The 462,496-nt window shown below is 37.6% G+C and overlaps 3 protein-coding genes and 1 pseudogene across 11 annotated transcripts; 2 read left to right on the top strand and 2 right to left on the bottom strand.

The window, feature by feature from the left end:
- The first annotated feature begins 14,116 nt into the window (after nucleotides 1–14,116).
- Nucleotides 14,117–31,980, top strand: SPC25 (SPC25 component of NDC80 kinetochore complex). 5 transcript variants are annotated; one of them, XM_072612232.1, is made up of 8 exons: nucleotides 14,437–14,738; nucleotides 17,075–17,133; nucleotides 17,319–17,476; nucleotides 17,562–17,627; nucleotides 19,930–20,076; nucleotides 22,611–22,715; nucleotides 26,344–26,442; nucleotides 31,641–31,980. In XM_072612232.1, exons 3-8 carry the CDS (start codon nucleotides 17,320–17,322, stop codon nucleotides 31,781–31,783), a joined length of 717 nt encoding a protein of 238 aa, XP_072468333.1. In that variant the 5' UTR covers nucleotides 14,437–14,738; nucleotides 17,075–17,133; nucleotide 17,319; the 3' UTR covers nucleotides 31,784–31,980. The 5 variants fall into 5 exon arrangements, with proteins under 5 accessions (XP_072468329.1, XP_072468331.1, XP_072468330.1 ...); XM_072612228.1 differs by lacking the exons at nucleotides 14,437–14,738; nucleotides 17,075–17,133 and adding an exon at nucleotides 14,117–14,388; XM_072612230.1 differs by lacking the exons at nucleotides 14,437–14,738; nucleotides 17,075–17,133 and adding an exon at nucleotides 14,142–14,332.
- On the top strand, nucleotides 20,494–21,215 carry LOC140505828 (glucosamine 6-phosphate N-acetyltransferase pseudogene; annotated as a pseudogene).
- A 13,155-nt stretch (nucleotides 31,981–45,135) lies between the features above and the next one.
- Nucleotides 45,136–149,809, bottom strand: NOSTRIN (nitric oxide synthase trafficking). Of its 4 annotated transcripts, none has more exons than XM_072612225.1 (16): nucleotides 149,682–149,809; nucleotides 129,427–129,512; nucleotides 93,513–93,596; nucleotides 89,988–90,050; nucleotides 89,287–89,368; nucleotides 87,358–87,420; nucleotides 81,688–81,786; nucleotides 76,966–77,091; nucleotides 73,021–73,119; nucleotides 72,799–72,924; nucleotides 71,231–71,339; nucleotides 69,818–69,906; nucleotides 61,941–62,066; nucleotides 58,603–58,720; nucleotides 55,400–55,489; nucleotides 45,136–47,366 (listed from the first exon to the last, which is right to left on the bottom strand). In XM_072612225.1, exons 1-16 carry the CDS (start codon nucleotides 149,706–149,708, stop codon nucleotides 47,230–47,232), a joined length of 1,524 nt encoding a protein of 507 aa, XP_072468326.1. In that variant the 5' UTR covers nucleotides 149,709–149,809; the 3' UTR covers nucleotides 45,136–47,229. The 4 variants fall into 4 exon arrangements, with proteins under 4 accessions (XP_072468326.1, XP_072468324.1, XP_072468327.1 ...); XM_072612223.1 differs by lacking the exon at nucleotides 149,682–149,809 and adding an exon at nucleotides 129,722–129,799; XM_072612226.1 differs by lacking the exons at nucleotides 89,988–90,050; nucleotides 149,682–149,809 and adding an exon at nucleotides 129,722–129,803.
- Nucleotides 149,810–168,718: 18,909 nt separating this feature from the next.
- CERS6 (ceramide synthase 6) lies at nucleotides 168,719–460,023 on the bottom strand. 2 transcript variants are annotated; one of them, XM_072612221.1, is made up of 11 exons: nucleotides 459,395–460,004; nucleotides 385,809–385,914; nucleotides 377,415–377,545; nucleotides 324,730–324,787; nucleotides 256,220–256,270; nucleotides 247,887–247,979; nucleotides 228,989–229,117; nucleotides 225,163–225,269; nucleotides 173,781–173,937; nucleotides 173,162–173,185; nucleotides 168,719–170,482 (listed from the first exon to the last, which is right to left on the bottom strand). In XM_072612221.1, exons 1-11 carry the CDS (start codon nucleotides 459,562–459,564, stop codon nucleotides 170,318–170,320), a joined length of 1,191 nt encoding a protein of 396 aa, XP_072468322.1. In that variant the 5' UTR covers nucleotides 459,565–460,004; the 3' UTR covers nucleotides 168,719–170,317. The 2 variants fall into 2 exon arrangements, with proteins under 2 accessions (XP_072468322.1, XP_072468323.1); XM_072612222.1 differs by lacking the exon at nucleotides 173,162–173,185 and having other exon boundaries at nucleotides 459,395–460,023.
- Between the last annotated feature and the right edge of the window lie 2,473 nt (nucleotides 460,024–462,496).

Below are 462,496 nucleotides of genomic sequence, written 5' to 3'. Positions count from 1 at the left end.
ATTATATAATATTGATCACATCAATAACGTATATAGATGTGTGTATATTAATGTATATATATCAATAGATTCACTCATTTACTTGCTCTTCCTTGTTTCAGATACACAAAACAAGATGCCTCTGTGTTGGGTATCCACTGGGTCCCTCCCCCGATACAGTTTTCTTTCATGTATTATCTTTCTCCATTAAATTTTAAGCTCCTTGAGGGCAAGAACTATTCCTTTTTATTAATTATATGTCTAGAGCTCAGCACATACCTGACCCATAGTACGTACTTAAACAAATGTTTATGGGATTTATTGGAAATAGTATAGAGACAGAATTTACAAGATTTGGCAACTGATTCAATATAAAGGAAGAGGAAGAGTTGATTATGACTTTGATATGGAAAACATGTAACTGGATGACTAGAGATACTCTAAAAAACAGGGAAGTTAAAAACAGGGAAAGGTTTAGAAGGTAGAAGATAATGAGTTCTGTTTTGGACATGCTGGGTTTTAGATATCTATAGGACCTCCGACTTGAAATGTCATAATAGGCCATTGGTGTTGGAGAATTGGATTTTAGGAGACTAGGGCAGGATATATAGATCTGGGAATCATCTGCATAGAAACCAATAAAATAATGAAAGGAGAACATAGAATCACAGAAAGAGAAAAGAACCAAATCAGAAGCCTGGGCTATATCTGTGCATAAATTGATAATCTAAGAAACAACCAGATGATATTTAGGAGACCCTAGACAAGCCCTAGGGAGTTGTCTGAGGTATGTAGAAGTCAAAGGTGAGTGATAGAGGCAGTTATCAATTAAAAAAGCACATACTAAGCATAGCACATTAATTCCAAAAGCTATCTGTGTTTCCCTCTAAACCTTCTCCAGTTCTTTTTGTACATTTTAAGTGCTTCATTAAAATATCTTAATCTTTTTTGTACAATGTTGTAATCATTATATAAATTTTTCCCCTGGTTCTGCTGACTTCACTCTGCATCAGTTCATTCAAGTCTTCCCAGGTTTCTCTGAATTCAGCCTTTTCATAAGTTCTTGCAGTATGATTATATTTATATACTGATATAATTTTTATTTTATACTGAGTTTATTATAGCAATATACTATAACTTATTCAACCACTGCCCAATTGATGGGGACCAATCCCTTTAGTTTCCAGTTCTTTACGAAGATGAAAAAGTATTGCTAGGGGTATTTACATTCATGCATACATACACATATGTGTTCTTTTCCTCTTTTATCTCTTTGTGGTATGTAATTAGTCATGTATGCACAGTTTAGTGATTTTTGGGGTAGAGTTCCAAACGGCTTTCCAGAATTGCTCTGTATAAATCACAGTTCCAGCAGCAGGACATTAGTGTCTTGTGGTCTTCTCACAATCTCTTCCAACAATTGTCATTTTTCATTTTTGTCATAGTTGCCAAGCTGATTGGCTGTGAGATGGAACCTCAGATTTCATTTGCATTTCTACTCTTAGAGATTTGGAGCACTTATTTTTTTCCTATGGATATTGATAGCTTGCTTTTTTCTTTGGAGAAATGCCTGTTCATATCCTTTGACCATATGCCTTTCAGGGATGGAGGCCAGGTCTTCCTCACTCTAAGCTCAGCACTATTCTGTCACATTGCCTGCATATATACAAATGATGTGTAAAAGGTGGAAAACATGAGACACACATTTTGAGCCACTTTAACAACTAAATTAAGTTGACTCAACTTGAGAGGCAATATTGTGCAGTGACTTAGGAGCAGCTACGTGGCTCAGCGGATAGAGTGCTGGGCCTGGAATCAGGAAGACTCACTTTGCTGAGTCTGGCCTCAGATGCTTACTAATTGTGTAACCCCAGGCAAGTCACTTACCCCTGCTTGCCTCAGTTTTCTCATCTGTAAAAGGAGCTGGAAAAAGAAATGGCAACCCCCTCTAGTATGTTTGCCACAAAAACCCTAACTGGGATCACAAACAGTTGGACATGACTAAAAAAGATTGAACAACAACATGGTATCACGGATAGATCACTGGAGTTTGAGTCAGTAAGACCTGAATTCATGTCCTCCCTCAGACACTAACTAGCTGCATGACCTTGAGCTAGTCACTTAACTTCCCTGTGCCTTGGTATCCTCATCTATAAAATGAAGGGGTTACACTTGATAGTCTCTGAGATCCCTTCCCACTCTAAATCTTTGCTTCAGGGTCCCTTCACCATCTGAACTTTTCCAGAATTATTTCGAGTTACTCTCTTTTATACATTCTAGACAAACCTCCTTCTTGTACCTCAGAATCTTGCCTACCACCATGCCTTTGCAGAGTCTGTTTGCCTACCTGGAATTTACTCCTTCACTTCTGCCTCTTAGAAGCCTTAGCTTCCTTCAGAGCTCAGCTCAAATGCCACTTTCTACTCCAAACTTTTTCTGACCACCCTCCTACAAACTGAGTTGTCTTTTCCTTCTCATATCATCTTGCATTTACTTACATGTTTACAGGGTCTAGCTTCCTCTTTGAAAGAAGGAGCTGTTAGCAGAGGTCATGGGGGGGTGGGGAGCAGGGGATGTTATATCTTAGCATCCTCCATCAGCCAGCACAAGCATCTTGTGCATAGTAGGCAGTTAGTAAATTTTTGCTAAATTTGTCAACCCAATGGAGACATCCCTATGATGAGCAGAATTATGTTTTAGCACTTGTCATTGATTTTGAAGGTGTGACAGTTGCTCCTTGAACTGATAATAGTAATCAGTAGAATAGGCCTGGTTGGAAGCTGGCCCTTGGGTGTTTGTGACAAGTAACCATTTATGTAGAAAGCAGAATGGAGGTGATTGGAATGCTAATGAGCAGAGGGCTTGAAATGATTCTTGTCATGAGTTAGGAAGAGAGTGATTTGTTAGTGACGCAAGCTGAGGACATTTTAGTCTATGCAAGTAAGGAGGCAAATGGGTTCAAATGTGGTCATGTGAGGATGATTTGGGGGTTATTTGAATATGGGTCTGGAAGATGTAGAGGTACGCATGAAGACTGAGGTTAGGTGGAGGCTGCCATGCTTTGCTGATACTCTGAGCCCTCAAACTGCTTGTACAGGGGAATCTCGGTTCCAATACCCATAAAACAATTTCAAAATTTGGAGATCTGTATTGGCCAAGCCCTAGTAGATGACAGAAATCTGATCCCATTCAATCATGAGTTCTCAGTAATTAACACATAGGAAAAGAGACCTTCTGGGGTGGATACCATACCACCCACCCTGGTGAGTGATTAAATAAGAACATGAGAAGGATTCTCTGATAGTCTGAAAGGTCTGTATAGAATTCAAAATATTTGCTCACTCCCTCTAGGTTAATGTGTATTCATCCATGCCATCGAGAAATAATGACATGACTTGCATTTGACTTTGTTTTGAGTGAGGGAGCGCTGTGCAGGTCACTAGCCTTACTTCTCCTCCAAAGCCATCTGAATCCAGTGACCAGATATTTATCAGGATGACTGGAGATGACCCAGGATGAGGCAATTGGGGGTAAGTGACTTGCCCAAGGTCACACAGCTAGTGAGTGTCAAGTGTCTGAGGTGAGATTTGAACTCAGGTTCTCCTGACTCCTGCACTGGTACTCTATCCACTGTACCATCTAGCTATCCCTCTAGGTTAATAATCTCTTACCAGAAAACCTGAGAAAATGCTGAGACCAGCTACTCAATTGTAAGCACACAGCTCTTAAAATTAAAGGATAGTTTCACTGAAAGGAAAAATAAAATAAAATAAAATTTATAAGAGTTCTTAGAAAATAAAGACAACCTCCAATGACTCAAAATCTATAAAGAGTCTAGTCAACTGAAGTCATGACCAAGAGGATTCTTCCCCCTCTCCAACCATTTTACCCCATATAGACATTGTGTCTCACTGCACCCCAGCAGCTTTGATCATGCCACATGTTATTTATGCATCATAGATCCTCTGTAATTCTATATTGCTCCCATCAGATATAACTCCACTGCAGAAGAGAATGCCTCCAGAGCACTTTTTGTTTTGCTTTCTGCTCAGTATTACAGCTCTGTTGATGGAGATAGAGTCAAAACAGGGACCTTATATACCTGAGCCTATACCCTTGCCTCAAAACAACTGGTCCAAGGAACAGGCCCACCATCTCTTTGTTCCCTACTGAAATGACTACTTCTCCCTGGTTCCAGAGCCTATAAAGGACCCCCAAGTAATTTCTAAATATTTCTGAGGCAATTTAACAGAATTATTTAAATGACTCCTTGGTATTGCTAGCCACATCTGAGGCAGAGAGGAAGGTATGCACTTTCTAGAGAAGCTGTGTACTTTCTAGGTTCTCCAGGCAACATTTTCTCGGGAACCCCCGGCTTCCTCCTCAAAGAAGAGACTAAGGAATAATCTTTATGCTGGCTACAAACCAAAAAGTAGGCAGTTCCTACAGCTACTGTCTTATGCAATCAGTGAATATATAAAAAGCCTTGGCTGTGAATTCTTATATCATTTTGCTTCCTAAGGAGCTGCATTGTGGTCAGTGCTGTGCCATTAGAACATAGCCAATGCAGTGATGAAGCTACTTTCTAATATAAATTTCAAATAACAACAAAAATATAACATAATTTACTTTAGGGGAAATTTCTGAATTTTAGGATCCTATTGAGCTTTACAAACGAAGAATTTTTTTACACCTCAGTGATGTCTCATGTGTGGTTAGAAGCTCAGGTCTAGAAAGACATTCTTTAGGTCACAATATGTGGGTTGTGACCCCATATAGGGTCTCAAAAATTTTGGCAGCAGGAAAAGATTCCTGAATGCGCAACAACTAAAAATTAGGTCAAAATCAAATGCGTGATGGATCCAAGGTGTTTCTGGTAGTGTTTGTCCATGCTGCATTGTGCAACTTCACTGCAGCCTCTGTTCTGAACATAAAGCACGTACATTTTGCACTGCACATGCCTTCAGGTCATACAACTGCCAAGGCAAAGAAGGTTTGAGAATAGAAAAGGTTTGAGAAGTCCTGCTCCAGATCACTTGGTTCAGCTTCTTTCCTTCTAGTAGCTGAAACTGTATAGTGAGCATTAGAACCAGTGACTTCCAGATAACAAAGCAAAAGAATTAACCCACTAATGAAAGGAAAATATCCTCATAGTCTCAGTTCAGGGGAAAGGGAGGTCAACACATCACTGGGGAAAGGAAAACCTTTCCCCACAATACCTGCAATGTCTAATAAGTGTAGGCCTACAAGGCACTGGAATAACGGCTACCTAATCGTACCTTATAATTCCTGCCAAGGCTTTGTTGTTCAGTCATTGTTTTCAATAGTGTCTCTCTCTTCATGATCCCGTTCGGCAGACATACTGGAGTGGTTTGCCATTTCCATCTGCAGCTTGTTTTACAGATGAGGTAACTAAGGCAAACAGGGTTAAGTGACTTGCCCTGGATCATGCAGCTAGTAAGTGTGCAAGGCCAGATATGAACTCATGAGGATGAGTCTTCCTGACTCCAGGCTTGGGGCTCTATCGGCTGTACCACCAAGCTGGCTTTAGCTCTTCCATAAGGACATGGGGAATATGAATTTTGCCATAGGCTAGTTCTCATGGCCAGCTAAGGCCTTAGGGATGGAGGCATGAAGAACAGATGACAAAGGCATTAAGCCTGCTACAGGTTTAAGTATATGTCAACATAATCTCAACAGAATAATTCATCTCAGAATCAGAGCTATAACTAGCAATGTTTGTGACCTGGGCAAGTAGCACAAACCATGCTCAGAGTGTGATGAAGGGGAGAAGAATGGAGGGGGGCAGGGCCAGAGAAGAGATAGTATGGTTGCCAGGAGGGTTTAAAGTAAGTATCAGTTAGATTCCTATTTTAGTTAATTATTCTTTCTAGCTGAGAGGCAACATGGTCTAGTAACAGAAGGCTGGCCTTGGAAACTGAAAGATGGGTTCAGATCTTGCCTCTGTCACATACTGGCTTTTATGATACTTTGCAAGTCACATAAATTTTTAGCGTCACAGACAACTCTCTAAGACTACAAGCTGTGGAGCAGTGGCTGAGCTATACTGGTAGAGGCAATGTGTCCTATCAGTCAATCAACAAGCATATATTAATCACCTGCTAAGTACCAAGCATCATGCTAGATGTTAAGGGTACAAATACAAAGAATAAAACCATTGTACTGAGCAAGGAGTTTGCATTCTAACAGGGAAAATAAGTATATATGTGTGCGTATGTATATATGTATACATAAATATATGTGTGTATGTATATATATAAACATATATGGAACAAAGATGAAAAGAATGCATATAATTAAATATAAGGTAGTTAAAGACAAGCCAATTAGGGATCCAGGGTACTAGTAGTTGAAAGGATCAGAAAAGTCTTTGAGTAAAAGACAGTGTTTTGATAATGCTTTATAAGGAGGGATTGCATGAGGTGGAAGCAAAGGGGCCTGTATGCTAGGAATGAGCACTAGCCAATGCAAAGACAAGACAAGAAATGAGAGTCCCATGTGTGAGAAACAGAGAAAAGGTCAATTCAGTTGGATCTCAGATTATGAGATGGAGAGGAATGTACAGTGATGGTGATAAATTGGGGCCAGATTGTGAAGGACTTTGAAAGCTAAACATGGGAGTTTATACTTTGTTATTATTATAGGAAGTTCCTGAAGTTTTTAGAGAAATGACATGGTTAGATTTATGCTGAAGGAATATCATTTAGACAGTGTATAGAGGATAAACTGGAGTAGGGAAAGACAAGTCAGGGAGACCAGTTAGGAGGCTGTTATAACAATCTAGGTGAGAGATGATAAGAGGGTGAACTAATTAGTGGTAGTAATACCAATTAAATCACAGTCAATTAAAAATCAGATTCTTGCTAACTGGGCTCTAAACCGTGTTGTTTCTAAGTTCCAGAAGGACTATCAGTACCCTCTAAATTGTCACCCTGGAGAAAAGTCTCAGTCAATCCTCCCTAATTACAGTTCTTCTCAGAAACTAGGTTAATTTCCTCCTGATAAAATTTCTTTTTAGCATTAAAGCAGGAATACAATTTTAAAACTCTCAGCACATAATTTGCAGGCAAATTTTAATATCGGTATTAGCTCCCAATCTTAGGTCAGCACAAACTTCATTTATAGATTTTCCTTTTCTTGAGAAAGGAATGGCATTGTTCTCAAATTCTCATCCCATCCAAATAGTTTCTGTAGCTTTAAGGGTCCTTCCAGGCTCTCTTCCCAGTCTTCCATGCTCCCCTCTCTACACTTACATTGTAGGTATACAGATATAGTCTTTTTTCTTATTATTATTAATTTATTTGTTTTCAGTTTTCTAGAATCACTTCTATAAGTCTTAGATTTTCTCCCCCTCCCTCTCCAAGACCACATGTAATCTTATATGGGTTCTACACATACATTCTTATTAAACACATTTTCACTTTAGTCATGTTGCATAGAAGAATTAAAAGGAATGGGAGAAACCACGAGAAAAACTCAAACAAAACAAGACATAACACATTCTGCTTCATTCTGCGTTCCAGTTCCATAGTTCTTTCTCTAGATGTGAATGTCATTTTGCCTCAAGAGTCCTTTGGGAATGTTTTAGGCCCTTGCATTGCTGTGAAGGGTTAAGTCTACCAGAAAAATTTCTCACACACTGTGGTTGTTACTGTGTACAAAGTTCTTCTGGTTCTGCTACAATCCACATTCAGAGAAAGAACTATGAAGTTGGAATGCAGAATGAAGCAGACTATTTTTTCTTTTGTTATATTTTGTTTTGTTTTTCTCATGGTTTCTCCCATTCATTTTAATTCTTCTATGCAACATGACTAATGTGAAATTATATTTAATAGGAATGTATGTGTATTTAAGATTGCATGTCATCTTGGGGAGGAAGTGGGGAGGGAGGGAGAGAAAATTTGGAACTTATGAAAGTGATTGTTGAAAACTGAAAACAAATAAATTAATGAATTTGCGGAGAAAAAGGAGGCAGCTAGGTGGCCCAGTGGATAGTGTGCTGGGCCTGGAGTCAGGAAGACCTGAATTTGAATCTGGCTTTAGAGACTTACTATGCGATCCTGGGAAAGTCATTTAATCTTTGCCTTAATTCATTGAAGAGAGAAATGGAAAACCACTCCAGTATCTTTCCCAAGAAAACAGCATGGTCTATGGAATCAAGAAGAGTGGTGAACAACTGAATCTACTGGACAACAACACAAAGGTGGAGACAATTTTTTAAATAATATTTTTTTTCCCCAATTACATAAAAAAATTTTTTAACTTTTTTTTAGAGTTTCAAATTCTATCCTTCCTTTCCTTCCCTCCTCCTTTCCTGAGATGGTAAACAATATTATATAGGTTATACATGTGCAGTCACGTAAAACATTCCCATATTAGTAATTATGTATATGAAAACTCAAACAAAAAAGGAAAGAAAAAAAGAAAGTTAAAATTAGTATGCTTCCATCTATATTCAGACATCAGGTTTTTCTCTGGAGGTGGATAGTAATTTTTATCCTGAGTCCTTTAGATCTGTCTTTGATTGTTGTATTGCTGAGAATAGCTAAGTCATTCACAATACTTCTTTGCACAATATTGTTATTATATACAATGGTTCTGGTTCTGCTCACTTCACTTTGTATCAGTTCATGTAAGTCTTTCTAGGTTTTGCTGAAATCATCCTGCTTGTCATTTCTTATAGCACAATAGCATTTGATTACATTCAAATTCCACAACTTATTCAGCCATTCCGTAATTGATAGGCATGCCTTCAATTTCCAATTCTTAGCCACCATAAAAAGAGTTGCTATAAATATTTATGTATAAATAGATTTTTTAGGTGGAAGTAATTGTAAGATAAACTTTAGGCAAGTTTCTCTGGGACATGGGTGGTGAGTAAAGTTTACAGGGGGAAGGAACTGTTAAAGGGAATATTAAGTCTTAGCACAAGGTACCTCCCTCTGTATAACCTCACAAGATATGTGGTTTATTGTCTTATTTTTCTGATTAGAATGTGTAATCTCCTTGAAGGTGTGTGTGTGTGCGTGTGTTCGTCCTTTGCTGCCGAAGGAGACCATGCCATCAGAGAAATAATGACATGACTTGCATTTGACTTTGTTTTGAGTGAGGGAAGGCTGTGCAGGTCACCAGCCTCACTTCTCCTCCACACTCATCTGAATCCAGTGACCAGATATTCATCAGGATGATTGGAGATGACCCAGGATGAGGAAGTTGGGGTTAAGTGACTTACCCAAGGTCACACAGCTCGTGAGTGTCAAGTGTCTGAGGTGAGATTTGAACTCAGGTCCTCCTGACTCCTGCACTGGTGCTCTATCCGCTGCACCACCTAGCTGCCCCCTCTCCTTGAAGGAGCTATTTACTTAACTCCACCATTGCACTCCTGTACTACCTGATGTACCACCTGATATCCAATTCCCCTTTCTACTTCCTTTTGTGTATTGTCTTTTCTTATTACATTACAGGCTCCTTGAGAGTAAGGACTATTTCTTTTTCTTATTATCCCAACACTTAATATAGTGCCTACAACATAGTATTTTTTATGGTTTTGAATCTTTATTAAATTGAATTGAAAACTGAATTGAAAACAAGGACCATAGATCACTCATTTCTGTATCTCCCAGAGCTTAGCACAGCATACTGCCTATAGTTGTCACTTCATAAATATTCATAAATATTAAGTGAAAGGACAGTTTTGTAGAAGGATTCCAACTTTAGTTTGGAACAGAGCCATAGTAAACTAATTTTGCACCTGGGAGAACATAATTTTTTTTTCTGTGTATTCAGACTGTTGCTTCACTTTCTGCACTGTTATATTTTTAAAGGCAAGTTGGGAAAAATGTTCTCTTAAGGTAAATTCTAGCCCTAACATACTCTCATTCTTTGGGTTGTGGATGAAAAGATTTGTATTCAGGTTTAAAAAAATCACTTTTCAAGTAGAAGACGGGATTTAGTCTGAATAGGACTTAGGGGTCTTAGTTGACAGCAAGTCAGTATAAACTAATAGTGTGATATGGCAACAAGAAAGGCAATATAATCCTAGGCTTTTTTAAGGCAAGTGTAGTGCCTAAGATTAGTGGGTCATAGTCTTGCTATACTTTGTCTGGGTTACTCTGCCTGGAGTATTAGAATTCTGGATGACACATCCAGACAGCCAGACACCATGTGACCACCAGTGTGGTCAGGGGCCTCAAGTTTGTGTCATATGAAGGAATTATATGTATTTAGTTTAGAAAGTAGAATTGTTACTGTAACTACCACCTAGTATTATTCTGCTTGACCACAGAGGAAAACACCTTGGAGCAATGAGTGCAGAAATTTTGGAGAAGAAAATTTAAGATTAACATAAAGAAAAGCTTCCTAATAATTCATCACTCAATCAATCAACATGCCTTTACTGAGTATATACTATGTGCCAGGTACAGACCAGAGTGAAGCCAGAGTGCAGAAGAGCAGGGACCATACCTCTCCCAGGTTCATACCACCTTGGAAGCACCAAATACTTGCAGACCCCCAGAGCTAGCACAAGAACAAAACACCAGCACAAAAAACCTGAGGCTTGGGACAGTGTCTTCCTATCCCAGGTTGTTGTTGCGTTCGTCCTTCATTGTTAAAGAAGACCATGCCATTAGAGAAATGATGACATGACTTGCACTTGACTTTGTTTTGAATGAGGGCAGGCTGTGCAAAGTCACCAGCCTCACTTCTCCTCCAGTGTCATTTGAATTCAGTGACCATATATTCATAAGGATGACTGGAGGTGAGGCAGGATGCACAGAGCCTAACTTTGATATTTAAGTTCAAAGTCAAAAAAGAGGCTGGAAAAATGAGCAATTTTTTAAAAATTTGACCATTAAAAGTTACTACAGTGGCAGGAAAGAACAAGACATGAACTTGGAAGAAGACAACAATGTGAAAACAGCTACCAAAAAGAAAGCCTCAAAGAAAAATTCTAATTGTACCCAAGCCCAACAAGAATTCCTGGAAGAGTTAAACAAAGAGATAAGACAAGTAGAGGGAAAATTAGGAAAAGAAATGAGAGTAATACAAGAAAATTATGAAAAGAAAATTAGCAACCTAGTAAAAGAGGTACAAAAAAATACTGAAGAAAACAATCCTCTAAAAAGCAGACTTGGCCAAACGACAAGAGGCACAAACATTTACTGCAGAGAATTCTTTGAAATGCAGAATTGGCCAAATGCAAAACGAGATACAAAATGTTACTGAAGAAAATAATTCCTTAAAAATTAGAATTGGGCAACTTCAAGCTAATGATTCCATAAGACATCAAGAAACAATAAAACAAAGTCAAAAGAATGAAAAAAAAGCAGAAAAAAGTGATATATCTCATCAGAAAAACAACTGACCTAAAAAATAGATAAATGAGAGATAATTTAAGAATTATTAGACTACCTGAAATCCATGAAAAAAAAAAAGAGCCTAAAGATCATATCAAGAAATTCTCAAAGAAAACTGACCCAATATCTTAGATGCAGAGGACAAAATAGAAATTGAAAGAATAGACTACCTGAAATCCATGATAAAAAAAAAAAGAGCCTAAAGATCATATCAAGAAATTCTCAAAGAAAACTGACCCAATATCTTAGATGCAGAGGACAAAATAGAAATTGAAAGAATCCCCTCCTGAAAGCAATCCCAAGATGAAAACTCCCAGGAATATTATAGTCAAATTTCAGAGTTCACAGGTCAAGGAGAGGATACTTCAAGCTGTCAGAAAGAAACAAATAAATATCAGGGAGTCACAGTCAGGGTCACACACAAGATTTAGTGGGTTCCACCTTAAAGGAGCAGAAGGCCTGGAATATGATACTCTGGAAGGCGAAGGAGCTAGGATTACAACCAAGAATCACCTACCCAGCAAAACCGAGTGTAATTCTTCAAGGGAAAAATGAAGAATTAGTGAAATAAACTTTTAAGAATTCCTAATGAAAAGGCCAGGTCTGAATAGAAAATTTGACACTCAAACAGAAGACTCAAGAGAAGTATAAAATGGGAAACATGAAAGAGTAATCATAGGAGACTCAATAAATTTAAGTTTATATTCCTATATGGGAGGATGTTACTTGTAACTCCTATGAACTTGATCATTATTAGAATAATTAAAAGCAATTTACATAGACAGAGGGCATGGGTGTCAGTCAACTATGTTGGAATGATCTCCAAAAAAAAAAAAAAATGGGAGAGGAGGAAGACATGTACTAGGAGAAGGGAAAAAGGAGAAGTAGAATGGGGAAAATTTTATAATGGAAGGAAAAGTTGAGAAGGGCAGGCAATACTTGAACATCATGCTCATCTGAATTGATGGAAAGAGGGAAGAACATATATGTACATACTCAGTTGTCTATAGAAATGTAAACTACTCAAGAGGGAAATTGGAGGGGAAAGGGAGAAGAAAAAGGGAAGGGATGATAAAGTGGAAGACTGATTAAAGGAGGCAGTGGTTAGAAGCAAAATAAATTTTTGAGGAGGATAGAGAGGATAGAGGATAGAGAGAAAGGCAGAGAGGAGAGAAAGAGAAAGAGAGAGAGAGAGAGAGAGAGAGAGAGAGAGAGATGCTGAAACAGAAGACAATGAGATAGAGGGAAATACACAATGAGGAATCATAACTACAAATGTGAATGGGATGAGCTCACCCATAAAATGGAAGCAGATAGCAGAACGCGTTAGAAACCAGAATCCCAAGAAACACACTTGAAACAGACTCATTGATTTGAGAGGTCTCTCCAGTGATGCAAATTGCAACTCATCCATCCCTGACCACCCAGTGGTAACTCTTGTTTGTGTTCTCGTAGAAGTTCACACCAGGGATCCATCCAACATGCTATTAAAGGCCTTTATCATCTTCTCTTGACATTGCAAAGGTATCAGGAGAGGACTTTGGCTGACTGTCTATCATCCCTAGCTCTTGCTAAGTAACCAGCCCATTTTCTTCTCCAGTCATACAATTCTTTGGTGATGTCCTTTACTCCTGTTCTTCAGAGTTCCTCAGCTGATTAGGTTTTGTGACCTCTCCACACTCTTCATGCACTTTTCTATTGTCCTATGTGTGATGTTCATCTTTACTTCTTCGAAGACATAGCTCTTCTATGTTTTGTTGTAACATATTGGAAAAGATGGATCTTTGCTAGCTTGGAATCTGTAATAGTTAGGCCATTTGCCCAAAGCAAACCAGACCACTCTCCTTTCTCCTTTTCAACTCTAAACTCAGGTTATGTGAGGCTAGAGAAACATTCCTTATGTGCCTTTGGGGTGAGTTTTAGGTGCTTTGCCCACCATCAAATAGCTAGGAGGTTTTAGAGGCTAGATTAGAACCCAGGTCTTCCTGACTCCAGGACCAGTGGACTATTCACTAAAACATGCTGCCTCAATGAACATTAAGCAAGGAAGAAAACAGAATGGCTAGATGGCACAGTGGAAAGAATGCTGGAGTCAAGAAGACTTTTCTTCCTGAGTTCAAATCTGACCTCCAACACTTATCAGCTATGACCAGACACATACTATGACCGTGGGCAAGTCACTTAATCTTGTTTGCCTCCGTTTCTTCATCTGTAAAATGAGTCGGAGAGGGAAAATGGCAAACCATTAAAGTATCTTTGCAAGAAACCCAGAATGGGGTCCATGAAGAGTTGGATACAACTGAACAACAACAATTGGTGGAAACACCAAGATACATGCTTGCCAATAGTATTTACTGTTGCTATGAGGGACATACAGTGCAGAATTCAAACAGAAGAGAGTCTCCTGTTAATGGATAATATTGTGTTGACTGTAACAGGTCCTGGCACCGGCGGAATTCGGACCCAGATCTTCTGACTTCAAAGCCAAACTCTTCCTACGTAAACGGTTTAACACTGATTAGAATTGGCTGCTTAAACGTGAAGAAAGTGGCAGAACGAAGGCATGTCACTAAGTCCTAGTGGCGGCATCCATGAAGACAGGAAAGCCTTCTCAAGAGAACCGAGCTCAAGTTCCACCTTCCAGCAGAAGAAACTGCTATATAGCTTTTAAAAAACGAGAAAACTACAAATCCCACAACGCCCTTCTTCCCCATATTCGTTACGAGAAACCCAGAGAAGCTATCGACCAATGACCACTCGGAGAACTTGAGCCGCCAGCCAATCAAACTTCAACGATACTTCCGAGGGCGGGAGGCGGGAGGCAACCTTCTTTTAAACCTATGTTGTTGACCGCTGCTACCGTCTCGGTTTAAGGGACTGTCTGACGGGAGAAGCCTGTCGGGGGATCCGGGACGGCGGCCCCCTTCGCCGCCGGTGAGAAGGACCGGGGGCCAAGTCGGGCCCCGAGCGCGCAGGTCAGAAGCCCGAAGCTGCTGGTCGCTTTGGGCCGGCGGGAGGAGGATCGCGCGGGGTAGGTGCGGCCCGCCGTAGAGGCAGGGGGTGGGGGTGGGGACCGGGTGGGGCTCCCGACCCTGGGGCCCAGCTAACAGTGACGTGCCCGAGGTCACACAGTAACTGTCCAAGCTGGCTCAAACCCAGGGCACCTTCTTCAGAGCCAGCCTTCATCCCCACGAGCCCCTGCCTTTCCTGGTGCTCCCCACGGCAGTGCCTTTCCTCTGACATTGCTCCAGTTGAAGCTCCACGTATCCTTTCCGTCCGTGACGGACGCTTTCCGCCCTGGCCCCAGCTGCCCGGGCTGTGAGCTCCTCGTGGACAGGCCCCGGGTTTTCTTTTCTTTTCATCCCCAGCATTTAGCACCTAGTAAGTAATGAATACATCTTTGTTGATTTGGTGGAGCGTGGCCTCCTCAGAGATGTTTTAACAAGGGTTCTACTTTTATCTTTAAAAAAAGGGGAGGAAGGGATGAGCTGGGGTGCACCCCCAAGATCCCAGGAATTTTGATAAGGAATGATGGGGGGGGGAGTCTAGAAGTCATAGCTAATTGAACCCCAAGGACTGAGAAAAAAGAGCAGGGGACCTAGTCTCACCTCCTTCACTCCCAGTTTAAAAGTCAGGTTTTAGGGTTTCTTCTGTAAAGCTGACAAGACTTTCCAGAAGACTACCTTGGTACCAAGCATCTCAGTGGTTGATGACCAGACTTAAATGCGGACAGTTCAGGACCTGTTGCTGAAGTAATTTTTTGGTGTACGAGATTTAAAAGTTAATAGTGATTTCAGGCCATATGGAAATCAGGAACATTAAATGTGATTAGATCGATCCTGGGTCTTTTAATTATCAATAAGTCCTTGTTTTTTTAAAAGAATATTCATTTGATGGCTGCCTGGTTTGAAGTTTTGTATAGTTAAGCGTACAGCATTTATATTGGTTTTATGGGGAGATTTGTTGTATAGTTACATAGTTGCAGGAATGTTCGTAAGTTCTATGAAAATCTGGTCTTTTTACTCATTTTTTCTATTTCTGTATTGCCGGAGTCATTGAACATTTCCATGTACTCAAATTGCATTTGTGTTAGTGAAAGAATAAATATGTTGACTTAAGGTTGTAAGTCTAGATGACTGGCAGGATGGGGAAGGTTTAGAATGAATTCACTTTGTGTACATATACACACACATATATACTTATGCTTGATGAGGAACTCCCTAGTTTGTATTCTGAACCCCAGAATGATTAGAACTTTGAACTTTATTTCTAGTCTGGAGCTAGTATTAGGAACTTAGGGCAAACTAAGTTTAGAAAATCCTTTATAGACCCTTCAGAGGTTTATGGCCTAAGGATTCAATCATCATTTCCTAGGAAATCTGCTTCCTTTTGGTCATTCTTGAAAAGGTTTAGAACTGTTTTACCCCCGTGGTACTTCTCAATACTATTTTGTACCTTTCTATTTTCCTAGGTTACTTTTAGACAAGAACAGAGTGCCATATAATGTTCCTCAAATCAAACTAAAAAATATTCCTATGCACAGGGCAGCCTAAATGTGTTAATTGACTGGAAAATGCTTTTGTTTAGTTAGCATTTGGCTAACAGTAGTAAGTGGGCAGCGAGGTGGTGCCATAGTGCATAGAGTGCTGGGCCTGGAGTCAGAGAAGACTCTTATCCTCCTGAGTTCAAATATGGCTTCAGGTACTTAACAAAAGTATGACCCTTGGCAAGTCACTTAACCCTTTTTGCTTCAGTTTTCTCAATTGTAAAATGATCTGGAAAAGGAAATGGCAAACCACTCCTGTCTTTGTTAAGAAAACTCCAGATGGAGTCACAAAGAGTTGGACATGGCTGAAAAATTAAATAACAGAATAATGGTGTTTTCTCTGCATCCAAAGTTGAGGTTGCCAAATGAGACCTTTACATATGGGCTTCTAGGGTGGTAGAATTTAACACCTTTGGGTGTGCCTTCAATCTTTAACTTCTTGATAAATAAAAACTGTTAAATTTTGATAATATAGAATCCTGTTGCCTTGCTGTATAACAGCATACGTAAGGAGGATTTTGTTATCCTCCTTGGACTTTGGTTTCTCAGGATCCATGGCCACGATAATGTCTAGTTTCCATCTGTTAGAAAATTACTGTCAGAATAGCCCCAAGGATCCTACATAGTAATTCCTAGAGTCATAGTGATAGGCCTACTGAGGTTGCACCATGAGATATGATGGTGACATAATTGATGTTTACTACACTTGAGACAAATGACAATATTGCTAAAGTTAACTTGTGAGGCCGTTGTTGGCAAAATGCCTTCTGTCTCTTGCCCTATAAAGCAAGTGGGCACTGGTCATTGGATGGGGAAATCACAGGGAACCCACAGAAGAATCTGTGTGTGCCTTCACCAGCTACCATCAAGGCTTGAGGGGAAACCATGGGTAAGGCATAGAGGAATTACGTGTATCCACCTCAACCAGCCCCCATTGAGGCTTGAGGGAATTTAGGGGATTGCACAAGCTGCACCTGTCTCCATTGACCCCATTAAGATGTAGGGGTAGTTGCCCCTCCTTCTTGCCAGATCCCTGAAAGAAGGGTGATTAGGGAATGCTTTAGGAGTTGGAACTCACATTATTAGCAACACTTTGAGAAGACTAGACTAGAATAAAGTAAGATAATTAACCTCTCTAAACCTTTTTTTCCTGTCCTGCCTGTCTGACCAGATCAAGAGTGAACCTCTTAGAGGCTGGAGTCCCAAACTGAGGTACCTCCTATATTTTAGGTATGAAACAAACAATCATATCCCTAGTGATATATAGTGAATATCTCACATTAATAAATAGTTGCATATTGTAGTAGTTCTGCAGTACCCTAAAATACCACTCATTGTAACATTAAGTTAACTTGTGTGCATCAACTTTTAAAGTATGATTAATAACATGTTCTTCTCTATCCTGTTTATTGTAGCATGATGTCTCATATAAAGACAGAAGAGGAACTGGACATATTTGAAAAAAGTATAAGTGACTTTTGGAACAGATTCCGAAATACTGCATTCAATGAACCCTACAGTCAAGTGGTGGGGCTGAGAGATACCTATAAATACTCCATTGAAACACTGACAGGTACTCTAGCAGCTTAAAATATGCTACTGTTTTTTATGATAGCATTATTTGATTGAGACTTAAGTTTCATTTTTTTTCCTTACAGAAAGATTATCTACAAAGATAAAAGAAGAAGATCAAATGATTGAGACTTTTCTGGAATTCAGAAATAGTATGTGATTCACATCTAATCTAACTCCCAGTGTGTTTTAAGGCTTATTTCTCTGTCAATCATGGGAACCTAAGGAAGCTGGAGTCTTTCAGTCTTCTTCATAAATCTGAGTTGTGGCATTACTAGTTTAAATTGCTTTTGCTCTTTTGCTCTCTGGTAAATTTCTTCCACAATTTCAGTCCTGTCAAACAGCTATTCTTGAGATCCTATTTGTAGAACATTGGGTCAGGTGCTTTCTGCTGATCATCAGGGTTTAGATAGATAAGAGCCTTTTGGATTGTAAGATCCCCAGAAAGATTTCAAGATAAAGTTTTAGACTAGGAGTGGGAAATGGAAAAGCTGACAAAAAATATGGGCTAAAATAGTCAAAATATGGTCTAGGGTAACTTTTTTTCCCCTTAATCTTTTTTGTTTGTCATGAACTCTGTTGACAATCCCATGCGGCTTACTGATTACTTTTCATAATTTTTTTAATGCATAAAATACATATGATTACAGAGGAAACCAATTATGTTGAAATATAGTTAGAAAAATATATTTAAAAAACAAACAAGTTTATGAATCCTAGGCTAAAAATTCTTGGTCTAGGGGACTAGTTATTGTTTGCAGATACACTACATAGAGGCTATAAGCTGTTCAGGATTTCCCCTGAACACCAGATACATAAAAAATTCATTATCTTTCCTCCTAAACCTTCCCTTCTTCCAAGCGTCCTTATTACCATCCTCCAAGTCACCTAGACTTAAGACCTAGTTATCATCTTTGACTGTTCAATGTCCTTCATCTCTTCTTCTCTCCCCCCACTCCTAAATCCTGTTGATTCTACCTTTGTAATATCTTTTTTTAAAAATTAATTTATTTGTTTTCAGTTTTCTACGGTCACTTCCATTAGTCTTAAATTTTCTCCCCCTCTTACCCCACCCTCCCTGAGAAGTCATGTAATCTCATATGGGTTCTGTACATACATTCTTATTAAACACATTTTCACATTAGTCATGCTGCATAGAAGATTAAAAACGAGTGGAAGAAACCATGAGAAAAATCCAAACAAAACAAAACATAGCAAAAGAGACAATATTCTGCTTCGTTCTGCATTCTTATATGAACTGATGTGGAGTGTAGCATCTTTCATATGCTCCTTTCTCTCCTTTGACCTTACTACTACCACAGCCTTGCGCAGGCCCTCATCACCTCATGCCTGGACTATCCAGCAGCCTGCTGTTATTCTACTTGCCTCAAGTCTCTTTCCACTCCAGTCCAAACTTTGCTCTGCTTTCAAATTTATCTTCTTTCTAAAGTGAAAGTATGACTATGTCATCCCCATCCCCGCCATTTAGTAAACTCCAATGACTCTTTTGCTTCCAGGATCTAATATAAAATCCTCTGTTTGGTTTTTAAAGCCTTTCATAACTTCACTCTCTCCTTCTTTTCCAGTATTTTTACACCCTCTCCACATGTTCTGCAATCCACTGATATTGGGCATTCTTCCTGTTCCTCCTACAAGAAACTCTTTTAACTCCAGGCTCCCTGCCTATTCATTGAATGTCCCCTCATGCCTACAGTTCTCTCCTCTTCATCTCCTGGCTTCCTTCAAGTCTCAGCTAAAACCCCACCTTCTTCAAGAAGCCTTTTCTGATTTGCCTTATACTAGTATTTTCTCTCTGAGATTATCTTCCTTCTGTCCCAAGTGACTCTTGTATGTATACAGTTGTTTGCATGCTGTCTTCCCTATTAGTATATGATCTCTTTGCTAGTGGGGATTGTTTTTTACCTTTTTGTAACCCCTGCAATTAATGCATTGTCTAGTAAGCACTTAATAGTGTTTGTTCATCACTTGCTTGCAGCTATCTCTCTATTCATATAGATTTTTGTACATTTAAAGATAACTTTTATTATGTATATTTTTATAGCAGTCATGATGTAAGTTTTTATGATACCCCTTATTCATTTCATTTTTTTTAGAAAGCTATGTCATTTTCCCCATCAATTTTTTAGAAACTATTTTGTTTTATCTTTTATAGGTGTAAGCTAAGGAATGGGTTATCTGCTGGGATGGGGAAAGGTATTTTTGTAAAAATACTGAAAATGATCAAGGTCCATGAAACCTTAGTGCTAGTACTTTGTGTTTTGTTTTCTTTTTATGAACATATCTCTAAACATAGATTATCCCATATAAATACCTTAAAAACTTTTAAGATAGTTCTTGGTCTCTTCCTTTCTTGCTTTGGTCCTTAATAAGTAGCCAAATATCATATAATCATTATTATTATTATACATATATACACACATGTATATTTCACAGAGATCCATATCCAGAATAAGCTAATTCAAGAAAAACAAGATAACTTATCAAAACTGGTTGACAGTATACAAGACAAGAAATGGGAAATGGAAAAACTGACAAAAAGTATACAGGATCTTAAGGAAGCCCTGGATAAGAAAAAAGAAAGTAAGTACATTCCTTTGTAAATAGAAGTTTTGAAGTGTTAGACGGTTCTCTGTTTTATTGATAGGAATGTATATCATCTTTCAGAGTGATGAAAACTCTAAGTAGGGCTGCTTTTGTTTGTAAAGGGGCTGGTCTCCACCTTCCCTGAGACAAGGAAGTAATTCAGTTTTTTCGAAGGGAACTTAATGTCTGTTTTTTTTATTCTTCCTGGGCTAGAATTAACAAAGATTCTGTTTATAATAAGAGAACTTAATTAAACTAAATTGGAGAAAAATGTCAACAAGCAAGATTAGCTTGGGATAAGTCATACTGAGTGACTGAGAGTTTGAAATCGGTATATCTGTCAGTGTATAGTGGCTTTTTCTAAAAAGACTTCATGGAAGGAACCTGTGTTTAACCATCAACATAACTAATTCTCAAGATATTTGTGGAAGCATGGTATTTTTTAACTAGACAGTCAATAATTGAATTGTTGACGAATTTGACGCCTCACCACCAGTCCTCACTGCAGTCATGAAACCTGATGAAACACCTATGTTTGACCTAAGTCTATTGAAAGAGGTGGGCTGGAGCCAGAATACTGCGACATATTCTCTAGCCATTTCCCCAACATACCCAGGAGATGGTTTGGTTTTGAGGCTTCTTTGTCCTGCAGATCTAAACAGAGGATTTTTTTAAAGTACTTGGTCAGCTGACAGAAGCTGGAATGGTCAGTTCTGAGCAATTTAATGAGATCGTTTGAACACATGAGGAAATCAGGGGATTGTTATGTTGTAGTTGTAGAAGATGTCACTGTAGGGCAGATTGTTGCTATGGCTACTTTGATAATACAACATAAATTCATACATTCGTGTGCAAAGAGAGGAAGAGTAGAATATGTTGTTGTGAGCGATGAATGCAGAGGAAAACAACTGGGAAAACTGTCTGCTCGGTGTCAGGGCCCGAGCCCCCTGGATCCCCCTGACCCACGGGCCTCTAATCTGTGGGTCCTGAAGGAAGGAGACTGGAGACAAGATGATCCAAGCAACAACCCTTTATTCAGCTGAGGGTTAGGGTTTATAAAGGCTGATCCACCAATCACATACATGCTGAGCTCATCCCATTACTTCACCATCTCATGACTATTCCACATCCTTACACCCGCAGTAAGGAAGGAAGCTTATCTTGTTCCTGCAGCTAGTTCCTGGGTTCCCAGGCTCACTTGTAACTTTACTGTACAGAGCATCAGTATCTGCAGGAACATCAGGTTCCAGGGTCACACAGAGCTTCTGCCAGGGTGTGCGTCAGCACCGTTCCCACAGGAACAGGCTTTGTCTCTGGCTTGCACCCCCTGGGACCCTCTGGGCCCCTTACAACTGTCATTATCAACTCTTACTCTGCTAAGTAAAAAACCGAACTGTTACAAAATTACCCTTGAATGTCTTCCACAAAGCATCAGTTTCTGTAAAAAGTTTGGGTATACCGTATCTGAGGAAAACTACATGGCTCACAGGTTTCTAAAATAATGATAGCAAGAATCATTTTTAGGACGAAAGCAAAGAAATATTGCAACTAGGCTATTCTTTTAGAAAATCAAAGTATTTTATGGCTACAAAACGAGTGACACCTTCCTTTCCCCCCATAAAATATTGGACAAAAATTTTTAGTCTACAAGTTTGGTATATTATTAGAAGATTAAATTGGATTGGTGGAGCATGCTGTGATAATAGACTGTAAATGAATGTTATAAAGATGACTTAACCAAAGGAATATATTTTTAACTTGAAATTTTTCCTGTATTTTTCTAAAGTTTGGTTTTATTTCTTTGTAGTCAAAGTACAGAGTATCTGTTTACTATCTTATTTACTATCATACTTCTTATTAAACAGAAACAGATGGTGTAAGAGAATATCCTGCAGTGTACAAAAATTGTTAACTAGTTTCTTTAATTATAATAAAAAACTGACATGGGAACAAACAAAAAAAAATAATTGGCTTGTTACTTTTCACGTGCCTTCCCACTCTGACTTTCGTTTTGTGGCATTTGTAAAATCCGAAAATAACATACCTGACTTTTTTACTAGGAGGTAATTATGGCCTTAGTACAGTAGTTTTCTAGGACATCCAATAGAATGGCTATTTCCAACAGTGGACAGATCAAAATAATTTCAAAGAAAGTAAGACTGTATTTATGTGAATCTCCCCCTGTGCATTGAGGCACAGTGCCTTACATCTAATAGGGACTCAGTGAAAGTTTGCTTTGAAATGAGCTCTGCTTTTCATTGCAATAGCTGATAATCTCGAGGAATATAAGTCACTAAAACATGACTCCTTCCAACAACAACCTTCCTTATCTCAAATTTTTCCACCCACTCTAGAGTAAATACGTCTTTTCCCCTTGCATAACAAAGAGTAGCAATAGAAATGGAATGGGTAGAAGCAGACTTTTCATTCATGTCCATGTTAATATATTTACTTGTTACTAGATTTTCCAGTAAGTGTTGTGTTGGGTATTGTTTAAAAAGTTTTTGACACTTCTTCTTTATAATTAATAGTTATTTCCACTGCTAACAAAGCCAACAAGGAAAAATTGAAAATGCTGCAAAAATCTTATGATTTGTATAAAGACCATCTTGGACTGGAAATTCGAAAAATTTATGGTAAGTTTTTATTTTTAATTTCAGGCTTCTAAATACATTGTAGAATTAATATTTTATGAGATTGGAAAAGTCAGTATCCTTTGCTATGTAGATGAGAATTTGAGGTATTTAGAAATGAAATCTTGAACTTTCACTCTTTTGTAAACTTTGATCAGTTTAAAACTATAATCTTGCCATAGCCATCAAAAGTTCCTATTTCAATTTGTGCAATTAGATGTTTTGTTAATTTAAAAAATGCTGTCAATAGAACAAAGTTTTTAAACTGGGCAATCTATAGTGGCAAAACAAAGTAGTAATGAAGAAAAATTTTTTTTTGTTCTTTATATTATTGATATAAGCATTTAGAGACGTAAATTTCCCCTAAGTACTGCTTTGGCTACACCCCATAAAAATTGGTTTGTTTTCTCATTATTTTGTCATTCTCTCTAATGAAATCTATTGTTACTGTGATTTTTTTTTTTTTTTAGACTCGCTCATTCTTTAGGATTAGATTAAGTTCCAATTAATTTTTAATCCATCTTTCCATGACCTTTTCTCAAACGTAATTTTTATTACAATAAGATCTAAAAAATATCCATTTAATATTTCTGCCCTCCTGCATTTGGTTGTGAGGTTTTTATTCTCTAATACAAGGTGAGTTTTTGTGTAGGTGCTATGTACTATTGAGAAAAAGGTATATTCCTTTCTGTTCCATTCAGTTTTCTCCAGAGGTCTATCTTATCTAACTTTTCCTAAAATTCTTTTCATCTTCTTAGCTTCTTTCTTGTTTATTTTGTGGTTAGATTTCTCTAGTTCTGAGAGGGGAAAGTTGAGGTCCCCTACTAGTATAGTTTTATTGTCTATTTCCTCCTGTAACTCATTTAACTTTTCCTTTAAGAATTTGGATGCTATACCATTTAGTATATATACATATACCAACATGTATTAAAATATATGTTGAGTATTCAAATTACTTCGTTGTCCATGGTATCTTTTAGTAAGATGTAGTTTCTTTGTTTACCTCTTTTAATTAGATCACTTTTTCCTTTTGCTTTGTCTGAGATCGTGATCGCTACTCCTGCTTTTTTTACTTCAGCTGAAGCATAAATTCTGCTCCATCCTTTTACCTTTACTCTGTGTATTTCTCTACTTCAAGTGTGTTTCTTATAAACAACATATTGTAGGATCTTTTTTAATCCACTGCTTTTTGCTTCCATTTTATGGGTGATTCACATTCACGGTTATACTGTGTATTTTTCTCCTGTTTATATTTTTTCTATCTCAATTGCTATCTCTTTCTCCTTTCACCCTTTCCCTCTTCACCAGTGTTTAGATTCTGACCTCCCTCAATCTGTTCTCCCTTCTGTTGAACCCTCCTTTTTGTCCCCCTCCCCTCCTGCTTCCATCTAGGGTAAAATAGATATCTGTACCCATCTGAGTGTGTATGCAGTTTCCTCTTTGAGTCAAATCTGATGACTCAGTTACACTGTAATAAGTCTTTTGTACTTGTTCATGTGAAATAATTTACCCCTTACCCCATTCTACCTCTCTCTTTCCTTTTCTTCCAGTAAACTCCTTTTTCTCACTCTTAATTTTTTTTATGTCATCACATCAAAGTGAACTTATTCATATACCCACTGTCTATGTATACTTCTTCTAACTGCCCTATTAATGATATTGTCCTTAATAGTTATACCTGTTATCTTCCCTTGTAGGGATCTAAATAGTTTAACCTTATTGAATAACTTATTGTTTTCTCTTTCCTGTTTACATTTTTATGCTTCCCTTGAGTCTTGTATTTGAAAGTTGAATTTTCTCTTTAGCTCTGGTCATTTAATCAGGAATGTTTAGAAGTATTCTATTTCATTGAATCTCTTTTTTCCTATGAAAGATTATGGTTGATTTTACCGGGTAGTTGGTTCTTAGTTGTAATTCAAGCTCCTTTGCCTTCCAGAATGTTATATTCCAAGCCCTCTGGCTCCTCATTATTTGAATTGTTTCTTTCTGGCTGCTTGCAGCATTGTCTTTTGATCTGGGAGTTCTGGAATTTGGCTATAATGTTTCTGGGAGTTTTCATTTTGGGGTCTCTTTCAGGAGGTGATCAGTGGGTTTCAATTACTATTTTACTTTCTGGTTCTAAGATATCAAGGCAATTTTCCTTGATAATTTGTTGATAGATGATGTATAGGTTATTTTTTTGATCATGGCTTTTAGATAGTCCAATAATTCTTAAATTATTTCTCCTAGATCTATTTTCCAGGTCAGTTGTTTTTCCAGTGAGATATTTCACATTGTCTTCCATTTTTTCATTCTTTTGATTTTGTTTGATTGATTCTCGATGTCTCAAAATCATTAGCTTCCACTGGTCCAATTCTATTTTTTAAGGATTTGTTTTCTTCAGTGGATTTCAGTACATCTTTTTCCACTTTTTTGTGTTTCCTTTACCAAGTTGTTAACTCTTTTTCATGATCTTATCATTATGACTCATTCCATTTGCCAGTTTTTCTTTTATCTCTCTTACTTGATTTTTAAAATTCTTTTTGAGCTCTTCTAGTTTTTTGGGGCCTGAGACCAGTTCATATTTGTCTTTGGGGCTTCACATGTAGGCAGTTTGACATTGTTGTCCTTTTCCTGTTTCTGTTTTAAACTTCCCTGTTACCATAGTAGCTTTCTGTGATCAGGGATTTTTTGTTTTTGTTTTTGGGGGGGAGGGGGAATGTTGCTCATTTTCCAGCCTATTTTGTGACTTTTCAAGTTGATTTCTGCTCCTAAGGTGCAGAGAGCAGTGTCCCAAGCTTCTTGAGCTGAGGTCTCTGGGCTGGATGCTTGTCTGTTGCATTGAGGCCTCTGGGACTGGTAGCTAGCCTGCTGCATTTTGGTCATTGGGTCACACTGTGCTGGGCTCTCATGGCCTCCCCACTCACCTGTTGTACCAGGAGCTGGTGGCTTCACAGTTGGCCTGCTGTGCCACTGACTTGATGCACTGGGGCTGTGGGCTCTTGGTTATTGATCTGTACTGAGGCTAAGGGCCTCCTGCTGGTGTGCCTGGACACCACCTGCACTGGACTGCTCTCCCTTTTTACCTGGGTGAGACAGACCTTTCCTGCAGTCCTTCTAAGTTATCTTGGACTGGAAAATTGTTTTGCCTTGTAATTGGTGGGTTCTGGTGCTCCAGAATTTGTTTTGAGGCATTATGTAAACTTGTTTGGAGGGGAATTTGGGAGCTCTCAGGCAAGTTCCTGCCTTGTTGCTACCATCTTGGGTCCACTAAGGAATTCTCTCAGATTTTTTAATAATTATTTTTGCATAGCTTTAAACAGAACCAAGTGTGTGTAAAATTATTCTTTGAAATCTCCCATTTTAACTTTCCTCAGGGACTTGGAAGGGCCATTTGATTAAACTTTCAGCTATGAAGAGCAACTTGATATCTAATGAAAATGAATCTTTAAATTCAAAATAACTTGGAACAATTTGAAATATACTTTTCCCACAGGACAGACTATCTTTTGAGAAGCTGGGTGAATATAAAGTTTTTCTTACCCTTGTAGATAAGAGTTTATCAGCTAGCAGAGGTAGTAAAAATCATCTTAACTGTAAAACCTGGCATGTTGTAGAGGTGGACTAAACAGTTTAATCTTTTTAATTTCAGGTGAGAAACTTCAATTTATATTCCGAAATATTGACCCTAAAGCTCCTGAGAAGCCTTTTACATTTTTCCTACGCATAAATGAAGAGGGAGATTATGAAAGTACGTACATTTTGCCTAATTGGTACCTTAGCTTAACTTTTTAAAACACTTAATTGAAACTATGAAAACAAGTTAAAGTACAAGATTTTCTCAGGATGTTACTACTGTTCCTTCTAGTCTGACTTGTTTGGCTCTGCTTTCCCACCATGCATGGGACCTGAGTGCAGAGTTAAATAAATATTGATTCCTTGCCCAGGAGCCTGCTCAGGTAGTAGGCTGCAATGTGGCCCAGTTCCTAGGGACTGACCCTGAGAAGTGACACTGGGTACCAGAGGGTCTGTTGTACTTTGATCACAAGCATAAATGATTCCTCTGGGGGATTTTATAGAAGAAAGAACAGTGGAAGGAAGGAAAGAAACAAGCATTTATTAAGTGCTTACTGTATGCTGTACTAATTGCTGGGAATACAAATGCAAGTAAAAATAAAGACAGTCCTTGGTCTAAAGAGCTTATGTTCTAACATGGAAAGACAATGCACAAAAGGGAGCTAAAAAACAGGAGAGAGGGAAAGAAGGTACATGCTTCTGTAATCCAGAAACGGTCAAGGACAGAGCTGGGAGGGAAATGAACACCAGCTGGTTTAGGGGCTTCACAAAATGATGGCTCCAAGAGGGGAAGGGCAAGCTTTACAGAGGAATAGGCCATGGTGACCCAGCCTGGGGATGGTGGATTGTTCCAGGGAATACTGTGGGTGAGGCAGGGTGTGCACCTCAGCCAGGTACCCGAGGAGAAAATCCAGCATGAGCTAGCATAGAGGGGGCATGGTATCAAAGTCCAGAGAAATTCGAGATCAGAATTGGTAGGAGAATAAAAGGGTGAACGTTAAAATGGAATGTTTTTCATATAAAATGTTTAATTTTAAAGGAATATACAATATACAACTCTAATGAGATATCATCTTCTCATGTTTACTCTGACTCTCCTTGTCCCATAAATGAGGCTCTATATTTTTCTTCCCTTCACTTCTATAGATCCCATACTCTGATGGAGAAAAGGTTAGCTGACTCTATAGTATGTCCCTTTGTGCAGTTAACTGACCTATGCAGGAAGGCATTCACAATGGAGAGGAGAGAAATGGCAAAGTCCCCCCCTGGCTCATTAAGTGATGAGGCACAAATATGTAGATGTGTGTGTTGTGGGGGGTGTATTCATCTTCTGTATACATACACACATTAGACATAAACACATACACACGTCTATGTATACACACACTACACGTTTATAGGTGTGTATCTGTATGTATACGTACACATATACATCTCCGTATCTTTCTGTCTATCTCACAGTTAACACAGTGATAAAGCCCTTTCTCTGGGGTTTTTCTGCTCTGAGAAAACATCAGTAAAGTTAGTTGTTTTCTGGGATTCTTCAGGCTCTTAGCTTAAGTAATAGAGGGTGAAAAGACAAGGTAGTTTCATCTCCAAGGTCAGTTTCATCTCCAAGGTCATTTTTTATACTCCTGCTTTTCTTCATGATTGTGGCACCTAGTTTAGCATTCTTTGCTAATTCTTCCACTGCCGTCAGCCCCTGAGACATTCATGTTCACACTGCTGACCTCCTAGCACTGCAGGCTCCTCAGGGACTGCAAAAGAGTAAAATGAGTTGTTCCTTATCTGTCGGCTAGAACACTGACTACAAATGGATTTCCAAAAACGAAATCGCACAGATTCGAGTAATGATGTTGTTAGGATAATTGTCTAGCCTTCCAAAGGTGCCATTTGGAAGGGAGATAATGCTTGTTTGAATATTTGTTTCATTGTGCTTTTGTGGTGTTCTCGCCTTAGCCATACTTGTTTTTCAGTTGTGACCAACTCTTCATGATCCCATTTGGGTTTTTTGGGCAAAGATAATTGGAGTGGTTTGCCATTTCCTTCTTACAGGTAAGGAAACTGAGGCAAAAAGGGTTAAGTGACTTGCCCAGGGTCAAATAGTGAGTAAATATCTGAAGCCAGATTTACTCATTTCTTCCTGAATACAGACCCAGTGCAGTGTATACCTGTGTGTAGTCATATTAGTCAGTTCTTAATGATTTATAAAAAGGGTTGGGGTGGGGATGGGGGAAAGCAGTTCTCTACTGATAGTTGCAATCCAATATTAGAAGGTCAAGTGCAGGGACAACTAGGTGGCGCAGGGGATAGAACGCTGGCCCTGAAGTCAGAAAAACCTGACTTCAAATCTGGCTTCAGAACTTAGTGGCTGTGTGACCCTGGACAAGGCACTTAATCCTGATTGCCTCACCAAGAAAAAAAAGTAAAGTGCAGGACGTGTGGATAAGACAGAAAGACTAGGGCCTTTATCCCCTTGAGTTTAGCCATAATTTAATTCAACAAACGTTAGTACTTATGTATAATGCTTGTTAACTCATAATCCAAGCGAAAGCTTTGAAACTTTTAACTTTGTGAAACATCACCATAGGGTGAAATTAAATAGTAAAGAAAATCAGTACCCTTAAAGATTGGAGTGCACATTTTAAAAGAAGGCCTTTTTATGGAAAATCAGGGTTAATTTTGCCAGTGCCAGTGAGTTGGCAGTTTTAGAAAGAAGAAGATATTTTTGTATTAAAGACAGCTGAATGAGCAACAACTTGAACTCTAAAATTTATACTTGCTATAGAGAAATCCTCACTGTGAAAAAGGTAAGAGGACATCCCTCATTTGCATCTTATAAAGCTGCCAAGTAGCCCAAAGTTTCCTTTGTACAGGATGCTGGCTGGAATCTGCGCAAAGAAGCCCTTAGGGATTCTTTCAAATGAGCTGTTCCTGTGATTCCATTGGTGAAAGAACTCCCTCTGCCAATGCAGATCCACACCTGTTCTGTTGTGTTCATCCTTTGTTGCCAAAGAAGACCGTGTCGTCAGAGAAATGGTGATATGACTTGCACTTGACTTTGTTTTGAGTGAGGGAGGTCACCAGCAAGGTCACCAGCCTCCCTTGAGCATGTTCTGTTACTGTAGTCTGAGAGAATTGTGGCACAGAAAGAGTTTAAGAGATTATTTATCCTTGGTCACATGACCACTTTTGTTAATGTGGAGGTGCTGCAGAACCCAAGTCTTCCTGATTTGAACAGTGGTTCCTTGTCATAGTTCCTCTCTGAATTCTACAACTTTAATGAAAGTGTTCCTTTATGTGATTAGTTCAATAAAAACAAGCCAGGAAATATTGTAAGCTCCTTGAAGGCAGAGACTGTCTTGACTCTTTTTGTATCCCCAGCACTTAGCACATTGCCTGACACATAGTAGGTACTTAATAAATGTTTATTAAATAAAGTAGTAAGATAAGAGCCTTACTTTGATACTTTATGATGTTAAATATGATTTTATGGGATTAGTCACTATTACCCTATTCAATCAATTTATGTAGAAAGTTTTATATTATCATTAAGTGTGGTATTTGTGATTCTACAAAAAGTTGAGATTTAGGCTCTTGATATCTGGAAACCTACTTTATGCTGTTGTTCCATAGGAAAGTCAGATTTGATTTAATCATTTTGATTCACACACCTTTTCCAGGAACATAGCCTGTTGTAAACTGGAGAACAGTTTATACTCCATTTTTTTTTTTTTTTACTTTTTTTTCCATTTTGATTCTACTTTGCTTCCCATTCTTTCTGAGCCTGATGCTATGTTCTGCTTATGACACAATTGAGAGTGGAGGAAGAAAAGTGGTAGAAGTGATATAAATAGAAAACTTTATCAGAAAATTAAAATTCTGTTCTATAGGATTAGATTCTTTTTGAAGGCTTTGTGATTTATGAAAATCTAAATCAGAAGTACTTGCCTATGTTTTGGGGAATTAATCTTGTGCATATATTTTGATAGTGTCACTACCTACTCCTTATCACATTGAACTCCTCCATCCCTTAGTACATTTTAATGAATTGCTGTGATCTAAAATGGTCGGTGATGAGTTTCATTGTGTTGCTCTGAGCCCCTCTTTTTCACTTTCGAGGGTCAGGAGTAACATAGGATTCCTGGTTTTGTCTAACTACTTTATTATATAAAGTCTGGCTAGAACCTGTGGGAAGTAGGCTTGCCGATGATATAGCACAGCTAAATTCTAACTTCTAGAAATTCAAGACTTCATCTTCAAGGCATATTCTCTTAGCCTTTCCCATGACCTTATTAGGTATTGTTCCTTATTTTTTTTTGCAAATAACATTTACATGAAGGGCTAATATATCCCTCCTCTTTTCTATCATCATAATATATAAGCTTTGGCTAAAAACTTCTCTGTTTTCCTGGCATCTGCCCTTTTGTTCTTATACATTGGATGCCTCCAAGTTGTTTTGATGGGTTTGTTGTTATTAGTAATTGTTGTTAATAGTGGTGATAGTAATAATAAATATATTATAAATTATAGTTCTTGTAGTAGTAGTAATAGTAGTTTGGCTTTCTAGTTGACTTTTGAAGGGTAGCGTCTTGTTGCTAACATCTTGCTAATGTTTCTTAGTCGTGTCTGTATTTTAACTTCAAAGACTCTTTCTTTTCCATGTCTATTCTTAAGACAAAATGTTTCCAAGAATAATATTACTAAAAAGTTCCATTCAAAACATAATCTAGGATTTCTGGACCAGTGACATAATGGATCCCAAGCATATGCTGACTGGCTTTATCAAAACCCTCCTCCATCCCACTTGTATTTCATTTGTGTGGTGGAGCCAGAGAAGAAACAGCATCCCTCACCACTGCAGAAATTTGTGGTGGAGTGTTTTGAGGGTGACTTCTCCAAAGCCTTTTACTCTTCCCTCCTGCTAATGATGCTTATGTAAACAATGCCATGTCATTGTTTTCTACAAGTTGTCCTCCATGTTTGACTTTTACCAGAATTATAGGACAGCAACATTACAATTTCGTAAGATTGAAAGTTCTATGTAGTTCTTGAACAATGGACCAACTTTTTTTTATGAAATTTTTTTCTATAATAATGGGAAAGATGGACAGGAAGGGGTCAAAAAACATTTCCATATACCAAGCCTGATTTCTTAAAGTAGAATCTGCAGCAGCAATAGAATAAGCTGTGCTTAGGTAAGCCTCTGGTTTTGAATTGATCCTTTGGGCAAGTTCCTTAACCATGTGAGCTTCAGTTTTCTCATCTGTAACATAAAAGGGTTGAACCAAATGGCTCCTGAGGTTCTTTTCCATTTCTGAATTTATGATCTATTAACTTTACATTGTTAACTCCATTTTTTTTCCTCCTTAGTATCAGATAGTGCTCCTCATCTGGAATGCTTGGCAGAATTTCAAGAGAAAATAAGGAAGACCAACAAGTTTTCAGTTTTCCTTGCCAATGTTCGGAAAGCTTTTATTGCTCTGGCCTGTAATGAACATGTAAATAGTGTATAAAGACTATATTTTCATTTTTTTCCTTACTACTCACTTTAAAGTTTCTAAATGACCATTTTATGTCTGACTCTTTTTTTGTGTTTTTGGTGACATTTTAGCTTGGCAGAAATTAATAAAACTATGGCATGCTTGTGAAAGCAAATTTTGTCTAAAATGTTCTGTATCCAAAAGGGAATAAAAAATGGAATTCAATAGTATATCTTGGTGTTTATATTTGGTACATCTGCTAGCAGCTCATTGGTCAGCATATAAACAATTCAGTAGTAGAAAAATTGTGTCTTAAGCCATAAGCCTGATTTTATTAGCAACTGCCATCCAGCTGCACTAGAATATATAAGAACCAGTTAATTTTTTCATCTAATGTCCACATTAGAAAAGCGGTATAAAAGGTCCTTCATTAATTGATTAGAAGTTGGCAAAGCAGGGCAGCCAGAGCTATAGCAATGTTAATCATTAGAAGATTCAGAAGATTCTCATTAGTGAGAATGAGTGAGTTGAGTGAGTGTTTATTCGCACATCATTGTTGCCATTTTTTCTGTAGTTCTGGCTCTTTCCTAAACTGATAACTTGAAGCTGGAATCTGCTCTTAGACAATATCATTAGAAGATACAGGTTCAAGGATGACCATCTCTTTCTCACTCTTATTCATCCGTGGGAAGGTTGTAACTACTCAAGAAAATGTAAGGTTTAGAGTGTGGGGATGATTTTTTTTATATTTTCATTATTTAGTTTAAAATGAAATTAATTCCCAAAACATCAGATTTATCCATATTTAATTGTAACTACAAAACTACATTTCAAAACCAAATAGAAATGATTTGGGAATTAACTGCTATAACTCTGATCTGACCCATGGATTACTGATGGATAATTTTATTTCTAGATAAATATGCTGATTACTGAATCTCAGTGTTGAAAGGGGTCTCAAAAACTATCTAATCTAATTTGTATCTAAAAGGAATCCCTTCCACACCATATCCAACAAGTAGAATGATAAAACCATAGACTTGGTATAAAAGATCCTGGGGATAATCTGGTCTAATCCTCACACTTTATAGATGAGAAAACATGTCCGTAGAACTGAAGACTTGTACTGTCCTTTCTACTTTGGATGATTTTAATTGTTATGTTTTTCCTTATAACAAGCCAGAATCTGTTTCTTTCAGTTCTCCCTATTGAGGCCAAGCAGAAAAAGTTCATTCCTTTTAAAATGTCTTCTCTATGCTATGTACAAACTTTAGTTTGTACCAGTGCCATTAGGCACTGGTAATATTATTAGAAAAATGGCTTAAAGGTTTTAACCTGATGTAATAATTCTGTGAAAATTGTGTTTTTAAAGATTAATAATATATATATAAAAGGTACCCGATGAGCCTTTGTTACAGTTAGGATATAGGACATATTGGTAAAATATACTTGATGTGTTATACATTTTAAAATCTGTGTGATGCTGAAATATAAAAAATAATTTAGAGATCTGCCTAAATTGGGACATAAAGGAGCTTAAGTAGTAAAAGTGACAGAAATGAGATCCAGATAGGGTCAACTAAACTATTTGCTATTTTACACTATGGAAAAGTGGTCAAACTCTTTAAACTCATAACCACTAATTAAGTAAGATCTGAGAACATCAGCACAAAACTTGCTATAGTGTTCAACTAATGGGTTTGATGTTTTATATTTCAGAAATAATTGGAAACAGAAAATTCCATTTAAACTGTAATTTAGAGATTTCCCTTAAGTATACAGATAATTTATATACTTTTTTTTAGGTTGTGATATGGTATATATACCTCACTGATTTACGTTGAGTCTGCTCACTTTTTCTGCTTCCACATGAGATGAACTTGAAATGATTCAGATTATTAGCTGTGTAGTATCTCAAGGTTAAATTAAATGAGATCAAAGTTAATTCTGAGTAAATAATATGTAAAATGTAAATAAATTTTCTAAACTGCACCTGACTTGATGGATAAAGTTCCCCTATTCATAAAATCTCAGATTTTTGGTATATCTAAGTTGTGTACAGCACTATTACTTAGAAAATCACATTTATTTTTGGATATAATGAGTTTAGAATAATATACGCTATCATATTCCTTTCCCTTTCTTGCTACATCTATAAAGATAAGTTATACTGATAGTCCGTGGCTAGCAGATTAAAAAGGTTTTCCTCCAGAATAGCAGCTAGGCTTGTATCTAAATGGGGATAATCTATTAATAAGTAGGTATAAAACAATATCTGTTATATGAGACATTTTTCTTGATGAATTTTATTTAAGGATCTCTAAGCTTTTTAAACAAACCTCCTTTCTTCCCCCTGTAAGAGAAATTAGCAATTAATAATACACACAAAGATATACATACATTTGTGATAGGCCCCACTGAGAGCCAAGACGTATTGCAAGATTTAGCTCTGAATGCTCTCAGTGTCTGGCACAAAAATAGGTTTTATATAAATGTAAGCTATTATTATTTTTGGCATGAGTCCTCTTCATATATATGTTCACTAGTGAGTTCAGTGATCAATCTGATTTGCAAAGTATTATTTCCTTCTTCAAGTTGTGAACTGCAAAATATCTTGGAGGAAAAAAAGTGTCTGACTCTGCATGTGTCTCTGGTGTGGGAAAGTAAAGGCATGGATGAGGGAGATAAAAAGTTAACTTCTTATCTGAGAAAGAAAAACTTTAATGATGAAAACATTCCATATCATGGAATTGTCAGAGATTCTTTGAATCTGGTCCTTCAAGGCTATATAACTTTCTGTTTTAAAGTTTTAATTTGTTTTTCTTGTTATGCCTGACCAATCTAAGTTATATTGACAATTGAAGGGTTATATGAATTTTGTAAATCTGTGCATCAGGACTTTTGTTTGAAGAATTTTTATCCCGAAAGGAAAGCAAGAGATCTGAATTCTGCTTTGAAGATAGCTTAGCAAAAGTCATTACTATCACAAAATTATTAACTGTGGATTTGGTGCAAATTATGAGATGAAAATTGGGCTTTAATACACTAATTGGAGCTGTTTCATCATTATTTAGAACTGAAATTATTTCAGTATCATAGTGGAAAAACTTTCTTGAGAGGGAAAGAGATCTACCTACACAATGGTCATGTGTATTTAACTTGATTTTATTCTCTGATGGGTATCTGCATGCACCCAACATGGGTGAGTAAATTCTGGAACACTGCCAACGAACTTCATGTGAAAAATACCTTGGAGATTTGTTATCCACAATGCAGTGGAATTTATTGAAGGAATGAATGGAACATTCCTGAGCTATACCATATATACCATACACCATCTTCTTGTTCTTGGAATTAAGGGTAACAACAGTCTTCAAGTCAAGCCAGCATCTTCTAGTCAAGTCAACATGCATTTATTAAGTACCTACTATGTACCAGGCATTATGCTAATATCTGAGGATAAAAAGAAAGGGAAGAACAATCCCTGCCTTCAAGGAGCTTACAGTCTATTTGGAGGAGACAACATTGAAACAACTACCTCTAAACAATATGTACAAAGTAAATTGTAGATAATCACAGAGGGAGGCACTCACATTAAAGGCAACTGGGAAAGAGTTCTTGAAGAAGATGTAATTTTAACTGAGACCCAAAGGAAACCAGGAGGTGGAGATGAGGAAGGGGAGCATTTCAAGCGTGGGAGACAACCAGTAAAATTGCCTGGAATTGGGAGATGGAGTGTCTTATGCAAGAATGCCAAGGAGGCCAGAGTATTTTGATTGTAGAATATGTTGACAATTGAGTAAGGTGTAAGATGATTGTAAAAGGATGAAAGGGCCAGGCTTTCTTTCTCCTTGATGTTTTTTTTTCAATTTAGAGCAATTTTTTCTTTTCTTTCTCTGGCTAAGAGAAGGAATTATCAGGCGTATTTTTGATTATGCACCATTCTTTCTTAGAAGTTCAGGAACTCATGCCTTTTTCAACTACAGTCCAACAAGATCATAGGAAACATATCTCTACTGCTCTGACCTATTTTTCCAAAGTCCTCAGTAGTCTCTGTGTGTTGCATATTTTTTGAGCTAAAATGTGTATTTTAATTCTGTATGCTTATTAAATTTATACACCTGTTTTTAAAAAGCCTGTGAGAGTGAGTTGTCAGTTACCATCTGCCAAAGCACATTATTACTGAAGTTAACAGATCCCAAGTTTATTGTACTTTTGGAATACGTTTAAAAGAAGCTCATATTCATGAAAGGAGACTAACAGTTTTGATCGAGAGTAAAGGTAGGTAAAACTGAGCTATGCTGTGCAAGGTTACTCAAGATGGAAAGATCATAGTGCAGAATTCTGACAAAAGGTGATCTATTGGAGAAGGAAATGGCAAATCACTCCAGTATCTTTGCCAAGAAAACTCAATGGATATTATTACAAGCTTTGGGAGATAGTGGAGGACAGAAGGTCCTGTGGCCCATGGGGTCATGAAGAGTCAGACACAACGGAACGGCTATAACAAAGGGTAGGCACTTGTCTATGTATTTACATGGGCAAGAGAATGAAATAATACAAATAAAGATGTTAGGTAGGCATGTGCATGTTTATGAGTTATAACATGTTTGTGTGTGTGTTTGGAGAAAGAATTTTGAATGCTACAGTTGAAAGGTTTCATGAAGAAGAATGCTAGAATTATGGAAGCAGTTAAAATTGATTTGTAGTTCTAGCTTTAGAACCCACTGTATAAACAGGCAGTTTTGAAAGCATTAGCATTATTCCCTGTAATGAATAGACTAGAAGAATTCAGAATTTTGGCTCTGTAATAACCTACAAGAAATAACCTTACAGAATTGTGCCCACTCTCCCTCTTTGCTAAGCTTCGTTCTAAGCACACTGGATAGTTATAGCCACAACGCTGGGAAAGTAATCTGGGATAGTCACTGACTTTATAGTTCCTAGTCTTGATTCTCGACCCAAAGTAGTGTTTAGGGACCTTTCTGACTGATTGGTCTTTGTAGTGTATTTCCCTGTTTTGACATTCAGGCATCTCCCAAAGACATGAGACTTCTTGACATAATGCCCCAATTTCCCCTCTTGCATAATAGTGGCATGATCCCAGTTGACTTGAATTGCTAGAGGTTTTTTTTCTTTTTTTATTAGGGTAGGAAAAGACGTTCCAAATAGTAGAACCAAAAAGTTGCAGAAATTCTAGTAGTTAAGATAGCAATTGCAGGCCTGAGAAATTGGTAGTTGGAAGGGAAAAGTGGAAAGAAGGAAGTAAATATTAAGAACCGACTATGTTTCAGGCACTATATGAAGTGCTTTATAAATATCTCATTTAATCCTCACAACAACCACACCAGCCACACAGACCTGCTTATTGTTCCCTGAGCTCAGCATTCCATCATGTCCAGCCTCCATGCCTGTGATTCCCCTTCTTACCTTTGCCTCTTAAAATTACTGGCATTATAGATGCCAGAAGGCACCTCATTTAACAAATGAAGAAACTGAGACCCAGGGAGATTTAAATGATTTGTCCAAGTGACAGTTCAGAAGTAGGATGTGAACCCATAACCTCTGACTCTAAGGTCAGCACTCTGTACTGCATCATATTGCCTTCTAAATTGCTTCAAGGCTCAAATGAAAACCTGACAACATATTTTTATCAACTAAAGTGTTAAACTTAAGGTATCCTAAAGGAAACTTTTTCTGATTAGTTGTTAGTCTTTCCTCCTCAAATTATCTTGTATATATTTATCTGTTTTTAAATTGGATCCTTCCAAGAAGATTTAAGCTCCCTCAAAATCAGGCACTATTTTTAACTTTGTCTTTATATACCTCTCCACCCTCTTTCCCCCTTTCCTTTTAGTACAAGGCATTGCACATAATAGGCACTTAATGAAAGATTGTGGGATTGGATTGGATGGAACAACCAACCCCAATGCCTACTTTCTAACCTTAATGAATTCTTTGTGAGAATAATCTACCTATGTATCAAGTGTATCTGAGATGAAAATATGAGAATTGAACAGAGTCAGGGTTTTTCAAATGATTTTCTACAGAAGACCATAATCTCTCAGCTGACTAAAATGTACAGAGAATACAAGATTCCACCATGTTTATTGTTTGTTGACTATAAAAAGCATTTTTTTTTGGAGCAGAATGTCTCATTAAAGGCTGTCTTCTAGAAAGAGTCTACCATACATATGTCAACTATACATATGCAGATTTCCAGTTGGTGCACTGCTCTCAGTGCAAGGTGAAGGAAGCTCTGCCAACATACCAGTGATTTTTCCCCCCTTAGTGTGGTCACTGTCACCTTCATGCCTTGTCTCTTGGCAGGTCAGTCAGTTAATAAGTTAAATTTGAGATGATTGTGGTGGTTGTTGTTTTTGTCCTTCGTTCTCGAAGAGGACCATGACATCAAGATGATGACATGACTTGCAGTTGACTTTGATTTGAGTGAGGGAGGGCTGTGCAAGGTTACCGACCTCACTTTCTCTTGAGCCATCCGGGTCCAGTGACCTGATATTCATCAGGATGATTGGAGATGGCCCAGGATGCAACATGAGATCCTGGCCCATTCAGGCTAACGTCTTATCACATTCTCACTTTGAGTGAGATACACTCATTCAATGAATAGGCTTCTTTAAGTTACTCAAGGGATGGCCCCTTTAACTGAAGAAAAAATTCAAACTGGGAGGGGAAGACCGTCAAGAGTTCCTGGGTAAAAGAGAAACAATTACTATTTAGTTATTAAAGCATCAGGAGACATGAGTTCAAATCCAGCCTCATATACTTATTAGTGCTGGATCCCTATATAAATCAATTAATCTTTCTAGGTGTCAATTTTCTCATCTGGAAAATGAAGGAGTTCAACCCAGTGGCCTCTCAGGTCAAAGGTACAATCTTATGATCCTGTTCATTACAAGTATCTTCCAGTGACTTTTAGCTCTTTCCAAAATTCATCCAGATAAGGTAAAGACTTGCCTCCATTTAGAATATAACAGCTGAGGCTCTAAAGATAATTTCAGAAGACTAGTAGTTTCCAAAATGTTTGATATGTAATTTTTTCATTGCTATTGTGACATTTATTCAGATCATAGATTAAATAATTTCTCAAATGAAAATCTGCTTTTTCCCCCTCCTATCTCCTTCCACTCATGAGAAAACAAGAAAACCTCCAAACCCTCATACAAACATGTATAGTAAATCAAATCAATTCCCACATTAGACATGTTCAAAATGTCTCATTCTGAAACCGTGCCCTCTCATTTCATCATTTCTTATAAAACAATAGTATTCCATTCAACTTGTATAAGTCATAACTTGTTTAGCCCTTTCCCAGCTGACAGAAACTTCTTCAGTTTCTAGTTCTTTGATACCATAAAATGATCTGCTGTAAGCATTTTTTTTTTATATATATGGGTCCTTTTCCTCTTTATTGATCTTTGTGGGATATGGACTTGTTAGTGCTATCACTGGGTCAAATGGTATGTACAATTTAATAGCTCTGGGGACATAGTTCCAAATGGGGAAAAAAAAGTCATTTTGATGGAAAAAGTAGAGAGCCTCCCAGCATGACTACTGCAAGACAGTCGTAGATGACACTCATAGAATTATAGAACTAGTAGGGGCCTTAAAGATCATCCTCTAATCCAGCCACTTCATTTTGCAGATGAGGAAAGTGAGGCCCTGAGAGAACAATTTGCCCAATAGCTATTTGGAAGCAGAGCTGGCAGAGGAGCCCAGTGCGATGTTTTACTACAAGATGGATTTTTTAACTATTAATTGAAATATTTCGTGTTGGAAATTAGGAATTAAGATTTTACTCATGATATTTGAAATTTGTTTAGAGTGCCACAAATTGTAAAATATAAACATCTTACAGAGTGAGACTATTATTTAGAGTATTTTAAAAAAAAAAACAAATACCATCTTAACATGTCATTTTTAGATTCAATTATTTATACCATGGATCAAGTTGCATCTCATCAAATATAACTGAATCACTAAAAGACTGAATAACAAAGTTAGCCTGTAATGTGACTCTTAGTTCTGACAAAGGACAGTAGCATTTTAAGATTATCTGACTATTATTTGTAAATTCCATGCTTCAGAGAAATTACATTCTTTTCAGTCTGTTTGAGTGAGGATTTATTAGGGCCCTGCTGTGTTGCAAGACACTGTGCTAGCTACTAGGGATAAAAAAAACTAATGACAAGCAGTTCTTGCATTCTCCTGGTGGATCCAAACCCATAAACTGATGATACATAGATAAAAGATTATTTAAGAAGAGAAAAATCATTAGTAGTTAAGGAGACCAAGAAAGGATTCTGTTAGTGAATGAGATTAGTGTTGAAGGAAAAGAGGGACTCTAAAAGGGAAAGGAGAGAGTGCTTTTCACAATCAGGGGATTGCCTGGGAGGGAGGAGACCTGTGTCCTAGAGGCCTCAATCAAGTGTGGCCATTTGACTGAATCCAAACTCCAAGGAACAAGTCCCCTTAATGAAAAGATTTGTTCTGTAAAACTTGGATTCAGTCAAGGCCATACCCAACGACCTAGAAGGCCACATATAGCCTCGGGGCCACAGGTTTCCCACCCTTGCCTGGGCAATTCATGGAGGTGGAAGATGGAATGCCAAGTTACAGGAGCAGCACATAGGCCAGAGTGGCTGGAATGCCTAGTGGCAGAAGGGGAGAGATGTGAAATGATTCTGAAAATGTATACTGGAGCCAAACTGGGAAAGGCTTTAAATGATAAACCAAGATTCTATTTTATCCTAGAGGAATTCAATCTTTGGGAGTTAATGAGATCACCAATGTTGTTGTTGAGTTCTTTCAGTCACATCTGACTTTTCATGACCCCCTTTGGGGATTTTTGGCATAGATAGCGGAATAGTTTGCCATTTCCTTCTCTAGCTTATTTTATAGATGAGGCAAACAGGGTTAAGTGACTTGTCCAGGGTCATACAGCTAGTAAGTAAGTCTGGGGCTGATTTGAACTCAGGAAGATGAGGGCAGGTACTCTGTACGCCACCTAACAACATCTCAATGATAATTGAACCTATGGCAGCTGATGAGGTCACCAACATCCAGTGTTAATGCTTTCAGGATCATTACCATCAAAAATATTTGTTTAGCTGACAATGGAATTTTCTGTGTTTTCTCCCACAGAACTTATTAAGAAAAAAAAATTAACTTTGATGGCATGTATACCTTGAGAACTGTTAAAAACCCAAAGTAAATTGCAGCAGTTGTGGATAGATTCAGATAATTTGAATAAACCTCCCAAAATGTGCAAGAGAGATAATAGAGAACAATGATAAACTTTGTCAGCTTTCTGGACAAGTAGATAACTTTTGAATCAAGGACATTTTGACCTTGGGCAAAGGGGTATCTTGCCTGGGGCTAATCAGAAAGAGTTGTCACTTCTGGACAGGAATTTTTTTTCTTTTGGTTGCACAAGACAGTGGAAGGAATCTTGGCTTACATTCTTCAAAACCTAACCTTATACTCAGCATACAGAAACCACTTAATACTTGATGAAATCAATGAATGAATAGTTGTGATCTGGACCAAAAAAGGAAAGACTTGAGAAAGTTTATGGGTGCATTTATGAACTTGAAAGAGGGACACCCCCTGGGACAGTGTAATAAACAAGGTGCTGGATAGGAAATAAGAAAGGCCTAGGTGCAAATGCTACTGTTGACTCTTGGCTTTGTGACCTTGGGAAGTTTATTTATCTCTCTCAGACTGTTTTCTCATCTCTAGAATGAAGGGGTTAAGCTAGATGGCCTTTGAGGGTTTTTTTTTTTTTCAAGCTTTAGATATGTGATCTTATGAATTAGGACAATGGAGAGCCCAAAGAACAATCCAGAAGCCATCCCCAGGAAGCAATGGGAAATGGCAGGGGATTCCACCAGCAGAGAGCAGTAGAGAATAATACATGGAGCCATGTGGGGGAAGTTGATAGAGGAAAGAAAGTGGGACAACTTCTAAGAGATTAGGGAACTTAGCAAAGTGCAATATTTTGGAAATGGTAGCTCATTTGAAGGTTTAGGATTCTTTTTGCTTTCAATAGAAGTTTTGTCTGTGATATTGTGACTATTTTCCTGAGGCAGCTAGGTGGCACTGTGGATAGAGCTCTGGACCTGGAGTCTGGAAGATGTCAGTTCAAATCTGGCCTCATACCCTGGACAAGAAACTGAACCTCTGTTTTCTCACGTTCCTCATCTGTAAAATGGGGGTAACAACAGAACCTCCCTCCCAGAGTTGTTGGGAATATCAGATGGGATGATAATTGCAAAGTGCTTAACAGTGCCTGGCACAGTAAGCACTATATTAATGTTATTATCGTTGTTGATATATTCTTTCAAATGGTATGTGATCTGAATGTACTAGTTGGGTACCATGGAAAAGAGTTCACTAAGATACCATGGGGATGGGAGTGGAAAAGGAGCAAAGAAAAGTAGAAAAAAAATTCTCTTAAGTGCACCTAGATCCCTTGTACTATGAAAGTTTCTGATATTTTATTTAAAAATCATCCACATAGAAGTGGTCATTGAAACTATGAGAGGAAAATATGGAGAGAAGAGAGTCTAGGACAAGATTGGACAGAGAAGGATCTAGGACAGGACCTTGGACAATTCCTACATTTTGGGTGTGAGAAGAAGAAGCAGAACCAATGGGGAGTGCAAAGGGAGCCATAAGAGAAGGAAAAAGAAACATCACAGAAACTAAAGGAGGAGAAAAAAGAATGAGTGGACCACATGACAAAATACTGAGGAAAGGTCAAGGATGAGGACTTGGAAGAAGCCATTGAATTTGACAATTACAAGGCCAACGGAGCCCAATGAAAGCAGCTTTCAGTGGAGTTGTGGAAATGGGGGCCAGATTATGAGGTGTGGTAGGAAGGAAGAGCACCTATTTTATATAGGCTGGGCTGCTTTCCACTTAAAGATAGAGACACCATTGTAGGAATCATCACTGATTTTTTTTTTTTTGAGTGGGGAGAAGAGGTAGAGACTGGCATCTATATAATGCCTGCTATGTGTCAGGCACTTTACAGATAATTATCTCAGGCTTCCTCTCTGCCTGAAGCATAAAAGGCCAGCTCCATGAGCACTTGGGTGTACAAGTTTTGGCAGAATACTCCTTGCCCTGTGAGGCAATGGTGTTCTGCCTGAGCCTTGTTAATTGCCATAATAAAAGTGGATTAGTTGATTGAGCTATCTTTTTAGCTTTAGGAATTGTGTTAATCATTTTAAGCAAAGTTGTTTTTATTACATTTCATGATCTACAACTGCTTCATTGCATTGTAATCCTGAGCCTGAATCACTGCAATGGTCCAGAATATAAAATCCAAAAGTGGGTGATGAGGAAGTTAATACAAGGATAGAGAGTGTAGACTTTTTAGAAGTGTAGTCATGGAGGGGAGAACAGGAGAATAAGCACAATCTATTATACTTCAAGGGAAGTTAAAAGGGGAGAAGTATAGTATATTCCCCTTACCTTTACTCTCTGTGTGTTAACTATTTTTTCCACAGTTCAAGGAAGGAACAGCAGGTGAGGACCATTTTGTTATGGATGTGGTTGACGTGAATTTGTAGGCAGTAGGGAAGGAGTCATTAGAGATGAAGATTAATGAGTAAACATTAACAAGTAAACAAGTTAAGAGTAAATGAGGTAAAGGGAAAAAGCCACTGTGGCAGAGAGTAAAGAGCAATGTCCTTAGAGTCATGTCTCTGACACTGGGCAAGGCTCTGAATATTACTTTCCCCATCTATAAAATGGGCATGGTACTTATACTGACCTCCTACAGTCAAACTCATTTCATTGTGAGAAAAGGGTGTTGTAAAACTTAACTTAATGAGTTAGTTAATAATAATTATATGTTATCATTCTAAGAAAGCTGGAAGACTCCAATATAGACCAGATAATATCTACCCTGATTGCCTCAAAAAAAAAATTGATATCCCCATTATAATCTCAGAAAGAACTATAAGAATGGAAAGCATATTGCTTTTTACATAGGCTTAAATTCAAATTTGACACAGTCTACTCCTATCATTTGTTTAGTAAATCATCATCTTCATAATAGCTAATATTTACATAATGTGTTAAGGTTTGCAAAGCACTTTACATATGCTAACTCATTTATTTCTCACAATATAACCTTGTGAGGTTGGTACTATTAATTATCTCTATTTTAGCGGTGAAGAAACTAAGGCACAGTGAAGTTAAGTGATTTGCCCAGGGTTACCCAACTAAGGTAGGATTCGAATTCGCTTCCTCCTTACTCTAAGTTCTGTGCTTTATTCACTGTGCCACCTAGATGCCATAACTGTTCCACCACATGGTTAAAGTCGGGGAGGGGAGGAAGACAGTATTCTGATTAATCAAATATTCTGATAAATAATGATCTGATCACACATCAGAATAACAAACACATAAGTCTTGGAGAAATATTAGGCTTAGGATCCCCCAGGTGAATTGGCATCATTAGTTGCTTTGGGTAACTTGAAGGTGGCACTCACTGCCCTTGGATCAGAACAGAAGATTGCCCCCTTCAGGACCACATTCCTGAATTCATGGGCTTTGCCCCAATTTCCCTTTGCTAGTAGCATTCCATGAACCCACCCTGGTTTTAATAGTTTCCTTTTCTATGTTCTTTATGCTTTTGAAATAGGTTGATTGTTGTAGCCCATTCATCTTTGATCAATCTGTCTTGGATTTTCTTCAGCTCCACTCGGCCCAGTACATCTATAAAAAGTACTCCCTTCTTCACAAATCCCACTCTCTGTCACCATCCCATCAGGAATGATCACATTCCCAAATCCTAATCTCCCGGATACACTCAGAGGACCATGGTTGCATTGGACAAATATGGATTTGAATTTTAAGGACAGTTGACACTTCCTTGTCCCCACTAACCCGATCACCTTGTAAAGCCACATGATTTTGAGAGAACAGGATTTTTTTTTCCTTTTTTCTTTTTTTGGCCACAATGTGCCTCTATCCCAATTTCAGAGAATTATGAGGCAATAAAATAACACACAACACTAAAACTATCAGAACATATTTTAATCTTTGATGATGCAGAAGGCATTTTAGTTTCTTGAAGGTTACTTTATACCATCTTTATGTTTATGAGTTATTGTAGGTGCAGTAGTGAGTAGAGAGATTTCTGGTTGATAGAATGAGGGCTGAAATGACTTTGACTGTAGGAGGTCAGAGACAAAATGGAGGTACTCTTTATAATGTGGACAATGGAATCCTGGCTCTGCTCTATAGTGTTCATATTACAGGCTGTTAATGAGCTGAAACATTCATGGCTTAATGAACAGCTTAATGGAGCACATTATGAAAATTCAATTAATAGTTTAAACCATTAATATTTTTAAAAATCATTTTATTCTGTATAGAAGCACAAAGTATGTGTTAATTCTCCATCATCTTTGCTTATTAGTATTTACTCAAATGGATAGTTCTGTCTTCACTACAATGTTTAGTCATGGATACCACCTGACCATCCTCTAAGGAACCATTCTCACTGACTGGACAGATAAACAGTTCTTTATTGCTGACCAGATGTGTCTTTTCTTTGGCTTAAAGGGCACTTTTCCTTGGAAATATTTTTCATAATAAATCAAAGATGCACAGAGGATTGCCAAAAAAAGTTCCACAATACAAAAGTCAGCAACATTTTCACAAAGGAAAATAGGTTTGCCAATGAAAAGGATGGTTTCTTTTCCTTTGCAGATTATCCCCAAAGATAGTCTCAGGGTCCAAACAGCCTAATCACTTTCTACTTTAAGAAATGGTTCATTTGTAGGCTACATTCAGTTGTTACAGTCCTTTTTACTTGTCATGTCTTGACGGAAAGCAATAAGATAAAGAAGAAATGTGAATTCAAAATCTCTCGTCCCACATGGCCTAATGGCCTATTACTTAGATAATATTCCAAGTGCAAAAATCTTCCCCTACTGCATTGTCAAGGTTGAAGTGAAACTTTCTGCTCTTTTCCTTAGGTTATAAGCTATACCTCACCTAGCAAATGTAGCCTGGGCCTCTTTGGCTTTCATATCTGTAGCATTGTTCTATTTATATCCCATTCTATAAGTGTAATACCACAAAGTATAGTTAGTGCGTGAGTCTTACCTTAAAATTTTCTCCTCATAAGTTTACAAGGAGAAGAGAAAAAATAATAATCAAAAAGGGGGTGAAATGGTCTAGGTTGGAGTGGGGAATGATACAGGTTCTTTATCACTTAATTCACTCCAAATTAGCAAATGAAGCATTCATAAGGGAAGGTCTCCCTATATGATAGCAGGGCAGAACTACCTACATATTTACATCTGCACTGTAGGCCTTCACTTTGTAGTGTGTGGAACCTTTAGCCTTGGGCCATTTTCTAAGGTGTCCAGACTAATTTTTGCCATTCAACCTGTAGACTTCAGGAACAGGTGGGGCCTCCCACCTTCTTTCTTCTCAGGACCCCAACTGTCTCTATAATGGGGCTTCCTGAAGAAGCTGTCTGTATTCTTTTCATGACAGTCCCTATGGACAGAGATCTTGGGTTGCTAGCTCTTTGCACAGGATGAAAAGTTTGTTGCTGTTTAGTCATTTTTCATTTGCGTCTGACTCTTCATGACCCCATTTGGAGTTTTCTTGGCAGAGATACTGGAGTGGTTTGCCATTTCCTTCTCCACCTGGTTTGACAGATGAGGAATCTGAGGCAAACAGGGTTAAGTGCCTTGTCCAGGATCACACAGCTAGGAAGTGTCTAAGGCTGGCTTTGAACTCAGGAAGAGGAGTCTTCCCAACTCCAGGCCTGGTACTCTATTTATTGCACTGCCTAGCTGTCTTTGAAAAGACAACTATCAGGAGTAGGCCCTTAATAAATGTTTGTTGGATTGGAGTAGAAGCTTGCCGGAAGTATAGGATTGGTTTTCTAAACCCTCACTGTTTGTTAACTATCTACCGTCCAGAGGTGTTATAAGGACATGATATTTGTAAAGCACTTAGTATAGTATCTGGCACAAAGCCGACAATTAGTAAATGCTTCCTTTCTTCACCAAGTCACTTAATCTCTTTGACCCTTAGTTTCCTCATCTGCAAAATGAGGGAGTTTTATTCTAATAATCCTCCCAGCTCTAAATCTGTTCCTATTCTTATACTAGCCTTTCTTTCTTTGTCTTTGTCCTGATGCCTGAGGCCAAGGGCAACAAGTCCTGCCTCTGTCTCTAGAGCAGCTCAGGAATCACAGGTAAGTCACTTAACTTTTTGCAAAATGAGGAGTTTGATGTCCAAGGTAGAGCTCTGACATTCTATGATTCCCACCATGCATTCTTAAATTGTGATTATTACGTTTCAAGAAAAATCATCAAAACTTCAAACCACCGTGAAAACCTGAAAAGAGTTGTCCGTTTTCAAGATAACTTCCTCTATCAATTCTATGTGAGGAGGATCACGGTAAGATTCTGATCCTATGCTTCTGAAGACAACTTGGCATTGTTTGAAGGCAGTTCTTCCACATAGGCAGAAGGAAAATGTCCCTTTTTTCCTTTCAGGGATCCAAACCACCAGCCTTCATTTTGCTTTTCATATATAGTCACGATGTCTCCTGTTAAGAAAAAGCATAGAATTAGACAATAAGTGTACAGCAGCTATTTGGAAATCTGGGGACTGTGTCTGCTTACTTGGACGACGGGGTGGAGCGAGGCAGTAACTGGACTGAATCTTTCTGTATCCTTAAATATATCAAGATTGTTTTACAACCAAAACATACCATTGTCATACTGCAGCTTATACCACATTTATCAATAACAATAACGGCTAACACCCATCTAGCTCTATGTAGTTTGCAGATTTCCTCTACCTCGCCCCTGGGAGGTAGGTGCCATTATTATCCCTACATTTCAGATTTTAAGAAAGAAAGCAAACGCAAACCTAAGGATAGGAGACCTTAAGTGACACCCCCAGGATCAAACACCACGTATCTGGGGCACGACTTGAATGCAAGTCATAGTAATTCAGAGTCTACCTAGTTGCCAAAAAGGTTACAACCTGTAGTGCTTTTTCATGTAAGGAGGGTCTGAGCCTGGCTACAGGGATGCAAGGCAAAGGTTGCCAACTCCCCTTCATCCCTCTATTATGACTGAATGAAAATGTAGGGTAGTCATTGTGGTCCTGGTGCTAGCTACTAGGAGACCTAATAGGAACTGCAAAGAATTTACTGACTTCCCAACCCAAATACTAAGCATACCTACAAGTGTTCCCTCTGAGGAGCAGTGAGATTGTCAAAAGGGGCGCCTAGGTGGTGCCATAGTGCATAGAGTGCTGGGTCTGGAGACAGGAAGACTCATCTTCCTGAGTTAAATCTGGCCTCAGACACTTACTAGCTGTGTGACCCTGGGCAAGTCAGTGTTTGCCTCAGTTTCCTCATCTGTAAAATGAGAAACAAGTATCTTTGCCAAGAAAATCCCAAATGGGGTCATGAAAAGTCAGACACAACTGAACAACAAGATTGTCAAAAAAAATAGATGACCTCAGAGACTCTCTGTTGTGCTGGGTGAGTACAGCTGTGGATCTGACTCATAAAAAAGTTAAACTTGTTAGAGACATAGACCAGCTCCCTAAACAGGTACAAATATTCCCTATGGTAGAATGCCTAGTAATGGCAGAGAACCAACAGATGGCAGCAATTGAATTGAAGAGCTGGCAATTCTGCCACCTTTGGTGAGCACCAGAAAATGACCTTGGGCAAGCAGCATGGAAAGCATCCTCAGATCTACTTTTTAATGAAGAGAAGACCTCAGGAGAAGATCTTGACCTTCAGGATACAAGATTCTGGTGGGGAAAGAAACCCTCATAAACTACCTTGTGAGAGGAGATCCTATCTAGGACAACAAGATTCGCTGTTAGGAACCCCTAGCCCCTTAGGAAGCAGGAACCAAATTAGGGAAGAGCTCACCTGAGATGTGGTCACTGGAAAGAGGGAGTGCTTTTAGTTTCCTATTTTAATTCATGATCTGTACCCCCTATATTTGGGTGCCTTGAGGAAATTCTGATTGTCTCACCTTAGATATAATTCTGCTCAGCAGAGAAGCAATCTAGCAGCTCGACTGAGAAGCCTCAGATGGCAGCAGGTCAGCAGAGAAGTAGCCTAGCACTAGCTTCAGAGGCATTGAGATAGTCATTCTAGTTCAGAGGTTCCCAAACTTATTTGGCCTACCACACTCTCTTCAAAAAAAAATTTACTCAGTGCCCCTCTGGAAATAAACTTTCTTTAACCCTTTAATTTTTTTTTGAAATCTGCATCATTTCAAAAAATATAAAATATTTTTTAAAGGTCTTAAGTTTGATAATGTATTGTAAATTCTGGGGGTTTTTCCTGCGTTGAAATTTTGATGATGCAACATTGCATCATGTAACTGTATAGTAGCATATTGTAAACAAGTCATTACACACGCATATTCCTGCTGATGCATGCTGCACATCTCAACAATGTAAAACAGACCCACCTGCCAACACTTGCTTGTTAAGACCTGTTGGCAGACTTGAAAAAGCACTGATCAGATATAATTAGCATTTTATGTGTTTGTTTGGAAAATAATATAATCACTATGACTTCAACTCTGTTATACAACAGATGAAACATATGAATGGTTTTTCAAAATTTTTCTCTCTTATGCTTCCACCACCCCTTTATTCAATGCCCCCTCCTATTGCAACCAAGGCTAATACCTCCCCCTCCATATCTCTCCAGTGTCCCCCGGGGGCAAGTGTCACCTACTTTGGGAAACTATATATCTAGCTTTAACGCAACCTAGGAGTGTGAGTTGTATCGGAAGGAGTTTTCCTTTTCCCAACAATGGCATGGCATGGCAAGGCATGGAAAGATGGTGGAGAAGCAAAGAAGTATAGCCAAATTACTTCACGATTCCTCCACACAGACACAGAAAGTACACCATATGAAGTCTTGGTCAGGAAATCCAAAAAAAAAAGTCAAAATGAGTTATTTTTCCAGCTTAGATGAGAATAGGGAGACAGAAAGATCTTTGGACACTGGAGAGTAAATCTAGCCAGAAATGGCTATATGGAACATTTCAGAGCAGGAGAGGATGGCAAGGCAAAAGATTATTTCTCTTTGTTTTTATATGCTCAGCACTTACTATAGAACCTTGTATATAATAGGTACTTAATAAGTATTTTGTACGGATTGCTATCCTGTTTAACTGCCTGTTGCTTCGAATTAATGTGTAATTTGTTTTGGTCTGGAAAAGAGGAACATTGGACAGGAGCTCATGAATTATTGCTTAGAAAAGATGCTGATATAAAGAGTACTTTGAACTAGGGTATAGCTTTGGGGAGGATGTTGGGCTATGTACTATGTATGACTATTAAATAACTAAAAGCTAAATAGCTTTTTTATTAAACAAAAAATTAAAAGGACTTCTTTAGAGCAACTAGTTAAAACAAACAGAATTGATAAATTGTTAAACTATCAATTACCTCACAAATTTTTAATTATTCCATAGCAGTAGAACATATTTAGACAAATGTTGGAGGGGAAACATAGTCACAAATACGCTGTTAATGGAACTAGAAATTGGTTCAACCATTCTGAGAATCAATTTGTTTTAATTTTTCAAAATTTGTTATTTATTTTTAACATTTAAAAGAAATTTTGAGTTCCAAATTTGCTCCCTTCTTCCCATTCCTCCCAGAGAAGGCAATTAATTATTCATGTTGAAATCACACAAAATGTATTTCTATATTAGCTATGTTGGTGGGGGAGAGTGGAGAAAGACAAGAAAAATAAAGTGAAAAAAATCTGCTTCAATTTGCACTTAGAGTTCATTGGTTCTCTCCCTGGCAGTAGATAGCATTTTTCATAATGGGTCCCTTGGAATTGTCTTTGATAATTATATTGATCACAGTAGTCTTTCACAATTGATCATCTTTACAATATTGCTGTTACTGTGTATTATTATCTAGTTCTGCCTGAAAAACAATTTGGAATGATGCCAAGAAAGTGACTAAGCTGTACATACCCTTTGACCCAGCTTTTTGTAACTTGGCCAATACCCCAGAGAAATCAAAGAAGGAGGGAAAAGATCTTTAAGTTCAAATATATTTATAGCAGCTCTTTTCCTGGTGCCCAACTACTGGAAACTAAAAGGGTCTCTTTCCATTGGGCAATGGCTAAGCAAAGTATAGTGTATGAATGTAATGAAATATTTTTGTGCCATAAGAAATGACAGGGCTGCTAGGTGGCACAGTGGATAGAACGCAGGTCTTGAAGTCAGGAAGACTCATCTTCCTGAGTTCAAATCTGTTCTCAGACACTTACTAGCTCTGTGACCCTGAACAAACCACTTAACCCTCTCTGCCTTAGTTTTCTCCTCTGTAAAATGAGCTGGAGAAGGAAATGGCAAACCACTCTAGTATCTTTGCCAAGAAAAACCCAAATGGGGTCATGAAGAATCTGTCACAGCAGAAATGACCAAAAAAAGAAATGATAAAATGAATAATTTAGGGGGAAACCCCATGGGAAGACCTTTATGAACTGAACCAGAGCAAGGTGAGCAGAACTAGGAGAACAACATATGCAGTAATAATATTATAGGAAAAAAAGCCTTTAAAACTTTGTTCAAAGCAATAATAAATATAATAAACTATGAATCCAAACCTACCACTCACCTCCGAAAAGAGAAGTAATGAATTTAAAATGAAGAAACTAATTTTCAGATATGGCTAATATGGGAATTTGTTTTGCCAGACTATGCAAATAGAGTGGAAGGGGGAGAAGAGGCAGACAGAGGAGGGAACAAGCATTTATAAAACACTTGCTCTGTACCAGGCATTATGCTAACTGCTTTACAAATATTATCTCATTTGGTCGTCATGACAACATAGTGAGGTATCCCCATTTTACAGCTAAGAAAACTGAGTTATACAGATGTTAAATGACTTGCCCAAGGTCACATAGCTTGTAAGTATGTGAGGTCACATTTAACTCAGGTCTTTGTGATTCCAGGTCCAGCACTTTATCCACTATTACCACCTAGCTGTCTGAGAGACAGATTAATTTTTTAAGTGCTTGTTAAAATATATACATATTTATAAATACATTTTAATATTAAATCTAAATTTATTATTAAGTCTAATGATTTTTATTAAATTTATTAATTTAAATATTAAATATATTTATATAAAATTTTTAAAAAATTATATAAATGTATTTAATCTAAACTTTAATTGATTCAGAATAATTTAACAAAATTAATTCGATATCATTATACAAAATATATTCCAGATATTATATATATAACCATGTCACATATAAACGTGTGTATTTGTATATATCATATTGTATGCATATGTGTACATGTGTATACATGCAAATTCTTCAAGGGCCCAGAAGAATTTGATTTTTCTCTTTGTATTCCTACCCCTTCACATAGTACCTGGCACACCATGGAGGTTTAATAAATGTTTGTTGAGTTAAATAAATAGACTTTTTAGGCTACTCATTCTTTAGCTTCTGCATTTTACTGCCTTTTCTGGTAAGAAAAAGCCTTTTAATAACAAGATCTCACGTGTATATGGTACTTTATGTCTTACAAAACAGCTTCCTCACAACAACTTCTTGAGACAGGTTGTGAAAATCTTAGGAAACTGAGGCTCCAGGAGGTTACCTCTTTTGCCATAAGTTGCAATCCTGCTAAGAGTTAGAACTAGGACTCAAGCCAAGTTTTGTGACTCCAGGACTGGTCATCATTTTCTTTGTGGCTGCTCTGTGTTAGTCAACAATCAATCAGACTACAGGGAATAAATACTATTCTTTCCTGTCCACAGTGAGAGGCGTGTATTTATTAGTCAAGCTGCCACTCCTGCCCAACAGATTTTCTGCTCCTCCAATTTCTAGATAAGGTGATTTCCAGCCTTTCTTCCCCTTAGCTCCCCAGGAATTTTTCTTCCTCAGAGAGCTGGGGTAGGGGGAGGAACCAGGCCTTGCCACAGGGGGTGGATGTGGGGGGCTATTAAAACCTCGTTGCCACCGTCAAGTCATGGTTCAGAGGAACCATTCTCCCGTTAGGAGAACCCACTTGAATTTTTGCTCTTAGGCATGCACAGATAGGATTATATAATTGACAGAATCGACATTTGGTTTACAATGATAAAAAACAAAACAAAACAAAAACTAATGATCAAATAGCCCCCATGGACTGTTTCCTTCAGCCAGCCCCCAGCAAATGAATCTGGTCTTGGTTTTTAGAAAGTGTTATGAACCAAGTTTAAAGTAACAGCACACCTTGCAAGAAAATAGGAGACCAAACAGGAAATGAAGAAGTAAACAACATTATCAGGAAACCTCATAGCACAGGAGCCCCTGATTCAAAGGATAAATGTGGTTTGAGAAAAGTCTCTTACCCAGTGTGCCCTTGCATCCTCACATAGAAAACCAGGCTACCATGACTAATTCTGATTCCAGAGAACCCATAATGGAGAATGCTATCCACCTCATCACAGACATGCAGAATGGGACATGGCCAATAAGGGAATCTGTTTGACTTAACTACGCGTGCTTGTTACAGGGAGTTTGTTTTCCTTTTTCAGTGGGGGAAGAGGAAGAAAAAAATAAATGTTTGATAATTGAAAAAAAATGTTTTGGTTTTTATTTTTAAAGTTCATTACTTTATTCTCACATTTGAGCCTCACCATAGTTCTCATGTACAATCATCTTTCTGTTCTACAATGGATATGGAAATACTAATTTTATTTTAACTTTAAAATTAAACTTAAAAAGAAAAGAAGTTGGGGATCCGAGAGAAAAAAAAGAAAAGGAAAGATGAACCCCAGACCAGTGGAAATAACTCGTCCCAGTTCATAGAGACACTAAGTACTAGATCCAGGAGAGAGCAAGGTATCCTGACCTTTACACATACACTACCTCCCCACCCTCAGAGAATATTTCGGAGGTCAACAGGGTAATACATCAAATGGTTGATCTTTCTAAAGTCAATAATCCTATTGTTTCAATTCAACGACTTTATTAAGTGTCTACAATGTACAAAACAGGTGCTAGGCGCCAAGTGCCATGCCAGGAGGAATGAGACGCACAGTCTTCCCCTGACAATCTAGCTTGCTAGAGAAACAGTATCCAATTCAAGGATCTATAAGAGATGATGTTTCTAAGTCTCTAATAACACCTTTCCCTTCATATCAGAGAAATACTGTGGAAACCTGCACCATTAGCCAGATAGAAATCATGGCTCTGACCAGAGCGAGCCTGGAGCAGGGTCTTCTTCCCTGTGTGGCTACAAGAGTCCTTTTAGTTTGACCTGGACCCTTGGAGCCATTTTTCATTCATCGACAGCATTCCTTTACTGCCTAATTATCTCTCACTGATCAATATTTGCCCTAGTACAAATGGCCCCACCATGTGCACAACAGTAGAATATTTAAAGAAAGCACAGGTATTCCAGGTCCTGTCTTCCTGTCTCTACACTGGCCATTTTCCAGTATGGAATGTACTTTCTCCATCTGCTTCTCAGAATCCCTTCCTTCCATCAGGGCTCAGCAAAAACATCACCTTCTTTAGGATATCTTTTCTGAGTCACTGCACCCCTCCCAGCCCCCTGCTAATGTTCTTCCTCCATAAACTACCCTCTATTCATTTCTGTAGCAATGGGAAATTTGCGTAACCTCTCTCAGCCTCAATTTCCCTATGGATAAAATGGAGCTAATAATAGCATTTACTTTTCAGGGTTATTTTGAGGATTAAATGAGATTGTGTGTGTGTGTGTGTGTGTGTGTGTGCGCGTGTCTGCACTTTGAAACAGTATTTTACAAAATCTTACTATTATTACTGTGATTATTTTCTTTATTCTTCACACACACACACACACACACACACACACACACACACACACACACACACTTTGCCTTCCCTGATACAAAGTAAGATCCATAAAGGCAGGAACTGCTTCATTTTTCTCTTTGTGTCTATAGCATTCAACATGTTTCCTGACACTTGGTAGAGACTTAATGATTGATGGTTGACTGATTATTCTTAACCCCCTTTAACAAAGATTTAGCCCAGTACGGAATACATACATGCAATTTTATATGTGAAATTAAAATCTTAAATGTTGGCAAACTATATTGGAAAATTCATAGGCTTTCGAATTGGGGGACATGGGTTTTACCCTTGGCTCTGTCATTAGCTAGCCATTTTACCTTGGGCAAGTCACTTTCTAGGTTTCCTAGATTTCAGTTTCAAGCTTTCAAAAATGAAGAATTTTAATGACCTTTAAGGTCCATTTTCACTCTGACATTTTAGAAGCCTAAGATCCTTGGAGCTCCCATGCATAAAGCATATTAAATTCCTGAGACTGAACATCAAACACATGAAATACTAACTCACTGAATGACCTTCACCAAGTTTCTTTTCCTCCATGAGCTTAAAGTTTTATCTTCTGAAAGGTGGGGTTAGCAAATTTGCACTGACTTCATGAGGCAATCATGAGTTAGAGCAAATAACGAGCATTGCCTGATCATGTAACTGAGAAAAAGGGAGGTTCCTTGTTAATGGGGTTGTTATTTAAAATAGAGAAAGGCCTCTCAACACTTAAGAATGTTTCTTACCTTTTTCCAAATTTAACTCATCATCTTGTCTGGCTTGAAATGGATATAAGACTTTGCATGTACCATTACCAAGACTGGTGATTCCTGAAGCTAGAAATAAATTAATTTGCAATTACTACAAGGTTTCATTAGATACACAGAAATATAGTGGAAATCTGTGTAGTTAAATAACAGCATTTAAGAGGCTTTCAGCCAGCCCATTCCCACTACTGTGGTCTTACTTTGTTCTTCTTATCGTCTTGACTCTTGACCCTATAGAGTTGACTTTGAGTCACTTGTGTCTTGCTCTCATAACTGCTGTAGTCATATCAAACCCCACCCTGTGTTCCCTGCCCCTGCCTTTCTCACTTGGCTCCTACTTCCCCCACAGCTGAACAGGGAGGGAAGAAATCATACAACTACCTAAAGCATTAGGATTCTTTAAAAATTTACATTATCTAATCTGGGTTCTCACAGTTGCATGGTGAATCTTTTCTTTTTCTCTAATTAACTAATACCCTCTGAGCAGGGTTGCTTTCTTCCAAGACTTCTATACCACTCTCTTTTGGTAGAAGATCTCTCCCTCAGCCTTAATTAAAAAAAAATCAAGGAAATCCATTCTTTTTTCAAACCAACTTTATTTCCTCAAAACTGAATCTACACTGTTCCTTGTTGTCTCCTCCCTTATTCTAGTCACTGAGAAAGAGATGACTTGGCCTTTTGCCAAGGACAACCTCTTTTCCTATGTCACTCATGCCACTCACTATCTTCTGTCTCCTCCAGATATTCGTGCCTTCCATCATTCTCTGTCTCTGTCTCTCTCTCTGTCAGTCTCTGTCTCTCTCTGTCTCTGTCTCTGCCTCTCTCTCTCTCTCCTTTGATCTTTTTTTATCTACTGGCTCTTTCCACGCCATCTATAAGCATGCCTAAGCCTTCCCTATCTTTTAAAAATCTTCACTTGACCTCACCATCCCTTCAAGTTACTATTCTACATGTCTTCTTCCTTTCATAGTGAAATGCCTAGAAAAAGCCATTTATACTGGTTGCCTACTACTCACTTTTTAATTCTTTGCAGTTTGGCTTCCAGGTCTACTATTTGACTAAAACTGTTACCTCGAAGTTTACCAATGATCCCTTAAACTGCTCTATCTCATAGGTTTTTCTCAAATTTTATTCTACGTAGCTTTTCTTTGGCTTTTGACACTGTCTACTCAAACCCACCCTCAGCTTCACAATACCCTCTAGTCAAAGTGACTTCTATAATAATCCACTCTCCTAGTTCTCACTTTGTCTGACCACTCATTCTCAGTTGCCTTTTCTGGATCAACATCTCTCTCTCCTCTCTCCTTATTATGGCCACCACTGAATCTTTGTTCTGGACCCTCTTCTTTTTCTGTCTTCATGATTGTATCCATTCTCCTATGTGTAATGATCATTTCTCTGCAAATGATTCCTAAATCCATAGATTTATCTCTAACATTTCTTATTAATTCCAAGCCTAAATCACCAATCAACTGCTAGATATCTCCACCTAGATGTTCTATAGACATTGCAAACACAGCATGGTCAAGATGATGTTTATCATCTCCCCACCCTCAAAAAATCTGTAAAATTTCCTTTTTTCTCTTGAGGGCCCCACCATCCTTCTAGTCACCCAAGGCCATAACTTTAGAGTAATTTTTTTACTTTTTCTTCCCTCTCAATTCCCCCATATCCAATCAACTGCCAAGGCTTACTGAGTCTATCTTCACATTATCTCTTACATCTATACCTTCCCCCCCTACTCATATTGGCATCCTAGTTTAGGGGCTCATCATCATTCATCTGGATTATTGCAATAACCTCCTCATTTGTTTCCCATCTTTCAGTCCCTCTCTTATTTACACAGCTGCCAGTATCATCTTTCTCAGTCACAGATTGCCCCTTCAACCCATTCCCACTCCCCACTCAAAAATCTTCCATGATTTCCCATTGCCTCTATGATAAAATACAAATTCAATAGCCAGGCACTTACACTCCTCTAAAATCTGGTTCCATTCAGAATTATTTCTTATTTCTCCTCTTTATACCATAGATGGTCCAATCACTGTTTGCTGAAATGGACATTCTAGTTCCCATTTTTTGCATCGGCAGTCCTGTATGCCTGGAATACATTTCTTCCTGATCTCTGCCTCTTAGAATCCTCAGCTTAGGTTCAAATCAAGAGACATCTTTTTCATAAAGCTCTTTCTGTTCTATGCAGCTGGTAATATTCTCTTTCCCTTCCAATTTTCTTTTACTTATTTATCTTTTAAATATGTTGTGTCCCTCGCTACGAGGATTTAGGCTCTATAAGTGTGCAGTTTTGTTCTTTTTCTACACTAGTGTCTAGTGTGGTTCCTTGCACCCATTAGGGCACTTAACAAGTATTTGTTGAATTAACTTAAAGGAAATCTGACAGTCGCTATAATTTTACAGGAGCTATAATTCCAAGGTTTTAGCTTGAATTTACAGTAGCTATAATTTTATAATAGGTATAATTTTAAGTTTTATAGCTTGGAATTAAAATTTTAAAGATATATTTCCCACATTAACTCACTGTATATTGATTAGATAATTTGTATGTTTCTTACATGATTTCTCTAGGAAAGATATTCCAGTCATACCATAGGCTTACGTGAGGAAATTTCATAGGGCACACAACTTTCATTCTTGTTACTAGTCAATGAATGGCACTGTTTTTCAGCCACTGTATCATGATACTCTAGTGAATCACAAAAATCTTAGTGTGTTACATTGTTCTATGTTTCTTCCTTTCCTTTCGCAACTTTTAGCCCGGAGAATGGAGAAAGGATGGTTGTTATAACCATAGTTTAAAGAAGGGATAATGACTAGTTTGTCTGTCTATCTATTTGGAAAGAGTTGGTTAGGAGGTATGGACTGGCAGTTGTGGAGAAAAGGGGTTATATAGAGGATGTGTCCCATTGGTCTCAAGTGTGGTTGAGACAAGATAGCACAGGGTTGTGGTAACAATTAGCTGCAAAAGCTCCAAACAGCTATTTGGTAATGTGGTGCTGGCAATGCAGTGACAACCAATCTCCCAGAAGGAGGTGTGCCTATCAGATTGCACACAAAGCTTCTGCGGGAATATCACATATTTTCCTGACATTAACCTTTGTCTTTGACATAGACATATGTAGCATTGACTTTAACCAGTAATCAATTTAGGGATTAGATATGTTTACCTAAGGATGGAGATTGCAGTTTATTTGACGGTTCGCTGGAAGATGCTCTTGTCACAACAGTCTCTAATCTCTTCATCATAAAAGGACGTGATATTTTTACTGAGCTATGTGTCTGGTCCTGTTGATAAAAAATAACTAATGAAAAGTGTGTGATTATTTATTGTCATTATAAACTTGACCATTGAATAAAAATAACTATTTAAAGGAATTTCTCAATAATTATGTACTATTCCCTAAGGCATTATTATTATTATTAATAATAGTTAGCATTTATTGGCATGTTAAAGTTGCAAAGTGCTTAACATGTTCTCTCATTTCATGTACACATCTAATGTTCACAACAACCCTATGAAGTAAGTGCTGTTGTCATCTTCATTTTACAGATGAGGAAACTGAGGCACAGAGAAGCTAAGTGACTTATCCAGGATTACATAGCTAGTGTGTGAGGAAGGATTTGAACTCAGGTCTTCCTAACTTCATATCCAATACTTTTATCCACTGGGCTACCTCTCATGTGAAAATATTGTGTTTAGTATCTTACTAAAGGATTCTATGTAATTTTTCTTTTGATGTTATAATTCTAGAATTTCCTAATTGCATCATTTTCCAACCAGGTTCATAACTCTGATCTCTATGTGAAACCTACAAAATCTTTATATGTTTAATACAAATTCAACCCTAAAAGGTTTTAAGTAAGTCTAAAGTGTTGTGAGTATGTCCAAATGATTGAGGGTAATGTGCAGATTGTGGGCAGCACAGAAAAGGAAAATGATTACCTTGGGACAAGTGCTCACACTATAGTCACAGTACTTTTTTCTGATACATACGAGAAAGAGATGCATCCATGTGGCACAGTGGGTGGAGCATAGGAATCAGAGTCAGGTAGTTGTTGTTGTTCACTTGTGTCTGACCTGACCCTTCATGACCCCATAAACCATATCATGTCTATACTGGTCATAGGATTTTCTTGGCAAAGTTACTAGAGTGGTTTGCCATTTCCTTTTCTACCTCATTTTGCATTTGAGGAAACTGAGGCAAACTGGGACTTACTGAGGTAGTAAGTGGCTAGTTACTAGCTATATAGTGGTGGTAAGTACTAGACTTGAACTCAGGTCTCCCTGACTCCAGGCCCAGAGCTATATTCACTGAACCACCTATCTGCATCTCTTTCTAGCCAGGACATCAGGAAGACCTGAATTCAAATATGACCTCAGATACTCACTAGCTATGTGATCCAGGACAAGTCATTTAGCCTACCTCTGCCTCAGTTTCCTCAGATAAAAAATGGGGATAATAACATACCCACATCCCAGGATTGTTGTGAGGATCAAATGAAATAATATTTTGCAAATATCAAAATGCTATATAAATACTATTATCATTAAGAGATAACCACCCATGCTATGATCATAGACTTTTTGTCTGTCTTTAGACTAATCACTAAGACAGGAAGAGTTATTTTTACGTTGTATATAGATGCCTAACGTATTGTTGTTTGTCCTTCATTTTTGAAGAGGACCAGTGCCATCAGGGGTGATGTCCTGACTTGCACATAAATTGGATTAAAGTGAGGCAGAGTTGCACAGTCGTTGTCAGTCCCACTCTCTCTTCCAAAGTCATCAAAGTCCAGTGACAAGATAAAAGTCAAGAGGACTGGCAATGGCCCAGGATACAGTGAATGACCTTGGTGTCTTCAGTGTCTGACCAAGTTCTAAGTGCTTCACTGCATCTGCTTCAGCTGCCTTCATGGCCCTTGGAACACATTATTCTCATCCTCCAATTCCACCAGGAGTGCTTAGGGTAGACATCCCCTAACTCTGCCAGATTGGAGGCCTATTGGTTGCCCTCAGCCTGCTTTAGTCCGTCTGCCCAGATGGTTTACCAGGGTATAGCCACCACTCATGCTACAGCTCTTTGTAGTTACAGGTGAGAGTTAGGTGATAAGTGGACACCAAAGGTGGAAGAGCAGCCCTGAAAAGGACTTGGTAAGTCCTCACACCAGAGATGCTAATCTTCCCATACACCCCAATATATTTATATAGAAGGTTGATAAAAGCACCACACAGATATATTACGTACATGCATTTAGTTGCCATCTTCCACTAAAATCTTCTTCTAGTACCTCATTGTGGGGTAGATGACCCTGCAATCTCAACATCTACTCAGCTGATCATAAAGTCTGGCAAGATGCTTACCAAGCCAGAATGGCTTTGATTTGGGCCTGGAAGTAGACTTTGTTGAGGACCACTCCAGTTAAGTGCTGAGTTAATCATCACCAGACATTTTCCAACAACTGTTACAAGCATCTCTTACAGAATGGAAGGGTTGTGAGTGGTAGAGGGTGTGAGAGTGCCTGTGTTGATGAATGCACAAATCTTTTCAAGTATCAAAGTACTTAAGTACATAGGTAGCCATGACATCTTAAAGTGATGTATACATGTAAGTCTAATTAACTTGAATTGTTCAAATGATGATTCTTTGCTTAGAGTTGCACTATGTATGAAAAAGAACATGTGCTAACTTAAGTCACTTAATAGCATAAACAATAATTAAGGAAGAATTGTTTAGCCTTGTTAAGAGGGAATGCAGGCAAACCATTTTTAAATATCTAAAATAACTTAGTAGTACCAATTTGTTGCACTTCTTACATTAGATATGTGATTATGAGCATGCCACTCCTTGACCCTCAGTTTCCTTATCTGTAAAATAGGTACATTGTTACCCACAACATCTATTTTGAGTAGGGTAATGTATGTGAAATGTTTTGTAAACCTTAAATGTGATCAAAATATCAGTTATTATTATTAAAATGAATATATTCTTTCATCTGATTGTGCAAGTGGGTTCTATAGGATTACTACTTAGCAATAGTGGTTTTTTAGAATTTTTTATCACCCCTTGAAAAGAATAGTAGTAAAAAAAAAAAGTGCTATATCATTTGTGCTCTTTGCACAGAGAACATACAGTTCATGCAGTATTACCCACTCTATCCCATCCTTGTTTATATTTTTAATTAGCAAAGTTTAACTGTATGATAGAAGATGGATAATAATTTTTGTTGTTGTTGTGAAATTTGAAGTAAGTTGATTACTCCTTCCACTCAGTCACCTGAGCTGTTCCCACTCTCAGACTTTGATCTGTCGGGGTCCATGATTCCCTTTTATCCTATGATTCCATAGGCCACACAATTCCTTCATTTCCAAAAATGAGAGGATAGTTTCGTTCCTTGGTTGCCTACACATTTACATTGATGTAGCAACCTAGCAGCAACACTGCCTGACCATTGCTTCAGCACGCTCCCACTAAGTCAATGTTTATCCTAGATATAAGAGCCTTACCTTCTGTTTCCATGTGGAGATACAAGAGCTGCAAGGATGTGAAGGTTTGGGCCTCTGCTCCAGGTCAGCCAGTACTGAGGACAGTTTGAAGGAATTGGCTTGCAGAAGGTCTAGTTTCAGGTTGGTCTGCAGGAATATCATTTAGATTCAAGATTACTGTTGATAAGATGACATCATTGGGAGAAGGAAAGAAATAGAAGTGCTTTCAGAAGTCAAGGGGATTTTTAGAAAAGTGTGCATTCAATTTGTCCATAATGGTACATGTTCATTCACCTTTGACATTTTTAACCAGTTTTCCCTTGCCTATCCCACCATTGTGTATACCATTGGTTAGAACCTTAAGGCAGCCAGGTGACAGAACAGATAGAGTGCCAGGCCTGGAGCCAGGAAGGCTTGAGTTCAAATCAAGCCTCAGACACTTACTATCTATGTTACTTTGGGCAAGTCATTTAACCTGTTTGCCTCAGTTTCCCCATATATACAATGGGGATAATAATGACACCTACCTCCCATGTGAGGATCACATGAGATGACATTTGTAAAGCACTTAATACTTAGTCCCTGCCTGACCCATAGAGGGTGCTATGTAAATATTAGCTATTGTTATTATTAAAGCTGGCCTTACAGTGTAGGGGCTTCAGTTTCATAGTCCTTTGAGGGACTTAGAATGTTTCAAGGGGAACAAAGAAAAGAAACACCCTATTTCTTACTTTTTGTGTACCATCCCCAGAAATTAGGACAGACAGTATTATGTATTATGGATAATCAATAAATATTCATTGAATCAAATTGACCAAACTAAATAAGACAAACAGGGTTAGGTGACTTGTCCAAGGACAATACAGCTACTAAGTCTACACAATTGAACAACAACAACAAATGACCTGTAGTCTACTTTTCAGTACCTGAAAACTTTAATACCAAGCGTCACCGCAATGTGTAGTAGCCTCTGTTTTAGATGCAGTGGTTGTTATTGTTATAGTTTGGTTTTGTTTCCCAAAAAACAGTAGGTTTGCGGAGGAGTGAATGGAAGTGACCCTGACCCTGCAATAGCACCCCCGTTGAGAGATTCGCAGGCTCTGCAAAATGGATTCAAGGCACCCAGCCACAGCATCTAACCAATTCCATCATAGAATCATTGAAACTACTTTTATTTAGGTTTGCAAACAATAAAACCCTGCAACTCCAACAGCAGGGCCTCTTAGGCATATTACATGACATTAGGTATTATGCAAAGCAAGCCAAGTGGGCCCAGAGTAACTGGACTCATGTGAAACGCTGCTAAAATCTTTGCTTTTTATATGAAGCCTTCCCAGAATAACTCCACCAGACTCTAGTCGCTGGGAACCCTCCAATCCTCCCACGGCACTAACACATCTCAATGTAGCTCCAATTACTTTCCATTTCTTAATGTCCTCATAAAAGATTTATGTGGCAGTGGCTGCATGGGGGAGCAGGTAGAAAACTGGACTTCAAGTCAGGAAGACCTGGGTTCAAGTGTTGCTTCTCATGCTTACTACCTGTGCCACTCTGGACCAGTCATCTCACTTCCCAATGCACCAGTCAACACTAAGGATCTTGGCTGCTGGAGAGTTGCCAGTCTGCATGGCTGGCAGGAGTTTTCTCACCTGGCAGCTACCTACCCTAGTGAAATTCCAGGTCCAGGACGAGAATGAGCCCTGTATTTATGAAGAACTAAATGCTGGCATTTGGACTTTTCCACGATCCTCAAATCACCGTCACACCGCACTTGCCTAATCTTTCTCTAAGGGGGTCTGCCCTACCCAAATCTGAAGTCTCAGAATGTTGATAACTAGATCAAATCTATCTGACCAGATACAATACAATAAACATTTATTAAGCACCTAGTGTTTGTAGAACATTATACTAGGCGTTATCTAGATAATAACAATTCATATTTACTTTGCACTTTAGGTGCCTGCCTTACAACAATCTTGTGAAGTGAGCGAGCGCAGGAATAATTACCCCCATTTTATAGATGAAGAGACTGAGAATCTTAGAGATTAATTGGCTTGCCTACAGGCACGTAGTTTATAAATACCTGAGCTCCTGACCCCAAATGTCATGCTCTTTTCAGGATACAACACTGACAATTTTCCATTTAGTAAGGGGATGAGACACATTGTATTGTAAAATACGATATGGAATGACAAGCGCATTAGAGAGTTATAAGACTAAATGGAGTGTGTGTGTGTGTGTGTGTGTGTGTGTGTGTGTGTGTGTGTGTGTGTGTGTGTGTGTGTGTGTGTGTGTGTTGGGGGCAGGGCAGGGTTGTGGAAGGAGGGAATTGAGAAAGGCTTCCTGCGGGAGGTAGCATTTGAGTTGGCTGGGTAGGAGGAGAAATAGAAATTCAACAGATGTAGAGAGGAAGGGAGAATATTTCAGGTATTGAGGAAAACTTGAACAAAGACAGAGAGTCATGAGAATATAAAGCACCTTCAGGTCACTTCAGCCAGCTTGCCTGAGGTGCTGAGTGCATGGAGAAGGGGAATTCTAGATGGTGCAGGAAGGCAGAGTGATATCAATTTGAATGTCAGGCACAGGAATCTGAACTTGATTTGACATGCCAAAGGGAGCCACTGAAGACTTGGAGCACAGGAGTGGCCAATATGTTCTAACCCTAGAAAGCCGTCATTCACCAGCAGTCTAGACAACGAACAAGAGGGAGAAGGAACAAGATGTGTCTTGTTAGCAAAGGTTTGCAATAATACAGGCAGCTGGCAAAGGCTTGTCCTAGGGGAGCAGGAGTGGGAACAGTGAGCAGAGAATGGATGGAAAGATGTGACATAGATCAAAATGATTGAAGAGGAGAGATGAAGAGGAGTCCATGGTGCAGGATAGCCCTCAGGTAACAAATGGGAGAAACAATGAATGGTGGTGCCACAGAAAGAAATAATGAACAGAAGGAAGGGTAGGCCTAAGGGAAAGAAAAATGTTCTGTCTTAGACATGTGGAATTAGGGATGGGGGGTGCATGAGAAATGCAAGTGTTAATATTTTGAAGTGAGAGGAAGATGAAAATATGGACTTTAAAGTCATAATAGCCAACATTTATGTAGAAATTAAAATGTACAAAGCACTTTAAGAATATGATATCATTCGATCCTCACAATAACTCTGGGAGGTAGGTGCTATTATCCCCATTTTACAGATAAAGAAACTGAGACCCAGAGGTTAAATGACTTGCCCAGGGTTGCACAGGGAATAATATAGATGTGAGGGAGGATTTTGAACCCATATCTTCCTGACTCCAAGGCCAGTACAACATCCATAATGTCAAGCTATGTCATCTACATAGAAGAACTATGAATTTGATTGGGAAATGACAGTGTGTCCATAGAGAAGGTCCAAAAGCTGAACCTTAGCAAAAGTTTTTGTTGTTGTTCAGTTATGTGCAACTCTTTGTGACCCCATTTGAGGTTTTCTTGGCAAAGATACTGGAGTGGTTTGCCATTTCTTTCTCCAGCTCATTTTATGGATGAGGAAACTGAGGCAAACAGGGTGAAGTGACTTGCCCAAGGTCACACAGCTAGGAAGTGTCTGAGACAGATGTGAACTCAGGTCTTCTTGACTTCAGGCCTGGTGCTCTATCTACTGCACCACCTACCAAAAATAATGGTCAAAGAAAATTATGGGAAGTCAGCAAAGGAAACAGAAGAGTGGTGGGAGAGATAGGAAAACCTGGAGAGTATAGTGTCTCTTAAACCAAGCAATTAGGTAGCAGATAGCAGAGGCAGCATGGTGGGCACAGTACATAGAGTGCTGGGCCTAGAGTCAGGAAGACATGAGTTCAAATGTGACTTCACACATCCCTGTGACCCTGGACAAGTCACTTACCCTCTGTCTGCCTCAGTTTCCTCTTCTCTAAAATGGGAGTAATGATAATGACACACCTCCTAGGATTCTTGTGAAGTTAAAATGAAATAATACTTGGAATCCCTCTCCCAAAGTGTAAAACATCTTGCAAATCTTAGAACTCTGTGAAAATGTAGATGAAGATGATGATGATGGGTGGTCAACAGAGTCCACAGCTATAGAAAAGTCAAGGAGGATGAAAAAAAGCCATTGAATTTGATGATCATTGATGATAGAAGAATTTCCATTGAGTAGTGGGGACCCAACTGCAAAAGACTAGGAGGAAGGGTCATGAGGAAGTGGAGGCATTAATACAGAAATCATTTTTTTCAAAAGATGGAATGATATGGGAGAGCAGTTGGATAGAGTAAATGAGTTAAGATTTTGACCCAAATATTTTAGGATTATGGAGATATGAGCAAGTTTGTAGTTAGAAAATAAATTGCCAGTAGAGAGGAGAGATTGAAGAGACATGAGAGAGCTGAGGTAGGTGATAGAGGAAAGTTCTAGAGGAGGCAGAAAGGCATAGGATTAAAGAAGAAAGCAGAAGCAGTAGCTGGGGCTTGTGGCAGAAATACTTCTTTTTCTGTGATCAGAGGGAAGGATGAGAAAGAGGATCTATTGTTTTCCTGAGGTATATGTCAGCAGCATCACAGAGAATCTCTTCATCCCTGTCAAACCATGACCACTTCTACTGATTCATTTGAGCCCAAATCATACTGCAAGAAGGAGTTAAGAAGCCTTGCTAAATATTATGAAGTCTTGGTCATGAAACTGGAGAACTTAGGAACATAACAGATGTTTTTATCACTGGTGCCAATAGTGGAAGGATATCAGATGAGAAAAGTAGATTTATGAAGGGGAGCAGTTGGGTAGAAAGGAACACTTTGAGAATAAGATCTGGAATTCTGGACCACAGCTAAGAATACAAGCATAATGAGCTTTTATCCAGGGATGGAGCAAACCTAAGAAAGACTAAGAAGAATGAATTTGCCTAAAGTCTTGCAAAAATGTAATCAAATGGACTTTAAATTAATAAGGAAGAGTAAAGGATAAAAATGCCTATGGCTGTCTATCAAGTAAGAAACTAGCTATGGTGCAGAAGGACTAGTAAGACAGACGCCCTGAAATTTATGAGAGAAAGAAGTCAAGAAAGAAGTAAGCGATTAAACCCATAACCTCAACTGTCATCAGGACAATCCAAGAAATTCTTAGTTGCTTTGTATTTGATAGAGAGTAAGACAGAAAAAGAAACAGAGAATGAAAGAGGATGGAGAAAAATACAGAGACAGAGTGAGAGGGGGAGAGAGAGAGAGAGAGAGAATGAGAAAATGAGAATGATGGGAACCTTGGAAAGAGATGAACACCATCTTAAGAATTTGTAATACAAAAAGGAAAGAAAGCCATGCATAATCTGACATATGCCTTATGTTTTACTAGAGTAGATCTCAGAGGTCACAGAAAGAAGAGGTAGGGCTAAAATGGTCTAAAATTCTACAAGAAAATCTAACAGGTACAAGTAGCTCTGAAGAATGAAATTTTGATGACATGAAGTCAACGAATTCTGATGAGAAAATGCAGTAGTTGGGAGTGAGGGCAGGTAATGCAGAATAACAATGTTGTTCAGTCATTTCAGTTGCATCTGACTCTTCAAGGCTCCATTTGGGGTTTACTTGGCAAAGATACCAGAGAGGTTTTCCATTTCCTTCTCCAACTTATTTTCCAGATGAGGAAACTGAGGCAAATAGGGTTAAGTGCCCAGGATCTCACAGCTGGTAAGTGTCTGAAGTCACATTTGAACTTGGGAAGATGAGTCTTCCTCACTCCAGACCCAGCATTCTTTCTACTACATAACCCAGCTGCCCATAATAGCTAACATTTATGTAGTATTTTCAAGTTGGCAAAGCACTTCACATTCATTATCTCATTTGATACAACAATGGGAGATAAGTGCTATTATTATCCCCATTTTATAGTAGAGGAAACTGAGGCTAAAAGAAGTTAAATGATTTATCCAGGATCATATGGCTGGTAAATGTCTAAGACAAAACCTTTAACTCAGATTTTCTTGACTCCAGGTCTGGCACTATCCAGTGTGATACATGGAAAAGTATAGTGTGATCCTCTAAGGATCATTATCAGAGGTCCTAGAATTCAGGAGGAGCTAAAGCTGATGAGGAAGGCTAAGGGCAATGAAAATGGCTGGGTTTTTTTTAAAACTATATTGGGATAAAAAGGAGGGTCAAACAAGGAATAGCACTAGGGGTACACTGGAACCAGTTCATACCAGCTCTCCAGAGCCAAAGATAAATGTTCAGTGTGAGTCTTTACACCTCAGAAACTGGCAAACACTACAAATCAGGACTTGATTTCGTTTTGTTGATTGTCTAGACTTAAGAAAGTGATGGAGAAGGTGCAAGTGGAGTAGATTAAATTTTAAAAACATGTTGTCCATACTTTTTTTGGTCAGAGAAAGAACTGATAGACTCTGAATACAGATGAAGGCATGCGATTTTCACTTGATTTTTTGGTGTGTTTTTTCCTTTTGGTCTGTGTCGTCTTTCACAACATGACTAATATGAAAATATTTTACATGATTGCCCATATATAACCTATATAAAACTGCTTAGAGTTTTAGGAAAAGGGAAGGGGGAGAAGGGAGAAAAATTTGGAACTCAAATAAAATACTATTTTTTTAAAAAGGAAATTGATCAGCTAGAAAGCATTCAGATAAGGGTGATAGGCCTTAAGAATATGCCATATGAAAAACCATTTGAAGAAACTGGAGATATTTATCTTGGAGAAGAGAAAATTTAGAGAAGACATGACCATTGTTTCCAAACATTTGAAGAGCTATCATTCTGAAGACAGTCATTAGCATAGAGATGGTAATTATATCCATGGGAGGGACTTATGTCCTATTACTGGGTTTAGATGACTCTGGAGGAGAGAGTGAGGCTGAAGACTGTGTAGCTCTGCCTCAGATCTAATTCACATGCAAGTCAAGATATCACCTGTGATACCAGTGGTCCTCTGAAAACAAAGGATGAAGAAAAACAATTTGAAAGAGAGCATAAATTTATTCTCCTTGGTTTGGAGTAGAGAGACCATAGGCAGCTCATGGATACAGTGCTGGGCCTGGAGTCTGAAAGACCTGAGTTCAAATCTTGTCCTCCTTCACATATTAGCTATGTAACTCTTGGGCAAGTCAGTTAATCCTGTTTTCCTCAGTTTTCTCATCTGTAAAATGAGCTGGAGAAGAAAAGCGCAAACCACTCCAGTATCCTTGCCAAGAAAACCCCAAATGGGGTCACAAAGAATTAACCACACTGCCTCTGGAGTCAGGAGGACCTGAGTTCAAATTCAGCCTCAGACACTTACTAGCTGTGTGACCCTGAGCAAGTCACTTAACCCTGATTGCCTTAAAAAAAATAGAGTCAACCAACTGGACAACAAAACTTGGTTTGAGAAGGCATAACTAGGAGCACTAAGTTTAAAGAAGCAGATTTAAGCTCATTGTAAGGAAATACCATCTAACAATTAGACCTACAGCAAAGTAGAATAGATTACTTTGGGAAAGTAATGGGTTAGTGGTGAATTACTGGCAAATAGCACTTGAAATGTTTTGAAACAGTCACTATGGGGAATAAGATAAAGACATATGGATAGGGGCAGCTAAGTGGCACAATGGATAGAGCACCAGCCCTGGAGTCAGGAGGATCTGAGTTCAAATCTGGTCTTAGATGCTTAACACTTACTACATCTGGGTGACTCTGGGCAAGTCACTTAACCCGATTGCCTTGGAAAATAATAAAAGATATATCAATAAGGGTAGAGTAGAAAAATGATTGAGTGGTGGAAAGGTTATATACCATGAATTTGTAGCCCCGATATGTTCTGTCAACTGAAAGGGAAAGGAAGGCTGAGAACTAAAAACAGATATTCCAGAAAGAAAATGTTACTCACAAAAATTCAAAGAGTTTGCCCTCCACAAATATTTACCTCATCCAGTAGCACTGCAGTTTCTTTCCTAGTCTTTGCATCAGAGAAGGAGGGATTTGCTGTATACACACTGATCATTCGTTCCAGGCCTGAAAGGACATCCATGCACGGCATCAATGTTACATCCTGTGGTACTCTGCCCCTAACACAAAGTCAACTAGTACTTAGGGATAATATAATAAGAATTGAAATTTTTAAAAAAATCTCAACTATAGTTATCTTTTCAACCTTTATTTTGGGTTGGATTTACAATTTCATAAGCATAGAGAACACCAAGTATAGAGCCCCCTTCACAATTCAGACAAGCCACTCATCCATAATCTATAGCTTTAGAGTACTATTTGGACAACTAGAGGTCAAGTGACATGCCCAGATTCACACGGTTTCAGAGGCAGACTTGAACTCAAGTCTTCCTGATTCCATGGACAGTGGTCTGTACACTCTGCCATACTGCCCCCTCGTTTACACATTTAGGATCCATTGACTTATTTTGACCTCAACCAAGGAAGTTTGAGGAATTCTAAATATTTCATTATCCATGTGAACTACTCAAAATGCTAACTTATTTTTGTTGTTATTTTGAACAAAGAAGTTGATTTTGTTGTTACTGTTTTAAGAAAATAACTCCAATATGATATGATTGACTCCTAACATCCTGGCAGCTCTCCTTGGCTTAGATATTCAAACTACTCAATATAATTAAGTAATTATTAAGTAATTAAATAAACTTCTCATCAGTGACTGGACCAAAATAATTATTAACTACCACTAGGCCTCAGTTTCCTCATCTGTATAAGGAAGTGATAAGGCAGGCTGTCCTCCAAGGTCCCTTCCAACTCTAACTTCGTTGGTTCTCTTTTGACCCAGGAGCCAAAACAAGACATATGCTAATAGAACTACTGAATAACAAGCAACCATGACCCCCCATCCACAAGTAGTAATTTCTATCCAGTTATATCATACAACTCATTTTTTAAGGTAAGGGATTTTATTTGGTTGATTTCTGCAATGCCTAAAGTCCTAGTTTGAAAAACTCTCACCTTGTGTAGTAATTTTAGACCAGTTAGCCTCAAAATAGTACCCATTTCCCACCTCATTTTGGAAATCAATTAAAAAGCTTCCCCTCTTAAACTGGCAATAGGAGTATGTAGTGAAGACCACCCTGTGATGGCACTGGTCCTCTTCAGAAACAAAGGACAAATAATAGCAGAGGTGTGTAGAATACACAACTAGACCACAAGGTCACCTTCAGTTTTTGCTGTCTCTTTTTCTAAAAGTTCTTTTCTAATCTTACAAATTGAGTTTCTCATTCTTCAATAAGATCATTTTTCTTCGGTTCAAATCCAGCTTAAAACAAACTGGTAAATCGCAGTACTTTTCCCCACTGGGTCAGTGCAAGTGATAATTACAAACCCTCCTTGTCTCTTGAGGCTTTTTCAATATCCTCCTGCAGTCTTGACAATTTTGATTTTATTGAAGACTTTCGTCTCTCTTTATCCATCCCATTTGTGGGATCTTCTTCCTGTACAGAAAATATTGAAAGTATTACAGTACTGATGAGAAACAGGAAAGATTTGAGATTCTTTTTTTCATACCCTTGCATTAGGCCCATATTGACCATGCTTGAAATTTTACAGAAAATAAAAAGAGAATAAATAAAAGATGATTCTTGGCTTTATTCCACAGTGATATACCTATTCAGCTCTTTCCTTATTCACACTTTGCATCTTTTAGCTAAACATGTTCTCTTTTTGGGAATGGATCTCACTCTACTTCTATCAGTTATAGAATAGATGTATCATTCTAGTGATATATGCTTTAGTAGCTGCTGTTATGGTGGTTTCAGGTCAGAGACCAAAGTGACCTAGCCAGAGTACTGTACCTCCACACTGAAACGTCTCCCTTTCCGCAGGGCTCCTATAGGCATCTGACTTCATGGTAAAGCTTAGGCAGCAGTCGGGGATGCACAATCACGTCCCTCTCACCTTCTAAAGGTCTCTCTCATTAACACCAGTTTGAGTCAGGACACGTTTACAATTTCATGTCCTCTTCACGTCTGCTACAATCTCACCTTCCCCAAGACAACTTCCTGTCATTATACCCTGCCCATCTTCACTGCTGTAGCCCCCTCTCGAAGATCACTTCGCATTTATCCTGTATATCTCTTATGTGTATACAGTTGTTTGCATGTCATCTCTCCCATTAAAAGGCAAGCTTCTTGAGTACAGAGACCATTTTTGCCTTTCTTTATGTCTCTAGAGTTTAGCGCAATGTCTACAGTGCATTTTAGTTCAGTGGTTTTCAGTTGTGTCAAACTCTTTGTGACCCCATTTAGGGTTTTCCCAGAAAAGATATTGGAATAGTTTGCCATTTCCTTCTCCAGCTCATTTTACAGATGAGGAAACTAAGGCAAATAGGGTTAAGTGACTTGCCCAGGGTCATACAGCTGGTAAGTGTCTGGGGTCAGATTTGAACTCATGAAGATGAGACTTCCTGACTCTAAGCCAGGTGCTCTATCTACTGCACCACTTAGTTGCCCCACAGGACACATTTTGTTTTTGTTCACTCATTTTCAGTCTTATCTGACTCTCTTTGATCCCATTTGGGGTTTACTTTGCAAAGATACTGAAGTGGTCTTCTGTTTCCTTCTCCAGCTCATTTTGCAGATGAGGAAACTAAGGCAAACAGGGTTAAGTGACTTGTCCAGGGTCACACAGCTAGTAAGTGTCTGAGGCCAGATTTGAACTCAGGAAAAGGAGTCTTCCTGACTCCAGGCCCTGCACTCTATCCACTGAGCATCTATCTGCCTTCTAGGGATCTTAGGATTCCTCATTTTATCACAGAATTTCTGAAAATGACATTGGCAATGTTGCCTATAAACACATTTTCCTTTTATTGGCAATTGCGTTTTTCCCAAAAGAACCACCCAGTCACCAGGGAGGTTTCCCAATAAATGTTGCTTCCTCTAATTCCATACTCACAAAGTAATCAGTTAGTAAGAATTCAGATTTTTCCTCTGTAGTTGAAATTGCAGTTTCTTCCATTAAAGTCGTAATGTCTTTTTCAACATCAATCTTGCTGATGGCACAGTGGAGTTGGGTATGACCCTGTGATGAAGGAAGAAGGCAGGACACCAGTGGTAAGTGAAGTAGAAAGCTTCTTGACATAAGCATAACTAGAGTCAAAGAAACTTCAGTACTCACGCTGGTCAAAGTTTGTACAAAAATGGAAACATGTTGGTTGTATTGGTTTAAGATATTACATAGCAGTTGGATTCTTTCCTTCTCCAAGTCTAGGACATTCTAAAAAACATGATAAAATCTAATTGTTAGACATGAACCAATAACAATGCCAGGCTGAGGTAGCATCACACTATGAGCATTCTGGGAAAAGCAAGCACCAGTCAGTCATCATGGTAGCATCATAAAACTCCCGTCCAATGGAGATTTCCCAGGGGATGAAAATGCTTCCATGGCTGTCCTATAGATCTACATTTAAGATTAGTATACCTCATACACTTTTTTCCAGGTTCATTTGGGTCCAAGGGCATATTAGATACCTGCCATCAATTGTCTGGGATCCATAAAGCAGCAGGTGAAAGGAGAGGAAAACAGTAATGGAGAAAAATAGAATTTCTATAAATTTAAAGAAAATATGGTAGAAAAGACATGTGATCCATGCTTGGACCTACAAAACTCATTTTATCAATCACCTGGTAAATATTTGCTGAGCATCTATTATGTGAAAGACCCTGTGTACGGCAATTTGGAAGAGATTAAGAATCTTAAGGTATGGCGCCTATTTTCAGCTGGGTGGTGGAGTGGATCGAGGATGGAGCACTGGGCTTAGGGTCAGCTGCAATTCAAATCCTGCCTGAGACACTCATGGTATGAGCCAGGCAGGCCACTTGACCTCAGTTTTCTCATCTATAAAGTAGGGATAATAATAATACCTACCCCACAAGGTTATTGTGAGGAGCAAGTGAGATACCACATACATTGTGCTTTGCAAAGTTTAATGTGCTATGTAAATACTAGCCGTTGTTATCATTTGTATTATTATAACCTAGTTACAACCAATTTGGTTGATACTAACACTCAGGGTAGCAGTAAGTCCAGGGTGTGTGAGGACCCTCAGACTAGGAGTTGCTTGACAGTGGTCTTTAGGAAGAACTCTAAGTCCATAACAGGTTATTGAGGAAATTAGAGAAGTTTGAAAATACATCCTTAACTTTCTGAGGTTGATATCGTGGGAGAGGTAGCATGGTATAGTGGTTAGAATACTGGACTTAGACTTAGGAAAGTTCTGGTTTCAAATCCTTTCTCAATTCCAATTTTCTTTGTTCTTTACACCCAACCTCATTTCCCACCTCCATGCCTTTTCCCTGCACAGCTTGCTTGCCTGAAATGCACTCACTACTTAACTCCACTTCATATTGTCTTCTTCCTTTAACATGCAGCTCATTCACCATCTTCATGAAGCCTTTCCTGATTCTCCTATTAGTACCCTCCCAACCAACTACCTTGTATTTAACTATTCCGTATATTTTGTATTTATTAACTGGAAAATAATAGCTAGCCTTTATATAGTGCTTTAGGGCTTATAAGGAATTTTATATGTTTTATATATTTTTTCTCAGCTAGGTAGCATAGTGTTGGGCCTGGAGTCAGGAAGACTTGAGTTCAAATCCTACCTCAGACACATGCTAGCTGTGTGACCCTGGGCAAGTCACTTAACCTTGTTTGCCTCGGTTTTCTCATATATAAAATAAGCTGGAAAAAGAAACAGCAAACATCTTTGCCAAGAAAACCCCAAACAGGGTCATGGAGAGTTGAACACAACTGTAAACTACTAAACAACAAAACAATCTTGTTTGAGATATTAAATTCTAGGCATTAACTTTATGTTTACACTATAGATACACATGTATGTGTTCATATGTATGTATATACATGCGTGCATATGTGTGTATATATACACGTGTGTGTGTATGCCTGTGTTACTTCTCTCAGTGACATGTGAGCTCCTTTCAAGTAGAGATTATTTTGTTCTTTGTACTTATACCCCTGCTAGAGAAGGAAATGGCAAACCACTCCAATACTTTTGCCAAGAAAACCCCAAATGGGATCATGAAGACATGGCTGAAACACTCGGACAACATAACAATAATGTATATCTCCAGCAGGTACTTGATAAATATTTGGTTAATTGACTGATCCCTTCATTGATGCAGATTGCAACTCTTTCATGCCTTGATAGATGGTTTCTGTATGATCTTGTGGCTTGAAAAGTTCATCACATGGTGTTCAATATTCTGGTGAATAACTTGCTTGTGCTTCACCCAGACAGAAATATGTTCCATCACTAAGCCTAAGCCTTCCTGTATGTCAGGACCTGAAAAAGTTTGTGCTCCTCAGGCACCGTTTTTACTAGTGGCTCTTGGTTCTTTTGTATTTGGGACACTAAAAGAGATCTGATCTTTAATTAAAAAAAAGAGAAAGAACTCTGATAATTTAGGTACATCTACCTGTCCAAATGGGCTGCTATAAGCATCTGTATCAAATAAAGTTTAAATTTGGTGCCAAGAGTCCTCTTTGAAAGACTGAACCACTGCCAAAGTTGAATCAGCCATGCAGGTTCAGAGGAGGGAGCTGTGTATTTCCTATAAGATATAGATCCAAATTCCATGGTTTCCAGAAACTTCTCAAGCACCATTTATTTCTTTGTGTGCTTTGCTGTTATACAAATAAAGAAGCGTCTGGAATCAGGTAGCAAAAGACTTACTTAGGAGAATAGGACTAGGGATGATAGGATCATAGACTGAGAAGCATAAAGGTCTTGTTCAGTCATAGCAGAGACTGGAGTGTTTTGCCATTTCCTTCTCCAGCAAACAAAAGGTAAGGGACTCACCTAAGATCACACAGCTAGGAAGTTTCTGAAGTTGTGCTTGAACTCATCGTCTCCCTGAGTCCAAGCCCAGTGCTCTACCCACCATATAACCCAGCTGTCTCTAGAGGACTTAGAGGTGATCTAATCTAACTCCATTTCATAGATGAGGAAACCAAGGCCCCGGGAAATTAAGTGACTTGTTCCAAGGTATACAAGTCAGAAATAGTCAACTAGGATTTGAACCCAAGTGCCCTTACTCTAAATCCAACTTTCCACTATACCATGCTGTCTAGTGGTTTTAGGTCACAACAGAATATGTATCACATATATTTCTTTTTCAATGGAAGCTTATCAAATATAGACATACTTCCTACATATAACATCTCTGACTAGAAGATTTTAGGATTTTGAGCTGGAAGGGACCTTAGAAATCCTAGGTTGTCTGGAGCGACGTCATTTCACAATCATATCATGAAGTCCTTAGAATCTTGTATATGACTCTGCATGTCCATGTTGTCTTTCCCATTCAGTGGGAGCTCCTTGAAGGCAGGGCCCATATTTGTTTTTTCTTTGTATTCCCCCATTGTAAAGAAGTCAAAAAATCCCCAAAATACAAAAGAAAGGATGCATCACAATGGTCCTAAAAAATGCTTCTTAATTGCTTAAAAGTTCATGCTTTATGTATAAAAACAGAAATAAAAAAGTTACTCACCTTTTTGTTTAATGCTTTTATATTATCCATCTCTTATATCCTACTTTTCCTTAAATTCATCTTTCTCCCCAACAAAACTTTTTTTCCCTTCTTACCCTTCCAAACGTACAGTCAGGGAGTCTAATTAAATTTAAAACTCATCACTTTGGGTCTCTTTTCCCTTCTCTTCTTCCCTTTCATGTCCCAAATTTCTTTCCCTACTGCCCCAGTATCCCTTAGCCTTATTAGGACTGCTGCTCTTCGGAAATAACTCAGCACTGCTCTACTCCTATATAACAAATGAAGAGTCCCTAGCCAATAATATTTGACTTGACTAATAAATATTCCCAACTAATTATGCCACCAGGGAAACAGAAGCAAGGAGAGGAAATGCCATTTGTCTGAAAGTCCTAAGACTAATGAGTGACAGAGCCTATGGGAGAGACTATATGACTAATCATCAGAGCCAAAGGCAGATACCAGGGCTCTTAACTGCAGTTCTGATCTACAGTCATCAAGGCTCCATCAGTTGGCCCCCAGGGAGAAAATCATCCAATGCATAACTTGCCTGATAACAGTTTTGCAAAGTGGCTTCCCATTTGAGTCTGGTTGTATAACCGGCTATGTTTTTTTGGTAATAGTTTTCATCTTCCTTTGCCAGCTTCTCTGTTGATTTTTTCAGTTTATTGAGCATCTAAAAAAAAAGATTATTTACACACATTTTCACTGATATATTAGCAAAGCACTCTGCAGTTTTGCAGGAAGAATTCTGTTTGGTCCAATTATGTGGTGTTTCATGTTCTTTGAGATAGGAACTCTCAGATGGGGAAACTTCCTCTTCTAGTTCAGGTTGGCATCTTCTTTGCAACTAACTTATAGAGTTGGGTTCCCAGAAAAGATCAAGATCTCAAAGCATTACTGCTCAATGAATATGATATTGTGAAAAGAATATTGGAAATGGAGATAGATTTTGTTGTTTTGTCATTTCAGTTGTGAACAACTCTTTGTGACCCCATTTGGGGTTTTCTTGGCAAAGATACTGGACTGGTTTGCCATTTCCTTCTCAAGAGCTCATTTTACAGATGAGGAAACTGAGGCAGGCAGAGTTAAGTGACTTGTCCAGAGTCACACAGCTACTAAGTGTCTGAGGTCAGATTTGAACTCAGCAGCTCCTGACTTCAGGCCTAGTGCTCTAGTCATTCTACCACCTAACTACTCATAGAGAGAAATATCCTGAATTTAATGTCAGACTCTGCTACTAACAATCTGAATGGACTTGGGCAAGTATCTATGATTCCTTATCTATAAAATGAGGTTGTTGGACTTTAGCTCTATTGCCCCTTCTAACTCTAAATTCCATAATACTAAATCTCTAAGCTAGTGACCAAGAGCACATACCTTCTCTAGCCCCAGCCCCCTCTGCCCTGCAGCTCAGGGAAGGAAGAAAAGTCCAGGATCTGAGAACCAAAAGGGACCTTATGGAACATCTGGTTCAACGCCCCCTGCTCCTCACTTTGTAGATGAGGGAGCTGGAGTTCAGAAGCCATATAAGCAGCCAGTGGCAGCTTCTTCTGCACTCCCAATAGAAAACACAATTAAAATAATAGCTGGCATTTACATAGTATTGTAAGGTTTATGAGACACTTCAATATGCTGCTGAACACTGTTTTCTTGATAATCCTGTGAGGTAGGCAGCTATCAGTATTATCATCCTCCTCCATATTGCAGAGAAACTGAAAATCAGGAAAGTACCTTGCCCATAGTCACATGGGAGTGTGATCCCACATCACAGGCAGTGATACAGGTAGGACAAGTTTTCTCCTAACTCTATATTCACATTCTCTTTTTCACCTAGGTAATGTTTTGTATTTTATTATCATTTTAAATTTTTTAATTTTAATTTTACTTTCTATAACAGTATAATAAAACAAGATGACTGCACATGAAACTGCAAATCTATTATGTACAACTTGCTATTCCACATTCACAATCTTTATCCCAAATCTTCCTAACCTACCCCCACCCTCCGTAACACCATGAAACTCATGAGACATGATGGCAGGGAAATTGTTTCAGCGCTTCTTAGAAGAGGATAATATGAAATGCTTTCTCCAAATGCACAGATACAGTTTAAAAGCTTTTCAATCTCACCCACTTTATATTTAAGAACATTATGAGTGATGCTATGTAGTAAAGAACACTCATCCAAAAAGTTGAACCTTAACAACAGCTGCAGTTTCTCTCAGGCTCATTTTGTCGTTTTATTTCATTTGCTTGACATTCATTGCATGGCCTATAAAAGACATAGTGGGTATCTAGAGTTCGAGTGCCCTAAACCATCCTTCCCTTCAATGAACAGCTCAGCTGCTGCTTCTTACCGGATGCCTTTCCTGAATCCCCTGGATCCAAGTACTCTTTTCTTCTTGATTTTGTATTTATTTTCATTTACTTGTGTACATGTTATATTATCTCATTAGAATGGAGACTTCTTGAGGGCAGGAATTGTTCTATTTTTATCTTTATATCCCTAGTGACTTTGTTGTTGTCCAGTCACAAGTAATCATGACACCATTTGAAGTTTTCTTGGCAAAGATACTGGAGTGGTTTTCCATTTCCTTCTCCAGTTTATTTTACATATAAGAAAACTGAGGCAAAGAGGGTTAAGTGACTTGCCCAGGGTCACTCCTAGTAAGTGTCTAAGGATTTGAACTCAAGAAGATGAGGCTTCCTGTCTCCAGCCCTGGCACTCTATCCATTATGTCACCATCTGCCCATCCCCAGTGACTAGCACACTCTTTCTGTGTAAGTAGTCAGTGTTTAATAAATGTTTGTTGAATAAAATGGAACTATGTCTATCTGTAGGGAGAGGAACACTTCTCATTTCAAAGAGTGGCCATGGTTATTGTTGTTTGGTCTTGTCTGACTCTTTGTGACTTTATTTGGAGTTTTCTTAGCAAAGATACTGGGATGGTTTGCCATTTCCTTCTCCAGCTCATTTTACAGGTGGGAAACTGAGGCAACAAGGAGTAAGTGACTTGCCCAAGATCACACAGCTGGTAATTATCTGAGTCTGGATTTGAAGTCGGGAAGATGAATCTTTCTGATTCCAAGCCCAAAGTTCTATTTACTATGCCACCTAACTGACCAAACTGATGTTTGGCTAAATTTGTTTTCAAAGCCCTCTTGACTAGGCTGGTACCTACAACAAAATGAAATCTCAATCACTTATGAAACCTGAGCTCAGCCTGCAGAATTACCAGGTCCTGAAGTCTTGAATTGCTTCTGTTCTATAAATGCATTATCAAGTGAAACCAGAGAGAGGGAAATAAACAACTTCTCGCTTGAAGAACTTCACAAAGACCTTCACTGAGGATTTAAGGATCTTTCATTGAACCAGTTCCTTGAAGGTTGAATTTTCCCCTTCCATTTTTACAGTCCAAAACACTGAGAGCTATAGGATGGTTTGCAGCCTAGGGTGGGTTGGTTTCATTTTTTTTGTTTATTTTTTCCCGGGATCTAAGCCTGAGATTTCATCACTGCGGGACAGTGGTGTCAAACTCAAAAGAAACAGGGCCCATACATCAGATCTCTGCCAGCTGCATATTGACTTAGTTTTAAAATATAATATTATCTATGTTTCATTGTATTTTATTTTGTTAAAATATTCCCATTTATTCAACCTGCTTTCAAGAGTACTGGCTCACTGGTAAGCTACCTTTTTGACATGTCTGCTGCAGGGATTTCTTTGTGGAAGAACACCCTCCCCTGAAGTAAATTGATCATTTAGTCTTAAAAAATGGCCTGGGATAGTTGGGAAGTTAAGTGACTTGCCTCCAGGCACATTTCTGTGTCAAAGGTTTTGTATTCCTCAACCATAGTACATACAGTGACTGGTACATAGAAAGCACTTAATAAAATGCTTATTGATTGATTGGCTGATTCTTGATGCCAAAACTAGTTCTCATACAACCGTTATTTTCATGATTAGGTTAGGTGAGAAAATGAATTCAATATCTTTGTTCGGTTTGGGGACTAAAAAAGTTACCAAATAAAGGCAAAGCAACACTATCTCTGGGATCTAAAGAAAAGCAGTGGTTCCATTAGAGGGCCTGTTAGGGGAAGGTGGGAGACAGAAGCTGCTAATTCAAGGGTGACTGGGAAGTCCATAACTTAAATTTCTCCAACTATCTTTTCTTTATATGTTAAGGCACTATCTCCCTTGCTTTAGGAATAGGTGGTGCAATGGATAGTATGCAGAGCCTGGAGCCAGGAAGACCTGAGTTCAAATCCAGCCTCGGATACTTGCTAGCTATGTGACCTTGTCCAAGTCACTTAGCTTCTCTGTCTGCCTCAGCTTCCTCAACTGTAGAACAGGGATAATAATAGCGCCTACCACCCAGGGATGTTGTGAGGATCAAATGAGAGAATATTTGTAAAACACTAAGCCAGTGCCTGGAATATAGAAGGCACTTGATAAATGCTTGCTTCTTTCCTTCCTTCCTAACACCTAAGACAGTTTCTGGTACTTGATATTTTATTATGCTAAAGCTTTTTGACTTTCTCTAAAATTGATTCATTGTTCCCTACTTGTCAACTTATGGTCAAGTCTTTAAGTGACAAAGACTAGAATTTGCAAAAAACTCCAACTGTAATATCCTGCGGACACACCAGTGCTTCACCAGATCAGACAGCACTTGGATTTTGCCATTATTTGCACAACATGTAGGGACTGTATCTGCACTGTTCCTATTTTCTCCAAGGTGCTCCTTTTTTTCATAAAAACACACAATCTATTTATTATTTGGGCAGCTAGGTGGCAGAGTGGATAGAGTGTCAGGCCTGGAGTCAGGATTACTCATCTTCCTGAGTTCAAATTTAGCCTTAGACATTTATTTATTAGCTGTGTGACTCTCAGCACGTCACTTAACCCAGTTTGCCATAGTGTCCTCATCTGTAAAATGAGCTGGAGAAGAAAATGGCAAACCACTACAGTATCTTTGCCAAGAAAACCCCAAATGGGGTCATGAATCAGACATGACTGAAACCACTGAACACCAACAAATTAATTATTTATTGTATATTAGTTGTCTGTCTCCTGACTCCCCCAGAAGATACCATCTTTTTAATTGAATAAGAATAATATGGAATCAACCTTTCATTATCTTTCCGTACTCAAAAACTGATAAAACCCTAAGTAAATTTCCAAGGAGAAGGAATTCTTTTGCTACCAAGAGGATTAAGTCCATCAGGAAGACATTTGGCATCTCTACAATTGGCTATGACAAGGTACCTTTCTCTTCTCCTTCTCAGTCACTGATTGTTTGGCACTTTCTACAGAATGGAAAAGAGCTTCATGCTTCTTGGTTTCCACCATTAATTTCTTCTTGGCCTAGAGTCAAAAACATCAAAAATTTTTAAAAGAGCAGAATAGTATGTCAAAAGTTAAGCTGCTCTATTTTCAGATTAATCATGTCTACAATCGTGGTTTTAACAACTGGCTAATTTTTGGGTCTTCTTTTCCAAACCCGCCACTAAAATATTACAGCAGCTAACAGTTTGCCCTGAGAATGAGTATATATGTTTTTAATATATTTGGTGCTCTTGAGAGGGTTGTAAATTTTGCTGAAATGCTGAGGGCTGTACAAGGTTCCAAAACATTACTTTAGTGCAAGGTTATTTGCTACAGAGAAATTCCAGGACGGATGTTGGTTTTATGTCTTGGGAACCATGCAAAAAGAGGCTATAAACTAGTTTCCTTTTCCTTCTGTGCTGCTTACTAATATTCTCAGGTAATCCTTCCCCCACCAGATAATAATAATAACCTTCTCTTGCCCTTCCTATGCCCTCAAGCTATTATATATCACTCTTCCTTTCCTTCTAAATATCTAGAAAAAATATTCAAAACTCATTGCATCTATTTCTTCACCATCTACTCACTACTCAACACTTTACATTCTGGACTTCAATCCAACCAGTCTACTAAAACTCTGTCCAAGGTCACTAGTGCCTTCTTAATTAATGTTAAATCCAATAACCCCTGTTCAACTTCATCTTCCTTGACATTTCCATAGCATTAAAAAACTGTTGACCACCCCATGCTACTGGATACTCATTCCTCCCTTGGTTTCTATGGCACCTTGTAGTTTTCCTTCTACTTGTATCACTACTCCTTATCAGTCTCCTTCATTGGTTTGTTGTTCATCTCCCACCCCCAAATGTGGGCTTCTCTCTTTGCTCTTTTTCTCTGCATTGTTTCCCATAATGGTGTTATTCACTCAAAATGGGGTCCTTCATCACCTTCATCTCTATTTATATGATAACCAGCCTTAATCTTCACTTTCCTTCTTGACTTCTCCACTAGTTTCTCATATTCATTATGATTAAAACTGAATTCATCTTCCCCTATAAATCTTTTCCTTCTCCCAATTTCCTCATTTTTATTGATGATACCACATCTTCCCACATCCAATCTGATGCAAAGTCCTATTAACTCTCTCCCAAATTTCTGGCATTTATTCTTTCTTCTATAGTCTACACAGGTAGAAAGTTGTTAAATTTGGACTCATGTCCTCTAGATTCCAAATCCATCATCCTTGTAAAGACTTTCACTACTTTTGATAAGTCTCTCTCTATCTCTGGTCTTTCCCACCCACAGTTGCCAATGCAATCTTTCTAATGAACAAGTCTTATCATGTCATTCTTCTGGCTTAGAAACCTTTAGTGGCCTCAAAACACAAACTGCTCATTCTTCCATTTAACGTTCTCTACAAGTAAGCTCCCATTTACCTTACTTCCATTAATCTGTTTCATACGCTATATTATGGCCAATTGTGTTCTCTCTTCTCACTTTCTCACTTCCAGGCATTAGTTCAGGACATCTCCCATTGAGACCCATCCTTTTTCCTTATTTCTGCCTATTGAAATTCCTTTCTTATTTCAAAATCTGGCTGAAGTCCTAGATCTTCCAGGAAGCCTCCACAATTCTGCTAGCTAGAAGTGATTTCAAAAATGCCCTCCAGCACTTTATGGCCTTTATCACATTTCACTCTGTTTTATACTGTTATATTATTTTAATCATATCATATGTGTGTCATTACCCCCCAGTAGAATATAAGTTCCTTATGGAGCTTATTTAGTTTTTATCTACATGTGCCCATTTCTTTGCACAATACCTTACCCATTATTGATGCTTTATAAATATTTATTAAAGACTTTGTGGCTCCCTTAAAAACTCTATAAGGGGAAACAAATCTCACCTGTTGCCCAGAATTAATCAACTTTCATTGAGCAATTAAGTATCTGACAGGTGTCCTGTGGAATAACTTGCCTTCTTAGAGGAGAAAGGGTTACTAAGTTGGCCAGTAACCCAGGATCATGATAAATTCACCTGCCAACTTTCTGTGGATCACCTAAGGCTAATAATGTTTAAAATCTTAGAATGTGTTAAGATTGAGGTTAGACTCATAAGACCTTATGTATTGTCTTTAATCAATCTGAATGTTCTCTGGAGATGAAATTAGCTGTTAGAGCTTTGTTTGGATGGGACGGTTGTCTTCAATTATCCATTCCTGAGATAGTTTTGAATTAAATGACTAGCAAATGTTTTCTCATTCTAGTTCTAGGAATACAATAACAACAAATAGCTACAGCTCCATCCTCCTTTCTCTTTAGCATTCACCAAAGCAGAGCTGGAACCATTTTAATGTGTATAGTGTCCCTGAAATGCTGCTCAGGGGAGAACGGATCAAAGGTTTCCTTTCAGACAGCTGGACTCAAGAAAGAACACGAAGGTCAGTATTTGAGAGGAACATTTAGTCCTTTAAGCCTTTTCTATCTGAACATCTTTGATTCTAACCATGGAGCAAATTCTTTATCTTGAGAACTTTATGCTTTGCACTTCTGCTGCTTTGCAAAAAATAAAATTATTTACTTAGAAACTGGGAAATTGCAAAGTTCTTTAAATGACCCTAAGCTTTTCACTGAAACAAAGATCTGTCTTTTTTAACCCCAAAATTCTGCCAGTGATGTTGTGAGTGGTTCTGAATCATGGAACTTTATGGTCTTTGTAGAGTCAAAGTTGAGAGTCACCCAAAGGGCAATGGTGTGATCACACTACAACATGTTACAAATGAGAAATTAGACTTCTCAAGCTGTGTAAAGGATGCCATCAAAATAATAAAAAGGTTGGTCACATGGGAGAGTGAGGGAAAATGATTAGAAAGCCCAGGTGCTACATGAGAAATGCCAAGAGAATGCAAGGAAATCCTTCAGGCATGGTGGTTGGACCTCTAAGGTGAACTTATTGGAAGATGTGCATGAGAATTCCCACAAAATGGGAAGGAATGGTTGAGTTGTGATCTGTAACTTTGGAGGGAATACCCATGACTATGAGATCCCAGATCTCCTAAAGAATTGTTTTTGGAAACATCATTAGCTCTTCCGGCACTATTCCGGTCTTTTTGTCCACTGCGTTTCCACATTTAGGGTAATACTGCCCTGCCCAAGAATCTGAAAAAAACGTGCCTTTTAGATCAAAACTCTAGCCCCTTCATTTTACAAGAAAAAAAAAATCTTAGAATAGAAATTCTTAAAAAAAAAATACTTTTTAGAGAAGCTCCTCATTCCAAGAGTGAGTAATAAGTGAAAAGACTAGTTAATTATAATGCTTTTAGAGAGTATTTATTGTAAAGATATTCCTTTTGATTGTGACATGCACTACTCAGTCTGTATTAGTGTATTAACTAATTTTTGAAAAGTCGTTATTTTAACTCATTGGTTCTAAAGGGGCCTATAAAGTTAGAGGAAGCATTACAGGAAATCCTAAAAGTAGAAATAATCCCATTATATCAGAAAGGACCTCTTGTTGCTTGATACTACCTTCTGACCTCATCTCCTAGGACATAGTTTAAGGGCTCAGGTTTAAAAAATGAAGATGGAGGTTGCCAGTGATGAGGTTCAGACTCTGGGAGCCTCCTTGGGCTCCCCTTGAATCTTCCCACTTGGTCTGGCCTTTCTTACTCAAATCTAATCTTCCCATTTTACCGGCAGTCTCAGGAAGCCCATGGGCTTTTCATTATCATTTCAGGTCTCTGTTGCACTCCCCACCCTTGATCCCATCAACCCCATACCCATACTGCCCCTATCAAGATCTCTGGATTGCCCCACCTGCTTCCCACCCAAACCCTCCCTAGTCTGATATCTCCTGATAGCCTCCAGCTGTTTCCAGCCTTTGACCCTCCTTGGACTTCTCAGGACCCTTCCTAAATCCCTCCTCCCATCACCCTGGACCACCAGACCACCCCCAAGATCCCTCCTATACTCTTTTCTGTATTTAAGTCCCACCTTGCCTCCATGAAGGTGCTCAGATGCAATCCAGCTCGGACTCTGTCTAGCTGTGATTGTGTCTGGCCCGCTTGTGAATACAAGCGTTACAAAAGCTTAGGCTCCTTAAGAGGCAACCCAATTAGGCGAATCCTTAATAAACTTTGTTTTCTTTGGCTTTAAGAAGGCTTGAGTCGAATTCATTCGAGCACGACCCGGACCGTCGGTATTTTGGGGTTCCCGATCACCCCTATACCTCATCAGCCAGTACAAAACATCTTATTGAGGGTAATGCATTTGGATTCTCATGGGATACATTGTTTCACCATTGGACCAGCTGTTCTTTGTGTTTCAAAACCTCTTCCTTCTCAATTCTATCTTATAACCAGTGGCTAGAATAAGCACTTTCAAATATAATTTCCATCCATCACTTCACTACCCAAGAACCTACAAAACCTTGCCTTCTGGATCACAGATTTAGCACTAGCAGGGACGTGAGTGGTCACTGATCTAGCCCCCACATTTTATTGACAAGGTAACTGAAGTCCACACAAGCTAATTCAACCTACCTAAGGATACATAGATAGAAAGTTGCTAAGGTGGGATTTGAACTCAAGTCCTCTAGATTCCAAATCCATCAGTCTTTCCCCCCATACCATAGCTGCCAATTTTGCCTAGTATTTACATATGTATTCATGTTGTCACTACAGCTCAACTAAAATCTTGGAGAGCAAAGACTGAACCTTTGACTGATTTATCTTGTACCCTTCAGCAGTCTTTAGTAATGGTGCTATGCATAAAAGAGAGGCATGCTAATCATTTGAAGAAAGAAAGAGAAAGGGCTTTACTGATTGAGAGACAACACCGCATTTTGGGGAGAGAACTAGACATGGAGTTAGGAAGATCTGGGTTTGAATCCTGCCCTTGATAATGGGTACAATACAGGGATGATACAATACGGGTACCTGCAGCACCTACTATTGGATTGTTGAGAGGGCCAAATGATATGATGCATCTGTCAAGTACTTGGCAAACCTTCAAGCACCAGGAAACATCAGTAATTATTACTGTGATTCATAAGGTAGTGAGGGCATTGGAGGCCTTTTATTCTGAGTAGTGAGTGCCAAGACTCTTGCTTCATGCTAGTACACATGCACTGACCAAATCTAAAAAGTAGTGCTTCAATATAAAACTCAATACTGTACATACCACTGTGGTCCTATTCTGGCATGCTATGCAAGCCAGGAAGAGTTAGAAATGTGTAATCTATTATTAGACTCGACTAAATAGAGGGTCAGTGGGCCAGATGTGTTGCTTTGCACAGGAAGTCAGGGAGGAAATAACTAAGGTGATCCACAGTCCAGGACCGTTGGACACAGAACAGAAGGTTCAGAGCAGGATACAATGCCATTTGATCTGCAAGGACTATCTTTAAACACACACAAAAACATTCCCCTTTATTTCTGTGGGAGATGGAGGGATTATTGGACAGGTAAGCAAATATATACACATCTACTCAGGTGAGAAAATGGTTTTCTCTAACAGAATTCTATCATCAATACACAATTTCACATTTATACACATACATACCCATATTCTACAAATTAATTTATTCAAAAGTCAATGTGTGGGAACTTGCCTTAATTTGCTGGCTCCAATTGTTAATAACCAGATTCGCCGTCTTTTCGACTTCATTATCCAGCTTATTGGAGAGAAAAACAATAAAAGTTTTTCATTTTTAAAAATGCTTTCTTCTCAGCGAGTCACTATTCTAGCTTCAAAAGTCTAGCAGGAACTTGACCATAATTCATTGAGATTTCCAAACCCATCAACAGATTCCTTTCCCAAGAAAAGAGCCCAAATTATCTTGGTTCTTGTGTGTCTTTCTATCTCCAAGGTATGGAAAAGATACAGGTTTTAGTCCCAAATAATTTAATGATGTAAGAAATTTTGAAATCTTGTAAAAACTTGAAAAAAATGAATGTGAATTAGGAAGGCCAGCTGCGTGACACAGTGAATTGAGTGCTGAGCCTATAGTTAGAAAGACTCGTCTTCCTGAGTTCAAATCTGGCCTCAGACACTTGTAAACTGTGTGACCCTAGACAAGTCACTTAACCCTGTTTGCCTCAGTTTCCTCATCTATAAAATGAATTGGAGAAGGAAATGACAAATTACTCTAGTATCTTTTACAAGAAAACCCCAAATGGGATTATGAAGAGTTGGACATGACTGAAAATGACTGAACAATAAATATGAATTAGGAAACAATTATCCTTTTATAATTCATTAGGATATAAACTCCTTGAAGTCAGGAACCGCTTTTTGTTTTGTTTTTGCATCTTCTGCAACTACTACAAGACAGGATACATAAGAAATCTTATTGAATTGACTTGTTACAGCATACACTGTGATTTCTGTAGGGAGCTAGGTGGCCCGATGGATAGAGTTGTGTTTGTCTGTTTTCCAAGAGGACCATGACATCAGAAAAATAATGATGACATGATTTGTAATTGACTTAGACTTGAGTGGGGGAGGGCTGTGCAAGGTCACCAGCCTCACTTTCTCTTCCAGAGCCATCTGAGTCCAGTGGCCTGATATTCATCAGTATGACTGGAGATGGCCCAAGATGCAATGGGAAACCCTTTTGAGCTAAGGCCTTTTCAGGTTCTCATTTGGAGTGAAGTAACACCCATTCAACGAATAGGGCTCTTTAAGAAATCAGTCAGGGGATGGCCCTTTTAATTAGAAGAAAAATCAAAGTGGGAGGGGAAGACCTTCAGGGCCACAGAGAAACAGTTACTATTGACATTCACTGTGAGGCAGGAGAGCCCAAAATATAGTCATTAGGTGGAGCTTGGGCAGGTAGGCACCTATTGTGATCCAATCTATGACCTTGAGAGTGAAATGGGTGAGAAGGAAGGAAGGAAGGAAGGAAGGAAGGAAGGAAGGAAGGAAGGAAGGAAGGAAGGAAGGAAGGAAGGAAGGATGGACGCTGGGTGTGGAGTAGGGAAGACCTGAGTTGAAATCTGGCCTCAGACAGATGTGTAACCCTGGGAAAGTCATGCTACTTCTCTGTGTGTCAAGCAGCTCCCTGGGATTTATCTACTAAGTCATTTATCTATTAAGTTGTAATCCATATCAGTGGAAGGAGTTTCCACACTGGAAGTTCCCCCAAGCAGACAAAAGTCAGAGATCCTTTGCATTGTGGTTTCACATATTTGGGGCACTGCCTACTCTCAAACTGCACATTAATTTAGTGAATTTATTTTCTTTATATTTATTGAGTATATACACACACACACACACACACACACACACACACACACACACATATATATCGCTATATCTGCCTGTTACCTCCCTCATTAGAATGTAATTTCCTTGCTCTGAGGGATTGGTTCATTCTTGGCATTTCCCTCTCCAGTGACTCCAGGGCCTAGCATACAGCAGGTCCTTCACAAATGCTTGTTGACTGATCTTGATCACTGCTGTAATATTGAGCTCAGCCCAGCTGCCTGAAATGCCCGTGAAATCTGCCAAAAACCAATACAGAAAGGATTAGACTTACCGTTCTTTTCTTCTTCTCCTGTGCACTCAGCACTTGATGAGTTGGCTTGATTGCTTCTAACTGAATTGCTTTGCCGAGTTTCCTGAGGACAGAACATAAAGCACATGCAAACATGATGTTAGAGTTGACACTCCCTGTGAAGTGAGCAGAGCCAGAACGCTGTACACAGTGACAGCAACACTGGGTGATGACCAAAGGTTCATGATAGAAAATGTTCTCCACTTCCAGAGAAAGAAGGATGGAGTCTAAATGCAGATCGAAGCATACAATTTTCTCTTTTTTCATTGTTTTTTCCTTTTGTTCTGATTCTTCTTTCACAACATGACTAATGTGGAAATATGTTTAATATGATTGTACATGTATCAGATTGTACAGATATCAGATTGCTTGCCATCTTGGGAAGGGGGAGGGGAAAAAGGGGAGAAAAAAGTTTGGAACTCAAAAATCTTATAAAAGTGAATGTTGAAAACCACAAAGTAAAAATAAAGAGAAAAAAGATAATCAAAAAAAAAAAAAAAGACAGGATGAGGACACAAGAAAAAAAAGAATTTACATTCGTCCAATTTTTTTTCTTTTCTGGGAAAAGCAGTATGTTTCTAGAGTAACTACTCCATGCAACCAGGCAAGTCAGATGTGAAGACTGTAAAATATTTATAGTTCCCTTTGGGTTTGGACTAGTGGTGGTGGTGGTGAACACTTACTGATGCAAGTCAGCAGCTGATTTCATGCTCTCAGATGCAAAGGTCCAGGCACCACAAATGCAACTAGAGACAGACAGAAGGAGCAGAAGAGTTTGGTTTGAAATTCTACGATGAACTTAATAGAACAGAATCAGCATGTCTGCCCCACAGTACACAGAGGGTACAACTACTTCCCCAATCCACTTACCACTTCTCTATGGGATTAATTCTTACCATAGTCAATCCTACATGCTGGAATAGAAGGAACTAATAGAGCTAATTCAGCAGCAGCCATTAAACACACCGAATTTTTGCCTGCCTTTTTTTTTCTTGAGATTTTTTTTAACCCATTTTTGGTGAAAATAAAGGAGAGAATCCAGGGATCCAGGTGTAAGGCCAAGCAGGTTCTTTTGCTGGTTTTGTTTTAGTATAATCAAGAAATATAATGACTCTACTTGAATGTGATTAAAGATCTTCCCCGACCCATTGATGGTGCCTGCTCATAGAGGGAAGCTTGATTAGGGAAGTTGTTTTGTAGGTGGGTCCCAAGCAGGTTTTGTTTTTTCTGTTGAGGCGCTGGGTCTGAGGGTCATGCCCTCTGGCTCTGAAAAGTGTATAAATACTCGGAGGGTGAGGTTTTACTTTAGGGCTTAACTTTTGTTAGAAGGTTTGAGTGTCAGATGAGAGACTGGGAAGCCCCTAAGCAGCCCCCCGACTTTGAAAATCAAGGTGTTGGTGCTTCCCTCTCTGGTAGAGATGTATGTATGTTAATAGACAGTTTGGAAGTGCTGTCTGTTGATTTTTGATTTCTCTGAAATTTTGATTTTGATTTTCTCTAATACCCGTGTTTAATTAAAGTGATTGTTAATCCCTCAAAAGTTGTCTTTCCTTCTAGAGAAGCAGATCAAAGAACCTGTGGTTTCAGGCCTCCTGTATATGTTGGGGTGCTTACCAGGAAACAAATAAGTGCACATTTATTAGTGATGATGGTAAGGATATTGGTTTCTTTTTCATTGTGGTAGCAGAGGGTGTGGTGAGTTAAGAGATACCAAAATGCTAAATCTTGAAGATGAAAGTGTTCATTTTGTTTGGATACCAGCAACCCTAGAGCCAGTCCTTCAATTATCTTAATAAATATTTATACAACTAAAAATACATGTTTATCTATCTAGAGTCTGAAGAAATAGAAAGCCCAGTGCCTGCCAGATGGCAAACACTTAGGAAATACCTGCTGACTGACTGACTGCCTTTAGGGCCATCTTTGCCATCATTTCAAATTCCACATGTGTCCAAAGCTGAGATTATTATCTTTTCCCCTAAGCACTCCTGATTTTCCTGTTTCTGTCCAAAAGATTCTGTCCCATGCTTAAAATTTTGGTATGATCTTTGACCCTTCCCTCTTCTCTCTCTCGGACCTAATCAATGACCAAGTTCTGCTAATTCTAACTCTGCAACTTCTTTCATAGATGTCCTCTCCTTCATATTTCTGCTGCTGTCATCCTAGTCTAGGGCCTCATCAGCCTGAATTATCATAACAATTTTCTAACAATCTCGCTGCCTCTGCTCTTACCCTCTTCTGATCCACACTTCATAACATTGTCAAAGTAATCTTCCTTATTCAGAGGTTTAGTCATGACACTTATCTGCTCAAAAATATTCTCTTCTGGATCCTTGAGAAATGTCAGACCTATTCTTTTGGCATTTAAGCCTTTAATCTAGTGCCATGATACTTTATCAACCTTGCCTAATTACTTTCTCCCATGAACCTAAAAAGTGAATGTAGGTAGCCCAAATTGTGCTTCACATTCTATCAACCCATCTGCGCTGAATATCTTGGCAAGAGCCTTGCTGTCATGTACCTACCCCTCCCCTTTTCTGTCCTCATTTCTACCCTTTGCTCTGGGAATAGGAATAAAGCCAGTATTATGATTGCTTCTAGAAAGGATATGAAATCGACTGTTCTATGACTCTTCTCACCATCCCTACTACACAGTGTCACATCCATTGCCACACAGTGCTTTAAGGCTCTTTGAGTCCCCCCAGACAAAGCTCCCTTCTTTGGACACTATTCTCCTATCTTTTTTGTTTTTTCCCTTCAGAATGTCAGCTCCTTGAGAGTAAGAATTGATTAAAATTTGTATATATATCTCCACTACCTACCATGGGACTTAGAACATAGTAGGTGCTTAATAATTGCTCTTTTCCTTTTTTCTCTCTCTCTTTTTCTGTCTTTATCTCTTTCTTGCTTCCTTCCTTCCTTCTTTCCTTCCTTTTTATGCTATAACTAAATTGGGCTATCCATATGCCCCAAGCATTTCCTATGCTCTCCTACCTCTACACCTTTGTTCATGCAATGCCTTTTCTCCTTAAATCATTATCTGTTAGTGGTACAGTAACACTACCCTGTCCCTAGAATTTCCTTCCTCCTCTTCTTTACCTACTAGAAATTTTCTGCCCTTCCTATAAAGGCCCAATTTAAATGCCACCTCCTTCATGAAGCCTTTTCTGAAACCTATTGGTTGATTGCAATGTTCCATCTCAGACTTCATTTATTTTATATATCCCTGCTCTATTTTGCATGTAATATTGTACATTTATCTACATGTGTGTCCTATCTGACTACTTGCATGTAAGCTGATGAGACATCATGCCCTACGTTAGGTAGCTAGGTAGCTGTAGTTAGAGAGTGCTGAGCTGAGAATCAGGAAGACATTAGTTCAAATGGGGCCTTAGATGCTTACTAGCCAAAATGGGACATAGGGCAAGTCATTTCACCTTTGCTGGCCTGTTTTGTCATCCGTACAATGAAGATCAATAGCACCTACCTCCCAGGTTTTTATAAGGATCAAATAAAATAATATTTGTAAAGTGCTTAGTAGATTGCCTGGCATATAGTGCATGCTCTATAAATGTTAGCTTTGATCATTTAAGCTTTCTGTCTTTACCAGCACCTAGCATTGTGTTCCACACCCAGTAGGTGTCTAGACAATTCAATAAACATTAAATAGACATTTGTTAAATGCCTAATATGTACCACACACTGTTCTAGGATGCAAGGACAAAAATAAAAACAACCCTTGCCTTTAAGAAATTTAATTGCTGCTTGTTGAATAAATGAATGGATTGAACCATGCGGGAAGGCTTGATTGACTTCAGAAAACAGGATCCAATATTTGCTTCCTGTGAGAGCAGAGGGTCCCATTGCCACACAACGCTTTAAGGCTTCTTGAGTCGTGGAAGACTTCCTCTTTCCTCCCCTTTCCAATTATAACAGCTGTGATTTGGGATTGCACTCAAACCCCTGTTCACTGTCATTTCTACATGCCAAAAGTTTAATTAGATTACCTCCAAATATATACTTACTAGCATCCTAATGATCCCCTCAAAAACAAAAGAGAAAATACTTCCTTCTTGACCCATTTCCAAGTTTTACCACAAGTTAAATATTCATTTCTGTCATATTGATAATTAGAAAGGAGACATGCTTTATTATTATTATTAATTATTAAAGAGGAATCCCTCCCCTCCTCCCTCTACACTACTTACTTTGTCTTTGTGCTTTGGAGTGCTTTGGAGAGCTTGCTTGCCAGTTTCTGAAGGCCTTTTGCATAACTAATCTCTAGGTTAGCCCTGTCAACAGAATGACAACATGTTCAATGGAAAGGACATAACCATAAATCAAGATGAAACTCAGACTCTTGGAATCTCAGAGCAGAAAAGTATCTCAGTAACCATCGAGCCCAGGTGTTCTTACCCTTAATTTTCTGTCATAAGCCCTCTGGTACTCTGGTGAAGCCAACGAACCCCTTCTCAGAATAATGGTTTGGGTGTGTGCATGTGCATGTGTGTATGTGCAGTGTGTATAGTTATGTACCTGTATATAATTTATTTTTAACTTTTTGGTGAATTTTTTTATTCATTTGAAACAAGTACAAAATGAGAAAAGAAAAAAGAACATTGTCATGTACACAGCTCAACATAAGAGTACACAAGCATGTGTGCACACATACATGCACATATATACACACACCCATGCACACGCATGTATTGCATGCATATGTGTGATATATGTGCGTGCACTACACACAGGTGTCCATATGTACAAATGTGCATGACACATGCATGCAAGCATGCATACATTCACATACACATGCAGCACATGCGGGTTGTAGCTGCAACATAGGTGCACACATATATGCACATGTGCACACATATGTGGACATGTACATGCATGTGTGCACAAATGCACACATGTAGGTGTGGTGTGTGCATGTGCGTGCATATACAGACCTGCATGCATTGCACAGATGTATGTGCATGCATACACCATGTGAGCATGCATATATGTATATGCATGTGTACATGCATGCATACATGCACATGTATATCCAGGATATATTCAGGAGAAGCAAGATGCTCACCTATGTCTCTCCTGAGTCTAAGTCCAATATCCTTTTCAATACCGCACAGCTTCACTACAGTCCTGTAAACTAGGTAGTGTGTTATACCCATTTTACAGATGAGAAAAGTAATAATCCATCTTTTTTTTCCCTGTGGGACATTGTTCATATGTGTCCTACTTGTTGGTTGCAATGCAGAAATACACATACATAACACACACACATACATACACACAGTGTGTGCAATTTAGTGTAATTTTAAACTTAGTGCAATTTTAAACTTTAAAACTTCAGAAGTAAGAATACTACAAACTTACAAAATCATTTGAAAGTTTAATTTCTTAAATTTCTTTTATACTTCTTTAGTTTTGTGAATTTTGATCATTATTTTAAATTTAATTTTCTGGATTATCCTTTCCCAGATCAGTGGACTGGTAGAGGAAATCCTGCTTGGTCCCCTCAGTCACCTGATCTATATCCATTAGACTTTCTCTTGTAGGGTCACATGAAAATTGTCATGTACGTCTCCAAACCTCATTCTTTCAATGATCTTACAGCTGGAATTACACATGCAAACCTTTCAGTCACCGAGAGGTAGAGGATGAAAATTTTGGTTTTTTTTTTTTGTTATGAAGTTTGAAAATCAACTAGAGTAATGGATATGGCACAAGAAGGTTTGGTAAGATTGAATTTTAGTAACAATACATTTGCCATACCAATGTCTTAAAACTGTATATAATTGACCTTTCAAATGTTATTTTTGTAAGTTTGTAGTATTAATATTTCTGAAGTTATTAAAGCTCAAAACATTACTTAGACTTTTGGGACACCATATATATGTCTATATAAAAATACACACAAATATTCAATTCAGCTTAATTAAATGCTTTTATTATATTAAAATGAAAATAAAAGCAGTTATTAAGTGCTTACTATGGGCTAGTCCCTAAGGATATGAAAAAATATGAAAACAGTCCTTATCCCCAAGAAACATATATCTATATTAACATACTCTCTATATGTTTAACATAAACATGTGTATCTATTTATACTCTACATATGTTTAAAGAATTAATTTGTACTGTGAATGTATTTGCGAATATGCATGTTTTAGATGCTGAGAACCAAGTATGACATTAATTATATAGTCCTTTTTTTCACATTTTGTGTTGATCCCAAGAGAAATATCCTTTCTGTATTCAGCTCTTTTTGATTTCTGTCAAATGAGAAAGTCCTTGTCCTGTCCAGTTCAGGAAATGTAGCATCATCCGCTTATGTGACAACAAATAGGAACTGCAGTGAAAAGACTTTCTGATAGCACCAGACTTGGGTCCCTGGCTTGTTGGATAGTCCCCTATGGATCACTTAATCATCACAAGGACCTAATGCTATTTTCTGTCTCTGGGCAAAGATATTGATCCATTCCCATTTCAGGAATGCTGTTAAATGAGACAGCTTCTGAGAAGGGAATATTGTTTGGGGGGGAGGGGGAAGAGCTAAACTCTCCATAGTCACAATCCACACGAAGCAAAAAGGGCCAAATGCAGAAAACCTGAAAGACTTTTGACCTTGAGCCTGCTAGAGTCAGGACAGCTGAAAAGATGTTTCCACTTGGCTCTGGGATTAATGGGCAGTCTTTTAGACTAGGTAACGGAGCTCTGGGATCCAGATTACCTTGGTAGTGGCTGTAGAATCAATTTATCTTACCACTAATGTGAGCTAATAACCTTTAATGTACACAGACAGATACATTTTCAAGTGGGGGATGACAGACAGGGGATGGATTTTTATATTATTTGTCTTTGTTTCAGAATCTCCTCAGATAAACCCAGTGGAGCTATTCCTGAAGTCAGTTAGAGACAGGTCATTTCTAGGGGTTGGGTTCAAGGCCCTAGGAAGGATCAGTCTTTGTTCTTTGGCTTTCCTGTTATCAATCAGAATCCCAGGGATACCACTTCCTCCTTGAAGCTAATCCAGGCTACCTTTACCTTTGGTCTCAAGGCTTTCACCTTTCCTTATGTCCAAATCTTCTTGATTCAAGGCTCAGAGCCTCCAGGCCTTCTTCATCTTCTGAACCTTCTTCTGGGTTAGAGTTCTGAACCTGCTCCTAGCTTCATCCTCTCTTTTGTTGCTGCTACTGTAACTGAATGACCAATTCTACTAATATTTCCTCTTGTTATTCCTATCACATACTGCATACCACAAAAAAGGGATTTTCTGAAGTTCTGGTCCCTGAGAGCTTGGCACATAGTAGGTGCATTAATGCTTCTTTGTTGGCTTATAATGAAAAAAAGTCCAGAAGTAATATAACAGGATAATTAGAATTTTCCAAAAATGTGTCAAGAGAAAGTTCAAATTAGGAAAAATTTAACTTTTAAATTTATCTACCTAGCTTTAAGTTTTTGAGGTCTACTTTGGGGCATGAGGCTCCCTAGATTGACAGTTTCATCCGTTGGCAGCTGCCCAAGGAAGGAATGACATCTTTTACCCTGAAAACACTCCCTGTCCATTTGGGATTGGTCTATCTCTGTGCCCTGACTCATTGGCTAAGAGTCAAATGGGTTATAGAGTGGACCAATGAGTATGCTTACTGATTACTCAACAGGGTTTTTGGTCCTGACCCCATATTGTTAGGTGATCACTTAGCTCATTACAGCACTCTTTTCCCACCATTCCAGGAACAGAAGAAGCATTGGAAGATTCAAATTTATCCTTATCACCTCAAAAATTGAAGATAACAATCCCAAAGTGACTTACCTAAAATCACCTCGAACTAGAAATAGGTAGAGTTGGGAAGGGATTCCAAGTGTACTACTCCAAGCAATGGAGGGGGGGGACTGACAACTTAGCAGAAATTCCTTCCTACTCCTTCCTCACATACTTCTCTGATTGCTTACTAACTGTTTATGACTTCCATTTCTCCCCTTCCAGCACAGCTCCCCATTGTTCTTAATGTTTCTCTTTTCAGCTCTATTGACCAAGTCTTCCTTGACTTTTGTTTTGCTGCAATTCCATTTTAATCAAATTTTACCTGTGTCAAAATGTAACATGGAGGTTCCAGTATAATTTGCCCTGGAGCTCACATCCCACTGGTTTGCTGTAGAACCTTTTTCTGGAGAGGCTTCTATCTACAATCCTACAGGGAATGCACTTCAGCATTAAACAAACCCCAGGCTCAATTTCCCCATTAATGCTTTGCTTATGTGTTTGCTTCTTCCAATAAAACAAACTTGGTTGCAGCAGTAACCTCCCCCCTCCATGTGTTCCCACTCACCCAGGTCTCTTGTGTAAGTCAGCCCATTCCTCTCTCCAGATGGCTATTAGTCCAACTTATCACCTTCTATTTTTATAATAATGCTCCCTTCGGCCATAGTCTCACCAGTGGAGAACTGAGCTTTATGTCCATGATGGAAAGATGAAGAAAAAAGCCCAGGCAAGGCACTTCTATAGATCAGAAGGCTCTCTCTGAGAGCCATCCATACCAAACAATGTCTTGTGTTTCTTCAGAGGAGCTGATAGACCCTCTTCTATTGTCCTGCTTATTCTTGGGGAATCCCTGGGGAATAGAGAAGCTCTTACTTGTTGCTGCCTTCACATCATTCCATACTGGGAGTTCTGTATTAGAGTGTGTGTGGGGAGGGTGGGGAGGTGTTCTCACTGCTTTTGAATATTTAGGGTGGTGGGGTTATTTGATTGTTCATTGTTTTTTACATCATCCAGGAAATCTGTTTTGTAAGTGAACTTCAGCAAGTCTTTCATACTTCTGGACAAAAGATAGCGGGGAGGATAACCTCCTTCCTCTATGGCATTTTCAAGGATCACTACTTCTCCCTGTTCTTCCCAACCCTCATAAAGGGAGGAGGCCAGAGAGAAAGAGGCATGACACCGTTGGGTCCTTTCTCAGAAAAGAAATATTCTTTGCTCCTTAAAAATGCAGGCCTTAACAGCAGGGTCTCATCCAGTTGACAAAGGGTGATTAAAACATCAGTGGTACGTGGAACCTGCTGTTGCCTTCTGATTTAAACAGGGAAAAGGGAGAACAGTAGGGACTGTGAATAAGCCAGAAGCAAAAAAAGGAAAAAAAGACTTCAACAAAGGAATCAAAATGTCAGAGTTAGAAGGAACCTTGAAGATCACTTGGCCTACCACTTTCATTTTACAGATGAGGAAATGGAGGCCCAGACATGACTTTTCAAGGTCACAACTTTACTACCCTGAATCCTTGGTGGGGGAAAGGGAACCCTCTACCAATATTAATGATCATTTTATAATAACATTCAAAGGCAGAGTGTTATATTGGAAAGAATACTGTATCCGGAGCCGGGTAAGCTGGGTTTGTGTAAGTAATCTGGCAATTTGTCATCCATGACTTTGGCCAGCTCACTTCTGTAGGTCTCAGCTTCCTCATCTTTAAAATGATGAGGTTAGTCTAGATCTAAATTCTTTTTCTAGCTCTAATCCTATGATCTATTAATTTTATCTGTTGGACAATGCACCAATATGTAGGATGAAAATATAATCAAAAATCAAAGTGGGCCCATTTCCTAAAGAAACAAGAAGAAATTGTGTTACTGAAATGAAGGACCTGTGAAAAAGTAAGGCTAATCACTCTGTCAAATTTTTAATCTACTGCTGCTGCTGCCCCACTGTCACCACCACCAGTGTTTATATAACTTCTAGTATGTGTCAGACACTGTGCTAAACATTTTACAAATATCTCATTTGATCCTCACGTAAACCCTGTGGAGTAGGAGCTATTATTATCCCTATGTCATATTGAAGAAAATGAGGCAAACATTAAGTAACTTGCGGAAGATCGCTTAACCATCTAGTAAGTGTATGAGGCTGAATTTGAACTCAGGTTTTGTGTTTTGCTTTTTTAACTCCAGGCCCAACACTCTATCCATTTATAAGATGACTGATTACCTTATAAACTCTACAGTTTGGAGACTCTGGGTCCAGGTGTTGGATACCCAGAAGCATGTAATCTTTGCAATAACTTCTTGGAAAAGATGTCTCCTACCAGGAGTGTACTACAGATAAAGGAATTTTTAAAAACTCAAGCTACAGAGATCAAGACAGACGGTATAGATCAGGGGTAAAAATGAAATTGGTTCCGCAGCCCCACAAGTTGCCCAGAAGCCTTTACCTCTCAAGAGATAGAGAAATTATAGGCTACTGTATTATGCTTTAAGTATTTGTCAAAGGGTATTTAAGAGTCTTTTGTGTTTTAAGCATTTCTTTTCAGTTTGAAGAAATAGCTGTCCTATACTTAATCTACTTTGTACATTGAGTAACTTTCCACAATTGATCTCCATTAATCCTTTTTAAAGACAGGCTAGACTTCAGCCAAACTTAAGCTTTGTTTAATGTATTTTCTCTGGAGTTATACTTGGGGATGTGAGTGTAATGAAGCTGCAGTTATAAGAAGAACTCAATTCCCTCACCAGGGTCAGATGCCTCCCAGGACATGAATCAGGACACTCTTGGTGAGATGTCCCTCCTCTGTCCTGGGAGGAAGGCAACCTGGGAAACACCATCCAAGAATCCAAGCTGAAAACCCGACTTAAGGAAGGAGTGAGGGAGGGGTTCCTGGGTTTGTACAAAATGTACCAGGGCTCTGAACACTTAAGGTTAGGCTGACCAGAATATATGATGATCATTCATTCTCGTCTTCATGAAGGAGAATGATAAACTCTAGATTTGAAAATGGAATTGCAAAATTCTTTGGAGATGCTATTTTTTTTAAATATTAGATTACTTATTCAAAATGACAATAATTTTAGCAGGTCACAGAATTTGGTTAAAATATTGATCTAAGGGTCTTCTGACTAGGAGTGCCTTTAGCTACTGAGATCAAATGTGTTTTTTTTATTTTTTACCATCACTGTCTCAGTATTTTGTGCAAATTAATTAATTGCCTCTTCCCCTATAAACCTATTCCTCTTTCAAGCTTTCCCATTTCTGTTATTGAGGTCCCTTTAGTGTTCCTTGCTTTATAACATAAGACTGCTTTTCTCCCCAGTTCCTCATCCAAACCTACTTTTTATTCAGTTAATTGCCAAGTCTTGTGTATTCTACATTCACAACTTCTTAACACATCACAGAATACGGACCATGTACCACGAGCAATGAGCCTAGAGACAAGAACCACATATTGTGAACCATGAACCACTAATATCTAATCCCTGGACTAGAAAGGGAAGGAAAAAACATGAAGGTTTTTCCAATGGTGGTGTGTATTTGTGCATTGAGGGCACTCTATCTTCCTGAGTCTTGTTTACTTTTCAGAAAGAAAATTTTTGCCTATGGCCAAGGTCTTTGGAACCTAGATTCAGAATTATCCCAACTAACTAGAGCCTTCAGAAATAAATCTATCTTTTAACTTTTATTCATGGTCACCAAACACTTGTGTTTGTATTAAAGGTCTTCCTCCAAAATAGGGTCAGAATATCCATGTTTCTCCCAATTCATAATCTATATTCAGTTAACATCAGTTACAGTAACTACTCAGCCAGCAAATTGTTAAGGCTTATTCGAGCCTGAAAATCCCTAGGTTTTAATTTCCAGTTAATTTTCTTTTAGCTCCCACAAAAATGAGTGGGACTGGGGGAGATATGGGGACAAATGTTAAGCCCATGGGGCAATATCTTGATGAAGGCCCTACTTGGCCACATTCCTGGACGTTAAAGGTATATGTCACCATAAACTTTTCTTAGCTTTGATTTAACCCAACTGAAAAATAGTTCATCCATGACTAAGAGTGAGACAGATACTTAGTTCAATCCCTTTTACTCAGGGGCTTCTGTGAACATGCAGCCCTGGGCATGGTGAATGAGCTTCACTTTGAGGTACATTTTTGCTATAAAGGAAGTGATGAAGCAGTAGTCAAAGCCTTGGATAACACTTGATTTAATCCTTAGACTTTTCTTTTGCATGGACAGAAGCCCTTTCCAAAGTTCTTGGCCCAGTGCAAATTGTTTCTGGTTTTCACTCTGTGGGTATTCTCCATAGACCTGTCTAATGTGGTCTCAACTGTGTCATCTTTACTATCACTATTTGCCTTCTGTGCTACTCCTAGCTTCACTGAAGGTACCTCTCTATTAAACAATGCAGAGGAGTTCCTTCAGACCACAAGGATATTTCTTGTATTTCCCTAAGAGTAGAAGAATTCCGAACTAGTAGATTTGATGGTTTGAACAGGGACAAGGAACTATGGGAGAATGACATGAAACACTCTGCTCTTCTGTATCATTTTTTGGAGAATTTATCTACACTAATCTAAGACGAGTTAGACCAGGTCAGTTTTGCTACCAGTCCATTTACGCTTATCAGGCAATTAAAGTGTGTGTGTGTGTGTGTGTGTGTGTGTGTGTCTTTGGGGCCAAAATTGTAGTGGTGCCAGCATGCAAATTGTAATTCTGAGAGCCAATTAGCCTGCCCTTACAATTGAGGATGTGGTGACTTATTCCATTTGGATCTTGCAATACCCCTGGAGTCTTTCAGAGACTGATAATGTAACCTGTGGTATCCAGGATATAATTCTGGCTTTACATTGACCAGTTACAATATTGGATGGTTTGCTATAAGTAACTCTTTCTTTTATTCTTGTGCCTACCCTGCATCTTACCTGGCTGGGTATATCAGAATTTGGTTCATATATTGCTTTCTTCAACAATTTAAAAAAAAAAGAAAAGAAAATTCCCTGCCACTATTGTTCAAGTATTAGGCAAAGAAAATATAGAATATAGGCTAGTTTTAATTTTCCTCAACAGAAAATGCAAAGGATTCATACCTATACCCACCTACAATCAAGACAACATCCCCCCCTCCAGTGAATCCTATATTTTCAGGGATCCATATAGTTCTCCATATTTGTGGCGCCATTCTGAATGTCTCTCATATCCTCTTGTGTTAGGAAAAAACTGAAAGTTTCTAGAAATCCAAGCAACCTACCCTTCATAAACATCATCTCCAGGGATCTATATAGACCTTAAAACTTATTTTGACAGGTAGGCTCTGCACTGAGGCAATGCGCATGGATTTTAGATATTAGATATCCATCTTCCATACCTTCAAAGTCTACAAAACTCACTACATGCCTGGTATGATGTCCAGAAATATGTCTGTGCCAAAGAGCTGGTTGGCAAATCCCCAGGACTCCTCCAGACATTTTCTACACCTCAACAATACTGAATGATGATTGACCTGGGTTTTGTCACTGACCTCGTCTGACATAAAGATTTGGTCTTTAAGCAATATGGTCTAGAAAGATCTTAGTACTTGGATTCAGGAGATCTCTCAGTTTGACTTCTATTTTCAACACAATTAGTCATGTAACTATGGAAGAATATCTTAATCTCATTGAGTTTTAGTTTCTTCATTTTTAAAATTTGGACAAGAGTACCTTTTGTTCCAACCTGGAAGGGTTATTTAGGACATTCAAATGAGATAAAGTGGAGAAGCATGTACAGAATATAAAATTTTTATGGCTATGGTAAATATCATCGCAGAGGGACAAAATTTCTCCCTTGTTCAGTCTATAGATGTAAACTATTATTATCATCATTATTTGGCACAAGAATCTCAGCTCTAGTGACTTCAAAGAGTAAAATGTGTCATTAAGAAAAAGAACATACTAATAGAAAGACAATAAGTAGTGCTAAACCTCATAAGGAAGAGAAAGTGTTTATACAAAGAGACATAAAGCAATGTGGATAAAAGTAGAGGCTGACAATCACAGTAATGGCACTCTGCAAAATAGGCTAGAGAAGGAAATATAATTTTCCCAATGTTCCCATTGACAATTCTTCCTAGGGTGCATTAAATCTCCTGGTTTTATGGAAAATAAATTCTGAGTCTATCAATTCTCAAAAATAATGAGAATTTAGACACAAAGAAAAATGCCCCATTTGGAATAACTAAGGGAAGTTAACGAGTGAGACCCTTAGACACTCCACTGGGTTTGGGGAAGAGGGAAAGGAAGAAAAGTTCAAGTATGCACAAGTGTCATATGATCAAATTTTAAAAAATGATGCATATTCTCTCTATTTTTCAAACTTCAAAATACTTAGACACCATTGGCAACTTACTTTCCCTTGGTTAAGATATATCAGAATTATTCTTTTTTTTATGCTTTTCTTCTTCAGCTTGGCCTTGTAGTTATGTGTTTTTCTATATAAGCAAATAAAGTACTTGCACAAAAGATAATTATTAAGCAATCTGGCATATTATTTAAGGATCAAAAGATCTTAGTGTGAAAAGGAGAGTGAGCACTTTTGTAGAATGTGCTTCACTAAGTTTTTATCTGGGAATTATAGATTACCTTTGCATAGTACCCACCCCACCCCCACCCAGGACCCAATTTCTCTTCATTTCATTTTAATATTAGAACAAGAGTTGGCTCCCATATTGATCTCTTTATATAATTTACTTTGGTTTTGTTCCAGGATTGTAGACAAATACCCTTCTTAAGGGAGTAAACAGTGGAAGCCCTACTACCATCTCTGGAAATTCAGTTACCTAATCTTGAGTCATATTGTGTGTGTTCGTCCTTCGTTGCTGAAGAAGACCATGCCATCAGAGAAATGATGACATGACTTTCACTTGACTTTGTTTTGAGTGAGGGAGGGCTGTGCAGGTCACCAGCCTCACTTCTCCTCCAGAGCCATCTGAATCCAGTGACCAGATATTCATCAGGATGACTGGAGATGACCCAGGAGGAGGCAATTGGGGTTAAGTGACTTGCCCAAAGTCACACAGCTAGTGAGTGTCAAGTATCTGAGGTGAAATTTGAACCCAGGTCCTCCTGACTCCTGCACTGGTGCTCTATCCACTGCATCTAGCTGCCCTTGAGTCATATTAGAAATCTGGAGAATGGACTGATAAATCAAAGTATGTATAGAATGGTTTTATATAGTTACAAATTTGTGTCTAGTGGTGGCCATCTCTAGGGTGGAGGGGGAGGGAAGAAAAAAAGGTAAAGTTATAGGATTACTTTATTATATATTTGAAAGGAATAGCAGGTTGTACACAATAGATTTGAAGTTTCATGTGCAATCATCTTTTTTTCTATTCTCCTATGTTATAGAAATGTTTATTTTATTTCAGTTTTTTAAAATTTTATTTAGTTCAGATTAAATAAATAAATACAATTTTAAAAGATAGAGACACTAAGAAAAAAAATCTACTTGGGACCACTTCAGATAAATCGCACTGTACTATGGGAGGATTTCCATCAGCACTGCCAGCGTTATCTCAGATATTTACATCTGATCCATATACACCATTTCTTTTTCACAGTACGATAGAATAGACTTGTTCAAAAGAAAACCTCACCAACATAGTCTTATTCTTTGTAAACACCATTGTTCCTGGCAAATATATGTGTGTGTATACATATATACATACATTTATGTATACTCACATAAACATAAATGGATATATACACTCACTATATATTTGCCTCTTTTTATATATGCACACATATATACACATATATATTTTCATATACTGTGTGTGTACTTAATAAATGGACTGACGACTTCAGGAAAAATACAGTCAAGACCTGAAAAAAAAAGCAAACTACTTAACAATGAGTAGCCCACAACCATTGAATGCCTGAAGAGCTCTTAGGAATCTGGTGATCTGGAATTTGGAGTTAAAGAACCTGGGTTTAAATACCAACTCTGACGCATTGGTCTATGTGACCTTAAGACAGTTAATTTCTCTAGACCTCATTTGTAAAATGAGGAGGCTGAAGTGACTAACTTATAAGATTACTCCTGGGTCTATATTTATGAGCCTAGAAGTCTATCAGATCTTAGATTCTTGATAAAGACATGAGAATCTCCAGTATTAGATTGCCTAAAATGGATACAAGATAAAAAAAATAGTTTGGAAGCCTACTCAGAACTTCCATGCATTCAACCTAGTTGAATTTGTCCAAGTATCACAGCACCACAAATCTTGTATCAGCGGGGAAAGCCCTGAGGAGAGAATGAGATTCTGGTCCCACACTGGTAAAGGTACAGAAATACACATGGTAAAAGGGTGTGTGTGTATGTGTGTGTGTGTGTGTGTATGTGTGTGTGTGTATGTGCGTGTGTGTGTGATTGCTGATGAAAGTTGCCCCCAAACTGAAAGCAGACAAATGAGCAAAATTTACCAAAACCAGAGAATAAACTTAGTTATTTCTACCCAGAATTCCACTTACTTTCTCATGTAGCAAACCAAACTTAGTGTCTCTGATTTAGTTGTTTCACATAAAATCTTCAGGCTTATGACTTTTTGATTGTTCTTGGTGTCAATTTTTAGATTTTTTTTCTTGAGCAGTTATTGTTTTTAACTTTGCCTTCATGACCCGAAATGCAGATTTCTCTCAAAATACTGATGAAGTAAAAACTGATAAAATGCTAAAAAGCCTGACATACTCAGTTTATGTCCTCATAGGACTTCCAATCTATTGGGGAGATAATGGTATGCATAAATGACTATAATACAAAATAATACATAATTGGTATAGTATCATGTGATGTAATATATGATGAGGGAAAGATGATTGATTAACTGGGAAGATTTCATAGACAAAGCTGGACTTTAAAGGAGGTACATGATTTTGACAGTCCATTGAGTCAGGCCAAAAGGTTGAATTGGTTTGTGTTTGTGCACATAGACTATAAAAGGCTAGAAACAAAATGACCAGATTGATGTAGTTTGGGACTTTAACATTATAGTCAGGACCATGTTCAGCTGAACTCTCACCTTTCTAGTGGGTATACAAAAATCAAAATATCAAACTGCAGAAGTGGCTGTTTATATAAATTATATAAATCATTCATTAATATAGTATATATAATTATATATTATATAAATTACATAAATTTATATTAAAAATTATATAAATCATTCATCCATATCACCAAGAGAAAAAGATCAGAATCTATGCTCATCAGAGGTCACTTCTTTTATTTTATAATTCATTTTTTGTCTCCTTTGAAAAGTAGCTATAACCCCTGGACCTTTTTGCCAAGTCACTAAAGAAAATAGGCATAGTGACTACCTAAATATCCACGATTAATGTCCCAGCAGAATGAATCACCATTTACTGTTATTGCTCATAGTATCCAGAAAAAAAAAATCTTTTGTCATGAATCAATGCTGTTACATAGGAAGTCTCTCAATAGAACAATGCAGCATTTCTCCTGTCTTGCTTGGTGCCTTCGATTCTCCTCCACACCCCAAAAAAGAAGCTGTATGTTTTCTTTGTCAAGTCGCAATTTCAGCCTCAATTATTAGCCCTTAGCAAAATACAACTGGAAACATTTTCCTTTCCTGTCTTGTTTTTATCTAACACTGCAGGGAAGCAACTATACACTGGAAAGAGTACTCAGTTTGAAACAAGAGGACCTGGATTTGAATGCCCACCCTATCACTTACTAGATATGTGACCTTGTGTCAAATCACTTAACCATGCTAGTGTATTCCTGAAGTTGTAAAATGAAATGACTATTAAAGTCTGCTATAGCTATAAGACCACGATCTTATAAGCAAACTGCATTTTCCACATCCATCCATCCATCCATCCATCCATCCATCCATCCATCCATCCATCCATGTCATTGAATTTGTTACTGTCTTAACAGAATAAAGCTAGCTTTTTCTAGGTATTATATTCCAAAAACTCTCAGAAGTAATTCAATCCCAGTATGCTCTAGATTTTCTATAAGTAATCTCATGCATTTGTATAAAAAAGAAAAAAAGTCTCAAGAACTCATTTTTCTTTTTTTGGTGAAAATCAAATTTATCAGGCAAACACCCAAGTTTAGGATTTGGAGGCAAAAGTCTTGAGTTCAACTCATGATTCTGGCAATATTACCCATGTGGACTTGGGCAATTTAATCTTTGGGAGCCTCAGTTTCCCAATCTATAAAATAGCAGGGCTTTATGGTTTTGGGGAAATAAACATTGGAAAAGATGATTTCTAAGTTCCCTATCAGCTTTAAATCCTATAATTTATTTTAGCAGTGTAGATGATAGCAAATTGCTATGAAGCTGCTCAAGCAGTGTCCATACATGGCCATGATTAGTGCTAGATTCCATGAAAAAAGAAGCCAAATTAATCCAAATTCAAATTTGTATTGCATAGACCAAAGAACTTATAGAACAATTGAATTTTGTACCCTTTAATTGTATTAATATGAACCAGTTACTCAATGGAAAAGTCTGCCTAACATTTAGAAACATAATTAATGCATTTCCTTTGTCAGATTTTTCTTCCTACCAGAAAGGAGGTATTGGTTTTTGTTGAGGTTTAAAGAAAAGCTTAGAGTTACGTAGTCTTAAAAAATTATAGATATTTTAAAATCATTTAATAATTATAACTCTTATTAGCAGTCTTTCAGGCATTACAGATTGAACTCTATAAATTGTTCACTTACTGGGAGGGAATAAGGACGTTAATAGATATACTATTTATATGACATTTTTATAAATACTTCTAGTTACTAGCTGCATCATCAATAAACATTTACTTAATAAATACATTTTGAACAACCATTATTATTGTTTATACAAAATTGTATAAGGAAAAGTCTCTTTGATCTATTGGTTTACAATCTATTAGAAAGAAAATAGGTGATATAATACAAAATAATACATAAATATATATTTTGGGTATAGGACACAGTATGAGTATATCTTAGTTCATCTCTGTGCCCTCAATCTTTTACATTCTAGCCATTTATGCTAGACAGAATAGTAAGCAAGCAAACAAACCATGGTTCTTCTCCTAGCCTTTGTACAGAGAGCGACAAAGGATCATATGTGAATTATGTATAGAATATGATTATGGTGAAAGTCATAGTGTTCATAAATAGCTATAGCGCATAAGAGATGAGGAGAAGAAGTCTGAAAGTATAATCCAAGTTGGGGCAAGGAAAGCACGTGGCTGATCAGTAGGACACCTCCTGTATAGGAATCTAGCAGCAACAGGGAGGGCAACTTCGGTTGTCAGTCTTTCATCAGATAATTCCATAGATGAGCAGAACAGGGACTCAGCTACTGAGATTCTGAGGCTTCAGCTACACAGATATTTAGCCAAGCCTTGCTTATTTATGAACGCATATTTATGAATATATGGAAATGTGTTATGTGTTTCATGTTGCATCTTACTTGTTTTGTGTTACATGGTTCTTGTTTTGTGTTACATGCTTCATGCTACGTGTTTGTGTTTCATGTCGTATATTATATGTGATACGTGTGGCATGCATGACATAAACGGCATGTGTGATATATGTTGCATTGTGGCACAGTTATGCAGCACTGCCATATTTGTGATGTGACATCATGCAAATACATGGAAATGTGCGGTCCATGGTTCAGGAAATGCTATGTGTGGCATATACGACACATGTGACATGTATGACCAGATGGCATTACACCACATGTTCTGCATGATGCATATTACCTGCCATATGTGACATATTGCAACATCACATCATAGGGATATATAGAAATGGGTTGTGTGTTACATGTTACATATTTAGTGTTCCATCATATATTTGACATGTGACACATTACCACAAATGGCATGTGTGACTTAAGGGCCCATGTGACTTATGTGGCATGTGACATGTGTGACATGATATTATATGGGATTGCATTTCATGTCACATGTTATGCAGCGTATGATGTGTGTGACATGTGTGGCACACGTGACCTGTGTGTTGTGATGCATCATGTATGGTGATGTGGCATGTATTACGTGTGTGGCATGTGATATGACATCATGTATGTGTTGCTTGTTTTGTGTTACACATTTCATGTTTAGTGTTATGAGTCACACAACCACATGACACATGTGGCATGCATGCCATATGTGATACATGCCATATGTGATATGACATCATATATATTAAGCATTGTATATTATATAAATATATTAAATATAACAAATATTATGCATATAATATAGTAATATATAATATAATTGTATTTTTTACATACATACATATGTATATATTTATGTGTGTATGTATATATACATTATATACCTACACAGTATATGTATACATTTTACTTGGCTACGTGTGTTCCCTTACTGGTAATGCAGTAATCTGTAAGACTATGTGTGTATAAAGAGAGGAACTTTGTTTGTCATATGTTTGGTTCTACCTTTTAATTGGTTTTTTTTTGACCTCCAGTGAGGGCATCCTCATTGTCTCTCAGGGCAGTCCATTCCACTTTGGAGCAGTTCTAGTAATTGGGAAGATCTTCCATACACCAAGCCCAGATCTACCTCTTTAAATCTTCTTCCCATCACCCCCCAGTGCTATCCTCTCCAGGCAAAGTCATGTTTGTTCATTCTTTGGGCCCTGATTGGCTCAGAATGAACGTAAATAGCAATTTTTTTCTGTTTTAGCCAGAAACCCTGAGGGTCTTCCCCTCCCAGACCTATTTTTTGAAGAGCCCATTCTTTGCCTCATTTTGTATTAAGCCTTAATCATTGAATGGGCATTGCCTCAGTCAACCTGAGACCTGCTAAAGACCTTAGTTTGAAAATGCCAAGGTCCCCCACTGCATCCTGGAACATCTCCAGTCATCCTGATGTGTGTCTGGCCACTGGACCCAGATGGCTCTGGAGGAGAAAGTGAGGCTGATGACTCTGCATATCCCTCTCTCACTTAAATCCAATTTACATGCATGTCATGGTCCTCTTCAAGAACAAATGACAAAGCAGCAATCCTCTCGGGCCTGGCACAGAACAAGTCTAACCTCTCTCTTATGGGACAGCTCTTCAAAAACTAGAAGATAGCTATGCTGTAGACACACCCTTTAAAGAGCATGCACATATATCATCATTGAAGAGCATACATACATCACATGCATGAAATACACACACATGCATACACACAACAGGAAAAGCATACACACATGCACACCCAGCTGAGCTCTGGCAGAAAGTAAATAATTACATTAAACAGGGAGGCAATTGAGGGTAGTAATTGATAGAGAACTGACCTCAAAGCCCAGAACACCTAGGTTCAAGTATCCTCTCAAGACATCTACTGTTGATCCTGGGCAAGTTATCATGTAACTCTCTAAGACAATCAATTACAGAAAAAGTGTCAACTTTTATTAGTAGAGAGCTTTTTCACCTGGGAGTTTCCTATGCAAAGAAAATCACAGCCCCAGTGCCTATCCCTGTAAAATGGATGACTGTTATTTGAGTTATGCCTTACTCTCCATGACCTCATTTGGAGTTTGCATGGCAGGGATGCTGGAGTAGTTTGCCATTTCCTTCTCTGGCTCATTTTACAGATGAGGAAACTGAGGCAAACAGTGTTAAGTGACTTGGCCAGGGTCACAAAGCTAGTAATTTTCTAAGTCCAGATTTGAATCCAAGAAAATGAGGCTTTCTGATTCCAGACCCAGCACCCTATCCACTGTGCCACCTAGCTGCCCATAAATAGAGATGAAGAATCTGATAAACATCTTCTTGCTCTATAAATGAGAGGCTTTCCCTCAAGTCAGAAACAGATTTCCAAGTAGCACCCGAACTAATCCGATTAGCTTTACATTATAACTGGAAGCAATAATGTGACATATTGTGATTCAATTAGCCAAACAAGAACCTAATAATGGAAAGCCATAGAGATAATAAAGCCAAGGCTGGCAATCACAGTTTCCATTACTTTATAGCCTGGATAGAACCCCACAGGGAGCTTGGGCCATGCCCTCCCAGGGCCAGCTCTTTTGTGGTTCTGAGCAGATCAGAATACTACAGCATTAAACTAATTTTATTTTGAGGTAGCTGCCCTTTCTATAGAGACATCAGCAGATGAAATAAGGGAATATTATTATTCATCTCCCTTTTTACTGAAGACACACAACACACAGAAAATTAAGTCCAATTTGCCTGACATTTTCCATTTTTACATGAATTGGAGAAATTTTTGTTTCATGTTTTATTTTCAAGCATTAGAATCTATCTTTGATATTAATTATATTTTTGGTATTTTATTATGTCTCCTTTTCATTTGGGGTACAACCTCAGGAACCACCAGAAACTGTTAATAATTAAATCCACAAAAATTAACAAAAGATAATTCTACAGTAGAAAATAGCATGGATTCCTTCTGGAATAGGATTCAGACTGTAGATGCTGCCGACTTGTTGATTTGCTCCTATCTAGCTTTTTATGCTTTTAGTTACTCTATTTTTTTCTTTGAATAATATTTTATTTTTTCCCAATTACATATAAAAAGAATTTTTAGTATTTGTTTTTTTTTAATTCTGTGTTCCAAATTTTCTCCTTCCCTCCCCTTTCTTCCCCCTGAGATAGTAAGCAAATTGAGATGTTATACAAATGCAGTTATGCAAAACCTATTTCTGTGTTAGTCATGTTGTGAAAAAAATACAGACAAAAAACCACACATGAAAGTAAAGAGAGTGAAAGACAGTGTATGCTTCAACTTGCACTCAGGCTCCATCAGTTCTTTCTCTGGAGGTGGAGAGCATTTTTCATCACCAGTCCTTTAGTGTTGTCTTACATTGTTGTATTGCTGAGAAAAACTAAGTAATTCACGGTTGATCACTGCACAATATTGTTGTTAATGTATATAATGTTCTCCTGGTTCTGCTCACTTCACTTGGCATCAGTTCATGGAAGTCTTCCCAGATTTTTCTGAAAACATCCTGCTGGTCATTTCTTATAGCACAATAGTATTCCATTACATTCATATAGTACAATTTGTTCAGCCATTTCCCAATTGATGGAAATTCCTTCAATTTCTTTGCCACTACAAAAAGAGCTGCTATATATATTTTGTACAAATCAGTTTTCCTCCTCCTCCTACCCCCCATGCACCTCCATCTTTTTAATTTCTTTGGGATACAGATCTAGGAATGGTATTGCTGGATCAAAGGGCATGTACAATTTACTCTGGCTACTTTTGATAAGAAAAAGACCAGTGCATGAACATGTGAAGACTGAGATGCAGAAACCCATCTGTCTGTAACTGACAGGCTCCTTGCCCAATTGCAGCAAATACTTCATTGTAAAGAAAGACTTTTGGAAACAATGAAGTTAAGAATAACACTTCCATTAAGTTTTGAAATAATGCTTTTTTGATTAGCAACAGGCTCCATTTGAGAAATATGAAAGTGTCACAGGATTGAGGGAGAAAGGTGGTGGAAACATCAACACCCTCAAGTCCCTGAGAGCACACCAGATCTCTTCTTTGAAGAGAAGGGAATGACCATATAGATAATGCCTATTTAGTGCTAGGCACTGTGCTCTGCAGGGCAGCTAGGTGGCACAGTTATAATGTAGAGCTAATCCCATTAGTTCAGGAGATCCTTGGAAATTTGTATCAGACTTAGGTGAAAGACTCATTTATAGAAACAGGAAGATATTTATCAGAGTCTTCATCTCTATTTTGGTCAGCTAGGTAGCATAGCATAGAATTCCAGGCCTGGAGTCAGGAAGACTCATTTTCCTGGGTTCAAATCTGGCCTCAGACACTTACTAGCTGTTTGACCCTGGGTGAGTCACTTCACCCTGTTTGCCTCAATTTCCTCATCTGTAAAATTAGCTGGAAAAGGAAATGGCAAACCATTCCAATATCTTTTGCCAAGAAAACCCCAAATGGGATCACAAAGAGTAGGGCACAACTGAAACAATATCAGTGCCTTTTTACAGATGAACAAAGCTGAATTGGGTTAAGAGAATGACTGATAGCCACACAGCTAATAAGTGTCATAGAGGTCTTCCTGTCTCCAAGTCCAGCATTATATTCAGGATGCCACATAGCAGAGGGCATCATGTTGATACAGGCCACCAAACTAGCTTTTTCTAGCAAGCTCGAAGCCTGAGTTAGTGTGTTTAGAATAAGGGAAGATTTATCATCGATCCCTTCTGTCTCAATTTATTGATGACCTGAAGGAGCTTTAAACATTCAACATCCAAATCTCCTGAGCCAAGCAGGCTGCAAATCTCATCTCCACTATGGCACTTCAAGGCCCTAATGAACATTTGTGAAACCCCAGCAGATCACTATATTTCAGGAACAACCAAAATGAAGCAAAATAGAACAGTGGGGAAGAATACAGATGGATGAGAAGGAAATTTAATGATTCTGCGTATAGTTTCTGGATAGTCAACCTAAGACTGATACCTCCCCCAGCCGCACCCCCAGCCTTCAAGGACTCTGAATGGCCTTTACCAAAACATTCTGCAGGAGTTAAATCCATCTCAAAAGAGAAATCGTTATTGCTTTAACTGTCTGCCTTTGGTTCCTGTGAAGTCAGGATGTTTATGATTTGAAACAAAAGAGAGGAGATAAGGCATGGGTCTAATTCAGCAGTTCATGCCCTCTTGGATGAAATTCCTGCTGAACACAATTGAAATAACCTTGGTATTTCTGAGCAGCCCTACAGCTGGAGCTGGATGCCCTTCAGGACCATGGGAATGAGGACGCTGCAAATTGTTTTCTCCTTATTGTCCTCTGACAACAGTTTTTTATCATGTGTTTGTCACTTTCTAAGGCAGAGCTCATCTGAGAAAATAGAATCCCCTTTTTTAAATTGCCAGAAGCAAGGTAGTATAGAAAGCCTCATTTGTACAACCTTTTCCTATTTCTTCACAAAGGATATGTTTGGAAATAGTTCTTCATATTTCATAGCCATTATATCCAGATCTAATTCTAGGTTCCCAAACTAGCTCCTTTACACACAGATTTGATGGAACCATCAAATCACAGATGAATGGAACTGTAACCATGGACAATTAGAACTAGAGAAAGGCAACAGGAGCATGGGCCCAGAGAACTGACAGCTGACATCATTTGCAGGCCTTCTGCAGTAGAGGGTTAACCAAGACTATCACCTGGTTGGTAAAAAATAATTAGAACAGGAAACTTCCAGGTGACAGACTTCCTCCTCTTCCCCGCCCTTTGTGGCAGTATCCAGGTGATTTCCTTTCCCCAAACCTGCCTGTCCTACTTCCCCCACACAAATTAATTTGTCTTAAATAGAGTTCATTGGAGCAAGTTAGTCAGCAATTATGTTTACTCATGTTTTGAATCATTTTCCCCAATTGCAAAAATTTCTGGTCATGGCTCTACATATGCACCCTGTGGTACAACATTTCAGCTATTTTTCATGATCATGAACAGGGAAATTATTTTTCAAATAAATAAGTTATCATCAGTAATGGTGCCATGTTAAAATGTAGTGTCCAGAAAGGTGGGTGGGGTAAGGATGTATTAGATATTTTATAATTTCCTTCCAATGTAAAGAAAAAAAGAAGAATAAAAATATAAGTGATAGCCACACAGTGAAGTTCATAGGATCAGAGATTTAGAGCTGGAAAGAAGGGCAAACACCCTACAGTTCAGCCCCCTCCTCTGATAGGTAAAGATACTGAGGCCAAGAGAGGGTACACTGTACTTTTGGATCAATAAAGATTATAATGAAAGGGCCTCCTCCTGTCTCCATGGATGATACCTCCTTGACTGAGAGGATGGGAGGAGAGTAAGTTTTCCTACTGCTCTGGTTAGCAATGGCTTTTCAACATAAAAGTAAGTCTTTCTAACAAAGTCAGTATGATGTAGGGAGAAGAAAATTAAAGTGAAAGACAAAAGATTTGACTTCTAGGATTCAAGCAATGTCAGAGCTGAAAGGTGCCTTAGATGTCTGTTGGGTGCAATCCTCCCCCTGCCCCTATGTTTGTTTGTTTTTTTTAATTTTCTCCCTTATTTGATGAGAAAACTGAAGACTTGCCCAGAGTCACACAGCTAGTAAGGAGTCGAGGTAGAACTAGTCCTGAGGTCTCTTGACTCCTAGTTATGAATAGGAAAAGGTGGAGTGAGGGTGGGGAGAACATGGTTGGCGGCTGGGTGGTGCAGTGGATAGGATGCACACCTGGAATCAGGAAGACTCATCTTCATAGATTCAAATCTGGCCTCAAATACTTAGTAGCTGTGTGACCCTGGGTAAACTGAACCCTGTTTGCCCCAGTTTTCTCATCTGTAAAATAAGCTGGAGAAGGAAATGGCAAACCACTCCAGCACCTTTTGGCAAAAAAATCCCAAATGGGGTCATGGAGAGTCAGACACGTCTGAAAATGATGAACACAAAGCAGGGCAACAGGAGCATAGACCCAGAGGAGTGAGAGCTAGCATCATTTGTAGTCCTTCTGCAGTGAGAATTTGCCAAGCCTATTACCTATTTAGTATAATTTTAGTAACAGGTCACCAGGAAGCATCTATTGTGCCCCACTGGGAGCAGAGCGCAGTCCAGTGTGGGCCATGTCAGCACAGACGGCACTTGAGCAGGCCTTGGGGGAACTGAATCTCTTGCACCTGTGGTGGTTTCTAGACTTCATGACCCCAAAACGCTGAGGACAAATTGGAAGGTCAGTGGGAATAACCTGTGGGACCTGTGTAAGAGAGCAGAGTAGGCTAGCTCCAGCCCCAAGCCAGAGAGGTGAAGGAGCCTATGGAGGAGAAGCCCATGGCAGCAGCAGCAGCAGGGGCAGGGGCAGGGGCAGGGGCAGCGACTGTTTCTGGAGCTCTAGGCCCACAGATTGTGGGGGATTGAAGGGCTGACAGTACACTCCCCACCCCCTACTGGAAGCAGAGAACTACCTTGACAAAGAGCTCAAAAGTCAAGTAAATAGCTGGGAAATGAGCAAACACCAGAAAAAAAGAATCAGACTATAGAATCTTACTAAGGAAGACCAAAGTATGCAAACAGAAGACAACAAAGCCAAAGCTCCTCCATCCAAAGCCTCCAAGAAAAATATGAATTTGGTCTCAGGCCATGGAAGAGCTCAAAAAGGATTTTGTAAATCAAGTAAGAGAAGTAGAGCAAACATTAGGAAGAGGAATGAGAGTGATGCAAGAAAATCATGAAAAATGAGTCAACTTCTTGCTAAAGGGGACCCAAAAAAATTAAGAAGAAAATAACACTTTAAAAAATAGACCAACCCAAATGGCAAAAGAGATTCAAAAAGCCAATGAGGAGAAGACTGTCTTAAAAAGCAGAATTGGTCAGTTGAAAAAAGAGGTCCAAAAACTCACTGAAGAAAATAATTTCTTAAAGATTAGAATGGAGCTGATGGAAGCTAATGACTTTATGAAAAATCAAGAAATTATAAAACAAAGCCAAAGGAATGAAAAAAAAAAGCAGACACTGTGAAATATCTCATTGGAAAAACAATTGACCTGGAAAATAGATCCAGGAGAGACAATTTAAAAATTTTTGGACTACCCGAAAGTCATGATCAAAAAGAGTCTAGACATCATCTTTCAGGAAATTATTAAGGAAAACTGCCCTGATATTGTAGAACCAGAGGGTAAAAATAGATATTGAAAGAATCCACTGATCACCTCCTGAAAGAGTTCCCAAAAAGAAAACTCCTAGGAATATTGTGGCCAAATTCCAGAGCTCCCAGGTTAAGGAGAAAATATTGCAAGCAGTCAGAAAGAAACAATTCAAGTATTGTGGAATACAATCAGGATAACACAAAATCTAGCAGCTTCTACATTAAGGGATCTCGGGGCTTAGAATATGATATTCCAGAGGTCAAAACAACTAGGATTAAAATCAAGAATCACCAACCCAGCAAAAGTAAGCATAATACTTCAGGGGAAAATTTTTTCATTCAATGAAATAGAGGATTTTCAAGGATTCTTGCTGAAATGACCAGAACTGAATTGAAAATTTGACTTTCAAACACAAGAATGAAAAGAAGCATGAAAAGGTAAACAGGAAAGAGTAATCATAAGGGACTTACTAAAGCTCAACCATTTACATTCCTACACAGAAAGATAATATTTGTAACTATTGAGACAATTCTCAGTATTAGGGTAGTGGGAGGGATTATAGACAGAGGGCACAGGGTGAGTTGAATAGGTGAGGATGATATCTAAAAACATAAAATTGAGAGGTAAGAGAGGGCTATATTGGGAGGAGAAAGGGAAAAATAGAATGGAGCAAATTGTATCACATAAAAGAGGCAAGAAAAAGCTTTTCCAATGGAGGGGGAAATGGGAGAGGTGACAGGGAATGAGTGAACCTTACGGTCATCACATTTGGCTTAAGGAGGCAATAACATGCACACTCAATTTGGTATGAAAATCTATCTTATACTATAGGAAAGTAGGGGACAAGGGGATAAGTGGGGGGGGTGGGAGACATTACAGAAGAGAGGGCAAATGGGAGGAGGGGGTAATTAGAAGTAAACACTTTTGAGGAGGGATAGAGTCACAAGAGAGAATAGAATAAATGGGGGACAAGATAGGATAGAGGGAAATATAGTTAGTCTCACAACATGACTGTTACGCAAGTGTTTTGTATGACTACACATGTATAATCTACATCGAATTGCCTCAATGGAAGTGGATGGGGAGGGAGAAAGGAAGAGAAGTTGGAACTCAGTGTTAAAAATGAATGGTAAAAATTGTTTTTACATGCAGCTGGGAAATAAGACATACAGGCAGTGGGGTATAGAAATCTATCTTGCCCTTCAAGAAAGTAGATAGAATAAGAGAAGGGAGGGGTATGATAGGGGGGAGGGCAGATTAGGAGACGTGGTAATCAGAATTCACACTGTCTTGGGGTGGGCCGAGGGAAGATATGGGGAGAAAATTTGGAACTCAAAATCTTGAGGAAGTTGAATGTTGAAAATAAATTAGAATTTAAAAAATACATTAACAATAAAAAAATCATAAAAAATTAAATAACTAGAGGAGGAAGTTACCCAATGACAGGATTCCTCCTCCTATAACTAATTGGATATACCTAGTTCTAACTAGTTCCAACTCTCACCTATGGTTACAAGAAGATGTTGCATTCACATTGGTCACACCCAGTAAAATCATCTTGACAGACAGGCCAAACCAGGCTGATGAGTTAGGGGAGTGAGTACCCAAAGTATGTGAAGACTTTCTCTGTCCCCAGTGGGTGGATGAGAACAGCTGCTCCCAATGACCATAAAGGTGGCTGAAGCAGGTGCTGTGGAGCACTTAAAGTTTGGCCAGACATTGAAGATGCCAAGATTATTCCTTACATCCCAGGCTATTGCCAATTATGATGACTTTTTTCCTGCCACTGGACTTCAATGACTCTGAAGAGAAAGTGAGGCTGATGACTCTGTGCAACTCTGCCTCACTTAAATCCACTTCACCATAAGTCAAACATCTCCTGTGATGTCATTGGTCATCTTCAGAGTTACAACAACAGTTCCAGCTATGTCATTCACTTGTGGCAATCTTAGTTAAGCCTCTTCAGTTTCCTTGGATTAGGATGTGAGGTCCCTCAGGGCAGGGACTGGATTTTGCACTTAACACAGTGCTGGGCACTTTGATGTTAATAAATGCTTGTTGACTGACTGACCTCATTATCCTCATCTGGAAAGTGAACAGATTGGCTTAAATGATGTTTAAATTAGCTTCCAGCTCTAACACTCTATTAAATCAATACCAAGTCCTACTTTTCACTCAATCACTCTTTTTGGAATGAAATCAGTCATTTCAGACTTTTCATGATGCTATTTGGGAATTTTTTGGCAGAGATACTGGAGTGGTTTGCTGTTTCCTTCTCCAGCTCATTTTACATTTGAGGAAACTGAGGCAAACAGGGTTCAGTGACTTGCCCAGGGTCACCCAGCTAGTAAGTGTCTGAGACTGGATTAAAATTCATTTCCGGATTCCAGACCTGGCTCTCCATCCACTGTGCCACCCACCTGTCCAATATGAGGTCTGGGGTGCTAGAAATTTCCCACCGAGCTTCTCCACTGTTGGGTTTGATAGGTAGCCAATCATAGAGGCAGTCTCATGAGGTAGGAAGAGGACAGTTCTTGTAATCAGAACACCTCAGTCCAATACCTATCTCTGTCGTTGATCAGCTGTGTGACCATGGGCAAATCCCTTTACTTTGTCAAGAAAACCTCAGGCGAGGTCATCAAGTCAGATACAACTGAAACAACTGGACAACAAAAATATTTGTAAATGTTGTGAGAAAACTACTTTGCAATCTTAAATGCTATATAAATGTGTTAATGTTATTAACAGACAAAACAATTGTTTTTTAGAGTTTTGTTTTCAGAGTAATAGAAAAGAGTGATGTTGAAGTCAGAGGCAAAATTTCTCTCTTTTTGAAATCAATATTTTCTTGGTATAAACAAACAAACCCAGTAAGGCTAAGTATAACACCCATCGATACAACAATATGGGTATTGTTCCAGATTCATTATTCCCCATCACAGAAGTGGAAATCCATAGAGAAGCAGCTCCGAGATCTTTTTTTAAATTCTGAGATCTCATAAGGCATTAACTTGAGATCTCAAGAAGTAATTGAATCTCTCTGTTTCTAGGTATAATGGCCTACCTGATTTCTCAAAACCACAAACTTCTAACCTTCCATGAGATGCTATGTAATAATCTTCCAAAGATTCAGCTTACCCTAACTCTGGGATCTAGTCTATCCCTTAAGAAGGGTAATAATATAAGGAGTTCTATGTCAATGACATAGCCTTGTTGGTAGACCCATCAAGCCTTGGGATCCAAATGACAGGATTACCCAGCCTTATTCCCTTGTTTTCTTGTTGTTAATTCAGCTGTGTCTGACTTAGTGATCCCACTTGGGGTTTTCCTGGCAAAGATACTGGGATGGTTTGCGATTTCTTTCTCCAACTTATTTATCAGATGAGGAAATTGAGGCAAACAGGGTTAAGTGACTTACTCAGGGTCACACAACTAGTATCTGAGGCTGGATTTGAACTCAGGTCTTCCTGACTCCAGGACCAGTATTCTGTCCACTGCACCACCTAACTGTCCTTTATTTCCTAGACTCTGATTAATTAATCTGTATATAGTAACAGCAATATTGTTTTAAGAACAACTTTGAGCTACAAAGTCATTTTGACTATTGTAAATACCCAAACTAACTACAAAGGACCATTGAAAAAAGATGCTATCTGCATCCACAGAAAGAACTGATTAAAAATTAAACTATGTATAGAAGGATTTTACATATGTAGACATATTTGTGTCTAATGGTAGCCATCCATAAGGTGGGGCAGGCAGGGGAGTAAGGAGAGGAAAAAAAGAAAAAAAATGATATGATGTTATATTTGTAAAAGGAATAGTGAGTTGTACATAATAGCTTTGCAGTTTCATGTGCAATATTTTTTTTCTCTTCTACTATGTTGTGGAAAGGCTTGTTTTATTTCTTAAGTTCAGAATAAAATAAATCATCTTTTCAAAAAAATTAACTTCCTGCTCCTTGGTTTCTGAACTTTTTGCTTCAACTACCTGTATACCACAGTCTCCCTGGGAATAGGTCCCTGACAATTGCTTTCCATGTATCCATCCCATCTCAGCTTGGATTGATGGCCAGGGTCAATTGACTTCTGTTTAAGCTTTGGCTCTATAGTAGCCTCATCTCACTAATTCCTTGAACCTTCTCACTTGGATTGATATGGTTTCAGGTCTATTTTCTCAAATCATATTCCCATACACCTATCCCTAAACTAACCAAATTTTGTCTACACCCCTCCATGTTTTAAATCTACTTTCACTGTCTCCCCAACCCCATGCTCTGTCCAGTCCTTCAGGTCTGGTTGGATTCCTGATCCTGGCCTTCTCCCCTGGGGACCAACCCCTAGTTATGATCTACTTTCACTGTCTCCCCAACCCCATGCTCTGTCCAATCCTTCAGGTCTGGTTGGATTCCTGATCCTGGCCTTCTCCCCTGGGGACCAACCCCTAGTTATGACACAATGGAGGACCCTATCCAATGCATGTGTTCAATCACTAGTCTATTTTTTTCTTTAAATCTTCAGAAAAATAAAGACAAACAACCTTTCTTTTTAACTCTTTCAAAGTCCCACAAGCACTTCCTAATATTTACTATCTTTTCTCTCTAAAGAATTCAGTAAGCCCCTCTAAATTAAATCAATATATAGTTTAATGCTGGATATATTCATTGCAAAGATGGGCAATGAAAAGAGGACAATAAAAAATTGTGTGAGGAAATATGGCTTAGGAGTTAGAAATGAAAGACTTAAAGGCTTATAGACTACACAGAAACTCCATGCCTATATATCATGAATGCTTTCTTCAAAAAGAGACTAGAATAACAGATCTAGAATTGGGAAGGATCTTAGATATTAGAGGTCACCTAGTCTAATGCCCTTCTTTTACAAAGAAGGGAAATGAGGCACAGAGAGTGCCTTGGCCAAGGTCACACAAGTATTAAGCAGTAAAGCAAGGATTTGGACACAAATCTACCAATGTTTATCCTAAAACATAATGCAATACTGAATTAAATGGCTTTTAAAAATCAAATTAGCTTTGTCTTTACTGGCAAAAAACAGGCAGTCATCAATGTGGTCACTTCAAATTGTCTTTCTGTGTATAGTTACAGCCTCAACTTGGTAGAAAAAAGATTGAAATTAATGCCAAATTAGAAGAAAGAATAAAAATGAGCAGACAAGGTGCTCTTCCCTCTACACAAAACTCAGTCTGCAATTAAAACAACTCCAGCCTAGTCTCTTTAAACAAGCTTCTGATACAGTAAGATGCAAAATACCAACACAGAATTGAAGCAATGACTAGTATGCAGATTACAAGACTTGGGAGTTAGGGGAACTTGTTGGGATCTCACCTCTTCAACTTACCACCTCCTAAACCGGGTATTAGTATTTACACTTCAAAACTGTACCTCTCTCCTGACTCATCCTGGGGCCTCCTTCCCTTGGAACATCCAACCAACTCTGAGATCTTCTCATGCACAGGAATATTCCTCTGCAGATGCTGACACCCCTCCCCCTCCCCCACCTCATCCCTCTCCCTTTAATGAGTTGCTCCTGAGGTCTCCATCCTGCGGAGAAGCTTAGGCCAACCAACCTTGTTCCTCCTTCCCCTCTTGTTCTGGCTTCTCGACTTCAGACTATGCTCCGGAGCTGACCCCTCCCTCTTTTCATATCCCCCATTAGAAGGAGAAGCCTCTGCCAGATAGGACTGGCTCTTTTTCCTTCTCATTATAGCCCAGCTCGTCATATGGTGTCTTGTCACATAATAAGCACTTCATTGATCCTTCTTCGGGTGGAACCACACATTGAGTGCTGGCCTCAGATACTTGATTCTGTTTATCTCAGTTACTCTTCTATAAAATAAACTGGAGAAGGAAACAGCAAATCACTCCAGAAAACCCCCAGTCAGGTAACAAAGAGTTGGACAGGACCGAACGACAACAGCAAATCTTTCTTTCCTTGCTTGCTTGCCTACTTCCTTCCTTTGCCCTCCATTCTTTTCTCCCTCCCTTCCTTCTTTCCTTCCCCCCCTCCATCCCTCCTTCCTTCCTTCCTTCCTTCCTTCCTTCCTTCCTTCCTTCCTTCCTTCCTTCCTTCCTTCCTTCCTTCCTTCCTCCCTTCCTCCCTTCCTTCCTTCCTCCCTTCCTTGCTTAAATCTACTTCCACTGTCTCCCCAACCTCATCATTTGGCCAGTCCTTCAGGTCTGGTTGGATTCCAGATCCTGGCCTTCTCCACTGGGGACCAACCCCTAGTTATGACACCAGGAGGACTTTATCCTTTCCTCCTTTCCTCCCTCCCTTCCTTCCTTTCCTTCTTCCATCCTCCCTTCTTTCTTTCCTTCATTTTCTTCCTTCCATTCTTTCTTTCCTTTCTATAAGACCTTGGGCAATATACTTGCATCTCTGGTCCTCAGTTTTCTCATCTATAAAATGAGTGGTTAGGCCAAAGTAACCTTGAACTTCCTTTCTAGCTCTAAATCTATGACTCTTTAATCTTCAGCAATCTGGTACAAGCACAATGTGCAGCTTCCCTCCCCACTAAGCTGTACTTGGAATTTGTAGTCTGGGGAGTCCTTTGACCTATGCAGATCACAATCCCATCATGCCTTAGTGGAAGCCTTTGTGAGCTTCTGAGATCCAAAGGATTTGTTTTATGGTGCCCAGTCTTATGGGGATGACTCTTTTCTATAACAAGGACATAAAAGACCAGGGGATAAAATTGCCTTTTGAAAATCTGACCTTCCCTTTCTTACAACAGAGCAATCGATTTCCCCAGCAGAAGCTGTCTTCAACTAGGGCTGCAAGCAAGCAGGAGTCCAGACATTCACAGACACACATGCCAGAGATGTACCTTTGATGCAATTACTGATGGGGTTTACAAAGGCAAAGGGGTCTTTTAGCCATTAGGCATTCAGAGAATGACTGTGTGTCTCCAGAAAGATCAAAGTTTGCTTGCCTCTGCTGGAACAGGCAAATTGAAGCCAGTAATTGGGGGAAACAAGTGTGACATGGAATTGCAGAGCATCAGGGCAAAAAGAAATATCATTTCAACAGGAACTTTGCTTGGTGGCTTAAGGGATAGAGCTCTGGACCTGGAATCAGAAAGATCTGACTTGCCTCCAACTCTTATTTTACTGTGTGACCTTAGGGAAATCAGTTGACCTCTTTCAGCCTTAGTTTCCTTACCAACAAAATATCTAACAGGGTTGTCCTGAGGGTCAAATGAGCTAATATATGTAAAATGTTTTACAAACTTCCAAGTTCTACATAAATGCTAGCCATCACCATCATCATTATCATTACCACTGAAAATAAGGAATAATGGAAGCCAGCAGCTCACCTTCCAGATTAAAGGTGACCCAGGCTCACAGCTTGATTGGTGCCCAAATGAAGAACAAAGCCACACTATTCACCCTATCAGAAATGTAAATATTCTGTGGCAGCAGAGTCAAGAATATGCATCTTTCTTGTCAATAGAGAAAGTAGCCAGGGCCTTCTGCTAGGCCAGCTGAAAGAGCTCATGCCAATCATTAATTCTCCATCTCTGATGGTACCCTATGTGGTCCCTCTCTCTCTAAACCTGGACTTTGTTATTCCACTCTGGCTGAATAATAAAATAATTTATATATTATTTCAACTCAATCAAATTTTAACAAGTTCAAAGTGTGTTAATTGCTAGGGATAAAAGAAAGAGAGAGAGAAAGATGAAGTAGTCTCTACCCTCAAGGGTTTTACATTCTACTTGGAGTTTTACAAATCTACTTTCCCCACAGCAGCTCTGTGAGGTAATGAGATTATTCCCATTTTATAGAAGAGAAAACTAAGGCCCAGAGAAGATTCATGACTATATGCTCAGTTCATGAATGTTGTTTCTGTTAGGGTGTCAGAGCTAGAACTAAACTCATCTCTTAAGTCTAGTCTGTTTCCAAATAAATTAGGCAGTACCTCTGCTTCCAAAAGTGAAAATCTGCGGTGGAAATATCCATTTCAAAAGCACCGCGTTGCTATTATATAGATATGTCCATGATATTTCTGTTGTTGGGTAAGAAGTTCATTTTAAAAAACATATTAAAAACGAATCTTTTCATTATTCTGAACTTGATAAACACCAGTAAAAGTAAGCATATGCAAAGATGTATGGGTAACGATGACTGTGTGAGAAATTGCGAATCTCCATTATGTACAGCTTCTTTTCTTAAAGTTTATAAAAATTCAGCACATTAGTTCCAAAGCTTGTCCTGCTTGTCTGTTTCCTTCCAAAACTCCTTCTGTTCTCTCTCTCTCTCTCTCTCTCTCTCTCTCTCTCTCTCTCTCTCTCGCTGTCTCACTCACACACACATACACATGAACAATCATGTGCATACACACACACACACACACACACACACACACACACAATTGGAGGTGTCAAACATATAGTCCTAATGGCATGCAGCCCACATCACTCATGAGTGGGTGGGATTAAAATGTAATTGGGAAATATTTAATAAAATAAATAAAAATACAATAGAACACAGATAATGTTAATATGTGGTTTTCTAAGCCCCACAGGGACCCTTCTGCATAGTTTAGTGGCCCCTATTTCTATTTCAGTTTGACCTCACTGCTTTCTTTGTTGTTCAGTTCTGATCCACTCTTTGTTGACCTATTTGGGGTTTTCTTGGTAAAGATGCTAGAGTGGTTGACCATTTCCTTCTCCAGCTCATGTTACACCTGAGGAAACTGAGGCAAACAGGATTAAGTGGCTGACCCATGGTCACACAGCTAGTTCTGTCTGAGGCTGAATTTGAACTCAGGAAGATGAGTCTTCCAGACTTCAGACCACGCACTCTCTCCAGGGCACCAGCACTCTTTCCACTGTAGCACCTGTCTGCCCAAGAGCTAGGAATACAAACACAGATAGACACTCCTGCCCTGGAGGAGCTTACATTCTAATGGGGAAATTAAAAGTAGCTGAAAATCAAGGAGCAGGGAAAGATGAAAGTGGTGTTGTAGGGAAGGCCCATCGAGTCAGAGATGTAGCCTGGAGAGGGAGGAAGATGTGGCTGGCCTGAACACCCTCCTGAAAAATAGGGGTTCTGGTGATGCTGAGTGAAGTGAACCAGCAGAACACAGTAATAGCAACATTGTGCAATGACCAGTTTTGATAGACGTAGCTCTTCTCAGCAATGCAGTGATCCAAGACTCATGATGAAAAATGCCATCCACATCCAGAGAAAGAACTACCAAGTCTGGATGTAGATCGAAGTAAACTATTTTATCTCTCTTTTTCCTTTCTTGTGGTTTTTCCTTTTTGTTCTCGTACATGTATAGCTTATATCTGATTGTATGCCATCTTGGGGAGAGGGAGAAAAAACACTTGGAACTCAAAATCTTATAAAAGTATTAAAAATAAAAAGAAAGCTATCAATAAAATTAAAAATAAGATGTTAAAAAATAAATAAAAAGGGGGGGGGGGTTCTGAGGAGAACCAGCCAATCAGACAGAGAGGTACCAGGGGCAGAGGGTGCTTCTGTTTCTGTGAGAAGTAGTCCAGGGATGGGGTGAAACTTCCAGGGTGAAGAGGTTTCTAGGGCATTGTAGAGAAAGTTTGGGAGAGTCTGGAGTGCAGGACAGTTGGGGCATATAGCAGTTGTTTAGTAAAGGCGTGTTAATTCCTTGGATTAAACTAGTGCCTAAAGCAGGACACACCTAGAATAGTTTCTCCTCTGTCCATTTAACTACAGAACTTTAATTAATCCTTTGTGTTTAGGTCATTCCTGTATCTACCGGTGAGATACAAGTAATTGCCCCAAGCTGTCATGCTCTACAGATTTTAAAATTACTTTTCTCCCATCTCCATCCTACAGGTAAAGTATGAAGGGAGAAATCCCTAGTCATTTAAAAGCCTGCATCTGTTCCTGTCTTACTCAGGGAGTGTTTGCAAACCTCAAAAATGTTTGTGGACGGATGCCATCGCTCACTAATGGCATGACCAAAAACAGATGGACATGCTAATCTTCTCAAGACTTAGAACATAAGGAAATGGACCTAAAACAATAGCTGGGGGAATAGAGGTAAGATGTTAATGCAGTCTGAGCAGACTGGGCCCCTTACTCTGGAGGGAGCAGGAGACACAGGTAAACAGAAACAGCCAAGATGACTGATGTATATACATAGGGGTACCTCCTGTTTCCAAAAGATTTTACCAACCGGTGTGTTCATCCTTATCTCACTCAGTCATAACTAGGGCATTCCAAATGCACCAAGGAATTTGCCTGTCCTTTCTGAGTGTATTTGGAAAGGCTCCAGAGCATGAAATGTTGATATCTCAAACCATTGTTGCTACTTAGACCTCACCTGCACCCAGTCGTTGGCAGGGCTGATTTTCTTGGAGGACCTGAGAAATTGGATGGCAGTGAAGGTAATACATGTATCTTCATATCATTTCTGTGTACTCTTAGGGTAGTATCAATCAACATGCCACTCTAATACTGAGCTAAAGATCTTGAAGGCAAGGGTATGCTGTTAAAAGTTTAACAACCAGATCTATCTTCTCTTCCTCCCCGCAAATGTACACACTTGGGAGCTAGTTCAGCATACCCCTGCTTATAGATTATTCAGATCCTGAAACTATATTTCTAAGAGGAAAGTAAAGGAAAACTCAACAAAATATATCTATACAGAGGGAAAAAATCCAGAGAGAAATAGCAAGGTGTATCAGGAAGCAATCCCCAGTTCATTCTTTCAGTCACCCTTTATTCAGTCAGTCATCACTGTGACAGCTCATATATTGATAATGGTCTGAAGTAGATGAAATTTTTCTTTATAGCTGCCCCATGAAGTCCATGGCCCATGGCATTCAGGGCCTCCTATTTGTATACCACATGCATATCTAACATAATGAGCAACTAGATGACTGAAGCCCTATTCCGATCTCATTCAATATATTACCTGACCAAGTCACAGACACAATCAGAGTTCAGGGTAGAAGTTGCTATTTGCATAGTGTTGGATTGATCTTATGTTAAAAATACCTCAGTTTGTGACTAATCAAGTCATTTTCTTCTTCTGGTTGTTCAATTGTTTCAGTTATGTCCGACTCACTGTGACTCCATGTGGTGTTTTCTTGGCAAAGTTACTGGAGTGGTTTACCATTTCCTTCTCCAGCTCATTTTACAGATGAGGGAATGTAAGGGCAAGCAAAATAGAATCTTTTGCTGTTTTTGTTTTAGTATAATGCCTCTGATTGAATCTTGCCTTTATCAATCAAGGGTCTTTACTAGGAGTAAAGTACAGAAACAAGAGTTTCTTTAACTAGAAACAGTAGATGTATTTGTATGGTTGATATGATTAAAAATCTTCCTCATCCATTAATGGGCCTGCCCCTTATGAGGAGTTTGATTAGGGAAGATTTGTAGGCAGACCCAGACCTTTTGTTAATGAGGGACTGGTTCTCAAGGGTTGAGATGACTTCTGGCTCTAAAGAAGGTATAAACACTCTAAGGATGAGATTTTACTTTGGGGCTTAGTTTTGGAAGAAGCTTGGTGTGCCAGAGGAGACTCTGGGAAGCTGCTAAGGCGCCCCCCACCCTCAGCTTTGAAAACCTAGCTGTTGGTGCTTCCCTCTCTGGCAACTATGGTCAGAGAGTTGGACCTGTCTGTTGATTTGTGATATACGTACTGATTATGTCAGAGAGTTTGGAAGTGCTGTCTGTTGATTTCCTGAACTAAGTGAATGATATAAGTGCTTGATTAAAGGAGATTGTTAACCCCTCAAAAGATGTCAATCCTTTTAGAAAAGCAGATCAAAGAACCTGTGATAGCAGGCTCCCCTCTGTATATTGGGGTGCTTATTGATACAGGAAACTTAAGCAAACAGGGTTAAGTGACTTGCCTAGGGTCATACAACTAGTAATTATCTGAGGCCATATTTGAACTCAGGAGGATGAGTCTTCCTGATTTCAGACCCTGCACTCTATCTACTATGCCACCTAGCTGCCCAAAGAGTCACTTTCTGGATGAGGCTTATCCTCTTCCCACCATCCAATCTACACCCCCGTAGCCATGTACATCCTTTCATTTTGCTATTAGGAGAGAAATAAAAAATTTTGACAGATGGGGAAGGGAGAAGAGGAAAAAATCAGAGTAGGTTGCTTGCTCTCCTTGGTATAAAGGATTTTTGGCTAGAGGATTTTTAAATTCAGAAATGGGTCACTGTTTTCAGAAGAAATCTAAGAATCATCTAGGTACCCATCTGTAAGGTTAATGTGCAGTTCTGTTTAAACATGATGAAAGGACTGGGAAACCCTTTAAGATTTCTTTCAGACCTCTTTGTTACTCATTCTAATCATTTCACCAATAAGCCTTGATTAAGCATCTACTTTTTGCTGGGCACTGGGATTCTAAAACCACAGAGTTAACTTTCTAAATGAGATCAGACCTGGACTGATTTGGAATGAATTTCTTCTCTTTATACTCTTTCCAGTACACCAGGAAAGTTTACAGATAAGATGACCAAGTATTAAGAGGAAAAGCAAGGACACTACTGGCTTTTCCAGGAGAACTGCTGTGTCATTTTAATGGAGCCCAAGTTATATTTCATGAGATGGAGAATAATCATTATTCCAGCCAAGCTCTCAAGCAGAAAAATACAGAACACCATGTTCTAGAAAGTAGGGCATCTGGAAATCTCCAATCATGTCTCTCGTTGCAAATAAAGAGATAGCAGCCCTCACTGCCAACATCTGTACTGTACCTTTGCTGAAGGATGGACGTGAGCTGTTTGCAGAAATTCTCTCCATTTTGAGAAACTTCCTTAAGGTCGTTATACACTTTATTATACTGAAACAAAACAGACAGAGAAGGAAGATGAGTACAATTGGATAAAGTTTCACTGTGAACCCAGGATACCTTAAACCTGGAACTCTGCTTCTAAATGTTTATGACTGGCATACGTGTGCTTTGGATTAAATCCTAAAAGGAAGATTAGGTGTATTCTGCCTGACTCATATAATGATCCCATAGGACTTTTCACCTAGCCCTGGGTATACCTGTGCTGATCCTTCACATGGCTCAGATTTCATGCAAAATCAGCAGTAGTATGGCTTGTAGAGGTTTCTGACACCCAGCAGTGCCAGTTCTTTCCAACTGATTGCAAAGAAGGAGAAGTTAAGGTTGTTCTTATAATGGGCTGTAAATATTTAACTTCTCTTTTTTTTTGTAACCACTGAAACTCTGGACAAATATTTTTGCTGTTCACCATCAAATCTTAAACCAATAATATTCATTTATCTTTGCTGAGAAGTATCACATTGTCATCCTAGAAAATGCAAATGAATTATAACTTAACACCTTAAGTTAGGCATTTGTGTATAAAGGTTTTGTCTCATTTTCCTTTTTGTCCCCTTTACCTCTAGTGATAAGAATGACTTTTTATTAATGAGCTGAGTCTCTTGAGCCAAGCATTTAAAATAGATCTATTCAGTATGCAGACATACAAACACCAAGTAGAAAACTTGCATGCTTTGGCTTTAGGTATAAGTTAATATTTTAAGTAATGATCATAGGATTTTAAAATGGAAAGTTTACATGTACCGTGTACCCTTCTGACACATTGTGGACATCCAATAATGTAGGAGAGTTTCATCTTCCTTTTCACATGCCCCATTGGAAAGGTGTGATAGGATTAGATAAAACACAGGGGTTTATATTGTACAGTGCAAACACTGCACTGGATTGGATGATGTACAGTTCATTCTTCATAAACTGTAATGATAGGGGTGGGACCTATGATTTCATTTGTAAAGGGAATTTCCAGGTGAGGAGATTCCTCCACCAAAACAGGTGGGCACCCTCTCTACACTATACAGATTTGGAAAATAGCCTAGGGCCCTGAGAAGTTATGTGACATGCCCAGGGTGACACAGTCAGTATGTGTTAGAAGTGGGACTTGAATCCTGGTTTTCATGATTTCAGAGCCATTTCTGTCCATTTTTCTGTCTATCTTTCTCTATTTCTATTTCTCTATTTCTGCTCATTTTTCAAATTCTTCTTTCATCCATGAGGCTCTCAGTCATTCCTCAGTATCACAGTGTCATTTATTCATACCCTTTGGTAAACTCACAGAAACAGAATTATAGATATGGAAGGAATCTCGAAAAATGATCTGACCCTCTCCCCTGTTTTCAGAGAGGCAGGGATAAACTGGACATATATATACATATATATATATATATATATATATTTTTTTTTTTTAAAGCACCCACATCCTACTTGTCTCAGTGTCCTTGGATTTCAAGGGCAGATCTTGGGCATGGACCAAGGGTTAAGGGAGATTTGACTTAACAAAGAAAACAGTGATAACCTTGGCAAGGCTGACAAGGGTAATATGGATACCAATAGTGATAATTTTCATTTATTAGTAGTTGTAAAACACATCTGAAATTCACCTCCAGGAAAAGGAATCATCCCATTTTGGCTTTTGATAGAAACAACTTTCTAACATATGAGTAGTTTTATTATATCAAGACCTCTTCTTGCTTCCTCCCTAAATGCAATAAAATTGGGCACAGTTTAGGTCAATGAACTACTCAGTTCTTATCAATGATCTCTTATCATCTAAGGCAGATCTTAACTGATTTGAGAATTTCTTTCAGTGATGAAGAACACAACCTAGGGAGAGGATTCTGGGAAGATGGCAGAATAGGTCAGAAAACTTTCAGTTCTCCAAATTTCCTCCACCAAAAAAAAAAAAAAGAAAAAAGACAGAATATTCCCTCAGAGGAAAGGAAGAGCAAAGCAAACATTGGAATAAAGCAGTTGTCTTCCTAAGACAATTTGAGAAGACCCCAGGAAAGACTCAACCTCTGTGGGCACAGGCTAGGCCTGAGCAAAATGCAAACACCTTCCTCCAGGTCAACTGTGCAGAATCAACAAACAACAAGCCCTGGGGACAGCTAAGTTGAGAGAGTCTTAGCCTTAGAAACTTTCTTCTCATGGATAGTAGAGGGTTTTGAACACTGACAGGAGAAAATTAAGCCTGAGTAGCAGATGGAAGGACTTTCCGTTGTCTAGGGATGAGGGACACCAAGCATAAGTGTGCTGACCAGAGGCATTCTGGGCTGTGGCTTCAGGAAGAAGGAATTAGCACACACCTGGTTATTGCAGTAGCAGAGGGGGTGGGGAGCAGAAGAGCAGAGTCCCTGGATTCGGTTCCAGGGCAGAGAGGAAAGCTGTAGTTTGCATCCACTGGAGGTACTGTAGGGAGCAAGATCATTTTTGGGACAGTGTGACTGAGGGCCCTAACCATGGCTCAGGAGTGGAGAGGAGAACCTAAAGTTGGACCCCAGGACAGACCTCCAAAAATAACAGTAAGAATTACCTGAGACTTGGGGCATCATTCCCCATACCTCGGGACTAGAACTTGATTACATTAATAGCTGCTAAAAACAAAATAAAACAAAAATAAATAAATAAAAATTCATAAGCAAAGGAGAAAGAACCCAACCATTGACAGCTACTATGGGGATAAAGATCTGGATTCTAGTTCAAAGGAAGATAATCAAACTAAAAATGTCACTTCTTTTTCAATGAGAAATATCAAATGGTCCCAAGCACAAAAAGAGTTCTTTGAAGAACTTTAAAAGGACTTTAAAAATCAAATAAGAGATTAAGGAAAAAGTAGAAAAAAATAAGAGCAATCCAAGAAAATCAAGAAAATTATGAAAAGAAAGAAAATAACTCCTTGAAAACTAGAATTGGACAAAGGGAAAGCTAATGACATTCTAAGACCCAAGAAATAATAAAACAAAATCAAAAGAATGAAAAAATGGAAGAGAGTGTGAAATATCTCATCAGAAAAACAATTTATCTGAAGAACAGGATGAGGAGAAATAATATAAGAATATTCTGACTACCTGAACATTGCAATTAAAAAAGAATCTTAATACAATATTACAAGAAATTATTGAGGATAATTGTCCTGAAGTTCTAAAACAAGAAGGCAAAGCAGAATCAGAAAAAAATTCACTGATTACCACATGAATGAGATCCCAGGAGGAAAACTTCCAGGAATATCATAGCCAAGTTTCAAAGCAACCAGGTTAAGGAGAAAATATTGGAAGCAACAAGAAAAAAAATAATTTAAATATCGTAGAGCTACAATAAAGGATTCCACAAGTTCTAGCAGCTACTATATTGAAGAACTGTAAGTCTTAGAATGTTATAATTTATAGAGCAAAAGAACTGGGGTTACAACCAAGGGTAACCCAGCAAAGTTAAGTATAATCCTGAATGGAAAAAAAATTGGACATTTAATAAATTAAAATATTTTCATGTATTTGTAACAAAAACAGCAGAACTTAAGGCAGAAATTTGATATATATCATCCAAGAGAAATATAAGGTAAATGTTAAGGACCAATTATAAGGGACTCAATAAGGTCAAATTGTTTGCTTCTCATATGTGAAAATTTTATTAGTATTCTTATCTGTCATCATTATTTGGATAATTTGAAAGAAAGTCTTGGGCTGATCTGACTATGATGAGATGATTCAAAAAAACCAAAACTGTGTAAGGAGAGATTAAAAAGGAGTACTTATCTCATACAAATGACATAAAAGGAAAAACTGATATAGAAGCTAGTGGGGAGAGGACAGAGAGTGCTAGAAACTTACCCTCATTGGGAATGGATTAAAGAGAAAACTATATACATATATGTGTGTGTGTGTGTGTGTGTGTGTGTATGCATGTGCAAACTAATCTATTTCTTTAATGCCATCTCAATTTAAATACCAAAAATTATCTGATCCTAGAAATGATTACAATACTCCAAATGAACTTTCATAAAGTCAGAGAACAGTGGAACTATTAACTCCCAGTTCCTGGAAGCTATGTCCTCTTAATGTAGCCCAAGGTTTCATTCCCTCTCTTTTCTGAAACATCAATTGCTGACTCATATTAAACTTTCAGTGAGCTAAATGTCCTAAATTTTTATAAGAGTAAATGCCAGTTATCCCCTCCACCCCAATTTTTGAAGTTAATTTTTTTGTACATAGGTTTAAGATTTGTCTCTGTTCAATTTCACCTTCCTAGATGTTAGCAGAATGTTTTCTCTAGTTAAGATGTTTTTGTATCCTGACACTGTCATCTAGTGTGTCAGTTATCCTTCCCAGCTTTGTATCATCTTCAAATTTGATGAGCATATCATCCCTGTCTTTATCTAAGTAACCAATAAAAATGATAAACAACACAGAACCAAGTACCAGTTCCTGCTGTACTCTACTGGAGACCTCCTTCCATGTTGTCATTGAACCATTAGCATGACTCTTAGATCCAACCACCCAATCTATCTGAATCTGTCTAATCTGATTACTATCTTTTGCAGAGAAGAATGTTATGATCACATCTTATTCTTTTCAACAGAATAGTATTCAATACTCATAACAACCATTTGAGGTTGGTGTTATTTTTATGTACATTTAGCTAATTAGGTGATTTTGAAAAATGAAGTTCCTGATTTCAAGCTTAACACTCTTGCTGTAATGCCATGCTTAGGGACTGATAATAAACTGCACAAGTAAATACCAAAAAAATAAAAAAAAATTGTCTGAGTTAGAAAAAATAATAACAAAGTTCATTTGGAAGAACAAGAGGTCAGGAATTTCATGGAAACCAGAGGAAAAAAGATGTAAAGGAAATAGATTCAGTAGTATCAGGCCTTAAATTGTATTATAAGGTTGAATGCATTGTTGAAGTGTAAAATGGATAATTTCAATTGTTTTAAATTAAAATTTTCTTGTATAAATAAAACCCATTCATCCAAGAATATAAAGGAATGCAGAAAACTGGGAGAAAAAATTTTCATAGTCTCAGAAAAGATGTGATTGGGTTGGAATATTGCTGTGGTGGAGGAAATGATAAGTTGACTGAATTAGAAAAACTGGAAAGACTTGGACTTATGAAGGAAGACGCTGTCCACCTTCAGAGAAAGAGATCCCAAGTGGAAATATGCACAGTATGATCTTGTGTATGAGTTTGTGTATGTATATGAGTGCATAGGTGTATATATGTGTATGTTTATAGATGTTTATGTATATGCATATATACGTGTGTGTGTGTGTGTGTGTGTGTGTGTGGTTGATTGTAACCTACTTTAGGGTAGTGGGGGGAGGGAGAAAAATGAAGTAAAAAGTGCACAGTAGAGAACAAAATATCTTACAAGGAAGCAAAGAAAGCCTGGGCAGCTTTGAAAATAATGTGAAGTATTCATTTCATAGGAATTCTTGAAATGAAAATTTACTGTTTTATATTGAGTACTCTCTTATGTTCTGCTGTATACATGGCATTTTTTTTCTTTTCCTGCTTTGTATTTAAGTTTAAAATAAATTTTTAAAATTTACAAAAAAAAAACGAAAAGGAATTTGAATGAACTTAAAAAAAAATAAAAGAACACAACCCACCCATGCCTGCCTCTCATATAATCACCACAAGCAGTCCACTCGATATGCTGGAGTCCTTCCTCACTTCCTCCAGACACCATGAAGTTACCAGTGGAGCATTCTGGCTGCCCACCTGACCTAGATTTCTTTAGCATGTATCAAATAATTCTTGCCATATTTTAAACTATACATCTGGCTATTTGTGGTCAGACAACTAAATATACCTATGACTTCAAACTACTCTCACTGAGATCAGGAATTTTGTAGTAATCATAGCTGTGTAGAGAACACTAACAGGTTTGGCCTCCAACACTTACTAGCTGTCTGATCCTAGGCAAGTCAATTAACCCCGTTTGCCTCAACTTCCTTATCTGTAAAATGGGAAAGATAACAGTACCTACCTTTTAGGGTTGTTATGAGGATCAGATGAGATGATTGTAAAGCACTTAGCACAGTGTTTGGACTATTGTGAGTGCCATATAAATATCATTATTATTAATAATAACTCATTCATTTGGCATCATAAGTTTCACAAAATGCTTTTCAAGCATTGTGTCATTTGATCCCATTATAGCTCAGATAGGTAAGTGTCACAGAAACTTAATAAAAGGATTTGTTCTGTAAAACTTGGACTCAGTCAAAAGGATCCTAGGACCTAGAAGGCCACATTAGGCCTTTAGGCCCTAGGACATTTATCTAACATCTACCATGTACCAGGCTTTACAAATATTATCTCATTGACTCTCACAACTCTGTAAGATAGGTGCTATTATTATTTCTTTTACAGTGGAGGAAACTGAGGCACAACTTAAGTGACTCGCCCAGGAAAACATAACAACTAAGTGTCAGAGTTAGGATTTCACCTTAGGCCTTCCTGACCCCAGGTCCAGAGTTCTATCCACACTGCACCACTTAAATTGCTTTTTTAGGCAGAAACTGTGAGATCCAACCTGATGTACAAAGAAAGACTAACTGTTGATTATTCTCAATTTACCCTGTATATTACTTGCACATAGTTGTGTACCTGTATTCTCACCCATTAGACTGTGAGTTCTCTAAAAACAGTGATTTTCCTTTGCCTTTCTTTGTATCATCAGGATGTAGTACAAGTGCCTGGCATACAGTAGGTTCTTAATAGATGCCTGCTGACTGACTGACTGACCTCAATAACATCTCCCTGACATAGTGGTACCAAGGAGGTCTTAGTGTATTCAATTTAGTCAAGCTCAAAGATGAACTTTTTGGAAAACAACCTTTAAGAAATAACAGGAATGAGAAAATGACAGCAAATCAATTGGAGAATCCACCCAAAATCCATTGATTCATAAATCTATATGACCAAAGTATGTATATACATTTTGTAATAGTTGGAAGGGATATCAGAATTCATCAATACATACTTCATTTTGCAGATGAGGAAACAGAGGCCCAGTGGGGTTAAGTGACTTGTCTTAATGTTGTTAAGAGATATTGGTTAACCACAAGCCAACTTATGAAATAGAGAGTTGTTTGGTGCTCCCAGTCCCCACAATTGGCCCATTCCCATCTTGGACTTATTCTCATCTTCAGCTCTTTACTCTATCAGTTGACAAATTTTGTTAATCTCACCTCGCTATCCCCTTCTGCCCACTCACATCACTACCATCCCGGTTCATCGTCCCATCAAAACTATTGCAACATCCTCCTTATTGATCTTCCTGCTTCCATTTGTGTCCCTCTGAAATCCATCTTCCACATAGCCAAAAGAATCTGCCTAAGGCGCAGGCCTAAGATTCTACCTGTCGTCTCAACCGTCATCAGTGGTTTTACCTATAATGGAGTGGATGAGACACAAACTCCTCAGCTTGGCATTTAAAGTCTAGATCTGGCCTGCTGACCTTTCCAGATTTGTTTCAAATCATGTCCCATTTTAATGCATTATCTACAGTAAACCAGCCACATTGACCTTATTGTTATAATCTCGATCTTTGCACAGCCTGCCTACCCTCACCCCCTCCTCACGTCCACCTTTTAAAATCCTGTTTCAAATCTCATCTCGTTAGGTGTCCAGCCTCCTCTCCCAGTTCATATTATCTTCAATTTACCTATCTGCTTATTTGTTTTGGGAGAATACACACTCCTTGAAGCCAGAGACTTTCTGTTAGTATGTTTTTTTATCCCCAGTGCCAAGTATGGAGCTTGGCAGGCCCAGTGTCAAGTACAGAGCCAGAAACACAGTAAATCCTTAATCAATATTTATTAATTCAATTAATTCTTTCCCCTAAAAGAAAATCTAAATCAAAGAATTACCTCTCTCAAAGAGAATCCCTTTTTAAGTGTTACATCTGATCATTGAAAGAAAGGTTTGTTCTGTTATTAGAGAGATTTCAGGGCTCAGGGAGCAGGTTGGGAAGTATCTTAGGAGTGGGTTCTGGGACCTTGGAAATCACCATGAAGGCCACAGACATTACCCATTGTTTCAGGCCCAGGAAACGAATTTGCAATTGTGGAAAAGTCCCCGCTGCCAAGCTGTCTGTCTGCCACAGGCTAAAAAAGGCAGAGCTGGCTTGCTACCAGGCCAGGGCTGGACTTGGCCCTAGCCAGAAGATAAACATAATACATTATTAACTACCTCATAGGAAAAGGTACTAAAACCTATTGTAATCAAGGATTTAGAGCTGGATCATAACCTTCCAGATCTTGTTAAGTATAAGCAAATGCAGTCACCAAAAGTTGTAAATGCAGACGAAAGCCTGTGTAGAAAAGATAGGACATTCAAGTAGCAACTGCTTAAATCTTCCTAGATTCTCCTTATTCTGAGTCCATTTCTGATATGCGGGACTTAAAGATGGCATTCCCAGAATTCCCAGCTGTTCGGAATGCAGCCAAGAAATTGACATTTTCATAAATATTGAAGACCACAGATATTATCTTTGATGTTAGAAGGTGATGAGGCAGCATAGCCTTAGGACAGGAATATGAGACTTGAAACTATTCAGGCTCTACTTTGGTCAGTTGTGCAATTGTGTTCAAGCTGCTTCACCACTGAGACTCAAGTTTTTTCATTTGTCAAAAATGGAAAATTATATTTGTACCATTAGCTTCACAGGGTCATTGTGAACAGCAAGTTAGATAAAGGGTAGAAAATATTTTGCTAATCATAAGGAGCTATGTCAATGAAAAAATGATAAGCATTGTTGCTTACTAAAGTTATTATTGATATGTTTTTATTTCAATACTCAGAAAGCAAAACAACAAAACCTCCCTCAATTTGAAAGAAAAACTGCTGCTGAAATCTCAAGGCCAAATGAAAATGATTTTAGGTTAATACAATTAATATCGATCCATTTTAAAGTACTATTGAAAGAATTTGTCCTATAGTCAGTTGGACCCCAAGCAGTAGAGGAAATTGGGTATGATACACATTAGTTGGGTGAAACTTGGTACTGAATGTACTGGTGCTTATAGTACATCAAAGAAATCAGAGAGCTCTCACAGCCTTTGCCTGTATTCCAAGTAGTATATAGATGCCACGGTGCCTCCCTGGTCCATGCCTTAAAACCCATCACAGAGTCAAGGATCCCACCTTGACCACCCTTAAGTCACAGCTTGAACTGAAATGAGCCCACAGTTACTTTGACATACACTCAGCCATCATAGGGAAGGCTTTCAACTGCTCTTCCATTCCCCATCCTCTTACCCCTGATTTGTCCAAAGGAGATGCTAGTTAGGGGTCCTAGAAAAACCTGTACTAATGAAGGGAGGCATCTTTGTATATTAAAAAGGCAGTTGGATTTGGATTCATAGAATGTGCATTTGAACTGGCCTCTGCCTCCTTGGATACATTGCTTAACGTCTCTTAGAATCCACATTTGTAAAATGAGGGAGTTGGAGTAGATGCCTTCTCATGTAAAACTGGCCACTTTCAACACTAAATCTACAATCCTATCGTTTCTCCTGAATCTATCACAATTCTCTGGATGTTTTGGAGATTATTATAGGTTAGAAGCCAGCTGTACTAAAGGGCTCCAAATGCCCTAGGTTTCTAATTCAGGTTGTGAGCTCTGGCTTGGTACCTGTGTTTGTAGGGTGAATGAGATGCCATTTTCCTTGTGCTCACTTTTTTGTCATGATGCCTCAGTAGAAAGGTCTGATTGTGAGAGCAAAGGTGAAATAATACAAGACGTCTGAAGCCTCTGAGTCTCTTTGAGATGCACAAGGCTCATGAGACAGACAGACTAATCCAGGTCATCCTGTTTCTAAATCTATCACTTTATCTCCTACAAGACATGGACATAAAAATACTACTCCTTCCCTATAATCATCAGATCCAGAGATTGTGATTGTGATGGTGATCCTGACTCAGACATCTCCTTCCTTTAGGAGTGATGAAAGGGGAAGTAGGTTTACCTTGTCTGATGGCCTCTCCCAAAGACAATCATTTCTCTCCTGCAGCTGCATCCTAGAGACCAATCCACCTATGATTCCTAAGACCATCTGAATCCTCCCTAGTCGCTCCAGCTCCTCTGTGCTCTTGAGAATGGCTATTTTGCTTTAGGTCCTGAATCTCTCCTTGTGTGAGTAACATGACAGAATAAAAGGTCAACTGCATTTTACATTAGAGATCTATCTCATTCTTTAGTGAAACCTTATCTAAGCTCCATGACTGCAGTTAAGAACTGGTACAAAAAAGAGAAGAGAAGAAAGAGAAGAGCAGGGGAGGGCAAAGAAGGGGGAATAGAGAAGAGCAGAGAGGTCGGGAAGAAGGGTCCTTGTTGTCCCATAGTTATTCAAATATGTTCCCTATGTGTACTTTAGGCTCAGCTGGGAAGAACAAATATTGCTGGCAGTCAGAAACATCCAACATCCTGTATAAAAATACTTCTGATTATTGAGAAATATGTCCTGTCTAAAGGATCAGAATATACATTACCAGGGATAGGTGAAAAATCCTGTGATTTTTTAGGATTCTTAAGACCTTTTGCAGGGAGGAGAAAGAAGGGAAAGAGAGAAGAGAAAAAGAAAGGACAGGAGAAGAGAGGAGAGAAAAAGGGAAAGGAGAGAGGTGGGAAAAGCTGTCTTGGGTAAAACCACTTTAGCCCCTGATCCAAACTGTATTTTACTAATCTGTCATATGAATTAGAAGCCCTTGATCAATCAGGCTTGTCACTATTTCATAGGAGGAGATTAGATGGATTTGATTGAATTTATGCTTTCCAAAGATATGCTCGTTACTGGCATCTTGGCAAATTCTCAGCACAGACATCTAGAGGCCACATAATAAATTCAGCCAATCACATTAGCTCCCCTATCAACAAGCATTTATTAAGATCTTACTGTGTACCCTGCATTGTGCCAAACACTGGAGATAAAAAAGAAAAAAACAGCCCCAGTCCTGTAGGCATGAAATCAGAGGGACTCACAGTCCACTTTCATTTGTGGAGGGAGGAACAATTGGGTTCCCAGGTTATTGTAGAGTCACAGAGAAGTCTGATAGGGTTTCCTGGTGGTATCTTTCAAGTAGAAGGAGATTTTTAAGTGTTTTAACAAAATCAACTAATTTTTCTTCATATTTTAAATAGCATTCTTTACCTTTATCTTATATTGTCATTGTCTTCTTGTAAGGGGGCATTTGTTTCTAAGTATAATCAAAGCCTGTACAAGAAAATAAACCGTACAATTTGCTCAGTGGTCAGCAATTGAAAAAAAAAAAGCTGACACTTTTATCACTACACTTTGGTGACAATTTTCTCACCACAGCAGTGTGATACAGGGAGTACACTTATCTCCATGGGGCATCTAGGTGGTGCAGTGGATAGAGCACCAGTGCAGGAGTCAGGAGGACCTGAGTTCAAATCTCACCTCAGACACTTGACACTCACTAGCTGTGTGACCTTGGGCAAGTCACTTATCCCCAATTGCCTCATCCTGGGTCATCTCCAGTCATCCTGATGAATATCTGGATTCAGATGGCTCTGGAGGAGAAGTGAGGCTGGTGACCTGCATAGCCCTCACTCACTCAAAAAAACTAAGTCAAGTACAAGTCATGTCATTATTTGTCTGATGGCATGGTCTTCTTTGGCAAGGACGAACACGCAGAGGAAAAGACTGAGGCTCATGGAGAGTGAAGATTTTCTCTTTTACACAGATAGACTTTGAATCTCAGAGAAATGGATTGACCTTGTCTCTCATATAGTAAAGATTCAAACTCAAGTTTCCTGGTTTTCCTGTATCCTGCCTTTATACTGTTCCTGCTTCCCCTCCCCGCCTCCATCCAGGCAGGGATGTACTAGTAAATGTTTAACAACTGACTCTCCCTGCCCCTTAAAAAATGTATGTAGGGCATACTTTTTAAGTCTAATCTGCATTAACATCTTATCCATCACTTTCTTTCATCTAGATAAGTAACATAACAACATATCAAACCCTGATTTATAATGCTTGCAGATTTCTGAGCTGTAAATGCTTACACTGAAAATTTAACAGTCCACTTTCAATAGCCCTCTCCTTCCAGATACAGCACACCCTGGCATCTCACTATCTTTTTTTTTTTTTTTTTTTTTTTGTTTTCAGTTCTTTTTTTTTTTTTTTAATTTTTTAATTTTTTTTAATGTTTAACAATCACTGCCATACAATTGCGATTTTATCCCTCCCCACCCACCCCCCACTACCTCCCTCCCTCCCCACGACTGCATACAATTCTGTATAGATTCTACATAAACTTTCCTATTGAGTATATTTTCACTATCGTCATGCTGTGTAGTCAGACTAAGATAAATGAAAGAATCCGTATAACAAATCAGAACATGATACACAAACAGATACACATACACAAACATGATCTGCTACATTATGTGAGTGACTTCCATATTTCTCTCTCTGAGTGTGGAAGGCTTTTTGCCTTGAGGTCCACCATTGGGATTTTTTTTTTTTTTCAGAAGTTCTTGTGTTATTACAAAAATCTAAGTCTACCAGAAAAAACTCTCACACACTGTGGTTGTTGCTGTGCATAAAGTTCTCCTGGTTCTGCTCCTTTCACTCAGCATCAGGTCATATAAGTCCTTCCAGGCCTCTCTGAAGTCTTCTTGTTCATCATTTCTTATGGCACAATAGTACTCCATTACATTCATATACCATAATTTATTCAGCCATTCCCCAATTGATGGACATCCCCTTGACTTCCAGTTTTTGGCAACTACATAGAGTGCTGCTATAAATATTTTTGTACATGTGGGACCCTTTCCCATTTTTATGATCTCTTGGGGATATAGTCCTAGTAGCGATATTGCTGGGTCAAAGGGTATGCACATTTTTGTAGCCCTTTGGGCATAGTTCCAAATTGCTCTCCAGAACGGTTGGATGCGCTCACAGCTCCACCAACAATGAATTAGTGTTCCAACTCTCCCACATCCTCTCCAGCATTTATCATTTTCTTGTTCTGTCATGTTTGCCAATCTTATAGGTGTGATGTGGTACCTCAGAGTTGTTTTGATTTGCATCTCTCTAACCAATAGTGATTTAGAGCATTTTTTCATATGATTATAGATAGCTTTAATTTCTTCCTCTGAAAATTGCCTGTTCATATCCTTTGACCATTTATCAATTGGGGAATGACTTGTATGATTATACATTTGGGTCAGTTCTCTATATATTCTAGAAATGAGGCCTTTATCCCCGAGCTTAGCTGTAAAAATTTTTTCCCAATTTACTACATCCCTCCGGATTTTGGTTGCATTGGGTTTGGTTGTGCAAAAACTTCTCAGTTTAATGTACTCAAAGTTATCCATTTTGCATTTCATAATGCATTCTATCTCTTCTTTAGTAAAGAATTCTTCCCTTCTCCATAGATCTGATAAATACACTATTCCTTGCTTCTCCAGTTTATTCATGGTATCAATCTTTATACCTAAATCATGTACCCATTTGGACTTTATTCTTGTGTACGGTGTCAGGTATGGGTCTATGCCTAATTTCCGCCACACTGTTATCCAGTTTTCCCAGCAATTTTTGTCAAACAATGAGTTCTTATCCCAGAAGCTGGGGTCCTTGGGTTTATCAAACAGAAGGTTGCTATATTCCTTGCCTACTGCATCTTGAGTGCCAAGTCTATTCCACTTGTCTACCTCTCTGTTTCTTAGCCAATACCAAGTGGTTTTGATAATTGCTGCTTTATAGTACAGTTTAAGGTCTGGTAGCGCTAGGCCACCTTCCCAAGCATTTCTTTTCATTAGTCCCTTTGATATTCTGGACCTTTTGTTTTTCCAAATGAATTTTGATATTATTTTATCCAGCTCTAGAAAGTAATTGTCTGATAGTTTAATTGGTATGGCACTAAATAAGTATATTAATTTGGGTAGAATTGTCATTTTTATTATATTAGCACGGCCTACCCATGAGCAACTAATGTTTTTCCACTTACTTAAATCTGACTTTATTTGTGCAAAAAGTGTCTTGTAATTGTGTTCATATAGTCCCTGGGTTTGTTTTGGCAGGTAGACTCCTAAGTATTTTACACTGTCTACCCTAACTTTAAATGGGATTTCTCTTTCTATCTCTTGCTGTTGAACTTTGTTGCTAATATATAGGAATGCAGAGGATTTGTGTGGGTTTATTTTGTACCCTGCAACTTTGCCAAAGTTGTTTATTAATTCAAGTAATTTTTTACTTGAATCTCTGGGATTCTCTAGGTAAATCATCATATCATCTGCAAAGAGTGATAACTTAGTTTCTTCTTTGGCTATTCTAATTCCTTGAATATCTTTATCTTGTCTAATTGCTACAGCTAACATTTCTAGTACCATATTGAATAATAGTGGTGATAATGGACAACCTTGTTTCACCCCTGATCTTATTGGGAATGCATCTAGCTTATCCCCATTGCATATAATGCTTGCTGAAGGTTTTAGATAGATACTGCTTATTATTTTATGGAAAGTTCCCTTTATTCCTACGTTCTCCAATGTTTTTAGTAGGAATGGATGTTGTATTTTGTCAAAAGCTTTTTCTGCATCTATTGAGATAATCATGTGGTTTTTGTTAGCTTTGTTGTTGATGTGGTCGATAATGCTAATAGTTTTCCTAATATTGAACCAGCCCTGTAGTCCTGGTATGAATCCTACCTGATCATAATGTATTAATCTCGTGATTAGATGCTGTATTCGTTTTGCTAAAATCTTATTTAAAATTTTTGCATCTATATTCATTAGGGAAATTGGTCTATAATTTTCTTTCTCTGTTTTGTCTCTTCCTGGTTTGGGTATCAAAACCATATTTGTATCATAGAAAGAATTTGGGAGGACTCCTTCTTACACTATTCTTGAAAATTGGGGAAGAAGGAGTCCTCCCAAATTCTTTCTATGATACAAATATGGCATCTCACTATCTTGCAGGACACGGGAGTTTCCCCAACCTAGACCTCTGGCAGTACTCAACCCACCATACCTATGTGATCTAGGTGGTCCAGGTCAGACCTCACATCCCATCTTGCCATCTGCCTACATGCTGCATTAATATCATGCCCTCCCCCCTCCCCACTTCTATCTCTTCCTTTTGCCCTGGGAACAATAATCAATTAATACTAGCACAGCTCCTGGAAAGAGCCTGACAATGTACAGACTCCACTCTTAAATCCTGTGACTGCCTCCACTAGACCAAAATTCCCTTCCACGGTCAACATTACCCTACCGCTTGTCTTTTATACTCTATTAGCATATAAATTCTTTGTGGACAGGGTCTCTCTTACTTTTATGTTTGTATTCCTAGCATCCATCATCGAGCTTGGCACATAATAAGGACTCAACAAATGCTTGATGAATGACTTGTTAAAAAATTGGACCGATAAAAAGATAGTACTTTTATTTCGCCAACTAAGTATAGTAGAGAGAGTGCTAGACTCAGGAAGACCTGAATTCAAACACTGCCTCAGATACTAATTGTGTGAAGTTGGTCGAGTCATTTAACCTCTGTCTGCCTCAGTTTCCCCACCTGTAAATGAGGATAATAATAGCACCTACTTCCCAGGATTATTATGGGGATCAAATGAAATAGTAATTGTTGAGCTTATCTTGGTACATAGGAAGCATTATACAGATGTTAGTTGTTGCCAGTTATTATTATTGTCAGGTTGGTTTAGCAGTTACAGTGCTAGAGTCAGGAAGATCTGAGTTTAAATACAGATCTTCTGAGATCAAATACAGATATAGCCTCAGATACTTACTAATTGTGTGAAGCTGGTCAAGTGACTTAACCATTGTCTACCTCATTTTCCTCATCTATAAAATGGGGATAACAGCACCTACCTCCCAGGGAATTTGTAAAGTGTTTTGCAAATCTTAAAGTGTTGTATTTAGCTACTATTATTTCTTCTTGCTTCTCCCAAGATCACAAAACTACATTAGGCAAGAGTGTTTTGTTTCACTTGGTTCAGGGGAAAGTCTTAGTGCTCAGTTAGAATTCTGCCCTCAGCTTTGATGGAACTTTCAAAAAAAAGTTTGAAAGAAAACTAATTCAGAGCAACCCACTAGAGTTGTTCTTGGTCACCTTAGGACTGCACAAACTAGTTTCTGTACTGTTGCTGATGATATATGTCTTTAAGTAGCAATATCAGTGTCCTTACACAGGACAACAACCTGCTTGACCAAAAAGTTTAAGCCAGTATTGAGGTCTAGTGTTAAGACACTTTATTGAGGTGGGGGTAGGGATGGAGGGGTGGAGTAAGGGATTGAGAGTTATTATTCTTTCTGAAATGGATTGTCCTCATGTAATATTAATGGGATATAAGATCTTCCCTGCCCATTAATAGGTCTCACATGGAGACCATTAAGGCAAGTTTACTTATGGAAAGCTTGCTTGTAGGAAGGCTTCATACCTTTTGCTAATTTCAAATTAAGTACTGAGTCATGAAGGTTGTGATGCCTTCTGGCTCTGAGAAGTATATATATACTCTGAGGTGAGATTTTGCTTTGGGGGCTCCTTTATGAGAAGCATCTTTTGATTTCCTGGTTGAGACTCTGAGTGGCCTTATGTTCAGAGCTTCCCCAGCTGCTCAGATGTAAAGGCTCTCTTGATCCAGGCATGTATGTAAAGTGTACAGTAATATTGCTTTGATTCAGGTGTAGAGCCCTGTCTGTGGGTCTTTATTTGTCTGATTATATTTTCTCTGTATTTTCTCTGAAGTTCAGGATGCTAAATTTTCCCCTGAACTAGTGAATATAATTAAAAAAGATTGGTGCCTCCTTAAACAGTTATCTTTCTTGTAAAGCAGATCTAAGAACCTGTGCTAGCAGCCACCCTGGGTATGCCAGTGTGATTGCTGTTACACCTCAACTGTTAAGTGGGAATAATAATGTTTTCACTACCTATCTCACAAAGCTACAAAGCATTTATTGAAATGTCAATCAGTCAATAAGAATTTATTAAGCACCTACTATGTGCCAGGCACTGTGCTAAGCAATGGGGACACAAAGAAAAGCAAACTATCATAATTACTCAGGGGGAACTAGTGATGTTTTGGGGAAGTTTTTTTTTTTTTAAATCCTTCCTAATTCTTGTCCTCCTTGCCTGCTTACCTTTGTTCTGGGAAAAAAATAATTTTTCATTGAACTCTGCAGGAATCTAGTCCCTCTTCTGCCCACTGTTGAATTTTTTTTTTTATTTTCTGTCTTCCTTATAATTTTTGTGCCTTGCACATTATAGGCAGTTATCAATCAATAAACATTAATTAAGTGCCTAGTAGGGTGTGTTCAGGGAGGACCAGTACCTTTGGTGTGGTGGCTGCTGAGCCCTTTTTGGAGTTCTTTCCACCTTTGGAGTCCACCTGTTCTACCTAACTTTCACCTGTGGCTCCAAGAAGCTGCAGCATGCACAGCGGCCACACCTTGGTAAACCATTTGGGCAGATAAGCCAAACCAGGTTGAGGGTAACCAAGGGTTCTCAAACCCATTGGTGAGTTTGGGGGGGAGGGTGTCTACCCCAAGCATGTGAAGACTTTGGTGGAATGGGAGGTTGAGAACAATTTGTTCCAACAGCTATGAAGGCAGATGAAGCAGGCGATATGGAGCTCTTAGAGCTTGGTTAGACACTGAAGACGCCAAGGTCATCCACTGCATCCTGAGCCATCACCAGCTGTCTCGACTCTGTCCTGCCACTGAACTATGATGACTCTGGAGGAGAGAGTGAGGCAGACGACTTCGGGCAACTCTGCCTCACTTAAATCCAATTTACGCATGAATCAAAAGACAAAAACAAAAGCTAGGCACTGTGCTAAGCGCTGGGGGTGATTGTGGCTTGTCCTTTGTTCTCGGAGAGGACTATGACATCAAGAAGATGATACCAAGACTCTCAAGGGCAGGCTGTGCAAGGTCACCAGCCTCACGTTTTCCTCCAGAGCCATCTGGGTCCAGTGGCAAGATGATACAAAAAGAGGCAAAAGATAGTCCTTGTCCTGAAGGAACTCATTATCTAACAAAACAAACGTTTGTTTAATTTCAATGTGACCCTAACCTAAAATACTATAAACATAGCAGGATTTTTTTTGGCTTGATGGAGCTAAATATAAATATGAAAAGAATATAAATTTGAAGATAAGAAACACTACATATGATCATTGTGATTTCTGAAATATATATATATATATAATTTTCTGTGATATTCTGAAATAAATAATTCTTTGTCTGATGTTGTAATTATAATGATAGGACTCCAAAATGGAATCACTTGGGTTAAGTGGTACTAATACCCATAAAACATATAAGCAGTGACTGTTTCATACTTTTCTGACCCATTTTAACCCCCTGTCAAGCAGTTGATGGCAGCTTCTGAGTGGTTATGACTCGAGGCTGACTATTATGGCTTGTAGACAACTGAAATCCTCATCCGATTTATGGTCCCTATAAGGAAACCAATCCCACTCAAGCCTGGGATCAATAGATGGCCCTGGGAATTTTGCCACCACATGTAGGACTGATTAGGAATGCTCCCTCTCACACCTAGCATCAATTACCTATTGTCAACCAAGCCCAATATTAGGGTATGAAATACCCTAATGTTATGAGAGTAGCTGATATTTCTAGACGATTTTACAAAGTAGTTAGCACAAATAATCACATTAGATACTTGACAATTTATATACTTATTTTACAAACGAGGAAACTGAAACTTAGAAAGGATACATGCCTTGACAAGGGCTACATGCCCCATCATCATTTTTATTCCTGTGCTTCTTGTAGGGCAAAGGAAAAGAGTGCTTGAGGGAAATGAGAAGACCTGGGTTTTAGCCAGTAGCTGCCTGAGTGACCTTGAGTGAAGCAGTCAGCTTCTCTGGGTCTCAGTTTTCTCATCTGTAGAAGGAGGGTCCCTTCCAGTTCTAAACCTCTGATCTTTTGATCACAGATGTCTTTCCATGATTCTATTGTCAAATAATTTTTTGTAAGTCTGCTTTATTGATACGCACTAATTCCTAGTAGTTCTTTGGTGGATTCCTTGTCACCTTGTTTCATTTGGATCTGAACTGCTTGCATTGGTCAGATAATCAAAACTTATTTGAATAATAATCCTTCATGACATCTTTTTCTTTTTCATCGTGCTTTCTTGTCTTCCCCCAGCCCCATTCCTCTCATCATATGTTTCAGGTTAGAGAAGTTTTTATTTTCTTTCATTAAAAAGGATGAAAAAGAAGAGAATTTACAATCTGTCTTTGGGGCCACCTGTTTTCAGGTTTTGTGCATGATCTAAGTCCTTCGCTAGTTCTCTGGTTTCTCACCTAGCTAAAGAACATTCTATCTTTTTTTTTTTCTAGGTGCTTCCTGATTCTTGCTTTAGATTTCTAATGCTTCTGCTAAGACCCTCAAAATTTCTTTGTACTTCTAACCATAATTCCATTTCTAGGGATCTTCCCAGGTTTGAAATGAATTCCTTGGTAAACTAGTCTGAACACAGGAGGGTTTGTTCTCTCTCAGCCTTAGATCCCTTTTTACCTTTTAACTATATAGCCTCTAAACCTTGATTTCAGCTACAAAAAAGGGGGGGCAGAGGAATGTTAAAAGGAATAGCTTAAAGGACCAGGTTTTACAATAAAAGATTAGAAACGAAGTTCTAAGAAACTGAGGAAATGATTGTCTTTAACGTCAATGTTAAAAATCAACACCAGATTTTTCTCCCCTTATTCATGCACTGCATTCTATATCTTTTGTATCTTCTGAATCTTCTATCTGGGTCTTGGGATCCTTTAGAAGTAGCCTCTGGCCAGAATACATCCAGCTTACCAGAGTATGAAGGCAGACACAGAATGAAAAAACATTTATAAGCATTCTGGGCTAAGAAGCAAGAAACAATCTGACCCCTCCCTTTGCTGTTGTAAAATTGAACTAAAGCAAACCCCAGGCTTTCACACAGCTGTCTGTATCTCATCGTCCATGGTCTTTGGCAGTCCCAATGTGTGTGAAGTCACTATTTAAAATCCATTAGTAGATATATCCCAACCCTGTACCCCTCCTTGCCCTCCCAACACACACACACACACACACACACACACACACACACACACACACACACACACACACTCTGTGTGCACCTGCATGCACACAAAGTTACTCACTGAGCAGTTTGTCAATGGATCCTTCATGTTGGAGTATGTTTTCACTTGTGTCTTTTCACCTTGGTCCCAGCATTCTCGAAGCTGCTATCAAGGCTGGGTGTTTCCTGAACTTCCTGGATTTGAAAGGGCCTATCGTACGCAGAGGCACACATCATTCTTGCCAAAGACAACAGAGAGGAAGCTTCAGCCCTGGACTTTCATCCCATTTATTTCCTGAGTAAAATAATCAAAATACCATCCGGTAGGGCAACAGCTCCGAGTCTAGAAGCTATTATGGTTTTCTGTCAGGCAATGATTTCCATAAATACTTAGAGACAGGTTAACATTCAAAGGTTATAGGAGAATCTTGCAACAACAATAGTGTAAGAATGGTCAGCTGTGACAGACTTAGCTACTCTGTTCAAGACAGTTCCAAAAGACCCCTGATGAAAAATGCTATCCACCTCCAGAGGGAGAACTGATGAACTCTGAGAGTAGAAGCAAGCATATTTTTTACTCTCTTTATTTTTATTGCTTTATTTGGTTTGTTTTCTTTTGCAACATGGCTAATAAGGAAATATGTTTTACATGACATCACACATATAAGCAATTCAAATTGCTTGCCTTCTCAAGGAGGGAGGGAGAGAATTTACAACTCAAAATTTTTAAAAATGATTTTTTAAAATTTTTTATTTTAATTGGGAAATATTGAATGAAATGAATAAAAATAATTTTTAAAAATCAAAGGTTATAACTGAAAGTATATGGCATTTGGAGGTGGAGAGGAGAGATTCATAGGGTCAGATAATAACTATCTTGATGGAATCTGTTGCCCATGGTGTTGAGGAGAGCCAAGCATGATTAGGCCCTTTTTAGAGGAAATAGTAAGAGAATTCTACAAGGAAGGGGTGTCAGTGAATCAACAATGGACTTGGGAATAGAGAAGAAAGGGTAGAAATTTTCTTTGTCTTCAGTCTTCACCCTGCTCCCAAACTGACTTTCTTAAAGTATAGGTCACACAATGTCATCTCCCTACTCAAACATCTTCAGCATCTCCTTGTTGCTTCTAGGGTAAATTAAAAAAAAAACTTTAGTCTGGTACCTTGAAACATCCCACAATAAATCAACTACCTTTCTTAGCATTTTATATTATTGCCTTTCACACAATCTCTATTCCAGTCAAACCGCCTGCTAGCTACTCCCTGTATACAATCCTGCATCTCTTGTCTTCAACATAAGAAGTGGTACTCTATGCCTGGAATGTCTGCCCTTCTCATCTCTGCCTTGTAGAATTTCTAGCTTCTTTCAAACTCCAATTCAGGCACTATTTCCTAAATGAGGTGCTTCCTGACCTCCTCTTCTTATCCCCAGTTACTAATATTCTCTCTCTCTTGAAATGATTCTATTGTTTTGTACATATTTTGATTTATTTGTGTACATGCACAAGCTCCTTGAGATCAGGAACAGTTTTGTTTTTGTCATTGTATGCCTGGAGCCTAATGTAGTAGGAAAAGTGATTATTTTTCTCTTATATTAATAACCAGTTATTAAATTAAGATTGAGAGGATTTTTTCTACTTTATTTCCTCATTCAGGGACCAGCCCTTATAGGTCAGTCTCCAAAGGACAGGGGTGATGAAAACATTGGCCTAATCCTCCAGGAAAGTTCTCTGCCATTTTGGGCTAGACCCACTCAACTAAGAAAGCTCCCTTCTGATTAAAGTGTAAATAGAATCAAATCTAGGTGAATTCCGGCCCCAAAAGCATTAGACCCTCACCTTTGAACCCCATCTCTCTTCCCTTCCCCCCATGTTCAACTTGAATGCTTGGGGCTGGATTCCTTTGGTCTAGATCGCCAGGAGCGGTCTGGGAGAAGAATACCTTTGTCCAGATAGCAGGAGGCAGCTAAATCTCATGAGAAGCCCTGTTCTCAGCAGGAGGAGTTGAAGGCTTCCAGCTACCTCCTCATCCTCCCCTCCCCCAACATTAATTGTTTACCAATCAGGGTTGATCTTTGCCTGTCAGAGGCACCCATTTTCCAAAACTATATGAGTATTCAGGGATCTCCATGGTTTTGTCTTTGGTTACTGAGAGAGAACACTGACCATCAATTTATTGATTAATAACTTGATTATCAATTACCCAGAAACTGTCTCTCTGGATTTTCATTGGTCACAATAGCGTCTTGCACAAAGCAGGTGCTTAATACATGTTTGTTGGGTTGAATTGACCAAAAGAGCTATTATGTCTGTTACCTCCTTGTTTCTCTCACCTTGACCACTTAGTGGGAGCCCATTTTGGATGTTGAGTCAGGGGGCCTTAAGTTGAGTGGATGCCACAAATAAATGGGTTATAGGACTGAGACTAGAGGGAGAGAGAGATCTTGTCTTACAGACATATCACGAAATCACTCAGGAATTAAGATTCAGATTAGGGATAAGAGGTTTTGAATTTTAATGGTTGTCCTTGTCCAGAACTGTCTCCTAGGCCTCATAATGTGGAGGCTGAAAAGCTTGAACATAAATTTGGAAAACATAGCTTAATATCCTGTCTTTCCTTTATTCATTCAGAAAGACTGGCTTTTGGGGGGAGAATAAGGTTAGCTTTTCAGGGTTTCTTTTCGATCAGTGGTCTCTGATTTTAAGACTTCATTTTTAGGAAATTTTAATACAAACAGCCTATTTCCTTGTAAGATGCACTTACCAAGCTGCAGGGAATTTTCTCAGAATGTCCGGAAGGAAGGAGCAAGCATCACACTTGTAAAGAGCTCTATTAAGTCAGCCTGGCAAAACACTCCAGCACTTAAAAACATCCAATTCTCATCCCCTTTCAGGTTCCATTTGTCTATCACCCACATTCAGGGTCCATTTAAAGTCAGTGGAAATGCTGAATGAAGAGGGGGAAACAAAGCTGAACTGGCAAGGTGGGTGGGGGCCCCTCCTCTGCTGTATCACTACCACCATCGATCAATCTTTAATAACTGTTGCACTCCTCCAGAGTGACGATCACTCTGTTGACTCATTGTCAGTGCGTATATGATCTTACTTGTTTTTCCATTGGACCTATGCTAAGTCATCCACATTTTCTCCCTCTCCCTCTGGGTCACCCATAAATAATCAACCTGTTAACAGAACACAACTAACCAGGGATAAGGGGCAGTGAGGTGGTGCAGTGGATACACTGGGCTTGGAGTTAGGAAGATCTTTGTTTAAATCTGGTCTCGGATGCTTAATAGCTGAGTGACCTCAGGCAAGTCACTTAATCTGTTTGCCTCAGTTTCCTCAGCTGTAAAATGGAGATGATAATAGTACCTACCTCCCATGGTTGCAAGGATCATATGAGATAATTATAATAACATGATAATAATCTTAAGCCCTTAATAAGCCCTATATTAACGTTAGCTATTATTTTTATTATTATTGGCATATGGAATAGAGAAAAGCAGGTTGGTCCATAAGTCCTGATATCATATAATTTAGATCTGGGATAAACTTTGGTTATATTGACTAATAGTCAAAACTCTTCATTTTACATGTGAGGAAACCAGAACTCAAAAAAGTTCGGTGGATTCAGCACTGAATGATGGAAAGATCATGGGATTTGTAGTCAGAAGAGCTGAATTAGAGTGCTGGTTCTACCATTTACCAGCAGTATGGCCCTTGACAAGTTACTTACCTTGTATTTCTCTGTTCCTCAGTTTTTGTTCTGTTTTTGGTGGTATTTCAGTCATGTCTGATTCCTCATGACCCTTTTGGGTCAAAGATACTAAAGTGATTTGCCATTTCCTTCTCCAGATCATTTTACAGATGAGGAAACTGAGGCAAACAGGGGCATATAGCTAATAAGAGTCTGAAGTTAGATTTGAACTCCAGTTTTCCTGACTCCAGGTCCGGTACTCTATACACTGCACCTTGTAGCTTCATCTGTTCCTCAGTTTACTCATCTGTAAAATGAAGTGGCTAGGTAGCCTCAAAGACCTGTTCTTCTCTAAATCCTATGAGCCAGAGTCGCAGAGACAAGTAGCAGTGCTGGGATTGGAGGTCAGCTTCTCTGACTCAGATCTGTACTGACTGTGTCATGGTAGCCCACAACATGGATTACACTTTAATCAGTCAGTCATGATTTTATGCATTTATTAGGCACTTATTATGTACCAGGCTCAAGAGATTAAAAAAAGGGAAAAAATAATCCCTGCCCTCAAGGAGCTTCTATTCCAATGGAGGAGATAATACATAAAGAGTTAGGTCCATACAACTTCTATTGTGTGTTTGTCCTTTCTTTTCGAAGAGGACCATGACATTCAGATGATAATGTGACTTGCAATTGACTTTGATTTGAGTGAGGGAGGGCTGTGCAAGGTCACCAGCCTCATTTTCTCCTCCAAAGCCAGATGGGTCCAGTGGCCAGATATTCATCAGGATGACTGGAGATGGCCCAGGATGCAATGGAAGGCCCTGGCCCTTTTAGGATAAGACCTTTTCAGATTATCACTTAGAATCAGGTAATGCCAATTCAGTGAATAGGCCTCTTTAAAAAGTGAGTCAGGATAGATGGAAGATGGGGCAGCTAGGTAACTTGCCAGGCCTAGAGTCAGGAAGACTCATTTTCCTTTGATTTCATCAAAAGACTGCACATGAGGACTTAGAGGGCCACATGTGGCCTCAAGGCTGCAAGTTCCCCACTCCTGGTCTAGTTCCTTAAGTAAGGAGTTTATTTAAAAGTTGCTACTATAGAAGCCAAGGGAAAGTCTGACTTTATAGGCAAAGGGTGCTCTAGACAACTTTTAGAAGTGAGGTAGACAGAAAAAACATGCGCTGATCAGGAAAGAGTAGGAGCAAACCTTTTTAAATTTAAAATCAATACCATGAGAAAAAAAAGGCAGGGATATGTTAAATTGGGGTTGAACTTTGCTATTGAAGGCCTGCTCTACCTCAAGTAATGAACCTTACTTACTCCTGCTCCAAATGGGTATTTAGAATATGTGTGCATACGACTAGGGGACCTGAAGAATCATAATTGTGATTTCATTAGGGCTGGGAGCTCCAGGTAAAGAATTTCCTCTGCCCATTCAGATCAACTCATTCTAGTCTTTAGAGAGTTGCCTGAGAGAACAAGTGACTTGCCCACAGTCTCCTAATCAGTTGGCACTAGACCTCTGACTTCATGGATGTAGGTAATTCCCAGATAGGGAAACTCCCTCTACTAAGGCTGGTCAGTGCCTTGTCCACGATGGATAGTTTTAGAGAATTTCCCAGAACATTTAGAAGTCAAGGAATGCCAGTATGTATCAGAGGTGGCTCCAAGGACAGCAGAGTTACTATTTCAAGTTGCCTCTACAGACTTGTGTGTATATAACTTGGTTTTTATTATCTTTGGAAAAATGGGGAAAGCCTACATTGTTGGCTTACTTTGTCTCTAATCAGTGCTGTGAAGGCTGATTAAGTTAATATATGTCAAAAAGCTTTGAAAATCATAAGGCATTACATAAATGTGAACTCACTCCTTCACTCCCACTTGTTAAACTCCAAGCGAGTGGGGCAAACTGGGGAAGGTATGAAATTCTTTTTCTTGTTGTTATTGCTTTTTACATTTTAAAAAATATATTCATCTCAATTCAATAAAGGGAAAGGAAGGAATGGAAGGGGAGAAAGAAAGGAACACATTTATTAAGTACTTACTTTGTGTCAGGCACTGTGCTAAGCACTTTACAAATATCTCATTTGATCCTCACAACAACCCTGTAAAGTGCTATTATTGTCCCCATTTTACATTTGAGGAGACTGAGGTAGACAGTGGTTAAATAACAGTAGGGTCATATAGCTATAGTAAAGAGACTAAGGTCACATTTGAACTCAAGTCTCCCTGACTCCAGCTCTGAGTATGTGTAACTACTTACTTAGAATGTAAATAGTAAATAGTAACTGTTTCTCTTTTACCCAGGAACCCTGAGGGTCTTCCTCTCCCAGTTTGCTTTTTTTTTTTTTTTTTTGATTAAAGGGGCTATCCCTTGAGTAACTATTTAAAGAAGTCTATTCATCTAATACGCCTATCTCATTGAAAGTGAGAATCTGATAAGATCTTACCCTAAAATGGCCAAAGTCTTGCATTGCCTCCTGGGCTGTCTCCAGTCATCCCGATGAATACCAGGCCACTGCACCCAGATGGCTCAGGAGAAGGAAGTGAGGCTGGTGACCTTGCACAGCCCTCCCTCACTCAAATCAAAGTCAGCTGCAAGTCATGTCATCATCTTGATGTCGAGAATGAAGGACAAACACAACAACAACAACCATGTGTTAGGCATTGTGTTAAGTGCAAAGTATTAATGAACCAGTTCCTGCCCTCAAAGAATTTAGATTCTTCTGGGGGAGAAAACCACAAGTTCTCAGATGCATAATACAAAATATATGCATTATAAATATGAAGCAATTTGCAGGTTGGAGGAAAGTATGAATATCTGGGAGACAGGGCTCTGGAAAGGCCTTTTGTATGCGGTAGCATTAGAGCTGAACCTTAAAGGGAGCAGGGATTCCTAGAGCCAGAGGTAAGGCACAGGAACAGTTCTCATATGGTGGAAATATGTACAAAGTTATGGAAAAGGGAGATAGAATGTCAAGGAAGGGGTCCATTTGGCTAGAATATCAAGTGACATTAGATTGTGAACTCCTTGAGGGTAGGGACTGTCTTTTGCCTCTTTTTCTCCCTCCAGCACTTGGCAGAGTGCCTAGCACAAAGTAGGACCTCAATAAGTATTTGTTAACTTGACTGACCAGTAAGAAATAGCATGAAATTAGTCTAGAAAAAAAATATATTCACATCAGATAAAAAAGTTTTAAATGGCAAACACCAACATCAATTCATAAAATATTGCCCCTTCCTTGCAACACTGCCTTGACCTCTTCCTTGCAATGGGAAAAAAAAACCCCACTCCCCTTCCCCCCCAAAAGCAACTGGTTAAACAAAACTGATCAGCAAGGAACAATGTCTAACAGTGTATAAAGTCCTCATCTCTGTATTAAGGAGTGAGAAGGGTGTTTCTGATTCCTAAAACCAAGATTGTTGATTGTAATTAATCTGAGTTCAAGTGTTGTTTTCCTGTACATTATTGTATTTATTATGCATACTGTCCTATTGGCTCCATTTTCTTTGTACTGCATGAATTCTCAACAAGTTTCCATGTTTGTTTTTTCCTCAATTCCTCCCATCTGTGGTTTCTTATAGTGCAGTGAGTAGGATGAGACATTGGTAGGAGCCATTTTCTCCCTGAGTGACAGATTCATCTGTGACAAATTTGAAGATCCCAAGTTGACCCTCCCACTTCTGAGACTTAGAAGCAGCCTCTTGTTTTCTGTTGGTTTGAGCATGGGAGGCAAATTCTGTGCGGTACTGACATTTCAGGTAAGAGAACGTCAGAAAATATTTGCACCATATGGCTATGCAGGCACCAGTTAGTCTTCAGAGGGAAGTAGGCTTTCATTAATCTCATAGTGATTAAATTACACACAGTTCCGATCCTAGTTTCTGCCAGGATTAGGTCCCTTGATTTCCATATCCCACCTGAGCTGGTGCATGCATTTATTCCCTCTTTAAATCCTGGTTTTATAAAATGTACCTTCATGCCCAGGGCCTCTGGACATAGCTCTCTCCACAGTTTTAAATCACTAATGAGTGTTTTAAACCAGGAAAGAAGCTGCAAGCACACAGACTGTGGCTGTTAATGTTAATAGCCAGTCTTAAAAATGTCACAGCCAAAGTCATCTTTACATGGAGTTTATACTAATTGCATTGTGTTCAAAGAAATTATCCAGAAATAAGTCTTCTGCCATTTCACAGAAATTCCATCATCTTTAAATTGGAACCCAAATGGCAATTATTCACTTATTTTATAGATGCAAACTAGATCTCATTTCTGTGCCCTGTGTGTTTCGTGTCTAATGTATGTGTCCAAGTTCCAAAGACATTCATTTCAAGGCTCCAGGTGTTGTTGGAGAGTAAAAATGGAAGTCAAATGGATTCATTTACATAAAATGAATTAACCCAAATCTGCTTTTCATAAATAAATGCTCAAATATGAAGACTAATGGACAACTAATTAGCAATCCATTCTTCATACAGCTGTGATCTATGGCTGTGATTCCAAGGGAAGTATAAGAACAAGGACATTTTTGCAAATGCAAATTAGTCCAAATTACATTATATCTTCATCTGATCACCTATATTAATATTCATGGATCCTTACTTATAGAGCCTAATCTTCAACCTTTGGGATTCCAAGTATAGCCAACAAAGGAATATTCAGTAGACACTTGCTTTAAATTCCAGGATGATGTGTAGGTGTGGCGTGTGTGTGTGTGTGTGTATAGCTATATAAATATTGTCCCTTTACTCGGAAGCTTGGGTGGTTGATATTGGGGAACTGGAAGGGTAGCCAGTGTCAGGGTGGGGAGGTTAGAGTCAATGAGTGACAAGTGTGACTGATCATACTAAATAAGTCTGGGCATAACAGGGAAGGAAGGGGTAGAGTGCTCAGTGGCTGGTAGTTTGCCCAGAGCAGCACACAATTCCTTTGCACAGCCCTGTGTCCCTGATTGCTGACTGAGCAACCTGTCACAGATGGGGAATACAGATATGCCTACCAGAGTGATGTAATTTTACTAAGATTTTTTTAGCTCTTAAGTTCAATAGTCTCTGGTTTTGCAGTCCTGCTAGCTCAAAACTCCAGTTGTTTATATTTATACATTTATACAGATATATTTATACTTAACATACAACATTATATATGCTAGCATGTATATATAGTGCATATTATGTTTGTACATAATATATTAGGTATATGTATGTGTGCATGCACATACCTGTGTTTGTGTGCGTGCGTGCGTGCGTGTGTGTGTGTGTGTGTGTGTGTACCCCAGGCTATACCTGATTCCCTCAGACTATCATTCTTATATGGTGTCAGTTGCCTTTCTTCAATAGCCAGGGTCCTATAATCTTCTCAAATTGATTAAGAAACTCCTTTACATTTTGTTGTGGGGTTCTAAGAAAATCTCTTTAACTCTTCCTTTACATATACAAAGTACATGCATGATAATTTGAAGAGAAATCTGAGGAGTTTAAGAAAAGCCTCGTATAGAAATTGACACATAGCCTGAGATCTGAAGGAAGTTAGGGAGACTGAGGGTAGGAGTCTGGGCATTCTAGACATAAAGGTGAAAAGGCATGGAAATGTGTGTGTGTGTGTGTGTGTGTGTGTGTGTATGTGTGTGTGTGTGTGTGTATGTGTGTGTGTGTGTGTGTGATAGAGACAGAGACAAACAGAGAGACAGAAACTGAGAGAGACAAAGATAGAAATACAGACAGAGAGACGGAGGCAGAGACTAGCTGGCCAAATTGACTGGACCAGAGTACTTGACAGGAAGTAACTTGTAACAAATGAATCTAGTATGGTAGGTTGGAGTCAGGTTGTAAAGAGATTCAGATGCCAAATAAAAGTTTGTTTCTGCTTCTAGGGAGACAAGGGAGCTACTGAAGTGTAATGAGCAGAGGAGTGACCTGGTCAGATCAGTGCTTTAGGAATATTACTTTTGCAGTTATTTAGATGAAGGAATACTGAGAGGAGAGACTTGAGAAAGGGACCTCAGTTAGGAGGCTACTGCAATGGCCCAGGAAAAAGGTAATATATGACTAAATTACTGGGGTGACCTTCTTAGGAGAGAAGCTCAAAGCTTCAAGAGATATAGAAATAGAATGAACAGGACCCAACAAGACTTGGATTGGATGTGGATGGTGAGGGAGATCGAGGAGTCAAGAATGTCTCCAAGGGGAAGTACCTCATGGACTTGAAAGATGGCATCCTTAATAGAAATAGGGGAACTCAAAAGAAGGATGAATCAGCTTCGGGGGAAAGACACTGACCCCTCCACCATTTTCCTTTCCATTGACTTTCCTAGGTCTAGTTGCCCATATCTATATGGCAATTAGCCAGGCCTACAAGTGTGGCAGGGACCAGGAAAACCATTGTATCTTTTTCCAGTGGCATATTTCTAGTAGTTCATTGGGATTGTCCAAAAATGTCATACTCAAAATATCTTTTGCCAGTTTTGTAGTAGGTACCCAAACTTGTACCTTAGCACTAAATTTCCCTTAGCACCTAAAAATCCAACCTTTCCTCTCCTTCTTCCACTTTTTTCTAGTTTGCCTTTGCTCCCTCTCTAGTCTCATGTCTTCAGACCCTTTCTCTCTCCTGTGTTCTGCTATTTGCCTTGCTCCAAAGTTAGATCTTGACGTCCTTGGCGTGAGATGACAGAGTGTATGTTATGTCTGAGATGTTGCGGCTCACATAAAAGAATACTAAACCTCTGGTTCCTCACACCACTTTTCTCTGGCTCACTATGTTTTCTAACTCATTACTGTTCTCTAATGCTTAGCGAGTTTTCTTACTGATAAAACCTTGGTTTATAGATTAACACTACTTCCCTTGGTTATTTTACATAATCTCATTACTTTGACCTTAATCCCAGGCCTTACAAAATGGGGAGGATTTTCACAAGTAGAAAATGGGGGAGGGCCTTTATGGAATATGGAATAGTGCAAGCAAAGGCAAAGAATCAGGAAAACGTGTTGCTTATTGGGAGGGTGAGGGACAGCTAGATGGTATGCAGGGGTGGGGAAACTTCACAGGACAGTTTGGATTCAGTTAAAGGGCTGCACTTGAGGACCTGGAGGGCTGCATGTGGCCTTGGGGCCACAGGTTCCCCACCCCTGTTATAGGAGTCAGAAAGATTGGAGTTGAAATCCAGCCTCAGACATTACTAGCTGTGTGACCCTGTCATTTAACCCTGTTTGCTTTTGTTTCCTCATCTGTAAAATGAGCTGGAGGAGGAAATGGCAAATCACTCCAGTATCTTTGTCAGGAACACCCCAAATGGAGTCATGTGGAATCACACATGACTGAAATGACTGACCATGTACTGGAAGGTGCATGAAGGTGATAATAGTTAAATTTAACTGGAACAAAGGGTCTATTAGTGTGAGAAAGAGCTGGAAAGGCAGGAGGAAACCAGGTTATGGAGGGATAGACTAAAAACCTAAAGATATTACTATGTGACTTTGGGCTCATTAATAATAATCACCCACTCAGAGCCTCAGTTTCCTTATTTGTAAAATGGAGATAATGTTCTATCTACCTCACAGAGTGGAGGATTCATTCTTTTTGTCTTTTGTCATCATATTTCTAGCACTTAGCATGGTGCCTGGCACATAGTAGGCACTTAATAAATGCTTGTTAATTGCTTAATCTCACTATATAACAGTTATTTCTTTGGTGTGAAGTGGGAATCTAATGAAGGTTTTTGAACTATGCCTTAGGAGCATTAATGGCATTGCAGTATCCAGGATGGTTTGGAGAGAAGTGATGGCAAAAGTCTAGGTTAAGAGGGAATGAGGGCCTGATCTAGGATGAAGAGAAGGGGGTGATGCCAGATAATGTGGAGGTAGAATAAACAGGGCTAGCTGTTATTAATAAGACTGTGATGTTGTTTCACATTAAGATTCTAGAGAAAACTTCATAATAAGACTGTACTGCATCCACTGGAGGATACACCTTCTAAAAACTTAATTCAAAGCCAAGAGCAGGAATATGAAGGCTCTAAATGCCAATCAGGAAGCAGGTAGCTCCCTTAGGCACAAATGCCTGGTCTAATGCCAGGGAATGTGATTGATGGGACCAGACCTGAGGTCTGAGAAATCCTGTCATCCTTTAGGAGCTATCAAGATACTCTATAAAATTCCTTTGCCACTGATATGATCAAATTGTTTGACTTCTTGAAACAAAAAGGGGGACTTTCAGGCCATACAAGCTAGTGATTAACAGAAAAAAGGAAAACTACCAGAGTAACCAACAAGCCCTTGTATCAGTCCAGGCCAGATTCAGGAAGGTCTTGTGGTAGTTTAGTGTAGTGCCAAAATTTGAATGAAATGTTTAAAAAAAAAAAGTAAGTATAGATGTAGGTAGATAGTTAGATAGATAGACAGATAGATGAATGGATGGATGAATGAATGGATGTAACCTGATAGCTTGCCTACCATGGAGCCTGCTGTGTACCCCACCATCTGGGTAGTAGGGAATAGCCTCCTTTGATTGGTTATCTGTGTCTTTAAACCTGGTGAGATGGAGGCATTCACTCTGTTTTCCTCATAACTATTTAAATATAATTGGTTTCCTTAATAATGTGATGTTTTATTTAATGCATTTAAGAACATTATTCTGAGAAGGGATCCATAGGCTGCACTAGAGTGCCAAAGGGTTCTGTGGCCCAAAAAGATAACAGAACCCTTATTTAACATTTAATCAAAGGGGTCTGATTTAGTCTTTGCAGAGGAAGGATGGTCAGAGCACAGAAGGGATGTTCAGCCTAGATAAAGCATTGAGTCAGTTGAGTAAGGTTTCCAAGTTTTGTTCATGTTTGTCACTTGACTTTGGTCTCAAGCCTCAGGGAGGGTGCTCCAACCCCTTCTCTCCTAGCTCTTTTATGTCCAGGTGATCAGGAAGGTATATCAATAGCCAGAGCCTTAGTGTCTTGAGTCAATTAACGTTCAAGGATGGTCTCAGCACTTGTAAAGGAAAAACTAGCCTAATTTTCAGGAGTGGGGTGGGAAAGAGGGGGCAAATTGTGCTATTGTTCCCAACACACCTCTGCTAGTACCCAAGGTTTCCAGTTTGTTCCTTTTTAACCCAGTCTGGTGCATATGCATTCTTCTTAGCAGGAATCATGTCTGGGATACATCAGAGGAGTACTCTAGGCTGGTGAATGGGGAAGATTGGTGCATAAATTTGTGGGAAAGGAAGATTCAAGGATGGTGGAAACAGAATTGGGTGTGGGTGGAGTGATAAGATGTGCTTGAGGCTGGAGGTGACAGACACAGAGAGGCCAGAACACAGGGCTAGGAATAAACAGGAAGGGCACAATGACAGAAAGAGATATAGATACAGAGGGCGATGCCAAGAGACCAGAAGTTGTCGTGTGGAACACACATCCCCCAGGCACGAGATGAAATGGGACTCATGTTTCATGCTCCTGGATTTTTTTCCTTTTGAAAAATTAGGACAGTTGTATGTCTTCGATTCTGATCAGCATATTTTTCCGAAATAAGTGTTCCAAAGAGAATTTCATTTTGAGGTTTATGTTACAATACAATATTGTATTTTATCATAAGGAAATGTGAAAATACCTTTCCAATGATGAGTGCACTGAAATGACTCTGAGGACATGTATTGTAAACTAAATCACTTAGGATCAGAGATTATTGGGCTTAACCTTCTCATTTTAGGGATAAGGGGATTTAGACCCACAGAAATTAAGTGACTTGTCCAGAGTCACCCATGTGGTCACCGTCAAGAGGCAGGATTAAAACAGTTGTGGTGACTCCAATTCAGCACTGAGTATTCATTATTTCTCATTCCCAGGAAGTTATGTAAAGACTGCAAGGATTAGAGTGTTTCCACCTAATAGAGAAGGACACATTTTTAATACTTATCTTTATTAGGAAAGTGTTTTCAAAGTAAAATAATCCACAATGATGATTGGTTCCAGAGATTCAGGGATGAATAATTACATTTTCCATATTTAAAAAAATCATCAAAACACAAAGTAACTCCCAAAGTTCAGTTATGCACAATATCAATATAATAAAAGAATTCTAATAGCTAACCATACTTCACTCCATTTCTGAGAGCTGCTCAAATACAGATTTGTCCAAAAAACACAGGGGAAACCATGTCATCTGCTCCATTTCTCACTGGAGGTAAAATAGAACAACACTACACCCCAAATGCACCATGACAAAAATGACGATGGAGGTAAATGTCTGTGCAAACAAGACCTAAACATCTCCGGACACATCCAAACTGTATTCTTTGCAACGACTATTGGAAGTCCCCAGTATTCGAAAGTCATTTCAATCCCAGTCAATCAATCCCAGTTTCCAAAGCCTTCATGGTAACTGAAAAGAAAAGTCCTTTTGGTGAAACACTACTCCCTACTGAATATAGAAACCACACAGACAGCTCCTATTTTGTGATATCAAGGCAACTGCAGTTTACAGTAGTCTGGAAAGTGGGGGTTAGTCAAGCTTGTGTTGGAAGGGACTGGACGCTGTGTGCGACAAAGTAGTTCAGACAAATCACACAAAGTTCAGAATCACACAAAGGAGGAAGTATGGCAAATGAGTATTTGAAAACCTATCAAAGGATCAATGGCAGAAAAGAGACAATATCCTGTTTTTTTTTTTTGTTGAAAGTAACAGAAGGCTAGAAGGATGTAATTCTTTTTGAGATAAACACTAGCATCCCCTGCCCCCACTTCCTGTACAATCTTAATAGTTTCTAATCTTGTTGAGCTAGAGACATCATGTGCTGATTATTTCTGGTATCTGCTTATAGAATTTTTCCTTTCTTTTGTTCTAGGGGATGTTTAGTTTTCAGTACTTTTACTTTTGATTTTGGGGTTCAGCCTGAACCGAAACTGAGAATATTTTGCCCCCCTCTTCCAAAATGCTCTCTAGGTGCACTGTTGGGACTCTGCAGAGTTCTTTGATGATTATGTGGCATTTTCTATGAGCTTTGGTACAATTGTCTCTATTAAAAAAATATCAGAAGCAAATAGTTCTAAACATATAGACTGAGGCAGTGTGGCTTAGCAGAAAGAGTATGTATCTTAGAGATGCAAAGAACTAGGTCTAAGTCCCAGCTCTGCCTTTTATTTTTTATTTAGTTTTGGAGGCAACTGGGGTTAAGTGACTTGCCCAGGGTCACACATCGAGTAAATGCCTGAGGTCATATTTGAACTCAAGATTCTCTTGACTCCAGGGCTGGCACTCTCTCCACTGTACCACCTAGCGATCCCTTTGCCTTTTTGTTACTGGTTGTGTATAAACTTGTGCAAGTCAATTTGATCTTCAATTTCCATCTCTTTAAAATGGGAATATGAATATCTACTTCTCACCACCTTAGGCTTTCATCAGGAAAGACTCAATCTTCCCTGTAGTTGAGCATTATATTATATCATAGGCAAATATTTTCTGAATGCTACAAGCTGGGCATTGTGCTAGGTGCTGCCGCCCATTATAGTTGAAGGCAGAATTTGGCTTTAAATGTTTTTCTTTGATATTTTGTCATGAAGAATTGGCAACAATGAAACATTACAGTCTTTTTTGGTATTCTGGGAATGGCACAATTGCATTTTACTGACAGAGTCAAGTTGATTCTGGAGGTCACAAGCTCTTTCCGGTCATTATTTTACTATATCTTTGATGACTCCAAAGGTTGTTTATGAAAACCTGGTCAGTTCTCTCTTAGTATGTTCTAAAGCAAGGCCAATGAGCCAAATGAATTTACATTTCTATTCAAGTTTGATAGGAACTAAAAAAAAGGACTTTGGTCCCTTTCTGACCAAGTTGACGAGGATTTTATTTTATTTTTTTGCATATGTTCTGACATATCAGTGCCCCAGCAATTACTTCCTTCATCTATGATCAGCATACAGAACAGAAGCCTAGAGGTCATTGTCAGCACAAGACTTGAGGAAAAGGAAGCCAGGAACATTCTCAGGACCTTAAACCCTGCTATGGATTGTGAATACATATTTCCTTGTTTCTAACCTATCTGGTCCTTACAATAGCAAGAAGTCATTTCTGTTCATATAAAATTTTAAGATTTACAAAATGTTTCACATCCATTATCTCATTTGAATATAATCATGACCCTGGGAAATATGCTAAAAAGTTTAGTCTTTAGAATTATTTTGTATTGATTTAATTTTTTGAATAATTAGAATCTTATAAAAATGGGCATGAAGACAGGATAATACTCTAGCAGAAATTTTCTAGCTGGTGATAGAAATTTCTGAGTGAAAACTACTCTCTGTGCAAGTTAATGATGTCAGTGAATGATTTTTCAGTCCCTTGGGTTTCTTATGAAACATGGGATATGGGATAGGCTTGGGTCAAATGCAACAGTAATGACCTTTTCTTTTTTTTTTTTTTGCTTCAGACCAAATAACACTTACATTGCCATGAAAGGCTCAGACCCTTCTTTTATGGATTAGAGAATACGATGTGCTAAAAAGTCAACTCTATCAAATACTTATGGTTGCAATTTTGGCAAAAGAATATTTTTTAGGTTTCTCTTCCATTTTTGGCTGACAGAGATCTGACATTTTTCTTTTCTCAACTGGCTGTACTTTTTGGGGATTGCCCACCTTCCCCACACAGATTCATCTTTATTACAAGGCTGCTTCCTTATTTGAATGGGCCCCAGAGCACAGTCTGTCTAACAGCACAGTTGGGGTTGGATGTTAATGAAGTCATGGGGAGAGGTGTCTACAGTATGTACATCTGCAAAACTTGAGCTAAAAATAAATACCACACACTAACAATTGTCCCTTCCAGTCCCCTCACTTCCATTTATAGACAAAATCCTAATTTTACTGATGCAGCTAGAAACCATAAACTATAACCGGTTTATACACTGTAGTCAGAAAGACTGCTCTTTTGGTACACCAAGGTACGGATCTCTGTAAATTTTGTTTGGGTCAGCAATATGATAGGAAGGTCAACAAAGGAGGAAAAAGTGAAAGATATGTAGGGTGGAAGCTTTACAAAAAGAGTTGGGCAAGGCTAAGCACGGTTTGGCTTCACCTACTTTTTGGATTACACGTACACACAAAAATACACAGGTCACATTTTAAAAAATATATCAGTTGTTCAATCTGACTCAAGGCCAAATTCTGACTATCTAATTCTTTTTTTATCCCCTAACATATCAAGAAAATCTGTAACATTTTGGAACAAAAACTTTTTTCTAGCAGTTTTTCTATCTTTTCCCTTCCCACACACATGGATGGCATGAACGCAAAGAAGAGGGTGAATGATGGTCTACTCAGGGCTATGTTATGCTAAACTATCAACTTGTTTAAATGTGCTTCCAAGGCTACGGTATTAGAATATGTTATATATTAATCTCACCTAGCCTTGGGGAGGGGTGTTCAGAATAGGATAAATATATGTATGTATATACACATGTGCACACATAATGCATATATGCATATAAAATATGAATATTTGTACATACATATAACAGTTTATCAAGAGAACCAACAAACTCAAAGTTGTTCAATTACAAGGACTTCCTGCCCAAGAGTACTGAATGAAATATTGATTTACAGACTCTTGGAAGGACTTGGTTAGATTAAAATCAATTGGTATGGTGCTGTCTTTGGGGTCCTCCCAAACCTCTGGATTTCACTTTCTGGGTTAAAAAATAAACCGCAATCTAACCTGAATAACACTCAGAAATCATCTACCTAACCTTTAAGCCACACTTCCTATACCAAGTATTCCAAAACTCATCCTTCTGAAATTACTTTTCCAAACAAATAGAAGAGCATGTGACCTTGTTGGGACAAGTTCCCACACAAACTTAGGATTTGATACTTATATCCCACTATTTCTGCTGGACTAAAAACTGACCATAGAAACTAACACATGGTATCTCGTAACCTTTTCTGTCTTTATTTTAAAAGATATAAGATGAACTTTCTCTTCTTCTTTTTTAAGATACTTGATGTTATTTTAAAACAGCTCACATTTTCAGCATGTTTTCAGATGACAAACAAGTGCTATTACTTCTTTTTGATTGCTAACATAAACGCACAAATACACACATGCGTCCTCATTTTCTGAACGGAAGAAATAGAGTTCTAGGAGAAGTAAGAATATTACTTTCTCAATGACTCATATCTTTCTAATTATCCTCAACCACTGGGATGGGCTAAACCAGAAACTGTTTTCTGAAAAAGTGGGAAGATTCCATTTTTTAATGTCTGATCTTCTAGCTAACACAATTCTTTATTCTTGTGATAAGGAGGGAAAGCTATTGCTCCTTCCCCTTTCCCTCTTACATTAAAAAAAGTTCTTTGGTTTTTATATTCCTTCCTTCCTTCCTTTCTTCCTTCCTTCCTTCCTTCCGCTTTCTTCTTCTTTCTTTTCCTTCCTTCCTTCCGCTTTCTTCTTCTTTCTTTTCCTTCCTTCCTTCCTTCCGCTTTCTTCTTCTTTCTTTTCCTTCCTTCCTTCCTTCCGCTTTCTTCTTCTTTCTTTTCCTTCCTTCCTTCCTCTTTCTTCTTCTTTCTTTTCCTTCCTTCCTTCCTTCCGCTTTCTTCTTCTTTCTTTTCCTTCCTTCCTTCCTTCCGCTTTCTTCTTCTTTCTTTTCCTTCCTTCCTTCCTCTTTCTTCTTCTTTCTTTTCCTTCCTTCCTTCCTTCCACTTTCTTCTTCTTTCTTTTCCTTCCTTCCTTCCTTCCGCTTTCTTCTTCTTTCTTTTCCTTCCTTCCTTCCTTCCGCTTTCTTCTTCTTTCTTTTCCTTCCTTCCTTCCTCTTTCTTCTTCTTTCTTTTCCTTCCTTCCTTCCTCTTTCTTTTCCTTCTTTCCTTCCTTCCTTCCCTCTTTCTTTTCCTTCCTTCCTTCCTTCCTCTTTCTTTTCCTTCTTTCCTTCCTTCCTTCCCTCTTTCTTTTCCTTCCTTCCTTCCTCTTTCTTCTTCTTTCTTTTCCTTCCTTCCTTCCTTCCGCTTTCTTCTTCTTTCTTTTCCTTCCTTCCTTCCTTCCGCTTTCTTCTTCTTTCTTTTCCTTCCTTCCTTCCTCTTTCTTCTTCTTTCTTTTCCTTCTTTCCTCTTTCTTCTTCTTTCTTTTCCTTCTTTCCTTCCTTCCTTCCTTCTTTCTTTTCCTTCCTTCCTTCCTTCCTCTTTCTTTTCCTTCTTTCCTTCCTTCCTTCCCTCTTTCTTTTCCTTCCTTCCTTCCTTCCTCTTTCTTTTCCTTCTTTCCTTCCTTCCTTCCCTCTTTCTTTTCCTTCCTTCCTTCCTCTTTCTTCTTTCTTTTCCTTCTTTCCTTCCTTCCTTCCCTCTTTCTTTTCCTTCCTTCCTTCCCTCCTTCCTTCCTTCCTTCCTTCCTTCCTTCCTTCCTTCCTTCCTTCCTTCCTTCCTTCCTTCCTTCCTTCCTCTTTCTTCTTCTTTCTTTTCCTTCCTTCCTTCCTTCTGCTTTCTTCTTCTTTCTTTTCCTTCTTTCCTTCCTCTTTCTTCTTCTTTCTTTTCCTTCCTTCCCTCTTTCTTTTCCTTCCTTCCTTCCATCCTTTTTTCTTTCTTCCTTCACATATATAACATTGTCAGAAAGGAGGTTTCTCTAAGCAAGTCTCTTGCCCAGAAATCTCTCCCTGCTGATCCAGCCACTGCTGTGCAGAGCTACTTTCCAAGAGGAAGTTCATGTTTCCAGTAGGAATGGTGCCTGGTGGGAACTTTGCTAGGAACTAAACAAGTGTATATAGAGGAATTTTGAGCATCAGACTGACAGTAGCTTAATTTGTGGAACAGGCAATTCGTTCTGTTTTTTGGATGAGGAAAAAGATCTTTCCCTTCTGATTTTATCAGGCATAACTATTACACATGCGCACACACACACACTCACACACACACACATGCCCATGTCAAATACTAGAGTTTTCAAAGCTGGATGCAGTAAAGTGCTCAACACGAGGGAGAACTCTTGGAAGGCTCTAAAAATTGACTTTTCTGTTTGAGCAAGACTTTCAGCTCACTTTCTTCCATGACAAGGCAGATTATTACAGCAGTTATAGGGAGAGCAGCGAAGCCTGGCTGAAACCTTTCCACGCATGCATGCAATAAGGACGAATCTCTGAGCTGGGGGTCTCTGCTTTTATTCTTCCCAGCTGACAGAGACAAATTCTCAATATTAAATGTGACTTCTCCATTTACAGCTATGGACCTGAGCAAATGTTTCTCAGCTGAACCAGAAGCAAGGCAAGAGGCTGTATCCTGCCGGGGTTAAGCTCACAAGGCAGAACTAATCCGCAACTAGGAATTTACAATAGCCATTGACATAAATATATCATGGATATGCACAAGTAACGGAGCCTATTCTAATGCAATTAACTACCAATTTAGTTTAAAAACAATGCTAAAATAATACCCTACAATAACCACTGTTTAATTTGAACTGCTAATTGATCACATTAGAGAGACTACTTACAAAACTAATTCAGCCTGTTTAAACTTTACATTGGGAGAACAGCCACTGTGAATTGATCAGCAATGTCCAAACCAGCACTATAACACAAAGGAGGCAAACACATCTGGAGCTGAGCTGTAATCTGCAAAGACGCCTTTAAGCTTACTGTGAGTGACAATTCAAGCTGACAAATACTTACAGCAGACTACGCCACAGCAACAAGAAGGGATAGAAGAGATCGGAGCATCTCCTTCTCTTATAGAGAATTTGCAGAGTAAAAGGAGTGAAGCAGTTCCCTTTTGTCCACAGATTTACAAACAAATACAAAAAAATAAATAATATTCAAAGACATTACACATGAAAATACTGTTCCCATTTGGGTCAATAACATATACATACGGCATGCCTACATATAGAGAATGGAAAGTCTTCTTCATTCACAGACAGGAAATATGGCAGTGCACTATCAGAATGCCTTGATAATCCTAATTTTTGTTTCTGATGCTGAGATATAGGAAAGGGACCGCATTCGCAACTTAGTTAAATACTTCCAGTAGCAAAGAGTTCACTTTGTTCAGGTCTTGTGGTTTAGAGTAGTTAGTGTTCCTCTGCACACGGACCACCTGTGAGGTATCCATTTGTGCCGCTGGAGCCGCTGGTCCCATTGGTGTTGGTGGTGGGGTTGTGTGGGTTCTTTGCAGGAAGCATTGAATCTTCCTCATCTGAGCTGGATTCAATATCACTTCGGTCATCCTTGGACACCTGTAGAATGCCCAAACACAATCAGCTCATGGGAAGTAACCTCTTTTGGGGTCATGCCAAGAAGCACATGCAGTCATACAATATTGAAATAGATACAAACACTGTCAAACAGCTCCATCAGACTAAATGATCTCTAAGTCCCCCTCTTGTTCTGATAAGCTATGACTCTAAGAATCATCTCATTTTCACATGTGCAAAGAAGGTAGAGAAATATGTGTAGTGGATAGTATACTGGACTTGTAGTCAGAAAGTCAAGCTCAAATCCTGCCTCAGATGTTTGTTAGCTTTGTGATCCTAGGCAAGTCACTTAACCTCTTGGAACCTCAGTTTCCCCATCTGTAAAATGAAGGGGTTGGGTTAAATGGACTCCAAGGTCTTTTCTAGCTGTAAATCTATGATTCAATGATGGGTTAGCACCACTGGATAGAAAAACTTGCTACAGGATTGCAAGAGAATTGCAGGAGTCAACTGTTAAAATACTGGGACCCAGGTTTAGGTATCTTAGTCATTTAAAATATGATTCATCAGTAGCCTTACCAAACCAAATCCACCAGCTAAGTACTGATAGATTTTAAAAGGGGAAATTAAATAGGATAAGATTGCTAGCCAGACAATATTTAACTGGACTGGCTCATGTTGTTGTTTGCTAAAGCCTGGAACTCTCATATTAATAGGTGTTGTTATGACTGCTTTAAAAAAAGTTTGAATTTGATTTTTATAGTCCTAGAAATAGAAGCTATGGATGAAATAACAGGGTCCAGACAGAAATACTAAGATATGCTAATCTTTTCACATATTTGTTTATTTCACTTAGGTCTTGATTAGTAAAATTTTCTTATGACTTTAATATGCATATAAATTATTGGTTAGAAATAGGCAGACGGAAGGTGCTTCTAGGTTTAAGCTAGTTAAGGAAGAAATGTTGCAGTTGTGTTTTAAAGAAATCTTGACTCCAGAAGGAATGGGGTCTGAAATGGATTTTGACAAGATATAAGCAGATCTAGGAAAAATACAAGCATATTCTGTGGGGTTCAGTTTTATATTGGGAGGGTGTGTGAAACCACTTTAAGAGAAGGCTTAAAATCCCATGGCCGGAATTCCATCCTTATATACTTTCCTATACCTAAGTGCTTAAGAATGCTTAACCCTATAAGTAGAGTCAGCTGATACTGAATAATAAGGTTTGGGAAACAACCTGGACACTGTAACTATTTTCTAGTGGGGGAAAAAAGAAGTAGTAGTCTTTTGCCTTGAAAATCTTCCTACTAGCTTGGCACAATGTCTATCTATCTAACCTTGTTCATTACTTCTAATGCTGTCTAATCAAAACAGAAGCTTACCCATTTATAATAACTATACTGTAGCTTCTCTATGATACTACTTGATATACAGCCCATCCATCATGGTCCCCAAACTTGAGGAGGTTTAGTTCTTCAAATACCTAAAAGATGTCATCAATTTATTTTACCTGTAAGGTAAAATATAGCATAGGTCCCAAGCATTATTAAAGTTAAGCTTTAGGATATTTTTTATTCCATTTATCATAAATGCTACTCCCAATAAAAAGAAACTACATTTGCATGCTTGAGGAGTTTGGGCTAAAACATATCAAGAAAAATCTATATAAATGCTACCTTCAGAGAAAAGGTAATCTAGGACACCAGAATCACTTCTTCCCTCTGGGAAACACAAATCTGTAAGACATGCTTGAGAAGAAATCTTAATGCCACGGATGAGCTAGGAACAGCAGCTAAGATGCTCTCAAGCATGATATCTGTAGTGAAACTAATGCCCATCTCTTCATAAAATGGGAGAAAAAACAGAAACTATGGCAAGTCTGATAGAATAGAAGTAATAAGGATGAAAGTAATCCAACTGGTATTGTCCTACAACTATTAGTTCACACAACTGTTGGAGCTATTATTTTTTTTCTGCTAAATGGAGACTTAAAACAAAAGTAAAACCATTTTGGATAATGGAATTTAAAATTTCCTTAGATTTAATACACACATTTAACCTTTACATAGGAGCTGGTCATCTGTTTCTATGGCAAACTTAGACGGCTGATTTTAATTTTCCCTGGAGAAAATTTCAGTGCTACGTTATCCCTTGATAATAACCCTGAAGAGGATAAAGAAATATCTCACTGGAGGGCAGGCAGAGAATCCACAGAAGATCTGGCACTGGGGCTCAGAAATCCTGTCTCCTAGTCTTGTGTTTGGTCCTGAGTACTGTGTTCTGTCATTCTCCCCTGAAGAACAAGTAATGTCACGATCTAAAGCTTAGCATTTTCTACTCTGTCCTTGTCTGTTTGCCAAAAGGTTGAATGTTGATGGAATACATTCTTCTACATCCTGTGATCTCACCCACATTTTAAGGATCAAAACCCACAGCAAAAGATCAGATAGAGGTGGAAGCAATACAGTAACTGTTCTGAAGAAATGCTGACTTATGTTTATGCTAGGGATGGAAAATCGGACACCTCCACACTAGGTTAGATTGCAGTCAGTGATGTGTAGGGGCATGAAGTGGAAATTAATCATGAGCAAGTCTGAGTTGGTGCATTCAGTTAATTCAATCCTGTTAGAAACATACGCATGGAGAATTCTTTCCTGAAAGTCCCCTCTAACAGGTTATGGTTACCCAGTAAAAGTACAGATAGAGGTCTAAGAAACTTACATGCAAAGGATTCCATTTCCCAGCCTTCCAGGATGGCAGGAGGAAGAGAACAGACAAGTAAAAAAAAAGTCACAGAGGATGTTTCAGAGAAATCACTTGTCAAAAACAAATAGATGACTAAGGATTAGAAACAGAGAAGACTTTGAGGAAAATCAGCCTCATGAGTCTACTGTAAATAACAGAGATTCAATTTGTTTTTTACTGAAATTCAGTTGGAGGATAATGCTTTCCTAGCATCATTTTGAGTAAAAGAAGTATTCAAAATGGAAAAAGAACATTATTCAACTAATGCTCTTCTCATAAAGAAGAAATATATTCTCTTCTCGAAGAGAGACAAAAAGCACATAAACAACATGCCATCATTAAATCTAAAACTGTAAATGGAGAACATTTACATGTGATCATCTGTGAAGCAATGCTAATACTTTCTCCCATAAGTGAACACGAAATAAAATAGTAGGAAAATGCAGCCTTAAATGGATAAAAGTTTACATTAAGTGCTAAAGAACAATTGTTTTGATAAAATATAGAACAATAATAAAAGTTACCACAAGACTGGATGGAAAGATAAATGCCATTTTTCCCCAGAAAATGTTGGAAAGGGTTGATCTTGTCTTACCTTGCCCTTGGAAATAGCTTTGCAAGCTATCTTTATAATCAAGTAAGACCAGAAGCAGTTCAAGACTTGAATTAGCAACAGCAACAAGTTGAAAACCCACCAGGATGGGTAGGGTCCAACGATTTCCCAGCTTTCAAACAATGTTGTGTTTAATACCCTATAGAAAGGAAGAAGCACATTGAGAATCGTCATCAAACGGAGTCCTGATAAATTTGATATCAGTGGTGCTCTTGATATAATTTAGAGCAGCCTGCATCCAGCAAATATCCTCTAATCACTGAGTCCCTAGAGCACTTCCTCTTCAGGTGTGGCCCACAGATGACTGAAGGACTGTGGGGATCCCTTCAGGTAGCCCCAAATCTAGCTGCTTAAAAGTATCAATGTTTGCAATGTAACACTATCCATACTTTTGTTTTGGGCATGAATAATTCAGTTATATTATATATGCTCACTAGTATTTCACACTGTTCACAGAAGGCATTCAAGTCAGACTTGTGATCAAGTTCTAACACATCCTAGATTTGTGACCACAGACAAATCACTTGGCCTATTAGTGGCTACAGCAATTCTCTCAGACTAGAAGTTGTAAACAAGTTATGGACCTGTGTTAATGAAGGAAGGTCACCAATGAAATCATACCAGGAAAACCTCATTGATAAATTGTAGGCTGAGATCAAAATTATTTTCCATTCAACACATTATTCTTCTCATTACTTCTAATGACCATTTTCTGTGGTTCCATGTAAAGGCAGCGTAGTGTTATAGAAGGAATATTGGTTTCATTCAGGAGAATTGGATTCTAGTCCCAATACTTGACATGAGCTAGCAACCTCCAGTGAGTAACAACCTGTCTGGGATTCAGTTTCTTCAGTTATGAAATGATGAGTCGGACTAGATAATCAGTCTTAGATCTGAGGTGGGACCCCAGAGGACTATGAGTCAGCCTTCTCCTGTTACAAAGGAAGAAATATGAGACCAAGAGAGGTCAAGTGATTAGTCTAATGCTGCATAGGTAGTGTCAGAGGCAGAATTTGAACCCAGGGCTTCTGATCTCAACGTCAAAGTTCTTTTCTAAGGTCCTTTCCAACTCTAGGATTCTATAGTTCTTAGTAGGTGGAGTAGGTGGCCTAAGGGTCTCTTGTTCTATTAAAAGTGGTCTGTGCAAGGAAAAATTTTGAGAACACCTGTGTTAATTTAGAAAAAATAACTATGATAGGCAGCTCCAATTGAACTGTCTTTGTTTTAAAGGTGGGGCAAAGGGGAGGGAAGAGCAAAGAGGAATAAGAAGAGGAAAGGTTTTTTTCCCTTACTCATTTTCCTCAGTTCTAGTAATTAGCTAAATCATCAGAGGATGCTTGTTTAGGTTATTTGTTATAGCACACATTTCTTTTTTGAGCTTTTTTTTCCCTAGAGGTATAGACCACTGTTTCCTGTGTCCTGCTGGGTAATTCCTACAGATGTGCATACATAGGCTAGTAACTAACCCCACTGCTGCCCACAGACCTGTCTTGCCATCACACAGAAGAAATGGTCATGTCAACAATTACTCCTCCTCTGGGTAGTAACAGTGACAAACCAGGCTGGTGTGATGAGCATGGCAGGGCATACTGAGAGCCCCAATCAACTACCTCCTCATTGAGTTCTGCCTCAGGGCCCAGTGCTTATTTTGAATTTCAGAGGGAACTTGAGTTTTTTTTTTCATTTAATGGAAAAGAAGCTTCTGCAGAAACAGGAGTTCTGGCTGGGCAATGTTGTTCATTACAAAAGAGGTTTCATCAGATAACAATCTAAGCACATGGCATGGGGATGACAGGGGTACCAGATATACCCTACAACACTAACACTTTCACACTAATGTGAGGTTAGAACATCTGGCAAGTCAGGGGTGACAAGGGGTCCATATTAAGTTCTTAAATGCTGCATCAGAATTCAATAGCCACGCTATAGCTGGCTGGAGCACCTCTGCGATGCTGTTCAAAGGTGATAGGATTTCTTTGAAAAATGACTAGGCTGCCTCTTGATAGATTTATTTGGGAAAATATCAGGGCTCCACAGGATGTATCTCAGTGAGAGGCTAGGCATGAAAAATAACCACAAAATATTGGGAATTTGGATTGACAGAACTATCACACGACTATATGGTCTCAGAAAAACCAATGAACTGTAGAAATGAGGGGAGAAAGGGAAACCAAAGTAGAGATCACTAAAGAGTACACTATTGTTTTGTGACTATATTGACCATTTATAATCGATGTCAAATGAAGCTTTTTGGCTCCTTTTCTACTAGGTTTCGACTGATTGATCTCTAGAAAAAATTAATCAATAAACATTTATTAAGTACCTACTATGTGTACTGCATGTACCATGTACAATATTGTGTCAAAGTACTTCAGTCCTTTCCATGTAGTTGTTAAGAAAATAAGATCTAAGTAATAACTGAACTAGAGATCACACATTTAGAAGAAAAAAATTAAAATCAACAAGCATTTATTTCTTGTGCACCCGCTGTGTGTCAGATATAATGCTAGGCACTGGAGATAAAATGCATTAATGAAAACTCCTTAATTTCAAGGAATGTAATTCAAATAATGCAGACAACAAAGACGTATATCACTATATTTAAAATATACACATATATAAAATAAAAAGTAAACCAAAGCAGTTAAATGCTAGGTGGTTTGAAGGGAAGGGCATTAAAAGTTGGGAATCAGGAAAGCCGTCAAACAGAAAAGGGAGCTTGAACTGCATCTTGAAGGAAGAGAGGAATTTTATAAGGTTGGAAAAGCAAAGGCTGGAAGGTAGTGAACTCCAGGCACGTGGGACAGGTAAGTCAACAAGCATTGGTTAAGCACCTACTGTGTTCTAGAAACTATTCTTAGCAGTGGAGATACAAAGAAAATTAAAAAAAAAATCCTTGTTCTCCAGGGCCTCAAAGTCTAATGGGGAAGAAAACATGCAAAGCAGCTATGTACAAACCAGACTTAAACAGAGACAGCACTAGGTTTAAGGGGGCTCAGGAACGGTTTCTCATTTAAGTGGAGACTTGAAGAAAACCCAGGGAACTAGGAGTCGTTGATGAGGATGGGGAGGATTCCAGGTATGGGAGACAGTCAGGGAAAATGTCCAAAGCTGGGAGAAAGCAGGGAGGTTCTTGGGTCTCAAAGTAAATGGAAGGCAGTAAAGTATAAGCAAACTAAATAGGCACAAATAAGCCAGGCCACAAACAAGATTTTGTATTTGATTCTAGAGGTAATAGGGAGACACAGGACTCTGTCCTGGGCCATCTTCTTCTATATTATTTCACTTGATCTTACTGGCTTTCATGGATTCAATTATCTTCTCTATGCTAATGATTCTCAAATCTATTTACCTACTGCTAATCTTTCTGCTGACTCCCAGTCTCACATCTCCAGTTGGACACCTAGAACTGGGCATCCTATAGATATGCTAAACTCAAGACGTCCAAATAACTCATTGTCTTTCCCCTTGATTCCTCCCCTCTTCCTAAATTCCCTATGACTGTTGAGGGTGCCACTATCCTCCCAGTTCCTTAGGCTCACACGGTCATCTTCAGCTTGCCATTATCTCTCTCTCCTCAAACCTAGTCTGTTGTCAAGGACCGTTGATTTTACCATTGTAACATTTTTCATAATATATTCCCTTCTCTCTTCTGACAGTGCCACCAGCCTGATGTTACAGTTATTACAATAGCCTGCTGGTTGATCTCCCTATCACAGGTCTTTCCTTATCCCAATTCATCCTCCACCCAGCTGCCAAAGTGATCTTCCCAAAGTGGAGGTCTATTTTACCCCCTTACTCAAACTCCAGTGGTTCCCTATCACTTCCAAGAACAAACGTAAAATTCTCTATTTGATGTTCAAAGCTCTTCACGACCTGTTCTCCTCTCCTGCCTTTCCATTCTTTTTATACCAAACACCAGCCCCATCACCCCATCTACTCTGAGATCCAGTGATACTGGTATTCTCACTGTTTCTCAAACAAGACACTCCATCTTCTAATTGCCAGTATATTTCCTGACTGATCCCCGTGCCTGGAATGCTCTCCTCCTGCCTTTCTTCAGTCCCTGCTAACATCCCACTTTCTATAAAAAAAAAAAAAAATCTCTCCCAGTTCTCCCTTAAATCTAGTGCCTTCCCTCCATTCGTGGTTTTTAATTTATTCTGTCTTAAACCCTTGTTGTTTACTTGTTGTCTGCCTACCACACTCTGAGCTCCCTGAGAGCCAGGGCTGTTTTCTGTGTTTAGTATACAGCAGACACTTAATCAGTGTTTACTGACTGAATGACCTTAGAGTTTATTGAATTGGAGGAAGAAGGACGTGACATGATTAGATTGGCAATGTAGAAAGCTCAATTAACAGCTCTGTGAAGGATGGATGGGAGTGGGGAGTTACTTGAGGTGGGGAGACCAACCAGCAGGCAATTACAATACTCCTGGTAGAAGGTGATAAAACTTGCACCAGACTCTTAGCAGTATCAGAGGAGAGAAGGGTTCATATTTGAGAGATATTATGAAGATAGAAAGAGCAGCCAAATAGCTCAGAAGATAGAGTGCTGGTCCTGGAGTCAGAATGACTTCTGTTCCTGAGTTCAAATCTAGCCCGAGACACTTACTAGCTATATGATCTTGGGCAAGTCTACTTAATACACCTCAGTTTCCTCATCTGTCAAATGAGCTGGAGGAGGAAATGGTGAACTACTCCAGTATCTTTGCCAAGAAAACCCCAAATGGGGTCATGAAGAGTCAGACATGACTGAACAACAACAACAAAGAAGATAGAATCAATAGGACTTAGACTGAGGTAGGGGGAGACTGTGGTGTCAAGAATGAAGCCTACGGTGTCATCTTGGGTGACTAGGAAGACGCTGGGGCAGGGCGAAGTGGAGAGGAAAGACGAGTTCAGTTTTAGACATGTTGAGTTTAAGGTGTCTATAGGACGTCCAGTTTGAGATGTCTAATAGGCATTTGGACATGACAGACTAGAATTCAGGAGAGCTTAGGGTTGAGTAAATAGATCTGAGAATCATATGGGACAATTAGTACCAAGGCATGGAGAATGACAGATATTACAGTAAAAACACTGGCCAAATGATAACATTCGTCAAAACATGACAGAAGAGGGAAGGAGGTATGTGGAACTAGAGAGCACCACTACATAGTATAGTATCATTTTTTTTCCTTTTAATTAGCAGCAGCACCTAAGCATTAGATGGGAGACACGGCTTACTGAAAATAGAATATTTCATTCTCTCTGCCTTCTGTACCATGTTGCTGGTGTGGGTCTCACAGCCTGACCCAGTGTTGCAAAATAATTCTGAATGGACCTTGTCTTCTGAGACTAAGGGACTGGATTTGACAAGTCTTATATTATAAGAATTATAAGAACTCTTTCATGAAATGAATGAGCTAGCCATTTTCCCCCTAAGTTTCATCCAATATGCATGGCTGTAATTAAAAGTAGTAGAAGCTATAAGCATACATTGAAAAGAAGAAAAGATTTAATTATTATTCATTTTGGAGTATAAAGAATCCCTGGAAATCATTAGTCATTGAATTCTAATAACTGAACCTAGGAGAGTAATTTTAATAGGCTGTTACAAAATGTAAAAGACTCTACTTGGACTATATCTTATTAACTCTCCTATGGTTCTTTCTTACTTTTTAATGATCCCTTATGCCAAATTGGATAATCTCATAAATATTATACAAGGTAAGGTGGAAAATGGATACATTCAGGAAGGAGAGAGAGGTTTATGACCTGTTTTATCAGCAACACAATAGAAAAGACAGACATGCCTTACTTTAATAAGCCCCTTATAGACTTGAGGAGTTATGGGGCTTGGGATTCCTCTATGTGAATTACAGCATCCTACTCTCTATCTACATCCTGTGGTCTATTTCAAACCTCAGAATAAAAGGATTTCTGTACTCATCACATTGGCCAAAGCTCTAACTACTTATTTACTTGAAAATCTGATAGTTTTCCAACTAAAATTTTTAATGAACATCAGACACCACATTGGTCTTTTTGGATCACACTTCTCATACATAGTAAGTTTATATATCTTACATATTACCCAAACTTAATAGCTGCTCTCATAGCATAATGATGTCTGAAACATTAAAGATGACAGAGAGAACAAGAAATGTGTGGGTTTTTAAAAAATTCCTGAAGCAATCTCATTATACAAATGAGTCATGTGGTTAGACACTGAAGATAAGGAAGGGATCCATCACCAGAAAAGAACCTGTCAAAGCTTAGTTTTTTCAATTTATCTGTATAAAACTATGCTAATGGCTACTAGATCATTAGGTATGAAAAAAGAAAAGTAATATTCTTTTTCCAGGTGCTACATAAAATTAGTGTCTTCACCTTGAGAAGATATGCCTGATGTCAGTAAGCATTTTTTTCAGAGGGGGATGGGGGAGGGTGCCAAGGTCACTCAGGGTCATAAATAGGATCATAAACTTCTACTTGAGAGGAGTTAAAAACAAAGTAAAGGCCTTCCAGGAGGAATATGAGTCAACGTGGATGGTGATTTGCCTTAAAACTAGGGTGCTCCCTAAAACCCAACTCAGAACTTTGGCTTAACTCGGGAGTCAAATGAAGACTTCTTATGTGTCATTTTCTACCTTAGCACACTCATGTTATATACACTGCCACACCAGCAAAACCTTGGCTTTCCTTAAAGATACTCAGCAACCTACCAACATGCCTTTCTCAGCCCAAAGGAGGCTTTAGATATAAATGCATTTCAAAACTGCTTCACAAAATAGCAGCTGTAATCAAAATGCTGGCATTCCAAACCTGCATGTAGGAGAAAAAAAGGGAGGGAGCAGGTTACTGAAGCGTTGTACTATGTATGAGTTTTTAGGATTTCCTATGACATCTACTTGACAGTTTCCACCTGTTTCATGCCATTTAGGCTTTATTTCCCCTCAGATTTATCCCTTTCTAAAACATTTGTTTCAAAGACACACACAACTCAGACTTCTTCTGACTTTTGGGGTTTGCCAGCATGTTCCCTCTTAGTCTGAGAGTGTGAAGCAGGGTTTCTTAATTGGGGATCCATGAACTTTAAGAAAAATATTTATAACTATATTTCAATGTAATTAATTTCTTTCATAATCTTCTGCATTTTATTTAAAGTATTAAAAAGTGTTATTCTGACAAAGGGTCCATAGACTTCGGACTCCAAAAAGGGTCCATGGAAATTGGTTAAGAACATCTGGTTTATAGGAGAACACTGCACACAGAAACAGCAATGATGCAGTGATGACCAACTATGAAAGACTTAGCTACTCTGATCAAGACAAGCATTGAAGACAATTCCAAAGGATCCATGATGAAAAAGGTCATGAACCTCCAGGGAGAGAACCAAAATTCTGAGTGCAGATTGAAGATGCTTGTTTCCCACATTATTTTTTGTTGTCTTTTTTCCCCAAAATGGCTAATATGGAAATATATTTTACATGTCTTCACATTTATAATTGATATCCTATTCCTTGCCTTCTCAATGGGAGCAAGAGAGAAAATTTGGACACCAAAATTTTTTTTAAAAAATGTTTAAATAATTAAAAAAAAAAACATCTGGTTTAAAGTGATAAATATTGCATAGGATGCAAAATGGTTTGTAAGCCCATATCTGGTTATCTTACATCACTTAACTATAATCCATTCATGATAGATTGTAATAGGAACAGATGAGAAATTTCCTAATTGACACTAAGAAAAGTTAAATGAATTGCCTAGGGTCACAAAGCAAGCAAGGGTCTAAGGCAGTACTTGAACAAAAATCTTCCTGATTCTAAGCCCAGCACTGTGTGCTTCCTAGCTGTCCATATTGATGGCTAGTGATGCCCCATGTTTGATGCTCAAACTGCTTTCCTAGGTTGCTGACCTCTTGCCTTACCTTTGCTTTGATCAAATACCTTGCCCTTTGGGATTTATATGTTCCTGGTCCCTTCCTACCTGCTTGGTTTTAGTCCCACTGCTTTAACATGCTTTAAGATACTTCCATGTGTTCTGACTGCAAATCAGTTCTGGTTCCATTTTGGATTTGGGACACTGGCTCTTCTTCTTGGGCCCTGTCCTGTTTCTGTTAAATCCCAGCTTCCTCCCTTTCTCCACACTCTTCTGTAACCCAGACCATGGTCCAGACAGAGAAAATGAAAAGCTGACTATCCAAATGACAGAACAGATACAGAAGAAGGATTCTATTTTGCACTAAGTCTCCCGGGATAATAAAAGAGCTTATCTATTCACCTGCCTCTTGGGAATACACTTAATCTTTGACTTCTTGCTGCTGCAGTAGCTTGGTGCCATTTATATTTTCCCACTAGAAGTTTAAATAGCATCTTCTGTGTAGGAAAGGTTCTCATTAAGCACAAACTCAGGCCAAAGGAGTTGTGTCGGGATGGAGGCTAAATGGCCCTTCTATTGATTACAGCTGACAGGAGTGATGTAATCTGCCCATCTGATAGATAAATGAGGCTCTGCCTCTGCTTCTGGAGATGGAACTAAGGGCATGCTACCATCTTTGTGCCTGTACACCATTATTTATGTTTCAGAATGAAAGACAGACTGCAGTGAGAAAGGAATGGAAAAAAGCATCAGCAAAAGATGTCACTTACTTAACTGGCAGACAACTCACAAACTACAAGCATGTGAGTACTTCATGAGACCACAGCGACCTAAAAAACTCCCTCTCTTTCTGTGAACCAGGTGTATATGCCAATTCCAAAGCAGATTTAGAAAATTGGGACCTTTGGACACCCTCCCCACCGGCTATCCTTTTCCTTTGGGCAGGAGTACTCATATCAGACCAGAAAGCAAACTGCCCACTTTATAAAAGACTTCATTGATTGAGGAATGGCTAACCAAGACTGCAATGCTGTACTGCCTTGGGGAGAATCTTCTCACTGCTCAATATAACTCTGCCAGCACATTTCTTCCTTTGCTCAAAGGAAGATGAAGAGAGGCAGTGTTGATTTATGATTCTTGTATGAGTCCAGATGCTGGTCATTCAAGAGTTCTAACTCCAGCACCAGTTACCAGATTATCTCTGCCTGCCTTTGGAGAAAGCCACCTAGCTTTTCAGGTTGTCACCTGCCTCAGCTGCAAAGAGGAGATAATGATGCATCCCTAGCTGAGAGGTGGTTTGCAGATAATGAAGGCTGTGTGAATGTCAGTGCTATGAAACAGACTTAAAGGAAAGGTTCACTGCCATATATGGGATGCTCCAGCTGGAAGGGTCTGTTCCTTTTTTGATTTTTTTATAGAAGATTTTACTGATTTAAAAAATTTTTTTTACCATTATCACAATTTTCCCCAATATCCCACAAATGTATAGCATTTGTAAAGACAAAAAAAGGAAAAAAATAAAAATCAGCACAACTGATCAACATGTTGAAAAAGTCTGAAAATAAGCATTGTACAACACCTCCCATCTCCATGAAGGGGTGGGTAGAGGGTATCCTCCATTCATGGCATGCTTGAGCTTTACTGCATTCACTTTTGACATTTCTGTGTGCGGCTGTTCTTTCCATTTACTTTGTTTTAGTCACTGTGTATACTTTTTTCTTGCCTCTGCTTAACTTCATCCTGCCTCAGTTCCTATAGATCTTTCCATTCTGCTCTGTATTCATCACATTGCTATTTCTTACAGCATAGTAATATCACATTACAATCATGGACCACAGTTTGTTTAGTCATTCCTCCATCAATGAACATCTACTTTGGTTCCAAGTCTTTGCCATTGCAAAAGTGCTGCTATAAATATTTTGGTGAATATGAGGTCTTTCTTCCTATCAAAGGCTTTCTTGGGGTATAAGCCCAGAAATGAAGTTTCTGGATCAAAGGGTATGAACATTTTAGTCACTTTATTTGCATAATTCCAAATCACTTTCTAGGATGGGTATGTCATTTCACAGTTCCTCCAACAATAAATTAGTGCACTTACCATCCTATAATCCATCTAACATTGACTATTTCCATTTTTTTTGTCATCATTGTCAATTTGCAGGGTATAAAGTAGAATTTCAGGGTTGGTTTGATTTGTATTTCTCTAATTATTAGTGATTTGGAGCATTCTTTAGTGTGGTCATGAATACTTTGCAATTCTTTTGAAAAATATTTACACCTTTTGACCACTAATTTATTGGGGAATGCCTCCTTCTCTGATTCTTAATGACAGCAGAATCCCTTTGAGAATTTTGGGTTTGAGGGACAGGATGGCTCCTGCATCATGGGTTGGCTTGTATTATTTCAAGCTTCTATTATATATAGCTCTGTTTGAAGGAATGCAATTTGATTTACAGAATTTCCAAATATATCATCATCAGCCATGTTATCATGTGTTTGGATTGTACTAATATCCTCAACAACTGTAACAGCTATTCTTCCATTTCTTTTTTTAAATTATTTTATTTGTTTTCAGTGTTCTACAATCACTTCTATATATCTTAGATTTTTTTCCCCTTCTTCCCCCTTCTTCTCCCCTCCCTCACCACTCCCTCCCCAAGACAGCTTCTATAGCTTCTACACATACATTCCTATTTAATACATTTTCACCTTAGTCATATTGCATAGAAGAATTACAATGAATAGGAAAAACCATAAAATATTCTTCCATTTTTGTTTTGATTCAAATATGCACAGAACTCAAATTTCAATTTTCCTTTAGAAAAAAAATTCACTGGAGATTTTACTTGCTAAAAATAAAGTCTCAGACATTTATTAGCTGTGCTACTAGTTGGGCAAGTTATTAATGCTGTTTGCCTCAATTTCCTCATCTGTCAAATGAGCTGGAGAAGGAAATGGCAAACCACTGTAGTATCTTTGCCAAGAAAATCCTGAATGGGGTCATGAATAGTCAGACATAACTGATAACTACTGAACAACAATATTTCTTTAAATTCTTCATATTTGGCACTCTTAATTGTACTATATGAATGCTTAAGCTAACAATGGTAACCCATGTCCCCTCTGCATCCTTTAACACCGTTGATCACTTTGTTCACTTTTGGATATTACTCCTCCCTTAGCTTCAGAGATACCAGTCTCCCGGTTTTCCCCTTGCCTCTCTAGTCAATCATCCTTTCCTCTCATTCCCTTCTTAGCCCTAATTAATGCTGGTGTTAGCCCAAGGCCATCCTCAGCCCTCTTTTCTTTTCTCTTTATGTTCTCTCTCTGAGCAATATCATTCACTCCCAAGGATTCAACTAGCACATCGGTGTTGGTGGCTCCTATATCTACCTCTTCATATCTCCAGCTGCCTATAGGACATTTCCAGCTGGATATTCCCCAGCACCTCAAACTTAGTATGTTTCAGGTTCAATTCATTCACTACCTTCCCCTTTAAACTCATCCCTTCTCCTAACATTAGTATTTCTGCTAGTGGCACCACTGTTTACCGGGCCTTCCATGTTCTAACCTTGTAGTTATCTTTGGTTCTCTCTCATCTAATTAGTTAGCAGCTGAAATTCTGGAAATATTGTTGTCCTCAATAACCTGCCAAGATCTTTGTAATATCTCTGAATCCATCCTCTCCCTTCTCTAAAGTCCCCAAAACTACCCGAGTATGTATAAGCTCTCATTTTGATTTACCTAGACTGATAATGTCAAAGTTAATTAGAAACAGGGTCACACTAATCTGTACATAAGGATCCCTGCAGATCACATATTGACTTAAGCTTTAAAATGTAATATTATCTATATTTTATTGTATTTTTTTATTAAATATTTTCCAGTTACATTTTAATCTTGTTTGGGTCTCACTCAGGAGTGTTGTGGGTTGTAAGTGACTGCTCCTACATAGACTATTATGATAGACTCTTTACAAAATTTCTTTCTTCTACTTTCTCCTTTCTACAGCCTGCCCTTTAAACTACTGCCAGAATCATCTCTTGGGGTATAGGTTTAGCCATGCCACTTCTTTTTTCTTCTTTTTTTGCAAGGCAATCAGGGTTAAGTGACTTGCTAGGGTCACACAGCTAGTCCAGTATCTGAGGCCAGATTTAAACTCAGGTCCTCCTGACTCCTGGGCCAATGCTCTATGCACTATGCACCTAGCTGCCCCCAGCTCTCTTTTTGAAAGACCTTGTTGCCCCCAAATACAATTCAGCATTACTCACCTATCATTCAAGGCCTCAAAGAAACTCACAATGTCCTACATTCCCAGCCTCATTTCAACTTACTTCCTCAGGCTCCTATACGTGCACTGAACTACGGGCCTTCTGTGTGCCTTTGTTTAGGCTCTTTCCTACATCCTCCCCCTCCCTATCTTTATCTGCCAAATTCTGACCTATTCTTTGTAGTGGGAATACTACCTCCCTTCAGGAAACCTTCTCAGATCCCTTCAGTTGGCAATAAGCTTGCCTCCAGTCATACACATCACTTTGTTTTGTAAATACTGACTGTACTTAGGTGCTTTTGTATATTACAACTCTGGCATAGCTGTATGTAATTCAACAGATATTTTATTAAACACCAACTGGATCTAAGACACAGTACTAGATACTGGGGTACAGAGGCAGGCTAGGCATAGGAAATACAACATATAAATGGGTAATTAAACCCAGGAAGTGAAGGAAAGTAGAAAGTACTACGGATTAAGAACCAGGGAAAGAAAAGAGAAAGCTTCCCAGAGAAGCTGGTATCTGAATAGACCTTTAAAGGAAAATAAGGAGACATGGGGAGCCAAGTTCAAGGAACAGCTACTAGTCTGCTTGGACTTGATGTTGAGTGAGTGGAGTAATATGATCTAAGTCAGAAAATGGAGCTTGAAGTCATAATGTGCAGGGATTTGAATGCCAGGCTGAAGGGGACTATATTTTTCCTGCCACAAGAAATAGGAAGCCACTGACAGTTTTTAAAAAGGGAGGGTGACATAGTCAGTCTTGTGCCTTAGGAAGATCATTTTAGCAGCTCTGTAAAGGAGAGAGCAGAGAAAGGAGAGCCTGGAATTTCCAGCAGGTAGATTCATTAACCTTTTAATCAAGTAATTAATAAACATCTATTAATCACCTACTTTGTGCCAGGCACATAGCACACTAAGGACACAAAAAGAGGCAAAAGACAGGAGTTTTCAATCTAACGGAGACAACCTGCATATACAACAATGATATATAAGACAAGCCATATTCAGAATAAATGGGAAATAATTAACAGAGGGAAGGCACTAGGATTAAGAGGGGTTGGGGAAGACTTCCAGTTAATGAAGGGATTTTAGTTGGGACTTAGAGGAAACCAGGGAGGTCATCAGCAGAGGCAAGAAGGAGAAACATGCAGGATGCCTGGGGCAGTGAGAGAAAATGCCCAAAGTTGAGAGATGGAGTATTTTTGTGGTGGAATAGGTATAAGTGACAAAACCTGTTTGGATAATAAAGGTGAGAGAGATGGGGAAAAACTCAACGATAACTTCAAGTTTTTTAAATTGGGTCACTGAGAGTATGCTGGTACCCTCAACAGAAGCAGGTTAGTTTGGAGGAGGGGCAGGTTGATGGGAGACAATCTACTTTTTCTCAGGCACAGTTCTTACACTGATGAAGTTAGAGGTCAAAAAGAAAATGTTTTCCACACTATATAGAAATAATATGCATTATTATTTCAGCTCAGAATATTTCACAATGGGAAATTTTGAGCAGGATAAAATATAAAATGGGGCCAGGTGTTTTTTGAGGCTCTACAAACCCAGGTTCACTATAGCTGCCACTCACCTACATCCATTCCTAGACCTCTGGTCAATTTTTAGGACATGATATCTGTTAGGAGTTGATATCCTTATGTAATTGAGGATCAGACCCTCAGTAGTCTTGGAGACGACAATCATGCTAAGTAATGAGACGACAATCTAAGTCCTCTATTTTCTTTCTTATAACTCCTGGTCAGATGAGCAATGCTGACAGATTTCAACAAGATCTGCTGCCCTCTAAATCACTCAGTTCTTGTTTTGACCTATATAATATATGAATTGCATCCTTCATTCAACTACACAATTGGGCATGTGTGTGAACCTGGGTTGGGAGAACATTAAAGACTAGCTGATCCCATTTTGTTCCCAGCAGCTGATGGCAGATACAGTGGTTATTCTTAAAGTTTCCTCTCCCAAAGTATATCTAGTCATCCTGCCTTCTTTACACTAAACAAAAGAAACTACCTTTTAAAATAAGAAATGTGTCTCCTCTTAAAAAAAAAAAAAAGAATTGAAACTGTCCTCCTTCAGAAACAGCTGCAATTTTACTGCCTGGCAACTACCAAACCCAGGAAGGTAGAAATGGTCTAGAAAATTGTGAAGAGAGGGAAAAGGATAAGAATGTCACATTAATGCTAGGACAAAGAATTTGATTGCTGGATAAACCATTTGTGTTGTTATTCAGTCATTTTGCAACTCTTTGTGACCCCATTTAGAATTTTTTCTTGGCAAAGATGCTGGAGTGGTTTGCCATTTCCTTCTCCAGCTCACTTTCCAGATGAAGAAACTGAAGCAAACAGGGTTAAGTGACTTACCCAGGGTCACACAAATAGTAAGTGTCTGAAGTGTCTGAGGCTGGATTTGAATTCAAGTCTTCCTGACTCCAGGTCCCACATTCTATCTATTCACTGTTCCACCTAGCCACCCTGGATAAACTGTAGGAAGTCTTTTTTCCATCCTCTATGGCCAGAAAAAACCTGAAAGGGATTTATTGCTATTATTTTCAACTACAATGTATAGAAATTAGCACAACTGAGTAGCAGCTCTGTGAGATGAGAATAGTCCGTATTATCCAACAATACTATTTGTACTTTTGTTAACAGGTAGATGGCAGAGTAGATAGAGAACTAGGATTAAAGTCAGGAAGACCTGAATTTCAATCTGATCTTAGACTGTGTGACTTTGGGCAAGTCACCTGAATGCTATCGTCTTAGTTCCCTCATCTGCAAAATGGGGATAATATGAGTATCTCCCTGCTCAATAAACTCTAATGGATCTTTATTTAAGCCTTTAGAATAAACTAAAAATTCCTGTTTTATCACTTAAAGCACTTCACAAACTGGCTCCAACCTACCTTTCCTATTTTGTTACACATTATTCTCTTTATGTGTCCTACTGACCTGACAAAGAAGCCTTCTTGTTATTCCTAACTCTTGGCATCCTATTTACCATCTCTATGCCTTTGCACTTGGCTGTTCCTCCCACCTGAGATGTACGCCCTCACTTCTCTTTTCTACCTCTCAGAATCCCTCTTTACTTTCAAAGTTTGGCTCAAATACCATCTATTACATGAATCTTTCCAGATTTGCCTTGGCTTTTCTGGTGTTTCTCCATATTAGCTTGTATTTATTTTGTAAAACCTTTCATGTGTACATGATTCCTTAGACAGAATGTAGGTTCCTTAAGGTGAGCCTTTGTGTTCTCAACACCTGGTATCTGTAATAGCTGCTTTAAAAATGTTTATTATTTCATTGATTCTAAATTATCTATCCCAAGAGTTCTTTATCTGTCCCTTGCTTTGAAAGAGTGCACATTTGGGGAAGGGGAATAGGCAGTTTGAGGGGATAAGGGCTAATTCTAGCTACAACCTGCATAACATCTATTGCATATTTAGATGGTCATGAACCATACATAACATCTATTTTTACTATGTAGAACAGTGGTGTAAAACTCAAAGAGAAATGTTTTTTTGTGGGTCACATGCTAACTTAGAAAACCACAAAGTAATGCCATCTACGTTTTACTGTATTTTTACTTATTTTGCCAAATATTTACCAATTACATTTTAATTTGGTTCTCAGTCACACACAAACTGGACCCCTCTAAATGTAAAACAGAGGAAAGAAGGTTGGAGTGGGATTTGAAACAGTTAGAAAGGCATCTTTGGGATACCGAAAGTTAAGATGACTGTAGCTGAAAACAGCAGTGAATTTGCCTAACCCTTATTTACAGAAAGCTATGTCAAGGCACTCGATACCTAAGTACAGATTACATGCCCAACATATCTAGGCACCATGGGGGGAGAGGATGACAAAAGAAAGAGATTGTGAGCGATTTACAATCTGTTTGGGAGGCAGCAAAAGAATGAGACAGACTGTGATCACTCCTGGAGTTAAGGCCTTAATCTGCTTAGAGAGCCCTTGTAGATTTTAGTGGAGCGGATGGATTTCTAAAAAGCTGCCCTTGAGGACCCTCCAAGCCCCAGACTGGCATCTCAGACAGATGTTGCTCTTTTCATATTCATGGATTTTCATTCTAGATCAGGAGGCAAAAAGCTGCTTTTTCCCAGAGTAGACTGTTTCCCTCCTTCAGCTCAGAATGCCTCAAAGGTTTATATTGTCAGGGGTAAGGGAGGGTGGGAAAGGCTGAAAATCAAAGTCAGGAAAGAAATGTCAGAGAACTAGGCCACAAGGATTCTTAGCAGACAAAGCACCATGGATTGAACTAAATACTCCCAGATAGGAATAGGTATTAAAGAAAGACCAGGGGAGGTGGCAAGAAGGGCTTTGGACTTGTTTGGTTCCTAGTTCCTCACTCTGGAGCAATTAAGCTCCCAGGTGAACCGAGAAAACAGCAACCTTGTCTCCTCCAGAAGAAATGAAACACATCTAAGCAAGCATGACACCATTTGTCAAGGAAACAACCACCTGTTGGCTGACATCTACAGCTCCAGAGTATCTGAATGACACTAGTCAAGGCACTGGGAAACCTGTCTGGTGTCACTTCTTGTGTTACCGCATTGTTTCATGATTATATGAAAAATGAAAAATGCTCTGTGGTACAGAAGAGAGTTATTAGCCATGGTCAAATATGCCATCTTCCTTCCACTGCTCTGCCCACACCTACCTCAGCAGGTTCTCAGGCCTGTTTGCTTCTTGGAAAACAGCTCTTCTACTTCTTTTCAACACCGATCTACCTCCCTGTCTTTCTCTCAAGACCATTTAAGAATGAAGAGTCTGGCTTGTTTCACCAGAAGCCAAACCACTAGCAGAATAATTTTTTTCTTCTCAAAAATAATATATGTTTCTATATGCCTCTACAATTCAGTCTCAATCGGAACTTACACTATTAGAGTGTTACTGATTTTTAACCATTTAGCTAGATTATTAAGGTAATAATCATTATTATTATTTCTATAAACATTTAGTTTTTCCAAAGTGGTGTGTATATATGTGTGTGAGCGTGTGTGCGTGTGTGTGTGTGTGTAGTATACATATAAAATATATTATATTACAAATTGCAGGGACTATTTATTAAAGTCTCAGGCTGCAGAATGAGTCATGAACATTTTAACAGAGCATGAAGTTTCATTCTATACACACTAATATATACACACATATATGTGTATATATATATATAAATTTTATCTTCTCAATAATCTTGTGAGGTAGGTGAGGACAGGTGTTAATATCCTTATTTCACATATTTAAAAAAAGGCAGAAAGGCTGAGTGACTTGCCTAATGTCATCCATTTTGGGACAAGAATCCAAACCTCCTCTAATCCCTATGCCTCTTTATATAGAATATTATACTACTCTTAATATATTTCTGGATGCTTTGAAATTATAAGACATTTCATAATAGACCTAAAGGAATCTAAATGTTTCTTGAGGAAGTAATGAGATTTTGAAAAAAAGAAAAGTGTAGCTTTTGAGTATTTCTTTTATATATGTGGCCACACATCTATTGCATCTGTATTAAAGAGGAAAATACCATGACTCATCATATATGGATACAACTGTGCCTATCTAATACCAATTATGGCATAGTAGTGGACTCAAAAATTAATCTATGTTCTTTAAGGGATTTATCGCATGTCCAGGATTACTAAACACTGAGGGGCATTTTTAAAAAAAGAAAAAAAAGTAGTAAGGTCATTAAGTTCAACCTCTTCATTTTGCAGATAAGGAAAATTGAAGCTCGGGGAGGTTAGGTGACTTCACCAAGGAAACACAAGTAGTAAGAGGTAGCATTTGGGCGTGGTCCTCTGGTAACCCAGACAGCACTTTGGAAAAAGTATAATTTATCACATAGTTGATAAAACAAAGACCATAAAGAAGCATGTCCCAAATTGCAGTCAATGTGTGTTCTCCTGATGATGACAGGGTGGCATGAGCCTCAGCACAGGGTGTCACCAGAGATCTCTACTACTGAACTAAAATAATGTAACAGACAGGAAATTAGTTCTGTCCAATGTACTATAAAGAGTACTTTACCAATTATGTTGTCTGTTATATTGAGTTCTGTTTGGTTTATCTGTTAAACCTTGTTTCTTCTAATGCACAGTCACTGCCCAAGAAAAGAATGTTTGCAGTGACCAAGGTGAATACTAATATTTCTACTCTTGTTGATGGAATCACTGCTGGCACAAGGTCATCCCTTCACAGTTTAAATCATAGTGGATTTAAAAAATATATATACTGAATGGATACTAGAAGGTAATTGTATCAATGCTAACCTTAACTCCTTTGATTTCCTTCTAGAATAATTTTAAAAAATGCCTGTGGACTTGGGTCAGTGATAAGAAGGTCAAGTTGAATCCTTTGCAACAAATCTGCAAGTATTTAAGGAATTCATTTCAAATTGCACCCGTGCCATAGAGATCAGGGTATGTGTTGCCACACATTTTGTTTTAGGGCTGACAGGCTTATAAGCAAGTTAGCATGAAAGCATTCGTGAAATACCCTTGGCATTAGGAAACACTAGTAAACATGAATTCAAGCAGGACAATTTGATTCACTTGGTGCACAGACTGGCAAGGAGGGGAGGGAGGAAACTTAGTATATTAAATTGTCTGAGTCCTTCTCCTTCAGGCCAGACTACACTTGTGCTATGCTTAACAAGGGTAGGGGGGAATCTAAATTGAATCTGGGATCAGATAAGGATCCTAGAACTTGCTTTTAGTACACATACCCATGTTTAACTACTTTTGTTACCAAGAAATTCTCCATCTATAACCCACGTCCTTCATGCTTCAGTTGAAGATCTCTTCACCTAATGGATAAAGCACTGAGACTGGAATCAGCAAGACCTGAGTTGAAATCTGAACTCAGATACTTACCACCTGTGGGACCCTGTGAGACCTTGGTCAAGTCACTTAACCTCTGTTTGCTTCTGTTTCCTCAACTATAAAATAGGGATAATTAATAGAATGTACCTCCCAGGGATGTTGTGAGACTCAAATGAGATGATATTTGAGAAGAGTTTAATAAATGCCTATTCCCTTTGTTTTCAGATTATCTTTTTTATGCTTTGGGCTTTCAAGGGCTTCCAGAACAAGACTTTGACTAGAACATTGCTAGGCATATGCAATAAATACATGATAGAAATGTAAGGGTTTCTAATGTTTAGTGATAACAAATCTAGGAAGAATTTACTGTGATGGAAGTGAGGCAATCTGGGGCCTTCGCCCTGATGGGGAAGCAACTCAGTCCCTCAGTAGGCCTCTGTGAGAAAATCTTTCCTTGTTGCAAGCACATACAGACCTGACCATGTCATTCCTCAGATAAAGGCACAGGATGCCTCCCCAAGGACTCTGCCTCAGGCACCTGAAGCAGAATTATCTTGTCCCTTCTCCTCCAATATCTGGTACCAACAGAGTTTGCCCTGTACACTCCCTGAATTTTTCATACATCCCTTTCCTTGTCCCCTTTTGCATATAAGCATCATCATCTTTAGTTTGCAAGTTCCCCAAGGAACTTCAGCTGCTTTATCAGCATTATGATATACTTTGCCACTTGACTAGAAGACGGTTTGAGTATGTGAATTCATTCCAGGTGTCATTGCCCTGTACCCTGACATTTTGGGGGTCCCAGCACCTCTAAACCATGGCAGCATCTCTAAACTGCATCACTCCTACTCTGCCACTACCTTTCTGTGATAACTTGTGGCAAATTGTTTATCCTAAGTTTTCTCAACTGTTAAATGAATGCATCAGACTACACAATCTTTAAGGTCTTTCTAGCTCTAATAACCTGAGTCTGGGAGTCAAGAGGAATAACTCATTAGGTTTTCACAATGGTATTTTTAAACTGCAAAACTAAGCTTATCTAAGGAGCAGCATCCCCAAAACTGGTTGTGACCATCCCATACCTTCTTGCATCAATGGCTCTCACAGATAGTATCTTTTTGGCTACCCAGCTCTTGTTTTCTGGAAATACCTTCTTTTCTCTGGCTAACATAGTCCTCCATTTTCCACCTAAATTTAATCCTTCTTCTATATATTATCCATTAGCTGGTTCATTAGATTGTAAGTGCCTTGAGAGGAGGGGCTGTCTCTTTTGCCTCATTTTGTACCCTCAGTGCTTAGCACAGTGCCTGGAACATGGTAGGCACTTAATGAATGTTTATTGATTAATGACCGATTATATCCTATTTAGCTTTTCATCTGCAAACAAATTCTCTACCATTCAAAGTCAAGTATCTGAAGGAAGAAAATTTTTTTATTTAATTGTTTATGATTGGTGAAATTATGATTTGATGAGTATAACATTTACCAGGTTATATATTACTAGGCAATAATAATAACATTCCCCCTTTAATGCAAATAGTAGAGCTAAGAACTTTGGAATCATATAAACATATACTTTTTAAAGCTGGAAGGAAGCTTAGAAATAATCTACTTCCTCATCTCCATGGTTCCCTTTATAGCTCCGAGACTATATGATTTTATGATTATAGCTCTCCTTCCCATCCATGATTTTGTTTGGTTTTTTAAAACAAAGAAACCCAGATCCAAAGTAACCAAGTGCCCAGACAGATACATGAGTATGTCTTATAACTCTCTGTATCATCTGCAGTTTTGATGACCATCCAACCTTTTCTTAACCCTATAACATTCAAACTGATTAGTATCAATAAGTGATAAAATTAAAAATTCCCTTATACTATTTCATTTTCTGTTTAAACATAAACAACTCAGAAATATAGCAGCATTCGTGAACATGAAATAGGAATATATGTACATATATATTTAATATGTATTTAATGCTTTGATAAATGTGGTTTCATTTCAACCTGAAAACTACTAGTAGAAAGGTAACATACCTTTACAGTCTTGTATTCTTTTCCTTTTTAAGCCTTCGTCTTCTTGTATTCAGGGTAATTTAGTCATCATCCTTTGATAACTACTGATGGCTCTCTGTCTCCTAAATGCCTACCTTTCATCTATCCTGGGTGCCTTTGGAGTTAATATCCTTTTCATATCCTAACCACTTAGGCACTGTGAAATGATCTCTAGATGCTAAAACATAATTTAAAATTTGTGAAATGAGATATTCTCAAGCACATCACTAGTATTTGTTTTATATTTCTATGCCAAGATCTTAATATCAATTCTCCTGATTAAAAACTTTTTTATTAAAAAAAAAAAAGACTTTGGACATTAATTTCATTGGACCTGTTGGTGAGATCTTGTCTTAAGAAATAGGTAAATATTAGTTTCCCTTTAGGTGTTTCAGAAATTATTCATAAGCAAGCCCATAATTAACAAAGAGATAGAGACTGGGTTCCATTTTTGTCATTAATATATTGAATTTTTTGGGACAAGTTGTGAAGCCTTGGTTGTTGAGACAGTAAAATGTAACAATTTCTATGAAGTTTTATTTCCAGATCCCTCTGAGTGGTCTGGAAATAAAACTGTATGAAGCCAAATATCTATTTCTTCATATCACAAAATCTTCCCTGACCACAGGGAAGCCTCCCACCCTTCTCTGCTTTAAAAATTCATTTGCTTTACTTCATGAAACCGGCAATATTTTCTTTCTTTTTTTTTTGTTTTTCGCAGAAAGCCTTACAAATAAATATATCAGTTATCATGAATACTCCAAGTAATGTTATCCTCTAGTATGTGTGGGTATGTTTTTTTTTTCCTTTTGCCAAAAATGCTCTAAAAGTGAAAGGCCCCTTGGATCTAGGTTCCTAATTGCAGCACTTCCTCTATAGGTAAGCAGGTCAGGTAACTAACTGATCTGCAGGGCAGAAAGGCAGCAGTTGTTGCTGATAACCCTAATAAGAGATCTCCCTCTGGGGTCACTACAGTCAGCTTTTAAAAGAAGAGCTAGCCCAAACTTCCAAATGGTTGGGTTGCCATGAGGGGAAAGATCCTTAACCAAACCCTCTACAATTCTAAGGGAATCTAGTTATCTGGATAGCTTTTCCAGTTATCTGTGTTTTTCTATTTTTCATTTCCCCCCATGTCCTACACATGGGCCGTATTGCAAAGCCATTGCAAGTCTTAAGGTAGAGTATACACCTAAAGGCTTTGGCAGTGATGACACTGTGCCAAGGGCCATTGATGACTTCATCCTTGACAGCACCTTCTAAGACAAGAAATGAGATCTGAAGCTGTAAGGAACCTTCAAGATCATCTAGGTGAAACCCTCATTTGGGGGATGAGGAAGCTGAGACCCAGAAGTGAAGTGACTGGCCCAAGGTCACACATTAGTGATGAGCAGAGGTAAGATTCCAATCCAACTTCAGGTCCAGTGCCTCTGCCCACCTCTAGTGGCACTGTCCTGTATTTTCATCCATCCTCTCCAAAGGTATTTACCAGCAACTGCATCCATTTAACTTGCTTTGGAGTGTGTCCAGCAACTATGAATATTTAATGAATACGAGCTAAGGTTCATAAATGGTGATTTATCCAATATGATTCCATGAGTATGTACCAAGACAAAATCTCCAGGAATACATTATAAATCAGTTGCCTCCAGTCCAATCTTTGATCTCTTTGTCTTCCTGGAAAGACTGATTTATAGGGCTATTACTAAAACCTCATATGTGAAAGGTATGGAACTATACTCTCCTGTCTTCCCTTGAGATATTTACCCTTCAGGGAGAACTCTCAGGGGAATGTATCAAGGTAATTGTTTTTGCCCTGTTTATTAAGCCTCAGTTTTAGCCAAATCCACAGACCAGCACTCCAATCTCATACCCCAAATGGGAAAAAGGACAAAAAAATGTTATGAGTTATAGGAAATTGTTATAGGGAATGAGGTTGAAACTTTACATAGAAAATAACACAAAGTGTTTCTGAAAGCAGTTTAAGTGTAAAATTAAAATAATCACACTAAAAAAAAGTTAATATTGAACATTACTGCCATTACCTGTATGGATTTCTTTTAATGCTACTCAAATCCAACCTCTCTTTTTAAGTCATATTGAAGATGGACCCTAGAGAGCCAAAGAGCTGACTACCAAACTATTTTGCACTATTTACCCTTTATTCCCAAGGCAGTTGATAGAAATTCTGAAAACAGCACCAAATCCACTTCTCTGTACTGCCTGTTGTCATATTAAGGTTTTCAAAATCTAGTCTCAAGGTGGCAGGAAGGTATATGGCTGCAGCTGCTTAGAGACTGTTGCCATGGAGAGCAACATGGGTAACGGTAGAGAGCTGTCTTGCTACTGCTAATTTAGAGGAAACTGGAGAATAGCTGAGCACCAAAATACATCTGCATCCAAAGAAAGCTGAATGTGGAAAATTGAAGATACTCTTTGTTGAACTCAAGTCTCTATTATTTAACTTGATATTGCATCCCAGCAGGTTGGCCCCAAGACCACATCTCTTTATCCCCCTGCCTTGAACTCAGTTCATGATTCCACTCTTTGCTGGTACATTTACTTTGGATGCTGCTTTCTGCCTCTGATCCATCTGCTTAGCAACCCCATATTGTGACTTCTAACTCTGGTTTATCATAGGAGGCCTCTGGCATTTAACTGTGTAGGAACTATGTGCATCCCCAAGTGGGAAGATTACAACCTGCATCACAGAATGTACTCATAGCTTTAGTTAGGTCATGGCAAATACAAAGGGTGAGGCTAGGGAGAGGAGTGCAACACAACCTCTACATTTTGGTTGCCTCCTGGACCAGCCCTCTTCTAAGATATGACCTTTAATATTCAATTTTACCCTCAAACTTGCCTTTATTCATCTGTTTTTTATTTTGTGTGTTTAAAAAGCAATCAACCCATTTCAAAAGTCTAAATTCTGCTCGAAGGAGCTAAGGAAGCAGTAAGCTGTGGCTTTGAACATTCTAAATCTGTTGTAATTCATAAAAGAAACTCCAAATTATTAAACACATCACACAATTCAGGGTGATAAAATACCCATTATCTAGCAAAGGACAATTTAGCTGTATCACCAGCTGCATAAAGGATAACCTCCTTCTCTTCTGTGCCTGGTAAACTCAATGCTTATTATACATTTAATAATCCCTACCATCTGTCATTTAATTTACTAGCAACATGAGTTAACACAGAGTAAAAGAGTAAGACTGAACCATGCATATTCTCACTAGCACAACAAAGCGCTTTCAAAGTTTCCAAACATGGAATTTTTTTTTCACAAAAAACAATCATACTTCAAATGAATAGAGGGACTGCCAAATTGAAATAAGTCACACAGTTTTAAGTTATGTTAATAGAAATTAAATCAAAATTTAATATTTAGTGTTTGACCTAAACAACTCTGTTGCAAAAATGATTTGGACTCATGCAATGTTTTTCATGGTAAGTTACTTAAGACCAATTTATGAAACATACACCTGCGATACCACTAGGGTAAGTTCTCTTACAAGGTTAAGGAGAAGGATACACTGCAAAATGAATACTGTTGGGAAATGAATTATCTATGTTTAGACAACAGTAAAATATTAGTTTTCTACAGTCACTTAGGAGGTAAGGGATATGACTCAGATGTATTCCAATAGGATAATATCTTTGACACTGATTTGTGAGTGCACCAATATGGATAAATAGCGATAGTCTTCAACAAAAGCACTGCCCAAGTGATGTTAGGCAGGTTGATGATAATGCTTATAGATTTAGAGCTAGAAGAGACCATACAGGCCCTACTCCTCATTTTTTAGATGAGGAAACTAAGGTGATTTGCACACCTAAAAGCAGGTAAGTGGTAGAAATGGAATTCTAATCCAGGTCCTCTGACTCTAAATCCTTTATTCTTTTCTGTTTTACTACACTGGATCACTCATTATAAAATCTTAAGTCTTTCTGATGCTCTTAAATTAACTTCCAATGAATATTATCATTCTGGAATTTTTTAAAAAATGATAAATTTAAGAAAACAGAATTCAATTTTAAAAATAGGTTGCAACAGGAATGTATTTGAGACATGTATATGATTTATACATAGCAAAAGAACATGTAAAACTAAGTTACTTTCTGCCTGTAGAACACTGAATTTTTTTACTGTTGGTGTTTAGCTTTTTACCAAGAAGAGGTTGTTGTTTAAATCAAATGTGAAAAGGTTTTCTTGTCTTTTTTTCTCAGATTCTAATACTGTTACAGAAATATCCCTTCTACCGTAGAGCTTTTGTAGGGAAAAAAATGGCCCTACTTGATAATTTAAACTTGTCTCTATCATAATTAGCATATTTAGAAAAACAAAATGGTACAAAGAGCACTGGCCTAATAGACAGGGGACCTATATTGGAATCTCATTGTGCTGTAGTTCAATCCTGTCATTTGTTAGGGATGGGAGAGGCTGAGCTGTATCCAATAGACTATAATCCAGAACATGCAGAACAGATTTTTGAGGGAAGCAAAAATACCTAAAACCCAGGAAATATGAATTTGGAACCCAGAAAGAGAAGCCACTTCCTATGGAAATATGGAAATTGAGGGTGGGTTACAGGCTTGTCTAGGCTTTGACCAATGAATTGAGGGTGAAGTGGTAAGGTCAGTAGCGAGTTCTTTGTTCAGATCCATTATGGAAGACTGCGAAGGGTAGTTCTGTTCACCAGATTAAATGAATCATAGATTCTCAAAGTCATAAGGCATTTCAAGTGCTGGCTAGTCCTACTGAGACCTGAGCAAGCATCCTCTCTACCACATTCCCAATAAGTGGTCATCTAGCTTTTGCTTAATGATTTTAAGTAAGGGGAAACCCACTGCTTCCTGAGACAGGTAATTCCACTTTCAGATAGTTATAATTGTGAGAAAATGTTTTTCTTTACATTAAGCCTAAATCTTCCTTTAAGAAACCTGTACCCACTGCTCCCAGTCCTGCCCTTTAGAACCAAGAACAAATATAATCCATCTTCAACATGAAAGCTCTTCAAATACTTGAATAAAACTATAATTAACCCACTTTCCCTAGGTCATCACATCTTCAGACTAAGCATCCCCAGTTCCTTCAACTGATTCTGCTATGGGATGCTCTCAAGGGACTTCACCATCCTGGTTGTCTTCAGCTTACCAATGTGTTTCCTAAAAAGTGTTATCCATAGATGAACAGGATGCATCAGCTGTGATCTGACCAGGGCAGAATACAATGAAATCAGAATTTTCCTAGTCCAACAAACATATCATGCCTCACAATGTATTCTAATATCTCCTTAGCTCTTTTTTTTCTGTCATACTGAACTACTGATTCATATCTAGCATAGAGTACAATAAACCTCTCAGATTTTATTCAGATAAACTACTGCCTAACCTCTTCCCCATCTTCTACTTGGGAAGTTGATGTTTTGAATACAAGTGTAGGAGTTTACATTTTCTCCCATTAAATGTCCTATCATGTTGAGTTCTTTTTAGATCCCATCATGCAATGTGACAACTATCATAGCTTTGCATCATTTTCATAATCTATTAAGTATACTATCTATACCTTTACTCAATCATTAATAAAAATGTTCAACACCACAGGAGCAAATGTAGGCTCCTGGAAAACTCTACAAGAAAGCTGCTTTTAACATGACAAAGAAACAACAATGGCTACTCTTTGGGTCCAGTCATTCAATTAGTTTCAAATTTACTTAACTCACTATCTAGCCTACATTACTTCTTTCCCCTAAGATTAGCATAAGAAACTTTGTCAAAAACTTTGTTAGAATCTATGCCTGGTAACTATAATAGTCCCTTGATTTACCTGCCTAGATACCCTGTCAAAAAAGGAAATGAACTTGTTTTGGAATGACCTATTCAAGATAAAACCCTTGCCAGTTTTCTTTTGTGTTCACTACTTCTCTATATGATAATTACCCATCCCTTTAATAATATTTTCTGCAATTTTGTCAAGAACCCTTATCCAATGCACTAGTCTTTCAATATTCCATTCTCTTTTCAATTTTTTTAAATGGGATATTTTCCACAGTCTTTTGAAATCACACACCTATAGTCCTGACCATAAAGAGGCTAAGACTGATGAATCACTTGTGCCCAGTTTCACAACAGTGTACAGTTCAATGGTAGGCTAAATGGATCATGTGTCTACATTATGTTAGACATTAATATGGTAAGCTTATGGGAGTAGGGAAGGAAGGCTAAAAGACTGCTTAAAGAAGCAGGAGCCATTCTAGGTCAGAAATGAGCAGCTGAAAACTCCCATGACGATAAAGTGAGACCAGGTCAGTGAGTAGTCCCTGTGCTTCGAGCCTGGGTGAAATAGGGAGATCTGGGCTTGAAAAAATCACTGACAGTAAATTAGAAATTACATGTGCTGCTGCTGCTTCTTTTTAACTGTGAGATGTCATTCCTCTGGCCTTGGTGACATGAATTCGTAAAAGAAGGTGTTGTTTTACTATCAACCTAACTTACTATCTGGTTCCATTGTCATAGCATTAGAATAAATTTAATCTTAAGGCAAAGAGAAGAATTTAATGGCAGAGAGAGCTTAGAAGAGTAGGGAACATGCAGCTAGATGGCACAGTAGATGAAGTAACTGGATCTAGAGTCATGAGGACCTGAGTTCAAATCTGGCCTCAGACACTTACTAGTTGTGTGACCCTGGGCAAGTCACTTAACCCCAACTGCCTCCTCCCTCCTCAAAAAGGGTAGGAAATATAGAGTAGGTATAAAGTCACATACCCAGTAGAATACCAGGATTAAACTGTAAGATTCTATTCATGGTATGGATTGTTAACCCTTTTTATCTCATTACCCTGTTTTCTCTCTCCCAGCTCCATTACATATTTCCTCTGTGGTAATTCACAGTATATCATCTAATCTAGCCTCTAAACTCTATGAGGTCAGGGACAATGTTTTATCTAAACTTGGTTTCTCTGTAGGCCTCTGTAACACAGGGCTCTATATGCCATAGGTATTTAGTGCATGGGTTTTTGTTGTTTTTTTGCAAATACTTTAGTATTTAATGTATTATTATCAGAAACCAGTGGAAACACTTGTGTGAAGTAACTCAGTCTTTCCGCAGGGAATCTGGATTTGGGGGACACTGATAAAGAAGGCTCACAGCTTGAAACTGAAGAGGAGACCAAGGGGTTTGTGAAAATGGTAAGGCGATAGGATATACCCTGTGAAGTAAGTGGTGTGGAATAAGACTAGAAGGGCGGACTGGAGCCAGACTGTAGATGGTAATGAATGACAGGCTGGTTTTGCATTTTATTCCAAAGGCAATGTGGAGCCACTGAATATTTCTTAGCAGTGGACTGATATAAGGGCTATGAATAAGGAATATCATTTTGGAAGCAGTGCATATGATAGACTGGGAGGGGGGGTTCAGACTGGTGATAGTGAGATTAGTTTGGGAGCTATTGCTTATAAGAAAAGAAATTAAATCCTACTAAGTATAAAGCTGACTTCAACGAAGCAACTGTCATTTTGTGATGGGCACATTGGTCGAAGGAATTAAGGATGTTCTGCCTCGAAAAGAAATTGTTCCTTATCGGTGGTGGTAGTGAGATGATATTTGTGTGTTTTCAGGACTCTGAAGTGCTGGGACAGAACTAGGAAACTAAAACAAATAACACAAATAGAAGCTAAGGAATCAAGTCTTCCTTGCTCCAAGAGTTAAGGAAACTCATGCAGATTTTGAGAAACTGAAGATGTCTAAGGAGGAACAAATCTGGGCTTGACCCTAGAGAACAGAATGAGGAGAAATAGGTGAAAGACAGAGATAAGCAAAGTTAATCTGGATAAAAGGAAAATAATAACAATAAAATAATATGAAAATAAAATAACAACAATAGCAACAACTTTCCAACAATTACTATAATGACAAGGTAGAAGGAATGACCTCATCTTCAAATAAAGGTTGCCTGACTACTTGTCAGGTAGTTGTTGAGGGAACTCTTGGTCTGGCATAGGTTGGACTAGTTGACTTTTCATGTCTCTTTCCATTCAGATTCTGTGAAGGAAGCTACAGTAACCAGTCATCTAAGACATTTTGATGTTTCTTATTCTCTTCAAAGTACCAACTAATCAAAGGGACAACTATGTTCTGAAAACAATCAAGGAAACCAACCTAATATTTCAAATACATTTATATATATTATATTTATATTGTTACATTAATATATTTTATATGCATATATTATAGTTCATATCTATCTATCATCTATCTATCTATCTATCTATCTATCTATCTATCTATCTATCTATCTATCTATCTATCTATCTATATCTCCATCACTAAATTTTAACCCTACAGGAAAGGAGTATGCCTCTTCTCCTTTTTTAGTATCTCTAACAACACCTAGCACAGTCCTGGAAAGGTTTTTGATCCACATTTGTTGATTTGACTGTCTTCTAAAATGATTACTTTTTAATGAGACATAAGATGAATCTATCTTCCTCCTTTCCTCTACCCATAGCCTTTGTCAGATTTGGAAATTGTCTCTCCGGTGTTGCTGCCAAACCTTAATGTCAAATTCAAGACTCTCTTTCAGAAACAGTTTTAGCCTATGTACCACAATGCTACTTGGGTTTTTTCCACATGTGATTGAAAAGCAGCCCAACTGCAAATGTTTTTTGACATTTAACTTGCCTGGAAGAAAGTAACTTAGATGACTCAGGCTTGTAGCTTAAACAACCACCATTAAGAGAAAATAAGGATTCAAGGTTCCCTTGACCCAAGAGTCAAAGGGACTCATGGAGATTTCTGGAAATCGGAGGATGTCTAAGGAGGGAGTTAACTTTAGATCCACTGATTTCTCACTAGCATGTCAGTATTTACACCTTTTCTTTTTTTCAAAGAACTCTACAATAGGACCACCTTAATACCAAGCTTTATTCATCCTAGTAGCAGCAGATACTCCTATTAGTGTCCCAATGCTCAACAACTGCATGATAAGACAGGAAAACCAGTTCTGTTAAAAAAAAAAGCAGCAAGACACAAAGATCTGCCATCAGGGCAAACAGAGCACATACCCAGGAAAGAAAGGATCTATTTATGAAAATATTGTATATTTAATAATACTCTGATTTGTGTGAATGATTCAGTTGTTAATTTTAGCTCATGGGGTCTGGATAAAAAACATCTTGTTCCACCTTATATATAAAGAGCTGAATTTTTATGGTGTAATTTGCTAGGATGATGATTATGTGGAAGTGGGTGAATTTTTACCAACAATAAATGTCTTACACAGTGAAAATAGCAGCTTTGCTCCTACATTCATTTAGCAGCAGGAGGCATGAAATGGCCTGGCCCTCTTGAATTACTGCCGAAGTACATTCCAGATGCAAGTAGATCGATGGCTAAATATAAACCCAACTGCTCAGTTCTTTTGTTTCTGTCCCACTACTAAGCAACTTTTAAGAGAAAATGTTTGCTCTCGAATGAATTCTTCACCAGTGAGGCTCTGCAGGGCAAAAACGAGTTCACGTGAAGTCAGAGCAATGGGAGATTCCCCAAATACAAATTAAATGTACACACACAGGCACATGCATATATACACGGAGCAAATCTGCCTCACCCCTCAAACTCCCACACTTGGTATCTAAAACGCCATTCCAGATGGATGTACTACACATCTTTTGTTGTCAGCAGATCTTATCTTTTAAATGACCAAGTGCTAACTTCAAATGATCATGTCAAGGCACGCATTGTCCCTCAGAGTTGCTTCCCAAAGTGGAAACAGCCAAATACCTCTTTTGGTCAGTAACTAGTAATTAAGTTGCAATTATAATAGGGGAACTTTCCAGGTTAATATGAAAGTATTAAGTTCCTGCCACCATGAAATGCTCTTTTGTCTCACAGAGGCTGCCTCCTGAATGGGAAGTAAAAAATATCCCTGCTCTGATTCAGTCTAATGACAAATCAGCAGCAACCATTTCCAATGACCTTTCAGGATCGTAAAAAAATAAATCCTAATGAGAATTCCCCAAAGAGGATTATCTTATTCTCTACCTGGATAGGGAAGAATGATTGGAAAGAAACTTTGTCCAGAACCACAGTTACCTTCCAAAAACAGGAACTGCTGATTTTTCATGAGACTTTTGGAAATGACTCGATTAAAAGAAAAGCAGCAAGTGAACCTAAAAAACCTCTTTAGCTTAAACTACGTGGTAATTTTTATTTCATTTCAGCTCTTCTGCATTCTTGGTTAGTTCAAAGTAGGAACAACCAACCAAACATCTCTTCTGATGTGCCATTCGCTTCAAAGCCTTCTTTCCTCTAGTCATTTGTCTCTTTGGTAGGAACTCATTTTGTGGCTAGGAGAGTTGAGGGCTTTCTTAAATTTCTATATCAAAATTTATTTTTTTACAAAAAAGTTAATTAAAATAAAAATAAAACAAAATGAAACTGGAGTGTTTATACTTAGATTGTGGGGTTTTGTTTTTATGAACCCCACCCCCCCTTTTTAAGAGAGAATAGCTTTGGAAAGGAAAAGGAATATAAATACTTTTAAAAATGAGACCTTTTATTTGACCCTGAGATTCTACCATTGGACTTACATAGCTAAAGAGATTAATGACAAAGAGAAAACTTCTCTACATACCAAAATATTTATAGCAGTACTTTTAAAAAATTATATTTAATTTTTTCTAATTACATATAAAAGTGATTTTTAACATTTGCTTTTTAAAATTTTGAGTTCCAAATTCTCTCCCTCCATCCTCCTCTACTCTTTTCTTTAGAAGCCAAACAATTTGATATAGGTTACACATGTGTAATCCTGAAAAACATTTCCATACTAGCCATATTGCAAAAGAAACACAAACCAAAAAAAAAACTCAACAAAAAAAATAAAGAAGGTTAAAAAGAAACTATACTTTGATCTGCATTCAGAGCATCATTTCTTTCTGGAGGTGGAGAGCATTCTTCATCATAATTCCTTCAGAACTGTCTTGGAATACTGTACTGCTGGAATAGCCAAGTTATTGTCAGTTGTTATCGTACAATATTGTTACTGTGTACTGTTCACTTCACTTTGTATCAGTTCATAGGATCTTCCCAGGTTTTGCATCCTGCTCGTCATTTCTTATAGCACAACAGTATTCCATTACAATCATATAACACAAATTGTTCAGCCATTCTTCAATTGATGGAAATTCTCTCAGTTTCCATTTCTTTGCCCCCACGAAAAGAGCTGGTAGTACTTACTGTGGTAGCAAAGAACTGGAAATAAATTGGAATCCCATTGCCTAGAAAATGGCTAAACTAATTGGGTACTTGAATGTAATGGAATATTGTGACAAATATGATGAATCTAGAGAAGCACACACTTATATGAATTAATGCAAATGAGTTAAGCAAAGCCAGGACACAACATAAAATATATAGGAAAACAATAATTAAATGTCTACAGTAATGTAAGTGGAAAGAACAATCTCCACAAAGTAGCTGAAACTGAATGTTTTGAAATGATAATGATCAGGCTTGGCCCCAAAGGAGAGATATGAGAAGACACTGTGTGTGACCTTTTGTAGCACTTGATGCTACTGAAGACCCGCTTCTTTTCTGAAAATGTCCTATTCAGGTTTTAAAGATGGTGAATCTGTTTTTCCTTCCACCTCATTGATTGCTCCTTTATTATCTCTCATTTTCTCTTTCACCTCTAAATTTCAGAGTTTCCCAAGAATCAGTCCTCACCTCTTAGAACCTCTATCAACTTTCTCACTCAAAGACCCAATCCACTATTATGGTTTTACTTAGTACCTGGGTGGATGATTTCTAGCCCTGATCTCCCTTCTGAACCCTGCATATCTCCAACTGCTAGTTGGACAGCTCCATCTGGATATTCTGCCATCTCAAATTCAATGTGCCTGACAAATGAAGTTACCTTTGTCACCAAACTGATTCCCCTCTTTCTTTCAATTTCTCTATTGCCCTTAATGATACCATCATTTTCCCATTCACTCTAGCTAAAAAAAAATTCATCTAATTAAACTGACTCACTGTGGTTTTGGGGGGCTTAGTGCCACTAACTCATTCAAAACTCACCATACTTTATGACTGGATTTGAATCACAGGATCCTACAGTAAGAATATTTAAGGTGAATATTTGTCCAAACATATTTACCAAGTTCTCTTCTACCTTCTGAAGTCAGGCAGCACAGCCAAAGTTTAAGCTGTATACAATCTAATGGATTCTCAGAATAATTTTTTTTCCTTGATGAGCTTTCAGGAAAAGTCAAGAAGAAAAAGGGGTACTTGTTATCTATTTCCCTTCAATATATATTTATATCTTACCCCTGCTATCACCACTTATTTCAAATTAACTGTGTGACCCTGAGTAAGTCATTTGCCCCCTGTCTCAATCCTCTACCTACTACAGTCCTTCTTTCCCTCAGCTATCATTTCAATCTCCCTAAATCAGAGTTCTGACTATGTCAGAACATGAGAGTGGCCCATCATTCAATAAATTCCAATTGCTTCTTACCTCCTGAATCGTATGCGAAATCCTCTGTTTGGTATTCAGATCCCTTAATAGTCTGCTCCCCTTCCTATCTTTCCAGTCTTCTTAGCACAAGGAGTCTTGGATCCAGTGGCATGCTGCTTCCTTCACAAGACACTTCATAGCTCAACTCCAGGCATTTTTACTACCTGTCCCCCATGTATGCCTGAAATTCTCTCTCTTCTTATCTGCTTCCTGGCTTTTTTCAAGTCTCATCTAAAATCCCATTTACTATAAGAATGTTTTCCTGATTTCCCTTAATCCTAGTACCTTCCCTTTGTTGATTATCTCCAATTTATCTTACCTGTAGCTTATTTATACAAAGTTTTCTCCTCCATTAGACTGAGCTCCTTAAGAACAGAGATTCTTTTGGCTTTCTTTGTATCCTTAGCATATTCTTAGCACTTAGAGTAATGGCTGGAATAAAGCAGGTACTTAACAAATGCTTATTGACTGATCCATTTTTTCTTCTTTTCCTTCCTTCCTTTCCCCTTGTTATTTCCTTCCTCCATCTTGGATTCCTTCCTTCCCTTGCCTTCTTTCCTCCTCTTTTCATCCTCCCTCCTTTCCTAACTTCCTTTTATCCTCTCCCTTTATTTTTCCCTCTTTCCCTTCCTTTCTTTCCCCCTTCCTTCCTTCCTTCCTTCCACCCTTTTTCTCCATCCCTTTACATAGTTCCTGTCATAGTTAAATACTTATTGATTAACTGATTGAACCAGCATGGTAGTGAGATGAAGAGTTTGTTTGACTTACATCCTTTTGGGGTGAGTAAATGTTCTACTAGAGTTTTGTATGCTATCAATAAAACCTGTGGTTTAAGCATCTTAGTGTAAGGCTTTGACCATATTTCCTGAAATACCTGAACCTGACTGTCATAGGGGGAGATATCATTCACGTACACAAAAACTAAAATAAAGCTACAACAAGGTACGTACATGAGTAAAGGTCTATGTAAGGTCTAAGGAAGGAAGCTCCATATTCAGCCTCAGAAAAATATATGCAGAAAAAGTGAAGGAGAGTCTCTTTAATGGAGGACAGGAGTCTTAAAGGATTGTTAGGAATTCAATGGGTGAACATAGGCAGAGAAGGCAGTCTAAATATAGAAGGGCAAGGGAAGGGCAAAGAAACAAAGGACATGGTCAGGGGATAGTGATTAACAGTAATAGTAACTATCTGTAACAGATATCCACTTGTTCAATATAGAGATAGGAAGGAAAGTGAGGAGAAATGACATCATATTTAAATAAAGAAAAAATTGCTTTTAAAAGTCAACTCAACTTCAGTCAGAATTGTCCAATTTACTTGCTCTGACTCATCACTTCTTGCAATACATTTTTTTTAAACTGTATTTGGGTCACTCCTTCAGTTTAAGTTGCAAAATCTTACTTATTTTTGTAAATATTTCCCACATGCCTAACAATTTCTTAGCCACAGAAGATACCATTTTGAAATTAAATGTTTGTTAAAGGAAAGAATGATTGTTCACAATTTTCCCAAATTAAAGACTTAGCAGCTCCTTTCTAACAAAGGATAATATTCCTTCTTGGAATAATTGGTCACTCAGAGTTCTTTCTAAGAAGGAAGTACAAATCTGGTCACTACATATTTACCTCAAGAGCTAAGAAGTCATGTCATGTATTAGTCAGCTAAATAACAAAAACCAAAGATTCACATGAAATACAACTGATAGATATGAAAGTGGGAATTTCTTGCTGGAAAAACATCAGAGGCTTTAGTTTTGGGGTAATATTGTTGGTAGGGGAGCATGAAATGTATTATTTAAAATCTTTTAATTTGTACATCTAGCATTAAACAGAAATATCATCAATTATTTTTTCTTTTTTTAAATTAAATTATTTATTTGTTTTCAGTGTTCTACAATCACTTCCACAACCTCAGATTTTTCCCCATCCCTCCCCCTCCTTCTCCCCTTTCTCCTCACTCCCTCCCTGAGATGGCATACAATTCTATATAGGCTCTACACATGCATTCCTATTAAATACATTTTCACATTAGTCATGTTGCATAGAAGAATTAAAATGAATGGGAGAAATCATAAAACAAAACAAAACAACACATAATACAAAAGAAAATGGTCTGCTTCATCCTACAATCGAATTCCATAGTTCTTTCTCTAGATGTGGAAGGCATTTTGCCTCGAGTCCATTGGGAATTTTTTAAGTCCTTGCATTGAAATGAAGTACTAAGTCTACCAGAAAAATTCCTCACTCACTGTGTTTGTTGCTGTGTACAAAGTTCTCCTGGTTCTGCTCCTTTCACTCAGCATCATTTCATGTAAGTCTTTCCAGGCCTCTCTGAAGACTTCCTGTTCATCATTTCTTATAGCACAATAATATTCCATTACATTCATATACCACAGTTTCAGTTATTCCCCAATTGAAGGGCATCCCCTTGATTTCCAGTCTTTGGCCACCACAAAGAGAGCTATTATAAATATTTTTGTACATGTGGGACCCTTTCCCATTTTTATGATCTCTTTGGGATACAATCCCAGAAGCAATATTGCTGGGTCAAAGGGCTTGCACATTTTTGTAGCCCTTTGGGCACAGTTCCAAATGGTTCTCCAGAATGGTTGGATCAGCTCACAGCTCCATCAACAATGAATTAATGTTCCAACTCTCCCACATCTTCTCCAACATTTATCATCTGCCTGTTTTGTCATGTTAGCCAATCTGAAAGGCATGATGTGGTATCTATCTCAGAGTTGCTTTGATTTGTATCTCTCTAATCAATAGTGATTTAGAGCATTTTTCATATGACTATAGATAGCTTTAATTTCTTCCTCTGAAAACTGCCTGTTCATAACCTTTGATCCTTTGTCAACTGGGGAATAATTTGTATTCTTGTACATTTGACTCAATTCTCTATATATTTTAGAATCAATGGAGGGTGGGACAGGACATAGGGAAATATAGTTAGTCCTTCACAGTTATGGAAGTGTTTTGCATGACTACACATGTATAACCTTTATTGAACTATTTATCAATGAGGGTGGATGGGCAGTGGGGGAAGGGAGAGAATGTGGAACTCAAAGCTTTAAAAATGAATGTTAAAAATTATTTTTACATGCAACTAGGATATAAGATATATAGGCAATGTAGTATAGAAACATATCTTGCCCTACAGGAAAATAGAAGGGAAGGAGATAAGGGGAAGGGTGATAGAAGAGAGGACAGATTGGAGGAAAAGGTAATCAGAATACATACTGTCTTGGGAGGGAGGGGGAAGTGGGAAGAAAATTTGAAATTCAAAAGTCTGTGGAAGTGAATGTTGAAAACTGAAAATATATAAATAAAAATTGAAAAAAATAAGCACAGAAGGTATGAAAATCCACCTATCAAAATACACATAGGAATTATATGACCACAACTACAAAACATTCTTTCTAGAAAAAGACAAGCTTAAGTAATTGGAGCAATATTAACTGGTCCTGGTTTTTCTGTGCCAATATGATAAAAATGACAACAATACCAAAATTAATTAACTTATATTGCATTATACCAATAAAACTACCAAAGAGTTACTTTATAGAACCTGAACACATAAATTCATCTGAAAGAACAAAAGGTCAAGTGTTTCAAGGGAAATGTTGAAAGAAAAAAATGAGAAGAGGTGGCCTAGCAATACCAGATCTCAAATTATACTCCAAAATTATATGGTGCTGGATAAAAAAATGGAAAAGTGGATCAACAGACCAGATTGGGTTCACATGATACAGAAGCAATCAAGCGTAGTATTCAATAAATCCAAGGATTCCAAATACTGGAGCAGGACTCACTACTTGATTAAAAAGTACTGGGAAAATTGGAAAGCAATCTGGAAGTAATTAAGTTTCAACTGACACCTTATACAATATATCACATGATATATTACAATAAACTCCATATGGACATACAACCTAGATATTAAAGGTCATATCAGAAGCAGCACCACCACTACCCTATCTAATATTTACATATCATTTCAGGTCTGCAAAGCACTTTACAAATAATATTTCATTTTTTCCTCATAACAAACCTGGTTGTTAGGTATTACATAATAATAACCATCAATTACATATTTCTTACAATGTGTCTGGCACTGCGCTAAGTACTTTAAAATGATTATCTTCTTTGATCCTCAGAACAACCCTGGAAGGTGGGTGCTATTATTATCCTTATTTGATAGATAACAAAAGTAAGAATGAGAGAGGTTAAGTGACTTGTTCAGGGTCACATAGCTAGGAAGTGTCTGAAGCAGGATTTGAACTTGAATCTCCCTCACTCCAAGTCTAGTGCTCTATCCATTTTGTCCACCAGCCACTTCATAAGGAAATAAGAGAATCAAGGAAGTAAATAACAAACAAGTCCTCACACCACTACAGATAGTGGGAGAGTTCCTGACCAAACAAGGCATAAGAGGATTTCAGAAGATAAAATGGACAATTTTGATTACATCAAATTTGCACAAACTGTTTAAAATTGTTGAACAAACAAAATCAAAGCAATGAGAACTAGCAGGCAAACAGTTAAATGAGGGGAAATATGCAGCAAAATTTTTTTGAGTTGAAGTCTGATATTAAAGCTGTATAGGAAATGGACACAAATATCTATGTGTATTATATGAATAAAAGCCACTTCCCAAAAAATAAATGTTAAAAGAATATTAGCTTTCTTCAACAGAAGAAAGCTAAGCTCTTAATACCATATGAACATGTTCCAAATTATTAATAAGATAAAGCCAAATTAAAACAGCTTGGAGGCTTAACCTCACCCCCATCAGATTAGCAAAGACAGCAGCAATAACAACAAAAAAAAAGACAATAATTGCTCGAGGGGATGTTGGAGGTCAGACACACTAATATACCATTGGTGGAGCTGTGAATTAATTCAAGTATTCTGCAATTCAGTTTGGAACTATATCCCAAAAAAGTCACTAAACTGAGCAGATACTTTCTCCCATGTGAACTCCCTTTCTTCTCATTCTTTGCATCTCAAAACCTTTTGACATCATTTTCCACTCTCTCCTTAGCATCTGACAAAGGTGTAGTTCCTTCTCCTTGTTAAGGTCAGTTCCTCTGGATACGCATAGCACCATATCCCCTCCCATCTACTCCAACAAACTGCATCCATAATCACCCTTGCCTCTCAAATCTTCATTGTCTCCCTTTCAATTGGTTCTTTCCTTACTGACTTCAAATACACCCAGATCTCCTCCACCCTTAAGCAGACCTTCATTAGACCTTACTATTGCTTCAAATTATCATCTTATATCTTTCTTTCCTTTATCAGGTAAACTCCTAGAAAATTCATTCTATTCACTGTTTCCACTTCCTGCCTTCTTACTCATTCTTTGATCCGTTGCAATTCAGCTTATGACCTTATCATTCAGCAGAAAATGCTATCCACAGTTGCCAATGATATTTTAATGACCAAATCTAATGACCTTTTTTTCTCAGCATTACTCATTCTCCATCAAACTTTTGCATTTTACACTCCTGAGTGCCCTCTCCTTCTAAATATTCACTCCTCTTTAGGTTCTTACACTACTCTCTCCTGGTTTGTCCCATACCTGCCTGATTCCTCTTTCTCATTCTCCTCTGTTGGCTAATCACCCACACCATCATCCCTAAGTGGGGGTGTTTCCCAAGATTCTGTCTTAGGCCATCTTATCCTTCTACATTTCCTCTCTCTTGGTGGTAAACTTTTCAGTTTCCATGGGTTTACTAATCATCTTTATGCTGATGATTCGCATATTTATATATCCAACACTAGTATGTCCTATGGACTTTAAGTTCCACAGCATCAGTTGCCTATTGGACATTTCAAACTGGATATCTTGGGGATATCTCAAATGTGACTTTCCAAAACTGAACTAATCTTTCCCCCAAATTCTCCCATTTTCTAAACTTTCTTGTTTCTGTCAAAGGTTCCAGTCTCCTAGGTTTGTGACCACAGCACTACCTTCAACTCCTTACAGTCCTTCACTCCACACATCCACTCAATTGCCAAATCTTGCCATGTTTATCTTCCCAACATCTCTCATATTCAACCTCTTCTTTTTAGTCACATAACTACCATCTTAGTTCAGGTTCTCATCATCTCCCAACTGGATTATTGTAGTAGCCCCCTAACTGGTCTCTTCTCTACTGCAAATCTTTTTCCATTCTATTCCATGCTACATACTGCTGCCAAAATAATTTTTCTTACATGTAAATCTGAACATGTGACTCCCTTACTCAACCAACTCCAGTGGCTTCCAATTGCCTCTAGAATCAAATGTAAGCTTTTAGTTTTTAAAGCCCTGTACAACTTGGCCCCAACCTATTTATAGCCTCCTTAGCTATTACTCAACCTCTTAAATTCTGAGATATGGCCAAACTGGCCCACTCTCAGCTCTTCACACATGACACCATCTCCTATCTCCCAGGCCAGTCTCAAGACCCCTGCACTCCCAGGTGCAGAAGAGTACTGCTCTTCCTTTAAGATGCAGCTCAAGCATCCTCTTCTGTATGAAACCTTTCTTGATTTTCCCATACACACTGCTAGTGCCCTCCCTCTGAAATTCTCTTGCATTTAACTCTTCTATATATATTTATATTTATTCCATGTGTATTTATGCTTTATATATTTATATAGGTACTAGCTGTTTCTACCATTAGAATGTAAGCTTTTCAGAGGAAGGGGTCATGTCGTTTTTTGTACTTATATCCCCAGTACCTAGCATAGTGCCTGGCACAAAGCAGGGTCCTAAAAAATACTCTCTGATTGATTAATCTAGTGCTACCACTTCTGGAAATTTATCCCAGAAAGATCAAAGAAAAGAGGCAAACGACCTATATGAACAAAAATTGTTGTAGTAGCCCTTTTTAATCATAACAAGAATAGGAAATAATGGATGCCCATCAACTGTAGGATGTCTGAATAAATCGGAGTTTATGAATCCATTGGAATATTGTTGTGCTGTAAGAAATGATGATAGGGAAGGACTCAAAGAAACCTGGGAGGAGTTGTATGAATTCAGAGCAGAAGCAGAACAAAGTGAGCAGACCAGGAGAACAAGATATGCAATGATTACAACATTGTAAAAGAAAACAGCTATGAAAGATTTAAAAGCTATTACCAGCACAAGGATCAATCAAGATCCCAAAAGACTGATGAAGTGTGATGCTTCATACCTTTTGGCAGAAGTAATGGAATAAAAATGCCCAGAATGAGGCATATTTTTAAATATAATCAATGTGAGAATTTATTTTGCTTGGCTACATGTAGTTATTAGTTAAAAAGGAGGGATTTTTTTGGAAGAGGAAAAGGAAGAGGAGGAGGAGAAAGAAGGAGTAATAGAAGAAAAGAGAAAAGAAAAGAAGACCAAAGAAACATCTTAAAAATATATGTGTGAGAGAACAGAAGAAAGCACGGGAGAGGACACAGACAACTAGGACAGTGTTGGATTCAGAGTTGAATTTAATGACTATTTAAAAAACAAGTTGTATATAATAGAGATTCCTGGTGTCATAAATTGTATAACACTTTGTCCTTTATTATTTGAATGTGGAAATGTTCATATTAATCAAATTCATAATAATAAAAAAGAAAATTAAAAGAAAAAAGAAAACCACTATGTTGTTTTTCATTGTTGAACACCAGGAAGTCCATTCTAAACCAGATTAGAAATAACAGAAGTCCAATCATGATCCCCAAATGCAGCACTGGGACCTTGAGGCTCACAGAATCATTTCAAAAAAGAATTTTAATAAAGTTGTAGGGGCATGGAGGCATGTAAATTATTCTGTTTGCTGAAACTAGTCTCAATTCCCATGGGTTTCCCATCTTAGCCATTAGTCTCACTATTTATATGGAAAATACATTCTGTAGCTTCATGCCTAAATTTTCTTGACAGGAGGAGACAATAAACTGTCTGGCCTTATTCTGTATTGCCCCTGAGATGAGAACTAACCAAATACAGAGAAGTAGCTAAATAGCAAGTTGATTTTATGCTGTTACAAGTTATGTTGTCTTCAGTTCTGCTATATGAAAAGGGGGAAAAAGTCAGGAATTCAGTAACAGCTGCTTTAGTTCACCCCAGTTTGGGAAGAAAAGTAGGCTAGAAGATAAAAATAATTATGATTCAAGCTGTGTATTCAGTTAACATTTTAGCAGTCATTTCCAAACCCCAGATGACAAGGGGGAAATAATCCAGGTGGAATGGAACAGGTGTGAGGAGATGAACATCAGTCACAAGGTTGCCAGTAGTCAACACTGAACACCTTATACCAATATCTTAGCCCTGAGAGAAACAGTGGGAAAGAACCCTACGGGGTCAATGGATATAAGTATTGGAGCAAATAGTGGCTAAGCCTGAACAGTGCAGATATTTTTCTACCAGAAATTTCCCTATACTCTACATTATAACCACACAGTTTCTGAAGGTGAAAATAAAAGGAACTATATCCAAATAGAACAAAACCCACAAAGCCCTGTCCATCTCTCAGGACACAGCCTTCAACAAAACAAGCAAGTATGATGGCTGGGAAGGCATGCAGGGGCTTCAAATAAATTTTACCAAGGTCATCAGACACAAAGATCTGATTCAATTTCTGAATGGAGAAAAACAAACAAGAGTTGGAATCAGACTTAAGTGTGTTCTTAGAAGGCTGCTCCTTAAGTCCTGGAAGTCTTCACACAGGAGCTGGATGACTGTTTTTCAAGGACTGTAGAGCTGGTTATTGGCATACAGCGAGAGGTCAGGCTGGAGGAGTTCTAAGTCTCCTTCCAACTTTAAGATTTTCAGATTCAGTGGAAAGGAGCTCAGTCCTTCTCTCTCAACTCTTGAGGAGAATTTGGTTTTTGAAACGCTTTTTTGCTCTTATTGCACTGCGCCTTTAAAAACTTATTTGCAAAGCATCTCTTCTCCCCCCAACATTGGAGGGAAACATATCATTGTTGTCGTTCAGTCATGCCCATCTCTTTGTGACTCCATTTGGGATTTTCTTGGGAAAGATGCTGGAGTGGTTTGCCATTTTCTTCTCCAGCTCATTTTATAGCTGAGGAAACTGAAGCAAACAGGATTAAGTGACTTGCCCAGGGTCATACAGGGCAAGTATCTGAGGCCAGATTTGGATTCACAAAGATGAATGTTCCTAGTTCCAGACCAGACACTCGATCTACTGCACCACCTAGCTGCCCAGAGATAAGTATAGAAAACGCTTATCACAAAGCCTTGCAAATTTTTTTTTTGCACATGTGAAAAGGTTCTCCCTCACCAACACCTCACCCCTAACCCCTTTCACCTTAACTACTAAACTGGCAAGTAATACTCCTATCTACCTAAAGCAATATTTCGACGCAAGGGAGGCAGTCTAAATGTTACAATGATTTAGACCAAACAAGGAAAATGCTCTTTTGTGTTTGCCATTAGAGTACGAACTGACTGAGGGGCACAGTTGATATAAGGTTTAATTTTAATTTAATTTTTGTTGTTAATTTATTTTTCAATGTTTTAAATTGAAAAACTGATGATGTAGCATGGAACCTGTCCTTTGGTTGGGAATGAGGGCCCACATCCCTCCAATGAGAAAGGTAGTTCATTAAAACCTGGCTGAACGGGACTATGCAGAGAATAGAATGTTCTGGTTAATTCCCATTTAACCAGAAAAAACTGAATAATTTCAACCTGTTGATGAAAATCTCTATAAAAATGCATTCATGGTTTCCTGCTTTAGGAAGAATAGTAGGCTGAGCATAATTTAAATTTGCTCTGATAGTTCAGGATATTACAGTACCTTAGGTCATTATTTTAAATATCAGTTACTAGAAGATCATAGAATAAGATCTGCAAAGTATCTAGAAAGCCATCTAGTTCAACTCCCTCATTTTATAGATGAGAAAACTGAGGTCCTTTAGAGGTTAAGTGACTTGCTTAAGGTCACACAGGAAGTAAATAGCAGAAGTAGAATATGAATATATTGTCTCTGATTCCCAGTCTAGCACTTATTCCTCTGTATCAGAGGGAGGAAGAAAAAAGGAAGGGAAGGGAAAGAGAAAAGGAGGAAAGGAAAGGGAATAAGAAAAAGGAAAGGAAAGAAACTGAAAGAGCAAGAAAAGATTCCATGAAGCCAAAGACTTTTGGGGAAGAGAGCTATTATCTTTTGGCCAAAAGCTGATTTCTTTTAATGTTACAGTAGGACCAGTAGGTCAAAGTGTTTAGTCTTTAATATTCTCATGTCAAATTTTATTAATGGTCTCTGCAGCTAGCCTGCCCATGTTCTTATTGACAGAAAGACAGTGAGTCCTGAATGATGATTAACCTCAAAAAGTTTACAGTCTAGCTGGGAAAACAAGGAATAATAAGCACCTGAAAAGTTAAATGATGGCTTAAAAGCAGCTTATGTTTACATAGCATTTGAAGTCTTACAAAATGTCTTCACATATATTATTTCACTAGAATATTATAAGAGACAGGCAGGGTAGGCACCACAAGTATTATCCTCATTTCCAAAAGGGGAGACTGAGTCTCTAAGAGCATAAATGGCACACCTGAGATTACAAGTTTGGCAAGTGATTGCCAGTAAAACTCGCTGAACTGAACTGAATTAGTAGAGCTGGGGCTCTGATCCAGCTGATATCAATGATGCCAGGTATGAAATGCCAAGGATCTCAGGCTGGCGCATCTCACATCTCTTCACTGTCAGTAACATGCTCAAATGCAGCTACTGTTACAGTTAAAGAAGCCTCCTGAATTCCTGGGAAGAAACTCAGAATGACCTTGACTTTCTAGCCTCTGAGAACACCCACGCTGGGGTCCTCCACAGTAATTGTTAGCCTGGTGCTGGGCTAGCCCTGCCCAGTCAGTAGACCTTAACATGAGGAACAGTGTTCAGTTCTCAATTAAATTCAGGGGATGTGAAAATTAGGGGCACAGTAGCAGCAGGGCAGTGATTGCTGAAGGGAGAGAGGCTGTGACATGGTCCTGTTGTGAAGGCTCAGAAGGAGACATGCTGCCGAACACATCTGTACCTAAGAAAAAAGCCTTAATCGAGGCCCAGCCTTCATATGCTGAATTTGGTTTTATGGCAAACTATGCTGAAATGCATCTATTCTAGAAACTAAGGGATTAGGCACATCGATTTAAAATCTTTTTCATACATTAGGCTTGGTACTGTTGCAGATGAAATTGGTCATTCTGAAATTTCAGTGGTAATGAAAATGAATGTATTTTGATACTTTGACATGTGGCCTTTTTTTCCCCTTGCAATGAATTTTGCACTAGGAAAAAAATCAAGGCATCATCTCTGAATAGACGTTACTAGGATACCACATTCTCTCCCTGTTGAGTCACTGCTCTTGCTCTCTCTCAGGAAAAAAAAAAATTTCCTTTCTGCATGAAATGTGAAAATATTTGCCTTATAATAAAAAGCATCCCTTCCTTTCAAGTTGCCTGAGGCTGACTGCCTTCTTTTCTAGAAATGAACCTGAGGCTGAAAATTTTTACTCCCTTCCTCTACCTCACCTTGATCTTTTGTTAGATCATCTCTGCAATCTATTTAATAGAAGAACCCTTTAACCTTTCATGTTGAATTAATGTGATCATCACAGAAGAAATCATGTAATATCTTAGCTCACATTAACTGTTTCAATCTTGTCAGTCTCATAAAGGTTTTCCTTCTATAGTACAGTCTGAAGAGGCTAATTATTAGCAAAAGTAAAAAAAAAAATGTCACACTGAAGGCAGTTAGGCAGCATAGTGGATAGAGCCCTGGGCTTGGAATTAGGAACTCATCTTCATGAGTTCACATCTGGTCTCAGACAATTACCAGCTGTGTGACCCTGGGCAAGTCACTTAACCCTGTTTGTCTTAGTTTCTTCATCTGTAAAATGAGCTGGAAAAGGAAATGGTGAACTACCCCTGTATCTTTGCCAAGAAAACTTCAAATGGGGGCACAACGAGTCAGACACGACTGAAATGACTCAACAAGGAGACAACAAACTTATGCCAAATGGGGGTGGGAAGTAGAGACACCTACACAACAAGATGTATACAATGTCTGCTTTCTGTAAAAGTTAACGTGGTTCTGAAAAATCAGAGGGAAGAACGAGGTGGGGGAAGGGGAGACTGCTAGACTACCGGAAAACTGGATCCAATATTCACAGCTCTACAGGCCAGAGTTTTAACCCTCTTAAATATACTATCTTTCTCTTCAGTATTTATGTCCTGATTAAATGGCACTGCTCAATCTCTGTTGAACACTGATGCAATAAGTGCTTTGATTATTTAAATGGTGAAATATTTTCCATAAATTTACTCAGCACTTTTCTCCTCAATAAAATTTACCTGCTAATACAAAAAGGAAGCATTATGAAAAAAATGTACTGAAATTCCCAAAGGTGTAAAGAGTTCAGCTTTTGCCCATTACATTTATAATGTACCATTTAACACAAGCAGAAAAACAAATTTCAGAGTAATTTCTTAGAATTGATTCAGGAAAAAAAATCTATTCAGTTCTTACTTATTTGTGAACTCTGAGACTAATCTGGTAATCACTATTCAGAAAAGCAAACTTGCAATGTTCCTTTGGTAAATGTTTCAGCTTGAAAAGCAAGTCAAAGAGAAAGCTAAACTTGACATATTCTTTTGGTTCCCAAAGACCAAAGACTTGGAAATTGTATGAAAGAGTCTGTTTGACAGCTGAATAGTCTAGGTAGCTCTATAGCAACTTAAAAAAAAATTTTGCCTAGACCTCTGCAGAGTACAAATCTGCAATTAATTTCCCTACATTGCAGAATAGAGCACTGCAGAAAGTGAGATTCAGAGAGCTAAGGTTCTTTCAATTGAACCACAGCAGAGAAAATGATGGATTTATGGTATCAAATCTACCACTGAAGTTATGCAATTGACTCCCACCCCTTTTGACAGAGGCTGACAGGTGTAAATTCAAGGTCACAATAAGGCCCACAACATTGCCCTGCTTGAACAGAGTTAAGATGAAAGGATCCCAAAGTCCTCTGATGCCTCTGAAGGCGAGAGTACCTGGTAACGCGCAGAGACCTCAGAGTTATGACATTCATTCTAGCCCCTGCGGCTAATGGGCTAGCATAGAAATATTGCTGCAGGGGAAATAAATGGAGGTTTGAGAATATAGTCTATCAGTGAGTTACAGTGGTTCTTTCTGGTAGCAGGGAATAACTCCAGGGACTTGTGGTAATTATGATTAACTCAACCTGGCTTTTTGGTAGTGGTTCCATGTTATCTGCTGAGTGAGCACCCATAATATATTCTGTGTCAGTAACTTCAGTGTTATTGGGTACTCCTGTCTGGAGGGCAATTGCTATAAGGGAACCCTCTCCAACAATGTAGATCAGTAGCTGAACTGTTCAGCAAATTATAGTTTTAGAGTTGCCTGCAGCAATGAGTGCTTAAGTGACTAGACCAAGGTCACAAAGCCAGGATGTAGCCAGCCATCAGAGGCTGGACTCAAAACCATGTCTTCCTGGCCCCCAAATTGGCTCTCTCTCCACTCTGTCATGCTGCTTCTCACAATTAAAACAAAACTTGGAGTCAGCTCTAGCAAGAATCAGATCCTTCCCTTTATCATAACATGCAAAGATTACAGAGATGCCATTTTAATCTTGTCCCTAGCATAAATTATAACACATTATTACAACTTCTTACTAAACTACCGCAAAGGGAATGCCCCAAACTATAATATACAGGGTCAATTTAGAGTAAGGAAGCAGCTTACTGCTTTAAATGGTTTGTGTGTATGGGTAGACATACTAAAAGTGTAATGTGAATTTTTGTAGACTAGACCTTGAAAGAGATGTCACAGTTTGGCAGAAAGGTGCTTCATAGTAGGTTGAACTTGAAAGCAGAAAAGTAATTAGAGGACTTGGGCCCTAGTCTTGGCTCTGTTAAGGCCTGATGATCTCATACATATCCCATAACTTCTCTTCTTCCTTTTCCCCACATGTAAACCGCTCCATTCACAAAGATATTCAAAGCATAATAATATTAGGGTAATAAGACAAAAGATATAGAAAGAATTTGTTCATATAAGTATTAAACAACCTAAAATTATTATGATCATCCCCATATGAAGTCCTGAAGACAGACCAATCAGACTAGCATGACACAAGTTAATAAGGATGGTAAACAAACAACCTACTGGGATGGATGAGTTCCTTTTGGTCAGGATCACAATATTAATTTTCCCTTCAAACCTGTGCTTCCTCCTAACTTTCCTCTTTCTATTCCTGCTACTTCTCTCCTTTCACATACACTTAAAGTCTTAGAGTTATCTTTGACTTTTCCCCTAAATCCTCACATTCAAAAAGTTGGCTAGTTCTGTTCATTCTTTGCTGGTGTTCAGTGGTGTCTGACTCTTTCTGACCCTGTGAACTGTAGTGTCTATGGTTTTTTTCTTGACAAAGACACTGGCGTGCTTTGCTATTTCCTTTTCTGGCTCATTTTTACAGATGGGGAAACTGAGGTAAAGAGGGTTAAGTGACTTGCTCTGAGTCACGCAGCTAGTAAGTGTCTGAGGCCCAATTTAAACTCAGGAAAATGAGTCTTCTTGTCTCTAGGTCCAGCCCTGTATGCACTGCGCCACCTAGTTACTATTGCTTTGAATTTATTTCTGATCAACAAGCAAGAACTGGTTAAAGATGTCGAAAGGTTGGAAACCTTAGGAGAACCAGCTCTGTATTTTAGAGGCCCCAAGTGAAACACTGGATATAGTTATACATAAACCCTCAGCTGTAGGAAAGTATATTTCAGGAATTTCAAAGCAAAGAAATTTACGATCCCATGACTAGATACTAAATGCGATGGTTCTTAACTTGGAGTTCGCAGATCTCCAAGGGGTTTGCGTGTAGATTTCAGGTGGTTCATGATTTGGATTGGAAAAAAATGTTTCTTTATTTCCACTAACCTCTAAATGAAATTTGGTGTTTACTTCATTAGGAATGGAAGCAACATTATTCTGAGAAGATGTTTATAGACTTTATTAAATGACAAAAGGGGCCCATGATAAAAAATGAAAAGATCAACATCCCCTGCTGTAAGGAATATGGCTTAAAACAAGCAAGAAGATATGTAGAAACAAGTAGATAGTAACTAACTGTGTATCCCTGAGCAGGTCACTTAACTTCTAACTATCTCAGCTTCCTCAACTGAAAAACGGGAATGATAACAACTATGTTACATGGTTGTTTGGCAAGGATCAAACGAGATAATATTTGTAAAAATAGTTACTACAGTGCCTGGAACATAGTAGGTGCTATACAAATGCTTATTCTTCTCCTTCCCCCCTCTTCAGGGTAGTTAAGAGACTTGCTCAAGCTGTGTGACCCTGGGCAAGTCACTTAACCTCTAACTGCCTCTGAGCAGAGAGAGACAGAGAGACAAGAGAGAGAGAGAGAGAGAGAGAGAGAGAGAGAGAGAGAGAGAGAGAGAGAGAGAGAGAGAGAGAGAGAGAGACAGAGACAGAGAGACAGAGAGACGAGAGAGAGAGAGAGACAGAGAGAGACAGAGAGAGAGAGAGAGACAGAGACAGAGACAGAGAGACAGAGAGACAGAGAGACAGGGAGACGAGAGAGACAGAGAGAGAGAGAGAGAGACAGAGACAGAGAGAGTTGTTCTAGGGCACACAGGTAGGATTTATATCCAAGCCTTCTGACTCCAGAGTCCTTGTTCTTTTCATTGTGTTGTGTGAATCTGTAAGATTCTGTAATTTTATGGCCTGCAGAGCCATAAAAACTGAGAATTGAAAAAAAACCGATTTGCTGAAATGAAGGAAAACGACTGTGACAAAGGTTATTGAAAGTAAAATAAGTTCTAATTCTATTGCGATTTTTTTTTTGAAAGTGAAAACAGATTGTTTAACCAAGACTTACCCAACAACTAACTTTCAGGCACACTGAGAAAAATGTCACTCCCTAGGCATTCAGCTACACATTTGTCATATGTTTCTTTCTTGGAATAAAGGAAAAAAATTCTCTTTCTAGATGCTGCTTATCCAAACTTAGCTGCACTTAAGTAGTACGGCAGCAACACCACTTCTCCTGTGGGCACAGGGACCAGATATTGACCTCACTCTTTATAGAGTCTCCTCAGCAAGTAGTCGGGGAAGAGATTTTGTGTCACTAAAACAGGAGGTAGTAACAACAACATTTTCATTTGTGCAAGACTCATCCCTACTCTTCTGAGCTCTGCATTCTAGGAAAGGCAATTCTGCCTAACACTGAGCAGAAATGGAAGGAAAGCTGTTTCTCAATTTCAAGGAAAGCAATCAATATGCATTTATCCAACACTACGTGCTAGACACTGAACCGTGTGATCACTAAATAAAGGCAGAAATGATACAGTCCCTACCCTGTTCCTACCTCTGGGCTTCTGGCTTCCTTCTAGTCCCAGCTAAAATCCACAAGAAACTTTTCTTATCCCCTTGCCTCTGCTGATTACCTCCAAGGTATCCTACCCATATCTTGTGGTATGTAGCTGTTTGTCTCAAGCATTAGACTGTGAGCTCCTTGGGGGCAGGGAGTGGGTTGATTTTGGGGGTTTTTTTTTGCCTTTTTTCTGTGCCCCCAGTGCTTACTTAGCACAGTGCCTGGAACATAGGAGGCACTTAATAAATATTTTTTGACTTTATGGACTAAGGAATTTATATTCTCTTGGGAAAAACAATAGTTACATATAAAAATAAATATGATTTCATGAATATAGGGAACTCCTGCATATGGAGAAACTTCCTCTACCAATGAATGTCTGTACTTTCTCTGTAACCTATAATCTTAGAGTTGTCTAGACCAGTAGTGTCAAATTAAAATAGAAATGAGGCCCCTAATCCATACATAAGGATCCCTGTGGCAGCATATTAACTTAGAAAACCACATATTAACATTATCTATGTTCAATCATATTTTTATTTTCTCAAATATTTCCCAAATACTTTTATTCTAGTCCGGGTCACACTTCACAGCATTACTGGTGATACCTGACACCTTTTAGTGACATGCTGAATGTCACAAAACAAGGATGTGTAGAGATAGGACTTGACCTCAGGTCTTCCTGGCTTTGAGGTCAGCGCTCTATTAGGACAGGGAAAAATATCATCTGGACAAAGTGAATTCAAGGTAATTTCAGAGGGGAGCCCTGATGACTGAGAGGTTGAAGGGGAGGTGGGGATGATCAGGAAAAGCCCTCATTTAGAAAGTGTCACTTGAGGTATACCTTGAAGAAAAGTAGAGATTCTATGAAACAAAGGTAGAGAGGAACTGGGGATAATAAACTGTGCGAAATCATAGAGATGGGAGAAGGAATATCACATATGAGGAGCATCTAGCTAAGCTTGGCTGGAATGTAGTCTTTAGACAATTTAGATTGTGAAAGGCTTTAAATATCAACCAGTGGATTTGTGTTTTGTCCTGGAAGCAATGGGGAATCACTAGAGGTTTTTGATCAGGGCAATGTCATGGTTAGACATGTGCTTTAAGAATATTACTTTGGCAGTTAAGACTCTTGAAAGGGAATTCAGGCTTTTTAGAAAGAACAAAAACCTCTTGTGTCTCTATTGAGTTTCTCTATGCCTCATCTTTCCCTGTCCTGTTTTGTGGCAAGTACTGACAGGAGTTGGCCCTTCTCTTCTTAAGATTAAATACCTTTTTCAACCCATATTTCCCTTGTTTTAATTCAGTTTTGTAGGAGAATCAGCGCATCACTCATTATCCATGGTGTTAATTAAGCTGATTTTTTAACACTAAATTATTTCAGGAAAAAAGATTAGTTTACTCACCAGAGAGGAAATATACCAAGCCTTGTGGTGATGAACACTATTGCAAACATGACAAACATTAGGTCACACAGTTTTTGAAACTTGGCATAATTTGCCATTTTGGCAGCCTGTAGAGAGAAGAAATGTGGCATTAATTTAGTGGTACTGGCACGAAAAGCTTCTATCCGTATGCACAGATCTCCCCCAAGCCACGACTGACCAGCTGCATCATAATGCAGATGGACTTGAAGTGCCAGGCTTCAATATTTATAAACCATCCATGGTTTACAGGAGATATATCAGCCATCATAACTGAATATACTGATTCATTCAAATTTAACAAATTCTGCCATAGAAAAAGTTCAACCATAAGGTTGAGTTAAGATAAAGGGGAGGGTGAGACTCTTGGTGATATGGTGATGTATGACATGAGTATTTCATTAATTGCCATTAACTAATAATGGAGATCCAAGTACTGAAGTTACCAACACTGTCTGGAATCTTTTGGTTTTACTGACTCTTCCCATTTGTATTTAAATGTTTGCTTGTCCTTTTTATGGGCACAGTGACTGTAGTCCGGGAATATACTCCCTGACTTGTTATCATAAACTTTGAAACAAAGAACAAAAAGCCAAGATCTTCTCATTTCAATGAATCTCTCACAAGTCAACTTTAATTTCAATATTATTTCCTTTTAAAAGGAAGACTCATCAATGCTGAAAGTGACTGGTAGTGAGATGCACTCTAATCATTTAATAATGTGATTTTAGGGCACTTTCACTTTGCAAGTCAATCTACATATGGAGATGATACAGATGCTTTAATCTTGCATTCCTTAAATTCATCCATTTTGTGAAAAATTCATTAATGATCTAGATTAAACTACTATTATGGAAACATTCTACTTTGCTCCTGTGTATTTGTGCAAAAGCATAAAATGCATTCTCTTTTCATCTTGACCTCTCAAAATTCATATCTTCTTTCAAGGATGCTCAGGGGCCACTTCATCTGTTAAGCCTTGTCTGATCCTATCAGTTATCAGCACTCTCTGTCAATTTAAATTGTCTGATATAACTATATGTATATATATATAACATATATAATTATATATAAACATTATATGTATATACACACATATATATAAAAACACATATATACACATGTATGTATATGTTTGTGTATAGCTATATCTATATATCTATACATAGAACTCCTAGCAGAATGTAAAATCCTTGAAGTTAGAACCATTTGTATTCAAGAGTCTACCACAATAGGTGCTTCATTAAACACGAGTTGTTTGTTAATCAAACACTTCAGAAACAGTTAAGTATTTCAAGGTAAAAGTGGTGACTCATGTGAGACAATAAATGGTATATCTAGGACATGTTCCTACATCTTAAAAAGAAATCTTCAAGGATGTGAATGAAGGGCTATAAACTCAAGGTATCAATGAACTTATGATATCATCCTCCATTTTGTAGAGAGCTACCATTAGCTGAATCCATGCTCAAAGGCTTGTTGATAATATTTACATGAGTTGGCAAACAAGTGCAGTGTACGGCATTTATTTTTAATGCTAGCACTTAAAAGTGCTACAATTTCTCTGTTTTGAGTGAAACACAAAGGGATGAGAGAATTGCATAGGCCAAAGGAAATACTTATTAATGAAATGGCATCTAAGCAAACAAACTACTGATTTGTGGAATGGCTTGTTTCTGTTCTAACAAAAAGAGGGAGAATTAGAATTCTTTAAATTGAATGAAAAAATAAAAAGGCAACTTACTGCTTATTTCTGGCCTAACCAAAACACAGAATCTCTCGTGTCTTATGAAGCAAGTGGATTTTCTAGAGTGCCTTTTTATATGTCCAATGCCCATGCTGATAATGAAGTCTATTTCTTTTTAGACAATTTCTAACCCGCCACTATCTCTTTTCCACTATCTTTTTTGCCTTATCTCTTTTCCTGGTAAAAAATGGAAGGTTGCACAAAGAGGTTTTCAAGGCTGCAGGTTGCTGCTTGATTTCCCATCTTCAAAGGCGCTTAGGCTTTAACCAAATATCGAATGATTTTAAAAGAACTGTCCTTAGGCTTATTTCTTCCTTCGCAAAACATTATTATGAATATATTTTATTTTGGATTATTACCCAATAGAACTATCAACAAACATATCTTTTCTATTAGAATCAATTTTCTTTTATAAATCATGGGATTATGGAGCTTGAAGAGACTTCAGAGTCCATACAGTCCAATTCTCTGATTTTACAAAGGAGGAAACTTGGGCCCAGAGAAGATGAGTGACTTTTCCAAGACTGGTAGCAAGCATCAGATGTAGGATTTAAACTCTGATCTTCCAATTCCACTGCAAGCACTCTATTCCTTGTACCATAAATCACCTCTCAGATCAAATTCTTTAATAAATCACACTATATTTTTCAAGTACTGAAACACTGTCTTTATGATAGAGTCATTCCCTGGAATTTTGTCTCTGTATATTATATGTTATATATATTACATGTAATATATATTATATATGATACATATTTTATATATATAATTTTACAAATATTATACATTTGTATATCATATATTTTATATTATTTAAAGGGTATCTACTAGGTCTCAGGACCACTTTCTGTACCATTCACAGTACTGCAGCTAGTAGGAATTCATTAATATAACATAGATTCTAACGTGTTGGGTCCATCCACCTGAAATCTGTACTGAGGTACATTGATTTTTTTTCCTAGTTAGGAAATCTTCAATATCATGTTAAAAGTAAAGTATTTAATTAACTAATAAAACAAACTGAGTCTCTACTCTAGGAATTAAAAGACTAGGATAGAGTTTGAACACTGAGAGGCAGCATGTACAGTGTTAGATTTGGAGGGTTCAGATCTCATCTCTCCTACTTGCTCCCTATTCAACCTTGGATGAATCACTTAATTTCTCTGGGCCCCATTTTTTTTTTTAATTGTAAAAGGAGGGTCTAGTTTAGAAGATCATTGAAGTTCCATCCAGCATGAAATCTGTGATCCTAGAAATTATTCAGTAGATATTAGGGATAAATACCATGCATTGGGAGGAAAACAAAACCAAAAAACCTCCATGAATATATTCCTATTTAACAGTGAGAATACTCACTGAACGTTAGTGTGATGTATGTTTGTGCGAGTTATAAACTAATATCCTCACAGGTATTTTTCATAATATATTCATATTAAGAATATATTACTTATGGATATATTACTTGGGGGATACCTCACTTCTAACATTTATATACAATTTGACGCTTGAGAATAAATCATACTCTGAATACTGCAAGTTGATATTTAAATAGGTAATAAGAACTACAACCATTCTATAACCCTTTTCATGTATAGTACCCTCTTTAAGAACTGAGAGAAAGGGGACTGAAAAAGGAAAGCACTGTTGGGAACATTATGATTCCTAATGCATTGTTACAGTAAAGGAAACAAAGCCTAGTCAATTATGAGTAGGAAAATCATAAAAAATTATGAGCAGGAAACCATAATTATGATTTCCCCATTGAAATATCTTTTAATTGCAAGGGTAGAACAATAGAAAAAAGTTTCATGACACTTTTAATAAAGAACCCTGACATGATAAAATATTTATTGTATAAAGCTTTTTATTCACTGAATTAGAGATGCATTTGTTTAAGCTGATGAGGAAATGCTCTGAAGTTTCAAAGAAAGAATTGCTTGTAATGACAATATTTTCCAAAATGCCAGCTTCTCAGAACACAAAATAACTATGGCTTGCTTGGTCAGCTTACTGAATAATGTGCTTGCTTTCCAATGTTAAAAGATAACCAAGGGCTCTCACCTCCAGCAGAGCATCAGCTGAATCATGAAGACACAGGACCAGGGTCCCCACTCGGGCCATATTGTTGACATATGAAAAGGTGATCAGGGAGATGCTTGCAAGGTGATGCAGGAACATAATAACAAAGTCCTTTAGGAGAAAAAAACCACATTGATATTAGGCCTTAGCAATAACATAGCATCCCCACGCCCATTTAATGTGCTGCATCATGTTGTGCTCGGTAGAAGGTTCATTTTGATATTCCTAGAGTTTATAACAGTCCCAGGGGTCTTGAATGACCTGAGCAGGATAAGCTGCATGCCCTGGGAATATACAAAGATAGGAAACAAAGGTTTTGTGAACATTCCCCAATTCTAACTCGATGAGTCAAACTGTATGTGAATGCTGGAAGTGAGACATTCCCAAAGTAATATGCCTTATGTATACTGTGTAGGAGTTGAGTGAAAAGAGCTTTGGATATGGACTGGGAAAGCCTAGGTATGAATCCCAGATCTGACCTGAATTGTTTGTTTGGCCTGAGGCTGGCTAATCAGTTTACCTCACAGAGGTTTAGTTTACTCATTTGTAAAATGAGATTGCTTGTTGGATTGTATGAGCTCTTTCAGTTCTAAAGTTCTGTGACTCTTCTTTCCATACATTTTGCTGACTGCATTAATTCTCATGGATTCCCCTATTATCTATGCAGATGACTCCCAAATCTACAGATTCAACCCTGATCTCTCCTGAGCTCCAATCTCTTACTTTCATCTCTCACAAATGCTGGCTTCACAATTCTACTTGGACATGGGAGGCATGTCAGATGTGTGGACTTATCTGAAACTCAACACATGCAAAACAGAATGCATCACCTTTCTTCCTCAACCCTACATCTCCTAACTTTTCTTTATGTGCTGAGAGGAGCACCTGTTCTTTTCAGTACCAGGTACAACCTGGGTCATTCTTGTCCTTTCAATCCCTCACATTCCCATACCTGACTAATTGCCAATACTTGTCCATTCTACCTACTCAACATCTCAGATCCTACACCTTCTCTCTACTCATACCACAATAATCCTACTCCTGGCTCTCATCCTCCATCATCTGGACTACTGCAACAGCTTCCTGCCTGTTCTTTCTACATTTCATCTCTTTCCTCTTTAATTTGTTCTTCCCATAGCTGCCATGTTGAAATTCCTAGAGCACAGATTTGATCCTGTCATTCTTCTGCTTAAGGAAAGTTGCAATTAGGCTAAACTACAAACTCTTCTCTTTGGCACTTGAAATCCTTCACAATCAGGCTTTAGCCAGTTTTTCTAGTCTGATTACACATTATCCCCCTTCATGCACTCTATGATCTTCTGCTCTGCTTACTATCCCTATATACAATATTTCATTTTTGTGCCTGTCTTTATAAAAGCTATCACCTACCCATTACTAGATGGAATTTTCTCTTTCATCACCTCTGCCCTAGGAAGCCTTTGCTCCCTTCAAGTGTCAGTTTGAATGCCATTTCTTTTGAGGGGTCTTTCCTGATTCCCTTCCCCATTTAGGATCCCTCAAGCACTGTGTATTTATCCTATATTTACTTTGTTTGTGAACATCCTTTATTTTCCCAATATAATGTGAGCTCATTGAGGGTGGGAAGTGCATCAGTTTTGTATCTATCTAGATAGGGCCTAGGACAGAGAAGATACTTAAACAATGCTTATTTATTGATTGTCTATGATGTCATGATTCCTTTTTGGTCTACCTGGTATCTAGCGTTATGGTAAATATCATCAAGGAACTATGTATGGATAAAAGAGAATAGTAAACAAAATACTGTAATTTGATGTAGTCCCAATTAAGTGATCTCAAAAAAATCTTGGTAGTAGAACTTATGCTGGGGATGGAAGCTCAATTCCAGGTGGACAGTCTCGGGTGGGTAAAGGTGGGAACTTCTAAATCTTAGAGTTCTCATGAGGCCCCCCCAGGAAACGACTGGGAATCGAGGTGAACCGAGCTATCTCGTGTATTTCCGCCTCTTCCCATGAGAAACGTGATGGGAGAGAGCTCTCCCCGCCCTCGAGATTGTCCCGGATCTGGGCACACTATTGTTATCTAACAGCACGGTATTCAGATGCAAACTATGCTGCTGGAGAGTTTAAGTAGGATCAGGAAAGCCTGAAAGCGCTCTTGGGCGGAGGGGCGTGGAGCGGACAGGACAACAAGGCTCCACTTTTCCTCTCTCCTCTCTCCCCTCCCCCTCTCTCCCCACTTATACTTCTACTTCCAATCTCTTATTGTAAGATCTTTGCCTCCTTGGGAGATCTTTCTCTTTCCCTCCTAAGGAAGAATTCCCCTGCACTTGTAACTAGACCCTGAAATAAAGCTCAACCCTTGTTCGACTCTGGAACGTCCTTTCTCTCATACGAGCATCCGGTTTGGCCAACCGAAGACCTCAGGATAGAGGTAAGAAGACTCGGGTAGCCCTCAGGCCTCTAGGCCTGGAAAACTTAGACTAAAATATAGTCTAAAACTCCAGTACTTTGCTTTTTTGTGACCTCCAATGACTAAATCCTTGGTTTATAAAATTATTTTTGTCATTTTAAGAAAGAAAATTACTATGACTCATTATTATAGGAGAAAGAAAAATGATTCATTAGAAAATGTAGAATCTACAAAGTCATGATCACAGTAGTCCCAAAACTGAATCATTGCATATTAAAGCTTGAAAGGACCATGTATTCTCCATATAAGGAAACTAAGAGACTCAAGTAAAATGACTTGTGTAAGATCATACAATGACAAAATCTGGATTAGAATTTAGTCTCCTTTCTAGTGGATTTCTATGGCATGACTAGCCTCTTAATATCATGTTGTTTCTCTCTTAATAAGCAAAAACAAACTGTTTTGTTCAGAAAATTTTGAGGACCAGACCACAAATCTGGACTAAAAATCTAATGTAGCATTTTGCTCAGTCCCCATCTATACTCTGAGTTTCCTTGAAACTTTGCCTAAACAAAAATTTCCCTTCATTCATTTCACTGGTACTTCACTTTTTCACTTGAAGTAGAAAGGGGCAAGAGTGGGTAGTTGGGAATGCTGGACAAAGGGATGTGACCGAAACAGCTTTTAAAAAGCAAGGCTGCTGGAGCCAGGATGGCAGAGAAAAGGCAAGGACCTTGCCTGAGCTCTCCCTAAAGCCCCTCCAAATACCTTTAAATAATTATATAAAACAAGTCTTGGAGTAGCAGAGCCCACAAAACAATGGAGTGGAACAATTTTCAAACCAAAGACAACTTAGAAGGTCAGGAGGAAAGGTCTCTTACACCTGAGTGAGAATAGAACACAGTACAGCACAGGCCCCACCAGTGCAGACCAGGCCATAGCAAACCAGGAGTAGGCTTTGGAAGCCTCTGAATCAGCATCAGCAACAGCTTCTTCAGGAGCTCTCAGCCCACATGCAGTAAAGGGATCGAACAACTGATTAGAAGGAGATCACAGGAGTCTTTTTGCTAGCTCTGAGGCAAGACTCTGTTGCTTTGCCCATACCTGGATCTGAGTTTCATGAATGGGAGTCCCAGGGTGAGAAGCAACACTAGCATAGCAGAGCTTGTGGCCACAGTGGAGGGAGGACTCTCCTCATAGTTCCAGGACAGAAAAAATTCTTGTGGTCACTCACAGACTAGAACAAATGCCAGGAGAGTAGTAAATGCACCTCTCCTTAGATCATACCACCTTGAAAGACCTGAAAACTTACAGGTCCCTAGAAGTCTCTCTGAAAACAGCTGCACAAAAACCCTAAAGCCTGGGATACTATGCCCTCCACTCTGGAAGCAGAGCCCTACTATAACAAAGAGTTAAAAGTCAAGTTATAGGATGGGAAAATGAGCAAACAAAAGAAAAAATTCTGACCATAGAAAGTTACTATAGTGACAAAGAAGATCAAAACACACACTCAGAAGATAACAAAGTCAAAGCTCCAAAACACAAAACCTTCATGAAAAATATGAATTGGTCTCAGGCCATGAAAGAGCTCGAAAACGACTTTGAAAATTGAGTAATAAAGGTAGAAGAAAATTGGGAAGAGAAATGAGAGTGATGCAAAACAAATCATTTAAAAAGAGCTGGGATGATGGTATGGTGGTATGATCTAAGGAGCACTTACTACTCTTCCCTTCCCTTCCCTTCCCTGCCCTGTCCTAAAACCTTAAACCTAACGCACTCTGAAACTGGGACTCTAATGGGCCCCTGCCTAAGGGTTCCTACCTTTAAACTGATTATCAATCATAACTGTTGCAGTTTCCCACCCAGCCTGATGTCTTTCTTCTTTGCCTCATTAAAGGGGCCATTCCCTTGCTACTTCTTAAACAGGGCTATTCAATGAATGGGCATTGCTTCACCCTAAGTGAGTACCTGCAACCTTGGCCTAAAGGGGCCAAGGCTGCCCATTGCATCCTGAGCCATCTCCAGTCATCTTGAGGAATATCAGGTCACTGGATTCAGATGGCTGTGGAGGACAAGTGAGGCTGGTGACCTGCACAGCCCTTCTTCACTCAAAACAAAGTCAAGTGCAAGTCATGTTATCATTTCTCTTATAGCATGGTCTTCTTTGGCAACAAAGGATGAACACAATCCCATCTAAAGGTTACAGGATAAAGGAGGGGCTCTTGAATTCATTTATTTAGCATCCTTTCACTAGAAGTTAATGACAATTCATTAGCAGCATATACTGGACTACACAATTCAGTATTAGGACAATTTCTGCAAAACATTTGGCCAGCTGAAGTAGATTTGGCCAACAGACTCACAATAACAATAGCTCCTTAAATAAGCTCCGAAGGTATAAAGGAGGAGAAAGGAGAAGGGGAGAGAGTGAGGCACTGTTTCAAATCGTCTCCAGCATTCTTGTTTGCCCAAGCTTAACATGCACATTTTTAAGTCCCATCAGTCCTGTAGCTAATCAAAACATTTCCCACGACTCCCATTGTTCAGTTGAGGATGCCTGCTTTTAGCTGCCTGAAAACAATAAAAGAATTTATCTTGTTCTTTAATTTAAAATGAATAAATATAAATTGATTAAAACATTCACCGAGACTTACGAATCATGCTGCAATTATGTTTTCTTGTTTATAGCTGATAAACATCAGTAAACAATGCAAAGTTCATGGCAATAAAGTTCCTATAAAAGCATTGTTTTCAGACATTGTACACGTATTGCCTGTAAACATAAATCCACAGATACTAGATTACAAGTGACTTTTGTATGTAAGTCCCCAGGCACTGGAATTTTTTTTTTTTTACATTATTGAAGGGATTCTGGGAGGAGGCAGGCTCAAAAATTCGCCTGTGGCAGAAATTTCATTTTCAGTACCAAGATCTATCAATGTGAATGTGACAAAAGAAAACAAATAAAGCTCTTGGAGTTTTAGAACATTAAGCTCCTTAAGGGGGCATCACACAATGAAATATCATTTCTAAAGAACTTGCTCTTCCACATTTATGTGCACTCAGCCCCAATTCCTTACCCCCTCCACCCTCTCCTGTAACTCTAGTATACATTAGTTTGGTTAAAGTCTGCATTTGATTGAAATTACAGTCTTAAGGCAAATTATTAGTTTGAATCCTACAAAACTGGAATAGGAAGATACAGTCTTTCTAGCCCGATGGTGGGTAATATCATGAAGAACGATTACTATGTATAAACATTCAGGGTGTGGTTGAAGATGTCTGTAAATGTCTGAGTCCATATTTGAACTCATGTCTTCCTCACTCCAGGTCAAAGTATCACCTATATGCTTCTAATAGATCGTCAATCAATTCAGGAACCAAAAGGGTCAACACAGCTTAAAATGACTCTAACCCATTTCTGCAAAGCATGGTAATAGTATAAAAATTGGAATCTTTGGCACCATCCAGAAATACATGATTTTTTCTTAACTCAAGCAGATCATATTTTTTTCTTTCCTATAATACAATTACTTGGTCAATTTTAGATACAGCAGGGCACAGTGATTTTGGAATAAAAAATTCTAATACCAATTGTACATTGAGTTTGCTGTCAATCAGTGTCAATAAGAATGCTCAATATATATGCTGCATGGACTTAAATATATATGTATATACACACATATGTAATATGTACATATATATGACTAAGACATAAGGGATGGTGACCGCCCATTTTCCAATTCCACTGAGGTAAGGAAGAGGTATTGACTGCAATCAAACATGTGATGGTGGGGACTTAGAAACATGAGAAGTTACTGAGGGAACATGGGGAATTTAGGGAGATAGATTGTTGGTAAGGAGGGAGAAAGGCTTTTTATTTGTGAACAAGGGCATATAAAAGAAAAATAGCATTGTCAACAATTTTTTATTTATCCATTTTTGTCCCTTCACTACTTAATTTTCCAACTGAATTAGGCTTGACTTATTAATACTTGTACTTTTTAGTCTACTCAATTCAATGTCAATATTTAATGAATATAATATAAATATTTTTTAAAAATGAAAGAGGGCAGGACTTCTAAAATTAGGAGAGTTCCTCATCTGTTATGATTGTTTAACTCTATTTCAGACTAAATGTAAGGAGATGAAATGATTAGAGAAGGGACTGAGAAGGGACCTTATAGACAATCTAGTTCAGAGGTACTTAAACTTTTTTTGTGTCATGAATCCCCTTGGTAATCTGGTGGGACTTATGTTTTTAATAATGTTTTTCAATGCATAAAATAAAATACATAGAATCACAAAGGAAAACAACTATATTGAAATGCAATTTTAAAAATATTTCAAATAACAAATCCATGGACTGTAGGTTAAGAACCTCCAATCTAGTCTAACCCTTCACATGGCAGTAGGGGAAAAGGAGAACTTCACAGGTTAAATTATTTTCCACTAGCCACATAATTAGTTAGTAGCTGAGCTGGGATTAGCTCATCAGGTCTCCTAACTTCTGGTTGACTGTTATTTCTACTACTCCGTGACATTATGAATGCTTATGGATCATTTATTAAAACCAAGACTCAAAAGGACAGCATAGTAAAGACAATTTGTAAATTGTAAACCAACCAAATGGTTGCAGATAGAAATTTGTTAACTATGGAATTGCTTAGTATCAAAGAACATGAAGGAAACTTTGGATAATATCCGATCCCTCATAGCAACTTGTATGGGTACAAGTCTTTTAAACTATCTAAAAAAATATGATTATTTGGGAGTGTTACATTCAAATGACCTACTACACAGACTTTGAAAGGTATTGTACCACACTGTGGTACAATATATCAGAAAAGTAATTACAGACAAAAATCCTCAAATTTAGAATTCTTTCTCATACTTACACTTATTACATTCACCTTAGAACAAATATTTATGGCAAAACTGTAAATCAATGAAAAGGAGAAGGTTGGGGATCATTAGTCTATTTGTGAGTACTGGGAGGTATTACTCAATTTCAGTGTCTCTGTTCAGTCATTTTAGTCATATTCAACTCTTTGTGACTCCATTTCTGGTTCTTGTCACAAAGATACAAATGGCAAGGAGTGATTTGCCATGTCCTTTTCCAGCTCGTTGTAGAGATGAGAAAACTGAGGCAAACAGGGTTAAGTGATTTGTCCAGGGTCACACAGCTAGTTAAGAGTCTGATGCTGGATTTGGACTAAGATATCCACTATTCCACTTACTCAATTACCTGACTTTCAAGAATTGAAACCATTAATATTACTTCATTCAAGCTATACCTAAACTCAAATTTGTTTCAATACCTTTTTTCATGAGATCATATTTCTTTATCTCTGAACTTTTAATTAGTCATATGTCATATTCAAATATTATATTTATCAATGATGAAATTCAAGAAATTGGTAAGCTATTTCAAGACATTTTAAATGAATTTTCCTTGATTTCACCATGGCCTTTTTTTCAAGTATCATTTTTAAGTGCTTAAATTGATTTTGTTTGACTATAAAGTCCTTTTCTATGCATGATTCTGACCCTACCACTCCCAATTTCCAAAATAAAACACAACGTTTCCCATATTAGAATGAAAAAAATATTCTTCCCTGCCTCATCAGGACTCAGATATAGACTTTGTCTTTTAACAAAAGCAGCAGTGTTCAAAAGGCTCTCCCAAGATCAGTAAATAAGCCTTAAGAGAAGGGCAAGAGGAAATGATTTACCCATTCTAGTTCTGGCATATTTGAAGGTGTGTATATCAAGAAGAAATATTAGTTGTTTTTACCAAATTGGGGAATATGGGTTGAAACTTATCTACTCTGGATCATATAAAATCTCATTTCATACCAAGACAGTGTAGTTTTAACCACTGGATGTTTAGAATCAACCAAACTGGAATAAGACAAATTTAAGTCAACAAACAGTGAACTAAGGGCAGAATCTGGCATACTTGCACTCTTCAGTGAATTCTTTTACTTGAGATTAAGAGATAGAACTGCTCTTTGATTTTTAAGAGTCAACATAAATTACCCTACTATGTGAACTGTTCTAATGCTCAACAAATCTAATGGAATTGTGATTCACAAACACCAGAAACAGGGTATACAGCTCTGGGGACATTCTTCAGGAAGCCATAATGTGAACAACCTGGTGACCATCCAGATTAAAGCAACTATGGTAAGTGAAGGGGGAAAAGGGTACAAAGGCTATATATAGGAATTGGAATTTTTCAATGTGAGGGTCAGGGAGAAGATCAAAATCAATAAATAATGACATTTACTACCAAATTCAGTCCATTAAAGCTCTCTTCCTTGAAGTTTGATGTTTTATTGGGGGGGGGAAGAAGTAGTAGAGGGGGTAACAGCATGTAATATAAAGCACTTTACTTTATCAAGTGGGAATATTCCATTACTCTAGTATACCTAGGAACTCATCAACATTTATATTCTTTTTAAAGCAGCCACTTTTCATTTTTATCTCTGTATGCCAATGAGGTAAGTTATGGTCATGTCTATATGTTACAAGATGTCTATATGTTACAAGGGAGGATGTAGGATTGAGGGAGAATGGTAGGATTTCAAAGGAAAAGGCCCTCAAAGTTGGTGTGGATAGTATTTCAAAGTTCAAGTCCCCAGCCTACAGAACTGATAGGAAAATGAATCCAATGGGAGTTGGAGAACGCTGATGAATGAAAGCCTTCTCTCAGGCAGCAGCTAGAGTGTAAAAGTTTCTTTACTTCATGCAAAATGGAAGGTTTTACACTGGTGGTATGGTATCTGGTAGCCCTACGACATATAAAATGACTCCGTGTAAAAGGGGCATTGTGCCTTCTCTGACTTGAAAAATTTTTCCATGATGGCCATATCTGCTACAACGTGAGTATCCTCTCCATGTAGAAAAAGAGAAACACGGTCATGGTGTTTAGGCGAACCAGACCTACATCCTTATTCTATATTCAACAACTATATCCTGATAAATTAAATAAGCTGATTTTTAAAAATAACCCACTTGCATTTGCCTTGTCAGTCATTTTTGCCATCACAATACTTGGTTTGTCTCCCTGTTTCCTAGTACCCTAGCACCCAACATAGTTCCTTAGACACTGTAGGAATTTCGAAAATCTTTGCTAAATGAAATAAAACTTTAGGTGACCCACTTTAATCACAGAATCATTGGATTTTTAGAGCTGGGCAAGATCTTAGTATTTGTTTCAATCTCATCATTTCACAGTTGAAAAAAAAATGAGGCTCGGAGACTTGCTACTGATCACACAGAGGTGGAAAAGCCCAGATTTAACCACAGCCCTTCTGACTCTCAGTTCAGTTCATGTTGCATCTAACTCCTTTAAGACATCCTAGAAGGAAAGGATTATTTTCACCTTTACAGTGCGTTACCTTTATGGATACAACATTACTTTGTATTTTGTTAAGTATGTTATTACTTTACAGCTCTTGGAAACATATATATAACTGAAATAAAAATTGACTGTATGAACATTTATCTAACTTTTCTTCCATGCAACTTCTACAGTACCATTTCAAGATTAAGATCGCATAAATTTTTCCACTATAAACTGTTTGCTTAGTATTTAATTTTAATTGATTTTAGTGCTATAGAAAATAACACTGCTAAACAAAATTCAAGTTGGACATGACACAACCATTTTCAAGAATTGTCAATTCTCTTTTTATACCACCAATTAATCCATCAGTTAGTATTTATTAAGCAGCCATTATGTGCCAGGAGTGGGATACAAAAACAGAAATTATAGTCTCTGTCTTTCAGGAGTTTGTGGGGTGGCTTTTTTTTTCAGGGAAGACAAAATGTATGTATGCGTACATAAAATAAATACAAGATAATTTTTTTTTAACTGAGGGGGAGTGGGAGCCACTAGTACTTATACAGATTAGGAAAGCCTTCAATGTAGAAGGAGGTACTTGGGCTGAATTTTGAAGGAAATCAGGGGTTCTACTAAAAGAGGAACAGATAGGGGGGAGAGCATTTCAGGCAGGAAGGACAGATTGTGGAAAGGCACAGGAAAAGGAGAAACTCAAGGAGGTCATTTTGGCAGAACTCTAAGAATGTGAAAGAGAGTAACATAAAATAAGGCTGGAAAGGTTGGCCATAGCCCAGTTGTGAAGGATTTTAGATCCCAAATAGAAGAGTATATATTCGATCCTTGGAGTAATCATTGGCCACTGAAGTTTAATGAGAATACTAATTGAGAATTGAGAACATTATTATTGAGAATACTAATTGCTATTACAGAGAATACCAATTGTTAGAGCAAAGGGATTCCTCTATTAGGAAACTACTGTGGGTCTTCCTTCGCTCAGTAACCCACAAAATGTATCTTGCTTTCAAATTGTATTAACAGCTTGCTTCTTTGGCTAGGAGTGCAATGTATAGAGTGGTGGACCCAGAGTCAGGAAAACTTGTATTTAAATCTGGTCTTTGACACTTTCTGGCTGTGTGACCCTGGGCAAGTCACTTAACCTCTGCCTACTTCTTTTCCTCAACAGTAAAATAGGGATAACAATAGCACCTTCCTCCCAGAAGGAAAGTTATTGTGAGGATCAAATGCGATATTTGTATTTAGCATGGTGCCTGATGCATAGAAGGTACTTAATACATACTTATTCCTTTACCTTCCCCCTATTCATTTAATATTGTTCATTGTCAGTTGTCCCTCATATTTCTGTGTCATTCTGTAATGTTTTAAATTATAGGCCCCCAAGGTTCAGAGGAAAGGCTTTTGTATATGGTTTTTAATAGCACTTAGCATGATGTTGTCATGTGTACATAAGTATTTAACAGTTCTAATAATTGCAATAGAAGTGGCTTTATGAGCACTTATAATAATATCACTTAGCATTCTAGGGGCATGTTCAGCAATTCCTGTCAAGGAACAACGACATAGAGAATAAAAGGTTTTTGCCCATTTCTGAAGACAAAGATAGCTATTGCAAATCTGTCTAGGTACTCAGGTAATCCACCTGACACCAGACAAAGCCTTCCAGTTGAAACCACAAGGGAAATTTGACAGAAGTCAGAATCTAATTAGAGATGGTCCAAGATGCAGTCGTCATTCTCTTCACTCCTGCTGAAAAGAAAAGCTGTAGGATTTTATTTGACTACAGGTGGTCAAAATCTTAGTTTTACAGTTCAGTTAGAAGCAAAATCCATTATACAGCAAAGTGTCCCCCAACCCCATACCATCAACCTACATCTTTTCTCTTTTCAGAGGAAAGAATATCCCTGACAACTAGAGTTTTTCAAATCATAATTCGCCCTAATGAAAGTACAGTTTTCAAAGCTCACAGTTCTTACTTTTATAAAGATTCCCCCGGACATAAAGTGAATTAAATCATGTATTGAAGCTTTTGTCACATCCTGAGAATAATTATAATATACTTCACCTTTTCTCATTATTGGTCATGGCTACTCATCTAACCCCTGATGTAGAGGCATAGTTTAGCAAACACATCCTTCAGTCAGGATGCTTCATTCCCCCTTCCTTCCTTCTTGCCATTCAGTATCCCTCAGTCTCTCTTCCTAGGGATGGGAGTTAGTCTTATCACTATAGCAAGAATTAGACTTCACTATCTGAAATAGATCAGTATGTCTTCTGTGACTTCATAGAGATCCCAGAATCAGACACCATTACGCATGGGCTCTTGGGAGCAAAACTATTAGTCTGTCCCAATTCAAGGAACACAATTTCGAAGGGATATGACTACAGTGCTAGTATTACTCAATAATTTAATGGACAGTGTTGGCCCTATTGGCTAAGAATAAGAAAAATGTCAGCAGTGTTGGCCTACAAGTAACAGAAATGCCCCCTGACCCAAAATCATACAGTTTTGCTTCTGTGTTCCATATTTTTAATTCATGGAATCATAGCGTCCTAGAATATCAGAGTCAGACAAGGACGTAGCCTCAGAGTTACAGGCTATCTGATGCCTTCCTTAGACATATTAACAATTGCTACCTTCCTGTTCCCACTGCTCAAATACCTAATCCCCCTTACTGTAGAAGCATTTATAAGTCACTTATTTAGTCTTATTTATTTAATCATCAGTTATCTTCATGATACTCCATTTCCTTGTCCAGCTTGTTTTCACAGATGAGGAAACTGAGGCAAGCAGGACTAACTGATTTGCCCAGGGTCACACAGCTAAGTAAGTGTCTGAGACTAGGTCTGAGCTTAAGCAGATGAGTCTTACTGATTCCCAGCCCAGGGCTCTATCCACTACACCACCTAGCTACCCCAAATTCATCCTTAATAATAGTATGATTCTTAGCACTCTTCTCTCCTCACCCATTTTCACCACTCCATAAACATCACTATAGGATAAGGGGGCCACACAAGACCAAGAACCACTTAATATTTTTTTTCTTTATCTTATGGTTTCTGTGGCCAAGAAATTCATCATCTGGTGACTTCCCCACATGTGCTGGGATGCTCCAGAACAGTTCTGCTGATCCTCAGATATCATAATTGGAATGTCACTGGAGCATACTCAAAGTGTTTCTACATGGTAGAGTTTCTACATCAACATCATAGCTTTTAAGAAATTAAGGTTACCTCCAAGCCATGAGGAAGCATAGAATGTGGACTTTGTGGAGGTCATTTTGGTTCACACCAGCTAGGTGGGCGCAGCGCATAAAGTGCTGGAGCTAGGATCAGGAATACCTGAGGGTATCCCTACGCAAGTCACTTAAAGTCTATATGCCTCAATTCTTCATGTGTAAAATGGTGATAATAGTACCACCTACCTCCCAGGGGGGTTATGGGGATCAAATGAAATACTAACTATAAAGTACTTAGCACAGTGCCTAGCCCATAGCAAGTGCATACAAATGTTAGACACTATTATCATTATTGATGCAAGCAAGGTTGCATTATGTGAAATTGGCCTAACCTCTTTCATTTAAACCAACAAATTGAATGAAATCTTAAGCTCAAGTTTTATTTATGATTCCCTAAAAAAAACTACATAGAAATAACTCAAATGAAATCAAGAAACATCTGTTGGGTCCACGTTTGTCGGTTGTATACTTCTTTCTTAGAGCAACAGAGGAAATGTGGGTTCTAGGTGGAGAAGTGAATATTTGTGACAGCCAAGGCCTCTGTATCAAACATATAGAATATTATAATTCAGCACCTGTTTCCTTCTTTCCTTATCTCTTTCACTCACCCATACTCATATTCAGGAAACCATTAGAGCCTGACTTTGCACTCTTAGGTCTGGATCATACCTGAAGATTTAGACTGGACAGTTCTAAACACATTCTAAGACATCAATTTTTCTAGGAGTCCTTTTCTTGTCCCACAGGATACTTTGAGTGTCTCAGGAATCCTCCAAGGAAACTGGAAAACTGTCTCACTTTAAATCAGCCAAATACAGAGTAGAACCTCTTTATAAAACATTGGAACACCTGAGCCCTTTAAAATAAGTACCCACAACCCAACAAGCCTAGATGTAACGGTATCCAGGAAAACAGGTCTCGCTTCAGTGTTGTCATCTGCAGATATTGGCTCAATGTGGCATGAAGAGAGTTGCACAGCCTAACCCTGCCATCTTCCTCAGAACAAAAAACAGTAAGCTACTCTTGAGTCTACTTTTCTCAGGGGTTTGTGCAGTGATGAGTTATCTCCTTATAAAGACACTTATATGGTAGTATTTTGGCACCATATCTAATCTTTTATTGCACATGTAAATTATTAGTTAAGCTAGCCTTTGAACAAAACCCTATAAAATTCTCCAATAAAACACAGGTCTCTTACTGAAAAAATAGTCCTTTCATTCAACTACCAACCTGGAAATATCAGTTCTAAATTATAATGGGACCCTCCTCTTCACAGATGTAAACATTATAAAAGAATAATCTCTTTCTCCATGCTTGTTTTCACAAGAAATAGTGACAGAAGAATGGGACATGAATCAGCCACAGCTTGGTGTAATAGATAGAGAGCTAGCTTTGGAGTGAGGAGGACCCAAGTTTGAATTCAGACTCTGACATGTACTAGCTATGTGACCCTTAGCAAATCTCTTAGTTTCTGCTTCTTTACATAGAGACTGCAGATGAAAACAATAACACCTACTGCACAGGGTTGTTATGAGAGTTAAAAAAAGAGGTAAAGTGCTTTGCAAACATTAAACTATTATATTAGTACTCTTTTTATTATTATGAGAGTCAGGACTCTGTGCCTCAGCAAGAACCTGACAAAGGTGAAATGCTATGCCAACCATGAAGCAGAAAGGTAACAAAGCCACATTACTCTTTGTAATAGTGGTCCATTATCTGCATTTACTGCTTGTATAGAAAACAGTGCTAATGTTATATAGGAGCGAATAAGTGACATCTTTCCTTTTTCCATGGAGATCAGCAGAAATAATCTAAAGTGACTTCATTTTGACAAAAAAGATGAATATAAAAATGGAGAAGTAGAGAGCTTACTGGGCATTTCATCTCCCTAAAGAAGACCTAAAGATAACTTAAAGAAATGTTATTGTTGTTTGTCCTTCATTCCCGGAGAAGACTATGACATCAGGAAGGTGAAACTTAAGGAAATAAAGACATTTTCTAAGACCCATTGGTGGAAAGCTCATTAAAGCAGAAAAGATAGACATCTAGGTTCTATCAGAAGAAGGAAGGATGCATTGCAAATGGCAGCACTAGAACTGACAAGTAAGAAATGTTGCCATTCCATTGCACTATTTAGCCACAGATGGCATATCAAGCTTCGAAGAAATGGCTGGCCTACCTTAACCATCATCTTTCTGCCTCTCTGTTATAAGGAATGAAACCCTAGAAAAATTTCTCATGAGAGTCAGTGTTTCTATTGGGCTAAAACAAAAAAAAATACAAGTTGACTTTACCAGCTGAGCCCTGGAACTCTGCCATACGCAATCTGCTGAGAAGTATCTGAAAATGTCCAGAATTCACTGGCCATATGCCCAGGCCTTCTAGCCAAACAGCAGTTTAGCTAAAAGGGCACAAGGTTTAGACACAAGCAAGCTGTTCAGAGCTCCAACACTGTAATATTCATTAGCGCCTCTTTTGAAAACTCAGAGGCACAAAAGACATTTTCATTGTGAAGAGGTATGAGAGGACACATAATTAAAAAAAAAAAAGTATGCCCTGAAAAAGGAAAAAAAATGATAAGGATATTATCTCCACTTGTTACTTCAAAAAGAAATTTTGCTTTCTTATTTTTAAAAAAACTCAAAAGGTTTTATATACTATTGTTCTATTTACTGGATTATTCAAATTAAAGTCTTCAGACAAAATGGTTCCAAATAGGTTATGGACTTCCCTTTGGGAAGATTAATAGCAATTCTCATCTCTACACATAAAGCACTAAGACAAAGAGAAATAAAGCAGTTAAACTATGCTATGGCATATGCTAATATTGAAAAAAAAAGTTGGTCCTTCATTTATGGAGTTTGGGTTTAATATGAGAATAGATTGATATTTAAAGACAACAGAGAGAAAAGTAGAGAGAAAAACATCTCCAAAAGTAAGAGGTTTTTTTTGAAAGTTAAAGATGTCTTTTGTAGGAAATTGAGATCCTAAATCCAAAAGTGATATCTAAATGTCTACTGATGATCATATTTAAGAAATAAATATACTCCAAAAGTCTAGGCTGTGAATGCAGGAGCCTGTGCTTGTATTCCTGGTATTCATTTGAAATCTGCTAATATAGTTCACTGCCCTTTAATAGGGGAGCTAAAGAAATATTCTGATTACCCTTCTATTAACTTCCATGTTGATAGACTTGCAGAGGTAAGCTTCTATTTCATATTGTCAATGGGTGTCTTCATACGTCACGTTTTCACAATTAGGCAACAGGCTGTTATCTTGCTTTTTACAGGTTTAGTTAGGGGTTGCAATATAGGAACTGAGGAGGGTTTCTGGCAGTACAAATACACCACACATCTTCTGAATGCTTGAACAGCAGGTCATTTGGTCACTGGAACAATGAGTAAGGAATCAGCGAGGAGTGGAGACACCCGCAGAAAGATGCGGGAGGACAAAGCAATAGTAATAGCTCAATAATGAAAACAGTCAAAATAAAAGTCCTTGGTGATTAAAAGCTATGCAGGATAATGAGCAGGCCTGATAGCATTTGCAATCCTATTTTCATAAGAGAAGCAGCAATAAGCCATCTGAGTCAGGGACATATATTTGTTCTTGCTGATAAAAGAGAAGATGCCAAAAATCATCATCCAACCAGCCTTCAACTGAAACCAGCCCACTGAGGTTTTGGCTAGGTACACACACATACACACACACACACACACACACACACATATGCACAACAGCAACTTTGTAAATGTTATAGTCTCACCATTCTTTATGAATATTTTCTGCTCAGGTTATTGGTTGTTACATCTATAACATGCTAACCTCTTTCCTTCAAATTACTCAGTTGTAGTTCCTTATTAGCATCATGGATATGTCTCATAAAGAAATTAACAATGACCTCAGAATATTAGAATCTCTATTAAATTCTAAATCCAAGGCCTTGCGACTACATGGAGGTTGACCTGGATTCTTAAAGTCTACATCAGGAAAAAAAGAAGCTCTCCAGCAGTTTCTGACAAGCTGGTAATTCTTGGAGTCTGGGCCTGGCAACAGACTGCATCTCTTGTCTGAGAAGGAACCTGGCCAAGTGCAGAGGCTTATTCCTACATAGAAGATTGTCCAATGGGTGATTTAAAAAAAAAGCCCTTCTACTGAGGTACACAGGGATCGCAATCAGCACTGATGAAGGTAGTACTGACATTGACAAAAGGACAGATCTTTTGATGCCTTAAAGAAGAAAATTTAAAACACTGCTGGCACAGGTAAAATAAAACTACGACAAATGTATGAAGAAAAGCACAGCTGTGTATCAGGGGTTGGCATTTTCATTATACCAGCATTTTAGTAGCCATGGCTCAATTCCCTGTGGCCAGGGAGAGTTAATAATACTTCAATGCCATTCCAGGGCTTTTGAAAGTGGCTCTTTTCCATCCATTCATGTTCCTAATTGGATAAGACATATAAAGGCTTTAAGGAGTCATAGAATACCTGCTACTTCCACTGGTAAGCTTGACATGAAGATGGCCTAATGCCTAGTACAACGGGTGATTATCACAGTACTCACTGATGATCAAAAAAGCAGAGTTCTAGTCTAGTCCCAACACTGTGGCTTTTGGAAAGAGTTACTAACTTCCTGTCCTGAATATCAACTGCCCTGTCTTCCTGATGGTGGTAATGTCAGAATATGTTCTACGCAACTAAGAAACCAGCTCCTAATTCAACAGACATATGTGCTACCCAGGACACCTTCACACCATCTTTCTTTAAGACAGGTGTTCTTAATTTTTTTTTGAGTATTATGAAACTTTTTGGCCATCTGATGAAGCCTATGGATCCATTCTAATAATAATCTTTTTTAAATAATTGAAGGAAATTCTAAGTTTCAGTTAGAAGCTAGTGAAGATAATGATATAATTGTTTTCTCTCTATCCAAGTTCACAAACCTGTTGAAACCTATCCATGGATACTGTGGGATTAAAAACTCCTACCCAAAGGGGCTTAGGAGGTCTGATTCAGTAACATCTAAGGCACTCGCGTGAATCACATTATCCCAGGGATTCTGGAAACTGGCATTTATTTGCTCTTGCCATTGGCATACCCTGACTTATGTCCTGTGTCTTACCCTTCGAATCACAGAATGGGGTAACATAGGGATGATGTAGGTTGGGGCAATCTGAATCCATGTCCACCATAACAATTGTTGAAGAAATTTTATCTTCTTCATAGAATCTGGAAAACTGTCTACATACATAGAAGCAGCTAAGTGGCATGGTGGATAGAAGGCATGGAATCATGAAGATCTGAGTTCCAATTCATCCTCAAACATGATAGCTATGTGACTTTAGCCAAGATATTTAGTCTCTGCCTTCCTGTTTCCCCATCTGTAAAATGGGGGTGATAACAGCATGCACCTCCCAGGGTTGTTGTGAAGATCAAGAGCTTAGCACAGTGCCTAACATATCATTAAAAACTTAATAAATAGTTTGTTTCACTCCCCTTCCCCATTTATCTGAGCTAGAAAAATCAGATGAATGGGAATTCTTGCTATCAGGATTCATTATCATCTATTTCCATGAGATAAAAGCATTAGGTTGGAGAAGAAAAACTTTCTCATTTTTGGAAATAGTCAGGTTGGCAACAATAATGAATGTTGCAGGAAAGAATTAAAATAAAATTGGTACTTTATAGAAAGAGAAGAACTATGACAACAAAAATATATTAATACAGAATAGTAATAAGGACTTCACGCTGTGCAGTCTGGAATGATGTTTCAAATCTACCAATGCCACATTCTGCTTATGTTGACATGCAGCAAATGCCAATAACCACAGAAAATACAGGGCTACAGCCTCTCCCAATTTGTGTCACAACTTCCTCTTACCTTTCTTTTGATGTCAGTGAACTGAGAAAACATTAAGGACCAATAGAAGGACAATTCCAGGATATAGTAGTAATGAAGGTCAGGTGTCAGTGGCTGGAAGTAAGAGATGAAAGAAAAGGTTTACTAGTTAATATAGAACCTATTATATTTTGCAAACATTTCAAATATATTTTAGTAAAGTTATACAACACTTGCAGCTTCAACAAATGTGCTTGATACTTCATTCTGTATAAAGGCAATGATGTTTGCAAGACTGGTTCCAACATACAGTTTGATGTCACTGTCATAACCCTACCTTTCCCCCCCACAAGTTCTCAGTTAATATGAACACTTGGTAGTAAGTTTTTCATTGGTCTAGTAAAAGCAGCTCTGGGACTTTTCAGAGCACTTGAAAACCATAAGAATATCCTAAAAGAGGGAAGAAAAACAACATTCTATGACTGCTGTGGGATTTTATTAATCAAGAATAAGGAGAATCAGTGTTTTTTTGTTCCCAGTCTTAAGGTAAAAGTTTATTGCTTAGTGAGGCTCAAGAGAACAAAGAAGAAAAGGGAACACGCATTTATTATGACTTAACGATGTTCCAGGCACTGTGCTAAGTGCTTTACAAATACTATTGCATTTGATCCTCACAATAACCTACAGAAATGGCGGCAAACAGAGGTGAAGTGACTTTTCCAGGGTCACATAAGTAGTTACGTGTCTTGAGGCTGGATTTCAATGCAATTCTTCCTGACTCCAAGACTAATAATCTATTCATTGTACTACCTAGTTGAATCATCTCAACTCATCATTAAACCTTGATGTTAGAGGACAAATCATTCACCATACTGTCAAGACTAGATGGATGCTTGAAAAACATTAAATTAAATGATCAGAATAGTGGAGAAGCCATTCTAATAGACTGAGAGCCAACAGTCAAGTAGCCAAGAGCCTGGAATCATCAAGAAAATGAGCAGTGGGGGGAGGGTTGGGGGAGGACAGAGGGAATGAAGGAGAGAGAGAAAGAAAAACAGAATGAGAGAGGGAGGGAGGGATGGAGAGAAGACTTTTAAATACTTTAAGCAAGGGTCTCTGTTCATATGGTGGTTATGCCTGGTAAATTTTTAAAAGGTTAGAAGGTTGGACTGGTACCTAGTTAAGCAAAATAGCTCTAACTCCCCCAAATTCGAGCAAAGAATAAGACAGGAGTGGATAAGTAGGGTAAAGAAACAAGAAGTTAGCCACAGCACTTTAGAATGAGTTTTAAATGAGAGCTACAAAAAACTACAGTTTTATTTGAGGGCAGAAGGTATGAAAACAAAGAACTATTCATGTGGGCTTGTTTTGTGCTATATTCCTACTATAGGACTCATCAGCTCCATATTTTATAAATACAAATTAATTCTTGTGTTTTAGCAGAAGTTGAACAGGATTGGAATAGAACATCTCCTTTAACAAAAGATAGACTTCCTAGAATGGATGTAAGAAATAATCCCTAAAGGAAATGTGGAAGAAAGATTCTCGAGGCAGCAAGGGGGAATCAAGATCCAGATCAGGAACCATTTAAGTTGAGAAGTATGACAATATAGAATAATAAAAGATTTGGACCACTGGAACTCTTAATAGAGACAAATTCAAATCTGTTAGAGAGCATTAGGCGCTCATGCTCTACCAAAGAGCAAATAAGATCCAGAGGCACTGAAAGATTCAAGTAAACATATTTCCAGTCCTAGAGGAAAGAGATAAATAGTGGTAGGTGGTGACTCTTTTGCCTGAGAATGGTATGGAGATGGTTCTAGGTAAAACTGACCTGAAAAATTGGGAGGTATGCCATCTTCCTAAAGTTTATTTTAGAGAAGCAACAGAGCCCTACAAGACTTGTCAAACCTACAAATCATTAACCACTTCTCATAATTTATGAGAGATCAAATGATCATTGTAAAATGAAGAGGCTGAATGAGGTGATCTATAAAATTGCTTCCAGTCCTAAATCCTATCACCCTAAGGGAAAGAGGATGTTCAGAACAAGAGAGAGAATAATTCCTTAATACTCTGCACTGGTCCAACTTCATCTAAAGTCTTGTGTTTCAGGTCTCAGTGGACACTGAGCTAAGATGGATGTTGGGCAGTGGAAAGATATCCAGAAAAGAGTCACCAGGATGGTGAAGGGGCTTAGAATCATATTACAATCAGAGGAATTTGAGATGTTTAGCCTGGAAAAGAACTATATGTGTGGAGAGAAAGGAAGAGGAATATAATTACTACCTTCAAATACATGAAGGGCTAAAATAGAAGAATTAAAATTATTCTGTATAACCACAAAGAGCAGGATTAAGACTAATGGGTGAAAGTTACACAAGGACAGATAGCTCAAAATAAGGAAGAATATTCTCACAATTACATCTGTTTAACAATGCAAAAGGTTGCCTCCTGAGGCACTGTTTCTCTTTTACTAAAAGTTCTCAAGGAGAGTTTAGATGACTACCCAGATTGACATAGTGACTCAGAATCAGAAAGACCTGAGTTCAAATTCCATCTATGATACTTACTGTGCAACTGTGGGTAAGTCACTTAAACTTGCTTAGGTTCAGCTTTCTTGTATGCAAAATGGATAATAACAACTGTACTACGCATCAGGGTTGTTGTGGGTTTCAAATGACGTTATGTATGTAAAATACTCTGTAAAACCTGAACATTCTATGTAAGTTGATACTTGTTATTTATCTAGTGTTACTGTTACTTGTCAAGGATATTGCAATAGAATTAGCAGCTAAACTGGCCAACCTTTAAGGTCTCATGCAACATAAGTTTCTATGACTGGGCAGGTAGGTAGCAAGCCAGTAGAACACCAGTCCTGGAGTCAGGAGGACTTGAGTTCGAATCCGACCTCAGATGCTTTCTAACTGATTCTAGCAAAATGATTTGACCCAGATTGCCTCAAAAGAAGAAAAAAAAAGATTCTATGACATTTCAGTTCTTCACCTAGAAAGGTAAAGGTTAAAAGGAAACAGTATGGAAATTTCTGAAATTATGTACACTATGGATAAGATTAACATTGACTAAATCTTATTAGAATTTGAGTGGGAAGGTTCTAAGAAAATTTTTTAAAAGTACAACCTTATCCTCTGTATAATAAGCACATGGAACTCATTACCTCCAAGAAATAACACTGCCATGAAATTAATGGATTTTTAACGAGTTTGGACACATTTATGAGTGACAATACCTATCAAAACCTACTAAGAAAAGCAGTAACATGTTAAATTACTAAATTTAAAGTTAATTTCAGGAGGAATAATGATACCTTGTCATAACACATCCCTTGTGGAAGATAGTGGTGACAGAATAGCTGGGTTTGACCCACTGTGGAAATTTCTATGTTCCCTATGTTAATGATTGGTAGCAATAGAGAATGTTTGTCAAGTAGCACTTAATAAATGCTGATGAACCAGAAGAAAACAAATTTGCAAAATATCTGACACAGAGTAGGTAACTAATGTTTGTTGTTTGACTAGTTGATGGCAGAGACTGTCTCTTTAATCTTTCATCTTAGTGTAAAAAAAGGCCCATTTTGAATGTTTACAGTTTAGTGGCTTAAAGGAAGTGAAAAAATGCATAAGGAAAATGATAAAAATAAGCTTATGAAGAAACAGTATCTCACTGATAAGATTTTGAGGAATGGCACTGGTTGCTCTGAGTATCAGATAGAGAACTGCAAATCAGATGAATATACTGAGAGGCTCTGTTCTAAGGCAGAAAATGGCTGAGATAATGGTAGCTGCTGGGCATTATGGTCCATCAAATCATTTACCCGTGACTGTTTTTAGAATTTTAAAGGTTATAACTGACATTATAAATCAAACAGCTGTTTGGGGATTATGAAAAGATTATATAAGGACTGATGGGAGTTCATACTGACAGAAAGATGAGTTTCTTGCATTTTGTCCCATAAGGTAAATATGAATCACTGAATACCAGGAAGGTTTTATTCAAGCCATTAGAGACTACTCAGAAGCTATAGGAAAAGATAGAAGAAGGATCTGAATGGAAGAGAAATCACAAAAAGATAAGGGATGGAAGTCATAGAAGGCTTTCATCTGCTTTTGTTGGGAACCTGCTACTTGGAAGAGATGCATTGTTTTGCTGACTGGTTGGAGAAAGACTGAAACAGCTACTAGAAGCTTGTTGCAAGAGAGCTATGTAAGCCAAGTTTTTGTGTAAAGAGCTATTGGGGACTGTTGGTTTTTAGGGCCTACAGAGTGAGATAAGAGAATCCTCTCAGGGGGTAACTGTGTGGCCCTCTCCTGTTTTCTCTGGTTTAAGAGGGAGAAACAGAATGTTTTTCTGTGATAAAGGACTTAGAGCTACCAGGACAAAGTGGAGAGATCTAAGGAGCTTGGCAGGTCTCTGACTTAACAATACTGCTTCTCACTGAAAGAGAGTAATACTTTTTTTTAAGTGTCCTGATAAAGGTGGTTGTGGTGAAAACAGCTTATCACTGTTTCATGACTTGAGGGCAAAAGAGAAGTAGCTTTGCCCAGTAGGAAAGCAATAAGGACCAGAAGGGAAACAGCTAGTAGACAAGCAGTTTCATGTAGTGTCCTGAAGGACATCAAGGGCTAAAGTCTAGAATTGTCATCCCTGGCACATGGGGTTCCTTACTCATGTGGCTCCCTGCTAGCTTTCTATGTGTACCACTCTCCCCCACTGATATTATGTGCACTGTTGGAAGACTGTGATCAGAGTTTATGGATGAATTGTGATTATCCCTGCCCTTACTTTCTATTGAATAAATGTGATTATTGTTGCTTCTTTAATCTTATCACTTAGCAACTGTTTCATGTATAAGAGTTACTGGTACCATGGTGACTAATTATATGAAATTAGTAATACACTGGTGGGGACTCAGGACTCACAATGGTGAGTAGTATATCCCCCACATACACATACCATAGTTATTCTAAAATCCTGTAACCCTAAAGTATAGTAGTGAACTGTAGCAGAATGTTTGTGTCCACACTCCGGGAACTCTAGATCTAGAATGAATTGAGGTTGGGATGACTAAGCCAGACCAAAGAGAGAGAAGAGATCAAAAGTCCATGTCATCTATATCTTATACTGTTGAGGCTAGTCTCGATGTCTTCATATGCAAATTTGGGATAATAACATTTGCAATATAGGGATGTTATGAGGAACATTTTATGGATATTATACAAATATAGGATGTTCTTTTAATTACCCCTTCAACCCTAATATTACATTCTTTGAAAATAAGACCTTACCCCTGCCCTAACAGAAATATCTTAAAAGTTTCAACCTTGTTTATGAAGTTCATTGAATTCATGAGAGCTTATCACATGAATAACGTTATTATTTTTACAATTATATATATTTGTTAAACAGCACAAGATCTATATTTTCACATGACAGTATACCTTTAGTACAATGGAAAAAAGGTCACTATTGCCGCTTTTGTTTATTATTTAGTTATTTTACTAATATATCAGTTATTGAAAGTGTGAATCAGTACTATGGAAAAGCTTCCTCTTTGGAAGTCCTCACTCTCCTGCAATTTGAACTGCAGTCTGTGTGTGAATAAAAACGACAAATGAGATTTTGTCATTACATGTATAGTCACACCTGCCTTTTGCAGAATGATGATTTGTTAATATTCTTTGTACCCAAAAAAGCAGTTAATTTCTAATGAGTATACTGCATTCTCCTAAGATGACCAATTTTTCCATGAATAATTACCATTTTCTACAAGCTTTCTGCAATCGTGTGTTGAATAATTCATGCCTGTGTAGTACACAGTTTCTTATCAGTAGAAAACACAATAACGATGCAATTTCCCACACATGTTGCGCTTCTTCTTGACAATAACTTAGCCAATATTCATTGTACAATCTTGTGTCTGTCAAACACTTCATCTCTCACACTGATTATATGGTGCTCTCTGAAACATGATCTGTCAACACATTCTGGGTTATGGTTGTTGGCTACTCAGTTTTTAGTAACAAGCAACATATTAATTCCACCTATATAGCTAGAAGATGTTATAGGACTGAATATGGGAGTTTTTTGATGTGTTTTTTAAAAATTTAATTTTGTGCCATATTTCACAGAGCACATGTTCTCTCTCATTTGGACCATATGATAGAATCTGTCTTAACATCTGACCTATTAGAAATGCTTCTATGCCAAAAGAGAACTGAAGTTTCTAGAAACAGGATTTTTACTCTTTGAAGTCTAAAATTAAGCATATCACTACAGAGCAGAAGAGAAACTTTAAAACACAATAATATAGATATTTAAAGAAAGTACTTGGGAATTGGAACAGTAATGCATTTAGGGTTAGGGTTAGTAAAGTTGTGGTAAAGTTGTGAATGATCCAACCATTTTGAAGAACAACTTAGAACTACGCCCAAAGAGATATAAAAATGTGCATACTCTTTGACGAAGCAATACCACTTCTAGATCTGTATTCCAAAGAGATCATACAAATGAGAAAAGGTCGCACATGTACAAAAATATTTATAGCAGCTCTTTTTGTGGTGGCAAAGAAGTGAAAATTGAGGGGATGCCCCTCAATTGGAGAATAACTGAACAAGTTGTGGTATATGAATGCAATGGAATACTATTGTGCTATAAGTAATGATGAGTAGGTGGACTTCAGAAAAACCTGGAAAGACTTATATGAACTGATGCTGAGTGAAGGGAGCAGAACCAGGAGAGCACTGTACACAGTTACAGCCACACTGTGTGATGACTGACTTTGATGGACTTGGTCCTTCTCAGCAATGCAAAGTTCTGAATCAACTCCAAAAGGCTCATGGTGGAAAATGCTGTCCACATCTGGAGAAAGAATTATGGCGTCTGAATGCAGAAGGAAACAGACTATTTGCTCTCTCACTCTTTTTGTTTTGTTTTGTTTCTTTCTCGTGGCTCATTCCATTGGTTATAATTCTATTTTATGACATGACTAATGAAAGATGTGTTTAATATGAATGTATATGTAAAAGCCTATATCAGACTGCATGCCATCTTGGGGAAGAGGGAGGGGAAGAGAAAATTTAAAACTCAAAAACTTGTGGAACGAAATGTTGTAAACTAAAAATAAATTAATTAATTTTTAAAAAAAAGAAAGCACTTGGGACTCATAAGCATGGTTCTTTTGCAGTGAGCAATTAGTTTCCAATGTAATTTAATTCTTTATCAGATGGCTATCAAATTCTCAGAGTTTTTTAATGCTCTTTTGCTAGTTATTTGTATTCTGTTCTAATCTGGATAAAATACCTCTAGGAAATAGAAACTTCAGTCTAGCATTCCATACCTAGCATCTGACATAAATTCATACCTTTCATTGGAACACTGTGTATCTTCTGATGAAGATTATAGGTGTATTTGCTCCCCATTAACACTGTGTATACCAAAATATAAAATGGCCCAAAGTCTCAAAAGAACCAAAAGAATGGAACCCTCTGTAGAATAAAGCATTTCTGCTTACATGAGGAGGGGCAAAATATTTAGTTGAATTTTTGACTCTCATTACAGTGTCCCAAAAGTCTTAATATAGTTTTAAGCTATTACAACTATAAAGTTATTATTATTATTTAAGCTATTAAGGCATCAAAATGCACTAAGACTTCTGGGAGTCCCTATACATGTGTGTGGAAAGACAGAGAGACAGATAGATGTGTGTGTATATCACCCCAGATGGATAAGAAAAGTCCTAGCTTTGATATTCAAATCTAGATTGATACAGCACCAAAAGCAGTACTAATTTTACTGAACTAGTGGGTAGGTACAAAGATACTTCAGAATGCAAGGATCTGAAAAATGTCTTCCAATGCTATGATTTTAGTTTCCATTTAAACAGCTTTTAGTTGCATGGATGAGTTTCTCATATAATTGGCCAATTCCATACTTCCACCCTTAAGGAAGGAAAGCTTCATTTACATTTCTAAAGTCTTCTCAAACTACAAAATGAGACAAACAGCTTGCTACCCTAAAATTCTGCACTTGATCTTTCTATGCAGGCTGTCATCAAACCCTCAGGCTTCTTATAGTAATTAAAAATAGCCAGCCCCACCTGTTTAACTGATAGAGAACTGTACTCACCCTTAAATGAGTACTGGACTCACCTGCTGGACTTACCCCTTATATATAGATAGGCACACAAATACCCAGAACCCTTTACCCTTTAGCCCAACCAGGGCTGCTTACTATTGTCAGCCAGTAGAGGGCACCAATGAGCCAAAAAGTTAATCATTCTGATAAGGGCTAGAGAGAAAATGTAATAAATTTGGGGCATCATGATCTTAATGAAGGTGGAAAGCAAATTCTCCTACCTGATATGGATAATTGTACCAGCACTGCTTTGTGTTCCACAACCAGGGTGTCTGGAAAAGAATAACAAAGAAACGCATTTTAGACATTAAGAAAGCACTTGGGGGAAAAGGTACTTACTAAAAAGCATCCAATTCTAAGGCATATTGCTCTTGCCCCACTTCAAAGGAATTTTAATTTTTTGTTTGTGTGTGGATTTGGAGCACTGAAAATTTCAGGAAACAGATGCAAGAGTAATTATTATTCTAGCAATCGCGCCCTTTGATCATTAGGGCTATTCCTAGGACAAGAAAAACAACAAAACACAAATGTGAAGATGTACATGCACTCTGGGGTAATTTTTCCAACACTGAGATGGATTTGGAGTCATATATTCCCACTCTTACTCTTACTGCATAACCAATAGATGCAAGACAAGTGTTCAGGGTGAGTCTGTGAAAAAATAATTCCTCTCTTTGTACAGTTCACCTATCCATGCCTGTTTTACACCCCCATGTTGCCTTCATTTGCCCTGTTTCCTAAAGCACTGATCAAACTGGCCCAAACTACAGAAATTTTGGAAACACAGAAGTAAAAAAAGAAGACCCATGCAAAAGTTGAGCAAATACAGAGGGTCTTAACTTTTCTACTTTCTCATTGTGAAAAGGTCAAAATAAAGAGAAGGAATAAAGAAACTGCAAAAAGTCAACTGCAGAATTTTTGTGGAATCCACTTTCCTCTAAACCAAAACAACATGTTTCTATTTACCCATGGAAGGAAGTGGAAAAGGAGAGAAAAGGAAGAGGAAGGCAAATGTTAAGATGCCCACCCTGAAGCACAGGGATCTCTTCTGGAAAGGAGGACTTTTTCCTTGGGTATAATTGAATGTGAACTCTTCCTTCCTTCACATCAAGCTCCTAAGGGATGCATCTGTTCCAGGGCACCAGGAATGATAATGAAAAAGTGAGATTCAGAACAGCTAATTTTGAGCAGCTACAACTTCACTGCTGGGATATCACTTCTGGTAACTTGGATCCTGCTCTTCTCTTACACGTTTTAGCTTTGTTTTTCTGGAGCCCTTGTCTGATCATGCTGGAGTCTCGAGATAATTGTGGTCAAAGTTTTTAAGGGTAATAGCAGTAGCTTATTTAGTATTTTTGTATCCTGCTTCTACTTTTCATTTCATCTTCCCATCCTTTGAAGAAGAATAGATATCATTACCATTTTATGGATTGCATAGAGTGAGGCTCAAAAGATTCTCAAGGACAATTTGCCCAAACTCACAAGTTTAATTTGTGGAGGAATAATGATTGAGGCTCAGATTTCCTGAATCAAATTCTAATATGTTGTATTTTTTGGCCTAAGACTATGTCTCAATCCATTTTTTCCTCTACTGTGATTCTCTTTCTTTGCTACTCTCTTTCCTTCCAACCCTATTTACATGTCTGCAATCTAGAACTGAAGGGAACAACGAATTATTAAGGTTTTTTATTGAAAAGTTTTATATACTCTTAATTTTAAAAGTAGATGGAGTGTTTTATTTTTCTTTCTCTCAAAATAATGAAAAGGCCACCTTAAATTATGTTACCATTCACTTCTGGGTCCCCTCAGCAGAGCCCATTTTAGCTATATTTTTCCCTGATTTAAGCAGGCATTAGGTAGACTGCACTTGAATCTGATGGAAATAACCCCCTGAATTGAGTGCTATTCTCAAAATTATAGGGTTGAAAGAAATGACATTCTTTAGAAACTATTTATTCCATAAGGTAAATCACACTTAAAATATCCCAATATCATGCTGACCATTGTTATAGTTCCTTATGATCAATCTCCGAGGCTAAGGTATTTTTTTCCCTTATCAGTAAACTTGATCTCTCCTCACTGTAATTTCTTGGTAAACAGAAGTAGAGAATAACTAATCTTAATACACCTTGATACTTGAAAAGCCAAGAAACAATCACTGCGTCTTCCTTCAGCGTTGTCCCAATGATTTTTTCATTTAGACAAATTTATAAAAGGTTCAAATGAGAGCAAAACAAAGCAGCCTGAGATGCATGTTTACCCAGTCCACACTTTGAATCTCAAGTCACAAAGCATAATAGGTTTTGCCATTACACTACATTATACTACATATACCTGCTTCCAGCAGTAATGAGCAAAGCCATAAACAATCCTGCACCCTACATAAAGGGTCAGGGTCATCGTTCACCCTGAACAAATGTAACCACTTGATTAAGGATGCAAAGCCAGGGGTAGCTTCCCAAGGATATCATCCTAGGGTCCTCATTTCTATCTAATAATTTGTCTATGTGTCTATATAAATACAAATACATCATATTTTATAGAAGAGAATCAAATTAGGTATCTATTATCACTAAAAATAGAGTGGGATTGTGCAGAATGCAATATAATGTATGTGTATTTATGTCATCTATTCTCTCATTTCATGAAAGACGAGGGAAGCCTTATGTCAATATAGCTGTTATTTCATTCATTTATACTTAAAAAAATCAACTCTTTAGTAGAAATACAATTTCAGTTTGAAGAGAACTTGACAAAAATTGAAGAAGAGGTCCACTAGTATTTTACCACAAGGTGTATGGTAGGTTTGTTTTATTTTAATCTCCTCCTAGGAAATTTATTAAGTAATATTTTTAAAAGGTAGTGTTGCACTACTTCCCAACTTCTGTTAACACCTATCACTGCATGGAATAAACCATCAACAAATCAACATCCTGCACCTGTGTGACCTTGGACCAGTCACCTTACCTTCTGGGATTCATTTTCTGCATCTATAAAGTGGAGGATAAAACTCTAAGTACCACCTTCCTACATCACAAGACTGTTGTGAGCATATGAGATAACCGATAGGACAGTACTTCATAAATCTTGAAGCACTACAGAAATGTAAGATTAAGATTACAAAATTCACGGCAATTGCTTTTCAAAGCATTTCTGTATTAGGTAGGCAAGGAAATGAAATCATACATGAACATATGCATCCATAGCTACATGAAGAATAATAAGAAAACACACAATGGCCGCTTGTTGTTTTAAAGTATAGACTACTTCTCTGGTAACGAAGCACTATGAACTAGGAACATTTAATTATTCTTCATTAAAAGTAAGATTAAAAAAATAGATCTGAAGCAAAAATTTCACAGTAAAAATCTTAAATCTTAACTAGAAATACAAGACCATAGAAAAGGACTGCTAGTTTACTAGATAAATTGGATAATAAAATGAAATGGTTTAAAAATTAGGAAGATGGTTAGAAGCAGTAGTTTCTTGGAATTAAACACTGGACCAATAAAGGATTAAAGAAGCTTTCCAGTGTTTGCAAAGCACCTTAGTCTTTTTTACCTACAGTCAGCTTGTCAAAGACAACAATTCTCTTCCAGACAGGAAGTTCTTTTCATCTTCACTGGATTAGCAGTCATGTTTTATTAATTTTTTGTTGGCAGTGGTTTATTCTTTTTAATGCAGTAAAGACACTTTGGGGAAAGGGTGTAGTAGGGGCTATAGCTAAGGTTGGATAAACCTCGAGCTGCTGCAAGCCAAGTCACAAATGACATTATTATCCAATTACCAATCAAGCACACCTTCTTCTTATCCATACAAAACAGACATGAGGAAAATAGCAAGCAAATCTGTGAAAATCAAAGAGCTCATCTAGGGAGGGGTAACTTAAAATGAGAAACCAAATGCGCGGTATGGGCATTTGCATTAAAAGTTAGACAGTGACAAGAAAATGTAATTTTGACACCCACTCCAACCCTATGTTTAAGGTTCATTATTGATCAGCATTGGAAAAGTATACTGTCATTTATAAATTGGTCTAGATTTTCCTTCAGCAAAAGCTGGACTCAGTTTGGAAAATAATTTGAAAATTGGCCCAATATACACAGGTGGGATGGATACTTGGTACCCATATCATGGGTCTCTTTGGGGTGTCCCTGACTTACCTAAGAATACAGAGAATTTGTTTTAGAGTTTTGCCTGAAAAATAAAGGAAAGGAGAAGTTTAGTGGGCAATATTTAAAAGGGGGAAAATAAAGATAAAAGAATCAAGAGAAAGAGGTGGCAAATGGGGGAAAAAAGAAATAGAAGAGTTTTGGGCACAGGAGTTGTTTAAAAATAGCCAAAAAGAGAAATTCAACGAGGTGTAATGTATGGGACTGATTAATAAGCATATTATTCTAGGACAACAGTTAGGAAATCAGTGTTCTACATTCTTTTTAACAAATCTCATAAGAAAAAAACATCTAAACTGTATTAACAAATAGTAACACACTGTTAATAATGTATTTTCCCCTCAAGTTATTTGAAGAATTCTAATTACAGCCAGAATCTAGCAGTATAAATTGCTCCTCCTGCAGTACATGTAGGCTGTCACTGATATTTTATGAATAATAAATAATTCCTTAATTTAATTTTACATTTCAAACATAAAAATCACATTTCAATGTAGAACTGACAGCAATGTTAAGGTCATAGGCTAAAGGATGAAAATCCTCAACAATAAATCAATAGCACAGATGAAGCAAAACATATTCATTTTACTGACTACCTACCAATTCTCACTCCTTATCTTGCTGCTAACATTGACAGCCACGGGTCACGCAGGACATAGACTTGAAAGGCTAGATCTGGCCTGGCAGGAGAGCTCAGGGATGAGAAAAATTCAATGCTCATTTAGAGGGAAAGCAATATTGTCAAAAATGGCTGTGGCTATGGGGGTGGAAATAATTTCCAAAGTAATCACCAAATGTTCTTCCTCAAAGATATTTGGCTGAATGGATGGATAGATAGATAGACATATGGCAAAATATTGATACATAAATGAGCAGGACTTAGTGAGACTATTTTTGAACTGGGAAAAGAAATACTGAAAGCAATGTTTAAGGATGACAAGTCAACAGCATTTAGGATGCCTTGGGAAAAGGAAAGCTTGAAATTGAAAGAAAATATCTTAATGACATAGTTCTATGATGAGGACCCTAGAATGGAGTGGTACATAATCAATCACTAACCTCATCTTGAAAAATTGTCCTTCTAACCATCTGCCTCTTCCTTTCTATTACCACTCCTGAAGACTTGGCCTCCTGGTTTATGCAACCTCCTAGCAAACTTACTGCACCAAGGCTATATGCCATTGCATACTACTAAAAAAAAAAAAAAAAGCTTACATGTGATTTTCAGCTTGTCCTTCCACTGCTTGAAGATCTTTGATGTATTCTTATTTGATATTCCATAAATATTAAATGTCTGTCTGGTTTTGAGGTTCATCTTACCTTACATCATATATATATATATGTATATGTATATATATATATATATATATATATATACACATACATATGTATATGTATTTAATTCTTACTATTCCCCATTAAGAGTCCTTTGCTATAACAATCATCTCTCTTCTCTATCAGAATGTTACTCATTCTTTAAGGCCCACCTCTTATATAAAACTTTTCTACAAATGTTATCTCCAATTAATGCCCTTCTTTGCTGAATATTTACCACACTAAGCATCACAAAATTACAAAATCTTAGTTGGAATGAACCTCAGATATCTTCTAGTCTACTCTGTTACCAAAATAAAGCCTCTTTTTTCAAATAAATGATCACTCAAGTTTTACTTAAAGACCTTTAATGGGGGGTGCGGGGGGGGAGGCGATGGATCTAAGGACCTATTACTTCCTGCTGCAGTCCACTGCATTTCTGGGTAGTTCCAATTGCTAGATAGCTTCACCTTACATCACTCTAAACTTTCCTTCTATGAAACTCAAAAGATCATAAATTTTGAGATAAAAGGGACCTCAGAGATCATCTTGTCTAATTTCTCACATACTTCATGAATCCTATAATATTCCTGGTCAATCATCATATAATAAATTCATTCAATGATGGGAAATAAAGTGAATTATACTGATTTGGGCATCTCTAATTGTCAGAAAGTTCTTTCTAATACTGAGGTAAAAATCAGTCTTTCTTTAACTTCACATTTTTCCAAATTGGTGTGAATGGATTAAGAGTTTCCCAAGACTCTTTCATTATCTAGAAATGCCTCCATCTTCAGACCTCCTAAAAATCCTTCTTGGGGCTGAAAACAATGTATTGCTTTTCATTACTGACAGGAATAGGAGGCTAAATTGTTCATTCTGGCCACTGTTCTTCGCAGAGCCTATAATGTATTACTGATTTCCAAAAAGATACTCAGATCTTAGCTTAGTCCTAAGTAAAAAATGAATGTTCAACACAAATTACTTGGGAAAAACTCCATATTTGATAAAAACTTCTAGGAAAACTGAAGAACAATTGGAAGAAATTAAGTTTAGACTAACATCTTATGCCAAATACAATAAACTCAAATCAATATGTGACTTGAATATTAAAGACTTTGTTATAAAAAGAAATTAGAAAAGAATCAAATCTGATATCTACCATCACTACAAATAGCGCTGGAAGTACAGAAGGGGGAGATCTTAACCCACAAAAGGGATGAAGAAAAACACAAAAAAATAAAAGAATTGATTTTAACTGTATGAACTTGAAAAGTTTTTGCACAAATAAAATCACTATAACTAGTACAAGAAAGGAAGCTATAGATTGGGGAAATTTCTTTGCATCAAATAGCTCAATAAAGGCATGCTATCTAAATAAACATAGGGAACCAAAGCAAATATATAAGATCAAGAACCATTCCCTGTGGGTAAGTTGTCAAAGGATATGAATAAACAGTTCTCCAAAGAACCACTGTCTTTTAACAAACATATAAAAGATTGGTATGAATCATTAATAATGAGAGAAATATAAAAGCAACTCTGGGGTTTCACCTCAGACCCAGAAAATTGACAAAGATGACCAAATATGAGAATAATCAATGTTGCACGGATTATAGAAAGACATATACATTAATATGCTGTTGTTGTTGCTCTGAATTGTTCCAAATACTGTAGAAAACAATTAAGAATTATGCAAATTAAGTGACTAAAATGGCCATACCTTTTGGTCCAGATGTCCCACTATGAGACATATATCTTAAAAAGATGAAAGGCAGAAAGTTCTCATCTACATTAAAATAATTATAACAATACTTTCTCTAGTAGCAAAGAACTGGGGGAAAATGTAGACACCCACAAATTGGGGAATGGTTGTACAAATTTTAGCACATAGGTGTAATGAAATATTATTGGGCAATAAGAAATGATAAAGATGAAGAAAACAGAGAAGAATAGGAAGACATATGAAATGACATAAAGTGGAGTCAGCAGAATCAGTACTACCATAAGACTAGAACAATGTAAAAGGAAAAAACAATAACAACAAAAAATTGAGCGCAGTGTAATTAATAAGACCGATACTTTGAAAAAATATTAGAAAATACATCATACTCCACTGGAAAGGCTGTGGGTATGGGACACTACATATACTGTAAGACCTAGTTAATATGTTGGTTAGTTGGTCAATATATTGAACTACTTTTTTCCCTTTGCATTTTTATTATGTTAAAAGGGATAATAGGGAAAGAGGAGGATTATATTTGAAAATGAAGATGATATATAAAATGATATCAATAAAAATAAAATATGAAGCTTTGGACAATACTTTTTAATTGCTGGTATTATTGACATGATGAATACTACAAATTAGAATTAAGATAAGCAACAAAGAACCATTCCGAGGTTAGGTCAGATGATCTCTGACATGTTTTCCAGCAATAACATTCTGAGACCCCATGAATCTTACTATAAATATTGTCTATATAAAGGCCCGTGGAAATGGGCAGCAACTTTAACTGATGTTCAGCATTGAATTTTAAATGAAAGCACCTCTGTTTGTAGTGTAGTGAAATGAAAATCAATGAAAATTTAAGGGACCATTTTATATGGAACCCAACAGAAGAGCTAGATTTTAAAATAAGAAACTGTCACAGAATTCAGGTAGTGCCTTTCCTCTGGGATTATTTGCCATTTACTTGGCATATATCTAGTATATAAAAAGTTGTCTGTCTCTTGTTCCCTTAAAATATGACCTTCCTGTGAGTAGGGACCATGTTTTTTTAATTTTTCTTTGTATGTCTGGCACTTATGGTGGCACCTGGTTAATTGAAAGTGCTTAATAAATACTTTTTGACTGGCTCAATTAGGATAAAGTTTCAAATAATGAGGAGACCCTGCACATTTTATATCAACATTATGATGCCTTTAGAGTTTTGGTCTAAGATGTTTATCTGGAGAAGATGAGGGACTAGAATATTTCATTGACATTACTCTATGCAAGGACGAGTCACTAGATGGAAGAAGTTGGCTTTGAAAACATTCCTTCCCCATCCCAACCATTGTTTTTGTACCAAGGTTATACAGCTAACCAATCTGATCAATAAAAAATTCAAAATATATACCATAAGCCACAAGTTCATAAATCTAGACCTAGAAAGGACCTCAGAGGCCATTGGGTCCAACCACTTTATTTTGCAAATGAGGAAACTGAAGCATGTGGAGATTAGGTGATTGACCCAAGACCATGTAAGTAGTGAGAGTCAGAGGTAGCATTAGAACCGTGGTCCTTGGACTCCAGAACCATTGCTCTTTTCATTGTACCATACTACTTCATTTTCTATTATTCAGTTTTAAGGACAAGAAAGGAATGTGTATCTCTTTATCCTTTGTAGCTACACAATACTTTGGAGACTAGACCACAAACATGCATATGGAAATATATCAATAAATCCATACATATATATGTACACACACATATTAATGTGTGTATATATTTATTTATTTGCATAACTAGTTTAAATCAGCTACATGGTCTGGACAGAAAATGAGAGAAATTATTATTTCTCTCTTATACTAATAACCAACTAATATGGGGGAAATCCATGTTCCATGTCATTACCAATTAATCTTTAATCCCACTCTGCTAGTCTCCCACATATATTGAAATTGGTCTAGAGAATCCAATAGTCTATACAATAATCAGATTGAGTGGAGTCAGAGGCTATTCTTGAGGATGCTGGTTCAGGCTATTTAATCAGACAATCAATTCATAACTCCTGGAAGAGGGTAAATTTCCCACTGAGAACAATGATTAGCCTTGGGGGCTGCTTAGTTTAAGAAGCCTTCAATACTTGTCAAGACTATGAAACATAAGAGAGTGATTTTACCAAGTCAAGGTCTACATATTTAAAAATTATTTTGCTGATACCCCTTAAAAATGATTATATGAAGTAAAGGAAAGTAGTTCCCTCCCTTAGCATTTGGCCTGTTTGTTATAGTCTGGATTGTGTTTGTCCTCCATTGCTGAAGAAGACCATGCCATCAGAGAAATGATGACATGACTTGCACTTGACTTTGTTTTGAGTGAGGAAAGGCTGTGCAGATCACCAGTCTCACTTCTCCTCCACAGCCATCTGAATCCTGTGACCAGATATTCATCAGGATGACTGGAGATGACCCAGGATGCACTGGGAGACCTTGGCCCCTTTAGGCCAAGGAAAGGAAAGGAAATGAAAGGGGAAAGGAAAAAGGAAAAAGGAAAGAAAGGACAGAAAAGGATAGGAATGGATAGGAAAGAAAAGGAAATGAGAAAGGAAAATGAAAGAAAGGATAGAAAAGGAAAGGAAAGAAACTATCCAGTAAAACCCAGTCAACTGGGCATCTTTTGGCCATTTAAATTTACCTTCCTTTGGAGAGGAGAAGGAAGGGGAGGGGGAGGCAGACAGGAGAGGAGGAGTTGAATTACCCAGCTAGCTGGGTCTCCATTCAGCTAACTGTGTCTGCTCACAGGATTGTGTTCATCCTTTGTTGCTGAAGAAGACCATGCCATCAGAGAAATGATGACACGACTTGCACTTAACTTTGTTTTGAATGAGGGAGGGCTGTGCAGATCACCAGCCTCACTTCTCCAGAGCCATCTGAATCCATAGTAGACACAGCTGGCTGAATGAGGACCCAGCTAGCTGGGTAACTCAGCTCCTCCTCTCCTGTCTGCCTCCCCCTCCCCTTCCTTCTCCTCTCCAAAGGATGGCAAATTTGGATGGACAAAAGATGCCCAGTTGACTGGGTTTTACTGACTAGTTCCTTCCCTTCTCTTCCCTTCCCTTCCCTTTCTTTCCTGTCTTTTCCTTTCCCAAAACCTTAAACCTACTGCACTCTGAAGCTGGGACGCTAATGGGTGCCTGCCTAAGGGCTCTTTCTGGACCCTCCTAGCTTTAGAGTGATTATCAATAGTAATTGCTGCTGTTTCCCTGATATCTTTCTTTTTCTTGGCTTCATTAAAGGGGCCATGCCCTGGCTACTTCTTAGACAGTTCTATTCTAGGAATGGGCATTGCCTCACCCTGAGTGAGTACCTGCAAAGACCTTGGCCTAAAGGGACCAAAGTCTCCCAGTACGTCCTGGTTCATCTCCAGTCATCTTGATGAATATCTGGTCACTGGATTCAGATGACTCTGGAGAAGAAGTGAGGCTGGTGACCTGCACAGCCCCCCCTCACTCAAAACAAAGTCAAGTGCAAGTCATGTCATCATTTCTCTGATGGCATGGTCTTCTTCGGCAATGAAGGATGAACACAGTATGGTCTGGAAAGCTCACAAAAGCAGAACACTGGACTACAAGACCCAAATGTGCTAAAAAGTGTACTGCATTTCCCAAGCACCTATCCTGAGTCAAACTGCCAGCTACCTTCCTTCTTTCCAGTTATAGTTAGCTTAGGATCCACATAAGACAACTATTCACATTAAAAAATGTAATTTAAAAACTGAATACAGTTATTCTATGATTGTGAATACTGTGAATCTTTACTGTGAATGTAAATACATGTTCAATGTGACTATCAACCAATTTCTAATCCTACTATGTTACCCTCTCTCAGATACTAAATTAGTCTAGAGAGTCCAACAGCCATATATTACCAATGCTTCTGAAAAGGACACATAAACAATAAAATATCTTGTGGCCTCATTTACCATCCCTTTGACTTCATCCTTTCCCTAGCCACTATTCCCTTCTATGTGTTACATCCTCTCATTAGAACATAAGTTTTATGAAGACAGTAAGTGTATCACTTTTGTTTTTGTATCTCCAGCATTTAAAATTGTGCTTGGTATGCAGTAGGCATTTAATAAATGCCTATTTTCAATCAATCATTCATCTCCATTCTCATTGTACTTAGTCTAACTGAAGCCCTTTTCACCACATATAAACTTAACTTGCTTACGAGTCTTTCCCCTCTCCTACTTATTCTGCACATGAAAAAAGTCTTCCTAATAGGGAACCCTCATCATGTCTCCTTATTGCTCAAAAACACTCAGTGGCTTCTACTGCCTCCCAAAATAAAGTTGAAAATCTTTAAACAGGCATTTCTTGACCACCCATATACTTCAAACCTTATTTTATACTACTCCTCTTCATGCATTTTGAATTCCAAACCAAACTGATTCTTTACTCTTCCCATTTGCCCCTCCATCTGCTAATATTGTCTCCTATACTTCAGAAAAATTGCCCTCTTCCCATTTTTACCTGTTGAAACTCTTCTACCAAGACCAATTCAAGTACCACCATTTACATGAATCCATAGCCAGAAGTAAGTAATCTTTACTTTCAATGAACATGCATAGAATTTCTTAAAATTTCCCTGTGTACTTTTTTTTTTTAACCTATCTGCTCCACATTCACTGGATCAGTGGATTTTGGGGTTATAAAAGTCCTCAAACTACTTTGTCTAATTATCTCAAGTTACCTAAAAAGAAACTGAGTCTCAGAGGAATGAATTTATTTGCCCAAGGTTACAAAGAAATGAATCAATTCATAAGCACTTTTTTGAACTTACATAATGATCAACATAGGCATAATTTACTAACATGTCAGTAGATAAAGACTAGCCAACTGAAAGACAAAATTTTCCAAAATGTTGGGTAAACTTTTACTACTTATTAAAAAGAAAATAAGTATACAATTCAATTAGCTTTATAGACAACTATATCTTCCTCCTGTCCTAGTATACCATATGAAAGCTAAGAGACACTAAGTAGAGTTATCTGCAAAGACACTGATGCATATTAATCTTTTTTTCCCCATAGCGTAAATTCTGGGATACAAGTTGTTTTGCCTTTGTATTATCCCCTGTGCCTAGAGCAGAACTTTGCACAATGTATATTCTATAAAAATGTTTGCTGAATAAAGAATTTCCCTTCTCTCTTCAGAAATACAAATCCTGTTTGCCACGCTCTGGCCATGGTGCTGAATATAAGAAGAGACATCAACCTGGTACTCACTGCTAATTTTATCTCTAGTCTTTGATGTCACCAACTAAACCAGATCAAACCAAACCAAATAAAAAAATTTAATTTGCTTATCAAGGCTAAGTCAGTCACTTCCATTCAGTATATTTTATTATTTAGTAAAATGGAAATTTTGTCTTTCGAAATTCTATAATAATTATAACTTGAGCCAAATATTAAAAAGCAATTATTTCTCAATAGGTATTCTTCCTATTAAGTTTCTAATAAATTAAGGCATATATATATAGGTACATAATTTATATTTAAAATTAAATTTTTGATAGGAGATTGCTAAAAATTGATACTGGCATCAGTTGGGAGCTTGAGGCTTTGCAGACTTTTTATACTATATTGAATGGAGATAAGGAAAGTACAGCATTTCAGTATCTAATTTCACAGAGTCATGTAATGGGACAAATTCATCCACAAACTATTCATCTTGAAAAGAGTGATATATCCTTTTCGATTATTTACTTCTTAATTAAATCAGAAAATTTTAGCTTCTAAGTTAACTTATTAACAAAGAAACCAATCTTTGTGCAGCTAGGTGGTGAGCATCAGCATGCAATATTAACCAAGCCTACTTTCTGGTTTATTTTTCCATTTTATGATTTTCCCAAATTGCTAAAGATACTTTTAAAAAAAATATACCTTTAAATACCAAAGCTATTCAATATTTAAAAGTGCCTAATTCAATAGGTTAGTTTATATAGAGTAATATAAGTAAACTTTAACCAGGGGATTGTTTGAGCAGAGACTAGCTGAATGTTAATAAACACTTTCAACGAGATTATTCTTTAAAGACTCCCCCACAGGAAGAAGGAGTTCTTAATATCAATTCAAAGAATTACAGTTAAGAGGCTATTTGATTAAATTGCCATCCTCTTGAAAAAATGTTATCTCCCATATTTGCTGGAGTTAAAATGCCTCCAGAATGAAATGAAATAAACATGTTTTTTTCACTGAGCAACTCTCATATTTGCTCTTATGCAGGTGGAATAATCTGGACTTCAACTCACAAAAAACTGTATTTCATTTTTCTCTTGTAATTCTTACAGCACAAAACTAAAGGCTTGGGCTTTCTACAACCACCTAATGAATCTCTGAGGCTGTGATTGATTTTTGTGATTTTTAACTAACCAGTTTTCCTTTCCTGTAGTTTTATACATGCTGTCAAGGGGCTACGCTTGTTGCCTACCAAATAGCTTATTTTTCAGGTACATATGCTATCAATTACAGAAATGCCTGAATAAATAAGCGAAAAACACAACTATTAATATACTAGAAACTGACAAGGTTGAAAAAGTGTATAGTTAGACTAAGCTGCATCCATTAGCCTTCAGGCAAGGATATACAAAGTACTTCAGAAACAGAATAGCTAATGTCTTGCTTTTGAAAATCTGTATGAGATAAATCTTAAGTCAGAATTAGCTATAAGACAGTGAAATATTTTCTCCAATACAAATAATTCTGTATCCCATATCTTTTTTCTTATTATTTAATCTGCAACATGGATGACCATGGATGAGTTATTTAACTTCTGCACTTCTGTTGCATCCTATCTATAAAATAAAGGAGTTAGACCAGATGATCCCTATGTAACTTTTCTATGACTCTAAGTGGTTATCTAAACAATCTCAAACTATTTTAAATTTATATCATTTAATAAACATGTAGTAGAGTTAGAAGGGAATATTAGTGGGAGCCAGGGGTAGGGAACCTGAGGCCTCAAGGATGAAAACAAATCATTGAAAACTATACTTAATAATCAATTAAATGGCTGATTGAAGGCTCACAGCAGGGATGGGGAACCTGTGGCCTTGAGGTCACATGTGGTCCATCCCTGATGTGAGCCTTCAATCAACCATTTAATTGATTATTAAGTATTATTTTCAATTTTTTGTTTTCATCCTACAAATTATAAATTACTACACCACTGTAAAAGTTCAGTGGCTTGTTACATAAACGCATATTTTATATGGAAAATTAAATGGGAGTACTAGATTATGTAATGATTTTCTATGGTATTCATCAAGGAAATATGCCTCTTGTTCTCAGATATTGGTATTGGGGGATATAATATCCCCATATTTTATTGGATAACACAGGAGACTTCCTGTATGTAGTTAACAGTTCAATAAGCATAATTTAACTCATATTTATTCATTTTGGTTTTGTTAAATTGAGCTGTGTTATAACAGGGTTTTAATATATTCTGTAACTGTAGCTGTTTCTGGATGAATTTAAAGAGAACACCAAGAAGAAGGAAATTACAGTAACCTAGACAGAAGATAATAAAGAAATTGCTTAAATAGGAGGAGAATCATCATAATGGATTCCCAAGTTTCCTTCAGAAACAAGATGAATATGGGCCATACCATCAACTCCCTTGATTTCTTAGTTAAAATAAATACCAATTTTTAAAGGCAATAGCAGATACTGTGGTCTGATGCTGGTGGTATATAAATTTTTAGGAAGTACTTTCTATCATAACTTACACATTTCCCTCAGTTACCTCATTAGTGTATTGAATAATGCCTGTGCTAATTTTGGCTAACAACACCAAGAAAACACAGGTGCTCCCTCAGCCATCACCACACCATCCATATGTGGAACCATCAGTTACAACAAATGGAGAAGTTTTGAATACTGTGGATAAGTTCACTCACCTTGGTAGTATACTTTCCAAGGATGCTCACATTGATAATGAGGTTGATGTACACATTGCCAGAGCTAGCTCAGTCAAACTTGAAAGGCTCCAAAGGAAAGTGCAGGAGAGAAGAGGTATTAGACTGACTACCAAACTGAAGGTCTACAGAACCATTTGGGTTGACCTCATTGTTGTATGTCTGTGAAACCTGAACAGTCTACCAGTACCATGCCAGGAAACAGAATCACTTCTATTAGAATTGTCTTATGAAGATTCTGAAGATCATCTGGCAGGATAAGGTAGCAGATACTGAGGTCCTTTCTTGAACTAAACTGCCAAGCATTCAAACTCTACTTCAGAGAGTACAATTTCAACGAGCTAGCCACATTGTTTTAATACAAAATGTATGCTTGCCAAAAAGACTATTTTATAGAGAATTCACACAGGGTAAGTGTTCCCATGGTGGTCAGAAGTGATACAAGTACACTCTCAAGGTCTCTTTTAAGAACTTTGGGATTGATTGTGTGACACTGGAGACACTGGCACAGGACTGCTCAGCAAGGTGTGCCTTCATCAGAGAAGGTGCTGTGCTCTATAAGCAAAGCAGAATTGAAATAGCTCAAAAGAAATGCAAGATGCACAAATTTAGAGAATCCAACCCAAATGTTCACATGGGCTATTTGTTCGTGACCTGTGGTATAACAGTCTGTGCTTGTATTGGTCTCATCAGCCACAGTCAGACACACTGAAACTTGACTCTAAGATAGTGGTGTCATTTTGATCCTCTACAAGAATGAAGGATAACAACCAACCAACCAATTTTAAATTAAGTAGGTTATAATCAAAGGAGGAAAATATGATGAAATATAGAGTTTTTAGCTTTGTATTGTCAATAGGTCAAGCCCTGCCTCTGACACATTCTGGTTGGCATTTAGCCTTTCAGAGTCCCAGGCAACTAAGACTATGAATTATAGAGAAATGGCTGAGAGAATTCAAATGAAATCCCAAGTCAGAATAAAACAACAGCAACAATAACTTGACCTGATAATTTAAATTTTTTTAGTTTATAATTTTTATAATAAGCATTTTCTTGTCCTTTTGTCTTTACTTCTCTGGTACTAATTTTGTTCAACTGAGTTGAAAAGAATATTTTCATGAGACTTATGATACCTAGGACTAATTCTCAGCACTAACTAGTTGCGTGTTTAGTGCTTGGGAAGGTTAACCTGAACCCAGGAAGAGAAGCAGGGTAGAATAAAACAAAAAAATACACATCAAGTGGCTTTGTGAGCTTTAGGAAGTCATTTAACATCTTTGAGATTTATTTTACTCATCTATAAAAAAATAAGAGTTTGGCTTAAACTTTAAATGTCATTTCATCTTTATGCGTCAATGTTCCTATCTTGTAAAATGAATATAATAATGGCTCTACTATGATGAGAAAGTGAAATAGTGGATAGAGGGAAAATGTTGAAAGCATTACATAAATATATAAAAACTACAGAAATAGAAATTATTATTTTTACTCAGATTTCCCTGGTCTTAACAAATCATAATAAAAACAATAACCAGATGCTTTATAAAAAATTTTACCATTGAGATAGTAAACCCTTCTTTCCATTTTAATATCCCAAGAATGCTACTCTAAATTGATAACAACAAATTGGATATTTGCTTCTCTTGAGTGTTTTTGTTTAGTTATATGGTGCTTGCATTATTTTTGTATACATCCTGTACATGTATCTGTGTTGTCTCCCCCTTAGAATGCAAGCTATTTTATTTCACTTTCTTCTTTGCATCCGCAAGGCCTAGCAGAGTGTCTGACATATAGCAGATGTTTTATAAATGTTTGCTAATTGATTGACAACTGTCTTAAATTCCCCTGCCAGATATACTCTAATTCCCCTTCTTGCAACAGTTTTCCTCTATGATGGAGTTTACTTCCTTGCATGCAAAAAATTAATTCTAGAAAATTTATCAAGTGAAATTTGAATTAGATTTTTACAATGTTGAGTACTGGCTGAACTCTAGTAATGATTTTTTTGTAAGGGAAAGAATAGTTTTCAACACATATAATCACTTCTTAAATTAGAAATTTTATGAATTCAGGTCTTTGCATGAATATTTTTGTGATGCTTTGAGATTTGTAGGGGGAAAATATGCCAGGCAGCATGGTAGAGTGGATTAAAGCTAGCCTTGAAGTTGGGAAGACATTACATGAGATGCTGCCTCTGACACTTGTAGTCCCAACTAAGGCAAGTCACAACGTATTAGTGCTGGAGGCAACTCCTTAAGACTCGAAGTTATAGATGAGCTGCCTATTTGCATGGTGGATTTTCCAAATGGGAATAAAAGAAGCAAAGGAGGAAATAAGATATCTAAGAATCAAGGATTTAATACTTCATGTGTGTCCTAAAATAATTTTTACATGGGAAAATTATAGGTTTCAAATATATGGATGAAATTAATAAATGACCATTTCTGAGGTTCTAGATAATGATAAAGGGGAGCGAGACTTGCCCAAAGTCACATGGGGATAAAGAGGGCATCGGAGAAAATTTCAAGCAAAACCGAAAATTTAACCTATTTTGAACACTAAAATAATTATCAAGTATAATAAATATTTGAAACACATTTAATATTCTTAGTGAGGAAAAACATCAGTACCACTGAAATTCTCACAAAGTGTTTCTTCATATTCCATAGAACCCTAGGTTTACACTAAATATAGTTTAGGAAATGCTGCTTTATAAAGGAAGTTGAAATAGACATGTAATATTATACAAGAATCATTTAATGATTTCTGCTCACCAGGATCACATGTAGAATCAGAACATATGATATAACTCATTACAGATGAATATACTGTACAACTGACAGGCTTAATATCATTGACAATATTATAGATTTGGAACTAGAAGAGACTTAAGAGCTGAATCCCTTAATTTTACAGATGAAGAACTGAGGCTTATATTATTTACCCAGGGACACATAGCTAATAACAATATGGGGTAGCATTTGAACCTCCATCTTCCTGCATTCTGTCCATTATACCAGTCTGCCTCTTGGCTTGTTTTGCCCATTAGGTGGGAGATGTTCTTATCTACATTTCTTCTTTCCTACAAACTAGAGAATAAATAAAAAGAAACTATTTTAAAAAAACTCTTCCAGATAACATAATAGATATGAGTCATTGTACTCCTCATTAAAGACAAAGACAATAGAAGATGTGCATTAAAAAGTTTGAAAGAAAGTGTCAAGTATACACATGGATTTGAAGGTGATCTCACCGTTTACAGGAAAAGGAACCTTGTGCTAAAATAATCACACAGAAAATGTTCTTTGGATAACACCATCTTGTAGCACAGATCAATATCTATTTTAGAGATCTAATACAGAGGCAAATTAGGTCTGAAATGAAGCAATGAATAGAGTGAACAATCATGGTAATACATATATATTGATCCTAAATATAATTACTTACACAAGGTTCAAGTCTCATTAGGAAAATTATTTTTAATCTTGTGAATCTGGTCTTTGTATACTTTATCTAAAACAAAAGTGTAGAAACATTTAGCCCTTGCATTAATTTCATCAACTCAAATAAACTTCCCATTGATCCTAAATAATAAAAATACCAGATGATTGATTTTGCTAGAAATATACCTCCATGAAAATCTCTCTCTCCATACATACACATACACACACATATATATGCATATATATAACAAATGTTTATTGAAAGGGTGCTATATGTAAAGTGCTTTCCTCTAGGAAAGACAACACAAATGTAAATAAACAGTAAAAAATGCAAGAACTTAAGGTAAGTACAAACTTTAAAGAAAGTTCAAAGGAAGGAGACATTTATTTAAATTTGCAGATCAGAGAAGGCTTCTTGGATGAGGCAGCATTTGAGCTCGGCCAAGAAGTAGGGCTAGGGTTTCAACAGGCAGAGATGGGATAGTAGAGTAGGAAAGGGGAGAAGGGTGGAGTTGAGGATGGGGGTGGGGGAGAGAATTCCAGTTTGAAAAAACAGCATCACCAAAGGCATAGAGTAGGAGAGAATAGGTTATTTGGGGAATCGGTGAGTATGAATGTACGAGTGTGAGTATGAACCTGAAGAGATATCTTGGAGCCTAATAAGGGAAAGTCCCAAACCCCAGGCTGTGGAATTTAGACAATTTACAGTAGGCAATGATAAGTTATTAAAGTTGTTTTTTTTATTCCAGAGAGCAACTTAATCAGAAACATATTTTAGACAACTGAATTGGTGCCTAAAATGGTAAGGAAAAAGGTTAGAGGCAGGGAAGCAAGTTAGCCCAGTGAATGGTATTCAATACTTAAACTAGGGTAATATGGTGGCAATAGGAATACAGAAGAAGGAACAAAGAGATGGAAGATACCTTCCAGAGATAGAATTGACAGAACTTTGTGACTAACTGGACTGGCAAAGTGAGGGAGAAAGAAAAATACAAAATGACTTCAAGATTTTTACATTAGCTAACTAGGAGAATGGTGGTACCACAAGGTAACTCAGAAGTTGGTTTAAGAAGAAAATAATTCACTTTTCTAATCTGTAAATGAGGAGATTAGACTATATGGCCTCTAGAGTTCTTTCCAGGTCTAAATATATGGTTCATTCATTTTAGACACATTGAATACCTTCAACACAACCAAGTAGGACTTTCTAGCAGGCATTTGCAAATATGGAAATAAAGGTGTTTCTTCTTAAATCAAAACTGTAGATAATACATGAACTTAATAGCTGATGCCAAAACAATGGATGAGATCACTATGGAAGGAGGTATAGAAAGTGAAGACATCCAAGGATACTAGAGTATTTCCTGATTTAGGGACTTGAAGGAGAAAGAGCCATTAGTGAAGAAGATAGAGAAGTACATAGATAGACAATCAAGGGAATACAAAGTCACAGAACAAAAGGGAAAAAAGAGGTTCAAAAAGAAAATAATGGTCAACAATGCTAGAGGCAAGAGAGGTAAAAGAAAAAAAACATGGAAATGGTCATTGGAATCAGCATTCAGGTTACTGGAGGTTAACGATGACCTAGATTCAGTATTCATGAAGGGAGACATCTAATTCCAAGAGATTAAGAGTAAACTGGTGATGAAGAAATGGTAGTGAACAAGTAAAAGTGTGAGTATATTCCACTTTCATCAAGTTTAACGGCTAAGGGATGGAATTAAAGGGAATTTTTTTTCATGTGCCTTCAAAGAATGGGGATATTATTATATGCAGAGGGAAAGAAAGAAATTAGTGAAAAGGGAAAGATTGAATATGTAAGAGCACATGCATATGTAAAAAGAAAATGATTGACAAAGTAAGGTTCTTTATGGAAGAACTGTTTTCTGACTCTCAATACAAAAAAAAAACCCATCTGATTTAGATCAGAATATAAAACAACTCATTTATTCAACTAATATTTACTGAGAACCTACCATGTGCCAAACAGATGGTATACTGCCAGGGATAAAAAGATGAATAAAGACAGTTCAGTTCCTCAAAGGAGCCTATAATACAAGGTGAAATGTACTAAGTTCCCAGAAAAGTTCAAACAAAATTCTATAAAAATTCAGACACAGAAGAGATTGCTTTTGACTTAGGGAATCAGGGGAAGATTTTATGGAGAAAAAGACATTATTCATATTTATACCTAGACCACTACTCTGATGCCATCAGAAATACTGATCATTTACTAATAGCATTTAAATATCCATTTAAAGTTTACAAAACGCTTCACATATAATTACCCCTTTTGATTCTCACAACAACCCTAAGAAGTGGATGCAATTATTATCCCATTTTACAGATGAGGAAACTGAGGCTGGTGGTAACTTGTCATGGTCACATAATGAAATCTCTAGAGCAGGATCTGAACTCAGGTCTTTCCAAGTCCAGAACTTTCTGCTTCACCAACTAGCTGCCCCTACCAAGAAATGCTATTTTTCAGTTGTTACCATGAGTTCATTTCACTCCAGTCCTAGGTTCTCTGGAAGGAAATAAAGGGAGTATGACCAGAAAAAGCAAAAAATATGACCTTGCCTTCAAGAAGCTTATAACAATCGTGATGAAAACAAGTTTGTGGAGAAAAGACTAACACATAGGAAAGCAAAGAAAAGAAAGATAAATGCCATGTTGGGTGGTGGACATTGCTGAGAAGATCAAACAGAGCTAAAATACTTAGAACATTTAAGAGGCAGCTGGTGGTGCAGTGGCTGCAAGAGTGGCGAACCAGTGGCCTCAAGGCCACATGTGGCCTTCTAGGTCCTCAAGTACTTTGTCAAAGGGCTTCACTTGAGGACCTAGAGGGCCACATGTAGCCTCTAGGCTGCAGATTCCCCACCCTTGGGCTAGAGCACTGGGACTGACGTCAAGGATACTGATATTCAAATCCAGCCTCAGACACATTAACTATATATCCCTGAGCAAGTCATTTAATTTCTGTTTGCTTCACTTTCCTCAAATGTTAAATGAGGGTAATGATAGCACTTACCTCTCAGGGTTATTTTAAGGATCAAATTAACTAATACTTGTAAAAAGCATGTAATACAGCACTTAGCACATAGTAGGCATAAACAAACAAATTAATAATTTTAACAAATAAATAAATGCTTTTTCCATTCTCTTCCCCTTCCTTTGACCAAGGATGTGGATCCTGAAAGATAGGTAGTATCTGGCTTGGCCAAAGGGAAGGTGAAAGGAATTCCAGAATAGTGGGGCAACACAAGAAAAATGGTACGATGGAAAGGAGAATGTGTCTCCCTGGGACAGTAAAGAAATTGGCCAGATAAGAGTAAAATAGTGAAAGTCCTTAAAAGATGAGTAGGAAAATCTATACTTCAAGTAGTAGGACATGAGAAGTTTGAAGTTTTGTCTTTTTTAAAATTTGAAGAGATTAGAATGATAGTTAAAAGAAGGAAAGAAGCAGTGGTATTAGAGAAAAAAGAGCCTAATATTGTGTTGGAGAGTTAAGAGATGGTTATAACACTTCAGATGGAAGGTTGTGAAAAGGCCTAAAACAAGATGATAGCAATTGGTGTTTGAGGGGAAACAACAAACACTAGAGATAAGATAAAAATAGAAACTGAGCTGGTAGCTGACTGGTTGGGGTAAAGGAAAGAGAGAGAAATCAGAATTTAAGTACTGGAGTGAATGAAATTAATGGACAGAAGCTTGGAAGTTGTCTCCAGCAGATGAAAAGCATATTTTAAAATGTTCACTAGTAGTATAGAAATGCAGACAACAATATCTAGAACTTGTTTGAGATTATTATTTCATTTTATTTTTATTCAAGTAAAAAGAATATGAATTATTACCTTTGGGGTATGAAACTGTGCATACCCTTTGACCCAGCAATACGACTTCTAGGTCTGTATCCCAAAAAGATCATAAAAAAGGGAAAAGGACTCACATGTACGAAAATATTTATTATAGCAGCTCTGTTTTTTTGTGGTGGCAGAATTGGAAATCAAGGGGGATGCCCATGAACTGGCAAATGGCTGAACAAGTTGTGGCATATGAATGTAATAGAATACTAATGTTGAAAGGTAAATTTCAGAAAAACATGAACTGATACTGAGTGAAGTGAGCACTACCAAGAGAACACTGTATACAGTAACAGCAACACTGTGCACTGACCAACTTTGATAGATTTAGCTCTTCTCTGCAATATAATGGCAAGACAATTCAGAAAGACTCATAATGGAGAACGCTGTCCACATTCAGAGAAAGAACTATGGAAACTGAATGCAGATGGAAATATACTACTTTCTCTTTTTTTCTTTCTCACAGTTTTTTCCTTTTGTTCTAATTCTTCCTTCACAACATGACTAATGTAGAAATATGCCTAATAGTATCGTACATGTGTAGTCTATATCAGATTGCATGCTGTTTTGAGGAAAGGGGAAGGAGGGAGACAGAAAATAATTGGAACTCAAAATCTTATAAAAGTGAATGCTGAAAACTATCTTTACATGTAACTGGAAAAATAGAATACTATTAAGTGAAAAAAAATTATACAATTTCAAAATTTTAAAAAGAGAAATTACCTTTGAAATCTTCCTCTTTGCCACAGTCATAGCTTTGGTAGACATAACCCAAAGTTTAAATTATAATGATTGACTTTAACAGTAACAACAGGAGAGAGAAAGAAGAGGACAAGGCCATTTATTTGTCAAAGAGATGGGGAAAAGCAGAGTGATTGTACATAAGGGGGAAAGAAACTGAACAATCAAGACATTTCAAACTGCCAATCCAAGTACCACAATCCCAGTACTGGCAGCAGGAATATGACAGCTCTCACTTCACGGCGAACAAGGACAGGAGCGTGAATCCTAGGAAATAGCACTGGGTTATGAAACAGGCAGGGACAAAGCCAGATAAGATAGCTCTACAGGAAACCTTTCCACATCACCAGAATCCAATAGCTACCTTGAGCCTTAAAACAACCTTGTTACCAAGTAGAGCATTTTTTATTTATGGCAATATTTACTACTCAGTGCCTCAAGTACATGCTGGATAAAACCTAGTGTTTTGAAATGGGTTTGACATACTGAGAATGAGTATAGAAACACATTAATAATAGCTGTGGTATTAGGAGCAATTACATAGAGCTTTAAGATTTGCAAAGTACTTTGGAAATATTCTCATTTGATCCTCACAACAACCCTTGTGGGAGGTTGGTGCTATTATTATCCCCATTTTATGGATGAGGAAACTAATGTAGATTGAGGTCTAGTGACTTGCCTAGAGTGACAGTGTTTGACGTCAGATTCTGCACTGAGTTCTTCCTAATTTTAGTTTCAGCCTTCTATTCACAATCCTATCTAATTAATTACCTCATTAGCTTGAAGTAAAGCAAACAAGGAAGTTTTATTGCAAGGATACACTCACAAGAGGTCCTTGGGTTTCCTGCCGTTCTTCAGATATTTAACTATTGCAGTGTTATGACTGAAGATGGGGCTGGAATTCAAGGATTTTCAGAACCCACAATTTTTAGGGTCAGTCCTCTGAGTCACCACCTGGCCTCACTAGGACACAGAGAGTTATAAGCTGACCTCTGGATACTAATGACCAGTTATGGTCACCTAGTGCTTTGAAGTGACCACGACATACGTGACTGGTACCATGACCACACAGGGGGTCTCTACACCTATTATTTCCCAACTTGAATATTTTCTAAATGCTGCTAGGATAGCAATAACATATCACTCGCTTAAACTGGTGAGCAATATTTCGCTGGTGATATTTCTTACTCTGTAGTTATGAGAAACAAAATTACTATTTTGAAACGCGCAGACAGTTCAAAATAATGATAAGATATTGTACTTCAGCTTTATGAAAACTATGGCATCTTACCCCCAGGACATGACAGTCCCTTGAATGGAGGAGGGGCTCAATAGTTGTTAGATGTAGTTGAATTTTAAATGTCTTTATATTTACTAAGAAAAAAAATGAGATAATGAGTTACTAATATGTACATATATATATGTGTACGTATGTATATATATATGTATATATATCATTAAATATAAACAATATTCATTAACTAGTATTTGCACAGTGCTTTAATCTCACACAAAACCCCCAACATTGAACCCATTTTTAAATATGGGCTTCACAATAACCCTGTAAGCTAAGTATAATAAAGTATTCTTACCCCCATTTTAGAGATAGAGAAACCAAGGCTAAACTTGGTTAAACTACTTCTGACTAGTATCAGAGGAGGGATTTAAATGTAGGTCTCTCCAGATTCAAAGTTCAGTCCTCTTGATAGCATAAAGATATATTTGTATACTTACACGTTAACATATAGGATAGCTTATTCTGGTGTCTAAGGTCCTTTCATAAAATGTTCTGGAATCTGGTTCATTAGAGACTGCCAAAAAAAAGCATGCTAATTAATTCTGGAGAAAAGTCATCTAAGGAATCTAAATGAACAAGGCTCGCTGAGACTTAAGAAGCACAGATCATTATAGTTTAAACTGCTGATTTTGCTCCAGTAGAATCTGTTTCTTGAGGTCAGGAACTGATTTTTTTGTCTTTAAGTTGGTTGACCATGTATTAGTTCAAACAGACAGCATGCTCTACAATAACATATGCTGGGATTTTTTGGGTGGAGAAGACATCACCTCTCCTAAGTTAAAGCAAATAGCTTGCTGGCCACAGAAAATTAACCTGTTTTTCCATAACCAAAAAATTCCCCTCAGGACAACAAGATACTGGTTAAATTTTATGATGATGTAAAGAAAAGATATTAGCATAGTGGATTGGTCTAAATTAGGATCAATATTTGTACATGTACAAGTATGTATATCACCTTACCAGTTCACAAGGTTGTTGTAAGGATCAAATTAGATGTTTGTAAAATGTGTAGTGCAGTACATGGAATACACTAAGTGCTTAATAAATGCTTGTTTCCTTCCTTTGAGAGATCAGTATTCTATCTAGCAGCTATGATCTCCTGGCAAAAAATGTTTCCCTAATCCTTTGTAGTTTTTGCTGTTTTCTTAAAGAGTAGAATTTAATTAGACACAGACTTTCAAAAGTCAAAAGTCATGGCATCACTGTGCTAATAAAACCTAAAATGAAAGACATTACATATAATCCTAAAAAGAAAAAAAAAAAGATCTGTGAGATTCTAGACTTTTCAAGCAAATTAACTTAACCATGAATGTTCTAAAATGTGTTCAATAAAAATTACCTCTTCAAAAAGCTTTCCATGTTTTCAAAAGAACCCAATGTTCCTAACTTTAGTGTTGACAAGTGAAGCTGCAGACTTGTCTTTATAAATAAGAGACATAAAGACATGTTCTTTTAATCCATCTCCAATGTTTTTCACTCATTATAAGAAGGACAAAAAGAAAATAGCTGCTCTCATTTTTATGGTCCTTTCCAAACTTTCTCCTATTGTCACTCATGGTAGGTCTTCAGTGTCTCCTGGTTTTTTTTTTTTTTTTTTTTGGCTGTAACATTCTTTCCAGCTTAGGGACACTATACTATAGCTTCTACCATCCAGAAAAAATCTATAAATTCACCTATGAAAACACCAGAATTCTACCACTTTTCAGACAACTCTGAAATTTTCTCACCATAATACTAGTAAGGTATTGTTTAACTGTGAAACTTTATCAGTCACAAAAAACACTTTGTGAAATTGTATATAAATGTTAGGCACAACAAAACCATATTATTTTCTCTTGGAAGCACATTAGTTTCAAAAGGATAAGGGCTAAGGAATAATTCACTGAAGTAGGTAAAGCAAATAGCATTATATTAGCCTGTGAAATTGTATCCAAGTTAGAAGAAAACAATAGATCACTGATTTGTACCATGGGTTTCAAGCATCTCAGCAAAAAGAATGACTGAAAAAGCAATATGATAATAGGCAATTTTGAAACTTTGCCAACTGCTTTGTTAGAGAACAGAATATTCAAACATATAACAATTTTATTTTTAACATATTGAAAATCAATGAATTTTCTTAAGTCCTTTGGCAAAAAAGTAAAATTTGTCCTTTCAGTTTGTGTGTTTTAATACAATTAGAGTTGCCAAAATGCAATAAACGCTAACATTTTATACTGCATAGGCATATGCATTTTTCACCCACTTTATACACTCAACAAGAGTGCTGAATACTGATGATGACAGAACCAAGGCCTAGAAGTGGCAAGGAGGAGTAAAAAAATGCTGAGTCCTCTTCATTACCCTCATGACTAGGGGGTATGAAGAAAGGATCAGCCAACAGTAGAGAGGATGGCAAAGGATGTCGGATCCTCTGAGAAAAAGGTTTCTACTAGGGATCGAATAAACATTTAGTGAGCACCTACTCTATGCCAGACGCTGTGCCCTATGACTTACAAGTCACTTGAGCCAGAAGATGAAAGGAGTATAAGAGGAAAAGATCAGACTAGGTTGTGGTTGTTGAATGTGGGTTGAAAAAGGCAACGGTGGAAGGGATGGGCAAAGAAAGGCTGAGAAGAGATAAGGCTGAGCTAAACAAGGATGTGAATACAGACAAGTAGCCAGAGGAAAAGCCACGCAATTTCAACTGCTGCTTTCAACAGGGTTGGCTACACTTTTCTCCCACTTTATTTTCTCTGACTTCTCTATCCTGCTTCACCTCCTCCCTCTTTACCTAAGCTATTTCAGTTCCCTTTGGTAATTCCTCTTCATTCTCTCTATTCTGAGGAGTCATCCTTCAAACTTCATTCAAGCTTTGGGTTACTTGTCTTTTCTTTTTGTGAAACCATTTACTCCTGTGACTTACACTATGACCCCTAGGAAACTGAGGTAGATAGAGCATCATGTGGTAAAAGGAGAAGTGGTTTTGGTGTCAGAGAACCTGAATGTGAATACTAGCTTGGATACTGACAAATGATGTGATCTTACAAATTCATATAGCCTTTCTGAGGGTCAGTTTAATCATCTAGGGTGGAATCATACAGTAGAAAGTATAATTGAAGTTAAGGGATTTGGGGTGCAAATTACACCTCTACCACATATTCCTGTGTGACCTTCAGAAAATCACCTTGTTTGAGCTGCAGATTTTTTTTTATTCTGTAAAATAAAAGGAATGGATTAGAAAAACTCTGAAGTTCTTCCTACCCCTAAATTAAAATGATCCTATGAACAAAAAGCCGACTAGGGACTTGGGTCTTTATGGGGTATGGGCAACTTAACAATACAATAACTTGAAATGAGTCTTGAAAAGGATTGAACAAATCGAAAATGGCATCTCTAATTCAGCATCGGCAGGTGAGGATTGAACTTGTCCTGCCACCAAAATAACATTATAGTTCCTTGAATTCTAAACAGCTAATTTGTGAAGCTATCAGCCAAGAGAACAGAAATGCACCATTTCTTCCTTCCACCTCAAACTGAGAATTACAGTTCTGTCAGTTTAGAGATAGAAAAACACACACTGCATTCCCCTTTCAACACAGTACCCATAAATTGGAAATTACAGCCTGTCTGTAAATGGCACATTTGATATTTAGGCAATTATTTGTAATTAATAGACATCATAATTCTCTAGCAGGTAATTGTACATGGTTAATTGAAATAACTCTTTACTCTTTCTTCCACTTAAAAATATAATTAAGGCCATAAGTGATGGCAAATTAATAAGCATTTTTCTAGCATATTCATTGTTAGAATAAGCTTATACATGGACTTCAATTGTTTGCTCTCCTTTTCTTGAGTAACCCCTGTGTGCTCCTGGCACGTGAGATGACGAATTGCTGCCGACAAGAGACAATTTATTGCCATGGTAGTATGTGAACCCTCCTACGTCACATCTAAACCCTTACAGATCTTTCTTCTAGACTTGAAATACACAGCATTTTACCCCTTTGCAGCAAAATCAAAGATGGATCATATGCTGAAATTCTTTTACTAAACTTGCCCCTCCTTTTTCATCTAGTACATACTCTGTGAGGGAGGTTGCCTATTTGGAAACTGTTTCTAGGTCAAATGTTTTCTTTCAATAATGCAACTGTCTGGTTTCTTCTCTTACCATAGAAAAATGCCCAGATAATTTTTCCTTTCAAAATTAAATAAGAGCTCAAAAAAAAACCAAACCTACCCCATATGGGAAATAGCCAAACTAAACAAAGTGCAGCCAGATAGTAATGTGTTGCATGCTGGAATCCTCTGAGAATAGGTAAAATATTAATTGTTACCTTCATTAAACTCTCAAAATGTAATACTATTCATTCCTGTGGACACAGTGTTGAATGGTCATTGATCATATTCTTAAGAATTAATATCAATTCTCTAATAAAAGAGACCTTAACTTTTTTTTTGTCATGGACTCCTCTGGTAGCATGATAATGCATATGAACAAGAAATGTGCTGATGGTTTGAAATTCATAAAATAAAATACATATGATTACCAAGAAAATCAATTTTATTGAAATATTTATCAAAATATTTCTTAATAAGTTCAGAGACACCAGGTTAAAAACTTTATAGTTTCATGATATGCTCATTTGCGCTGTCTGTATTCAGAACTCTTTAAGAATTTTTTTTAAATTTTCATATCCCTTGATCAGCCTCACTGAGACAGGGCACTGCAACAAACACAGGGCATAAAATCACCAGACTCCAGGGACATGCCACTAAAAATGAGAAAGATCAAAAGAAGGAGTCAAAGGTTAGATAATTCTAAGAAAAGAGAAATATGTATGATAATTTTAGGTGTTATATTACAATAAAATCTCCTGGTTTATATATTTTTTCTCATGAGGTAACCTTTTTTATAAGACATATAAATATGTTTTCTCCAAAATCCTCTCTGAATGCCTCTTTATAGCTTTGGGGTGACCTTGGGTTCTGGAAGGTTAGGCCAGAAGAGTAAAAGCAAGGCCAGTCTCCACCTCAAGCTGAAAAGGCCTTGACTATGAACCTAAATCAATTAAATACCATTCCTAATAAGGATTAGACAACAGGCGTGCATAGACAAAAACAAAAAATAAAAAATGAAACAGTCTCTTCCTCAGAAGAAATAAAATTCTACTGGAAGAAGAAAGAAGCATGTATGTAATATCACAAATAATACAAAGTAATTTCAGCGGTTGGAGTATTAACAACTATTAACAGCTAGGTGAATTAAGAAAGGGTTTCTTGAAGGAGGTGGGTGGCTCTTTAATTGAGCCTTGAAATGAGCTAAGGGCTTTAAGATAAGAAAGAGGCAGGAAGGGAAGGCATTCTAGTCTTGGAGACAGGAGATATACAGGAGCAACATAGGCTAATTTGGCTGGAGAATATAGTGTTGTTTAACAAAAATGATACCATCTTTCTGGAAAGAAGGCTGCAGATTTGGTTTAGCAATTTAAATACTAAGCTGAGGAGTTTATATATATTTTTCATAGTGGCAATAAGGCACTACTGGAACTTTTTGAAGAGGGGAGTGATATGGTTAAACTTGTAGTTTAGTGATATCAATTTCAGCAGCTGTGTGAAACATGGATTAGAGAGGAGAGAGGCTGCAAATGCGAGGGCATTTAGCAGGCTATTACGGTATTTTAGGTGAGAGCTTTTGAAAGCCTGAACTGTGGTAGTTGTGGTTTGAGTGAAGAAAAGGGAATGGATATTGTGAAAGAGATTTGGGGGAGGCAAGATTTGATAACCAATTAGATATGAAGAAAGAAATGAGGGAAAGTAGAGTATAAAGGAAGATTCTATGGTGGTGAATGTCTGTATTGGGAGGATGGTGGTGCATGTAAAAAATAAGGAGGGTTGCTGTTTTTATAGGGGGAAAGATATCAAACTCTATCTTGTACATATTGATTTTGAGATACCTATGAAGAGTTTCTGAAAATACTAGTCAATTCCAGAATCAGCTTCAGAATAACATGATAGATTAATTAAAGGAGATTGAGGATAATATAGCATTCCCTGTGCATTATTATATACTCCCTATGTAAAGTTTTATTTTATAATGTATGAAAATCAGCCACAAAAAAAAGCACTGAACACCGGCAACTGGTGCCAGAGTATGAGGCTTGCAGTTAGGAAGATCTGAGTTCAAATGTTACTTTAGACACTATCTGTGTGACCCTAGTAACCTAGTCACTTAAACTTTCTGGGGCTCAGTTTCCACATTGTAAAATGATCGCTTCTAAAGCCTCTTCCAGCTCTAAATCTATGATTCTATCATACTACAAAGTCAATATTTGTAATACGAAAGCAAGTGGCTAAGACTGAAGTTGGATTTTGTCAATGAAGCATACTACTTACACGTTATTTATCTAATGGGGTCTACTATTCAAGCAACAAATAAACCAATACTCATTGAGGATTTTCTACGAAGTACAAGACACAGTCCTTTTACATATGGAGAATTACTGCTAAAACCATAAACAAATCCTAGATAACAAATATAAATCAAAGTGCAAGTCTTTTTAACCTGGAGTCAATAAACTTGTTTTTTAAAAATATTTTGACAACTGTCTTTACATAATTGGTTTCCTTTGCTATCTTATGAATTTTACTGCATGCATTTTAAAAAGTCATTATTCTGAGAAAACGTCCAAAGACTTTATCGTAGGGGTCTATGACACAAAAATAACAAAGAATTCCTGATCTAGAGAGATCTGTGTGGTATCTTTTCTACCAAATGCTCACATGATCCATTCATCAACATAATTTCAAACCTCTCTCCTACCCAACTTCATGGAATTTATGTCTGCATTTCTGAGCAAATTTTCACATAATTTTAAAAGTAGCAAAATAAAAATAGGTAAAGTAATTTAAAACACACTACTTCATATGCATTTTTCCAAACAGTTAATTTTTCAACTTAAAAACTGTCAAGTACTTGACTTTTTGGGGAGAAAATAGTTAAAAGGCACTGTTCTATTTTCAAAACAGCACATCCTCAATAATTTCTATCATAAGCATTTTTACAGAATATGATTGACTCTTGGAACTCAGAATAGCAAATAACAGTAGAGGAATAGGCTGTTTTTCACCAGTCATTTGAAACATATTCACCAAAGCAAATATGCATTTCATAAATATCAGGCATCTGACAACCTGTGCACTGTGCTAAAATATTTAATCTCATTTTCACAGATGTTAATATTACCAAAAGTCACAAGGAGAAAAAAAAAGACAAATTGAGGAATCTCCAAAAAAAACCCAAACATGTTAATGTGCATTTATTAAGTCCGTCCTATATACTGTGTTAGGCACCGGGGAAACAAATACAAAACTGAGATAAGCTCCTTGAGGTCAGAGACTATGTTCTGTATGAAGTTACTATGATAGACAAAGAGTTATTTACACCTCCTACCAAGGGAGGACCTAAAATGAAAACTTACATAAAAAGAATACAAAGCATTGGGATTTTTATTCATACTTTCCCAAGCACAAAAACTCACAGTCAGTAACATATATAATAAGAGGAAATGACAGTCTTGCTGGTCAGTTTCATCCAAAGGTTTTATTTCTCTCACATACATCTGGCTTAAAGATATTTATATAATTCAATTAGATTAATTTTTCTTTGAGATTAGACTCTATTGGTATATGTGCAAAATATAAAATAATGGAAATTTTGATGAAAGTCCCCAAAAGATTGCCTCAAATCACAAACAGAGATGGAGACAATAAATAACCTAAACATAACGCTGATGATTGGTGCACCTCAATGGTTCAGTGGATAGAGTGCTAGGCCCAGAGTCAGGAAAATCTGAGTTCAAATCTAACCTCAGGTATTTATTACCTGTGTAACCCTAGATGAGTCACTTAGCCCTGCTTGCCTCAGTTTCCTCATCTGTAAAATGAGCTAAAGAAGAAAATGGAAAACCATTCCAGTATCTTTCCCAAGAAAACCTCAAATGAGAGTTGAACACAACTGAAAAATGACTAAACAACAACAATGCTGCTAACAATAATGTGGTACTTGTAAATTTAAATTATATTGGGAAATAAGCATATGAATTCATGCTGAAAATAGGAAAGCAGAAGACAAATACAGCATTACTTTAACAGACAAATTAAATCCTTTCAAATTCTAATAATTAAATTGCTATTGCTTTGAAAAAATCATGACTCATAAAACCTAGCCACAATTCACATTAATTTTTAATCTGCAAAAATATTTTAGATCACTCTATATAAAGAAGTGTTGTATAGATGTGCCAGGCCTAGAGGCCTGTGTGGGCTACCCGAGTCTTCTTACCTCACCTCCGAGGTCTTCAGTTGGCCAAAACCGGATGCTCATATGAGAGAAAGGACGTTCCAGAGTCGAACAAGGGTTGAGCTTTATTTCAGGGTCTCGGTTACAAGTGCAGGGGGATCTTCTTTAGGAGGAAGAGGGGGAGATTTCCTAAGGAGGCTAAGATCTTAAGGGATTGGAAGTAGAAGTACAAGCGGGGAGAGAGGGGGAGGGGAGAGAGGAAAGAAGAGAAGCGGAGCCTACTGTCCTCTTGGCTCCTCACATGCTAAGAGAGCTTTCAGGCTTCCTCAATCCTACTTAACCTTCAGCCGCATAGTTTGCATCTGAATACCGTGCTGTTAGGTAACTAGGTGTGCCCAGATCCGGGACAATCTCGAGGGCGGGGAGATCTCTCTCCCATCACGTTTCTCACGGGAAGAGGCGGAATTACTCGAGATAGCTGGGTTCACCTCGATTCCCTGCCGTTTCCTGGGGGGGTCTCGTGAGAGCTCTAAGATTTAGAAGCTCCCACCTTTACCCGCCTGAGACTGTCCACACAGAATTGAGCTTCCAATCCCAACATAGATGAATGGTCTAAACTTAAAATAAGCATACTATTTGAGTTTGACACCACCAAAATTTGATGATTTCCAAGAAAATTAACAGCACTGAATTTCTATACCACCATTATGGATTCATTCCTATTAAGACATTGTCACCCTATTAATATTAAAATATTGGGGAGGTGAGGATTGAACATATAAAGCTGTTTTAAGTAATTGACATTTTATAAGCTCTCTTCCAACTAGAACTAGATGGGAGTAGTTTCCTACAGGACTATAACATACAACAGGTATCTATCTCCACAGAAGAAATCAGGTACAGGTCTAAAATTCATTCATTCCAACACTATTTATTAAACACTATGTGCAAAGTATTTCGTCCTTGAGCCAACATTCTGTTGCTGAAAATTCTAAACTGGAGGTTAGGGTCAATAAGGTGGAAGGATTTCTGACCTGGCCCAAAATAACCTGGAAAACAATATTAGGGAATGAGGTGAAGCTAAGGATTTGGAGTATCTGGGAGAGAACCCAGAGGAAAAATAAGGTTGTTGAAAAGTCTGGTGATAGAGAGCCAAAGATTATCTATTTAATAGCTGCCGCTGGTGTCTTCTCATAACGACATTAAATAGAGAGATCCTTAAAGAGAATGATGATAGATGAGGGCTTCAACTTTCTTTTCAATTTATCCCCATTTTATCCAACTCTACAATGGTCGATTCCTCTGCTAACACTGATATTTTCTCCAAAATGGAGGAAATTTCCATTCTGTTTTTTTCTGAACAAATCAGATAAGCTATCCATCTGATCTTCAGGTCAACATAGGTTATTGAAATGATTTTCTTCTCCACTGAGTACAAGAACAGATTTATCTACAACTCTGATGCCATAATATAAAGCACAATGGAATCACCGGGGAAATTAAAAACCCTTTCTTGCCTGTAGCAAAAACCGAGCATTTTAATTTGGAAAGTACATCCAGTTACAAATATTCCCTGTACAAGTTCTAGACAATGCAAGTGCTGAGGACACCATAATTCTAAATTCTGATTCAAATGTCCTAACTCTCATATTTGCACAAAAACACAAGTAAATCAAGAACTAGTAACCACATCATTCTGATGACTTCTAGTTGATAATGGCCTATAAATTCACTTCAGAATTCAGAGAAGCAGCTCATCACAAGAACAAGCAAAGAAAGACTTTATTGTAAGACTTGAAATTTGCTTCAAAGTATAAAGGTAGAACTGAAGCAAGAAAATAGCTAGCTACTTGCCTCAGAGCTACTGCTGGGTCAAATTTTGGAATTAATCCATGAGACAGAGATGGCAAATGATAATCTCAGAAGAGGAATATATTACAATCATCTAATCCTCTCTGTTACTATTCTAGTTTGAAAATTGGACTACAGTGGCCAGCATCCATGTTACCTCATATCTATCCATTGATATTGATATATAGATAGAAAGAGAGAGAGGGAGAGAGATGGATAGGGATAGATGGATGGATGGTTGGGTGGATAGACAGATACAGAGAGAGAGATGGATAGAGGGATGGATAGATAAATGGATGAATGGGTGAGTGGATAGAAGGAGAGAGAGAGAGAGAGAGAGAGAGAGAGAGGCAGAGAGAATATGGACACATTTTGAGAGACTTTTGAATAACTTCCATTTGCTTTTAATAATTCGCAAAGGGAAAAAAATAACATTGAAAATGATTGCTCCCTTATGACATACTGGGTGGGAGAGAAAAACTACACTTCCATGTATACTACAGTAATTTTAAAAAAAAATCTGACATCACAGATTTGACCCTTCAGGGCACAGTGAAACTGCCAAGATGAAAAAAAATATGGGATCCTCTGTTTATTATACTCATCAATATGCATGAAATGCTTGGCTGTTTAGAGGCTTCTCAGAACCAACAGACTTCCAGAATAGTTCTGGACCTGAAAATAGCTACCCAAGATATCTCAGATGGTAAAAGAGAACCCAAACACTCAGATACAAAAGAACACCCCTGAAAAGAGTCAGAGAAACTCAAAGGTTATACCTTGTACACTGTGATTAGTCATTTCACCATACATAAGAGGAAAGGACCACCTGGATTATCTGGAGATGTCTGTAAGGTCTACCCTTTGGTGAATAAGCGGAGAAGCATGGGAAAAGCTACGGTATACAGAGGAGCCAAAATGAAAAGACAAGGTGAGAGGAAAGCAATAGAGATCAACAATGTTAGTGATGGGCAGTTACGAGCAGTGATGAGGGAAGTAAGCTACAGCTATTCTGATACAGAGAAGAAAAAAACCATTGATGGAGAATGGTTATGCTAGTTAGGGAAACAAAGTCACCCGTAATTCACTGTATGTAATGTGAATTTTAGTGTAAGTAAGATGAATTTTGGTATGAGTAAAGTGAATTTTTGTTATTATTTCTCAGAGTTCAGTTTCCCAGAATCCATAGCCATAACAATCTCCTGTTCCCGGGTATTAGATATGAGTTCCCACAGTTAGAGTTCAAAACATCACTGCCACACTTGTGTAGAGTTATATAATGGTAAATAATATAAATACCCACTGCAGCTGCGCAGTGAGATGAGGTGATGTAAACTTGTGAAGCTATTGCTGGCAATGTGCCTTCTTTGTCTGCTGCCCTATAAAGCAGGTGGGCACTGGTCAGGGAATGGGGAACCCTTAGGGCTGAATGCACAAATGCTGTGTGTGCCTCAGCTGGCCCCCACTGAGGCTTGAGGGGGCAATCTTAGGATTGAGTGCACAAGCTAGAATTCTGTGTGTGTCTTGATTGGACCCCATCAAGGCTCGGGGGGAACCTGTGCTTGCCTCAACTCTCCCCGATTGAGGCTTGAGGGGATTTAAGGGAAGCACAAATTGTGTCTGTCTTGATTGATCCCATCCAGATGTAGGGGGTAGTTTCCCCCCCTTCTCGCCAGCCCCTCTCAGAAGGGTGATTAGGGACTGCTGTAGGAGTTTGGGCTCTCACTACCTCTTCTGAGAAAACTAGACTGGAATAAAGTAAGATTATTAACTCCTTCTTAGTGTCTTTCCTGTCTGACCAGATCAAGAGTGATCCTGTGCTAGCAGTCACTATATGTGCTGTGTTTTTCTGTCTTACACTTACCTAATGTAGCCCTTGAAGTCATATGCATGGTATGTGATTGCTATGCCTAGTTTACAGGAAACAGGGGAAAGAAAAAGGGAGAAGGAAATATATTGTTGAAAGCATGAGTGTGACATGCTGAAAAAATTCAATTTGGTCAAATACAACAGTCTCGGAGGTATTTCTATGTGTATTCCAGTGACAAACTAAACTATAATGCAGTAGAGAACCGTGTGTGTGTGTGTGTGTGTGTGTGTGTGTGTGTGTGTGTGTGTGTGTGTGGATGTGGATAGAGTTGAGAGAGACACACAGAATTAGAGAGAGAGAGAGACAGAAAGACAGAAACAGGGATAGGTATATCATGAAAGTCATTTCAAACCTTCTCCAATTGAAAAACAAGAGGACAAGAGCCTGTTTTTAAAAGTGTCTGCTGGCTGGAATTTCTATATAACTCAGACTGAAAACAGAAAGATGTTGATCAATCAGTGCCATATATTGATTCATCCACAGTTTGATATTAGCACTTAAAAAGGAAAGTTATTCATATTCCTTGCAGATGTTGAGTCATCTGCAGCTGCAGAGAAGGGCTGTGTGATGCACCTGCCTAATTAAAGCACCTCCTAGACCATTATTAGTGATTTTGATTTTCTAAAAAAGTCTTAAGTGTTCCTACTTCAAACCCAATGTTACTGAAAGAACAAGTGATTTTCTGGAGGATTTGTTGGGGGGCAGGGATGTAGTTTATTGAGTCCTGTGTGTTTTCTGATGGTTCTGTCTTTTTTAAAAACAGAAATGACATTAGAAGGGAAGTCAGCATTATAATGATATAGAAAATAAAATTGCTTGGCTCTTTTAGAGAACTCATTTCAGAATATCCGATGCCTATTTAGGTCATGCTTGTCAGTTTCTACCTCAGCAGTCTCTGGTGAACCAAGTTCCCCTGGGTTGAGCACAATGACTGTTCTGAGTTAATGCTACAGAGGACCCCTCCACCCCCCAAATAAAATATTTGGTAAAGAAGAGTCTCATTGTCCTTTCAAATACCTGCTATCTACAGGGCACAGAGTAAGGCTGTGGAAATGGAAAAAATGAACTTTGTGACTCATTTTCTCACTTTTCTGTGCCTCAGTAAAAGGCTATGTTAAATAATATGTATTTAGCTTGTATCCTAAAGAAACACTTGATTCAGTTATAGCATCTGGATTTCAAATCCTAGCTTTGCTGGCTTTCACCTCTTTGGTCCTTGGGTTCTTTCTCCTCCTCTTCCTTCTTCCCTCACCACATGTGGCTTCTCTCTCCACTTGGGATGCCATATCCTTACATGTGGGTGTCTGTCCATAGGAATATAATTTTTGGTTACTTATATTTTGGGGTTTGGAGGACTAGATTTTTATTATTTTTTTTTTAAAGCAGGGACAATTTACTTTTTGTCCTATGCAGTTTCCATTTAGGATTTTTTGAAATACAGCTATGAAAAAATAGACTTTAAAAAAGCCATTTGTGTTTCAAATGAAGCTACTTGACCGTAACTTTAAACCCAAACCACTCCAGCTTTCACTGAAAGGCCAATAATAGCCCCCAGCCCAAGACTCTGTGGCTTACTGTTTTGCTGTCCTTGCCTTGTTGTGGCTGTTGTTCAGTCTCTCTTGGGGTTTTCTTGTCAAAGACACTGAAGTGTTTTTCCATTTCCTTCTCCAGCTCACTTTACTGATGAGGAACTAAGGCAAAACGGCGGTAAGTGATTTGGTCATGGTCCCACAGCTAGCAAATGTCTGAGGCCAGATTGGAACCCAGGAAAATGAGTTTTCCTGATTCCAGGTCCAGCACCCTATCCTCTGCACCACCTACCATAAAATGAGTGTTATAAGCAATTGTTTTCTGTTCTGATCAGAAACTTTGAGGGTCTTTCCCTCCCAGATTGATATTTGTGATGGTAAATTAAGTCATTTTTTTGTATCAATTCTTACTTAGCCCTTAGTCATTGAATGGGCATTGCTTCAAACAGACCTGGGAAAGACCTGAATTTAGAAAGGCTAAGGTCACCCACTATATCCTGGGTTATTGCAAATCATATTGACTTTTGTCTTGTCCCTGGACTTCAATGACTGGAGAACAGAGTGAGACATGACATTGTGAAATTCTGCCTCATTTAAATTCAATTCACTTGCAAATCAAGGCCTCACCCTCGCGATGTCAATGGTCTTCTTCAAGAACCAAGGATGAACAGTGACCACAATGGGACCTCAGGTTCCTGCTCCATTAAATGACAGGGTTACATTAGAGGACCTGTAGGTGCTTCAAGCCCTAAATCCCTAGTAACTTGAAGGCTACTGAAGGTCACTGAATTTCTGGGGTTAGCAGCAATAATATTTTGGGTCACGCTATTGGCAGAGCTACATTATAATTCCAGAACAAAGATGATGGTCAGGATGACGTCTGTTTTGTTTAAGAGGAAAATACTGTGTACTCTGTTTAAGTAGCCAGGAAAGCACAATTTGGAAAAATTTCGATTTTTTGAAAATAAAAATGTTCTGGCACTTAGTTAACCCTTAGCTTTGCCAAAAATGAATGCATATAGAAGCATGTGGCTGAGGTATGTATGTTTGTGCACATAATGTGTATATGCATGCATGTGTATATGTATATACATCAGATATAAGATAAGATAATAGTATGTGAATAAATATTCATAACAATGATTAAAATTCTGAAATCTTTGGAACAAAAATTAGAATTAAAAAATGTACCAAATGCTTAATCTAAAAGCATGTGAGGGTGTGGGTTAGGGGTAAGGGAACATGCTAAAATGTGTCTTGTTTTGGTCCCCCTAACCCATTCCCCACCCCACCAGTTAGTATGGTAAGTTTATAAGTAGCCAGTATAAAATAACAATAGAAGGAAATAAGACTGCAAAGAAAAAGCTAGACATCATTTACCGATTATCCCATAGATCAAAGGAACATAATAGTTACTGTATAAAAAAATTAACTAAAAATCACATCCTGAGGCTATTTGCTAAACCTGGGAAAGCCAAGTAGGTCTTATTGTAAGAGCCCTCTGCTCCTGCCTGCTACCCCTGTTCTGTAAGCCGCAGATAAGCCCCAGACATCCACAGTTAAGACCAGCAGAACATCAAATGTTGCTGCTAACTTTGAGACAACATGGTTATGCTAATGAATAAACCTCAAGGTGACAAGGATAAGAGTTAGTCTGTCTCCCACCAACACCCTATAAAAATGAATCTCCAAACTCTTGGGTTCCTCCCTCTCCCCAAGCACTCTTCCATCTCCAGAGTCTATGTTGCTCCAGTGCTGCCAACTCCAATCTGACATTAGATAAGTGATTGTCCCCTTCCTCACTTTCTTCCCCACACTGCCTGCTTTCTTCCACTACCCCATCCTGATCTCCATCTTCTTTGCCTCTGGACCCTTTCTTGCGTTTGTTTGTCTGCGTACTTTCTGTATTGTTTGCCCCACTATCCTCTGTGCCTTATTAAAGCATGATTGAAGCAGTACACCCCATTTCTATCTTGGTCTTTTCCTATAAGTATCCAAAGAACTGGGCATACATACCTCCATTTAATAATTCTATAAATTAATTAGCAATTCTGAGAAGTGTGGGTGGGATCTAAAGAAAAAATAGTCTATTCCAGGATGAAAAATGAAGAGGACATTTACCAAACTACTCAAAAATACTTACTGATTTTTGCTATACTGTACAAAATCTTGTGGGGAGAAGCAATCAAATTTACTCCCCCAAAAGTTGGTAATAAATTCTGTCATTACATAATGTCTCCGAATAATTAATCCTTCTATCCCTCCCCTTATGATTCAGTTTTCAATTTGCTATACTATTGAGCATAATGCTAAATTTCCTTGATGTTTGTATGGCGGGGGTGCAGACCCACAAACATAAGCACAAATGTATCACCAGGTTCAAACTCTTTGTGTTATCACTCAGGGCCTTCCACGACCTATTTCCAACTTTCCTGCCCCAGCATTACACTATTTCCATCACCATGCTCTAAACAGTGGGTTCTTCAACTTTTTTGTGTCATAGACCCCTTTCACAGGTGAATCCTGTGAACTCCTTCGCAGAATGATGTTTTCAGCTGCATCAAATAAAATACATAGACTTACAAAGGAAACCAATTGTGTTGAAATACAGTTTTCAAAATGTTCTTTTAAAACCAAGATTATGGACCCTAGGTTAAAAAACTCTGCTAGAGCAAATACCAACAACCACTACAGTACAAATGAACTGTTGACATTTCCAAGGTCTTTCCAAAATTTATTACTTTCAGGACATTGTTCATAGTACCCTATAAATGCAATCTATTTCCCTTTCCTTTCCCCATGCAGATCCTCTGGTAAGTGCTAAAATACTCCTACTCAACTTTCAAGATTTAGCTTAAATCCTCCTTCCTTCCAATGCCTCTCCTGATTCTCCCCTGGTGGAAGCAATCTGTCCCCTTAGAACTCTCACGACACATTTTAACTCTCTTTTATGTACTCATCATATACAAAGGTCCATCCTGGAGAGATGTATTATACCAGACAATGAGACTGAAAATTTCTGGAAGACAATGGCTTTATCTTACTGATCTCTTTAACCTCTTTCTTCACTGAAGAAAGTTGACTCTATATCTGGCAGTTCCTAGGTAAGAAGCAACATGGTAAGAACAATGGTGCTGGAAAAGAAGCCCCCCTGAAGGTCAGCTTCTTTACTTATAAAACTGAGATAGTACTAGATTGACTACTTACCTCATGGGTTATTATGAGGAAAGCTTTTCATTGACCTTGAAGTACTATATTTCACAAATCATTATTATTAATGTGGAATTAGAGTTAGTAGTTGATATGGAAGTCAAGAGCTTCTCTTCAACACACACACACACACACACACACACATACACACACACTAGGATCAGGAGGAGGAATTGCAGAATTAGCAGCAGTTGAGTCTATAACATGTCATTTAAGAGTATTCAAATGTTAGAGGCTATCTGTGTATGTGTCCATAGATAAACACACACACATATGCAGATATATATAAATATATCTATATCTGTGCATATATGTGTGTTCACACTTACACAAAGCTATATAAACACAGATATACAGATATATTTGTATATCTTTATTATGTGCATTCATTATGTAAATAGATGTAAAATATATACACTGAAACATAAAGTTGTGTGATTTCTGGAAATTCTGAAACTACAAGAAAAATCTTTTTCTCTTCCCCCTATTCTTCAGAGGTTTTGAGGTATTTTCGTGATTTTTTTTTTTTGGCTGCTGCTGCAATAATCTTTAAAAATATGTAGACTTATTTTTAAAGCAATGTTTATAGGTTTAAGTAGTTGTATTAGTTTAGCAATATAAACATGTATTATCTATAATTTGCTCATAAAATACTGGATATATTAAATTTGGAAATAATTTATTCTGACCATAATTATTTTCAAATAACTTTCAGATAGTTTAATTTTAAATGCCCTTGATTTTTTTTTAATTATAAATACGCTGGAACTATATATAAATTTAGAAATGGAACTTTTTGGAATTTTTGCCAGTTCACGAGATTAAGGCAAAACCTGAGAAAAGAAGAGAGAATTAACATTATAATAGAACAAAGCCTTACGTTTTATCATTCCTTGATTCTTCTTACATTGTTTGTTTTCTTTTCTTCAATGAATTTGTCACCTTTACAACAACAAAAGTCAAAAGTGGTAAGTGGAAAAGCCCTAAGATCAGGAGATCCAGCTACTAACCCTAAGTCCCCTGCTAACTTGTTGTGACCTTGGGCAAATGAGTTCACCTTTTGGGGACATTGGTTTCCTTATCTCTAAAAAGAAGGACTGAAAGTATCTTCCAGCTCTAACTTTTCTGAGTGTCTGCTCTGTATTAAGGTGCTCTACAATCAGGCATAAAGAAAGTACTTGATTTCTTATATTTAGATGTTTATTAACATCTTTTGTTTTTACATCAATTAGGTGGCGCCATAGTGCATGGAATGCTTGACCTGGAGTCAGGAAGCTTCATCTTCCTGAGTTCAAATCCATCATTAACCCTGTTTGCCTCAAGTATTCTCACCTATAAAATGGTCTAGAGAAGGAAATGCCAAATCACCCCAGCATCTTTGCCAAGAAAACCCCAAAGGGGGTCCCAAAGAGTCGGACACAACTGAAAAATGACTAGACTGAACGCATTCATTTTCAAAGGTGATGATTCTTTTTTATTGTTGTTAAAGAAGGAAAAGTCCCATGAAACTTAGCTGGTATAAGTTTGACACACGGAACTTTTCTAATCAGTCCTTTTTTTCTGAGGTATTATTCTCAGCATTTTCTACGGATTTTAATGTTTCATTTTTATTACCTTCAGACAATAGGGAAATCAAATTTTGCCTAAACTGAAGCAAACTTCATTACCTTCTCAAAAGATAGTTTCCTTCTTGGTTTTTTATATTTTCAAATAAAATAAATAAACATTTTCAAATGAAATAAAAACATTTTCTTTCAGACGCTCCAGACAATGGAGGGCCTTGAAGCAAGAATGAGCAAATACAAATTGTGCCTCGCTAAAAAGTCTTATAGGATGTGAATGGCAACATCTCAGACTACATTCCTGGATAAAACTCTTGAAATTGTTCTGTAATATTTAAAGGAACTTTTCAAATAGCAAGTTCTGGGCAATGTTTATTTGGGAACTCAGTCAAGTTCAAAAACAGTATTATCATCATTTATACTTCTCCCTTTGGATAAATGGACATCATTGCCAATTTCCCCTCCATTTCCAGTCCTTTGATGCCTAGTCAAGAAAACAGAATAAATATCCACTAACTTCTATATCAAAGAAGATGCCCCAAAGCCAAGAACACATGGAATTACTCTTTCTCGTAAGAAAATGGCTCTATCCCATCAAGGAAAATATAGTTCTTATAGCTACTTTGTAGAGCTATACTGTGTCAAGGAATTGTAAAGATATGGTACTATGGAGATTAAATTATAATTTTTTTTTAAAACAGGAGACTTTAATTCATCATTCTTAAAAAAAAGAAATTTGTAACTAAAATAAAAATCAGAAATGTTCCTGGATGGGGGAGGGGATAGGAAAAAAGTTTTGAAATGCTTACTTTGGATTTTTCTTTGGCCTTCATATCCCAGTGGATAAAGCACTTAGCCTGAAGTCAGGAACATGTGAGTTCAAACCTAGCTTTAGACAGTTACTAGCTGTGTGAAGCTGGGCAAATCACTTGACTTCTGTTCGCTTTAATCCCCAGAGAAGGAAATGGCATGCCACTTCTGTGTCTTTGCCAAGAAAACCCCATGGACAATATGGTTCATGGGGTCATGAAGAGTTGTACATGACTGAACGATACATGTGTATATATATGTGCACATGTGTGTGTAATACATAATGCATTTAGAAACCTAACATTGACATATAGTATATGATTGGTATGCACATATATACACATATATAATTTATACATGCATACATATATACATGCATGTATATATGTGTATATATTTAGGGTTAGAATGATATACACTCTCTCATTCATTAGGTGTACCATATCTTAATTTTAGGTTTCTAGATGTACCTATGTCGCTTTTATTATGTTTTATACTAAAAAGTTCAAAAAGAACTTCAGTATAAAAATAATTTCAGGAAAACCTAGTACAATTCTTTAAAAATGGGCAAATTTCAATTTTGAAAACATACAATATAATTGTTAGGAAGTTCCAAGTTTTAGAAAAATAAAATATTTGTGATTTCTGAATTTTGACTTAATATTAATAAGTAACACTATTTTGTTTCTGTGATGACAATACAAGAGACACATCCATGCTCATTCATTCATTAAATTCAATAAACATTTTTTGAATGCCTACTATATCTGTAGATCTAATCATCACAGTTTCGTAATATTCTTCAAGGTTGAAGTTTAGCAACACAGATATTACACAAGTTCAAAGTAGTGAAGGATGGTCAAGGGGAACTCACTGAAGCAGTTGGACATACTGTCAAGACCTGACAAAGCAAGGAAGACAAAAAATAACCAATGAACTAAAAAAAGGTAAAGTATCAGAGCCCTAGGGCTAGAACCCTGCATGAGATTGAACTGTTGCTTCAGTAGGAAAAAGAAAGTCAGAAAAGTGAAAGTTATGGTTTAAAGAAGGGAATTTCAGAGGTCAAGAACTAGGAAATATAAAGTTCTTTGAAACAATGAGGTCCAAAGTGTGACTATGGTGATGGTCTATGATCATAGATATTTAGGACTAGAAAGGGACCATGGCTATTTTCTAGTTCAACTAACCATTTCTAAATATGAAAAAATTGAGGCCCAGAAAGGCTAAGACACTAGCCCAAGATCACACAGCTGGTAGGTAGCAGATAAAAGACTAGAGCCTCCATTTCTTAACTTCTACTCCACCGATTTTTCCATCCCCTCACACTCCTTTTTTCAAAATTCAGTTCTAACACAATAATACATGCTTTTTTCCCTTTAACTACTGAAATTGTTAAGGAATCTGAGTTTGAATGCCTAAGCTACTCACTTCCAAGTTAATATGAATTTTCTCTGATCTCAAGCCTCTCTGATATTCTATATACCAAGACAAGGCATATTACAACATAGTTAATAGAACTCAGCTTGATATTTCGATTGTTTTTCCCAGTGTTGAGTATGCCACCAAGCAATCAGCATTGACAACAGCACCATTATTATAGCTCACTCTACTAGAGCATTGTCTAGTTTGCAAAATTCTTTACTCACCACATCTCTGAGAGTTACCAAAGGAAACCATCCAGCAAAAACTTCCAAGCAAACAAATTTCCGTTTGTTTGTTGAAGAAATATTTCCTGGGTGCTAGAACATAGCTCTCCAGTTAAGAAAGTTTTTGCTCCATTGGTTGTTTGCCCTAGCAGTTCTAGTTCTATGATAATCATTTGCTTTATTGGCACCTGGTACCATTTTCTTGCTATAAAGCGTTCAGAGATAAGAAAAAAAACAGTCATTGGGCACCCAAGATTTACGCTAACAGCTATAATAGCTGAATCACAATGTGAAAGTTTCAAAAAACAAGTTAGATGGTTGTTAAAGCTCAAGATACAAGAAATAATTGAAAAGAATAACTCAAAGATTCCTAAGACAAAGAATGAAGTTAGACAAAATCAAGTGCAACACATATCAATACATATAGCCAAAGACTTCACATCTCACAAGGCTAGTTTAAACTATCTCCTTCAAACTGAAAGGAAAATCCTCTATTTTTGCACTGCCGGAGAAAAATTTTCCAGGTAAGCACATAAGTATATTGGCTACACAAAATGTTCCATGTTGCAATCTGAGAGTCAATTATCTATGTCAAATAAAATTAAATCCAGTTAAAATTAAAATGTTCCCCACTTATAAAAAAAGTAGCACATTTCCAAATAGTGTGCATAAGAATATAAGAAAGGACATCTACAGTTTTCCTCACATTTGGCCTGGGATTTTAATCTCTTGTCAGTTTCTGTGGTTGATTTGGAAAGCTGGCAGTCAGGAACGGAGCTTCTGCATACTTTCGTGTGAACCTAGTGTTGGGTATCAGAAACTGCAATCTTTTCATTAATACTAATGACATATTTCCCTACATATCTTACTTCCAAGGTCATTTTTTTCTCCTATTTCTAGAACTCCGAGATAAACAAGGCCTTGAATAGTGCAGAGTCCAGTCTCCTTTCATAGAGGAGGAAACTGACTGACCATAGCCTTTAAGTCAATTGCCCAGGGCCTCATAATTTGTAAATAGCAGAATCTGAATTTAAATCCAGGCCATCTGACTCCAAATGCAGTGCACTTTTCAGTAAATCACACTTAGATAAAGGGCAGGTTTTTATATTATACCATATGAGTAGATGACATAATGAAATGTGTTGCTTTTGTTGAGTTGTGTCTGATTCTTTGTGATCCCATATGGGGTTTTCCTGGCACAGATACTGGAATAGTTTGCAATTTCCTTCTCCAGTTCATTTTACAGATGAGGAAACTGAGGCAAACAGGGATAAGTGACTTGCCCAGAGTCACCAGTACCTGAAGTCAGATTTCAACTCACAAAGATGAGTTTTCTTGATTCCAAATCTGGCACTCTCTCTGCTGTTATCACAGCTGATGACAAAATGAATTTGGCCATAGGGGTATGATTAACATCAATTTACTTTCTTTTTAATGGGGAAAATAGCAAAATGTCATAACCAGCATATTTTGTGTCTTTCAAAAAAAATGTGCATTTGGACTCCCTTGAGAATTAAAATGTTCATATTAAAATGTTATCAAAAGATGTGTCTCTTTTTTTCTAGTGGGAGGAATTAGGGAGCATTTCCTAGGTTGCCTTTTCTCTGTTATGTTTTCACAATGGAATCTTGCATTCATTTGAGATTATGCAGCTTCCTTATCCACTTCCAAAAAGATTTTTCCTAAACCCTGAAGTTATGTTTTCCTTGCATCCAAACTTACTAAAAGGTCAGTCTATTTACTGGCAGGTAGGCTAGAATGAATTTGAGCAGACACCAATATTAGAAGTAGAAGATAATTAGTATTTCAATAACTATCTCCTGATTACACAGCAAACAAGTGAATTGTCTTTTCTAACTAAAAGATTATAATCAATAATTAGTCATATTTCCCATTATTTTCTAGGTTTTATATTTCACCCAAGGGAATCAAACTCATTTAACAGTTATACAATTAACCTCTATGATCAAGAAACAAACTGGTTAGACTAACTTCTTACTTTTGGAATGAAAGTAAAAATACAAGGATAATTCAAACATTTGCTTTGGACACTGGCTGATACTTCATCTTTAGCTACAATGGACATCCCCACAAATATTTCAGATCTAGAAAGAAAGATGAGTCAATAGACCGAGGCTAAATATAAGCAGGAAAGAATAAGAGAATTAATTTGAGTCTTGTTTATATTTCTGTTGTCAGCATAAATCAGTTCTTTAGATGAGCTAAGATCTCTTGCTTTTAGTGAATTGTCATTAGAACTTGTCAGTGACTAATAATGTGGTAGAATTTTAGAAGAACAATTCATAGATTTTACATGGAACTCGAGCTCACTGAGCATTTTTATATAATGATGGTTATCATATACTGCCTCCTTTAAGCTAATAAATGGTTATGCTTCGGTCACAATATTAGTGCAACCTACATACTTGTTCACTAATTCCTTAATGGAAAGGATACCAACTTCTGTTCCCAAAGAATTTGAGACTTGAAATCTTGCTCTATAGAAGGGAGCCTGAAAAAGCCTGAAGAAACCATTTCCTTCATACTAAATCTCACATTTTCTGCTTCAGATATTCTCATTTTAACAGGTAGTTTCAACATATTTGACATTAATGGTCTAAGAATTAGAGAGATGTCAGGAGAGACAGGTGAGGAAACTACTCTACATAAACCGGGCAAATTAGAAGTGGGAATTTGACTATTCAGGTTCACTAGGGTATCCCTTAATGAACCATGGTAAGTAGTGAAAGAGTTCATGTAAGCACTGCCATCAAGTCAAGTCAATAAGCGTTTACTGTGTGCCATCCGTTGTGTTAAATGCTGGAGGTACAAAGGGAGGTCAAACTAGTTCCCCCATTCAATTACCAAAGTAAAAGCAATAAAATCATTTTTTTCCCAAATACTATAATGTTAACTTTCTTTTAATCATCTCACTACTTCTATAGAATAATTAGCATGTTAATTATACCGTTCTAAACAACAGAGACCGAATATAGATTATTTCAAAGATTTGTAATTCTTAATCATTGTCCTCCAAAGACCCACCAGAAGGCTTCCTCCATTTGCCATTCTTTCCTCCCTTCAGTCTCCAAATACAGTGGAACATTTTTTAAAATATTTAAGTCCAGGAAAGATGATAATGATAAAAATGGAATATAAAATAACGGTTAACTGACTTGGGATGAAAAGTTAAAAAAAACTCAGAAAAATAATACTGGTGATGTGTGAGGAGGCAACTTATCAATAATCCTTGTAGGGCCACGCCTCCCCCAACCCCCTTGAGACAAGACAGATAATGAAGAAAAAAGATCACAAATATACCAATTGTGAATGCAACGGACTGACAAATGAAAACAAAATAAAACAAAACAAATGATTTGAATCCAGTAAAGACTCACCCCTTTTCTCTTGAATCATTCCATGTAATCATTCCATTCTCTTTTGTCTTGGTAAATAGTTTCAAACTCTAGTTACTCTCCCCCCACCCCACCCCCCGCGGTGTAGAAAGTGTACGACTGTGATATTTGAGACAGATAAGATTAGAGGAATTAATATTTGATGGAAATACCAAAGAAATAGAAAGATCTCAAGCATTTGCAATTCATAGTTTTCACCAGTCACCATAGAGAGATGGGACCAGAAAAATAAATAAAACCCTCCCCCAATCAGGTTGGTGGACAGAGAGGAAGTAGCAGACAAATTATGGGAGCCTTTGTCTTGAGTTTCTATATATTTGAAATTTCCTCCCTTCTGTGTTCATTCCTAAGGGGGAAAAAGGGTCTTCTGAGATGCTCTGGTGAACAAATGCCTTTTACCACCCTAACTCTGAAGACCAAAGGAAAACAAAGCAGTCCGTATACAGAGACTGTACTCCTTTGGATTTTACTGTCTGTACCCCTTATGAAAGAACTAGGCTTGGGAGCAAGGGACATTTGTGGAGGAAATGCCACTATCTGTGAAACTCCCTAGGTTTAACAAATTAATTCACTTTGCTCCTTCTTTAGAGTCAAATAACACTCCCCAGGCTTTTTCTTCTAACTTCTAATTTTTTTTTCTAAGTTAGTTCTCACTCTTTAATCCAATTTACAAATGACCGCTCTTCTTTAGAGAGAGTCAATACGATGACAGAGCAAGAAGAAATCCTGTCCCCAGCTTAATTTCTTGTCTTCCCTAGGACAAGTTCCAAGAGGTGATCATATTTATGCCTATGGTTGTAAAAATACACTTTGTCCTTAAATATATTAGAAAGGCCAGAAGAAAAGAGTGTTAGTTTTTAAGAGTAGAAAAGCGTTATTTTCTTTAAATTACATATGTAAGGCTTATAATTTCCCAGAATAAATGAGGAAAAGAAGATTTGAAGAAAGAACATGTTTCTATCTTTTAGACAGGCATTTATTTACTTATTGATGTTAAAGACATTGCTGAATAAATACCTTTATTATGGCATTTCAAAACATTGAGACTGTCTTTGTAACTAGCTTTTTTTTTACCCTTTTGCTTCTATCTTTCTCTGCCCTCCCCTTATTCTGTGAAAATAATTTTTTATTATTTTATTATTAGCTGTACTTATCGGTTGTTATTAGCTATATTTATTGAACACAGTAAATTTATTTTTCATTATTAGCTCTATTGAGTACAGTTATTATTAGCTCTATTTATTGGGTAACAACCAATTAGCTATATTTATTGAATACAGTAAATTTATTTTTTAATTTTATTTTTAATTTATGAAATAAAACAAGCACTTTTGTAACACAATGTAATAAAAGATGACTGTACATGAAACTGTAACTCTGTTATGTACAACTTGCTATTCCTTTTAAATATATAATACAATTATCATGTAATTTTTTTCCTTTTTTCCCTACCCCCTCTATTAATAATTTCAAAGATAAACTCATATAATAACTCATAATAATTTCAAAGATAAACTCATATAATCAGTGTTAAACTTGTCCAGGAGATATATTAACTTTATATATATATACATATATACACTAATACATCAAGCATATGCGTGTATATATAGTAATATGCTATGTTTCAGTATAATTTTATGCTATACACTTTATTTTATGCATTTAAAATATTACTGTGAGAAGTCTGCCATAAACTTTATCCAACTGCCAAAGGGGACCAACACACACACACATACCTGAGCTAGTCCAATTCCCTGCCCATTTAAATAGTCTTCCAGCTGACCAGCTAAGTCTTTCCTAACTTCAAACTCATTGATGACCCTTCTGTGGTCCCTGGCCACAGACAAATGGTGGATCAACCAGGCTTATCCTAAAAGTCTTTCAGCAGAGTTGTGTTCAATGGTTGGGCTTTAGAGATCCCAGGCCCATTTCTGCATCACATCACATAGAACAGAGAAAACTTTAATGGAATTTATGCCTTCGCTGTTCTACAACTTGCAAGTATGGTTAACACATTTCACTGCCTTAGCTTTCACCGATAAGTACCTTCAAATCAACCAAGCAACATTTCCACTGATATCTCTTGTTTCTCTTTAGACAGTCATACAAGATGACTAAGCATCTTGTTTATGTCTTCCCTTGATACTTTGATATGCCTTATCTTGATAAAAGATGTACATTAAAAGGTCACAATTTCCTTTGATGGGGTCACCCAAGTACAGTATATTCCTTCAGTTTCCTTGATATGTGTTATTTGACTTTGAAATGAGTTTCCAAATTTTATTGTAAAAATCTTTTTAATTTAGAAAAACCTGACCCCCCTCAAGCTAATAATTCAGATTATCTAAAATGAGACTACAACGAAATAGTTAAAAAACAAAATTAAAAGTAATTAATGGATTCAAATAAATGAGATAATTTTTTAACCTAGACTCTTAGAATATCAGACTGAGAAGGGAATTTAACATAATTGAGTACAGGGATTGTTAACAGTTTTATGTAATGGACTCCTTTGTCAGTCTGATGAAAGCTATCCCTTTCCAGGAATAAAGTTTTTAAATGCATAAAATAAAATGCATAGAAACAGAAGAGAAACTATTGCATTGAAATACAGTTATGAAAATAATTTTCAAAAAGCAAGTTCACAGTCTCAAGGTTTAGAACTCAAATTCTAGTATAACGGAGGAAGAAACTGAAGCACATAGAGATTAAATAACCTGTCTATGGTCACAGAGTGAGTTAGAGGAAAAGATAGGATTAGAGCCCAGGTTTTCAGACTCCTAGGTCCCATGTCTTTTCCATAGTCACATTTGTAATATGCATAAGCCTCATGCTAATCAAGCATCTCTCCCATCCATTTTACTAGAATTTCCTTCTAGTAGATACACAATTCTCTTTCTGGAACAAGGCTGAATTGTGATAAATCACTTCCCTCCTCTTTTGGCTGGTAGCCTGTAATTTTCTGCTTTATGCTTTGAATCTCTCTTTTATAGAATGAAAAAATATCCTTCAAAACAGATTTTTAAAAATACTTCTTTCATACAGTGCTAATACTTTTCTTGCCTTCTTTCATTTGCCTTTGGAAAATAAAGATATGTGTGTCACTTTCCTCTCTTTGATTACTACTTCTATGAATAGATCGAGGTAATATGGCTCCTTATAGATGAAAGATAAAAGAGCTATAATCCTTTCCTAGAAAAATTTCCTATTTCAGAATAAGTCAATTACATTATGCTGATATGGATAATAAGATTAACATGTTTTTCTATACGATTTTAAAAAAAAAGTAATATAGTAACTGACAACCTGCCATGCATAACTAGATATGTTGCAATCTGTAGAACATCACTACTGAGTCTTTAATATCTCTATTGAAACTGAGGAAAAGTAGAATTTATGTCCCTTTTAATGAGCCAAAAAATATCTCCCTCTGAATTTCTCAGCAGCCTAGTGATGGGTGTCAAAGGGACCCTTGGACAGATTAAGACATATAAGCAGTCCCTGTATTAAAAAATGCTCAGTTTGTTTGAGCACCACAATTTGATAACTCAATACTCCATGACATGACATTTTTTTCTTGCTCTCACTATTTAGCAGGAAGTTGTTTTCTTCTTAAAAGATCTTTTCTTGTCATTTTCACCCTTAACTGTTTAAAAAAGCAGACAAATTTTTACTAATCTAATTGCATGACATATTAGAAATAAGCTATTACCTCTTTTGGGGCAAATGTGATACTAATAATGTAACACAAAACAGTAGGTACATCCAAAAAATTGTTGCAGCACAGATGGCAAAAAATTCTGTGTCATATTTTCAGAATCAGTTTGGCTTTGCTGATAATTTATAGTGCCTTTATTCTCTGCCTAGTTGTTTAAGCCAAAAAACTAAAGTGCAGATACAGCTAATGGAGTTAATTTAGTGACTAAAGTATCTTTCTAATCAAACAGATTTTTAAAAAAATTAATGTGGCCAAAGATAATTAGCTTTTTCATAAATGGTAGCTACTAGGATACCTGGGTAGTCCCTTCTGCATACATGCGACTTCTGTTCTTGACAATAATCTTTTACCTCGCAAGAAAATAGGAGGTGAGTGACTCCAAAGTTTCATTAACTATAATGATTTTTAACTCAAGTGTATGTCACGAGACTAATACATCAGAAACTTACAGAGAGAAAGAACTGCAATTCCAATATGGCTCGTAAAAAAGAGCCATAAGTGCAATTTTATTGAACAATATAAGTTATCACAGAGTCTCTACTGAAAATTAATGGGCAGACTTCATGTTCCAGGCATATATGTCAATTTTATTATATGTGGGTGAAATGTGGGGAATCCACTAACATCAAACTATAAGAAATGACTATATTTTAAGTTTCTCTCTCTCTCTCACTATCTCTCTCTCTCTCTCTCTGTAGTTTTACCTTGTTTGTATTTTATCCATTGGCTCCACCAAAATGTAGTAGTGATGATGCTGAAGGCAATATCCTATGTTACCAACAGCCTTCCTCCATCTAGTCCATGACCACAGATCATGCCACTAAGACTAAACAGACTGGTTATCTGGAAAACCTAGTATTTCTATCAACAAGATGAAAGTGTGGTTGGATCAGGATAAACCCCATTCTACTACTGAGAAAAGCAACTTGGAGAACTTGTCCTACCTAATGTCCCATTAACTATGTTAGAAGCATCATATTTTCTCACAAAGCAGCGCATGTTAACATATGAAGTAATACATAGCTAACTTACTTTCAGGGTATTTTAAAATATGAAATTTAAGCTAATACTCAATTACTTTAGGCAAGGAAAGAAAAAATTCGTATGCCTTCAGTGTAAAATTCAAGTTGGAAATCAATAAGTATGTTGAAAAATAGTCTATTTATAGTACTTATTACCATGTTTTCTGGAACTAGTCTAGACTATGTCATTAGCAAACTTTATTTGGTTCAATAAAGCAATATTAAATTGTGTGTTTTATCAAGTCTTGCAGCTGATTAAACTGATGAGCCATCCTCTAATCTGCCAATCTCTCAATCTTATTGCATATGGTCAATTGTAGGAATAGGAGGTACAGATATGTGAGGGAAAAAGTATTTCATATCCTAAGGAAGGAATCTCCTTAAGGATAATATGGGTTGCAACTTTTTTTATAGCTGGTGATTTAGTGTTAGATTATTAAAAGAAAGTTAAGGATGTTCAAGTTACATCCTTAGCCTTTGAGGATGCTATCATGTAAAACATGACCAAAATATCTGTCCCCCCAAATTCCCATTAGCATTAATATGAGCAACTGGACTATATGAACCTCTGGTCTGTCCTAATTGTCTTTCTCATATTCTGCCATTTTCAGTTTAAATATTAAAAGCTTAATTGATCAGTTGTGTTTCAGGAATTTCCAACATAATGTTATTTAATGTTAAACTGATAAGGTATCCTCACTCACGACTCCCAAATATCTATTAAATACAGTTTATATTTCTATATTATTTCCCAAAGGCTCAATAATTTATAGGCATATTTTATTGTCATATTTATTATATTAAAAATGATATCTTTATTGATAAGATGTAAAGTGAAGCTGGAATCCAGGATGGACTGGTGGGAAAACTGATCACAACTGGTTCTATATCTGTGAGGTTATAAGAAGATGTACTCCCCCACATTGTAAATACTGAAAACAGAAAAGAGTAGGGCAATGAAAATGGGCTGAATAGAATGATGCCTGTCAGAAAATGAGAGGTTCAAGAAGAATTAAAAGCTTAGGCTTGGACTTCTCTTTTTGGACTTCCGTCTCTTGCTATGTTTTTATGGTCTAGCAATTTATAGTGGGGCACATTGGTTGTGGCTCCTTCCACTTTAGGGAGGACCAATAAGGTCTGAAATTACTACTTGTCTACTGTCTATGCTTCAGCCATAGTGTGATTGATTGTACTTCTTGGGGTATATCTATCTCATGATGCCTACTAAGACTCATTTCCCACTTTGGTACCAGTCCAAACTCAATACAAGGGAGATCAAAGGATCCATGAATACATAGCTCAGATAGATCAATAAGTCAATTTATTATTCATCTTGTTCTAACTCAGTGACTGAACCCTAGCTTATTCTCTGTGACCAAGGCCCCATATTGTACTCTAGGGTCACCAACCTTGTACCTTAAATCCAGTAACTGAGTCCCTATCTTTTTCTTCCATGTCTCACTTACTACCATGGGACCCTGCCTGGTACTTCAGTCATTCTAGAATGACATTCTGCCTTGTTCTCACCAGTCCTCCCTGGAACTCTATCCTCAACACCATAGTACCTACCACCATGCTTCAACTCACATGTCCAAAGTCACTCTTAGCCAACAAAGCTCTCCAACATGTTGTCTAAACTTCCAGCTGCTACCTGTGGCCTAACTTACTTGACCTTCTCCCTTCCTGTCTCTATGTTCTTCTATTTCCCATGACTTATACCTTTCCAGAATTTCTGTCCAGTAGAGTAGACAGATTTGTTCACTGCTGGGGTCTTGAGTATCCTGGTCTAGCCCTTTCTGTCATAACCAGAGCATGAATCATGACAAGTGAGGTTTATAGATGGGAACAGGAGGGTGATAATAACAATGATAGCTTCATGTATCAACCAGAGTGAGGAAACAAGGAAGAAGAATGGGAAGGAAAAAAGAATGAAAAGAACAAGGGCAATGAACTCAAATCTCTAGATGACTGCGTCCCCCATTTTCCACAGAATGGAATGAAAGGACCTCCACTATCATGGCCCCCAAATCGCTTCTCTTTGTAAATTAGGCCAATAGGGCATTATCCTGAGAATAAAATTACACCCAATACATTTAGTGGTTTGCTTTTTATCTCTCTCCTCTAATCCAGGCTGCGCTTTGTATTATAAGGGCATTGAGATAATTAACAGTGGAAACGTTTATCCCTGCATTCTTTGATGTCTGACTGGGGCCTAAAAGGAGGTAGAAAAGCAGCAACCATTAATCAGAAACAAAAATGAAATGGTATTATTCCTTCTTTCATGCTTCAGATGTCAATAATTCAGAAAGGGCACAAGGCATTACAGGGCATTTTTTCTGTCAGGTCCTGCTATTAGAACTGAACAGTTGGGGACAAACCTAAGTTCTCTGTCACTGCTAAGCACCATGACCTTGCTAAAGAAACTCTGTGGCAGATCATTATTTCATAATTACTCTCCATACCGATGTTGACACTTGGTCCTCTAATCACTGATAAAATATGATCTCTGCATGGAACCATGGTGGAGGCAGAAGCAACTGGCATACTACCCAGGGAGCAGATCATGCTCGCTTATCATACAGCTACCAGGGGCTCTCTACACTTACAATAACTATGGAGATAACTCTGAACATATTATCCATTAATGGAACATGGGAACTATAGAATTTGGCTCTCTTCTGGGATGAGGAGCAAAGGGAGAGACCACAATCTGCAAATTCTATTTCCCTTTCTTATTTCTTACTCTTGTCTGTCTTACTCTTTTGTTTGATGAGGAGGGGAAGGGGGGAATCTCATGCTTTTCTTATTTACCCAATGATAAATTCTATTACTGAATTAAGGTTAACTATACTGGGAACCAAGAGACCTGATTTCCACTCTAAGTAGTATCATGAACTAATTGTGTGACTGAGCAAGGATATGGCATACGGGGCCCAGAAAGAAGTCTAGATACTTAGGGCTTAATAACATCTATAACAAGAGGAACTTTCCTGATCACTAAAGTTAATCCCAATTTTTACATTCTATTGTGCTGCTCCAAGTTTCTTAACTTCTCTGGACACAGGGCCCTCATTTATAAAATGAAAGGTTTAGATGGCATTATTTCTAAGGTCCCTTTCTACATAAAATCATCAATGAACTTCTAAAAAAACAGCATACTAGGTCGTACAGTGGATGAAGTGCTAGGTCTGGAATCAAGAAGACCTAAGTTCAAATTCGACCTCAAACACACCTTAAGGAAGTCACTTAACCCTTATCTGCCTCAGTTTCCTCATCTATAAAATGGGGCTAATAGCACCTAACTCATAGGGTTGTTGTGAGGATCAAATGAGGTAATCATTGTAAAACACTTCATACAAATGTTCATTATCATTATTATTATTAACGAAAAGAGCACTGAGGCAGGCAGAAATGTGACCCAAGGTCACACTGCTACCTAGTAAGGCTGGATTTGAACTGAGATCTTTCTGACTTCGAGTCTGATCTTGTATTAGAGGATCAGCTTCCTCTAATACAAGACATTCATACTGTAATTAAGTGCTAAATTATGTGGAATAGACTATAAATGCTAGAGGAGTTCAGATACAAGGTAATTGATGAGGGCTGGAATTGTCAAGGAGATTCTGTCAGGGAGAAATTTAAGTCAAGTTAAACTGACCTTGGAAAGAGGAACAAGTGATAGTTATAAGTAAGAAAAAGCATGTGAGACAAGACACAAGAGTAGGAATGAACATGTTACTTGAACTGAATGGAAAGGATACCCACTGATCCTAAATACCACATCTATCTAATCACAGAAAATGGCACATATTAGTCACTATTGATATTCTTCTTTCCCTAGCCCCTTCCCTATATGTGTCCTCTTCCTATACACACACACCATATGTGTGTATGTGCATGTGTGTATATGTGCATGTGTGTGCGTGTGTGTGCATGTGTGTGTGTGCACACGCACATGTGTGTGTGTGTGTGTCGAGGGCACTGGGGAGAAGGGATTGCTCTGCCATGAGTCCACAAATCTGATGTGATCATGCTTATAATCATCAGTGTAAAGCAGACCAACGCTTATGGACATTCATGCAGGAAAAGGAAATGAAACAGAGAAAAATAGAAGACAAAAAATTCGTACTCATATAAAACTCTCCATGCTCCAGAGCTTTTCTGGAGGCTCAGGAGTAGGTTGTAATCAGTGCTACTCAAATGAGAGAGCTTGCCCCTGTATGCCATCCAGCAATATATGTCATGTACATTCCACTGCAGGAACATTATACATTTTTCTTCAAGAATGAACACCAGATCTATACATAAAATGGAAAAAGAATTTACCTCTCGTTCTCAAGATACTGCTTTCAAAGAGAACATGTTGTTTTTTTATTGTAGGTTGTTGATCACTGTATGCCAAAGTAATTAATATGCAGGCTTTATTAAAAACATAACAGACTAAGAATGCAATTTTCAATACTGCATTACATAAACTATTGTTGTGATGTGGTAAAGGATTAGTCTGCAGCAGAGACAATGTGGGGACAGTGGTTTTGATACATGGATCAATACTTCAAGTCTAATTACATTATCACTTCAATGAATTAATGATTTTGATGTTCTGAAGAGAAATGGGAGACAGATTTTTAATGCAATTCAGGTCCCTCGCACAACTACCAACAAAAGAAAACCTATAAATTCAGGCTTACCCTGGCATATTAATGAAGACTGATTTCTGTCTTAATGTCTTCCTAGAGAAAGCTAGATGATACAGTGGATGGGGCCCTGAAAATGGAGTCAGAAAGACCTGAGTTCATATTTGGCCTCAGGTACTTAACTACTGTGTAACTCTGGACAAGTCACCTATGCTGTGACTGCCTCAGTTTCTTCAACTGTAACTAGCTGACAGAGTTGCTTTGAGTTGATCAACTGAGCCTCATGCTCAGAACATAATAAATATTCAATAAATACTGGTTTCCTTCCTTCTTTCCTCCTATGTTCAACACCAGCACTACAAATTATACAGACCTATGCCTTAAGGTGAAATGTCTTCCAGGAACAAGTACAGTATGTAAATGAATGTGTCATTTTGGCAGCCTCTGAAATAGGAAGGGTTTTTTTTTCTTCCATTCTGTTCTAAACTTTCTGCAAAGTTAGTATTTTCATTACCTGTGCTGAAAAGATAAGGCTCAAGGGTCGATAAAGAATCAAATGCAGAGACACTTTTATAACTCAAGGACAAGTTTTGTTCTGAAATGCAATAGTCTGCAGTTGTACCTAAGAAAGAACACAAACTCCACCCTCAGACAATCAGGCTCAATCTTTCGCTGTGCTACAGGGTCTCCAACCTTCTAATTTCCTTTCCTTGGGAAAAGCTACTTGTGGGAAAAGTTGTTATTTTTCCAACAGATTCTGTACCCTCAGAGAAAACTGAGGGGAAAGGTCTGTCAATACTCTTAGGCAAAATTTTACCCACATGAAAAACAAAACAAAACAACTTCATTCTACCAAACAACATGTTACAACCTCAAATCACTTGCAATATTGCCTTTTGGCAACAGGTAACTGTCAGAGGTATTTGGAGTGATGCAAAAGATAAAATTAAATAATTTTTTTAACACTAGGAGAGTCTAAATAAGCAATTTCCACCACTTTGCTCCTAAGTTTAATTTTTTACTGAACTGAGGGATGATATGAGAGTTTTCATCAGATGAGATATTATATGTAAGAGGAAAGCACAGCAAATAGTAGCTTATATTTATACCATTTTGTGGGAAAATGTTTTTAATACCTAGTTCCCAAATTAGGAGATTATTTGTTAGGTTCTAAAATACTTTTAACTGCTGGATACAATAGAGTCTTGTCTCCACTTATTTCACCAGCTCTTTATCATTTGGAAGGAGACAAAGTAAGTGAATCGCTCTAGGCTGGAATTTTTAATAGGGTCATAAAAAACAGACACATTTGTCTCCAAAGCACAAAGAAACAAGCTTCTTTTTGTAAAGCTCAGTAATTAGAACTGTGACAATTTAGGGTAGCAGAAATTTGGCCACAAGATTGGAAAGATCTGGTTTCAAATCCTGGTAATGACATGTACTGCCTATGTGACTACGAACATCAAAACTTCTCAGTGACCACAAGCATCTCTCTAAGACTTTAAGTTACAGATGAATTATGAATTGCACCAGCGAAGGGAGTTTGCCCATGAGAAGTTTCCTATATGGATGAAATCCTAGATCTGAACCAAAAACATCAGAAAAAGTAAAGCCCAAGATGGTTAGAGGCAGAACCAGCACCAAACTTGAATCTTTCCACTCAACCCGATGTTCTTTCTTTTACAACAGTAAAGGTACATTTCTTGGGTTTCCAGTGGTCTTCTCAATAGAAACCCAGATGCAGGAAGATTCAAAAGGAGAATCAGTTGATTAGGAGTTAGAAATGAAAAAGAAAAGTCTAGAGAAGGGAATGTCAGGAAATTTGAAAAGATGCAGATCTAGATAAAAGGAATAAGGTAGAGAGGGAAAGGAAGATTTTTGCATAGGGCAAAAGGTGTAAGAACTTCCTGAAGTTACCACAAATAATTCCTATTTGTGAAGAAATCTTTACTCTTGAAAGTATGGGAAGTTATTTCAATACCCTATCAGTACAGGGTGTCCCCAAATTCTTTGTGCAGTTTTAAGCTTCTAATACTGGGCATGTAAGAGAACCTAAGGTTGTCAGCTGCTCTACATTTTGGTGCCAATACCTTTTAATAGGTTATATGACTGATACTTGCAGCAACCCCAGAAAAATCAAGCTATCCTTCGAGGTTATCTCTTAACTGAGAATTAAATGATGTTTTGATCAAAACAATTAATTTAGAGAAATTTTTTTTTAAAAAAACAAGGTGAACTTTTGTTCTACTTATAAATAACAAATTACTTAATGAGCTCCTTAGTTTTCTGGCCTTTATTCCTTAAGTTTTCCTTAACAAAAGTGGTCTAGAAATTCCTGAAGATATCATGAAATGGTTCACTCTTTTGCCTGAACTCTACAGGATCAGCACTCATTGAAGTCAATAAATGGCATGGCTTTCAAAATCACTAGTTACAGCTGTGAAAGAAAGAAGCATTTAGCAAGTAAAGGTGAGATTAAACGCCACAGAAATATTTTATTTTTGAAGAAATTAAATATTCCAACCACTTACATAATAAAAATTTTAAAATGAAAGATTCATTCAAGATGTAGATTTCCAAAACCTGATTTGATGTCATTTTCCCTCTAACTGCAGGGAAAATTTAAAAAATTTTGTTTCCATAGCATCATGGAACATTATGTAACATAAAAACTATATCATGAGAGCAAGTAAATCCAATGACATGGTTTAGATCAGGTTTAAGTGACAAAACAAAAACAAAAAGTGTACTAAGACTAGCACCTCATTCTTATAATCAGATCACCTGAATAAGGGGAGCTCATATAGCTCTATCATTCTCCAAATAAATATTTCCTAACCCAAATCATGCTGCAAACCAATTGAATATCTACATTCTCTACCACAGGTCACTAAAATGGCAAAGGCAGATATGTATAATTATTTTATATTTTAATGAATATAGTTTAATACATCAAAATCAATAATTTTGATGGTGGGATATAGGCCATGTTCAACTAATTTGCAGATGGCAAAAAGCTTGGAAAAAGAGCTAAAATATTGAATGACAAAACTAGGATCCAATTATGTCTCAATAGGTTCAAATGACAGATTCAACTGAATAAAATGAAATTTTATAGGGATTGATATATTTACATTTGGGCTCAGAAATCAACTTCACAGGGATAAAGTGGGAGAAGCCTGGCAAATAAGGTAGTCTGAAAAATAACTGGGTGTCTTAGTAGACTGAAATATAAGTCAACTAGGTGATGATCTCTGGTATTAGGCACTACATTTTAAAAGGGGAATGGCTCTACTAGATAAGTTTTAGAAGAAGCTCACCAAGTTGATGAAGATCCATAATATCATGCCATGGTGGGATCAACTGAAGGAACTCAGGGTTTTTGTCTTGGGAAAGATGAGGCTTAGTAGGGCCATGACAGTTATGATGACACAAGAATACAGCATATCTGGGGAGGTGATTTACAGCTGTCATGCAGAACATTTGTTAGCTACAAGGATCTGAAAGCTGTCATGTGGGACGGAGATTAGACTCATGCTCCTTGGTTTCAGAAGCAAGAGCTAAGAGGAATGTATGTTCCTAGTCACAGATGAAGATTCACCTTCAAGTAAGGAAAATTGTACAATTAGAGTTTATCTAAAATGGAATGGATTACCTCAGGACATAATGGGCTAAGTTCTCCCCACCTGAAGAAATTCAAACAAGGAATGGAACACCACTTGTTGGGTATGATATATAGCGGATACTTACTGTTCATGTGTGGGTTGGACTGGAGGCCCCCACCTCTAACCCCAAGGCCTATTCCAGGGGTGGGGAGTTTTCTAGGTCTAGGTGCTGATATGGAGTCCCTAGACTTACAGATCAAGTGATGGTGACTTTGGAACCCAGATTCCAGGCAAGATGTGGCTGCCTGCCCAGCAGGGAAACCTCGAGAAGTCAAAGTATCAAGATTCAGTTCTAGGAGGTTTTGGACCTGGAACTAGATGGGACTAGGCCAGGGATGGGGAACCTGTAGCCTTGAGGCCATATATGGCCTTCTAGGTCCCTGGGTGCAAAGTTTTGACTGAGTCCAAGTTTTATAGAACAAATCCTTCTGTTAAGGGGATTTGTTCTGTGAAGTTTGGATTCAGTCAACAGGCTATACTTGAGGACCTAGAGAGCCTTGAGGCTGCAGGCTCCCCACCTCTGGCCTATTCCACCTCTGAGATTTTCTATATCTTGGCATTGATTTGGGAAAACATTGATCTCATTCACCCTGTGACTATTTCATACAACATATATACTGCTGTGCATATACATAAAAAGGGCTTCTTTCACAATGACCACAATAAAGGAATGAGCCATTTACGTTGACACGAGAAAAAGTTCAAGTCAGGGTTTATCTTTGAATTGCTCTTACATTTCTTACCCCTCTGGCCACGTAAATAAAGATACTTTCATGTTTCACTAAAGATTCCTCTGTGGTGGCTGCCTTGAATATTTAGGCCACTGTGAGAGTTTCCCCCCTTCTCAGCAGATTTATTGAAGATATATTGGCCTAGCCATCTTCCTGTTCCCACTGATCATAGCCAAAGCCACAAATATTCCCTTGTATTCTCCAGCTCTAGTACTCAAGATTCAAATGAAATATACACATACTAAATATGGTTCATGGTCTGATTCACTGTCATGTACCTCTAGAAATAATTTCTACTCATTAGCACATATTCTATGTGGCTTGAGGTCAGACAGAATACTCATTGTTGCCAATGAATTACATAGTAATGTGGGTCTTTTGACTTAGCTCAGAAAAGCAATGTAATTTTTAATATGCAGAATATGAAGACATAAATGAATTTTGATTTGTACCAATGAAGTGATTATTAACACAGATGAGGTCATGAATCCAGCAATATATTGAAGGAGACATATATCCTGTGCATACTGATGTGTACCCAGTACAAATACAGCTGTATTTTAAAACTCATAAGGACTTAATTTGCTTTCAGAGACAAGAGAGTAATTTTTAACTGAAGGAATACAAGGAATACTTACTTACCTGCATACTAAACACCTAAATGTACATGGTAAGTCTAAGTTAATATGTACTTGGGTTGTGTTTTTTTTATTAAAATGGTTCAAACACAAAAAAGAGTTGGTAGTACCCAATACAGCCATTCTACTGCAACTGAACATGCTGGAGCCCAAAGAAGACAATAGATAACACTAATGAATTTGAAATAGATGTAAAATTTTAAGTGAATTTTAAAATACCAAAACTGATAGAACCTTACAAAGGTCATTCTCCTTCCTTCAATACTTCAGAGAATAATCAGTAATTGGTTTGAATTTGGTTGAGAACTTCAAAGGATGGGACAAAGATTGTCACCTACCTCTAGAACAGTTTCTGAACCTGGGGTCTGAAAACTTAAAAAAAGTTTTGATAACCATATTTCAATATACTTTGCTTCTTTGTAATCTTATTATTTCATTCTATGCCCTTAAAAACAGTATTCTGAGAAGGGGTCCTTAGGTTTCACTAGACTGCCAGAGGGATCAACAACTTAAATAAAAAGAATCTGTGCTCCAGAAAATCTGATTACTGCCCAGGACGCATGAGAAATTTTCTGCTTTGCTTTATGGAAGGAACATGAAGGTGAGATCACACCTAGACAGTATTAGAATAGTCTTAACCCTATTTTTTCAAGGGCAGTCATGTTATTTTGAGGCATTCTCCAGGCATAAATGATCTCTCCCCTCTTCACAGTTCTCCCAGCACTCTGGGCATGTCCTCTATACTTGTCATATTTCACCTTATTTCATAGCTCTTTATATATTGGCTTATCTCTCATCAAACCAGAAGGTCCTTAAGAGCAAAGATGGTCTCATTTTACCTTTCTCTTCTCAGTAACTTGCACAGAACTTTGTGCATAGCAAATATTTAATAAAATCAACAACTAGCTAAAGAATTTTATCCAAGGTCTATTATGTCTGTGTTCTAGACTATATGCTAGGTTCTGAAAATACAAAGAAAAAAATAAGATAATTCCTGCTCTAAAGAAGGTTACATTTTAGGGACAGAGGGAAAGGTCAACATCACAGACAAGTATAATATCTGTGCCTATACCTGTGGGTGGGTGCGGGGGAAAAAATGGGTGTTGTGGGTGTGGTCATGGGTGTATTTAGTGTTGGATTTCCAGTGAGGAAATTCCTTGCATCAACCCCAAATCAGGAAATATACTGTAATTTATGATCTTCGAGGGTTTATCTACAGAGTTAATACAAAATAATATCAATAGCACTAGTCATTTTGGGGAAGAGGAAAGGCTTCTCCTGTAGGATGTAACATCCAAGTTGTGTTTTTAAAAAAAAACAAACAAACAAACAAAAAACTACGAAGTCCATGAGGTGCAAATGAAAAGGGAGAACATTCCTGGAAGGCAGAGAGTATGAGGAGGAGTGATGTGTGACAAGGCCGGAAAGGTTGAAGGCTCTGTGTGTTAGGTAGAAGAGTTTTTATTTTATATTAGAGGCAAGATGGAGCTGCTGAAGCTCTTTAAGATGTGAAATTACATGGTCAGACCTAGGCTAGGTGGTACAGCAGATAGAGCACTGGGCTTCAACCAGGAAGGCTTGAGTTCAAATCTAGCCTCAGATACTTATTAACTGTGTGATCCTGGGCAAGTCATTTAATCCTGTGTACACCAGTTTCCTCATCAGTAAAATGAGCTGGAGAAAGAAATGGCAAACTACTCCAGTGTCTTTGCCAAGGAAACCTCAAATGGCGTCACAAAGAATGAGACAGGACTGAATAACAACAACACCCAAGCTGTAGGTATCAATTTAGCAGCTATGTGAATGATGGATAAGAAGGGACAAACAAGAGTCAGGGAGAGAAATGTTTGCTGAATTTAAATTTAAATTTTGAGTTTGAATAAATCATTTCTGATTTTTCCTTTATAATGAACCCTTTTTTGGGCTTTTGTTTGCCTAAATAATGCACTCTGCTGAAACAAGAAAAATTATTCCAACATAAATAATATTATTAGAAATATCTACCAAGAATGCTCCATCAAGTCTTCTATAAAGAGAAACTGTGGCATGTGTGGCAACAGTTGAATTATTTTAACCATTATTTTAAAATTATGTTAAATTCAGTTACATGAAACTTTTTTTTCAAATCTTTCTGGTTTCTATTCCATTTTGAGATGACGATTTAAGCCAGAAAGATAGCGAACTCCAAAATGGAGACGCATCTTAGAAAAGATAAAGGAAAGAAAAACGGAAAAGAGATTATTCTAACATTTCGTGTTTTAGATTTACTTTTATCCACACAGATTTGTCTCTCTTCGTCTATTTTGTTTATGTTAACTGATAACACAAGGAAACTGAAAGAATATTGTGAGGTGTGGTTGTTTGGATTGGTTTTTGGTTTGGTTTTGCCTAGCCTAGATGTTAGGAATATTCTCTTCCACATGAGGAGGAGGAAAAGAGAAAAAGGAGAGAAAGAGAGACAGGGAGGGAAGAGGAGAGGGATAAACAGTGGGCAACAGACAGACTGAGAAAGAGAGAGAGAGACAGATACAGAGAGAGAAAGACAGAGAGAAAGAGAGAAAGAAAGAGAAAGAGGAAGACAGAGAGAGAGAAAGAGAGAAAGAAAGAGAGAGAAAGACAGAGAGAGAAGGAGAGAGAGAAAGAGAGAAAGAAAGAGAGAAAGACACAGAGAGAGAAAGACACACACAGAGAGAAAGACACACAGAGAAAGACAGAGAGAGAGAAAGAGAGAGAAAGACAGAGAGAAATAGAAAGAGAGAGAGACAGAAAGACAGAGAGAGAGAAAGACACAGAGAGAGAGAAAGAGAGAAAGAAAGACAGAGAGGGAGAAAGACACAGAGAGAGAGAGAGAGAGACAGACAGAGACAGAGAGACAGAGAGAGAGAAACAGAGACAGAGAGAAAGACAGAGAGAGAAAGACAGAAAGACAGAGACAGAGAGACAGAGTCAGAGAGAAAGACAGAGAGAGAAAGAAACAGAGAGAGAGAAAGAGAAAAAGAGAAAGAGAGAGAAAGAGAGAGAGAGAGACAGAGAGAGAGAGAGACAGAAAAGGAACTGAGAGATGCAGAGATAAGGTAAGGAGGCAGAGAGAGGATGAAGATGGGAGATTCACAGTGAAGAAGAAAAACTGATTATCTTGCTTAATACTTATATCATTTAGCTCAGGATCACCAAGAAAAGTGGCAAGAAAATATTATTCATCCTTCTCAGTTTGTTTAGGAACATAATGTTTCAGATTAAAATTCCAAGGTCTTCTTATGCCTTAAACTCTCCATGGAAAATGACTGAGTCTGGAGCGTAAGGATTAGAGGAGGACGATAAATCAGTCAGGTGCTCTCATATCCTACACACACGTCTCCAGTGCAGAAGCTTTTAACTCTGTTTGCATCATGGACCCTGTATCATCAACAGATAATAGTTATGTGTCAGGTCCCACGGTAAGTGCTTCACAAAATATTATTTCATTCGATTCTCACACCAGTCCTGGGAGGCAGGTGCTACTAGCATCACCACTTTACAGATATGGAAACTGGGACAGAGGTTAAGTGATTTGCCCAGGGTTACGCAGCAATATCTGAGGCTGGATTTGAATTCAGACCTTCCTGACTGCAAACATATCACATACCCCTCTGACAGTATGGTGAAGTATACAGAATCCTCCTAAAAATGATTTTTCAAATGAGTAAGACAAAGTACGTAGAAATTTTAAAGGAAATCAATACTAATATTAATGAAATACAATTATATAAATATCGGATAAGTTCACAGATCCCAGGTTAAAAACCTCTGTTCTCGTGTAAGTGACAAAAACAAAACAAAATAAAACAAAACAAAAACTGCTGGAATTCGCTTCCCCCCTTCCGCCCCACCTCTTCCATCAACAGTCACAATATTTTGTCTTGCCTAAAGAATTAAATACTTCTATACTGGATTACTTATACTGACTGAAACCAGAGCATGACTTCTTCCTATTGCCCCTTCCAAAGTACTAAAGTTGTTAGCTCCATAGCACTGATGCCCTTCCTTTTAGACCAGGGGTTCTTAACTTTTCAGACATACCTTTGACACTCTAATGGAACCAATTAATTTTTTCTTAGGTTTTTAAAAAGTTCATATTCGAAGGAAGTAGTGAATTTCAGTATGAAATTAGTGAAAATAGAGGTGTAATGGTATCATTTTAGTATCAGTTTACTGCAGGGAAAAGAGCTTTGGTTCTGTAGGCAGAGCACCTTGGTTTGAATCCTGGTTCTATGACTTAATTGATCAATTAATCAGTACGCATTATTAAGCGCCTACTATTTTCCAGGCACCATGCTAAGCGACTTGCTGCTAATGACTTGATCACAGAGTATGGATATACAAAAGCAGGATGAAAACCTTATCTTTTTTGGCTACCAGGCCAGCTCTCTACCCACTATACCAATATTACTCAAAGTTATTAGGGATCAAAAAACTAGAGAAAGAAGACAATTTCCAAAAGAAATTTTCTTTACCACACTTAATGAAATCAGAAAATTTAAACCAATGTTTCATCATAATATTTACAATTGGACAGAGGCAGAAAGTATCAGATACTTCATTATTGCTTTATTAGGAAATTTAATTAGAATATGAAAAGATTTACCTAAATATTTAAAAGGCAATTAATCAAGTGAAGATGGTATGGTGTATGTTGAGAACATCTGAGGGGATGGAGTAGTAGCCATCCATCCACAAATGTGTGTGTACATACGTGTATAGATAGATATAGAAGTACACACACACACACACACACACACACACACACACACACACACACACATATATATGTGCATCATTTCAGCATTGCATCACTTCAGAACTTCACACTGTAAACTCTTTCAAATTTATTTTTGGTTATCCAATATCCAAGCTCAAGGTTTCAGTACTTGTCAAATGAACTTAAAATTTTTGGAAGGAAGACCATGAACATTCTGCTAACAAAATGAATATGGAAAGACCATGTCTCTTGTGGGGCCCTCATTTAGGCAGTCTCACTATCTCATAATTAAACCAAGCATTGAATCTCTAACCGAAAATATTCATTGCAACCTCAACAAATAGATAAATTGGACTTATTATATGCAGGTCACAGCAAGACAAGCTGGGAGCAAACTCAATATGTGCAAGGAAAAGCACCATGGATTTCTGTTTCCTTTACTATTACTATTTGCTAAAAATTCAAGGAAATCAAACGTTAATTCCTAATGGAGGTAACAATAGCAAAAGCCATTTATACATGCTGATTTTGCACACTGCCTGTCGTGTCATAGGAAAACAACTAAGCTCAAGTTATCAGAAGATATTTATAAGGCTATCACACAAGCCAACTAATACCTTTAAGTAATAAATTGTCATGAGAGAAAGACATGTTACTTAGCAACATGTTTTACCTTAAAATCTGCTTTCAGTATTTACAGAGCTATTTTAATAGGGTTTACTAGAAAGGACAAATTGTCAAACATTTTCTAAAGTAAATGTACTCTGCTCATAAATAGAATTTTACTGATTTAAAGAAACAGCACTTCCCCACACAGACAGATTGATTGGTTCTTGAGCACAAATCTTTATAAGCATAAGAAAGTAACTTGATGTTCCTACCTTCTTTAGGAACCGGACTCCATAGGTAAATACATAAAGGTAAAATGTAAATCGCCACCTGTAAAAAATAATAGCATATTATACTGGGTTAATTAAACGTATTTCACAACTGTGTACTATACGAATAGGAGCACAAGACAATCTAGATTTACACCCTGCCAGAGAAATGTAAGGTGCTGAGCAGTTACAAAACCAACTGAAAAAACATTTTCTACATAAAGAGTTAAATGTTTCATTCATAACATTTTATTTTCCTTCAGCTAGTTATTTCCTTTTCCCTTGCTCCCCACAAAATCTCCTCTCCACACAGTACTTCAGGGTTTTCTAATCCAGCATTTACACTTCCTTTTGTGATTAAGCACTTAGCATCCATGAAAGGATGTGGTTCAACAACCTGAGGCTGTACTAAACAGCCTTAAACTCCCTTCCTGGATCAGACACTAATTCTCTGTAGCTGCAAGTAAAGCATTACACTTAAATCATATTTTACTTTTGTAAAACAGAAAATATATCTAGAAAACCTGCAACAGTAGGTCAGGACAGATGGAATTTTTTAAAAATATATGCATGTAACTCTTTGTCTTACACCTAAAAGAAGGCATAAAAGTGAGAAGAATGCATTTGAAATTTATATTAAAATACTAATCCTGACTCCTCCTGGACAAGAAGGTTCTGAAAAATAATCAGATATGGATACAGTCTTACAAATTTCTTTAATGCATTGCTAGAACTTGCAAGTCCTTACAAATTTCCTTAACACATTATTAGGACACCAAAGGCAGTATGGCATAGTATATCAAGAGCTTCCAAGGTAGGAAGACCTGAGTTTAAATGCTACCTCTGACTGCCACTGGCCATAAGACTTGATCGCAGCACTTAGCAGAGTGCCTGACACGTAACAGGGCTTAATAAAGGCTGATTGATTGATTGATTGGAAGAAGCTACCCAATCTCGCTGCTCAATGCCACTCTCTAGTTTTAGAAAAAGTGAAGGCCTGTATTGCTAAAAGGAGTTCTCCCATTCATTCTCAGTTGCCTCAATCAACAATATGTGTGCTACTTCTGCAAAACATGGTACTGCAATGCCCACTGCATGGGAAAACAATCACAAGATTCCAAAAGATTAATCATGAAGCATGGCTGTCCACCTCCCAAAAGAGAGGTGATGGTCTCAAGGTGCAGAGTTTAACACATTTTTGGATATGGCTTCATTATTTTCTTTAAAAACAACCCAAATGTACCAGCAAACCCATGCATGCATTTCTTGATTTATGAGCGGACACTTCCCTTTTAAGTCAAGATAGATCAAGAAGCATTTTTAAATGTTTACTCTGTGCCAGGCATTGTACTAAGTGCTAGGGGTACAAAAAAAAAAAAAGGAAAATAAAAATGAACTCTGCTCTCAAGAAGCTACAGTTAAGTGGCCCAGATGGGAGATACTTTTAACATTAAAGGGGAATCAGGAAAGACTTCCTGTAGAAGACTGGATTTTAGTTGGGACAGAGGTGAGAAGGGAGAGCATTCCCATCATGGGAGACAACTAGAGAAAATACAAAAAGTCTGGAGTGTCTTACGCAAGGAAAAGCCAGTATCACTGTATTATAGAGTACATGGAGGTGAGAAAGATATAAGAAGACTGAAAAGATAGGAAGAAGCCAGGTTATGAAGGGATTGAAAAACTAAATAGAGAGTTTTATATTGGATCATAGAGGTAAAATGAGTCACGAGGGTTTATTGAATAAGAGGGTGCAGAGGATTTTTGGAAGATAATCTGGAAAATATTTATCATGTTAAGAGTTATACTTTGAATAATTCATACTTCCGAAAGGAAAAACAATGGCCAAAATTTTTTATGGTTATAAAAAGAATCAAATTCTTTCAGTGACCAGGAAAACACCATCATAGAAAGGGCTTTGAAACAATGACTATCTGCTTTCAGATAGAGATCACATTTTTCTCTATTTTCAATCTCTTTAAGTAGCCTTTGCTAAACTTAGCAACCCCTCAATTCAATTCAAGTCGACAAACCACTCTGTGCCAGTTCCTGTGATAATTGCTGGCAATATAAAGGCAAAGATTGTCCACACTCTCAAGGAACTGATATTCTATTGGTAGAAACATGTACAGAGATAAATAAATACAACATACATCCACAGGGAATATAAAGGAGAAGCCACTTGAACAGAGTCTCAAAAGGAGGTAGAATGGGAGTCCTTAACCTGGAGTCATGTATAGTCAAGGTGTCTAATGGATAGATAGATTTTAGGATTTTCATAGACTTGGATGGAAAAAGTTACAACTTTATTTTTACTAACTGAAATCCAGCACCACTTTCAATTATTTAAAAACTATTCTGAGGAATGAATCCCTTAGCTTAATTATCAAAGGGATCTATGACACACAAAAATGGTCAGGAAGCCTAGATTGAGAAGGATATTAAATGTCCCAAAGAGGAGTCTGCATCTGATTGTGGAAACAACTAAAGTCACTCAAGTCTCTAAAGTAGGAGAATGACATACTCAGACTGTGCTTCAGAAATCATGGATTTGGTGATTATGCAAAAGATTATGTTGAAGGCAGAGACAATTTTAATTTTGGTTTTGTATTCCCAACACCTAAAAAAAATGCTATGCACATAATAAATGCAGTTTTTAATTGCTGTGAAGGGAAGATCTGGAGTAAGGGGGACCAAATAGGACATTATTACAATATAATACATGTGTGATGGTAAGTGGTGGAATCTAGGGTGGAAGACAGGACACAGATGTGTGATATTGTTGGAATGACAGAGTCCACAAGACTTGGCAAGACATATATTGAGGGTGAGAGAGAATGGAGAGTCAATGGTGACTTGAAGGATAGTGATGTGCTCAAGGAAAGTTTAAGAAGAAGGACAAATTTTCCAGGGAAGATAGAAAATTCCATTTTGGACAGTTGAGTTTGAGGTGCCTATAAGACATCCAGGTGGAGATATTCAGTGGATAGCTGATGATATAGACAGAGATAAGCAAGAAAAAGACAAAAGCTTGAAGAATGTTTTCTCTATTTATTTCCTTTGTACTGCAAGAAACAACGTATCTCCTCTTATTCCTCATCTTAACTAGAACTGCCCTATGTTTGCTATTCATGCAACCAGTTTTCCTAGCCACATTTCAAACTACAGAAACAATAAGATCTAAGACAAGACACATCTGATATACTTCTGCCTGCAGTACATATAAAGAACTTCTCATTATAGAACATAAAAACTTAAATATGGAATAATCTTTTGTATTTTTAAAAGCAGATTCCTACTCTATGGAAATTGTTTCTAAAATTATCCATGGGGACTATAATTTGAGAAACAAAAATAAATCAGTTTCTATCACAGAGTCTTAGAATCATAGACTCTTTGGAGATTTTCTCCAAAGATTTGTAAAAATAAAAATTAGGATATACTGTCAAATATTATGTTTGAATATTTGAAAGAATGCACAAAGAGGAAATTTGAAAAAATGCATTAATATTGACTGGTTATTTTCTAGTTTAGAGGGCTTAGCTGATTTTTTTTTTAAGGAGGCAATTGAGTGTTATTAAAAAAAATACTGATCTCTAAGTCAAAACACTTGGGCTCTAGTCCACATTCTCTTGCAAATTGCAACCTGGAAACTGTTCATTTAAAGTTTCTCAGCTTCAGTTTCCTTGCAATACAAGTGTTGAACTAGATGACCCTAAAGGTTCAATCCAGCTATAAAATTCTATAATCCTATATTACACAATAACTAAAGGGAAAAAAGTTGAAAATTGCATAAATAACCTTGAAAAAGTTGCAAAAGCATTGCAAAAACTGTAAAGTTTTCTTGACTTTCCCATAAGAAAAATAGCTTATCCCATAAAAAGAAAAGCTGGGCAGTATCACATGACCAGTGATGAAGTATTTCCCAGAGGACTGTCTCACCAAAGAAAGTTTGGAAACCTTTAGAGTGTACTTAATTCTTTAAAAGGCTCTAAAATCCTTCCTGTACTTTCCATAGTATGGATAAAATGATCATGTAGCCACTTTCTTCCCTGGAGAAGAGATTGTGTTTCACCCTATGTGTTAGACCATTCAAACATTTTATATAAACTAAATCTGAAAATTAGAATATAAGGCTATTAAAAATGACCTTTCACTGCATCTGGTTTATTGTCTATTGTCCTTATATGACAAAATCTAAGCAAGGCTCTCTAAAAAAATGAAGCATAATGACATGTCTCATAAAGGTAGAGAGTTAGACCAGTATACAAAATACCATGCAGACATCTCCAGTATAGCATACAGATATTAAACTATAACCAGGAAAACCAAAACTCTGGGAAGCAGAATTTTGAGCTCAACAAAGAGTTTGGTTAACACTGAAAATCTTCAGACTCCAACAACTCTTCCTGGAAAATTGTGGTTCTATGCTCCTATTTGTTTATGTTAAATTCATAATAAAAATTTTAAGTTTAAGTTTCCTTTGTTTGTTGAAAGTTTCCTTTTTATCAACATGTCAATTTCATAGTGATAATGTTTATTAGGTACTTTGTCAATTATCCACACTGAAAGAGTATGGATAATTGTAAATTATATCAAAATAGGTAAGAGGGTTTTTAAACCTATGTAGATATTCTGAATAACCTGTATGTCTACACATTTTAAATCACTTCCATGTGGAATGTAGGGTCTAGTCAATATGAAACATTAACAAAGGAATTTCCATGACAACCCTTCTTGGAAGCAGGTTACTTTCAAAGGTGATCAGATTTTTAACTCATAATTATCAGAAATTGCCTAGCAAGAGCAAAGTATAGAATTATAGAATATCAGAGTTGGAAAGGACCTCCCAGACTATCTAGTCTAATGAATATCTGACCAAGAATCCTCCCTACATCATACCAGACAGATAATCATCCAGCCCTTACCAGAAGTCCTTCAAGAGGGAATCCACTCCCTCTTGAAGCTGTCCATTCTGGATAGCTCTCATCGTTAAGCTTTTCCTTTCTTCAAATCTAAATTTTCCTCACTGCATCTTTTACCTTGTCTTCTCAGAAAGCAGCTTGGACTTCAAACATAGAGAAGTCATTTGGTCATGAGAGAAGTACGAACATCAAAGACTTTACTCACATTACAGCCACATTTTCCCAGCCTCCCCAGACTTCCTGGAAATGAAACCCTTAATTGGATGGAACTCTCATATGAATGAGACCACACATTCACTTGAGTATTTGAGTCCTTTGATGTTCATATTAGTGACTCCTCTGAAACTGGGCAGCTACTTTCTCTGATTCGCTAAGGTTTGTTTTTTGGGTGTTTTATTTCTGTTTTGTTGGAACCAGATCTCTCACTTCATAGTTATAGAAAATGGGGAATTCTCAGTGAAGAAATACTTTCTACTAATGCAAATTGGTACCTGTTCTAGACAACACAATAGATAGAATGCTTGGCCTGGAATCAAGAAAATTCATCTTGCATAGTTCAAGTTCAGCCTCAGACGTCTGCTGTGCGACCCTGCGCAAGTCACTCATCCCTATTTACCTCAGTTTCCTCATTTATAAAATGAGCTGAAAAAGGAAATGGCAAACTACTCCAGTATCTCTACCACAAAACCCCAAATATGGTCACAAAGAGTAGGACACAACTGAAATGACTGAACAACAAAACCTGTTCTACAATTTATTGTCTTAGAGAATTTACTGGGTCACTGAGGGGAGAAGCAACTTGTCTAAAGTCATATAGCCAGCATGGGTCAAAGGTAGGATGCGATTCCAGGTCTTCCCGACTCTTAGTCCAGCTCTTTATTAACATATTGACCTTCAGGCACTAGATTTTCAGCCAAAAGACTTGAGATGAAGTCCTAGTTTAAATCTGAATCATTATTATTCCTCTAAAACCACACTGTATTCCTAGGGGGTAGGGACCAAAATCAAGTCATTTCCAGAAAATGTTTTAGTACATAAAAATGTTGTTTTTGGAGAAAGAGCTAGGTTATGAGTATACAGAATTCAGTGTATGACGTCTCTGCATCTGAAAGTCATTAAATCCTTTACTGTTGAGGCATTTTTTGTTTCTGTCTGTCAGTCATCTGTAAAGGAAATCTGGAGAGGCTAATATCTCAAAACCACTATACAACATAGGCTAACATAAATTCAAGTTTCTTGTTATTTGGTTGTGTCCAAATCTTCATGACTCCACAGACTATTCTGTCCATGGGACTTTCTGACAAAGATACTGTTTGTATCTTTTGTGTGGTTTGTCATTTCCTTCTTTTTCTGACTAAGACAAACAGAAATTAAGTGATTTGCCCAAGGTCACACAGTTAGTACATATCTGAATTCAGATCTTTCTGACTCCAGGCTCCACACTCTATGCACTACGCCTTAGAAAAGACAACTGTTAGAAATGGGCCCCTTAATAAATGTTTGTTGGATTGGAGTAGAAGCATACCAAAGGATCTATTCTCATGGATGAGCTCTGCCCCAACTTCCCAGTGTCTGTGTCCTAATGTTTCTGTCTCCTCTTCCTACAATCAGTGACACCTTTCTTGACTTTCTCTAGAGGTACAAAAATACCTAGTTATGACTATGATAATAACTCATTTCTTATCAAACATACAATAGAATAAAATGTTTGCTTTTTTAACTATACTATTAAAATATTTTACCTCTATGTAATTTAAGAGATTGTTTCCCCAAATCTATAAAAAATATATTTAAATAAAAGAAAATTGCATGAGTCAAATGGATGATCAGAGCACATTCTGGAGTTAATTACCCAGAATTTTAGTGTCATAAATCTCAGCTTATGCAAAGCTGCAATCAGCCCTCTAATCACATAGTAGATTAACACCTGCTTCCCACTATACTTACAATTGAATACTTTGAGACAGTATGAATAAAGTCCAATACACATGGCGTCAAATAGTCAAACCTTGCAATTCTTTCAGTCTAAGATCAAGAGAAACCTTCAGAAATACATTCCAATTTCATTTCTAATTTACTAGTTGTGGTTTTAGACCAGGCAACTTTAAGGACAGTAACAGTTTTGTTTCTATGTGAATTCTCTTTTCGTTTCAAAAGGAGCTTGGAAGGTTATTCTGGTTCACACATTTATTTGTAAACCAGCCAACATTTGTTTTTCACATTGAGGGTGGGAATGCTATTACTCCCCAGCTCACTATTTTCCCTCTCCCTTCAAGGAATCATTGACCATGGCCATTACACTTGAAATTTCTTTTCTGTGGTAAGATATAGTAACTAATGAGGCAGGGTTGGCTCCCCCTCCCCTTTCCCTATAATCAAAACCATAAGAAAAAAAAGTAAGTGAGTTAAAATCTTGTTCACAGATCATATGGGCTCCCCACAGATTTTAAGTATTTGATCTTCCCCATTAGATTTCAAGCTTCCTGAGGGCAAGGGTTTAGTCTTCTACAGTGGCATGAGCTTCCCAGTCTTCTTGCAAGAATGATCTCCTTTTCAGTTCCCCAAACTCTGAAGATGATTTGGGTCTCTTGTCTGAGGTCACAGTATTTGCTCAACAGATGCTTTATGAACGGACGAGCAAAAGGATGAGTTAATTTCCTTCTAAAGTCAGTGCAAATAATGCTACATCTCAAAGAGTGACCCAGTTCTGTTGCCCCTAGTGGGTAAGTTCTCCGAGTCTCAATTTTCTCACCTGTAAACAATAATAATAATGAATGCATGACCCACTTCATGTGGTGATTGTACAGAAAGTATTTGTTCTGTCTCAAAGCACTATATACATTTGAGTTGTGATCAACATATGATGAGGCACTATTTGGCCCCGTGCTGCTAAGGGAGTTGCCCAAGGCCACTCCCTGCAAATTAGCTACTCTACTCTGGGATCTGCATTGAGTGAAGGAAATCTACTCCATAAAAATGACTGAGCAGGTGAGTGCTTCATGATCACTCTCTCCTCTGTGAGACCATCTCAGAGGATATAATCTTTAATTTGGGGGCTCAATTTAAGGAGCTTTGTTATCTGCTATATTTTTTTTTCTACTATCTTGGGAATTTATCCTCTTGTGTACATATACATTAGTTCACTGGGTCACTGAGGGGTGAGGCAATGGCAGATGACTCCCAAGCCCACTTCTCCATTTCCACACTTTCATTTTTACTCACACAACATCTTAAGATATCCTACCACTAAATGTGATATTCTTGTAAAATCCCAATTCATTAACTGTCAAAAATATCATTTGGAAAGTTACCCAAAGGGGTAGCTTTGGAATAACCTTTGAGTTACTTATTGCTTTTTCTTCAGCAATTGGGGTTCTGCTCTGTGTATTCCTTTTGGTTCCTACTGCTGCACTTCCTGAGCTGATCTTCATAACTCTCCACTTATGCTAAAAGATTCAGGCCCTGACTCCTTCCCATTTCTCTCCACCTTAAAAAGTGGCAAAGGGTTTCGTCCTCAAATGCAATTTTAACTATGTCACTCAGTGTTAAAAGTCACATCATAGTTCCTGAAATGCTTTTCCCGTTTTATTCAAGCAGGGAACAGATCAGGCACGATACAGTATTTGAGTATACAATGCCAGCCAAAGGTTGCCCTACTGAGGTACAAAGATGATTACCCTCAAGCCATACAGGAATATAGAATAGTCATCATTTTCCATAGTCTTTCTCTTCTATAAGATGTGCTCAGCCCACCCAGGTGGAGAGATCTCACAGAAAGCTAGGGGTTGTACTATCTGAGAAACACAAAAGCAATAGGTAAGAAGGCTTTATGTACTCCTCAGAGGACCCTCCCTATCAGATAATTAGTTACAAGGACTCTCTACCTTAGGTCATCTCCTTGAGGAAAATCCCTCACTGGCTCATGATAGCTGCTCTATATGTGTTGTCTAATGAAAACCTAAGTCTAGTAATTCCCAGACTACCAAAATAGCCCAAAAGAAACTATAGATACAACGATTCTACAATTATCATTCCTTACACTCTACTGTACCTTAAATTGTATGTGCCTTCTGGTTGTTTAGTTTTATTTTACTCATGTCTGACTCTTCACTGGGATTTTCTTGGCAAAGATACTGCAGTGGTTTGCCATTTCCTTCTCCAACATATTTTACAGATGAGGAAACTGAGGAACACAAGGCGAAGTGACTTGCCCAGGGTCACAAAGCATCTGAGGCTAACTGTGGACTCATGTCTTCCTGACTCTAGGCATGGTGCTCTATGTATTATGGTACCACAAAGCTGCCCAGACTATATGCCTTCCACTCTTGCCAAACTCAAATTCACTTAATGGCACTTGCATATCCAATCCCACCTCATTAGACTTAAAAAGTTTGATAAATTCACCCCAACAGGAAATGTCCCATTCATCTCCAAAGATGCCTCTCTTCTACATCCAAATTAAAGTCAAGCCTCCTTAGAAAGGTAGAGGCCATTCCAGACACACTATTGGTGACCGATATTAAAATTCCCACCCATAAAAAATAAACAAGCACATTTAAATATGAAAGCATGTATTTTATGGCATTCTAGTTCTATATGTACCTGCCTTAGAATGAAAGCCACTTGAAGATTGCATCTCTTCTGTATAGTCTAAAATTTCCTGAGTCTCACTACACTTATTATAATGGGTAATGTCTGAGGACTTGATGCATTTAGTAATTAATGACAGAATAGTGCAAAAAGGAATGTTCAAGACAGTGTATACACAATGACTATAAATGGAAACACCAGTAGGTAGCCTTAACTGAGAGTAAAGGTTATGGCCATATTAGGCTTCAGGAGACAAATGACAAATACACATCACTCATCACAGTGAATTTTTTATCAGATACAATCTCTGTGTCAGCTGGTTTTGCTTAACTCTGTTAGTTACAAGTGAGGATGGAAGAGGACCATGTTGAGAAGTGGTATAAAAAAAAAACATTTATAAAACAAATATATTCATACATAAGCACGATGCCTTCAAAGAAGTTTTAACAGTTTGAGCAAAAATATGGGAGTGGAGGAAGATTTAGGGAATATAGGGGGGTTGTGAGTACTCCGATTGGGAGAAGGGTAAAATTCATGATGTGGAGTAATATGACATGAGGCTGTAAAGCCAGGATGGCACCAAACTGTGAAAGGCTGTAGATGCCCAGCTGAGGGTGTAGAATCTTATACTTGGTGTTCCAAAGCCACTCTCATCTTGTGAACAGGAAATACTGCCCTTCAGTTGTTTTGCATGTATAAACCCTACCAAAGTCACCGGACACTGCAGAACCACATAAAGACTGCAGATAATTATTCTTCAGTGCTCCCCAGGCTGCTAGCCAAAAGTATTTTCCTTCAGAGATTAGTTTTCTTCAGATTTAGGAGAGAATATTTTTAAGTGATGGATGGGCTGACTAACTCAGCTGACTAACTCATTGGTTGAGTCTGAGATCATTTTTAAAGATATGGCATCATTTGTTGAGGCCAGTCATCTCTTCTTTCAAGCTGTTATCAGTAGGGTCTTAGCATAGCAAAGATGCTCACCTCCCAGAGAAAATAGGAAAGGCTCTAGTTTATAGACACAGATCTGTACAAGACTCCAGGTTTCTTAAAGAATAAAATGAGAGATGATTTTCCTTCTTTGAAAATCTTATATCAACTCTAAATTGCCAGTATAATTTTCATACTTTCATCAGTTTAGAAAACTAAACAAATATGGTAGCATGGGAATAAGATGGTAATAAACTTGAAGGCCAATTATCTGAGCTTTCCATTAAAAATGTATTATGTGATCCCAAATACTTTTTTTTAACTAAAAGACATTTAGTTAGCTACTAACCTCCATCCCCACCCCAGCTGAACTATTTTAAAGGATATTTAGTTTGGAATTAATTTCATGCGCTTTCCTTTTCATTCACAGACTTAAAGGCATTTACAGGATTTGATTCTGACAGATTCATCTTCCTTCAACCTCGGACAAATCACTTAACTTCTCTGGGCATCTGTTTCATGATTGAGAAAAATGTTTCTTAAACTGTGGGTCACAGCCCTATATGGAGTTGTAAAAAATTTGGCAATAGCAAACGGTTTCAGAACATAGAATGACCAAAAATTAATTAAAAATCAAGCACAGGGTGAATCTGAGGTGTTTCTGGCAGTGCTTGTCCATGCTGCATCACACAACTTCACTGCACTCTTGATTCTGAACACAAAGCATGTGCACTTTGCACTGCACATGTCCCCAAGCCACCCAACACCAACAAACAGCTGCCAAAACACAAAAAGAGGTCAGGAGTGGAAAACATTTAAGAAGCCCTGATTTAGAAAATGAAAGTGTTGACTGGGATGACCACTAAGATTTCCTTCAACTCTAACTATATAATCCTCATCCTAGGCCGGGGGAAGGGAACCTGCGGTCTCCAGGACACATGTGGCCCTCTAGGTCTACTGAATCTAAACTTCACAGCACAAATTCCATTAATAAAAGACTTTGTTCTATAAAACTTGGATTCCATCAGAAGGGCTGCACCTAAGGACAGTATATGTCCTCAAGGTCATGGGTTTCCCACCCCTGTCTAGCAGCAATACTTCTATGGAAGTTTTCTATTGTTCAACATCCCTAAACTATTTCTACTAGACCATAAGTCATGAGCTTCTCAAGGAGGGAAATGGTATGGTTAGTCTCGTGCTTTAGCTGATATACTGATGTGTTAGCTGTGTGGTAAGTAGTCTGAAGAGGAAAGAGACTAAAGGCAAAGAGATCAATGGAAAGGGGCTATTGCAAATGGAAAGAAGAACAGTACAGCAGGTGCTGTGGAGGTCAGTCTAGAAACATTTATTAAGGACATATTATGCTAAGCACTGGAATACTGATAAGAATTAGCAACTGATTAGATATAGAGGTTGAGAGGGAGGAGTTAAAGATGACTAAGGATGAGAACTTAGATAACTGGAATCAGGAGAGTGGGACTTTAAATGCAAATCAGAAAATTCAGAGAAGGGATGAATTTTGGGGAAAATATGATAAGTTCTGCATTGAATATCCTGAGTGTAATACAGACATCTAAAGGAGACATCCGGGGAGGTATGAAGCAAGTAACTGATAACATACTGAAGTTCAGGAGAGAAATAAAGCATGTATGTTTATAGATTTGGAACTCATCTGCATAGAGACTATAATTAAGTTCATGATAGCTGATATGATTGTCAAAGGAAATGTATTTAGACCACAGGAATCTTTCTCTGTGTTGTTCTTGGCTTTCTATAATTTTTTTTCAAAATATTATTTGCTATCTTCTCCTCCTTTCTCACCATCATGGTTTCTTACTAAAGTACCTCTATATTCATTCTTTCTTATGTATTTTAAGGCTGCTTAGTTGGGTAGAATATTGAGTGAACTTGAAACCAGGAAGTCCCACTGAAGTTCAAATCTTGCCCTAAACTCTGACTAATCATATGATCCTGAGCAAGCTTCTTAACCACTCTTTCTCAATTTCCTCATCTTTAAGATGAGGTTAAAAATCAGGCCTATCTTATAAAATTATTATGATGATCCAGCGAAGTAGTGTATGTAAAAAGTCTTGTAAACCTTAAAGGACTACATAATTATTACTGTATTATTACTGTAATTTTTTATTACTGTAATCTACAATATTCTCTTCCTTCTATGAACATTATACTTCTATTAATGCAGTCCAAAAGCCCTTTAATTTCTTTGGCCATCACATGACATTGCTGGTTCACTCCAAGTATGCTGTCCAATTCAAGTCAATTCAAGAAACATTTATGTGTGTGCTGTGTGGAAGGCACTATACACCAAATCTTCCAGGGTTTGGTTTGTTTTTTTGCATATGAACTGCTTTAGAGCCACATCTCCCCCGCATTGTCCTTGTACAATAGATTGTTTTGAACCCAAAGCATAGTACCATATTTATCCCTAATGAATTTCATTTTGTTAGTTTTAACCCACCATACCACTGCGTTAAGATATTTTGGGATTCAATCTATCAGTGATGCTTTCCAGTTTAACATCTTCAACAAATTTGGAAAGTATGTCCTCTATGCCTTTATTCAAGTCATTGATAAAACTTGTGAAGATAATAGTGCCCAAGACAGAGGCCTTTAGCACGCCCACACAGATATCTCTCCAGGTTGAGATCACTTAACCAAAACTCTTTGGGTCCAGAAGTCTAGCCATCAAGTCACTTTTCTACTACTCCATAGGCAGGCCTAATTCTATGCATATATACATATATATACATATGTATGTATATGCATATATACAAATATATACATATATGCATATACATGTATATACATATATATGTGTGTGTGTATGTATGAATGTATGTATGTATATGTAGCATAGTACCTACCATATATCTAGCATTTTGCTGGATCCTGTGGGAAGACCAAAGAAAACAAAGGGAACAAACATGCTCCCTGATCCTAAAGAGTTTGCATTATCATCAGGAAAACAAGCCAAACACGTGCAAAATACGTCAAAAACACTTTTGTCTAAGATCTTGCCCGAATGTGCCTTAGGAATAGAGAAAGGTAAGAGCAGTGCGTCATTTCTGTAAGATACCCCCGATGGTCACATAATTACATCTACAGGTCCTTTCATTACCCTTGGAGGTCACTTCAAGGCCCAGCTCCAGACTCATCTCTTCACTGACACTGACCTTTCATTAGGTCTTTTTAGCATTTTCTGCCTCTCTTACATGTTTCACATTCTGCTTATTATGCTTTTAATATATATTTATTTCCCGTACTAGCCTATAAGCTCCCTAGGAACAGGGGCTATATAAATTTAAAGTTTTTATTCTGCCCCCCAACGCCAAACAGAGAGCTCTGTACAGAAAAGGTGGGGAGAAGGGAAAGGAATAAAACTTTACATAGCACTAACTATATTTGTTATATAATATTATAATACACTTATATATTGTTATATATGACTTATATCACACGTATACAATTATATATACTACTATATATCATAAAATCATATTAGTCTATATTCCACAGTATTATATTATAATGTACTATTTATTTCATATCAAGTCATGTCATATATGTGGCACAATGTCAGGCTTGGAGTCAGGAAAACTCATCTTCCTGAGTTCAAATCCAGCCACAGATACTTGCTAGCTATGTGACCCTGGACAAATCACTTAACCTTATTTGCCTCAGTTTCCTCATCTATAAAACAAGCTAGAGAAAGAACTAGCAAACTACTTCAGCATCTTTGCCAAGAAAACCCCAAATGGGGTCACAAAGAGTTGGACACAATTGAAACAACTGAACAATATTTATAATTATAATCACAACTATAGTTATATTTAATTTATAAGAAATTATATTATCATATCATATTAATGTATTCTGTATCATGCCAGGCACTATGCTAAGTATGTTTTACAAATATTATTTCATTTGATCTTAACAGCAACACTGAATGAGAGGTGCTATTATTATCCTCATTTTACAGTTCGGGGAACCAAGGTAAACAGAGTTAACCGACTTGCCTAGTGACAACAGTAAGTAAGTAGGTGAGGTTACATTTGAACTCAGGCCTTCCTAACTCTGAGCTCAGTTCATCCATTATCATTATTCATCTTTATATCTTCCCGACCACTGTGGCTCTTTGAACAAAGGAGGCATACAATAAACATTTGCTGGACTCACATCTGGACCATTGGAATAGCCTGCTGGTCGATCTCTATGCCACAAGTCTCTCCCCACTTCACTAAGTTGCCAAAGTGATCTTCAAGTACAGATTTGATTGGGTCACTCCCCTACTCAATAAACTCCAATGACTCCCTGTCTTTTCCAGGATCAGACATAAAATCCTTTATTTGGAGTTGAACAGCCTCCATAATCTGTTCCCTCCTGCCTCTCCAGTATTCTTACATCTTAAAACCCAGTCAGAAGACACTCCTTCTTCTGACTCTTGGGTTTTCACTGACTGTTCCTCACTCATGGAATTCTCTCTCTGACTATCCTGGATTCTTTCAGTCTCAGTTAAAATATCCTGTCCTCTACAGAAAGCCTTTTTGGATCACTCAGTTCTAGTGCTTTCTCTCTGTGGATCATCTCCAATTATTCTATACATAGCTTGTTTGTACACAGTACATACAGAGATAGTCAAATAACACAGGAGCTAGAGCACTGAACCTGAAGTCTGGAAGACCTAAGATTAAATCTAGCCTCAGACACTTACTAGCTTTGTGACCCTGGACTAGTCATTTTATCTGTTTGCTTCAGTTTACTCAACTGTAAAATGGGGGTAATAACATCACCTACCTTATATGGTTGCTGAAAATAAAAATTGTAAAAGCACTCAGCAGGGTACCTGTAGCATAGAAGGTATTATTATACTTGTTTGCATGTTGTCTCTCCCATTAGACTGTCCTCCTTGACAGCAAAATCTGCCTCATACATTTGTTTGAATCCCCAGTGCTTACCACAGTGTCTGGCACATAGTAGGGGTTTAATAAACATTTACTGCCTTACTGAATTGAATTAAATTGTTCATTCTCCAATGATTTCATTTGTCACTCACTGAAAAATAACCTTGTATGTCTCTGTATTAGAAAACTTTAATAAACAAAGGAACAATTCTTATTCCTCAGTTGAATGGCAGAGAAGCTACCTATTTTATTTTAGTAGTGTGTGGACTTGGAGAAGATACTCAAAACTGCTCACACCAAGATCAACAATATTTAGTTACTTAGAAACTTTAACTAGTTATCTAGATAAAAGCTAGAGGTTTGGGATAAGCCTTTGTACCTTGTTTTCCATTTTTACTTGAGTGTTTCTGGTGATTACTTAAAAAAAAAAAATCTGTGACTTCTTTTTATTTGCAAATCCAAAGACCTTTTCTCAGTTATCTTTCTCCTTGACTCACTATAGGCTGGTAGTGCTGAGCAGCCTGGCCTCAATATACAACCCTCTCCCTTTACTTCTTAAACATTATATTCTCTTGGTTTTCCTAGCTCTCTCTAATCACTCATTCTCTGTGTCTCTAACTCCTCTTCTTCGACTACGATTAATTTTATAGGTTCTATCCTTATTCAGCTTCTCTTCTCTCACAAGGCTCTCTCTCTTGGTAATTTCATTTACTTGTAAGGCTTCTACTACCATCTCTGCCCAGCTGGTTGATTTGAACTGGCACATTCATGCAAATGAATAAACAAATTCTTGTATTATGATGACGGATCTTTCAGATTATGTGATTAGACAAAGATGTACAACTGCTTGGGCCTACATGGTATTAGAATGTACAAAGCTTTAGGTAACATGGATGGAAGAATCTCCAATATCTCTCTATTAAAAATTATGGCTTTACTTTTGGTTGCCTTTTGATTTTCCCCTTGGATATAGTTTTAAATAGTTATTTAATATTTAATGTCACAGAATGACTTGAGACTGCTACTACACTAAATCTACATATTCCATATGTAGCTCCAAAAATATTAGGATTGAAACTGAATAGGGATGAAAAGTGAAAAATTCAGTAAGGTATTTCCATGGCAATATGAAATCATAAATAATTCAAGGTATATGGGTAATCAGATTATTGGAGATATACAGATGAATGAGGTCGGTTTGTATTTCTTCCTAGATTTTTAAGCCTCTGATTTCTTGAATATTATCATTATTAAGTCAACAAGCATGTCTTAAGTGCATACTATCTAATCATTGCAATTCAATGTATAAACTCCAGAATCATCATGAAGTACACTTCAGTTCAGAGTCTCTTAAAAGCCAGGTTCATAATAAGGTCTAACATCTGGGAGGCATGTATGAAATATTTTCTCTCTGACTTTTCTAGCATGTGTTCTTTACACTGGGCAGAAGTGATAGCCAAAAATCTACAGAATTTTCAGAAGCTCAGGTCACCATATCCTGAGAATCAATCAGTGGTGCTGTTCAATTTGCTGCTCAATTTGCAGCAATCGCACACACACAAAAAGACAGAGAGCAGTAGAACTCAGCATAACCCTGTACAGAAATAAGAGCTAATCTACTGGGCAATGACGTGCATGTGTAGTTGGTTAATTGATAATTATTGAATTATTAGATGGAACGGAATTATTGTCTGTTCCAGTGTACTGCATGTTCTACACACACCGTTTTTTTCTACACAATAACCTATAACTGTAATCAGTCTCTTGCCATGTGAGCATCTGTGTTCTTTGGTCTCTCCATTTCTGACACAGAAGTCTTGTTACCATGACAACTAAAATCACCCTATGATCATCACATCACAGTTAATCATACCTGGTCCCCACTGCTCTTGGCTCTGGGCACACCCCTGACATCCTTAACTAAGATGTGACACCCACTCTAATCCTCCCCTCAGTTACTCCTCCCTGCTTTCAAAGTCCTAATCCTTTCTTGATATTCCACTGGCTAGTGCCCTCCACAGCAAGAACCAAGCACTTGTGTTTTTGTTGTGCTTCAAAGCTTATAAAGCCATCTTCCTGACAAAGGCCCTGAGTGACAAATGTATTCGTTTTATGCTCATTTTACAAAGGAAGAAACTGAGGCTTGGGAATTTTAATTATCTTTCAAGGATCATACAGCTAGTAAGTGTCATTGTGCCAGGATTAAAAACCAGGCTTTTCCTGTCTCCTGGTTTAGTGCTTTTCCCCAGCATATCAACCTAAATGGGTGTAACACTTTACTTGATAAAGGAACAAGAACTTTATCCTAGAAAAAGGAAGGGAGGTATGTCCTATGTTCTCTGGAGAATTATTTGGGTTGATATGCATAGATAATAGCTGTGAAATAATGGGTCACAATTCTGAAGCTTCCGTCCTCCCTTTTTCTGACTAACAGGGCTGAGTGTAGACTGCAAATCGAGTGCAATACTCTATTATCCAAGTGAATTTACTTTTGAGCACTCAATACCCAACTTATTCCATATTTGTGGGCTTGAAATAACTAAGGGCAGAGAACATGTAAGACAGGCAAAAAAAAGTCAAAGAAATGGACTGTGACTTGCTCATACAGCTCAACCATCAAAGAGATCTATCAGGAGTCAGCCTTCCTTTTTTTTCTCCACATTATTCATTTACGGGAGAAGAAGGTAAGGGAAGACAAGATGAAGAAAAGGGAGGGAAGGGCACAGAGGGGCAGGGAAGAAAGAGGAGTACTCTGTGTAACCTGGACAGCTTATTCAGCCCAGATAATGCTACTTGGGGAGATTTCTTTTTTCTATTTTGGAAGAAAATTCATCGGTTTGCTCAGCCCTAAAAGATAAAGGAAACAATAGTTTTTTTGAGGAGTTATTAAAAGTGACTGCATTCCACGCTTTCTTTTACATGAAGGAGAAACAACAGGGGCTTAGAGTATGAAGGGTTCCGATCAATAACAGCCTCTGACACTTTCCAGCCCTGTAAGTGTGGACAAGCAAGTCACTTCATGCATCAGAATCTCAGTTGCTTTACTTCTAAAGTGGGATAAGAGTACTTGTGGTGACTGGTAACAAATGTTTATTTTGTTACCAAAGTTTTTGAGTGATTGATGGAAATAGCTAAAAGAAAAATCAGAAACCAGGAAAATCTTAGATCATAACATTTAATGAGAAGACATCAAAGACTCTCCAATTTGTTACCTGCAGCTTTGCACATTTTAATACTGAAGGTTGTATGTCTTTTTTTTAAATTACCTAACCTATTTAAAAGAATTATGATACTAGTACAGAAATTTGCTTACTTATTTGCATGCATGTGACAGTGTATATCAACAACTGGGCAGAGATTATAATTGAAAGCTATGAGAATGAACGTGATCGTTAAGGGAGTGAACCTAGAAAAAGAAGATAGGAAGCCTAAGGAAACATCAGTATTAATGGGAACAGAATCAATCAAAAAGCATTTACTAAGCACCTACTGTATGGCAGTCACGGTGCAAGGCACTGGGAATATAAAGGAAGAAATGGAACTGTGTCTATTCTCAAGGATCTTACATTCTACTGGGAAGAAGAGAAGACAGTGAAGGGGACAAAGAATGAATGAGGAAAGAGGTAAGGAATAAGGAGAGGACAGCATCAAAGAAATCAAGGTAGAAGATAGTCTATAGTAAGCAGGGTTTACTCAATAGTATCCAAACCTTCTGAGAAGGCAAGATGTATAAAGACTGACAAAAAATCTCTAAAAGCCCCAATAAAGAAGTCATTTAAAATTTTTAAATAATAATAAACTAAATGGCCATCCACAAAAACATAGAACTAGACATATAAAACAAGACACAAAGCATCACCCCAATCACTGCCTTGCATAAACAAACATGAGACTTGCTTACATACCTTTGAGTGTCTTCACCAAGTTCATGGAAATCAGTATTCATGACCATTTTTTATTAATAGAGAAATGAGCGCATCTGATGATGAACAATTTAATTCAACTCGACAAATATTTAGTGAATGTTTACAATTTGGAACTGTTTCAGGGGCTCACAAAACAGCCTTGGGCCCTCTTGGGGCCTGGGGGAACTTCTGGTTTTCAGATATTAAAAATCTGTTGATGGAGGAATGATGTGCTTAGCCCTGTGCAGCACCATCTTGAAATAGGTCTAGATGGTAGGCAGTCAAGCTGAGACCCCAGGACTTGGGCAGTTTTCAGACAAAGTAATCAAACCTATCTAGAGTCATATGAAAAAATGCTCTAAATCACTATTGATTAGAGAAATGCAAATTAAAACAACTCTGAGCTACCACCTTACAACTATCAGACTGGCTAAAAGGAAAAGGACAAATATTAGAGGGATTTGTGGGAAAATTGAGACACTAATGCACTGATGGTGAGGTAGTATACTGATTCAACCATTCTGTAGAGCAATTTGGAACTACGCTCAAAGGGCTACAAAACCATATTTACCCTTTGACCAAGCAATACCATTACTAGGTCTGTATCCCAAAGAGATAAAACACAAAAAGGAAAAGATCCTATACACACAAAAATATTTATAGCAGCTCTTTTAGTGGCGACAAAGAATCGGAAATTGAAGAGATGTTCACTAACTGGAGAATGGCTGACTAAGTTGTTATATATGAGTGATATCATTATATTGTATGATATTGAATGATTGATATGATACATGCACTGATGCAAAGTGAAATAAGCAGAACCAGGAAAACATTGTAGATGGTAATAGCAATATTGTATGATGATCAACTATGAATGACAGCTATTCTCATCAGTGCAGTGATCTAAGACCACTCTGAAGGACTTAGGATAAAAACTGCTATCCATTTCCAGAGAAAAAACAGATGAAATCTGAATGCAGATCAAAGCATACTTTTTCTTTAATTTATTTTTCTTGCCTTTTGTCTATGTTTTCTTTCACAACATGACTTACATGAAAATATGTTTTGCATAACTGCACATGTATAATCTACATAAAATTGCTTGCCTTCTCAATGAGGGGGAAGAGAGGGAGAAGGAATTTGGAACTCAAAAATTTAAAAAACAAATCTTCAAATTGTTTCTACATATAATTGGGGGAAAATAAGATATTAAATTGTAAAAAAGAATTGGATGGATGAGGTTATTGTGGTCAGGGAAGGGTGAAAAAAGCCCCCCACAACAGACTGACAGGGAAAGAAATGGATAAGGCTGCCATAGGGATAAGGCTGTCATGGGGATGAGGCTGTCGTGGGGATAAGCATGTTGTCCATTTTCACGGGGGAGACATGAACTGGACAGTAAAGGCACAAATGGATGAGTCTTCAATGAAAGAGGAAAGAGGAGATGAACCATTGGTTTAGGGGATAGAGAAGGGCAGAGAAACAGGAGAAGGGAGGTACTGATGGAAGAGGTGTGGAGATTACACAGGAAGCATCTCTATGAAGTTACTAACAGTGCTCTATAAATTACACACCATGGAACTAAGCTCTGCCTGTCCTTTCCTAGTTGTGACTGCATAGTGGCAAGACTATAGTAGAAAGGAAGTGGGGAAGGATTTACATGGGAACTCTATTGGCTCAAAAAGAAATAACAGGAAGGAGCAGTTGGAATGAAGTGGGGCAGTAATGCAGGGGCAAGTCAGGTAAAAGGGGCTACCAAGAGCAGAAGGGGCAGGGCAACCATTATTACTTGTATGCACAGGTTGTTCAACAATTTAATGTTTTTAAATTTAAATTTAAATTTTTAAATTTGTTAAATTTAATTAAAGATATGAATTACCCATATCTTAGAAAGATTTGCAAACACATGAGATTGTTAACTTCAATTAATAATGCAGCATTTACTATGAACATCCTATATGATAATATTTCTTCAACTTTACAGTTAAAAGCAATTGTATGTTCTTATACTACATTCAAAAGGCCAATATATAAAAAGCAAAATTTACCAGCCCCCCTCCTCAAAAATTAGGAGATATTTATTCAAATTATAAAAGATTCTGAACCTTACCAAACATTTAACCACAGGGTTTCTTTATGGGAAGGTATATAATGCATTAAGAACTATCCATCATAAATTAATTTATTGAGGTAGGCATAGAGAGAGGAGAAATAAGAAGAGAAAAACTTTAAACTACTAGGAGTTTTTAAAAATTAATCATCAGTTACAAATGAAAGCAAAAATTCTCTGATATAATGGTAAAAATCCATGGGGGAAATACATTCAAATTATTACATTTAAAAATTTTATTTTATTTATAACTTTTCTGGGATGTGTTTTATGCAAATCAAGGCATAACTACACAAAAGTTCAGCAAATCAATGCCAAAATCATCAGGTGTAGACTCTTCTTTCTCCCCAAACTATCTAAAACCATTTGGCTCTTAATGGCTAATATAAAAATCACATTAACTCTTGTTGCACTATGTGCTAAAGAGTGACATTTCCAGGAAAAGCATTTCCTGGAATTTTAAAAGCTAATCTATTTAATTTCCAGGTAGATTCCCTGGAGAAGCATTCTAAAAACCAGGGAGATAGATGGCTGGTAGAGGACTAAATGATTCTTTGACCAAGACTGACTGTTTCACTGATTTCTCCAGGTTAGTGAGGAGTAAATAGAAGTGCTACCTTGATTATTAAGATCCACTATGTTTTCCATCTATTTATGTCTCAGAATCTCAGATTTCAAAGAGATTTCAGAGGATATTTAATCCAACTCGTACCTGAACAAAGTCCTTTCTACAACAAGGTCAATAAACAGTCAGTGCTTGAAGACCTCCAAGAAGGGCTCATTCACAATGCTGGTAAAGCAGCCCATTCCACTAGGGTGGAGCTTTTTGAAGTTTCTGAAAACTGAAAGATTTTGAAACTTGACAAAGATTTACCCTTAGCCTATGCATCATAAATTAATTTATTGGGGAGGAAAGATAGAAAGAGAGAAGATGAGAACAGAGAAACAAAGCTAAATTTCCAAAATTAATGAGAATTAATTCATCACAGATGAAGGCAAAGTTAGGAAGCTTCTCCCTCCATCTACCACAGTCTGCCTCTTTGCAACTTCTACTCCATAATCCCTACTTCTGCCTTCGTGGGTCAATGAAAACAATTACGTTAATGTAAAAGGAGGGAATGATTAAGGTAGTCCTTTATTCAAATTGAGGAGCTCCCCAATTAACTTTTTGAGCTTATAGGACATTGGAGGGACACTTGGGGCACCTGATAGGCACATCCCATGGCACATTGTTTAGAGGATAAAAACAACTCTAGATTGGTTTTCAGTAATGGATCCTACTTCCAAGATAACTGACTAGTACCCAGAATGCTGGAGTGGACAGGCTTTTATTGAGGATTTATTCCCTATTAAAGAGGGCTGACAGACCTCCTTGGACCTATCTCCTGTTTGCTTTCTGTCTATTCAGAAAACAGGGCACAACAGATAGGGACTGTGCATGTTCATGAACTCTACCAAGGTATGGAGTCATTCCAAGGACTTGCTCCATGAGGCCCAATAAAAGAGTTCTTAGTAGTGTACCAGCCCAGCCCTAAAGATGGCAGCAGCTGAGGCAATAATAGAGTTCTTACAGTGTAAGGTGGCATAATAAGTCTGGCAGGAATTGTATAGAATGTCAGACTTGTCATAATGATAAATCCAAGTATAGCTCTTTCCAAGGGGAACTACTGCAAGTACTTTTGGTGTTTTCAGCATCTATTTATAGGTTCCTATGAATCCCTTAAGTGCACGACATATTTCCTGTATCTATTTATGGGCTCCTTCTTGTAAGTTCTTCATGTCTTCTGTATTTTGTGAGAAATAAAATAAAAGCTGTCCTACACCCAATATATATCAGTTACCTTGAGTGCTGCTATGGGAGCTTAGATGTCTCTTCCCTATATCTGTTGAAATTTGAATGCATGCAATATCTAAGCATACTTAAAGGTTCCTAAGAGTAAATTCCAGGAGAGACAGAACACAAAAAAAGGGGATATGATCATTTGGGGCTGTCCTCCAAGATTGGGTCCAGAGCTTTCAGGATATCTTGAGCCATGGGTCACAATAACTGGCAGCTAAGTAGCATTTCAAGATTTTAAGGTTTGCAAAACAGTTTCCATACATTATTTCTGTATCTTTGAAACTTTCATCCATTACTTCTAATTCTGCCTTCTGGGACCAATCAGAAAAAGTCTACTCCTTCTTCTACATGGCAAATCTTCAAATACTTGAAAACAACTATTATGTCTCCTACACTTTCTTACCCCAAATCTACCCATTCTTCAGGGCTCAACTTTAACCTTATTCCCCACAAAATCTTACTTCCTTTCTGGATATCCAGTGGAGGGTGATTTACTCCTCCCATGAAAAGCTACAGAACTTAATTCAGCTCAAGCAAATGTTAAATTGCACTATTACCTAATTTGTTCATGCATTCATCTCTTTTGTCCAACTAGATGAAAGATTCTTAAAGTATGGGAAATAAGTCTTATAGTTATTTATTATCCCATCACTCACCCCTATCCGGCATACAGCTATGCAGAAAGGAGGCATTCAATAAGATAAATGTTGAATGATATTTTTTAAAAAACATAATACCAAAAATTAAGATATTTAAATTTAGCCCCCTCTTTTAAAAAAAAAAATGAGGGGTTATGACCCACAGAGATTAAGTAATTTGCCCCAAACAGCAAAACTGGTGTTTTAAGTCTTGGTCCCAGACTCTAAGCCAGTGCTTCTTTCACTACACACTTAGTTGCAGCATTCTTCCACATAGTAGGCACTTAATAAGTGTGGTTATTTTCATTCTAAAAAACCGTTGGTCTCTGAGACCAATAGAGACTTGCTTAGGAGACAGACTTATGTAACCAGAAGATTTTTAAAACATTATTTAGACAGTGAAGCTTTTTGGAGAACAGGCATGACAAAAAGGTTTGTTTGTTTTTTTATGTTGGGAGAGAATGCTACATTTGTCTGATGGGATTTCTGCAACCTATCCCCCTCCAATGGGCAAGGGTTCTATCATGTCTCCATTTACTTTAGAACAGTTTGGGGTGGTGTTAAAACATTTTGAGTTCCCCAGAAGAAGGAATTATATAAATATGAAGAATTATTATTAGAAAAGAGCTAGGTTTGCTTATTAGGAAGAGATATATAAAGGAGATGAATGGAATAGTATGGAAATTCCTATCAGTAACATGCCTTTGAACCTAGCTGTATTGTCAAATTCCTAGATGAGCTGGATAAATGAATAAATAAATAAATAAATAAACCGAATCTCCCAACCCCTCCCCAAAATTCTGTCTTTATCATTTCTTCCTATTGGGATGTGACACCAGATCTTTTTCTGGCAAAATTCTGATTGACAGTTGAGCAAATGCATTTTTAATAGCAGCAGTGTCTAATAGGATTAGCTCACAGTTTTCAAATTTGGGGGATTTGGGGAGGCAATATGGAAAACAAGCAGACTGTGAGGAGAAAGGTGGGTAGGACATCACTCATCACAACCATAAATAGTACTAATTGTTGAAAAATGTTTCCACTCCCCCCACTCCTCATTTGGTTTTTCCTGGAAGACTGAAAATATCTTCCATGAGCATATTTTTATTCATTTTATCTAGGACATTTGCATTTGCATTTCTAAAAATAATCTTTAAAAATCAGTTTATTTCTTTATCCAAGAACACAATCAAAAAATTTACTATTTAACTCCTAATCTGTGAAGTTAATAACATTCTCATAGGATAACAAATGTGAAAATTTGGTGAGAATACAAGGAACCTGCATATCATGCTTTCCCCAAATTTAGTTTCTAATGCAGTTCTGGTTCTAGCATACAGAAGCATGCAATTATATGGCATTATCCATTTAAATACAGAGTAGACTGACATAACAACATCTAAAAGCAGTAACACACTAGGAGAACTAAGCTTTCCAGGGTAGTCCAATCCTACCTGAAAATGGATCAGTAACAAAGAAGCTATAATTATCACTGACTTTCCTGCTCCAAGCTTTGGCAAAGCCCATGTAAGGGCTGAATGGATGGGGAAGTGGAGCCATACTAGCAACTCAGGTCACAGCTAAAGCACACTGATGGGGCAATGTGCTTCTGTTTTGTTCTGTTGCTGTCTACATTGTAGCTAAATACTCATCAGTGAAATCTGGTGCTTTCTCAAACATCAAATTCACTTGTAAAATCAAGGTGCTATTTAGTTAAATTGTTGCTTTGATTATTTTAATTGCTTTGGAATCAATGCCCCAAAGCAAAACCTACCTGCCTGCCTATTGATAAACATTCCATACAGTTTTCATCCTCCACATGTGCTACACAAACAAATACCACTGCTTGGTGGCTCTGTGTCTGGGCATTCCTCACTTTCTAGAAGTACAAGAAATCACTAAGGGTGAAGTCATTTGATCAGGGTGATCTGAAGGTGCGTTACTGAATAAATGTTTAAATGTGTCAGTTCTGGTCTCATATTTCATTTTCTAATCCACCCACTCAGTGTTTAGCCTGGTGTCCAGCACAGAGTAGGCACTTAATAAAGTGCCTACTGATTGACTGATTGATTGATACTCTTTAAGTCCATTTCATAGAGAGGCCACAATACAGAATAATCGAAACAATACTGCATCTGAAGTCAGTGGACTCGATTTCTGGGCCCAGTCTTCCAATTACCAACTCTTAAAAATAGAGAATATGAAAAAATAAAGTGTGAAGTTATAAAAATTTTTTTTACTCGTTTTCACACCATCCCAATCTTCAACAACTTCCCAATAACTAAAGCTTGCCCTGATTCAGTGACCCAAAGGAATTTCTAAAATCAATTCTCATTACTCCTACTTCTGAGAGTTTATTTTTTAAAATTCTTTTTATTAAGAAATAACTAAATGTAAACTGTGCAGCTTTTAATTTTCAGAGCAAATTAATCAATATTTACTTTTTCATTCCTGGCACATAACTATCCCCTCCAATAAAGTCATTCTCCAATGCTTCATCATAGTCTGGAAGTGACCCTGGATTCTTGAAGATTATACCAGGGGAGTGTAAGCATGGGCAGGTCCTACCAAGATAGAAAGACTTCAAATCCTGGCCTGAGGACACATGGTCCTCTAAGGAAAACCCGAGAGAAGTTCAGAGAAATATATTATTAGCAAGTTTGGCTCTTGCAGGCAAACTGAATTGAGGCAGGGGGAGGAATGGAAAGAGAGGAAGAAAACTCATCAATCCGTGAAGACCTTGTACTAAAAACATTTAAAGGGTTGGGATCTATGTCAGAGAGAGAAACCTATATCAGAGAAATTACAGGGTTTGTTTGTTTTTTTTTTTTTTTACAGTATTGAAATCTTTCAGTAAATCTATGATCTCATCATAGCTCAATGACAATGAAGGTTCTTCCCTCATTAGTGTAAGTCACAACCCATTCACATAGAATCGTAAGGCCAGAGTCCAAACCACTATATCAGATTGCTTCTCCTCATCCTGTGTAGATCTGTCCATGTCCTCACACAAATCCTGCTCCCCACCTGGCCAGGGTTCCATACAAAGGACTGTGAGAGTCTTCTAGATCTCTTGACATGTTAAGGGTATCAATAGAACACTGACAATCTATCAGTTATCAATTATATAGCTCTGTTCCGGTCAGACAACCCTGACAAAATCCTTTATGTTGTTTCTCCTGCACAATTTTTCCTAATGTTTTGTACTCCCTCCATGTATTTTCACCTTCCTACTGCCCTGTGGGTAACCTTAATTGTTTGTAAACTATGATTTACTATGAGTCAAACACATAGTATCCGCACAAGACTACTGTTTCAAAAAAAAAAAAAGAAAGAAAGATGGGTCTTTGTTTAAGGGGTAGGCTTGGAGCTAATTAAAGCATGGTGTAATTTCCTAAAGACAATCCAGTCCACCTCTTCCTCCTGTTCAGTTTAGACTGACTCACTGTCCATTCATCATAACTGTCCAACATATATGTGCTGACGCACCAGTTCTCTGGATTGTTCATCTGATTTTTTGCTGTAATCTGTATAATAGGCATTGAAATATATAATTACTAACTTAATACTTAATACTCAGAAAGTCATTTAGCAGGGTTATGATATTCTCAAAGGCAAACACCAAAGTATGGTCCAACCCTCAGGATGTGTTTTAGTACAGGTTGTGTGCAAATGCTTAATTTTAGAACATACGGCACATTTAATCAATTAATTTCTGAGATAAGAAGCGAAAAGGAAACAAAGACATGAGATTTAGGGTCTTTCAAGACGGCAAAATCATAAATACACAAAATGAAATGTCAAACCAATGGAGTTGATTTAGATGTGGTTCTGGGAGGCTTCCAGGATGTGAGATACAGATTTCAACAGCAATTCTGACTATAGCAGGTGGTGATCACAGCTAGTAAGACAGGCAAATAACACATGCTCTAGCTGATTCTCTCTTTCTCTCCTCCCTTCTCCTAACACAACTGAGTTAAAATATTTTTAAAATATTCAAATATTTAAAATTTAGCCAGTTTAAAAATAAATAAATAGCCTGGCCATGGAGGTTTGAAGACTATCTCCCAGTGAAATTTAACTTTACTTCTAATGAGTTCGATATCACAGTGAACATTTATTTACATCCTGAGATGTGATAGCCTCCTTGCTCAAAATGAAAAAAAAAACCTATCCAATTAAATTTGCCTATATAGCATAACATTTACAATATAACATATCTTCAAATATTATTTACTAAGTGGGAAGGAATTATGTCATAATGCTACTAAGGAATTTGCAAGTTAAATCTTTAGAGATGGCCTTGGTCACTGTTGAGCTTAGGTGAATGGTATATATATTAATTCAGTACAGAAATAGACACATATTGGAATGAGTTAACCATTTTTATCTATATTTTCATTGCAAAGATATCCTTGACAGAGAAAACAAAAACTAAAATATGATCCAATGATTCTTTTAGAATCTTGAGATAGTCTGCCTAGGTCTGGTGACCTGAACTTTAGGGTTGTTAGGTACTCTCCATCTCCTTATTTGGATGTCAGCTTCTTGTTAACCATTTTATCTGTTTTCCAATACAAAGATGTCCTTGACAGAGAAAACAAAAGTGAAAAATGAGGTAAATTGTATTTCTCCCATCTCCTCCCAGAAGCAGTCCCTGCACTTTTTTCTTTTTCTTTTATCTTCTTTTTTTTCTTTAAAAATATTTGTTATAGGAGATGTTTTTCTGGATCAGGGAGAGGGAGGGAGGTTGAAGAAATTTGGATGATGTAAAAAACAAAGATATAAATAAAATTAATTCATTTTAAGATCTTTGTTTCTGCATCTTGTTTAGTCATAAAGTGAATCAGCAGCAGGTCACTTTCTGGGTGAAACTTGGCTTCACTGTCTAGGCACTTGACTGACTGGGTTTGGGAGAAGAGTGCCCCAGTTCTTTAATTGTGTACTTAATTATTTCAGGGGCCCATGATTTCATCATTGTGGGTGACTTCTCCATGTTCAAAATCCTTTTCCTCTTTTTCCTTTGGGAGGCAACACATTATAGTTGGTAGGCTCTGGCATGAGCACCAGTCCTGACATATACAAGATGCAGGATTCCTGAAATCCAGAAAATTCGAATGATTACAAATACCAAAGACACTGAGAACCCAACACCGCAATTTAAGCAGACATTACTATATCATACAGGCTTCTTTGGAGAAAAACTTAGTACCCCCTTTTATTAACAAGGAAGGAAATTTTAGTAATTATCAGCTGCCGCACTTTTTAAACATCTATATAAACAAGAACATATCTGTTGACATCAATTTCAGGTCCATTTTAATTTTTGTTAACACCATGGGGTATCAATCTGATTTAATTTCCATAAATAAAAAGACTACCATTCAAACTAGAAATGAAAGCAAATCTAATTAAACTACTATACTTTATAATACGTAATGATAATGTAAAATGATAATGGATATTTTCATAGGAACGTACATAATTTTAATTTAAATGCATTAATAATTTTATTACTGTATCACCTGGAGTTGAGTTAGAAAATTAAGTTCTAAATAATACAATTTGATAAAAGCAAAAAGAAGAGAAAATTATAAGGTGGAGGAGATGAGATGAACTTGAATATAATCCTCTTCTGTTACTCACAGTTGCATATTGATTTATGATTGGAAGGGACTTTGAAGTCTATCTAATCCAACCCCCTCCTTTTATAGAAGAGAAAAGGGAGTCTCAGACACTATAAGAGCCTCAAAGTCACACATAAGCAACAGATTTGAGATTCATACTCACATCCTTTGACTCAAGATCCAGCAGGGTTTCTACTGTACTAAGCTGCTTCTAGCTTTTGATATTTTCAGTGTCTCTAACTTCCCCTCTGTCTATAAACTCAAATATATACAAATCCCATGAAGAGGGTAAGCCGTTAAGATCTCTGAGTGAACTGTAATCTATCTCTTCATACTGAAAACCTTCCCCAGACATATCATCACCTGACAGTCAAATACAATAACTATTCTGTTGAGCTGAATGAAAATATGTCAATTCTTTGTCCCTTATAGTAATGAAATTGCTTACTTTGGTGAAAGCCATACAAATTGACTATATCAATCTTCCTTAAAACAACTTTTAAGGGAGAATGAAGTAAGATTATTTTAAGAAACTGCAACAGAGCTTGAAACTCCTGGATAGCATAAAATCACCAAATCCCAGAGAAACTAATGTAGGAATGGCATACCCCATCCTGAATCCTCAGGTATTCGAAGAACTTTGGCACCACCAAGTTTCAGAGCATCCCCTGTCACCATCACTACCCACCCCCACTCACCAATGATAAGGAAAACTGTAAGGACAGACCCAGGGTTTCACCCAGAAGTCTGGCATACAAATTCCAAATTGTAAGGGATTTTTTATGTAACAGGACACATCCTCCTCAGATGCTCATAAACATAGCAACTCATGAAGACCCATCTAGTAAGTCATAGAACAATTTCATTCTGCCCAACTGAATATAATCCAATTCAAAAAACATTTATTATATACCTATCTACATGAGAGACACTGTGATAGAAACCCAGAATACAAGAGGGATACAGATAGAAATATAGATGGGGATATGAATACAGATGGGGCTATGGATGATAGGGATACAGATGCACACTGAACCTGTGATTTCATTGTAGTGGGGAACTCTCAGTAAAGTACTTCCTCAAGGTACCTAAAACACTGAGAGTTTATATAACTTGTCCTGTACATGTCAGAAGCAGGACTGGTTCTCATACCAGAGCCTACCAACTATAATGTGCTGCCTCTCAAAGAGAAAAGGGGTTTTGAACATGGAGAGGTCACCTATAATGATGAAATCATGGGCCGCTGAAATAATGAAGTACACAATTAGACTTGGGGAACCCATCTCCCAAACCCAGCCAGTCAAGTGCCTAGACAGTCAAAGTGCCACATTATCTAATTAAGACAGAAAGTTGGAGGTCTGACATAGGTTAAATCAAGTTATTCTAGTGAACATGTCATTAGGCCTGGGAATAGTCCCATGACATGTTATCAACTGCTTTCAGACACACAGTCTCCATTCAGCAGACAAAGGTCCTCAAAGCATTTAGAGGCATCAAGAAGCAATAAGTGTTTCTCTTCCCGTTTCCCAAATAAAGAAATCAATTACTCTGGACTTTCTTATCAATACAGAAGTCTTTAGTATTGTCTATTTTGTATCCAACAGTATGATGGGTACCATGGAGGACACATAAATATAAAATAAGTTTCCTTCCTTAAAGAACTATATGTTCAAGTTAGGAAAACATTTATATAGTACATATGAAACAATTTAAAAATACAATATAAAGTAAATCATTAAGTGGTAAACTGGTAATAACTTGTAGTGTAATAGGAATTCAAAGAAGGAATCCATTTGTCACTTTTCTGTAAAATGAAGGCATTGAACAACATAATCTCTGAGGACTCTTAGAGTTTTAAAAGTCTGAAGTGATGAATGTAAGCTGGAGTAATTGAGAAAAGCTTTTCAGAGGAAGTGGGGCTTGACTGACAAGTGAGAGCAACATAGGTGATTAGAGGAGAATGATAGAAGTGGTTTTAGCTCAGCAACTTATTCAGCAACCATGGAAAGTATCTAGGCTAAGACTTTCATTGCATAAATGGGAAAATTGAGTCCCAAAGAAATGACGTAATTTTTCCAAAGCTCTAAGTGCCAAATTGCTTAATACTATGCCTGCAAAAAGAACTACCTAACCAGATCAGCCTGACTGACAATTATGAAGGAGGAGCAATAGGTATAGAGGGGAGACAATTTGAAAAGGGTCTTGAAGCTCAGGCACAGAAGAAAGTATTCAATTTGATAGGGAATAGGATCACCATTAAGGTTTTAGAACCTAGGGAAGGGAAAATGGAATAGGATAGGAAAAGATATGGAAAGGAATTCGAGGAGGTAAATGTTTAAAATTTTAAAAAGTACCTGGACTGGTACTAAAAGGATTTGGTACTTTTTTTATGTTCAATCAACAAGCACTTATTAAGCATTTACTCTGAGCTATGGACTGGGCTAAAGCCTAGAGGATACAAAGACATATATTCCCATTGTCTTCCTTATTAGAATGGAAGCAAGTTGAGGGTATATTCTAATGGGAGGGACAAAGGTGAACATATGTAAGTACACACATTATATGTAGAAGACAAACAGAAGGCAATTTGGAGAGGGAATGTACAGGTAGCTAGGGAGATTAAAGAAAGATCAGGAGATCATGTAGTACTATGACTACAGGAAAAATGTCAATAATGACTCTTAAAGCAATTCTTATGAACTGGAACAAGAAGGATTTTAATATTTACTTGCATATTTTGCAATACAGTCTTTTCTAAATCACAAAACTCAGAATCATATTTGTAATTACAATAAAAATTCCAAGCAAATTATCATAAAGCCCACTAGCATCAAAACAAAAGGAAATTGGACAGTCTTTTTTTCCTACTAAATTAGACAACCCAAAGCAAATTTATAACACTATTTTTAAGGTTGGCAAACATCAGATAAAAAGTGATTATGAAACCGATAGCTAAGGATAGACCTGGTGACAATTTTATAAGTAGAATGACTTTTCTATTAGGAAAATAACAACATAGTGAATTTTACAAATAAACTTTTATATAATGAAGTACTTTTTAGGAACCGGTGGATGACTCACTTAGCAATGCACTGCCAATCTAGTTATAAGTTTTCTAAAACCAATAATCTGGTGCTTTCTTTCACTTCTGTCTCAATAAAAATGTCTGTCTGATGAATAAATATTTTACACATGTCTATAGATCATTCCTCTGTGGTTTGCAAAGCATTTCTTACTTGTGGTAACTGGCTTACCCCTCAATGAAAGTCTTCAAGGAAAAGTCAGTCCAGACCCAGCACTAAGATGGGGCAATTAGGGCTTTTATTCCAGGTACCAAAATTAGAAGATGATTACTTTTATCCTTAGTAAGCAGACAACAGCAATCCACTGCAAAAATAGCCCCAAACCAAGGATGCTGTCCTTCTGTTTCCTAAACCCCTTTCCTAATGTGAGTCTGTGCTTCCTCTTACTTGACCCAAACTATTTCTGCTCCTTTGTTTTAGCATCACATTTCCAAGCACATTTCCTTTTACACACAAATCTTATGGCAAAGTTTTTTGGTTTGGGCTTTGCTTTTTTTTCCTTGGGCTGTTTTTTTAAGCCAAAAATACAGCAAATAAGTAAAGTTAATGAATCACATCTTCATTGTAGGTAACTGCCCCAAAATTTAAAGCCCAATTCATCTTAACAGTTAGGTTTTAGCCCATGACCTGACCCATGAAGGTAGCCATCCATGAAATGAAAACCATTATCAACAATAAAATACTCTTTGCCTAATCCCTAGTAACATGAAGAATTCTGCAATAGAAAGGACTACATTCAGCTGCCTGACTCCCCGTATCCAAGGCTAGTAGAGGAGATGATTTCCAGAATATCTTCAAAATCCTCAGTCTCAACCATCCATCCAAGACATATGAGTAAGAGGGAGTTATTGCAGCAACTGAAAAGGTAGTCAAAATAGCCTATGGATAGGCTAAACATAAAGATCAGTTACATGACTCAGTGGATACAGGGCTAAGCATGGAATCAGGGAAACTTGAGTTCAAATCCAGTCTCAGAGAGTTATTAGTTGTGTGATCTTGGGCAAGTTCTTTAATTTCTGTCTGCCTCAATCCACTGGAGAAGGAAATGAACTTCTAGTATCTTTACCAAGAAAACTCCATGGACAGTATGGTCCATGGGGTCATAAACAGTTACACAAGACTGAACAACAAGGCTAAACATTTCTTTCCTGATGGCCTATGAGAAACTTTTTCCCAAGGGAAGCTCTGCTCCTAATCCACCTGTTGTAACCATATCCTGCTAATATGTCACTTGCTTCCTCCATATTCTTCCAACACTGTACCACCCCTGTTTGTCTTTTATCTTTAAACTCAGTTCCAAAGACTATAAAATGTTCAGATTTTGGCCAGATCTGCAATAAATTGATTCAGCACTTTGTAATTTATTATATGTATATGTATATTATATTATATATGCATCTATGTGTGTGTCTATGAATACATGTGTATATATATATGTACACATGTATATGTGTGTATATGCATACAGTTATAGCCATATTTCTCTATCTGTATATGAAGTAGGGACTGAGCTAGCAATTTCATAGTCTAAGAAACTCCCAGATAGAGGAAACTCCTTCTGCCAATGAGGGTTATCAACTTCTCTGAAATTTATAATTTTAGAGAGTTATTTAGAGCACTGAGAAGTTAAGGGTCTTGCCCAAATTTACACAATCAGTACAGGTCAAAGTCGGGACCTGAAACTAGGGTTTTCTGGTTTCAAGGCTGACTCTCCATACTACTCTATACAGTCTGCTGCTGTCTCTACAGAGAATTTGTACATATGCCATATATATATTTGTGTGTGTATATGCATGTGTATATATATACATATATGCATATGTGTGCATATGCATATGTACACACGTGCAAATGAACACACACATACATAATGAATATACACATATATACATATAAAGATACATGTGTATATATGTATATACACACCGTGCACATATGCGATTATATGTGTATTTATGTGTACTTACTCACAAAATGTTGTTCCAAGTCTCCATGAGACAAGAGGATAGCAGACATGAGATACAGATTTGGGAACTCACATAAGAAAAAGGAAAGTTGCAGACTCATCCTATCACTTACTACTCCTGGGAAGTAGATGACCTTTTACCCTGAAGATTCCTTTATTCTGAAGACTCTAGAGACATATTATCAAAACTCAAGTTGCCAAACTCAAGTTTGATTTATGATTTTATCAGCCTTAGAATTCTTTTTGACCAGTACAGGTTAACCCATCAACAACTCTTATTTTATGTCCCATAAATTTTCCACAGAGGAGTTACCCAATATACTTCCTCTAAGTCAAAGATTCTTAATCTGGGGTCTGTGAACTTTAAAAAATATTTTGTAACTGAATTTTGATATAACTGATTTTCTTTGTAATTACGTATTTTATAATAAGAGTAACTGTTAACATTTGTGCAGTGCTTTAAGGTTTTGCAAAGTGCTTCACAAATATTATCTCGCCTGATCCTCACAAGTCTGGTGAAGAAACTTAGACAGAGTGACTTGCCCAGGGTCTCACAGTTACTAAGTATCTGAGGTTGAATTTGAATTCAGGTCATCCTGACTCCAAGTTCAGTACCCTAATCACTATGTCACCTGTTTCACATTTTATTTTATGCATTAAAATTTTTTAAGTTTCCATAGTTTTCACCAGATTGCCAAAGGAATCCATGACATAAAAAAATGTTAAAAAAAACTCCTTCTATGTCTCTTCTAACATTAGCAAGACTAGGTCTCAATCTATTCCTCATTCTACCAGCTCTTCTCATTACACAAGTACAGAATGATAACTGGGTATTTTTTTTTTAGTTTTTTTAATTTATTTTCATCTTAAATACAAAATAAGAAAAGAAAAGAAAAACATTGCCATGTACACAGCAGAACATAAGAGAGGATTCAATATAAAGCAATAAATTTCCATTTCAAGAAGACCCATATATGAATACTACACATTATTTTCAAAGCTGTCCATGTTTTCTTTGCTTCCTTCTATGTTTTCTTTTGTTCTCTGCTGTTTATTTTTTACCTTACTTTTTACCCTTCCTTTCTATCACTCCCCATAAGGCTACAATTAAGTACAGGTGGACATATACACATATATACATGCATACACATACATATATACAAGCATACACATAGATATCCATAAACATATATATGTGTATATATACATGTATATACTCAGACACATATACATAAGACTGTAGTATGCTTATTTCCATTGTCATCTGTTTCTGTGAAGGTGGATGGCATCTTTCTTCATAAGTCCAAGTCTTTCCATATTTTTTAAAATCTACTAGGTCATCATTGCCTACATCAAACAATATTCTAACCCAATCACATTCTATCTGTGAGATTGTCTGTGAGAGTTTCCCCCCATTTTCTGCATTCCCTCTATTCTTGGCTACCTAGGTTTTATTTATACAGGAAAACTTTAATTTAAAGTAATCAAAATTAGCCATTTTACAATTAAACACTGTTCTGACCTTATAATATGTTAAGGTCTGAAACTACTGAATCTAGTTCTCTCACATCTTTTTCCCCTGGTTTTCCTGAAGTTTATGACTCACTACTCTTCTGAATGAACCATGTTATTATGTTTTCTGACTCAGTAAGATAATTTTTTAGTATGGGATAATATTTTTATGCCATCTCTTACACATAAGCCATCACTGAGAATATGCTGCACCTTGCTAAAGACTGCAACTCATCTTACCATTGTCTTAGGGGTAACTCACAATTTTAATTCTCTGGAAGGCATGTTGTTCTTTGAGTTGTAGTCATATAACATTGCCAGAATGGTTGTTTTTATTTTAAAAAAAAAAAGGATGTGTTTTTCTGTCAGGGAGCATCTTGGGAAACGCTGAAAGCATGAAACCACTGCTTGAATGCAACCCAACCTGCTCTCTCCTCCTCTACAATCCTATGCCTTCGAGGCATCATCCATTTGCAGTGACTTTCCAAGATACAAGTCGTAATGAACTAGGAAAGGGCCAATATCTCCAGGGTAGAATGCACATTCTGCATGCTTGCAGACAAAAGACCACGGTATTCAACTCCTGGTATTATTGTCAGTTAGATTTCACAACTACAGGTGACAATAAATTCTACACAGTTCAATCTTTGCCAACAATTTCCTTTCAATCACGTCTCTAGTTCACCTCCATGAAGTGGATCTTACCAAAGCCTTGTACCTGGCTTCTAAGAAAAAGGCAGAGTTTCTCCTGCTTTCAAACAGCCCATGCTCTGGGGTTCCCTTCCACCCAAAGGGGGCAATGAGGAAGAAACACAAGTGACACAATAATAACATGCGTTTGAAGCAAAGAAAATTCTTATTAAGCAAAATCTTCATGTCAAGGACTAAAAGTAACATGTTGGTTTTTTTTCCTCAGCAGAGAATCCTTCTCTTATATTGGTATGCCACAGCTCTTGTTCAAATTTCAAAACAATACTAATGCTGCAACAAGTGCTAAAGCAATGTCTTCACACACACATTTCATATGAAATTTAGTAACTCCAAAATATTTATGGTACTTTTTTTTATCTTGGCAGCATACAAAATTGTTCTAAAGGAACAAAGACACATTATACAGAAAAGATATGGGGAAAGGGACAGTAGAAAACAGAGAGGTGGAAATGGGAAGTTAGTAAAAAAATAAAAGCTCATAAATGCAGATAAGTAGAGTAAAAGACGGAGTGCATAGACTCAACTCCAAGTTCAAATCTGACCTCAGACACTCAGACCCTGGAAAAGTCACTTAACCCTGTCTGCCTCAGTTTGCTCATCTGTTAAGTGACCTGGAGAAAGAAATGGCAAACCACTGCAGTGTCTTTGCCAAGAAAACCCCAAACAGGGTCACAAAGAGTTGGAAACAACTAAAGGAATCAACAACGACAAATGTTCCTAGAAACAGAATAGATACAGAATGACCACTTACTCCATTTTTTTGTATTCCTTAACACTTCCTGTCCCCAATGCCTGGGATACTCTCCTTTCTTATTTCTGCCTGTTGGCATTTCTGATTTTACTTCAAGACTCAGACTCATGAATACATCACCTTCCACCAAAGGCTATTTCCATCCTTTGGGGCAGCTAGTGGACAGAGCACCAGTACAGGAGTCAGGAGGACCTGAGTTCAAATCTAACCTCAGATACCTGACACTCACTAGCTGTGTGACCTTGGGCAAGTCATTTAACTCTGATTGCCTCATCCTGGGTCATCTCCAGTCATCCTGATGAATATCTGGTCACTGGATTCAGATGGCTCTGGAGGAGAAGTGAGGCTGGTGACCTGCACAGCCCTCCCTCCCTCAAAACAAAGTCAAATGCAATGCATGTCATTATTTCTCTGATGGCATGGTCTTCTTCAGCAACAAAGGATGAACACACACACTTCCATCCTTTTCAATGGCTAAAGCCTTCCCTTCCAAAGTTACCTTGTATTTATTCTGCAAGTTATCCTGAACAAACCTCTTTGATGCACCTGTTCTATCCACCATCACAATGTAAGATCCTTGAGGGCAGGGAACATTCTTGATTTTTCTTTGTATCCTCAATGTTCAGTAAAGTACCTGGTACATAGTAATTAATAAATGCTTGTTGATTGATTTAGGAAATATCATAATTAAATCACATTAGAAAATAATCTGTTGTTTTAAAAGAAACTTCCACAACTTTTCTAAAAAACATAAAAAGGAAAAGAAAATTAAATATGCAAATTATTTTAATATCTAGAGAAAATGAGTGATTTTATGAATATACACATTTCTACCAGAAAGAAAATGACTATATTGGAATAAAGAGAAATAATGCTACTGAAGAAGAACTGGATTCTAACTGTTTACAAAGGAAAGAAAGGTTTTTTGCTTTTAGTCCAGAGTAATTTTGTTGTTGTTGTTTTAAATTTCTTTAATGTTGTTAATTTTTATGTCTTCAAGTCTGCATCTATGGGCCTATTGGGAAGTGAGTGTGAGTCAAAGAGTCTATTTGTTGTTCATTATAAATAGATGATAACTTGCCATTAGCAAGTTACTTTATTACTAAGAAATTGAAGAGGGGATTACTTCCTTTCTAACATTTCTTCTTTGTGCCTTAATATCCTAAGATGCTCTTACAATGCAATTTAGTGTGCTGTATGTTTTCCACCAAAGACATAGCTCCTGCTGCTATCACCCTTGTTACGTTTCCAAGTTACTGGTGTCCCCAAGGGAGTGATGGTCCTAAGAAAAATAACACAGTGTACCATCCCCACACTTGTTTATATTGAGGAAATCAGAAGAAATTGAAAGCCAGCCTAGATGGGGAGGGCACTGATAAGGAAGGAAGGAAGGATGGAAGGAAAGAAGGATGGAAGGAAGGAAGGAAGGAAAGAGAGAGGAAGGGAGGGAAGGAGGAATGATTTAATAAGTGCTTACTCTGTTCCAGGCACTGTGCTAAGCATTTTATAAATAGTATTTCACAACAAAGATGTAGGTGTTACTATTATCTCCATTTTACAATTGAGGAAACTAAGCCTGACAAAGGCTAAGTAACTGACCCAACAGCTAGTAAGGGTCTGAGGCTGGATTTGAAATCAAGTGTTTTTGACTGCAGGTATGGTGTTCTATCCATCGGACCATTTAGATGCCACAGGTAATCATAGAATTCCAGACTTACGTGCCCTGAGACCATCAGCTCCAATCTCTGTCTGAACAAGGATCATCTCTACAAGTGGACTAACTAATAATGTGCCTAGCTTCCAAAGCCCCCTGGTGAGGAGAAGCCACTCCCTTCAAGGGCAAGACATGAATGACGCTGTTCTGATCAGTACAGAGATTTTCCTGCATCAAGCTTAAATCTATCTCTCTATAATTTCCAGCACTCAGTTCTACTTCCACTGCTTGGCACTAAAAAGAACAAATCTAATCCTTCTTCCCCATAAGAGTCCTTCAGAAACTTAGGATCCAAGGATCATACATTTAGGGCTAGAAGGAACCTTAGGAGTCAGCTAGCCCAATCCCTTCATTTTACAGATGATAAAAATTAGACCCAAGGAAATTACTATAACATTGTTACTATATTATATTACTATAATATTGTTACTATAACAATAACAATAGCTAACATTTAAGTGGCATCTAAGTAGTACAATGGATACAATGGATATTGGCCCTGGAATCAGGAAGACTTGGGTTTAAATCTGGCCTTAGATATTTATCAGCTTTGTGACTCTGGGCAGGGCACTTAATCCTATTTGCCTCGGTTTCCTCATATGTAAAAGGATCTGGAGAAGGAAATAGCAAACCTCTCTAGTATATGTGCCAAAAAAACAAAAACAAAAACAAAAATAAAATGGAGTCATGAAGAGCCAGACGTGACTGAAACAACAGAACAACAACAAAGCATTTACATAGCACTTTACTTATCTTTCTACTGTCTAATGCTGCCTTCCAGAATTCCTGTCCCCTCCTAAGTATTCTTTTCTCTATTTTGACCAGACTCAATTCTGTCAGCTGATGCTCATATGGCATGATCTCATGGCCCTTCCCTATATTTATTACTTTTCCTCTGGGCACTTTCTAGCTTATCAATATTCTTTTTGGAAATATTTTCTTCTTTATTGTGAACTTACCAATCATCAATAAACATACTATTTTGATATACAAAGATTTTCTAAAAATGTGCCCAGAACTGAACACAACACACCAGATGTGGTCCAGCTAGAGGAAGGTGAAGAAAGACTATCTCCCATCTCCCTGATCTTAATCACGATGACACTCTCAATGCATCTAGAGACAAAATTAGTATCACTGGTTGCTATTATTAATCTGTTAAGTCTGTAATAAATCAAAACCCAAGATCTTTAACAGAGGAACTCTACTTACCCATGTCTAGCCTATCCAGAGGGTGTTGAGCTCAAACTAACTCCGGTGACCCTGTTGTTACATTTTCAATGTGAGCATTTATATCTCATAAAGGGGCAAATGCTACAAATCATGGCTTGATTGCTTTATTAATTGTCCAGACATGAGAAAATCATGGAGAAAAAGCTAATAATGCAGATTAAACTCAAAAGTGTGTCTTGAATTTGTTTTTTGGTTGATTGTTTTTTCCTGGAGAGTTGGTTGCTAAACATTTAGCAGCATGTTCTTGTCATCTAAAATTTGTGAAGCTGATTTTTTCCCCAGCCCAAGTCTTTATATTTGTCCCTTTTAAATTTCTTATTAGTTTCTATTCTAGTGTTCCAGAGCATATAGGTCTTTTTTTGTATCCTCACTCTGTCATCCAGTATGTAAGCTAAACCTTCCAGCTTTGTGTCATCTGCAAATATGAAAAGCATGCCAAATATTCCTTTAACCATGTAATTGATAAAAATATTAAAGAACACAGGCACAGACCCCAAGACCCTCTACTAGAGAACTCCTTCCAAATTGGCAAGGTGTTCCTACCTTCATTCTAAATACAGATTAGTATTATCTCTAATACGTGGTCCTTCCTGTTCTCCACAGGTGATAGTACTCCTTATTGAAATTATTTTTTGTGCTTAAGTATACAAATAAATACGCATACATGCATACATGTATAATACATATACATATGTAGGTATATATAATGCAATGTATAGCTATTTATATAGATAAGCAAATATATATAGTAGCTATAGTATCAATCCATCTGTACACATAAATACATGTTTTTGTGTATATATCTACACATGATGTATATAATTTATGTATATGGTATATCATCCCACCCAACTAAAAATGTAAGCTACTTCAGGGAAGGGACTGTTTCATTTTTGTCTTGATATCTTCAAAGCCTTACACACTGTTGTTCAGTCATGTTCAGTCATGTCTAACTCTTTGTGAACCCATTAGGGGTTTTCTAGAAAAAGTGGTTTGCCATTCCTTCTCCAGCTCCTTTTACAGATGAGGAAACAGGCAAACAGGGTTAAGTGACTTGCCCAGGGTCACACAGCTAATAAGAGCCTGAGGCCAGATTTAAGCTAGGAAGATGAGTCTTCCTGACTTCAAGCCTAGCACTCTATCCACTGTGCCACCTAGATGCCCACCTTACACATAGTATAAGCTTAATAAATGTTTGTTGAATTTAACTGAAATTAAACAATTAATGATTAGTCATTAAGAACAACCATTCAACCAGTTCCAAATCCATCTAACTGCATTATCATGTCACTTGTACCTCTTCATCTAGTCAAGATAGCATTCAAGACTAGACAATCCTTTGTTGGCATCCAAATAAACTATGAAAAAGCAGGAATTTTTCAAGTATGAGACTTACTTATGAAATGGTATTTAAACTCTAAAACAGAAAAGGAAAGGAAGGAAAGAAATGAAATGTTAAATACACACAATTTTTCAATTGTTTAGAAACTGACTCCCTATCCCTTTTCTCTTTTTAAAATATATACATGGAACTTCACTAAAAAATCCGTGGCTCTAAGAATTAGCATCTTTTGCTGGACAAAGACAGAAATGTTATGCTATTTAGATCTAATTAATTTTGCTATTAGTGACTGGCTAATTCTGTGTGAGTCACTGTTCTTTAGTAACTTGTGAAGAAAATTTTGTAGACTAATGAAGGTTATATTAAAAAGTGGCAATAAACCAGGACCAAAACATATACACAAGAGTCCCTGTACTACCTTCCCCCCATCCAATTCCAATGTACACAAAAATAAAAGAGAAAATCAGAGGACTCTTGGTGATAGAATATCATCCTTGTCTCCACTATATTGATGAACCCGTGATCACATCACTGTGGGTACTCCCTCAAAGAAAGCAGATCATAATTCATCTATTTCCACTCATCCCATGTGACTATTATCCATTTCTGTCTACAGTCCTTCACAGGTATCTACACAGTGCACTAAAGTGTTTCCTCTCATTCTTTGGCCAATAAGTTAGTGGTCTAGCCATCAGTGACCTCTTCTCTTGTCATATGACTGATGCATCTTTTTTCCCTCATCTTATTTATGTGTTGCAGCCTGCTCCCACCAACTATTCATCTCTCAAGAACCCTAATGTAGTTTTCAACTTGAATTTATCACAGATTTTGGTATTCTAAGCCTCAGTAGAGGAGTTTTGTTATTAAAAGATGGATTTTTGTTTCTGGGAAAAGTTTGAGGATATTTAAACTATTGCACACTGTCCTAGAGTCAGGCTAATTCACATGCCTTCTCTTCTTCAACTTACAACTCATTGTCTATTGACTATGCCTGCCCAAGATACATACTAATGGACCAATTCCACAGGCTCATCCCATGTGATAGTCTGGACAACACATATTCTTCTCCACTTGGTTTTTCCTGTATGGATAAGCTCTTTTGAGTGATTTTGACTTTCCTTTAAAATCATCTGCAGTTTTCTGGGGCATAATGCAATCAGTTCAATGTCATCAGCAAAGGCAAGCAACAGGTAAACTTCATAATTTTTTCAGACTCTCCCCTTCATTTGGACTCTGTACTAGCCAGCCTCCATAATGGTAACAAATACCTTTGTTACACATATCTTGCTGCTTTGCCAAGAAAACACCAAATGCAGTCATGAAGAGGTGGATATGACTGAAATGACTGAAAAACAAAAATTCACATTACCTACTCTGTAGGATTCTTTTCTGAAAGCTTTAAAGACTTGTGAGTAATATGTGTGTCATCATTCTTTCTAGATAATTTACTTTAATTGGATGATCAAGTAAAGTTGCTATGAAATTGATTTGAGAGAGAGAAGAAAGGGAAACGTCTGGAGTGACAGGGTAGGTCTAAGTGGGGTCTATGGATGTGCTCTGATCACTGAAGCTTGTTGGCCATATGAGGACAGGAGATGTCCAAGGGAAAAGAGAAACATTAGGATTCAGTAAAAGAAGTGGGGAAATGGCAAAGACAAGCTTTTCTTGATTAATAATTGTAATAAACTTTCAATTTCCCCTAAAGTCAGGTCAACAGCAATATTACCACTAAAAATTATCATGATGTGTATATATTTATAGCTACAGGCATAGATATAGACATGTATATATAAAACATTTTTACATCTGCATGTTTTTCCAGACCTGTGATATATATTATGCATACACACATACACATGTGCTAAATAAAGCTTTCAAATTAAAAATCAAGTTTTTCTAAGACATTTTAGCCTCCCCACATCATTATGATGCTATACACATAGTCAGTAGCATCATAGTAACTTGCATTAAAATTAAAGTTGTTAGGCTAAATTATTGCCATGAGTCCCCTTATGCATGTATTCACTTATTATGGGGAGAAGCAGAGGAAGGGTCTTCTGAAATAATTCTCAATCAGTTGCTTCTATTTGCAATGTCCAAAATACATCTGATATTTATACAGATCCAGTCAGAAAATATTTTCATTGTCTTTAAAATTTTGGAATGACGACAATTTGTTGCTCACCCTAAAAGCCTTCCAATACCTCAAACTGCTGGTAATCATGTCTAAACATAACAGATCAATAGTTGTGTTTAACAAAAATGCCTAACAATAACATTCAGTTATTTCATTTAATTCAGTATGGTTTGGGATGTTTCATTGCCCAAGGCTTAACTCATTAATTTCACAGGTGGCGTGGCCAAATTTTGATTACGGAAGTGTGGGGGACCAGTAGGAAATCTGATAGAAACTACCGGCTACCTGCTAACCATCACCCTGAAACCCAGGCATAAAGAAGGAGGGGGGAGAGAGAGAAAGAGTTTGGAGAAAATGGGAAGGGATGGGGAGCCAGGCACCCAGCAGCAAAACGCCAAGAAGAAAGTAACCTATAGACCAGCTTACCCTCAATAGTCTAAAATTGGTTTCTCTTGGATTGTGGGGGTGGGAGTAGAGAGTGAAGGAGGGGAGGGAGAGAGAGAGAGAGAGACAGAGAGAGAGAGACAGAGAGAGAGAGAGACAGAGAGACAGAGAGAGACAGAGAGAGAGAGAGAGAGAGAGAGACAGAGAGAGAGAGAGAGAGAGAAAGTGTTAGCTACAGAGTGGTACCAAAAGCTCAGACTGAGAAAAGAGCTGCTTCTACTTGAATTGTGATGTACATCTGCCCAGTAAAGTTGATGAAACCCTCTAACCTCTAACTTTAGGATCTGAAAACTTTTTCTCATCCATTAAACAGTTAACTGTCTTACCAACCTCAGTCTCAACAGAAATGCCTTAGCTAAAATGTCAACAGTAATCATCAGGCTTTGTTGCTCTTACCTCTCAAAGGCAATCCTGTGTACTCAGTGTCTTTTATGCAAATTGCAAATCTCTGCTTTGCAGGCATTCTCTCTCCTGCAACCTTGTTTCACAGCGGCTATTTCAACAGCCTTGGTTGTTTCTTTAGTCCACTTCCCCTCCAGATCTAAGCAAGATGCGTCCATATCCTAGTCTTTCCAATCACACAGTAGTGTTCTGAAGACTCTGAGGTTCTTAATACTAAATGAGTCAATATTTTTTTTCCTTATGGCTGTCCAAGAAGACAACCCTGTGACCAAAAGGGTCCTTTAGAGAGAATGTGCTGATTTTTTTTTTTAGAATGAACTTTCTTCTCTATCCCTTCCAAAAACAAAATAAAGGTAATAATAACTAGCATATTTTGCTAGGATTCAAATATTTTAAGATTAGCAAAGTTATTTTTATACATATTATATATATACATATATACATATGTGTATGTATGCATAAAAGTATATATACATATGTGCATTTACACAAATATATGTGCATATATGTATCATTTGATCCATAAAATATCAATGTCTCAGGAGAAGAAAGCATTCTCCATCACAGCAAACATAATGCAAGAAAAGTAAATTAGATCACAGGTGGCACAGTGAATAGAGCACTGATCCGATAGTCTAGAAGATGCCAGTTCAAATCTGGCCTCAGACCCTTACTGGCTGTGTGACCCTGGGTAAGTCACTTAACCCTATTTGCTCATCTGTAAAATGAGATGGAGAAAGAAATGGCAAACCACTCCAAGTGTCTTTGTCAAGAAAACCCCAAATGGGGTAAAAAAAAAGTCAGACATGACTGAAATGACTGAGCAACAGTAAGAAATATATAATATAATATAGTGACAATTACTGAAAATGAATGCATCATATTGCTCTCTGGGTCCCTGTGACTCTCTTGAGGGGAGGGAGACATATTTCATTCTCTATTCTCCAAGAGCCAAATTGCCTGAAGGCCAAATTCCTTTGAGTGATCTTTTTGTTTATTATTTGATAGCCATTGTAGTCATCATATACAATGTTGTTCTGGTTCTGCTGATTCCTTCATATGTATTGTCTTATATTTCTCTTAAAATCACTTTGGACTTCATTGATCTGTTCCTTAGTACAGTGATTCCATGTAACTTAAAGTAGTGGGTAGAATATTGGATTTAGAGTTAGGAAGACCTGAATTCAAATGCTACCTCAGTAACTTATTAGCTGTGTGGCTTAAAAATATCACGTAAACATTTCTGGGCCTCAGTTTCCTCACCTGATAATGATGGGGGCTGGGGTTGGGCTCAGTTTCTTTGAATCTCCCTTCCTATTCTAAGTGAAGAAGAGGAGAGGAGAGGGTAAAGGAGGGGGGAAGGGAATAAATATTTATATAGTAGGGACTATTCTATACTAGGGATTCTGCTAAGCACTTTTACAATCCCAACTATGATCTCTTGATCTTTTAATTATGAAAAAGAAAAGCAGTGAGCAGAGATCAATATATTTTTGTGTCATAATACCTATGTTCAAATCCTGGCCCTGCTATCCACTTATCTGTGTGGACAAAGTCACCTGGACGTTCTGGACTTCGGAAAAAATGAGGGGGTTGGTTTAGATGTTTCTAAGGTCTCTTCTAGCCTAATAATAACAATATTAAATATTCATCTAGCACTTTGCAAAATGCTTTATATATATTATCTCATCTGATTATCACACCAGTACTTTGAGGTGGTTGTTACTACTATTCCAGCTTTATAGACAAGGGAATTGAAATTGAGGTTAAGTGACTTGCCCAGGGTCACACAGCTAGTAAGGGTCTGAGGCCAGATTTGAACTTAGGAAGATGAGTTTTCCTGACTCCATACCAGCACTCTATCCACTGCACCACTTAGCTACCCTATGTGTTTCTACCCAACTGCCTTTCTTTGCTGTGGGGGAGGCTGGGTGAGGAAGGCAAGCACAGGAAGAATGTATATCCAGAAATTACAGTGATACAAAATAAAACCAAAAAAGCATACATGTAACATTTTAAAATTATTCCATGCTATGGGGCAAGAAGTATGGAGAACCATAACCCCTCTGATTGGAGGGTAGTGGACTCCTCCTAGAACCTTGAGTTAAGAAGGGTAGCCAGGCCAGCCAGATCTTCATTTCCCATCAGGTTGTTCTCCTCTAGATTCCTCTGTCATGAAGCACCTTTATCCCACTTTAACCCAGCCCTGCCCCTCTTCAGCTTCCTTTTATGTAATATCTTCCCCGTTTAAATTGTAAATTTCCTAAAGACAGGGACTGTCTTCTTTTTGCTTTTATTATTTGTACTCCCAGGTTTAACACCATGTGGGTACATAGTAAATACTTAATAAATGCTTTTTGACTGCCTGACTGACCATAATAAGGCATGGAGAAACAGAGGCAGATAAGAATCAAGATCAAATAAAATAGCACATGTAGGAAAATCAAAATGCGATATAAAAAGTACCTTATTATTGTGAATGAAATATTTTACCTTGATCAATCCACTTACTTATTGCCTCCTACATTCTTCCTTTTCCTTAACAAATAGACAGCAAGAAAGTATGTTAGAAATGATAACAACTAAGTTCCTTTTGCTCATCCACCAAAATCATAACCTAGAGAAAAATGGAAGAGTCAAACACTAGTCTTGCAAGCTAATTCGGACTCAGATTTCTCCCTTTAAAAAAATTCTACTCACCTGCACTAATTACTATTAGTAATTCTAATAGGATTTTTACTATTCTAATGGGATAATTCCTATTAGTAATTCTAACTAGGATAACTCTCAACTACCATAAAGTGAAATACTTACGAGAATGCAATTTGATCTCAATTTTACAAAGGATTCTTAAAATATTTTCTTCTAATATTTCCTTGAATCAATGCTTGGTATTAAGTAAAACTATTCAGTGTCATATAATATGGTTTTATCCTAAATGTTAGAATGTTACATGGGAAGACTTCTCCCTTCAAACATAAAAGACACTGCAAGGCAACCAAAAACAGTAAGCAAAAATATGATGCAATGAAGGAGGTGGCTTCCTTATCTGAGACTTTGGCTTTGCTTCTTACTATTTAGCCTTAATATCAATTCTGTAACATAATCGGTGGAGAAAGATGTCAAAACTTTGGCAATCTGAAGGCAGTTTGTCTACCAACCAGCACCCTTCATTTTCAGTCTTCTAAAATTTCTCCTGTGTACTCCTTGAGTTTTATACATTCCTCCTTGTGCCCCTTTGAAAAAATCTCTATTTCAGTTGTCAAAAAGGATGTGAGCACTTGTAAAAGAATATGCCTCAAAACTGACAAGTATATGAATGAGTTGAGGCTAGGCAGAAAGTAAAAAAAATGCTTCTCATCAACGTCTCAGCACATTGCTCATTGAACAACTTCTGCTATGTTCATCTGCAATAGGGTGCCAATGCCAGGGTGGGTCAGCAACCATTTCCAGTATTTAATAAATCGTTATTGAGTTGAACTGAAAACACAACACATACACACACACACACACACACACACACACACACACAAACTTGCTTCTTCTGGAGGACTACTAGAAAGACATATTCAATTTCCCTTTTTATCATAAATTTATGTTTGTTTACTGGAAAAGACAAAAATGCTAACCTTTTATACTTGATTTCAATTTATTCACCCACAATTTGCATTTGAATGGCCACTAACACAATCACTAGAGCAGTTTAAGAGAAGTCACCCCCAATTCTGTGAGCTCTTGGTCCATTCCTATGATAAGGAAGTACTCAATGCCAAGAATGTTATTATTAAATGGTTACAGCTCATACTCACTCTCCTCTCTCTGCTATCATATTATCCCCCTCTTTCATTAATTTATTCAACTCCATGTCTTTACTTTCTATATTTTTGCTTTTTTTTTTTTTAGAAGGGGGAAGCAAGGCAATCAGGGTTAAGTAACTTGCCCAAAGTCACACAGCTAGTAAGTATCAAGTGTCTGAGGCAGGATTTGAACTCAGATATTCCTGACTCCAGGGTCAGTGCTTTATTCACTGTGTCACCCAGCCACACCTACATTTCTGTCTTTTGCACTACTTCCCAACAGTTGAGACCTCCTCTTTACCTTAGAAGTAGCTTAAATAGGGAGTTATGTTATTAGACTGGCACAAGGAGCCAGCTGGCACACAGCAAAACTGGGTATGGGGGAAGGGAATGGAGTACATCAATCTTTGTTCACCACATTCTTCCTCAAAAATTTGAAAAGTCACTTGCTGTCAAAATTCATACGCACACACTATTGAAGAGTATAGCTTTAGATTCTATGAGTGATGGTTGAAGAAGACATAGTCACTAATTTCAAGAGGGAGGACACATAAAAGGAAAAGTTAACAAAATAAGGCAGTATATATATGATTCACTGTCAAGCGAGTGTTCTAGAAAAGAGGGTTTGGAGGAAGGATAAATATAGCATGAGAGAACAATAAAGGATTGGAGGTGAACCTTGAAAGTTTGGGAGAATGTAACACTGATCATTACCGTACCCAGCCCACACTGCTTTCTCCCTCCTCTGGATTCTTTACAACCTTTATTGTCCCTATTAATGCTGCCTTATATTTTGTTAGCAAGAACTTTACATGTTGTGGTACATCTTATCTCCTAAATTATATTAATTAAGTTCCTTAAGGATTCCATGTACTTACTTCTTTGTTTCTCTGGTACCCCTCAGTATAGTACCCTGTATACCAAAGGTGCTCAATAAATATATTGATTGACTAATTAATGATAAAAGCTGGGATGGGTACATTCAGATCAGGATTGATATAGCCTGATGATCGATGGAATCCAGGAAGGGAAGATCCTTTGAGATTCAGATGTTTGATGAATCTTCAACACAAATGATGAAATCACCAAGAATCTTCACAAGAATAGAGAGAAAATGTATATGTATATATGTATGTATGTGTGCATACACACATACATATATGTACACATACACATACATTTTATATTTTATATGTAAACACACACATGTACACATACACACACAAGGTACTTAAGTCCAAAATGTTCTTAAAGCATGGTAGATGAATAGCCAAGAAGATTTGGTGATAATAGCATAACCAGGCAGCAGAAGTTTAAAATTAAAAGGAGTGGTATCATGGCAGATCAGTAATCTAGAAATGACAATGGAAAGGTAAGAAGATAGCAGATCGCTGCTGACAACTTGTTTAAAGTCTTGGGAAAAACTAAGGCTCCCATGGAAGAGAGTATCAAAGGATATGAGGGCATCATTTAAAAGGTTGAGAATGAATGGGGGGGTATCATGGAACACAGGAGGAGAGAGTAATAAAGAAGTTGACTAGGACAAAACAAGGGACATGAAACTGAGGAAAGAACACTGGTTCTGAAGTCAGAGAACCTGGGTTCAAATATTTCCTCTAATGCTTACTACCTATGTGACCCTGGGAAAGTCATAACCTCCCCGAACCTCAGCTGGACTAGTCTGGTCAGCTTTGGATCATGATCCCATGACTAGAGGGGTTCTCTGGATAGGAATAAGAGTTTAAAAGGAAGTGATGGACAAAGGGCTATGTGGGTTCCAGCAGATATGGAGATCTGATAAGGCAAACAATAGGTTGGGAGGCAGAGTGTAAATATTTTAATAGCCAGAAAAAAACAAGGTGCACAGAGTCTATATACTCAAGGAAGCTAAAAGTTAGGAGAAAGGGAGGGAACACATAAAAGCAATAGGAAGAAATGATATATATTCAAGTACACAAGTCCAACTCCAAATAATCTTGATATATATTCAAGTACACAAGTCCAACTCCAAAAAATCTAAATATAATATTAGTGTGATAAGGCCAGTAGACACTCTAGTTACTAAACACGTAAGCAGAAAGCCTGCATCATGTTGGGGTGATGTGGGGGTGAAGGTGGGGGAAGGAGGAAGACAGGCAAGGAGTTCTTGAGTTTGATCAGCAGCTGAGATATACAAACCCTCCCTTGACAATTAAACTACCCCTAACTCTAATTATAAGAAGGATTCTGGGTATTACATTTATTATGTTGTTTTTCTGGAGCTTCTAACCATTTTGACTTCTCAGAGACCCTTCCAAACTTCTCAAGACAGGAAGGAATCTGAAGAGATCAGAGAAAAAGGAAAAGGATAAAATATACAAAAATGCTTATAGCAGTTCTTTTTGTGTTGGCAAAGAATTAGAAATTGAGGTGATGCCCATCAACTGGGGAAAGGATGAACAAATTGTGGCATATAATCGTGATGGAATATTACTGTGCTATAAGAAATGATGAGCATGAGGCTTTCAGAAAAACCTAGAAAGACTGATATGAACTGATGCCAAGTGAAATGAGCAGAACCAGGAGAACATCGTATACAGTAATAGCAATATTGTAAAATGATCAACTGTGGATAGCTTAGCTATTCTTAGTAACACAATGATCTGAAGGACTTATGGTGAACAATGCTATCCACTTCCAGACAATAAATTGATGGAGTCTGAATACAGATTGAAGTATACTTTTTTTTAACTTTATTTATTATTCTTGGGTATGAGGCGTTTTCTTGTCTGTGTTTTCTTTTGCACTACGGTAAATGTGGAAATAGTTTGTATGACTCTGCACATATACAATCATTATCAAATTGTTTGCCTTCTCAAGGAGGGGTAGGGGAAAGAGGGAGAGAATTTGGAACTCAAAATCTTAAAAAATGAACATTAAAAAGTTTTTGTTTACATGTAATTGAGAAAAATAAACAACATATATACTAAGAAAAAAGATAAGAAGGAGTCTACGGTTTCAGCCCTAGGAGTCCATTTTTATATTAATATGCCTCATTCATTTTTCCTTAAAATTAAATTTCACTTGAAGCATTAGATTTCAACTGCTGAGATACTTTTCCTGGCATAATTGAAAGCCAAACCTTGGAGAGCGAAAACCTGTCAGTATGAAAAGGCATCTCAGACTCAAAATAGTAAGGACTTCTCTTTAACTAGAGTTGGAAGTGATAGCACTCCTGCTTAAATTATCAAGTATGGAGGGAAAGTTCCCCAAAGAGAGAAGTGTTAGAGTAAAACTGCAGTATCCCCTGGGAATGCAACAAACTTCACTGCAGTTAACAACTAAACTTGGTACCTTTACTCTAGGCTGAAATCTTTTCCTTATCAGTGAATAGATTGGATGCCTTAACACTTCTCTCATTTCTATATTTTCTGTGAGATAATAGTTTCTTGGATATGAGCTTATCATAAAAATCACAAAGCCAAAGGGGACCTTTAAAAGCCAGATAGCCCATCCATACCTCCTGGCAATATCAAACTTAACCTATCCCAGAAAGATGGCTAGCTATTCCTTCCAGACTAACTCTCCAGAGAACAAGATGCTACAACTTCCAGTGATATTTATTAGGCTCCAACATCTCATAACTGACAATCAGAATTTTTGTTCTCTTCTCTAAACTAGGTAATGTAAGGTTATTTAGTTTATCACTGCCTTCCTTTCTCAAAAAAAATTCATTCAAGGTATAGACAACCAGAGAATTAGTCACTTTCCTCTGTTTTGAGTCACTTCATTAATTAATCAACAAACATTTATTAAAAGTACCTAACCACCGATTCAAGGTTTCCAACATTTAGCTTAGACATTCTTCCAATATACTCTAGCTTATATTTTTTCTGGATGGGCCCTTAATATTTAATGGATGTTTTTTTCTTTCTAGAAAGTTGCTATAATTGGAGTGAAACTATTACTTGAACACTTGTACATTGCATATTGTAGGTGTTTAATAAAATTTGTCAGATTGAACTGATTTTAAGTATGAATTTAGGGAGGAACCTTAGAAGGTGAAGGAATAGGTTTTTAAAAATTCCCCTAAGAAATATATTCCGAAGCATCATGGAAGAAGAACTACTTACATGCTCTCACAGAACCTAGTAAGAGTGCTAGGCTTCTCCTGGTTGCGTCTCTGTCGAAACCAGCGCTGGATACTGCGAACATCCCAGTCTAACTGCTTGGAAAGACCTTCCAATCTCTTCTCATCTGGATGCTATAAAACAAAGCATCAGGAAATTATTATCAATCCACTTTTCAACTTCATACAGTCCCCTTAGGCAATTATAAGCACCCCTAATTTGATCATTTATTAGCCGTTTACTTAGATTTACATGCACACCTTAAAAGAAAACTTCATCATAAAATTGTTAGTAAAAACAATCTTTAAGCAAAAAAGCTCAAAGCTCAGCTTCCTTTACAATAAAAATAAGATTGGGTCACACTTTCCTCTACTGACTCTAACCCTAAGAAGCAGACTCTAACCCAACGAATGGATGGATGGATGGATGGGTGGATGGATGGATGAACAGACAACAAAATAGTACAAGTGCTCTCCATTGTCTCTCTACTAAACATTAAACCACTGCCCAGCATTTAAGGTCCTTCAAATTATGTCTCCAAAATACTTTATAATATTTTACTAATCCTTTCCATGTATTCAAATCCAATGAAACTTGATTTCTCCCTATTCCCAACATATCCTGCATTCTTCTATGTCCTTAAATTACCATCAAACTGGGGAAACAATGGACATTGTGAGTTTCAGCACTTCTTAAACTTGTGGTATACATTAATACAACCTATATCATATTTATCTATATTGTACCATATTCTTTTATGCAACATCAGAGGCATGTACTGGTGATCTCTGTTGATATGATTTTGGGACAATAAAATCACACAGAAGAAGGATGAAATTTTTCTCAAGATATTTTCAATTTGGAAACTTATAAAAGATAATTTCATTTCTTTCCTCTTCCTTCAGATTAGAAAGGGGGAGAATATATCAACTAGAGTAGGCTGAAGATAAAAGACATTGCTTCTCACATCAACTCTATCACTAAGGAGCACTGGGTATATAGGTTGTCTTTGTCTCCATTTTCCCCGTCTTGTAAATGTAGATGATAATGTCTATTCTATTTCACAATTTCAGAAGGGTACCATAAGGACAAAATGGGACAGTGCTTAGGAAAAACAAATCAAAAGCTATTATTACTATTTGGTTCTTTTCTCTAGTACAAATTATAGATCTCACTACCATGTCTAATGCCACTGAATTCTTTTGGGTGGCAAAAAACAAAAGACCTAGCCAATAGGGATAGATTGGAGAAAGACCTCACAAGATGGAAAAAAAAAGGGGATGGGTGAATTATAATGTGGGTAAGGATAAGGTCATGTATTTAAAGACAAAAACAAACTCAAACTATATGATACTACCTAGGTGGCTGCTCTCTGGGCCCTGCAGCCTTGACGCTGTTGACTCTGGAGCTTCCTCAGACTCTGCAGGCTGGGGCTAACGTGGGGAAGCAGGCCAGCAAGGCCCCTTTCACCCTGCAACTGGCCAGGGTCATGGCTTAGCCAGAGATGTGTTCGAGTGGGTGGTTCTGTGATTAGAGAGTCCGAGTCATGAAGACTTAAGCTTGAATCCTGCCTGAGACACTTATCAGCTTAGTTAACTCTTCTCAGCCTCAGTTTTCTTATTTGTTTAATGGGCATAATAAGTGTACCTACCTCACAGACTTGTGATAATCAAATGAGATAACATATAAAACATTTTACAACCTTAAAAGTGCTAAATAAATTCTACCTAGCCACCTCTTGTACAGAAAAGCAACAGCTTAAGCAAAGGTACTGAAAACAAAACAGAAAAAATTCTCCTCTTTTGCAATACCACATGCCACTTTTTTTGCCACAGCCAAAGAAAGATAAATAGAAATTAGAGAAGATTGATAAAAGGGCAATTAAAAAGACTGAGATAGAAAGAGGTATGGCTGCTCTATGAGGGCAAAATAAAAGGATAAGTAATTCAAACTGGAAAAACAAGGAAAGACATAGTCATGGATGGCCTGGATAATATAAATTTACCAAATCCCCAAAATCCCAGGATATTTCCTTAAATCTTAGAAAGTAAGAGAATTGTAATAGAAGAGAATAGAAAGTAAGAGTAATAGAAAGTAAGCAAAAAAATGGATTTTAAAGGGATGTTCAGTCAAATTTTGGAGCAGCAAAGTCATACATACCTAACAAAAGTAGCTCTTGAGGATGATGACAGGGAGGATAACCATCTCCTCCCAGACAACATCCCTTGTGGCCTCTACTAGCAACAGAATACTGTGTTAGATATGCCATAAGCCTAAAATGGTATGGAAATTCTTTTCTCATAGCAGCAGAAGTAGAATTTCTTAGCCTGGAGATAGGCACAGATGGAACATACAAATTGGCTTAAGAAAGGTTTAAGTAAACTCATGGATAGGGATAAATTCATCTATATTTCAATAATTTGTTGACTCCATCTATTAGTACAGTTGCAATCCACCTAAGTATATAGTACATTCAACTCTAGTCCACGGCTTTTCACCACTTCCCAAGGTATCTATCCCACATTCTGTGGGGTCTTCCTCTAGATTTCTTAAGATTTCACAGATAACAAAAGAACATATGAGATATATGTCAGCTACTTTTCACTCTGACTGGATGACCATACCACCCCCTTTTCCAGTCATACATTTCTGGGATGATATTCTATGTACTACTTTTCCTCTGCATTGTTTCTAAACAAATGACTCCTAGATTTTCAGATCCAGCTTCCATCTTTCTCCTGACCTACAGTATATCAACAACTGCCTGCTGAATGAATGATAAAGCATTCTTCCAAGTACTTACTATATGCAAAAATTTAATAAATGCATGTCAAACTTGAATGAATTTATGCATACTGTATTACAGTTTCTCCCACTTGCTTTTCCACGGGCCGTTAAAGAATCCATGATGAGTTTTTAAAAGAATCTAGTGATATATTAACTTTTGTCTATTGAAGGGAGGAGAAATAAAACATTACAAAAGTTTTGAGGTTGACCCCTCCCAAAGTCCTTCCACAAAATATTGCCACTATCAAAGACAGGCTAGGGGGTGGAGCCAAGATGGCAGAGTAGAAAGACCAATCTGCTATAGCTCTCCTCTCATAGCTCATAAAATACCTGTAAAAATGACTCTAAACAAATTCTAGAACAGCAGAAGCCACAAAAAGAGATTTCCAGCTCAAGACAGCCTGGAAGGCCAACAGGAAAATTCTATTGCACCAGCTTGGAGCAAAGCACAGCCCAGCCTTGGCCACATGGTGCAGCATGTACAGGATTGGAGTAGGCTTCAGGGCACAGAATCCCAGGCAGCAACTGCAGCTCCTAGATTTCTCAACCCACAAATGCCAAAGATAGCTTCAAAGGTTGGTGAGAAAGCTCATTCACCTGGGTGAGAAGGGAACACAGTCTGGCCCTGGCCCCAGGACTATGGCAGTTACTGACGCAGCAGCGTCCATTTTTAGAGCTCTCAACCTAAAGACCCTGGGGGAATTGAGCCATCCTAAGTGGTAGTCCTGGGGTGAGGAGGAGCACTGGCTGGTGGAACTTGTGGAGGCTCTGGACAGGGAATCCTGCTTAGAGATCCTGGGCAAAAAAGCTTGTGGTTGCTCCCAGACCAGAGCACAGGGCAAGAGAGGAGCAAACCCTTCTCCCTTGATTGTGCCACCTTGGAGGAACTGAGAAGTTACAGGTCCCTAGAGTATACCCTCTACCTGACAAAGGACTCAAAAGTCAAGTAACTGGCTGGGAAAATGTCCAAAAATGGTTGTTTTCTTGGTGAACAGGTATTTTCTTCCATCCTTTCAGGATGAGGAAGAACGAAGTATACCATCAAACAAAAACATCAAAGACAAGACTTCTACATCCAAAACCTCCAAAAAAATGTGCAATGGTCTCAGGCCATGGAAGAGATCAAAAAGAATTTTGGAAATCAGGTAAGAGAAGTGGAAAAAAAATTGGGAAGAGAAATGAGAGCAATGTAAGAAAATCATGAAAAGTGAATCAACAGCCTGCTAAAGGAGACCCAAAAAAAATGTTGAAGAAAATAACACCTTTAATAATAGACTAACCCAAATGGCAAAAGAGATCCAAAAAGCCAATGAAGAGAAGAATGACTTAAAAAGCAGAACTATCTAAATGGAAAAGGAGATTCAAAAGCTCACTGAAGAAAATAGTTCTTTAAAAATTAGAAAGGCTAAAGATCTTATGAGAAACCAAGAAATGACAAAACAAAACCAAAAGAATAAAAAAAAAGAAGATAATGTGAAATATCTCATTGGAAAAACAACTAACCTGGAAAATAGATCCAGAATAGATAATTTAAAAATTATGGGACTACATGAAAGCCATGATCAAAAAAAAGAGCATAGGCATCATCTTTCATGAAATTATCAAGGAAAACTGCCCTGATATTCTAGAACCAGAGGGTAAAATCAATATTGAAAGAATTCATCAATCACCTCCTGAAAGATATCCCAAAAGGAAAATTCCTAGGAATATTGAGGCCAAATTTCAGAGTTTGCAGGTCAAGGAGAAAATATTGCAAGCAGCCAGAAAGAAATAATTCAAGTATTGTGGAAATACAATCAGGATAACACAAGATCTTGCAGCTTCTACATTAAGGGATTGAAGGGCTTAGAATATAATATTCCAGAAGTCAAAGGAACTAGGACTAAAACTAAGAATCACCTACCCAGCAAAACCGAGTATAATACTTCAGGGGGAAAAAATGGCCATTCAATGAAACAGAAGATTTTCAAGCATTCTTGATGAAAAGACCAGAGCTGAATAGAAAATTTGACTTTCAAACACAAGAATTAAGAGAAACATGAAAAGGTAAACGGGAAAGAGAAATTATAAGGGATTTACTAAAGTTGAACTGCTTACATTCCTACATGAAAAGATGATATTTGTAACTCTTGAAACTTTTCTCCATATTTGGGTAGTTGGAGGGATTATACCCATACATATAGACAAAGGGCACAGGGTGAGTTGACTAGGAAAGGATGATATCTAAATAAATAAAATTAAGGGGTAAGAGAGGAATATATTGGGAGGAGAAAGAGAGAAATGGAATGGGGCAAATTATCTCTCATAAAAGAGGTAAGAAAAAGCTTTTTCAATAGAGGGGAAAAGGGGGGAGATGAGAGGGAAAAAGTGAAGCTTATTCTCATCACATTTGGCTTAAGGAAGGAATAACATGCATACTCAATTTGGTATGAAAATCTATCTTACACTACAGGAAAGTAAAGGAGAAGAAGATAAGTGAGGTGTGGGAGGAGGATGATAGAAGGGAGGGCAAATGGGAGGAGGGAATAATTAGAAGTAAACACTTTTGGGGAGGGACAAAGTCAAAAGAGAGAATAGAATAAATGAGGGGCAGGAGAGGATGGAGGGAAATATAGTTAGTCTTTCACAACATGACTATTATGGAAGTCTTTTGTGTGACTACACATGCATGGCCTATACTGAATTGCTTGCCTTCTCAGTGGGAATAGGAGGGAGGAAGGGAGAGAAGTTGGAACTCAAAGTTTTAGAAACAAATGTTGAGAATTGTTTTTGCATGCAACTAAAAAACAAGAAATATAGAAATGGGGTATAGAAATCTATCTTGCGCTACAAAAAAAAGAGAGAAGATGGGGATAAGGGAAGGGAGGGGTGTGATAGAAGGGAGGGAAGATTAGGGAAGGGGTAATCAGAATGCATGGCGTCTTGGAGTGGGGGAGAAGAAATGAGGAGAAAATTTGGAACTCGAAATCTTGTGGAAATGAATGTTGAAAACTAAAAATAAATAACAGTTTCATAAAAAAGACAGGTCACTAGACTTGATGAAATTTTTCAGCATGTGTATCAGTTTTCATGCTTAATACCTCAGATTTATACAGAAACTTTCTCCATGAGTCTTGAAGTCCTTCTCTTCCCCAGATTCCTTTCTTCATCTAACCTGTTTATTTATTTATTTATTTTTTACAAATGGGAGGACTCAGAAGTATTTAAGAAAGAGAAGTCTCAACTTTTCCTGATTATTGGAATATTTAAAATGTAAGGCTCTTTTTGTAAAGCCTATGACAATTTCAAAAGGAGTCACCTTGGAAACTGAGTGAAACATGATCACTGAAATTAGCTGAGAGGAAATATTCTCTAGAGCAGCCAACCCAGCTGCAAAATCTCTTTACTACCTTTGTATTAGAAATTATTCTGGTAACTATGGTAAACGTAAGGCAAAAGAAATAAAATCTCTTTTGCATAATTCCTATAGGAATACGCGGGTACAGAAAATATGATATTGTCCTTTTGGAATAGTGCATGCTTGATACACATATAATTCCTTACATAAGGTGAATTTAAATGTGCTATGATCACATTTTTAAAAGAGCCTAGCAGTGCCCTTGGTATATCTGTTTCAGTGAAAAAAATATGTATTTTTCTGAGCCAATTTGACATACCATATAAAAACACAAGGTTAAATTTTCAACTCCTCAAATGCAAAAGAATATACAAGTTTTTCTTTTTGTAATAAAGATGCTTTTACAGATTGTAATTTAGAAAAGGCTACAATGACCTCCACAAGCTACAAGAACTTTTTTTTGCTTTTTCATTTATTCAATTTCTTTTTCCCCCAGGGGAAAATTTTGGAAATACTCAATGGTTTTCCATTAGGAAAATGGTCTTTATACTTTAAAAGAATCATCTAAGAAATTCTTGTCAGGTACTTAGACTTTAATGTGAATATGAGAATAATCAATTCAAATAATCAGTTACTACAAATATCAAGTTAGGAGTGAAATTTGCTAGATTGTCAATATCTGACTAAACAGTCTGCATTAAGTCCCACAAAATAAAGGCAAAAATGAGTAAGCTAAGTATCTGAAAATACAATGTTACCTAGAGAAAATGTAACAGTCCTTCTCAACAAATAATTTTAGTTCATTTAGTCAGAGTATACTAAGAACTAAGATGGGGCATTAAAATTAAATAAGATAGCCTCTGGCCTCATGGAGCTCACAATCTCATAAAATAATGACATACAAATAGCTATAATGCAAAATACTATTTGATCAAGCAGGCAAAAAGGGCATAAACAAACTGCTATGGAAAGTCCAAAGAAAGAAAAACTTCCTATTATTGTCTCCAAGAAATTGAAGGGCTGAAATGTGGACGAGGAAGTAGATATGTTTTGTTTCAACTTTAAAGGACAGCGATAGGAGTCATGTGTGGAAGAGGTAATGTAAGGGAAAACTTCCATGAAGCTGTGCAGAAGTGGAATGGGTTGCCTCCAAAAGAAGTAAGTTCTGCCTCACTCAAGATCTTCCAGCAGAGACAATGCATAACCATATGGCGGAAATTGTAGGAAGGATTCTGGATCAGGTATAGGCTGCCTGAGATGGCTTCTGAGATCACCTCCAGGTGTGAGATTTTGTGAATCTTTAATTTCTCTCTGCTTATATATGACTAGTACATCTACTGTAGGTAGTTCCTAAGGACCTTCCCTGTCATGTTTTTTTTTTTTCAGTAGCATTAAGTACTTCAAGCTCCGTTTCTCATTTGTTCTCAGAAAGATCCTTCCCCTTCCTGAATTTTATTTTTTTCTGATCCTCTCAGTTGTTAGTGCATTACCCCCTCAAAATTAACTTGTATTTATTTTGCAAATATTTTCCATATATTTATATATCAACATATTGTCTCCTTCAATAGTATGTAAGCTTCTTCAAGGCAGGGACTATTTTATTTCTATGTTTGTATCACCATCATCTAGTACAATGCCTTACACGTAGTGGGTACTTAATAAATGCTTACTGATTGAATTACAACCTCTATATTTTTGTCACTTGCCTCATGTTGCTTCTACGCGCAGCTTTGTCTTTTTGCTATGCTGAGATTACCCTGCCATGCTTTATATTCCTTTATTTTTACCATCCTTGATTTTTCTGTAATTGATTTTTACTTTCCTTGACTGTTTTTGAGAAGCCCAAGAATGGACACTGCTATCAGCATCAATGTAGTTTTTCTACACAAGAACAAATTATATACTCTGCCTCCACTCTGACACATACGAACAAGTAACAAACTACACAGGTTTCATACCTCTTCCTAGATGTCACATGAAATAAAAAGAGGAACAGAATGATTCATCACTGACAAAGCAGAAGGATTATTCAAGGATGAGTGAGCACACTGGTTTTCCTACACTCTGAGGATGAACTAATAGGCACCTAACCCTTCATATACTTGTTAATTTCCTACCCTTTTTGGTCTAAGCATTCATTCTCCTCTGCTAATTTATATTTTGTCAATTTAAGCAATGTTTCTGGACAACATATTTGTCTAGCACAGCACTGATCATATGGAAGGGGAGCAATGAAAACCTGTTCACTAATTCATTTGGCAATTGTGACATACCTTTGTAATTGCAGTGAAGACCTTTTCCAGAATGGCATTAGGCTGGGCTTTCTGTGGTCCGTTGGCCTGGATGTTAAGCCCTAAGGCACATGGTTTGGCTATGAATCTGAAAAAGATAAAGAACTGACATTATATTTTTCTGTAGGCACACTGAATGCAACTCAGTTATAATATTGATTTTTTTCCTCATAAATCCCCTAATTTTATGTTTACAGTTCCACAAATATATATACATATATACCTATACATATATGTATATGTACATATGCATATTTATACATATATGTATATGTACACATGTATATTTATACATACATATATTTATATATGGTAATTACAAAATAGAGTTTATTCATTTTATCTCTATAGTTCTCCAACAAGGGAAAATTTCCAAGAAGCCCTTAAATTTCTTGACTTTATATCGTAAGACCTATCAGATGGGCATCCCCTCTATGATTAAAATATTTCATAACAAGGCAGCTAGGTGGCACAGCAGATAGAACACCAGCCCTGGAGGCAGGAGGACCTTTGTTCAAACATGGCCTCAGATACCTGAGATTAGCTGTGTGAACCTGGGCAAGCCACTTAACCCCAACTGCCTGGCCAAAAAAAAAAAAAAAACAACCAAAAAAACAAAAAGCCCCCTCGAAGTTTCATAACAATGAGGCACATATATAATTCACTTTGTGGTTCCTCAAAGATATAGTTCATATAATTAATAATATTGACAACTGCAGCTCAACAAAACATTTAATGTACATGGCAAGTCTCTGTGCTAGGTATTGGAGATACAAAGATGAAAATGAAAAGCAGGTTCTGTCACCAAGAAGTTTACATTCTACTGGGGAGAGTGGGAGTAGGTTATAGAACAACATGCAAACAGATATGCAAAGAAAAGATAAATTGAGAAGAGAGAGGCAACTGATAACTAGGAGAATGAAAAAAGGCTTTCCATAGGAGATGACACCATAGGAGATTACACCACAGAAGAATGGAGGAAGTGAGGGATAGGTAACTGGAAGTTCACATCTACATACCATGGTGGTGCTAGTCCCATCAACTCTAGCCAAGTAAACATTCACAACATTACCATCCCATTTCTCAGAAACCTGCGTAACTCTTATAATGACAGCTTCAAACAATTGCTCCTGTATGTTCTCCAAAGGAAAGCAAAATGAATTTCTGCAAAATTAATCATTTGATCAAAGACTAAAACAACTTTGTCCTAGAGACTTCCTTGCCTTCTGGAGGAGGGGGTGGGGTATGGGTGGGGGTAGGGGACAAATATCTACTACTGTTAATAGTATCATTTGATTCCTCGGTAGAATTAAAACCTTATCTATAGCTCCCTCAGTACTAAAACAATGGACCACAGGGACCCATTTTTTCATTTACCCCCACTTTTCTATCTCATGCACATTCAGTTTGTTCCTGGGGCATGAAGAAATAGTTTTCTCTCAACATTTTTAGAAGTTGAGGGAAAACCCCAAGGGTGATGGGGAGGAGTAGCTCATTCCAGTGCTTATGAAGTATTTGACGTCATCTGGAAAAGATGACATTTCTACTGAAATAACACCACCAGGGAATAATTTGCTCCAAGTTCTCCTTAATATTTCACTTTGAATAGGATTCTAAGCAGAAGAAACAATAAATCTTGCTATATAATTAAATACTTTTAAAGTTCTTACATAGTGCCTAAGGTATACTCATTCTGTGATAAGATCACAGATCCCTTGGAGTACTGAAACATATACATAATGCAGATCCAACAGAGAAACTTCTATGTGAAATGTTTCTAGCTACAATTTTTTTATTCTAGGGTCCTCCCTGGTCCTTGGGTGAATTGTTCAAGTACCACTCATGGAATTAATTCAATCCCTCAAGGATAATTCTATAATTTCCCAGAAATAGAACATTGCAATTTCCTTGCAGAATGAACTTTCACTGAGATATAAAAGATGAAAGAAAAGATGAGGAAAAAAGGTTGTCTTTCCAACATGTCTTGTGTTCTATGAAGAGCTAAATGTATAACACCTTTGAATGCTCTAAGACAGGGACATTTTAATCCCCAAGTGTTTTGCTTTAGGGAAGCAACAGTTCCCTGAGGCCAGGAACGGGTTTGTTTTGGGGCTGTTTGGTTTTTTTGGGGGGGAAGGGAGGTGCATGCCTTTGTATCCTCAGCACCTTGGACAGCATTGAGTACATAATAGGGACTTCATAAATACTTGTGGACTAAATGATATAAATCAAGCGACTCTTTTTTTTTTTTAACTTTGAAAGGCAGCATGGTATAGTAGGAAAAAATGCTGTCACTTATTACTTGTGTGACCTTGGGCAAGCCATCCCTGTGGACCTCAGTTTCCTAAACTGTAAAAGGAACAGGGTAGACTAGATGACCTCTAAGGTCTCTTACAGCTCTAAATCTGTGATCCCAGGACCTAACTTGAATTTCAGAATACTTAATTCATTAACAAACTTCACCAAATTAGGATGTCTGTTAGTCTTGTAAAAACTTTTCAGTGTTCAGAAATACATTTTCTAAAAAAGTCATAAAACTGTCCTGCAACTACATGGTTTCCTGATTGTTTTTCAGTAGTGGTAGCTAGTCTTCTGGTGACACATTTCCCTTTGAAAATGCCTAAATGACCCGTGAAAAAGTACACATTGCTCAAATAACTACATTTGTTCATAAAATTATTTCTCTTTTTAATTAGCACTGGGCACAAGATGGGGAGACTGATTTTTTAGTCAGTCAATAAGCATCTATTAAGCACCTACCACATGCCAGGCACTGTGCTAAGCACTAGGAATACAAGAAAGGCAAAGAGAATCCCTTCTTTCTATAATTTTATTTTAAAATATTTTTAACATTTATTTTAAAATTCTGGGTTCTACATTTTCTCCCTCTCTCCCTTCCATCCCTATCCCAATGATTGAGAAGGTAAGCTTTTGTTGTTCAGTCAGTTTTTAGTTGTGTCTGACTCCTTGTTACCTTATTTGGGGTTTTCTTGGCAAAGATATCGTAGTAGTTTGCTATTCCCTTTTCCAGTTTATTTTACAGATGAGGAGCTGAAACAATAGGGGTTAAGTGACTTGCCCAGTGTCACAAACTAGTAAATAAATGTCTGAGATCAGATGTGAGGATGTGTCTTCCTGATTTCAAACCAGGACTCTCTCCACCATACCACCTAGCAGCCCAAGATGGCAAGCAATATGATATCAATTATACATGTGAAATCATGCAAAACATATGTTAAAAAAACAGGAAAAATAAAGTGCAAAAACATACTTCAATTTGCACTCAGAATTCATTAGGTTTCTCTCTGGAGGTGGATAGCATTTTTCATCATGAGTCCTTCAGAACTGTCTTGGATTACTGTATTCATCACTGTAGCTAAGTCCTTCAAATTCATCACTATAATATTGTTGCTATGTACAATGTTCTCCTGGTTCTGCTCATTTCATTTTGCATTCGTTCATATAATTCTGACCAGGTTTTTCTGAAAACATCTGAAACCCAATTAAAACAAACTAGTCCAAGGGTGGGGAACTCAGCCTCAAGGCCTCAAGTGTGGCCATTTGACTGAATCCAAACTTCACAAAACAAATACCTTTAATAAAAAGGATTTGTTCTATGAAACTTGGACTCAGTCAAAAGGTTGCACCCAAGGACCTAGAAGGCCAAGAACCCCAGGTTCCCCATCCCTGAGCTAGTCTTTCAAAACCCTTCAAGCAAAGGGTAGATACAAGGGGGTAGAGAAAAAGGCAGTAGAAATGCCCTAAATCACTATTGGTTAGAGAGATGCAAATCAAAACAACTCTGAGAAACCAGATCACACCTATCAGATTGGCTACCATGACAAAACAGGAAGATGATAAATGTTGGAGAAGATGTGGGAGAGTTGGAAAACTAATTCATTGTTGGTGGAGCTGTGAGCTGATCCAACCATTCAGGAGAGCAATTTGGAACTATGCCCAAAGGGCTACAAAAATGTGCATATCCTTTGACCCAGCAATATAGCTTCTAGGACTGTATCCCAAAGAGATGCTAAAAATGGGAAAGGGTGACACATGTACAAAAATATTTATAGCAGCTCTCTTTGTGGTGGCTAAGAACTAGAAATCGAGGGGATGCCCATTGGTTGGGGAATGGCTGAGCAAGTTGTGATATATGACTGTAATGAAATACTATTGTGCTATAAGAAATGATGAACTGGAGGACTTCAGAAAAACCTGGAAAGACTTATATGAACTGATGCTGAGTGAAAGGAGCAGAACCAGGAGAACTTTGTACACAGCAACAACCACAGTGTGCAAGGAATTTTTCTGGTAGACTTAGTCCTTCATAGCAATGCAAGCACCTAAAAAATTCCCAGTGGACTCTTTAGGCAAAATGCCTTCCACATCCAGAAAAAGAACTATGGAACTGAAACACAGAATGAAGCAGATTATTTTCTCTTGTGTTATGGTTTGGTTTGGTTTTTTTCGTGGTTTCTCCCATTCATTTTAATTATTCTATCAAACATGACTAATGCGAAAATGTGTTTAATAAGAATGTATGTGTAGAACTTATAAAAGATTGCACACTGTCTCAGGGAAGGAGGGGGAAGGAGAAGGGAGAGAGGGGGAGAAAATCTAAGATATATGGAAGTAACTATAGAAAACTGAAAACAAGTAAATTAATTTAAAATAAAAGAAAAAACTAGTGTGTTGAATAAAAAGGAAAAAAAGAGAGAAAAGTTTTCATCACACTTCCAGGAATGTAATTCCAGCCAATGGCAATATCATGAAATATCAGACTATTTCAATATACCTATAAGATTACTTTGTTTAAGAAAACAAGAAAAATAAGGAACATATCATAGTAATGGAAGTCACACCTTTGAAAAAACCTCATAACTTCTGCTTCTTTATCTGTAAATTAGACATGATAGTTGTACATTGTATGCCTTAAAGGGCATGAAATGAATTCTGAATCAGCAGTGAGTTGAAATAGTGTATAAAGTTTTGATTGGAGTGAGGAAGTCCTGAGTTCAAATCCTTTCTTAGACACTAACTGTGTGACCCTTGGTAAGTCATTTAACCTCCAGTCTGTCTCAGTTTCATCATCTGTAAAATGGGGAAAATAATAGCACCTACTACCTAGGATCGTTGTGAGAATGAAAGGAAAGGATTTTTTTAAAGCACTTTGCAAACCTCAAAATATTATATTTGTTGTTGTTAAGCTGTTTTTCAGTCTTGTTTGTTTTCCTGTCAGAGATACTGGAATGGTTTGCCATTTCCTTCTCCAGCTCATTTTACAGATGAGGAAGCTGAGGCAAACAGGGTTAAGTGACTTGCCTAGGGTCACACAGCTAGTGTCTGAGGTCACATTTGAACTCAGCCCTTCCTAACTCTAGGCCCATCCTAGGTGCCCAAAACACTATATAAATGCTTCCTCTCATTATTTCCTCAGGGAAAGAAAAACAATTTTACTCCCACAAAACTGACTAAAATAAAAATGTACTTCATGGATCAAGCAGCACCAAAGTTAATGGAAGCCCAGAAAGCTGAATTGGGAGAACAATGTTAAAAAAAAAAAAAGTCTGAATCACAGATACATTAGGAGATAATGAAAAAACATTCCATTCCAGATGCCTACCAAGAACCCCTGGCTCAGTCTCCTGCCTCCAAGAAACACTGTGCTTTTTAAAAACTCTATAAGTAATTCTGAAACCTTCTTTATTGACCTCTTCTAGCATTTCATCAATCTCAAAGAATCTTTCATGCTGAACTTGAAATAGATTTCCTTTTTTTAGTCACCCACAGGAACTGTGAGGTCAACATTCTTCTCATAACTAAATGCATAGAAAGCTTCTCTTTTCCAGAGTAAATATCCTTTCTTCCTTTAACCTTTCCTTAGTAACTTGGTTTTATATAATTTTAATTACATTTGTCACTTTTCTGGATCCCAGTTTATATCCCCCTATAATTTGTATAGTTTTGCCCAAAGTAATATAAAATAACAAAAGACAATTATGATCTTGGGGAAAAAATACATCTGAGTAAAAACAAACCCTCCCCCCACCTTGTTTCCTTCTTTCTGTTTGGAAAAATATCATGGAAGTTTTATTGTTGTGGATTCTGTTGGTCTTTTATTTTTGGCTCTTTAATGACACTGCTTGCAGAAAAATCCTCATTGTAACATGCTATGGCCTCCTCACACAGACACACAGACACATACTATATGTTGTCCCATTGCCCTTACATTAATCACCAAATATGATCACCAGGAAAATATTACTCTGTGTGTGTGTGTGTGTGTGTGTATGCATAGAAGGCTTGTCCTACAATCTGAAACTACTTAGGGGATGCTGATAAAATTGGTCAGTATTAAAGTGTTAGACATAAGTCTCAAACCTTACTGAGGTTTGAGACTTTTTAAATATTTTAAATTTCATTTTACTTTAAATTTTCAATTTAAATCCCACTATTTTGTGGACCTTTAATTGGTGTAAAGATTGATGTGACAATGACACCAGATAAGAAGTCTTTCAAAAATCACATGCTGAGCTTCCTGGCATGATCTTCCAATAACTCTTGACATGGAATTTAATAGACTACTATTTCAATTCTGTTTATTTGTTAAGATTTCTAATTGTATGTATATTATCTCAATGAGTTGGTATATGTAAAACACTTTGAAAAACTTACAGAAATCTATAAATGCTGACTTGTAGTATTATTCCATGCAGTATTTCTTATTCTTCAGTTTGACTGGATCTGCAGCGTGTCCCTGCCTCTGCAAGGATCTAAAATCATACATGTATTTTTTTTGTATGTGTAAAATTTCAGGGCATTCAACAATTTCCAAAAGATTGTTTCATAAAGATTTCCAACAGTCTCTCAGAGCGGTAGAACATCCCAAGGGAATGTTACATCCTGATACTATCATGAGTTTTATTGCATGACAAATCATGGCTACATAAGAGAGGTAAAATAAGAAAAAAGAACTTCCCAGATCTCTTCACTCTTTCCATGAATGTGAAGAATTTTTAAAAGATACTAACAATAGAAAAATAAACTCCTTTCTACCAGCAAAAACCTAAAATCGTGGCAGGTTTCTCTGGGATCCAATTCTACTAAATGATAATTAGCAGTCAGGTCGATATGTTGAGAGCATCCAAAGCTTTATTTAATAATAATACTTTGTATTTATACTGAGTTGTACATTTTTCATAAGTTGTATTTGTGTCTACTATGTCATATATATTTATGTGCACACACATTTATATGCACATACTCCAAACAGTGATCTCAGAGATTTGAGATTTCCCTCCAATAGTACAGATTGAGAGCCATCAATGCTTGTCCCTCTTGGACAATTCTCATTCATGTTCTCCCCAAAGTTCACCTGAGGAAGTCCACCCAACAGGATGGAGTGGAGGCCTTCCACACTTCTGCTTAAAATCAAGAGGATAGCAGTGGAGCACTCCGGTGCTTACTATCCTTTATTATCTTTATTCTTGCCAAGTAATCAACCCATCTTTTCCCTTTGACATATAAAATTGTTGGATCATTTAAATCTTGTCCAACTCTTTGTGATCCCATCTAAGGTTTTAAGGTCTGTGATGCCCTGGGGTTGATTACGGTCAGCACAATGTCATCTGCAAACCAGACTAACCATAAGACGACACCATCCACAGAGAATCTGGCACTGGATCTCCTCCCATTCACAGTAATAACTTTGGTGATCAGACATCTCGTTTTATTCCTCACCTGATAGTTACTGTCAGAAGGTTGGTTCTGTTGTTACCTCTTCTGAGGAATCGTGAGTGATCTTGATGTATGGTTGGTACATAAGTAAAAGATCCTATAAGGTCTTATGGAAGTGATTGTTGAAAACTGAAAACAAATTAATACATTTAGGGGAAAATGCCCACAAGATACTATTTTTTCTACTTAATCAAATACTTTTTCATAATCAACAAATAATAAGACCAAGGGATCTTATACTCTCTGCAAATTTCAAATGTTAGATGGTAAGATGTGGCCTGTTGTTGAATACTGTTTTCAAAAGCTGCTTATGCCTAACAATGCCTTCAGCTGAGCATAATTGGTATAAAGATGGCTCATAAAGATAGAGAATATGTACATACACCAAATAGTGTATATGTTAGTATGTATAAATGCTTTATAATCATATAGAGTTGTATGCTTTTTCAAAGACCTATCATTATTAATAATTTCATTTTTTCATTGGATCAACACAACAATCCTGTTAGCTAGATAGCAACTAAATGGTGCAGTAGATAAAATGCTAGACTTGGAGTCAGGAAGATATAAGTTCAAATCAGTCTCAGACACTTACTTGGTACGCGACTCTGGCAAGTCACTTAATGTCAACTTCAGTTTCTTCAACTGTAAAACTTAAATAATAATACCATCTACTTTACAGGATTGTTGCGAAGGTCAAAATGAGATAATATGTGTGTGAATCTCTTTGAAAACTTTCAAGACTTATAAAAGGTGATTATTACTGTATTAGCATTATTCCCATTTTATAGGTACATAAAATGTAATGGTGATTTAAATGGGAAGGCCCATGTGACCTGCTTAAATCACACAGAAGCCTAAGACACATGTAATGGGAGGAGCTTGCTGAACGGGTAGAACAGGAGGGCTGGAGCAGAACTGGGAAGAAGTTGGTGAGAGCGGTGAAGAAGGAGGAGAGAGGATGCAAGCAGGTGGTGCCAGTCTCATGAGTATGTGCTTGTGGGAAGGCCCTGGCAGCATGTCTTTGTCCCCTGCAGTGATAATGTATATTGACTTCTTGGTTACTATGATGGATTTGGTGTTCTAGTGTTGAGATTTGGCTTTCTGGTGTCTGAACAAATGTTTTCCTTCCACCTTCTATAGGAACAATCTGTTATACTTTGCAATTCAGAACTATACTGGTATATTCATAGCTGCCCTTGGTGCTGTCAATATTGCCTTGGCGATACATGAGAAAGATTAAATTTATTTCCCCTGTCCAATCCAGTCTTCACAGAACTACCAAACTGATGTTCCTAAAACATATAACTGACTGAGTCATCTGGTAAAAACAAAAAACAAAAAACTCCAGTGATTCTCTAATACCTTTGGGATCAAATACAAAAAGTCTATTACTTAAATCACTCTATATTATGACTCCAACTCCTTTTCCACTTTCCATTCTCATTTCTTATTATTGTCCTTCACATACTCTATTCTAAGTCAAATTGGTCTGCTAACTGTTCCTGGTATACAACTTTTCATCCCCCAGCTCCATCCATCTGTACAAGTATTCCTCCATGTCTAATATGTACTCCTTCCTTATCTCCATCTCTTAGAATTCCTAGCTTCCCTTGGGCCTTTCCTAATTCCTCCCAGTTATCAGTCCTCTGTCTTTCTTGAAATTACATGGTATGATTTTATATATACTTACTTGTGTACATGTTTATCCCTCCTAGCAGAAGGCAAGCTCTTTGAGGGCAAGGGATATTTCATTTTTCTATTTGTATTTAAATTGTTGAACTTGCCAAGATAACAAAGCAAGTTAGTCGCAAAACTAGATAGAACTCCTATCTCTTGCCCTATAAACTAGTCCTCCTTTTTGGATTTCTGTTGTATCTGACATGTCCACTAATTTATATAATAAACTAACATTGTGCCTCAAAAGATCCTTCATTCAGATTACTTCCTAGAGTTGTAATATCATGTGAACTGGACTCTTTTCTCATAATGATGAGCATGGAACCACCATCACTTTCCAAAGTTGCATATATTTACTTCCTTCCTTACATGTTGTATCCCTCCTAGTAGAAGGTAAGCTCCTTGAGGGCAAGAGATATTGCATGACTACATATTCATTTTCATTTTGCAGCACAGACTCTGATAGAGAATTTACTGTGTCTGTTTGTTTCTTGTCTCTCTCATTAGATTAAGAGGGACAGAATTCCTGAGGGACAGAATTCTCTTTTGTCTCTTTTTGTATCCGTAGGGCTTGACAAAGTGCCTAGCCCTTAATAAATACTTATTGACTATTGCTTATCATCACCATTCAGGCAACATTTCACTAACTGCCCTGTGCAGGTGACAGTTTCTTAGATGGCATCCCAAAGAGTTTACCATTTAGTATTTAAAATGGGATCTTACAGAAAAAAATAAATTAATATAACAAAAAATAAAGAAGTTGGCTGAAGTTGACTTTATTAAGTGCAATTTTGATCTTTTAGTCAGTCTGAATACTATTTGTCATATTATAAAAACAGCTTTGGGATTCTAAATCATGTGAGCACTCCAAAAAGGGAATATGAAGGAAGGCAGATAGTCAGTGACTTCATGACAGCATAAACTCTCACAGCGTCCAGATGCAGAACAAGGACATGACATAAAGATTTTGAGACTGGGAAAGCCTAAATATTGGTTAGTCAGTAAAGGCAAAAGGAAGAAGAAAGTAAGAATGCGATGTTTTCTGTGACTTTCAGGCACATGCACACACTTCACCATAAGGCACATCTCATTTCCTTGATGGAATTCTGCCACACTGGAACAATGTACAAACCAGGTCCATGTTAATTGTTAAGAGGATTAATGTCCTCTTAACTTATAATACTAATCCCTCTACCCCCCAGTTACATCATTAGGAACCCACATTAGCTGGAAATAATGCTATTGGACTTCATAATCTTTTCATGTAGACACTCATTAGAAAGAGTCAAATCTGTCTATAAGAAATGATACTGTAGCTGGAGCAAATACAGGAAAGAATCTAAAGAGCTTTTTTTCCTATTTAAAGTTTCACAATATATTGAACCACCCAAGTTATCTACTTAAGGAGCTTAAGCCTCGTGAATGAAATACACTTGTACTGAGTACTTATTTTAAGACCTTCACAGAAGGACTTAGTAATTAGGTATAATTAAAAGTAAAGAGTCACTGAAAATATTTCCCTATGAAGGAAATTGTCAGAAAAGCACAAGTATATCTTTCTAATCTCAGTTCTAGACTTTACCAAAATAAAGTATTTACGTCAGCCAAAAACATGACTACGTTTCAGGAATTCAAGGTGTCATCTAATTTCTAATGTTAAAAACAACATCATTCATGTAGTATTAGTGTATCTACGAGTGTATACAGTAGTTGTAACATAGCATATAGAGTTAGTATGTAAAGAATAGTGTGGTTATTCATTTTTCTGTCATGTCTGACTCTTCATGACCCCATTTGGGGTTTTCTTGCAAAGGCACTGGAGTGATTTGCCATTTCCTTCTCCAGGTCATTTTATACATGTGGAAACTGAGGCAAGAGCCTTGCCTACAGTCACACAGCTAGTAAGTGTCTGAGGCTAGATTTGAATTCATGAAGATAAGTCTTCCTGACTCCAGGCCCAGAACTCTATCTACTGTGCCACCTCGCTGCCCTGGTATAGGATAGCATATAATATTAGTATTAATGGTGCTATATATTTATGGGGAGGCAGCTAGGGGGTGCAGTAGATACAGCATTGGGTCTGGAGTCAGGAAGATTCATCTTCTTGAGTTCAAATCCAGCCTCAGACAATTAATAGCTGTGTGACCTTGGGCAAGTCACTTAAACCTGTTTGCCTCAGTTTCTCATCTATAAAATGAGCCAGAGAATGAAATGGCAAACCACTCCTTTATCATTGCCAAGAAAACCCCAAGTGAGGTCACAAAGAATTGGGCATGACTAAAACAACATAAAAACAATATTCATCAGTATATGTGTAGCCCCACACACAGATACACACACGTATTTTCTTAAACATACAGGTGGTTCCAAAAGTTTTAGTGCAGTTTTAAGTTAACACTTAATTGCTATGTTCACATACATTCTTTACAATCATAATTGTAAAGTTCAAAGTGACTAAAAGTCATCAAATCCAATTTTCAACCCTGTGGATGAAGCCTTTCTGCAACAATCATGACAAAAAACTATACAGCCTCTTCAAGGCACTCCATAGTTTTCAAGTTTGTTATGAAATTTTTCTTCATATTTAATCTAAATCTGCCTCCCTTTCACTTCTTCCATATGCAACTCTAAGATTAAAAAAAGCATTTATAAAAGTAATTTTATCTCAATTTATTTTTTGTCAGGGTTTCCACTTCCTCTACAAACCCCATTCCACCAAAGGTCATTTATGATGTTCTCCATTTCTTTCTATTGCGACCAGGTTTTCCAATTGAAAAAAGGCTTCCTTCATTGGAACTGGTGATATCCAGGAGGTAAGAACACATTTTTTCCTTCTCTCTTTAGAAATGGTCTTTCATTTGTTTCTCTCCTTCTAGGAAAATAATAAAATCATTTCATATTATCAAGTAACAATTTATGGAGCATCAAGATGCAACGTGGCAAAGTAGAAAGATTTGTTTATATTTGCACTCAGAGCTGTGATGCAGTGAAAAAAAGCAGAAAAGGACTTGAGAGTTCTTGATACTGGCTCCAGGCCAAATTTCTTAACTTCGCTTGGTCCCAGGTTTGCTCATCTATGAAATGAGAGCTTGTACAACTACAAAACTCTTGATAACAATATAGATAGACATAAATAACTAGAGAAATATTAATTGCTCATGATCATTCAATGCCAACATAATAAAATAACACTACATACGTTAATTTACTTGTTCAGTATCACAACAATCACACTACTGAAAGATTACTTTATAAAGCTAGAGAAAGTTACAATGAAATTCATCTGAATAACAAAAGGTGAAGAATCTCCAAGGGAATATTGAAAAAAAAAAAGTGGGAAAGAAGGGGATCTAGCAGCACCATATTTCAAAGTATACCACGATAATATTTGGTACTAGTTAAAAAACAGAATGTTTAATTAGTGAAACAGATTGAGTACACAACATACGTAAGAAAATGACCAATATTAACAGTATTTACTAAATCCGCAAACCACATTTTCTGGGGTAAGGACTCACTATTCAGCAAAGACTGCTTCTAAATCTCCAAAACAGTTTGGCAGAAATTAGATTTAAGTCAACATCTCATACTACATGGTAAGATAAGTTCCAAATAGATGTATGACTTAGATACAAAAGGTCCCATTCTTAAGAAATGAAAGGAAGAAGTAAGGAAATTCTTTTTACAGTCTAAATAGTCAGAATTTGTGCCCAAAAAAGGGAGAAGATCATTTAAGATAAAATAGACAGTTTTGATAGGCAATTTAAAGCACTTGCACAAACAAAATGAATGCAGTTAAAATTAATAGGGAAAAAGTAAACTGGGGAGAATCATTTCTATGTAACACAAATTATTTCTCCATTCCCCAATAAATGGGCATCTTTTTTGTTTCTCATTCTCCACCTGCTGAATATGGAGCCTTTCCTCATGTAAGTATATGTGTAGCAGTGGAATCTATAGGTCTAAGAGGAATTTTAATAATTTCTGATCGTTCTTGAAGTATGTGAATATCCTTATATATAAAAATGTCTGTCAATGGTGAGGCAGGTTTATTAACACTGTCAGGCATTAAAAAGAAATTTATTTTTAGTAATCACATGGGTACTGACAATAGAAAATATGCATTATTGTTGTTAGCAGAAGAACATGCTGGAGAAATGAACTCAATGAACAGACTAACTTGGCAAAATTACTTAATTTGTCTTCAAGGTTCATAGGCCACAGCCGCTTCAACAGGATGTAGCAAAATATTTCCTGTCACCTAAGTATTGGCTTTACCCTGACTAGAAAACCCATATAGAGCTGACAAGCTACACTTCAATTGAGAGTTTTTACAAATTTGGACACAATAAAGTTTACTGCTCTGCTAAGATTCAATAGCTGGTCAACTTTAGGACCTCCATAAAAATCCACATTTTAGGATTAGCAAACCAGTTGTTGTTTTTTTCCATTATGCCACCATATAAATTTCAACAACTACAATCATAATTTCCTTCATCATCATCATCATTATCTTTTCGGATAGCTCAGAATCAACTTCATTCAGTTGCTCACTAATAAGAAATATTCATATAGTATTGTTTAACCTGCAAGGTTAAACTAGGCTAATTCACTAAAATGGACCTCAGAATCAGTGCTCAAATCCTTGTTTAAAATTAGTCAATGCACATACACATAAATTAATCACAGTCTGATCTAAAAGTCATGAAGATAATATATAGCAGCCAAATAAAATAGCTACATAACCAAAAAGATGGATGGGCCTAAGGAACACTGTTAACAACTTACGTAAGCTCCATTATTTTTTTTTACATCTGGAAGGCTGTTTCAAAATATTACAAAAATCATATTTCCATTTGAGAACAGTATGTTCAGTGTAGCTCCTTATAGTCTAAAGATTTCTGAAGGCTGTTCAATTTTTAATTTAGGTCTTTGTGTTTTTCCAGTTGGAGATGAGTGATCTTTCAAGGTTCCTCACCTTGAAAAGGCTCAGGGTACTCCCTAACCACATCATAAATTCTTTTCAACTTGGTCCTACCAATATGATTTACTAGTTTTACATGGTAACCCCTCATCTTTCATCTGTCTTTATAAAATGTAACCAGAAATAATTTAAGTGAATGTTCTTCATTTTTAACACAAAGGCATTAACCAAGCAGCTACATCACCAAGGATAGCTTCAGTGCTATTCAGTAATATGCAGTTATTTTTACCATTTATTATCATCACTGTTATTATGATTGCATAAATATATATACATTATAATGTTATGCATTTCAGAGTATATAAAGTTATAAAACAATTATAATAATAAGAGCTATTTGTGGTTTTTATAGTGTCTTGAGTCATTTCAAAACTGTCTTACTTATTTGTCCTATGAGAGCCTCACAATATTTCTATGTGACAGACCAAGAAGAGATCACCATGCCTTTGACAGTAAAGGAACCACAGAGAGTTTAAATAAGTTGCCCAAAAACATGTAGAAAATCAATGAAAACCTTCTGAGACTGAATATAAGTTCTACCAATTCCCAGACAAGTGGCCTCCTTACAATGTCAGTAAATGTTTGAGAAATCAGCGAATGAATAAATGAGTTAATGACTCAATGAATCAAACTGACAATCCATATACACTTCATGTGAATCACAAACACTGCTGTAGGTTGTACAGTTTAAGTACTGTGTTTATGATGTTAGGCCCACCTGGACAATTTTAATCATTGCTTCAGAATTACTGCTATGGTCTCTCTCTCTCTCTGACTCTTGTTTGTGGGTGGGTATCACTATTTTACAGCCATTTTGCTTTCTAAATTCATTCCTTCATATTCTTTCCAAAAATAAGTCAAAATATTCTTTCCAATTTGACAACATAAACTATAGAAAATATGTAATACAATTCTTATGATTCCATATAAAAAAGACACTAGACTTCTTTTTCTTCAAGTTCAAGGGGGAAAAGGAGGCCTTTTCTAATTTATTCATATTTATTATTACAGATATATATTTGTAATTTAAAATGTGTAAAAAATTTCTATTGGCATTTTTTTCTTTTTTTATTAAAAAGTAGGTGCCTTTAGAGTAGGGGTTCTTTTTTGTGTCATGTACTCCTCTGGCAGTCTGGGAAAACTTTTGGGCCCCTTTTCAGAATAATGTATTTAAATAACTGAAGGAAATGCAAATTTTTGATTAGAAGTTAGTGAAATAAAGATGTAATTTGTTTCCATCCAACTACTCAGAGCCCCTGAAATCTTTCCATGGACACTTTAAGGATCCACGGATGATCCCAGGTAAAGAATCTCTGCTTTAAAAATATACAGTGGGGACTTTCATATTTTCCCTGATAAAGGGATAGAATACTATTAGAGATTAGTAAGTAACTGATGATATAAGATTCTACTTAATTTTTTTAGCCTATCTATGCATTGGTCCTTGCCCACCAGACTATTTGAGTCTGCCTCTCTATAGGCATCTGCCTAATGAATCAACAACAAAGACAAAAAAGGATTTCAAGATATGAGGAGTTATTAAGTTGCTACCTAATTAAAAAGTAGTTACTGTGTACCTAGTACATACGTAAGAACTAAAACACAATCCCTGACTTCAAATTCGCCATTTAGGCAGGTGGACCAAAACCACTACACATGACATAATCCAAGAAAAGTTAAATACAGATATTCTAAAGTACAAAACAGTTCACCACACTGTGGAAACATTACCAAAACCAGCACTCCTTCATTGCCCTCCTGGCTCCTTTTCTGACTTTGCAGACTTCTCCACCATTCTCCCAGCAGCTTTCTCTCCTGGAATAGCCTCCTACCCTGTGACCTCTTCCTCTGTGCAACAAGGTTTGGCAAGTTCCCCCAGAACCTCCACTCTGAGGAAGTTCCAGAGGCAGCCCTCCTCCCTCATTCACTTCTCTCTGGGCTCTGCTCCCGACTTTGAACTTCCCATTGCTCCCCACTTTTCAGCTCCCTGTAATGTGTTAGTTATCTCCCCCCACCCAATTAGAATGGGAATTCATTGAGGGTTGGGACTGCCTTTCTTTTTGCCCATGTTTGTGTTCCCAGTATTTAGGACAGCGTCTGGCACAAAGCAAGCACTAAATAAAAGCTTGCTGACTTGTTGACTTGACTGAAGCTGGTGGAAGAATGAGCGATATGGCTTCATCAAAGAGAGAAAAGCAGCAAAAGCAAAAATTAGACAGCTTGGCATGGAACCAAGTTCAGCCACCTCAATGCAAATTCATCCAAAGAGGAAACTGGCACAAAGACAACAAACAGACTGAAAATGAAAAAGACATGGCAGCATTTCTATAAGGAGCCCTTTTCATCATCAATAAGAGGGGAGCCATTCCATTTGGATTCGACCACCTCAGTCCCCAATACACTCTGTAAGGAAGTTGAAATGGCACTCACAAAGAGAAATTGGGAAGGGCAGTTTGACTAGGTTAATAACTCATCAATGAAGTCTGGACTGAAAACAATCTTGAAAGCATGGAAGTATCATTTTATAAGACATCACAGGGGGGGAAAGACAAGAAAAATGAGGAAAAGTCACAGACATTAATGACCTGCAAAACAGATTAAAGGCTCTAAACTGGAAGCCTCATTCTCATGTGGAAATAAAAGGTTTTAATGTGCATGTAGATGATTATATTTATTCTTTGATGTACTCTAAATGGTTAAGTAATTTAAAAGTATAAAATATGCTTATTCCAAAACCATTCATAAAAATGATCTTTTTTTGGTATATAGCTTCATAACTCAGGTCTCACATTTCAGCTTTAGGGTGCTAAAGAGCTTTTATGCTTTTTTTCCTCCTAGTCACAAGGAATGTGATAAACACACGTTGAATAAATGGAAGCAAGCATGGCAGACTGAAAAAAACACTGCCCTAATGGAATCCAGAAGTTAGCTGCTACCAAGTAATTAAGAACTATTAAATCATGACATCTTCCTCAAGTCCTGAATCATCCTAAAATAGATATGCAAAAATTGGAACAAAGAATAATTGCTTTCTTCAGTTCTTGAATAAATCAAGAGTCCCCTTGTCTCCCATGCCATTTGAAGTTGTTGTCTTTTTATACCAACCAAAATAAAAGTTTTCCACTTCTTTCTTCCACTTTCTTTCATTAAAGTGTAGGGAAACAAAATGATGAAAAAAATCTTACAACTCTATTCGCAAAGTTTCTGCTTTTACAATCAAAGTTCCTATAAACTCATGTCTTCAAAGAGAATAATATTCCTCAAACACCCCTGTTGTCATATCACTCGCTGCTCCAGAAGCCTACCATATCCAGTAATGGGGGCCCCCAAACTATATATTATTGTTCCTGTTATAAACCTGACATGATGAATCTGAATACACCTGAGTCCAGGCTTAAACGTGGCATGTTGCACATTGTGCAGGGTGAGAAACCTTTCAAAACGAATTCTATGTTTTTTTCCCAAAAATGTTAAGGTCACGATCACTGTTGATCTAATCACACTGAGGCAACAGTTAGCATTGTATATGCATGCCTATGTATGTATTATTTGCATGTGTGTGTGCGTGCATGCGTGTGTGCATGTGTGTGTGTGTGTGTGTGTGTGTGTGTGTGTGTGTGTGTGTGTGTGTGTAAGGCCAGCATCAAGTAATACTATAGAAGCCTTTGATATTCACTTGGGAGAAAAGAACTCCATCTTGAATTTTTTAAAAGTATATATATATATTTTTTAAAAATAGCACTCAGTAGAATTAGGTACAAATGGAAAGAAGTTGTAGTGAGCCAAATTTTGTTCAGGATGAGGAAGTATTTTCTAACAATACAAATGGTTCAAAAATCGGATGGCCTACATTATAAAGTGCTAACTTATTGATGTATTAGAAATATGTAGCAAAAAAAAAAAAAAGGACTTCATTGGACCAGAAGATCTCTAAACTCCTTCCTGCTACCATCTGAGATGGGAGGCACCTTGTCTTATTCTTCTTTTTCATACAATATACAATAACAACAATTAAAATTCATATAATGCTTTCAGGTTGACAAAGTATTTTCCTCACAATAACCCTGGGAGATCAGTAGGGGAAGTTTTATTATCACCAGTTTACAGACTGGGGTTTAGAAGAATTAGATGATATTGTCTGTGATTATGAAACTTTACAGCAAACCCAGAGCTTTAATTAATTCAAGCACTATTTCCACTATGAATACTGTAGCTTCTAGGATGGATGGAAGGTGAACAAATAAATAAATGGTGACTGTCCTCCACCCTATTGGGGTGGGAGGAAGGAATGCTGTGATTCTCTAGCTTTACATTCTACCTATAAAACTATACTATATATTATACTATATACTTTTAACTATACTACATTACAATGCAATTATTCCAGCCAAAGAAAATACAGACAGTTTTGAATAATCAGCAAATTACTCTGGCAAAAAGGGGGTGGGGGGGCTGACCACTGAAAATTAAAACTTGGCCAGTTGTCCAAAATTTCAAGATTAATATTAAGCTGTCAACGCAAACTTTTGCTGACTCCTCAAGTTCCAGTTCCATTTGGATAGGGCCAAAATAATGAGTGTGACTTCTTTATTTTATTTTGACTGTTTTTGTTGTCAACAGACGGATTCCTCTATGGGCTGGTGATTCTCCAGAAAAGTCACTGGGGATGGAATCCCAGAAAGCCAAAGATAAATGTCAGCCATAATGCAAACAATTTCTCTACAAAATTACCCTCATTTCAGATTATCTTCCTGGCAAAACTTGGGGTTTTAAAAATAGTAACCTGGTTTCCAGCAAGCTGGAACCTACCATTTGGGGGCCCTTAGGAGGTACTGCATTCCTTCCAGTTGCTAGTAATGTTCTAACTATTTCTTCTAGAATAACTTGTTCGTTCTGGCTACAAAGCAGTGCCAATACTTTCGCTTTTGAGAAGGGATCCCTGCAAGTGATATTCTCTGGAGGCAAAGCTAGAAATGTTATTTTTCCCAAGCACTTGGCAATGGCATCCAAGGGGCCACCATTTCCTGTATAAACCTTCTAATAAGGACTTCCAGCTTTCAGCATAAAAGTGCTGACTTTGAGGAATGTGGGCTAAGACCTGTATTTGAACTCTCATACTTGTACAATGAGTATCATCCCTTTTCAAAGGCAACTTGGGGATTTCTCACAAATTGAAAATAGGATGGTGATGGAAGGAGTCACTTTCTTAGTTTATGTCAAAGGTGCAATGTCTTTTCTGGCTTTGGATTTGAAATATTCATGGAAACAATAAAATTTTTAGAATGTTGTATTTTTAACATCACATTTTTGCTTCACCATGAACAAATTATAAAATATGCTTTCCTCACTGCTCAAAAATAATCACATGAAGCATGTACTGAGATACCTAAATGAATGAACTTTAAATGTCATTCAAAGAGAAAGTGTTTAAATCTGAAAATTATCTACTCACTGTCCCTTTCAGAAATATAATTTGAATTTCATCACGAAGCTTTCAGGGCAGGAATTGTTAAGCTTTTTAAAAAAAAAGGGTCAAGAGATCCCTTGTGTAGTCTGGTGAAACCTATGGACTCTTTTGTCACAATAATAGTTTTTTGCCTACATTGATAATTAAAGGAAATGCTAAATCTCAGTTAGAGGTCAGTGAAAATAAAGATATAATCTTTTTTGCCCCATCCAAGTTCACAGACCCCTTAAAAATCTATCCATGGACAGGTTAAGAACCTTATTTAAGAGACTATAAATGATACTACTCTTAGGAAAATACATAATAACAATTTTTTCGTGTAGTGTCCATTATAAAATCAGGGAACTTTTGTTCTCAATGTGCTGTAATAGGAAGAACACTAGAGTGAGTCAGGAGTCTTGGGTTGTAGGGTTAGCTCTGCCCCTGTGTAACCTCAGACACGTCATTTAATGTCTCTGGGCCTCAGCTTCCTCAAATCTAAAATAAGAGGGATGGTCTAAAGCACTTCAGGTCTTACCAGCTCTAAAAATTCTGTGACTACAACAGTTTTCTCCAGGAAAAAGCATTTCCACCAGGGGTCAAATCACATTTGATGGAGGTAGGAAATTGTGGTTCAAGAACAAGTGAACCAACTTAGGCTAAAACAGAAATGGAGAAACTGATGCTCCTGAGCCATTCTGTCTTGACTGTTTCAAATGCATTGCGAAGCCCAGCTTGCAAAAACCATTCTTTGCCTTGAAAGGCATGCACAAAATGGTCCAGAGAGGAGCCTTCACCTCTTGCTGTGGACTCCATAAAGGGGGAAAATCTGACTTTCACATGGCACTTCATAGTGTTTACATATAGTATCCTCATTTGTGCCTCACAAGAATCCTGTGAGATAGGTGAGATTATTAGCCCTTGTTTTTCTAGATAAGAGAGGAGGAGGGATTTCCCTAGGGTCACCTATTTAACAAACTTGAGATGGGATCTGGATCCAGGAGCAAGTCCAACACTGGCTATCTGTGTTGCCATTGTAATGGTCTTGCCAGACAATACACAAGGCAATACACCTTACTAGACATTGAAAGACATGTAACTCATCTAGGCCTGACCCCAGCCAGCCATTTCTTGTCCCATCTAGAGTCTACTAGTAGATTCTACTGAGTACAATACTATAAAAATAAGTGACATATCCATTTAATCTTGAAAAATCGAGCAAAATCAGAGGCAAAGCACATACAACAGTGGCTGGAAGATGTGGGAAAGGGAAATAAGATTCTCATGACAAATATTATTCATAGAACTTTTTCTGCCCAATAAAAAACAATAATGATAAAATTCACCTCAAAACATTTTGAGAAGAGGAAATAATTATAAAAATCTCATGATCTGCAATACACATAACCTTTAAGCAGATAATCTGCCAAAAATACTTTCAAACATTTTTTTTCAGGCTTCTAGGACATCACAAGAAAAAAATGGCACACCTATAATCCGTTCTCCTTTCCTTTCCCCTTATGTCTAGAAATTGTGTTTGGTTCTACAGAGAAATTTTTTAAAAGGCAATTTTCCCAAAACTTAGATTGAAAAATCTTTTAACATGTTGATATTTTCATGAGTTGCTGATTTCTTCTATACACAGGGATTATTACATGACTTCTGTTGAGACAATGATATAAAATTGTTTCTGTTCAGTTGTTTTTTAGTCATGTCCAACTCTTCAATAACCCCTTTGTGGTTTTCTTGGCAAAGACTGGAGTAGTTTGCCATTTCCTTCTCCAGCTCATTTTACAGATGAGGAAACTGAGGCAAACAAGATGAAGGAACTTGCCCAGGGTCACACAACTAGTAAATATCTGAGGCCAAATTTGATCTCAGAAATACGAGCCTTTATGACTCCAGGGTTGGCACTCTATCCACTGTGCTACCTAGTTAGTTGCCCCATGGCATAAAAAAGTAACCCGTTAATTCAGATGATATGATAAAGTCAGGTCAAGAACAACTTGTACAAATGTCAGCTACTCAAATGCTGGGCATCCATGCAGTCACAAGCTTGCAAGATATCTGGAGGGCATATGGGAGGAAAAATCAATCTGTCCAACAGGGAAAATGTGAAGTTTAAAGAGAAAAGAGGTGGGGAAAAGAGCAAAAGAGGTTTATCATTCACATTCTTGAGGAGGGGGAGGTGTGGAAGGTTGACGGAAGTAGACAATGCTATAGGAGAAGTGCCTGTCTCTTTTCCAGAAGCACATGGAAATTCTTTTGAGTCACACTGCAGATGCCCGCCACCATTCCTTTTTTCTACCATGTGAATGGCCTCGTTAGTTGCTACTCTGCTTAAGCAATCCCTTCTGTATCATGTCGCAAGCCTCCAGCCTTCAGCATCAAGTGACTATTGGCCAATCTGAAATCTGTTGTGCTGTGATACTGGAAGGAGACTGAGGAACCTCTTCAGGGTCCTTTCTTTTATGTCTGGGTCATATATGGAGCCTTCAGGAGATAATAAATACACACCATTGGATTTTCTATAGTGCATTAACTTGTATAAATGACACAGAGTAGTAAAATTATCTGAAACAATATAGATTAAAAAGTGTTAATCTCTGACATTAGTTAAACATGTAGCTTACATCTATAGATAAACAGATATGTAGATGTATATATGTGTGTGCAAAATTCATCTATTCAAAAATGTATATTTTAAGATTAATAAATGATCTAGTTCAATTCCCTAATTTAGCAGAGGAGAAAATGAAATGACTTATATAATCTTAAGATTTTAGGGTGAGAAAGAAGCTGAGAGGTCATTTATTCTAAACCCCTCATATTTTACATATAGAGTATTCTACAGATGTTCACATATAGGGTATTTAGATAGACGGTGTTCTAGGATGAGCAAAGGCCAATGACTTACCCAACATGACTTAGTCAGTAACTGGCAGAACCCAGATAAGAAACCAGGTCCCCAGATCTTCTTATCCACTCTACCATATTCCCAACACCTATATACCCATATGTATACCCTATCCTGGGATGATGTTCTAGAGCTAGAAGGTACTATAGAGGCTGTTTAGTCTAATCCCTAAACTTTATAGTGTTTCCTGATTTTACTGGAAGCTAAGTGGTTTGCCTGAGGTCATATGGGTAGTGCTGTCAGAGGCAAGATTTGGACTCGGTTCCTCTGTCTCCAGAATCAAAGTCCTTCTACTACGCCACAATGCTCCCTTAAATCGTCTGCATTCTAGATGGAGAAACAATATATGTAATAAAGCAATCGGATCATATATACAGCTTTAATAACTTAAAACTGTAATAAGACTCTAGAACACTATGTATAAACAGATAGACAGACATGCCTGCATAAGAGCATGATACTCTAGGCTCTCATAATATTAAGTTTTGGAATCACAACCCTAAACTTGTACTTTTTAAAAAAGTTTGTGCACAAAAGTTAATTAAAATTTCTTTACATTCAAACATTAAGGTACCTTACTTAGCATTATTTTTTTAAAAAACAGAATTCTCTGAATGGAGGGCATCTTGAAACACTAAAAAAATTAAAATGGATAATATGTGCCTGCCTGGGGATGACATGAAATAGTTGTGTCTGTCAACCCAACTTCCCCTTAAAGAGAAAAATGAGGGGAGGGGTTTGTTCTAACTACAATCATCTCAAACTATTTTACTCTCTAAGAAAAATGGGAATACAAGGGACTAAGATAAGATTCTTTAACATTATCATATTTTAAAATATCTATGATTGCATAACTGTGGATACTCCTATGGATACAGATATAAACCTCCCTATGCCTTAGCAGGTGCTTTCATGAGTTGCTAAGGCAAAAATAAAATAAAATAAAAATGGCTAAATCAACTTTTCAAACTTCTTGGGTAAACCAGACTTTTGAATCTCTCTGAATTTGGCTAGTTCATACTTGGATAATAACTATTGCTGGGCCAGTACCTGCTATGTGACAGGCACTATGCTAGGCACTTTTCACAAATGTTATCTTATTTGATTCTTACAATACAGTGAGGTAGGTGCAATTTTTATCCCCTTTTTACAGTTGAGGAAACTGAAGCAAATAGAGGTTAAATGACTTGTTGTGGGTCATACAACTAGTACCTGAAGACCTATTTGAATTCAGGTCTTCCTGACTCCAGGCTCAGGGCTCTATCCACTGTACCACACACTGTCTCTTACAATGTAAGTGCTTTATATGTAGTAAATGCTTTGCAACTAATTACGGAATTGATGTTTGTGAAATGATCCTGTTGTATGGAAACAGGCCTCTAGTACATTGGTTTATGCTCTGCTAGCACAGCTTTTTGAGAAAACAGAATGACCTTAGTGAGACTAGGTTTTGATGAAGGTACACAATTTGATAGTCTCCCAAGAAACCTTTTCTGCTTATTTCTTCATTATTCTCTCCTCTGGTTCCACACCTCCACAGATCAGAATAGCCTTTCACCATACAACCACCCTCATTCATCCCTTGGCTGCACTTTCCTTAAATCCTTCCTCACAACTCACTTCTGTGAAAATCCTCATTTCCTGACTAGTCATCTCTGAATTTCAACCACTGTGACAGATCACAGCAGATGTAACTTCTTCTTCATACAAGTACTTCCAAAGTTTTTCAGCTCCTTTCTTGAGGTTTGAATATAGATAGCCAGAAACAGATTGTGATGTTATCAGCAAGGGCTGAGCCTACTTCTATGGTTTTTACCATCCACGAAAAAATTATATGTGACAATCAGTATTAAATAATAAAAGACAATAAGCTTAAAAAAACTTAATTCATAAATTAATTTTTAAAATCCAAGCTGGTCATATGATATATAATTCATTTCTCTCTTAAAAGTTATCAGAATTGATTGTATTTTGTCATTTAGTCTCCAAATTTCGCCAACTCTTAAAACATCTCCCTAACAAGTCCCATGAGTTTTGTTAATCATAATATAATAAGCTAGCAATGTAATAATAACAGGTCTGTGTGAGAAACTATGAAGTCTGCTGTCTAAAGTATTTTTGTGTCCTTTAAAAAAGGATAGAAAAGCATGTTCTTTTGAATAAAAGATACCAGAAACAAGGCTGTCTTCAATGAGCTGACAACAGAGACACGGAGGTCTGGCTGTATATTTTATACAGAAAAAAAAAAATCTATACCTGAATGTCAACTGTGCTTAAATAAAAAAGAATTTAACCTTTCTCATCAAAGTAAAGAGTTTCAGAAAAGAATAGTAGTCATTGAAACCAATGTCTGCATTTCTTGGTTCTCTGTGCAACTCTATGGACAAAGGGCATAAGAAAACCTCTGTAATCTAGACTGGTGCTTTTTTATTCAAATAATCAGTTATAAGTGGGTCCATGATCAATCATATACATTAATATTAATTAACTATATATTAATGTATTTATCAATAATTAATCTTATTATTCTTATTCTAATTTTCTGGGAAGTTATTTCCAGCTACTAAACCATTCAACAAACTATAAACCCTTATGCATTTATGAAGCACCTACTACATACCAATAGGCGTTGTGATAGATGATGTAGCTGAAAAGATGAATACCAACACAGTTCTGGCCCCATGGTACTATTATGAGAAAGTACAAAAATAAGTACAGCATGCTTTAGAGAATGGTTCAGACTGCTCTAGTCACATTTCAGGAGAAAGACATGACCTTCAACTGGGAGAATCAGTGAAAGTTCCATGGAGAACATGGAATATAAGTTAGACTTCTTTTGAAGGAAGAGAAAGATTTCACCTTTCAACAAAGGATAAACTACGGTGAAAAAGAGAGAATGCATTAGAGTAATATGAGACACCACAGGTGAACACACAAACATTTTTTCACCTTATTCTCTGAAAAGAGATTTCAGTGAATTACAGATAAGAAAAATAGTCTATTTTTTCCCCCAAAGTCACAATGCCAAGGATTCAGCCACTCCTTGGTCTAGCATCCAAATACTGTGCAGGGTATTAAGCTCAAATGTGAATGCTAATATATTCATTACTCATTGTTTCTGTGGGATTTTCAGATAAAAATGCTTTAGAATTATTCTATTAATTCCTCCTTATTTCAGTCCTTTGAAACGTTGTGATTGTCTTCTTACAAATATAATCTTTTACAAATGAAGAAACAATACAAAGACAAAAATCTTTCTCTTTTCTTCTGCAGAGGAGGGGAGAAGAGCATGATTCATTTGGCCTTTGAATAAAAAGTCTTTTTTCAACTCTCCAAGACAATCACTAAATTAAAATATATCACCAAAATAAGCACAGACACTTATGAAGTAGTAAGACTCAACATTCTCTCATCAAATTCCAACCACTTAAAATCATAACATGATGCCCCTCCCAGGATAAAGCTTATCTCTTCTAATCTTACCCATGATGCTAACTGAAGCCTTGCTTGATACCACCTCTCTTAACCTCCTCTCCCCTCTGACTGGAGGGCTGCGGGGCAGACATGGGTTGGACAATGGGACAATTGACCTATTGGTCCTTGCCCAACCACCACTTAGGTCATTTATTGGAACCTCCTGCTCAGAGTGAATGCAAATAGTAACTATTTATCTTTTGAACAGAAACCCTGAGGGTCTTCCCCTCCCAGTTTGATTTTTTTTTTTTTTATTAAAAGGGCCATCCCTTGCCTCACTCCTTAAAGAGGCCTATTCGATAAATGTGTGTTGCCTCACTCAAAGTGAGAACCTGAAAAGACTTTAGCCTAAAAGGGCCAGGGTCTCCCACTGCATCCTGAGCCATCTCCAGTCGTCCTGATGAGTATCGACCACTGGACCCAGATGGCTCTGGAGGAGAAAGTAAGGCTGGTGACTTTGCATAGCCCTTCCTTATTCAGATCAAAGTCAACTGCAAGTCATGTCTGCATCTCCCTGATGTCATGATCCTCTTTGAGAACTAAGGACAAATCAAAACCACAACATGCAATTCTCCCAATGCCTTACTTTACAGAGAGCAGGAACTGAACTTTCAGCTCACTCTTCTTTGCATCTGCTGTTCTGAGTGGTTTCAACTCCACAGAACAAGATGCCCTCTTACGCCCCATTTCTGCCTCCTTTTGTGTGTGTTCTCCCCCTTTAGACTGTAAGCTCCTTGAGGACAAAGACTGTCTTTCTTTTTATTAATTGTATCTCCTGGATTTTAGCACATTATTGGCATACAGTAGGCACTTAACAAATACCTACTGGAATGATGAATCAATAGTAGATAAAGAGAGCTGGACAGAATGTCAAGAAGATTTGGGTTTGGGGAAGGAATAAAATATTGAGCAAATCACTGAACTTCAATGTGCCTCAGACAATTTTTAGATGTTATCTACTCACCTACAGAGGATTAAAATATGTGATAATGAAAGAAGTTTCCACATCAGAAGTTTCCTAGTTCTGTGGATATCACATATCTTTTATTTACTTATGTAAGTACTACTAGTTGTGGCACTTAAAAAATACTGAAATATGATCTCCGTCTCGAAGAGATTACAATTAAGAAAAAGCAAACACAAATACACACAAAACTATATTGCTCTGCAAAATACAATGGACCAGAAAAAAGAATAAAGTGGTTTGAAGGCAAAGGGCACATCCATCATCAGGGGAAGATGAGGGAAAGCTCTATTATTTGAACTAGACTAGGATGGGTAAGGTTCCAACAGGTAAAAGAGGAAGGGAAATGAAGGTCCCTCTCTTTTTACCCTCTTCCTATATGTGGATTATCCTCCACAAAGAGTTTATTCTCTCCAATTCAAATGCCTTGGCATGGACACATAGTTGGCACTTCTTCATGTTGATTGAAATGTTATCATTACTGTTTTCTTCACCCACTAAGTGCATAAGTAATGTTTAAAAGTTTTGAAAATTAGAAAAATAGAGATGAAAATTATCACTTGGTAGAAGTCTATTCTCCTATTCCATAACTCCCAGTCTACAGCTTAATTTGCCTCCAAACTCAGTCTTGATCAATCCACAATCTACTACTTCTGATTCCCCCATTCCTCCAAAGCTGCTTAGCCATAATGGAAGAAGCAATGAAACAAAGCTAACTCTACCCAATACAATCCCTTTCTCCTTATTTTTCCTGTTATTTCCTTGTCTATTTCCATAGTGCTCCAGACTGAAATAGGCTGTCACCACACACATACCCTCATTCATCCCTCAACTTCCCTTTCTTCAATTCTTCTTCAAAACTAATTTCTTCTAAGAAATCCCAAATTTTCTAAATCAACAGTCATTTTAGAAGATAATTTAAGCCAATTCAGAAGGCAGAAAGAGATGATACAACAGCTAAACGGGGCAGAAAAATTAGGGAGAGCCTTTTTTTTTAGCAGATGAAAAGCAGGTGATGGAGAGTAAGAGATCAAAGAGTACAAGGTGGAGGAGGTGTGGCTAGTCTATAGTTATATGAGAAAGATTTGGGAGTTGTAGTAGGCTATAAGTTCAATATGAGTCAACAGCTCAACAAAGTCAAAAAAGCTCATGCAATCTCAGGCTACACTGAGAGATGAATAGGGCTCAGAACATAAATCGATGAGAGGCCCATGGTCCTACTAAAGGTGTTCTTTGCCTTAGTTAGACTATTTTTGTAATATTGCATTTATTTCAGATTTCTACATTTTAAGAACACTAACCAACAAGAGAGTATGTAGAGGAAGACTACCATGATAACGAAATTCACAACCATGCTACAATTGGGATTGGTTAAAAGAAATACAGATGTTTAGCATAAAGAAGATAAGGCTTATGGCAAATATTGGCAACCGTCTTCAAGTGTTTGAAGAGCTGTTAAGCGAAAAAGAGGCTAGAGTCTCTCTGGTTTCTGAAGGCAAAATTAGGATCAATCTTTGGAAGTTGTAGTAAAGCAGATGTCAGCCCAATGAGAAGAGGAAAAATACGTGACAAATTCAAGTCATCTAAAAGTATAATCACCTGCTTCAGGTAGAAGTGAGCTCCCCTGAAAAGAAGTCTTCAAGCAAAAATTTGATGATCACTTGTTGGGGACACTGTAAATGAGATTCTTGGTCAAATATGAGTTGGACTAGATAGTACTGAGACTTTGTGAAGACGCATGAAAGGGAAAGGATGATTACTGCAGTAAAACTGAGGAAGAGGCAGGGGAAAATGTGATTAAGGTTTGAGGTAGAGGGATTCAGCTCAGTGAAAAATAAGGGTAGCACTTTTTATGTGACCAGTGTGAAGGATGAGAAAATGGGTAGTGACTGAAGCTGGTATTGTTGGGTTCATCAAACTAGATTACTATCATCATCTACCACTGTGTATTGTGTACCTGATGTACTCTACTGATCCATCATTCCATTTCTTAGCCAGTAACAGATTGTTTTTGTGATTACCCCTTTGTAATAGACTTTGAAATCTGGAACTGTTCAGTCACTTTCCTTCACATTTTTCCCCATTGATTCCCTTGATATTCTTGATCCACAAGCAATTAATGTTTCTCCCATTGTTTAGACCTGTCCTTATTTGTGTGAAAAGTATTTTTAATTGTGTTTCATGTTCTTCCTGGGTTTGTCTTAACAAGCAAACACCCAAGTATTTTATATTGTCTGTACTTATTTTAAATGGAATTTTTCTTTTTATCGCTTCCTACTAGGTTTTGTTGGTAATCTAGGGGTGGGAGATTATCAAGAGTGTTTTTAGGATGAGAAAAGAGAAGAAAAGATGTAGAACAGTTAGCTATAGGGGATAAGAAAGCAAAAATATTGTTGAGCAAGTAGAAGAGTCTGGTTGTGAATGTGAGAGACAATACAAGGGAGAGCATATCAATTGAGGGAAATAACCTGAACAAAATTACAGGGGCAGAAACCAGCATGGCATCTATCAGGGACAATGAATAGGATGATGTAACTGAAACATATAGATAATACATGTGGGGGAGAGATGCAGGAAAACAAGTTAAGTAGAATCAAATTATGAAAGACTTTGGAAGCCAAACAGGGAGTATGGAAATAGGGAGCCAGTACAGACTTTTGAAAAAGTGAGAGACATGACATAAGATATATTTTAGAAAAATTGATCAGGAAGCATATAAAAAAATGAAAAATGAGAAAACTAGAGGCAAGAAATTATAGAATTATATTCTTTAGAATTATATTCTTTAGAATGTCTTCTTAGTATTATTAGCATCATTAAGTAGGCACTTAATATATGTCAAATTGGATTAGCCAGAAGAAAGAAAGATAAGACATACCAAAAGAAAAAAAACCTGTGAGTCAAGTCAGAATATAAGGCTGAAGTCCAGACAAAGTACTATGAGAAACTCAAAGAGGAAGATACATATTTTAAATGGAAGAGTAAAGGGGGAAATTAGGAAGTAAGACCTGACACAGATCTTGATAAAAAAGAAAGGATTTCAATAGATAGAAAAAGCAGAGACGGGGAGGATGGGAGTCTATGCCAGTCATGGAAGATGGCATAAGCAAAGGCATGAAGATGAAAGCAATTAAGAGAATGGTAAGAAGAGGACACAGAGGGGCTTGCCCAAACACAATTACATAGCTAGTCATGACATGAAGTGATAAGGTCCTGTGCAGGGTTAAAACAACAGCAAAGTAAAAGAAAGAGTAAATCTGAGACATTTTCAGGAAAGAAACAATAGGACTTCATATAAAATTGAATATTTTTTAATGTTTTTATGATTAGGCAGCTAGTACTACAGATAGCTATAGAGAAGAGAAATAGATTTTGAAGAAAAGATGATGGGGTCAATCTAGAATAGCACTGAGCTTAAGTTGATAGCTAAGACTTCTAAGCAGGGATATACAGGAAGCATTTAGAAATACAAGAAAGAGGCACAAATGAAAAGACAGGGTTAAAACTATGGATTTTAGATCTATCCTAGTAGAGAATGCAATTAAGAGCTTGAGAGGAGATGGGGTCACCAAGGGAACTAATGGACATAAAGGAGAAAAAGTATTCTTAAAATTCTTGATAGACCCTTGCAATTCAATTCAACAATTATTTAGCACCTATTTTGAAAAGAATACCACGCTAGCATGGGTGAATGTACATTCTATAGAGTCAGGAGACAGTACAAATAAAGATGACTATAATAAAAACAGTAAACAAGCACACAGGAGGGGCATAAAATAAAAGGATTATGTGAAGTCTAAGGGGGAAAATTCATTATTGATCTTTTCTCTCTACCATTAGGAGAAAATAACCATCAGTAAAGAGAAAAAAGAAGAAATGGGGTAAGTAGAGGAAGAATTTCGAAAATACAGCATCACTAAAAACAAAGCAAGAATCTCAAAATCTTGAGGACAAAAACTAAAGACTAACAGAAGGATTTAAACGCAAATTTGAGACTACTACTCAAAGATTTCACAATTTGATCTTTTTCACAATAAGGTTTCTAAAATCTGAAACCAACAAGTAAAGTTGCGAATTGTTCTATTTGAATTTGTCTTTGGTTTCATGAGAACCTTGTGGGAAGGAAGGGTCTTGTTTTAAAGGACCTGGTCCATTATTAGGAAGGTGAAAAAGAGGCCAGAACTCAGGGACAGAATGAGATGGTATTTGGCACTGGTTGAGAGGGATGGGAAGAGAGACCTATATTGGGTTCAAATTGCTAATCAATTAAAATTAATAATAGCTGGTCTTTACATAATACTTTAAGGTTGACATAGTGAGATATATTATACACACACATATACATTCCCATTTAATTCTGACTTGAAATCTGGGTGCTATTATTATCTCCCATTTGACAAATTAGGAAATTGAGGTAGAAAGAGGTTGTGACTTTCTCAGCGTCACCCAGTGAGTAAGTACCTGAGGCTGGGTTTGAACTTAGGTCTTCCTGCCTTCAGGTAGAGTGCTCTATCCATTGCTCCACTTAGCCTCCTGAAAGCATTTAAAATTCAAATCTTGACTGGAGTCTTTAAGGTACTCTCTTAACTCCTTTCTCCTCCTAAATTAATATCAGTGACTAAAGATCTATCAGTGATTTTTGAAGAAACAAAGTAAGGGTATCATTAGTTTCCAGAATAGAAAACTGAAATACAGAAGGGTAAACTTGCCTGGGTCATATAGTGGGTAGAACTGAGACTAGAATCTGTCTCCTGACTCACAGTCACCAGAGCTTTCATTTTTCTTCTTCCTCAATTAGATTCTAAATTTCAGAAGAGAAATGACCCAGTCTTTTGTATTTGTATTTTGATCATCCATCTCCCACCTCCAAGTCTTTGTATAGACTGCTTACTCACCTGAAATAATTTAGTTCCTCATTGCAATGCTCTAAAAATTTAACTGACAAAGGAGGTTGATAGTGGCTCCCATTCTCTCTTTGCCATCCTTCCTTTCATGACTGTGCAGCAATTCAGAGATGTGTTCTCTGACTCCATGCCCTCTACATTTCCCAAGGGTGACCATGAGCTTGTATTTGTCTCTGTATCAGACATGACACAGATATGTAAAAAGACAAAGGTAAGGACTTGTGCTGAACTGAAGAAAAAAAGCTAAGCTATGAGATCATACAACTTTCAACCTTGGCCTCCCTGGCCTCAGTTAAGCAAAGATCTCTTAAGAAATTAAAACTTGGGTGATTTATTGTTGATTTGTCTTGAGACTTAATAAAAAAAAAAATTATTCAAAGCAGCCAAAAGCCAAATAATTCTAGACCCAGGAATAAGCATCTTTTTTACATATTTCTTTTACTGCTTATATTGCTTTATGAATAAAAACTAAAATCAGTTTTGACTGCAACATAATTTGGAGGCTAGAGAGTCAGACTATAACAGGTACAAGCCTACATTTCTTGATTAAAGCGTTACAAATGAGAACATTTTATTCATGAGAATCAACTCTACAAATACTCCTGAAAATAACATCCATGTCTTTCACAGCAAATGTACCAAGTCGCCAATCATCATGGGATATTCAAAATCAAAGCAATCCGAATAAAAAGTTCCAAGAACATGATGATATTTGCAAATGCTGGTCTCTCATCAGATTAGAAATACCTGATGGAGTCCAACCCTTTAAGCCCTGACACAAAAATGAAATACCCTGAAGGTAGATTTACAGATAAGACTACAGGTTTTTTGCTTTTATCCTCCCCTTCTGGTTGGCCCATCCCACTCCTTTCCTTGCTCTGCCTGTCTTTAAAAAGATGCTCATAACTTTCTCTTGTAAAAAGTTTTCCCTAATTAACCCTACCCAACTGTGATAACACCACAAGCAGTAATCTGTACCAGTAGCCCTCAGACCTTTTTTAACTAAGACCTTTTTTAACTTCCACCTGGAAACATCCTCATTACAACCCTAGGAACAATCTAGCAGACAGGTAGAGCGAATATAAGGAGCTCTAGATCAGCCATTCTAACTGAGAATGGCTAGCTGAGAAAAAAGCTAGTACTTCTACTCTGATCCTACTCAGACCTATTACCCAATTACAGTAACTAGAATTCTGCCTGGTTTTCATCACCAAGCTCCACTCTAATACCTCAGTATTTGGGTCCCTATATGATATCCCTGGGAGCAGTAAGGTGACAGTGTTTAGAATGATGGCCCTGGAGTCAAGAGGACCTGAGTGCAAATCCAGCCTCAGACACCTTCTAGCCATGTGATCCTGGGCAGTTCTCTTAACCCTGTTGTCCTCAGTTTCCTCACCTGTAAAATGAGCTGGAGAAGAAAATGGAAAACCACTCCAAGAAAACTCCAAATGAGGTCACAAAGAGTTGGATACATCTAATCAACAAAATAACTGGTGTCCCTCCCTCCTATTCACAATACTACTTGTCTCTTGATCAGCTTTTGTGCTTTTGTGGTCTGTCTGCGTTATATTAAATTACACTTTTACATATTGCTTCTCAAATGTTCTTAAGACTCTTTCTTCAGTGGAATGCTATAGAGAGTTGGACCAGATTTCATCAAAGCATTTGACAAAGTCCCTCATATTACTTCTCCATTTAATTTTACTATTGTATTTTTGTCTGATTCACATTTCTTCATCTCTAGAAGGGTACTGCTTTTCAAGTGTGACTTGAATCAAACAGGCACTTTGACTTATGAACAAGATAATGAGATGTGGTCTGAACAACAGTGGATTCAGACCTTGGTTGAATGACTAGCTACAATGAGTAGTATTTAATAGATCTATAGCATTTATAGCTAGTGCCTTAGAGACCTTTCTACTGCCACATACTGTTTATCTATATTTTTACCAATGACTTGAATGCAGTCATAAATGGTATAGTTAGTAAATGGAAGATGACATTTCTGTTGACCATGAATGTCACTACTGTATTTATACCTTATGGAAAAAAATCCCTATGTATTCAAAGTTTTGTAGTAGCACTATCTGTGATAGTAAAAAGAGGGGGGAAATGTGTTCTTAATAATTGTGGATGGTCAAATTGGAGTATATAAGTGTAATATTACAGAGCCAGAAGAACAGTGAATATGAAGAATTAAAATAATGTCATGTAATGAAGAAAGCAGAATCAAAAGAAATATTCAACCATGTAAATCAAAACAAGTAATGAAAGGCAACAAAATTCAGGTCACATGAAATGGATATGGGTACCAAATTTTTAAAATGAAAGTATGTGTTCTTTTCTATTAACAAATAATAAACTAAAAAAGTGGAAAATAATATGAATCATCCATTACCATCATTCTATTAGGTATCTTTTACTGAATTATTGTCAGGAAACGTATTTTGTAAGGGGTTTCTTTGGAATATTTTAGAACACGTCTGCTATATCAAAAAAGATGCATCCACAAATGTTATTTTTATTCATAAATAAAGCAAAGATATAGATAATTGTCATGTTACATTACAAAGACCAATTCAAAAAGGTATTGACTACCTATAACGATGGGTCAAATCTAACAAGATGAAATTTAATTGAAATAAATGTATAATCCAACATTTGAGTTCAAAAAACTAATTTCACAAGTTAAAATTGATGAAACAGACATCAGTGTGTCTGAAAAAGATCTAGGGGTTATAGTGGATAGCAAGATCAATGATCAACAGTGTAAAACAGCAATCAAAACAGAGAATATATCAGAAGCTATATTAAAAGTGAAACAGTATCCAAAATGAGAAAGGCGATCATTCTACAAAAGGGTACTTTGATCCATCCCCATCAGGAGTATTGCTTTTTGTTCTGGATGTCACTTTTTAAGAGTGACACTGACAATCTGGAAAGCATCCAGAAAAAGAAAAGGATGATGAAGAACCTCAAGAACAACCACATCATCCAAGAACTAGTTGAAAGAACTGGGGATTTTTATCCAGAAGAAGATGGGTGGACATGACAGTGGTCCTCAAACATCTGAAGAGCTGCCATAGGAAAGTAAGGTTGGCCTTATTCTGCCTGGAAGCAGGGAAAGAACTAGGAGGTATGAGTGGCAGTTACAGAGAAGCAAATTCAGATTTGGTGGCAATAAACGTGTTTAGTTTTGCTTTACTTTGCTTTCTAAAAAGCAGCAACAATAATAACCCAACTTCCTAACAGTTCAAGGTAGCCCCACGTAGAGGGGGTTGACTTGGAGGGAGTAGGCTCTTGCTGACTTGAGGAAGGTGAATGACTCTTTATGGATGTTGCATGCAATCCATGCGAGGTGAACTGAACAATGCTTAAGGTCCCCCTCTGATTTTCAAGCCTTCCCTTCCCAGCTAAGGCCACAAGCTTCAAGAGACATAGAGTAAAAATCTTGTGCCTTTAACAACAGGAATGTACCTTGCACATTATCAATTCTTGATAAATGTTGCTGACTGACTTTTGCCATTTAAACAGCAACCATTTTAGTAGCTAGTTGACATACAGACATTGAAAATAGTTGCCTGTAACCACAATGGAATTTTTCTGCTATTGGTGTACAGTAAACAGCTGTATCCTACTGCAAAATCAATAAAAATGATGTTCTATATTTAAAAAAGGGATGAATGGGAGTGTACTTAACCAATACAACTAAGAATTGAAAAATTATATGAAAAGTTAATTGCCAGTCAAAGTTCTTCCTAGTCAGCTATTTAAAATTAAAAAATCAAGTTCTCTTCATACATCTGAAGGGAACTTCCTTTCCACTTTCCGATTTCTGCTCTATGGAGAAATTTGCTGAATGCTATGGAAGAATCTAAAGAAGTCACTTTATTATTAGCTGAGGAAGTGGTTGTAAGCTGATCTGGGGTAGGGGCATAAGAACAGCTGGTAAACATGAGAACTGGAAAACACTAGGAGATATGATGGTGACTTCAAGGTTAAGTGTTCAAGGAAGGATTCTGAAATAACATTCAAATACAGTTGGTTCTGCTACAGCACAACATACACAATTCTAAATATCACAAAATTATGAAAAAAAATCAAACAAAAACAGAATTTAGGGGGGAAATGGGGTTAGGGACACAACACTCAAAAACAAATTAATGATATTAAAAAAGATAAGAACCTAATAAAATGGTTTTACATGTGCTAAATGGCTAAGGAATACATAAATACTACAATAAAAAAGTGTCAGTGGTTTCAGACTGTTGCTTGACTATGTCTCCATTCCCAGAGACCCAGGCTGGCAAATGAATAGTTAATGAGTGAGCAAGAACCCCAGTGGACCACAACTCCAGAACCCATTCAACTTGTGATGTTAAATGAGTGTTGAAGTGCTGTGTTGTTGTTTTTAATGTAAAAGTTTTAATTTTCTGCCTTGGAAGACAAAATTGTACATAAGCAAACACAAAATCTGTGTTATGCTCAGTGTTCCCTAATATATAAATCTCATTGGAACAAATCTGCATTTACAAAACAAGCATTATAGCAGGACTGACTTACCAACTCTTTTTTTGATGCCTACTTGGCTTTGCTATGAAAGACAAGTTCATAGGACTTAGGATGAAAAGAAGTCTGAGTTCATCTATTCCAAACTCCTTACTCTTAAAGATAAAAGCAACTAAGTGATACAAATAGATAAAGCTCTGGACTTAGAGTTAGGAAGACCCTAATTCAAATCCTGTTTCAGGATCTTACTAAATGAGCAAGTCATTTAGCCTTGTTTTGCCCTCAGTTGCCTCAGCTATAATATGAACTATCTACCAGGGTTGTTGTGAGGATCAAATAAGAAAATATTTGTAAAGTATTTTGTAGACCTTAATGTGCTATAGGAATGCTAAATATTATTAAGAGCAAAACAACAACAGTAATGAAACTAAGGTCCCAAGAGAGAAAATACCTTGACAAAAATCAAATAAGTAGCTCAGATTCAAATCCAGTTTCTCTGACTCCAGATCAGGAGGCTAAACATCAAATGATTTCTGGCTGGGAGGAAGCAATCTTCCTAAATTTGTTTCCAAACTTGCAAACAGAAATAAGTTGAATTACTTTGAATTAGATCTTTTAAAAAGACTGTATTTTTTTTTAAACTCTGAACATAAGACAGAAAAATAAAACCTTCCCTCCATAACTAGGAGGGTGAAGGTTACTCCTAATGATGCTGCAAACATGAATAAAATCCAAAATATGAGGTCACAATGATCAATATCAGCAATGCAGCTAAATGCAGGAATTTCTGGCTCCAACGGGGGATGGGGGAGAGCAAACGAGAGAGTAAGAACTACAGCCAAAGGTACTGCCAACTCTTGAGCCAAGATTAGTGGGTGGTAGTGATGATAGGAACAGCAAGTCTGGAGCTCATTTCCTGTAGTGTTGGGGATGGGCCAGGGAAGAATGCCAGGCAGAATGGATATGAATACCAACCTCTGGCATTGGTGCCAGGAAGTTTGGACTCCTGCTCTAGATCACCTTTCAATATGTGAATCCAATGATTCTCAAACTTTTTGGATTTGCCATAACTTTTTCATTGTTTTTGCAACTCCTTCAAACAGAATTTTTTAAGTTTCATGATATATGTTAATTTCTTTAAGGTTAGGTAAATTAAAAGGCTTTTGCTTTATGAGAGTTTTGTAAAGCCCTTTAAGAGAAGTCCCTGAATTCTAGGGGTTAAGAAACGCTACCTTAAAAGAAAATCAGATGGCTCACAAATACATCATTCTCTCAGAAAGTTCTACTGTATGTGCATAAGTAACATTTGAATATAATCATTGGAAAAGACAATAAAATATGCCAGTTTGGTTTTTTCCCAGATTTATTTTTGCTTCAGTTTTCCAAACCAAAGCAACAGAAGGCAGAGTCAAGACTGTCACTGTACAATGAGCTTACTAGATGTGATTGCATTTGGAAGTATCCTTTACATGCAAGAACTGAGCCAAATGTACTCTGACAGTCCTATCGTAAGGAATACAGAGTTGTACATTTATGTGTAATACTCTCTTGCTAAACATTCCTCCCTCCTTTCTAATCTCCTTTTGCCAACTTTGTTAACACCGTTGTCTTTTATACCACCACTTCCAAAGAGGGGGTGTCAGGGGCAACAATAGCTAGCAGTGTGTCAAAAAGTATGTATCTATCCTCAGCCTTCCTGGCAACAGTCAGTCATATGATCTCGACCAATTCATTTATTTCTTCAATCCTTTTTTACTTCTATTCCTTCAACTTCTGAACTTTGGTTTGTTTTTTACATTTGCAAAAGTTTTACCTACATTCACAAAGGATTAAAATATGGTCTGTGTATGAAGGGTATTACTACAAGTTGTTACGTCAGAGTCACGTAGACTAATAAAACATTCCTCTTCTTTGCAGTGTGGCTTTCATGACTATTCATTAGTCATGATCTTTGTCAAAATGCATGGTAGGATGAAGTTGAGAAATCTCAAGCAATTCAGTGATCCTTGAAGAAGAGAGAAGGTGAAAAAAACATGCAGTAACAGCTACTAATCCAATTCTGGGCTTTGTGAAGCAAGAAAATTTAAAAAGCATGAGATTGGCAGTTAGCAAAGGAATCCATTCTCATCAGTGGAATAGGTGTAAAGTTTCTTTACTTTTGTCATGTTATCATTTAGTGCTATTTACTCTAAAGCACTAATATCCCCACACAGGCAAGCAACAGTAATACAGATAAAGGTAAATGTATGCGTTCAAGGGGAACAGGGCTGTTTTAGAGAAAGGGATCACTTTCCATCAAGAGCACAAGATACCTCCTCTACAAATTCAGAACAGCCTCCAAAAAGTCAAGATGTTCCTCTTGACTAAAACCAGTAATATAGTAAATAGCAATCTCCACGCAGAATTTATTAACTTCTGAGAAACTCAAGAATGGAAAATAAAAGCAGCCATCAGTTAAATTTCAGCTAATCTACTGCCTCTTTAATTTCTCTCCTGAATTGTACTCCCTCCCTCTGTAATTATAGACAGTTATTGTTGTACAAAGTAATTGTATGGAAAGATAGACCTGTCTCATTACTGAAACACACTTCCTGAGAGTCCAAATGAGCAGAACAGTCTTGGGCGCAGCACAAATTATGGAAACGCAACCTCTGACTTTAAACAGACCACATTGCTTCAGACAACTGGTTGGGTTTTTTTTTTTTAAGTTTTGAAAAGTTTCGAAAACAGAATCAGCATACTAAAAGCATGAACAAAGTACTTATATCAAGTATATATTATATAATGCACGAATACATTTGGGGAAGGAGAAGAGGACAGTAGCCATTAGACATAACACATACAGGCATGGATACAGTCAGGGGAATGTAGAAGCCCTTCTCTGACCAATTAAAGATTTTACAGAAGAGGTGATATCTCGGGAGTTAGAGGAGGGACAGAACTATTGGAGCTAATTTAGATAAAGGACAGGGGAAAGATATGCATACACCCCACAATCCTCTGGCATTCAAAATCCTTCATAATCTGCCTCTAGCCCAACTTTCCCAGAGATCACAAAGGCCTTTCAGGAACCCTCCATCCCAGCCAAATTGTCCCACTGTAATGCCTCCCAACTCCATGACTGGAATACTCTCCCACCATACCTCTACTAATTTTTAGAATTAGATTTCTTCAAGACTCCCCTGAAGTTGCTACATCCAATAAGAAACCTTTCTTCACTCTCAGATGTTAGGGTTCCATCCCTTGAAATTATTTTACATATATTTTGTATTTAATTTTCTGTATGCAATAGAAATGTAATTCCATGAAGGAAGAGACTCTTCTATTGCTTGACACATAGTAGGCATTTAATAACTGTGGACTGAAATGAATTTCAGTCTCAGTCAACTAGAGGGCTTTGTATGGGAGGCATGTCCAGAGACAACACAGTGCCAAAGACAAGTGTTGACAGAGTACTTTCCAAGAAAACCACTAAGTTCTTTTGGGCTAGGCTTGTTAGACGTAACAAAAGTTAAGACTGTAACATAAATCCATACCTTTAGTTACAAAGGCCAAATAATGGTTAATCTTTAAACCTAAGAGGAAACGCTTTTTATTTTTTCTGTCCTCGCTGCCAACATCCACCTTCTCTGAGATTCTCAGCCTTGCCAGACAGAGGGAAAATAAAGGGGAAAAGGTAAGGATGGGAGGAGGGGAAACATCTTCAAAAAAAGCGATCTTTCTTTTTCCAGAACTGGGATGGTTTTATTCCTCCCTGTGGCTACAGTGCAGATTTCAATAAGTTAGTTCCATAGAGAATGACTATCCAAAGGATAAATGGACTTTTCTTCCTCTCATGGTAAATCATCCACCTTAACTTGAAAATCATTTTGAAAGAGACCACTCCCAAGTCAGTGGCCCCATTTCAGAACCCTTAATAACATATACTAGAGGAAATATCACCAGCTACATCCAAATCCTACTCAATACCCACCCCCAGAAAAATATGTGCTCTAAATGAGATAGTTCTAATAATAATACATTTAGCCAGCATTAAAAATGAAAATGCAGCTAGATGGCAGAGTAGATGGAGCACCCAGTTTCAATCTGGGTTCAAATCTGATGTCAGATACTTACTAAGTTGTGTGACCCTAGGCAGACCACTTACCCCTGTTTGCTTCAGTTTTCTCATCTGTAAAATGAGCAGGAAAAGGAAACAGCAAACCACTCTGGTATCTTTGCCAAGAAAACCCCAAATGGGGTTATGAAGAAGCTGACACAACTGAAAATGACTGAACAACAACAAATAAAATGAAAATAAGTGATCTTTATAAATCTTGGTTTCTTTTGCTTCCTATACAATTAGTTATCCAAAGTATGTTGTTAACTTGTAATGAAGAATAAGAAGAGTCTACCCAAATGTATCTCTAATTCTTTTCTATCGCAATTTCCCTAGGCCATTTGAATAAATCTGATTCCTTTTGAATTCTGCCTATTTTGGGGGACAACTTTTCATTCCTGGATTCTATCCACCCAATACCTTCGAGCATAAGACCAAAACAAAGAAGTGTTTACTAGGCAACCTTCCCCTTCAGACAATCATCAGGATCCTTTGCTCTTCCTGAAATATCAAGTATGAGAATATCTAACATTTCAAAGAAAATTATTTCTCTATCTAGTAAATCTGAGCGGTAAAAGAGGGACAATGAATAGGGGAAATGGCATTCTTTGTTTTTTCCTCAATTGTTGTTTGTGTTATGCTGATTTTGTTTCTATAATGCATTTTTAAAAGTCCACACATTTCTGGTCCCCTTTCTATGCCTTATCAAATGAAAAATACATATGCATAGCAGTTGCCACTATTTTGAAATGAAAATAAAATAGTCCAAAATATGCCCAACTTTCTTCAGAAGTGTAGGATAATTCAACTCTATTTAGCAAATATTTATTAAGGGCCTACAATGTGTAAGGCATGAGGACATGGTTCTTATCCTTTTGGTATGTCATGGACCCCTCTTCTCCAAATAATGTTTTCTAATGTATAAAATAAATTGTATGGAATTTCAAAGGAAATCAATTAGACTTAAATACACTTATCAAAATATTTTTTTAAATCAAGTTCAAGTGCCCCAGGCTAAGAACTCCTGCATTAGGACTAGGGGATATAAAGACAAAAGAAAACATTTCTTGCCTTCATAATGCCCAATGATATTGAGTGTAACAATCCTGGGACTGTGACCAAAAATAGGCCACATGCAATTTGAAAAGAATATTTTACATATTATCATCATAAACAAACCCAAAGTTTTAAACAAGTAAACTCTTTATCCCTATGAATATCAACAATGTAAACAGATCACCCTCACAAATATTAGCATGGTCTTTGTACTATATTAGGGAAATATAAAATAACACACAGATTAAACACAGTATAATCCTATGAAGATGTATGACAGGTATATCAATAGTGACATTAGGACCCATTCCAGAAAGAAAGGACTAGAGACAGGGAGACAATATAGCCTAAACAGAGGCAGTGCTGGGGGCTCACTCAGGTGATGGCAGCCAAGAACAGAACAACCAAATCACAGTCTATGTGATCCAGAGCACCCGGACATGTTGAGAAAATGAGGTGGCAGTGACTTCTCCAAATTCTCTCTAGCTACCTACTGGTCACAGGGAGTGTGGGGAGGCAGGAGGCAGACTTGATCAATGAGCTAACAACTTCTTAGGGTATTCTTTCACCTGACTGAAAGTGAAATGCTATACACAATTTCAGTCACCAAAATAATGTTGAATGCCTTACATTACATTTGCATAGCATTTGGGGGTACACTTTCACATATTTGATATGGGTTTATTCATACAGCAAACCTAGGGGATAGACAGAACAACCACCATCATCCCCAGCTAACACATTGGAAAACTGAAACTCAATGAGGTTAACTGGCTTCCCAATGCAGGTGATCCCCTTTTCTGTGATGTGATATATTCCAGGAAACTATGTACAAAAACAGATCAGCATTAAGAAGAATCTGTTGGTACTTGTCTTACCCAACATGTTTGGCCTTCTCAGTGAAAACCATCAAACAAATCAATAAAATAAGGGTGGTGAGAAGCAAAATATTTTCATTTATTATGTCAAATAAGTAGAAGTAGATATGAAAAGCTATAAAAAGCTAGAACAACCTGTAGTCATAGGTGTAGATATTTACAAATAAGACCCTGCATTAATATGAGGAACCCACAAAATCCTGGAGTTAAACCAAAGACCTCTTCATTCTGTAATTAAAAAAAAAAAAACAGCGCTAGGGAATTTCCTTAAGTTTTTACTTAATACATAATTAAAACGGTATCCTGAGAATTGCAATTTCTTCCACTTTTGAAAGAAAAAGAACTTATCAAGTAGTCAAAAGGAGAAATCCATATTGCTTAAACAAGTCTCTCTCTTTCTCTCTCTTTCTCTCTCTCTCTCTCTCTCTCTCTCTCTCTCTCTCTCTCTCTCTCTTTTTCTCTCTATCTCTCTCTCCCCTCTCCTCTCCTTTCCTTGACTCTCTCTTCTCTTCTTCCTCCTCCTCACCCCCTTTCTCTCCCTTCACTTTCCATTCTCTCAGACAACAAATGGATAGATGGACACTCATTTATTTGATTCTATAAAGAAAAACAATTTCCACTCCAGTTTGAACATAATTATCAATGATTTTTCAATCACAAGCATTGAGATTAGAACAACTCAGAAACTTTGGAGTCAGTGCCACGCCCAATAGAAACAGACACTTTCAGCATGATCACATGGTAAGCTCTACAAGTGTCCTAAGATTAAAGTGTTTGATATAGCAAGTATTACATTTTCTTGGAAAAGGAGCAACAGCAAAGCTGAGCTGTTTCTTGTTAGTCTAATCTACAAAATAAACACATCTGAACTCTTCTGGGTAGCAGTTATCTTGCAAATTTATTGAATGTCAATCTTTCCCCAAGATGGTGTTAACAAATTATGTGCTTTTGCAATCTAGTACAATGTGTACCTTGTTCAGGTAGATGACTGATGATATATAACTGCACACACAGGGCTTTGCAGCTAATATTAAGTTGATTCCCTCCCTCTCACTCTTTGAGATGTTCTACATGTATTCTAATTTCAATAAATGTCTTTAGTTTCCATTTTAATGCAGAGTCTTCTCCCTCTTCAATAACCAAGATCTGTTATCCTTGAGCTTATAAGCCCAGGACTTTTTACCCACAGAACATACATAATTGCACCACTGGACAACACTATAATTTTCAAAAGAGACCAAGAATCCTGTTCTAATGACCCTTTCCTGGCCACATTAGGACTGGTTAAAGTAACTGAGCACAGTCTCTGCATAAGCATATGGCCAACAATCTTGCTCTCTTGAATGGCTAATTCATCCCAACTAACACTCACATTCCTAGGGTTCCTAGAAATTGAAAACCACCATATGGCTATAACTCAAACTCTTCCAGGAATCTAGAAGAAATCCAGTTTGGGGCGGCAAGGGAGAGATATATTACTACTCACCACTATAGCTCATGGGCTCAAGGGGTACAGTTGTTATTTACAAGAAAAAAAAGTCACCATGACATCATTATCTCCTAAACATGAACTTTCTTTTACGATAAAGCAAAAATAAGACATGTTACTTAATATAAGATAAATGAAAAAATATAATCAATATGTCACCATCTAAACATAAACCTGGGCCACACTGTCCCACCAAAACACAGTGTCCTTGGGGTAGAGTGGACACACGCTTATAGAAACTGAGCAGAAAGGTATACAAATGAGGAAAACTCGCAGCTATGAACTGCAGTCTCTGATATCCTTACTTCCTTCAGTAGATGAAACCGTGTCTCTGCTAACCACTGCCTTTCTGGTCCTCAAGTCTCTCCTGTGAGGCAAAGCAGCAAATGCTTCTCTTCTGCTTTTGAATTGATGAAACAGTGACAACCTCTTTTAACATACATCACCCCTTTAAGGGCTCTGAGAAATTGCCAAGTTTTATAGTGACAAGCAGTTTCCTTAAGCCAGGGAATGCACAAAGCTCCTCATGCTGGCTCTGGCCAAACAAAGGTCTATGCCACAGGATCCATGGTCCAATCAGTTCTCAGCTTAGTGGCTATTATGTCTCTTTTCTACTCTGTTTTTCGCTCTAAGACCAGAGGGAATAGAAAAGAGCAATCAGGTACTTCTGAAAGGTTTCACCTTTTTCAAAGTGCAGATGATACAGAAAGGCAATAGCCCACACTGAAGCAAAATTTGCTTTCCAATCAAGTCCTCAGTCTTTTCTTCAGCCAGTCTCCAAAGTAATTCTCCCTTCTCTAACCAACCGACTCAACGGTCAAAACCTTCTGGACAACTGACTTGTCTTCATGCCTCTCCTACTGGGTTCTTCACTGTTTCAAACCAGTGCCTCTTGGCAATCAGGGACTTCTCTTTCTTTTATGAAATAAAGCTCAAAGAATCTACCTTTCGGTCAGTTATGAAACCAACAGCCAGCACTTAATATTCCCATGCCCTCTGCTTATTTGAATTACCAAGTTTTAAACTTGCAAACTAAAAACAATTTCATGAAAATGATCTGGGGGAACCACAATTCTCTGCCCTAGTCCTTTCATCTAAGGAACAGTTCTTGTAACAATGTTTCTCTTCATATTTTAATGGGAAAACTGTTCCTTCACACTGATTTTATCTTTTTCCATTCTTTTCAACAACCTACCCGTTCACTTGGGAAAGGCTCAGTTCCCTGCTTTCTTCACAAGCTGATGTAATTCTTTTTCTCTATTTTCTTCCCCTTTAAGCAATCAAACTTCATGCACTTATGTGTGTATGTACATATATATATATATATATAATGTGTGTATGTGTATGTATATGCATATGTATGTGTGTGTGTATCTATCTATCTATCTGTCTATCTATCTATCTATCTGGTGGTACCTTACATCAGTCTCTCACCTTCCTGCTTCCCTATTTTTCAAGATAGGACAATCTTGATCTTTCTCTAGATCACATTTAAAATACTGTTCCTCCTTCTTCTATGAGCAAAGAATTTTCTGGAACAGAAAGACAGGATCATAGATACATAATTGGAAAGGATGTTTGTTGAGTCATTTTTCAGTCAAGTATAACTTTTGTGACCCCATTTGAGGTATTCTTGACGAAGATACTGGAGTGGTTTGCCATCTCCTTTTCTAGCTCACTTCTTAGGTGAGGAAACTGAGGCAAACAGATCTAAGTGATTTGCTCAGGGTCACTTAGCTAGTAAGTGTTCGAGGCCAAATTTGAACTGAGGAAGAGGAGTCCCGGACTCCAGATCCACTGTACCCCCTAGCTAACCTAGGCTAGTACAGATCATGAAATCCAACCTTCTCATTTTACAGAGGAAGAAACTGAGGGTCAGAGAGATGAACTGATTTGCTCTGGGTCACACAACTAGTAAAAGTCTGAGGTAAGACTTGACTACCAAGTCCAGCATAAGAGACCTGTTTTTCATAAACACAAAGAATCCTTTTTAAAAAGGCCCTAGTTACCAGTGTGTAAAGCTCAACTCTACTATAATAGCATAAAATCTATAATCAACAGGAAGCTAAGGTCAGTTTCCAATTAGTACAGGGCTAATTATTAATATTCATCATACTCTTGATATCTCTGTGAGGTAGAGGATGGATTCATTATTTATGCCTAGGGTACATAGAAGTTAACTCATTTGTCCAGCAGCAAATTTGCAAAGTGGCAAATAAATGTCACAAACTCCATATAACCAGAGTTCTTACTTTTGTTACATAACAGTTTCTCTTTTTTACATTTGGAAGAAAATCGCATTGAAGCAATTATGGGAGGAGTGAATTACGTTGAAGTTAGATTAAAACTATGTCAAACTGTGATAGGACCACTGCAATACAGGAGCTTTGACAAAATACACTATTTGTTTATCTATGAATATTATATCTATGAATCTTTCAGTTTTCATATCTCCTAGAAATGAAGTATTACATTCCTCCAGGTTTTTTAAGTTCTTTTGTCTATTGTTCCTTCCTTCCCCTTTATTGTTATTACTATTTCCTTGATTTCAAAATCAAGGTTAATCATTAGCAGTTGTCCATCCATTTTGTGAGTCATTATGCTAAGCACATTGTCACATCTTGATGAAATTTGTCATCTATTAAACCAATGAAAGGACACAAAGTATAATTTTATCTATCGCTATTCAAAAAAAAATCTGTAGGGCACTTTTTATTTCAATCAATTTCAAGATAAAGTGTAGATAGAATTCTCAAATGTATACAGCCTACAAGGTACACAGGACTCCTCCCTTAGCACAGGAAGAGTTACTTAAAATGCTGGGAAAACAAAAGGCCCAAAAGGTTAGCAAATTCAACAGCAGTTCTCTGCTTGTTTGTTGCAGCTAAGTTAATCAAAAATAGTTCAAGACGCAGTTGTATAAACGAGAAACAGAAACTTTTCTTTAAGCAAATCTTTCAAGCAAATATGGCTGATTGCAAATCTTTGAAGCATACATTACTGATTAGTCAACTTGAATATATTACATGCCACAGAAAAACATGAGGCAGTCTGTTCATAGGACTAACACGCACACATACACACACACCCCAAAAGTATATCTCCTAGCATCTCAGTAGGAAGGAGGCATTTTTATTAATTAAAGAGCTTGTCACAGGCAGAGTAGATGTATGTGGTGTTGTAACAATGCTCTTTAATGCAAATCTAAGTTCCAAGAACACACGAACATTGGAGAATAAATTCCTATTACAAATTCAGTTACACTGAGATTTATCTATACTCCAGAGCTTATTTCCAAATCCAACAAACTAATAAGCTATAATGTATAATTTAAATTTAGGTGAGCAAATGGGAAATTAGCATTCTGTGTAATTACTCCCAATTTGATCAACATCGACCAAAGGAAGGCAATTTCAGTTTCTGATGAAGAGTCACCAACCACCATCATTCAATATTGTTCATGTCAGTCTTATAGTCTTTTTTTTTAGTAATGTTCATTCCTAAAATCTTTTTTTTTATTAATTTATTTATTTATTTAACTTTTAACATTCATTTTCACAGAATTTTGGGTTTCAAATTTTCTCCCCCCTTGTCCCCTCCCCCCACCCCAAAACACCAAGCATTCCAATTGCCCCCATCACCAATCTGCTCTCTCCTCTATCATTCCTCTCTGCCCTTGTCTCCATCCTCTCCTCTGTCCTGTAGGGCCAAATAACTTTCTATATCCCTTTACCTGTATTTCTTATTTCCTAGTGGCAAGAACAGTACTCGACAGTTGTTCCTAAAACTTTGAGTTCCAACTTCTTTTCCTCCCTCCCTCCCCACCCCCTCCCTTTGGAAGGCAAGCAATTCAATATAGGCCAAATCTGTGTGTTTTGCAAATGACTTCCATAATAGTCATGTTGTATAAGACTAACTATATTTCCTTCCATCCTATCCTGCCCCCAATTACTTCTATTCTCTCTTTTGATCCTGTCCCTCCCCATGAGTGTCAACCTTAAATTGCACCTTCCTCCCCATGCCCTCCCTTTCATCGTACCCCCCACCCTGCTTATCCCCTTATCCCCCACTTTCCTGTATTGTAAGATAGGTTTTCATACCAAAATGAGTGTGCATTTTATTCCTTCCTTTAGTGGAATGTGATGAGAGTTAACTTCATGTTTTTCTCTCACCTCCCCTCTTTTTCCTTAAACTAAAAAAGTCTTTTGCTTGCCTCTTTTATGAGAGATGATTTGCCCCATTCCATTTCTCCCTTTCTCCTCCCATATATTTCTCGCTCACTGCTTAATTTCATTTTTTTTAAGATATGATCCCATCCTCTTCAATTCACTCTGGGCACTCTGTCTCTATGTGTGTGTGCATGTGCGTGTACATGTGTGTATGTGTAATCCCACCCAGTACCCAGATACTGAATAGTTTCAAGAGTTACAAATATTGTCTTTCCATGTAGGAATGTAAACAGTTCAACTTTAGTAAAGTCCCTTATGACTTCTCTTTGCTGTTTACCTTTTCATGCTTCTCTTCATTCTTGTGTTTGAAAGTCAAATTTTCTTTTCAGCTCTGGTCTTTTCATCAAGAATGCTTGAAAGTCCTCTATTTCATTGAAAGACCAATTTTTCCCCTGAAGTATTATACTCAGTTTTGCTGGGTAGGTGATTCTTGGTTTTAGTCCTAGTTTCTTTGACTTCTGGAATATCCTATTCCACGCCCTTCGATCCCTTAACGTAGAAGCTGCTAGGTCTTGTGTTATCCTGATTGTATCTCCACAATACTTGAATTGTTTCTTTCTAGCTGCTTGCAATATTTTCTCCTTGACCTGGGAACTCTGGAATTTGGCCACAATGTTCCTAGGAGTTTCTCTTTTGGGATCTTTTTCAGGTGGTGATCAGTGGATTCTCTCAATATTTATTTTGCCTTCTGGTTCTAGAATATTAGGGCAGTTTTCCTTGATAATTTCATGAAAGATGATGTCTAGGCTCTTTTTTTGATCATGGCTTTCAGGTAGGCCCATAATTTTTAAATTGTCTCTCCTGGATCTATTTTCCAGGTCAGTTGTTTTTTCAATGAGATATTTCACATTATCTTCCATTTTTTCATTCTTTTGGTTTTGTTTTGTGATTTCTTGGTTTCTCATAAAGTCATTGGCCTCCATCTGTTCCATTCTAATTTTTAAAGAACTATTTTCTTCAGTGAGCTTTTGAATCTCCTTTTCCATTTGGCTGATTCTGCTTTTGAAAGCATTCTTCTCCTCATTGGCTTTTTGAACCTCTTTTGCCAATTGAGTTAGCCTATTTTTCAGGGTGTTATTTTCTTCAGCATTTTTTGGGTCTCCTTTAGCAGGGTGCTGACCTGCTGTTCATACTTTGCTTGCATGTCTTTCATTGCTCTTCCCAGTTTTTCCTCCACCTCTCTAACATGATTTTCAAAATTTTTTGAGCTCTTTTTGAGCTCTTCCATGGTCTGAGCCCATTGAGTGGGCTGGGATACAGAAGCCTTGACTTCTGTGTCTTTCCCTGATGGTGAGCATTGTTCTTCCTCATCAGAAAGGAAGGGAGGAGAAACCTGTTCACCAAGAAAGTAACCTTCTATAGTCTTGGTTTTTTTCCCTTTTCTGGGCATTTTCCCAGCCAGTGACTTGACTTCTGAATATCCTCTTCACACCCACTTTGCCTCCAGATCCGCCCAGCCAGCACTTGGGGTCTGAGATTCAAATGCTTCTCCCCAGCCTCAGGGCTTCCACGGGGGTGGGGCTGCTATTCAGTGTGAGAACAAGTTCAGGTGCTCAGGTGGGGGCAGGGCCACCTCATGGGCTCAGTTCCCTCAGGGGGTTTATGCAGAAACCTTCAACAATGGATCCGGCCCTGGTCTGCTCCCACCTCTGCTGCTGCCTCCCAAGGGGGCCTGAGTTATGGGGGCACCCCACTCCCCTCTCAACCCACCAAAGAGACCCTCTCACCAACCCTTGTCACCTGTGGGTGGAGGGACCCGTGTGGCTGCTGGAGATTCTGTCCCTGAAGCCTGCTCGGATCTGCTCCCCGCTTGGATCTGCTCCTCTCAGCGCTGGGTGGCCAACGCAGGGCTGGGCTCTGCTCTGCGTCCGCAGCGTGAAGAACCTTTTGCGAGAGGTTTTCAGACTCTCTGGAACAGAAATCTCGTCCGCTTCGCTGTTCTGTGGCTTCTGCTGCTCCAGAATTTATTGGCAGTTCTTTTTTACAGATATTTTATGGGATGTAGGTTCGGAGCTAGCGTATGTGTGTGTTTCTACTCCGTCATCTTGGCTCCACCCCCCCTAAAATCTTTTATTCAAGTTTTTAACAGAGTCAGGCTTAGGATGACATTTACTAGATGTGGTTCTGTTCTGACTGTAATTCTAAAGATCGGAAAATCTCTAAGTCAACTTTTTAGTGGTTGAACAAAAGAAAGCACATTAAAAGTAACAACAATTAAATTTATATTGTAAATGATCTAAGAACTGTGCCATCTTTGCTCTCCACCCCCCACTCCCATTCGGCTTTGCCATAGTTACTACAGAAGTGAGTGGGGACCACCCAGGACAATATGTGATATTTCATATGTTTTACTACTTTGTGAATGTTTGTGGCTCAGAAAATTAATTCATTATCAAATGCCCAGTATTCTGGTGGGCAGGCATTCAGCTTAAAAGATTGGTCCTTGAATAGCAAACGTAATAGTCTGTCACTGAACTCACCCTCAAAGTTGGCCTAGCTCAGTAAAACCTGCCAGACCTTGTGCCCCATGGGCATGACATTTAAGAACTGAAAAACTGGACAAAAGTAAAGACAATTATTCTATTATATTTATTAGGTAAATATGGATAACCAGTGCAAAAGTTACCACAAGAAAAATGTTCAAATACTAGAATTTTGTTCTGCCAACAGTTTCTCCCCCAAAATTACTATAAGTTAATAACCATTACCAAAAAAATTAAATAAACATAAAATGAGCAAAAACTCAGCAAAACAACTATTTTTACTCTGCATCCCTTTCCAGGTGTACCTGATATTCAAGTACCTATGGAATCACATATTTATAACTGAAAGAGACTTTAGGTCATCTATTCTAACCCCCTCATTTTACAACTGAGGAAACTAAGGCCCAGAGAAGGTAAGCAACTTTTTTAACATCATAGAAGCCGCAAGTGGCAGGGAAAAAGTAATTCAAATCTGGCCTTTTTAATTCAAAATATATACAGCTGTGGTTCTGCTCATATGTTACAATTCATTTTTTATCTTTTCACATTTCCTTACATGCATCTTATTTTATGGTCCCTAATATTTCAACACATTAATATGTTGAAATGTATTCAGCCAGTCTCCAATAATGGACATTTAGATTATTTCCAATTTTAGACCACAAACACTTGATCTGTTTACCAAGCAGAGAGATATGACAGCAAAGGATATCACTGGTTCAGAGTCTGAAAACTGCTATGAAGGAGAAGGCTTAGAAGATGATAAGCAACACTCCTTTATATGTTGTTATTCAATCATTTCAGTCAGGTCTGATTCTTTGTGACCTCATCTGGGGTTTGCTTGGCAAAGATACCGGAGTGGTTTACCATTTCCTTCTTTGGTTCACTTTTACAGATGAGGAAACTGAGGCAAACAGGGTGAAACTTGCCCAGGGTCACACAATTACCTAGATTTGAACTCAAGAAAATGAGTCTTCCTGATTCCAAGACCAGTGCTCTATCCACTGTACAACCTAGCTGCCCCTACGCCCTGCTTTATATACAAAAATGAAAAAGAAAAGCAGACAAAAAAAAAAAATGAACCTGCAGAGAACATGGCATTATATCTAGTTAAGTCAAAATATGGAGAGAGAATTTGTATACGAAATAAGAAGATAACAGATACAAACTGGAGTATTTCTGCTTGTGGTTCATAGGGATCTATTGGTATTAAAATTATAAAAGAGTGATGACATTTAATTTCTGCCAAATCAGTCTCTGTTCTATCATGTGAAGAAGTAGCAGTAGTTTTGTACTGAAGAAGAAGCTGGGAAGAATACTTAGATCTGACCAAATACCTAAAAAAAATCAGTGTGTGAGCCAGCAAATTCGACTCTGGGATTAATATTCAAGATGTAAAAAAGGGAACAATTCTAAGAGAATGAAAAAGAATACAGATGTTAATTTTTACCAAAATAACTTTGTAGAGTCAACCAAGAAGACATGAAAATATCAATCCATATGCCTTCTATGAGAATAGTATACATATGTCTTGAAGGTATCATTGATGAAAATATAAAAAGGCAACAGATGGCTTTCACAGGCAATTTTCACAATGATCTACACGGAAAGATATAGAACACATAAGATCCCAGGATCTACTATTTATTAATAAGTGAGCATTTAACTCAGAAGAATAATGCAACTTTAATATAGAGATTCTTAAGCTACAATGCATGAACTATTTTTTTAATTTTGATAACTGACTTTCAACATATGTAGTTTCCTTTATGTTTCTATGAATTTTATTTTAAGTATTTAATAATGATAACAGCTAACATTTCACATAGTGCTGTCAGGCACTGTGTTAAGTGCTTTACAGTTATAATCTCATTTGATCCTCACTTGAACCGTGGAAGGTAGGTGCTATTATCCCCATTTTACAGATGAAGAAAATAAGGCAAACAGGAGTTAAGAGACTTGCACAAGATTGCACAGTAAAATTTTGTGGCTAGATTTGAACTCAGATATTCCTGACTCTAGGCCCAACACTCTAGCTAATAGGCCATCTACCTGCCTCTCAAAATACATTATGGAGAAAAGGTATCAGTCTCTAGACTGCCAAACGCTCCCAGACATAAGAGAGGATTAAGAACAAGCTTTCCTCAAATAAGGGGCTATTGTATATGTGTATATATGTATGTGTCTACGTTGTTGTGTATCTGTGTGTGTGCATATATATGTATATATAAAATTATATAGTTCCAGATATAAATGTTATACTTAAGATTATATAAACATATATGATTCTATGATTTTTTTTCAGTAGGAAAGAGAGGAAGAGAAAATACTAAATGAAAAAAATTTTAATTTAATTTTTGAAAAATACTATACAACCATGGAGACAATTTTAATAACTATTTACATAAAATGACACACTCACTTAAGGTATTCATATTAGGAAAAAATGGCCACAGAAGGAAGGAATCAAGGAAATTGTTATGAATGGCAGGGTTCTCCAAATGTTTCTAATTACTACACTAATTGAATTGAGCCTATAAATCCTCCTCAGTGAACTCTAAGGGAAAGTATAAGAGATTATTATAATTATCCATATTGGAAAAAATAAAATCAATAAAAGAATCTTGTATTAGCCCAACAATAAAATGCAGCTGGGGGTACATGCTATTGAGTTAATACTAACTTAGGTTGCAGATGAACAATGAGTTAAGCCCAGGATTTAGTCAAGGAACCAATACAGCTAGATCACATTTAGGTAAGTTTTCAGTGTTTTCAATAATCCAGTTGAATAATAATATTCTCTCAGGAATACTATCTAGCTGAACAATCAAGGGACACTCTGATCTCAGAAGTAACTAAATTACAAGTAACCGAAAGGACAACGTAAAGATACACAGTAGGCTTAAATACGCCCCAGCATGTTACTCACAATAACATGCTTTCTAGAAATGACGGAAAATATTGTCAAGGACATGTAAAATGGGAAACAGAAGTAGGCTGGTCATCAGCAAGAAGAAACAGACTGATAACCCAAGGGTTACAGCATAACCTCTTTTTCCTTTTGGTTCAACCTTTGGTCTGCCTGATAGGACTTACAAATATCTCCAATACATCCAAGTTACAAAAAGAACCAGAGAGAGAAACCTCTTCTAAGCTTGGGGAAATGGAGGGTGGGAGATGGGGAAAATGCACACTTTTAGGAATAATGGAAAATTTTAGACGAGAATCAAATAGGATTAAAGGGATGGTTATGATTGGTGGAGAGGAACCCACACTGACAAAATCCACCTAAGTATCAAAGTATTCAAGATTCCTGAAAGAGGATTATACAAATACTTTCAGCAAAACCAATTTTATTAATACTAAATTTAAATTATGTTTTGATGGGAAAAGGACTCTAAGAGATATGAGTAGTAGTAATAACAACAACACTAGCTAGTATTAATATAGTTAAGGTTTACCAAGTGCTGTATTATCTCATTTAATATTACAATAATGTTAACCATCCAGATATTTAAAATTTCAACTACTCAAAAGGAGATCACAGGAAGGTAATAATCGTTACACAAATGTAGGTAAGTTATTACTTAACACTGTCATTTAGTAAAATACAATTTTAGTACACCAGCTAAACTTTGAACTTGAGGAAAATATTGCTTTTGCTTACTAAACTGACAGTTTAAGCATATATCTTCCAAGAAATAAGTAAAATATTATACCCATGTCTGAAAGGAAGGTACCCTCAGTAGTCACAAACTTCTACAGAAACTTATGCTATATCATCATTTTAATTGTCTAGCCTCAGGTAAAAATGTTTGTCAACATGTCAGAAATTGTACCTCTCTCTACCTCTTAATGGTTTTGCTCTATCCAACTGCCTCCATCGCCCTCCACTCCCTCTAAACACAGACACACTCATCAAGGAAAGCACGCATTTAGAAATTAAGACATTTTTATCCCAAACATGGATTTCATTGAATAAACATAAAAGGCAATTTAGGTGATAAAGTTTAGACAGGTTTATACTAACTCAGATAAAAAAAAAAACTAAGCTAAGGACTATTCTCTTTCACCAAAACTGGCTATTCTCTTTCACCCCAAAAAAACCCGTTTGCCTCAGTTTCCTCATCTGTAAAATGAGTTGGAGAAGGAAATGGCAAATCCCTCCAGTATCTTTGCCAAGAAAACCCCAAGTGGGGTCACAGAGAGTCAGAGAAGACTGAAACAAATGAACAACAAGAAACTTCCTGACTTGAGACCCAGCACTCTGGTCACTGTGCCACCGAGCTACCCCAACTCCACTGCCACCTCCTTTATGATAGTATCATCTCCTCTTTGGACTTCAAAAAGCATTTGGAGATTTCCATTGCTGGTCAGTTAATAAACATTTATTAAGCATCTATTATATGTCAGGCACTGCGCTAAGCACTGAGAATACAAAGAAAGGCAAAAGACAATCCTTGTTCTCAAGAAGCTCAAAGTCCAATGGGAGAGACATGTAAACAACTATACACAAACAAGTAACATACAGGATAAATTGGAAATAATCAACACAAAGGAAAAGCCCTTTGATTTAAAATATTATCTATCACATCAATGGAAATAAAAGCCTCCAACTTCAAACACAGCAAGGTAGAACTAAAAGAAACAAAGTATCGGACATCGTAATAGAGTATTTTTTCTAATTCAATTGATGGTTAAAATTGTCTTATGTGAATGTGATGAAATATTGCTACACAAGAAGAAACTATGATTTTGAAGAATACAGGTATGTCTTCGTGGGAAGACATATGAACTGATACAAAGTGAAGCAAATAGAACCAGGACAACAATGTTCACAATAACTATGGGCAATTACTTGCGCAAATGTATAGAGGTGTGGGAGACTTGGCTCAAACACTTCATAAAATAGAGTAGCATGAAGCAAGGTTGGAAGCCAGATTGTGGGAGACTTATAACGCCAGATTAAGGAGTTTGCATTTTATCCTGTAAGCAATGGCAACCCTTGAAGCTACTTGAGCAGGGCAGTGACATGATCAGACTTGTTCCTTAAGAGGATGTCATAGAGGAGGCAACATTTGGAGAGATAAAGAGACAGAAGGCAGGGATACAAATTCGGCTTTTACAGTGGTCCAGGTAAAAAGTGATGAGGTGATAACCAGTCTTGTAATTACAAAAGCAGAGAAGAGGACAGAGGTGAGGGCAAATGTCAAGGTAAAATCCATAAAACTTGGCAACTGATTGGATAGGGAGCAGGGAGAGGGAGTGAGAAGAGTAAAGGATAACTCGGAGGTTATAAAGCTAGACTTCTGGAAGTATAGTACTGCCCTCAACAGAAATAAGGGGAAGATAACGAGTTCTGTTGTGGATATCCTGTGGGACATCAAGTAGAAAATGTTCAAAAGGCAGTTGTCTGGTTCATGTAATGGGTTCAGGAGAAATCAATTCTGACTACGTAGATTCTGTAGTCACCATTATAAGAATGACGCTTGAAATCATGAAAGTTAATGAGATACCCAAGAGAAATAGATCATTTAAATAGAAAGAAAAGGGCCCCCCAAAATATAGCCCTTAGGAACACTTATGCTAAAGAGGCTAAGGACAGATGATGATTCAATAAGGGAAAATGAGGACAGGCAGCAGGAAAACAGAAAAAATGGCACAATGGAAGTTATGAGTTGGGAAAGTTTCTAGGTCAAAGACTGTAGGTCAACAGCAGCAAAAGCTTTAGCAAAGCCAAGGAGGAGAAGGTCTAAGAAGAAAGGCTAATAGGTTTAGAAATTCAAAGGTCAGGGTATCATTGAAGAAAACAGCCTCATTTAAGTGCTACATTAAAAGCCAGGTTGCAAGGGACAGAAATAAATGATCAGTGAGGAAGTAGAAGCAGCAAGTAGAGATGATTCTCTCTGAGTCTGAAATCAAAAGAAAAGAGAGATATAGGATTATAGCTTAAGATGTGAACTTTTTAAAGTATGGGGCAGAAATGAGTAATGAATGGGGCAAACTACTATAGGAGATAGGAATGTATATATAAGTAAAGGAAATGGCTTTACCAAGGGCTAAAAGCAACAGGAGTCAAGGACAACACAGCCAAAGATGAAGAGAGATTTTGAGTTACATAGTAAGGAACAAAGGGGGAGCACAACAGAAGGCCTCTTTTCTCAGTGAACTAAAAGATGAGGACATCTGCTGATAAAGTGGCATGATAGGTGTGGGAGGTTTGAGGAATGAAGGAGAAGTTTTGAAAAACTGCTAAGATAAGTAGGAGTCAAATAAGTAAAAACAAAAGGTTTATCATGAAACGGTGAAAGTCAAGTTAAAATTCTATAACATGATTTTGTAGTGAACCCTATCAGTACAGTCCAATCTCATTCAACAAATCAGGAGCAGAGAAGGCAGATCTTGGGCATGATCTACAGCTGGTTATTAATCTGGCTGAAAAGTAAGTAGGGCAAGGGAGTCAAGGGTAGAGAAAAATTTGTGGATCCATTGGCTAACCACAGGGTCAAGGCTATAAAGGGAAGGAAGTGAGGCCAGAGCAGAGGTGATAGACTAGGAGGGATAGATGTACTAAATGGTTATGATGAGGAAGAAGACTAGGTTCACGAACTTTAAGGATAAAAGAAAGATGGCAGAACTGGAAATTGTAAATACAGTGGAGAATTTCAGAGTTCAAATTCATTGAAGCAGCATTGTTATGGGTGAGGATAAAATCTAAAACAAACCCCTATGGCTGGCTACAGTAGATGCATTTATAAGTCTTGGGACTTGAGGAGGTTGATAAGTTGGGAGGCCAGAGAGTTTATGGGGGCACATCAACATCTCCACTGAGATCCCATAAGATGAGGACAGGGGTTTGGATCAGTAGCCAGACTGTTCAATAGAACTCCTTGAAAAAGGAGGGAGAGTTATCTGGAAATCAGTACATCACAGCAAAAATTATTTGGACTAGGAGGTACAGACAAAGTGAATCTCAAAAGAGCAGAGGTCCCTGGGTGATGGCGGTGGAGGGAGGGCTGGAAGCGTTCTAGATCAATAACAACTCTAACTCCTGACCTAGTGGGTGAAGGGCATGGGAAACTAGAGAAACAGAGATACGGTGCCTTCAGTAGGAAAGAGGCTCTAGGAGCACCAGAGGCTGAAGCAAGACCCCACTAATGGAAGCCCCCTGGCCTGGAAAATGATTCTCATTTGAAGAACAGATCTCTTTTCCAAAGAAGTTTTCACCTTACTACAACTAAACCCAAGGTGACTGATTCTAGTCATTATCCCATTGCTTGTCACCAGACGAAAACATAGCATGGCCAAAAACAAAAACCCTCACCAAGACAGAAATTAGTCTGTTGGATGAAAGACTTTCTAGACTCCTGTTCTCTGTCAGATTTATTCTCTTTCCTAAAGAGGGGCAGTGGTTCGGAGACCATAGAATTTAACTAAAACTATAAATATTTACTCTACAAAAGAATCAAATCAATTCTCCAGCCCTAGGATCAAGAATACAAACAGAACTTATTACCTTAACAAGCATTCCTCCACAACATACTTTACTGCAAGTTATTTCTCACAGGAGAGGTAAAATTTGGATTGGGGTTTTCCTGGAATTATAAGATCAATAAGTCTATAAAACCCAAGCTAGTCCTAACATTATAGTAATTTAGCACAAAAGAATAGGGTATTTAAGTCCCTTCTAGTACAAACTGGCTTCACCACCAATTCAAGCTTTCTGTATTGCTACTCCATCCTAATATAAGGAAGGGGTTCATCTCATTCCCTAACTAATCAAACTAATTGGACTATGAAGTGAAATTTTAAATATATAAACAAGATGACTTATACCTTGGGATCTCTTTTTGAGGTATGATACTCTTGATTGGGTCCAGAAAGAAACTGTTCAGTGGGCTGAAAGGATCAATTACACCCCATTGAAGCTTTTATATGAAATAGTTCATTAGTACGCTGCGGTTGGGAGGTGTACCAATACCCAACACATGTACTTATTTAATCCTACTCTTTCTGTTCTCTGAATTACTAAGTACTTTCCCCTGCCAACTTCTCTTCATTACACTATTTCCCAAACAGGTAATATACTTCAGCCATTAAGATGTTGAGAGCCCTGAATTCGAACCAAACTATTTTATCAAAGGACTATCAAGTGGACTACTGACAAACACTGACTTGTTGAAAGTGATAATTCTGAATACTATCAGTACTAATCCTTAGATTTTAATAAATTGAAAAAAATCTGCATGGTTCCCTCAAATCCCCCTTTTATCCCTCTTCCAACAACTATAATATTAAAGTAGATATATGAGAAAGAATGAAGGGGCAGAGCCAAGATGAGAGAGTAGAAAGATGCACATACTTCCCCCACAGCCCATAAAATACCTGTAAAAAAGGATTCTCAACAAATTCTAGAGCAGCAGAAGCCACAGAATGACAGAGTGAACCAAAGGTAACCTGGAAAGTCAACAGAAAAGGTCTATCCCACAGGATCCTGAGCTGAGAAGAGCCCAGCTCTGACCATGCAGCTCCAGCGGGAACAGGACAATAACAGGCCTCCAGGGCAGAATCCCCAGCAGGGAGGGTCTCCAATCCCTAAACCCACAAGCACCAAAGAAAGCATCAAAGGTCAGCGAGAGGGCTTTCCCAGCTGGGCGGGAGCAAGGTGCCCCCCAGCACGGTCCCCAGGCAGTGATGGCAGCAGCAGCAATGGGACAGCAGCACTATATGGCAGTGACAAGTTGGGCAGCAGCTTCCATCATGGGAGTGGCTCAGCTTAAAGCCCCTGGGGAATTGAGCAGCTGATCTGAAACTCAGCCCCTGAGCATGGTTCTGGAGTGAGGGGAGACACCACGACATTCTTCATGACAAAAGATTCAGAAGTCAAGTAACTGGCTAGGGAAATACCCAAAAAAGGGGGAAAAAATAAGACCACAGAAGGTTACTTTCTTGGTGAACAGGTATTTCCTCCCATCCTTTCAGATGAGGAAGAACAAAGCATACTGCCAGAGGAAGTCAAGGCTTCTGCATTCAGTACCTCCAAAATGAATATGCAATGGGTTCAGGCCATGGAAGAGCTTGAAAAGTCAGTGAACAGCTTGCTAAAAGGAGACCCAAAAAAATGCTGAAGAAAATAATACCTTTAAAAATAGGCTAACTTAATTGGCAAAAGAGGTTCAAAAAGGCAATGAGGAGAAGAAGGCTTTAAAAGGCAGAATCAGACAAATGGAAAAGGAGTTTCAAAAGCTCACTTAATAAAACAGTTCTTTAAAAATGAGAGTGGAGCTGAGGGAAGCTAATGTCTACGTGATAAACCAAGAAATTACAAAACAATATTAAAAGAATGAAAAAATAGAAGATAATGTGAAATATCTCATTGGAAAAACTGACCTGTAAAATAGATCCAGGAGAGACAATTTAAAAATTATGGGACTACCTCAAAGCCATCATCAAAAAAAGAGCCTAGACATCATCTTTCATGAAATTATCAAGGAAAATTGCCCCACTATTCTAGAACCAGAGGGCAAAATACATATCAAAAGAATCCACCGATCACCTCCTGAAAGAGACCTGAAAAGAGAAACTCCTAGGAATATTATGGCCAAATTTCAGAGTTCCCAGGTCAAGGAGAAAATATTGTAAGCAGCTAGAGAGAAACAATTTGAGTATTGTGGAAATACAATCAGGATAACACAGGATCTCGCAGCTTCTACATTAAAGGATCGAAGGGCTTGGAACAGGATATTCTAGAAGTCAGAGGAACTAGGATTAAAACCAAGAATCACCTACCCAGCAAAACTGAGTATAATACTTCAAGGGAAAAAATGGTCATTCAATGATATGGAGAATTTTCAAGCATTCTTGATGAAAAGACCAGAACTGAAGAGAAAATTTGACTTTCAAATACAAGAATCAAGAGAAGTATGAAAAGGTAAACAGGAAAGATAAATCATAAAGGACTTTCTAAAGTTGAACTGTTTACATTCCTACATGTAAAGATAATATTTGTAACTCTTGAGACTTTTGTCAGTATTTGGATAGGTGGAGGGATTATACACATACACGCACACACACATATATAGACAGAGATCGCAGGTTGAGTTGAATCACAAGGGATGATATCTATAAAAAAAATAAAATTAATGGGTGAGAGAGGAATATATTGGGAGGAGAAAGGGAGAAATGGAATGGGGCAAATTATAATTCATAAAAGAGATAAGAAAAATCTTTTTTCAACGAAGGAGAAAAGGGAGGAGGTGAGAGGGAAAAAGTGAAGCTTACTCTCTTCACATATGGCTTGAGGAGGGAATAACATGCTCACTAAATTTGGTATGAAAATCTATCTTACACTATAGGAAAGTAGGGGAGAAATGGGGTGTGGGGGATGATAGAAGGGAGGACAAATGGAAAAAGGGAGTAATTAGAAGCAAACACTTTTGGGAAGGGACAAGGTCAAATGAGAGAATAGAATAAAGGGGGAACAGGGTAGGATGGAGGGAAATATAGTTAGTCTTACACAACATGACTATTATGGAAGTTTTTTGCAAAATGACACATATATAGCCTGTGTTGAATTGCCTGTCTTCTCAGTGGGGATGGGTGGGGAGGGAGGAAGGGAGAGAAGTTGGAATTCAAAGTATTAGAAACGAATGTTGAGCATTGTTCTTGCATATAACTAGGAAATAAGAAATATAGGCAATGGGGTATAGAAATCTATCTTACCCTATAAAAAAACAGAGAAGATGAGGATAAGGGAAGGGCAGGATGTGATAGAAAGGAGGGCATATTGAGGGAAAGGGTAAACAGAATGCAAGGTGTTATGGGGTGGGGGGAGGGGAGAGATGGGGAGGAAAATTGGAACTCAAAATTTTGTGCAAATGAATGTCAAAATCTAAAAATAAATAAACAAATAAATAAATAAGAAAATTCAACAAAAAAGAAAAGGAATGAAGGGAAAGGAAAAAAATTCAAGAAATCAATTAATAAGCATTTATTAAGTGGCTACTGCATACAAGACACTAAGCTAAGCACTGGAATAACAGTTACAAGACAGCAAAAATAACATTTTATCTTAAAAACAGTTTGAGAATAGATCATAGCAATTATACAAATTCACTCTCATTCATTCATAATTTAATACTCATTAGATGCCCACTAAGTGTAAGGCACTTGGAATATTGAAAAAAAAAAGGAAAAAATCTCAGTCCTTAAAGAGCTTACAGTCTATTGAGAGATTCAACATTTACACTAATCAATAAACGCAAAATCATTTGAGAAAGAGAGAACACTGACAATTGCTGAATCAAGAAAGGCTTTACATAAAGATGTTCCTGGGGAGCCAAGATGGCGGAGTAGAAAGATACACATATGCTAGCTCCTAACCCACAGTCCATAAAATACCTGTAAAAAAGAACTTCCAACAAATTCAAGATGTTCCTGATTGGTCTCTCTCTGTCGCAGCTCTCTCCCCATTCAACCTCTCCATAGGCACAGAACTGATATTCCTGGAAGATATCTAACTCTATAGCTCCCATGCCCCAAAAGTTCTAGTGGCTGCCTACTAGTAATGAACACAATCACATACAGACCCTCTCTATTTGGCATTTAAAATTCTTTCCATTTCAACCAGAGACAACTTTATGAGTTTATTGCATGTGAGGCTCTTTCCTACTTTCTACCTTCCAGGCAAATGAGCTGATTTGTTGTTCCTTGCACATAATGCTTCATCTTCATACACAGAATATACCCCATTCCTAGGATGTTGTATTTCCTCTTCACTTCCACCTCTTGGTACCTCTGACTTCTCTTCAAGGCAGAGATCAAGAGTCTGCTCCTAATCCCAAAGTGCCCAAGCCATACTAACATTACTTAGAATATGAGTCAAGGAGTCGCATGTAGAGAACCAGCTTCAGAGAACTGGGTTCGTGTCCTGATTCTGACATACTGCTGACTGTGTTACACTAAGAAATCATTTACCTCTCCGTGCCCCCAGGCAACTCTCTAAGGCAACAAACTGAAGAACAGTTTCTAAATTGCATTGATCAAGGATGTTCTGTCACCATGTAGTTCCCTTCATTAATAACATCATATAAGTGGAAGTCTGCATCAAAATTTTGACTGGTTACAGGCATGCTGCTTCTCTGACACAGAACATAATTTCCTTGAGGATAGGGATGTTTCATTTTTGTGGTGGTTCATCTAGCATGTTGTCATTTGTTTAGTCATTTTTAACTCTTCATGACCCCCTTTAGAGTTTTCTTGGCAAAGATACTGGAGTCGCTTGCCATTTCCTTCTCCAGTTCATTTTACAGATGAAGAAACTGAGGCCAACAGGGTAAAGTAACTTGCCCAGCATCACATAGCTAGTATATTTGAGATGAGTTCCTAATCCCAAGGTCAGTTTTCTATCCGCTGCACTACCTAACTATCCCCCTCCCCCAGCATAGTTAGGTACTTAAATGCTTATTGAATGAATGCATGAAGACTGAAGTGTAAAAAAAGAAATTATCTCTAACTCTCCATCCCCCCCAAAAGAGAACTCTGTCCAGATAATTCCTTTCACACACTCTGAGCTTCAGCCAAATCAGACTATTCTCTGCCACCTAAAAGTGCACTGCATCCTCATTCCTCTAAACACCTGCTCACAATGTGACTGGATTAGAATCAGTGTGTTCAACTGCTGAAGGTCCAGCGCAATGCCACCTCCTCCAGAGGCCTGTCCTGATCTCTTCAGCTACAAGACAGCTAGGTGGTAAAGTGAATAACATGATGGGCCTGGAGTCGGGAATACCTCAGCTCAAATCTGGCCTCAGTTACTTACTAGGTGCATGACACTGGGCAAGTCACTTCACTACTGTCTACCTCAGTTTCCTCAACTATACAACAAGGATAATCCTACCTTGCAGGATTGTCATGAGGATCAAATCTAATAATATTTGCAAAGTCCTTAGCACAGTGCCTGGAACCCAGCAAGGACTATATAAATACCTGTTCTCTTCCTTCCCATCATGATGATGGCCTTCTCTCAGATCTCAATTACCACACTGTTTTACAATTTAAATATGCAATATCATAGTATATATAGTTATCTGTATTTGTATTCTTTGACCCTACTAGACTAGAAGTACTATGAGGGCAGCAGTCATCCCCTATGTAAACTTCATAAATCTCCCAAGGTCTAGCACTGCACTCTATATACAGAAAATGCTTAACAAAATCTCTGTTGAATTTGCAGAATTATTTTCTTGAACATGTTATATAGGAAATCATTTTATATAGTGAATGAACACTGAGACAAATAACCATTTCAGGCATTATTCATGGAGAATCTATAATGTGAGTCTGCTAATGCTAATATTTCTGTTTCCCTATAATAACATTCAAGTGAAATCATTTGGAAATGTCTGTTTTAAATTTCTCTAAAACACATAAAAATTAAACCTCTACTGAACATTATCATATTTTTCATTAAACCAAGGATAGAGAGGAACCAATCTGTTCTTCCTCAGTCCTATTCATCAATGACAGATGGAAGAAGTACCTGTATTCTCAGCTACTCTGAATCTGTCAGTAGGATTTTATCCTATCAGTTTGATTAGCTTAAATGGATTGTGTACTGGAATCTTTATGCTTTAATCATCTAGATACTGAAAAAATATGAAATGTGATTTCCTAAAAGGCAATGTACTATTCCAACACATGGCAATTTTCTGTCATCAATTTGAATACCACAATATTCATAAATGGACATTTAAGTATATTTGTTTCAAGTACCTTCCTGAAAAGGGCAACTAAAATGCTTAGTGTGCTATCAAGCATATATCAAGTATACTTTTTCTCTCCCACCATCTCTGTCACAGTTCTAGATAGTAGTTACTCCCCTCCCCATCTCCAACAGAATCAATTTTTATTTGTTGCTTTATCATTATGTCATGTGATGATATAATGCTACCTACTCCCACCAAAAAAAACCAGCAAAAACCAAACACCAAGGGGTCTAGAATATTTGTTCACAACATTAAAAAATGTCAAAATTAGAAAAGGAAGCCAGCGGTTTTTAGTGAAGTCATGTTTCACTAACACAGATCATAACAGAAATAGTAAGGCCTGGCTAGTGGTTAGTGCCCTTTCAAAAGAAAGGTCTATGAGTCAGGAGTCTAAACTTTTTTTTTCTTGAGGTCTGCTGATGACTCCTTCTGTGACCTGTTTGTGAAAATAATTACACTCTTTGTGCTTCTTTTTCTCCTCCTCTCCCTCTCCCCCTCCCCAAGCCTTTCATTCTTTCTCTCCCCATCTTACTCCCAAAACATAAAATCACCTACAGTCTAAAGCATGATCTCCAAAGCATCCCATGAGTCCTATTTAGAAGCCACAGGACTCACATCTCTGATGAGAAATGACTTGAAATAGAAAGGCTCATACAGAAACAGAATAGACATGTGACTAGAACAAAATGACAAAGAGCATTTCTGTATAGGGGTAAACAAAGGCTATCAAGAAACAAACCACCAAGTGGGAACAGAGAACCAAAGCAATGCCCCAAAATTAAGACCTTTGACCATCAAATTGACAAGAGTTTTATGAAGTCAACAAGCATTTTTAAACACTTACTATGTGCCAGGGTAGGGTACTAAGCTCTGGGTATACAAATGCAAGCAAAAACATAGTCTCTGACTTCAAGGGGCTTATTAGTTTCTAATGGGAAGACAACATCAAAAAACTGAAAAGGCTGGGAGATGATGGTATCCAGGATGGAATTAAAAATATTAATGATTTTACCTCAAAATGCTCTCATAAGAAAAACAACTTTACCTCTGAAAATACTATCACAAAAGATTTCTATAAGAGAAAGATTACTGGGAGGGGGTAGTTTGGATAGAAAGGATATGTTTTCTTGTAAGTTATCCTTCTTTCTCACATTCCCTCCCCCTGTCTTGTTCCCCGTCCCCAGCAAAATAGGTTTTATTATCTCAGATGAGTCACTGAGCTTCTAGGGAACTTTGCTTCCTTCATCTGCTAGATGAGATAAGTAAAACAGATAATCTCTAAAGTCCTCTCAGAGGTCTAAAAGCTTACTAAGTGGTATGATTATGATCAATAATATTTACTTGTAACCATTAATATTAATGGCAGCTCATATTTATATAGAACTTTACAATTTAAAGTGCTTTGCACTTCATAAAGAAAAGGCTTATAGAGTCTTATTAGAGGAAAGAGTTAAAGAGAAAGTAGAAAAAAAAACAAACCACAGCCTTGAGGACACCCTCTGGAACTGCAGTGGAGTATAATGGTTACAGTCAATGGCCTGGGCTACCCAGCCCTGCTACTTATCGCATGTCCTCTGGCAAAGCACATCTGTCTGAGCTTGTTTGCTACTCTGTAATATGGGACTAGCAACATTTGTGCTGCACACCCCATAGAGTTGTTGTGGAGAAGAGACAAATTAAGAAATGTATGTAAAGGACTTTATAAATGTTATTTGCTGCTTCTACTGTTGCTTTTAAAATGTATAAAGACATTAGGAATATAACAGTCCAGAAGAGCTAAAAAGAAGATAAAAGGGATGAAGGGAAAACAATGAAAACCTTCAAAGTATCACATTTGTGAGAAGAGTTGTAATATCTGTGGAAATTTTATGGGTTTTGATTGATGGGGGGAGACTGTAAATATGCATAATATGTAAGTGGATTTTAAAACTGCAATTTTTTTTTTAAATCCATCACACAAGGTTGAGAGTTCTAAATGCATTAGGTCATTCTCTAGGATCACAAGATCATCAAGTAAGGGTATCATAGAACTAAGAAGCCTTCCAGTCCAACCACCTTTTACATTTGAAGAAAGTAAGGCCAATAAGACTGACAACAGGCACCTCGGTGGCAAGATGGATAGAGTGCTGGGGCTGGAGTCAAGAAAATCTGAGATCATATCCAGCCTCAAACACTAGTTTCCTGAACCTGGGCAAGTGAGTTAATCCTGTTTGCCTTAATTTACTCACCTGTAAAAGAAGCCAGAGAAGGAAATGGCAAACCCATCCAAAATCTTTGCCAAGAAAACCTCAAAAGGGGTCATGAAGTCGAACACAACTGAAATGACTGAGCAGCAACAATAAATAAAAACTCTTAACAGCTTCAATATTCGAGTTTTCTGAGATTTGACAACCTGGAAGCTTAGAAGAGATTGCAGCTGATCCTCTATGATTCACCTGGAAAGAGCTAATTCCATGCTTCTGGCATATTTCTTAACTTTTCAGAAGTAAAATATTAAAGCAATTTCAGGTATGATTTCACTGTTCATTAATGTACATCATTTCTAAACAGCCTTCGGAAGAGTTATAAATAACTTCTTTTGTAACCATTTTGTTGTTCAGTCTTTTCAGTCATGTCTGACTCTGTGACCACATTTGGAATTTTCTTGGCAGAGACACTGAATGTTTTCCCATTTCTTTCTCCAGTTTATTTTACATATTAGGAAACTGAGGCAAACAGGGTTAAGTGACTTGCCTAGGGTTGTACAGTTAGTAAGTACAGTTAGTAAGTAGAATGTGAACTCAAGTCTTCTTGACTATCCACTGTGCCACCCAGCTGCCTTTTGTAACCATATCTTTGATGGTTGTCCAATCTACTGTTTAAGATAACATTCAAATAGATGGCATTCTATTCATCCAAATAGCCACCTTATTACAATCTAGATAACAACCCTCCATGCATCAAAGGAAAGACATTTTGATGAACTAAACAAAACATATATTACTTAAACTTTAAATAAACAGAACCCATCTTCTGCTCTTAGGCTGCTTTTCAACAAAACAGTCATCAACACCTGTTTTTCCTAAACCTGTCAGAAACTCACAGCGATGTTTGGGTTTTTTTGCTGCAACCCCTTCTGACTATTAATAGAAGGTTTTGGCAAGTGGCTATCTAGCCACACCTTTAATCTTTGTCATGCCATCATTTAATGAGTTAATCATGCACATTTACCAAGACTAATCTGCAGTCCAGAGTATTACTAAATAAGAAAATATTTCATGCAAATTGCACTAAAATTCTGTTTTTAAATTAAATGCAAACATACCTCTTGACCCCCCCCCCCCCCTTAATCAACAGTAAGTAATCAACAGTTCACAGAGGGCACAGAGCAAAAAAAAAGGCTTTCAGAAGAAAAGCCCCTATGGTGGTACCTTCTTGGAGAGACCCAGGAAAGCATAAGTAAATCCAGAAGGATCCCAAAAAGGGATCAACCAAAATTGTGATTATTCTCTTCCTATATTTGAAGGTCCAAAATAGTTTATTCTAGAGTGATCAGAAACTCAGTGAGAAGTTAAAAGGTAGACATGTCTCCCTTAATTGAATAAAGCAGAAAAGAAAGTCTTAACTTTGAATGTACATATATAGTACAAGTGATCTGCTAGTCAACCTGATGTGAACTTATCATTGATTAAAGAATAACCTAGAAGGGGTAATGAACTAAAGAGAAGGTGGGAGAGAACTAGGGTTGTTCAGTTGTTTTTTAGTCATATCTGACTCTTCATTACCCTATTTGGGGTTTTTTTGGAAGAGATACTGGAATGGTTTATCATTTCCTTTTTTAGCTCATTTTACAGATGAGGAACTGATGCAAACAGGTTTAAGTGACTTGCCCAGGGTAACATGGTAAGTGTCTGAGACAGGATTTGAACTCAGGAAGATAAGTCTTTCTGACTTCATGCTGAACACTCTATCTACTGTGTAACCTAGCTAGAGATAGCTAGGGTCCAATGTTCTCTAAGATTCTTTCCATTTCTAACATTCTAAAGCTTTCTAAATGTGCTCCTTGGTCAACAGACATCCTGTTACCCAGTATTCAAAGCAGTACAGATAAAGGCAAGGGAGGAGGAGGTGTAAAGAAATCAGGGAGAGAAATGCCTAAAAGATAGAAAACGCTCTTATTTGGTGACTGTTGAGAAATACTGTAGCTTTCCCTTACCCTGCTAAAGGCTTGTTTAAACTGATTTTGTTTACCTAAAACAAAGTAACAAAGATGTAGCTGAAAAATAAAAGTGACAAAATCATTGACCAGCATGTTCCTGTTATAAATTCTCATACTCAAATGCCTCTCATTTATGAGCGATAATCTCTGGCATTCAACGTGAGTTTCATGAAATAACAGGTAACTTTTTTGAGAAAAGATAAATTCCAATATTTGAAATACACAGATATGAAAACTGTTAAGGGTCAATGGAATCTAGCCTATTCTTAGGTATTAGGCAACTGTTTCCTAAATCAAGAACATAAAAAGGCAGAGGGAGGCTGACTTCCCCTAAGTTACACACAGTTAATTAGTGACGGAGTCTAAACCAGAATCCAGATTCTCTGACCTCCAATCCAATGAATTCTCTCTCCATGCTGCCTCCTCACCCGTAAACTCATGTAGGTGAAAATACCTGTTCGGGGATATACTTTTTGTTCCCTGTAACTCAAGAAATTACCCTTCCCAAAAGCAGTTTTGCAGTTCTTGAAATCACAATTATGGATATTTAGACTTCATAATATAGTAGAAATAAGAGGGACCATGGAATAGTATGTGGTTCTTCATCTTTTTTTGTATAATGGACCATTTTGGCAGTCTGATGAAGTCAATGGACCCCTTCTAAGAATGTTTTTAAATTCCTAAAACAAAACAAAAGATTGCAACGAAGACCAATTATATTGTGATATAGTTATCAAAAAAACATCTTAAGCCTAGATTACAGACTCCAGTTTATATCCCTTTGCTGTGGTGGATAGAGAGCTGGCCTTGGAAGACAAGAGTTCAAATTCCACCCTGACACATACTGGCTGTGTAAATCAGGCCAAGTCCCTTTGCTTCCTAGGGTTCTGAGCAACTGTTTTAGCAATCAATCAATAGACACTTATTAAATGCCTTCTATGTTCTAGGTACTCTTTGAAGACCTAGGGATACAAAAAGAAGCAAAAGGCAGTGTGCCTACCCTCAAGGAGTTTACAATGTGATGGGGGAGACATCATGCAAACAAAGCAAGCTATATATAGGATAAACAGGAAATAATTTTTAAAAGGAAAGCACTAGAATTAAAAGGGGTTAGGGAAGGTTTCTTGTGGAAGGTGGGATTTTAGTTGGGACTTGAAGGAAGCCAGGGAGGTCAGTATAATGGAGAAGGTAAGACCTGCATTGTTAGACAGGAGCCTCCTTATATCAATGAAATTTCAATTCTGGCCTCTATCTCTATTCCAATATTTCAATAAGAGAACATAGCTGTGGTGGTACCAGAGTCAAAAATTCAGGTAGATATTAAAACTCCATGGCTCTCTTTCCCTTGGAATGATGATCAACAACCAACAAGCCAGTGGATTCATAAAATTGACAGCCACCATAACAATATTATTATTATGAAACCAAACCTATAGCATCAATTTCAATTTTATTCTAGAATAAGCCATACAATTTAAAAAACTAAACATTTAACCTGTCATGCAGATAGTATGCATTTACCAACAATGGCTTCTTATCACTCCCTTCATCTGTATTGGAAATCAACTGTACCCAGTTAAATCAGAGTTTCATAAAGGTTGTTTCCAAATTACCAAGCATGAGGTTATTCGGAGCTTCAGTTTAAATTCATTGACTGTACATGGTTCCATTTTTAACTAGCCCTGCTGTGCCTACATATTGTAGCACATATGGCTACATACCATAAAAAACCATGCCCAGCCAGATACCTTTACTCTCAATCCTGCAATGGTAGAGACTCAAAAATGTCAAGGTAGGACTGAAGAATGGGGAAAAAATATATTGCCAGAAATATATCATTTAAATTGTACTTCATATACTTATATTACAAAGGGAAGAAAGCCAATTTCATGTTTTCTACCTTATCCAGTATGCTTTGGGCACTAATTCATTAGAAAGAACCAGCAGTTATTTGTTTTTGTGTGTATGTGTATGTATATTCTGCTTTTAAAACTCAATATATAAAAATCTGTTATTAAAATATGCTAAATTACATGGCAATTATTCCTATTATGAAAGGATTCAGGTCAAATTCCTTTAAGTAGTATGCTCCAATAAGTACACTTAAAATAACTTGCAATTTACAAAAGATTCATATACAACTCTACAAGGACATATTTATTATGTAAAAGTAAATTGCAACTATATTAACAATAAAGACTAGATAAGCTACATCAATAGAATGAAGCAGGCTACTACTGAGGTTATAGTCAGAGGTCGGAGTATTATAAAGGTGAGTTGGAAGAAGTACTCTATTCTAGAATAACAGACTCCATGAATAATTCTCCCATCTATTCATTCTGCCAATGGGTGCCCTTCATCACTAGAAGAAGCAGGTGAAATAGTGTGAAAGATGGTTTCACTGCAAACCCATCACCACTCCTGGAAAAACAGTCTAAGTACAAATCCTTACAACATCTAGTCAGTTTCTTTTTTTGTGGACAGCAGAATTCATGAACATCATCATCTTCCTAATTTAAGCCATAAAGGAGAAGTCATTGACTTCAAGGCAGACCATTTAATGTAATGCATGTTTTTAAAACAGCCTAAAAGAAGTCCAACTGCTTCTCTACATGTCAATATGATCCAATTTCTGTGACTGATGGATGAAAACAGCTGTCTCCTTTGTAAGTTACACATTAAATCATGAGTTTGTGCTTTAAAATAAATAAATAACATGTTCATGTACAGGAAAAAGGAATTTCTAGTTTTCAACTTTACCAGATGTCAAAAATGGACTGCATTTAAGGACAAGACTTGTTTCCACCCCCTAAAAAAAGCTACTTTTTTTTCTTCACATAATGAACAGTCTGGAATCAGTACAGAGAAGAAGCCAAGAACATGCAGATGTCTGCACTCAAGTCATTTTGTTGGCATGCTTTTGTTCTCCAAGAAATAAGAGCACACATCTTTCTACAAATGGAGTAGCAGACTACTCAAATGTGAGCACATGCTGGTATGACAAACCTTGCTTATCCGGTAGTCTCTTTTAAAGATTACTAAGGTGGGTATATATTCATCTTCTCGATAAATATTTGCTTGCTGAAGCCATAATCAATAAACTGTAAATATAGCTACATTTTCAGTTGTGTTTCATCACCTATTGGAACTATGTATATTTCAATTATATTATTTTAAAAATAGAGAATATTCCAAATCATTTTAGTAGGTATTTCAATTCCTTTATTTTGGATAATTGTCTCAGTTCTCATATTCTGCATCATTTTGCTTATTTGAAAATACAAATTGCAAACATCACATCAACAGATTTTTCATGGAATAGGCAACTTTGGAATAACAAATTTTGTCATCCTAAACAATTTTTTCAAAGTACCTTCCAGGATACCATGACAAAGCTGTCTTTTTTAAAGGGTGGTGGGCAAAAAGGATCAGAGATCTTAGGTCACTAACCTGTGATCTAAAAAATTTAAATCTCTCTGTAATCTCTTGAAAAAACACTTTTATGGACAAAACCTTTTATGTCCTCACTATATTTCAGTAATCTTAGAAGAAAGAATCACCTGGAAAATCTACCTTAGAAATAAAAACTAAAACATGAAACAGGTTCTAAGTTTAGTTTTGATAAATTACAAATAAAAATATACCCAAACACTATCAATATGAAATATAGTTTAAGTTTGTATTTTAGTTCAAAAGAGTTATGTCTATCAAACTATCTGGAAATTAACATTACCAAGGTAGTTACTCTTTTTAAGGAGCCTCTCTCAGTATTGGTGCGCAGTGCTGGAGACCTCCAAAATTAGTCTCTACCTATCCCACATGGAAATATATTTAACATTCAGTAGGTACCGTGGGTGACAGATATGACTACTGAGAAGCCAAGTGGGGTCAAAAGGCATGGAAATACTAGGGAAATGGGGTGAGGGAAGCAAGTTCATAAAATCAACACCAGGATCAAATGATTTGAAGTGTCTTTCTTTTCTCCCTTCCCGTCCGTTAGTCCCGCTCTGTTAGAATTAGACGTGTAGTAGCCAAGCATTCCCAATGAAATTCCGCCTCCTAGTGCTACAGTTGAAGCAATATACAGGGTGCCCGGGCTGGGCAGGAGAGGGAATAGTGAGAACCTATCCGAGCTAAGTCCAATATATCCCCATCAGCAGCTTTTCACCTTTTGTTCCCCTCTCCTCAAACAGAGAAGGTGCAGTACCAAGAAGATCCAAAGATAGCAACCTACAATTCCCTTAGGAAACTGAGTCCGTTTTTTGGCATCCTTGGGCCAACGAACTGATGAGCAAGTATGAACCTCTCCTCCCTTAAATCGGAACGCAGTTAAGTAGGTACTCTCCTGCTCTCTACACAAAAGCTTTGGGATGCCCGGGTCACTGGGGGACAGAGAGCGGAAAAAGAGGAAGATGCCTTGCTCTACAGAGTCTGCATAAGGAGGGCAGCAGCTGCATCAGGATGTGTGCTAGGGAGCGGGTGCGTGTGTGTATGTGTGTGTGAGTGGGTGCGTGGGTGCGCGCGCGCGCGCGTGTGTGTGTGTGTGTGTGTGTGTGTGCGCGTGTGTGTAAGAGAGAAAGGAAGAGATAGAGGGAGACAGGGGGAAGGAGGCACCGGGAGAGAGGCAGAGACGTGTGTGTGTGTGTGTGTGTGTGTGTGTGTGTGTGTGTGTGTGTGTGTGTGTGTGTGTGTGTGTGTGTGTGTGTGTGTGTGTGTGTGCAGGGGGAGGGGAAGAAGTCCTCCAACCCTTCTTACCTTTCAAAGACCAGCCTGACCATGAAGATGAAGAAGGCCAAGGGGAAGGCGAGATAGAGATCTTCAGCCTGGGGGAAGGTGGCTTCTTCTGTATTCTTCAGATCTGCCCAGGTGACATTGTGGGGAAGCCAGAACCTCTCGTTCCAGAACCAGGCTAAGATCCCTGCCATCTTGCTTTGTCCAGCCTTGTCCTGCAGATCTCGCTGCAGCGGCCGGGCTCCTTGCAATGTCCTGGGGATAGAGGAGGGCGGGGATGCAGATCCGTCCGTCCCCTGGAGCCTCCGCAGCCTGGACCCCGTCTGCTCCTCAGCTGCCTCGGCCACCGCAGCTGCCGCTGCTGCTGCTCCTGGCGATGGCTCGAGCTCCTTCTAAGCTCTGACTCTCGTCTCTCTCTCTCGCTGGCCGCGCTGGGGAAAGGGGCCGCCTTGCCTGTCACATGGCAGCCCGGGCCGCTAGCCCTGATTGGCTCTTCCGGCCGTCAAGCAGCCCAACACACGCGGACCCACGGAGGAGCCCCCACACCCCTGAGGGCAGGCGCCGCCGCTGCGCTCTAGGGTGCCACGGACGCGGAGCGGATCCCTAGGGCAGGCAGCAGGCCAGCTACCGCACGCCACTCCTCCAGCCCTGGGGAACTGAGCGTGTTACCTGTGAAAGGTCCCTGAAAGCTGTCCGGGCCAGTGTGCATGCTCGCACATGCTCAGTGCAAGGACTCCTGCCCCATCGGAGTTCCAGAACGAGAACTCTGTACTTTCCGCTGGATTCGTGGTGGCCGCCACGGACGGCTGGCGGGATGTGGAAGAGCGCCGGGGTAGTTTGGGATTCGAATGGAATCTTGGGCTGGAGATAGGCTCAGAAAAGGAGAAGGCTGGAGTTGATGCAAAAAGGAAGGGGGAGAAAGAAAAGAGTCCTGCTTGAAATAAGGAGAGAAAGCAGAGCTGGGATCCTCTGGCAAGAACGGGGGTCCTCCCGCCTCCGCGTTCCACCTCTGGTTCTCTTACACCACCCTCACTCAGAGTTCTGGTTTCTTACGCTTGATATTTTAAGCCCACGTGCTTCAAAAACCGCTTTTTTCGAGAAGGGAGACGAATACTGATGACAAACCGCAGCATATTGTACCCACTCTCAGGAACTAGTGAGTGCTCAGACCAAAATTCTGGCTTCCTGCCTCATAGATAACTTCATCAATTCTGCCTTCAAATGTTAGAGAATAAAAGGACAGTGGCCCCTGGGCAGGAAAGGATCATTCAAAAATTAATTTCGCAAACAGTAAGTGGGAAGAAAGTCTGGTGTAGAAAGAGCACTGGGTTTGGTGTAGAACGAAGAGGAGGACCTGGATCCAAATCCCAGTTGTGTTACTGTGTGACCTTGGACAAAGATACTTAGGGCACTAGTCTTGAAGTCCAGGAGACCGGGTTCAAATCCTGCCTTAAAAATTTATTAGCTGGAGAAGGAAATGGTAAGCCACTCTAGTATCTTTACCAAGAAAATCCCAAAATGGGATTACAGAGAGTCACACTGGACTGAACAACAACCTGTGACTTCAGGGTCCATTCCCACTATAATATGGGTTGAACTAGAAAATTGTTGTTAAACCTCATGTTGAAATCCATACAAGCAACTGAAATATGAGTTAGAATGAGATAAATGTATAGGAGGAGTTGAACAAACATACATATGAGAAATTTCAGGAGAGATCCCTTATAGCTGCAGAGATTTGGGGAATGGGGAACTCCTCAGCTGGGTCATGAAAATAGAGAAAATTTTCAACAGACTGAAATGTAGGTGGAGTCCATTTCAGCTTTGGAAGTCCATATACGCAGATGCGCAAACGGAGAGGGAAATAAGAATGAAGAATCATTAGTAGCCCAGTTTAGTTGGAGTACAGTGTACATGAAGGGAAGTTAGTGTTCTCACTAATGTAAAATTGGTGCCCAGAGTCTGAAGACCAGATATGTTACATTTAACCCCTTCCTCCAGGATTCTTGGTACCTTCAAGATGATTGGGGGTGAGGGGGATTCTTGGGCTCTAACAATGGCTCCAGACCCCACCAGTAGTGTTTCCTCACCAGTTAGGGATTGGGCCCCTGTACACCAGTTCCATTTAACCACTAACTTCTCTTTTACAAAGGAATATTTACTTCAAGAAGTATAATCACAAATATACAAATTTATTCCCCCAACATGTGGGGCTTAATTCTCTTCAGTTTCATAAATTTACCCAATTCCTATTTAGAACAGTTGCAATTCCAAGTCCAAAACCCTCTTTGGGCTTGACACCTAAGCACCCTCATTTTTTAGGGCTTCCCTGCCAAGCACGTTGCAGGATCTCACCTGGAATCTTGGTTTAGCAGCCTGAACTCCCAGTTCATCTAGAAACCGAGGACAAATGAAACATAACAAAACAAATATTCTTAGACCAGAGGAGAGAAGAGGGAAAAGATATGCTCCCCTTCTTGGTTCAGTTCCTGGTGCCTTGCTGGAGGTGATCCCTGATCTTCTCCTTCTGAAAGCAAAAAAAAAAAAAAAAGAGTGGGCAGGAATTAGAGAGTTACTACTTCAGTCTGGAAGTTTTTAAAGATGCAGCCTATTCCAGCTACACAGTCAGTCAAAGAAAACTACTCCAACCCACATGATAGGAGAATATGGAGTAGGACGCTTCCACGTTAGAAGACCTAGGCATGTTCCCAGATCTGAAGGCCCCACATCATTGATAACTAAATACCATACAGAAGCGGATGAAAGATCCATTCAGGTCAATATTCTAACCATGGCACTACCATGTTATTCAAAAACATGGAAAGGTGCCTTCTTAAAGGTGTCTTCTACCATTCAATTAAGTAATGTGGCTAAACAATGTAGCTCTCTTGTAATCAGTCTGGAAAGTTTTAGGGCAAAGGTGAGTTTTTAAGAGTTCTTCAAATTATGGAATTTGTTGGTCAATGGAAAAAGGATGTTCTAGAGAAGGCCAGCCCTCAGTCTGATACTTCTGTACTACCTCCACATTGGCACTGATGTTAATTCAGAATCTAGCAGAGGTCAAGCTACATTGACCAAGGAGAACTTCATCCTAGGAATTTCAAATTTGCCCTGGCTAAAGGAGGC

Source organism: Notamacropus eugenii, chromosome 5 (assembly GCF_028372415.1).
Source record: "Notamacropus eugenii isolate mMacEug1 chromosome 5, mMacEug1.pri_v2, whole genome shotgun sequence".
In the NCBI taxonomy this organism is placed as follows: domain Eukaryota; kingdom Metazoa; phylum Chordata; class Mammalia; order Diprotodontia; family Macropodidae; genus Notamacropus; species Notamacropus eugenii.
Note: the sequence above shows the minus strand (reverse complement) of the source record. Positions and strands in the feature narration are given on the sequence as shown.

What these genes read in the sequence shown, in the direction of transcription:
- NOSTRIN (XM_072612223.1), bottom strand. Translation starts at nt 129,754, where the DNA reads ATGAAATCTGAGCCATGTGAAGGATCAGCACAG. An exon ending in CATGTGAAGGATCAGCACAG is followed by an intron (nt 129,513 to 129,721) that starts GTATACCCAGGG and finishes GTTTTGTTTCAG; the next exon opens with TATAATAAAGTGTATAACGA. An exon ending in ACGTCCATCCTTCAGCAAAG is followed by an intron (nt 93,597 to 129,426) that starts GTACAGTACAGA and finishes TTCTGTTGACAG; the next exon opens with GGCTAACCTAGAGATTAGTT.
- SPC25 (XM_072612228.1), top strand. Translation starts at nt 17,320, where the DNA reads ATGATGTCTCATATAAAGACAGAAGAGGAACTGGACATATTTGAAAAA. An exon ending in TTTTCTGGAATTCAGAAATA is followed by an intron (nt 17,628 to 19,929) that starts GTATGTGATTCA and finishes TATATTTCACAG; the next exon opens with AGATCCATATCCAGAATAAG. An exon ending in GGAAATTCGAAAAATTTATG is followed by an intron (nt 22,716 to 26,343) that starts GTAAGTTTTTAT and finishes TTTTAATTTCAG; the next exon opens with GTGAGAAACTTCAATTTATA.
- CERS6 (XM_072612221.1), bottom strand. Translation starts at nt 459,564, where the DNA reads ATGGCAGGGATCTTAGCCTGGTTCTGGAACGAGAGGTTCTGGCTTCCC. An exon ending in GGTACAATTATCCATATCAG is followed by an intron (nt 247,980 to 256,219) that starts GTAGGAGAATTT and finishes TCTTACTTCCAG; the next exon opens with CCACTGACACCTGACCTTCA. An exon ending in CAGCTGATGCTCTGCTGGAG is followed by an intron (nt 225,270 to 228,988) that starts GTGAGAGCCCTT and finishes TTCTCTCTACAG; the next exon opens with GCTGCCAAAATGGCAAATTA.